At 36.7% G+C, this 576716-nt stretch overlaps 1 protein-coding gene, 2 long non-coding RNA genes and 1 pseudogene across 4 annotated transcripts; 1 reads left to right on the forward strand and 3 right to left on the reverse strand.

Annotated features, from left to right (window-relative positions):
* Positions 1 to 9352: 9352 nt before the first annotated feature.
* Positions 9353 to 40817, reverse strand: LOC128314078 (uncharacterized). Its single transcript, XR_008295463.1, has 5 exons — positions 40302 to 40817; positions 30910 to 31078; positions 24829 to 24880; positions 16939 to 16998; positions 9353 to 12773 (listed from the first exon to the last, which is right to left on the reverse strand). It is a non-coding gene; the product is annotated as an uncharacterized LOC128314078 (long non-coding RNA).
* Positions 40818 to 50394: 9577 nt separating this feature from the next.
* On the reverse strand, positions 50395 to 105947 carry CWC22 (CWC22 spliceosome associated protein homolog). Its single transcript, XM_015086842.3, has 20 exons — positions 105803 to 105947; positions 90699 to 90837; positions 86569 to 86636; positions 84497 to 84607; positions 81576 to 81821; positions 78045 to 78173; positions 76351 to 76519; positions 75918 to 75971; positions 73992 to 74127; positions 73692 to 73898; positions 73537 to 73599; positions 69301 to 69405; positions 67836 to 67917; positions 64076 to 64136; positions 60214 to 60291; positions 59391 to 59543; positions 57589 to 57716; positions 55972 to 56073; positions 55656 to 55876; positions 50395 to 51237 (listed from the first exon to the last, which is right to left on the reverse strand). Exons 2-20 carry the CDS (start codon positions 90723 to 90725, stop codon positions 50651 to 50653), a joined length of 2727 nt encoding a protein of 908 aa, XP_014942328.2. The 5' UTR covers positions 90726 to 90837; positions 105803 to 105947; the 3' UTR covers positions 50395 to 50650.
* A 115-nt stretch (positions 105948 to 106062) lies between these two features.
* On the forward strand, positions 106063 to 304366 carry LOC113595301 (uncharacterized). Of its 2 annotated transcripts, XR_008295464.1 has the most exons (5): positions 106063 to 106546; positions 233068 to 233195; positions 236789 to 237476; positions 301725 to 301893; positions 303245 to 304366. It is a non-coding gene; the product is annotated as an uncharacterized LOC113595301 (long non-coding RNA). The 2 variants fall into 2 exon arrangements; XR_003415787.2 differs by lacking the exon at positions 106063 to 106546 and having other exon boundaries at positions 231349 to 233195.
* On the reverse strand, positions 150436 to 151072 carry LOC106988882 (stathmin-like; annotated as a pseudogene).
* Positions 304367 to 576716: the final 272350 nt, after the last annotated feature.

A 576716-nucleotide genomic window follows, 5' to 3' on the forward strand; every position in this document is an offset into this window, starting at 1 on the left:
GTAAAAGGTGTGAGCTTTTTAAACACAAGTGACAACAGTATAGAAGAAAAGTGATAGACAGCTTCATATTTTCTACAGAAAATGCCGTTTGCAAAGATATAAATAAATAATAATGAAGAGAGTAGGTAAGAGTAAATGTGCTAATCATGGATATACTTTTATAATAAAATTTCCATGAAATTTTGGTTTAATGAAATCAGTTTTGGAAACCTGGTTATAATAAGGCTGAATTAGAAGATGGTTGAGGCCACAGAACACATCGGTTTGAGTGAGTCTACTCTATTGGGTCTCAGTGGTTTCGAGTGTCATTGAAAGACTGCTCTGTGGATGAGAAAAAATGGAGTATCCAAACCCCTATTTAAAAGGCTGAAGCCACTCTAGAAGGCTGGAGCTGTCACACAACCAACCTGTAGTCACTCCCACTATTTTTCTTAAGACTCTTATTTAGAACTTTGCTCCAAGGTGGTCTACACCCACCAAATCACCTGACTTCTATAACAACCCCTGCCTCCATTCTGCATCCTGGGCACTTCAGTCTAAGCCTGATCCAAGGTGGCTTACATACCCTGCCTAATTTTGTTTCCAGAGATTTCTTCAGAAATCATACCTTCTTCTTTATCTTGCTAGTGACTCTCTAGGGGATTTGTTAAAGCAAAACAAAGCGGGATGTGCTCCACGTGTTCACAAAGAGATTATTTATTCTGTGATTAAACACATATATTGGTATCAAGGGCTGGTCTTAGTGTGTTTGTATTTTCTTTCACTGTCTCATTTTTCTCCACATTTACTGAACATGTCTCTATGCTCCGCACTTCATCTCTGAGTTAAATTTCATTCCCCTGCAGAACTTAACCTGGTGAGAACAGTCAACTTATAGATTATGGAATGGGGATGACAAACACTTTGATAGATGCCAACATAGAAGCTATTGGGCCACTTAAATCAGTTTGCCTGTTTAGCTTGGCTTCTTGATCATAAAATCACTGGATTGAAAGGTCACATAGTATTTTTTCTCATGAGCAAGCTTTATCCTAAAATCTCTTGAGGTTATTCATTCAAAGAATATTTACTGAGTATCTATAATTAACCAGGCGCTGTTCTATGTGCTGTAATTTTAGTACTGAATGGGACAGAGAACCATTCCTGCCCTCATGGAGCTTACAATCTGTGGGAGCCAAAACTCCACTAGATAACACATGAATAAACAAAATATAAGAATAGGGAAGATAGAGGTGTGTACTAAAGTGAAAAAATAAAGCAGGGAAGAAGGGTATGACATATAGAGGGAGGTCAATATATTAAGGGTGACTAGGGAAGAACCACCTGAGACAGTGACTTCTGCATAGTGATCCAAAGGATGTAATAGAGTGAATTGTGATGCTATCTGGGGAAAAGCATTCTAGAGCAAGGGAATAGCAGATGTAAAAGGCCCTGTGGCAGAAAAGTGCCTACTGTGTCTGAAAACAGTAAGAAGGCCATTGTGGTGTGAGATCAGGGAATGGGTTGGTGAGAAATCACTCTCCTTTTTTTTCTTTAATTTTCATTTCTTTCTTTATTTTTGAGAGAGAAAGAGAGCAAGCTTGTGAGAGTGGGGAAGGAACGGAGGGAGGAAAAGAATCTTAAGCAGTTCCACGCCCAGTGCGGAGCCCAAAGCACTACTAGATCTCACCCAAATCAAGGGATAGAAGCCTAACCAACAGAGTCACCCAGGGACCCTATCACACTCACCTAAAAGGAGATGAACTAGCTTCCCAACCCTGTTTCAGGAGTTCATGAGAAGACATGGTGTTGGAGAAGAAGGTAGTGATGTTGTAAGGGCAGCAGTACAGGAGGGTAAAGTTCTGTTTCCCCGGTCTGGAGTCATCATTGTAGCCTTCAATCCTCACTCCTTGCCCTTGGAATAAGATTTGACATAAACACTTCTTCAAGGGAAGATGAATGTCAGCAGTATCTTAATAGACAAGAAGGAACTTAATTACCTCAGGCATATTGAATTAAAGGTAAAAAAGTGATTGTGCATCCTCACTACCTAATATTCCCCTCCTTTTTTCCCCTTGATCTCCTTTCTCAATCTGACATTATCGTCACAGAAAGTCACCATTGAACTTCAATGACACAACTTTCTACAAGACCTAAACCAATTGTAGCTAAGAATTTAATCTCCAGAGATCTTACAACCTCAAATTGGCTCACCCTCTAGGAAAATATCTTATGGAGAAACACCAGTGAAACTATCTGGTCTCAAAAAATTGAAAACCGGGGTGCTTGGGTGGCTCAATCGGTTAAGCGTCCAGCTCTTGATTTCAGCTCAGATGATGATCTCATGTGTCATGGGTGTGAGCCCCGCATTGGGCTCCATGCTGACAGCATGGAGCCTGCCTGGGATTCTCTTTCTCCCTCTGTCCCTGCTCCTCCCCCACTTGTGTGTGTGCATGCACTCTCTGTGTCTCTCAAATATAAATAAACTTAAAAAAAACCACTAAAAACCAAATACACACTCACACATACATACTAAAAAACAAGTCAAAATTGTAGACAAGACAAAAAAAAGGGCACTTTTGTAACTGCCTTTGAGACAGTGATTCTTAACCTTTCATCAATTACGGATCTAGAGAGTCTGATGAAAGATATGGAATCCATCTCAGGAAAATGCATAAGCATTCAGTTTCAAGGGATTTCTAAACCCCATGAAGCCCATCCATGGACGGCTCCATTGAGCTGGTATTCCAAATATCTGCTTAGAAAAAAAAGTCCTTTCTTCTTCAAAAAAGCTAAAAATTATTTGTATTTGGATTCATTAGATATAAATATGCTCCTGAAACTTCAGAGTTACAGCTCTACTATCTCCATTTACTATAAATGCCCTACAGTTTACAATTCAGTAATCAAAATCTAACCCTGCTCCCAACACTGGAATGGACACAAGGCTGAAGCTGGGGAAAGGAGCTAGCAACAGAATTCAGTATCAGGCAGAGGGTTCATCCAGTTCAGACCGGCTGCCTTTGGAGATGCCATCATCAAACAGCAGCAAAAAGTACCCTCTGGGCCCTGGCTCTGTGTCCCTTCGGCGGCATCTCTGAGAGCCTGCTAGGAGCCCTGGTCCCAGGAGAAGTACTGAGTTATGCAAACAGATTTAGCTGTCTTAGAAAGAACCTTTTTTCCCTCTTCATATTAGTGGGTGTTCCTCTGTCCTACTACTTTTTCACTGCACTCATCTGGAATAGCTTCTAGAAAATCTTTGTTAAGCAAGACCAAGCTCTGTTCCATCACGTAAAGGAGGAAATTAAGGAGAGAGGAAGAGAAAGACTCTGCCTGCTGATATTTTCCTCATGTGTGTACCTGCCAACCTACCAACAGCCCTATGAATCTGAGTATAAACACTGAGGTTAAAAAAAAGAAAGACAACCCCTATAAAATGATACGTCTTACTGCTGGGAGATGGTCCAGAAGAAGGAAGTATTTAAACATGAATATATGCATTGCTTTTTGGGGTTTTTTTCCTTATCAAAAAGGAATGCTGATACTCTAATTTTAATAAAGTGCAAAATGCTTCTCCCACTCTTTTCCTGTTCCCACACACCTTCTCTAGCCTCATGGGTTTGTGAACTGGTTGTTCTTATCAAGGGAGTTAGCTAGGAAGGAAAGGGTAATTTGTTTATGATGGTTGAAATCAACACTTCTTTCACAAACCAATACCCATAATCCTTACCCATTGATATGTGACATATTTGCAATTCGTGGTATTGAAGGAGGGGGTCACTTAGTATTTTTATAAATGTGTTGCCCACCACACTCCCCTCCCCTCCCATGCCTTCTAAGAGGGAACTGTATCACCATCAGGGAGGTTGGACATCCCCCTGAGAATCAGAAAGTAGGCAATTAGACAAAAAGAACTCTTCCTCACTTCAGATAGGGACCCTGGGTTCAGCCTGCTTGAGAAGTGCTGTCAATGGCAGAAGTGGGGGAGGGGAGGTCCTTTAGGGAAGGTGCCAGTGATCCAGTTCCTTCCATGGTGTCCAGCTTATTGAGATTCTTCTTGTCCTTAATGAGGGCAATTTTTCTATTAGAGCTTCTTAGCATGATACAGGAAAACACAGCAGCCACAAAGACCAGAAAGGGAACTTACCAAGTTCCTTACTAGGCACACCTAGAAAGTCTGGAGTTGCTGCAGACCCCTGCAGCACAGATACTGTCCCTGGGGACTGGGAAAAGGTGTGTAGACATTATGGATTATACAGTCAACCCCTCCCCATGGATGATCATACTAGAGCAGTAGTTCTCAAGTAGGGGCAACATCTGGAGACATTTTTGACTGTCGTGATTGAGAGAATGGGTGCTACTGGCATCTACTGGGTAGAGAGGCCAAAAATCCTGCCGAGTATCCTACAATGAACAGGACAGCCCCATTCCCCTTCCCCTCAAAGAACAATCTGGTCCCACAAGTCAATAGTGTCAAGGATGAGGTATCCTGTGGTGAAGGGAAGGAGGGCATGGAGATTTGAGGGATGGGAGAAGCAGAATGTGTGGGAGACAAGTACAGCAGAGAGCTCTCTATATGGCAGAGGTCTGACCTCAACCAAATTCAGAGACTTTGGAGACCTCAAAATAAGGTGGAGCATTTTTTTTTACTGAATATGTTACTTCAGAATCAGACAACCTATCACACTGCTGGTAAAAATTGGAGTATTCTATGGCTGCTTGAAGTTAATGACTTTACTCTCTAAGTGACTCTTTCATTTTCTGTGTGTATGCATGCATATGAAGAGAAGAGCAACACAATGCAAACACATGGACCATCTGGAAGGAGGCAGTGGGTAAGTTGTAAACCAAGAAAACCTGGGTTGACAACACTGATAAGAAAGACTACACATTCTTCTTTGCATACAACACATTATCGACAACTGTGGGCTTAAGATAAATGAGCTGTATTTTGCCCTTGAAGACTGCAGCACTGGACCTGAAAAATTTCCTCTGAAGTATTTCTCACGAGTGACTTTTCAACGGATCAGTCCAAGTCCATGTAAAGAGCTCCCTCCTTTGTCGACAGACATCTAGGTTGTTTCCATAGCCAAGCTACTGTGAATAGTACTGCAATGAACACAGGAGTGGCAACTATGTCTTTATTTGCATACATGCCAGAAATGGAGTTACTGGATTATATGATAGCTCCATTTTCAATTTTTTGAGGAACCTCCATTTACATTCTTACCCACAGTGTAATAAAGGCTCCCTTTTCTCTACATCCTCACCAGCAATGGGATATATGTGTGCATGTGTATGTATATATATACCTACATACATATATACATATATGCACACTATAGAATATATAATATATACAATAGAATATTATTCACCATTAAAAAAAGAAGGAAATCATGCCATTTGTGACAACGTGGATGAACCTGAGGATATCATAGTAAGTGAAATAAGCCAGACACGGACAAATACTGCATGAACTCACTTATAGGTTGAATCTAAAAAAGTTGAACTCATAGAAACCGAGCTGAAGGGTAGTTACTAGGGGGCTGGGGAAAATGGGGAGATGTTGGTCAAAGAGTACAAACTTGGTTATAAGATGAAGTTCTGGTCACCTGATGGGTAGCACAGTGACTATAGTTAATAATAGTGTATTGTGTACTTGAAATTCCGGAAGAAGAGTACATGGTAAGCAGTGTCGCTGCCCAAAATAGTAACTTTGTGAGGTGAGGGGTATGTTAATTAGTTTGATAGTAATAATCCCTGCACAATGTATATGTATCTCAAAACACCCCAATGTACACCTGAAATATATACAGTTTCTATTTGTGATCATACTTCAAGAAAAGTGGAAAAAGAAAATGTAATGTTATTGAGAAAGAGCTCCCTCCTTTCCTCACAAGAACATCACCCTAGGAGAATTTACTGAGGACAGAAGGCCAGGGGCGCGTGAGCACGCGCATGTGAAGGAGTGAGAGACAGGGAGAGAGCGAGAGAGAGCGCATGCACGTGTGAGAGAGTATGTGTACATTTTCCTGCTTTTGTCTTAATGTACTTTGTAAATAGAGCATGCTCTGCCAGTAATGAACACGCCGCCTCCCCTTTGGACCTCGGCCTCCTCGTAAAGAGAGGGAGTTGGATCCAATGATCTCCAAGGTCCTTTTCCAGCTCTAACATTTCTGCATTCTGTGTAGACAGTTATTTTCATGCCTGCAGAAGACCGCCAAATGGCTGCCGCCTTTGCTTGCTGTCTCCAGCGGCCTTGCGCCAACCTTGCTAGTGCGGCAGGCTGCTCTGTGGGCGACAGGCACAGAGGAGCACCCCTAGACGTCCATGTTTCACCTACAGCTCCCGCTTTGAAGAAGTGCTTTATATTCCTCCTCAAGACTGTGTGAGAAGGGCTTTAATGGGCTGATTTTTATGTGAGGATCCAATGATAGAAAAACAGATTTCAGTCAGGACTTTACTCAGAGGATCATTCCACAGAAGCTGAGCTGTTTCTAAAATAGTCCCCAAAGTAGCTTAAAAAATAATGGAGATTCTAAAACCAGATCATTTCCTGATGAAAACTTTAGGTCTGTTCAATTTTTAATCCTTTCTGAAATCAGCATGGTTTTTCTTTTTCCCATAAAGGCATTTAGAATGAAGTCCTTGAATTTGCCCCTTGGACACATTTACAAGTTGTGTCTAATTTCCTAATTCATTTAATCAAGGCTTCCCTAACTTTCAATCGTAGTTAACTGTCTTAGGGGGAATCAGGGTGCTTATTCCTATTTGTCTGACAAATACACAGCATCAAATATTCATCATTTAAATTCAATTAAAATATAGAATCACAAAAACATCACTGCAATGATTTAAATTGCTCCTGTTTTAATTAAGGGATTAGGACAACTGGGGATTAGGAATATAATATAATGCACAACCGAGAGGCCATATTTCCAGAGGTTTTCAATAATTTACAACTGTTATGACTTCCTTTAAAGAAAGCGTATTTGCCAACAATGAGTAAAGCACTGGAGAAAAAGAGGAGGACATGGGTAAGAAGATACGAAAACTCAAATTTGCTGAGAAATTTAAAAATCTATCTGCCCGATGAAATGTGTAACAGTCCTGAATTCTTTCAGGTTCAAAGCAGCAAATCAGAATAAAACTTCACATATAAGTATAATATGGTACTTAGTATAGTTGTTTGGAACCTTGTCTCCATTTTGGAAAAAAATTTCCTACATAACATATTCCTATTTCCCTAGGCTCTTCTTCATTTCTTTATGACTCTGAGACTTGTGGGTCCCCCTTAATATGAATGTTTGGAATTGATCTAAAATGTGGCCTGGGGATGATAAAACCTAAACACATAGTCAAAAACTTAAAATTAATTGACACTTTATTATTCATCTGGCCTCCAAAATGACTTCATATAAATTATATTGCCCTATGTAAATCGTTAGAACTTGTGCTGCCACATTTTCCATATAAACCAACAGCAGCTATAAACAGTGTTAAGTGAAGCGAAAAGTGGTTTCTCTACGAAGCCTGGAAATGTGAAGTCTCCTAGACTTTCATAATCAACATCTCTTGTCACATTTTTAATTAAAGTGGTATCAGGGCTTAATGTATTCCCCAAGCCTGTTGCGTACCTGAAGGACACGTGCAGTGCTCACGTCCTGAGGCAGGTACGCACTGATTCTCACCTGGACCGACCTCAAACTGCCGAAGGAGCAATTGTATGCTTCTGGGATCTGGGCATCCATGTACTGGTTTTAATGAAACCAGGACCTTCAGAAAAACTTTTGAACAACAACAACAAAAACTTGGGAGATGATCTGGTCTAACATTCTGACTTACAGCAGAAGAATAAATGAGATAGTGATCTTGGTGAGCACTATCCTATAAAAACACAATGAAAGTCACCTGTGCAGTTTTAAATGTTCTAGAAAAAAAAACTGGTGACATTAATTCTAATAATATATTTCATTCAGCCTAAATTAGAATTATTTTAATAAGTAATCAATATAAATTGTTGAATTGAATTGAATCTATTGTTTTATATGATTTTTTTTTCATGCCAAGTCTTTGAAATCCAATATGTATTTTATACATGCAGCACATCTTAACTCATGCTAGTCACATTTCAGATGCTCAGTAGTCATATCTGGCTAGGAGCTATCCTGGATTAACAGTGCAGCTCTGAGCTATCAAAGTGAACCAGAATGGCTTTCTGACACTGAAGAAATTAAAAGTGTGGGAAAGGGTAGCCTCTTCCTCCAGATGGCATTGTTTGACCTCAGAGATTCAGACAAAACGTTCGAAGTTAGGTTTTGCATCTGGTCATAAGGGCAATGTTTCTAGAAGAAGAAATTATAAATAAGTGTAGAAGAAGGTATAAATAAACTGTGATCTATTCATACAGTGGACTCCTATGCAATAAAAAATAAACGATATACAACTACTTGCAACAATAAGGATGACTCTTACCAACATAATAGCAATTGAAAGAAGTCAGATAAAGTACATATAGACCTTCCTTGACTTATGAATTGAAAATACCATAAATCAAAGTTGCATTTAATATACCCAATCTACTCATTCAGAACACTTCCATTACAGTAGGAAAAAGTTCTCTAACACAAAGCCTCCTTTAGGATAAAGTGCTGACTATCTCATGTAATCTACCAAATACTGTGCTGAAAGCGAAAACCAGAATAGTTGTGTGTCTGTCATCTACTCTTACGATCACATGGCTGATTGGGAGCTGTGGCTGTCACTGCCCAGCATCATGGGAGAGTATCGCACTACATATTGCCAGCCAGGGAAAAGATGGAAATTCACAATTGGGAGTATGGGTTCTACTGAATATGTATCCCTTATATACCATCGTAAAAATGAAAAACCTGAGGTTGAATCATCCTAAGTCAGGGACTGTCTATATTTTCTATATCCAAGTACATGCAATACAAAAAACAAAAAACAAAAAACAGACAAAACCAAGCAAATAGTAAAAAGTCAAGACAGTGAATACCCTTGGAGGGGTCAGGGACTAGAAGGGAGCACAGGGAGAACTACTTACTGGCTGCTGGTCATGTTCTGTTTCTTGATTTGGATGTGTTTTGTTTATGAAAATTCATTGAGCTACACACCACTAAGACGTCTTTTTTTTTTCATCATATATGTTGTACTTCAGTATAAAGTGTTTTTCTTTTGAAGGTAAGATTCAAAGTACTAAATGTCTATATATTTCTGTTCTGGGACATAAACATATATCATGTATCAGATAACATTATAAAAAAAAGATGTGCCAATAGTTCTGACCTAATTTTTTTAATGTAGATTACAAAATAAATTATAAAATTAAACAAAGTCAAAGCTCATAGGTATTGATTGCTGATGATCACCTTCAAAGGTTGCCAGGAGCACTGGCACAGGACAGAAATGGCACTGGCTTCAGGACAGCCCAACAGCTCTCTGTGTTGGGCTGGACACAGAAGGGACAAGGGCAACCCACCACACCCTAGCCTTTCCTCTGAAGGATGCTTAATCTTCTTGTTTTGGATTTCCCCAATTAGTCTTTTATCCCTGGATTTAACAACTGAACTCAAGAACAGAGATCCTCAAGAGTAAAGCTTGTCTCTTAGGCCTTGAAAGTACATGACTAAGGATGACAGGTTGGAGCATCTTGGTAGATTTGGAACATAATGCCTCTGATTCCTAGATTGCTAACATCTCATGATCACTACCAGCTATTGGAACTATACCCCAAAGAAAATATTGTGTTTGGAAAACTTGTCCTAAATGCATCATTAAAATACTTGTTTGTATTCTTAAGGCTTGTTCTTGGAAATTTTCTACCCTTAAGAAAAACTGCTGGCAATTCTCAATAGAAAAAAGAAAGAAAATAGAAAATCCATCCTGTAACTCAGGATGCCGTGATTCACAAGCAACTCAAACCCACTTCAAGAGAGTCTAGTTAGGACGTAGTCCCGGGCTGAGAAGGCCTAACATGAGAGGGACCCCTTCTTGTCATCTCCACAGGTGCTCTTGCGTGTACTCCAGCCTGGCCAGACTCTTCAGCGATGCCACTTATGTGCCAGCGGTATTGGGCATTAGAACAAAAATCGTAACTTAGAGAATCTAAAAGGCCTGTCACAGACTGTCTTCTGCACATAAAATTCTGACAGACAGTTATACCATTAGGGTGTGCTGCCCTTTGTCCTTAGCTCCCACATGCACATGACTGACACGTGTAGATGTTTTGGAAGAATGTGTTAATAGTTAGTTGTTCATATGTCTCTCGTAATAAAGGCTGAAACAATAGTTTAATTATTTTTCTATTGTTACAAACATTTTTGTTTAAAGCCCTGAAACCTATAATTCTATTTTTGTGGACTTAAATTCATAGCGTTCAAAGAGTGTGGATTAGACATAGTAAAACTATTCCCCATCTTAAAGCACTCCTGAAACACAGTTCTGCTGGCATCGCCACTAACATCTAAAGATGAGATTGCCTATATTCACAGGAAAAGCTTAAAAATTGTGACCACTGTCACCCAAGCCCAGAGTGGAATGGCAGTCCAGTCACAAAAATTAACTTCCCAACAATCCAAGCTCTGTGCTTCTTTTGCTTGAATGCCGTCAAAGGGTTGGGTTGAGCATAACGGTATTTCTTAAAATCCCCATTCAACCCCAGTTTCTTTATTTGCCACAGCTTCTCCTGCACCTCTTTGCCAGCACTCTAACCCTTGCCCCCACCACCTTTATCCTTCTGTCAAGACTCTGCCAAGCAGGATGCTACTTGGAGGAGGCCGGAGGCCAAGATAGGGAATAGGCAAAGCCTGACTCCTCTTTAGAGGAGTAGGAGAAAGGAAGGCGGGAACAAGCATGTGTTGATCATGTTTGTTCCACCATGTGGTGTTAGGATCAGATGGGTATGTCTTAGGTTGGTTCCCTGGGGAAAGGGATTGAGATGGAGATTTGCCTGCAAAAGGTTTACTGAGGGGACTGTTCAGGAACAATACTTGTTGGAGCAGGAGAGGAGCAGGATAAAAGGGCAGAGTGAGAGGGAAACTGAGGCAGATATAATAGAGGCCACCCACACACCTACAGGGGACCTATCTACTTGGGATGGCCCCTCAGGGTTTCTTAGAGACAAGGGAGACAGGACTTTGTATCCCCTGATCAACAGCCCCAGGATGTGGGCTGTCCCAGGAAGGGGCATGATCTTGGGAAAGGCAGCTCTCTTCAGCAGCTCCTGGGCTGTGAGCAGACAGCAGCCCCAGTACCAGGCAGCTGAGAGAAAGAACACCTCAGCCTTGAAAGGGGCATCTGGGTGGTTCACAACAGCATCCACTGCAAACATTGTATTGAAAGTTGTGTTTTTTATACCAGAGAGCAGCAATTATCTGTCCCCATGTTGCTGCCTGTGATCATCACTCTTCACTTTATGATCTTTGGGAGATCTTTGTTCCTCACTGTTGTTTCAGAGGGCCTCATATGAAGTGAGTCTGCTAAGTCTGTTGTTTCAGGCCAGGTAATGGCTATCTTGTACACGGAAATCGTTCTGCTGAATGTCTTTGAGGAGTTCTTTATGCTGGAGGCTTCTCCTACGAATGTTTCCCTTTAGCTTTCCACATAGCGGATCAGATCTCTTCTTGCCATTTACCCTCTGCACATATTCAGGCCAACAAAAGTTCATTTTCAGGAGTAAAACAGTAGTGTAGTTATGCAAGTTTGATGCTGGTGATGGTAAGTAGCTGGCACAAATGAAATCGCTCTAGAATTTAACAGCTCAGTACTACATGCCAAAGTCTCCCAGGCCTTTAGGAAATTTGGTTTTCAGCACATCTCGAATCTGGCTTGGATTTCCTTAGTTGTGTTGATGCCAATCCAGTTTCCAAGCCATAGATTTGTACGATGCTATTTTCTTCTTCTCAGTCTATTTAGCATGTAGTTTGACTGGGATAGCAAAAGTATGTTTTTATTTCAGTCAAAATACTTAGTTTACTTGTCCATGGTACATACCATGATATATACCCTTAATTTCCTTCAGCCTGATATTTATTTAACTTGATAGTCAAGGCTTGTCTTAATATGTAACTTCCAGCACATAGGTATGAGCATAAAGCTGTCTTAAATTGGTTCCCAGCTAATGACTGAAAGAACCAGTAATTAATTCTAACTTAGATCTTCCCACCCAATGTAACTGGAACATTATGTAACTGGAACAGTCCATGCCATCTTATCATGTTTTAAAGGGCCTGTTGGAACTTTCTGGTGAATCAACCTAAATAGTAGCTGCTAGAATTACCTGAATGTCATTGGGTAACCTCTGTATTCAGCCACAACAATAGGCATTGCATGGTATGGGTCAATGGGTGTTGGGGCAAATTCTTTCCTTATTGTAGGGCCACATCCTCGTGGGAAGTATGTCAAAGTGTGAAACACCAGCCATGTTGATTGCAGTGGGATTGCAGTGAGTTAGACTGAGCAGCCAGAACTGAGAGAAGCAACACAGATAGATCCTGGCACAAAAATAAGTAGGATCAGGAGTTCAAAGCCAACTACCAAACTAACCATGAATTTGAGGCTCAGAGAAGTGAGAGGTCAGGGAACAGGGAGCCCCTAGAAGTCAAGACAAGGTGAGGGGCCAGTGGAAGCAACTGGATTTTATTCAGTTGTAACATGGGTTTGTCATAAACTCCCTTTAGCATCGCAAAGTCATTGGATCATTCAGCTTTGGCTTTCCACAAGTATTCATATTCCAAACCCCTCCAGTAGTTTATCTTTCATATAAGAACCTATGAAAAGAGTCAAGTCATTGTATACCATTCAAGGGTACAAAACCAACTTTTTCTTTTTGCCATCACAGAGAGCTTTTAAAAATTGACTAATTAACCTTCACAGTATCTGTCAGTTAAGTAATAGATTGAAAGGAAGTACAGCCCCCTACTGAAATAAAGTCCCATTTGGAACAGCTTTTTTGAGCTGTAACTAGACAGCAGTTTAAGACAGAGTGCTGAGGACAACATATGGGACAAATATCCAAATGGATGGAAGTATGAAAATAGGACAGGAAGCTAAAATAGATGTGCACTCAATTTCTTTAGTATAAATAGCATTGTCTGTAATCTCAGGTATATGATTCAGCAATTGCTAATGGAAATCATTTCCAGTATTACAAATAGACAAGCAGCAGGTCCATGAATTCCTTTATAAAAGTGGGAAAGTTCTCAGAAAGACTTCGAAACACTTGAAGACTCAAGTTGGGTTACATTTTTTCCCATTTGTTTATATACTTAGAGTCCGAATCTCCTAAACCAAATAGAATGACTGTTTACCCATCTACACAGTAAGTTTTGATCCCTGAAGGAAGCCAATCTCAGTAAGGGTGGGTGCAAAAAACTCATAGAGCTATTGGCTTCATTACAAATTCATGGCCACAACACTTACCAGGGTTCTTACAGCCACTCTGCCCTTTACTTACTCCTCCTGGATGAACCCCTATTTCATGTATAATTGAGCATATTTCTCCTCCCTCTTTAGCTTTCAGCTCCTTTATGCAATCCTCATTCTCAACACAGTGCTTCACTGTCCAGCTTGAATTGGTCTACTTTCCTTCCCATTCATCACTAACTTTAATTTTTATCCCTATTTCTCTCAATCCCATCTACCTCAAAAAAGGCAGCATCCTCACTTCCAAGACCAGTTTTTCCACTTGATTCTATCTCCCCTCATCTTCTTTGGAGACTTATTCTATCCATCCAACCTTCCTAACATTGCTTCTTTCTTTTTTAATCACCTGTTCCAGGCACCCGTTGCTGCATAACAAGCCTTCAAAAACTTCAGCAGCTTACAACAGCAATCATTTATTCACTCACAAGTCTGCAATTTGGGCAGAGCAGGTCTCTTCAGTGGTCCAAGTAACATCTTCCAGCCCACCCTGGTTTCTTCGTTCGTGTCTGGTGCCACAGCTGGGATGCCTAAAGCTTCTGGGAACTAGCTGGCTGGACATCTGTCTCTCACTCCATGGGGCATTTCCATGTGGATAGCTTGGGTTTCCCCCACAGCAGGATGGTGTCAGGTTCAGAGCTCTTGTATGGTGTCTGGCTTCTCCAGAGTACAAAAGCAGACACTGTTGGCTCTTCTTAATGCCTTAACTTGGAAGCCTTTCCAAGAACATCACATTCTGTTGTTCACTTGGCCATCCCAGATTCAAGGAGACACAAGGACATGAATATTGGGAGACACAGTTCCCTGGGGGTCATCAATGTAACAGACTACCACCTCACATCTTTGTTGTCTCTTTGGAATCAGTTTTCCTTGTCCTAATAAAACCTTCTTCCAACCTTATTATTCTTCAAAGAATTACAGTCCTCTCTCATTTACACTTCACCACCACTTCTCAAAAATAATCCTCTACTCTTGTTTTCTCCAAGGTAACATTTTCCATTTACTCCTCAACCCACTGCAATCTAGCTTCTGATCTCATCACATTATAAAGAATGAATAGCAACCTTCTCTTTGTTAAATCTATGTATTTCTTTTTGTCCTCATTTTTCTATATTTCTCTAAATCATTTGTTTTTAGTGACCCCCTTCTTGTAATCCTCTCATTATTTGGTTTTGGAAGTCCTGGGTAGCCTTTCTCCTAACTTATGCCTTCTTCCTATTTTTCTCTTTCTCTTCCTCTCCATAAACATAGGGGCTCCTGCATCACTCCCACTCCCATGCTACCCAGTCTGTCACTAGATTATCACAACTCTGCCCCAGTAAAACCTAGAAACCACCCCCTCTTTCCATTCCTGTTGCTCCTACACTAATTCCCCATTAGGTAAGTGCCAAGTTTTCTATTTGATCTCCAACACTCCAGCTCCTACCCCTTTCAATCCTGCAAACTCACTTTCACTAAGCAGAATCATCTATGCTCAAAAACTTTCCCCAGCTGCCTATTGCCAATTAGAAAAGCAGTCTTCTGGTCTTAGTTTATCGGAACCTGTAATTCTGGTCCTGAACTGTATTTCCAAATACCACAGCAAATGCCCACAGCCTAAGTTTTAGCCCCACAGGATATTTCACAGTTCTCTAAAGATGACTTGTGTTTTCCTGCCTCTGTACTCTTCTTTCAGAAAAGTACCTTCCACCATCTTGACCTATTGAAAACTTCCTTCTCCTTGAAGGCCAGCCTTAAAAGATGCACTTTCCACAAAGACTTTTCAAAACCAATCAGTCTGCTTGCTTTATACCCAAGGAATTTTGTTTAGACATTGCTTTTAGAGCATGTCATATCTTAAGTGAAAATGTGTTATTATTTTAGTGTTCTTTACTAGATCATAAACTCCATGAGACTACACACTCAGTAACCCTAGCATCTAGCTCAGTTGATTGGAACTCACTATTGTTGACTTGAATTGAATTAGCATTATGAGGTGTTTATTGACTTTCAAACTTTAGCTGGAGAGTCAAGTAAAATAAGAGAGGTTTCCGTCAATACGTGTGATTCAATTGCCAGCTTAGAACAAAGGCTTTCTGTGGACAGGTTGCTAAAATTCTACCCCACTCAAGTCACTCAGTGGTATAAATATTAAATTAAATGCCAGAAGAATATTTTTAAAAATCTAGAAGGGCCAACCAACACAACTCTGTGTTTCCCCAAATTACCTAGATAACTGCCTTACTTCACCATCTTGTTTTAAATTACCACTCTAGGATTTATTACTAACGGATGCTCATTAAATTTTAATAATTCTCTGGGATATATGTGGCAGTGACACTGTACTTCCTCTCACAAGTGGCATGTAGATATGTAAACATTTCAGTTAAATGTGTAATATAATATGCAGATAAATCTGTACAATGGAATAAGCAAATGTTGGTAAGTATTTCATGTTGTAAGAAGAAAATATTTGCTCACTCCTGGGAACAAACCCCAACAAAATTACATTATGTGCCTGGTAAACAGCAATTAAGGCTCTACCTCATGTTCACAAATAGATTTATTTGTAAGATGTATAAATCAATAAATTAATTCTATTTTCCTATCTCCCTATAACACTTAAGATTCACTTTTTTCCATCTATCTTTGCCTAACAATTTCCAACTTTTATATATTAGGCTGCTTAACCCACCCATAGATTCTCTATCAAGTAGTTAATGGTCTGGAAACAAACACTAAAGAAGTTCCTGTTGTAAAAGAATCCTAGGGTGAATACTTCTGCAAGCTGAGTGATTAGATTCTAATTTGTACTTTGAAAATTCAACTTTGCATAAACAGTTCATGTATGTATTTGCAATTTATGATTACGTTGGGCTCCAAAGATAGTTTGAAAACTGATTACTGAGAAATTGGAAGAAGATTTTTCCATCCAAATAATTTTAGTCAAGTTCCCCAAAATGATACTTTTTAACTAATGCTGGTGACCTGTAGCACATTAGTACCATTAATAAGTAGATCAATTTTGGGGCGCTTGTGTGGCTCAGTTGATTAAGTGTCAGACTTCGGCTCAGGTCATGATCTCATGATCTGTGGTTTCAAGCCCCTCATAGCGCTCTATGCTGACAGCTCAGAGCCTGGAGCCTGCTTCAGATTCTGTGTCTCCCTCTCTCTCTCTGTCCCTCCCCCTCTCATACTCTCTCTTTCTCAAAAATAAATAAACATTAAAAAATTAAAAAAAAATCAGTAGATCAATTTTAGGATCCTGCGACCAGGGAGTCTTGATGTCACAGGAAGAAAGAAGATAATGGAGAACAGTTTCCTTTCTCAGTCTTTGCTGGGTGATTCTAGGCAATATTTCAAAACTATAACATTTATCAATGCTTATCATTATTCTTCTACTCCTTACATTTCTCTTTTTCTTCCCTATCTAGTTCTATCCTCAGAGTCTTGATCTAAAGTTATCTTTTTGTAGTCTCTTTCTTGAATGGTATTAAAGGTGTATTTCAGGATTCAAGATGTCTTATACCCAACCTGTCTCTTCCAGATTGTGCTTCATCCAACTGGGTCCAAGAATCCAAGGGACAAGGGACTCTGGTGGGGAGAAGAGAAGGTGCCGATCTCATGTAGCACATCTATATTAGGCCTGAAGGCAAGAGAAGTGAGTTCATTTTGTTTCCATATCTGGACATTCCTTGAAAGCATTAATAATGTAGAAACAAACATGAGAAGGAAATGAGGGGAAGAAATGATGTTACAGCCTCTGCAAAGAGAAGAATGGGATGGATCAGCAGCGATGAGTATGAAGGAAGGGGGTGGGGATACTTCTTTAGCCAAGTCAGACAAGATGGGATAGTCATCGGTATGTCAGAGACATTCGTTAGTTGGGAACTTTGTGACATACATTGAGACCCTCCTACTGTCATGATTCAAGCTGGTGAAAAGCAAATAAACCAAAAGATCAATATATTTCACTTTTTCAAATATATCAGGAGTAAATGAATACCCAGCTTGGAAATTAAAAGAAAAATCATTTAAAATGAACAATTTTTAAATCTGGAAAGTATTTTTATTTTGAGTTTGAAAGAATTCTTAACAATCCATGAAAAATCTCAAAAGTTTAGTGTATTGCTAGTCATCTATTTTGAGATTTTTTGATTGGGGAAGTTATTTATAGAAAAACAAAAGTGTTCAACATATCACTGATTGAGGAACTAACTAGATGAGTTTTATACCCATAAGTGTAGAATTTGTAAGTGGGAAATGCAGCAACTTAACACAGAATCATATAGACAGTTATATTTTTTGGTTACTCATATGCCTCCTGTATTTCTAGAACATTTTGCTTTGCTCGGTGAGTGTACCACTTCAATGAATTAACTGTCCCCATTCCAATCTAAGGCCAACTTTTCCACCTATCCCATCCTCCCTTACCTACTTGAGGATTGTGCTCCTGTAGTTATCTCCTCTCATCTGGATTATCTCTATTAATGTACAAATAAGCTTTAATATCTCACACTTAAAATAAAAATTATTTTCTTTGAAGAGATAGCTGATTCCTACATAAGATAGAAATTGTACTAGATGAGCCTAGGATACCAGATAGTAATGAATCTATAAACAACTATCAGGGTTTGTCAAAAATATTCTGAGGCCAAATCTAAGAGGCTCCTATGGCGCACAAATGGGGGCAATTTGAGTATCAATAAGGATACTAACTATAATGTATTGAAACACATTGAGTATATTTAAACCCATGAGTTCATATTATTTTTAAAAGCATTCATTTTTTGAAGATACTGTAGAATTTACTTATTATTTTTGAAAACTGTTAAAGGGAAAGAATCAAACATTTATTCTGTCTTTCCTAAAAACCATAACAGTAACTAAAAATTGATGAGGAAGTATTCCAGCTGATAAATAAAGAAGCAAGGATAGAATTAGAATGTCACCACTTTGCAATCCCTAATGAATTAATGTAACTAGAGAAGGAGCATCAATGGCTACTAACAACTTGAAAAGAGAGACAACCAGACATCATGTTCTCCTTGATGGATAAACATACCATCATGTCTGAATTAATCTCGCCAAAAAATTTAAACCTGATTCTAATCAAGCTTTTAGATCCAACTATCAGTTTGGGGGAAATACAAAAGAAGAAAACTATGTTAAACAAAATCACAGAAGTTCAATCAGGAATAGTCAGACTGCGGGAAACTCTACAAGACAAACTGGTTTCTTTGAAAATAAATTGCAAGGGGGACAAAAGATGGAGAGAGAATATTTAGACTAGAAGGGATGTAAAAGACGCAGCAAAACCAAACAAAACAAAAAACAAGACAAACACACACACACACACACACACACACACACACACACACATGCAAAAAGACATAGCAATGTCAAACCAAAAGAAATTGCAATGTGTAGATCCTTTTTGGAAACTAATTCAAACTTACAACATTTATGAGATAATTAGAACTTTGAATACTATGGATATTAAGGGATTATTGTCAGTTGTTTTTAGGTGTCATATGGGTCTTGTGATTATATTTCTTCACAAGGAGTCCTTGTCTTAGAGATATACTCTCAAATATTACACATAAAACAGTATCCAGGATTTGCTTCAAATAATACAGAACTTGGAGGGCCTGGGTGGCTCACTTGGTTGGTGAGTTCAAACTCCTCATTGGGCTCTGTGCTGACAGCTCAGAGCCTGCAGCCTGCTTCAGATTCTGTGTCTCCCTCTCTCTATGCCCTTCTCCCACTTGTTCGATTTCTCTCTCTTAAAAATAAATAAACATTAAAAAAATAATACAGAACTAGGTAAGCATATAGCAGTACAGATGAACAAGATTGCTTAATTCTTGAAGCTATTGATGTATGCAAAGTCTATTTTACTATGGGATCTACTTTTTTATACATTTAAAATTTTCCATCACAAAAATATTTTTAAAAATCATCCCTTGATCCTGCATCTTTTTTTATGTACAGACTCAGTCCTCTGCTTCCCATTGGAGCGCAATTCCACATGTGACTAGTTTCTACTTCACCTCCCATTGTCACTGTCTTCAGGTAGGCTTTGGCTTTCCCTACTCTACTGAGACTCTGTCATCCAGATGCCCTACGATCTCTACTTGCCAAACCCCGCTTTCAATCTCTGCTTTCATCCCACTCAACCTTTTAGCAACACTTGACCATTCTTGGTTTCTGGTGCTCTCCCTGTGTCACAAGCTTCTTCTATTTTTACTGGTTTCTCTGTCTTCAATCCTCCTCAAACTGTTGGATGGCCACTAGGCTCCCTGTTGACACATCCTGGTAGGGTGACCCATCCAGTTCCAGAGCTCTAAATCCAATCTAAATGCTGATGACACTCCACTTGGTCCCAACTTACATGTCTGACTCCATGACAATGTCTAGCAGGTGGAGATCTTAAAATTAATGAGCGTACAATGAAACTCCTGATTTTGTCTCTTCCCCTTCAAGAACTCCCCCACCCACTCCATCTTCCCATCATATTTAATGAATCTCCATTCCTTTGGTCACTCAGGCAAAAAGCCTCAATTTTACCTTTGATCTTGTTTTCCCTCTCTGCACTTTCAATCTGTCAGGAAGTCTTATAAGCTCTAACTTAAATATACCCTAAACCTGATGTCTTAGTCATCTTGGGCTGCAATAGCAAAATGACAGAAATTTATTTTTTGATAGTTCTGGAGGCTGGGAAATCCCAGATCAAGGTGCTGGTCAATTTCACTTCTGGTGAGGGCTCTCTTCCTGGCTTACAGAAGACCACCTTCTCACTGTGTTCTCACATAGCTGGGAGAGAAAGCTCTTATAAGGACACTATTCTTAGTGTATTAGGGCCCTATGACTTAATTTCCTCCTTATGGGCTTGATCTCCAAATACAGTTACTGAAAGTAACTGAAAGTTAGGGGCTTAATATATGAGTTTGGAGGACCACACTGACCACAACATCTGAGCACAACCATTTCAGGACTTTTTTTTTTTTTTCAGTTTTTTTCTGCCAAGAATATCATTCTCTCCAATCTTCTCAAGGCTACCACCTTTTCAATGTTCAGATCTCAGGGCAAACGTCCCTTCCTGGAAAGTCCTCTCTGATCATTCTTTCAAAAATAGTCATATAAATCCAGTTAACCACAGTCACTCCTGTCATTATCCCTGCTTTATTTTCTTCGTAACTCATATGATGAGTTTATTCACTCATCAGATACCCCCACCAACTTTCCCAGGAGCAGCAGCCTTACCCATTCTCACCAGCACGCACAGGTCAAGAGTAGGAGGTGCTCAGAAGGAATGAAAGGAACCTATCTCTTCCATAGCTCTTAGCAGCCAGACTCTTCCAGCTCTGGTCATCACTACGCCCCAGGAGAACAGTTCTAAGAACACTAGATACTGAATTTAAAAACTGCTTCCTGACTGAATGAGTGAATGCATCTTTGAATTGTAATTTATTATCAGCCCCTCCATCTCAGCCCTAATTTTCTCCACATTCTTCGTAATCTGTACAGCTCCTCCTAGAACATTCAGTTTTCTTCCCTTTCTTAATGACTGCATAACTTCCATACCCTGAATCTCCTCAGTGATTTTAAATATGATTTAAAGAATAAGTGACTAAAACAATATTAAAAGTATAAGAAAATATATGATTTACTAATAATCACTCTATCTAATTAGCTGTGTGCTCTGAGTTATTTCTATTTCCCTAACATTGAAATTGAAAGGTGGGAAATAGAGTATTTCTAATAAAACAAAGTTTGAAAGGAGTTGTACTAGGCCAATCTTTCACTACTTTTCTTATTTATACCTATATACACACACTTACACATATATAAGCACTCACTTTTTTCCTAATGAAAAACAGAATTGTTCTCTCTCTTTCTCTCTCTCTCTCTTCTATATGTCCATAACGCATGTAACAAAATACCCTGGTCATTTTTCTAGGCCGTGTATATCAACCTTGTTCTGTATAAAGGTTGTGTTACATTCTATTGTGTGAATCCGTTTCTTTATTCCTGCTTCAAGAGATGGCACTGATTTCATTTCATATGATTTGTTTTCACGAAGTCCTTTGTATGTGTGTGTTTACAGACTTGTGCAATTCTTTCTGTAGGCTAGATTCCTAATACTGAGATGGCTGTCTTAAGTGAAATGAACGTTTTCGTTCCTGAACTCATGCACCTATTCACTTCTCAGCAACAATATGTAGCATTGCTCCCATCAGCTCAAAATGATCAAAATGTTATCAAACTTTTACATTTGTGTCAAACTGATAGATGTTATCTTTCAGTTTTAGTTTGCATGTATTTAATTATTAATCAGATAGAACATATTTACATATATCAGTTGGCTACTTTCACACTACAACTTTTATATATGATGTTGTATACACTAATTTCTGTATATATTAATATTTGAGAAGGCTTGTCATAGAACACGTGTAGAACTATTAAACATGGATAAAATGACATGTTGGGGGAGATTAAGCTTCTGTGTTGTATATAAGGCATGTGCCCACTTCACATATATATGCATTTCAATAAACAGCTATGGGACGCTTACTGTGAACCAAGAACTCCTCTAAGTCTTTGGAGGCAAAGATTAATATGATTCTGTCCCTAAACTTGCAGTATTTCCACATAATTAATTAAGCATACTAACAGGAGAAATTAAAATATAAAAATAACCAGCTCAGTATTTCCATATAAAAAGTTGTAAATTTACAAAAACATTAGGATACAGACCAACAAATTACATCACCAATGGATATGCTAAGGCAAAATTTTTCTTGAGCAAAAAACATAGGACTAAGTTTACACCATAATAGGTAAATTGACTGCAGGTTAGCATTAAACACTTATTATGTTTATATAATAAAAATGTGTTGAAGTTTCAGTAGGTGAAAACAAATTTAATGTCCTTGGCAGTCAGGAGAATATGCATGAAGAGTTGGTGAATTGCCTCTCTCACTTCTTAAAACCTCTGCCTATAGATTCTCTGATGGTTTTACAAATGGCTAAATCCACTGGGACACTGCATTTGGTTTTTTCAGATGTATTCACTCCTAAAGGAGTCATAGTTTGTAATAAAATCATTCCAAATATTTTTTAAAAATGAGAGTGAGGACCACGTGCAATTCTCTGTAAAGCTGAGAAAAAAAAATGCTCTCACTTTAGATAATTTATCAAACATTCTAAAACTGAAAATAATTTAGTTCAGGATTTTACACCCAACATCCCAGATGCCTGCACAGTTGGAAAAGTGGGGCTGGTCTGATTCTGGCACACAGTGGAGTTATTTATGAGACAAAATGCAATTTCCTTTCCCCTAAACTGCCCACAGATTATACAGGGTCTGGAGAGACTGCCCATTAGGGATGGGCCTTTGTCATCCAAACAGGACAGTAAAATTAGCTGAGGAGGGAGATAGCCTGGTCGGAGCCTTCCCATCTCTCCACAGGGCAGGCAGTCCTAGCCTTTTCCATAAGAAGGTTTATTTTGTTGTTGTTTCCTTTCCAAGAAGACTTGAAATCATTGGGAGGCCGAGTGGATACCAAAGACTACATGGGATGAGTTTGAACAAGGAGACAGGGAGAGAGGACACTGTGGAAGTGGAAGCATGGTCAGCTCAGGGCTCAACCAGAGAGTCATTAAATGCTATTAGTGGGTTTTCTTCCAATGATTGGAGCTTTTTGTGCAGATACTTCCATCTTGGAGCAGCCTCAACATCCAGTACTATAGCAGATCCGTTTAAGATGGGAGAAAAAGCAGGGTACGTGCTTTAGTCTGGGTATTTCTGTGGCATCTTGAGTTAGGGTCTTGGCACCACCTCACTGGCTCCAAGGGAGTCTCAAACTGTCTTAGGGACGAGACTCTGCTCCAGAGCCCCTTAGAACAGGGCGAGAAAGTCAGACAGCCTCCCTGTGATGAGGCAAAGATTTATGCAGCCTGGTTGGTATTCTGATTCCAGTGCAAGTGCTTTTGAAGGCTTGCTTCTAAGAAATCAAGCTTTGGTAAATGCTGAACTCTTGACTCATAATGGAACTGATTACAGGTTGGAAGACCAATGGAAAACTCCCTGCAGTGGGTTGTATGTGTTTCCTGCCAAGAACGTCCAAGTCCTAACCTTAGGTACTTGTAAATGTGATTTTATTTGAAAAAAAAAAAAAAAAGTTCTTTGAAGATATAATAAATTTAAGGATCTCGAGATGACGTCATCTTAGATTCAGGGTAGGCCCTAAATTGAATGACTAGTGTCCTTATAAGAAACAGACAATGACAAAACACAAAGACACAGGGGGAAAGGCCATGTGAAGATGGAGGCAGAGATTGGAATGGTGCATCTACAAGCCAAGGAACACCAAGGGTTGCTTGGCATCTGCCATCAGAAGCAAAGAGAGAGGCATGGAAGGGATTCTCAGAGCCTCCAGTTAGGGACCAACCCTGCAAATGCCTTGATTTCCGATATCTCAACTCTGGAAATGTGAAAGACTAAATTTCTATTGTTTGAAGCCATCCAGTGTATGGTGATTTGTTTTATCAGTCCTAGGAAAATAACACACATCACAATACAGATCCAAGGTGTAAGCGTGCTCTGTGTTAGGAGACTGCATTGGAACCCTATGGAAAGAGCCCTTTAGAGCAAATTTGGGGAATGGCAGAGAGAACACAGGTTGGAGTCAGATAGAACTTGTTAGTTACTGCTGTGTGGACTTGGCGAGTCCTTCTAGGCTTTTGCCTCTTTGTGTGAGACCAGGAAGGCAGCCTAGGAATACAGGATAGTCAGATAGCATAAGCCAGGAATATATTAGAGTTTACCAACACTGGCTGCGTGTTAATATCACCTGGAAGGTTTTCAAAATATTGTTGACAAGGCCTCACCTACAAATAATTAAATCAGAGTCTCTGGGACTAAGCCATGGGCACTGATAATCTTTTAAACTCCCTAGGCACCACCTCCTACCCACTGGCATAGCTATTATCAAAAACCAGAAAGTAACAAGTGTTGGCAAGGATGTGGAAAAATTGGAACCCTTGTGAATTGCTGGTGCAAAATAGTATGCCACTTCTTAAAGCAACAAAACAACATAGAATTACCATATGATCCAGTGACCCCACTTCTAAGTATATACCCAAAAGAACTGAAAGCAAGAACTCAAACAGATATCTGTACTCATGCTCATAGAATCATTATTCACAATAGCCAAAAAGTGGAAATAACCTTAATGTCCATCATTGGATGACTGGATAAACAAAATATGGTATATACACAGAATAAAATATTATTCAGCTTCAAAGAGGAAGGACATTGTGACACATGCCACAGCACAGATGAACCTTGAAGACACAATGCTAAGTAAAATAATACCAGACATAAAAGGACAAATATTGCATGATTCTACTTACGTGAGGCACCTGCAATAATCAAATTTGTAGAAACAGTGGTGGTTTCCAAGGACTAAGGAAGAGAGGGAAGGAAAAAAGGGTTAGCTTCTAATGGGTATAAAATTTTAGTTTTAGAACATGAAAAAGTTCTGGAGATAGGTAGTGGTGATGGTTAAATACAACCATGTATTTAATGCCATTGAATTGTACACTTGGAAGTGGTTAAATGTTAAATTTTATGTTATGTATATTTTGACACAAATAAAAAAACAAAAAATGGATGTTAACTACACCTGTTGTGGTAATTATTTTACAACATATATAAATCAACCCATCATGCTGTATACCTTAAACTTACACAGTGATGTATATCAATAATTTCTTAATAAAACTAGGAGAAACACGCACGCACACACACACACGCACACACACACACAAACCCTTTTTGGGCAATGCTGATAGGCAACATAATTGAGAAATAGGGATTAAACAGTGCCCAAGGTCTGAAGCAAAGGCAGGTCAGGCAAATTATGGAAGAGACCATAATTTGGCAATGACCAGAGAGGATACTCTGGGAGACCCAGGACAGGGACTCGTGCCTGGGGATGGGATGCTCAGAGTCAGTGGCAGGAACATTGTCACTGCAAGGGTGGGTCACCAAAGTCAAAGAAGGACGTCGTGCTAAATCAGAGTTCCTTCTCAGCACTCTGTATAGGGCAAAACTGGTCCCAACCAGGGGGCAAAACTGAGCTTGCAGGAGGGTGAAGGGGAAGGCACCAGACAGGTGACTCAGGAAATGGAGAGCCCAAAACCTGTCACAGTCTCAAGTCTGCTTTGTTTTGTTACCATCTCAACTCCATAGATGTTCTTCACATACAGAGAAACCCTGTGACATCTCAACTCTTAACCTCGTGGGTAGACTCTCACTCTGAACATCAGGCTGAGAGAGGTCTGGGAGCCTGTAAGCCTTGCATAAGTCTGACAGCTCAGTCTATCGATCTATTTCCAGCACAGAGTGGGTTGCAGGGAAGAGTTGAGCAAGGGTGCGTGGGTGCCAGGTGGGGGCGTACATGAATAGATGCTGATTCTGTTCACTTCAGTTTCAGAGGAAGCTGGTTCTGACCTTGTCCCCGGGTTTGGGCATGCACTCTGCTTGCAATATGTGCACTCCCGGCACTGTGTTTGGACTTTCCTTTTAAAAAGTGATAACAATACTGCCAAAAGCAAATGTCAGCCCTTTTGTATGAAAAGATTTCATCAATTTTGTTAACAATGAAAGAAAATTTAGAATCTTCATTTTAGCTATTGTGCATATTTACTCTAACCTGGACCCATTTCTTCCCAGCATAACAGCTGCAGTCATGTTCACTCTGGCCTTGCCTCTGCTCAGTTATGCTGTATCTGAGAGAGGATATAGCTCCTTAGCATACCTCATGACGGAAACATGAGTGGGAAGCGGGGTGTCACCTGTCACATGCCATCCCTGTCAGCTTCCCAATAGCATTTCATGCATAGAAGGAAAGTATTTCACCTCTCCTGTTTTAATGGAGTTATCAAGAACAACTCTTAACCACTTTCTTCAAATAAATGAAAAGGAAGGTGGGGCAGAGGGAAGGATGATACATAGCCTTCTTTGTTTCTGGGAACTTTACAGTTCCGTTTGTACATAGATGGGGTTTAATTTAGTTAGTTCTGTCCTCAGGGGTAGAACAAGAACAGACCAAGGCTGGTCCAGGTTTGAGGGCTGGGCAAGTGCTGACTCAGGTCCTGTGAGGGCTACCTTCTCCTTATTTCAGTGTGGAACCAGCCACCAGGATGTGCCAGATGAAGGGAACACAATGGTATAAGTAGATTTGGCTCCCAGGCCCCTTTGTTCTTCAGGAAGCATTCCCCAAATTTGGGGAATCTGTCCCCAGGTTTGGGCATGCACTCTCCTTGCAATATGTGCACTCCCAGCATTGTGTTTGGACTTTCTTCTTTTAAAAAGTGATAACAATACTGCCAAAAGCAAATGTCAGCCTTTGGTATGAAAAGATTTCATCAATTTTGTTAGCAATGAAAGACAATTTAGAGTCTTGCGGCCATGCAGAGAGAGGAATCCACCAGGTCAGAAGATCCCATATGTATGCTCACAGCCTTATACTTATACTTATAAAAGGGGATGGGTTGGGTGTGGGCTGCTGGGGTCTAGCAGCCTACATCACTCGGGCCTAATGTCCAGGTTCCAGATTTAGGATTTCTTGATGCATTGCAGCTATATTAAGGCCTGTGCTCCCCTTTGCTTCTTGTTGAGCCACGGGGTTTCCTTAGGACTTCAGTACTACTGGCTTGGCCATTGTCTATTGTGGTTGCAAAGAACAAACAATTCAACAAATAACTGACTCCAAATTCTTTGCCATTTCCACCAAAGGAATTTTTAGGTGAAGAGTAGCAATCTGTTACAGTAAACATCTCTGTGCAATGACCCCTGTGACAACATTTAGAGGCAAGGCTTGTTTGGTGGTTAATTCAGAGAGATTCACATGTGATTCAGAGATCTGTCTTGATAAACTCCTTGCTTCTTATGAGGACTATTTCACTCAGCAAGTCTGCCTATACCCCATAACACAGACTTTTTGAGTGACTGAAATAATCATGTCTGCCAGATGAAGCCTTGGCTTATGCTAGACAACACCTACAATTCTTTCTATCCACCTTGTCTTCTTTTCTAGATTCCATGCAGACCTTGGCCCATTTATGTAGCTTCTCACATTCTCCTGAATCAAGACTTCACCCTGTGGTTTTGATATTTTTTACCTCTTGGGTCATATTCATTCATATATTTATTAATTCATTTCTTCAAGAAACATGTATAAAGTATCTATTATTTACCAAGGAATGTTCTGGGCACTGAGAAAACAACAGAGATAAACGACACCATTTTTACTTCAAGGTGTTCACATTCTGGTTGGGAGAGTAGACAGAGAAACCTCTGACAGAGGTCTCCAGATATTTTCAAAACCAATTATGTCATATATCATTTTTAAATCACCTTCACTTTGAATGATGTTGTATCCAAGCTCTGAGATGACCTCCAATGTCCTCACCTCCTGATCTTTATCCTCTTATAAAGCCCCTTCCCATATTAAATCAGTGTAGGCTTGTGTGACCAGAATATAGCAGAAATGGCTTCTGAGGACTTAAAAGGTGTCATAGCTTCTACCTCAGTCTCTTGGATTGCTCATCAGCCAGCCACACACTGTGAGGACACTAACACGGCCCATGAAGAGCTTCCTTGAAGAGGAATTGAGATCCCTGGCCATAGCTAGCATCAACTTATCACTCGTATTAGATGGCCACTTTGGAAACCAATGCTCTAGCCCTAGTCAGATCTTTAGATGAGTGCAGTCCTGGCCAGCATGTGACTATGACCTCCTAATAGATCTCAAGCCAGAACCAGCCAGCCAAGCCAATCCCAAATTCTCACCCACAGACACCATGAGAGAGAACAAATTATTATTGTAATTTTAAGTAAGTAAGTTTAGGGACAATTTGTTACACAGCATTAGATGACTAATACAGATAGGCTATGCTTTGTCTTCTGCATTTCCTGTGTGGAATCTTTCTGTATATGTTCTCCCATTACAGCTTCCTCATATTTTAAGGCACAACATAAATATCACCTATTCTAACAATGCTTTTCTTTGTTATAACAATCTCATATTTGTACCAGTTAACTTGTCACATTGCACATATTATAATTACTTGTCTATTTGTCACACCTATTTCTAGATCATGAGTAATTTAAGGGCAGCTTATAACATCATAGCACTAACCTTAGGTATTACACATCATATGTATACAACAAATATTTGCTAAATGAATGCTGTGCATTATCAGTTATAGATTAGTACATACACAAAATGTGCTATGTTAGCTTTTACATGTTTATCTGTTATTTCAAGGGCTCTTCTGTCTTTATTTTTCCCATGTCAAAATTAGAATGGGGCATGAACCTCATCTATTATATCCTTTATGCCTGCCTACAGCATCTAATATAGTGCTGGATACTCAATGTGGGCTCAATAAAGGTTGACCGACTAAGCATTTAATACCTTAAAACAGAAATTCAATAAATGTAGTCCCAGTGACCTGAAAGAGTAATGTTTCTCCTTGTGTGTCTAATGGATTACCAAAGAGTGTCTTAGAGCCAGGATTTTAGAAAAAATTGTCAATGCCAAACTCAAGGACACAGCTTCACTGGATAGGGCCTGCCTCAGAGAAAGAGAATTCCTGAAGGATGATAATGAGCTGAAGAAATTCATTTGTACCTAGTCCATAGGAATCTAGACTCCTTACATGAAAAGGACTCCCTCTGACCCCTCTACCTGTCCCCAAATTGAAGATTTCCTTTTAGGGGAGTGACTATCCCATCTTAAGTCAGAGAACAGTCAGAGCCTAAAAGTCAATATTAGTGACGAGGCTACCTGAGAAAAAACTGCCACAGTGAACGGTACATTCCGCTGCTAATTCCTGTCAGAGCACCACCTACAATGTCTGGCTGCTCTCTGCTCAGTAGCCAGTGTGGACTCTGCCTGCGTAGAAAGTCGTGCATCCTGCTTGTGATGCTGGCCTCTGTACACGGTCCTGGAGAGTCACCTGTACCCTCAAGGATACAAAGCTCTTAGCTCCAGCCCTGTGTGTGACTGGCTTCTCTTCATTTTCCTTTATCCATGCTGGGTCTCAATCTCAACCCCTTGGTTTATGTCTCCTGGGTGAATTTCCTTTCATCTACTCAACTACCACTTAGGAACTTGTGATTAATTAATTCCTTCTCAGTTTTCAAACTATGAGATTAATTTGGGGAGTAATTGCTGACATTACCCAAACTTTTAAAACAGGAATCAACTGATTTTTTAAAAGAAAGCAGCCCGGGTTCTGATGATGAAATTCCTCTTAAAAATACTTCTTTATGATATTTGGTATACTTAGTGTTATGGAAATGATGATAATACTTTGTCAAAGGACAGAAATACACAAAAGTGGAAGGAATAGAATGAATATGAAGCTTTATAATATATTAACATTTACCATTCAGATTTTCAATAATTTAATAGAGTACCAAAGCAAGTTTTATTATTCAACATATTTGCCTCTGGATTATCCATCACAGATATAAATGCTTCTAATTCAATCATGTTTATCTTGAAGGTATACTAATAACTTCACTGTTGATTGCTTTTGTGTTTTGTTTTCAGCTGTATGTTTGTTATTATGAGAGCAATAAATATAACTTTATGAAAGAGACAAAATTATACAAAATGAAATTATATCTAAAGGGAATGGAATAAAGTAAAAATTATTAATAGAAACAGAGCTTTAGGAAATAAATTGATTTTAAAATTAACACTATGGTATGGAAGGTTTTAAAAAATTTGTATACCCTACAAAGAATTAAAATGATTCATGGATGTGTTTTGACTCTGAAACTTACTTAAATTTAATAATTTAGCCTGAAAAATCCTTGGTATTTTATTAAAAAGTTCAATAAGGAATAGCAAATAAACCCTGATAATCACAACCTTCAAGTGGTATTAAGCCAGTAGGTTTATGTCTAATATGTGTCATACTACTATCAAAAAAATAAAAGATAGCAAGTATGGGTAAGGATGGGGAGAAAAGAGAGTTTTGTTCACTGTTGGTGGGAATGTAAATGGGGACAGCTATTAAGGAAAACAGTATGATGATTCCTCAAAAAGCTAAAAATAGAACTGCCATATGATCCAACAATCCCTCTGAGTATATACCCAAAGAACTGAAATGAATGCCTTAAAGTGATATCTGCACTCCCATGTTCATTGCAGCGTAGTCAAGATATGGAAACATTAAGCGTCCATTGATGGATGAATGGATAAAGAAACTATGATATATATACATACACACTTCACATATACATACACACATATCCATATATACATGACATGTCATATATTTCGTATATAGATATGACTCATTTCATATCTATATGATGGAATATCATTCAGCCTTAAAAAAAGGAAGAGATCTTGCCATTTGAAGTGAACTGGAAGACATCATACTAATTGAAATAAGCCAGACACTCACTAATATGTAGAATCTACAGGGTGCCTGTGTGACTCAGGTGGTTAAGCCTCTGACTCTTGATTTCCATTCAGGTCATGATCTCATGGTTAGACTGAATGCCCTGTTGGTCTGTGCTGGATGGATCCTGCTTGAGATTCCTGCTCATGCTCTCCTTCTGCCTCTTCCCCACCTGAAAAAAATATTTTAAAAAATTTAGAATCTAAAAACGTTGAATACTTAGAAGCAGAGAGTAAGATAATAGTTACCAGGGGCAGGGAGGTGGGGGAAATGGGGAAATGCTGGTCCAAGGGTACAAAGTTGCAGTTACATAGGATAAGTAAATCTAGAGATCTAATGTACAACATGATGACTATAATTAAAAATATTGTATTAAATAATGGAAATTTTCTAAGTAGATTTCAGGTGCTCTCATCTCACACACACACAAAAGGTAGTTATATGAGGAGATATGTTAATTAGCTTAACTGTAGTAATCATTTCACTATGTTATATACATTAAATTCTCATGTTATATACCTTAAATATATACTTTTATTAAAAATAAATACATACAAAAATATGTGCCATGTACTCTTCCAACTTTCTCATATATAAGTACTCAATAAATACTAGATGAATTGAGTGTGACCATGTAAAATAGATGTTGATGGTTAATCCGGTATGTATCACATTTGGGGCACCTGGGTGGCTCAGTTGGTTAAGCATCCGACTTCAGCTCAGATCACGATCTCACCATTACGGAGTTTGATCCTTACATCAGGCTCTGGGCTGAGAGCTCAGAGCCTGGAGCCTGCTTCGGATTCTGTGTCTCCTTCTCTCTCTGCCCCTACCCCACTCGTGCTCTGTCTCTCTCTCTCTCTCTCTCAAAATAGTAAACATTAAAAAAAAAGATATGTAGCTCATTTAGTATAATCCTAATAGTGTACTAAGTAATTCACATGTATTATCCTTATTTAATCCTCATTTATTTCTTGTGAAGTAGGCTTCATCATGCCCACTTTACAATGAAGAAATGGAAGAAATATCAAATAATTTGGCCAAGGTCACAAGGATAACTAGTGGCAGTCTGGGATTCAAATTTAAATCATCTAAAAAAATCTATATTCTTATCATCTACTACACTGTTATATTACAACTTGGCTAGAGCAAGTGATAGTAACAAAATTGTTTTTGCTTCTGGGTAAAGGGTGAATAAGAATTCATCAAATAGAAAATATGTATCACAGTTACATACTATATATCTGAGTACCTGGAACTGACTATCAAGGATATGACTGACTAGTAATTTAATATTTTGGGGTAGGGGAGAAGGAGGAGAGTAGAAGAGAGTCTTCTAGATACTCACCCGAAGAAGAGAAAATTGAATTCAGTCAAAAATATTATCTATAATCCTTTTAGAAAAAGTCTCATATTTAAAAAGCCTCTGATTTCATTGGAAATTGCCAACCATTTCTATTAGAGAAGTGAAGTTACTTTCATTTTATTTCTACAACTGGACTTTTTGATTTGAATTAGCTTTAACATCAGAGATATTCCATAGTCCATTGTTATTGCATTATTAAAAATAACAATCTCAAATGTTCTGTTTTTGATCACAAATCTCTAGGGAAACATCACCTATTCTTCTTACCTCAAGCTTGTATTAAAGATTTTATTCTTTCCCCGGGGTCAACCTGGAATCATTCCGTCACCTTCTCTTGCTTTGTCCTTTCTTGATAGATGATTCACCCCAAAAGAGATTCAATCAAAACAAGTCACAGGGCAGCAGGACAGATGAGAAGTGTTCACTGAGCAAGGACTGACCTCCATTGTAATTTCTCATAAACTGATGACTCACTTCTGTTGCAAATACTGGCTTTACTGAGTGTTTCTGCTCTGCTGTCTCTATAGCTTTGCCAAAGATGGCCACAATGGACTGGCTGGGAAGCAATACTTTTGATTGTTTACAAATTGGCCATATCAATAGTTAATAGAGTCATCAATATCTAGGAGCAAAATTGATTTCAGTGAATACAGAACTGGAGAAAGGACTTAGCAGATTTTCCTTTGGCCTTTTAAAAAATTGCATTTAACTATATATCCCTTCATGGTACCATTTTTTAAATGGTTAACATGTTTGGCTGACAAAGGAAAAATAGAGATCTATAAAGGATTATTAATGATGAAGAATTTAAGAAACAGTAGGAAAAAGTGAGTTGCTGCAGAATGAGATACAGCTGAGCAAGGCAGAAACAAGAGAAAAATGGTCTAACACCATGGAGGAAGATTGTTTCAATTCCAAACTGAAAGAAAAAAATTCATTGCCCCAGGGAACTGACCAGAAACACACCTTTTATGTTCATTTCAGCAGTATTTGTAATGGTTATGACTTAAAAACAATATAAACAATCAGTCATTATGGTTCACTCATGTGAGATAACATCATGCAGACATAAAAATAGGCTGTAGAGGAATATTTGATGACATGAGAAAAATTCATTCAATATTACAAATAAATTAAAAAGCAGATTACAAAATGGTAGATGCAACATGATGAAAATCAGGTAAAACACTGAGATACTCACATGCACATACCTAATATAAAGATGGAAAAAAACCCACCAAAATGTTATTGGTAATTAGCTTCGGGTTATGAGCTTATGGATGACCTTTAATATTCTTCTCTATACTTTTGAATATTTCTCAAATTTTCTATAATCAGCATGTAATATCTTTATAATTACAAAATAAAAACAGTCTGCTGCATTTTTAAAAAGGACGAAGAAAACAAAGAGAGCTTCTATTTTTGACCAAAAGGCTGACTAGGGAACCTCAAGAGCCCTTTCACTAAAAAGAAATTCTGGGCTAAAATATAAATAAAACAAACATATAAAACTCTCTCTTTTAAAAAATATTGCCAAGCTGGTAGAGATAGAGCCTTGAACAAAATCAAAGAGGAAATCCAAGGAGGTAAGGAATAACTCAACTGTCTTTCACTCGGAGGGATATGGCAAACTCGTGAATCAAGCTTTCATTTTCTGAGCCATGTGGAGTGTGAGCAGAGGAGTGTGGAGTTGTCTACCACCGGTCTGGAGCACTGACCTTGCATATTTCATCCCAACTTCGTGTTCAATGTCTCAAACTAATAGTTTGAAATTGGCCATGTGAGTATTTACAACACAGAAACTGGCAAGTGGTACATATCAGGACATTTTTTTCCCCAAGAGAGCCAGTCTTTAAGCATTTACCAACACACTTCTGAACACAAAAGTTTAGGAAGCAAATCCTAGCATCTATGAAAGATAGAGGGTCTAATTGTAGACCATATGAAACTGGGACCCTAAAGAACTCCATAGTTAGTAGAAGAGAGAAGTAAAAAAAGCCATAGAAAGAATCATCAAAGAAACAAACTTGATGTTAGCTGGGGAGGGGGGGCAAAATATCTTTCCTGAAAATTTCAATGTCATGAAAGTTTTAGGACCTGAAACTCACACTACTTATGTGGCCCACAATATTTTAAGCCAAAATTCAAACATGGTCCCAGTTGGTAGAATCCCCAGGCTTCTAGCTGATTCAAATGCAAATCCTTTCTGTGGAAACATGCTTATAACTCAGCCTCAAAAATTAGCACAAGTGAAAAATATTAGCTCACATTAAAAAATGAAAATAACACCCAAGAAAATAAGATGGTAAGAAACAAGACAGTAAAATCAGACCTCCAAAAGTTTAATATATTTAAGCTGCACACAAATTAGAAACAAGTTTAATATAAACAAATAAAAGAGAGAACTGCAAATATGAGACCAGAGAGTTATTAAAATAGAAAAAAATAGACTCGAAGGAAACAAATAACACTTCCAGAAATAAAAAAAAAATCAAGTAATGGAAATTAAAAACAGTGGACAATTTAAACAGAATGTTAGACACAGCCGAAGGCATCATTCATTAGGAGAATCAGAAGGCAGATCTAAAGAAAGTATCCAGGATGCAGCAAAAAGTGTCAAAGAAGCGGCAAATATGTAGAAGGGGTTAGGAGATGTGACAGAATGATTAGGGGGACACCTGTGGGGTAAATCCATAAACAAAAGCGTGGGGGGGGGGTGATTAGTATTACACTTAGGACAATAGTTATCTGTGGGATCAAGTGAAGCATTGGATCGTTTGCATATAGGGCTTTAAACACTGGTAATATATTCTATGTTGTAAGATTGGCCATGGGGACAGTGGTGTGGGTACTGGGGAGGCAGTGGCCTGGCCTGCCAGTGTGTGGGCAGCAGTAGCAGAGGCAAACAACAATCAAATAAACAAACAAAAAACCCCCCCAAACAACGAAAAAGATGGGCAGTGGGTATACAGGTGTTCCTCTTTATTTTTATTATTAAAATGTATAATAAATACTCTTTTTTATGTTGTCAGTATTTAACATTTACCAAGTAGCCTGAGAGGAAATACTCCATAGTGTTAATTGTATCTGCATTTGAATCATGAGACTATGGGTATTTTTATTTTTCCATATTTTCTGGGACTTGCAAATTTTTCTATGAAACTGTATTAAATTTACAATAAAGATATATGATAAACACACTTTTTAAAAAAGAAACATGTGGTTTCCCAACATGATAAATGTCTTTGCATAAAATAGCAAACTCAGGTGATCCAATTACCTAGGACTTTGTCTTTTATTTACAGATAAATAAAATTTTAAATGCTGCATACAGAAGAGGGGAAAGCTCCTTTGGGTTGTTTTTTCTCTGGTGAGTAAAAACATAATATCAAGTTTTCCAGTGAATCAGGAACTCTTTGGAGTAAATTTCTCTTTGGAACTTATGCAGATCCTTAAACTGAATTACTTCAGTTTCTTAATTATATTTAGTGACAAATTAATTAGAGATCTGAGATCGGTAAAATTATAATAAGACTACTGAGATTTAAACTTGTTTCAAACAGAGTCGATGGCAAAGATAACACTGATTTAATTTTTGACATAATGTGTTTACAGAAAGAAAGAGTTAGAATGAGGTGCATTAGTAAGAGACACACTGACTCTGGTAGGTTTTTAGACAAAGAATTTGCTTAAGCTTCAAAGCATTTTTAATAACTAGCTGAATAATCAAATCCTAAAGAGAAAAGAAAAAAAAGACTGTTTTGAAGTGCTGAATTCAACTTACTATAAAATTACAGTTTGGAAAATCATATAAGGGAAATAATGAGATAAAAAATTTCTTAAAATGTCATTGGAAGTTGCTTCAGTTTTTCTAACGTAAAAAAAATAAGCTATATTGTTATATGCTCAAGGGTGAATACTGTTCCCCGTTAGAAAAGTATAGCTTAGCTTGCAATTTTTATTTTAAGTGACCTAAATTAAGTTGTCTTAAACATTCTTTTGGTTTCCAGCCACATTTATTGAGGTATAATCATAGACAGTGAAATGTACATATATTATACATAGAGTTCAATCGAATTTAACAAGTACATATATCTGTGTGTAACCCCAGCACCTATAAAGACCACTGCCATCACCTCAGAACTTGCCCTGGTACCCTGTCAACTCATAATCCCATGCAACCAGTGTCCTGATTTTTATTATCAGTGATTGCATTTGAGTTTTCAAGAACCATGGAGTAATTTACTCTTCTGTGTCTGGCTTCTTTCCTGCAGCATGTTTTAGAAATTGTTTCATGTTTTTCTTACTGTATCCCCTGATTTGTTTATTCATTTTCCTGTTGATGGCCACCTGGGCTGATTCCAATCTTGAGCAATTACAAATAAAACTGCTATGAATGTTTTTGTACAAGGCATTAGTGAACACTATGTTTTAATTTGTTTTAAATACTTAGGTGTGGAATTGCTGAATTATAGAGTAAATAAATATGTTTTTTAAAACAAACTGCCAAAGTGTTCTCCAAAGTGGTTGTACCATTTTACACTCCCACCGTGAACGTATGAGAGATTTGATTGATTCACTCCGTGACAACATTGTTATTGCTAGTTGTTTTCATTTCAGTCATTTTAGTGGGTGTATAGTGTGGTGTAATTATCTCTTCTTGAATATTATTGTCTGGTCTTGATATCAGGGAAATCTGGCCTCATAAAACAGACTGGGCACTATTTCCTCTTCGTGTATTTTCTGAAACTGTGGGAAGTTTTATATTCGTGTTTCACATGAAGGGTTTTAGATCTTTGGCAGATATAAACCTATCAAAGCTGTCTGTATATCCTCCTGTTAGTTTTTGTAATTTCTAATTGCTGTCTACCTTGAATTTGTTCTGTTTCATCCAAATTGTTTAACTTACTGGCATAAAATTGTTTATAATATCCTTTTTTGCCCTATAACATCTGCAGAATTTATAATGATGTCCCCTGCCTTCTAAAATTCCTAATATTGGCTATTTGTGTTTTATCTTTTATTTATTTATTTATTTATTTATTTATTGAGAGAGAGAGAGAGAGAGAGAGAGAGAGAACGTACACACAAGAGCACGAGCAGGGAGGGGTAGAGGGAGAGAGAATCTTAAGCAGGCTCCACGCCCAGCAATGAGGAGCCTGGCAGTGAGATCATGACCTAAGCCAAAATCAAGGGTCGGAGGCTTAAGCCACTGAGCCACCCAGGCTCCCTTTATCTCTTTTATTGATCAGTCCTGTTTTATACTTATCAATTTTATTAATCTTTTTTAAAAACCAATTTTTGTTATATTGTTCATTTTTCTGTTTTTGTCAATTTTCTATTTCACTGATTTCAACTCCTATCTTATTAGACCGTTTCTTTTACTTATGTTGAGTTTAACTTACTCTAATTTTTCCAGCATCTTAAATTGGAAGCATAGGGTCATTTCATTTGCATCTTTCTAATATATTGAAGCTTATAAAAATAAAAACAAAAATATAGATAACAAATAAATAATAAAAGCTCATAATATAACCTTCAACAATGAGTATATACATTCTAATATAGAAATTTATATTTGAAGTATAAGCCTACTTCTAAGCACAGCTTTTAGCTGCATGCCAAAAATTTTGAAATGTTGGTTTTCAATTGTTATTCCATTCTAAATATTTTTAATTTCTCTTGTGATTTCTTCTTTGGTCCATGAGTTACTTATAACTATGTGTTTAGGGGCACCTGGGTGGCTTAGTCAGTTAAGCGTCCAACTTCTGCTCAGGTCATGATCTCACGGCTTCTGGGTTAGAGCCCTGCATTGAACTCTATGCTGACAGCTCATAGCCTGGAGCCTGCTTCAAATTCTGTGCCTCTTTCTCTCTATGCCACACCTCCCCCCGCCCCCCACCCCCATGCTCTATCTCTCTCTCCCTCTCAAAAATAAACAAACTTTAAAAAAAATAAAATAAAGACATATGTTGTTTATTTTCCAAATATTTGGAGATTTTTAAAGATATCTTCATGTTATTCATTTCTAACTTAGTACTGTTGTGGTCAGAAAACATATTCCAAAGATTCCAACCTTATTGAGACTTGTTTTATGGTCCAATGTAAGCACTATCTTGATAAATTTGCTATGTGCAATTGAGAAGAACTTGTATGCTCTTATTTTGGGCTATAGTGTTCTACAAATGACAATTAGATCAAGTTAGTTGATAGAATTTCTCCAGTCTTCTATATCCTTACTAGTTTTTTTTTTTGTTTTTTTTTTTTGTCTGCTCGCTCTATCACTTACTGAGGTGCTAAAATCTCTCACTAGCTTTGTCTCACTAGCTTTGTCTCACTAGCTTTGTCTATTTCATACTAATTACTTCAAGCATTTAGGAGCTTTGTTATTAGGTGTATACATATTGTCTTCTGTTGTATTATTATGAGATGTCTCTCTCTTATCTAGGAATACTCTTTGAAGCATTTGATATATCTGTGTTTAATTCTATCATGTTTGTGTTTTTTTTTTATTCTTTTTTCTATTTGTCCTGTTTGTTCTTTTTATCTGTTTCTCCCTTATCACCTTTTGGGTGAATCAAATATTTCTTTTTTAATATTATATTTTAGCTTCTCTGTGGACTTTTTAGCTGAGTCTTTGTGGTTTCTTACTGGTTGCTCTGGGGGTTACAGTATGCATCGTTAACTTTCATAGTATGTATCCCCCAAATATCTATTATTTTATCAATAATGTAAGCACTTTACAACAGTGGACTTGCCTCTCTTCCCTCGCATTGTGCTATTCTTATATGCCTAACTTTACACATGCTGTAAATCACACAATATATTGTTTTTTTAATTTAAGGAATCAGTAGTTTCTAAAATAAAATTTGAATATATATATTCAAATATATAATTTTATATCTGGTAACTTTTCTATCTGGCATATTTTTCCTTCAGTCTTAAGAAATTGTCTTAGCATGCCTTTTATTGCAGATCTGATGAAGAAGAATCTTTTCCTCACTTGTCTTCATGTACGATGTCTTCACTACACCTTCATTTTGAAGACAGTTTTTGCTAGATATAGCATATTAGATGGCAGTTTTTTCTTTCAGCCCCTGAAATTGTTCTATACTCTTGCAGCCTCCATTTTTCTTTAATGAGGAGTTAGTTGACTTTCTTATTGCTGCTCACCTGTATGCCATGTTTTTTATTCTCTAGATGCTTTCAAGTCTTTTAGCAGTTTGCTTATGATGTGCCTTCCTGTAGTTTACTTTGCATTTATCCTCCTTAGGGTTTGCTGAATTTCTCAGATATGCGGATTAATGATTTTCATCAGTTTAGGATTTTTTGGCCCCATTTTCTCTCTGCCCTTTTTGTACAACTCCAATTACATGTATTATTGACCATTTTATACTGTCCCACTTATCTCAGATATGTGTTCCACTTTACTTTTTTCTTTCTCAGTTTTCTCTTTGTGTTTAAGTTTAGATAATTTCTATTGACTTACCCTTAAGTTCATTAGTTTGTTCCTATGGTATGTCCTCTGGGCATATAAACCCATTAATAACTTTTCATCTTGGTCATCATAATTCTCATTTCTAGGACTACTGTGTGGCTCTTATTTATAGTTTGCATATAATATATGCCCCATTTTTTCTGATATTCCCCATTTTTTCACATGTATTGTTCATTTTTTCCCATGAGTTCTTTTAACACTTCCTAATGTGGCCACATAGTTGTGTTAATCATTCACCAGAGTCTCCCTCATCCTGCATCTCTGATTGGCAATATACTTCAGAAGGGCAGAGGTCAAGAGATAGGGGTATGGCCTATAATGGTACAGCCAACAGAATTAATTGGTTACATAGCATTCTCCTAAAACTTAAATTATTCTCCTAAACTCACAATCCCAAGTCTCTTAGCGTTAAGAACATTATAAAAATTACTGGCAGCCCTACTACATTGCAAAGGTGCATGCCAATGCGAATTTATGTTGCATTTGAGGCAGAAGCTGAAATCATTGGATCGGTAGGGATCAAAATATTACCTTTAGATGTGTCCAAAGAGGAGAGAAATCTTTCTTCCAAAGTAGATTCCACAACCTTCCACAGTAAACTTGTTCAATTTCTCTGACAGGAATATATTTCTTCAAAAAAAAAAAATCATGAAGTGCTGAAGAACAGTTTTGACTATTGTTTTCCAAATAGACAGTTAACTAATCAGCATGGTTTGTGGGAGTAAAACTGTAACTAACATATCTGAAGGTTATTCCTGAAGATTTCAAAGAAGCCGGTTTAGGAAAACAAAACAAAACAAACTCAACAGTGATAAAAATAATGTAACAAACATTGAAAATATTTTAATAATTATGTTTATGTTGTGAAACTATTCAGGGGGAAAGGAAGAATGAGAAGAAATCTCCAACATTATTAAGAACATCTGTTAAGTGCATATTAGTTTTATGTGGTAGGTATTATATTAATTGCTGTACAAAAAGTTCAGGGGTCATTACTGTACATATCAGTTAGCTTTTGTTGTGTAGCAAACTACTCTAAATCCAATGACTTAAGGAGGAAACATTTATTAATTCTTAAAGCTCTGAGGGTTGCCTCCTGGTCTGTGCCAGCCAGGTCAGGGCCCACTCCCATTTGGTGTTTGGCAGCCAGTTTGGTCTGGAGGGGTGCGGGTGCTTTTTTTTTATATGTGGCAATTGGCTCGGTGTCAGCTAATGGCATGGCCACAGCCACTCATGATCCAGCAAGCTTAGCATGGGCTCATGCACTTGGTAAAGGAAAGATTTCTAGCATCAGAGAGGACAAGCCCCAATGCATAAGACTATTCAAGCTTCCCTGTGCATCATGTGTGCTAATGATCTGTTGGCCAAAGCAAGTCATATACCCACATGCAAACCTCTCACAGAGGTGTAAAAATAGATTCCTATTGTGAGCAGGCCAAAATTTGAACTAGGATTCAGATTAAAAACTCAGCTTCAGTGTTGGGTATCTCATTTGGTTTCAACAGTGCAGTAATAAGAATATACCTCTTAATGATAAGTGGCACCAGGAAAGGGATTAGAGAAATGGCCATGGTGCAGTCTCCCACATCACACACCTTTGGTTACCGTTTACATGAGGCAATAATTCCAACTGCATTTGAATTGGAAAGAAGGTCAAAAGCATAGTTTACTATAGGAGATTTTACACATCTGTATCTTTTCTCTTTTAACTTGCTTTTGCTACTGAAAAGAAAGTATGCAAATCCTAAGCATTTATCAGTCAATGCACTGGCACAAAATAAAGACATTGTGTAACTAACACCTATGTTTGGGATTAGAACAATACCAGCATCCCCATAGTCCCATTTATCCTTTCTCTCAACATACTCCACTCTCCTCCCCCAGAGTAACCACTATCCTCACTAGATTGTTTTGCCTGCTTTCCTACTTCATACTGTCCAGAACATACAACATGTGCTCCTTTGAATTTGACTTATTTTTTTCAACATATGTGCCTTTTTTTTTTTTTTAAAGTAGGCTCTATGCTCAGCACAGAGCTTAACATGGGGCTTGAACTCATGACCCTGAGATCAAGACCTGAGCTGAGATCAAGAGTAGGTATTTAACCACCTGAGGCTCCCAGACATCCCAAAGTATATGCTCTCTTGTTTTATCTATGATATTGGACATACCTATGGTTTTATTTTCATTCCTGTACAGTATCCCATTGCATGAATAAACTACTAATTTATTATTCATTCTACAGTTGTTGGGCATTTGAGTTGTTTCCAATTTTTTGCATTAAGAATAATGCTATTCTGAACATTCTTTTACACATCTTTTGGTGCACATATGTACATATTTCTGTTGGGAAGGAAAAAAGATTTAAAAAGTTCACTGTTCTTACTGTTTGTGTAAGTAGGTACCCAACATGCAGTGTTTTTTTCTCCAGCTTAACTGAAGTATAATTGACAAATAAAATTGTAAGATATTTAAAGTACACAAAATGATGATTTGATGTATATATACATTGTGAGTTTTCTCCCATCTATCACCTCACTTCTCACTTTTTTGTGTGAGAACATTTATGTTCTGCTTTTTACAAATTTCAATGATAGAATACAGTGTTATCAACTATAGTCACCATGTTATATATTAGATCTTCCCCTTATTCATCTTATAATGGAAAGGTTGTACCCTTTTACCAACCTCCCCTCATTTAACGGGTAGTGTTCTACTATGCACTATTGAACGCCTAGTAGTGGAATTGCCGGCTGATAGGAAGCATGTATGTTCAAGTTTAGCGGATGCTGTCAAACAATTTTCTAAAGTAATTTTTACTCATTTACACTCCCTTTGCCTCTGTGCATTTTCCCTTTAATTTGATGTTATGCATAAATTTTACCTTCATTTTGTTGTCCTAGGTTTTAAGCTAATATGTTCCTGTCTCCTACTTTCTCTTGCTCTACTCTAAAATAGTTATGTTTGGACTCCAATTGGGCTAACAGTAGTTGATTCTTTATTTAAAACTTCACAAAATCGCAGGAATCCTAAAGTTTATCAAATTATTCTGCCTAGCAAATAAACCAAAATATTCTGTTTCCCTGTTTGTTAATCATTGAGCATCTGCAAGAGATTTTTAGATTTGAACCTGGGGCTACAAAGGAATGTATAATTGAACTTCTGACCTCTGAGAAGTATGTACAGTAGAGGACTTTTTTATCGGCAACTCCCGGCTCCTCCCCGGCGCCTCTCACCTCTCTTACCACTTCTCCAATACTTGCCGCTAGCCAAGGTGAGCAATGCGGGATCTTTCACGAGCCACAAATACAATTTATCCTCTTCTCTTTTCTCTCTTCGGAAAACTACCCATAAGAATTTCCTTTTCTCCCTTTTTAGACAAAAAATACTGTTAAGGACACAAACAAAATTATTCTCAAAACTTGAGGAATGGTGGCAATATTTACTTTCGCATTTTGTATTTGAAGGAAGAGTCTGCAGGTATTTGTATATAATGGGATTTTCAGACTGCCTTTATATTGTGTAAGAGGATTGCAAGTGTTTGCAGTGTCCTTACTGTTCAGTATTTCATACTGTAAATGATCAGGAGAATACATTAGTTGTTAAGGTAAAGTATCTTTGTGGCTTAAAGGAGGTATTATAGCTCTCAAAATAGCTGCAGTTAGTCCTTTTCATTGGTAATATGAAACCAATTTTTGTTTGTGAATTGAATTGTTACATCTGTACAATACATTTCAGAGCCCACAAAGAGTGCTATGGGAAAAGTGAGGTTTTGTTATCGACAAAAATAGATCATCAGTAATAAAATTAACCTCATTTAAAATTAACCTTATTTAAAATCACTAGTAATAAAATTAACCTAATTTAAATCGCTCACTTAGATGTTTCTATAAAGTACTAAGAGCCACCCAAAGGCACTTTGTTGTATTTTTTCCACAGGACATCTTTATTGGGTATATATTTATTTCCTTCTATCTTTCTTCGAGTAAAAGTAGGTAAGCACAAATATGGTGAGGTGGGAATAGCTGCCTTTACCGTCCAAATGATTCCATCCTGTTCATCAACAGGAATCACCCTGAATTAATACAGATGTTTCTAGTGCAAGTGGTATAAATCCAGATCAAGTAGCTTAAATAGAAAAAGGACTCATTGGCTCATAAAACTGAGAGTTTAGCTTCAGCCACATTTCAATTAATTAGGGACTCAAACAGAATTGTCTCCGCCTCCATCTGGGGGCTGCTTGCTTTTGAGATGCACTGCTCCTTTCTACTGCAGATTGGCTGTTTCCCCAGGACCATGGATGCTCCAGCTTCAATAAACAGCCTTCTTGCTCTGTGTGCCTTTAGACATGGCCCTGTGTTTCACGCCCCAAACTACAGAACTACCGGGGAAGGATTCTGGGTAGATCAGCTCAGGTCACATGCTCATTCCTGAAACCATTACATTGCTCAGGGGATTGGGTCCTCTGTATGGCCAGGCAAAGGAGTGCTTTTATTGGCAGGTTCTCAGAATTATCTGATCAGAGAGAAGGAATAATTCTCAGACAAAAATTGCAAATGCTGAGTACAGCCTTCAAAGGGACTTCACATGTATTCGTCATAAAAACTGTTGGGGAAGGGACAATCTCTGGTTAAACAAAACAAGGTGTTATATAAAGTATGGGACTCATAAGGACTCTTAATTCATACCAGATACTTGTTTCAGGATCTTTTCCCGGAGGGACTCTAACTCGTAGGAGATTAAATCCCATTTTCCCAATCTTTTAGGTCTTATGATGCATGAAATTACTAATTAAATGACTAGTTAATTCACTTTAGCAACCATTTGATGGTCACTGAAGTGTTTGATCAAAAATTGAGGTGTTTGGTTATTGGATAATCTAATTCTCTATTATAGGATTAAAAATAATACAATGGTCACAGCTGGTTATTTTCCATTCCTAAAATGTATTGGTTATAAAAAACAGTTACAGTGAGAAACCAGAACCTATAGGAGACAATCTTATTAACAGGCTAAGAATCATGCATCCATTTGCAAAAAAAACCTCCCTCTTAAAATGTCAACAAGAATGTCTTCCCTAAAATGATATGGTATTTTGCTCAAACAAAACAATTGGAACATTGCTGTCCATTACTCTATTAAATGAGTATTAAATACTCATTTAAAACAAATCTTACCCTTACAAAAAGTAGAGGACAGAATAGTAAGACACAGCTTCATATGACTGGGCACAGTGATGTTCCCAGAATAAGCACTATTATTGTGATCCACTGAAGGGTAGTTCCTAAGTGCTAGGTCTATGGCTGTGGTGGTCAGCTAGGGACGACATTACCTTGGCAGTGTCTGGAAACATTTTTGATTGTTATTGACTGGGAGATTGGTGTTACTGGCATCTAGCAGCTAAGGCCAGGGATACTGGTAAACATTGTACAATGTGCAGGACAGCCCCCACAATAATTAAGTGACCCCAAATGTCAATACTACTGAGGTTAAGAAGCTCTGGTCTATACAAGGTGCAGAAAGAAAGGCAATATTTAACACAAAACTCATGGCTGATTAATGTATTATCTACCTAAGGGGGTAAGATAAAAAATAAAAGTGATCTCGCAGTACAATATACAGGTGCTAATCACACGCTCTTTACTGCATGTGCCTTGAATTGCATCAAACAATATAGAAGGAAAAGCCATTGTTGGGTTCTACATCAGAGCAACTTTCACATCAATAGCAAGGTGGATGTGTGTTGAATCTTGGGTAGGTGAATAGAAGAAGGATAAATTTCAGGTGGAGGGTAGGAAGGAGGCAAAAATTCAGAAATGAGAGAAACAGCAGTGTCTTTTCAGGACAGTAAATAAGCAGCCCAGCTATTGCAGGGTTTGTGTGGTAGGGTAGCCTTAAGAAAAAAATCTTTCACCAGTCATGTGAGATAAAGCGATGGGTGGAGTCCTGGCCTTGCCACACTTTAGCTGGGTAGACACCAGTGTGCAAGCTGTAAAACTGGGATATCTTCTTACCTTACAGTTGTTGATGTGAAACTTAGGGATTCTAAACTGCCTGCCCCAAAGTAGTGCTCAAAGGATGGCAGCTTCTAGAACACACATTAAGAAAGACAAGTTGAACTTGAACTTTAAGGAAACCAGACAGAGTAACAGGCTGGGAATTTACATTTATCCTCTAGGCTAGAGGAGTCATTGAACTTCAAAGTACAAAGAAGTGACAGGATGGAAATAATACTTTAGATTATTGAATTCAGAATTCAGACCACATAGGTGGTCACTGTACTATTCTTTTGACCTTTCTGAATAGCTAACATTTTTCAAAGTGTGAGTTTTTACTTTTTAAACTTTATTTTGTTTTCCCCTGCAAGGACTTAGGCTCAATTGAAAACAGGTCCTGTTTGCTCTTTGCTATCTCCTCGGAACAGTACTTGGAGCACAGTAGGATGATGAATAAACTAAGTCAGGCCACAACATACAAAGGGCCAGAACTATGGTGGTGGTGGCATTCTGGGTGGGAAGACAGTGACATATGCCAAAGATTTCCAAAAGCAATACTGATAGAATTTGGTGATCTGGGGAGAGGGGACCAGCTTTGAAAATTCAAAAATGGGAGATCTGTGGAATTGACTGCAGCTAAGTGAGAAAAGATGTGGCTCTGAGGAAAAATGAATTGTATTTTGGATCCATGAAATATGAGGAGTAGGCCAATGAAGTGCAGAACTAAAACTCAGCTAAAGTTTTAGAGCAAGACGGGACTGCTGAGGTTAGCAAAGTAAATGAGTTTTCTCACGAAAGATGACAGAAAACTTCTCCCACTATTATGAGCAGAAAGTAAAAGAGTGATGAGGTTGGTGTAACAAATAGTGTCATTTCAAGATTAAATAATAGCTTTTGAGGGTCTAGAGTTACAAACTAGCTACTCAAAAGCTAATTCACCCAAAGGGATCATAATGTGTGGAGTTTTAATAAAATAACTTTGGGCTGTTTTAAACTTAAAAATAAATCATTTTCAACATTTAAAAATCAGAAGCTGGGGCGCCTGGGTGGCGCAGTCGGTTAACCGTCCGACATCAGCCAGGTCACGATCTCGCGGTCCGTGAGTTTGGCCCCGCGTCAGGCTCTGGGCTGATGGCTCAGAGCCTGGAGCCTGTTTCCGATTCTGTGTCTCCCTCTCTCTCTGCCCCTCCCCCGTTCATGCTCTGTCTCTCTGTCCCAAAAATAAATAAAAAACGTTGAAAAAAAAATTAAAAAAAAAAATCAGAAGCTATGTAAAAATCTTAATTCTTTAATTCTCTTGAGAATCTGGCAGATTTGTCAGTCTTTGGACTTCTTAAAAATTTTTTTTTTAATGTTTATTTTTGAGAGAGAGACAGAGACAGAGACAGAAACAGTGCAAGTGGGAGAGGGGCAGAGAGATAAGGAGACACAGAATCCAAAGCTGGCTCCAGGCTGAGCTATCAGCACAGAGCCCGACAGGGGGCTTGAACTCACCAACTGTGAGATCATGACCTGAGTCGAAGTCCAAAGCTTAACCAACTGAGCCACCCAGGCGCCCTGGACTTCTTTTTAAAAGATTTTTTTTTCTTTTTACATTTATTTATTTTTGAAAGACAGAGAGAGACAGAGCACTAGTCAGGAAGGGATAGAGAGAGAGGGAGACACAGAATTCAAAGCAGGCTCCAGGCTCTGAGCTGTTAGCACAGAGCCCGACATGGGGCTCGAACTCACAAACCATGAGATCACGACCTGAGCCGAAGTCAGACGCTTAACTGACTGAGCCACCCAGGTGTCCCTGGACTTCTTTTTTAAAAGCACAACTGGAACAGAGTAACCGTTGCTGCCTTTAAGGGGCTCCACTCCCCAGTCTGACTGGTCTTGTTTGTGTTGAGTTGGCAATTCCTGGTCTAGTGGTACTATGTCAGCATTAGTGACAAAAATAACAATAAAGATAGTAACACCGAGCACTTAGGTCTATGCCCTGTTCATGTCACAGAGATCTTCATTACTTAAGGGAGGCACTATTATACTGTTGTACAAATGAGAAAATGGAGACACAGAGGTCAAAGGACCTGCACAAAAGTCAACAGCCAGCAGGTGGCATAGGTCAGATAAAAGCCTAGTGAGACTGAAACGTGCAGTTAGCCAGTTTTCAAGTGAAATGGTAATAAGTTACTCAATATGAACCTGAATCTTTTCCTACAAGCAAGTGAAAAACTGGAAGGGCAATGAGAAATTTTCACAAAGTCAATACATCTGAAGTTTTGATGAAATGAAAAGATTCCTAGAAGACCACTAGTAAAGCAGGTGAGCAGGATGGGCAGTGGTCAAAGTGTGATGCTTGAAGAAGAGATTGAGAGATGGTATGGATTCTGAAGTAACATAAAGGGGATGACTATGGGCGTAGGTCGTTAGGGACATACTAGCGACAGAGAAACCCTGGATGCAACAAGTTGAGAAACAGAAAAACAGTGAGTAATGCATGCAAAATATATAGGTCATAGCCAATCCTTAAAAAAAAAAAAAAGCTAATCCTAAGAAGTAAAAAGTCAGAAATGGCAAACATAGTCAACATGTTTCTTGTCCACATATTAAAAGAACAAGAGTGAATGGCAGAGTTTGCATGTAAGCATACCGTATTTGATGCTGTAGAAATGCACTGTGAAGACAACAGTACCGTTCTGTCCCCTTGACTCCCATTCACTGTGCCCTGATGGGATTCAGTTACACTCAAATACATCTGCTTAAAGATAGTTAGGTATTCTGTTCACTGCTTTTGTTAAAAGTAAATAAAATAGGGGTGCCTGGGTGGCTCAGTTAAGTGACCAACTTTGGCTCAGGTTATGATCTTGTGGTTCATGGGTTCAAGCCCTGCATTGGGCCCTGCCCTGAGATCCTGTCTCCCTCTCTCTCTGTCCCTCCCTTGCTGGCGCACTCTCCCCCTCAAAAATAAATATTAAAAAAAAAAAAAGTAAATAAAATAGTGAAGAGGAAAAAAAAAATCCAACTAGTTGAATAGGAAATGTTAACATAAATTTCCAGACAATATTTGTTATAAAGAAACATCTATACCCAAGCAGTTCTTTTTGCTTACGTTCCTCCCCATAGCAATCTACACATACCTTCTTCCTTTAACAATCTGGGCAAAGTCACCCTATCAGAGATCTATGACTTCCCTATGGAAAATTACCAACCACCCGCTAGTATCATGACCTCTTCTCCCTACCAACTATAGTCCGAACCCCAGTGAGAACTGAGACTTTGTTTTCCTCATGGCTTTATTTCTAGTTCCTAGAACAGGGCTGGGCACATAAGAGAAGCCCAATAAATATTATGTTTAAAAAATTATCTACTTTAATAACTCTTTAAGGTCCTTACTACTCAATTAAAAGAATGGTTTCCTATTTTTACATTTAGAAATTTTAAACTTAAAGTGAAGAAAAAAAGCTAAAATTTTTAGTCCATTTTTTTTTTCCTTTTTACCATCCCCCAAGCTTAGGGTTCAGTTACAAAAATAAACCCTCATTTATTTCCTTTAGGGCTCACAGCGCTATGTGTTCCTTAAATCCAATTTGCTGAGCTTCATAGTTCTGTAAAATGCATGGTGTCCATCACAGTACCTTCTAATGACAACTCAGCATCTTCTAACCACCACAGGAGGAGAAAGTGCTAAAAAGAATTTTTCCAGGCTGCCATAGTCAATTAATACTTTTTTTGTTTTGTTTTGTTTTGTTTTTGCGGGGCAGGAGGATAGGAGGAGGAGAGGATAATATTTATTTATTTACATGGACTTTATTGTTACTTATATTCCAGTTTTTGAACAAAATAGAAAACATTTTGAATCAGAAAATGCCTGAAAGTCAAACATTAAAGATGGTGGTCCCATTACTCTTGAAACCAGACATCAGCTAAAATGGATTTTATGTACTTTAAAAGTGAACAAGCACAAGTTGTCTATTTGGTAAGTAGGGTTAAATGCAGGTAAATCTAAAATTTCAGAGGCAGTATTTTATTCCAAAAGCAATAAATAATATGGCCACATATTAATTGGTGAGAGTTACAATGATGGAAACCTTTAAAATTCTTATAAAAAAGTGGAATTATTTCAGTTAAGCTGTTCACATTTCTCATGACTATGTTTTCCAACAACCCGTTAATCTAAATTAAAAGTTAAATACACGTTAACTCACCAACAACAATATAATGTCAAGGCTCAGAAAATGCACTAATCACAAAGAATTTCAATTAAATGTTAATCTAGCAGTCCAGAGAGAAGAAATGTTATTAAACAGAGAAGTCCTAATTATAAATAATATAACTGTGTATCTGTTTAAAAGACTAACATACCCATAGCTTCATGAAAACACCTGTTAAAAAAAAGTACACATACCTATCTTGTTCAAGATGTAATATGAGACTTGAAATAATTCGTTTTTAAAAAAGGGTGACTCCTAAAAGAGGTTCATAGCATCTGATAACAAAGCAAAAATGTTACATGGAAATGGTTCACCTATTTTGGTCTCTAGTTATATCTATTAAAAAAAGCCACTACTAATTCATATAATAGTTCTGTAAACAATTGGAAACATCAGGAAAAAAAAATTTTGTCAATGAAAAAAAATCACTGATTCAATGAGCATTTGATCATTTTATTAACAAAATATAAGCAAGATTACATCCCTCTCTGGTGAAACTTTTCAAATAATTTTATGTGGAGGGCCTTGAGATGTATCAATTATAAAACATGTTTAAAATGAAAAAATTTTAAATGTACAAATACAAACCGGTACTTTATACAAGAATTCTCTATAAAGTTCGTTAATGTAAAAAATAATTTGTTTCAACTGAATATAAGGCAAGTTCAGTTTCTGTAATTTTGTAGCATTACTTTTTTTGCTTTGTTGGAGACTTTTCTCTTCGCCGGTCCGGATGTTTCCTGGATTCTCTGGAGGGTTCAGAGCGTCTGCTCGATTTTTCCCATCGCTTCTCAGCACCATTCTGACATCTATCCTCATCACTTCTAGAACCTGAATGTTTTCTGTTCTTTTCTCTTGACTTTGACCTATCTTTTCTTGTAAAATGTTCACTGTCCTTATTTCGGTGCCTGTGCTCATTTTCGGAAAAAGAATTTCTTCTCTCTCCTCTCTTCTTTTTGGGATCACCATGCTTATTTTCCAAATCTGTGTGCATTTCTTGGTCTCTGTCATTCATGATTCTACTGTAACTATTTCGTTCAGCAGGGACACCTCTGTCTGCACTGTATTTTGTTACGGGATTTCTCCAGTTTGGCTCTCTTGAATTTTTATCTTTATGTTTTTCTGACCTCCTTTCTCTTTCAGTCCTTATTTCCTGATGCCTTTGCTCCAGTCTTCTTTCTTCTTGTTTCCTATCATGTGTGTGTTGTTTCCTGATCAATTTATCTACTTCTTTACTTCTGGTGTTCCCTTGTCCCTTTTTTCTTTTATCTTTAGCTGCACATGTAAAATGAAATAGTTAGCTTTAATTTTAATCTTTAATTTCATAATTTAACAATGACATTTATTGGTCCATTGCAGGCTTATTAATTCAGATAAACTGGATGCAAAAGTAAATTGATTGAACGGAAAGTCTAATGACAATATTTCACGAGATGCATAATTTTAAGAATATACGACATATCACCATTAGTTACCAAAGTACTGTTTTGATCCTTAGACTCAAAGCAGTAAACGGAAACTTTAAATGAACTACAGCAAATGTAAATTTTTTTTATAAGGTGACTAGCATGGTATATTTCCATTACAAATTTTATTCAAAAACAGAAATTTCAGCCCATGTGCATTATGTCATATAAAGTAAAGTACTGTGTCAGATCTGGTTACGTTAATAATCAAAATACATGCCAGCAATAGCCCCCTTAAAGGGGAAAGGGATGACTAGTTTGCTTAACAGCATGAATATATATTTTTCAAATAAAAACCTCTTCCTACAAAAAACAACAGTTCTGCTATCAGAGAAGCACTACCTGCACCAGAAAGAGAAGTGATGTTATGACATAATCACAGGCTTTATGAGAGCCATGAAGGCTTGATTTCTGAGAAAACTCTTCTGAAAAGGCCTAGAACAATTTAATCTGATAGAATCACAAATATAAATGTTAAATAATCACAGTGAAATTTTAAGGTATAAAACACATTTAATCACTTTATCTGTGTGATTTCTTTTGGGTACATAAATCAAAGGTGCTGAGATGACCAAAATTTCTGTCAAATTCATATACATACAGAAAGAAGAAAATATGGAAGAGAAGTGTCCACCTTCGTCCTATCTCCACCCAAATCTCACTGTACCAACCTGTATTTCTTCTGCCAAATGCCTACCCTTGGCACAGTCCATTGGTTTGCCACTAAGGATTTATTTCTCTGGCTCCTATCAAGCAGCTCAGCTGAGCAGAAACCATCTGGCTGTGTGCTCCATCAACGTCTCTCTGAACCTACTCTATGCTACTCTCAGGGCTTTGCTGACATGAGAACCCGAGCCCCACCACAACGTGCAATCTCCTGTCTTTGGCATTTGCTTTACAATTTTCTAATTTGGGGATAGTTCATACCGCTTTTGTGCTGTTTAATATTTTACTAATAAAACTGAAAACTCTCTACTGAAATTGTATGATGAGGCAAATTAATTTTGAATCAGCAAGATCCCTTATTGCAGCAATTCATGCTGTGTTCTCATCTGTTCTCAAAACAGATAACCATGAAATAACAAATTCTTTAGAATTAAAAGAGGTGAATATTAAATGAACAATGTTAATATATTTTAATTCAAGAATAAGACTTCCTGTGGACAAATGGAATCTTACTCTGGTAATTTAAAACACCAAGAGTCCCACAATTCTGGCTGCCACACATTACGTGACACACTTTCAAGTGCCACAAGCCAGAGAACCAGAGTGTAAAGATCAACCTTCCAACCTACTAAGACTACGGGGAAAAGTGCTGCTTCTCTGAAATACGCATTAAGAAGTTAAGAAGAAATGACATGCATTTTGGACAATCAGACTACGTCTTATTCAGACTAAGATGCTACAATGGAAGAAAGCAGAGTTGACCCTGGGGAAAACAACAGAGACCTCCTCAGAAAATGGCACATTTGAAAATCCTTTACTACAGCATTTCCACTTCCAGGGAGAATGGAGAAAGCTGTGGAAGACCAGGGCTCCTGATGAAAACAACTAGAAGTGCCAGATAAAAATGTAAAATCTTCTGTTTAGAGGCAATAAAGATCTTAAACAACTTGAGATGTTCTAAAGACGGGTGGTGCTCAAAAAAAAGGATGGGGGCATGTTGAAAGAACACAGGGGTTAACCTGAAGGAGCTCTTAACTGCCAAAGCTGAAATGATCTGAACAAAATAAATGATAGTACTGGATTTTAACTCATAGAATAAGATAAATATCCATGAGTCCAGACTGATGAAATATACAGTTAATAGATAAATGGGGATTGAGGGACAACTCTTACTTACAGAAGAAATTCAATTATTAAGCGTAGAAGAAAAAAGACAAACATAAACATCACATTCGGCAAACACCACGGCAATTAAGTATTGCAGACAAGGTCCAAAGATAGATGCTAAAATTGAACAAATTATCTCTCTACAACACATTAATTTACAGAGAAAAGGAGTTTCCAGAGAGAAATCCAGCAGATATCAACTTAACCAAGTGATCAGTTAATGTCATGCCAGTATTATGAACTCCCAGATAACATGCACTAAGAACATATCATTTCTATGACATTCTGTCCAAAAATGCATAACCTCAATCTAATCATGTAAAAACATCAGACAGATCTCCATATTGAAGGGCATTCTAAAAAATAAGTAACCAGAGGACTTCAAAAGTATCAAAGCCTTTAAAAACAAGGAAAGCCTGTGAAGAACTATCAACAGGTTATAGAGGACTTAGGAGAAATACAGTTAAATGCATGTAGGATCCTGGAACAAGAAAAAGGACATTAATGGAAAAACTGGTGAAATTCAAATAAGATCTGTTGTTTGTTTAATGTGTTGTTTCAGTGTTAATTACCTGGCTTTGATCATTGAACTATGATTATGTAAAATGCTAACACCAGGCGAAGTTGGGTGAAGGCTACATGGGAATTTTCTGTACTATTTTTTCAACTTTCTTTACGTAGAATAAGGACCAAGATTCAAGAGAAGGCAGAACCATAGAGAGGTAAGCTGACATAATATAGCCACTTGCTCCCTGCAGGTTGTCTGCTGATTCAGCGCTGCTGCTGAGGGACAGAGAGACCGGCAGAGCTCTGGCAGCTGCACAGGGCTGGACATACAAGAATGGAACGGAACTATTTGCAATATATATGTGCAACCAAAGATACATGTCCAGAAAACCTAAAGAACTCCTACAAATCTATACAAAAAGATAACAATAAAGCAAACAAAAAGAGTGGGTAGCAAAGGACTTGAATAGCCATTTAACAAAAGGAAACTACCCAAATGGCCAATAATAATATAAAATAGTGCTCAATTTCATTAGCGATCAAGAAAATGCAAATTAAAACCACAATGCAATACCATGACACATCTACCAGAACGGTTAAAATGAAAAAGATAGCCAAGTGAAGTGTTGCAAGGTTAGGGTCAACTAGAGCTCTCATACACGGCTGATGGGGGCATAAACTGAAATAACCACTTGCAAAACTGGCCGTATCTACTGGAGCTAAACGTACACACAACCTACAACCCAGGAATTCGCAGTGAATCTCTAAGTACACACCCAACTGAAATGCATATGTGTATATATGTATATGTATATGTATATGTATGTGTATACACATGTATACGTATGTACATGTATATATACACATACCAAATGTAAATAAGAGTATTCACGGGAATATTTCTAAATCTAAATTGTTACTGAGTAAAAGAGATGTTAAACTAACTGTAGCATACTCATATAGTGGAAAACTATACAGCAAAAAGAATGAACTATAATTAAATGCAATGTTACAGATGAAGCTCACAAAAGTGATTGTGAAAGATAAGCCAGACAAAGGAGTTCACAAAACATAGTGATAAAGTTAAAAATAGGCACAACTAATTTATGGAATCACAAATGAGAGTAGTGGCTAACATGAGGCAGTGGACAGGGGAGTGGCAGTAGCTATTAACTCTTGTTATGGGTAGCTAGCACATGGATATGTTCTTCTCATGAAAATTTCTAGAGCTGTACACTTGCGAAGTATGTATGCATTCGATGCATGGCACGTGTCAGTAACTAACACAAACTCTCACTAATTAAAGTAAAAAACTATAATTTATTTAATACCTTTTTTTTTTTCAACGTTTATTTATTTTTGGGACAGAGAGAGACAGAGCATGAACGGGGGAGGGGCAGAGAGAGAGGGAGACACAGAATCGGAAACAGGCTCCAGGCTCTGAGCCATCAGCCCAGAGCCCGACGCGGGGCTCGAACTCATGGACTGCGAGATCGTGACCTGGCTGAAGTCGGACGCTTAACCGACTGCGCCACCCAGGCGCCCCTATAATTTATTTAAAATATAAACACCAGGAAAGCTGTAAGCTGGACTGCAGGCATTATGAATGTATGGTATTTCAGTCATCATTCAAATAAGTATTTACCAATGAAATATCTTCATTTCTATGAAAAAGATTCCAACAGCCAATCTTAGCATTATAAATGATGTAATTCACTACAGACTCCAGCAGTGACAGATGATCATTTATATTATTAATCGTGGCTTTTAAACAACTGAACTCTAAAATAATTAAGCAATCAACTTATTTTCTTCCCTCACTGTAAACATCACCAGCAATATACTTGTTAGAAAAGAGCCCAATCAATTTTAAATGAGTTTCAGTACCTGAGGCAGAGCTCTGACTACTGCTGGATGAAGAATCGCTTTCCTCACTGGAAGACTCCGAACTGCTATCACTGCTGTCCGATTCAGAGGCAGAGGAGTCAGACTCTGAAGATGAGGATGCGGAAGAGGAAGAGGAAGGAGAGGATTTATTTGGCTCAACGTCTGGTTTCTGTGCCACAATGACCTTTGGTGTATTTTTGAGATGCTCGCGCAATTCATCCCTAATTAAAGATACAACCTCTGTTAGTTTTTGCTCCAAAGGCAACTGTGGGATAGCTTTATAAGATGAAAAAAAAATCCTGAAAATTATCCTTACGTTAAACCTCCAAGTCCTATAGAAGTAAAGAAGTTGATGGCAAACCGAGTGTTTCTTGGATTATCTCGGGGTAATAACCCTTCAAAAAATGGCTGTAGGGTTCTAAAAGAAGAAAAAAATGAACAAAAGAGAACACATTGCTTGAAGATTAAAAGGCAAAGTTCATATACAGTCATTTTGCAGATTTTCTATGTATTACGAAATTAATAAATGAAATACAATCAAGGAGGTGATTTATATCATTTATTAGGTTAGACTACATGCTATCTAAATAAAATGAATAGGGTCAAGTCATAATTTACTATACTTGATTTCTATAAATATACAACAGAGGATTTAAAAACATTTTTATACACCACACACATATTGTGCAACATATACAAACACACGCGCACACACACACAGTATGTGAATGTATATAACGCAAAGTAAAAACAAATCTCTGTTGTATACATATATCCACATGGATGCATGCACAGCACTATGCATGGCATTGGGGGTTGGGGAAAAATCGTCAACAAAAGGAAGAAGTGATGGATGAAGACTGCATGTAATTACTATTTCTATGGAGGGGAACAAACAGAAAACATTAACAGTACAAGGTGGTTTGGACATGTCCTTTGGAGTGCTACACCGAATGACTAACCAGCAGGACAAACCGTTTCATAGAAAAAACTGACAAATAAGAATGAGGAAGAGTCTGATGGATAGACCAAGAGTGTATATTTCTAGCTCTGGAGGTAAGAAAGTACGAACGAGTGGAGCAATGTTGGTGCAGGCTGTGGAGAGGGGGGGGAGATAAACCTGGTGAAGTAGATGGAGACCAATAAGTAAGTCTCTGAAGCCAAGGGGAGTAGACAGAATAGCACAGAGGGGGCATGTTGAGCCCAGAATAGAAACTGGCGAAGAGGAGAGGGAGGCTGAAGAGCAGAGACCATGAAGAGTAAGGCAGAATGACAAGAAAGTGAGGAGCCACAGTGAGGAAGTGGTCAACTGTCTAAGGGAGGCTGGGAAGTGAGGGCTGTGAGGGCTGAGAAAAAGTACTTGATTTGGCAGATAGTCACTAAGAAATCTGAAAGGATGATTTCAGTAGTGTGAATGCAGTAGAAGCCGATGCAAGTGGCAGGAGGCAATGTGAATATACAGGAAATAAGAAAACTGGGATAGGGATTACACGACAGTCCTGGAATAAGGCCCTAATTCAGTGTAATAATGTGAACAATTACATGACTGAATCATCTGTATATATTCACAATTGTCCACTGATAACACAAAAATTAATATTCTAAGGTTCAAAATTAGCATTAAAAATGAAAATAAAACTGTAAGCACTCATTATTGGAAAACTCCAGTGGGCATGCAAAATAATCCTGTGTGTTGTAACTAAATTCAAAGAGGCATTAATTCTGTGCTGTCTCTACTGGGACTAAAATCCATCACTAAAATTACATGTTGTCCTGTGCCACAGAACATGAGATTCAGAGTAGTAACTAATGGATGAAGAAAGTCCTAGGGGCTTACCTCTTATTTTTACGACTAAGGGTGGACTTATGTCGCTAAAATGGAGGAAAATTCCTGAGTACAGTAAGAATAAAAAGTGCATAATGATAAACTTACTCATCCTTTAATCTTGCATTAAGTTTAGGAAGACCCATATATTCACACAATTCTTGGAAAAATATTTTAACAAAAATTCTACTGGATGATGTAGTGGTTTCCTCACTCAGCTTTATACATTCAAGAACCTGAAAATTAAAATTAAAAAAGACAAGTTTATTTTGTTCAAAAGATAAAATGACCAACACTGATAACTTGAAGTGTCTCTAAAGAATTATCTGTGAATATCTTTCTTTGTCCTAGTAAGTATTACTTCTTGGCAAAGTTTAAGACTACCTCTCTATGCTAATTTTCATAATGCTAAGATGCTACAGAAATAGAGTTCTTTCTTTCTTGAGTAATGTGCTTTTTATAGCAGAGATATATTCTGCCATGAGTATATAATGCTGAAGCAAAGATTACTAGCTCCTAAAACTCACTCATCAAAACATGGATGTATAAGGGTTTGGGGCAAACTGCTACTTAGAGCATTAGGCTATAGTTTTGTATAGGACATATACGACAAGAGTAAAGACAGAAAGAGTGATGGCTTGTTCTGAATATTAAGATAGAGGCTTAAAAACGGAAGTTCATGGAGAGAGGTTTTAGGACAAATAAAAATAAAAGTAAGCTCCAGTTTTTATGAGTTCTGTGTTCCAGAAACCCATTTGGTTCGATTGTTTAAACACTTGATGTCATTTTCATTCCCAGAGGGAAAAGAAAGAAGTAAAAAAATTATTATGATCAGGCTCCTAGGTCTGCTCACAAAATGCCTATTAGTACAGCTAGACATGTTTAGTACCTACAGTATTACAACAGTCCATCCAATGTTTATGAGCTCACTTTGTTGCTTCATTCTATCATCAGGTTGTGGTATTCCACAGTGTGATCCTTTTCTTTCTTTCCTCTTGGATGTAATTTCCTTCTTTCAATTTCACTTTTCTCATAACCTATCACTTTTTATTTTATACTAGCACTATGGGCATACCTTACCTTATATATTTCTTATGAAAGCAGAGACCATAAATAATTCACTCTGGATGCCCACTATCTCTCTCAAGTGACTAGGCTCTTATCTAGTAACTAAATGAATGGTTGTTGGATGAACAGAGGTTGTACAATAAATGCCAGCTTCATGAATGCATTTCAAGTTCCAATCCAGTGTACATTTCTGTATCAAGAATATCTTATCTTGTTCTAAATAACTATGGCTACATGATACATGACCACCAAAGTAAGATGTATGTGGTATATGAGTGTGCATGCATGTGTGCACACACAGAGAAGACAAAAAGCTATTGTTTTCCCTGAAAACACCACTAGCTATCACTTTTAAAAAGCACTGTGATGTTTGGACTGTTAATATCACCCTGGGTTGTATTTCTTAACACTCATGTTATTTACTTAGCTTCTCGATCTCATGTTATCTGAATATAGCCTCAAAGACTGCCATTACAGTAAAAGTTTGGTATATATTTCATTTTAAATCTTTTTTTTTTTTTAATATTTACTCTTGAGAGAGAGACAGAGCATGAGCCGGGGGAGGGGCAGAAAGAGAGAGGGAGACACAGAATCCGAAGCAGGCTCCAGGCTCCGAGCTGTCAGCACAGAGCCCGACGCAGGGCTTGAACTCACTAACCGTGAGATCATGATCTGAGCTGAAGTCGGATGCCTATCCGACTAAGCCACCCAGGCACCCCAACTATACATTTCATTTTAAAGTACATTTCCTACATAGGAAAAGTACGGCTATACTATACTTAATACCTACTTGAGAATAACAGGATTAGGAAGGAAGTATAAATATCGATCCATCTACTTACACTCCATGGAAGTGAATCAGTGTATAAAAGGTGAGCAAACATCTTAGCAACATTTCTCAATTTGTTTGTTTCCAAGCGATGGATGGTATCATATTGTTCTTTGAATATACTTTCAAAGGATTCCATGTATTCTTTTTTTAGCATGCAAAATCGCTAACAAATAAAAAAAATTGAATGTCAGTACTACTAAAAGTTGACTGTCAATACCATTATGAGTATATCAGATCCTCCTGAATTTATTGAATCAAAAATTAGTAAATCTTTTATACATCACATTACTCAATCTTTTTGTGCTGTATGACAGAATGCTCAAAAAAAAAAAAAGGATAATATATATCATCCCTATTTACTTGGGATTTATATGCTAAAACAAAATTATACAAGTATCTTATCATAGACACATACATTTGCATAGTATACAAATATATTTCTCTGTGGGTAGAGTTTAGATTTAAAAACTTATTTTAACTCATGATCTATTTGTGCTGCCTGAACATGCACTTGACTTCAAAAACAGCTTTGAGATTTTGAAAAGGCAACATTTAATTGTCCTCTTTGGGAAATTGTTACAAAGCATATAGAATCTCAAAAAGTTCTAGAAGAGACCTATGCAATGTTAAGGCACCACAAAATGAAGTAGGAAAGGAGGAAACTACACAGGGTAGGAAACCTGAGGAAGGGAAGAGCAACGAGATTTTATCAGAGATATGCTATTGTATTAGACCAGACCACAAAGAAGACACAGTAATTCACAATATTCATGTTAAGGATTCCCTTAGTGATGCTATTAAATTCCAACAAGAAAAATGAGGCTGGAACTCACCCCAGCTAATAAGCCAAAAAATTTTTCATAGGTCCTTTGTTGGGCACAACAATCAAGTATCATGTTGCAGAGTTCTTTCTGTTTGGAAAAAAAATTCATTAATGATTCAAAATACAATGAATCCATGCTATAATTTATCAATATGATAGAGACAGCCTGAATTTTTAAATAAGATTTTAAACACACAAAATTTCCTAAGCTTTGTGAGCTTAAGTTATTAAGACAAAATAAAAAATTCAATCTATGTCAGGCCTATAGTTTTTCAAAGCCTTCAGTCTGGCTGACAGTTTCCAAGGTCATCTATGCTAATTAGATTATAAAATTCTCAATTCAAATTAAGTATGAACCACTTCAATAAAATCTACTATATGAAAAAGATACACCAAGAAAAGATTGAATAGACTATATTCTAAAAAGATTCTACACAAAATTTTTTAAAATATAGATCATCAATATACCACCTGACAGTTTAGTTACATACCTTTAAACTCAATTCTTAAGAATATATTTAATTAGTATGGAAAAGGTAGAAGATGAGTCTTTATTTAGGCATAAATAAGTACAGCTACAACATTAACTTAAATGACATTCTGGTTAATAAAGAAAAAATGTATTTAATTTTTTTATGTTTATTTTTTTGAGAGAGAGGGAGAGACAGAATGTGAGCAGAGGAGGGGCAACGAGAGAGGGAGACACAGAATCTGAAGCAGGCTCCAGGCTCTGAGCTGTCAGCACAGAGCCCGACGCGGGGCTCGAACTCGCAAGCTGTGAGATCATGACCTGAGCCGAAGTTGGACGCTTAACTGGCTGAGTCACCCAGGCGCCCCAACAAGAAATGTATTTAAAAGAATAAAGAAAAAAACACCTCTGTGGTTGGATTTGCTAGCCTCAAAATAAATGTTATACATATAGATCTATTGATAAATCTATACAAATAGATCAAATCATTCCATAACTGCTGGAATAATATATTGCCAATCAGCTATTTTTGTGCTTTGAAAATTCCTGTATAAAAATTCTGTTGAACTATGGGTGCCTGGGTGGCTCAGACAGTTAAGCGTCCAACTTTGGCTCAGGTCATGATCTCTTGGTTCGTGGGTTTGGGATTTGCGTTGGGCTCTGTGCTGACAGTTCAGAGCCTGAAGCCTGCTTCAGATTGTGTGTCTCCCTCTCTCTCTGTCCCTCCCTCACTAGCATTCTTTCTCTCTCTAGCTCTCAAAAAATGAATAAACATTAAAAAAAATTATTTGGGGGAAAAAAAATTCTCTTGAACTAATAAATGCAAGAGTAAATCCAGGACCGGAAATACCATCATCACAAATGATTTACAATTTTAAAATACTCAAATGAAATATCCAAATATTCAAACTGTATCAATTTCACTGATGATGAAACGCAGACAACATGGACACATCATTGGAGACAAAATGAAAATAGGCATATATTCATTCTCTGACCACTGCTGTAGTAGTGATTATCTTTTTCTACAAGACATTTATCAAAAAGTTAAAAATTATTTTTTCCAAATATAGTAACTGTAATATATCTGCTTTCTATAAATGGAAAGCCAGCCTACAAAATATAACATATACCCATTCAGTTCATTTTTACTTCTATTTAATTTTACCTTTATATTTTCAACTAGCATGGTAGCCCCTAGCTATATGTAGCTAATTAGTTACATTACTTAACATTACATAAAATTTCCATTCTTCGGTCACACTAGTCACATTTTCAAGTACTCAAAATCCGTATGTGACTAGTGGCTACTGTACTAGACAGTGTAGAATATAAATATTTTCATCATTGCAGAAAGTTCTATTGGACCACGCTGCTCTAGAAGTTGATAGTCTGCTTATAAAACACTCTACTCAAAGGCCTTAATTCACAATATGAGGATATTTTTAGATGTCGTTACATTGCTAAATTATTATTTTTTATGATTACTCAGAAGTTACCTCAATTAAATAAAATGCTTCTCAATGTGTAAGTTCTGAAAAGATGTACTTTGTCAAAATTTTAATATAGTAGTAAAAAGTTAAAATAAGGCTTCTCTGAGTTCTGCCATATTATGTTAATTTGATATTAAAATGCATTTTCAACTCTTTCTACCAACATTGTATTTTACAGTAACATAACAGTTAATCAGGTTTTAAACAATATAACATAGTAATATACTGATAGCATTGCTAATAAAGCCAGTGCTACTTGCAAAACAAATTACTTTATTCCCTAGACTAAATGTAATTATAAGAGTTATTCCCTGTGGCTTAGAATAATTAAATATTTTAACATTTTAATTAAATATTATAGCAATTTCAGGAGAGTCTTTTGAGTGCATGAAAATAGATGTACTAAGACATTCTTCCAAATGCTATCAAAATATTTTGAGGTTAGTTCTAGAACAACTATCCTCTGAACTAGTATTAATAAAACGTATAAAGACTTAATTATACTCCTCAAATAATGTGACAAGATCATATAGTAATTTCAGTTTCAATTATAATTTTAAAGGTTTTTTTTTTTTTTATAATTTTAAAGGTTAATTCCCTAATTTATTTCCTTTCAATGGTGACACATCAGGTACACCCAGGGTACAAATAGGTATACTGTTATTAATATACCAAAAAATAAACTTTAAGAGGGAAAAAAGAACTTTTTAAATTTGAAAAAAAAAATTTCATCTCAAAATTACGTACCATGGCATTTCAAGAAGAAATCTATAATTTAGAAGAAAGGTTGGTAAACTTTTTCTATCATAGGCCAAATAGTAAATATTTTAGGCTTTAGAGGCCATACGGTCTCTGTTGCAACTAGTGAATTCTGCTGCTATAGGGTGAAAACAACTATACACGATCCACCAACCAATGGGCATGGCTGTATTCCACTAAAATTTTATTTACAAAAATGGGCAGTGGGCCTGGGTTACAGTCTGCCAATCTCCATAACAGATCATATTTAAAGCCTTAAGACAAAGCACTCACACCTAATGGTAACAGCTCAGATAGACAAGATCTTTTAGAACTAGAAACGAAACTGCCTACAGTTGATATATTCACTCTGGCATCTCTGCTGGGTCTACCACATGTAAAGCAAGATGTGAAGAACAAAACCCTAAAAGCCTTGGCTCAGGTTCCAAGGATTTAAAATGCAGATGGGCAGGGAGCAACATACACAAGAATGCAACTAGCAAAAAAAACCAAGATAATCTACTCAATCCAGTCTTTACTATTTTTGGCATTAGGGTTCCATGATACTTTGAACAGTGAAGTATAGGGAGTTATAAGACTATGAGTCTCATGGACTAAGAGGGGGCTAATATGTACTTTATGGACCACTGAATCCCTGACACCTTGTAGAGTGTCTGACATGTAGTATATGGTAAACATAGACTGCTGAGTTAATGAATGAAAAAAAATTACACAGATTCTTCCATATACAATTAAAGTAATGTAATAACATGTATGGTGACCTTTATAATTTCTACCACAAAAGAATGCTTGAGCACATTAAGTAGATGGGCTAAGCAATTCACTAAGGAACAAATTTCTTATTGTATTTAGGCCACCTATTTGATTTATAGGCAACCACTCAGAAACTCATGTAATGTGTAATGGTTCTGACAGACTTCTTCCTTTTCCCCCCACATCCCATTTAAGCAGCCCATTTAATTCATTGCAATGAGTAGCACTTATGAAACACCCTAGGACTAAGTTTCAAGTTACTTTAAAATTTTAGAATAACTACATTAAAAACAGAATATCCAATACTGAGTTATTTCAATTCATAAAACCTATGAACTGCTTTAAACATTTTTATAAACTATATTATTTCCTAATAGAAGAAAAAAACATCAACTTACTGTTTGGCTTTCAGGAAACTCCATTTTCAGCAATTTGTGAGCACATTCTTCAAAATCTAAGCTGTAGAGATAAAACAGACACAATAGGTTAAAAACTTGCAGCATAGTTGAACTATGTTTTATAAAAAAGGATCTTACTTTAATAATTGTTTTAAATAAGCTTTTTACAGTAACTTCACAGTACTCTATTGTGTATAAACAAAAGACATAGCTCTTAATTCTACAAAGAATGAAGTATTGAGACATACTACAACATGGATGAACTCTGAATTATGCTAAGTGGAAAAAGTCAGATATAAAAGACCACATACAGTAGGATTCCATTTATATAAAATGCCCAGAACAGGCAAACATATAGATAGAAAGTGGACAAATTTTATTACACTGCTAAGTACTTGCACTTATCTCTGACCCAAGTCAGGAAGAGATAAAGATGCTCCAGAGCCCATCATGACATCTAGGGCTTAATCACCACATTTACAAGTTATCTTGATTCATACTCAAACACAGTGCTTTTGTGTTACATTTTCAAAAACTAAGTATAAAAACGGTAAATAACCAAAATCACTTACAAGGAAAAAAACTGCTTTTATGCCATATAAGTTGCAGTAAAAATAATTCTAATATGCTTAAGAGAATTATCAAATTCAATGTGAATTCAATTTAGGAATAATGCTAATATATTTGTACTTTTTGCAGAATGTTCAACCTTTATTCTTTTGATAACAGGATAAAATAATCAGAATGATTATGAATTTAGTTTTATAATTCCTTTGTATTCCTTAGTTTCTGATACTTATTGAGCTTCATAAGCACAACAGAATAATAACTGTGGATGGTACAATGTAATGGAATTAAGAAAAAAACTATAAAGAAAAAAGAAATATATCAAAAAGAGCTTTTGCAATGGGAAATATTAAATATCTAGCATTAAGATTAAAATATTAAACTACAGTTGATAAACTTCAAGAATATAGCAGTATTACCAAAAAGTATTTTGAAAGACACTGTTTTCTTTTCTAGTTTTAATTTTCCTCAAGAAACAGAATTAGTATGCAGGAATAAACCTATGAAATTTCTGAAAAATAAGTAGTCAAGGAAAATATTTTACAACTGTCCTTTTATCTAGTAAGTACCAGGGAGAAAATTAACTGTATGATAGTCTATTTTCCTTCTTGCTTTATTTTAAAAGTATTTGGTGACTCCCCATATCAAGATTGTTTTGAAGTTACACTAAACGTGAATATTAAATGAACTAAGTTTGATATTTCAGTTATCTTAGGTTGCTAAATCAAATGAATTTCAGGTTTAACACAAATAAGTATTGAGGGAAGGGTACAGAAAAAGATTTCACATGATACTAGTTTTCAAGCTGTGTTTACAAATGGTTTTGTTGATGTTTCCAACCTAAGAAACTCTGATGGGCAACGACAGTCCCACCTCCTTCTGATGCTACAGCTTCAAAAATGCAAAATCAGAGTGGAACATCATTTGAAAGCAAGAATAAACAGGAATGTCTACATTTCAATAACAAAACCAATGGTGTTGTTTTATGTTTTGTGTCAATGAGAGAGGGTCATTTAGGAGCCAGGATAGTAACAAGATGATAAAAAGAGTGCTGGTGAGATCAGTCAACAAGTCTAAAAGGAAAGATATAAAAACAATAAAATCACCACACAGTTCAGCTGTCCGACCTTAGTTTTGTTTACAAGATTTCCGAAAGCAAACTGTATGATGCCCTCACTGCCATCTGACTTGATGAGTTATATTCCATTCTTAATTTATATTTCGTATAGATTGGTTTACTATCAATGTAAGACTAAAAAAAACTGGAAAAAGTAGACACAAAGTCTATAATCCAATTTCCTCTCAAGACAACCATTGTTGAGATGTTATATACTACTTCTAGAATCTGCCTACCTATTGAAACAGTGAAGAAAATACTACTGGTACAGTACTATACAGTATACAGTTTTTTCCCCACTGAACATTAAGTCAGACCACTTGCCCAAATCAGTAACAATTCCCCACTAGCCTGATTTTCAATGGTGGCATAAACTGGACATTTTGTTATTTGTATTGGACAAGGTGGTCTCTTTTTTTTTCCATATTGAACAATTCTCTCTGTAATTCTCTGTCAGTATGTATTTCTTTAAGAAATATAATGAAAAAGGATTGTCTAACGGCATGGACACTAAGCCCTTGATTCACGTTACCAAAAGGCTTTCCGCAGACAGTGTACCCCTTTAAATTCCCACCGATGTTTATATGTATTTCACTAAAATCATTAGTACTGAGTACTGTTGCCTTGGGAAAAAAAACCAAAGTAAATCGCTTTGCTGTTTTAATGACCAACAATAGCATTTATTGTTCTAGAGTGATATTTATTTGATAACTTTATGTTTCAGGATCCCATTACATGAATCCCTCAACCATGTCCTTTAAACACCTTTCTGCTGAAGTCTGTGTGGTTCTTTCCTAAAATTTGTATGAGCTTTTAATTAAGTACAGCAAATTTTGTTATAAATACATTATTTTTACTTGGCATTTGGGGGCTCAAAACTCTTAACAAATACTAACATATAATACAGTATTGCTGTTACTAGAGTTCTTACCACTCTGTAATTGTGACTGTGACCTAATGCTTCCTTGTTCAAATATTTCATGTGATTCAAGGATTATCAAGGTTTGGTAAGCTAAAAAAACAGTTTTATTTAAATAATTATTCAAAGAGCTCCACTGTAACTCTTTCAAAATTAATGTTAACAGCAATATTAAAGCAGTGAATCTACTGTTTACAAGTGATTACTGTTGAATTTGTAAAAAAGGATAAATGAAAGGTCAAACTCTAAGAATTTTTATCTGTAACAAAAACTCATTTTCTATTTTAAGTTTGTATGAAAAAATATTTAATAGTTTTTCTTTCATTTGAGAGGCAAAGAAATAGGTAAGGATAAACCAAAAATATTTCTAGCCAATGTTTTGCTTTTTAACATTTTTCTTTCTGAAAATGAATCTAAGCCAAAAAGTTTTCAGACAGAATAAAAACAGGATGACTCCTACGTATGAATCATTTTTGCTATTACATCATATGAAATGGAAATATACAAAACCTAGTAAGAAAACAAAACTGAGAAAACATTCATCCTCCAGTGTAAAATGTAAACACTGTGCCCATTAAATCAATAGGTTGATTCGCATAAAAAACAACAGATGTACTAAGCATTTCATATTTCATTTATTTCTCTTCAAAACCAAACTCAGCCTTCAAAGGGAATAGGATATTCGTATGACATCATAATAGTTCTTACTTAACATTACTTCAAAGGGTCCTCAAAACCTCCTAATTCCTATTTCCATTTATATTCATTTCCATCTGCACGGCAAATCAGTATCCAAAAGTTATCATAACAGAATAAGAAACCAAATTAAAAAAATACTAAATTTCTACTACACAACTATATACTGTGCCAGCTCTATAATATAGAGTTGTTTTCAGGTTTTTATTAGTTATATTTAACTATGAGGAATGACAGTTAAAAGAACTCTGTTTAATTATGTAACATGAATAGACCTTCCAAATAAGAAAAGATAATTTTCTTTTGAATCAAAGAACCAACAGTAGGGATCTATGAAGTTGGGCAGGTAGTTTGAGAATCCCTGAAATGGTATCTAGTTTTCTGTTATCAGATATGAAAAATTTCATCTTCTTTTCCATCTCCTGTGAAAAGCAAGGATCAACAGAGCTACAGTATCTTACCTTGACTGAATAGCAAGATAAATTGTACGACGAAATGAGACTAGATTGATTTCTGTTTTGTCATGAATAGTCACTTTTTGTCCTGAAAGAAATTAAACATAACCAATTACAAAACTACAAAAATAAATGTGAAGAAATGTACATGTATCTCTACATAATAATTTTTCATAAATATTTAGAATCTAGTTTAATAATACTACTACTCTTTTCTGCGGAGTTCAAAGTAACCATTTCTAGTCTCTTGTCATATCTTAGAGTATTTTAATAACTTATGTCAGTTCAAAGAAGTCCAGAATCAAGCCAGAAATATTATTTTTGTTTCTGTGCCACTTGCTCATTTAGACACTATAAAAGGCAGTGCTCATGGTATCGTTTGCTAAGATATTATTTCTAGAGTTATAAACATGACAATTTGGAAGAACTGTAATTTACAGGTGGAAATTCAGTTTCAGAGAACACTGGATTATCATGACAGACTGGATGGGTCCATTTTAAATATGTGTATTTATCAAAATTTTCTCTTATCTAATTCATGGAAACTTCTCTTAGAAATATTTAATAGTTTTTATTTGAACAGTATTTTCACATGAAACAAAAATTCTGAAGTAAATGTAGTACACAGGTAGTTAGGAAACATTTTAAATAAGAAAGACACTGGAAAAATTGAATTTACTTTTATAAAATATGTTGTAGAAAACTAATTACACTTCAAGACAGAACTAAAATGCATTGTGTCTTAGAAGGAAAAGACATACTTTTAATATTTTCAAGTACGTAATGTAAGTAAATAATGACCAGTGTATGTACGTTCTGATGTTTTAACTGAGACTTAACCAAACTAAAGTTCTGAGCTTACTTTTCTGTGAAATAAAGCAATCAAAGCTAAAGAAGATCATGCCTGCTCTGTGCAAACACAGCTTCTGGCCTCCCTACTCTATTTTGCCAAAATGAATAGAAAATATCTCATCACTTTCATGTGTCACATTCATGCCAGGGTTGCAGAAATCACATGCACTCAACATGAATGCATCTTTTTCACAGTTTATAGTCACATGCATAAAATGTCAAATTAAAATTATGCTGATATTAAAAAAAATGATTTCCTTGTTTAATACTTTTAGAGCAGAGTTTTCAACCTTAAATACTGACATTACTGGCTAGATAATAATCTGTCCTGGGGGGCAGTCTTGTGACTTGTAGTATGTTTAACAGCATCCCTAGCCTCCAGCTACCAGATGCCAGTAGCAATTCCCAGGCCTCCACAGATTTTATTTTAGAGGATTACATTAGAATTAATTTACTAATTAATTTTAGAGGATAATGTTAGTTTAATAAATTAAATAATATAATACATAAATAATAAATAAATTTAATGAACAATCCTAATTTATTTTAGAGGATTACATTAAAATTAATTTAATTTCAGAATATTTTACAGTATTATTTGAATGAGCTACACTTTTACCTTCTTCATCTTCTTCTCCCTCTTCCTCCTCTTCTTCCTCTTCCTCTTCACTACTTCCAGCATCTTGGTCTGTGTTTGAGTCACTATCTCCTTCATCAAGAATTTCTACCAGAACAAAGTATAGGAAAATATCAGTGAGCAAGTGATACACATGAATCTCATTCTGAGAAGATAATTCTCAGTTGGCCGAAATCCATAGTGTTGTTCCAGTTTACCACCCAACAAAGATGATCACCCAGGCCTATGTTATTGCCTAAGTGGTCAGAGAGCCGTATGTATCATTCTTCTGCCAGCTAGAAAATGGTCATAAAATAAGGAAGGGATGAAAAGAACAAAGAAATAGTAGATGAAGGTTTTCCAAAACAGCAAGACCACTGGAAAAATAAATTATGAATGGAAACAGGTACACTGGAGTCAAAATAATAGTTCAGCATCAAAAGAGATCGTCTACTATAAAAAGCTAAGGCTAGATCTAGAAAAAAAGAATTTAGGGTAAGAATGTTTTGTGAAAGATGAAGAACGCAGAAAAAATAATTGCATAATTTAGTGTTTACTTTAAATAAACAGTGATGAGATTTTTATTATGTATACTTAAATAGAACATTACAATTAATCTAAAGACTTTCCATATGTAAACAGATACAGAAGTTTAAAAGCCTTAAAAAAAAAATTAGTAAGATAAGCGCTTCACTGGAAAATTGCATCTTAAAATACAACTCACCTTCAGAAGGAGATGAAAACAGTGATGTAAATCAGACAATACGTGGGTCCAGTCACCATATTAATAGTTAACAAATAACAAAAACTAAAATTGTATTTTGCCCAATGGTGTCCTCTATTAATCAGATAAAAGATTTTACAAACCTGGCTAATACTTCACTTTTGCATTTCTAGTACAATCAGAGATTTTAATATAAAGTTTTGGGGTGAACTTATTTTTAGGAAAATTCTACTTTCTTATATTTAACTGAGCACTATAAATCAGGAGCTACATATAACATTTAATGTTAGCAGAAAACTTCCTATCTTAAAAAATAAATCATTTTATTAAAATGAAGAGGTGTCATTCAATCCTTAGCTGACACACAAATCCCAAGAATACTTCTAACAAATGTGACTTCAAGTAATAATCTAATGTGTCTAGTTTCCTATTACATAATGTGGCTTAGACAGACTTTTAAGAGAGGAAACTATTTAGCATTCAATAGTAGGAAGACAGGCACTCCTGCTGTTTTCCCAAATGCTGTAAGACCTAAAACACAAGTGCACCTGGGTCACTCTAAGGTGCTAATTACTAAAGCTGTGCCCACTTCCTGCTGTGGCCATTTTTTTTATGCCAGTTCTAGAACATTTTATGAAAGAATGAAGGTCAAATGAATTGTCTAGTCGTTTACATCATCCTCTCCTCATCTCTCCACTTTAGAATCTACTTACTGAAATCACTTAGGCAATGATAATTGGATTTCATTAACTGAATGAAGCAGTGGTTTCAAAGTATGCTCTGTGAGTCCCTCAGGGGTCAGTGAGGCCTGTCAGGTGGTCTGCGAGGTCAAAATTGTTTTCATAACGATACAAAGACATTATCTGCCTTTTCACTGTGCTGACATCTACAGTGGTCCAAAAGCAATGGGGGTTGAAACCACTGCAACCTGAGCACAAATCAAGGCACCAAACTGCACCAGTCACTGTGCTCTTTACTGCCATGCTCTTGCAGGAGGTTTTAAAAAGCCAGTCTGACTTAAGAATGCCCTTGAAGAGGAAGGGCATTTCATTTCATTAAATCTCAGTCCTTATGTGTAGGCATGAACAACAAAACATGAAGTTCATGTACGGCCCTTCTGTTAAAGACAGATGCACAATGGTGATGGTTATCTTAGAGAAAAGCACCTATGTGACTGCTTGGACCTGCCACGGGAATTCGCTACATTTTTCATTTTTACTTGACAGAATGGCTGACGTTAGTTGTTAGGCATTTTGTCAGACATTTTCTCAAATATAAACAAAGTGAGACTGTCACTTCAAGGAAAATAATTAAAAATATTTACCCCCATGATAAAATCAGAATTCTCAAGAGAAAATTAGAGTTTTAGAAAACTCGTATCCATTCTCGTGAGCTTGACAGTTTCCCAATACTCAGAGTTCTCTGGTAAGACAGGTGGCAATATTAATAAATGTGATTTCTTGATACTGTGCTAATTTAATTTTGATAATGTTAACATGTTAACACTTGGAAGATATGCATAACTGCGTGAATTGCTATTTCCCAAATGATCAGTGGAGCATGTTACGAAATCATGCATGGGTAAAAGATCCATTCAAAGTGATATGCCAGGGGATTTTAATGTAATAGAGTATGAAAATTCATGAATACTGTTTCAGGTTTCACATTTCAATTAATCTTTAAGAAACTATCAGCTTTTGGGGGCACCTGGGTAACTTAGTCAATTAAGTGTCCGATTCTTGATTTCGGGTCAGGTCATGATCTTATGGTTCATGTGACTGAGCCCCACTTTGGGTTCTGTGTCCACAGCATGGAGCCTGCTTGGAATTCTCTCCTTCTATTTCTCCTTCTCTCTCTGCTCCTCCCCATCTTGCACTCTCTCTCTCTCAAAATAAATAAACATTAAAAAAAAAACAAAAAACACCCAAAACTATTAGCTTTTAAATACAGGCATACTCTTAAGGAAGAATATACACATTATCTGAAAAGGCTATTAAAATACTTCTCTCTTTTCCAACCACATATTATCTGTGAGGCGAAATTTTTTTCCTATACATCCAAACAACCTATTGCAATAGACTGAACACAAACAATATGAAAATCCATTTCCTATTAAGTCAGATATTAAATTGTACAAAATATATGAAACATGCCATTTTTCTTAAATTTCTTTTGTCTCATAAAGTAGTCATTAAGAGTAGAAAGGGATCTTGAGTTCAAAGAGTTTAAGAAAGTGCTACAATTAAAGAAAGTACCACTTTCCTGGCACTGCCCAACTGCTGATATCGTAAAGAAACAGATGGAGAGTTCCCAAGTTAAAAAAAACAAACAATAACAAAAAAAACAACAGGTATGGTAAAAATTCCATAAATCCATTTAGCATCTTTGAGGGATACTGTAGAAAAGGAAGTTCATAAGAAAAGAAGGCAAAATGGGTCCAAGGAATTCTCCATGTTTAGAAACTAAATTATAATAGCAAAAGGAATCTGGCCGTTGCAGTGAAATGCCCCTAGGAACCTGGTACCTAAGAAGAGAAATCTATTTATTGAACCAGATTTGTAGAATAGCGTATAGAAATGTGAAGCTGCTTACACTTTACTTGCTATTTCATTCTACTTCCAAATGACTAAAATAGGAAATGCAGGCAGTGACAGAGCTCTAGGCTGCCTGCTTGCTTCCTGAGAGATTTCAGAACAGTAAGTACTTCTCACACAAAATCACAGCTTGAGGGAAATGGAACTCATAAAATTGTAATTATAATATAATTATATAGGTAATTCTGAATATTAGCTTTAGAAGAAAAATGATACAAATGTGAAAAAAAAAACATTGCCTAAATACTGGCTCTATACTTTATTTATCCTTAAACAAGTAACATTTACATCAAACAAGTTTTGTAACTTGTTCTAGGTCACTTAGCTTGTAAAGGCAGACAAAATACAAACCAAAGTCTGTCCAAAGTTAGTGTTTACAATACATCGGCAACATACAAATGATAATAATAATCAATTTATCAATTTATTGACCATTGATACCCTGTCTGGAATTATTGATTTTATCAGGATATCAATCTGCTCTCAAGAAATAATAAAGTACAGCACTTTATAATAAAAGAATAGCATTCAGTTGATCATTAAATCAGGGGTAAACTTAAGTACTAATTCTTAAGTGGCAGTGAAGTTAAAATGAAAGCCACCAGTAATTCTTAAGTGGTAGTAAATAAAATAAAGGCCATTAGTAATATATGGATATTTCTTAAGAGGAATAAGACTTAAGGGCTGTATAATTTAAACACAGGGAAAGAGGAGAGGGACAAAGAGGTAAATAATTTAGAATGAAGTAATACCACCAACAAGCACTAGGCAGAATACTAATGCATGGGGAAAAAAGTGAAGAAAATGGCTTCATAAGAGCAGAGATTTCATCAGGTCAGTGATCTAAACCTTTCTATTAGTATTATAGAGCTACATGAATTGCTTCTACTAATCCAAAATAGACTATAAAATTCTACCTACCTTTCTTAATAGCTTTGTACTTCTCTTCATTCTCCATGAAATTAGGATCCATCTTGAAAACATCTTAAAAAAAGAAATTAAAAAATAGTGTTTATTTTCTATACTTACATTTGTTGGTGTCCCACGTCCCAAATCTCCCCCAACCCCTGACTCACTAAGAACATCTTCCGGATTATAGTCATCCTCCAGAGGAAGCATATGAGTGAACTGATCATCTTCTTCTACTAAATCAAGTCCTTCTAGGATAACAGGGTGGTCCTTAAATCCATCCTTCCGTACAGCAAACATCACTTCAATCATATACTGAACTCTTTTATCAATTTCAGACTCATGGAGAATATTTCGGAGGCGCTCAAATATAGCTAAAGTTAAAATCAAAGAAAAAAACAGGAAAATAAGCAAAAAATATAATACTCAAGCCAAAGCTCGATATCAAACTGAGAGCATATACTTGCCATTGATTCCTCTTGGTGACACCTGTGTTAATTTAAGGCCACATTCCTTGAGAAAACCAATAGCTACTTCAACACTATCGTCAGTTGGTCTTTCCAGGAGCAAAGTGAGCATCTCTAGGCATAAAACTTCATGTGCCTTAAACAGAATGAAGACATATGGAATAGAGAATATACTTTTAAATACATTAACCTACTATTAACAGTAATTTAAAAAATTAGCAAATCTTGTTTTTGCAGCAATATTATACATTTGATGAGCAAAGTTTTATAATGCATATAGAAATACTCCAAATATGGGATAAAATTTTTTTTACTTTCATTAGGCATCTTTTAAAAATTTCCAGATGATTGTTCCAAAAATCTGAATTATACTAAATACAACTATTTGATTTATCTCCAGAAGAAATAATTCTTCTTACATGTATCAAACGATATGTTTATAGGAAATGCCATAATTAACTTCCAAATATAAGCTAAAAATTATGTACTAATTTTTTACAATCACTATGTGAAGAATAGTAATACTATTATTTTTTCTAATACCCTTCTTCACAACCACAAGTCTTTACAGCCATTTCCCAGGTCATTCTATCAGCCACTCTGTTATTTAGCAAATAGTTCATAAATTATATGAATAATTTTATCCAAAAATATCTTAACTGTTTCTGGTACTCAAGGACACTTTTGAAATACTTCCCTCTATTTTTTTTTTTTTTAACTAAATCAAGTTATTTACACTGGTCACGTTTGAAACTTAGTACTTGTAAATAATGCCAGGAAGGGTGGGAATAAAATTCTCCTGAGAATCTTTGCTGTGAAAAGAAAATGTATCAGGAGGCACTTTTAAGACACTGTCTATATGCCTTTCTAAGGTTGGATCCTTCTTTGAGATGGGGAGGGAAACAGTCTAACTCTTAGGAAAATATTCTTTCCACTGAGCACAATATCAAAAACACATCTTAACAGTCTTATATCAGTGATTAGAAAATATTGCCCTGTACCATAATTGAGAAGATCTAAAATATTTAACATTTTAACTGTTTTGTAGCAATGCCTAAAATATCTTCAAAATGAGTGTAGTTAATATACATTCAAAACTAAAACTTACTATCTGTTCTGTTATAGGCACGTGAAATTAAGTCTCCATGGTCTTAAGAAGCAGGTTAGCGTTGTAGTAATTTAACTCATTAGGTTAAAATCTAATAGATTTCTAAGAGTGAACACTGGAAAGCATTTCATGTAGGAAAGAATTAAAATATTAATGGTAGATAAATAAGATTAAGTGTGACTTCAAAATTCTTCATCTTATATGTAGAAAGAAACCTTTGAGTGCTAATAAGAGCAATTTTATTATTTTCAAGTTTAAACAGAAATTAAATTAAAAAAACCCCTCTCAAATAGATCAATGGATGAATACAAAATAATCATAAAACCTGAACAATAAAAAGACAAAACTATTTACATTTAAAACAGATTAAAATTACTTAGAATTACTTAAAATTTATATTTTATAAACTGATTCTAAGAATATATGACTTTATATACTATGTAGTTGCAGAGAAAAGAATTTCTTATAGAATAGAATATCAGCACGAGGTTCTCAAAACAACAGGTACAGGAGAAAAGAGTAGAAGAAATATCAACTTTATTGTCTTATAAATATGATTAAATTATATTCTTTGAAGGAATAATTTATAGTTGAATAACCACATATAGTATTATCAATGTGATAAAATACTTTTCTGTGTTCCTCTTTTTATTTAAGAATGTTAAACACGTTTATTATAGTTTTAAAACTAAAATATCATCCAAGATACTTTTCTAAAAGACTACAAGGCGAAACAAAAATAGAGATGTGTCAATGAAGTGGCATCAAGCATGTGGTCTAATGCCACTGAACGGCATCAAGTATTAAAAATTACTTACCACGTTTTGGTTAATAAGATGTGCCACAAATTTTGAAGCAGTCAAACAAAGTTGCTGAAAAGTGAACAGAGACAAAGTAAATCTATAAACTAAAACCAATTTTCAGTTAACTACTGAATCTCCAGCTCACTTACACACTCTACTTAAAATATGTAGCACACAAACGTAATTTTTATAGTACAGAAAGTTACAAGATAAAAACTATTACATGTGAAATAGTGCCGTTTCTGGCTAAATAATTACAATTCTGCAGTTATAGCCATTGTGTCTGTGGCTCATCATTAGTCGCCAGGGATATTTAATAAAACAAAAAAATGTTCTCATGAAAGGAATACAAGGAATTCCTATGTAGCAATTAATATTGCTTACCACTGTTGATAATAGATTAGTCTGTCCCTATGTGGCAGGCAATTTACAAGCCCATAATATATACCTTATCATTTCTTCGATAGCCTTTTCGAAAATTAAGAATTAACCTCTTGAGGATTAATTCTCCGATTTGTGGAAATTTTGAGTTGATAATTGCCACTAATGCTGCATAAACATGGGTGAAGATCGGAGAAGCACTCTGTGCTTGCAAAACAGATCTGGACAGCAGGCCTCTGTTTAAAAAAGAAAAAAAAGAGTCAATAATCACCAAATTAGTTAAAAGAAAAAAAACATTTAAAATCCAGCAATATGACTCATCTGTAAATAAACACAATAGCTAAAACTGGACTAAATCTTCCTCACCTTATCTAGTCTTACTGATAAACAAAAACTTTTGAAAAACAAAACTTCGGATCTGTGCTTTTTTTAAAACAGCTTTGTCTACAATTATTTTCTTCAAAATATTTTTTTCTCTAAATTCCTCTTTTCCTTGCTTATGTCTCTTCGATCTAATCATGAATTTGAGTTTTTAAAGCATTTTATACTAATATGTTTTACATCTTCAAAAAAGTGAAGGAAAAAAAGATCTGCATCAAAAACTAAAATTAGAAGTTGAATTTCCACTGTGAGCCCATCATTTATATAAAATTAATTCTCTGATTAAAGACAAATTTGGATGGTTTCCATCTTTAAGCCTATGTTAGTAAAATGAAGATTTGGAATACTGCTATGAGACAGACACAGTTAAAGCATTGCAAGAATAATAATGCTAAAACAATGACAGGAAAATATAAGGTTCCACTTCTAACTCATTCCGAAGTGAGCATGGTTGTATACGCATTTGATAAGGGGAGAAATGCAAAGTGAGCTAACTGAAGAGTTATTTCTAGCAATGTAATGACAAATAATTACCGGATTGCCAAAATGCAGGAAAACAATATCTTAACAGTTATTAGGTTTAACTTTGACAACTGAATCACCACAGTAGAAAATGAGAAAAGAACACCCAGCTTATAAACTGTGAGATCTTAAGCAACCCATAAAGCTTCTGCTGCTTTCTGACTAAAACGGGAGAGCTCTACCTACCTTTTAAGGACAGTGGGTGCCTGTTGGTCAACTTTTATATCCCCACAACATGCTACACCTTACTTTATATGACCTCCCCACAATGTTTTTGAGATGATAAATCAAGGTCATGTGAAATGACATCGGAAAGCATCCCTCAGACTTTAAAATAAAAAATAGCATATGAAATATTTCTATTTCCTGACCCTTTTAAAATCATGACCATTTAAAACCACAGAGAAAATGACTGTCACTCCCTTCTGCTTTTCTAAAATTTACCACTGATTTTTCTCATTTCTTTCCCACTCGCACTTTGCTTTCATTAGAAATGAACGTTATATAATAACATTTTAATAATAAATAAATATTATAATATAAATATAATAAAAATAAAATAAAATATTAATCATTCCTCATGAGTTTAAATTAGAAGTATTCAGTAAACAAATATCTGCCCCAAAATCAGTATGTGACATCAAACCTTCTCAAAAAGCAAAAACTCCATGCAATTTCTAACAGTGAAGCACAAGTTATTTGTTAGTAGTTTACATTTTTACAAGAACTGCATTTTAAATAATTATTCTCAACTACTATTCAAGCAGCACAATGAATTAGTGATTATTGTCCATGTGGATATTATGTTCCTTTGAAAAATTGCTATGAAATACTATAAATAAAATAGATGATGCTTACCTTCCTCTAACTATATTTTCTTGAAGAAGTTCTTGAATAATAATACCTATATTAGAAATGTTGACTTTGTTGATAAGACCATTGATTGACTTCTTTAGGGCCTCCCAACTCATCCTCTGGTATGCTAAGCTAAAAAGAATTGATTTTAATAAAGTGAAAACTTACACAATGATTACAATAACAAGAGGTTATAATAAGAACTTAAAAAATACTTAGTGTTCCTTTGTTTTTAACATTATATTCACAAATGACCTCAAAGTGCAGTAAAATATATGACTATATGACTACAAATACATAGATTATATCCTAAACCATATTTGATGTTCTGTACATATGATGCTCATCTATAGATCACTTCTCTTTAATAATATAACAAAATTGTGTAAGGATAATGTTTTATTCTTATATCCATGTACATTACAAATCATAATATCCATTTATTAGATTCAATGCATATTTATTTTACATTATAACATTCACTTACTTTGAATTATCTTTAAAAAATATTTAAAAATGACAGTTTTAAAAAATTTAAATTATAATATGAAGTATCCAAATATAAGCCATAAAAAGATTTTTATTATGACCTTTCTCATAAAAGCATGAAAAAAACCAAATATTTTAAACTATAAAGAAATGGTAAAATTTACAGGAAAAGGAAAGGTCACATGAAATCATAGGGCTGAAAGACTGTTGTATTTTAAAGAACATCTCTACATTTAGGCAGTAATCCCACAGCTATATTGGCTGTTTTTTAACTTAGATCTCAGGCAAATAATTTAGCCTAATTGGGTTTATTTTCTTTTAAAGTTCTAAAATTTTATGGTTTTTACATTTATTTCTCTGTGAAATATGATTTCACCTGCAGAAAGTCATATCTTTTTTTTCTTCCTTATACTTCTCTGGCAGTCTGGTGAAGCTGATGGACTTCTTGGAATAATATATATAAATATATAGGACTACAAAGGATAGCAATCATATTTAAATAGTTTTCAAAGCATGAAAAGAAAAAAAGTTTGATACAGTATTCTATGTGTGTGTCTTTTTTTAAAATATTTATTTTTGGGAGAGGGAGAGAGACAGACGGCGAGTAGGGGAGGGGCAGAGAGAAAGAATCTGAAGCAGGCACTGGGCTCTGAGGTGTCAGCACAGGGCCCGATGCCGGGCTCAAATTCATGAACCGCAAGACCATGACCTGAGCTGAAGTCGGAAGCTTAACAGAATGAGACATTCAGGAGCCCCTCTATGTGCTTAACACATTAAATAATACAAGGTGGTGGTGGGCCTAATCACTTCTTTAATTTCCAAATTAGCATGGCCATAAACAATATTTTGAGATATTAATATAATAATAATAATAATCTGTTAATACTAATACTACTACTACTACTACTACTAATAATAATAATAATAATCTGTTAATAATCTGTTAATACTATGATCTACTGCCTACATTCCTAATATAAAGAAATGCCAAATTTTAGTGAGAGATTAGGAATAATAAAGATGCAATTTTTTTCTTTCCATTTACATTCACAGATTGCCTAAATTCTACCCATGGGTAGAAGGTCTGTAGGTTACAAGTCCCTGTTCTGGAGTGGCTTACCAAGGCAGAGGTGGTGAGAGCAGTCTGCCCTGGTGCGGAAGAGTTATTTCATCACTGACGTTGTCCTCAGAAGATACTGAGGACAAAAAGCGGACTCACCTGCAGTTAATTATATTGTTTTTAAATTCCGTATAGATCATGTATCCCCTAAATGCCTGCATCTGAGGTGGGCAGAACACTCCCAATGGCCCCCAACCTCATCCCTTTAGTATGCTATTATTTGAGAAAGATCAATGGCTTAAAAACTAGCCTAATTAATAAGATTGTTGATACACAATCAATCTCTCTATATAAAGCTTGGAAAAAAACTAATCAAGTACAATTGTACTTCCTAATTAAGAAGCCTAATTAAGAATAGAATTCACCTGACTTATTATCTACTAAAAGCAAAGTCTGTAGGCTTCTTTTAGAGACTTCTACTTCTCCCTGTTCCTTGTCCCCTACCTATGAACAGACTTAAAATGTATATAAAATTATCTTCCAGGAATCTGTGTAAAATTACAAACACTGTGGACTCTTCTCCACCCACTTTATTTACAAGGAAGTAAGACTTGGCTTAATAACAATGTTTCTGGTCTTTTACAATTAGGATTGCTTTGGACAGAATTGGGGACCATGACTCTTTCTCACTAATGTTGCTACTACTGCCTCGGAGAGCAGAGAGCAAAATGCTTACATGCTCATGAAGCTCCTACTGACCACAGAAGCCCTTTCCAAATCCCTTCCCAACATAACACTGCAGGCATTGCCAGCAAGTACTGGAATATGACACATACAGAGAAACTTACTAATTAGTTTTAAATTTAATGTCATCTAATGTCCCTTTCTAGCTCATAAATTTTACAAATTTTATCTCAAATATTTATACTTGATATAAATGGCATTTCTACTTCCAGCCAATTCATGAAGTAACTTTAGATTTCATTTATAAAAAGGTTCTCAAGTACTTTCAAGTTGCCATTAAAATACCTATGAAAGATGTGGGAACACTACTGGCTCACCTGGAAATCTGTTTTTCTTAAAGTGTAGCTACTCTCTATCCCATCTTTTTATTACCTAACTGGCAACTGAGTGATCATTTCAATCTTGGATTGTATTACCTCATTCTGCTAGAGAATAACATCTTGAAAACTTAGCTGTATTTTCATTCATAGTTCTTCTCGTCTCAATTATTTTGAAAAGGGAAGTGAAGATATGTATTTTCAGGGTGTATGTTCATATATGAATTTCGACTGTTTGCCTTAGCAAAAAATTATAGTCTAACATGGCATGGTCTAAGAAAAGTATGGGTAGAGAAAACTGTCAACTTCATGTCATAGATTAGTATAGGAGTTGGCAAACTACATCCATGACCCAAATGCATCCTATAGTCCATTTTTATAAATAAAGCTTAACTAGAACAAAGCCATATTCATTTGTTTACATATTACCTATGGCTGTATTCACAGCATTCAAGAGCAGAGTCGAGCAGCGGCAACAGAGAGAACAACGCATAAAACCTAAAATATTTACTACCTGGCCTTTCACAGAAAAAGTTTGCCACTCTTGGTTTGGTATAACTGGAAAGATCCATTTTAGCTCTAAAATATCAATAATGCTCTTGACTATCTATGAACAATGGATACTACTAATAGGCATGCATACAACTATAAAAGGAATAGTTTGAAAATAGTAAAAATAAAAGATCTTTCCTTAAACTCTTTGATTTACTCATGCAAAAAAATAAAATGTTGAGCTAATGTCAGGGCAAATAGTAAGCAGAGCTCCAAGGGAGCTTACGGAATAAAGAAGAGAAGTCTAATTTGAGGTCCCTACCATTTTGGACTGGTAATGTAAACTCTCAATAGCCAAGGTTAATTAGACCACAGTTGATTTTTTTTCAGAAAGGGTATCATCGCTTTGTACACTTAGTGATATTAACATGCCTGTTTTTATCTGTAATCTGCTCTTGCATCATCCTGAGCTTCGCAGGAGGAATATATGCTCCACCAGTACGAGTAAGAAGAGGATCCAGTTCATCTTTCTTCTTCTTTGCAGTAGGTTCATCCTGAGCAGGGGAATTCTGGGTTACTGACGGTTCTGGGCTTCTTCTCCCAGGAGATGGGGATTTCCGAGACCTTTTACGATCAGCATCTCTTTCTCTTTCTCTGCGTTTTTCTCGGTCCCTACTTCTGTAATATTTAAAAAAAAAATTTTTTTTTTGGAGAAAGACCATATAAATTACATTCTTAAATGAGCTACATACCAAATGAGCAAGACCATTTGCAGGTCACAAATTCAGATAAGGAAAAGTGGTTTGGAATGGTGAAGAAATGCTTCACAGAGAAGATAGAACTTAAAAGAGGTCTTCAAAGCTTGACAGAATTTACACTGGGGCAAGTTGAGGAAAGTGGAGGAGGAAGGAGGGCATTCTGCAACTAGTGGAAGACAGAGTAACTACTAGAAAAGTGAGCAGGGATGTTCAAGCTAATTAGCAGAATAGTCAGGAAACAATAAGGAATCATGTATAATGGCAGTTGGAAAGATGAATTTGAGTCAGACTATGAAATCTTTAAAGACAAGGAACAGACTTCAAGTTTTTTATACTGGAGTTGATGGGGAATCATTAGTAGCTTTTGAGTGTGATAATGATGTGAAAATAGTGTTTTAAGAAGACAATTTAGCCTCTGACTTACATGATAAACTGTATAAAGAAGAAACCAGAATTTATCTCCAAATGGCAATTTAGAAGTAAAATTATCTTAAAAAACTGTAACATTTGAAATTATTCCTCCATAGAAGTGGCATTTAAAACCTCAGAATATCAGAAACATCTGGTTATTCGAGACAGTGTAAAAAAAATCAAAAATCAACTACTTTCTACCTATAAGTGCCCATTCTTAAGCTATCATTTTTGTAGCTGAGTATCCATTCTGAAGCTAACATTTTAAAACAGTCAAGGTATTATTCCCTGAAATGACCAAGAACTAATGGGAAACAGTGAGTGAGTATCCATTCTTAGGCTAACATTTTTAAAACAATCAAGGTATTATTCTCTGAAATTATCAAGAACTAATGGGAAATAGTAAATACCTGCTTTTTGCTATTTTTTCTGAGAAGAATTTGTCCACTTAGTTATTTTTTACCTATACTACCTGGGAAACTCAGATCATTCTGCTCACACTTTGGGCACCATGAGTTAAATGAATATAGTAAATAAAAACAAGTTTCATTTATCACTATTACCAGGAAACTGCTGGCTAGATTTTAGCTAGATCTAGGAAGGGTGTATTTGAGATGGTCTGTCTTAACAAACAGTAATACAACTTACACACAAAGAGAAAGCAGTCACCTAGCCAGGTAGATGCAGAGAAGCTGCTTTGAAACTTAAGTATACCACTATCCATGGAGACACAGTGAACAGAAGGGAAGAAAAGTGGTTCCAAATAGACACGTTAATTAGTCACAAAGCCAGGTGCACTGAAATCTAGGCAGTGATTTGCAACTGAGTTGCTTCTTATTGTGAGTGTGATATGTTCCAAGAGAGCAGCTACAGCAGGAATTTACTGGCATCGGTTATGATTCTTCTGAGAAACACTAGGTAAGACTGCTAGCTGGCTGATAAACTTGCATCTTTATAATTTTAATATTTGGACCTTCGGAGTGCAGAGGTAATAGAGTCAGTCTTCTTTGAGACTAAATAGCATCTCTTCCAATGCTTTCATACTGTTAGCTTTTATTTCTACATAATACACAGTCTGCTTACTTCATAGTATTGCTGTACGGATCAAATGAGACTTATGTACATACAATGGACCAAAAACAGTTACAATGAAGCAATTGTCAGAGATTTTGGAAAAAAACATGGGCATTGGAGTCAAAATTGAATTCAAATCCCAGTTTCATTGTCAACCAGATAGGCAACTGCAACCTCAGGTAAATTACTTAATCCCTTCAAACCCACTTTTTAAAATTTGTAAATTGTGAAAAATAGTATCTAGTTTTAAGTGTTTTAACCGTATTTGACAAAGTATGCAGAATGCCCAGCTCACCAATTATGATGGCAGTCGTTGTTCTTAATGGGTGTCATTAAGGTGATAGCAGATGAGCCTGGCTTTTGGAGGTTAATTTAATCTGACATTTTGGTTTTAGATATAGTATATTAGAAAGTAAGTAGTGAGAAGGAAAGTTTGGCTGCAGATATCACATAACGTGATTAGCTCCAAACTGCAGAGGAATTTAATCAAAATTTTAATGGGGGTATAGTCTTGGTAGTCATGGAGTGGGTAATATGAGGGAGATATCAAAAGATACAGACCTCAGTGAACAATAAAATATGGTAGACAAGTTTTTGAACATGGATGACCAATAATAAGGTGGGTAGTCAAATTCTCCAAAGGCGCAGGAAAGAATATATTTAGATTAAAAACTAGACGGGCAGCTTCACTCTCACTGTCCTAGTGCCATCATGCAGCAAAGTAAACTGAGATCACTCTATCCATATGGTATCAATGACTTTCATTCAGTAAGGGACCTCAAAAACTCATCCTCATGCACTACAGTATCCTATCATGAATAAGAGCTTAGGCTCAGGGTCAGACAGACCTGGACTTGCCACAGACTTGCTTCTAAAACAAAAACAAATGACTTAATTCTCTATGCCTCAGTTTCTTCATCTATAAAATACACAATAGTATCTACTTCATATATTTACTGCAATAAGGAGTTAATCCACATAAAGTCTTTATTAGAAACCTGGCACCTAAGAACATCCGTTTAAAATTAGCTATTATTGTTTTCATTATGAAGCGTAAAAAAAAATTTAAACGAGTGTGATTTTTCTATAGTTAAAATTTCCAGTACTAACCGCGACTCCATGCTACCATCATGAGATCGTCCTCTTCTTGAACGCTCATAGTCCGATCTGCTGTAATCAATGCAATCTCTATCCCGAGGGGATCTGTCTTGTTCTGCATATCTAACACATAAAATAAGAAAACCAAAGTTATAAGATGAAAACAACTATGTTATAAATACTTAGCAAAGTCATATACTGGTAATGCTAAAGTAACTCTACGACTGAACAATGTCTTATCAAACTATTTTTAACAAACAGCTTATTTGGTTGACATTCATTTAGTCTTGACTATAGAAGCTTTCAGCTTGTGTACAAAATAACTACTAGAGTTCACGTAACCAAACCTGTCATCCTGATTCACACTGTCTCAAGTAAAGGATTATATATCTGGATATCATATGTAGTTAGCATGAAAAAGGCCACCCTGCAATGACTCATTTGCCTAGTTGACTCGTTTGCCTAGTTGACTCATTTTATCAAAGCAATAATCACAAATGAGACCAACGTCATGGGTTGGCCTCCATAAAGAACAGTTTAACTCACTCCAACAGACATCCAAAAAACATCAGCTGTTATTCTTGAATCTGCTTTACCGAATAGCAGTGCAAACAGATCGAAATTATTAGCAAACAAGGATGACAGTATAAGATCTGCCTTAAACCTAAAACAATAAAATCAGAGAACCTTAAGAGAAGTTAAACATGTACACACATAATAAACATACATAGTAACATACACAGTAATTATAGTGATTCATATTTCATGTATAGTTAACCCTTGAACAACTGCGGGTTTGAATTGTGAGGGTTCACCTATACATGATTTTTTTCCAATAAATACAACCTAGTACTATAAATATATGTTTCTCTTCCTTATGATTTTATTAACAACATTTTTTCGCCAGCTTACTTTATTGTAAAAATACAGTATGTAACACAGATAACACATGCAAAATATTAGTTGACTGTTTATGTTGCTGGTAAGGCTTCTGGTCAACAGTAAAGTATTAGTAGTCACTTTTTGGGGAGTTAAAAGTTATAAGCAGATTTTTGACTGCAGAGGGCACCACTGCCTCTAACTCCCAGGCTGTTTAGGGGTCAACTGTATACCTCTACAAGTAATTTATATACATACAGATATAGGTGTGCATCAGTACATGCAGAGAGTTGTTTTTTTTTTCTTTTAGACAGAGTAGATGATTGATGAAAAGTACTAAGTAGTTGCAAACCATCACAATTAACTTGATGTCAATGAAACAAAAGTTTTTAGAGACAGCAGAGTGGCATAAGAAGAAAGAAAGTACATATGGGGTAAGGCAGAGATCAGACAACTGAAAGAAGATTTAGAAAATGCTTTTCCCTTCATAAATTATTTTTAATGGCCATAGTTCACTAAGTGAAATAATCAAAGTACTACTATGAATGCCTGATGAACATTAATAGTAATATTTGTCGGGGTGCCTAGGTGGTTCAGTTAAGCATGTGACTCCTGATTTCGGCTCAGGTCATGCTCTCACGTTTTGTGGATTCGAGCCCCCCATGGGGCTCTTCACTGACAGGTCGGAACCTGCATGGGATTTCTCTGTCTCTCCCTCTGTCTCTGTGTCTCTCCCACTTGTGTGCTCTCTCTCAAAATAAATAGTTAACTTAAAACAATAGTAATATTTCTAGATCTTTGATCTTAACACAATTATAAGATATGATACACATAAAAGCATTCTGAAATCTATTAAGAGCCATGTATAGGACAGTGGTAACAAAAGCAACACTTCAAAATAATTTCAACTCCGTTTTCCACTTTATAAACTTTCATTTAGTATCCATTTCAATTTATAAAACTTTAATTTTTTGATATGCTGAAATTATTCTTTCTCACCTCCAAAATTAGATAAAATCTAGAATTATTTACTAGAAACTACCAGAAGAGTCATTCAAAAATGATTTGTCCTCAAGCTTATTCAAATAATACTGAAAACCATCAAAAATAAATTGTTCACCCTAAAATTAGGAACCTAACAGCTAAATAATTTCTTAAACTTATTATAAAAAATTTAAATTGCAGAAGCACATAAAATTATTTACCTGTCTTCTGGAGAGGAGGTCCTCTGATATGAATTATAGTTTTCCCTTCTGTCATGACCAGAAGAATGCTTTCAAAGGGAAAAAAAAGAGGGAGGGGGGGACATTTAAAAAATTATGATAAAAACACACAGAAAATGAAATATGTCTTTCAGAAAAACAGAAGTGCCGTACAAATTATTTCAAAACATTTTTTTAAATCATAAGAATAATACATGTTATCTAAATAGTACATAAGATAAAAGAAAATTTTCAGGGCCTCCAAGGTAAATATCTGTGGCAGATCTCTGGTTTCACTATGAACCAACCACTTTTTTGAAACAAGAAAAATTCAAGATAGAAGAAAATAATTCTCAAATTTGTGATGCTAAGTTACTTAGTTGATATTTTATTCCTATATAATAAATTATAAATGTATAGAGTATCATTTTTATAAAGACCTTCTCTTGGTGAAAAACAAGACCAAAGTTTTTTCTTGGTGAAAAACATGACTAAGGGCCAGAGGTCTTCTGGCACAAAGAGCTCACTTCTGTGGTTATATCGAAGTCTTATAATACTGCACTTACCTCCTTGGATCTACTTTGGCTTATAAAACCACTTTAATCCAGGTTATTAAATCTGAATAAACAGCTAGAAGAAACCAACTCTAGTATATTTATGAAAATTTTTTTATTTTCAGAAAACATTTGAAAGTCTGATATGTATAGCAGTATGTTAGACTTTAAAGATTTGAAAAACACGATTTGTGAGAGATAGCTCCTATGCCAAATCCTTTGGAAAAAAAAAAAAGACATACAAATAAGTAACTGCACTGTAACATGAAACTGAAGAGACATGTCACAGGAGTCAGAGATATGAACTATCCAGTGAGAACACATCCTAATTTAAAAATCCAAATGTAGTTAAAAAGCCAAAATATTTATCTCTGTAAATAGGTAAGTTTTTTACATTACTGGTGAAAATTCATGTTGACCAGTTTTTTGTTTTTTTTTTTTAGAATTAAAATAATTTTAACTACCTAATTATAAGAAAAGAAAAATTGTATGTTTTTTTAAAGTACCTTCACCTAGAAATCTAAGAAAATGTAAATCAAATAATGAGCAACTTGTTCTGCATATTTATATGCTTGCCTCCTTAACAGGAAAAAGAAACATTTCAAAATAGAAAGTTATGGGGTGCCTGGGTGGCTCAGTCAGTTGTGCATCTGACTTTGGCTCAGGTCATGATCTCGCGGTTTGTGAGTTTGACCCCCATGTCGGGCGCTGTGCTGATAGCTGGGAGCCTGGAGCCTGATTCAGATTCTGTGTCTCCCTCTCTCTGCCCCTCCCCTGCTTGTGCTCTGTCTCTGTCTGTCTCTCAAAAATGAATAAATGTAAAAAAAAAAATTAAAAAAAAAAATAGAAAGTTATACTGCACAGAAATACAAACTTCAACTTCTTGTTTTATGAACGTCTAATTAACAGCAGTTTGAATCTAACATTCTCATAAATATATTGCCAAACAATCTCATTAACTATTGAATTTTTCTCCCCCCACAGCTACTGAATTTTTCTAATAGTATATACAAACTATTGTATGTAGGTGAATTAGCATGTGATCAAAATTTATAATTTACAGTAGCCATAGTTTGGCTACTATTTTATACTGAATACAACTATCTTAAAATCCTGTTTCTATGTTTCTAATGCATATAAGAAAGTTTTAAAAATTATTTCCCTTAGCAACACAATGAAGTAGGACATTTGTTCAGTATGTAGGACATAGATTTCTACAAAACCTGACACCAAGATCCTAAACCTAAAATGGAGCACAAGATTCATTAGATTCATGGCAACACCAAACATAGTATTCACTGATCATTTATTACAGGACACAGCTCTTCCTGTGTAGACACTCTGGAGGATACACAAGATAGGAAAAACCCTCAGTGAACTTAGGATCTTATGGGAGAGAGACGATTGTAAAGATTTCTGTAATTAAACATATCAGATTGTATGTTCCTGAGAGAACAACAGAGATAAAAAGGAGAAGAAAAAGAGGAGGATGAAGAGGAGGAAGAAGACGAGGACAGGAGGAGAGAGAGAACTCAACAAAACTGCATGGTCTACTTTTTCTTTTATAAGGCACAGCAATTATTTTGATTACATTAGGGAAAAGGCCTCAGTTCTTTGCTAATGATTTTTAACACATCTCCGCAACATCTGTTGTAGGCATGGGGGGAAACCAAAAATATTGAAGTCGTGAATCAGAATTTCGTAAATATGATCAAGTTAACGTGACTGGCACACATAGAAGTACTAACAGGACATCTTGAGTAGGGAACAGTACTGAATACTGAGGGATGACAGTGGGTAGAGGAGGATTTGCTTGTAGCTAAAAGGATGGAAAAAGGGAGGCAGACTAGATTGAGTACTAGCAGAGAGAGCTGAGCCATCAAGCCTGAAGGGCATGTGACTGAAGATAGCCACTCTCAGCCTAGGGGGATGCCACAGAGGACTCAGCAGGACCACAGGAGGCAAAGGTGGAGAAGCACAGTATAAGAGGAGCAGGAAGAGGATCCTGAGAAAGACTAAACATGTCTCCCTCTGAAAAAAGTATCCGACTAAATCTGAGTGCTCTTGTCAGTCAAGAGCCAGTTACACACCAGGTCTCCTTTTTCTTTATGTCCCCGGCTCTTAGTATAGTCTGCAACCTACTAGGCCCACAATTAATCAACTGCTTAAGTGCCACTGGACCAACGAGTACAAGTCCCAAGGAAGCAGATTCCAGAACAATATATGAAGATATCTACTGACAGATGGGTCTGCTTGAGACAGTGAGTTCCCACCAAAAGAGATGCAAGGACGGGCTGGGTGTCTACCTAGCCTTCTGCTCGACAGTACAACAGTCAACAGGATTTAGAAAAGATTGCAGCAGAGCCTGCCTCAGTGCCTGGTGTCCACTGTTAAGCTCGGTCTACTGGTTCTCTTTAAAGAAGAAAGTTTAGGGGTGCAGGGGTGGTGGGGGAGAGAGGAAGGGAGCAGTGCCTAGATCTATAATTAAAAATATACCCTCCCCTTTACTGACTCTAAGCCCCAAGAAATGACGCGCCTGCTTGTAGATCTGTGAAACTGAAAAAAAATGGAATGGTTTGTTCTCCTGCTAAGTCCAGTAACAGGCAGAGGAGCAGCTCTGAAAGTAGACGGAGTTACTGGTTCTGTTACTGCTCTGACTGTATCTACCACTCTACCTTTCTTACAGCCTGCTTCAGCCACACTAGACTCCGTCTTCATACTTGTTGTTTACTCTGCCTGGCACATGCTTCTCCTGGTCATCTGCATGGCTGACTTCCTCATATTCTTCAAGATTTGCTCAGATAGCTACTTTTTCAGTGGGTCCCTATTAAAAATTGCACCTTCCAATGCTACCAATCAACCTTATCCTATTTCTTTGTCTACAGCCCGAATCTAACACTTAGCACTGTACCATACCATAGAAATGACTTATGTATTAATTTTATAATTTATTTTGTCTTCCCCTACTAGAATGCAAACTCCACAAAACCAAGGATTTCTGTTTTGTTTACCATTTTACCTAAAGTACTTAGAACAGTCACTGGGACATAATTAAGAATTTAGTGACTATCTGTTAAATAAATAAATGTATAATGTCTAAGTAAAGGATGACACAGAATAAAGAACTCATTTATGCATATGAAATATTCAATAAAAGGCTCACTTGTAGATAGACATGCAGGAACTATGATCAACTGAGGAAGCAGACACCTGTCCTCCATTTCATGCTCATTCAGGAAAGTATGCTCTTTAAGAATGGTGGATTCTCTTGCCCTGTTATTTACTTTTCTTCTGCATGTGCTCACTCACATGCACTTTCTTGATTTGTGCAGGCATTGATATACACACACATGTACATGGACACATACATGCACACAACGTCCCGCATGTTCTCTTCTCACTTGTCCTCTTGCACACTATTGCTTCTATCTGACCAAGGATCTACATTTGAAATTGTCTAAGTTAGATATGCGTCCAATGTCTGTTTCTAATGTCCTATTTATGTAAATGCATTTTTGATTAAAGGACAGATAATGGACTACAAGCTTATGTTCTTCATTATAAATTTCAAACACTTACTTTTATCTGTGCCACACTACTTTTCATTTTTTGTTGACAGTGGTCTGATAAATCAAAGACTCCTTAAGTTGGTCCAAATAACCAGTACCAAACAGTATGAATTCCTTGACAGTTTACTTTTTCTGTCTGCAAACGTTACCTGTGAAATAGACCAAAGAAAGTTTTGTTAACATCGATAAAATGTATGTGAAATAACAACATATTATTTCCACACAATGAACACTTGACCATCTTATTTTTCTTAATCACTAGGAACAGATATATAATCAATAATTATATAAAAATTTAAAAAGTCCTTAAATGGTTCCACATAACAATGTATAAAGAACACATATGTAGAACAGACTCTGAATAAGAGAGCAAATAATAACATTATTAAACACCAGAAGGTATTTTAGTCTAATGACGGAAAGGAACAAAAATTAATTTAATAACTGATGTCAGATAACTTTATTCAAATCGTTTTCATTGAGGGAAACCTATACCTACATCATAAAACAGTGCTGTGGTATTACACTAAACAAGTAAACAAAGGAAATGATATAAGATAAAGTCTATATAAACTGAGTACAAAATATCCCATGTTTCTATATAGACTAAGAATGAAATATCCAATTATCATTATCTTGTAATAATGATCACTCAGAAATAAATATGCTCTGCATAAAAATATAAGTAATTAAGTTTTAATGTAATCTATCAAAGGTACATGACTTCAGATATATTCAGGCATGAGAACTAAATATTTGGCTCAGAATAAACCTAGTCACCAATGTTAAATGCTAAAATAAAAGTTTTCCAATATCTATCTGTTAATTACATTTTAGGAATTTTTGAAAAATGCTGAATTGCTAGTTATGTTAACACAGAACTGTCATTTAAGTATTTTATTTCAATTATGTATCTAAATGGTTTATGGTTTGGTGTAAGGTAATGAAATCAACAAAAATCAAATGAAAGAGTAGAAAATAAGAGATTTAAAAGAGGTAGAAAATACAGAGAAAGAACTGTGCCAGTACCAAAATAATTGAATACAACTAGGAAAATTTTTAAGCTTGAATGCCAGAAAGGTTTATAGATTATCTAGTCCAATTCCTTCTTTTTATAGATAAAAATAATGAAGGTCAGATAAGTTATTTCAATGTCCTAAGCAATACTACCAGTTAATGGCAGACCTATAACTGGAAACTTAGCCTAAGGACACCCAATTAAATTTTCTTTCCACTAGACCACATACACAAAAATAATACTAACACTATAAAGTGACACAGAGCTGCTATCATTTAATGCAGATAGGGATATACACAGATCACTAAATCAAGAAAAGTTTCTATTACAGTGGTTAGCATGGTATCAAGGTTATTAAGAGCAATATATATGAGATTCTTTACAAACTTAACGTATAAAGTACAATTGCAGCCTAAAGCACACCAGCAATTAAGTATTTGTAGCTGCAGTTAGATTAGCATGCTGCTAGGGGACTCTCAGAAGGGAGAGAGCCCGAGAAGAGGAGCCGCATGTGCCCAAATCTCTGACCACCTCTGAACCAACACATGAACAAAACAGTACTCAGGATCAAAGAACCGAACTGTGATATGAATAGCTGCCTAAGAGACAGAATTTGCAATTTAAGTCTAATCAAGTTAATTGTCTAAAAAGTCACCACTCCTCAGAGGAAAGTAACAGAATGTACAGTCTTAACATAACAGTTATAATGACCAGAATACAATTAAAAAAGTTATCAGAAAACTGTGGTCCAATCTTTAAAAAAAAAGATAATCAAAGACCAACATTAAGATGGCCCAGATGTTGGCATTGGCATACAAGGTTTTTAAAGCATATTCCAAAGCACAAAGGAAAACACACTTGCAAGCAATACACAGGAAATTTCAGCAAAAATGAAACAAACAAAAGCAAACAAAAACAACAATGAAAAGAATAGAACCAAAATGAAATTCTAGAACTGAAAAATATATGAAGTGAAAAACTCACTGGTTAGCCAAACCTAAGGCAAAATGGAGATAATAGAAAGTCAATGAAATTACATAATCTAAAAGATAAAAAGTATCCAATCTAGAAACAGACAAAAAAATTAATGAACAGGGACATGTAGGACAATTATCAAAAGGCCTAATCTACATGTAATCAAAGTTCATGAAGGAAAAAAACGGTATAGGAAAAAAATATTTTAAGAAATAGCCAAATTTCCCCCCAAATTTGGCAAAAGGCATAAATTTACAGATTCATGAAGCACAGATAATCCTAGATAGGATAAATATAAAGAAAACCATGCCTATACACACAGTCATACAGGGAAATAACTGTTCAAATTATTTCTGACTTCTCATCAGAAACTAAGGAGACTAGAAGACAATCTTTAAAGTGCTGAAAGACTAAAAAAAACCTGCTACCCTAAGATTCCAACAAAAATAATATTAAGAATGAAGATAAAGACATTTACTAATTAAAACAAACAAAAGAAAACTAAGAGAAATAGAATGCAGCACCAGCAGACCCATTCTCCAAGAAATGCTGCAGTTCTCAGGCTTTAGGGAAATGACACCAATGGAGACTTCAGAAAGTAATGAAGAACACTGGAAATGGTGACTTTTTCAGGAAGTATAAAAGACTACTTTTTCCTTCACTTAAAATACATAGGTCTGTTTAAAGTAAAAATAACATCTTGAGGGTCACCTGGGTGGCTCAGTCAGTTAAGCATCTGACTGTTGGTTTTGGCTCAGGTCATGATTTCACGGTTCATGAGTTTGAGCCCCACGTCAGGCTCCATGCTGCTGGTGCAGGGCCTGCTTGGGATTCTCTCCCTCTCTCTATGACCCTCCCTCTCTCAAAATAAATAAATGCACTCATTAAAAAAAAATCTTGAGGGGTTATAGTGTATGTAGATGAAATAGACACATTAGGTAGCATATATAGGAGGAGGTAAGATAGACCTACATGATCCAAGATTTCTAAGTTTTTTGTGAAGTGGTAGTAATTAATATCAAATCTAAGAAACTTATGGAAAGTTAAGGATACATATTGTTTCCCCTAGAACAATGACTGCAAAAGTAATGTTAAAAAATATAGCTAAAAAGCCTGTACATAACTTAAAATAGAATTTAAAAATATTTAAATTTAAAATTTAAAATTAAATTAAAAGGGCAAGATAGAGCAAAGGAACAAAAAACAGAAGGAGGAAAAAAAACAAGATGGCAGACCTAAATCTAACTCTGTTAATTATATTAAATATTAATGAACAAACAACTCAAACAGAAGTTACTTCTCTCTCACCTCAGGTGGATCCGACCCTGAAGGCATGATCTTGTCTCCACTGGGTTTTAGATCCCATGTGCCTTCTCACACAAGATGACTGTGCCGTATTACACAAATTTCATGACTTTTTTTGACATGACTCATTCCTGTATTTATGGCTATAAACGTATAGAGCCATGAAACTCAAAATTTCACTCAATTAACTTTTGCTTAAAGGTGATGGTTTTTACCCCCACTAGCCCAATCATTATATCATTTCTAACAAATACTTATCACCTTTATCACCCAGCATCATTTATCTATACACTCATTCAAGAACAAATAATATTTACTACTTCTGTTATTTTGCCAGGCACCTTTCTAGGCACTGGCTAGACAGCAATGAACAGCCATATCAAAATCCCCTGCCCACATTGAGCTTATATTCTAGTTCTAAAAAGTAAATCTATAATGATAAGCACAGCACTAAGCTGCTCAAGCAAAGTGGCTGGTTAAGTTTTTTTTTTTTTTGCAAATGCCAGTTTCATTCAAATCATTACTTAATGTAAAACTGGTTCCCTAGTTCATTATGTTAAAAGTAATTAAATTATGAACACTTGTGTATAGAATTACTAGTACATATATTGGGGCCTACCTGACTTACTACATCAGATGTGTAGGGGAAAAGGGATGCCTAGGCATGCTGGTTTCATGAAAGTATCCCCGATGTATTTCCAATATCCAACTCATCACCAGGTTGCCTCAGCTTTCCAATTTTGGATGAGAAATCTTGGTTCTCAATTTGCCATAAATTGAGAGTAAAATTGTACTTTACTTTAGGTAAAATACAGAGACTTCATAGCCTACCTCCTTTATAGTGTTTAGTCAAAAATCATTTGGAAAGGAACACATACATTCCAAATGTATTAATCCTTACTAACTCATTGGTAAGAAGCATATATATGCGTGCAAAAGAATATCAATAGCAGTGATTTTTAAATGAGAAATTTTGGGCACAATTCATAGGGAGAAAATTCTCAGTGGTAATGCACTGATTGCTGCAGCACAGGTTCTGTGGGAGTTTAAGATATATGCCATGATAATTAAAGTAACATTACCTACTGCAACATGGCCACAAACAAACATAAGCACTAAAATGGAGTCATCCAGATGATAAAATATGTTTATAAAATGCTTTTATTATTCTTAAAATTAATATAAAACATGAAAAATTGATAGGAAGAGAAAAAACCTACATCAACAGAGAAGTTCAGCCTTCCTAGGTAAACTGGACACAAATTTCATATACATTCATATATAAAGACTAAAATAACTTCTGTAAAAATATTTGCCTGTAAGTTTAAATATGCTTATTAATTAGTGAGATCTGGAATATATTTTATGGAAAAATTAAAAGCCTAGAAAACTATGAATGTTCTTAATTTGTTCTTATTTCCAGGATAACCAGTGACTAAGTCCCTATAAAATTGAGACTATAGTATACTTCGGTGGAGGATTCCATTCTCTTTGGGTTCTATTATTATTATATAAATTAATCAGAGTTACTTATTGTACACAGGAGTTCTTGCTTCCCTACATTCATCTAAACACTCCTTCTATAAACATTAGGAAGTGAATTGTCCAGAAGGAACATCAAAAGAATCTGTGAAAGACTCCACCTAGTTCTGTTTACTATTTATAGGAAATAACCTGATGGATGCTGCTGCCATCATCACCACCACACATCACCTGCGACTGATTTCAAGGACTTTTTTGGTCCAGAAGCAGAAAACACTGAAAACTACTTCTGACCAAGGCTACAGAATAAGGCCCTCCTTCCCCTGATGATAGAAACCACTGATGATAATGCACTTCTTTGTGTATTTTTGTTTTTTATCCTCTTGGTTATTTATTTTTTCTCTCCTTGCTGGTTGATGCTTCTAAATCTGTACAATGGAACTTTCTACATTAATGGAAAGGTTCATATTCTGCACTGTCAGTAGCCACTTCATTAACACAATGGCCACTGGCCACATGTGGCTATTGAGCACTTCAAATGTGCCCAATGGATTTGAGAAAATTAATATTATAATTTTATAATTTTATTAATTTTATAATTAAGTTTACTTTTAATTTGAATAGCCATATGTGGCTGGCTAGTGGTTACCATATTGGGCAACATAATTCTAAATGATTAGTAGACACTTAGGTCTTTTAATCATGGTACTTCAAAATCCTTGTCCTTGACAATCTCCAGATATGGTATTAATTCTTTAGATACTGACAAAGTAATATAACTCATATCCAATTTGTGAGAAAAGTCACTTGGTTATTTTCTACGAAAGGTTCAGATTACAGGAAATAAGGGATAATATAATAATCCTGGTCCTAGAGTCTGTCTATGTTTCAATCACCAAGGTGTGATCTCTAAAGTCTTAAATGCAGTGCATCCACCATGATGCCAAACAATCGTTTAACATAAACGTCAAGAAAACATGGCACTAGACATACTAGGACAATCACAAACTTGATACATGATCATGACCCACTGAAAGACAGTGTAGCTACAGATTGATCGTATCTCCAGAAGATAATGGCCTGTTCTGCAGCTGAGGCTGAGTAAGCAGAGGTACTAATAAAGTTAAAAAATAACCCTGATGGCAGCTATGAAGGGAGAATTGACAACTGAAACAGAAACTACTACTTATAAAATGGATTCTGCTAACTTGAAAAACATAAATATTATGCCAGTTTAAGTCACAATATACTTATCATGGATTAGCTAAGATCATACTCTTATTTCTAGTTACTTTAGACCCATCTGTTCCAAAGTAAGACCACAAAATGATGTCTGCAAGGACCCATAAGTTTTAAAGATATGACCATTTACTGTCCCAGCAACTCGCTAGTTTACAAATTCAAATTCTGCCCAATCACTGCCAAGATGATCTGATAACTAACCTCTAGTCTCACAAAGATAGTAAGTACCCGTTCTTAAACCACCTTTTTGAGATGCTCCATGGTCCTCCACAGTATACTGTCTCCTTTGCTGCATACTAATACTAAACTTTGACAGCTAATGAGGTATGTCATTGGTGATTATTCACTAGTGAGCTTTCACATACAAGCCTAATGATCCAGTTTCTCAAATGATTCAATGCCATGGGGGACAAAAAAAGAAAAAAGAAAAAAAGGAGGATAGCTATTATAGAACAAAAGAGACAACAGATTTAGTGTGTGGCCCTTGTTTAGATCCTGAGTTGAACACTTTCCCTTCTCTAAAATGGGATGTATTTATATAATAGAACCCACTTTACCAACTTGAATTCAGTACTAACTCAACTGACTAATAAACTCTACCCAACTTTCCTTCTAAAATGGAGGTAGGCTGAAGTTCTTATTTCTGAATAAGGGATGAAATAATGGAAGAGAACATTTTCTAATCCAGTTCAATTGTCAACTTGCTAAAATTATTAGCATGTTTACATCATGGTTTTTGGATGGGGAGGGGGAGAATGAAAATACGGTGGGACACAGACTCTCAGAATTACTTAAATCCTTATTACATGTTTTCCATCCAAGAGAACTTATCTTAGTATGTACCTGAAATAAGACTCATTTCAAAATCACTTAGGTAACACTAAATACTGTGCCCAAGTTGATAATGGAGATACTTTAAGCTCTAATGCTAGTACTATATGAACTTTAATATTTTCCTCCACTTATAAACATGTATTCCATTGATACAAAAGTCATTTTAGAATAATATAATGATGAATGTCCTGAAGCTGATGTGCAGTGGTGAATGTAGAGTAACCATCACCGATCAAAACCAGCCAATGGGAGAACTGCCAATGTACACAGTAACTCTTCAACAAACTAATCTATCCTTGACACTAATAGAGTCTATATAGCACATTACAATGATATTCCTGAGATATCCCAGAGATTAACAATTAACTACATATACTTTAGAAGTCTGAAATGTGTAATTTAGATTAAGACAACAATAGCAATAAATAATGATACATTACTGCAGACGCAAAAATACAACACTAGGCATTTCATTTATATATTCTTATTCAATCCTCACAATTACCTTGCTTTGTTAATTTTTTAGCCATATTTTCAATGGGAGAACTGAGGTTCAAAGAGTTGAAACAATGTGTACAAGTAAATTATAGCTAGTAAATGGCAGAGCTAAAATCTAGATGGTTTATCTGATGCCAAAACCATCTGATATTGCATCCCAATGAAAATGACAACATTAATATATGGATACAATATTGGTAAACTATAAAATGTAAACAGATATAGTCTCTACTATACAGAAAATCTTCCTATGCTAAACTGACCCATTTTTCCGAAGTTTCAGATAGCAAAGGTTTTGATATTAATATAAAGCCCTACCCACTTCTTTTTAAAGATGCAAAATAATACTTTAAAGGTTCCCTTTGTTTAATTAGCATAGCCGGAATTCACTCTGACCAGGTACAGTATAAGCAAATAAGTCACTTGACTCCACTGTGCAAGATTCACCATTTTCCTTGGCTATCCTTGGTTCTGAAACCTGGTTTCTCTTCTCAACTTACCTACACATACATATACACAGCAATTTTCTGTGTATTTTATTTCAAATTACCTTACTTATCTAAATGTAATGAGTTTTCTTTCTCATCAGTGTGTGTCATCTTTTCCTTTCTACCCTTCAACCATCATCACCAAATAATTTTCTAGCAATCAAGCACACTCTGTTAGATTTCCATGTCCCAAACTGTAACTGTGAAATTGACAATTTTACAAAGTAGACTGCTACTACAATTCTAACAAAAAATGCATAAAGTCCTATCATCGTCCAGATTTATACAGAATACGCCCATAAGGAAATTCTGGGAGTTCAACATGTGCATGCTTGATACTTAGACTAATTGGAAATTCCTGCAATGAGAGCAATTTATCTAGAGTTTATAGCTCTCGCTGCTCTTCTTAGTATCACTGTGTGTTTATGATGAATTATTAAATTTCTCTCTCCTTGTCACAAGTAAGCAACTCAGCAAAACCACACCTGCTCTCCTGAACAACGAGGGCATTTTATGATAAGAAGATGGTAGTTTAAAAATTATTTTCCCATCAGTGTCAGCAAGCATCAGAAGGCAAAATATTTAATAACGTTTGTAGGATGCACTTTAGATTGTTAACTGGAAACTATGAAATTGTAAATTCTGTAATTATCTTAAAAGTTCAGATGATGAAAACGTCAACTAATGGCTGTAATGCACAGCTTTCTCAATGATATTCTGTTGAGCACTCCTACCGTTGTCCCCGTTGTCCCCAAGGCATCCTCAACCAACATGACTTGCTGTAACTGTCATAAATTAAAAGGAAGTCAACAAAGTCCATTCCCTTTCCTTCAGGTTGTTCTACTGCATTCTACACAGTAACAGCACACTTGACAAATGTCAAACATGATAACAGAGTTAAAAAAAAACTATCTTAGTTGCTCAATAAGGGAAAATGGTAATATTACACAGTATTCAAAAGAAAAACCAGTTTAAATATGTTCTAAATACAAAACTGAAATGGGAAGGAGATAGTAGTAGGATCCTCAAGAAAATCCCCAAAGAGGACCCAAGCCCCTGGCCCTTCCACAAGGCAATTTTCCTTCCCAGGGAAAAGATACGAAAAACAGATTGGCCACATTTCTTAATATATGATAAGATGTCTATGGCCTTTACATATCTGTATTGAAGGAAAATCCTTTTAAGAGAATTGCTTTCCTACTATTGTTTCTTGTTATTTTTAAAAATGCGTAAATATTGGTGAGAAATATGCTGCATTATATACTACACAAGGACAAATGATGTTGTAATCTGATTTCAGCATAGGTTCACAATTTCAAGAAAATAAAAGCATCTGAACACTACTATCACTATAAGGAAAAGTCACCAGGTACAGGTGATGATCCCTTGTCTGCAATTATGGAATCTGAAAAGCTCTGAAAATACAATATTTCTTTTCCTTCCTTTCCTTTTTTTTTTTTTTTTTTTTTTATAGAAGAATAGTTGACACACAATGTTATATTAGTTTCAGGTATACAACATAGGAATTTGACAACTCTATATGTTATGCTATGCTCAGCACAACTTACAAAGATTTTTTTTTCAGTTTATTTATTTTGAGAGAGAGTGAGCACAAACAGGGGAGAGACAGAGAGAGAGGGAGAGAGAATCCCAAGCAGGCTCCACCCTATCAGCGCAGCACCTGACACAGGGCTCGAACTTACGAACCGTGAGATCATGACCTGAGGTAAAATCAAGAGTCGGACGCTCAAACAACGAAGCCACCAAGGTGCCCCACAAAGATTTTTCTTAAGCTTGTGGGAAACTCATCTGGCAGCAAAACTTGACCTGCACCAACCTGAGACTTAAATTTGTTGAACTGTAGAAATATTAATGTGTTTGATTGGAAGATATTGCCTGGGATTCCAAAAGGGCTATTACTTCATAAATATATGTGCACTGTGTTTCTTTAAAATCTTAAAAATTCTGAATGTCGAAACAGTTCTGGCTCTAAGATTACAAATAAAGAACTGTAGACCTGTACTCTCTTATTGTTTGTTTCCTAGTCAATACATATACCAGGTGTGCTCTTTGACTTATAACCATTTGAATGACTGAAGATTCCCATGTTCAATTATAGGGCTGGGAGGTGTGCAAATAGTACCTGGATACTATTTGACTTTTTATGAGGAATAAACAAAATATAAAGGCCTTTGATTAGTCTCTGACTCTGTGCAGGGGAGACAGCCCCAATTTGGGGACATCCTAAGACGACGGTAAAAAGACACAGATTAGTAAAAAAAAAAAAAAAAAAAAAGACAAAATCTAAAAGCTGTTAACATTTTAATAAAAATTACTCATTATAAACTGAGAGGAGGTATTATCCCTCATTCATTTCCTATATCATGAAGCCAGTCCATACTGGTCTGTATTTAACCAAAGAAATTAAAGGTGATATAATCTTTTCAATATGCTACTTAACTTTTTTTAAGTTTATTTATTTATTTTGAGAGAGAGAGCACACGCAAGCTGGGGAGGGGCAAATTGAGAAAGAGAGAGAAAGAGGGAGAGAAGGAGGGAGAGAATCCTAAGCAGGCTCTGGACTGCTGGTATGGAGCCCAACATAGGGCTGGAACCCATGAACCATGAGATCATGACCTGACCTAAAATCAAGAGTCAGATAATTAAATGAATGAACCACCCAGGTGCCCTCCTTCTAAGCTTTTAAAATGGAAATTTCTGTCTCAATGCTTCATGCGTCAACAATCTGTTTCCATATAAAAATCTTTAAGAGAAGAGTTCTTCAGTAGTACTTCCTGTAATTACTGAATAAAAACAAATCCTAAGGGAGGAGTCTGCTGCTACTACTTGTATCACTCAGTCACTTGTATCTACAGCCTAAGCCCACCTCGTCTTCTCTTAGTTTCTCCACACACCCTTTGGTTCACAATTCAACTGCACAGCAACAGGACTGAACTTTCCTCACTAACTCCAGCATCTTCATTCACTGAACAAACATTATGGGTTTTCTTGGTCTAGTGATTAAGCTAAGTTTTATATCCATTTTCACAATAACAAATAGATAAAACCTTAAATTTCAAATCTATACCATAACCCTCACCACTTTACTTGATAGTAAAAGAAGAGTCTTGTACTAAAGAAATAGCTTTAGTGCTTCTTTATCACCCACTGAATGCTTTCTTTTTCATTTAATGTTAAAGTTTGAATTTTTGCAGAAGAGTCTCTTTTGTAAGGTCATAAAAATTAAGACACTTGGTATAGGACTAACACAGGTAAATGGAACTAAAACAAAAATGATGAGGATAAGCCAAAACTGACACTTCTATTAAGAAGTTGTAAAGTAGTATAGAAAAAATAAGAAAGTATAAGGTTAAGAGAAAGAACAGTATGGTTGTGGTCTTTTTCTGTTTTTTTACTCTACCCCCTATTTTTTGGAAACAAATTAAGAATAGGGGGTCAAAGGCAGTGTCTGTTAATAGTGAGGCGATACATACATTAAGCTGCGCACAAGGAACTGGGATCTGAGAAATGAAAGTTGCTAACGTCAGGAGAGAAGAAAAGTCTTGAGTGCTGTAGCAATGTTATAGACACAGTATTCCTGGAAGAGAGGAAGTGCAACTAAGTGGGTCTGGGGCATACAGAAAAAAGTGGGTCCAGAAGCTGAATGCTGAAGTACAAGTAGGAAAGGGGGAAAAATCACTTCTCGCATGAAAGGGGAAAGAGGTCATTCAGGCAATGAGATCAGCATGTGTAAAGACTGAGATATAAAAAAAGAGTTTAGGGGATTCTCAGTTGTTTGAGTACAGGGTGTGAATGTAAGATTGAGCAGAAATGAGATGGAACATGAGACTCATGAAGCTAAAGCATGAAACACCTTGAATGAGAACAAGATTTCTGAGATTCTTGGTCACTGCTATACATTGAGAACCCAGGACAGTACTTACCACTTCACAGGTTCCAACTGTAAAATTAAACATAAAAGGGGGCGTGTGGACTTCTAATGATTATTACCATTCCTTGTTTTTTTTAATGTGTTTATTTTGAGAGAGTGTGTGTACATGCGTGCGAGTGGGGTAGGGACAGAGAATCCCAAGCAGGCTCTGTGCTGTCAGCGCAGAGTCTGAAGAAGGGCTCGATCCCATTAACTGTTAAATCATGACCTGAGCCAAAATCAAGTCACACGCTTAACTGACTGAGCCACCTAGGTGCCCTGATTATTCCTATTTCTTCCCACAAAGAACTCTCTATAACGATACTTAGACAACTTTTACCAAGCAATACCTACCACAGCAGACTTGTCTTAACTATCAACGCTGACTTCTAGGAAGCCCCGAGCTGTTTGTCATCAACTGCATCAAGACAGCACTATCAGGGGTCATCCCTTGTCTTCACCCCGTGTTAACCTGGAGGGCTGAATAAATTTCCAATTTATGGAAGATGAAAAAAATACCAGTTCCTTTAAAGGCACTGCAAGAGGAAACCTGATCCTGAAGGTGCAGTTACTTCAACTTACAAAACCATGTTTAATCACTGAGTCTATTTCATGTCTTTGAATACTCATACCGCTTTATTCCCCCTCCCCCAAAATGTGTTCCTCAGCTTGCTTAAATAAGTATATGGGCTGAATACATTCTGTCAACACTCAGCACAGCTTTGAAAGTGGTCTTTCAAAGGTAACTAAAGAGCTATTTAGTAAACCACGTTTTAAGATTTTTAAAGAAAGTTTATTTATTTTGAGAAAGAAAGAGCACATGCACGCAGGAGGGGCAGAAAGACAGAGGGAGAGAGAGAATTCCAAGCAGGCTTTGTGCTGTCAGCACAGAGCCCGACACGGGGCTCCATCCGACAAACCCTATCATGACCTGAGCCAAGATGAGGAGCCAGATGCTTAAACGACTAAGCCACCTCGGCACTCCAACCATGTTCTAAGTGTTAAAGAAAACTTGGAAGTGGTGGTCTCCACGGAGAAATTTATGAAGTAATCCCTAGACACAAAGCACTTTATTTCATTACGGAGGCACCTGTCACCAAGTCTAGAATTAAACCATCTTGATAAAATAATTGAGGGAAGAACTCACAGGACCTTTCAGGTGGAAGTGCTGAACTCTGTCTATCCTGATCCATTTCAATTAGGCCTAAAGTCAAGTTAAACATGACTCTCCACTTAGTCTCTTCCTCTGATTAGCTTCTATAATCACAGCAGTCTTAATGTCTCCAGGCCAAGGTAATTTATACCATTTTTGTTGTTGCTGTTGTTGTTATCTATTCTCCGGGAAAACACTTACTAGCTTGGCTACAAATAGCAAAGGCTTGCTTTAGTCCACTGCTTCCTCTCCTGATGTATTATTTTGGAAGAAAATGCTTCGAAAATTTGCACTTTATTGTAGGCACTGAAATGAAATGTATACACTGAGATAAAATATTTAGGTGACAGGTTCAGTCCAGAAGTATGATGAAACTAATGTGCCAGAGGCCTTTTTGTTTCATCACCCTCCCATGCTAAAATTTTCAAACATTACAGAAGAGAAATGCAACAAGGAAGCCCACAGAGTCATCAGTATGGTCAGCTATATTACCAATAACCACCTCTTTCTTAGGCCAGCTAGAACTTACGTTACAGAGATACCAGGTAATACAAAATTCAGTCTAGATACAAGTGGGTAGTAAACAGAAAATAATGTTTGCTAAGGCACCGGTGCTGTAAAAGTGTGTTCTCTTAGATGGTCTCAGGTACAACTTACTGTCGATCACCTGGCAATGTACAATCATCAGGGAGAACACAAACCAGAACCCCAGTCAAATGGGGTGGGAAATGCTCCACGAAAGTGGAATGGGCACGGAAACATGGAAGAGCAATATTCAAAAGCAAAGAACAAGAACTGAGGCATAGAGGATTCATCAGCTATATTACAACAGTAACAATAATAGTTAACACTGTAGGCCGGGCACTGTACACAGGCCTTATATATAAGCATTGTTATTTATTTTTATCCTCAAAACAACCCACTAAGTTAGATATTATTATCATCCACATTTTTCAGATGAGGAAGCTGAGACTAGAGATGTTAAGTAACCTGCCTAAGTGACAGAGTTTCTAAGGCCTGAATCAAGACTGGAATCTTTGGCTTAGGAGTCCATCAGCCAGCACCCACCCTAGCAGGTCTCCTCCTCCTACAGATGCTGCTTGTCACAATGCTTCTAAGAACAAAGTCACACTTTTAATGCCAATTCTAAATCCGCTTTTCTAGAGAAGGATAATTGAGGCTAACTCCCAGATTCACAGGCAATCCTAAAACAAGTTTAAACATGATGAGGAGGCAGGCTAACTAGTTTTCTGAAAGCCAAGTTTGTTTTTCTATCTGCTATTGCTAGTCTGTGGACACATCAAAACGTAAAAGGAACTGTTAGTATGCTTTCAATCACGTATATCTTGCATCTAGAACATCCTTTCTTCATTTTTTTTTTCCTTATTTATCTCAAAGAGGTGTTGTGAGGGTTAAGTGAAAATAGGTAAAGCGATTATTGCAGTTAAGACTCAATAAAATTAACTATTACGGTAGCGATATACACAAGTGTATTGTAGGATCCGGAGCTCCACAGAGAGGTGGACATACTGGAGATCCAAGTTGGAGAGTTAGTACCTTATTGGAGGTAGATCAACTTAGGGAGGGATAAAGGACGACAGAGAAGAGCCCCCAGGACTAAACACTAGAAAGCATCTAGTATTTACAGGGCAAATGAATGAAAAAGAAACGATTAATGAAAATGTAAAAAAGCCGTCACAGGGATATACGCTGGATGGAGGCTAACAGTGGAACTTCCACTATTTTCTAACTAACCACAGTTCCTTAATCCCACTCCCACGGCCTGGGGCCCGGCCGGTAAAAAAAGGGGCCTCGGGAAACCTAAAGGACTTGAGAAGTTCTAAGTGATCCGCGCCGACAAGACAGAGGCCCAGGCGCTGGGGCTAGACTTCAGCAACAAAAACACCACCGCCAGACAGCTGCAGCAACCTCACCAGGAAGCGAGGTCCGTCCGCGCAGGCGGGAACGGAGTTCACGGCCCCTTCCCTACCCGCTCAGACTCCTCCGCACTACCGGCACTCACACCTCAGTCTCGGGGGCCGGCGCGCACACCACCGAGCTGCCGGCGGAGGTACCAGCAAATCCTTGCTCACCCCCTAGTCCCCTTTCTATTCCCATCCGGTCCGGCAACCCGCCACCCCCAATCTGGTTCGCTGCCTGAGGCGAGTCTACGGAGTTCGGTAATTACCTGGAGCTCCACCGCGCCGCCATTACACCGGACGCACGTCACTTCCCCTTCTGCGGCCCCGGCAGTGCGAGGAAGGCGGAACGTGAAATACATACAAACCTGACGCTAAATTCACTTTAAAACGTTATCCTATTAATTTACTTTAAATACCATAACTTAATACCACGTTGAGAGCAGTTGGTCTGGCCACAATTTCCTCTTTCCAAGACGGCGACAAAAGAGAAGTTAATGCAAACTACAAAGTCCAGCATCCGCCGCCAGTCAGGACGGAAATGACGCGTAAATTGTAATTTTTAGAAGGTCGCAATGTACGACGGGAATTGTAGTTCTTCTGAGTAGGCTCCCGAGAGCACATCCAGGCGGCTCATCTGAAAGCTGATAGTGATGAGGATTTCTCAAAATTTACTTTAAAGCTCTTTCTCTGCAGTTGGCAAGAAGTAGACCTCAGTAGTCATTTTTTCTGTGGAAATCTTTAAGAGGAGAAGACAGACTTTTGGCAGTAGTTAGATCAAGAGCCTATATAAGGAAAAATGTTAGGAAACGTTAAGTGCCTACTAAGTCCCAAGATTTCAAGCTGCGAGAACGGGAGGATTTTGGACCACAAAGTGAAGTAATGAGGAAAAGCTAATTTTGTAGAGAAGATGATGCTTCTAATTGAGTTTAAGGTACCAGCTGGCAAGACATCGTGAGGATAAGGAGATTGGCTGGCCAACTTGGAAATAGCGAACTGTGCAGAGATCAGAGGTAATTCATGAAATTGTTTTCTTATGCTTTACTTTTCAAGAGTAACAAAACCTAAAAAAATTCAACTGCTTGTTACTGTTTTGGAAACTATCTTTTCCTAAAGCAACTATATCTTTATTCTCCCCACCCTTGTGTACACCAGGCCTGGTTTATCCAAACATTTCTCTATTAGGATTTTAGAGTACTCATGTGAGTAACCCTTTCTTTGAGGCAGAAGAGTACAGTGATTACAGATAAAGATACTGGAGAAGTCCTATTTATGTTTAACTCTTAAATCTATTGATATACTCATGGGTAATTTTTCTGGGGCAGTTTACTTAACACTGTGTGCCCATTTTCTGATGTTGGGGGGGTGGAGGAGTGCCCATCCCATAGAATACTCTGAAGAACTGAATTCGTTGATACACTTGATGTATATGAGATAATTCTTACTACATAACAGTATTATTCATCCTTTTTTTTTTTTTTTCCTATCTAACCTGTTTGACCATAAAGGCACATTTTGGTGTCTTTAAATATTTAAGTGAATAGTTTTCAGTTGTACCAATACAGGGCATAGGAGATGAATCTGGTAAACATTTGTATCCATACTGAAAAGAAGCACAATACCACCTCTACAATTATCAGTAGCAATAGGAAAGTTAGAGTTGAAGCTAGGGTAGTTAGATGGAGCTGGAAAAGACTAGGTTTGTCGTTTTGGAATCCAGGAAGCAAACTGTGACATAGGGTTAAGAATGTAAAACAGGGGCGCTTTGGTGGCTCAGTCAGTTGAGCCTCTGACTCCTGATTTTGGGTCAGGTCATGATTTCACAGTTTGTGGGTTCACGGTGTGGAGCTTGCTTGGAATTCTCTCCCTCTCTTTCTGCCCTTCCCCTATGTGCATTCGTGCGCGCGCTCTCTCTCTCTCTCTCTCTCTCTCTCTCAAAAATAAATAAATAAATAACCTTTTTAAAAAAGAATGTAAAACAGTAAAAGTAAAAGGGAGGAAACTGGCTTGGGTATGGTAACTCCAGAGCAAAGATGAAGAGTCTCACGCTGGGATGAAGAGTCCCACACTGGGATAAAAATGGCTAGGCCCTTGTAACACAGTTTTGCTCAGTCATTGGCTGGAGCCACCCCAAGAAAAATGTGGCCACCATTCAAAACCTGATATACAGTTGGAAGTATTAACATTTGAATGGTGTTACCTAACTACTCCTAGCAGCTCCGCAAAGAGCCTTTTCTTGAAAGGGTATCTGAACAGAATTTCTCTGTCACAGTCAACCCCTTGCACCATTTAGATACACTCTGTATACACATTCAGAGAACAATTCCTCTAGGGTTCCAGTGGCTTCTTTTCCTGAAAAGAAACTTAGTAGAGAGAAGTTAGTGGGACAAACTATAGTCCCCATCTTTGCAGTTGGTTTTGAACCACACCTGAACCATTGCCTTTGTCCTCCACTATTCATTCTAAATTCCCCACACTCTCAGCTACCAATTCTGCTGGTCTTAGTAGTTACACTAGTTGTGTGAAAACCCTAGTTCCTGAGAAATTTGAACCCTTAGTAATAATCACCTTCTCATGCAGGTGCTGCTGCAGTTGGCTATTAGCAGTCACTCTTCGGCAAGGTAGCACTAAGAGTTGCCCAAATAGATCACCTGAGTGTCACGCATTGTCTTGCTTGTTCCTGTTATGTAACATCAAGCCTACATTCTCCTGATGATAAGACTTAGCTTTTCCTCCCAAGGTGTTAACTCTTCTTTTTGCCTCCTTTTCCCTGAACTCAAGAGGTCCAAAGTGCCTATGCAGCAGATGAAGCTCAGTTCAATGGGACTCTTGCTGTGTCCTCTAGCAAGAATATAACACCTTTGGGGACTAGGACCTCTGATTCCAAAAAGGTCAGAGTTGCAGGTATGGGGACCACTATGTCTCCCTATGGGTCAGTGGGAATGATTGTAAATGGGGCTAATCCTGTTTTAGTCCCTTGTTTTGTGGACCCATATATTGTTCCTACTGGAGATTCTAAGCCATTCCAAAGTCTACTGTACGCTGGGGAACAGCACCTCTTCCTTGCAGAGTATTCTCTTAGCAGGTGCTTGAACTTTACCCTTCACAGATCATTCCAGTGCTCTATTAGGCCACCACCTTCTGGGAAATGCAACATGTGATACAACCAGTGGAACTCATGGTCGCAGGCACTTCCTACACTACTTTTACTGTGAAATGATTTCTCTGGTTGGATGCTGTGTTGTATTGTGTTCCATGTCTGTGAATTAGGCATTGTATAAGTTCCTATATGGTGGTGCTGGATAAAGATTTGTGGGTATGAAGTGCAAATATATACCCAATACATATGCTGGCAGGTTGAACTGGCAAATGAGGCAGTATCATAGGTAGGTGAACTATGGTAAATGGGCCTCATGCTGATGGACCCCATGCAAAGACTACATTTTTGCCACCATAACCATTTCACTCAAGTGTTCATTGTGCCAGCACTATAGTGACTGCTAACAAAGACAAGCTAACATCAACTAGCTGAGTAATTTTGTTTATTTGATTATTTAATACTTCTTCTGTAATTTATGCTTTCTTGTGGACATTGATGTATGATAAAAAGATCCTCACACTTTTTACTCACAATGCTATGCATATCCACATGCCTCTAACTCTTTAAGTCCTCCTTGTCTGCAGTTCTTTTTTTTTTTAACATTTATTCATTTTTGAGAGACAGACTGTGAGTGGGGGAGGGGCAGAGAGAGAGGGAGACACAGAATCTGAAGCAGGATCCAGGCTCTGAGCTGTCAGCACAGAGCCCGAGGTGGGGCTCGAACTCACGGACCGTGAGATCATGACCTGAGCTGAAGTCAGACGTTTAACTGACTGATACACTAAGGGGCCCTTCCTTGTCTGCAATTCTTAAAATCTTTTTCTTTTCAGACTTCTGACCAGTCAGCCAGGCTATGTGGCATTTCCTATTAGTCTATTTATGCCCTGACATCAGGCCACTTCTCCTTACCATACAAAGTGGAAGACCAGGTGCACCACCTGAAGCTCTGCCCATTAGGAAGCTCTCCTGTCTTCAAACTATTTGGGAGTGAGCCTGTACTGCTGTCCAATTTCAGGTTTCATCCACATACTTAGCCAATTCATCTGTAAACTAAACTCAGCCATTTTTTTCTTTCTTCGGCTGGTGATCAAGACACCACCCCTACCCCAATATGGCCATCAGTACAAGCTGAGAGAGGGTGTTGATGCAACTGAAGGGTGATATCAAGGTCTAGACTTATCTGTTCACGTGGATTTTTTGTGCCTCTGCTATTCTTTGTGCGCCATCCCAAATATAATACTTTCATCTTATGATGAATTATGACTGGGTCCTCCAGAATTTATGACATTGATGGGTTCAACAAGACACATTGCATTTTGTGTCACTTAGTGTCCCATGGTCAAGCATTCCCTCTTTTTTTTTTTTTTCCAGTAGCATGCCAAGACTTAACTTTTAAAAACTGTGCAACCTTGCTCCAGAACCCCGGGGGCTTGAATTGTGTAAGATTTCTATAAACTCCATATGCATCTTTTCCCAAAACTGACAACTCTTAACACCATAGAAAGTGCCAGATCCTATGGCACAAGTACCAAGGCTTTTTGCATCACTACTCAGACCTACTGCAGAGCTCTTTTGCCAGGTTGTAAAGCTGGCAGCTTTTAATGTCACCGAGCATGTGGGCCAGAAAAATATTTCTAGGTGTGAATTATGTTGCTTACAGAACCCAAAGCAGCCTCCTAGGCGCTGTGCTTTCTCCTTTCTTGTAGAGGATGCAAGAGGTAGCAGTTTGTCTTTTACTTTGAAGGGAATGTTCTAGCACTCCCCAGAACACTGGACATTTAAACCCTTTAATGAAGGACAGATCCCTAATTATTCACAGGGTTGATCCCCTACTTTCTAGAACACAAACCTCTAGCACACTAGCCAACATGATCAACATGTTTAATCAGCATAGTATCATTGATATAATGGATCAATATGAGACTCTACAGGATTTCCAGATGATCTGCATCTCTTTGGACTGTATTATGAGAAAGAAAGGAGAGTTTACATAGCCATGGGGTTAAAGTGTCAATGCATATTGTTGCTTGTTTATTTCCTTTGGATATTAATATTTCTAATTGTGTTCATTGATGGGGTAAAAAAGAATCCATTCTCCAAATCAGTGGCCTGTGCTTGAGGCCATATTATCCTGCTTTAACAATGGCACTTTGCTTGGCATGAGAGCTGCACTTGGGGCTGCTAGTTGGTTGAGCTTCCAGTAGTCTACAATCATTCTGCTAATTTATCTGGTTTCTACATTGGCCAAACTGTCGAAGTAAATGGAGGTGTGATGGGAACTACTATTCCTGCATGCTTTATGTCCTAACGGTATTGTTAATCACCACCCTTTGGCATTGTGATATTGTTTTAGATTTACTTTCTTGCCCAGGAGAGGCAGTTTCAAAGATGTCTACTTGGCCTTCCCCACTATGATAACTCTTACTCCACAGGCCAAGGAGAATATGTAGAAATGACTCCCAACTGTGAAGTATATCAATTCCAGTTATACACTTGGGATTGGGTAAATGACCACTGAGTTGATCTGTGAACCCAGTGGACCCACTATGAGCCAGACTTTGGCCATAACTCCATTTATTACCTGGCTTTCATAAGATTCCATTTCAATAGTATTGCCATGGTGTTGCTTCAGTTCTTCAGGTATTAATGTTGACTCTAACCAGGTATCTAATAGTCCTCAAAATATGTGGGTACTCCCCTTACCCCAGGACATGGTAATTCAGATAAGTGCAAATGGGTCTCCTTGGGGAAGGTCCAGGGGAATCACCATGATATATACTTGACATGGTGTCAAGTCAGGGTGATCAAGACATGGTCAAGTCAGGGTGATTCTTTTTGAGACCCAGAAAAATCTTCAGTCAATGGTTTGAAAACTGATACAGAACCAGGAACTGGGCAAGAGATTGTGACTTTTTATTGGGGTGACCAGTCTCTTGCTTATTTATTCTTTCATTTAATTATGTATATGAGGCATTACTCTCATTGACAACCCATATATTTTGCCCATAGTGACACCCTATTCTGTTAACCATCTGTACAATTCACTCTTGGCCACTATTCCAACAACTGGTACTATGATTCTTGTGACTCTCTAGCTTCTGAGGGTTAAGTATTGCCTTAGCCTCTATTGCTTCAGGGACCCATAATCCTCACTGCTACAAATGAACCAAGTTCCATGGCAGCCTTCTCTTTTTTTTTTTTAATTTTTAAATTTTAATTCCAGTATAGTTAACATACAATATTACAGTAGTTTCAAATGTACAATGTAGTGATTCAACAATACTATACATTACTCAGTGCTTATCATGTTAAGTGTATTCTTAATCCCTTTCACCTATTTCACCAATCTCCCCATCCACCTCCCCTCTGGCAACCATCAGTTTGTTCTCTGTAGTTAGGAGTCTGTTATTTAGTCTCTCTTTTTTTCACTGTTCATTTGTTTTTGTTTCTTAAATTACACATATGAGTGAAATCAAATGGTGTTTGTCTTTCTCTGACTGACTTAATTTCACTTAGCATTCTACTCTATGGTTCCATCCATGTTGTTGCAAATGGCAAGATTTCATTCTTTTTTATGGCTGAATAATATTCCATTATTCATTCCATATGATGGCTGAATAATATTCCATTTTACATTTTGGATACTAACCCTTTATCAGATAGGTCATTTGCAAATATCTTTCCCATTCAGTAAGTTTTCTTTTTAGATTTGTTGATTGTTTCCTTTTGCTGTGCAGAAGCTTTTTATTTTGATGTAATCCCAATAGTCTATTTTTGCTTTGTTTCTGTTGCCTCAGGAGACATAGATAGAAAAATGTTGCTATGGCTAATGTCAGAGACATTACTGCCTGTGCTCCCTTCTAGGAATTTTATGGTTTCAGGTTTCACATTTAGATCCTTAATCCATTTTGAGTTAATTTTTGTGTATGGTGTAAGAAAGTGGTCAAGTTTCATTCTTTTGCATGTTACTGTCCTGTTTTCCCAACACCATTTGTTGAAGAGGCTTTTTCCCATTGCATGTTCTTGCCTCCTTTGTCAAAGATTAATTGACCTTATAATTGTGGGTTTATTTATTGGATCTCTATTCTGTTCTATTGCTCTGTGTGTCTATTTTTGTAACAGTACCATACTTTTGTGATTACTACAGCTTTGTAGAACAGTTTGAAATGTAGGATTGTGATACCTTTGGTTTTGCTGTGCTTTTTCAAGTTTGCTTTGGCTATTCAGGGTCTTTCGTGATGCCAAACAAATTTAAGATTATTTATTCTAGTTCTGTAAAGATGTTGTTGCTCTTTTGACAGGTATTGCATTGAATCTGTAGATTTCTTTGAGTAGTATGAACATTTTAACACTATTTGTTCTTCTAGTCCATGAGCATAGAATACCGTTCCAATTATTATTTTTTTTTTTCAGTTTCTTTCATCAATGTCTTATAGTTTTCAGACTATAGGTCCTTTACCCCATTGGTTTAGTTTATTATTTATTTCTTTCTTTATTTATTTCAAGAAATCAAGTTTCTGTTCTTGGCATTTTATTGACAAGGCTGTTGATCCTTTTTCTGGGCCGCTGTGGTTTTTTATTTTTATTTTTTTTCGTTGTTTGCTTGTTTTTGTTTTTTAATTTACATCCAGATTAGTTAGCATTTAGTGCGACAGTGATTTCAGGAGTAGAATCCAGTGGCTCATCCCAACAAGTGTCCTCTTTAATGCCCCTTGCCCATTTAGCCCATTTCCCACCCAAAACTCCTCCAGCAACTCTAATTTGTTCTCTGTATTTCAGAGTCTCTTATCTTTTGTCCCCCTCCTTGTTTTTATATTATTTTTGCTTCCCTTCCCTTATGTTAATTTGTTTTGTATCTTAAATTCCACATAAAGTCATATGATATTTATCTTACTCTAATTTTGCTTAGCATAATACACCTAGTTCCATCCATGCTGTTGCAAATGGCAAGATTTCATTCTTTTTGATTACCAAGCAATATTCTGTTGTACGTACATACACACACACACACACACACACGTATATATACACGCCATATCTTCTTTATCCCTTCATCACTTGATGGACATTTCGGCTCTTTCCATACTTTGGCTCTTGTCTATATTGCTGCTATAAACATCAGGGTGCATGTGCCCTTCAAAACAGCACACCTGTATCCGTTGGATTAACACCTAGTAGTGCAATTGCTGGGTCATAGGGTAGTTTTATTTTTAATTTTTTGAGGAACTCCATACTCTTTTCCAGGGTGGCTGCATCAGTTTGCATTCCCACTAACAGTACAAAGGGTTCCTCTTTCTCTGCATCCTCACCAACATCTGTTGTTGCTTGAGTTGTTAATTTTAGCCATTCTGACTGGTGTGAGGTGGTATCTCCTTGTGGTTTTGATTTGTATTTCCCTGATGATAAGTGTTGTTGGGCATTTTTTTCATGTGTCTGTTAGCTATCTGGATGTCTTCTTGGAAAAGTGTCTATGCATATCTTTTGTCCATTTCTTCACTAGATTCTTTGTTTTTTGGGTGTTGAGTTTGGTAAGTTCTTTATAGATTTTAGATACTAACTCCTTATCTGATACATCATTTGAAAATATCTTCTCCCATTCTGTCAGTTACCTTTTAGTTTTGCTGATTGTTTTCTTTGCTGTGAAGAAGGTTTTTATCCTGATGAGGTCCCAATAGTTCTTTTTGCTTTTGTTTCCCTTGTCTCTGCAGACATGTTTAGTAAGAAGTTGCTGCAGCCAAGGTCAAAGAGGTTTTTGCTTGCTTTCTCCTCTAGGATCTTGATGCTTCCTGTCTTACGTTTAGGTCTTTCATCCATTTTGAGTTTATTTTTTGTGTGGTGTAAGAAAGTGGTCCAGGGTTTTCTTGAGGGTTTTTATCAAGAAAGGCTTCTGTGTTGTCAAATGCTTTCTATGCATCTATTAAGAGAATCATGGGGTTCTTATTCATTTTTTTGCATGTAGCTGTCCAGTTTTCCCAACCCCATTGACTGAAGAGACTGTCTTTATTCCATTGGGTATTCTTTTCTGCATTGTCAAAGACGAGCTGGCCATACGTTTGTGAGCCCATTTCTGAGTTCTCTATTCTGTTCCATTGATCTAAGTGTCTGTTTTTGTGCCAGTACCATACTGTCTTGGGGATTATAGCTTTGTAATACAGCTTAAAGTCTGGAATTGTGATACCTCCAGCCTTGTTTTTCCTTATTAGGATTGCTTTGGCTATTTGGGATCTTTTCTGGTTCCATACAAATTGTAGATTGTTTGTTCTAGCTCTGTGGAGAATGCTGATGTGATTTTGATAGGGATTGCATTGAGTGTGTACATTCCTTTGGGTAGTAATGACATTTTAACAATATTTGTTCTTCAAATCCATGATCATGGAATGTTTTTCCATTTTTTTTTTTTTTGTATTTTCTTCAGTTTCTTTTGTAAGCTTTCTATAGTTTTCAGCTCTTTGGTTAGGTTTATTCCTAGGTATTTTATGGGTCTCGGTGCAATTGAAAATGGGTTTCTCTTTTTGGTGCTTCATTATTGGTGTATAGAAATGCAACTAATTTCTGTGCATTGATTTTATATACTGCGACTTTGCTGAATTCTTGGATCAGTTCTACCAGGTTTTTTTGTAGAATCTTTTGGGTTATCCATATAGGATATCATGTTGTGAGAGTGAGAGTTTGAGTTCCTTCTTGCTGATTTGGATGCCTTTTAGTTCTTTGGGTCACCTGATTGCTGAGGCTAGGACATCCAATACTATGTTGAATAACAGTGGTGAGAATGGACATCCTTGTCGTGTTCCCGACCTTAGTGGGAAAGCTCTGTTTTTCCCTGTAGAGGATGATATTAGTGGTGGGTCTTGAGTATATGGCTTTTATGATCTTGAGGTACGATTGTTCCATCCCTACTTTCTTGAGGGTTTTTATCAAGAAAGGCTGCTGTGTTGTCAAATGCTTTCTCTGCATCTATTAAGAGAATCATGGGGTTCTTATTCTTTTTAAATTTTTTTTTAACTTTATTTTGAGAGAGAGAGCGTGCGCGCGCGCGTGTGAGTGGGGGAGGGGGAGAGAGGGAGAGAGAGAGAGAGAGAGAGAGAGAGAGAGAATCTCAAGTAGCTTCCCGGCTGCCAGCACAGAGCCCTACCCATGTGGGGCTTGAACTTATGAAACCGTGAGGTCATGACCTGAGCTGAAAGCAAGAGTCGGATGCTTAACCGACTGAGCCACCCACATGCTCCTTATTCTTTCTTTTTTAATGTGATGTATCACATTGACTGATTTGTGGATATTGAATCAGCCTTGCATCCCAGGTATAAATCCCACTTGATCACAGTGAATAATTCTTTTAATGTATTGTCGGATCCAGTTGGCTAGTATCTTGTTGAGAATTTTTTAATCCATGTTCATCAGGGAAACTGGTTTGTGGTGCTCCTTTTTAGTGGGGTCTTTGTTTTTAGAATCAAGGTAGTGCTGGCCTCATAGAATGAGTTTGGAAGTTTTCCTTCCATTTCTATTTTTTGGAACACCTTCTACAGGATAAGTGTTAACTCTTCTTTAAATTAAATGTTTAGTAGAATTCCCCTGGAAAGCCATCTGGCCCTGGACTCCTATTTTTTGGGGAGATTTTTGATTACTAATTAAATTTCCTTACTGGTTATGGGTCTGTTTAAATTTTCTATTTTTTCCTGTTTCAGTTTTGGTAGTTTATATGTTTCTAGGGTTTTGCCCATTTCTTCCAGATTGCCCAATTTATTGGCATATAATTGCTCATAATATTCTCTTATTATTGTTTGTATTTCTGCAGTGTTGGTTGTGATCTGTCCTCTTTCATTCATGATTTTATTTATTTGGGTCCTTTACTTTTCTTTCTGATCAATCTGGCTAGGGGTTTACCAATTTTGTTAATGCTTTCAAAGAACCAGCTCCTGGTTTCATTGATCTGTTCTGTTTTTTTGATTTTGATATCATTGACTTCTGCTCTGATCTTTATAATTTCCCGTCTTCTGCTGGTTTGGGGCTTTATTTACTGTTCTTTTTCCAGCTCTTTAAGGTGTAAGGTTAGGCTGAGTATCTGAGACCTTTCTTTGGGGTCAAAGGGACAGCCTTTGGGCTGTCATGTTATCATTTTCATTGGCTTCCATGTCCTTTTTAATTTACTCTTTAATTTCTCCTTAACCCATTCATTATTTAGTAGGATGTTCTTTAATCTTTAAGTATTCGTGGTCTTTCCAAATTTGTTCTTGTGTTGATTTTGAGTTTCTTAGTGTTGTGGTCTGAAAATATGCATGGTATGATTTCAGTCTTTTTGTACTTGTTGTGGTCTGATTTGTGTCCCAGTATGTGAACTATTCTGGAGAATGTTCCATGTGCACTCTAGAATGTGTATTTCTGCTGCTTTAGGATGAAATGTTCTGAATATATCTGTGAAGTCCATCGGTCCAGTGTATCATTCAAAGCCATTGTTTCCTTGTTGATTTTCTGCTTAGATGATCTATCCATTGTTGTAAATGGGGCGTTGAAGTCCCCTACTATTATGGTATTATTATCAATGAGTTTCTTTATGTTTGTGATTACTTGATTTGTATATTTGGGAGATCACGTTGGGGGCATAAATGTTTACAATCATTAGCTCTGCTTGGTGGCTTGACCCCTTAATTAAGATATAATGTCCTTCATCTCTTGTTACAGTCTTATTTTAAATTCTAGTTTGTCTGATATAAGTATGGCTACTCCAGCTTTCTTTTGGTGACCATTAGCATGATAGATGGTCCTCCATCTCCCTATTTGCAATCTGAAAGTGTCTTTAGGTCTAAAATTGGTCTCTTGTAGACAACATATAGATAGATCTTATTTTCTTATCCATTCTGATACCCTATGCCTTTTGACTGGAGTGTTTAGTGCATTGACATTTAGAGTGAGTACCGAAAGATATGAATTTTTTGCCATTGTGTTGCCTGTAGAGTTGGAGTTTCTGGTGGTGTTCTCTGGTTCTTTCTAGTCTTTGTTGCTTTTGGTCTTTTTTTGTTTTGTTTCGTCTCTTCTCCCCTCTGAGTGTCTCCTGTATAATTTCTTGCAGGGCTGGTTTAGTGGTCACAACTTCTTTAGAGTTTGTTTGTTTGTTTGTTTGGGCAACTCTTTATCTCTCCTTCTATTTTGAATGACAGCCTTGCTGGATAAAGAATTCTTGTCTACATATTTTTCTGATTCAGTACAATGAATACATGCTGCCACTCCTTTCTGGCCTCCAAGTTTCTGTGGATAGGTCTGCTATGAGTCTGATCAATCTTCCCTTATAGGCTAAGGACTTTTTTTTTTTTTCCCCCTTGCTGCTTTCGTAATTCTTTCCTTGTCTATGTATTTTGTGAATCTGACTATGATATGTTTTTTTGACAGTTTGTGTTTGTTGAATATGATGGGAGTTCTCTGTTCTTCTTGGATTTTGATGTCTGTGTTTTTCCCCAGACTAGGAAAAGTCTCCCCTATAATTTGCTCACCTAAACCTTCTACCCCTTTTTCTGTCTCTTCATCTTCTGGTACTCCTATGATTTGGATGTTGCTGCTTTTCAATGAGTCACTGGGTTCTCTAATTCTATATTGTGTTCTTGTGCTTTAGTTTCCCTTTTTTCTTTCTGCATCATTATTCTCCATCATTTTGGAGGAAAAAAATTAATAAAATAAAATTAAAAAATTAAATTAAAAGATTAAATACAACACAAAAAATCAAGTAAAGGAAGCTAGATTCTAGGTGAGTTGTCATCTGGTTGTTGAAAGAAGCTTGGTAGAATAGAGAAAAAAGGGAATGAAAAGAAAAGAGGAAAAAAATTAAAATGTTTAAAAATTAAAAATATATACAATAAAATGGAATATAATGCAATGAAGAAAGTGAAATAGAATTTAAAACTTTACAAAAAACTAAAAAAACATAGTGAAAAGAATTTTAAAAAATATTTTTATTTTTTTAAAAAAGGAAAATAAAACTAAATTTTTCTCTCTGTGTCCAAGGAAAAGCAAAGAAAGGAGAAAAAGAACAAAAATAATTTAAGCAAAAGCAAAACAAATAAAGAAGTAAAAAAATGAATAAATGACCCAGCAAACAGAGTAAAACCCAAATGAAGTTGCATCCAGTTTCCCCTAGAACTCATACTATGCAGCACTCTATAGTTTGTATACTTAGCGGGTTGAGAGACTTGTGGTGGTCCTCTAGGGCATGTGTTTGGAGGGCACAGTTGGGCAGGGCTTGGTGTAAAGCCCCCATTTTCCACTAGGTGGCGCTGCTTAGTTACTGGAGTCGATCCATGTGGCGCATGCACAGGGTAGGTGAAAATGGAGTCACCCACCTTCCCAGTCTCTGGCACAGGAACTCTGCACTCTCACCTAGTAGCAATTAAGCATCTCTTTTTTGTCTCTGGCTTCTATCCACTTTTTGCTTCTACACTGTCTGTGTCCAAGTCGTCAGCCTGCCAGGCGGCACCTCTCTCCCAATTTTATCCCAGATGGGGCTGTGTTTCCAAATCTCTCAACCCTGTGGCTTTGATCTGCTCTGACCCTCTGGGGGAGGGTCTTACTGAGCAATGGCCAGTTGCCAGCTTGTCCAGAGAACATTGATGTGATTGCACCGTGGAGGTTCAGAGATTGTGGCCCTGTGCCAGACTGCCTGAGAAAAAGTTCATGTGATTATGCAGTGGCTAATGTTCAGAAATTATGGCAAATCACAACACGCAGTCATTGACAGGTTTCACCTCAATCTGGTGTCTTTGTTCTGATACCAGCAAACATGGCTGTTCTCCAGATCCTTTTGGACCTTTGCCTGTGGGGAGGCTCTGTCACCTCTAACAAATGCCCTCCAAGCAGGGGAACTGCTTCTTCCTGTGTGGCCCTCAGTCCCCTCAGACCTCGCTGCCCTGCTTCTGGGGATTTGCCCTTCTTCTCTACCAGAGCACCACCAGGTAATGAGTGCTGGAATTTCCAACTCTGTGTTCCCCTGTTTATAGAGTCCTAATGGTACTGAAACCTGTTCTTTTCTCCCCATCTCTGGTTCTGGGGAACAGAATTCTTGTTTGGTCCCTTGTGTTTCCATTCTTTCTCTTTCCCTCTGGCTACTTTTGTGGCGAGTGCTTCTGTGCTCTTCCAGTGTGCCGCACTTCTTCCCCCTTTCTCTACCCGCCTCTGCAAAAACAGCTCCCTACCCTTGCAGCTTCTCTCTGTCCCATTTCACCTCTCTGCAGCACATACCTTCCGGGTTCTGTGGCTCAAGGTATGCAGATTGTTGTGTTAATCCTCAGGTCAATTTCCTAGGTGTGCAAAATGATTTGGTGCTGATCTACCGTCATTTCAGGGACGAAAGAAGCCAAGAACTTCCATGCTGCTCCACCATCTCGGCCCCACCCAGTTCAGTTTATTTTTTAGGCATGTTATTATTTTTAGTGCAATTGTGAATGGGATGGTTTTTCTAAATTTCTATTTTTGCTACATCAGTATTAGTGTATAGAAATGCAATAGATATCTGTATATGGATTTTGTATCCTGTGACCTTACTGAATTTATTTATCAGTTGCAGTAGTTTTTGGTGGAGTCTGTAGGGTTTTCCATATATAATCATCTGCAAACAGTGAAATTCTTACTTCTTTCTTACCAATTTGGAAACCTTTTATTTCCTTTGTTGTGTGATTGCTATGTCTAGGACTTCCAGTACTATGTTGAATAAAATTGATGAGAGTGGACATCCTTGTCTTGTTCCTGATATTAGGGGAAAAGCTCTCAGTTTTTTACCATTGAGGATGATGTTAGGTGTGGGTTTTTCATATATGGTATGACACCCTTTTCTATAGTCAGCTCTTACCTGTAAAGAAGACCAGCACTGGACATCCTCGTGATGCTAGTGCCCCTCTTACTAGCACATTCCTATTAACCTTGTGGAATATGTTCTCCAAGCCGTCATGGAAAATACTTTTCTGGTAGGTTTTCTGGCCTCATATATTCGCTGTAGCATATCTACTTTCCTGGGCTTTTTGTTTCCTTTCTCCAGGGTTAGCTATGGAAGTTCAGGTATTTCATTTTACTCAGCATGAGTCATTACTTTCTCCAGGTGTCTGGGAGTCACCCTACCTGAGATTTGCTCTACACTGTTGGATCCTTTCCAGTGTGTTCAATCCTCTATTCCAAGAGAGTACCCCCAAATCAATAAACTTTTCATATCTAGTATTGTTGAGCAATTATACTACCATATTGTGCCAAAGACTAATTGTACCCCATACACCACCTGGGATGGGCTCTTCTTTGCCAGTCAAGCAGTTAGGGATACAGTCTCAAAATCCCAACTTACCACTTGCTTTTTTTTGGGTCATTCCTGGTACCACTGTGTCAGTTGGGACTTCTGAGAAGTGGACATTGAGGTGGAGACGGGCATATAAAAGGTTTATGGGGGTGTAACACCTGAGAAAGGAAAAAGCAGGAAGTAGGATTGAGTAGGAAGAGTCAACAGACCATGATTCAGGTCTAACAAAGTCTCGGAAAGCTCTACAGAGAGGTCCAGAGTGAAGAATAACTATTAAAAGGGTCTTGCATTGAGTCAAAGTCTAGGCCCTGTGACACATGTTGCTTCGTCATTAGCTGGGACCACTCCAGGAGGACCATGACCTGAGCTCCAAAGCAGAGGCCAACTGGAAGGAGTTAATAGTTAGAGGCCATAAGTCCTTTCTTGAAGAGGGATGTGAACATCTGCATGCTGCATTTCTATATGTTGCACAACAAGTAGTAGCACTGGAGAGATTCTATAAATAACTAGGTTAGTTTGGTATGTTCTGTGTTACTATTGGCCCTGTGGAAAAGACTGCACTAGGTACTCTGAACTATGGATATTTCAAAGAAGAGGGTACAATTTTCCAAGGTAACATTGCTTGAGAAACTGTCAGTCTGTACCAGTAGACCAAGTCAGAATTTGCAAGACACTTTTCTGTCCAAAAGCAGACACAGTATTAATTACGGTGGCCTTAATAAACTAATGAGGAAAATTTCATGTAATTTATTCAGAATATTTTTGGTGTTATTTTAATTTTGTAGTTCTCATAGACAGAAGAGAGTACCTTCTTCTTCTTCATCTTCTTTTTGAAGCTATTTCAAATTTTCAATTCAATTGACTCTGCCTTTGGGATCTGATTCTCACTGACTTCTAAGAATTGAGAAACAACTATTTTTCCTGAGTCTCCTTATTTTCACAGCAATGTAATTTTTTACCTAGGATTGATAAGAATATTTCCTTAATACGTTGGACAAAACATTTATGCAACATTTATGTAAAGTGTCACATTTGAGAATAATTCTCCTTTAATCATGTATCAACAGGGGTTGACTATATATAGAGAGACCAGCTCATGAATGACATTAGCTGTTGACTTTAGCTGCGGAGGCCAGCCAGCTGAGTAATAACCATTGCCTTGGAGACCAGAGGACCTGGGAATACTGCACAGATTTAAGGGTCCTTGCTAATTCCGTTTTGTATAAAGCCTAGGGGCATCTTGGAGAGGAGGTGGGGGAAAGATGGATCTAGAGCACTAAAAGTTTAACCTAAATACCTGAGCATTACTTAGATTTCTTTCTTTCTTTCTTTCTTTCTTTCTTTCTTTCTTTCTTTCTTTCTTTCTTTCTTTTCTTTTCTTTTCTTTTTTTTTTTTTTTAAGAGGGAGGGCAGTACTGACCCACAAGGGGGTGGTTTGGAAATGTGTAAGGATGGTTAAGGTTGTCAGCATGCCAGGAAAGACTGCTACTGGCATTTGTAGAGGAGGTGATGAGAGGGAGGGAGTGCTAAATGTCTGCCAAGCTCTAAGAAGAACTGTCCCACCCAGTGTGCCACTTGAGTTATCATGAGAAATATGAAAGGGGTTGTTTAAATCACAAGGTTCCTTTGAGTTTAGAAGAATGGCTTAACAGTTTGGGCATTTTTGTTTGTTTGTTTTTTTGTTTTTTTCTGTCCACACAAACTAGTGGGTAAGGCTCTTGAGAAATATAGAATTAGTTTAAATCAAATAAAGAATTACCATTGCTTCCCATATCCAATTTGTAATGTGACAGGTCCTGTTACAGCTATGCTTAAAAGCATACTTAATCCAAATACAGAGTAATTATAGCCATACTGTTAACGTTAGGAATATAGATTCCTGGAAGGAATGAAAGATATTCTTTAATTGATTTTCTTTAAGATGTGTTTTTGTTGAGGGTGCCTAAATCACAGATGATGGAGTTAGTCACACCGAAAAGCTAAAGCTTTGACCCACCATTGTGTGACTTAATTCATATCATATTTTGAATGTTTTAACAAGCTTCCAGTGCTTATGTAACCCACATGTAATAAGTTAAAAGTGCTCTTGGAACTCTTTCTGACAGTTTCTTTGAAAACACTTTAATTGGGGTGGCCAACAGCTTTTAACTGCCATAGGGGATGTTTTGATATGGGAGACCGGTGGCAGCAAAACCAAAAACCCACTAAAGAGGTTTCTCTTGCACCACCCCCAAGCCCACTCTCCACCTGTGTTTTTCTTTCTGTTGATGTTTCCAGAAAACTGTTCTTTTCAGACAAACATTAAATTTTTCCAGGAGGCAAATAGTGCATTTTTCTGTAAGTAAAAATAGCAGCAAGAGAAAACAGTTTACAGGAGAAAGTGGAGATGAAGAGGAGAATAGGGTCTACGAGTAAAGAAGAGCAAAAAAGGATCAGAAACAGTGAAAAAAGAGAAGGTTGGGAAATGGAAAGAAATAAATGAAATGGTAACAAGAATGGACATTTCTGAGTCATAATCCAACAGGCATTACCAGTGACTTTGTAGTGCAAACAAGAGGCCAAGAATCCTTTCTTTAGTACAAGAGAAGGAGTTGATTTTGGTATGTGCTATGTGCTGGAATCTCAGCACGACGCAGGCCTTTCGCAAACAGGAGGGAACATGCTGGGCCTGGCTGCAAATGGTGGCCTGTGTGAGAGAAGCTGACAGAACCAGTCCTAGGGAGAAGAGTGTGCTGGCTCAACATGATATCCAGAGCCAGATCACCGGAGTTGAAATTTACCAGCTGTATTAGTTACTTATTGTCACAGAATAAATTAACTCTAAGGCTTAGTGCATAAAACAACATTTATTATGTCACATTTTCTGCAAGACTGGATTCAGGTATAGCTTAGCCAGGTCCTCTCACAAGACTGCAGTCAAGGTATTGGCCAGGGCTTCAGGCATCTTAAGGCCCGACTGGGAGAGGATCCCTTCCAGGCTCACCCATGGTTGTTGGCCAGCTTCCCACTGGCCTTTGGCTGGAATCATCAGTTCCCTACCACTGATGTGGATTTCTCCCTAGGGCAGCTCACAATAGGGTGGCTGGCTTCCATCAGAGCAAACAAGTGAGAAAGGGTGACACAGGGCACACTGTAGTCTAAAAGTGACATCTCATTTGGATCTTCTTCCTTTCATGAGAATCAAGTGACTAGGATCATTCCATGCTCAGGGGGAGGAGATGACACAAGGGGTCATCTCAGAGGCTGCTTTATCCCACCAGATAGGAGCTCAAACTGTCAAGTCTCAGTTTCCCTCACTCTAAAGTGAGGACAAATAAGGCCATTGGTAGCATTAAAGAACACAATAAACAACATTAGAGTTATTTAAGGATGAACTAAGATGATATATGTAAGATGCGGAACATAGTGCCTTATGTAGAATAATAATTTTGAAATATTGACTGCTTTTCCTCCTAGGGATTTCCTTTTCCTTTCTCCTATGCAAGCAGTTGGTTTTCTTGGCTCATTCCTGAAGACTAAGATATGGCAAAATGGGACCAGGCTTGCTGGTTTTCCTGGTTTGGTTTCCAAAAGTCCAGATCCTTATAGAAACAGAAAGTTTGGGATGGAGAACAAATATATAGGAAAAATTGTAGGGATAGAGCAGGTTTTAGGAAAGAAGAGTGGAGTGAAGGCTGAGCTTTCTCCTGCTTAAATCATGTATAGCATATTTAAAAGGTCTTTTTTCCCCTAATTCTTTTGAATAAGTTTGGTAAAAGTTATGGACATTTAAATAAGCAATTCAGTGAAGGAAAATGGCTAGACTATAATTATGAAGAGGGAAGGTCTCTACAATCTCATTGAATCATGCAGCACGTGTTTGATAATCCTCGGATTAAGTAGAATGAAAGTACCCTAAAAAAGCAATAATGGGGATTTCACTACCTGAAGTTGAGGTTTATATTGAGTTAAAATTTAATATCACTTGGTAGTATTTTTAAAGTCCTATATCTGTAGTTAGCAAATTAGTTAAGACTATATTAGAATACTTCAGATATTCTATTGACACTCAAAGCTGTGCTAGGAAAAATGCTATTTGGGCAGCTTAAAAGTCAGTGTTTAATGTATCAGGACATTTAGGTATAAAAGGAAAAAAGGCTATTTCTCACATTTGTGTGTTTAATCAGTAGGAATTATTATTAAGCACAGATCACAGAGGCACAATGAAGAATGTGAAGTTTAGGAAATTGTTCTCTACTTTCAAATTTTCTGTCTCATTGAGAGTTTTTTTGTGAAGGATGATTTTTTTTTTTCCATCTAGTTGAGAACTTCTATGAAAGGCCTTATTTGCCATACAATTCTCTTATCAGATGTCCTTCCTGATTTCTCGAACTCCAGAGGGAGTAGGCTTGTTTTGCAAACCTGTCTCAAGAGACAGACTTTTACAAGTGGTTAAGGTGACTGGCTCCAAGACAATCACGACTGCCAGCATCTGTACCTTGACCCTGCCTTTGTACCTGATTTGCTAGCTGTTTGATCTTGATCAAGTTAATTAGCATCTTTGTACCTCAGTTTTCCTATCTATAAAGCAGGAATAATGATAATATTACTTAAAGGGTTATTGTGAGAATGAAATGAGATAATCTGTGAATATACTTAGAACCTAGTAGTTCAAATGTGTCTGGCTCAAAAAACATGAGTGTGTTATTATTAGCTAGAAAAGTGTTGCTCATTTTTCTCCGCAAAATCACTGTGAGGCTTTTCTGCTCATCCCCATTATATTTATTAATACAATTTATTGTCAATTTGGCTTACATACAAACACCCAGTGCTCATCCCGACAAGTGCCCTCCTCAATGCCCATCACCCATTTTCCCCCCTCTTTTACCGCCCACCAACCCTCAGTTTGTTCTCTGTATTTAAGAGTCTCTTATGTTTCACCTCCCTCCCTGTTTGTAACTATTTTTCTCCCTCCCTTCCCCCACGGCCTTCTGTTAAGTTTCTCAAGATCCACATATGTGTGAAAACGTATGATACCTGTCTTTTCTCTGATTAACTTATTTCACTCAACATGATACCCTCCAGTTCCATCCATGTTGCTGCCAATGGCATGATTTCATTCTTTCTCATTGCCAGGTAGTATTCCATTGTATATATAAACCACATCTTCTTTATCTATTCGTCAGTTGATGGACATTTAGGCTCTTTCCATAATTTGGCTATTGTTGAGAGTGCTGCTATAAACATTGGGGTACAAGTGTCCCTATGCATCAGCACTCCTGTATCCCTTGGGTAAATTCCTAGCAGTGCTATTGCTGGGTCATAGGGTAGGTCTATTTTTAATTTTTTGAGGAACCTCCACACTGTTTTCCAGAGCGGCTGCACCAATTTGCATTCCCACCAACAGTGCAAGAGGGTTCCCGTTTCTCCACATCCTCTCCAGCATCTATAGTTTCTTGATTTGTTCATTTTAGCCACTCTGACCAGTGTGAGGTGGTATCTGAGTGTGGCTTTGGTTTGTATTTCCCTGATGAGGAGTGATGTTGAGCATCATTTTATGTGTCTGTTGGCCGTCTGGATGTCTTCTTTAGAGAAGTGTCTATTCATGTCTTCTGCCCATTTCTTCACTGGATTATTTGTTTTTCGGGTTCATCATCATCTCGTAAGTACTTTATCTAGTTTTCTTCCCATACTAGTTATGCCCCAATGACAAACAGGACTTCTAACCCTTAATTGCTCAAATCACAGCTTTGACATTTTAAAGAACTTCACTGAAGTCATTCAAGAGATGATAGTGCAATTCAGGAAAAGAAGCCTAAGATGAAGGTGTGTGCCACTTCTCTCAGAGTTCATTATTCATGCCTTCCAAAGAGCCTCCTAGGCAGGCTACCTCCTTCCTCTCTCCTGCTTTGCTGCCATCGTCCAGGGCTTGACTCATTTCCCCCTGATGGATGTCTCTTCACTCCTGCTTTCTCTCTCAGGGCCCAGGTCCGCCATTTGCTCTGTGTCCAGCTTTTTCAAGGAAAAGCGAAAACCAGGTGACATCATCATAATCTCTGCAGAGATAACACATGGCCTTAAGTAAAATAGAGCAGATTCCCTTCTCATTGTCTCATGTATTCCATCCCCACTTTCTCCTTTGCGTTGCTTAACTTAAAGGCCCATAAACGTCTATAATGTATTTTACCAAGGAGCGGTCTTTCCCCAAATGCAAATTTTCTGCTACGCCTAAACAACAGGCACAGATTTGAGTCTGATTTCATCTAAACAAGACTCCAACCAAACCAAACCAAAAACAAAACAAAAAATAAAAAAAAAAACCCACAAAAAACATGTCTTTGTAATTTGTCACAGTTCCTAAATTAATGTTTTTAGTACAGATGAAAGTGGGGAAGATATAAAATCAAAATGGTTAAGCTGTTAGTGTGGGCAATTGCAGCACATTTCTGTGAAAGATCCTGTAATAAACTATATGGTGTTGTCCAACAGAAATGTAATGTAAGCCACATATGTAATTTAAAATTTTCTAGTAAATTACATGGAAAAAAAGGTACAATTAATTTTGATGTTGTATTTTATTTGTAAAATATGTCCAAAATATTGTAATTTTAGCATATAACCAATAAAAATATTAAGGATGTAGTTTACCTTTTTTTCATGCTGCATCTTAGAAGTCCAGTGTATATTTTACATTTAAAGTGGCTATTTGGACTAGGTACATTTTGAGGGCTTAAGAGGTACATTTGTTAGTAGCCACCATATTGGACAGCTTAGAGAACTTACTTCATAATTGCCCCTAATGGGACAGTGTGATCCTTCATTGACTAAGAGCTGCTCCTGAGGGAGTTAATTTCTTCTGGCAGGCTGGCATTCCAGCTGAGCTTGCTTCTGTAGCCAGAAAGGCCTCAGGCAGAGAGATGCCAGTGCTTGTGCTAAAAAGCCATTAGAAGAACAGTCCACCACGGTGTAGGTGACCTCTGCAGAGGACAAGGGATATTGGTCACAGTATCAACAGTGTTTGCTCTAACCGTTTGAAGCAGTAGCTACCACCATTCTTTTCCAGAGCTAGTTAAAAATGGCTAAACCCCATATCAGGAAAATTACTGAACAAATGTTCTTTCTTCTCCTTGACAAAAGAGGGTCTCTGCTCATAGATATGAAATGATAATGTACTGAGTTTGTTTTCCCTTTGTATTTCCCCATTTCAAGCCTGCAAGTGGATAGAGACCACCTTCCTCAGGGAAGGTTAGTGATAGGTCTAGAAATAGAAACCACTTGCCCTAAGATTTTGCTGGCTTTTGTTTTCTGGAGGTGGGCACATCTGCAGGGAAGACTGCTGTTGTGGCAGGGAAGAGAGGCTCACATAGTGAGAGAGGGAGAAGGCCGGAGGCACAGAGGTGGGTAAGTCTGCAGGTATGAGGAAATTAGGCCCCATTCAATGATAGTGCCCTGTTTTGGGAGGATGGCAGGATTGCAAGAAGGACCGGATGGAGCACCGAAGGTGGCAAGACCTCAGGTTTGCCAAGATTTCATCGCCTTTAAGTCTGGCACAGAAGTCAAGTACCCATAGGCATCTCTGCAGTGATGGACCAAAGATTGGATGGGGCCTTTCTGGAGATTGCAGGGCTCTGGACCCTAGTAAATTTGCATTCTTTTTTTTTTTTCTTCTGGATTTGATATTTAAAGTTGTCAACATTATCTCTAAAAAGGTTTCATGAGGTTTACTGGAAGTACAGGCAAGATTTTTTTTAAAATCCCAGATTTCATGAAACCAGTACAAACTTTTCACTTTTCACACTCTAAGACTGCTCCTATGTATCTGTTTTTCTGGCTTCCTGTAAAAAGAAGAGCATTTTTATTTCAGATAGTTGATATTCTTCACACATGCACACATGTATATTGAATTATACACTCCAAAAATAAAAATAAGACCTTGAGGCAGTAGCTAAAAAATTACACATGCATTTTAAGCAAGTTGAGTGAATATTTAAATAGAAGCTTCCTTATTATTGCTGTTGTTTATGAATTCTAAAATTTTATTTTCATTTAATTTTAAATAAACATACTTTCAGGCTTACAGAATATTTATAAAAATAGTGCAACAAATTTGTATATACCTTTAAGCAAGATTTCTCACATTTATCATTTTGCCATATCTGCTTTATCATTCTCTTTCTTTTTCTCCACATACACAAGCACATGTATACACACCTCCTCTCCTTTCTCTGTCTTTCCACCTCCCTCGCGCGCGTGCGTGTGTGTGTATGGGTGTGTGAATCTTTTGAGAGGAAGCTATAAAAATGATGTATTTACCCTTAAATACTTTGGCTTTTATTTTCTAAACACAAAGACATTCTCTTATGTAACCATAACATGGTTAGAATCTGGAAATTAACATTCACAAAATACTACCATCTAATTTATAGATCTTAGGCAAATTTTGCAAATTTACCAGTCCTTCATGGCAAAAGGAAGTCCTAGATCACATGTTGCTTTCAGTTGTCTTGCCTCTTTTGTCTGTTTGGGTCTGGAACAGTTTTTTTGCATTTTGTAACATTGACATTTTTGAAGAGCTTGGGCCAGTTATTTTGAAGAATACCCTTCAATTTGGGTTTGTCTGATGTTTTCTCACGATTAGATTTAGTCTATGTGTTCATTTTGATAGGAAAGCCCCAAAAGCAATGATGTATTTTTTTTCTCAGTGTATGATGTCAGGGGGCACATGATGTCAATTTCACTGAGAAAGTCTTATTATGAAATAAGTGTTAACTAAACTGTGTTTTTCCAGTGACATAGTGATTTACATTGTTACAACATTTGTTACATTGTCCTTAATTGGTAACAAACAATTCATACACTGATATTTTGAACTCTTAGAGTTCATTTGTTGATTATAGTCCCAGTGTCCATTTCTCAACTTGTCCCTTTCACAGAAGACTTTAACTTTCTCTTTGGGGTTGCTTTTCCACCTGGGGAAACCAGCTGTATCCCTTCACTCAACCAGAGGACATGTGATCAAGGTCAGTGAAAGTATTGCATTGCCCTGGAGTCAGTATTGTTTCAAGGATGGGATTTTACCAAGGCAGTCTAATTACAGTGAGCCTTGAGATTTTTGATAGGAGTGCTGGAGTAAAGATGCTATTTCCTTCTGGACAATGTGATAGGAATGTGAAGTCTGAAATTGTTGCAGCCATTGTTATGTTGGGGGCTAACCTGGGATCAATGCTGGCCTGTGAAAAACAGATAACTACTAACTTTACAAATGTCAAGATTAAGCATGACCTGAAGCCTACTTATGAACTGTTTGGCAGCAATTCTAAACCAAGGTTTATACTATCCCCTATTTTTGATTGTGAGGGATGCTATTGTCAGAACTCATTACTACAGATATTTAGTTTCTGAAGTCAGGAATGGTAAACATTTTGTGATGTAAAGAATAGTTCTGAATAAGCCTAAATGTCCATCAACTGATGAATGGATAAAGAAATTGTGGTTTATATACACAATGGAATACTACGTGGCAATGAGAAAAAATGAAATATGGCCTTTTGTAGCAACGTGGATGGAACTGGAGAGTGTGATGCTAAGTGAAATAAGCCATCCAGAGAAAGACAGATACCATATGGTTTCACTCTTATGTGGATCCTGAGAAACTTAACAGGAACCCATGGGGGAGGGGAAGGAAAAAAAAAAAAGAGGTTAGAGTGGGAGAGAGCCAAAGCATAAGAGACTGTTAAAAACTGAGAACAAACTGAGGGTTGATGGGGGGTGGGAGGGAGGAGAGGGTGGGTGATGGGCATTGAGGAGGGCACCTTTTGGGATGAGCACTGGGTGTTGTATGGAAACCAATTTGACAATAAATTTCATATATTAAAAAAAATTAAAAAAAAAAGAATAGTTCTGAATAATAAAGAATTGTCCTAGCTAAAATGCTAATAGTAGTTCCCAACTGAGAAACACAATGTTTTACATTTGGATTGGAATTTGTACTTATTTTCACCTGAAGGTATTCTAGTTTGCCGGAATACTGTTCAGATCAGGGAGTATGTATGGGTACCTATAGACAGTGTGTTTGTCACTAGCATCTGTTTTGATGGTCAGGGCTCATGTCGTCCTAGTTTTTAAATGTTTTGCATATTATCCCTGCTACTAGACCCAGAATTCTCTGCTCTAGGTATGCTATGTCTAGGATGAGCCTTAGTTCTCGGCTTCAGTATTTTATATTTATTTTTTGAGAGAGAGAGAGAGAGAGAGAGAGAGAGAGAGAGAGAGAGAGAGAAAGAGGGAGATGGAGAGAGGAGCAGAGGGAGAGAGAGAGAATCCCAAGCAGGCTCCACACTCAGTGCGGAGCCCAGTGCAGGGCTCAATCCCACAACCCTGGGATCATGACCTGAGCCAAAATCAAGAGTTGGGTGCTCAACTGACTGAGCTATCCAGGCACCCTTGAGCTTCAGTATTTTTAGTGAACCCTTTCCCAAATCCTAATTGTATCTGCAAAGTCCAAATGAGGAACTGCTATCTTGGTTTTCTGATTTTATACTCCAACCTGTCTTATTGGCTTAACCTCCATCCTCTTAGCGTGGACTCCTAGACACTTGGTAATTTCCTTTTCCCAGAAATTAGAGCCACGTCACCAACATCATGATTGGAGGACTCTTTTGATCAGGCATCCTAAGAGTACTATATTTTGCCTGTCTCTCAAAAATACTCATAGAAGATATTGTTGTAGCTACACTAAACCACCTCTGGTTTGCCATTGCCATTGCCACGCCATTCTTAATTGACTCTGAGCTTGTTCAACTCTTCTGGGTATTGAGATTTGGTGTGTGGACAGCCTCCCACCAGGAGGCCAAGTCTTGAAGCACATTTAGTACATCCAGTCCTTCTCCAGTCTTATGCTGCGTCTTTAGTTTCTGTTCCACCATGCGTCATGCCTGAACCTCACAGGTTAAAACAGTCTCCTCAGGAAATTACTATGACTCTCCACCCTTCTGAACCATCTAATTCTTCTTCAGAGATAAAAGCAGAGAGATTGTTGGGTATTAACTGGTAGTGGTAACGTATTAAACTATAGAATGAAGATTTAAGGCAATTATCTAGGTAGAGAAATTTACATTAAAGAACAGAGGAAAAAGGTGAGGTTTACTTTATTTATAGTTACTAAGATTAGCTTTTTATATTGATATTGTCATTGAGGATTCCTAAATATTTGGTGAAGAGGGATTGCTTTTAGTCTGAAGCATTTTTCATCTTTATTGAGGTATACTTGATAAATAAAATTATAAGATATTTAAAGTATACAACCTGATGTTTTGATATATGAACACATTGTCAGAGGATTTCCCCTCATTGAGTTTATTAACATATCTATCATCTCACATATTTACTTTTTATTCTTATAGCAAATTTCAATTATACAATACAGGGTTATTTAATTTTTTAATGTAATCTCTACACCTAATGTGGTTTGAACTCACAACCTTGAGATCAAGAGTCACATGCTCTACTGACTGACCCAGCCAGGTGCCCCACAATACAGTGTTATTAGCTGCAGTCACCATGTTTTACATTAGATACTGGTACCTCATTTTACTTTATAATAGAAGGTTTATACCCTTGGCCATCCTCTCCTTATCTCCAATCCTCAGTTCTTGGCAACCACTTTTCCACTCTGTATCTATGAGTGAGACTCTTTTTTTTTTTTTTAATTCCACATATAAACGATACATGTAGTGTTTATCTTTGGCTTGTATTACTTAACTAATGCCCTCCCGGTTCATCTGTATTGTTCCAAATGTCAGGATGTCCTTCTTTTTTTAAGGATGAATCATATGTCATTGTATACATATGCCACATTTTCTTTATCCATTCATGAGTCAGTGGATACTTAGGTTGTTTCTGTACCTTGCCTATTGTAAATAATGCTCCAGTGAAGCATTGTAAAGAGTGTAAAGATATCTCTTTGAGATAATGATTTTGTTCCTTTGGTATATACCTAGAAGTGCAAGATCATATGGTAATTCTGTTTTTAATTCTTTGAAGAATCTCCATCTGTTTTCTATAGTGGCTGTAGCAGTGTGCATTCCCAACAATAGTGTATCAAGCATTCCCTTTTCACCACATCTTTGTGAGCATTTGTTATGTCTTCTCTTTTTGATAATAGCTACCCTAATAGATATGAGGTATTAGCTTATTATGGTTTAGTTTGCATTTCTCTGATATTTAGTGATATTCACCCTTTCATGGACCTGCAGGCCATTGCTTTTTGTTTGTTTGTTTGTTTTTTGTCTTTTGTTTTGATATTGAGTTGTAGGAGTTCCTTGTATATTTTGGATATTAACTGCTTGTTGGCTATATGATTTGCAAATATTTTCTCCTATCCTATTCTTTAGATTGCCTTTTTATTTATTGATAATTTCTTTGCTATGCAGTAGCTTTTTAGTGTGATATAGTCCCACTTGCTTGTTTTTGCTTTCTGTACCTTTGCTTTTGGTGTGAAATCCAAGAAACCTTCACCACATCGAAAGTCAAGGGGCTTACATGCCTATATTTTTTTCTAGGAGTTTTATGATTTCAAGTATTATGTTCAAGTGTTTAACCATTTCAATTTGATTTTTGTGTATGGCATAAGTTAGGGATCCAGTTTCTTTCATTTACATGTGGCTATCCAGTTTTCCCAACACTTTCAATTGAAGAGACTGTCCTTTCCCAGTTGTATATTCTTGGTTCCTTTGTCAGAAATTAATTGACCATCTATGTAATTGTTTATTTCTGGACTCTCTATTCTGTTCCATTGATCTGTCTGGTTTTATGCCAGTACCATACTGTTTTGATTACCATGGCTTTGTAATATGGCTTGAAATCAAGTGTGATGTTTCCAACAGTATACTTTGTTCTTCTTCCTCAAGGTACACTGGCTCTTCAGGGTCTTTTGTGGTTTTGTACAAATTGTAATATTGTTTTTTCCCATTTCTGTAGACCGTTTCATTGGAATTTTGATATGGATTTCATTGAAAGTGTAGATTGCTTTGAGTAGTACTGACATTTTAACTATCAATTCTTAGAATCAATGAATGTGGAATATCTTTCCATTTATTTATGACTTCAATTTCTTTCATCAGTGTCCTATGATTTTTGAGGTACAAATCTTTTGCTTCCATGGTTAAATTTATTCCTAAGTATTTTATTCTTTTTGATGCTATTGTAAATGTATTAATTTCTCTTTCTGATAGTTGATATATAGAAATGGAAGTTATTTTGCATATTGATTTTGTGGCCTACAACTTTACTAAATTTGTTTATTAATTCTAATAGACTTTTGGTGGATTCTTTAGGATTTTTTTAATATATGATATCATGTTTTCTGCAAATAGAAATGATTTTACTTTTTTCTTTCCAGTTTGGGTATTTTTTTATTTCTTTTTCTTGCCTAATTTGCTCTGACTCATTACTTTTAGTACTATATTGAATAAAATTGGCATTCTTGTCTTATTTCTGATCCAGGATAAAAAGTTTTTGGTATTTCATTATCGAATATGATGTTAGCTGTGGGCTTGTTAAATAGGCCTTTATTAAGTGATGTATGTTTCCTTTGTACCCAGTTTATTGAGCATTTTTATCATGTAAGGATGAGTTTTGTCAGATGCTTTTTCTGCATTTATTGAGACAATCATATCTTTCATTTTGTTAATGTGATGTCACATTGATTTGTGGGTGTTGAACCATCCTTGCATCCCTGGTATATATCCCACTTGGTTATGGTGTATGATCCTTTATATTATTGAACTTTGGTAATATTTTGTTGAAGATTTTTGCATCGTTGCTCCCTCAGGGATATTAACTGGGAATTTTTTTTTCTTGTGTTCTTTTCTGATTTTGGTATTGCAGTGATAATGGCCTTGTAACATGAATTTGGAAATGTTCCATACTTTTCTATTTTTTGGAAGAGTTTGAGAAGGATGGGTATTAGTTACTCTTTAAATATTTGGTAGAATTCACTAGTGAGACCATCTGGTGCTGGACTTTTCTTTGTTGGAAGGTTTTGGCTTACAAATTCAGTCTCCTGATAATTGGTCTTTTCAAATTTTCTATTTCTTCATTATTCAGTCTTGGTAGGTGGTATGTTTCTATGAATTTATCCATTTCTTCTACATTGTCAAATTACTTGGTGCATAATTGTTTATAGTAGTGTCTTCTGATACTTTATATTTCTTTGGTATCAGTTATAATGTCATCTCTTTTATTTCCAATTTTATATAGTTGAGACAGCTCTGTTTTTTTACTTGGTAAGTCTTGTAAAAGTTTGTCTATTTTGGTTATCTTTTCAAAAAACGTGTCTTAGTATTACTGACCTTTTCTATTGTCTTTTTAGTCTCTATTTCATTTATTTTGACTTTAATCTTTATTTCCTTTCGTCTGTAAGCTTTGGCTTAGTCTGTTCTTTTTCAAGTACCATGAGATGTTGAGTTAGGTTGTTTGAGAACTTTCTTTTTTCTTCACGTAGGCATTTATTACTATAAGATTTCCTCTTAGAACTGCTTTTGCTGCATTTCATAAGTTTTGGTATGTTCTCTTTCGATTTTCATTTGTCTTAAGATTATGTTTGATTTATTTTTTGGTTTCTTGACTTATTTGTTGTTAGGAACATGTTGTTCAATCATGTATTTGTGCATTTTCCAGTTTTCTTACTGATTTCTAGTTTCATACCATGTGTCTAGAAAAAAATGTTTGATCTGATTTCAATTTATTAAGACTTGTTCTGTGGCTTACCGTATAGTCCATTCTGGAGGTGGTTCCATGTGTGCTTGAGAAAAATGTGTATTCTACTGTTGTTGGTTGGAATATTCTGTATATGTCTGATAGTTTCATCTGATCCAATCAATGCACCTTTAGCTCCAATGTTTGCTTTTTGATTTTCTGTCTGGGTGAACTACCCATTGTTGAAAGTGGATTATTGAAGACCCCTGCTATTACTGTATTACTGCCTATTTATTTATATCTGTTAATATAAGCTTTATGTATTAAGTTGCTTCTATATTGGTTGCTTAAATATTTACAAATGTTATAACCTCTTTTTTTAATTTAATTTGCTTCCAAATTAGTTAGCATATAGTGCAATAATGATTTCAGAAGTAGAATCCAGTGATTCATCCCTTACATATAACACCCAGGGCTCATCCCAACAAGTGTCCTCCTCAATGCCCCTTGCCCATTTAGCCCATCCCCCCACCCAATCCCCCTCTAGCAACCCTCAGTTTGTTCTCTGTATTTAAAAGTCTCTTATGTTTTGTCCCCCTCTTTGTTTTTTTTAATTACTTTTGCTTCCTTTTGCTTATGTTCATCTGTTTTGTATCTTTGAGTCCACATGTGAATGAAGTCATATGATATTTGTCTTTCTCTGATGACTTATTTCACTTAGCACAATACACTTTAGTTTCATCCATGCTGTTGCAAATGTCAAGATTTCATTCTTTTTGATTGCCGAGTAATAATCTATTGTATATATATACCACATCTTCTTTATCCATTTATCTGTTGAGGACATTTGGGCTCTTTCCATACATTGGCTATTGTCAGTGGTGCTGCTACAGACATTGAGGTGCATGTGCCCTTTCAAAACAGTACTCCTGTATCCTTTGGATAAATACCTAATAGTGCAATTGCTGGGTCGTAGGGTAGTTTTAGTTTTAATTTTTTGAGGAACCTTCATACTCTTTTCCAGAGTGGCTGCACCAGTTTGCATTCCCACCAGCAGAGCAAAAGGGTTCCTCTTTTTCCACGTTCTTGCCAATATCTGTTGTTGCCTGAGGTGTTAATTTTAGCCATTCTGACTGGTGTGCGGTGGTATCTCCTTGTGGTTTTGACTTTTATTTCCCTGATGATGAGTGACGTTGAGCATCTTTTCATGTGTCTGTTAGTCATCTGGATGTCTTCTTTGGAAAAGTGTCTATGCATGTCTTTTGCCCATTTCTTCACTGGATTATTTGTTTTGGGTATTGAGTTTGATAAGTTCTTTATAGATTTTAGATACTAACCCTTTATCTGATATGTCATTTGCAAATATCTTCTCCCATTCTGTCAGTTACCATTTAGTTTTGCTGATTGTTTCCTTTGCTGTGAAGAAGGTTTTTATCCTAATGAGGTCCCAATAGTTCTTTTTGCTTTTGTTTCCCTTGTCTCTGAAGACGTGTTTAGTAAGAAGTTGCTGCAGCCAAGGTCAAAGAGGTTTTTGCCTGCTTTCTCCTCTAGGATCTTGATGCTTCCTGTCTTAACGTTTAGGTCTTTCATCCATTTTGAGTTAATTTTTTGTGTGTGGTGTAAGAAAGTGGTTCAGGTTCATTTTTTTGCATGTAGCTGTCCAGTTTTCCCAACCCCATTGACTGAAGAGACTGTCTTTATTCCATTGGGTATTCTTTTCTGCATTGTTAAAGATGAGCTGGCCATACATTAGTGAGCCCATTTCTGAGTTCTCTATTCTGTTCCATTGATCTAAGTGTCTGTTTTTGTGCCAGTACCATACTGTCTTGGGGAATTATAGCTTTGTAATACAGCTTAAAGTCTGGAATTGTGACGTCTCCAGCCTTGGTTTTCTTTATCAGGATTGCTTTGGCTATTCAGGGTCTTTTCTGGCTCTGTACAAATTTTAGGATTGTTTGTTCTAGCTCTGTGGAGAATGCTGATGTTATTTTGATAGGGATTTCAGGGAATATGTAGGTTGCTTTGGGTAGTATTGACATTTTAACAATATTTATTTTTCCAATCCATGAGTATGGAATGATTTTCCATTTTTTGTGTGTGTTTTCTTCAATTTCTTTCACAAGCTTTCTGTTGTTTCCAGTGTGTAGATTATTCACCTCTTTGGTTAGGTTTATTCCTAGGTGTTTTATGGTTTTGGTGCAATTGAAAATGGGATCAATTCCTTGATTTCTCTTTCTGCTGCTTCATTATTGGTGTACAGAAGTACAGCTGATTTCTGTGCGTTGATTTTATATACTGTGACTTTGCTGAATTAATGGATCAGTTCTAGCAGTTTTTTGGTGGAATCTTTAGGATTATCCATATACAGTGTCATGTTGTCTGTGAAGAATGAAAGTTTGACTTCCTCCTTGCCAATTTGGATGCTTTTTATTTCTTTTTAAAAAAATTTTTAAAATGTTTTAAAATTTATTTTTGAGTCAGAGACAGCATGAGCAGGGGAGGGGCAGAAAGAGGGAGACACAGAATTCGAAGCAGGCTCCAGGCTCTGAGCTGTCAGCACAGAGCCTGACATGGGGCTCGAACTCATGGACTGTGAGATCATGACCTGAGCTGAAGTCGGATGCTTAACCGACTGAGCCACCCAGGCGCCCCAAGGATCCTTTTATTTCTTTGGGTTATCTGATTGCTGAGGCTAGGACTTCCAACACTTTGTTGAATAACAGTGGTGATAGTGGACATCCTTGCCCTGTTCCTGACCTTAGCAGGAAAGCTCTCAGTTTTTCCCCATTGAGGATGATATTAGCGTCTTTATATGATGATATACCGTCATCATAAGACAGATGATATACCGTCTTTAGTATATGGCTTTAATAATCTTGAGGTATGATCCTTCCATCCCTAATTTCTTGGGTGTTTTTATCAAGAAAGAATGCTGTGTTTTGTCAAATGCTTTCTCTGCATCTATTGAGAGGATCATGTGTATCTTATTCTTTTTTTCTTAAGTTTATTTATTTATTTTGAGAGAGGCAGAGGCAGCATGAATGGGGGAGGGGCAGAAAGAGAGAGGGAGGGAGAGAATCTCAAGCAGGCTCATTGCTGCCAACACAGAGCCCCATGTGGGGCCTGAACTCATGAAACCGTGAGATCATGACCTGAGCTGAAAGCAGAGTCAGACGCTTAACCAGCTGAGCCACCCAGGTGCCCCTTATTCTTTTTTTTATTAATGTGATATATCACAGTGATTGATTTGCTGATATTGAATCAGCCCTGCATCCCAGGTATAAATCCCACTTGATTGCACTGAATAATTCTTTTAATGTATTGTTGGATGTGGTTGGCTAGTATCTTGTTGAGAATTTTTGCATGCATGTTCATCAGGGAAATTGGACTGTAGTGCTCCTTTTTACTGGTGTCTTTGTTTTTGGAATCAAGGTAATGCTGGCCTCATAGAATGAGTTTGGAAGTTTTCCTTACATTTCTATTTTTTGGAACACCTTCAACAGAGTACGTGTTTACTCTTCTTTAAATGTTTTGTAGAATTCCCTTAGGAAGCCATCCAGCCCTGGACTCTGGTTTTTTTGAAAGATTTTTTGATTACTAATTCAATTTTTTTGGATAGCATTGATTTCTGCTCTAAGCTTTATAATTTCGTGTCTTCTTCTGGTATTAGGATTCATTTGCTGTTCTTTTTCTCCAGCTCTTTAAGGTGTAAGATTAGGTTGTGTATCAGAGACCTTTCTTCCTTCTTTAGGAAGGCCTGAATTGCTATATACTTCCCTCTTATGAGTGCCTTTGCTGCATCACAGAGGTTTTGGGCTGTCGTGTTATCATTTTCATTGGCTTCCATGTCCTTTTTATTTTCCTCTTTAATTTCTTGGTTAAACCATTCATTCTTTAGTAGGATGTTCTTAATCTCCAGGTATTCTTGGTCTTTTCATATTTGCTCTTGTGTTGATTTGGAGTTTCATAACGTTGTGTCTGAAAATATACACGGCATGATGTTGATCTTTTTGTACTTGTTGAGGGCTAATTTGTGTCCCGGTATGTGATCTATTCTGGAGAATGTTTCATGTGCACTCAAGAAGAATGTGTATTCTGCTGCTTTAGGATGAAATGTTCTGAATATATCTGTGAAGTTCATCTGGTCCAGTGTGTCATTCAAAACCATTGTTTCCTTGTTGATTTTCTGCTTAGATGATCTGTCCATTGGTGTAAGTGGTGGTGTTGAAGTCCCCTACTATTATGGTATTATTATCAATGAGTTTCTTTATGTTCATGATTAATTGATTTGTATATTTGGGTGTTTCATGTGGGGGAATAAATGTTTACAATAGTTAGCTCTTCTTGGTGGCTTGACCTTTATTTAAGATAGAATGTCCTTCTTCATCTCTTGTTGCAGTCTTTATTTTAAAAAATTGGGGTCACTTGAGTTACTCAGTTGGTTAAGTATCTGACTTTGGCTCAGGTCATGATCACGGTTCGTGAGTTTGGACCCCATATCGTTTTCTGTGTTGATAGCTCAGAGCCTGGAGCCTGCTTCACATTCTGTGTCTCCCTCTGTCTCTACCCCTTCCTCTCTCATCCTCTGTCTCTCTCTCTCTCTCACTCTCAAAAATAAATATAAAAAATTAAAAATAAATAAAATGTAGTGTCTGATACAAGTATGGCTGCTCTAGCTGCCTTTTGGTGATCATTAGCATGATAGATGGTTCTCCATCCTCCTACTTTTAATCTGAAGGTATCTTTAGGTCTAAAATGGGTCTCTTGTAAACACATATAGATGGATCTTGTTTTCTTATCCATTTTGATACCCTGTGTCTTTTGATTGGAGCGTTTAGTCTGTTGACATTTAGAGTGAGTGCTGAAAGTTATAAATTTGCCATTGTGCTGCCTGTAGAGTTGGAATTTCTGGTGCTGTTCTCTGGTCCCTTCCAGACTTTGTTGTTTTTGGTTTTCATTTTGTTTTGTTTCATCTTTTCTCCCCTTTGAGAGTCCCTCTTATAATTACTTGCTGGATTGGTTTAGTGGTCATTGAACTCCTTTGTTTTTGTTTGTCTGGGAAACTCTTTATCTCTCCTATTTTTAATGACAGCCTTGCTGGATAAAGAATTTTTGGCTGCATATTTTTCCAGTTCAGCACATTGAATATATCCTGCCACTCCTTTTTCACCTGCCAAGTTTCTGTGGATAGATCTGCTATGAACTTGATCTGTCTTCCCTTATAGGTTTAGTACTTTTTTTCCTTTACTGCTTTTATAATTCTTTCCTTGTCTGTGTATTTTGTGAATTTTACTATGATATGTTTTGTTGATGGTCGGTTTTTGTTGAATATGATGGGAGTTCTCTGTACTTCTTGGATTTTGGTGTCTGTGTCTTTCCCCAGAGTAGGAAAGTTTTCTGCTATAATTTGCTCATCTAAACCTTCTACTCCTTTTTCTCTCTTTTCATCTTCCAGGACTCCTATCATTCAAATATCATTCCTTTTTAATAAGTTGCTGAGTTCTCTAATTCTTATATCATACTCTTTAATTCTCTCTCTCTCTCTTTTTTTGGATTCATTATTCTCCATAATTTTGTCTTCTGTATTGCTGGTTCACTTCTCTGCTTCATCCGTCCTTTCTGCTGTGGCATCCATTTGAGATTGCATCTCAATTAGAGCATTTTAAGTTTTGTCCTGACAAGCTTTTACTTCTTTTATCTCCACAGAATGGGATTCTATGCTTTTTTTCCCCACCCCTGCTAGTATTCTTATTACTGTGATTATAAATTCTAGTTCAGAGATCTTGCTTATATCTGTGTTGATTAGGCCCCTGGCTATCATTTCTTCCTGTTCTTTCTTTTGGGGTAAATTCTTTCATTTTATCATTTTGGAGGAAGAAAACAATAATAAAATTTAAAAAATTAAATAAAGGAAGCTAGAGTCTAGGTGTGTTTTGGTCTGGTTGTTGAAAGAAGCATGGTAGCATAGAGAAAAAAGGTAAAGAAAAAAGAGAAAAAGAAAGTAGGAAAAAGTTTAAAAATTTTAAAAAAGCATAATAAAATAGAATAAAATGAAATGAAGAAAGTGAAATAGAATAAAAAATATACAAAAAATGAAAAAATATAGCAGAAAGATAAAAAAATTTAAAAAGGACATAAAAATAATTTTTTCTCTTTTAGTATCCATGAAAATGGAAAGAAAGTAAAGAAATAACAATTTAAGCAAAAGCAAAAAAAAAAAAAAAGAAAAGAAAAGTGATTAGGTGGACCAGCAAACAGAATGAAACCCAAATGAAAGTACATCCAGTTTCCCCTAGAAGTCAAACTGTGAAGTACTTTATAGCCTGTACACTAAGCAGGTGGAGAGACTTGTGGTGGTCCTCTAGGGTATGAACTTGCTGTGTGCAGTTGGACGGGGCTCGGTGTACAGGCTCTGTTCTCTACTAGCTGTTGCTGATTGGCTTACTGGGGTGGATTGGTGAGGCGTGTGTACACATGTATGTGAAAGCGTGGGTTAGGTGAAAATGGCATCACCTAGCTTCCTAGTCTCTGGCACAGGAACTCTGCACTCTCACCTACTGGCAGTTAAGCACTCCTCTTTTGTCTCTGGCTTTTGTCCACTCCCTGCTTGTACACTGTCTGCGTCCAAGCTGTCAGCCTGCCAGGTGACTCCTCCCTCCCAAATTTTATCTCATTCGGGGCTGTGTTTCCAAACTTTTCACTTCTGAAAGCCCTGTGGCTTGGAGCTGTGCCAACCCTCTGGGGGAGGGTCTTCCTGAGCAATGGCAGGGTGCTGGCTTGTCCCAGAGATGTTCCTGTAATCTCTCTGTGGCAGAGGTTCAGAGATTGTGGCTATGTGCTGGCACCTCAGAAAAAGTGTGTGCGATTGCTCAGAGGCAGTGGTTCATGGGTTATGGAAAATCACAATACACAACTGGCACCAGGTGTCACCACACCCTGGTGTCTTTGTTCCAATACCAGCAAACATGGCTGCTCCCTGGGGTCCCCTGGGACCTTTGTTTGTTGGGTGGCCAAATGGACTCTACCAAATGCCCTCCTAGCAGGGGAACTGCTTCTTCGCATGTGACCTACAGACCCCTCAGACCTCGCTGCCTGCTCCCGTGGATTCACCCTTCCTCCCCACCAGAGCACTGCCAGGTATTAAGTTCCAGAATTTTAGACTCTGTTTTCTCCTGTTTATAGAGCCCTAATGGTATTGAAACCCTCTCCTTTCTCCTTATCAATGGTTTTGGGGAATAGATTTCTTGTGTAGTCCCTTGTGTTTCTACTCTTTGTCTCCAGCTCCTTTGGGCAGAGTGCTTTTCCTGCACTCTCCGGTGTGCTGCACTCTCCCCCCCGCCCCTTATCTGTCCTCTCTCCACAAAAACAGCTCCCTACCCTCTGTAGCTTTTCTCTCATCCATTTCACCTCTCTGCACTGAGTACCTCCTGAGTTCTATGGCTCAAGTTATGCAGATTGTTGTGTTAATCCTCAGGTCAATTTTCTAGGTGTGCAAGATGGTTTGGTGCTGTTCTAGCTGCATTTCAGGGATGAGAGAAGTTCAGAACTTCCATGGTGTTCTGCCACCTTGGCCAGAAATGTTATATCCTCTTGATGAATTGACTTCTTTTATCATTATATGATGACTTTGTTTATTTCTTGTTATAGTCTTTGGCTTAAGTCTGTTTTGTTTGCCATAAGTACAGCTCCCTCTTCTTTATTTTGGTGTCCATTTGCATGGAATATTTTTTTGTGTTCTTTAAGTTTCAGTCTGTGTGTGTCCTTAAAGTTGATGTGTCTCTTTGTAGGCAACATAGGTGGGTCTTATTTTTATACATTCAGCAACTGTATATATTTTGATTAGAGAATTTTAGTTTGTTTATATTTAAAGTAATTACTGATAGGTATGGACTTACTCTTGCAATGTTGTTGTTTTCTGGTTCTTTTGTAAATCCTTTGTTCTTTTTTGTCTCTCTTGCTTTCTTTTTTCTGTCATGGTATGCTTTGATTTCTTTCTATTTATTATTTGTGTATGCACTATAGCTTTTGCTTTGTGGTTATCATAAGGCTTACGTAAATTATAACAGTCTGTTTTTAGCTTGGAGCAATTTAACTTTGAATGCATAAAAAAGCTCTACATTTTTTGCTTCCCCCAACATTAAAAATTTTTTTAATATTTATTTATTTTTGAGAGAGAGAGACAGAGAGAGAGAGAGAGACAGAGCACAAGCAGAGTAGGGGGCAGAGAGAGAGGGAGACACATAATATGAAGCAGGCTCCAGGTTCTGAGCTGTCAGCCCAGAGCCGGATGGGGGGCTTAAACTTGTGAATCAGGAGATCATGACCTGAGCTGAAGTTGGACACTCACCTGACTGAGCCATCCAGGTGCTTCTTGTGTTTTTGATATCATAATTTACATCTTTTAAATATGGTTTTTAAAAATGTTTATTCATTTTTGAGAGAGAGAGAGAGAGAGAGAGAGCAAGGGAGGGGTAGAGAGAGAGGGAGAAAGAATCCCAAGCAGGCTTCATGCTGATAGCACAGAGCCCAACATGGGGCTTAATCTCATGAACCATGAAATTATGACCTGAGCCGAAATCAAGAGTCAGATGCTTAACCGTCTGAGCTACCCAAGGCATCCTGACGACTTATATCTCTTTATTTACGTTGCGTATCCATTAATAAATTATTGTAGTTATATTTATTTTTAGTACTTTTATCCTTTAACTTTTATACTAGTGGTAATAGTGGTTTACCTACCACCATTGCAATATCATTCTTCATTCAACTATATATTTACCTATATGACTGAATTTAACCTTTCATATGTTTTTATGTAACTAATTAGCACCCTTTTGTTTTAGCTTGAGAACAAAACAACTCTCCCAACTTCTGTCTGCCTTCTTCTGTCTTGATAAACTCTCCCAACTTCTGTCTGCCTGGGAAACTCTTTATCTCTCTTTTAATTCTGCAGGACTACTTTGCCAGGTAAGGTATTCTTGGTTGGCAGTCTTCTTCCCCCCATTACTTTGGCTATATCATCCAACTCTCTTTTGGCCTGCAAAGTTTCTACTGAAAAATCTGCTGATACTTTTATGAGGGTTCTCTCTTCATAGCAATTTGCTTTTCTCGATGCTTTTAAGATTCTAACAGTTTAGTTGTAATGCATCTTGGAGTGAGTCTCTTTGGATTTGTCTTTTTTTTTTTACTCTCTGAGATTCTTTGATCTGGATGTCTGTTTCTTTCCTTAGGTTAGGGAAGTTTTAAAGCTATTATTTCTTTGAATATGCTCTCTTTTTCTCTCTCTTCTTCTGTGATCCCTGTACTATGAATTCTGGCCCATTTGATGGTGTTCCATGAATTTCTTAAGCTATTTTCATTCTTTTTCATTTATTTTTCTGTTAACTTCTCTAATTGGCTGAATTCCACTACCCTGTCTTTTGAATTTTGTTGATCCTTTTTTTTTCCTTCTTCATCTAGTCTGCTTTTGAGTCCATCTATTGAAAATTTCAGGTCAGTTATTGTTTTCTTCAGCTCTATGATTTCTGATTGATATTTTCTTATATTTCCTATCTATTTGTCAAAATTTTCACTGAATTGTTCTTCTGACCTCAGGAAACATCTTTATGACCAGTATTTTGAACTCTTTATTAGATTAATTACTTATTTTCATTTTATTTAAGGTCCCTTTCTAGAGTTTTATCTTATTCTACTGTTTGCTAAGTATTTCTCTGTTTCTTCATTTTCCTAACTTTGTTGGTTTCTGTATATTGTATAAAATAGCCACTTCTTTCCCTCTTGACATAATATCTCATGTAGGAGATCAAACTTGTTAATCAACCTGGCTAAGCTCTTGGCTTTCTCCTGGACTTCTGTGATTGACCAAGATGCCTGTTTTGTTTTAGTGGCTCCTGGTAGTTAAGTCTTGTCAGTGTTCCAAAAGGGAGGATTACAGTTGGCACCTAGATGTAGATTGATTAGAAGCTGGAACGTCAGGCAGAAGCTGGGAAAGTATGTACTTATGTCATAGTCAGGCCCTAGATATGTATTAAAGTTAGAAGCTTGAGTTGTGGGGCAACTAGGTGGCTCAGTAGGTTAAGCGTCAGACTTTGGCTCAGGTCATAATCTCACAGTTCTTGGGTTCGAGCCCTGCATCAGGCTCTGTGCTGACAGCTCAGAGTCTGGAGCCTGCTTCAGATTCTGTGTCTCCCTCTCTCTCTGTTCGTCCCCCACTTGCACTCTGTCTCTGTCTCTGTCTCTCTCAACAATAAATAAACATTAAAAACAAAAACCAATCCCCCCCTTCCCCTGCCCCCCCCCCCCCCCCAGCTCATTCATTAGTTTTTAAGAAGCTAGATCCTTTTCAAGGAAAGACTTGGAGAGGAGCATTTTCACCTGCTTCTTCTGTATTGAGCCCTGGAGGGATAGCTGAGTAAGAACTCTTCTTTGTTTCCTATAATCCTGTGGGACTGGCTGCTATGAGAGCCAGGTGATTTGCAAATCTGTCCCTTGAGTGGCAGCTGTAAAAGTTGGAGTGCAGACATGTGTACAAGCTTCTTCCAGGGAAATACTGGTGACTTGGAGCAGGCTGGAGGGAGAAAACAGGGGAGGTATCTGTGGTCTTACCAGTGTCTGGAGATGATGGCTGCCAGCCACTAGATGCATGCTAAATTAGAAACCTGGCCCTCAGGCAGCAGCTTTTAAAGTATGCAAATAAATCCCTCTCATAGAGAGACTGGAAGAAGGGTATTTTTGCCTGCTCTCTCTGTGTTGAGCTCTGGGGTGATAGCCCATTAAGAATTGCTTCTTTGAGGGTGCCTTGAAGCTCATTCAGTTAAGCATTCAACTCTTGATCTTGGCCCAGGTCATGATCTCATGGGTTCCTGAGTTCTAGCCCCATGTCAGGATCTGTGCTGACAGTGTGGAGCCTGCTTGAGATTCTCTGTCTCCCGCTCTCTCTGCCCCTCCCCTGCATGCATGTGCTCTTTCTCTCTCTCTCAAAAATAACATTAAAAAAAATTGCTTCTTTGTTTGCTGTATCCCTGTGGGGCTCATGAATGGAAACTCCATTGGCTGTCAGAACCAGGCAATCCAGAGGCCCATCCCTTGGTCAGTGGCTGGAAAAAAATGGGGTATAGATGTATGTACAAGCTTCTTTCAGGGAAATACTAGTGACTTGGAGTGAGTGGAGGGAGTAGATGGGGGAAATGTTTGCCAACGTTCCTAGTCTCTGAGGGAGAATCAGAGCCCCTGGATGCCTGCTAAATTAGAAGCCTGACCTTTAGGAAGCAGCTTTTGATATGTGTAGATAAACTCTTTTCAGGGAATGAATGGGAGATGGGTATTTTTCGTCTGTTCTCACTGTGCTGAGCCTTGGTGGGGATAGCCAGTTAAGAACTGTTTTTCTGTTTGATACAGTCTTGTGAATCTCATGGATGAAAGTCCTATTGGCTTTCAGAACAAGGTGTTTGGGAGCCTGTCTCACAGGTGGGAGTCTTAAAAGTTGGAGTGTTAGAGGTAGGATCCCAACCCCCTTTGCTCCAGAGGGAGAAGTTGGCTGTTGGGTGTTCCATTCTTATTGCATAGTGCTGTACTAGGTGTGGGTTTTATGGCAAAAGTGTGTCTCAGACTTTCCTACCCATTTCAATATATTTCCTTTTTTTAATGTTTATTTATTATTATGAGAGAGAGAGAGAGTGAGCATGAGTGTGGGAGGGACACACACACACACACACACACACACACACACACACAGAATCTGAAGCAGGCTCCAGGCTCTGAGCTGTCAGCATAGAACCTGATGCAGGGCTCAAATCCACAGGCCACGAGATCATGACCTGAGCCGAAGCCGGACACACTTAACTGATTGAGCCATCCAGGCTCCTTTCAGTGTTATTTTCTCATTTGCCCAGTGTGTAGGAGTAACTCGACTAGTTTCTGTATTTTTTCACAGGAAATTGCTCCATGTATAGCTGCATATTTGGTATATCTTGGGGAGGAGGGAAGCTCAGGAGCCTCCTCTGTCACCCATCTCATTGACTCTCCATTTTGATTCTGGTCTCCTAAAGTATTGAAGGTACCATGGTTGGAAGCAGGGAAGAGGCTGACAATGAAATGGGTGTACATCAGAGGAACACAGACTCTGACATCCATTCTGCCTCATGACTATATGCACCTACCATAGAAAAGAATCTTAGCAAAGAGGGGGGAAGCTAATGGCAAATTATTTATAAAAACCTATCAGATGAAACAATATACTATCCACAAGAGTAACATAAGAAAACAATATTTACAGTAGTATCAAATGTAATAAAATACTTAGGAATAAATTTAACCAAGGAGGTAGAAGACTTATTCAGTAAAAACCACAAAACATTGCTAAAAGAAATTTAAGAGAAGACAAATAAATGGAAATACACCTCAAGTTTTTGTAGAGTGGAAGACTTAATGTTGTTAACATGTCCATACTACCAAAAGTAATCTACAGGTTCAATGCAGTCTCTATCAAAATTCCAACAGAATTTTTTAAAGTCTTTTTTTTTAAAGTTTATTCATTTATTTTGAAATAGAGAGAGAGTGAGCATGAGCAGGGGAGGATCAGAGAGAGAGAGAATCCCAAGCAGGCTCTGCGCTGTCAGTGCAGAGCTGGATGCAGGGCTTGAACTCACAAACTGTGAGATCATTACCTGAGCCGAAATCCAGAGTCAGATGCTTAACCAACTGAGCCATCCAGGTGCCCCTCCAACAGCACTTTTTGAAGAAATAGCAAAATTCATCCTAAAATTTTTATGGATTCTTAAGGGACTTTGAATATTCAAAACAATTTTGTAATAAAAAAACAAATTTGGAGGACTCACACTTCTTGACTTCAAAACATACCACAAAGTCACAGTAATCAAAACAGTGTGGCATTAGTATAAAGACAGACAAATAGATTAGTGGAATAAAGTAGAGAGCCCCAAAATAAACCATCACATATATAGCCAAATGTTCTTTGACAAGCGTGCCAAGACTATTCAATATGAAAAGATAATCTCTTCCACAAATATTTTTGGTAAAAGTGGGCATATATATGCAAAGGAATTAAATTGGACCCTTATCTTTTACTGTATTCAAAAATTAAACTGGATTAATGACATAAAGACAAGACCTAAAACTATAAAACTCCTAGGAGAAAACAAAGAGCAAAAACTTCATCATGTTGAACTTGGCAATGATTTCTTGGAATACGACATCAAAAGCACAGAAAACACAAGCAAAAAAAGGAAAAATAGGACTACATTAAACTGAAAAACTTTTATGCATCAAGTGGCTCAGTCAGAATGAAATAGCAAGCTGCAGAATGGGAGAAGATATTTGTAAGCTATATCTGATAAGTGATTAATACCCAGAATAAATAAAGAACTGCTACAACTCAACAACAAAAAATCAAATAATCTGATTAAAAATTAAAAGTTAAAAATTAAAAAAAGGCTTTGAATAGACATTTATCCAAAGAAGATATACAAATGGCCCACAAGCATACAAAAAGATGCTCAACATTAGTAATTATCTGAAAAATGCAAATCAGAACCACAATGAGATATTACCTCACAACCATTAGCATGTCTACTATTAAAAATAAAAACACAGATAGGGTGCCTGGGTGGCTCAGTTAAGCGTCCAACTCTTGATTTTGGCTCAGGTCAGAATATCACAGTTTGTGGGATCAGGTCCTGCATTGGACTCTGTGCTGTGTGGAGCCTACTTGGGATTCTCTTTCTCCTCCCACCCTCAATATAAATAAATAAACATTTAAAAACAAGACAGAGAATAATAAGTGTTGGTGAGTATGTGGAGATATTGGAACCTTGTACACTGTTGGTGGGATTGTAAAATGATGCAATTGCTATGGAAGACAGTATGGTAGTTCCTCAAAAGTTTAAAAATAGAAGTACCATATGGTCCAATAATCCTTCTTTGGGGGATATATCCAAAAGAATTGAAAACAGGGACTCAGAGATATTTGCACATCCATGTTCATGGTAGCACTATTCACAATACCTAAGAGTGGAAGCAACCCAAATGTTTATCAGTAGGTGAGTGGATCAACAAGAGGTGATATATACATACAATGGAATATTATTCACCCTTAAAAAGGAGGGGGATCCTTTTTACATTTTTTCACATGCTACAGCATGATTGGACCTTAAAGACATTATGTCAAGTGAAATGAGCCAGTCACAAAAAGACAGATACCATATGGTTCCTTTTATATGAGGTATCTAAAATAATAAAATTTATAGAAAGCACAATGGTGGTTATCAGGGGTTGGGGTGGGGGAAATAGAAGTTGTTTAATGATTATAGAGTTTCAGATTTGCAAGATGAAAAGATTCCAAATATCTTTTTCACAATAATATGAATATACTTAACACTGTTGAACTGTAAATTTTAAAATGGTTAAGATGGTAATTTTTTTTTCAATAGCACTATGCAGTTTTATTAGCCAGTTAAGTACAGGAGCATCTGGTAAGATCAGGACAGAATTGGGATTTAAATGTGAACAGATGTAACATCTAACAGTTTGGAAGAAGCCACTATATACTCTCTTCACAAACATGTTTTTTTTTACAGAGCCAGTACTGTACTAGCCATTAACCCAGCCAAGTGCACTGAAATAGAAAAGATACAACAAGAAAAATAGCTACATGAGAAACACTTTAGGAGAAGAGTCTTTCCCCTTTTGCCTCTAAAACAACAACATATACAGTCTAGATCTACCTATATAGTCCTACATTAGCTTCTAGAATATTTGTCAGGACCGCAAAAATGAAATGACACTGGCCAGTACAGTCTTTGGATATTTGGGAAAGGGAAGGGGAGAAAGTCAGTTCTCAGAACAAATTAGTCAGCTTCAGTTTCATCAGCAGGATCTTTGGAGTCTTTGTTCTTGCACACTTCACATTCTTCATGTGCTTTCCCTTCTCTCGCAAATGCTCCAGTTTGGCAGCCATTTGTGCCTCTTGATCTGTTTATTGGCATCCATTTTGTGGGTCAGCTTTTCTTCTGCCATTTTACCAAAGTTGTTCTCTGCTGTTGCTTTCTGAAGCACTTTTTCATGTTCTCGTTCCTTGGTAAGCTGCTTCAAGACTTCGACTTCTTGGGACTTGTGTTTTTCTTCTGCAGCTTCTAATTTCTTCTGAATTTCCTCCAGGGAAAGATCCTTATTTGAAGGGGAAAGGGGGAATTCTGGGACAGATTCATTTGACTGAGGGCTGAGAATCAGCTTAAAAGCCTGGCCTGAGGCATACTTCTCCAGTTCTTTCACGGGGATATCAGAAGAAGCCATGGTGAATGGACTACAAGACTGGCAGTGCGTTCTACTCAATCCGCTGGTAAGGAAAACCCTGCTTGGTCTGAGCCACCTGGCCACACTCTCCAAGATGGTAAATTTTATGTTATGTAAGTTTTAATCACAATTTAAAATATTTTAAAAATATTATGTGGTTTTTCAACTCTTTGTTTAGATTTTGTTATATTAATTGAAGATACACCACCATTTGTTTCATAAATCATTTTGACCATAAAGACACTTTCAAAACGATCTCTTTCCTTCCTCCACTAGTAGGAAATATATAGTCTTATTTTGCCAAAGAGAAAATATAAACACAAACAAGTAAATCCCGTTCTCATCCATATGGTTCATTTCCAGACCGCTTTAGAAATTGACTTAACTAAATCAATCCCCAACTCTTCCTGACTCCAGTTCTTTTAAGCTTAACTTTGAAAGGATCCAGGGAAGGTGTATGAAAAGGTCAGAATCTATCTTCTGAGCCATAGTTCATTAGAAAATTTCTATCACTATGTGTGTGCCCTTCCATTATAGGTACAGGACAGTTTCACAAGAATTGATTTCTGAAGGAAAGTGAAAAATATAAAGAAATGCAAGTTGAAAGAAATAAAATCACATCAGATATTTAGAAACATTAAGAAGGGTTCTCTCAAGTATTCTATTTAACATGTTTTCTTGACCTTACTCAAGTTGCTTTTTCTTTATTCTACAGTTGAGGATAACTTTGTCTTTCCTTCGTTCCTTCCCTTCCTTTACTTCTTTTATGCTTTATTTATCTTTCATTAATTCAGTAGGCATTTGGTGCCTGTAATCATCTTATGAGTTTCTATTAGGTCTTTTGTTCTTCATGACATCCCTATGATGTAAGATAGTCTGTAGATGCAGTGCTACACCAGAGAGGGAGGGATGACCAATTATTTTACTGTCGGGAAACTTGAGTGCCTGTTGCCTATTAATTATCACATGTGCTCCAGTGATTGCCCTGTTCTGGAGTCTATACTCCTCAATTTTCACAGGAAGCTCTTTGGGAACTATTTTATTAGATATTATAAAAGGTTAAGGAGTATGAAGCAGTAGGGAGAAGATGTATTTGTCGTCTACCGAGTGTTTGATCTACCTGTGTGTATTTAGAACAAACAGAATCAATCTTTTTAGCTGTTAGGAATCAAGCATTCCTGTTAGGAATCAACATTTCTTGAATGGCCAGTGGTGCCATTATGGATATCACTATTTTATAGAATATTAAGATAGGAAAAATTTTTGAATACCTATTTTTGCTAGGCATAGTCCTTTTTTTTTCCTTATAATGTTATGATGTATGAATAATTTATTACTCTCTTTTATAAAAATAAGAGAACTGAATTTGGGCAACTGGCTCAAGATCATCCAACCAGTAAATGAAAGACAAGAGATCCAAACCTAGGATAATCTATCTCCAAAGTGTCTCTAAGCTTTCTATCTTGATGATTGGCCACATTTAAAATACTTAATAGCTATAATTTTATTTCAAGAGGAATAATTTTATGTACTGTATGAATTTCACTTCAGGTATTTATAGATTAGCACTTTTAACCCTTCTTTCTTGACACAAAGACATTTTCTCTTAATAAAGACATTTACATGAAAATGGGCTAATCCATATTATAGTGCTTTATCTGTTCAGTCCATGTTATAGGTTTATCAGTTCACATTTTCCATATTTCTTACTTGAAAGCATAAGCCTTGGTGTGCTGAAAGATGACAAAAAAGAATTAATGATCAAAACCTGAGGAGAAAGCTGGGGCCAAGAGTCCCTGGAAACGAAAATGTGTTGAGTCAAGAGGAATGACATTGCAATAGTAAGGCTTTTTTACTGACAAACACAATGTCTGGGCATGTGCCTGTGGGGAAAGACATGTAAAAGTAGGGACATTTTAAGAGTTTGTTAGTGTGCAACACTTAGCTCTTGAAAATTGTGTTTTATATCTTACGAAGAACTCGTAAGTGTACCCACATCTCATTAAGTATAATTTCTGCACAGTGAACAAGATGTAAATGCTTTTTATAGTTTTGTTGTTTAAATTATTTGTGTTTGGTTCTGATTTCTAAAGAATAATAATGCTTACTAGAGAATTATTTTGAAATGAGACAATCTAATCTACAAATTGTACTGGGTAACTTAAATTGTTATTAATATTAAATTTAATGATCAATGAAATAAACATCACATTTATTTTATAGACTTTTAATTATTTTATGTTGGGAGTCAATAACTTTTGTTTTCAAACTAGAATACTGTTTTTTTTTAATGTTTATTTTTGAGAGGGACAGAGAGAGAGAGAGCAAGCATGCGTGAGAGTGGGGTAGGGGCAGAGAGAGAGGGAAACAGAGGATCTGTCTGCTGCACTGACAGCAGAGAGCCTGATGCAGGGCTCGAACTCACAAACTGGAGCATCATGACCTGAGCCAAAGTTCGACCCTTAACAGATGGAGCCACCCAGGCGCCCTCAGAACAATGCTTTTTAAAAAGGATCTTAACTAAGAGATCATTCACATACCGTACAATTGTGCCATTACAATGTGCAGTTCAAAGGGTTTTAGTACATTCACAAATGACTCCTACCATTACAACAGTAGATTTTAGAACATTTTCATGACCTCAAAAAGAAACCCTATTCACTTTAGTATTACCATCCCTACTTGTTTCTCTTTACTCCCTGCCCATCCATAGGCACCCACTAATCTGCTTTTTATCTCTATTGATTTGTTAATTCTGGATATGTTATATAAATGGAATAATTAACATTTAGTCTTCTGTTACTGGCTTCTTTTACTTAGCATGATGTGTTCAAGGTTTATTCATGCTGGAGCATGTATCAATAATCTATTAATTATTATGGTTGAATAATATTTCCATTGTATGGATATACCATATTTTATTTATCCATTCATCAGTTGGACATGTGAGTTATTTCCACCTCTTGCCTATTGTAAACAGTGTTGCTTAATTATTTGTGTACAACTATTTATTTGAATGCCTACTTTCAGTTCTTTTGGGTATATATAAGAAGTGGAATTAGTAGATCATATGGTAACTTATTTAAACTCTATGTTTAAATGTTTGAGAAATTGCTATTCAAAAGTGGCTGCACCATTTTACATTCTTACCAGCAGTCTAGGAAAGTTCGGATTTTTTTCACGTTCTTGTCAACATTTGTTATTATCTGGCTTTTGATTCTAATGTCCTAGTAGGTACAAAGTGATATGCCGTGGATTTAATTTACATTTCTGTGATGACTAATGGTGTTGAATATCTTTTTATGTGGTTGGTGCCCACTTCGATATCTTCCTTGGAAAAACGTTCATTTAAATATTTTGCCTCTTTTTAAAAAAATGGCTTATGTGTCTCTCTAGTACTGAGTTGTAAAAGTTCTTTGTATACTTTGGATACAAGTCTGTTATCAGATACGTGATTTATTTTGTCTCCATTTTGTGGGTTGGCTTTTCACTTTCTCAGTGGTATCCTTGGAAGCACAAACATTTCTGATTTTGCTGAAATTCAGGTATCTATTTTTCTTTTGTCGCTTGTGCTTGTGATGTCATATCTGAGAATCTTTTTCAAATCCAAGGGAACATATCCTTTGCTTTTTTTTTTGAGTTTTATAGTTTTACAATTATGCCTTTGATCTATTTTGAGTTAATTTTTGTATATCCTGGGGCAAAGGTCCAGCTTCAATCTTTTACACATAGCTCTTCAGTAATTCCACCTCCATCTGTTGAAATACTCCCTATTAAATGGTTTTGGCACCCTTGTCAAAAACTAAGTTGGCCATAGACATATGATTTTATTTCTTGACTCAGTTCTATTCCATTCATTTATATGTTTATACTTTTGTGAGTACCACACAGTTTTGATTACCAATGACTTGTAGTAAGTTTAAAATCAGGAAATATAAGTACTCCTACTTTGTTACTCTTTTCAAGATTGTTTTGTCTATCCTGGATCCTATGTAATTACATATAAATTTTACAATCAGCCTGTGAATTTCTACAAATAAGTCAGATTGAATTTCTCATAGGCATTCTGTTGAATCTGTAGATCAGTTTGAGGAGTATTGCCATATTAAGTCTTCCAACCCACGCTCATGGATGTTTTTTCCATTTGCTTAGATTTTCTTTAATTTCCTTCAACAGTGTTTTGTAAATTTCAAAGTATGAGTTTTGCACTTATTTTTTTTTTAAAAATTAATGTTTATTTTTGAGAGAGACAGAGCATGAGTGGGGGAAGGGCATAGAGAGAGGGAGATACAGGATCTGAAGCAGGCTCCAGACTCTGAGCTATCAGCAGAGAGCCCTACAAGGGGCTCGAACTCACTAATGGTGAGATCATGACCTGAGCTGAAGTTAGATGCTTAAATGACTGAGCCACCCAGGTGCCCTATGAGTTTTGCACTTCTTTTGTTGAGTTTGTTCCTAAGTATTTTATTCATTTTGATGCTATTGTAAAAATTATGTTTTTCTTATTTTTGTATTGAGATTATTCATTGCTGGTTCATAGAAATACTATTGATTTTTGTATATTGTCCTAATATTCTGAAAACTTGCTGAATTAATTTTTTTTTTAGTTTTAATAATTTTTTAGTGTATTCCCTAGGATTTCTTTTATACAGTATCATGCCACCTGTGTTTGGACATAGTTTTTATTTATTTATTGTTTTTAAATTTATTTTTAATGTTTATTTTTGAGATAGAGAAACAGAGTGTGAGTTGGGAAGGGGAAGAGAGAGAGGGAGACACAGAATCTGAAGTAAGCTCCAGGCTCTGAGCTGTCAGCACAGAGCCCGATGCCGGGCTCAAACTCACGAACTACAAGATCATGACCTGAGCTGAAGTCCAATGCTTAATGGACTGAGCCCCCTGGGCGCCCTTCTTTGGATATAGTTTTACTTCTTCTTTTCCAATCTGGATGTATTCTGTTTCTTGCCTATATTGTCCTAATTTGAACCTCCAGTAGAATGTTGAACAAAAGTGCTGAAAAAAGCATTTTTGTCTTGTTCCTGATCTTAGGGGTAGGGCATCTAGTCTTTCACCATTATGTATGGTGTTAGCTATGTTTTTTGACAGTGGCCTTTACCAGGTTGAGGAAGTTTCCTCATATGCCTTCACTGTCATGTGGCTTTATCATGAAAAGTTACTGGATTTTGTCAAATGCTTTTCTGGTGTTTATCGAGATAATTGTGTGATTTTAATTTTTCATTCTATTGATATGATGCATTAAATTAATTGATTTTCAGATGTTAAACTAACCTGGCATTCCTGGAGTAAATCCCACTTGGTCATGGAGTATCACTTTTTAAAAAATATGTTACTGGATTCAATTTGCTAGTATTTTGTTCAGGATATTTGCATCTGTATTCTTAAGAAATATTGGTCCATAGTTTTTTTTGTTTTTTGTTTTTTTCCTTGTGATGTCTTTGTTTGGTTTTGGCATCAGGGTAATACAAGGTAATGAGTTGGGAAGTGTTTCATCCTCTTATATTATTTGGAAGAGTTTGTGTAGAGCTGTTATTAATTCTTTGGTATAATTCACTAGTGAAGCCATCTGGGCTTGGATTTCCTTTTTGGGTAGGTTTTGGTTAATAATTCATTCCCTTCACTTGTTGTAGATATTTTGAGATTGTTTTTTCTTGAATCAATTCAATAGTTTGTGTCTTCCAAAGAGTTTATTTCATCAAAATTATCTAATTAATTAGTGTACAGTTAGTTGTTCATAGTATTCCTTTATAATACTTTTTTTCCCCCTCTAAGTTTGGTAGTAATATCCTCTCTTTTATTTCTGATTCTAGTATTTTAAGTTTCTCTATTTTTTCTTGGTTAATCTATCCATAGGTTTGTCAAACTTGTTGACCTTTATAAAGAACCAGGTTTTTTTAAATTGATTTTTCACTATTGTCTTTGCATTCTCTATTTCATTAATTCCTGTTATACTTTTTATTAATAAAATAATTCTTATTATTTTCTTCCTTTAGATTTAATTTGCTCTTCTTTTTCTAGTGTTTTAAGGTGGAAGCTTAGCTTTACTATTTGAGATCTTTCTTTCTACATATAAGCGTTTGCAGATACACGTACTGCTTTAGATACATCTATCATTTGTATGTTGTGTCTTTATTTTCATTCATCTCAAAATATTTTCTGGTTCCTTATTTGACTTCTTCATTGAACCATTGATTATTCAGGAGTGTGTTGTTTAATTTTCACACATTTGAGGATTTTTCTAATCTTTTTCTATTCTACTTTCATCCCATTTTGATTGGAAAATCTACTTTGTATTATTTCTGTCCTTTTAAGTTTTTGAGGTGTGTTTTATGGGCTAGCATGTGATCTATCTTAAAGAATCTTCCTTATGCACTTGAGAAGAATGTATATTCTGTCATTGTTGGGTGAAATATTACATAGGTATCTGTTAAGTCCGGTTGATTTATAGTGTTGTTCTAGTCTTCTATTTCCTTGTTAATCTTCTGCATAGCTGTTCTATCCATTATTAAAAGTTGAGTATTGAAGTCTCCACCTATTATTGAATTGTCTCTTTTTCCTTTCATATCCATCTAATAGCTCTTTTATAATCTCACTTTTTAAAGGCACTCAAATACCACAGGCCAAGATCATTGTGCCTCTGGTGCTGAATGGGAAAATGGTGCAAAGTGAAAGGTCTCCACTGACAAGGTCGGAAGGTTTCAACAGATATGAACTTATTTTGTCAAGATTATTTACTCTGAAACTTCTGGATTTCTAGTGATCTAATTTCCAATGATTGAGGATGGAGGCTAAATTCTCACTGCAAGAAGAGGAGAAAGAGATTTTTTAGCTTACCAAATTCTAAAAACAAAGAGAAATTCAACTTATGAAGTGGGGATAAAGAGGGACTGATTTCTTCCTTTGGTATTATGTGTGGAAGCAACAAAACAAGAAAGGAATAAGAAATAATGATAGAAAAATGTAGTTTACTCTTGGGGGAGGAGACTGACTTATTCTCTCAGAAACCGTATTTGCTACCATTAAACCCACTTACCTTCTAGTCACTATTGTGGAACTTAGATTCTCAAGAGGTATGAGGATGAAAACATCCCTAGTCAAAAGACACTATTTCTAAACAGAGCTTTTATCCTGAGTATTTTTCCACTTTTCTTCCCACGAGTTAAATATTGATACCTCTTTTATGACCATCCCTTAAAATTACCATAAGACCCAGGTCTGGACATCCAGATGAGGTCCTTTCTTTCCCTGGGGTAGTAACCTTGTTTCCTTGGCTAGGTATAGTCAGAGGTGTCCCAAAACAAAAGGCTGGATCCCCAGATGTTTGCCAAAGAGAAGAAAAAATGCAGGATGTAATGTCATATTTCTATGATCCTTTAATTTCATCCATAAAATGTTCCATTTGTTTATACTGGGGAAGAGAGAGTTCAAGGCATCATTTCATAATGGCCTTGTACCTGGATACATAACACACCCTTAACCTTTGCTGGAGGCATCTGAAGTGAGAGTGTTGCCGATGATTGCTTTTTCACTAATGCTGACAAAGGGTCTTGTGGAAATATATTGCAGATCTTATGAATTTCTTTTTAATATATTGGTGTTTAATAATATAACTATAACCAATGAATAATAATGCTTAACAGACTTTCACTTCTTAGTCATAAACAATTTTTAAGCTAAAATAAAAGAGTCTAATAAGAGTAGAATATATGACAAGTTAAGTTTTAATTAGAAGTATACTGTGAAGTAAAGACCTAACTAATGAAGCCCTACTTAGGGTGGGCCAGTCAGAGAAGGACACTACATGGGAGTATCTGGCTTACCAGAAGGCATTAAGAGGGATTTCAGTGCTGAGGATTCTTCACAGAGTAACAGAATATAGAGTAGATGATGTTTGGAGGGGGCCAAAGAAAACTTTTCTATTTCAAAAATTTGCCTACAGCTAACTCTGCCCTGTTGACATTAAACTGGGCTTCACCAATTTCTGGATCTTAAAAACATATAAAAGTAAAAATGTTATGTATTACCTAATTAATTTTTAAATAACACCATTTGTTATTTTGGGACACTGTCTCAGATTGCATCAACCCATGACAGCAAGTAATGGTGGACATTTATCACTTTTAATGATTCAAATGAGTACTCCATGTACTTCCTATACTGTTCCCCAGAGTTACTGAAAATAAATCTTTGGGAATGCAGCAATTCTATAGAATGCTTATTTTGAGTTGTTTGTAGGGCTTCCTGGTTTACAACATACACCTTTAGAAACTTAGCAATCTTGATAGACAGTTTTAATGCCCCAAATGAAGCAATAATTCTAAGAGGAAGTATTCTTTTGGGGACTCTGACTACACTCAAAGTTACCAGAGAGGCGCTATTGATCTGGGGGGTGAAAAAAATAACAAAAGCTGTGTTCCCAAAGCTCCAAACTCTTGTTAGAACAGATTGTCCCAGGGGCACCTGGGTGGCTCAGTCGGTTAAGTGTCCGACTTCAGCTCAGGTCATGGTCTCACGGTTCATGAGTTTGAGTCCTGCATTGGGTTCTGCTTCAAATCCTGTATTCCTCTCTCTCTGCCCCTCTACTGCTCTCTCTTTCTCTCAAACACAAATAAAACATAAAAAAAAATTAACCTTCTTGTTAAAAAATAACAGGTTGTCCATATCTAGAGTCCCCATGGAATGAAAGACCAGGCCTCTGGGCATTGTCTCCAGAGTCCTAATCTATGTTAAGACTGAAAGAGTTAAAGATTATCACAGGGAGGTACCTGGGTGGCTCAGTATGTTAAGCATCTAACTTCAGCTCAGGTTATGATCTCAAGGTTTGTGGGTTTGGGCCTGCATTAGGCTCTGCACTGACAGTAAGTGGAGGCCCTGCTTGAGATTCTCTCTCTCTCTCTCTCTCTCTCTCTCTCTCTCTCTCTCTCTCCCTCTCTCTCTCTCTGCCCCTCACCACTTACAATTTTCTCTCTCTCTGTCTCTCAAAATAAATAAGTGAACTTAAAAAAAATTCTTAAAAGATTATCACAGGAAGTATATATGGATATGTAATATTGTGTGTGTGTGTGTGTGTGTGTGTGTGTGTGTGTGTGTGTGTGTGTTGGAAGGAAGAGGCAGGGAGGAAAGAAAGATGGGAGCCAATTCCAGATCTTGCATGACCTTAAAGCTTGAAATTTCATTTAGCAAGTTAAAACCAAATCCTCAATCTCAAAATCTCAAATGCCCTTTGAGTCACTTAGGACTTTGCTTAGAGCATTAAGAATTAGACAAAGGAAATTCTCAACCACTGCACCTGCTCATACTTCATTCTTGTTTCATCATATCCAAGATCTGAAGGATTGTTTTTATGCTAGGTTAAGGTCTAGGATAGGTTTAGACCTGAGCTTCCTTCCATCTTCCCTTCCCAGACTTCTTTCACCCCATTTTCCCTTCTTGGGTCTCTCTTGATGTTATTCTTCCAGGGGTAGTAAAGACAGAACTGATCGCTCTGGTTTGATTTATAATCCTTTTGTTTTTCCCTGTCCTTGAGAATCAAATCAAGAGAATGAACTTTGATGCCTTTTAAAAATCATTACGTCTCTCCTCTCTCAACTCTCTCTTCCCTCCTAATCTTTCCCCACAATGATGGTAATGTTAATACTGGAGAATCCCATTTCAGCACTGATCTAGAGAAGGTCTTGTTCTTCTTGAACTTGGATGAAATCAAGGGAGGCCTCTGCAAGATCATATCTCTATTGCCATAGAGACTGAGAGGAGACAGTTGTTTCAAATATTAACAAAAATCAGTTTGGGGATGGTATATTTTTCCCATTATGATTTTAGGAAATCATAACATTCTTATGCTTTACAGATTAGAAAATTGAGTCTCAGCCAGGTTAAGAAACCTGCCTGAGGTGTCAGAATGGCACAACTCAGCCTTCTTGACTAGACTAGTTTTCTTTCTACCATGCCATGGCTACTACTTAATAGTTTATTATTTTATGTTTTATTTATTTTTATAAAAGGTTGTGGCCAAGGGAATTTCCCCACCATAATGTATGAAGTTAGTCTGATTCAGATTAGAAGAATGAAGTCTTGAAAACATTTCCCAATAGAAAAAGGAGAGGCAGAAAGAAAAAAAAATAGATTATGTATTATATATCAAGGACTATTTACAATAAAGAGTCTATAGATACCACATGGTTGTTTTATTAAATATAGAGTCAATTTAAAGATTTACAGGGGCTCACTGAAAGAAAATGTTGTGTCATTGGATTAGAAAAGAGCATTCACATGAATACAGGATTGTGTGTGTGTGCGTGTGTGTGTGTTCAGTTTCTTTTGATCTTATTTTGGTTTGTCAAATACAGTAAATGAACAACTTCTGATAAATGACTTGCATGGAATAGGGTGTAACAAATGATGATGATGATGAAAAATGTCCTTAGTAAGATGTACTTAGGAACACTGCATATATATATATATTTGCCTCTCTTCCTCTCTCCCATAGCCCACTTCCCTCCTTTACCCTGAATTGCTATCAAGAGGGGCAGAACCAATATATATTTCTACTAATTGTATATATGTGTACCACTTTCTTTACTGTCTTGGCAACACTGGGTACTATCAATTCCTTTATAAAATTTTGCTACTCTAAAATGGTAAAATTAAATCTTATTTTAATCTACAGCTTCCTGATTATTAATAAGGTTGAGTCTATTTTCTAATAATAGTAATAATAACCAACATTTATTGAGTGCATATACCATGACAATTATTTGATAATCCCTTACGTGTATTGTCTCCTTTATTCCTGATAGTATCCCTGTGAGTTAGAATATCTGATATTTACATTGCAGATGAAAAGGCATAGAGGGATCAGTGACTTGTCCAAAGCCAAACAGCTAGTAAGTGGTCACCTAGATTTGACTTTAAATGACCTGAGTCTAGAGCCTAATGCTCGTAAGAATTTTAAGTTATCTTTTTAAAAAAGTTTATTTATTTTGAGAAAGAGAGAGAGAAAATACCAAGCAGGCTCTGTACTGTCAGTGAAGATATGGAGTTTGAGTACACAAACCTTGAGATCATGCCCTGAGCTGAAATCAAGAGTTGGACACTTAACTGATTGAGCCACCTAGGTGCCCTATATATTAACTTTTTTTCCATATGTTTATTGTCCATGTGGATTTCCTTTTATGTGAATGATCTATTTTTTGTATCCTTTGTCCTTTGTTTTACTTACATAGCCACTTGATGATGAAACTTTATTACCTAAAGGGTAGTGATTTTTTTTTTTAATTTTGTTTCCAATGTTTGGATCTGTAGCAGATCAAAAGACCAACTCATAGTAGATCAAGAGGAAATGACTTTAATAATTTTTAGAAATTCTCAGACTTATAAAATTATGTTGCAAACCATTAGAGATTATGTTTTGTTTTGATAATGGAGAAATTTCTGGGTCTTCATTTTCAGCCCCAAAATAGTAATTAAAAATGTTTATTATATTTTAAAGTGAATATTTAGTGGTTAGACCTACTTAAGACATTCTTAAATTAAGCACTTAAAAAACCCAACTCTTTATTTTTTTCCAAGGAGATGTACTTGCCAAGAATATTTTAATCTATGAGTATATTACACAATTTTAATTGGCAGAAAACATTTGTACCAAGTTAAAAATTGCTTGAGAGAGGCTTCCAACAAAATTGTCAATCTGAGATGTTGACTTCCTTTTTCCCTGTTGAAACAGTGAAGGTCACAAGTTCCAGTTAGTATGTTTTGGCTAGTTTTACAAAAATGAATACTACAGGCCAACTTCTGCTCTTTCTCTTCATTTTTTCTGGATTCCTTTGTTCATTGGTTAATAGAGTTTTTGCCTTTCAGTTGAGTTCTTTATTAAATTGTTTTCTAAAGGAATACAGAAAAGTTATCCACTTGACTTCAGCAATGTAAACCAGCCAAAATAAACACGCACACACATACACACTCACTCACTCACTGAGACACAAACAGCCCTGTGTTTGAAACCAAATGAATATTTCAAAAGTTGTCCTCAGTTGTTTGAGTCTAAAATTGTATGACAACTGAAACTATGCTATTAAAACAGGAAGTAGAATGAAACCACTGCTCAAATATTGGATAACCTTGGACATTTCTTTGGAAATGCTTAGTTCACATCATTGCTATTTTGTTTGTGGAGTGCCTGCCCTGAATACAGGTGAGGGACTATGAAGGATTTACTTGGATGGTATGGTCAACAGTGGATGTTGGTCTAGACTAATAATGGATCTCCTTCCCATTCGTTAGAATGGCTACACAGACAGAATCCCCTGGGTTTAGGCCACCCCCTCCCTTCTATCTAATCCAGCTTAGGATCTTCTCACCTCATGTCTTTCTTTTTTTTCTCAAAGCCATCTCATCCATTGCTCATTCTCTCACTATCTTTCAACGTAGATTCTATGGAAGCAAGAGAGAGAAGGTTGAAGAGAAGCAGGAGGAGAGTAAGCCTATAAGCCACTGAGGCAGCTACTATTTCCATTCTTACCCTTGTTCTCTCTCAGCCCTAGGACTGGTCTCAGAATTTTAGAATATTTCCCTTCATTTCTCAAAAACTATCCCTTTCCCCTTTCAGTTTCCTACCAAGAGACTATGCCCCATATGTTCTTAGGAACTGCTTTAGGATTCTTCTGAACACGAGGCATATTTTACTACATAACCCTGCTCTGATCACCTGTGTCCTCTTTATTTTGTACTAGCATTGAAGCAGAAAAAGATGAAGAAAACAAGCTAGGTATGTAGCAGTCTTTTAAGCCACATTTTTATTTATTCATTTATTATTTGTTAGCTTTATTGCACTATCACTGACATAAAATTTAACGGTATTTAAAGTGTACATCATGGTGATGATATACATATGCATTATGTAAGTCACATTTTATCTTTAAATCCCATTTTATCTTTAACTATTAAAAATAAAACTGTGAGAAAACCCACAAAAATAGTTTTATGCTTGCTTTAAGACCAAGAGAAAAGGGTAAATTCTGTGAGATTACCATGTTTCCCACTTGGCCAGAGAAAAGCCCTAGGCAGAAGCAAAAGATATAATACTAAAAGTAGAATTAGCTTGGCTAATTGTCAAGACTTTTAGGAGATAAGGAAGGGGGTGACAGGGTTCTGTCCAAGATGGTGGCCTTGTTTATTTTCGCTCTCAGGAGCCCTTGACTCCAGTTCCTAAGAACCCCATCAAGCCATATTCTGTTGGAGCCCCTCCCCAGGCCATGAGAACTGCATCAGAAACTTGAATTTGGGAGTGTGAGGAGGTGTTAGGGAACAAACAGATAGAACCACAGCTGAGTTTACTGTGTTGATGTGTTTTGTTTGGCCAATATGGTCTGCCTGCTGTCCATCCTTCCTCCCTTCCTCCTTCCCTCCCTTCTTTCCTTCTTTCTTCCTTCCTTCTCTCCTTCCTTTAATTTGAAAGCTGTGATGTCTTCAGTTTACCACTGTCCCCACACTGCCTGTTAGTAAATATACAAGAGTTTCAGTTTTTTATCTGGGCTGCCCAATCTTGAAGACATTTATGATCCTGATTATAATCCCATAGGTGAAAATGGAGTATGGGGAGATGTGTTTTTACTTCTTCCCAGGGCTTTGGTAGGGTGAGGCCTTTTATGGCTAGATCTTAGGGGAAAGAAGAACAGGCTTCTCTGAAGCTCTGTAAGTGTTTTTATGTTTTGTTTTTAATATTGTTTTAATTTCACTTCTAAAGTAAGCCTTATACATTGTATTCTCCAACATTGTTTACCTTCTTTAATACACAAGCCTTCAGTTTGCTCTGTACTGACAGTGTCCATGCTGAAATGCTGAATACAGTTCCCTACAGAAATGTGTATATATCTATATCTATATCTATATCTATATCTATATCTATATATATGTATACGTGTATATATATACACATATGTGTACATATGTGTATATATATACGTATATGTACATATATATATCTGTACATATGCATACATATGTATATATACACATATATTGTTCTTTTGAAAAATCAATAGCAACAAAAATAGAGCCAGTTCTGACACACACCCACACCCACGTATCCCTGATCTTTGTGATTTTTTGTTCAGAAAAAATAGTTCAGGTTTTCAGGTGAGAATTCATTTGTTGAAAGCTGTAGTTTTAAATTTAATTATTCATGTATTAGTCAATAAAAAGGCAGCATTTATTTAGTAGGATTTCAAATATATACCTTTTTTCTTAATGCATTCACTGTAATTTTTGATATAATGAAAAAGAAAAGTATTACTGTAAATAATTTCAGACCTTGACCTCATTCTTACTATAATTGGCAATGTAATCTATTTTCTCTTTGCTGTTAGCTTTTATCAGGAGTTTCTGTGCATAGTGCAACTATTTGGCCGTAAAGAATTAAAAACTGAAAGAAAAACAAAAAGAGTATAGGAAGGTCCATCCAAGAAGAGGAATCTTTCTTTTTCTTGGTAATTTTCCTACAGAATCAACCAACCACTGAGCTTTCTTAACTTCATTTCCAGGGAGGGGTGAGAAAGTGCTAGACACAGACTAAAGAAAACTATCTGATAAAAATAAATTAACAAATTTAGTAGTTGGGGTGAAAATGAAATTTAATAAAAACAATAGAGTGCCTTTTGCTGTAGCTGTGAATGATATTCTATAAAAATGAGTAAGAACAGAAAAGTGGTTAAGATGGTAAATATCATGTTATGTGTATTTTATTGCAATAAAAACTGGAAGGAAAAAGAAACCAGAAATGAGAAAAGTTATGGATTGTGGTTTGGCAGGAGAACTTCAGTTTCTGAAGATCACAATGTCAACATGAGAATGGCCATTCAAATAAAGCTAACTGGCACGTGTTTAAAATCTTCCATGTCCACTACAGTTAAGTTTAGATATTTTTCCCATTTAAACTATGATCATAGTTTAATCCATAGAGTAGGAACAGCAAAGCAAAGGGAAAGAAAGCTTGTAGCAGAGGATATTCTTGGAAATTGATGCCTTTCACTAGTATCCTGTGCAGTTTGAAAGCAAATAATTTTAATTGGATGAAAATCAGTTAAGCATCCATTAAGGAGCTGTTTGAGAACATTGTATCATTAAGTAATAGTTGCTGATTTTTCTTAGCTGCAAGTAGAAAATGTGAAGAAAACATTGGAGTAAAGGGACATTTTGGAATAACAGTTTACCTATAAAACCTGCTCCATAGTTGTTACAATTCAAATCGCTCATTTGTTGTACTTTTTAGGATTTCATTGGTGCTCATCAGTAGGGAGAAGAAACTAAGACTAGAAGAAACCTAGACAGGAAAAACAGGTCTCTCTGCTGGTTGATGGATCTTAAACTACTTTTGGTCTATGGATTCTTTGAAAGTTTGATGAAAATTCATTTGCATATACCCCAAACTATCAATATACAGAATTAACGTTGAGGGTTCATGGATTGTCTGAAACTTTCTCATGAGTCATCCGGAGTTCTGTGGATCAAGAGAGAAGAATCTTTGCTCTAAGATTTGCCTTCAAGTTGGGTAGTTAGCAGTCCGATGCCCTGACTAGACTTTGTCTCATCAGTGGTCTAATTTGGAAGATGGTAGATAGCAGTAGAAGGATTTAGGCAGTGCTCACATGGGAAGCTGGGGAGGCCTCAGAATGAATTCTCCAGATCATCACATTATTCCAAACCAGACTCCAGACTACAGCTGAGAATGGAAGGGGCAGGGTTTCCCCTCTCCATAGCAGTTTCAGTTAAGTTAACCAGGTTCACAATCCTCGCTAACAAGGACAACCCTAATAGCACTACAGTACTAAGCAGGAACTTGAGGCAAATCTTCCAGCGTGAGTGAACCCAGTAGGGATTTGAATGCTATGTGCTGACTGGAGGGCCCACTGGAGCTAAGGGCTTATGCTTGCCAAATGGCAAACCTTTTGCAGTGAACTAAATTTGTAAGCACCAAGGAGACTTTTTTTTGCACTTCATGCCATGTTTGTAATTACCTTAGGAATTTTAGAGCTGAAACCTATGACTGAATATCATGGACTGTAGTTGAGTATGGCTAAAAATGTGAGGTAGAGTTCATGGTGTCTGTACATTTTATTTCTGAACATGAACACGGACTGAAGTATATAGAAGGTATTGCAGTAACGATACATCTATTGTTATTGTTATTGTAAATGACATTTACCCTTTACATAGAAGACCACACATAAAGCTGCCTTGTATAGAAATGATATCTTAAGCGCTGCTGTTCTCCATATGCAAAGGGCAGATTAGAGCTTGTTATATTATGCGGTTTCCTAGCCAACTCTCTGAATCAACCCGGTTGTCAGGCATGACCAGATTTTTTCTCTTCTAAGTTAGTGATTGAGACTGTGCTTTAAGAAGAACATATTTATTATTTGGTAATTTTTCCTTCCTCTTAATGGCTTGCATCATCAGACTCATCCCCCTGAGCATGGCCTGATTCAGTATGTCATCTGGCATATCCACACCTGCCGCATTTCAGCCCTGCTCTGTCAGGCAGAAAAGTCCAAGCAACATGCTGTTTAAATGGAGCCATGCTGACAGTTTCCGTTCATTCAAATAACATCTGTGAGATTGCATGGATTAACATTCAGATGACAGAAATCTTGTTTTTATTCAAGTAAAGAGATAAGGACTGGTTCATTTTATCCATGGGCAGGCACTAGAGAAGACTCATGTCTCCTCACTGGCATGGATCAGTGATTGTTATTTTACTAATGGTTTTATATCTAGCCTGCCAATAAATTTAGGCCAAGGTCCTACTACCCTTATAAAGAAAACTTCACTGGATATGCAAATAGTGCTATGTTTCTTAGTATTGGGAAATTGTATTCAACTAATTAAAAACCTCATTAAGTGTCCCTTCTCTCACTGCACTAAACGAATCTACTTTAGAAACTTCTGGGTTTGCCCTAACTCCTCCACGTGCCTGCTTCATTATTCAGGAGGATGGGATGTAAAACATGTATGTTAGAATGACAGCGCTGTGTCAGGGATTGCTTTTGGTCGGTTGGATAAGTATTACAAGCTTTGTGACGTGAAGGAGACTGAGGAACACGGTGGGAGGAAATGGTGGAGGTCAATATGCAGAACACAGGTGTGTATAGATTCTTCTATTGTGGGAACTGATAACTTATTTCCACATTGGAGTATGGACACCTTGCAAGGAGCTGCTCATCAGCAGGTGTAGACCTAAGGACCATTTGCAGAGCACTAATCATAAAGAAGGTGTCTTAATGTAAGCTGCCTATTTGTGTAGCTTGGGACAGGTGGTCTTCGTGAGTGAAGAATTGCTTTTTTATTGTTGTAAGTGCTGAATCATAAATATAAACCTTGACACAACCCTAGAGTCTAGTGTTTTTGAACTCTTTTTTTTCCAGGGCCATTCCTAGAAAAACCTGGGAGGTAGAGTAGATTAGTGTCTGATGCCCGCCTGCTCTTTGTTTCCACTCCCTAATGTCCTCTCCCCTTCAGAAACCCATGGTGTCTCAGGTCTCCTTTCTTTCTTATCTCCATTAAAACCTGTATCTAGTAAAAAAAAAAGTCAGAATTATATCCACATCCACATTCAGCTTAAAAAATAACTGATTGCTGACTTTTGATTTACCTGAAACAAACAGTAAAACTGGACAAAACAGTGGTTTTCAAGACATCCAGTGAAGGACAGTAATCTCTGAGAAATAGGGGAAAATGAAGGGAGGCCTATGATGGCCTCAACTTAACTACACTGAGAGAGGGGCGGGCTATGTTGTGCTGGTACAGGGGGATCCAGGTGTAGCCTGGTGGACTGAGTTGAGAAAAGTGAGGATGTTTTGGTTGTCTTTATGACTGGGGATGTTGTAGACATCTAGTGGACAGCAGTTGATGGAACAGTCCTGAATAACAAAAAAATTTCTAGCCAAATTGTGTAAGTGCCACTGAAGAAACACTGATACGTGGCCTCTGCCAAGAATGCTGAGGAGGGTTAGGGAATATCCAAGACTTTCTAGTGTAATGATACTGGGATGCTGAGGATAGGATAATTTCTGAAAACATGAGAAGCATACAGTTAACTATTTAGTTTAAGAATTATTTACAGAAGAAAATATTACGACATGGTATGTATTTCAGCCACTCTGAGGGCTTTAGGGAGAATTTTCTTTGTTTAGGATATTGTAAAAACCTGTGGTCCTGAAGCATCCCTTCACTTGTAATACATTCTGATCACTTTTGAATTTTAATTTTATCCTGGCATTGCCTCTTGTGAACAGGTGTCTTTAAATAAAGAAACATATGGTTTTAATGTGGCTTCATGAACTGAGAGTCATATTCCCGCAGATGAAATGACACTTCAGGCAAAGTGCAGGCTGCCCACCTCAGAGCTTTCTAATCATTATTTATAAGTAAACATCTTGCCCTCTTGGTGATAAATGAAAATAAGCAACTCCTTCTATATAATGACTATATTAATTATGAAAGCAAAATCATAATTATGCCAGAAAAACAAATCTTTACTTTCAAAGAATAACATTATTTTTGTCTTACAGTTGATTAACATAGATAGAAATGAATACTTGGGTGTTAACAGACGATTGACATATTCAACAGAATTATTTTTACACATAGCTTGCCTTTATGGAGGAGAGTTGAAGATAATTGTTGGCTAATACGCATTTCACTTCCTTTGCTCCATCAGTGCTCTTTGAGTGTTATTCCATGGAGAAGAATAGAGCTAGATGCTAAGAAAGTGAACAAGACGGCCACTACCTTTGCTGTCTTCCTTGTTTAAATTACTGTCTGTTCATACAGTGAAGTGGTTGGGGCTGGAGATGGGTGTTTCTAAGTGGGTTTGGTGCAGAAAGGATACAGAGAAAGAATCAATCTGGAGTGGAGTGGGAGTTGGGGTCTGGGGAACATTTCTGGCACCAGTGAATGACTCCGAGCAAATCACATTACCCACTGGGCATCAGCTCCTTCATCTGCAAAATGAATGAATTGCTCTTTGATCTCAAAGGGTTTTTCCAGCTTTAATTTATGAATGAGGAAATCTGCTCTTTGCCTCCAGGGATGGGCTTTCCTCCCACAGCAAAGTTTATATGCTAAGGAGAGACCTTACTTTATCCTTCCCTGATGATTCTCTTCCTGGTACACCCTGTTACACAGAGCAAGATGACAGACTGGCTGAAATCACGGATTTTCATTCTTTTCTCCTGATCTTTTTGCCTTAGGTGAGAATCATAGTTATCTTAGATCCTTAGGAAACTTTTCAAAAGGTTGAGGGCTCTTAAGTTCTGATGATTATTATTTAGCACAATGCCTGGACAGGCCAAGTGTTCTTACATATTTAATTTATTTTAATGAACTCTGACAGGCCGACCTGGCCTAACTCAATACATTTGCAGTTTTATTGAGTGTCTTTCCTATTATTCTAGTTTAGCTAAAGCATTGATGTCTTACAATTTTTTAAATTTTTTTTAACATTTATTTATTTTTGAGAGACAGAGAGAGATAGAGCACAAGCAGGGGAGGAGCAGAGAGAGAGGGAGACAGAAAATCCAAAGTAGGCTCCAGGCTCCAAGCTGTCAGCACAGAGCCCGACGCAGGGCTCGAACTCACGGACTGCGAGATCATGACCTGAGCTGAAGTCTGCTGCGTAACCAACTGAGCCAACCCAGTCACCCCTGTGTCTTACAATTATTAACATAAAAGCTTAGAAAATTACTTTCATATTTTCATCTGAAAACATAAAGAATAATAGCATTATTTATTTGTCATGGCAGTATTTTAAACAATGGCTAAGACACAGTAAACATTCAGTAAATGATAACTGTTATTCTTTTTCTGATTGCTAAAGTTTAAAAATGTTTCAAAGTTTGGTAGGGCAAATATCCCCTCATTATTTTAGTTTTTAAAAAAAAATCACTGAATATTCTTACATATGACCTTTAGAATGCTTTCATTAAGACCCAAAGGGGGTCAGGGGGGTAGAATGGTGCTGTCATATTTACAGCATAAGTTTCCCCATTTCAGTTACCTGATGTACAAGCTAACAAGCCTCTCCCCCTCCAGTGGGGATATGTGTGACATTCCTCAGGCACTTCTGGCTGCCCAGGAACAAGGGAAAGGAAGAAACAAATGGTCAACTGGTAGACATCACAGTCATGCAGGACATGAGCCTCCATGAGTTTGCAACTGTCTTAATGATCTACAAGAAAAAAGGCAATCTCTAGAAACCTATAGACTCAATTTTCTGAGAGCCCTAACATCACCCTCCCCTCCAGAGGATAGAAAGTCTTATATAATCAGTTACTCCTCACAATCTCAGTGCAGCTCTTTCTGCCCATGGCTCCTGTCCCCTTGCTTTAAAAAACCACCTTTTGGCATCCAAGACCTCTCCAGAATTCTTTCTTAGCCATTGGCTCTGAGCCCCAGTACTCCAAACCACATCATTACCCATTGCTGTGAAATAAGCCACCACACAACTTGGTGGTTTAAAACAAGAACAGTTATTTCTCACTATCGAGTGGGCTGACTAGGCTGAGTTGGCCAGTTCTTTTCTGCTCCATGCAGTATAGGCTGACGTTGCCTATGTCCTCATATTCAACTGGGAGTTGGTCTAGAAGGTCCGAGAAGGACTCTCACATGTTTGCAGTCTCAGTTCTTACTGTTGTTTAGATGTCTCAGGTCTTGTCCACATGGCCTTTTTCTCTTGCTAGATACCTTGGACTTCCCTTCTAGCATGGTAGCATGCTTCTAAAACTGCAAAGATGGTAGCCCCAGGTGTTTTACAGCCTGGAGTCAAGGCTGTGAACATCACTTTCCACTGCATTCTGCTAGTCAAGTCATCACAAATTTAGCCCAGTGTTAGAGAGTGGAGAAATAAATTACACCTCGTGATAGAAGGGGTAACAGTCAGGGAGGAGAGAATTTGATGGTGTCTGGTAATGGGCCGGAACCAGTATTGGTTAGCAAGTTAACAGTCAGGAAAAAGTGCTGGACGTGGAGCAAAAGCGGGGGGGGGGGGGGGGGGTGGTGGTGAGGGGTGGGGGGGGGGCAAGCTGGAGCTCATTGAAACCTCTGTATCTGTCATTTCATAGAACTGTTACCAGTTTCAAAGACCGATGGCTCCTGCTTAACTTCTGCCTCTCAAATACTATTCAAATATTCCTTTTGGTCACTTGTAACTTAGAACCATACAGAGAGGAGGCATCTGGGAACTTTAGCTTAACCGAGTTGAAAATACAATGATCCAGTAGACTATTTAAGAACGTGAATTATCTCTCCATTATTTCAAGTCCTCGTTTATACCATTAGTGGTGTGTTTGCTAGTTCTGTTCATATAACTCTCCATATTTTTTACATGTGTTAATGAGGTTTCGTTGTCTTTAAGGCTTGGGTCATTCTTTTGCATTTCTTTTTCAGTGGCTGTGCAGTTTTCCAGCACCATTATTGAAGAGACTGCTCTTTCCTTGGTACATATTCTTGGCTCCTTTATTGTTGTTGTGAATTAATTGATCATATATGTGGGGGTTTATTTCAGCATTCTCTATTGTGTTCCATTGATCTTTGTGCCTCTTTTTATTCCAGCATCATACTGTTCTGATTACTATGCCTTTGTAATATAGCTTGAAGTCAGGGAGCATGATGCCTCCTGTTTTGTACTTCTTTCTCAAGAATGCTTTGGCTATTGAGGGTGTTTTATAGTTCCATAAATTTTAAGATTGTTTGTTCTATTTTTGTGAAACATGCCATTAGAATTTGATGGAGATTGCAATGAATCTGTAGATTTCTTTGGGTAGTATGGACACTTTAATAACACTGATTTTTAAAATCCATGAACATTAAACATCTTTCCATTTATTTGTGTCTTCTTCAGTTTATTTCATCAATGTCTTATAGTTTTCAGTGCATGGGTCTTTACCTCCTCGCTTAAATTTATTCCTAGGTATTTTATTCTTTTTGATGCAGTTGTAAATGGGATTATTTTCTTAATTTGTCTTTTTGAGATTTTGTTATTACTGTGTAAAAATACAACAGATTTTTGTATGTTGATTTTGTATCCTGATAGCTTGATTTTTTTAACTTCTAATTATTTGGTAATATGGTACATGGCCTCTTTTTGTCCTGTTGTCCCAGAACCTGCAAAAATTAGAGGGGGGGGCCTGACCAAACTTTATTAAATAAAGTTATGACAGTTAAATCCCTGTCTTCTTAATTTAATGAAAGGCTTTTATTATTTCATGGCTTCATATCATGCTGGTTATTCTGCTACTTGCATTTGTTATTTGATTAATTTCGTAGTCAGCAGGAGTATTTCCTTGCATAAATGTTAGGAAGAGTTCATAATTGTTATATTTTCTGAATAAAGGAGTTTCTGGGAAGGTCTTTTTGTTGCCCCACATATAATCTCTCACCTGTCTATTGAATTGTTATGTCACTATCTTTTCTTCTAAAATGCTTCACTTGTTTTTATATAGGAAAAGGATATATTGATACCAATATGATTGTTTTCCTGTTTCATTCAGTTCATTCAGCAATTCCTTATTGTGAGTCTACTATGTCTAGTGTAGATAACTTGATTTCTTCTTCCCGGATGTTTATAATTTTGATTTTTGAAATTCATTTATTCTTACTTTTTATGTTTATCTCTTCCTCCTTTCCTTCTGAGTTTAGGAGAATGTCTCTAGGTGGTCTCATTCATGTTTATGGTATTTCTGAAGTATGCAATCTACTGTTGCCATAACTATAATGTTTGTAATTCAGCTCTTGCTTTTAATTTAAAAGCATTTTTTTCCTGGTAGCAGAGTGTTCTTTCTTTATAGAAACAATGTCCTCTTAAATATCTTTGAGATTATAAATTGATATTTTCATTATTTATTAAAAATTCTGTTTCATGGAAGAATATTTGCTTTATTACTCATTTATTCAACAAATATTTACTGAACACATTATGTGGGAAGACATTGTTCTAGGCACTGGGGATATATAAATGAGCTAAAGGGATTTTATATGGGTGTATAATATATCAGTGGGCTAAAGGGATTTTTAAATTCCTGCCTTGGGGAGTTTACATGCTAATGGGGGAGGAAACATTAGCAAGGAACATATTTTTTGAAGGTCACGCGATCATTCACATGGTCGGTGGCTTGTTGGAAAGACTCACAGGACTCAGAGGCAGTTGTACTCAGAGCTACGTATACAAGTCAGGATACACAGAGGGAAAGGTCACATCAGGCAGAGTCTGGAGGTTTCCAGACACAGCCTTCCAAAGTTCTCTCTCCCATGGGCTGGCATGTCACAGAGAACTTGTTTGTTCTTCTAACAATGACTTGTAGTAACACATGTGCAATGGCATTGTTTTCTGCCCAGGAAAGCTCACTTGAGACTCAAGAGTCCAGAGTTTTTATTATGGGACTGTCACATAGGTGCATTCTCCCTATGCAGTCACCCACATGTTACCAAACTTCCGGACTCTCAGAAAGAAAGCAGTTGTTCACCATGAATCACACGTTTTCACAAAGTGCATAGGCAAGGAGAGCTTGGTGCCCCTGACATACAAATGGGTCTTATTAGTAAATAAAATAGGGAACATTCCAAAATCCAACTTAACCAGGCCAGCTGAGGGCCAGCCCCCCAAGCAAGCCTTTTTAAAGAACAATAACAGTAGCTCTTCTATGTGAGCCATTTTCTGCACAATATTAAATTTAATATAACATGATAAAGGGCATGAAAAAATAGAGCAGGATAAGGAGGATTGGGGTGCCAGATGGAGAAGCAATGGGAAAATAGATTCTAATTTTAAGTAGTTTGTTAGAGAGGGCTTCAATGAGAAGGTGATATATGTGGGCAAAAGCATGAAGGCAGTGAGTCACTGGGCCACATAGATAGTTGAAGAAAGAACTGGCTTACAGAGGAACTCTCAGAGTGCAAAGGAACCGTGGTAGGTGGGTGTCCATTATGTTCAAACAGCAGCGAGGACAACAGTGTTGCTGAAACAGAAGAGTATGGAGGAGAGATTAGGAGAGGTGATCAAAAAGGCAATACTTGAATTTTCATTTACTAAAGTTTTTCATATGCTTTTTTTTTTTTTTGCTTATCCTTATATGGAGATTTCTTTTAGTGAGAATTGTAACTGGTTCTGCCAAAATTTTCGTGGCTTTCTCATCAAAAGTTTAGTTCCAAAGTAAAGAGGAAATTTTACATTTTTAACATTTTTACACTAATGTATTAAATGTTTTCTTGCCTAGAGAGTAGAGTGGAATGGGGACTGTTTATAGACAGAGTCAGTTAGGCACAGTGCCTTGCCTAACTTCTATGGCAAATGAAATTTCTTTCTTTAGCTTGAACAGTGGGGATAGCTGCTCCTTGTGCTGGCTTCCAGTATTCTCGCTGGAATTTTTTCTAGCATTGACCTTTCCCCCTCCCCCCTAAATCTTCCCCAGGACAAGTCCTCACACCAAACGTCTGAATTAGGAATGTTTAAGTCAGGTTGAAGTTATAGTTGTGTGAGTAGAAGGCAGTAGACCTGGTCTGGGACTGCATTTCAGATCTCTGCTTATTATGTGTATCAGTCTGAGGTCAGCCAGAGCAGACACCTTTTTCTCTAATTGGCAGCAGAATCTGTTGGAATCTCTTATGGCAATTCCCTTTTGAATTTGCATATTTGCATTTAAGAGCGGGTTTGCAGACACTGGTAAGTGCGTGGCAGTTAGAAACACTGTCTAGACAAGAGATGTGCCTGTGAGCCTCCTTCAGTAGATGGATTGTAATGTTGTTTTGGGAAGCACCCTAAGGTAAGTGTCCTCGCTCACCTGGAGAGGGTATTGTGGTTGATAACTGATGTCCTACTGTGGCACAGAAGGCAAGAATAAGCGCGTGCTTTCTATGTATTCAGCGTTTCCGTTCTAGATCTAATGAAAGAATGACTGCAGTTGCAGTTGCCAGCGCTGTTAAAAGCAAATAAAGGAGCTCTTTGGAAACTGGAAAGGAACTAATTCAGGTTTTCCTCAAGTGATGCCATAGACCCACTGCTACATACAGTCCTCAAGTCGTATATAGTATCAGCAGCAGCATAAGCTTTCTTGCAGTTGGAGTAAGATGTATGGAGTACATACATACATTTCCTATATTTCCTCCATTTCCTATAACCGGATCCTGCCATCGTTTAGTTGGGGAAGAGGTCCAAGAGCTGCTGGGGTCATTAAAAATAGTACCATGCTCAGAGAGAAGTTAGTTTATATTGGTCTCTAAGAGATTTAGAGGAAGATAACATTAAAGTCCAGAAGCATGGTGGGGATCTATTCTAGTTAATTATAGTTAGAAGGCACTTGGGAGAAATTTGGGTTAGATAGAAAATCTTTCTGGGACCAGATGTTTATGGAGACCTTAGTAAGTGCTTAACCCTTACCTAATTCTCTACATGTGTCCTACAGTATAAGCCCCTTTCGGGCAGGGACTCTGTGTTACCTCTAGTCCCAGTACCTAGGTCCACTCTGTGGACCCTCAGTACACATTTGTTGAACAGCAGCAAGCTCTTGCTGACCAATCCTATGACTTCTAAAGTCCAAGTTAATCACTTGGTTCAGGCATCTTTCCATTTAAGAGCTTAGATTATGTTATGGAAAAATTGTTGCTCCCAGGTCAGTGTTTTTAGGCACATTGGTAAATAGTATAATTTTTTTCGAGGCCCTCATTTGAAATCTCTGGAAAATGATGTGTTCCTTCCAGGGAAGTTATGAGGGTTAAGCCAGAAAATTCACAGTTTCCAAAGGCCCTTTGCTGGAACATAATAAATGTTAGTTTCCTTTTCTCCTTTCAAACGTGACACCTTAAGATAAAATATAGCATAATCTTTAAGATGAGACTAAGGTAATAAAATTCAAAATGGCTTTTGAAGTTTATTAAAGTTGAGTACTCTAACCTAGATATAGTTTTGCTTTTTGCCTGTTTGTTTGTTTAAATGTAGCTTAAATCAAGCTAAGAATCAATTCAAACAACTTTTTCAATTAATTTTGGCACAAATAGAGCTAGTTTGCTCATTATGTTATTACTGTCTGGAATCCTGTTTGCTAGTTTAGTTTATGACTCTGGGAAAAGCTTTTTGGTCTGATCTAATGTGCCTTTTGAGAACAATTAGACTTGAGTGGATTTCAGAGAAGTGTTCTGTGAAAATTTTGATTATGTTTTTAGTTCTCTGCTACTCTTAAAAAATAAAGACGTTGATACATATGTAAACCTTTAAGGTGATTACAATCATCTTCACTATCCCTAATATTTGTAGGGTTATCAGAAGATTCTCAGAGTAATTAAATAAAGGTCTTTCAGTTTTTATGTTATACATACCATATCCACTTTTTTTACTTCCAGATGGGAAAATACAGCGTAAGCTGAATGGCAGAATCAATCAGCCTTGTATAACCTCTGGAGAAATATTTTTAGTCCTTAGAACTATCATATAAGACTAGCTTTGACTGAGTTTCTGGTTTGTATATGTACGAAACAACAAGAAGTGCATTATTAAGAAGACTGAAAGGGAGGATTACTCAATGTTAATGGAGCTTATTTCCCCAAATTTATAGGGTCTCCATAGCAGTTATATTATCGGAGAAAAGGCCAAAGTTAATTCACCAGTCAGAAATTATAAAGTCTGCCAGAATGCTATTACTATTTCATAAATAAGTAGAGTGACAAATACTAAAGATTTAAAAATTTTATTAAAAAAGTACTCCCTGTATTTTTTTAGCCCCCAGCATCTATTTCAAATCTGAAATAATAGCAGTTTTGATACTTGAGCTCTAATTTTTTTTTTTATATATTTGAGAATAGTGTTGTTGTTGTTGTTCTCCTCCTCCTCCCCCTCCCCCTCCCCCTCCCCCTTCACCTCCTCCTTCTCCCCCTATATCTCCTCCTCCTCCTTCTTCTTTTTTTTTTTCTAAATAAGCCTCTGGCAACATCAGCCTGAACAGGAATATAACAGAGATAAATTGACTTCATGTTTAAAAATCTCAAAGAACTTAAGATACAGTTTAAATTGCATCAAAAGAAGGAAGTATTTCCTTCAATTTGTAAAAATGGCCAGTTTGAAATTATGCTTTCAAGAAATAATTTTAATGTGATAAATTTGAAACAGAATTGATATTCTAGGGGAACATCTAGAGACTTCTTGAAATGATTGTAAGATTATCTAATAGGATCTCAGTGTTTTGCACTAAATTTTTGGAAATTTTAATGAAAAGATCAGTAATTGCAGTAAAAACATCTTTCAAGATATAAAAATCGTTATCACATGTAAACAGGCATTACATGTGATTTCCGTTATGTTATGCTACCAAGTCTCTCAAAGTTATCGCAGTATTTAAATCCCAGTGGAAGGACTGGAGTCAGGTCAAGTCAGACTTGTAAAGTATGGTACGTGAAATTCATGTTTACTGCCCAGAATTCCGTATTTGGTAGCTTTTTTACATTAATTTTTTTTAATGTTTATTTATTTTTGAGAGAGATAGAGAGACAGAGCACGAGTTGGGGAGGGGCAGAGAGAGAGAGGGAGACACATAATCTGAAGGAGCCTCCAGGCTCTGAGCTGTCAGCACAGAGCCCCATGCTGGGCTCAAACCCACACACCCATGAGATCTTGACCTGAGCTGAAGTCGGACGCTTAACTGACTGAGCCACCCAGGCGCCATAGCTTTTTTACATTCTTGATGTGAATACCCAGCAATCCCCATTTAATTATAGACATACAGTGCATGTATTTTGCCCTCTATGTAAAAACCTGCTTCCAGGTAAAGAACAGATAATAGATAGCTCTAATTTTCTTTAAACAAGTAAACTGGTGATTTTTTGTATGCCTTTGAGGAATTAAAACAAACAAACCAGTTTTCTTTGCTACTATCAGTGATCACAGAAGGCAGGTATCTAAAAGTACCAGAATCTACACACTTTGTATCAACTCAGTCCCTGCTTTCGTAATATTGCCGTGGATTACTGAGCCAAAGAAAGGTCTTGTACTTTACTAGTCTGGTGCCTTTATTTATGGAGGTGATGGTGGTGGGTGGTGGGTGAGCCGGGAGGGTGGACTGAGGCCCAGAAGTGATGCAGTTTTGCCAGCCTCACACATGTAGTGTCAGTGGAAGATTGAAAGCCAGACCACCTGGATGCTCGCACAGAACTCAGCCTTGTGAAAAGCAGTATATCATGTGCTGATTAAGTGCACTAGCTCTGCAGTTAGAGCTTCTGGGTTTCCCTTTGACTCCAACTCAACCGTTGCTATTTATTTAACCTGTGCCTCAGCACCTATCCGTATCATAGTCTTAGTGGGAAGATTAAATGAACTGAATGAAACCTAAGATAGCCTAGCATGGTGAGCACTAGATAAATGGTAATAACATCATGCTGCCTTGAGGAGGCTGGTCTGCTCTGCCTTTTGACCTATATTTAGAATCATCTCAGCGATTAGTAGTTTCAGCCTGTGCCATAGTGTTATGTTTTACTTTTTCAGCCCATTAGGGAGGTTATTCCTGTTGACCCATGCCTTGACCCATGCATAAAATGCCATTAGACCCTCCATAAAAAGGAGCATTGGGCTATATTTCCCTGGTACTTGTATACATTAAACTGAAGTTCATATAATTCAGTTCTTTAAGTATGAGGTAGAGAGTCCTTTGTAAGGATTTTTGCTGCCCGTTTCCAGGGAAACAGCCATTTGATTTACTTGATATTTCCCTAATGGACTTTATTAGGATGGTGAAGTCACACTAGATTTTGTTTCTTTTGCACATACTAATTGTTACTGCCGCTGCTGAGACAGCACCATGCTCCCCAGCCTGTTTGACTATGAAGACAGCTTGTGTAGCTGGGACAAGAACTACATATTTGTTCTTTCTGGTCTGGTTGGCAGACGTTTTCATCTCTACGTCTGTGGTAACCCATGAACTTCTTGCTTTAGGAATTATTCAAGTGTTTCCAGAAATGTAGTGCTGTGATTTTTCTCCCAGTGGCTGTGAGTTATAGTTCACATGGATGCTACATTGTTTTAATCTTGGCGTATTGTTAAAAGATGCTCCCATCGTGCCACCTCAGTGAATAACATTACTCATCTGACAGAGAAATTTTTTAAAGAAATACTGCCCCCTTGTGTTGTAATATGGTATGCTATTGAAGGAGGGTAATTTCAGAAAGAAAAGCTTGTAAATTCTTTTAATTCTCCATAAGTATAATAGATCTCACTTCGAAAATTAAAATAATGTGTATTCTGTATAATACTTGAACATGTTAATAAGTAGTAACAGAAAAACAGGATGCCTGTTTCTTGTATCTATATTATAAGGGGCAATAAAACATTGCATTTTAGAAAGATTATAATCCATCATTAGTGAAGTTTCTTTGTATCTTTGTTGTGCTCTTCACACCCTCTTCCCTGAAAGGAATACTACTACTATATTAATTGATTTTTAATACTGCTTTACAGATGATAAGAACTTCTCTTCTTATGATCTCCTTTAGTACTCAAGTCAACTGTGTGGGAAGAGGTATTACTGTTATTTTCCCCCACTTTAAAGAAGAAAAAAATGAACATAAGGAAAGTTGAATAACTTACCCAAATGTATACATTTAGAAAGTGTGATTGGTAATAACATAAGGAAAGTTAAGTAATGCACCTGACTCATACAGTTAAGGTCTTCTGACCTTAAATGCTGAGTGAGCCCCTCCTACTTATGAAGTACCAACTGCTTAGATATTCCATAGTCAGGATAGCCATCATATGCTTACATTGTAGAATTAGAATTTTCAAACAGTCATCAAACTGAGGCTCTGTTGTGGTTTCATGGTTTCATATTCTATACTTACCTCTATTTTATGAAATGGCTTTCGATTACTATTCATGTCATTAATTTGTGGGCTATGAAAGAGTGCCAAAAAAAGGGGAAGAGAATCAAATGAGCTTGCTTGTATTCTGTAATTAGAAGTATATTTTATAGTTTAAAGAAATCACTGGAGCTGAAGAAGTTACTCAGAGGAAAATGTACCTATAAAATATGTTCAAATAACATACAAATCAAGTATTGCCTAGCTAAAAGTTGTTTTTCTTATTTTTATTTTTATTTGAACAATGAATAAATAAATTCCCATAGTTAAACTTTTCAACAATATGGGAGAAGGAATTAAGAGGTTAAGGATATTTTCTCCTTGCCTAAATCCCAGTTTCTTCTCTGGAAGTAAACACTGTTAGCAGTGTAGTATACATTTTTCCATTTTTCCATTTTCTATCCATTTACATACGTTTTATGCATAAGGACAAATAATAAATTATTTTTTTGAGGTCATATGTAGGATTCATTTGCAACTATTCTGTTTACTGCTTTTTTACTTAAAAATATGTGGAAGATCTTTCCATACAAATGCGTCTAGATCCTATTTACATTTTTTAAATTGCTGCACTGGATGGTGTTACTAGAATTTAATTCTTCCATCATTGGCAGTCATTTAGAATATTTCTTATTTTTCACCATTATGAATGATACTAGAATTACTTTTTTCTGCATGTTTCTTAGAGAACATTCATAACTGTTTATCTGGGATAGATGCTTAAAGTTGGAATCAGTGTGTCAAAAGGTTACCATATATTTGGTTTGAGAGATATGGCTAAACTGACCTCCAAAAATCCATTATATATTTATATTTTGACAAAGCATCCAGCAGAGAGTGTTGCTTCAGGAAGAGTGTCTATTCCTAACCTTCTCCTCAAAGCTAAATCATATTAATATTTTAATTTTTGCTGATGGGTTGGGTAAAAAGTTTTATTTCACTATAGTTTTAATTAATATTTTCCTGATTACAGGTAAGGTTGGGAAACTTAACATCTATTTGTCATTTATATTTTTCTTCCAAGAACTGCTTGTTCATGTGTTTATCCCTTTTTCTATTGAGCTTTTTTGGCTTTTAATCACTGATTTGTAGAAAGTCTTTTTATACTTAGATTTTACTTTTTCTGTTTTATATATTGTAGAGTTTCTTTTCTTTGTCTACTTTAAAAATAAGGTTATGTGGTCCTTGTTTAGACAGAATTTATACATTTTTTATATTGAGGTATGTTAGTCTTTCTTCTTTTAAAGGCTGCGTTTTTGTCTTCCTAAACAAAATGCTGTGTTTGTTTTCCTTTGGCTTTTGTGTTTGCCCTTTCATGACAATAAAATTATTGTACAATGTTTTTATACTTTATGGTTTCATTTACTTCCTTTCCCCTCGAATGAATAGCTAATGGTCCAAATAGTATTTATTAAGTAGCTTAATCTTTTCCACACTGATTTGAATATGGTTCTCGTATCTCAAGATCTAAATTGTTGTGGTTTTAAAATATATTATTTGTATCTGGTGGGGCACCTCTATGTTCTTTATTTTTTTTCAAAAGTTTATTGCACTACTCAAGTACCTTTTTTCTTTTTGTATGAATTTTGCATTCAGATGATTTGGTTTTATAAAATATCCTGTCAAATTTTATTCATACTGTGTCAATTACATTAATTTGGTGAGATATTACATATTTAAGACATTATGAATCTTCCTATATAAGAATTTTGCACATCTCTCTCTGTTTATGTTTTTTATAAGATTTTTTAAAGTTTATTTATTTATTTTGAGAGAGATCAAGCACGAGTAGGGTAGGGGCAGAGAGAGAGGGAGAGAGAATCCCAAGCCAGATCTGTATTGTCAGCGTGGAGCCTGACACGGGGCTTAATTTAAATTTCAGATGGAATAAATAGGTAAATGTGAAAGTAATGTGATGTGTCTTTTTATATTTCTTATTAGAATCTTTTTTAGGTTTCTTATTTTTGTTCTATTGTCAATGGGGTATACTTTTCTATATTATTTTATAGTTGATCATTGCTGGTATATTAGTGATCTATTAATAGTGTTTGTCTCTTGGGGCGCCTGGGTGGCTCAGTTAGTTAAGCATCTGACTTCCAGTCAGGTCATGATCTCATGGCTCCTGAGTTTGAGCCCCACATGGGACTCTGGGCTGACAGCCCAGAGTCTGGAACCTGCTTCGGATTCTGTGTCTCCCTCTCTCTCTGCCCACCCCCCCTCTTTTTTTGAAAAAGAAATAAACATTAAAATAATTACCAGTGTTTGTCTTTTGATCTTGTATTGGTCCCCTATAGAACTCTCATTAATGCTAATTATTTCTCAGCTGATCTGAAAATCAATGATTTCATCCATAAATAATGATGTTGGTCTTTTCTTTACAATATCTTTTCTTTCCCTAATTGCACTGGGGACTTCCAGTATGGTTTGTAAAGCAAGATTGTTAGATGACATTTATGCTATGTTCTCGACTTTAACAGGAATGCTTCTATTGGTTATCATTAAATTTCAGGTGTCCTATAAATATACCTCACCTTGTGAAGGACTTTTAATTTATATTTTGCTAAGCATTTTTACCAGAAATTTTATTAAGCCTTTCTTTTCTTGACATAATCGCATGATTCATGGTTACATGTTTTGATCCTATAATATGATAGTATAACAAATTACCTTAATTGATTTGTTAAGTTGAACCACCCTAGCATTTCTAGGTAAGACTCGAATGGTCAAGGTAAGTTTTTTTTTTAATCTACACTTTTTGATATAATTTGCTAATAATTTACTTATTGCATTTACACCTATGTCCTTAAATTTGTTTCCTTTATTGAGCTATCTGGTTCAGTCTTGGCATCATGGTAATGGTTCCTTTGTAGAGTAACTTAAAGAATGCTTTAAAAGCTATTTATTTTATGCTCTGGAAAAGAAAACTTTTGTATATAGTAATTATTTATTACAGATTTGGTAAAGCTATGTGAATGTTCTTCTTGAGAGGTAGGCATTTGACCACTTCTATAGTTTATTCTTTGACTATCAGCCTGTTCGAAATTTCTTCATTATTTTAGCAATGTGGATTCATCCAAAAAATTATTCAAGCCTAGATGATCAAATTTATGGAAAGGAAGTGATGAGACAAAGCACTTAATTACCACTTCAGGTATATTTTCTATATCTATAGTTATATTTCCTTTTGCATTTATGACATTAGTTTGGTCACATCTACAAAGGTTTTTAAATTTTATTTTATTCACCTTTTCAAAAAGGTGGCTTCTGGTTATATTGATGAAATTATTATTTCTATTTCTATTTCTATTTTTATCTTTATTCATTTATTTTGTCTTTTGTTGGAACTTGTTCTTATTAATGGCTATTAGCTATTGGAGTTTTAATCTCATTTCATTCATTTTTCATTCTCTTGATTTCCAACAAGTACAACTGAGGCTAAGTACTTTCCTCATATTATTGCTTTGGCTTCCATCCCACAGATTTTGATATGCAGTGTTCCAATTTTTCATTTATTTCTAAATAATTTATGATTTCTGTTTCTTTCTTTCCTTCCTTTTTTCTCCCTTCTCTCTCTCTGTCTCTCTCCCTATCTCCTTCCTTCCTTTCATTCATTCTCTCCCTCCTTCCCTCCCTTCCTTTTTTCCTTCTTTCTTTCATTTGCTCTCTCCCTCCTTTCTGTCTCCCCCCTCCTTCCTCCCTTTCTCTTTTTCTTCTTTCTTTACTTCCAACCATCCATCCTTTCTTCCATCTCTTTCTGTCCACCCTCTTTCCCTCTAACCCTCCCTTTCTTGCTTTCTTCATACTTCTTTCCTTCCCTTCTCTCCTCAGAGTGAAGGATGCTTATTACGGAGTGCCATCAGGACCAACACTTGTGGAGGGGAGGGAAAGGAAGCAGGAAGGACAGGAGAGAGCAGTTGAGCTGTGATGCAGGTCCAATGACAGTCCCAGTTGACCTCACCAGGAGTAAATGGTCTGCCAGAGTTATCTGAACTTTGTCCAAAATGACAGCCTTTGTATCCCTGCCTTGATCAATCATCAGATGTGGACTGCTTTTTGACTTTGAGTAAGGTGCTTCTCTTCATCTGGGCACTCCCTGGAGGGGCCAGCTCTCTAACTGTCAGAGCCACTAGACCTTCTGTGAAAGGGACACCGTGTGGTGCTTTATCATGTCCATCCTGGTTTCTTGTGTGCTTGGCACCTTCTCTGCTTACCATTCCTTCTCTTACCTTCTTCTGGGGACTTTTTTTTTTCTTGAGACATATCCTTCAGAATTTCCTTAGTATGTTTAGTATCTCCCTTATTCTTAAATTGGGTACAAAAGTCTAGCTAAGAGTTTTGTGTTTTTTCCTCTTAACACTTCACAGGTATGATTTCATTATCCTCTGCATTGCTACCCTTTAGAAACCTCCTGTCAGTTTAATTGTCATTCCTTTTCATATCCTCTCATTTCTTTCTGGCTGCTTTTAAGATTTTGTCTTTATCTTCTGCTGTTTCACTCCAATAGATCAAGTGGATTTCTTTTCATCGATCCTGTTTACGTTGCCCTTCCTGCATCTGTGTCTCCTCCATTAAAAAAATTTCCAGACATAGGGTACATCTTTTCATTCTGTTACCTCTGCCTTATATTTCCTCTCTCTGTCTCTGTTATCTCTTTGTCTCTTTTTCTGTCTTTAAATTTTGATATAAATTCAAATCTCTAGAAAGTTGCCAATATAGTAAAATTCACTCCCATATGGCCTTTACCAGGCTTCACTAATAGTTTATATTTTGACCCATTTACTTTATCACTAGTACTTTCTTTGTGTGTGTGAGTATGTGTGTGTGTGTGTGTGTGTGTGTGTGTGTTTGCGTGTATTTCATTACTATAGCTACATAATAGGTTTTCTCTAAAACCTAGTGTATTAAAAACAAATGGATTCTGTGGATTAGGAATTTGGATGGGGTGCGGTGAGCGTGGTTTGTGTCTGCTCATGATATTTGGAAGACTCACAGGTCAGATGCTGGAATCATCTGCAGGCTGTTCACTCACATGCCTGCCCACTGATATTGGCTACTGGCTGGTGGAGACTCCATTTCTGTCCGTATGGGCCTCCCCGTGTGGTCTCTCTCTATCTAATGAATGGAGTCCTTTCATCTTGGACTTGTTAATGTTACCTTCTTTTATGTTTGTCTATTCTCTTTTGTCTTTCTTTTCTTCTTATTTCTCTGTCTGCCTTTTGTGGATTGTGTTTTAATTACACCTTTTAGGAAAATTTCCTCTGGGTTTGAAAGATACATGCTCCATTTATCTTATGGAGGTTACCCTAAATTTTTTGAACACACGCAAGATCAGTGCATAAGCTTATGGTGTTCTCACAAGGTGAAAACCAATTTAAAGAAAAATGTAAGCACTTTTTCTTTTTTGTTTTCTGTCCTACCTCCTATTACTAATGTTAAGATCATCTGGTATTATAGATCAGGTTGTCAGTAATTCTATTTGTGTTATTCTGCAAGAATTATTTTGGCTACATTAAGTACATATGTTCTAAGTAATTTAGAAAAATAGATAAAATGGACAGGCAGCCTGAATTCCAAAGCAGAGTTCTCAGAACTCGTTTCTGAGCTTGAGGTGCCTTTGAGAATGAATGTTGCTCATGGTAGAGGGCCTGATGGAGAAAGCTAGAACTTTGACTCCCTCCGCCCATTGTCTATACTTAGGGCCTCATTGCTTCAGCCTCCTGTTTTCCTCTTAAATATCTTGGGGGAGAATGTTCTGTTTGGTAGAGCATGCAGTCTCCCAATCACATTTGTAATTGCCAATAGCCCTCATATCTCTATATCCACTGCTAGGTTTGCTTTATTTCATAGAGAGAACTTTTAGAGAGAAATGTTGTTCTTTATAAACATTTGATCTAAAGTAGAAAACTATACCACAAATAGAAACTAAAACTCATTTTAGTAACAACGTGATAAGAGCTCAATTCATTTATGCCTGTGTCTTCAGTGTTATCTAAGAAAACTTCTTAAAATATATCCGTCTCAGTTTTCTTATAGGTAAAATAGGAAAAAAAAAAAAAAAGAGAAACTCTACCTTCAAGGTTGTTATGAAGATTAGCAATAATGTTAAGTACAAAGCAAGACACAGAGTAGACGTTTACGAATGTGGTAGTTTTCACTATATACCTTATTCTAGTACCATTCCCCACCCCCTCCCCCCTGCCGTGAAGCTCTTAGGTTATCTCCTGTCCATTCTGATAACTTTTTGGAGCCCATCTGTTGAGGGAATGCTGGCCTATGTTGTTTGTGTATATATATAATTCTTAATCTGTTGCCTAGAGATAAGCTGCTCTTCTCTAGTGTGAGAATTTAAAGATTATGGAATCATGAGAGGGGCTATGAATTCAAGAGAATGGCAGCAAAATATCAGAGGTTTATCTTCTTTTCTTATATTTTCCCATGTTTAGTCATTTTAAATGCCATCTTCATGATCTTTGCTTTCTACACATGTCATATTATTATGTAATATTTCTTTAAATTGACCTTAATTCAACTCACTTATTTTATATTGCCTTGTATTAACCAATAATATCCCTGAAAATATAGGTATGGCCAGTTATGTGTGCTATTTATTTTATTGGTTATTATATATATAAACTATAATTGTTAATATAAAATTATTCTTTAGTGTGTCACCTAAAATGATATTATTACATCATATTTTATCAGTGCTAGGCTTTGGGAAACTCTGTCCTAATGAGTGTATTCTCACCCTCTCCCAATTTTGTTATAAGCTTGAGTATCCAACTAAGCAACTAGCTAACTTCTTCTTCCCTTCTTTCTCATTTCCTGTGTATCCTACCACCCATTTATCCTTTCATTTACAACTTAGTGCCCTGGGCTATACTTGGTACCTTGTAGGTACTCAATGGGTATAATTGTTGAATAATGAACTTGAGGCTTTTCAAAAATGACTTGAGGTATCTAGTTTTATTTATTTGTCTTTTCCATTTTTATTTACATTTTATCCAGTGTTTAAAAATAAGGCAAACAAGTAAAGATCACGATTGTGCCATGTATATGGTATACTTAGTTTATCTGAAAATAATAATAAAATTCCCAGATAGGGCAAAATACAACCATATTATTATTATTATTATTATTATTATTATTATTATTATTATTATTTTTAGCTGAGAATATTGAGACTCAATGGCCTGAAGTAATTTACCAGATCTCAGAGTGAATTAGTCCTAGGACTTGATTTTGAACCCAGAATACTTGGCTATTAGGTCAATCCCAGAACACTTGAGGTATTTTCCAACCACCAGCTTGGAGATCAGGGAGGCAGGGTTTTATTACCTGTTGTCTATTGCATATAGTCCCTCTTCCTTTCTCTCTCCAACACAATTGCCCCGTCACATATTCACGCACATACCAGTATTCTGTTTTCTCTGTTGCTCTTGGGAATTGAGCTAAAAGCTATGTTTGTAATTACACTATAATTTGGAAGAGGTGGAAAGTATACTATGCCTTATTTTTGTAATTTAGGGTAGAATTACATTTGAATAATTTGCAGTTCAGTAGCAAGGTCATATAGTTTGTACTTGTATAATTTGTGTTACAGAAATGTACTTTGTAAACACAGCATACTTCGTCTATATAGAATATAGTGGTCAAGTTTGGGTTTTATATAATCAAATAAGGGTTGCATTAAGACCTCCAGAAAAAAAAATATGTCATTGACTTTGTATTCTAAAGCTCTTTTATATGAGATGATTTATATCTGGCAAAAGATGTGAGGTTCTGATTGAAAAGCAATCAGATGAGAGCTGTATGTACTTAGTAATACTGTGTAATCTGATAAGCTGTTCCTAGCTTACTCCCACTAAGCACGGTAGACAGGAATACAGTTTTCCTAGGAAGAGATGGGCTGTAATTTATTCTAATGCCAAGGACAAATTTATGCTGCAGTTTCCAGTATAGAGAACCTAACAAAAAGGAACCATCTTTTTAAAAATATGCAAAAAAATTCTTCATTCCTTTTATTGATTAACCTGATGTGTGTGTGTGTGTGTGTGTGTGTGTGTGTGTGTGTGTGTGTGTGTTTTAAATTTTTTCACAAAGATCTCCAACCATTGGAATAGTACTCTGTGTAAATTATGACTAAAGGCGTTTCTCCAGAAAATTTATGGCAGGTGAACAAAATAAATTATTTCTGAAAGTAAGAATTAGAGCTACCCTTCTGCAAAACAGAAACTTTTCTTTTATATCCAGTTCCTCATTTTATTGCCTTTGTTGCAGGCATAGGCATGGATTTTCCCCCTCTGTGTCTCCATCTCTCTTACACACACATGCACTTATGTGTGCATACACCCTTCTCCTAACCTCCCCCCTCGGCCCCCTTCTTTATGGTTTATTGAGCCTGGGTCCTTGTTTTAGGACCCTCTGGCCTGGGACCTGCCATTTGTGACCCATACAGGTCAGTGGTAACCTTTGACTACCCGGATTTTATGTTTCTAGGCTCTCTTTCTCTGTAGCTGTTTTTCTTCAGTCAACATATCCTGTAATAATAGGTCTGTTTTGTAATTCACCTCTTAGAGTAGGAGCTCTTGCTTTCTTCAGTGGCAGTTAGTTGATCTTTTAAAATCATTATGCCATGCTAAGGGTAAAAAGTGAGAAGATTATATATTATTTTTTGTAGCATGTGAATTTTCATACATGAGTTTATAATCTAACTTCCAGAAACAGAACATGTTAGGCAGAAAGAGAAACTGGAGGAAGAGGTTGCTTTGGATGTTTGTGCGGTCTGATGATAACCGTCAAGGACTTGTTATGTAGTGCCTCTGGTAAATGTGGCTGTGTTGCATTGATTACATTAAAATTTCCCTAAGATACTGGGTCAGATATTATGTCATTTAGAGGGGAAGTCTCCTCTTCATTCCTTTCCGTTTCCTTCCCTTTTTCCAACCCACAGTTTTATGAACTATATCACAGCTTAAGTTTTCATTGTTTCACTCTGGCTGTGGATCAGGCTTTTGAAATTCTGACCAATTTTCCAACCTTGTTTTCTCCAATTTTCATCTTCATCCTTAGCTCTTCTCTGATATTTATTCAATTTCAATTTAAATCTATCATTTTAAAGGTATAAAATGTTCACAGTAATCTATTACAGTCTGTAATGGAATTAATATAGATTGCAAGTGTGGATAATTCCAGTAAAGAAATACCTTTAATTATCCCCCCCCCCCCATAAATTTAGATAATTTCCTTAATGCTCCACTTCAATTTTGGTTGTAAGGGAAACATCATGTACAAAGTCTGAGAATTTAAGAGGCTATATGAGCGCTGATGTGCCTGATTTATTTGTGAATATACCAATTTCAGGTTCAAGAAAACAATATTTTCAATTAACAAAAACAGTTGCTATAACTTAAATGAATTCTTGTAAGATGTTCATCATAATATTGTCTAAAAGAATATTTAATATATTATAGTTAGTAATAAATATAAAATAATATTATTTAAAATACCAAAACTTTGGAAGCATCTCACATACTTAATATGAATGGGAGTTTAAGAAAATGATACACTTAATCTATAGAATATACATTTACCTTTAAATTGTTTGTGAAGAGTTTTTATTCCATGCAAACTTGTATATATTAAGGGAAAAAAATGCAAATAATGATTTAAAGTATGTGGAAAAAAATGAGACACATACCAAAATGTTAATGGTTGCCTTTTGTTGATATTTCTCTTAGTCTTTTTTTTTTTCAATGTATGAAGTTTATTGTCAAATTGGTTTCCATACAACACCCAGTGCTCATCCTAAAAAGTGCCCTCCTCAATACCCATCACCCACCCTCCCCTCCCTCCCACCCCCCATCAACCCTCAGTTTGTTCTCAGTTTTTAAGAGTCTCTTATGCTTTGGCTCTCTTCCACTCTAACCTCTTTTTTTTTTCCTTCCCCTCCCCCATGTGTTTCTGTTAAGTTTCTCAGGATCCACATAAGAGTGAAACCATATGGTATCTGTCTTTCTCTGTATGGCTTATTTCACTTAGCATAGCACTCTCCAGTTCCATCCACGTTGCTACAAAACGCCATATTTCATTCTTTCTCATTGCCATGTAGTATTCCATTATGTATATAAACCACAATTTTAGAAAGAGAGAGTGAGCAGGGGAGAGGGGCACGTGGAAAGAGAGAATTCCAACAAAGCTCCACACTTGTGCAGAGCCCAATGTAGGGTTCTATCCCATGACCCTGGGATCATGACCTGAGCCAAAATCAAGAATCAGGTGCTGAACCGACTGAGCCACCTAGGTGCCCCTGCAGAGGTTTCCTATTTTAATATAGTCCCAATAATTTAATTTTGCTTTTGTTTCCTTTGCCTGAGAAGACATTTATAGAAAAATGTTTCTATGGGCAGTGTCAAAGAAGTTGCTGCATATGTTTTTTTCTAGGAGTTTTATGAATTCAGATATCACAGTTAGGTCTTTAATCCATTTTGAGTGTACTTTTGTGGATGGTGTAAGAAAGTGGTTCAGTTTCATTTTTGTTTTTTGCATATAGCTGACCAGTTTTTCCAGCACCATTTGCTGAAGAGACTGTCTTTGTCTCATTGTAATTCTTGCCTCTATTGTTGTAGATAAATTGACCATATATACATGGGTTTTTCCTGGGCTCTCTATTCTGTTCCATTAATCTATGTGTCTGTTTTTGTGCCAGTATCATACTGTTTTGATAACTACAACATTGTAGTATATCTGGAAATCTTGGATTGTGATAGCTTTAGTTTTGTTGTTCTTCCTTAAAATTGCTTTGGCTATTGAGAGTCTTTTATGGTTTAACAGATTGTAGTGCTCTGTTCTAGGTCTGTGAAAAATGTTGGTATTTTGATAAGAATTGCATTAAACCTGTAGATTGCTTTGGGTAGTATAGACATTTTAACAATACTGAATGTTCCAATCCATGAGCATGGAAGATCTTTCCATTTGTTTTTGTGATCTTCAGTTTCTTTCAGCAGTGTCTTATAATTTTCAGAGTACAGGTCTTTCACCTCCATGCTTAAGTTTATTCATTGGTATTTCATTATTTTGGTGCAATTATAAGTGGGATTTTTTTTTCTTAATTTCATTTCTGCTGTTTCATTATTAGTGTAAAGAAATGCAACAGATTTCTGTATATTAATTTTGTATCCTGCAACATAACTGAATTCATTTATGAGTTCTAGTAGTTTTTTAGTGGAGTCTGTAGACTATCATGTCATCTGCAAAGAGTGAAAGTTTTATTTTTCCCTTACTAATTTGGGTGCCTTTTATTTCTTTATGTCATCTGATTGCTGTGGCTTGGACATCCTGTGCTATGTTGAATAGAAGTGGAGAGAGTGGACATCCATGTCTTGTTTTTGATCTTAGAGGAAAAGCTCTTAGTTTTTTTCACTATTGAGGATGATATTAGCTGTGGGCTTTTCATATATGACCTTTATCATGTTGAGGTATGTTGGCTCTAGCCTTCTTTGTTGAAGGTTTTCATCATGAATGGATTTGTACTTTGTCAAATGCTTTTTCTGTATCTATTGAGATGATCATATTTTTAAAAGTTCTTTTTCTTTTTATTGTTATGCATCATGTTGATTGATTTGTGAATATTGAACCACTCTTGTATCCCTGGCATAAATCCTCTTTGACTGTGGTGAATGATATTTTAAATGTATTGTTGTGTTTGATTTGCCAATATTTTGTTGAGGGTTTTTGCATTTGTGTTCATTACAGGTATTGGCTTGTAGTTTTCTTTTTTGTAGTGTCTTTATCTGGCTTTGGTATCAGGGTAGTGTTGGCCTCCTAGAATGATTGGGAAGCTTTCCGTCCTCTTCTATTTTTTTGGAATAGTTTGAGAAGAATAGGTATTAACTCTTTAAATGTGTGCTAGAATTCACCTGTGAAGCCATCTGATCCAGTATTTTTATTGGGAGTTTTTTGATTACTGATTTCATTGCTAGTATTTGGTCTGTTCAGATTTTCTATTTTTTCCTGATTCAGTTTTGGAAAGTTATGTTTCTAGGAATTTATCCATTTCTTCTAGGTTGTCCAATTTGTTGGCATATACTTTTTCATAATGTTCTCTTATAATCCTTTGTATGTATTTCTGTAGTGTTGATTCTTGTATCCCCTCCTTCATTCTGCGTTTATTTGAGTCCTCTCTCTCTCTTTTTTTTTTTTTTTCGTTTTCTTGATGAGTTGGGCTAAAAGGCTTATCAATTTTGTTGATCTTTTCAAAGAACCAGCTCCTGTTTCGTTGATCTGTTTTATTGTTTTGTTTTTAGTTTCTATTTTACTTAATTTGCTCCAATCTTTTTTATTTCTTTTCTTCTACTGGCTTTGTTTGTTTTTCTTTTTATAGCTTATTTAAGTGTAAGGTTAGGTTGTTTATTTGAGATTTTTCTTGTTTCTTGAGTGGCCTGTATGACTGTAATCTTCCTTCTTAGAACAGCTCTTGCTGCATCCCAAAGATTTTGGACTGTTGCATTTTCATTTTCACTTGTCTCCATGTAGTTTTGGATTTCCTCTTTGTTTTTTTGCTTGTCCCATTCATTGCTTAGTAACATGTTATTTAACCTCCATATATATGTGTTCTTTCCAGATTTTTTCTTGTAATTTATTTCAAACTTCATAGCATTGTGTTTGGAAAAGATGCATGATATGATTTCAGTGTTTTTTAATTTATTGAGATTTGTTTTGTGGCCTAACATGATCTATTACAGATAATGTTTCATGTGTACTTGAAAAGAATGTGTGTTCCACTGTTTTTCAATGGGAAGTTCTGAATATATTTGTTAGATACATCTGATCTAATGTGTCATTCAGAACCACTACTTATTTGTTGATTTTCTGTCTGGGTGATCCATCCATTGATGTAAGTGGGGTGCTAAACTCCCTTACTATTATTGTGTTACTGTCAGTTTCTTCCTTTATGTCTGTTAATAGTTGCTTTATGTATTTAGGTGCTCCATGTTGGGTGCACTGATATTTACAGTTGTTATAGGCTCTTGTTGGATTTTTTTCTTTATCATGTAGTGTCCCTCTTTGTCTCTTGTTACAGTCTGTGTTTTTTTTTTAAATTTATTTATTTATTTTGAGAGAGAGAATAGGGGAGGGGCAGAAAGAGAGGGAGAGAGAGAATCTCAAGCAGGCTCCATGCTATCAGTGCAGAGCCCAATGTGGGGATCAGTCTCACGAACTGAGAGATCATGACCTGAGCCAAAATCAAGAATTGCGGTCTTAACTTACTGAGCTACCCAGGTACCCCTACAGTCTTTGTTTAAAGTCTATTTTTTCCAATACAAGTATTTGCTACTCCAGCTTTCTTTTCACTTCCATTTGCGTGATAAATGCTTTTCTGTTTCCTCATTTTCAATCTGCATGTGTCTTTAGGCTGAAATGAGTCTCTCGTAGACAACCTACAAGAGATAGCATATAGATGGGTCTTGCTGTTTTATCCAGTCAGTCACACTGTGTCTTTAGTTTGGAGCATTTAGTCCAGTTACATTTAAATTAATTGTTGATAGGTATGTACTTATTACCATTTTATTACTTGTTTTATAGTTGTTTTCATAGTTCTCTGTTCTTCTTGTTTTGCTCTCTTCCTTGTAGCTTGATAAGTTTTATTAGTGTTATTCTTGGATTTTTTTCTTTCTTTATTTTTTTTCTGTGTGTATCTATTACAGGTTTTTGGTTTGTGGTTACCATTAAATTAATATAAAACATCTTGACTGATTTCTGTGGATAAAATTAATTTTGCTACTTATGTGCTTTAACCTTCATAGTGGTTTTATAAGTGATTAATCCACTACTTTTATTATATGTTTGCATTTACCTGTGAAATTTTTTTTTTCATAATTTTCTTAATTCTAATTATGGTCTTTCCTTTCCACTCAAAGAATTTTCTTCAACATTTCCTGTGAGGCTGATTTAGTGATAATGAACTCCTTTAGTTAGTTAGTTGGTTTGTCTTGTTTTGTCTGAGAAACTCTTTATCTGTCTCATTCTGAATGATAGTCTTGTGGGGTAGAGTATTCTTGGTCGTGGTTTTTTTTTCCTTTCAGAACTTTAAATGCATCATACCACTAACTTTTGGCCTGCAAAGTTTCTGCTGAAAAATAAGCTTAGAGCCTTATGGGGTTTCCCTAGTATGTAACTGTTTTCTATTGATGCCTTTAAAATTCTCTCGTTATCATTACTCTTTGTCATTTTAACTATTATGTGTCTTGGTGTTCACCTCTTTCTGTTTATTTTGTTCAGGGCTCTCTTTGCCTCCTAGATCTGCATATCTGTTTCCTTTGCTAGATTAGGGACATTTCTGCTATTATTTATTCAAATAAATTTCTTCCCCCTTCTCTCTCTTTTCCTTATCCATATAATGGAATCCCTATAATGTGAATGTTATTACACTTGATGAAGTTGCTGAATTCCTTTAACCTATATTAAGCTTTTATTATTCTTTTCTCTCTTTGCTGTTTAGCTTGTTAGTTTCCCATTATCCTGTCTGTCAGATCACTAATCTACATCTGTCCTTCTGCCTCCTCTAATCTGCTATTGATTCCCTCCAGTGTATCTTTAAATTTTTAGTTACTGAGTTCTTCATCTCTGACTGGTTCTTTTTTATATTTTCTATATCTATTTTTGTTAAAGGACTTCCTTCTCAATTCCAGTGAGGAGATAACTTTATGATCATTGCTTTGAGTTCTTTATGAGGCATATTGGTTACCTCTGTTTTATTTAGCTCTTTTGCTGTGGTTTCATCCTATTATTTCATTTGGGACATATTCTGCTGTCTCCTCATTTTGTCTAACTCTCTTTTTTTCTATGTATTAGGAAAGTCATCTATGAGTGTAGTGGCCCTGTGAAGAAGTCCTGTGGTGCCCTGTCGTGCAATTTCCTCTTTACCTCAGAACCAGGCATTTCAGGGATGTCTCTACTGTAGGTTGTACGTGTCCTACCTTTGTGCCTGAGCCATGTTTGCCTTCAATCCAGTAGGCTGCAATGGCCCACTTTGCCTGTTGTGGGCATAATGAGCAGAGTTTGTTCCCTGTGCTGTTAAGGGGCCTTTCTGGGGCTTGTAATTGGATGATGTCAGCAGTCAGACCAGATGCCTGCCCTGAGCCTATTGGCCAATGGTGCAGTCACATTGAAATGCAGGGATTCTTTCCCTGTGCTGCCATGTGAGAAATTTTCATTGGTGGATGGGGCCAGCAGTCAGACCAGCTCCCTGCTCCCAGCCTGTCTGCCAGCGCTGAATGACACTGGTTGGTAAGACAGTCTCTCTGTGCTGCCAGCTATGATGTTTGTCTACTGAGGTTACTGAGACTGTGGGTACACTGATTTATATAGTTATCTTCCCCTTTCCCCAAAGCAGGAGTCACTTTGGAGTGGCACTGATCCCTCCTGGGATTGCTAGCAAGGTTTGTCATGGCAGGAGCCACTTTGAAGTGATGCCTACAGAGTGGGTCATGTTGGAGGGGTGGAACCATAGGAGAGCATGGGGGCAGAACAGGCTGTGATAGATAACAAGATAAGTAGACAGTTTTCCCACTGATTACTTCAAGTGTCTTGGTATATGGGCTTCAGGAGGGGTGGGAAATGGTTTCCCACCACCAGCACTTGTGCTGTTGGAGAAATCTCTCTCAGATCCCTGCCCCTTCATCACACATTCTGAGATTAGTAAATAAATGTTCTATATCTCAACCACATTTCAAACTGCTGCTTCTATGCTGTATCTGGCCCATTGTTTTTGTTTTGCTTGCTCTTTAAAGGTGGGGACCCAGTTTCTTATTGCTTACTGGCTCTCCAGAGCTAAGCTCACTGATGTTTAAAGTACCCAGAGTCAGTCCCCACTGATTGTAAAAACTCACAAAGTTCAGTCCCACTGGTTTTCGAAATAAAAATGTTATGTTATCTTAGTATGGGTCTCCCATGTTTGGGGTGCCTGGTGTGGGGTCTAATCCTGTGCCTGTGGTGTCCATGCCATTTGAGGATAGTCTCAACTGGTGTTTGGGTCCCAACTGCATCCTTGCCCCTCTTTACAATTAATGTATAAAGTCTGTTCTGCAGGTCTTTGGGTAGTTTTCAGAGGTACACTAATATGGCTGTTATTTTGGTGGGTCTGTAGGATGAGGTGAGCTCAGGATCCTCCTGCTTTACCATCTTCCCAGAAGTTCTGGAATATTGATTAATTTAAGCTGCTTATTTTTAAGAAACTGCAGACACAAGAGAAGCTCTGAATGCTAACAAAAATTACCCTTTTGTAAGAGACATTTGCATGTATAAGAGAAATCTCCACTTGTTAGAGTGTCTTTCTGGCTGCACTAGAAAGTGGGGGTTGACTCTATATCTCTAGAAACTGTTACCAGTGGAGAAGGCATGTATTTAAATCTGTGTAATAATCTTATCTTTGTTTACTATGCTTTTCCTAGTAACCTCCCACAACTTCTCCCTACCTCCAATATTTGTCTTTATTTGAAGATGGTATTTAAGGTGATGGCTTAGGCCATTTTGGAGAGTTATTTAGTTTTCCTGAGTCTCTTCTATGTATACGGGAGGTATACATATTATTTTTGAAAAAAAATTTTTAATGTTTATTTATTTTTGAGAGAGAGGGAAAGACAGACTGAGTAGGGGATGGGGCACAGAGAGAGGGAGAGACAGAATCTGAAGGAGGCTCCAGGCTCCGAGCTGTCAGCTCAGAGCCCAACGTGGGGCTTGAACTCATGGACCATGAGATCATGACCTGAGCTGACGTTAGACACTTAACCGACTGAGCCACTTAGGCGCCCCAGGAGGTATACATATTATTAAACTTTTGTTTGATTTTATCCTGTTAATCTCTCATATCAATTTAATTCTTAGACAAGGCAGAATAATCTTAAAAAGTAAAGAAAATTTTTTCTCCTTAACAGAGGTTCTGAAGGTTAGGAAGAAGCTGTAGTTTAGGATAAATTGTGAAGCTGCTCTTGAGACCTCCCTGGCTCCAACTCCCTTATGACTGCCTTTTGAAAGCCGTTATACATCTTATGGAATATGCTAGGTGACATAGAGGGAATTAGATTTCTAGAGGCCCCCAGAAAATGCTGGGCATTAAGGAAAGAGGGCTGGATAGGGATCAGACAATGTAATATTGGGGATGGGGATGTTGATCAACAGAAGTGGAGAAGGAAGAGTGGTAGAGGGGACACTCAAGACCAAGCTTGGGTCAGGACTGTATTAAAGGTCACTATATTAGTTTGCTGTGGCTGCCATAACAAAAACAAACAAAACCAAACACAACACAACACAACACAACACAACACAACACAACACAGACTGGTTGGTTTAAACGACCAAAGTTAATTTCCTCATGATTCTGAAGGCTGGAAGTCTAAGATTGAGATGTACACAGGCTTGGCTTTTCCTGAGACCTCTCTTCTTGGCTTGCAGATGTTCATCTTCTCCCTGTGCCTTCACATGGGCTTTTGTTTTTGTGCGTGCAATGTCTGTGTCCTAATTTCCACTTTTTATAAGGACAGCAGTCATATTGGATTAAGGCCCACCGATATGGCCTTATTTTAATTTAATTAGCTCTTTAACGACCCTGTGTCCAAATACGGTTACATTCTGAGATGCTGAGGGTTAGGACCTCAATATACAATTAAAAAAAATTTTTTTTATGTTTTTTATTTTTGACAGAGAGACAGAGCATGAACAGGGGAGGGGCAGAGAGAGAGGGAGACACAGAATCCGAAGCAGGCTTCAGGCTCTGAGCTGTCAGCACAGAGCTCGATGCGGGGCTTGAACCCACAAACTATGAGATCATGACCTGAGCCGAAGTTGGACGCTCAACCGACTGAGCCACGCAGGTGCCCCTAAATATACAAATTTGAGAAGGACACAGTTCAACACGTAACAGTGATTTTAGTATGACATTAGCATCCATATTAAGTTGCCACAAGTTAGATTGGAAATAATACATAGAACACAGCAAGAACAGGAAGAGTTGAGCAGTGGAGCCTCACAGTCTGTGAGGATGGCATGCCAGCTCTCCCAGAAAGACAAAAGAGGGAGAACTGTGGTCCTGCCACTTGACATACAGGGCAAATGGTCTAACAACTTGAAGGAAATCTGTGGAAGTGTCCCTTTTCAGGATTTGCAATGCATGTGTTCTAAGGTTATTTGGGTTATGTATAAAATGTCTATTAAAAATTATATAGATGAGACACATAATGTCACAGTAAAATGCAAAGAATGCTGATGAAATTTCAAAAATAAAAAAAATTAACATTATTCCTATTTGCATTTGTTCTGAGGTGGAAATAGCTTTAGAAAATGTTCTATTCAATTTTCATAAGAGTTTTCATGTATATCATTTTCCTCTAAAAAGTCTGTGTAAAAGACAGAACAAACATTTTCATTGTTAAACAGATAAACAGACTTAATCTGAAAAAAGTTGAGATGACTTTCCCTTGGAAACAAATGAGCTAAGACTTAAAAGGCAATGTTTTGAACCACCAAAATATAGTATATAGTGTCTTAGTCAGCTTAGGCTGCCATACAAAATACCATAGACTAGGCAGCTTAAACAGCAAAAAATTATTTTATCATAGTTCTGGAGGCTAGAAATCCAAAATTAGAGTGCTGGTATGGCCAGGGTCTCATGAGGACTCTCTTTCTGGCTTGAAGATGATCACCTCGAACCTTATCCTCAAATGGAAGGTAGAGAGCAAGTGAGAGTGAGCAAGCAAGCGTAAGCAAGAGCTAGAGAGAAAGAGATCACGAGCACACTGTCTCTCTGGTATCTTCTTATGGGGCACTAATCGCACCAAATGGAGGGTCCCACCTTCATGGCCTTATCTAAACTTAAGGCCTTACTTGCCAAAGGTACCGTCTCCGAATACCATTACACTAGGGGTTAGGGCTTCAATATATGAATTTGGGGGTGGGGATACAATCCAGTCCAAAGCACAAAGGTAGAATAAGCAAAATATGAGGGAACACAGTCATAAACAAACATAGAATGCTATCTAGGCACTAAGCTATTTTAGAACAATTTTATTTGCTTTGTATTTATAAAATGTAAGTCATCAATTTTGGTGGCACTACATCCAAGTTTTTAATGCAATTTTCTATAATAATGTGGTAGGGGTATATACTATAAGATGCTTTCTTCCCTTCTTTCCTATTCAGATCAGCAAGAAAGGTATATTGTTGAGAGCTAGTTTTGGCCTTTTCTGTTTGTGTGTTTTATTATTTATCATGGATTTTCCCAGTACTTTGAAGGACCTGGTGGGTGGTGCCTTACAAATAAGATGAGTGCTGCCTTACGGTTCCATGCAGGGATGACTGGCAGGGACAGTTAATTCAACGGGACATCCAATTGTGTTGAAACTGGAAAAAAGCCTTTGTCACCAGAGCTTGAGGGCATGGACCAGATGAATGCCTTGGAGCTTTTTTAAGGCCTTATTCTTAGAAACAAGCTTCAGAGGGGAGTGCTAAAGCAGCTAAAGGTATTTGCTCAAATATGAATGAAGAGTACAGTGTTTTGAAGGTAATCTTATTGAATTGGATTTGTTATCACATAAAGTAGCAGAGACACTCCTATAAATAAAGGAAGCCATGGAGTCTTTTAATTTTTATTATGAATGTTTTCTTCTCAAGGTACATGCTTAAAAGTATTTGCAGCAGAAAGATCAGTAGTTTTATTTACTTATTTATTTAATAAGTATGTATATAATACTTAACTTTGCTAGGCCCCATTTCAAGCAATGGCAACTCTGTGAGCCAGGAAATGTAATGAAATGTCTTGCCCAAGGTCACACTTAGCATTTAGTGTCTCCCAAATCAAATGAAAAAAACATTTATATGGAATTAGAGTAATTGTGCTTAAGAGATAGAACAGATAACTTTTTCAGTAATACTATATTTTACCCATCTGAAAAACTGTCAGAATGTCCTTGAGAAGAGGATTTTGCTCCATGTTCAAATATTGTAGAGTCTCCTAATATGCACATTTAACTAATGTAAGTTAAACCATATGTACTTGACCAAAGGGAAAAAAAAAAAAAAAAAAAAAAAAGAAGTGGGCAGGAGGGAAGGAGGAAAGGATAAATGTTGAATAGAAGTAGTGATAAGAACATCTTTTTGTTATTTCTAATCTTAGAGTAAAAGCTTTCAATAATTCACCAATAGAAATTATGTTTGCTTTAGTGTTTTCTTTTATCAAATATTTTAATGCATTTATTGAACTGCTTTTATGATTCTTTTTTATTGTTATTGTGGAAAATTACACGGATTGATTTTCAGAAGTTGAACTAAGCACGTATTTCTTTTTGTTTTTAGAATAATACTTAATAATTTTTAATTATTGAGTACCCTCAAAAGAACTCTATGAGATAGGTATTGTGATGATTTTTACAGATGGAAACCAAGAGATGGGAAGGGTCTAGTAAGTGAGGTAGTCAAGATTGGGACCTGGGAAGTTAGTCTCTAGATCTGCTTTACTGGATTGCAAGATTTAAATAATGTGGTGTAGAGCCATGCTTTTCATACTCATGTGCAGGGAATTTTCTGGGTATCTTGTTTAAAAACAGTTCCTGATTTAGTTGGCCTGAGATGGTGCCTGAGTGTCTGCATTTCTACCAAATACTGTTGATCTGCTTTGTGTGGTGAGGGATCAAGGGCCTGGAGATAGAAAAGTGGAGTCCAGTCAGTCTTAGGGATAAGACTCCGATTAGCTCAGTTCAGTTAATCTCTTTGTTATTTATTTTCCTGATGTGTGATATGAGCAGGTTGCATGATTCTGAGTTCCCAGCCAAGCCTTCAAACCTAACACACACCCCTCTCCATGATTTCAGACACAGGGGGCCCCTTTCGGCGGTCACTAGTGCAGTTCTCCTGGTTCTGACCAGCTGGGAGGCTCAAGACAAGGGGGGCTGGTTCTAACCACATATTTCTGGAATACTCCCTAGAGTCATGATGTGTGTTATCCTTCTTATAATTGCTGGGTTAGGTTTGCTGATGTTTTGCTTAGGGATTTTGCATCCATGCTCAATAGAAGTTATCTTATGATTTTCCTAACTTTGGATGCCCAATTTGATTTTTCTTTATAGTGACCTCATAAAATGAATTGAGAAGTGTTTTCTCTCTTTCTAACTGTTAGAAGAGTTTGTGCAAGGTTGAGATTGATGATTCTTCCTGGTCTCTGGTGATGTTATATAAGCCTAGAGATTTCTTTGTGTGAAGGTTTTAAATTACAAGCTTAATATATTGAAAAATACAAGAAAATTCAGACTTTTCCTTTCTTTTTGTTGAGCTAAGCTTTTGTAGAAATTTGTCTACATCTAAATTCTCAAATTTATTGATGTAAGGTTTTTCATAAAATCCTCTCATTATCCTTTTCAATGTCTGTATGATCTGTGGTGTGGTGTCCTCCTTTTCATTTCTATTATTGGTTCCTTGGACTTCCTCTCTCTCTCTCTCTATATATATATATATATATAGAAGAAGTGTATATATATATATATATATGTATATATATGTGCAGAAGTCTATTCCTTAATTAAAAAAATTTTTTTAATGTTTTATTTATTTTTCAGAGAGAGACAGAGACAGAGACAGTGTGCAAGCAGGGGAGGGGCAGAGACAGAGGGGGACACAGAATCCTAAGCAGGCTCCAGACCCTGAACTGCCAGCACAGAGCCCAATGCGGGGCATAAACTCACGAACTGTGAGATCATGACCTGAGCCAAAGTCGGATGCTTAACCAGGTTCTCCTTCCTTAATTTTTAAGAATATGGAGATTTTCTAGTTTTGTTATTGTTGAATTCTGCTTAATTTCTTTGTGGCCATAGAAGATTCTCTGAAAGATCCAAATTCTTTACATTTGTTGAGATTTGCTTTATGGATCAACAGCATCAACATATGTTTTATTTTGATAAATGTTACATTAATGTTGTACTGTTCTTGAAAATAATATATATCCTGACATTCTTGGGGCAGGGTTGTATATATTTATGTATATCATATATATATATATATATATACACACACACATATATAAATTCGTGTGTGTGTGTATAAACATGTATATAGTCTGTCAAATTTTGCTGAGTTTTTTTGTCTATTTCTTTAATCAGTTATTGAGAGAGATATATTAAAGTCTCCTACTCTTGCACATTTTTAAAGTATATTTGTAGCTACATTATTGTGTGCATATGAATTAAGAATTGCTATATGTCCCTGGTGAATTGATTATTTAATCATTTTAAAATAGTGGTCTTTATCGTTAGAAATACTTCTTGTCTTCAAGAACATTTTGTCATGTTACAGTAGTTGCACTGACTTTCTCTTGGTTCTAGTTTGTATGTTTTCCATCTTTTCTTTTCTACCTGTGTATTTATATTTAAAGTCTGACTCTTGGGGCGCCTGGGTGGCTCAGTCGGTTAAGTGTCCGACTTCAGCTCAGGTCACAATCTCATGGTCCGTGAGTTCGAGCCCCGTGTCGGGCTCTGGGCTGATGGCTCAGAGCCTGGAGCCTGCTTCCGATTCTGTGTCTCCCTCTCTCTCTGCCCCTCCCCCATACATGCTCTGTCTCTCTCTGTCTCAAAAATAAATAAACGTTTAAGTCTGACTCTTGTAATCAGCATTAGAGTTTTTTAATGCAATCTGATAATATTAATCTCTTAATTGGACTAATTCAATTACAGATTACTGATTTATTTGAGTTTATATCTACAATCTTATTTGTTTCCTAATTTCCCACTTGTTATCTTTCTTTTTTGTACTCTTACCTTCTTTTAGATTAATCAAATTTTAAAAAAATATTCCTTTTTCTACAATCATCCTTTTAGTCATATACTTTTTTTTCTGCTCTCTTAGTAGTTATCTTAGTGTGTAAAATATGCATTCATTAGACACCTTTCCATAGAAGACATCCAGGTGTCAAACAGACACATGAAAAGATGGCTCAACATCGTTCATCATCAGGCAAATACAAATCAAAACCACAACGAGATATCACCTCACACTTGTCAGAATGGCTAAAGTTAACAATTCAGGAAATAACAGATGTTGGTGAGGATGTGGGGAAAAGGGAGCCCTCTTGCACTGTTGGTGGGAATGCAAACTGGTGCAGCTACTCTGGAAAACAGTGTGGAGGTTCCTCAAACAATTAAAAGTAGACCTACCCTATGACCCAGCAGTAGCACTGCTCTAGGAATTTACCCAAGGGATACTGGAGTACTGATGCATAGGGGCACTTGTACCCCAATGTTTATAGCAGCACTCTCAACATTAGCCAAATTATGGAAAGAGCCTAAATGTCCATCAACGGATGAATGGATAAAGAAATTGTGGTTTATATACACAATGGAGTACTATGTGGCAATGAGAAAGAATGAAATATGGCCCTTTGTAGCAACGTGGATGGAACTGGAGAGTGTGATGCTAAGTGAAATAAGCCATACAGAGAAAGACAGATACCATATGTTTTCACTCTTATGTGGATCCTGAGAAACTTAACAGGAACCCATGGGGGAGGGGAAGGAAAAAAAAAAAGAGAGGTTAGAGTGGGAGAGAGCCAAAGCATAAGAGACTCTTAAAAAACGAGAACAAACTGAGGCTGATGGGGGGTGGGAGGGGAGGGTGGGTGATGGATATTGAGGAGGGCACCTATTGGGATGAGCACTGGGTGTTGTATGGAAACCAATTTGACAATAAATTTCATTTAAGAAAAAGAAAGATGTGATATGTGGTATATATATATATATATAAAATTTATAAATACAGTGTGGATGGAATTAGAAGGTATTAGGCTAAATGAAATAAGTCAGGCAGAGAAAGACAGGTATATGATTTCACTCATATGTGGAATTTGAGAAACGTAACAGATGAACATAGGGGAAGGGAAGGAAAAATAAGATAAAAACAGAGAGTGAGGCAAACCATAATAGATTCTTAAATACAGACAACAAACTGAGGGTTGATGGGGGTGGGGAGTGGGGGAGTGGGTTAAATGGGTGATGGGCATTAAGGAGGGCACTTTTTGGGATGAGCACTGGGTGTTACATATAAGTGATGAATCACTAGGTTCTACACCTGAAGCCAAGACTACACTGTATGATAACTAACTTGAGAATTAAAAAAAAAAAATAGCTCTTTTCCAAAAAAAACAAAAACAAAACAGAAACATTCAATGCCTGAGTAAAGTTAAATACACCTTTGTATTTTTCCACTTCCCAGACACATGTACTCTACTCAGAATATTTAAACCACATTTACTACCCCCCCGACTCTTGCCATTTACGTTATTTTTTAAAGTCATTTAAATTCTACATATACCTAAACCTTCACAAGTCATTATTATTGTTTAGTATGATCAGCATTCATTTAGATTTTTCTTTATACTTACTATTTCTGGCATTCTGCCCTTCTTTCTAACTGCAGTAATATTGTCAAAAGCTCTGCTGGGCTCTCTACCTCTTATTAGGGCTTTTTCCTTGCTAGGAATTCCAGTCTCTAATCTTGTAACTGCTAATCTGCAATTGACAAATACTTCAAGGAAAAATGAACTCATAGAACATTGGCTTACTCATCTGTGGTTTTTTTCTGATTTTGCTCCTTCAGTTATTGTCTCTATGGCTCTCTGATCATTACTAGTAGTAGTAGTAGCAGTAGTAGTAGTATTTTGTCCCATGTTTCTTGCTGTTCTCAGCAACTCTTCTGCAAGTTTTATTTTTGCCACAGCTAGAAAGGAGAAGTAGTCTCACACAATTTTTTTTAAGTTCAATTTGATAGAGTTAAATGGTAAATGAAGTGCATAAATAATTCTAATTTAGAACATAATATAGAAATGATTTGCTAGTCAGGTATTTATTTTAAAGATATTAGGCTGGGTGCCTAATCTTGCCAGGTAATATTCCATACTAGGTAAATATTGTTGAATGTGACAAACAAGGTATCTTAAGTTCATATTCTTTTGGAAGGGGTTCAACTGGAAGGAGACACAGAAAATGAATATTAACAGTATTAATGGGATAATTAAGAGAAATATAAGTACTGTAAAAAATAAAATTAGGCAATGTGATATATAGAGACTGAGGGGGGCGGGGAATCAGGCTTTTGTAGAGTGAATACTCTGTGTGGTTAGGAACATCTCTGAAGAGGTGAGCTGAGAACTGAATGAAAAATAACTGGCCCTGTACAAACTTACAGGACAGAGGATTCCTAGAGGAAACAGCAAGAGAAACAGTCCTAAGGTAGAGATGATCTTGGCGTGTTCAAGGAACATACACAAATCTAGAGTGGCTTTCATGTAGAGAACAGGGAGATAGCGTGTGACATGTAATCATAAATAGCCACAAGTCTCAGATCATGTGCGAACTTATAGATCACGGTTAAGGGAGAGAATTTTATTGTAATTCAATGGAAATCCAAGAGAGTTTAATACAAGGAAACAATATGGATTATGTTTTGAGGATCATACTGGCTCTGGTGTTGAGAATAGTTTATAAGGCACTGGAGAGGAGGTAGGGAGTTGAGGTAAGGGCTTTTGTAGACTTCTAGTTAAATATGGTGCCTTGGACACTTAGGTTTACCTTTGTTCTCTCCTGTAACTCCATGAAAATGACAGAGAAGGGACAAACAGGAATGAACTCAGACAGAAAAAAAAAATCCATGAGATGAGAGACAACAATAGCTACATTATATGTATTGAGCAGGAGAATAGAGATTTATTCTCTGAAGTTTGGGGTGTCATCCTAAAGAACAATGAGATTAAATGAAAATGTTTGTATTGAATGGAAAGCTTTCAGCTCTCTCCCTTCCTCCACTCGTGGAGATTGCTCCCAGACAGGATTCTACTTCCCAGACAGGAGACTGGAGCATTTGGAGGAAATTTGGCAGCTTAAGATTTTGTGTTTATTAGACTTTAGTAAGAGGCAGTGTTTAGTATCTCTTTATGCTTTTTATCCAATCTGAAGAATTTACTGTGTAATCTAAGAACATTTAAACTACCTAGAGGCTTTGATGATTGTGGCAACTATATCATAACTTTAATCCTTGCTTAAGACTGAGTTTTAATGAGCTTCCCTAATTTAGGACTTTATCAATTTTATATTTTATTGCTTGTGTTTGAAAATCAGTTACATCTTAACACATCCTCAAATTTCTGGACTCATTTTTTTTTTCATTCTTTTCATTCCTACTTGAAGTCTGGGCAATTCTTTGCTCATATCTATTTCTTATAATATATTGTCAAATACTCACTACCCACAGAAATTCACAGAATTCACAGAATTCAGTTCTGTTTTTCCTACCTGTACCTTTGTAACTATGAGATCAATCATAACACAATCTGACTCTTCGTTCATAGTTGTACCAACTATTTTGTAATTACATAGCATGAATCACCATCTTTCCTGGCCTCTGATATCAGTTTTTTCAGCACCTGCTGTCTATCCACTAATCCTATGTTACATATTTGATATTCATTATTATGGTAGCACCCCACTTGTGGTACCAATGGTTGAATCAATCAGGATAGCACACTAGACACTTGATAACAAACAACCCCCAAATCTGGGTGCCTAAATACAACTAATTTTTTTTTTTTGCTTTTTCATTTAATATCTGCTGCAGTTCTACACTTCTTTTATGCGCTGCTGTTTTCTATGTATTCCCAGCTCAGTATTCCAAGCTGCTTTGATCTTCATATCAATACCTGCTTCCACCGTCACTATCATAAGGAAGAGAGGCTAAGGATTTCAGTACTACAATTAAATATTTTCATCTAGAAATGACAAGAGTCACTTAATCTCAAATTATTTGGCCAAAGCAAGACTTATAGCCATGCTAACTTCAAGGGACAGGAAAGTACAATCCTACCTGTGTCTGCAACAAGAGGAGAATCAGATGTTATTTGACATTAGTAATAAGTACCATAGAAAATATTGTATTTTCTCAACAAGAAAAGGATGCTAGAAGCAAAAGTACCTTTGGAGAATAAAAGGAGCCCTTGGGAAAAAAATTGGAACGGTAATTTTTTAAGAAACTCATTGTAAGTATTAGAAGTATTGAGAAATTTCTGGAAGATAGAACAAAAAGAAATAGAGACAGGACATTTCTTGAAATTCTGTTTTCAGCCAAACTGCCAATCAAGGGTGAAGGTAGAATAAAGATATTTCTAGAGGCAAGGCCTCAAGTCATTTGCCTCTGATGCATCCTTTCTTAGAAGTTTACTGGGGAATTTTCACCAGAACAAAGATTTAAACCAGAAAGATGACATGGGGTCCTGAAAATAAGGGTTACAACATTGATAAGAGGTCAAAGGAATTCAAAGGATGGAAGGTGATTGGGATGCCCAAGACATCTAAGTGCAGAAGGTAGAAAGTTGGACATATGAGCGAGATTTTCACAGGAGAGGTCTGGGCAGGAGATACACATTTAGGAGGTTTCTGGTGTTAAAGCTATGAGACTGGATCACAGAGGGAGTAGAGAGAGAGTTCAAGGATTGAGTCCTCCGGTCCTGGTAAGGTGAGGCAGAAGAAGAGGAGCCAGTGAAGAAGTCTGAGAAGAAGCAGCCAGCAAAGTAAGGAGCACTTGGTGTGCTGGAAATCAAAAGAAAATTTTTCAAGGAAGTCAGAATGCTAAATGCTGCCAATAGATCAAATAAAATGAAGCCTGAGAACTGACCACTGGGTTTGGTAATATGGAGGCCATTTGTTACCTTGATAAGGACAGTTTTGGTGGAGTGGATAAATGAGGGTGGCATAAAAGTGTTTGGCTCAGTGCTAAATCTGTGTTTTTAATATACGTTACATTTATATCACAAATACATAAGTATAAAATATATTTTATAATATATAATATGCATTTTAAATATATAATTTATTCATGGTTTTGCAGTTATTATATAATATATATTCATTATATAAAATTTGAAAACAGAACATATAGAGAAGAAAATATAAATACCTACAACCAAGGGGGAAAATAGCAAAAGTAAACTTAAAAAGAAGCAATGCTATTAGTCCAGAGATAAGAGATGCTAGTGATTTGGAATAAGGAGGTGACAGTGGAGATGAGAAGAAATTGAGATAGATGCTGGTATAGATGGAGCAGGCAGGCCTTGTTTGCGGGCTGGCTGTTGCGCTGCAGGGAGGGCAAGGGGGTTACTGAGACTGACTCTAAGATAGGCTTTGTGCATCTTCACTAAATACCTCTCAGAAATCCCTCAAGATTGTTCAAGTGCATATATTTTTTTGAAGTTTATTTTATTTTGAGACAGAGAGCACAAGTGGCACAGGGGCAGAGAGAGAAAGGGGGTTCTGATCTCATGAACTGTGAGATTATGACCTAGGCCAAAACCAAGAGTTGGATGCTTAACTGACTGAGACAACCAGGCACCCCATGTGCATATTTTTAAATGAAAAATTTAATTTTTCTTAATTAATAGTTTTAAGGGTTTACCACCAAAATGGCTGTCTTAATCATCAACCTTAAGACTTTGTGTCTTTTGCTGCATGTGAAAATTGGTTATTCTTATCCATTCATCCTCTTGGTGATTTCCATGTCTTGATGGCTGTGCTTTCCATGCTATAATTATTATTTCTTTTTTTTCCAGCATATTTCATCATTTAGAAAATTATTTTTAAATAACTTAAATGTATTTTGAAATTAAAAAAAAATGGGGTGGGGCACCTGGGTGGCTCAGTTAAGCGTCCCACTTCGGCTCAGGTCATGATCTCACTGTTCGTGAGTTCGAGTCCCGCGTTGGGCTCTGTGCTAACAGCTCAGAGCCTGGAGCCTGCTTCAGATTCTGTGTCTCACTCTCTCTCTGCCCCTCCCATGCTCATGCTCGGTCTCTCTCTATCTCCAAAATAAACATACATTAAAAAAAATTTCTAAAAATGGGAAAAAACTTATTTACTGTTATATGAAAACTAAACTATCCCATCGATCTTTTGCTTTAAAGTTTAAGGTAAAAATACAACAATAAAATATATATTTTGAGAAAGTAATTATTAAAATTGCATCTTTTATTACAACTCCAAGGTCATGGTACTAGGGAACATGCGGCAGAGCCTTATTAGCTTGATTCTATTTTAAATAATCTTAAATTGGCTTTAATGATACCCTAGATTTTTTTTTTAGTGTCATAATGAGTCAAGTCTTATAAAATGAAAATAAAACCTTTTTTGATAATCATTTGTATATTGTTCAGTGAGAGACAATACAAGAAACGAGACCCACATTCTCATCTAAGCTCTGATGTTAAGCAGGTCTATTTGGAGAGAAAATAAGTCGACATCTTTGAGCCTTGGTTTCTTTGATGTTGTGTTTTTCAGATAGGGGCTCTTCAGTAATATGAGTGCTGTCATTCTACCTCATATGCAGGCCATGTAATTCCTGAGTCAACTGTGTTGAAGGGTCTCCAGCATTAATAAATTAGAGAATGGTCAAAGCTTAGTTTCTTCTGCTTATTCATTTTGGGATTGATTGTTTTAAGAATGGGGTGACTGAAATTTCTTCTCTCTTCTCTCTTTAGTGAAAACCTAAATCCTTTCGATGAACAAGCTTGTCCCCACTTCCTTACCCTTTCCATCACATCACATTCTGTTCCTTCTCTTTGGTATGTAGATCACAATAGTGAGTAAGAAAGATCCTAAGGCCAATTGATTTTCGGTGCTGCCATGCTGTGGTTATGTCTCCTCCAAGTAGCAAATCAATGTATTTTGGTTGAATGTATCTCACAAGGAAGATACTGAGAGTGATGAGACAGAAGAAATAGCGCAGTTCTCAAAGAATTTATAATCTCTGTATAAGTAGGGATAGGTCAAGCATGCATAAAAAAACAGCCAACAATGTGAAAACTGATGGGGACAATAACCACTATAAAAATTCACATCCAGGAGCAATCGCGGTGAGCTAGTACTGTCAGAAAAAAGCTGCCCAGGCTGTGACTGGGTATATTTTGATACATTTATTTAAGTAGGAGGAAATGTCAGGAATTGAGAGTGGGGAAGAGATGGCCTGAATGAAGACCCAAGAGTGGTAGTGGGAACAATAGTAATAAAACCACAATAATTATTATAATTAAAATTATTGTAATTAGAAATATTATTGTTAGCTAACCAGGACCCATTTCCTATCCCTGTCTCCATTACCATAACTATGGGCCCTACAATACAGGACATTAGGAAATGTTTACAGTTCTCAACATCCTTCAAACCATCAGAGTCAGACATTATCCTAAAATGGATCCCTTTCAGAGAGAAAAGCTTTCAAAAGATTGTGCAACATCCCACATTTACATTACTTCCCAAGTACTCAGTGATCTTTGGTCTTCCCAATACATTACAGCATCTCTCCTATCCCTATGTTAAGAGCACTTGGAGTAGGGCTAGGGGGAATATTGTCAGTAGAACTTGCAACCTTCAACCTTGTTCTGGAAGGTCTCTGATCTCACCTTGTGAGCCCTTGCATTTTTGATCTTTATCAGTGAGAATTCTGGCAACATAGCACGCAGAGCTTTGAAATTTTGGCTCTGGCATTAGACTGAGTTCAAATGCTGACTACACTATTTACCAAGTCTGTTACTAAGTTACTAAGAGCTCTAAGCTTCATTTTCTTCACGTGAAAATGAAAAAGGATAATAATAGTAATGCTTTCTTCATTGTTTTCTGGAGATTGAATAAGATAGTCCATATAAAGCACTTACCACAGTGCTAAGCACATAGAAATACTTTATCACAGCTGACTATTTTGGACTATTTTTTACTTGATACTAAGCAAAATATTGGGACCTTTATATGAGACTCCCAAATCCTCAATGTGTATTTTTTATTTTAGTCTTTTTTAGTTTAACTAGGAGTGCTGTAAATTAGTCTTAGGGTTTGGTAATATTTTTATTACATAAAGGAAAAAAGCACTAGGTAGTTATTCAAAGTTGTCCTGTTTTAAGTGGTAGAAAATACTGGAAGAAAGTGCCCCTTGGTTCTCAAGCTTCTTTATAATTAATACTATTAAAAAACAGCAATAATAGGCAACATTTATTGCACACTTAGTATGTGCCAGACATTGGCCTGCTACCTTACAGGCAATATCTCACGAGGTAAGTATTGTATTATCTTTATTACTGTATTATTCCCATTTTTTTAAAAATAAAGAAACTGACTCAAAAAGGCTGGGTAACTTAGCCATTGCCCCATTGCCAGTAAGTACACAGTAGGAGACAAGCCCAGCAGCATGAGAAAAACCAAAGCTCTCTTAACCACTTTGTTGTAGGACACAGTAGTCATGAGGATGTTGGTTAGACTTTCTTGCTTGAGTAGCAGACTTAGATGGGAAAGCAGTGGAAGATAAGACTGGTCAGGATTTTGGGGGCTGAATTACACATGGTTTTAAAAGCAAAGGAACTCTAGAAATTCTACCTTGATCACTCTTGAAAAAAAAATTAGTTACCTGTGTTAGGGACATTTATTATGTGGAATACGTGTCTCACTGCCTGCTGATTTATTTAAATCAGAGAAATGGTCAGTAAAGCACTCGGAATAGTGCCAAGGTCCATAGTGAACACTCCACGGATAGTAGCTATTCCTTATTATACTGTGGAAGTGTTCTTTTCTGACTTCTGCTTAATAGACTCACCAGATTAACCAATGAGATCTATTTCCCTTGTAAAACATTATGACTGATACTCATGAAATACCATGGTTATGCCAATGCAGATCAGCTCTCACCAGGTGTCCTGATGTGTTTTATGTTTCCCTAAGGTAAAATGTGCTTGTTCTCAAACCTGTTTGCCAGTTATTTGTTATTTCCATCATATAATCTGAGTGAATTATTAGGTGAGTCAGTGAAACATGAATGAATGGATGTGGGAAGAAAGATATTTCTATATTAGCCTCGTTGAATGTTTTGGGTTTAGTTGGTAAAAGCAAGTTATTAAAAAATTATGTCACATTTGTTGTGGGCAAGAAAATGTGAAAGATAAAAAAATTCTTCTAAAAATCTAGAAATATTCTGTAGTCAGATTTCTCCCTAAAGAATGTAAAATTCTTGCCTCACTTTAAAAGCATATTGTAATATGGGACTATTTTATGGAACTTGGGTAAATACAAAATTAACCTGATTCTCCTGTACAAAGAAAAAGACAGGGTAATTTGGCATGCGGTTCGCATAATAAATATAAGAATGTATAGGTAGCATTTTTGTTGTTCTCATTTACTTAAAAATTGCTATGTCATATCTCTTAAATATCCTGTGTTTGGTTTACATTTCTGAAAATAGGAAATAAGAGATGATATATTATGCTTTTATTTATGATGGTGACCTTTTTATAAAGTATCTCAGTCAACTCCTGAAGGGCGATGAGTACCCTGTGGTTGATACAGAGTCTTCTATTCAGTGCAGGGTTTCAATTTTAAAACTTTTCTGGTTTAGAAACTATAAATTATTTATGCAGTATCAAGCTTTTTAAACCCTGTTTATGACAGGTTGGGATTTTGCCAATCTCGGTTGAAACAGTCTAAATAATTTATCTTGTGTTCCTTCAATGTACAATACATTCTGAAGCCCAAGAAATGTTAAATAAGTTTTATTTTCTTCTCTGCTATGCTGAGGTCAGGGAGGTTAAGCTCTTAGACATTCTTTGAACAGTTTTTGGTCCCTTGTCTTCTCTCAGTGTGCTAGTTTTTTTTTTTTTTAACACTCATATGTGCCTTTCTTTTATATGACATTTCCACTTCATTGAACTTCTTTGTAAAAGAATCCTTTATCTCCCATTAATTATCTCTACTGAATTTCTATACATTGTGATTTCAGTTATAAATAAGAGAATATCTTTGTAAGTAAAGAATTCAATTATTTTTAGATCACAGTATGTCCAAGGAATATGAACAATGAATTAGTCTGATTTGATGCTATGGAAATGTGTGAAATAGGGAAACATCAAGAGTTCAAGGTTTAGTTAAATACCTAAAATTTGGGCATTTGTTTGAATTTTATTTTCAACATATAAACTATGAGATAATGCAAATACAGGTTTTTTTTCTTTCTTCATCCAAGAGTGTTTTCAAGATTTATTCATGATTCACAATAGATTCTTTTATAATTTCAGAAGCTATGTAATGATTATACCACAATCTGTTTATTCTGTGGCTGGTGGATATTTATGTTGTTTCCAGGTTTTTGCCACTATAACAATGTGCATTGTTATGCAATATTAGTTCTCTCTCTCAGGTAAACTCATAGAAATGGGACTGCTGGGCCAGATAGTATATGTATCCTCAAATTTTTATCTAAAACGTGCTTTTATTGGGATATATAATTGACATATAAAATTATTTTAGTTTCAGATATACAATATCTGTATTTCAATATTTGTATGTATTGTGAAATGATCATTGCAGTTAGCTAACCTCTCTCACCATAGTTACATGTTTTTCTTGTGATGAGAACTTTGAAGATGTACTCTCTTAGTGACTTTCAAATATGCAGTCCAGTATGAACTGTGGACACCATGTTGTGCATCACATCCCTATGACTTACTTATTTTATAACTAGAAGTTTGTACCTTTTGATGACCTTCATCCATTTTACCCACCACCACCCCCTGCCTCAAAGCAACCACCAAGCTGTTCTCTATGAGCTTGTGTGGGTTTTTTTCTCTTTTTAAGATTTTATATATGTGAGATAATTTGATATTTATCTTTCTCTGTCTGACTTACTTATTTCACTTACCATAATGCCCTTAAGACCCATCCATGTTGTCATAAATGGCAAAATGTCATTCTTTTTTATGGCTGAATAATATCACACACACACACACACACACACACACACACACACACACACACACACACTTTCTTTATCCATTCATCTGTTGGTGAACACTGAGGTTGTTTCCATGTCTTAGCTATTGTAAATAATCCTTCAGTGAATATGTGTTTATCTTTTCAAGTTATTGTTTTTGTTTTCTTCAGGTAAATATCCAGAAGTGAAATTGCTGGATCATATGGTACTTGAATTTTTAGCTTTTTGAGGAGCATCCATACAGTTTTTTTTATAGTGATTGTGCCAATTTATCTTTCTACCAACAGTGCACAGGGTTCCCTTTCCTCTATATCGTCACCAACACTTGTTATTTCTTGTCTTTTTCATAATAGCCATTGTGGCAGGTCTGAGGTGATCTCTCATTGTGGTTTTTGATTTGCATTTCCCTGATCATTAGAAATTTTCAAATACAGATAGTTTTATTCCATGAATCTTAATTACCTGGGACTGCCAGGTTCTAGTAAGTGCTGATTTTGAAAATAGGCATGACAAAAAGGAAAGGCACATGATCAATATTTGATTAAGATAAACAAGTTCTGGCAATTTTAATTGCCCCATTTCATTAAGAAATAGCAGAACTAAAAGAACAGACATTACATACATAAATGCGAAATTTTTATACTCAGTAAAATGCATATGTGATGTTACTAGTGCTATTTATTCTTTTCTGTCACCTACTCAGCTGTTTTAGATAATATTCCTGTTTTTAAACTTGGGGTACACATCATTTACTATCAGTAAATGAAATTGGGTGAAGGGCCAGGGATGATATATGAGTCAGTTGTGGCCATTCAAATTCCCACTTTTCCCTGTACTCAGTGATTAGTTTGGGGATGCCTAGGCATTAGTGATTAGTTCGGGGATGCCTAGACAATGCCATCAGAGCCAATGAGATGTCTTGACACTTTCTAGAGTCTTTTGGGATAGAGGGAGATGCAACCTGCCACCCAAATGGAATCTGAGGTTGTATATGTTTTTGGAGCTGCTCAAGCTCTCTTTTTTGTATAAGGGAGGAGCCCATCTGCAAATGGAGCAGGAAATACATTTGGAAATATGCCAGGCTCCAGTGACACAGTTTGAGCTTCTGCATCAATATGAACCTATTCCTAGAAATTTCAATTTCATTATCATTAAATTCTTTTTTGCTTAAGCCATTTTGAATTATGTTTTCTCTTACTTGCAAAAAAAAAGTTCTAATTGATGAAAGTTATACACAAAGAACAATAAACCAATTTATATATTGCAATATGCATGCTAGAATCAATGTAATGACAAAAATGCTTTTTTAATGCATTATTGATAGATATGAAACTTTACGTCCAATGGCAAACCCAGAGCAAGTCCAGTTACATACACCTGTTCACCAAGTTGAAACAATAGTTTGAACAGTGTCTGCATTATGTTAAATTTAACACTGATATTTAAAACATTTTTAGGGGCTCCTGAGTGGCACAGTCAGTTAAACATATGACTCTTGGGGGCGCCTGGGTGGCTCAGTTGGTTGGGTGACCAACTTTGGCTCAGGTCATGATATCGCAGTTTGTGAGTTCAAGCCCCATGTTGGGCTCTGTGCTGACAGCTCAGAGCCTGGAGCCTGCTTTGGATTCTATGTCTCCTCCTCTCTCTACCCCTCTCCTGCTCGTGTTCTGTCTCTCTCTGTCTCTCAATAGTAAACGTTAAAAAAAATAAAAAAAACATATGACTCTTGATTTTGGCTTAGGTCATAATCTCAGGTGGTGAGATTGAGCCCTGTGTGGAGTTCTGCGCCGGTCATGGAGCCTGCTTCGTATTCTCTCTCTCTCTCTCTCTCTCTCTCTCTCTCTCTCTCTCCCTCTCTCTCTCTCTCTCTCTTTCTCTGCTCCTCCCCTACTCCTTCCCTTTTTGTTTCTCTCAAAAAAAATATTATTTTCAAAAAATAAACCAGTTTTGTGTGACTTGGGTTTTAATGTTTCGCTTAAAATTGTATTGATTTGTTCCCAATTACATTTTTATGAGAGATTGGAGCCATTTGGAAAATTGATGAATACTATGCACTCAGTCCTGAGAAAAACACTTATAAACACATAATACAGTGTCAGGTAGTGCATGGATTTTCAAGCCCATATGTAGACTTCTGATTAAGGGCCCTAGCCATGGGGTGAGAAAATAAGCCACTGAAATTTTTTATTTTTGGGATTTTTTGAACTATTTTTATCATCTTCTATATGATCAAATTTTAGACATGTTTTAGGGATGCTTGAGAACAGTGCATATTTTCTTTATATAGGATATTGTATCCTAAATCATTCAATCTTATTAATAGAATTCAAGTTCAATAATTTTTAAATATCTATGATTTTTTGTGTTTATAATAATATTTATATTTTGATGATATTCAGCAATAATGATTCACAACAGATATGTATTTCTTATTGATTTACGTTTTCTAAAACATAAGGAGATTACTGAAGCTTTGGGTCTTTAATTACACAACAATAATGCAACCACCTATTTATTTTTGCTTTTATTTGCCTAATAATTGTTTTGCCATTTTATTTTGGACAATTCTCTATCATGTCATTTTAGGTGTTTCTTGTTAGCCACATCTAGTTGAAATTTATTTTGAACTTAATGAGAACATTTGCCTTTTACCTGAAGGATTAATTCATTTTTTTTTGGTATGAAGAATATGCTGATACTGTCATCTCATTTTTATGATCCTTTTGGCTTTATCTTCTCTTTTTATAAGGACTATGATTTTTTTTGGTTTATCTTCTGTAGTAGGTATACTATTTTTAAAAACTTTATGAATTATTTTGGTGTAAAAAAACCACCTTAAAATTAAGTGGCTTAAAACAACATTTATTTAACTCAGATTCAGTGGGTCAGAAATTTAGAGTGAATTTTGATGGCTCCATTGGACTCCTTCAGCCATTCATAATATGATTCTTCTGGGAATTTTCTGGCAGTCAGCTGTGATGATAGAGAGGCAATGGGGCCACAGTGTTATCACTCAGACTTGTATTCAAGGTGATGTGGCAGCACTCAGAAAAGAAAGAACATCTAGAGGGTGGGGCCAAGGGTCATAAAGAACAATTTATTGGGAAGTTACTTCCAGGGTCAGAACTGAGACTTAATCAAGGAACATTTCCTATCTCTGAGTAGGGGATCCTAGAAACAGTTGCTTGGCTGGATTTCAGAATTTCAATGGACTATGACTGTTATGTGTCTTTGATCTTTCTCTCTCTCTCTCTTTTTTTAATGGGAGTGTCTGTTGTGGTTATCCTGTTATGTTTCACTATTGTAGGTTGGTTGTACAGGTGACAGATAACTTGTCATTTTAGGTCAGAGGTCTGTAGGTCAAAAAGATCTGCATTTAGTCCAGATGTAGATTTTAAGATTCTGAACTTTGAGCATAATGCAGTGATTAAATTTGACTTTGGGATGTATCAGGGGAAAGGGGTGTATTTTTCCTGTTAGAAGGATGTGAATAATTCTGGCCAGACATCAAGCTGTGGTAGATTGTTTGCAGAATTGGCCACAATTATTTCCCTTCCATCTCCGTGGCCCTTTGCAATGTAATTTTGCAGAATTTCCCATCAGCAATTAGAGTCAATTTTTCTACCCTTCAGGTCTGGGCTGACCTTATAATTTGCTTTGACCAACAAAATGCAGTCATAGTGTAATCATGTTCTGCGCTTGGACCTCAGGAGGCCTTGCATGCTTCCCATTGCTTTCTTAGAAACTTCCTCCTTGTTGCCATGTGAGAAAGCCTGGGCTATCATGCTGGAGCATGTGTGACACCATGGAGCAAACATGAGCTGTCCTAGTAGAGACCATCCTAAACTAGTTACTTCCCAGGCCACCTAGTAGAGAGCATCCTAAACTGGTTACTTCCCAGGCCACCTAGTAGAGAGCATCCTAAACTAGTTACGTCCCAGGCCACCTAGTAGAGAGCATCCTAAACTGGTTAGTTCCCAGGCCACCTAGTAGAGAGCATCCTAAACTGGTTAGTTCCCAGGCCATCCTAAACTAGTTACTTCCCAGGCCACCTGATGCTAATGGAGAATAGAACAACTGGCTGACTGAACACAATCTAAATTTCTTACCCACAGAATTGTGAACTAGATAGATGGTGGTTGTTTTAGCTCAGTAAGCATTAGAGTGGTTTATTACACAGTAAAATTTAATGGATAAATTATTCTACTGGTTCTCTTTCACTCTTACAAAGACCTTCTGGCATATGATGTCTTCATCAAATTCAATAAAAATGAAATTACTTTTGAAACTCTATGAGAAATTAAGAATTTGCACACATTTACTTTTAGTATTAGGTGAATATTAATATATTATTATTTAGATCTCATCCCACATATTTAACTGATATAAATGTTTTCCCACAGACATTGTATATCCCATTTTTCTTATTATCAAATAAATATTTTTATTGATTACTCAATTAGGTAAAGTTTATTTCTATCTTTTTTTTTAAAGCAAAGCATTAATGGGTTGTTTATTTTCATAGCCCTTTTATGCCTCAGGGTGCCTTTCAGGGGCTTTTGCACAGAAACAACCGTACAACACAGTTTTCTTCAAAGCTCTACAGACATGGCTTAGACACTAGTGGCCAGTGTCTTAGAGGAGAATTATTTTTATTTATTTTTTTGAAGTTTTGTTCCATGTATTCTTCCTGAGTATTTATAGGCTTTCCCCCCCTTCATTCCTGAAATGATTTTTCCAGGTAATTTCTAAGCATAGGTCTCTCTATGTATCAATGTTGTATAAGGGATACCGAGCTTTTTTAAACTACAGGCTCAGATCTTTTTTATTGTTCAGGAAAATGTTCTTCCCCTCATTGATTATTGCTTTGACTCCATTTGTTCTCATCTGTCCTTGAAAATATCTATTTTTTTAAGTTGGATTTTTTTGTCTGTTATCATGGCATTAATAATTTTCCTATTTTTGCACATTTTTTCTCATTCTCAGACAGCTTCTTTGATTTTTCTTCTAAATCACTAATTCCATTTTTAGTATATTAATTTCATAGTCAGGGGGTCAGGAATCCAGGCATGACTTAGCTATGTCTTTCATCGCAGAGTTTCTCATAAGGTTGAAATCACGGTGTCAGCCAGAGCTGTTTTCTCATATGAACTCTTGACCAAAGGAGAAATTGCTTCCAAGATTACTTGCATGGTGGTTGGTAGGATTCAGTTCCTCAAAGGTTGGATGCCTCCCTCAGTTCCCTGTCATGTGGGCAACCACAACATGATAGGTGTCTTCCCGCAGAGCGAACAAGGAGGAGATAGCTTGAGTACCCTAGATGGAGCCTAAGTCTCTTCATAACCTAATCTAGGAAGCGAAGTGACGTTTTATCACTTTTATTGTATTCTGTTTAAAATGAGTCACTAAGTCCACTCTACACTCAAGGGGATAGGGTTTCACAGAGGATTACAATAACAAGAGGCAGGGATCATTGGGAACCATCCTGGAGGCTGCCTGTCCCAGGAATTTTGTTTAGCCACACAGTATTACCCCATCCCCATCTTTTCTGTATCTCATATTTAGTCAGATATAATCTTATTTCTAGGGTTTCTGTTAGTTACTGTTAGGATTTGTAATAATATTCTCAAACTTTGTTTTGTATTCTATTACCTTGAAACAATGTCTCTTTCCCCTGTGCTATTTAATGTGAAGACAGCTGGATTCCCATACTTATATCGGGCCTCTTCCTCTGTGTCCACATGTCAAGCTGTCAGTACTAAATGACAATATAAACATTGTTAAGGTTCACAGGATTTATGCTCTGTTATAGAATTAAAGTGATATCTTCTGCGACTTGTCAATGGATTGCTTCTTTGAAATAAAAATCAATAAACAGATTATCATACAATGAGCATTTAATATTATTCACTGCAGAAACTACTCGGGGAAATTTTATTATTTCTTAGATAATTTTTATTCCTCTGTCTTCTCCTCTCCCCTCACCTTTTGTCTCCTTTCTTCCCCTCCCTTCCTCTCCTCTCCCCTCCTATACCCTCCCCTCCTATCCTTTCTCCTCTCCTCTTCTCTTTTCTTTCTTCTCTCTTCTCTTATTTCTCTCTCTTTTTGACTCCTATTATTTGGATGTTGGATCTCCTGGGACTGCTTTATATCTCCTATCATTTCTCTCATTATTTACCGATTGGATTTTGTTTTGTTTTGTTTTTGCTCTTTATTGTGGCAAATGTTCTCAACCTTATCTCTCAACCTTTGTCATGTATTTTGGCAATTTGCATTTTCATTTCTGAGATCTCTTTCATCCTTCATGTACCTATCGTATTTGAAAATATTACATATAAGTATATAAAATAAATAGTTGAAAAAATATAAGCCTACTAAATTCTTATGATTTATTCAGTTCAGTCAGATAGTGAAAAAGACCCAGGGGGAAAAATGTGTACATTTTATGTCATTTCCTTTTATATACTTGAATAATTCCACCAATATTTAAAATGCAAAGCTCACTTTTATGTCCTCAAGGAGCAACTTAGAGGTTCAGAGCTTTTGGCTGTTTGCTTTTCTTTTCACATTCGCCCTGGCTGGAACGATCACCTCCATTCTAATAACTACTGAATGAATCTGTAACTTTGCCTTTATCTTCTACTCTGGCTCTAGTTCTGTGTTTTAGCATAACTTACCTACAGGAGATTTTCTACCGCCTCTCTTGTTACTTAAAGTTGACATTCCCCCAAGCAAGGCTCACTGTGTTGGTGCCGCCATTTTTCCTGTCATATTAGCTCAAAACCTTATGAAGTCAGTATGATTCGAAGAGTGAAAATTCACATGTGTAAAATGTAACATTTTTAATTTTCCTATAATGAAAATGTAATCATATTTTTACCTCATGCATTTTTCCTTCTCGTGGTAACAAAGCCACCCAATCACTCCTAGAAAACTTACTTTAATGATTTCTTGTTAAACTCAGTCAAATTCAGTGATCTCCTAGTCATGCGTATTTAATATTTATGTTATATACACACATATATGTTTTTTTTTCATATTTGATATTTCCTACTCTTTTTCGCTTTCCTGCAGAGGAATTTCCCATTGTTGGTGGGAGGGGTCTCTGTCTCAGTCTTGATCTGCCCCACGCTGCCATTGGCTGAGATGTATAATCCTCTTGACATCATCTTTGGTCATCAACATCAGTTTTCCTTTTGCTGAGATGTCTTTGGGGTACCACTACAGTGTGGGAACTGAGGGTCTAATGTCACTTTCTGCTGCCATAATTTTTTACCACCATATCTAACACCCCTTTGGGCTACCAGTTATCAAAAAACTTCAGTTTCTTGAGGACCCCTTTTCAGGTCTGTCGAGATATAGAACCATCATCAAGATCTGCATGCCTGAGATGTTACAAGCCTTGATGCCATTGTGTGGGGTAAAAAGGAGGATACACTTCCACTCTATCCTTGGGTCCCTAAGAATAAAGGAGGCTTGTACATCTTTCTGACTCTTTTTGACCCACAGGACTTAGGAATGTGGAAGAGGTAGAGAAATGGGGGTGGACAGTGTCCCAGTTTCTTACTCTGAGTCTCTAAGTTCTCTGCTTCTCACTTAATTTTTTATCTTCCTTTCCAGGGAAAGTTTGCATGGAGGGCAGAAAAAAACTTTCTTAATGATTTTCCTTGAGAATCTTCGATTGTTATATGTGCAATGCAACTTTATTATTATTATTATTCATTTAAAGCAAAGGATTTGGCATCTTTTTTCTCTTATACTTCTTTGACACTTTAAATAGAGCAAAGTCTGCCTCATGTCCCCCAGCCCATCTGAAAGTGGTTCAGGGGGTTAATGTACATGTGGAAAAAGCATACCAGTTAATAATTCCCATTGCCTATTAAATTTGGACTTATATTTAATTCCTTCCTCTTTTTAGCTTCTATATCCAGGATCCAAGACCTGTCTTTTCTTTAAAATACACTTCCTTATTTGTTCCTTCCTTTCAATTCTGACAGCTATTGCCCTAGTGAAGACCCTATCAAATACCAGGATTACTGAAATGGCCTCTCAGCAGACCTCAGTGACTCAAGTCTCTTGCAATTTGAATCTATCTTTTGTATTGTTGCTAGAATAGTTTTCTTTAAACACCACTTTTATCATTTCACTCCTCTATTAAAAAATCTACAGTGCTTACCCGCTGGGTCAAGTTCAAAATATTTTACTTGACTTCTGGGCCAATTGTAACAGGGATTAGCTTTATCTATAAAATCTTGTCTTTCCTAGTTTCAGCAAGAACTTTTCAAGTTGGTTTCCTTATTCTCCTTTATTAGTCATCCTAATTTTTATCTTTTGACTAATGCTACATCTCTTTCCAGTCGTGTCAGCTCCCTTTTGTTTCGTTTCCCCAATTTTAACCATCTTTTAAGGCCCAGTCCAAGCCCCACCATTTTCTTTATGTCTCTTCCCCACTGGAAACAATTCACACTGCTCTCTCTTGCCGTGGTTCCCAAACTTTCCTGAAAATTAGAATCACCTGGAGGTGGGAGTGCCTTTAAAAAATTCCCATGCCCAGGTTACACCCCATACCAAATAAATCAGAGTGCCTAGGGGTGGGGGCCAGCCATCAGTGTATTTTAGATCCCCAGGTGATTCCAATGTGCAGTGCAGTTTGGGGAACCACTGCTTTTGGTTTGCTGTAATGTATGTCAGCTGTAACTTGACTTTGTACTTGGCTGTATTTGGTCTAATATTGGTCTCCATTTGTTGTTTTTATTATTATTATCTGTTACTCATGTAGAATAAAATACACCGATGGAAAGCAAACACGTTTTATACTGATGAGAGATTTTGTTGGTATTCCACCAAGATCTTCTTTTATATCTTTCACTAATCGGTTCACCCCTCCTGCAGCCTCGGCATGGTTTTAATTCCAATGGCCAGCACCTGTAAGCCTTCTTTGCCAGGCCAACCTCAGCCTCCTTATCTCATGAGTAATGTGCTTGGGAATATGAAAGCCCAACTCCTTTGCTTTATTTGGATAAATGTCAAGAGTTTCCTGCAGGATTAAGTTGAGGGTACCCTCCATGGGACTTAGTCTGAAACACATCCTTGCCTGGCTTCTCACTGTTCTGCTTTCCCTTCTCACTTACTGATTTCTCTGGGGAGCACCTTCTTAATAAATCACTTGCTCATGAATCTTCATCTCAGAGTCTGCCTCTTGGGAACCTAACCTAAGATAGTTATCTTTCGTTCAAAGCAGAGCGCTGAGCACATATAAAATTCAATGAAGATTTATTAGAACAGGGATTCTTGATATATGAAATAGAAACACAATTTAATAAAACCTTAGTTGAAGGTACTGAAATATAATATATTCAGGGGTTCTCTATAGAGTTATATATACTTTCTTAAATGTAATTTTAAAAATCTTAGACATATTGAAATCTCACTTGAGATAGGAAATATGGGCTAGGTAAAATTTTATTAACAATATTTATAAAGATACCTGAGGAAGAGTTTGGGACCAAGCTGTGTAGTATCAAGGCAACTGCATGTTATTATTTTATCAAGGAACAGGAGACCGTGCATTTAATTGCATATGACAGATGTTGAGAGGAACTTTGTCTTCTCAACTTGTGCCTGAGAATTTGCATTTCTAACAAGATCCCAAGTTGGCTTTGTGACATTGGAGTCAGAGGAGAAGGGTCAGGCCAGACACCTGTGCACCACCAGTTTCACTAGCTTAGGCTAGGTAAAGTTTTATGATTTTTTCAAATCATGGAGATGATCAGACATTGATGGAATCTACCCGAGATATTCAGAGGCAAGAAAGCAGTAGTCAACCAATCACATTTGGAGCAGTGATTAGAAGAATAAAATTGCATCTTGTTCGTGTTCAACTGAATGTTCAGTGGATAGTTAATTACAATTAAACTATCAGCTCACTCAGAACACAGTTCTAGGCCAGTGAAGCAGACTTTTAACATCTTGAATTTTTAAATTTTTTTCCTTTCTTATCTCTTCTCAGGGTTAGTGGTAGTGATTTAGCATCTCTCTCTTCTTCCTTATCTCTTCCTGGGGTCCATAGTAGGGAATAGCGAATTCAATTTATCCAACTGTTTAATAAGGTATGTGGTTATATAAATCATTACTTGAATTATATATACATATATGTATATAATTGTATGAATTTTACAAGGTATGTAGAACTTGAACTTTTTTTTTCTTATTTTCACAATTATTTATCACTTGTTATGAGGAAGTTTTAGGAATTAGCTTATAAAGACAACAGATGAGCCTAATGTTCTGATATGATTTCCCCATTTTCACTACCTGTTCTTACCCGTGTGTTCTGGAAAAGCTATTTGTACACATTTCTCTGTGTATGCATATTTCTCAGCTAATGGCTTTGCTCTGTTTTCATAGAACACATTATGCATGATTGCAAAAATGTCTTTCACATAGGCACAATTTACTGTTTTTGTTTACTTGCCCTTCTGGGTTGTATCACAGTTAGCAACTGATGAGGCCCTCTTCCTGTCAAAAAGTAAACCGCTACCATTTTAGGCTGTTTGATGTAAAACAACTTCCACTAGATGGCGCGATTGGAACGCAAACCAATATGTCTTTGCTATGTCTCTGTAAAACCCTCAGTTTGAAATCTATTGTAGCTTGGCATTTTGGCTTGCGAATCATGTCTGCTCCCTGCTAAACTAAATGGATTGGGATGATTTGATATTTCGGTAAGAGACCATGCATTCCCAGAGGCCCTTAGAGGACACTAGGCAAAACAATGAAGAAGGCTTTTTTTGTCCAGTCTTCATCTAGACCACTCCTTTGCTGGTATTTTTGGTTCCCTTATGCTACTCGCCTGATATCTACAAACAGTCCCGAAGTTACATCGTCTTTAGACCCTGGCTGCTGCCCCAGTCTAATGAATACTTCACCCAGTCTTGTCTCAGCTGACTGAAGGGTGTGATGGATTTATTAGGTTAAGAACTGTTAACAATTAACTAATTGTTTTACGGTTTGTCTAGTGGTTCTCAAAAGTGCAGTCACTGGACTAGTAGCATCACCTGGGAATTTGTGAGGAATGCAAATTCTCAGGCCCAAAGCCAGATCTGCTTAATTGGAAACTCGGAGGTGGCAAGCAGCAATCTGGATTTTCACAAGCCCTCCAGGTGATTCTACTGCACGTTGAACTTGGGAACTGGCATATGAGACCCTTTCTGGTAATACAACTCTTACCCCATTTGGGCTAACTTGTTTCCTGAAAGTCCTTAAAGCCAAACTTTGAAGGCAGAAAGGCAGAGGAAAATGTTTGAGGTGAGAATGTGTTCCACTTGATCTATGGAGAGTACTGGTTCTCCCCTCCCTTCAGGGTCTGCCTGTCACCACAACTGCCCCCCCCCCCCCCAGCCCCCATCACCACAGAGGGGAATATTTAAGCTTGTGTCTAGTATGTAAATGAAGTGGAGGGTATGGTTGTCATTCATACTTTTTGGAGAAAGAAGTGTGAGATGTCCAGGAAGGCCACCAGATGGCAGCCTTGTTCCTGCGGTCTCTACATTTCTGAAAGGCTGTTTCTGTCTCTTTACTGTAGTCAAAGAAAGGCAGTCCAATGGCAGTGGTCGTTTATTGGCGAGGCTGTTTGTGTCTTCCTCTACTGCAACATGAGGAGAGAGAGAGAGAGAGAGAAAGAGAAAGAGAGAGAGAGAGAGAGTGAGTTTAGTGGGTCAGAGAGCCATCATATAAGACTGCTTCCACAATTGTTCCCATTTCACTGAATAAACATGGGGATGCTAGGGGGATTCAAGGAGCCTCTGAGTCTGGGGCTCAATCAATCAAGCATAGTGGGCTCAAATCAAGCATAATGGGCTCAAACAGATAGCTCTGTTTTCAGACCTTTAATGAATGCTGAGTACCTGACTTACAAATCACCTGAGGATCTTTCAAATCTGATGCCCTGGCTGCACCTTGGGCCAATACCATCAAAACCTCAGGGATAACGCCAGGCATCAGTACAGTTTTAAACCTTACCAGGTGATTCTACATATGTATCTAGGACTGGGAACCACTGTATTAAAGAGGTTGAGATTAAATTTGTGGCAAAGTTAGTTCAACGGAGAAATCTTGGTGATTACCTCATACTCCAGTATAAATTTCAACAGTGGAGTTTGTTGTGTTGGTCAGTTTTGATATTCAAAAAAGAGATTCTCTTATACAGAAAAAGCATCACTCCCCTTCTCCAACCTCTCTTTTCCTCCTTCCTCTTTCTCTCTCTTCCTCCCTTTCTTCCTCTGTCCCTCCCTCTCCCTTTCTCTCTTTTTTTTCTTCCTCTTTCCTTCCCTTCTTTCTTCTTTCCTTCCACTTCTTTCCTTCCATTTCTTTCTTTTTCTTTCTTTCTTTCTTTCTTTCTTTCTTTCTTTCTTTCTTTCTTTCTTTCTTTTCTTTCTCTTTCTTTCTTGATGTAAAGACTGAAAATCCAAAATTGTGGCCACAAATTGGGGCTACTTAAAAGGAAAATATTGACCAAAAACATATAATCAATGTTATGAGTTAAATATTATAAACCACAAAAACACCTTTCTTTTCTGCCATTGGCCACGTTTGTAGGTGCCCTCAGGCTACAATTTCTATTTTAAAGGATATGATAGTAAAAAAAAAAAATACATCAGGCTTGAAAAAAGGCCACTTGTTTTTCATCTCATTACTTCGTCCTGAATAGACAGAATGAAAACATTCTGAAAAATTCTGTAGAACTACTTGCTGGAGTTGGAAATTATTCTGTAATACCAAACTCCTTTTGTATGAATCATGTGAGTTTCATGAAACCATATATGTGAATACTTTCTTCCCTACTTAATCTGGAAAATTCTACATATTTCCATGCAAAATTCTTAATAATAGGTCATGAAATCTGGAAGTATATGTAGTTGTGGCATGTGAAATATGAGATATGGTTCAACTTAATACAAATGAGGCTTAGCTTCATTCTTTATAACTAAAAGCCATCTCCAGAAATCCCAGTGTTATTGGTACATTATTAATCTTCTAGACTATCCTCTTTTGAAATGTACGTGTTAGTAGAAGAAATAATTTCTTAGGTCCTTACTTGGCAAAAGTTTATCAAGTCATTCTCTATGAGTGGAGATTAGGTGAAAAAATTGGGAGACTTGGGAAAAGGGAGCCAATGAATACAGAACAGAATGGAACAAAAGAAAAGTAAATTAAATAATGAGGACTAGAGGGAGTTTTATTTTCCATTTTGACTTAATGATAGGTTAGGGTCAAAACTTCAGAAATTTGGAAGTAGCTCATTTGTGGAATTGATGCTCTGACTTTTTTCAAGTGACTTTTTCCAAATTATACTTCATTGGTTTGCGGGTGCTTTCAGAGAACAAAAGGACCATAGACTTTATAGTAAGGTGTCTTGCATTCCAGACAGGTTTTCTAGATTCTACAGACTTCTCACATTACTATAGACATGTCCAAGGCAGTTTGACCTATTCATAACTTAAGCAGTCTCCTGCTTTGGAACCAACATTAGTTAGGAAGCGGTGAACTTTTGAAGTCATGGTTTATATTCAATTTATGTTTAAAATTAACACACATGAACTCCCTGACTCATGTGTAAGCCCTTCTGTCTGTGAGGGATCAGCTAAAGCTTGAGAGATCTACTTGGTATTGAACCTAATTTGTCCTTTAATTGGTAAACCTCTATTCCTATGGCATTATAAAAATTTTTGGCATCAATACCTGTCTGTCTAAAGACATACACATATTCAATTAGTGGGATCATTTGTTTCAATAGCTGCTTTTATTTTCTGTTGTTGATATGTTATAATAGTTAAACACTTACATTCATCTCATCCTATTAAAGGGACTCCATCAGGGAGCAGGGAGGTAACATGTTCGGTGACAGCAGGCTTAGTCACCCTGCTGTGAGAACGAGATGAATAATGTTTTGTAATCTTACATCTATTGACTTTCTCCTTTTAAAATGTATACACCATTGCTGAAAGACGCCATGGCAGACTATATTTTGTTAACAGTTTATCTTTTTCATATCTTCATTATTAAATCAAATGGTACATTTACTTACATGGTTCTACATAAAATGAAGTTGCTGCATGACATTTCTTATTGTTTATAATTCCCATTTTGAAAGATCTAGTCACGCATTCTTGAAATTGTACAAATGCTTTCAGTCTTCATACTAGTAGTTTTCATTTTTCTTTCTTGGCTCTTTGGCTGCCAAATCCTCTCCCGTTTTAAACATTATCTTGCTTATGTTGTGCGATTTACCTGCTATTTGTCAAAACAGTTTTTAGAATGACATTTTCTAGTTTCCCATTAGAGTGCAGCATGAAGAAAAATTGGATATAAAAGATCATATTGGTGAATATTTTCATTAGACAAAACCATTTTGTGAAAATTCAAAATTCTAATAAAAACAATTTGAGAAAATCAATTATTTCATGAATTTAAGAAGAGCCAATATTATCCTAAGATAATACTTTTTTGGAAGCATGGTATTTCCTTCAAAAAGACTATAGCCAAGATGTAATTTCTTTTATATCCAAACCAATTTCTTGTAGATCTTGTTCTTGTGGATCATTAATTGTATGGGTCATGCAAGTCAGAATTTTTCCATTCTAGGATTATTCCACAATTATTCTTGAATCTGGTGTAGTGTTTGATAATCTGTAGTGTCATAAGAACATTCTTACTAAGTAGCAGCTTACTCAAGTAATTAATTTACTCTCACTGTTGCTCTGGTAGAAAAAGAATATTTGGCCACCTTGGTTATAACTCCCTTAAACACTAATAAATGACTCGTTGATTCAGATAGACATTTCCCCCACTTTAAAATCTCTGAAATTGGGATATTTCTTGTAGTCAGAGATATTGTGCAATTATAATTGGCAGTGTTTTATTCTTTCTTAGTGACATAGAATAATTGTGCATCATAGAATCAATGGCACCATAGATTTAAATGACATATAACCAAATTAAATTTGGAATTAACAGTAATTTAACAGCTTCATATTTCCAAGGAGATTTAAAAACAGTTTTTGTTGTTATGATTAATTGTGCAGTCAAGATTCTTATACCATTTTTATACACCAAAAGCCCAAAATATCCTGAGTGTGAGGAAGCAGAGAACAATATATAGTGGAAATTCATCATAGTTTAGAACCAATCTAGGCATAGTGCTGAGGATATTGACCACTTCCAGGTCTCACCTGATTTGTTTTGAACATGGTTTTCAAGTTAATTGCTCATAGTTGAATTTTTATTTTCTTATATACGCATTAGGTTGTAATTTGGTGTTCTGTCCTGGAGACCCTTTTATAAAAATCATAACACATTAAAATTGATTACGAAAATAAATAGCGAACTCTTTCATATATAGGTAGGCTTTTACAGGTATGTACTCGGCATTAAAAACTATTTGGTAAGCAATTTGGGGCTAGTTAACAAGGCTAAAATGGTGACAGAAACATGATAATCCCATGGTCTGTGTATGTGTGTGTTTATATGTATATTTGTGCATGCATATGTATTTATATATTTATGACATTAGAAGTTGGGGGTGGGGTTCTGCAAAGGTAGACTGCCTGAAGCCTTGGCAGATAAAATCTAGACAGAAGTCTTCCTTTGCTGATAAATTTCTGTGTAGCATGCATAGGCATTCATCATTGTTCCAAAAACCTTAAAACTGCTTTTGAGATAAGGATCATCTCTTCTTAGAGTTTTTTTCTTTTTCTTTCTTTTTTTTTTTTTTTTTTTTTCTTGCAGGTAGAGTGTTTATTAGGTGCCTGTGAAAATCTTTTATGATAAATTCTGGAGAAGGAGCATTTCTAGCATGACTTCTGTGCTCCCTTCCTCATCAATTCCAGTGAGAAATTTAACTATATTTTTTCTTTTTTTTAATGTTTACTTATTTGTTTTTGAGAGAGAGAGAGAGAGAGAGAGAGAGAGAGAGCGCAAGCACACACAAGCAGGGGAGGGGCAGAGAGAGGCAGATACAGTCAAAGCAGGCTCCAGGCTCTGCACTGTTAGCACAGAGCCTGATGCAGGCCTGAACCCATGACCGGTGAGATCATGACCTGAGCTGAAGTGGGATGCTTAACCGACTGCACCGCCCAGGCACCCCAGCTCTAATTTTTTTTTCTAATGTCTATTAGCTACTATGTGCAGCTTTTATGTGCAGTCCATGGTAGTGCAATTGATTGATTCATTTGTTTAATAATACTGAATGTGTCCTATGTGTCAGGAGCTCTTTTTGGCCCTGAAAATAAAGCAGAGAACAAAAGAGATAAGAATCCCTGTCTTTATAGAATTTACCTTGTAGTAAAGTGAGGTCAGTCGTAAATTTCCTAAGTATGTGTATAATATGTTAGAGCATTGTAAGTGCTATGCAGAAAATTTAACAGAATAAGGGGGTGGGAGATATTTGTTGAGAAAGGTTCCAGTTGTAAATGGGGTGAGTGGGATAGAGTTTATTGAGAGAGTCACCTTTGGGCAAAGATGTGAACACAGAAAGGGGGTAAAATGGGGGTTCCAGGACAAGAGTAACAGCGAGTGTGGTACAAAAGCTGAGGCAGGAGAGCACTGCTAGTGCTCTGAGATGAGAGGGAGGAGTGAGGGAAGTGAGGGAGGCCAAATTTCCCCTGGACATTGGCTTTTACCCTGAGGGAAATGCAGGAGTCACTGTAGGGTTTTAGCTGAAGAAAGGCATGATCCGTTGTCCTTTCAAAAGTATCACTCTGGCTGATCATATGAGATTTTACTGTCACTTTAGCAGTCTTACTTATGATGATAAAAGTTGCATAAATGGGGAACCTGAGTGGCTGAGTCAGTTGAGGGTATGATTCTTGATTTCAGCTCAGGTCATGATCTCACAGTTCGTGGGATCAAGCCCCACATTGAACTCTGCATTGGCAGTGTGAGGCCTGCTTGGGATTCTGTGTCTCTTCTCTGTCTGCCTCTTCCCCACTTGCATATTCTCTCTGTCTCAAAATAAATAAATAAAAACTTAAAAAAAGAAGTTGCATAAGTGGAGAGGTCATAAGTTAGGTCAGCATTATTGAGTGAAAACACATACAAAGCATTGCATGGTGAAATGTTCTAGTCTCTGGGACACAAAATATTCCTACCCACCAACAGCCATCCTGATTCAGGAACTATATTAAGGCCTTTAAGAAGAATGGTGTAAATTCCATTTTTATTGCAGCCTCACACATTGTGCCTGTGTGCACTCACTGACATGCACGGTCTGCCTCTTTGCAGATTGACCCTGGATATAGGAAGCCGAGGTCCCATATGCCCAGTGGCATAATGTGTCAAGGCTGAGTCTCCATAGTCCATATATTGTTGGTAAATGACTCAACAAAATGATTCAACCCCTATATTGCATCCTCTTCTCAGTGCTGGGAATATAAGAATAAGTAATGAATGCCTTCTTCCTCACTGAGCTCATGACCTGGGGAAGATGTCAGCGTTGTATGTTGGGATTTTTGCTGTTTTTTACTAGACAATAAAAAGAAATGTAATTAGGGGTGCCTGGGTGGCTCAGTCGGTCAAGCGTCTGACTTCAGCTCAGGTCATGATCTCACACTCCGTGAGTTCGAGCCCCACATCAGGCTCTGTGCTGACAGCTCGGAGCCTGGAGCCTGCTTCAGATTCTGTGTCTCCCTCTCTCTCTGCCCCTCCCCTGCTCATGCTCTGTCTCTCTCTGTCTCTCAAAAATGAATAAATGTTTAAAAAAATGAAAAAAAAGAAATATAATTAATTCTGTTCCATTCAGTTTTCTTCTGTCAGACTATTTTCTCTTGGCTTTTTTTTTATTTTTAAAAATCTTTTAAAAATATTTTTTAATAAGGTACTTCATTTAAGAGAGTATACAAATAGAATTTTCCTGCAGAATCTCAGGAAATATCTTCTGCTGTCTTCTCATAAATGTGCTTAGTCTATCTAAATGGTTAAGTATTTAAATATGTAAGTGGTAAGGTTGAATTCTTAACATTTATGTGGCCCCTTCTGTCCAATGGGGAGACTGCAGACTAAACTTGATATTCTTCATTATGCTTCCGTGAAATCAAATCTATGTTTTGTCTTCAAATAATTTAAAAAATTTTAAGTTTATTTATTTATTTTCAGAGAGGGGCAGAAAGAGAGGGAGAGAGGGAATCCCAAGCAGACTCTGTGCTGTCAGTGCAGAGCCTGACACAGGGCTCGATCCCAAGAAACCTGAGCCGAAACCAAGAGTCGGAAGCTTAACTGACTGAGCCACCCAGGCACTCCTCTCACATAACTTACTTAGTTTTTATAGAGAACACTGAGAAGTCAGTTTGTTTCCTAAATATAAATGTGAGAAAAAATTAAGATTATTTGGTAAAATATGGGGAAACTGTTGTCAAGTAATTAATCTTGCTATGAGTTGATTTCTTAGCCATGTTACTCTGTTTGGTTCTGCCTAGGGTAACACAATATTTTTGCCACCTGGTAACCATTTAGTGGCTTGCTGTCTGTCAAATTGGAATCATTAATCTAAGATCCACAAAATACACTGACCTCATCAAGAACCATCAGCCACATTAATCACATGGTGAGCAGTAATTAATACCCTTGCTACACATCTCCGCAGATGCCAGGTGGTAACTGTGCCCAGAGACAGAGACATTTGGTGGGTGGTCTGAAGGTGGCATTCTTTTAGGATGAATTGAGACACAATGGTAGGAAACTTGCTGCTCTACTGATGAATGAGAGAATCATATTCCTTATTTGTCAGCCTCAAGCATGCCCACTGGTTGTACAGATTCCCTTGATGGCCCTGTATGAAGCTGATTATCTTTACTCTGTGCTATTGCAGTATCTTTGACATATTCCCTTAATGCACTTATCATAGAGGTTTTTTAGTAGGTATTTCCCTCTTTCCTATTAATGTGTGAGCACCCAGAAGGTTGAATATATGTTGTATTTATATTTCTAATTCTGGACTAGCACAGTTCCTGGTACTTGTTACTATACTATTATGTATCTGCTAAAGGAATGATTGAATATGCACGCAAATATGCATATATACAAACAAACTCTGATAAAAGCATGTACTTCTCAGGTATAGACCGACTGGTGTCATACTCATATCCTAGCAGTATGTTGAACACAGAGAAGATGCTCAGTAAGCAAAAAATGCTCGTTGAATGTATGCACTTCTTGACAAAGACTTCAGTAGGACGCCTCTCCCCTGGTAATAATGTTGAGACTGTGCATATTGGTAAATGGGGTCAGCTTCCAAGTGAATTTTTAGAAGACTTCTTTATTCAAAGTAAAAGTATCTTATAGAAGGTTAGAAAGTATAAATAACAGCAACAGCAACACCAAGCCTGGAGGGATATTTACTGTAAGTGAAAATATTTATGTAATTTTACCTAAAGAGAAGAACCAGAAAAAGTCCCAGATGTGTTTTCAGAATTCTCTGAGGACTTCTTGGGGGAAAAAAAGGAAATATGAAGGATCCAAAATTTAACCTCCCTTTCTAAAACAGTTAAAAACCACCCACACACACCCAGAAACAGACAAAGGCACAGACACACGTATGCATACACACACACCTAACTCTAGAAAGTTTATTATGCTACTGTCTCATTTTTACTGGAGCTAATAAGGATATCAAAGTAAAATAAAACATATCTTCTTACTTCCAGCTAAAACAATGATAAATAAATATAATTTTTTATGTTGAAGGATTTATGTGGCTTATATTACATAGGCAGTTTTTGCCAGTGGAACTAGGCCAATTATACATTACTTATTAATGAATATATGAATTTCTTTAAAAAATTTTTTTAAATATTTATTTATTTTTAGGAGAGAGACAGAGTGCAAGCAGGGGAGGGGCAGAGAGAGAGAGAGAGATACAGAATCTGAAGAAGGCTCCAGGTCCGAGCTGTCAGCACAGAGCCCGATGCAGGGCTCGAACCCACAAAGCTCAGGATCTTGACCTGGGTTGAATTGGACGCTTAACTGACTGAGCCACACAGGCACTCCAAGAATATATGAATTTCTTAAAAAAATCTAACAGAGTTTCTTTCCTCTTTTGTCTTCAGAGTGTACCATGTAAAAGGAAACTTTGAAATTCCCTTGTGATTTTTTACTGAGGTTTATTTTTAATAGAAAAAGTATTTGGCACATATCGGCATATCTGGGGCCAGGTGAGTAGTGACCAATGAAGAAAATACCTCTAATTTACCCTACCAATTTAAAGCACTCCCAAGATTCTAAACAAAAATGATGGGTAACCGTGGTGAAAAGCTGAATGAGGCAGACTTAGGCATTCAGGACTTGTCTTTCTAATTTAGTGGCTTGTGCCTTTCTGACCTGCTGCTTTACTCACTTGATATTCTTATCAATTATTCATTTGTTTGGTTTCAGCCTGGCCCTCAATCTGATCATTCCATTGTGTAGTCAGCTGGGCTGGTGTCTCTGCAGAGCTCATGGCCCCCTCTTCCTTTTCTGATGCATGCAGGCCTGCTGCTTCAAACACTACCGAAAGGCAAACCCTACCCTTCCCATACTTCTCACTTCATTGGTTTCAATTTTGGGTGGAAGAACTCATCTGAAATAATTAAATTTAATAATTTCATTTCAGAATTAAAATGTATGTGTTCAAGAGAGGATGTTTCTTATAGTAAATCATTTCATCAATTTAAAAATAGTTCTTCAAGGGGCACCTGGGTGGCTCAGTTGGTTTAGTGTCTGACTTTGGCTCATGTCATGATCTCGTGGTTCATAGGTTTGAGCCCCAAGTTGGGCTCTGTGCTGATAGCTCAGAGTCTGGGGCCTGCTTCAGATTCTGTGTTTCCCTCTCTCTCTCTCTGCCCCTCCCCTACTCTCTCTCTCTCTCTCTCTCTCAAAATTATATACATATTAAATTTTTTTAAAAAAATAATTCTTTATTGCTATCCATTTTACCACCTTTCACTTGCTGAGCTGTTTGTAGGCACTGAGGGTTGCTGCCTCTGGCTTACTGTAACACAAAGTACCCAGGATATGGACCGATTTTACTTCTTCACCATCGTTAAAGAGTTTTTTTGAAAGGGCGAAAGTAACAACACTTTAATTCATATAATCAAAATATGGAAAGCAGTTATTTCTGTGACTGTGTCAGGTGCCTAAACATTTTCATGTGAGAAACCTCTATTGTCTGTAATTGCCTTAAGAAAACATGCTGAAGACACTTAGCATGCCCTTTTACTAAACAGAAGTAACTTAATAGTTCCTACTTTGAGAGGATGCTTTATCACAGCATGCATATCTAAGATACTTACTGTGGGTTCATCATAAAGAAAATTAAAAATGGTCAGACCCACAGTTTATTTTCCAGGTATTCTGATAGATATAGTCTGGGCAAATACAGTTTCTTCAGTCGTGTTTTAACCTCGTGCCATTCATTTTACTGGATTGAAACCTATCAATTTGAAATGTATTGGCACAATTGCATGAAATGAGGTTTGGAAGATATTTGAGGAATGAAAGTTGAAATTCAGTGGGGAAAATTGAGAGGATTATATTGAGTAAAGCCTAGTAAATGGTAGCATTTGAACTAAGCTAATAGACAATGGAACAAGAAAGCTATAAGTTTGACAAATTACTGTATAAAAGGTGGTAAAAAAGCTGAGTTATCAGAATTGGGCACTATGTGGGTTTGCTGAGGAAAAATGAGTACATGTTGTAGACTGAAAAACATGTGCTTATGCTGTAACAGTGTGAAAAACACTGCATGGATACAGGACTTCTTGAAAAGGTATTCATTCTTAGAATAAAACTTCTGAAGGCCAGGATTGTGTCTCATAGGTCTTGTTTAATAATCAGAGTAAATCACATAAAGTAGACTGGTGAAAGAATTAAAGAAGAACAAATACTGAAGATTTTTCTGCAAGTACTGCAGCATTTTAAGTCAGCTGCAGCTTTTGCGAAATAAGCATGAGCATTTCACTCTTGTCCCATCGTAGTTATGGAAGGGAGGGATTTTGAAAGGAATATAGGGAAAGGTGACAGAACGAGGGTGTGTGTGTATGTGTGTATGCGTGCATGTGTGCATCTTGAGGAGGGTGAAATGGGGAAGGGGCATGGAGTAGAAGGTACTCCCAGAGTTACTTCCCCTCACTGCTATTCTTTGTGTCTGGACTCTTCGGACAGGCTAAATAATGTCTAACTTGCCAAAAGAGAGAGAACAGAAGAAACCGGAGGTCAAGAAAATCCCCAAAAGGAAAATACAGATTCAAAAGTGTGATTGTCCAGCAAACTATACATCTAGGCTGGACAGTATAGCTACTAGTGGTCAGAGAGTTCAAGAAAATGTTGCCAGTCGTGGCGTGGAGCCAAGCAGCATCTTGAGACAAGAGAGCTATTTCTTGGAGCATTGAAACCACAGTCCGTACAAGTATCTGCAGACGGCATCAGCAGAGGAATCTAGGAGACAGACATATCCTAGAGTGAGTAAGGAGTGGTGAAACTGTCCTGTTGGCCCAGATAACTACTCTGCACCAAGTGCAAAGTGTAATGTATAAATGACAAGTTTGGTTTTCGTGAGTGATCACGAAGGTTCTCCCATACAGCAGTGCACAGCAACGTGTGAACATGACAGTGAAGAGGAATGGAGATAGATGAACATAAGAGGACAGAGGTAATAACAGTTGAGTCTGGAGGCCTTGTACATTAGAAGCTGGATTTATATGACTGCAGAGGAATTTTGTAGCTCGTTACATTTAGAGCTTCTACCTTTATCAGAAGACCTCCTTGATAAAAGTAAGAAAGATAAAAACAGAACTAGCACTGGCCCTAAGACTTTGAAGAGAGACCGTTGATGAAAAGAGACTCCCACCTGGTAAGTGTTATCATTAAGTATGTATGTGTTTATATCAGTCATTTTAGAAAAGCACCGCCTTTATTGTCTCTTATAGCATTTTTCTTCCAAAGTTTATTTTTTAATTATAATTTAAATGTTATCGTCCATGTCTCTCAAAAAAATAAAACGTTAAAAAAATTTTTAGGGGCACCTGGGTGGCTCAGTGGGTTAAGCGTCCGACTTTGGCTCAGGTCATGATCTCATGGCTTATGAAGTCAAGCCCCGCGTCGGGCTCTGTGCTGACAGCCCAGACCTGGAGCCTCTTCAGATTCTGTGTCTTTCTCTCTCTCTCTCTGCCCCTCCCTTGCTCACACTCTGTCTCTCTCTGTCTCTCAAAAATAAATAAAAACATTAAAAAAATTAAAAAAAAATTTTAAATGTTATGGTCCAAATATGAAAACTATGTTCAAAAACTCCATTAATTTATAAGGGAAAAAATCTGAATCTGAATGAAAACAAACTGATCACATCATCAGTTATCTACTTCATTTATTTATTCATCCACCCATCTGTCCCATCTATTTATCCAGCCAGAAAATACTTATTGAAAATATATGGTGTCCTTAGAATACAGGTGTTAACAAAATATTCTGCCTGCCCTGAGTTTACAAGTCTACAGATAAGAAAACCAACATTTATTGAATGCAGAATGATCAGTGTGTCAAGAAGAGCCTGCATAAGGTGCTATTGGAAATGATGAAGGTCTCCTGAGTTTGCATACTGATACCCAAAATAGATGAAATCATTTTTTCATACCTGACATTCTGGGCATAAAAGTGCAGGTGTGCACTGGTGGTCACATACCATCAAGGCTCTAGGTTCCTTCTATCTTGTTGCTTTGCTATCACCAGTGTGTTGCTGTATCCATCCACATGGTCCACTGTGGTTCCCACATCCTCACTCCAGCCGGCAGGAAAGGGGAAGTGAGAAGTTGAAGGCACTGAAGATTCTCTTCAGATCACAGCTTACAAGATGCACTTATCATTTGGGCTCAGATATCATTGGTCAGAAATTAGTTTTATGGCCGTATCTAACTGAAAGGTATGTGCAAATGGAAATACATTCTTTCTTGTGGTGGCTATGCCTTCAGCTAAAATGGAGAGGGTTCATTTTGTTATGAGAATACAAGCAAATAATGGATTAAGGAGAAGAAGGTAACTAGCAGTCTCTGCCAGAGGATCAATTTCGGTATGTGAGTTACCAGAAGACTCTTCCAGCATGAGTTGGAGTTTGCTAGGCCAACAGCATGGAGAGTGGTGTTCTGGGACAAGTATGTTAAGTCAGTGTGGATCTAGACCTCAGCAAATCATCTTCCAGTGTGCCATTCATTTGCATACTTCCTACCCTTCAGAGGTCTGAATAAGGACCAACCTTGGTTGGGATAAAATGATCTCAAGGAGAGACTTTTTTTTTTTTGGTAATGTTATATTACTTTTATGCTAAAGGAGCAAAATTATTGAAAAACACTAGCTTATTGTTTTTTACCCCCTCATTCTTTAAGGGGAATTCTTTGTTATCATTGCTAGGTTCCTGGTCTTCTGATGTACTGAGTAGGCTACTGGATAGAAATGCAGCATAGAAAGAATGCTGCTCACATAAGAAAATACTTCTTCTGGAGTTCAATAATGGAACAGAAAGCTGGGGGTGCCTTTGGATACACAGGGATAGAAAAGTTAGGGGATTGATTGCTTCAATTCATGGGAGTTAAGAGAAAAATCTATCCAAAAAAAAGATTATAGAAAAAAATTTATTTGTATTATGTGTTGTATTCTTGGGTTTTTTTTTTCCTGCCTCTTCAAAAATATATTATTCTTTGGTACTTTGGGTCATCTGATTTTTTTTTTTATTTTTTTTATTTTTATGCAGCACTGTACTGAGATAAGATTTGAGGCTGGACTAAGAAGACGCCATTTTATTTGAAGGACTTAGGATATTCCTCTGCCCAATTATTTTTTGAACTTTAAAGATCAATAAATTGAATAGATAGCCACCCATATAATGACATCTTGGGTTCTAGAGAATAAAATTCACCAAACTCTCTCCCCTTCCCAGTTTCTTAGAATTTATCTTTTGAAAGATTAAGCAATGACTGACAGTTCTCCAAAAATGTACCTGTTCTTCCTCTGTGGAGTGACTTATTCAGTCTCTAACATTTTAGTGTACATTGATTTACATTTCAGTTGTCTGATAACTGCAGAAACTAGGGCCTGGGGACACAGGTGAGAAAACTCCCAGCTGAGGGAAGGTATTTGAAGTGGGAATAAAGTAAAAGTGTAGAAGTGGGCAGAGGAGGGAATCAAAGACAGATTTCATCTATTTGCTTTTTTGCCTAAGGCTGAGTTAGCCACCGAAATTTAAAAATGCAAATAAAAAAGTTACATTTCTCAAGGAAAGCCTCCTTTATAAAAGTAAAAGGCAGTATTTCAGGCTGGAAAGACTGTTTTTTTTTTTTTTTTCCCCATGTAGTATTACTTGTTAAGGCAAAGTTTTCTCTGGAATAAATGAAAGACATTTACTATATTTTCTCTAGATACACTTCTAAGCCTTTCAACAAATATGAGAAAAGCTAGAAAGGAATCTTCCTTTCATGAAAACCTATTTTTGTAGGATGGCTTTAAAAATTCATCATATTTGTCAAAATATGACAATTATTTATCAAACTTGATAGACTTCAGGGCTGTTTCCTGGTCTTATTTCATTTACTTTCTGTAAGCAATCCCTCTCCTTCTTTTGACAAATGAAGGCAAACAGCATTTACAGACTGACATATTTTTCCCAGCGCCATCATCATTGGACTTAATGATTGCCAGTGATGATGTTTTTTTCTTCATTTTTAGCCCTAATTCCACAATATAAATGGAACACAAAAGCAGGTTTATGTGGCAAGCCCCATTTGAGGGATAAGTATAGTTCAAAGCCCTAGGGAGATGTCTTGTTTATAAAGCTCTTCCTTCCATTAACACTACCTGACCTTCAGGGTGGTCTCACAGAGCCCTCATGTGCCACAGATAACAGGCCTCAGGATGACTAAGACTGTATGTGTCACAAATCCTCGATAGCAGAAAACCCAAATTATCTTGTCACCATTTCACACAAATGAAATAGAAGCCCAAGATAAGGACAATGGCTGTTTTCCACAAGATGGCAGTGGTCTTTGTGCAAAGAATTGAAGCATAGCAATTCACTGGGTCTGATACCAACTGTGACAAAATTTTGCCCTTGTGAATTTAATGCCTGTGAAAACCATGTCATGGTTGTTTTCTCTGCCATGGGCTGAGTTCTGAAGAACAATTAGCTCTATTTTCATTGGAGAGAAAAAATGCTGCATATATAATATAATGTCTTATATAATGTCTTTCTCTAAGGAGCCAAAAGTATTTTGCAGCTGTTATTTAATTAACCTCACACTATGCCTCTGAGGCAGGAAAAAGGAATTACTGTATATCCTATTTATCACAGTGAATTTAAATAATTCACTGATATCTTTCATAGGGGGAAATGGTGGAACAGGGAATAAAACATTTGTTGAGTTCTGGTGCATAGCCCTAATCATTAAACCAAGATGATTTCTGTAGAGGTTGATGTTTATAAATTTAGAGAAGAGATTCTATTTAGTCCATGTTAAAAAACAAATTCTTCACAAATGCAGATTCCAAAACAGTGATTTTCCCATTTTAATTTGAGCTCTTAAGTACTTGAGCTTGTGAATTTATTGCTTAAGAATAGTGGGGAGCTTTCAAAACACAAAATCTGAGGTCTGTCCCAGATAGTCTGCTTTCATACATCTAGGAAGGGGCTTAGGAATTTGCATATATTAAATATAACCCAGGTGATTCTGAGACCGGTGGTCCTGCCCACACTTTGAGATACTGCTCTACAAGCCTCGGGTAATATACTGGTGTGAAAGAGAAATGGACCCAATTTTCTGAAATTAAAAGGATGTAATTTCTTTAGAGAAAGATATTCTGTATTACTTAAGAACTTGAAACATAGCGCTTTCCCTCAATTTGGAAGGGTAAATCCGTAAGTGCAATTATTATGCTTTATTCATAAGTTTTATTTAAAAATCAGTTAACAAAATTTTAAGCATAATTATTTTTAAATTGTACTGTCAGATGAATAACTGTAATGTTTTTTAAAAAACTTTAACACATGATTTATCTTTCTCTTGAATTCAGTGGTCACTTTTTGTTTTTAAGTTTATTTATTTTGAGAGGGGTGTAGAGAGAATCCAAAGGGATTTGAGGGAGAGAGAGAATCCAAAGCAGGCTCTATGTCAGTGCAGAGCCCAAAGTGGGGCTCGAACTCATGAACCATGAGATCATGACCTGAGCCGAAAATCAAGAGTCAGATGCTTAACTGACTGAGCCACCAAGGCGGCCCTCAGTGGTCACTTTTGCATAGACTTTAGGTAGCTGGATTCTGGTTTATCTAGAATCTTATACTCCTAGGACTAGAGGGGACCCTAAAGATATTCAGGTGACAGGTGTATATAAAAGTTAACCCACTTCTGGTAGCATGAATCTGTTCTCCTTCTGAGAAATCAACCAAGTCTAAAACTTGGTCTTACCTGCTTCTTCAATTGGACACATACAAGCTCTCATAATTGATAAAATGGTAAACTTGACTGAATCATTGAGTTAACAGATGCCACATTCTGAGTAGGTATGAGTCTATGGTACGGGATGTTTAAGGGAGATGGTAAGAGACTGCATGAAGGTGGCTGTGTGACTGTCGTAACCCCTCCCTGGCATTTAGGGTACAGGAGGGTCAAGGGTTGGATTCTGAAGTGAAGGAGAACTTTCACAGAGGGCTATTTGGTGTGCTGTGACTCTTGAATCTTTCCACAGAGAAATGGTGTGTTTCTGCCTTTTGTCAAGTCAAGAGAAAGTGTGATTTAAGGAGAAGGCAGAGACTTAATTTGGACTTCTGGTGATTTGGTGAACATAATGATGGATGTATAATTACTACCTGGAAAATCTTATGGCAAGAGAAGGGCTGTCAGACTTCTTTGACAGCCAGATTGCTCTCAGAATAGCTGCATTCTTATGTCATCATATTCTTGCCAGTCCTTGGCGGTGTCTAGCTGCCTAATGTTTACCAGTTTATTAAATGTAGGCTGATATCTTATTTTTTGTTTTAATTTGCATTTCTCTGATAGCCAGTGAACCTGAGCATCTCACTAAATGCTTGTTACATTTTGATATTTAAAAAAATACATTGTTTATTCATAGTCTCTGCCCATTTTTCCACTGGGCTGTTATTTTTTTCCTATTGATTTACATAAGTTCTGGGTAGAATCTACTGTATGTCTATGTATATAGCATATCCTCATGTAGTTCTTTGATGCTTTCAGAAGTTTCAAATATATTCTCCCATTCTGTCAATTGTTTATTAACTTTGTGTTATACTTCACTGAATAGAAATCCTTAATTTGGTTGCAGTGAAACTCATCCCCTTCCCTTTGTTTAGTCTTTATAATTTTTTTAAGCAGTCCTAGCTAGCTTAGGATACAAAAAATGTTTACCCGTGTTTTTCCCATTGGTTGCAAATTAATTACTTGTTATATATGTTTATATTTATGCAGAGATATAAAAATTATTTCTATTCTGCTCAAGTTTAGAAAATAATCAAGATGACGTATAATAAAATAATTGTATAAAAAGCCTACTCCTATAAAAATGGATACATTCAAAGTGTCAACAACAGGAGAGACAATTTAAAACTATATAGTTAGTATTTCTCAAGGTGAGGACTGTGGGCCCTTGCATCATAGTCATCTTAGATATTCATTGGAAAGGCAGATTTGAGGCCCTTATCCCAGACCTGCATAATCAGAATCTCTTGATGTGGGCCCAGAAATGTTTATTCTTAATATAACTTTTGTGATATTTTGAATGTATACTTAGGACTGTTTAATACCACTAGTGTAAAAGCGCTAAGTTTGAGCTTTAAATTATGATTTGAGTTTTTGGCTGCACTGATCATGAGGAAAACATTATAGGATATAAATTCTAATTGTGTGATGAAAATAAATGCATAAATTCTTTATGAGAAATAAGCTTTTTTCCGGTTCAAAATCCTGAAAGTATATATCCCTATCCATGCTGACTCTTCAGGAATCGTTTTAAAGAGGATGCTGAGTGATACAAAGACAATCTTTTTAAAAAGTTTTTTTTAAAGTTTATTTACTTTGAGAGAGAGAGAGAAAATGTGCACATACAAGTTGGGGAGAGGCAGAGAGAGGGAGAGAGAGAATCCCAAGCAGGCTCCATGCTGTCAGCACAGAGGCTGATATGGGTCTATGAACAGTGAGACCATGACCTGAGCCAAAATCAAGAGTCAGATGCTTAATCTACTGAGCCACCCAGACACCCTAAAAATTAAAAAAAAAGTAGTAATGGTTTTTATGTGGTCTTTGGTTTATTTAATCTTCAACAGAAACTAAGAGTAAAACATTAAAGTAAGTGCATGAATGCATTTTCCCAGCTGAGTCTGAATTTGTTTTTTATACTTTATCAAGATTAATAATGACTAGTTCAAACAATTCTGCATTGTAAGGAATATTCTTGAGGAGGGGGAGGGCAAGATAAAGACAGAATCATCACAGGGCTTCCTGGTTCAAAAAAATTTTTTTATCAAAATGTGGTATTAATAGGAACATTGGGAAAGTATCAAAATGTTTAGGTAACAGTGGCCTAGGTTATTACATAATGAGAGGAGTATGGGAAAAACTACTTGTAGTCCACTCCTGGAGACTGAATTGTTCAAAAATTCCTGAAGTGTTCTTTCTTTCTACTCCAAAGCTTTGAATTGCTGATCAATAGATGAAAAAGCCCCAGGAGCCCATGGTATTGGTTTTGTTGTTAGATATCCTACTTAAGGACTCACTTCTATGATAATGTGTCACAGTTACTATAATTTGATTGAAAAACACTTAGCACTAGTTCAGTATACCTAGAGTCATAGCATTGGTTAGAAAAAAAAAAAAACTTACAAGTTATCTGGCTCAATTCCTCGTTTTATATGAGAAAACTGAGAAGACAAAGAAGCTTAGATCTTTCCTTTATTGGCAAAGCTGAGTCTAGAATTCAGCACTACTTAACCAAAATACAAGAGAAAATTGAGAACAGAGCTTTCTTCTGGAGAATATTGGATTCAGGACAACACTGAGGTAGATTTTCTTCATGTCTGCCAACTTCCAGAGAAGGGCAGAGGGGATTAGGTGAGCACTTCAGAATACATGAAGTGTTTAATTGTGAGATAATTTTAGATTCACATACAGTTGTAAAAAATAATATGGAGAGATAGCATGTGCTCTTTACCTAGTTTCCCCCAATGATACCATCTTGTGTGACTACAGTACAATATCATGTCCAGGATATTGACACTGATGCAGTCAAAATACAGAACATTTCCATAAGGATCTTTCATGTCGCTGGTAGATGCGTATGTTAATAATTTTTTTTACCTAATATCTATTTATTAGACTATGTGCAAGATCAGATAAAATTTCTATTTCTTCCATGTTAAGTCCAGGAACATTCTCTATTACCATTCAGATGAAATGAGCTTCACGAAGAATCTTCTTTTCTTCTTTTCTAAGAGAGAACAAACTCAGTCCTTCCTGTCCTTTACCTGTAAGGGTTGGGGGGTGGGGGCTAGATGGCAGAGAGTCCTATTTGGGAAAAGCAGTTAATGACTCCACGATGATTGTAACCTTCTCGTAATTTCTTTGAAAATGTTTCCAAATCAAGACCAAAAGAAAAAAAAGAATAAAAAATAAAAGTGAAATATTGAGTTACCTTAAATTAACAAAAGTACTATAAGACTAAAGCCATTCATAAACAGTATCCATATTAAATTCTGAAACTTTGGTTTATATTTGGATGTTAAATAAACATTTAAGAAAAATGTATTTAAGGTGAATAATCTTAAGAATGTGATAAGAAAATATGGGGATTTGGGTTTGATCAACGGGATTTCAGTTAAAATTCTTGTGGAGGCTTGACATCAATAATTACTGTATAGGGAGTAAGCAGCAGGCATGAAGTTTCAGTTAAGCAAGATGAATAAGCTCTAGAAATCTGCTATACAGCATTGTATCTATAGTCAACAATAATATATCGCACATTTAAAGTTTGTTAGGAAGATAGATCTCATATTAAGTGTTCTTACTATAATAAAAAATTGTTCTTTACATCTGTAGCAAGCAACCTCAGTACAGAAAGTAAATGAGCGTTTAAAAAATAAAGTGGAAATATCAAGGCAAATCTTGCTGATAAAATATAAGGAAAAAATCTTTATTAGAAAAATCTGGAAAATAATATTTCTGGGTGACAAAAAATGAATTGGATCGAGATTTATTAGGAGGACATTTTTTCTTTCTTTCTTTCTTTCTTTCTTTCTTTCTTTCTTGGAAGGTATTTTATTTTTTTTAATGTTTATTTATTTTTGAGAGAGATAGACAGAGCACAGGTAAGGGAGGGGCAGAGAGAGGGAAGAGCAGAGAGAATTTGAAGCAGGCTCCAGGCTCTGAGCTGTCAGCACAGAGCCCGACATGGGCCTCGAACCCACGAGCCATGAGATCATGATCTGAGCCTGAGATCAGACACTTAACCAACTGAGCCACCCAGGTGCCCCAACAAGGAAGATATTTTCAATGAAAATATAGAGAAGTTAAAATTTCTGTGTCCATAATTGACAGCTACCAGGTATCAGATAATTTTTTCTAGAATTTCTTTTGAGTCAAAACAATAGGAATATCAATAGGGCCAATTTTATGTCTTGCATAATTAGTAGTAGTAATATCTCAGGAAAACTCTTTTGAACTAATTAACTTAAGGATAATAGCAATAGACCAAAATCATGTAATTTCTAAGTTAGATTTAGAGTGAAGAGCCTAATTCTTATTTTTACATAAGAGAGCAAACAAATTAATAAACAAAATGCTCTTAATGGATTCCAGAGGAGAGGACTAGGACTTACCTGGTTCAAGATAAGGCTGTCTTTCTGCCTTTCATTATTTTATTGCTTGCTCCACTGTCTGACATCAAGGTCACTGGCAGCTTAATCCTAATTTCTGAAGCACAGTCAAAACTATTTATTTTCCTTCAAAATAGGATTGAAGTTCTGTGAAATGATTTGAAGTGATAACAAAACGTTATCCATCATAAAACTAGCCAAGAACTAATAAAATATTCCCATCTATCTTTAGCAATCTTAGGATGGTGAAAGTTTAACATTAGCCAAATTGCTATAAACATGCATGAAATACCCAGGGAAGTCATTAGAGTCAGAATCCAATAGGAGTCAATGAGTTTTTAACTGACAATTTTAGGGGGAAAAATATATTTTTTCCTTGTTCATATGATTTAGTCTTTTCTGATTTTGTCACCACCAGAAACAATAATTTTTCATTTTCTGATTGACTATACTGGATATTTAAAAATCTCACCCTGCAAACATGGGGTGCAAACACACAGAGAAAGCCTTCAGTATTTCATGTGTTCACTGTTCTTGTTTAGTCATTGGTTAGGAAAGAAGGTTGAACTGTCAAAACTTCATTAATTGCTAAAAATTCAGCTCCAGTCATTGAATTATTAATGAGAAAATAAAAGTGACATATAAGTTGTTCAAGGTGGAACAACTCCCATGGGGCCAGGATGGGAGACTATTTAGGTGGGTTTAGCAAATCCTGCACGTGCCAGAAAATAGCACATCAACCAGGACATTCATTTGCTGGTGTAGTAAAGAATAGCAGGCATGTGTAGGGCTCGAAAGTTGGTGAAGCAGATGATAACACACACACATGACGGCCTGGACCTTGAGAAGGTGAGCTTACCAAGAGAACACTAGACTTTTCAGAATGAAACGCTTGACCTGTGTTTAATTAGATAATCAAAAGAAATCGTAAGAAATTATAGTCCATTAAAGAGGCTTGAAAGCACACCCTTATACTCAGGGTAACCCCATGTTTTATAACTCCCTTTATCAATAAGCCAGAACCTAAATTTTTTTATGAAAACCAAGAGCTTCACATCCATTCTTTTTTGCCAGAGGTAATAATCTTCTGCAGTAAGACAATACAATCTGTTTGACAGATGTGAATCACCTTGTTCTGCCTTTATGAGAGCCCAGGGGCTGGTCTTTGAGAGGTAGACTGCTTATCCAGTGTGAGGTTACCAACACTGGATCATTCTATTTTAACTTCTTTCTCTAGGGGAATAATAGTAATAATTGAATACTTTTGTTTTGCATTGTAGGAAAGATAACATTATGTTTAAACTTACGTTCCTTTCATTAATTTTTCATAATTGTACTTTCTGAATTTGTACTCACATAAACACTCCACTGTAATCCTAGGTTATGTTTCTCTTATAGTTTATAAATAGAAACCTTTAAAATTCTGCATCCATAGTTTAGGGACATGAATTAATTACCTGCAACTCTTCACTACCTCTTGTGACTATTTTAGCTTATTACCATGGTAGCCATATGCTCTAACTGTTACCCTGAAAACAATACAAATTAAGAAGATATATTTTACCTTCTTTTCCACTATATCACTGTCTGTTTGATCAATGTGGGAGTATAAGACCAGGATTACATATTCTATATTATTTAATGTTAAATGCATGGATTTTAGAAAGTAGTTAAAATTTCCACCTTTTTCCATCTTACACCTTTGGTTACCAGGAAACTATGTGAGGGCAGTTTGAGGGACAAAGGAAATTTTGAGGTGAGAGATCACTGTCTTTAGTTATCAACAATTTATCTCTAAGGACAATGTAATTTTGCATGAGTGATGCATGAAGATAATCAGTTGTACAGTGTAAATTGTTCTTATTGCTTTCTTTTGTTATTCCAATTGGCTCATGAAAGATAATCTTAAATTGGATCTGATATGCATCTATAACATATATAGAGAGAAGAGTTCAGGCAGTATATCTATTTCATTGAGTAGAGCGACAGTTATAATTCTGCTCTTTTTACAACCTGAATCATATATAAAATTTGCCTGGCATTGTGAAGGACTCAGAATATGATGGTTCAACCCTAGGCATGTTAGAAAATGATAGCTTTATTCTCCGTTGAGAGCACAAATTTGAGCATATCTCAAATTCTTCAAATTTTTGGCCCAGTTCTTTCTGGGCTAGGCAAGTAAGCCTGGGACTCACGTACTGTACCTGCTTCTGCTTTGGGTAGGGAAAACATTGCAGTTTCAATGCACAAGAATATTTTTCTTGAGGTATTAGATTTATATATGCTTTCAAGCCAGGAAAATGGGTCATTCTGTATTTGAGCTGCAACACCTATAAATTCTAAACTGTAAAATCTAGTTATTGCAAAGGTGTAGCTCATAAGTACTGTTAACGTTCTATGGTTAACTGATCACCCTGGGCAAATTTAATTCATGTAGACTAACACTAATTTATAATTGAAAAGCAAGAACAGTGACTGAAAACTTTAAGTAACTCAGAACAAAATGAATGGTGCATGGAAAAATTAAGTGGCCTATCTGAAAATAATATGCAGCCAGCCATACATTTGTATGCAAGCAAATCAGGAACTTAAACATTTGGCTAATGTGTGGCAGCTCGAAGGTTCTAGATGTAACTGGAGGTGGGGAGGACTTTTTTCTCCCAGCCACCTCTTTACGGGATTTCATGTTCAATTCTCGATCCCTGCTTATTATATTCTTCTCGAAGCTACTATTTGAGTTCTGCCCAACTTTGCCAGTGAGTGACCGTGTGCCTCCCATATTGCCCAAGGCATCAGGTGCATAAAGTACACTTTAGTTGAACATTTGAAATCATGGTGGCATATGCTCAGCATAGCAGACAACAGAAAATAACCTAAAACGATTCTTCTTAAAATTCCTTGCCATCTCTACCTTGGGATTCCTTATGATTATCTCTTTCCTTGACTTTTGTATGTTAATAGGATCTCCCTTACTCCCTTGAACATTCCTCCCAATCATACTCGAAATTTTGCAAACATCTTGAAATAAGATTCAGAATTATAATATTCCATTAACATATCCTAGTTCAAATTCTTAAGCAGTCCTTTTTATCCCACTAAGCAAAGAAAAATCTAAGCATTTTTCTCTCTCTATTATACATATGTAAAATGAAAGTTATGGAATTACTTGGCATTCATAAGGACATCAGAAAAAAGAACTTTCATTCTTGGTGCATTCCTGGCATCTCATCAAAAGAATTTTTTGTGTACTTCTGACTTTTTGTTAATGATTATTCTTGTATCTGTTAGTCATATATTATTCAAGAGTAGTCATACTACCTGTGCAACTTCAAACTTTTTTTGTTTGTATAGCAATATCACTTTGGTATCATTGAACTGGCATAGTAAAGAGTATTCTAAATTATTTGAATGTAGAATTCCAGTGAGCCGCATTCTTGTAATGATTTTTAGATTTTCAGATTCTAGAAATTATAGATTTTCAGTAGCTTTAATGAAGGAGCAAAAATAGGATACTTTTTGTCTTGATGGTGATGAAGACTTGTTTGTTTTTCTTGCAGATTCAGATTTCTTGCTGCTGTCTGATACATTTTTTCTGGGAAAGGCAACCTTTATATCAAAATTTAATTTTTTTAATATATAATTTCTTTGAAATTCTATAGGACTAATAGGATTTATAGGACTCTTATAGCTAAGAGTGTTAAAACAGTGACTAAAGGCATTAATTTAAACCACTTTCATTTCATTAAAGTTACCAAGAGACTTGCTTTTAAAGAATTTCATGGATTCATGGAGCTGGGTCATCTGGTCTGTTCACTCACAATATAGAAAATTAACCTATTTGTACCTTCTTTGTATATGTTAATTATTTTCAAATAATCTCTTCCCATATAGCCCCAAACCTTTTCTCATATACTTAAAATCTTGTCTCTTCAAAACATTGCTTTTCCCTTGAAGGTAAAGTCTCTTTATCCCATGGTTTTATTCCCTTCTGACCTTCCCTTTGATTTTACTCTTTCCTGCTTGGCTTTCTTCCCTGAAAAAGTATATCCGTATGTGTTCAAGGAGCTCAGTTAATTCTGGTATTTATTTAACCCCATATTAAGATACTTTGAGGTCATTCCTATACATGGGTTACGCCTAACTTTTTTTTGGGGGGGGGGTGGCAGTGGGGGAAACTCCAAGATTCTGAAGTTTGGCTTGTTGTTTGTTTATATAGGTATTTTAACCTATAAAGGGGTTAACAAACCCCTTTGTATCATAAAAATGTAAGATTAGTATGCTATAATCTACAAAATCTCAGCTATTATGTATAACAGGTCCCAGTGTTGCCCCCTTGGCTATACTCTGTTGTGTATATGTTCTTTCTATCAGACAGCTTTTAATAAAGCTTTATGGGTGATCTGAAAACTGACTAAACCTAAAATTACACTGAGCAGCCACTATGAATCTCTTCCTTGTTTAATGCTGGGCTATATATCAATAACTATAGTAGCAGCTAATGCTGGTGATGTTGAAGATGTCTGTCAATCAAATACATAATGATTAATTGTACCTTTTTCCCTCTAGTTTAGATTCAGTTAAAAAAATACACAATTCTTATACAGAAGCATAATACTAGGTTTTTGTTGTTGTTGTTGTTGTTGTTGTTGTTGTTGTTCTTTGTTTTCTGATAAAACTGGACTGTGGACCTGCCACCATAGATTTCCTGAGACTTGTCTTCATAGCTAGTATTTAGCATGGACATTTAAGAAGACTTAGAGTAGACATCTGGCTACATGTGTGGGGAATCAACGTGCTTGATATCCAAAGAAAGAGGCAGGCTTCTAGTGCGACTTCTACTAAGCAAGCCATGACCTTTGATCTTGCTGTGCTTCCTGCATAGTGGCAGGGGCAAGAATAGATTTCCCTTCTTGGGGACAGGCTATTGCAAAAAGGCCATCCTGGGAGGAAGGTCACTGTTGCCTGGTGTTTTTTCAAACCTTACCAATCAGTTAAGTCACTCTTGCTGTCTGAGAGGGAGGGAGAGAGAGAGAGAGAAACTCCTTCTCAGTATTTCTGAATGGAAAAGGCAGTTACTTTTCATAGGCAAAAGCAGGAATATCTAGGCTGGGAGAGATGGTCCCCACTTTAGTAACTGCCATTTAATGAACACTTATTATGTACCAGGCACTGTGCTAAGTACTTTGCATTTGTAGTATATTTAAAGCCTCATAGTAAACCAGTAAGATTACCTACCTTTTTTTTTAATGTCTAGCATTTCTTTCCCCCCATCTTCTGCTAATAACCCTCTCTTCATTAGGAGAACCAATATTATCTAATTCATAGAATTCTAGTAGAGCTTCCAAATAAATACCCACTAGAGTCAAACATGCTTAAGCTGCACCACTGATAGTTCTTTACCCCAAGGCATAGTGATTTGTCCAGAAGCTGAACATGTGCCCCAAGTAGTTGGAATTCAAATCATGTCATCTGCAACTTAGGGTAGATTTGCTTCCTCCTTTCTAATATTTACATCTTATTTTAGAAATTAAGTTAAATAATTTATAAAGTTCAAAATAGATGTTGATTTTTCAGGGTACTCTGAGAGATCATAGATTTTTTTTCTTTGAAATTTTCAAATAATAAATTATATTATGAGATTTACTAATATTTCTAATCTGAGTTTAACTCAGAGCCAGACACAGTAGGGGCTATTAGCTAAAAACAGATAAATTCATGAAGGGTCAGTAGGCAATTTTGTGGATGATTTACATATTATATTGGATATTAACAATGGTTGTAAAAGCAGTCTATAAACTTATTGATGAGAACAGAAACTCTCTTGAAAATCTTAGTCACAGGTTTTGCAATTGCAAAGATGTTACACTTTTACCTGAAGATTGTTCCTTTATATTTTATTTGAGTGCTTGATTTGATTTCATTTTAATCCTTAATTTCACTGTTGCCATAATTTAGCATGTTTAATTCCTGGAAAGCTTTAATTCCTCTTTCTGCTAACTCACCCATGTTCCATTCTTTAACATAATTCCCTTCTCATGAGTCTTTACATGCAAACCATTATAATTACTTAAACATAGTAGGCCTGGAGGTTTATTTGTCTTTCTTTCTTTTCTCTTCTTCCTTTTTTTCCCTTCCCTCCTCCCTGACTTTATTGAAACATACTTGACAAATAACATTGTGTAAATTTAAGGTGTAAAATATCCTTCTGCATTTTTTTCTTTTCTTTTTAGAGAGAGATAGCAGGGGAGAGGGCAGAGGAAGAGAGAGAATGGAGAGAGTGAAAGATAATATTTTTCTTTTTAAGTTTATTTGAAGGAGAAGACGAGTTGGGGAGGGGCAGAGAGAGAGGGAGAGAGAGAATTCTAAGCAGTCTCCACACTGTCCACACAGAGCTGGATGCAGGTCTTGAACTCACAAACCGGGAGATCATGACCCGATCCAAAATCAAGAGTCGGCTACTTAACTGACTGAGCCACCTGGGCACCCTGAGAGAAAAAGAGAATCTTAAGCAGGCTCCACACTTAGTGTGGAGCCTGACACTGGGCTCGATCCCACAACCGTGAGATCATGACCTGAGCAGAAATCAAGAGTTGGGAGCTCAACTGACTGAGCCACCCAGGTGCCCCAATCCCCTGCATTCTTAAGGTCACTTTCCCACTGTAGTCTTCTGTAAGTTTACAGAGATGCTATTTCAGCCAATTTACTAGAGACTTCTTTTTTTCTTTTTACAAAATAACTACAAAAAATATAAAATTGACGTTGGAAAATAAAGTTATCATAACACAATTTACTTGGTGTATTTTGAAAATCTTAGAGTGTAGATGAACAAGATAATCTTTTCATATCCTGGCATTCCTGTGATCCTTGGAAAATGCCATCATTTTTATTTTATGGAGGTGGGAAAAGGGGATGAGAACTAGATGCCAATTAATTTACCTTAAGCTACGTGGACTTTATCTTCACTTGACTGAGAGAGACCAAATATCTGGCTCCTTTGCTCCCTGGATCATCTTTCTCCTTGATTTATGTCTACTTGAAATATAATATTACACACAGTGCCTTCACAGGTTATTCTTAGGTAAATGCCCATTAGACAATCATGATTTGATCTCTGCACATTATTCCTGTAGAACCTTACAACATTTTATTAATCACAGTATACTCGCATGTGATCCTAAATGCCAAAATATAATGCCTTATGGATTGATCATATAGTGCGCAAAATAATTATGCAGAATTCCTGGGATTAATTTAGTTTCTATTTTAACAGAGCAATCACTGTACCTGAATACCTTGGATATAAGATTAGAAGCTATAGTATTTAGTTGGTGGGCCCCATATTATTTAAGAGGTTCTACTAAAATTGTGAGAAAACAAATAGAACAGCAGTCTCTATACTTACAAATTACATTGCTGGACTGTCAAAACATTTTCCGAAAGCAAAAAAAAAAAAAAAAATCTTTTGAGAAATCTGTCTTCAGATTTTTGTCAGTTAATATTTTTATACCAAAGAGATAAGTGCTTTCTGCAGTCATGTGATCTTTGCTCATATTAGATAACTTTGTGCTTTCTTTTAAATGAGAAAAGTCTTGGCTTTATTGAGTTCTCTATATACTGAATGATACAATGTCTTGGAAAGCACCTCATTGATTTTTGTTGAGAGAAGTTGCTATTTTAAATTTTGGAATATAAGATTGTTGTTGAAGTAGAAGTGTTGCAATAGTCACTGTGAGGAAAGTTGAGGACAATTAAATAAAATTTTAACTGAAATTCATGATGAATTGGTATTTGTACAAGATACCAGTAATTCAGAGATGAATATAACGATTTCTGTCCTGATTTTTTTCTCAGCCATATTAAAGCAGGTGTTTGCAATAAGACAGCATTGATTTTTGTCCCAAAACAAAGAGCTTTTTTCCCCCCAAATCAAAGCAACTCCAAGGTCAAAACAAAACAAAACCTTAAAATGTTTTTCATAAAGGCAGCGAGTTTTCTTTTTTAGTTATCTCACCCCAACGTAATTAGATTGTATGTAAAGTTGTCAAAGCATTTTCCAGGTGTAAAATATTTCGGGTAACTATAAAGCAATAAAACAGAAAATGAAAAATGAGACAAAATGGATTTATACATAGAATAGTTTATCATCAGTTATGCTAGGTGATATCTTGAAAATAGTATTTGAAGTAATATTATATGATTTAGCTGCAAGTATGTGTGGCAATAAATTCAAGTCTAGAGTTATCCTTCAGTCATATAAAATATTGAACACAGCATATCATTTTAAAATGATGTGTAGTGCACCATGTAGAGAGCAAAATGACAATCTGCGATAATACTTTCTGACCCCAGCTCTCCAACAAAGCCACAGTTTAACTGGTTTATTGACAGGGTAGATTATTATAGATTAGAGTGGTTCACAAAAGATGGCAGCTTCTATTCTTTTGTAATAGTCCAACTGAGCTGTTTTTGAAAAGCTTTCATCTGAGGGACTCAAAACATTACTAACATGTACTTTTATGTCTAAACATTTATCTAGTAGCTACTTATGTGCAACGCATTTGGAATCATAATTAGTATTCATCAATTATTCCTATGGGATATCTAGAATATTCAAGTCATTTAAAAATGAGTTGCTGAGGCTAAGGATTAACCCCTTGAAAGAAACACTGGTAGACCGCTTGTTCTCCAAAGCTCAACTCTGTCCTTGTATAGTTGACTCATATTTATGACTTGAGTAGGGGGGAACATATCAATTAGTCTTTTGAGAACCATTTGATTTGGGGCAAATTCCTTTACCTCCATTCGTTTCTGTCCTTATATGGTTGTAAATAAGAATATCATTAATTTTCATCATTCCACTTGCTTTACAGAAAACTTGATTTGACTCATGTGCTATTTTGTTTTTCCAGAAAAGATTTATGTATATCAAGTATAATTAAACACTTCTTTGTTACTGCAAACACTTTGAAGAAAGGGTTTCATTTCATGCTTAGGGGACATTGTATTTTCTTAGAAACTTAAACCCTTTGAATTCTCTTCATATGTTTCTGTGGAATATTTAGCAACTGAAATCTCCTTCATTTAAAGTGTCATGAACAACAGATGGTGCCCCTAAAAAGACTAGTTTCATATTCGAGTCACTTTGCAATAAAGCAATATCCTTGAATTGTATTCAAAGTAAACTTAGTGCTTGTGGGTACAGATTAGAAAGCTAAATGAACCAGAAGATAGGAATGACAGATAATAATAATTCTTGCAATTGAATAATTTCACTGTTGTCTTAATTATCAAATCCTGGTTAGAATTACAGGGGTGGGACTTTGGTATCTCTGAGTTCATCCCCATCCACACACTTTGAGACTTGAATAAAAGTTTCCTGCTGGACTTTTTAAGGGAAGTATGTCTTTAGATTCCTTCTGTGAATTTTCCTTTACTCTGAACTTCATTTGCACCCTTAGTCCTCCTGGGTCTCCAGGCTACCAGCCCACACTGCAGATTTTGGACTTGCCAACTCCATAGTTGTGTGAGCTGATGCCTTATAATAAATCTCTTTCTATATATGTACATTTCCTATTGATTCTGTTTCTTTGGAGAATAACTAATACAAAGGGTTTCCAGTTTGGTATAAAATATGATAGATTAAGAAATGAAGAGGGGCGCCTGGGTGGCTGTTGGTTAAGCGTCCAACTTCGGCTCAGGTCATGATCTCACAGGTGGAATATTTTCCACCTTCCATTCTTCATAAGGGTGGCATCCCACACCAGCTTCAGTGGTGAGGCTTGAATATATTCTTATCTTCCGTAAAAAGTCATTTAGGTCAGGGGCACCATGTGGCTCAGTCGGTTAAGCAGCTGACTTTGGCTCAGGTCATGATCTCACTGCTCTTGAGTTAGAGCCCCAAATCGGCTCTGTGCTGTCAGTTCAGAGCCTGGAGCTTCGGATTCTGTGTCTCCCCCTCTCTCTGCCCCTCCCCCACTCATGCTCTGTCTCTCTCTGTTTCTCAAAAAATGAATAAATGTTAAAAAAGAATTAAAAAAAAAAAGAAATGAAGAAAGAGTGGTGAGGAGATTGGAGCTTCACTCTGGATCTGCAGCTATCCTCCTGTGTGATTCTGGGTGAGTCTCAATGGACTTTTTTGATACAGGGAAGCTTTAAGTCCATTGAGACTCACCCAGAGGAAGTTCAACAAGATCAACTCTTATATCCTTTCCAGCTTTAACATAGATGGCTACAATCCCTGGATGCTGTTGGCCTGGGGGAGACCTATAGCTTTTCTGGTACCTCTTCCATCACTACCATGGTATTAAGAATTATGGGAAAGATTTACAAAATGGGGTATTTGCTGAATATAAAGAAATAAGTGTCTTCATTAATAAGTAGATATAAAGTGGCAAGGCCCATTTATCTTATCCCATATTCAATCAAAATCAAAATAAGTAATCCATTCACAAAACAATCAAATTCTTATTACAAGTGATTCTTATGTATGTTAGGCATTTTGTTTTAATACATTGATGGAGAATTTAATAATTCTAAAAGAAAAAAAAAGGACAAGAAAATAAGTAGACAAAGCTTCAGGAATGAGGTCTCCCAGGAGTGTGAGTTGAGACTCCCTGAGGCATCAAATTGGAAACTTAATGGGAGATGTGTGTATAATTGCCACTGTATCAGTGCCTTAAGCGTTTCCAGTTTCCTATTACATGTTTTACTGAACATTTTATTAAGTGATTTATTTGCTTTCTCTCCCACTTTTCTTTTGAATCTTGATTTTAAGAATCCTTGTATTTTCTCTCTGTTAACTTCTATTTTGTTCTCATTATTCCCAGATATTCTTTTCGGATGAAATGGAAATTAAGTTTTAATTAGCTATGTATACTTTTTATCTGCATATCAGTCGTTAACATTATCATATTCATTATCTTCACAGATTTTTGTTCATTTGCTTTGTGCTACTTTTGTAGACACCATATAGTTTATGGACAAGGCGCAATTTATGAGGATTTAAAGATGAATATAGAGAGCAATTAAATGAAGGATTATATTAAAAAGAAGCAGATGTCCCAGTATAAAATAGAATAATATCATTCCTTTATCATAGTTGTGTAAGAATTCATCACAAACAAATTTCAAACACCAAAAATGCAGATTTAGAAGCCATTGCTACATGTTAAGAATTATCATTAAACTGACCTCATACTATTGGCTGTAAACTCTATTCCTTGGTCTAAAGACATGCAATTTGGTGGTCCAAATTGGGGTGGTAAATTTTGTTCCAGTCCTGTTATATCATTTTGAGCATTTGCGTCTAATACCAGGTATGCGTCTAATACCATCTCTGTTGAGAGTGACTGTCCTGTCCTGTTAAGACCCATTGGTAGCGGGGCGCCTGGGTGGCTCAGTTGGTTGAGCATCTGACTTCAGCTCAGGTCATGATCTCACGGTCTGTGAGTTCGAGCCCCGTGTCGGGCTCTGTGCTGACAGCTTGGAGCCTGGAGCCTGTTTCAGATTCTGTGTCTCTCTCTCTCTCTGCCCCTCCCCTGCTCATGCTCTGTCTCTCTCTCTGTCAAAAATAAATAAACATTAAAAAAAAAAAAAGACCCATTGGTAGCCTTCCAGAGTTACTGGTAGGGGCCTGATGTGGTCTACTTGCCAACTATGTTTGGTACCTTTCTCCTTCCTGGGGAAATTGTACTGTCATCTGTGAATGTGGTAATTGTTCAATAGTGAGCCATGGGTCTTGCATTAACCCCAAAATGCTCTTCCATTTTGCATCATACTAAACTAAAACAACGGCTGTGAAGTTAGTCACTCTCATAATCCAGTTACTGACAGTTCTTCAGGAAGCTGATGACATCAGTTCACTAAATGAGACAACTCCTTTACCTTTTTTTTTCTTAATTTTTTTTTTAACATTTATTTATTTTTGAGACAGAGAGAAACAGAGCATGAGCAGGGGAGGGTCAGAGAGAGGGAGACACAGAATCCGAAATAGGCTCCAGGCTCTGAGCTGTCAGCCCAGATCCTGATGCGGGGCTCGAACTCACCGACCGTGAGATCATGACCTGAGCCGAAGTTGGACGCCCAACCGACTGAGCCACCCAGGCGCCCCGACAACTCCTTTACCTTATACTCCCTAGTTTTAGTAGCTCTTTGTCCTCTCACAACCTTGACTACTTTTTAGGTGACGCGAGGTTATAGAAGTGCGATTTGTTTTTCCAGCATAATTTTTTCCCATTGGTAGCAGCTCTAAGGCTAAAGGCTCTGTTTTCCATAGGCCAAAATTTGAGCTTAGTGCAGCACCAGAATCTATGCCCAGCACTTTGCTTTACTTTGATTTTAACTGGTACAGATAAAAATAAACAAAGGACTGTATATTTAGCTAGTTTGTCATGATTTTGCTTTTATGCATCCAGTGAGCCAACTCCTTGGGAGTTAGATTATTTCTTAATTAATTATTATTATTATTATTGTTAATTTTTTTTTTTTTTTTTTGGAGAGAGTACACACAAGCAGGGGAAAGGCGGAGGGAGAGAATCCTAAGCAGGCTCTCTTCCCAGCATGGAGCCTGACTCAGGGCTCCATCTCAAGACTCTGAGGCCATGACCTGAGCCCAAATCAAGAGTCAGATGCTCAACTGACTGAGGCATCCAGGCGTCCTGGAAGTTGGATTATTACTAAGTTCCACCAGCAACTTTTACTTCCAGTAACAAATGGCGAAGTAGCTGCCATCTCATACCACAGGGGACTTGGTAGCTATCTAGGCATTAAAGGCTCATCATTCCTTGCCCCTCTATCCTTTTCCCAATTAATGCTTTCACCATGCTTTAATGAGTCAGGGTCATTCTAGAATATCCCGCTTGTGATGCCAACTATATTATGTGAATTGATACGGAAAAATGTAACAAAATTCAACCTTCATTCATCATAAACTCCCAGCAAACCAAAAAGGGAATTTTATTTCAATTGGAAGACAGCTAAAAAAAAAAAAAAGAAAAAAACCTGCTCCCTTCTCTCCTAATTCTGCATTCAACTTCATACTTAATAGTGAAACACTGAATGCTGAATAAAATCAATAAAATGAGAATGTTTACTCTGATATTTCCATTCAACATTTCTGATATCATATTTTCCATTTCTAGCATTCCTTTGGTTCTTTTCGTTTCTTTTTACAGCTTTCAACTCATTGTTGAAATTCCCTATGTCTTCCTGAATGTTGTCCACATTTTCACGTGAATCTCTTAGCGTGTTTATCAGATATTTTGAAGTCCCTACCTTATAATTTCAACCTTTGAGCTATCCTCGGATCTTCTTACATTGATACTTTCCTATTTTCTACTTGGCCACAGGCACATTTTCATGCTTCTTTGTGTGTCTCATAATGTCTGATTGCATAGAGGGCATTTTGCATAAAAGGACACTAGACACTGAAGTTAATAGTATTTACCACCTAAAATAGGTCATGCCACTTCTTTGCCACACTGCTAGAGTGACACCTAAGTTAATGTGGTCTTCTGTTGTTGTTGAGTTGGTATGTTATTAATTTATTTATTCAGCTTTTGTTTGATTCTCTTCAGCATTGGCCCAACAGCTTAGGATGGGATCAGAAATTTTCCCTTTAATGGTGTTTGGAGTCTAAGCCCTGGCAAGATTCCAGAACTTTCTTTTTGCTTTATAGGTGAGCCATCAGTTTTTTTAAGTATGGGTGATCTTTCTTTCTATTTTGACTGCCAGCTTTTTGAGTTGCTGGTGAATTGTCTTTGTGAAGAACTAGGTGAAGAACTATAGGAGAGGGTGGCATGTGGGTGCAGATACAATTTGTGGCTGGGGCTCCTTTGAATTCTAGTGTGTAATTCCATATGGTGGTTAAAAGTTTGTTAAAAGTTCTATTCATTCCTTCTTAAACCATCTGTGGTACATTTGTCCTCATTCTTGTCACGATGCCTGGGATATAAGCAGCTGTGGTCTTTTTTTTTCCCCTCTTATGAAGGGCTTTTTCATTTCGTGAATTTATTCATTTAAGTTTCTTTGTAACCTCAGATTTTTAATTGGCTTAAAAACTATGGTTTTGTGGTTTACTTGGTTTGTTTTGGTTGTTAGGGTGAGAAGATAGACTTTTGACTTTTTACATCCTGACCAGACTTACCTTATTTATGGTCCATTTCACTTTTCTGTCTGGAGTTGAATGCTTTGGTTATTAAGTTATAATATTTCTTATCTAATAATGAAACCATTTAAACCCATGGATTGGCATCTTGGTTAAATTTCTCTTATACCTCCTTAATTTTTTTATATATAATATTTTCATTGCCACTAATTTCTAAATACTATTAATTGCAGTTTTGATTTCACTTCTTCCCAGGAGTACTTAGAAAGTGGTGTGTGTGTGTGTGTGTGTGTGTGTGTGTGTGTGTGTGTGTGTATGAGTGTGTATGTGTGTATTTAATTCTAGTTTTGTTACATTGTGATCAGACAGTACAGTCAAACTAATTGCTGCTTTGGGGGAGTCTTGGAGTTCTCTTTATGACCTTACACTGATGGCATTATCTTTGGGTCAGGGTACTGGGGTTGTCTGGCATATAGGTTATAATTAATACTTACTTAAAAAACTCTTGCTTCTGCTAAATGTTGACTATGTAGTTTTGAAAAGCTATTTGTGGATAGAAATTTTGAACCATGCTATTATCTTACTTAGATCTATTTTTTTTCAAATTGATCAAAGGCTGAGAGTGATATGTTGTCCTCTATAGGTTGTATTACTCTCAGTTTCTCCTTGTATTTGCTAAAAAATGTTGCTCTTGCACTATTTTGTTATTCTTAATACGTAACGGTTCATGCTAGTTGTACTTTTTTCTTATTATTTTCACATTGTTCTTTCACTTGGTGATTATGTTTGCATCTTCATTTCTTTAATATTAATGTTCAATTTTTGTATTATTTTTGTGTTTGATCCCAATATTTTTACATGCTTAACTTTTTAAACTTTTTTTGAATGTCACGGTGTCTTAAGGGCGATTCTTACCAACAATGTGTGGTTATGGCTTTTTAAAGTTCATTACTGGAGACTCTGTCTTTAATCCATTTTCATTTATTGTCGTAATTGAGAGTTTTGCCTACTACTTTCATACACACTATCTATTTTCAATTCTGTTGTCCTCCCTGTCTGCTCACTCCTCCTCCTCTTTCTTCTTTTTCATCTATCTTTTGCCACGTGGATGACTTTTTTGTTGTTATTTTCATTTCTCTTCAAATTACTTTCAAATTTTACAGTGTTTTAAATTTTACTAGTTTTTAACCTTTAACCTTGAAAATGGTTGGCCCTGAATTTTTGTGATGGTTTAGGTAAAAAGTGAAGCAGTATTTCTTGACTGCTCCGTGGATAATGCAAAGTATGTATGTGACATGGCCACAGATTCTAACAGGTGATCTCCATTGTTCTTTTTTTTTTTTTAACGTTTATTTATTTTTGAGACAGAGAGAGACAGAGCATGAACGGGGGAGGGTCAGAGAGAGGGAGACACAGAATCTGAAACAGGCTCCAGGCTCTGAGCTGTCAGCACAGAGCCCGACGCGGGGCTCGAACTCACGGACTGCGAGATCATGACCTGAGCTGAAGTCGGCCACTTAACCGACTGAGCCACCCAGGCGCCCCTCCATTGTTCTTGTTATGAGTGCCAGTTTTCCCCAATTCCTACCATAGATTGGCCTGTAGTCTTAATTTTCAGCATTATTAAGAGTGTTCATCTTTTTCTGAATTTTCATAGCTATTTTCTTTGGAAGCTGAACAAAACTGATTCATGCATCATCAGGCAGGTGCCATCTTTTGGAATTTGCTTCCATTAAAATTTCTAATGGAAGTTGTCAAAACATAGAAAATCTATTGGTTTTTCTTATTTATATTTTATTTAGCTAATTTCCTGAACTCTTATTAATTAACATGAGTTTTCATTTGATTCTCTGTAATTATCTGATTATACAATTATATCATCTGGAAATAATGAAAATTTTGTATTCAACTTTCCAGATTTACTGTTTCTAAATTATCTTTTCTGTTTTATTTCACTGTTAAGTATGATTTGGCTATTGGTTCAGAATATACAATTGCTTTGGCAATCACTGCATTGTTTATAAGTGTTCAAAACTAACTGTGTAATAATCAGTTATTGAATATTTAGATCTTCCCGAGCATCCACATGTGTAGTTTTTATGTTCTTTCCTTTTTCTCCGATTGAACATTGCCATTTCGAGCCATCTGGATCTACTTTCTTTCAGGGTATCACTAACCTGGCTCTGAGATCGTGCTTTTAAATTCTTTAATACCTTAAATTAGAGTTAATCTGAACCTAGCATTTTAAACTCATTTAGAGAAGCTGGAAGCTCTCTTTTACTCTAGCCTCACCTATGACATATTTCTGCACTCTCCCTAAAATGGTTGTTCTACTCTTCTATAAGTTGAAACATATGAAATATTCTTTAAATGAAAAACAGCATTTATGGAGAACCCCCCTTGACCTACATATATGGGTAACTCCAATCAAAGCAGTCCTAACACACAGGCTTTTAAAAATAGGTTCCTGTGTATTGTGGGAACAGTTGACAAGTAAGTAAATAGTTAGGACCAATACTAGTCCCAGGTCAAGAAATTCTTTTGGGCTGGCCATTCTCCCTTGATTGGAGTCGGTTGGCATTTAATGTGATAGTGATGACTCCATTTAGACAATGGTTTGACTGCTACAGAAACCAAATCTCAGAAGAAAGCCAAAGGGTCTCACTGGGTTTGGATTCCACCACCCTATAACAGTCACATCTGTGATTAGGGTTTATTTCTCTTTTAGTTTCTCCCTGCCACCCCCCCCACCCCCGTTTTATTCACTGGCTTATTTCCACCAAGATTTCTCTACTAGAAGCTGGGGTTTAATTTGTCATTCCTAAACCTAATCCCTTAGGGGACATAGTTAATTTTGTCTAGCCTTCCCCTTCCTAACTAATAGGAACTAATAGTCTCCAATAGAATTCTGTCTCTCCAATCTGTCTCTCCTTGTTGGTTAGAAGGAAAAGCAGCATAACATAGTAGAGTCAACTCTCATGGGAAGTCAGATTTCTGTTCTCTAATACTGACTCCATTCCTCATTTTTTGGGAAACCTTTGGCAAAAGTGGGCAGGAGATAAGGGTGTGATGAAGTATGTTATAAAGGAATATCTGAGAAAATCAAGGACAGACTAGTAGATCATTCAAGTGAGGATAAAAGGATAGAGTCAAATGGCCACATGGAGGGAAACAAAGTCTTAATCTTGCCACAGATCACACATGCAAAGTGAGTTTTAGGGAATTCAGGTATTCAGATTTCTGCTGAATCATTTGAGTTAAATAGTATCCAAAGCTAAATTCTTTACTGCTCTTGTTGATTATTTAATTTTTCAGAAATTAGAGTTAGAAACTTGGAAGCTGCTGTCCTGAACCTAGTTTTGGGCCATAAAGAAGAATTGATCAATGAGCCAGAAGTTCTAGACCTTGAGGTAGAAGGACTGCTGTCCCTCCAGTTCTCATGCAGTCTTGGAAGGGAAACAGTGGGCAGGCAGGTGTCTTGGTTTTGGGAAGGCAGATTCCAAAGAAGAGATAAAATGATCATATTCTTATAGACTGAAAATGCAGAAAGAAAAAAATCTCTGAAGTTTGAGAGCTATCCAAAACAAAAATTCAAATATGAAAGAAAGAGATGCACGGGAGTAAAAAGAGATAGAAAGGAAGAAAGCGATGCTGCGGTTCACAGAGCCTTTTGATGAGATTTAAACATTTGCAAAAGGCAAAGGAGATGCATAACTAAAGACTAATGAAAAAAATCAATAAGGTCCCATAAGAAAATCATCAGGAAGGCCAATGATGGAGTAAGTTGAAATGTGCATTTAGAGGAAAGAGGGTTAGGGGACAGGCCACAAGGGCTCCGTTTTCTGTGTAGACAGCCCAAAGCCATGGATGAGCCCAGAGCCTCTACAACCCCTTGGTTGGGTGCAAGCCTCTCAGGGCATCACTGTAGTCCTGCCTTCTGCTTTTCTTTTCCAAACCTGCTTAAACTGCCCCCCTTTTTCTTTGGCTTAGCTGGATTCCGTCATTATAGTATAAACCCATAGACCAAGACTTTGATAAAGCTGCTGAATAGTTTATCTCCCTTTTTGCCCCGAAAGATTAAAAAAAATTTTTTTTAACGTTTTTATTTATTTTTGAGACAGAGAGAGACAGAGCATGAGCAGGGGAGGTGCAGAAAGAGAGGGAGACATAGAATCTGAAGCAGGCTCCAGGCTCTGAGCTGTCAGCACAGAGCCCCACACGGGGCTCGAACCCACAGACTGTGAGATCACGACCTGAGCTGAAGTCGGACACTTAACCGACTGAGCCACCCAGGCGCCCCCCAGAAAGATTTTTGTAAAGAACGTTTTGTTATACATTCTTCAATCACGCAAAAAGTAGAATTAACATGTAACTACAACTTACATGTTGGTATTGTTTCATCTTTATATACAGCAAAGGATAAATTAGTTTAAAGTAAGTTAGAACTCTAGAAAAATTTACCTAAATGTTGTAGTATCCATTTTTAAATTTAAAAAAAGTACGTATTCCTATATAACTGCAATATCAGAATCTCATTGAACAAATTTAGCCACAAATCCCTCACATAATTTAATTCTCTGTTGATATTCACATTCTCTAGATTTCTTCCAGAATATTTAACTGTATTTTTAAAATCAAGGTATAATCAAGAATTATGCATTACATGCAAATCTCTTAAATTTTATACCTTAAATTTCTTTTAATCTAGGATACTTCTATCCTTCTTCCCTCCACCCTGCCTTAATACTGACTTTTCCAAAAGAGGCCAGTTTTCTTAGAGAAAACCTCATATTCTGATTTTTTCAGACTTTCCTTCCTGATATTCATTATTCTCTATTCCCTGTATTTCTTCATAACTGAAAGTTAAATGTTAAAATTTTTAATAGAGTTCGCCTAGACATTTTTGGCTGCTGACATCAGGAGTCACTTGATGTCTAGTTATCCTGCCGGGCATTGTTTTTCTAGAAATCTCTTGGCTCCATGCTCTGAAGCTTGAGAGCACTTGTGGCTATCTCTGTCCATGTCCCAGGTCCAGGAGCTCTGGCCCACGTGTGATCCCATGAGACACACATTCTGTCGCTAGCTTGTCACTCTTCTTTGGGTAATCCCATCCACTCTTACGGATTTAACAACTACCCCTGAAAAGACCGTTGAATGATTGATTTTCTGTGGGAGATAAAATCAGAATGTCATTCAGGGTAGATTAAATTCAGTATAGCTTAGAGATGAAGCACTCTGTATTTATTGTATCTGAGCTGCTGTTCTTGTGTCATTTAACTTGTGATTGGATATGTCCATTAGATGGGGGGTGCAGACTAAAGTCATTAGTGCTTTTTGTTATTGCTGGCATCTGTTTCTACAGCTAGACTAAAGAAAAATATATACAGTCCGACTCTAATGTTCCAGCTTCATGAGTCCCTGGTTGAAATTTTAGTTTGTGGCTGAGCTACCTGTCAGCACATTGATCCTCTGCTAGTGATAGCTCAAAGAACAATAGAAACTATGTTGCAAGGGCACCTGTCTCTTTAATAATTTACAGCATGATACTAAATAAATTAGAGAATGAAATGGAAAAAAACCATCCCCAGCTTTATTCTCTCTGAACTTTCCCATCTGTAGCATGCACATTTATGAAAAATCTGCTTATTATAGCCTCTGATTTGTAACTATGGAAAATCGAATTATGGATATGAAGATGTATGTTTGTATTTGCCAGCTTTGCATTGGCATAGATGTGCAGGGCGGATATGTCAGTATCATAGGTGTAAAATCAGGAAAGAAAACTTTATACGCCCAATAATTTACTAAAAAGTTTGCAGACTTATTTCTATCAGCATTATTAATTGGCTCTATGTGACCCTATGTGTTTTATGCTAAGAAGAATAACTTCATCTATCATTCTACTTCTCCAATTCTCATTTTGTCTGAATCAGGGTTGATTTTTTTGTTTGCTTGTTTGTTTGTTTCTGTTAAGAGCCGGATGGTAAATATTTTAGGTGGTGTAGGCCACATGGTCTCTGTCACAACTTCTTGACTTTGCTATTGTTATAGCACTAAAGCAGCCAGAGACAATATGTAAAGGAGCTTGGCTGTGCTCCAATAAAACTTTCTTTATAGACATCAAAACCTTGATTTCTTTAATTTTCATGGGTCATTAAATATTATCTTTCTTTTGATTTTTGAAAGGGATTTTAAAATGTAAACAAACATTCTTAGCTCACAGGCCATACAGAAAAAAAAAAAAGATATAAAAATGGGGCAGGCTGGATTTGGTCTGTACAATTTAGCCTGTGTAGTTTAGCAACCCCTAGTCCAAATCTTTTGTTTTCAATCCTTAACTATTTCTCTCTCTACCTTTTTCTCTCTCCCTTCTTCTTCCTTTCACACACGTATACATATTGAATGATAATTTAGTTTTTCACAGTTTTAAAGAATAATTGTGTGATATTGTGATTTATAATAAGAAATATGTATGATTGGTCTTTTTCTGGCTCATGGCACAGAGTTCCTAAAACCCCTGGAATTTCCAAAATGTTGAGACAATCACATTGTCTTTTGTTCTGCTAGTGAAGTGGCTTTTGGAAAGCCCCCAGGTAGCCTAAGGATGTGGGTGGGGATGGGGTTGCCAGGGGAACTGATTTTAGGATTAGAATGTTAGAATTTTCAGTCTCACCACTGACCTTCTGGCACAGGAGAGGGTCTGGAGTTTGAGTCAATCACCAACAGCCAATGATTTAACCAATTATGTCTATGTAATGAAGCCTCCATAAAAATCCAAAAGGTCAGGAGTCAGAGACCTTCTGTGTTGGTGAACACGTGGAGATTTGGGGGGAGTGGCTCACAAAGAGAAAGCCTGGGACCTCTGCCTTTTCCACATGCCTTGCCCTATGCATCTCTTTCATATGGTTTTTCCTGAGTTACATCCTTTTATAATAAACTGGTAATCTAGTAAGTGAAATGTTTCCTTGAGTTCTGTGAACTGCTCTAGCAAATTAATCAAACCTGAGAATATGGTCATTGCAACCTCTGCTCTGTAGCCACTATATCAGAAGCCCAGGTGGCACCTGAAGTGGGGGATTGGAGTGCACACAGTCTTGTAGGACTAGGACTGAGCCCTTAACCTGTGGGATCTGACATTATCTCCAGGTAATTCGTGTCAGAACTGAGTTGAATTGTAGGACACCCAGCTGGTGTTGCAGGATTGTTTGGTTGTGTGTAGGAAAAAATCCCCCACACTGAAATTGGGTGCAGAATCACAAATGGCAACTCATCAAGACGTTCATTTCCCCTCAAAAATAGAAATACAACATAAAAAATACACAATACATACAAATGTAATATAAAACACAAATACATCCCTCTTATTAGAAAAATAAATGATGAATAAATATAGTAATTGTCACAATATCTTTATTAATGCAAGTTATACCATTATTTTAGATTTAAATATTGATTGTAAAGCATGCATGCTTATAAATTAGACTGCCTTAATCAATTAATAAAATCAACAAGTACTATTAGTTAATTTCCTCTTTCATCAAATGTTATCCACAACAATTAATTATGAAATCTCATATGTATTTGCATTCAGTGATCCAGGCTATTTTAAGTTTCATTAGATTTAAGCAGCTATTTAATAGAGGCAGATTTCAAACCGGTTCAATGAAGCCTAATAACAATCCAACTAATTTCTGTGGTGGGTTAAACCTATCCACAAATCCTTTGATACTTTTCTCACTGGGATGTGGGGTTTATGTCCTCTCCTCTTGACCTATTTAGTCAGTCATTCATAATCAAGAGAATACAACAAAACTTATGCCATGTAATTTCCAAGATTACCATGTAGGTTTTGTTTGGTTTTCTTGGGATAGTCATTCAGGGGAGAAGGCTTGCCATGTAACAAGTCTAGTTACTATGAGACTGCTATGCTGAGGGCCCATGAGTGGATGCTGTGGTTGGCAGTCCATTCCTAGCCAAAAGCCAGCATCAATGGTCAGTCTTGAGTTGATTAACCCAGTTGAGTCTTCAGATTACTACAGTCCTAGCCAAAACCTGACTACAGCTGCGTAAGAGACTGTAAGTGCAAACTGCCTAGCTGAGCTCCTATAAAATGTGAGCAAAATAAAATTTAGGGATAACTTTTTATGCTGCAATAGTAACCAGAACAATATTCTTTATTTTAAGCTTACTTATTTTGAGAGAGAGAGAGAAAGAGAGAGAGAGAGAGAGAGAGAGAGAGAGAGATGGAGAGAGAGCATGCATGTGAGTGGGAGAGGGGCAGAGAGAGAGGGAAAAGGAGAGAATCCTAAGCAGGCTCAGCACTGTCAATGAATGTACTAAGTAATGAGTAAGTACTCTTGCTAAATTGTTAATGATGGGCCCATTTCTCTACAATTAGTGTCTTATAGAACTTCTTACGAAAGTTCTATACACTATCCAGTAAGTCTAAAAACAAGCCCAAATTTTTGAGGAGGGCTTGTAATAAACTTAAAGGGGATGAGACTTTTTAGCAGCCAGACTTGTATTCAAATTCTTGTTCTTACTACATACCAGGCATATGATCTTGGGTAAGTTGCCTAATTTCTTTTTGAGACTCCTCTTCCACACTTGTAAAATGAGGAAAATAATATCAAAGTTGTAGCCTTGTTGTAGAGATTAGATATGAAACCTGGTAATCCGTCTACAAACATTGGTTCCCTTTCCCCATTAAGGAGTTGCAGAAATGTGTTTCCAGGGATTAGAATGAAAAGTTAGAAAACAATGGAAGTGCAGGCCTTTATTAACAATAGATACAAGCCTGGAAATTCTCCTTGCTGTTAGAGAAAACTTGATTATAAAGTAGGTTGCCAAGAGCAATATTGTCCTTTTGACCTGAAAGATTTTGCTGTTGAGTAGCTGCTTTGGGACAATTTCTCGGGGAGAGTAGTATACTCTGGCCAGTCATATCTAAGAACTGATTCAAGGTTAATCACAAGGGTAATTGAATTTTCATCCTGGTTCGACTGTTGGTTATGCCTTTGCCTCCAGTCTTCCCATCTGCGAATCCATCCCACACTGGGCACCAGATTAACCTTCCCAGGACACCACTTGCAGGCACTCACTCCCAAATGTAAAACCTTTAGATGTCTTCCATCACATTCAATATCAAATCTAAATTATTTAACAAGTAATTACATGTGTTTGAATAGTCTGGCCCCATTTCACCTTTTCAGCTTTGTTTCCAACTGCTCTCATACACAAAATGTCCCTTCTAGTTTTCTCACCTCCTTATTCCTCCACTTTTTAGCTCCTTCTGTAACAGTCTCCTCATCCCCCTTTTTATCCAAACTCAACCTGATCTTAACCCCCCCCAATATACTTTAATACAGTCTCCTCTGTAAATATTTTACTAGCACACCAGCCCAAGCTGTGACCATGTGTACACGAATAACTATGTGTAGAATAGAATATGATTCACGCCACAAATATAGTTCAAATCGCTACTGGAAGAAGAGGAAGAAACCATTTTCAGCGGGAGCTTGAGAAAGATTTCCTTCGGGTAGTTAACACTTGAAAGAGTCCTTGAAAAATGGCTTAGAATTTCTAAAGAGGTAAGGAGAGACTACTCTTTGTAGGGGAAATAGTATAGAAAATAAATGAAAGTTTGGAAAATGTCAGATATTCTCAAGAAATAATGAAAGATTCAGCTTGGACAAAAACATAAAATATTCATAGAAATATTTTTAAAGGGGCTTGGTAGATTGGAATCTGATTTACAGACATTATAAATGCCAAATTATGATATTTACACCAGAACTCCATTTCCAACACATTAAACTGACAGAGGAGTGTCAGATAAAAGGAGAGGTGGGGTCAGGAAGACTGATGAGACTATCACAGTAAAGGCGTGCATTCCAACTAAGGAATGGAATAGGATCCTGGGGACTCCAAGGGGGAGGACAATTCATGGGGCAGTAAGAAGAGCAGATATTTGGTAATTAGATGTTTGCCCTGCAATACAGATAGGTCATTCAGATAAAGTTTTTCTCTGGTAACAACTCTTACTCTGAGAAAGACCCCCAATTTAGATTCTTCTAGGTAGCTAAGGCAGAGTCAAAGTTTCTGTTGAGCCCAAGGGTCTCAGTTGTCTTCAGCTCAGAATAGTGCACATGATAAAATGACACATTCGGGGGAGACTTGCTCTGAACCCCTTCAGTAGCGACATAATGTGTATGTGATAATTCAAATATACCTAAATATTCTTAATCCAAATAATTTTTGCTTAAGTAAAAATAGTATTCTCCTTTTTAAATTTTTTTTGAGAGACAGAGTGCACACGCGCACACACACACACACACACACACACACACACACACACAAACACACGTGGGGGAGGGGCAGAGAGAAGGAGACACAGAATCCGAAGCAGGCTCCAGGCTCTGAGCTGTCAGCACAGAGCCTGATGCGGGGCTCGAACCCACAAACCGTGAGATCATGACCTGAGCCAAAGTCGGATGCTTAACCGACTGAGCCACCCAGGTGCCCCCAAAATAGTATTCTCCTTTAAAAAATATCTAAAATTATTAAATCATCTAAAATTTTCCAGGAGAAAGCTCATGTAACATTTATTAAATGCTTACCATGCCCCAGATCTGTTAAATGTATCATAATATTATTCTCCTAACAACCATATAAGACAGGTGTTTTATAATTAATTTTAACTTTATAGAATCTGAGCTTCAAATGTTAGAATTTATCCATTCTGTTTTCCTGCCTAGAGTTAAAGCTTAATGGCAAAATGATAAAAGGATCTTTTTAGGATCAGAAGAAAAGGAGAACCCCCATGAGCACTATTATTTAGTGTTTTATGGAAGTGCTAAGTAATGCCATTGAATAAGAAAACTAACAAAATACTAAAAAGAAAGAGGCAGACATTATTGTTTGTAGATGATGTGATTGTAATGTGAACCATCAAAGAGAATTACCATAAAAATTAGTATAAATTAGACTATTCTTAAAATGGTCACATTCAAAATTAATATAACTTAGTCAATAAATTTTAGTCAACTAACATTAATAAGAAAGAACATGTTGAGAAAGAAAAGATTTTATTCATAATGCCAATTAAAAAACAACCAGAATATTCCGGGTAAATATAAGAAGACATAAACAAGTACTACATTAAGAAAATAGTTAAATATTCAGAGGGACATTTTTAAAAAAGTCTAGTCAGTTTTGTCAGGCTATCAGTCTCCCAATAATAATCTACATAAATTTAGTGCAAACTCCATCACAATCCAAATCTTGTTTTTGTTTATTTATTTATTTTTGTTTTTATTTTGTTTTTTAAATGGTGACGGAAAAGGGAGAGGAAATTGACTGATTCTAAGGTCCTCACAATTATAAGAATAGAATATATTAGAAATAAGAATAGATCGATCAGAAATATAGAAAATTGACCTAAATATTGATCATATTTGTTTTTATTTAAGTCATTAGAGAAAAACCAGTTTATACATCAAAGAGTATTGGGACCTGGATAGCCATTAAGAAAAAAGTGAGCTAATCAACTACCTCACTTGCACTGAGAAATAAGTAGAATCTTATGAAACTGGTGATATTTGACATTTTTGACCTGATGTATAGTTCATCCTCATATATGAATCAGCATTTAAATGTAAAAAATACAACCATAAAATAAGTTTGTTTGTTTATGGTTTAAAAGTATAACGGTGTTTTCAAATGAGACACACACTCGAAAGCCTTCCTGGAAAACTTTGACTAATTTGATTATATAACGGCATAGTAATATAAAAATATAAAAGAATAGTGTAACGTGCTTTCATTAAATTAAAAACAAATTAGAGCCTGGAAATATACTTGCAGCACATATGATAAACTGATAATCTCTTTGGTTTCCAAGGGACTTGTACAAGTGAATAAAAATCCAAAATTCAATAGAAAAATAAGCATAGAATATGAAGAAGTACTTTCAGGCAAAAAAAATTTGCAAAAGTCCAAAAATAATATACAGATGCCCCACTTCACTTACAAAGAAATGCCAATCAAAACAATAATAACCTATCACTTTCTCCTATAATTTTTTTCTTACTAGCCTACTTATTACAGAATTTGTTTATAGTGTTTATTTACTTATTTTGAGAGAGAGAGAGAGAGAAAGAGAGAGAGAGAGAGAGAGAGGGAGGGAGAGAGAGGGCACATGCAAGCAGGGGAGGGGTAGAGAAAGAGGGAAAGAGAGAACCCCACGAAGGCTCCACACTATTACAGCAGAGCCCCCCCGTGGGGCTTCATCTCACAGCTGATGAGATCATGACCTGAGCCGAAATCAAGAGTCAGACACTTAACTGACTGAGCCACCCAGGCACCCCTTATTAGGGTTTATATTTAAAACACCATACTAGGGTGGTGTAGAGACATACAAATGAAAATTTTGAGGGTAGGTGAAGATAAGAGAAAGGATGAATTAAGAGCAAATGAAACAATGAAGTATATTTTCAAGTGCCATAAACTGGATGACTTAAAACATTGGAAATGTATTGTCTCACAGTTCTAAGTTTAGCAGTCTCTGGTTTGTGCAGTCTGAGGGCTGTGAGGGAGAGTCTGTTCCATGCCTCTCCCCTGGCTTCTGGTGGTCTTCAGGCAATCTTTGGCATTCCTTGGCTCGTAGATGCATCACTTCAATCTCTTCCTTCATCTTCATATGGTACTCTCCCTGTGGGCCTGGCTCTGTATCAGATTTCTCCCTTTTCTAAGGACATGGCCGTACTGGATTAGCTCACACACAAATGACTTAATCTGAATTTGATCATCTGCAAAGACCCTATTTCCAAATAATGCACATTCACAGGTAGTGGAGGTCAGAACTTCAGTATCTTTCAGGAAAGTTTGGTGAGGTAGAAGAATGCAGGCGTTCTCATACAGATGTTAGGAAAGTAAATTGGTCTTATCTTTCAGAAAGCAATTTAGTAACATCTATACAAACCTCAAATGAACATACTGTTTGTACAGGCAGTAAAACTCCTAGAAAGTTCTGTATGCTCACAGACATTCTCCAAGTTACGTGTGCAGTGTGTTTACTGTAGCATTATTGGTAAGAGAAAAACAAAACAAAATTGGACACAGCCTAAATGTCTACCAACTAAGGACACTGTTACCTAATTATGACTCATGCACACTGGAACACCACCTAGCTCTTTTCAAGAAATTGAATAGGTCTGTGTATACTCATTAGGATATATTGACTAAAAAATGCAAAGCGCAGGATAATTGCTTTGTATGATTCTTTGGTCTTAACATTTTAAAGGATTAGTATAATGAATTTGCCAATTATTTTCCTGAAGGATGTACAAGAAACTGTTAGCAGTGTTCACCTTTGTGGAAAGGGCTTGGAACTAGGGATGAGGAGGAGACTTTTAATTTTGTACCTTTCAGTAGTACTTGAAATTTCTTACCATTTGCATGTATTATTCATCTTGTTTTTTTTTTTTCTGTTTTCAGTATCATCAGAATTTATATGTGCTGTGGATGATGAACTGTTTTTTTTATATTTTCTGTATTAAAAAGAAACCAGTGAATATTAAAAATATAAAAGGACTCTTCTCATCATATTGCATGAGAGAAGAGATTTATTTTTTTGTTGAGTAGAACTTTCCTATAGAGTTGTATTCCCAAAGAATGTTTAACACTTGCGGAAGGACTGTATCCTGTAGTTTTATGAATGCATACTCTGTGACTATGATGTTCCTTCATTTTTAGGTATGGAAGAGCTAAGTAGAGATAGGGTTCTGGATAGCTTCAAAACTCTAACTGGGAAAACTACCATTAGAAAGAGCTACACATACTGCTTTTATGAAAGCCGAAAAACAAGAGAACCATGATATTTATTTTAGGATGAAATCCAAAGACTGAAGAAATGCAATCTTTTTAAAAAGATGCTCTCTTTTTCTGGGGTTCAATAGTCTGCTATAGGATCTGCCTTTACTTGCTGTGCCTAGCAGAGTCAACCCAGTTAGACCCTTCCTGTGGGAAAAACTATTCCTACGTTCGTTCGTAGTAAATTCATTTGTTTCCTGGATGTGTCAGTAAGGTTAGTTCAGACACACGGAGTGTTTTCTCTATTATCGCAGTGGAAAAAAGTGTTTTAAAGTAGCTTATATACCAAATAACTTTACGATATGATGCTAATCATTTCTGAAGAAAAACTAAAAAATGCGGCCTACCTGAAGCATTTGGATGTATACCAAGAGCTGAGCCACTGGGAATGGGAAGGTGCCTTTATCCACCTAACTTACTGTGATCAGCTTTCTTGTAGCTTACCAAGTTGAAAGTCAGTTGCACTCTGTGAAACTACCCCAGGGTTTTTTGTTTATTGTAGGGTTCTTCACGTTAATAGAGGATTTCATCATTCAAAGCATCTCCCAACTTAAGCTTACATCATCTTGTATTTGAAGACTTTCCTTTTTCCTTTGACATAGAGGATTTTGAAGTTTGGGCTTCATTTTTCGTTTGGTGGGTTCAATAACATTTGTTCTGCCACAGCCAGATTTTTCAAATCTGCCAAAGTCGTTTTCTTGCACAGTCAGGTAATTCTGAACCAGCTGTGGAGTCCAAGGAGGCCTGTTCAGGTGAAGTTTTATAAAAGTACATCTCATGTAGTATCAAGTGCTTTTGCTGAACATGTAATTTAGATTGCTTAAAATACACCCATGGGAAAAGGACTTTCATGCTTTTCCTATTTCTAAACATCAGGAAAATACCTGGTTAAATGCAAGCTCGTTAAAGTATAATGGTGTCATTTTCTGTAAACAGCAGTTCCTCTCCCTGGTTAATCTTGTCCTCCTGCTCCTGAGCTATATTTTTATTAACGGCGCCTTTAACTCATCTGTCTTCAAAACTTCCATCGACCCTGCTTCCCTTCTCTTTGCCTCTAATAAGTTTTCACCTCCAGCAAGTTTTATAAATGTTATCTCGATAATGCTTCTTTAAATTGTTTCCATCCTCTGAAATTTGATGGTACCTCATTAATTCTTTTTTATAGTGATCACAGTCACCATTACAGGGCAGATCTTTGGCCCAGGCACCAAGTTATGTGATTTACACACATTACTTTGGTCAGTTACCATAGTAGTTATGTAAAGTATACAATATTATGCCCATTCTATAGCAAAAAATGACACTAAGCAAAATTGTTTAAGTAGCTTGTTTAGAGTCATGTTGGCAGAGCTGAAAATCACATCCACTGTTGGTTGATTTTAGAACCCATGCCTTTTTTCGTACATCTTGCTTCATCCCTTTATATTTATCACCTTTTACTTTATAGTGTGCATGAGTGTGCGTGTGTGTGTGTGTGTGTCTTGTTTCCTTTGTTTGCAGGCTATAGATTCTTTTAGGATAGGTCCATGTATAATTATTTATGCATCTTCCTTTCTATCCCCTTGTCACTTCTCTCTTAGGGCCATATATTTATAAAGCACCTCAAAACATGTGATGATAGTTTATAGTCAAATTAAAGACTTTGCTGGGTAACTTCTGAGACAAAATAAAGGCCTCTTTTATTTAAAGGAATTCCTTTTATAAGAATTAAGGAATGTGGATAGATTTGTGAGCCATTTTATTCTCTAAACACATAAAAGGAATCTGTGAACACACGGTACTCATCTCTTCAAACACAGGAAATTCAAATACAAGTGCCTTGGCATTAAACATGTGAATTTGTATGCAAGATGTCATAGTTATATAATTTTTTTCTGTCAGATATGATTGGATATGCTTACTGGCTTTTCAGATTCTCTCATGTATAAGTAGATGTACTTTAGGGACAAACGCACTCTCTAATATATGGAAAACTTTATTAGCTTACCTTGAACAGGAAAATTTCCTTCCCAGCTCTGGGCCATATATAAGAGAATGAATGTTGTATTAGCCAAATAGATATGTGGGACAACTTGCCATAAGATTGCCCGTCATCGTAATAGTTTTTTTCCTCCGTGATCGTGAGCTTAAATTCCCAGGACTTATGTGGTGTCAGAAAAATGACGGGAATTACAAATCCAGTGCTAGAATTACATAAAATATATCATAATCACAACTTGAAGGATTGCCTTGAAAAAAAGACACTAGGTCTTTGCCCATCCTTTTTGTATTTGGAAAATCAGTCCGACAGTAGCTATCAAAATTGAAAAGAGCAAGAGCTTCATAGGCATAAGTCCTGGGTTTGACTCTTGGCTCTTCACCTATTGGCCATGATCTAGGGAAAACTGCAACTACTTTAGACCTCAGTCATTTTATCAGAAGAATTGTGAGGATTAAATGAGAGAAGGTATGTAAACATTTTGTGAACTATAAGGAACTGCAGAAATGCAGGTTATTACTGTTGCTCATGTAAAGATACGTCACAAGTCTAAAGGCATGATGGGGACACAGAAAATAGTTTAAATAAGCAAGCAGAAGTTAAGGAACCACACTTTACGGGGAAAATGAGTATGAGAGTGTTAGCACAGCAGTGGGTGATGCCCTTTCTCCTGCTGACAAATGAATTACAAATTACCTGGAAACTGCGAAGGAGATCAGTACAAACCAAGCACTGTTTTGGTTAAGAGTTGATAAGGTTTTGAAAGCAGTCGTAAGGTAACTATTTACTACCATTTCCACTTGCACTGCTGCTAAGTCCACTAGTGTTTATTTAGCCAGACTGTGTCCTAAATCCTACATAGATTATCTACTTTAATGCTCACATCAATCCTTTACGATGAATCCTGGTATTCTACTAATTTTCTTTCAAAGGTGAGACGCAGAGCAGTTAACCCTCTCAAAGTCACATGGAGAAGCTTCTAGTGATATCAGTGATGGTCAGTGTTTAAACAATTGGTATAATGTGGTAATTATCAGATGGCATCTAATGCTGGAATGAAGTAATTTGCATTTTGAAAATAAAACTTGTTGGGAGTTGTCTTATTTATTTCCTTCACTGGGAAGGAAAATGGCATTACATTTAAGAAAATGTTTCTCTCTCCCCACCTCCCAATATATGTATACAAATACATATATACACATAATATTATATGTAATATGTGGTATAATATCACGTATGTGTTATATGTCGTATATAAAATGTTATTTCCTTTCCCCAGTTTTCTTAGGGATCCCAGTCCTCGTCCATAGCTACAGTCTAGTGTGAATCCTGCAGGTTTATATGATTATATAGGATATATATTTATATAATTTAAAGACTTAGAAACACACATAAGCATGTATAAATAAATATACAACTGTTTTATCATTGATTTTCAAAACTGGGATCTAATTATACACATTTTTGCATTTACTTTTCTCAATAACACCTTGTAGAATTCCCTCTGATTCAACTGACTGGGCTCAAATTCAGTCCAAGGGCTGTATGTGCCATAATCTGCCCAACTGTTTTTCTTCTGGAAGACATTCCCTTGTTTTGCTAATGTAATGCTGTGTTAAATATCCTGTACCTGAATCCTTATATGTTGTTATTTCTTTGAAAAAGATTCCTAGATGTGTGATTACTGTTTTGAATGGTCAGGATAGGACTTTTTAGCCAAGATTGGAAACAAAGCCTTCAAAAAAGGAAAGAGAATTACTTGACTAGATAAATGTATGGTTAAAGAAATCGGTAAGAAAGTCAACTGGTAATTCATAGATTTGGAAGAACTACTTGCAATGCAGAGGACAGAGAGCGATCTTAAAAATTAACAAGCCAATGGAAAAATGTGAGAAAGATAGGAAGAGGCTAATCATGAGAGAACAGGTCTAAATGGCTAAACAAAGCAAGATAAAACAAATAGGGGCTCCAGGGTGGCTTAGTCAGTTGAGTGTCGGACTTCAGCTCAGGTCGTGATCTCATGGTTCATGAGTTCGAGCCTGGAGCCTGCTTTAGATTCTGTGTCTCTCTCCCTCTCTGCCCTCTCCTGCTTGTGCTGTCTCTTTCTCTCTCTCTCAAAAAGAAACAAACATTAAAAAAAAAGATGAAATGAATAAAATAGTACTTGGACTTAGTAATATGTACATTACAGTAACAATGAAATATAATTGTATACCCTTCAAACTGATGAAAAAATGCAAAAATGCAAACCCCAATTAACATTTGCTGCAAAGGTAGATTCAAGGAAGAGGAGTCTTTAGGGATGGGGTACCATTACTCATTAATGAAACTGTAGAAGTAGCTATAGATTTTGAAAAGAAACCTGGTAACATCTATTTAAATCTTCATTTTAACTTTAAATCAATTTGTAATTGCTGCAATTGATCTGGATTTCAAGGCCCTGCTTTCATCTGGGTTGATTCTTTCTATCTAATGTTTCCTGATATTCCAAAATTATTAGTGCTATTCAGACTATTTTCATCTCTCAGCTGGTACTCGTACTATGTTCCTATTAGATATTCTTCCATCTATTAAATTCTATCTTTTAGTGCCCATTTTATACCTTTTATTCACAAGAAACTTCCTCCTTTTCCAGACTATGCTAATCTCCTTTTGTGGAAATCCTAGTGGACTTTTCTTTCTTTTTGCTCTATTACATTGCTCAGTATTATTTTTGCCTAGTTTTTAAAATTTAGTGCTCCCAGTTCAACTGAAAGCTTCTAGTGGTCAAGATTGATTAGCTAACCCCCAGATGCTTGAGTTGTCAATATTCTTTCCCTAGGTATCACTCCATTGGGGCCCCAACCAGACCTGACCTAAGCTCATGAAAGCCCTTACCATAACCATATGATTGTACATCTAGCAATTCGGTCCCAAAATGAAAACCAAGTGAAGCAGCTCAGTTCAACCTGATTCAGGATAGTGGGCTTTCCTAGTCTAATACTTTTAAGTAGAACTCAAGCTCTAAATTATCATAATATTTAATCAAGCCCTAATGAAACATTTTATTATATTTTCTTTCATCACTGGAGATTTATCATTGTATATGAATTTAAAAATAGATGAAGTATGTTTTGTTTCTAAATTAGTTTTCATTGTTCAAAGTTTATACTGTGTAAAGGATATTGAGAGGCAAAATCAGGAATGAAGGATGTAATAAAAATTAACTATGTTAATAGTTATATAGCCATATTTTTTCTTCTTGTTGTTTGTATCCAATAGCTAAGAGTTCCATGACAGGACAATGTCTACTTTGTTTTCTGACCTATTTTCTGCTGAGTTACGGGCATTGGGTGTTATGGAGTGATATTTTTAAATGACTGATTTATGACTGACTTTTCTTAGGAGTTGAATATATACTTTTTTTTTCAAGTTTACTTACTTATTTTGAGAGAGACTGAGAGAGTGAGTGAGGGGTAGAGAGAGAGTGGGAGAGAGAATCCCAAGCAGGCTCCACACTGTCAGCAGAGCCTGATGTGGGGCTCAAACTCATGAACCATGAGATCATGACCTGAGCCAAAATCAAGAGTCAGATACTCAACTGAGCCACCCAGGTGCCCTAAGAATATTTACTCATAATCCATATTTCTTGAAGTATGGTCCATAGACCAGGCTACTTTGATGCTAATTAAAAATGCAGAATCATGGGATCCATCTCTAAGGAAATGGGTCTTTTTCCAGGTGCGTTGGGTTATTCTGAGATACACAAAAATTTGAGAGTGACTTGTATAATTCATGCTTCATGTGTATATTATACCTCTCTCTTTGATTTGTTACTTGGTATCATTAATATGACTTTATTATTATTATTATTTTTGAGAGAGGGAGAGAGAGAGAGAGAGAGAGAGACAGACAGACAGAGGTAGAGAGAGAATCCCAAGCAGACTTTGCACTGTCAGCACTGGGCCTGAGGTGGGGCTTGAACTCACAAATTGGGAGATCATGACCTGAGCCAAAGTCAGACACTTAACCGATTGTGCCACCTAGGTGTCCCTCATTCATATGACTATCAATTATTAGTGGCTGTTATGAACAGATGAAGTTTGCATCATTCAATCTGAAACTATCTTGAGTTCATTTCTAATGGACCTCGTGCCTGTTCTGCTACTTGTAGATCTTATTGGGTAAGCCAGAGTGTTGAGCATAAACTATGATTGGGAAATTGTCCCAAAGATTTTACAAGCAACAAAATTTACTTAGTTCAGAAAAATCACAAAAAGGAGACACCTGGGTGGCTCAATTGGTCGAACGTCCAACTCTTGATTTCGGCTCAGATCATGATCCCACGGTTGTGGAATTGGGTCCCACATCAGGCTCTGCACTGATAGCATCCGGCCTGCTTGGGATTCTGTCTTCATCTCTCCCTGACCCTCCACAACTTGTGCTCTCTCTCAAAATAAATACTTTAAAAAATATTCTTTCTCTCTGTCTCCCTTTGCCCCATCCCCTGCTTGCACTCTTGCTCTCGAAAATCAAATCAAATCAAATCAAATCAAATCAAATCATATCAAATCAATCAATCAAAAAGGAAGGAAGAGAGGGAGGGAGGAGAGAAAGAAATCTTAGATGCATTCTTTTTTAAGTTTCTAAGAGTAAAGTACAAGAATTATATTCCAAAATTAGAATTTTAAGCATTAATACACATTTACTGAATACATGGTTTGAATTCATTGGATTCATCACTAAATCTAATTCATCAGTGTGTCCTACCATTTATGGCTTGTACTTGTTTGCAACATAGTTTGGGTGATAGTCGGCTTAGAGGGTGGGAAATAGTGCACATAACCCCCAGATCTCTTTAGCCTCTCTGTTACCATGTGGTCCTAGAACTACAGCTCTATTTTTTTCCATCTAGACTTTAGGATTGGAACACAGTGTTCTATTGTGGGAGAAAATGACCGAGGAACATTGTTGCAAATCCTATCAATCTCCTTTAGATTTGGTCCGTCTTCTTCCTGTCTTCAATCTGTAAGTCACACTTTTGATTTGGTAGACAGCTATACAGTAAACACATAACTGGAATGCCTTTTTCATTCAATCAGGGAATATCAGTTTGGGGAACTTCAAATACCTATAATTTTTTTTTCTAATTTGGAACTAGACATCACCAAGAGGATTATAGAAATCTTCTTACATTTTTTTAAAATTGGTACCTGTGCTCCCCACAAGAATAGCCTAAAGATAAATATGACAATGTCTTCAGTAGATTTAAGGCAGGAGAAAGACAAGTTATAAATATTAATATTAATATTGTTCCTTTTGACACAGCTAGCCTACCAACCCAAATTGCTGTTATCAGCACAATGTGAATGACTGCCGGCCTTACTTTCTCCCTGTGGCTCTGTTCCTAAAGTCACAGTGAGCATATGTGGAAATAGCCAGATTTAATACAAACACAAATGTTTGCTCTAGCTGTGCCCAAGACCTGTTATAACAATCTTTGAAAAGTGAATTATTTTTGCCAAGTAAAGACTTAAACCGTAAACTGATAATTAATAATTCAGGCGTGTTAGGTTTTTTTTTTTTTTTAATCTTAGCTCTAAGACACTTCACATTTGATAACCAACTGAGAGATTCCTTAAGTAAACAAATTAAGTTATGAATTTTGATGTTCAGAATATGCCAGTGGCCTCTGAAGGCCTGTGTGTGAGCTAAGACTTAGATTATTATTCTCTTTCTATGTTGGCAGTCATGCCTGGAATTACAGAAAACAGCATAAACTCAGCTCTGAGAAATGGAACTAGAGGAACAGAAAGCACTTTTTATTTGTATTGATTTTCGAGGATGTGCATGACTCTTGCCATCTTCATTTCAGTTGTCACCAGATGCATTTATTCTGTGTGCATCTTCTGTGGTCTCAGCCACACACATAAGGTTAAAAACAAGTTTGTTTTCCTGTCTACTTTGAGTTTAAATTCTGAACCGTGATGGGCTTGTGGATTTGGGTTTGATAGGCAGAATTTGCAAATAGTGAGGAAACATCATGTGGGGTGACTAATGAAAGAAAACTGGGAAGAGCCTGCTAGAATCAGAAAAAAATGCTAACTTCCATTTAGTCCACCAAAGTTTAGAGGTGGTTTGTGTAAGAGAGAAATTTTAGCAACATTCAGGGTATTTGTAGAGTTGTGAAAATAATATGTAATATGTTGGATTCAAATAATACCAGTGTATAAAATCATATATTTGTATAATATGATTATATAAGATAAATATACATATATATATATAATATTTACCAAATTTAAGGGTTATGCTCTGCGAGTTAGAAACATGATTAAAATGCATACTTTTTTGTGTCTTTTTTTAAAAAATGTTTTTTTAATGCTTATTTTTGAGAGAGAGACAGAGATAGAGACAGAGTGTGAGTGGGGGAGGGGCAGAGAAAGAGGGAGACACAGAATCCTGAGTAGGCTCCAGGCCCTAAGCTGTCAGCACAGAGCCCAATGTGGGGCTTGAACCCACGAGCCGTGAGAGCATGACCTGAGCTGAAGTCGGACGCTCAACCGGCTGAGCCATCCAGGCACCCCTGTAAAACATTTATTTTTAAAAAACAGAAAGAACAGTAGAATGGAAAGTGTCCTGAGAAATAGAGGATTTATAAAAAGGTTCAGGAATATCATTTGTAGTTATATTCAGAAGTTATGTTACATTTAAAACTATGTTTTTGTGTTAAATATAATAACAGAATATAATTTTTATGTGTAGCCTTGTATAAAATTTTGAAAATGCAAAAATTTTACAAAGTTGCAAATTTAGAATAAAATAATCTGTAATCCTATCATGGTTAACATGTTGATGTACTTTCTTTGCCATTCTTTTGTGTGTTTGTGTGATATGATCAAATACATACACATATGGTGTTCAAAACTAATAATGTGCATGGTATGTTCTATAAGTCTTTAGAATAGGGATGTTTGTGGACTTACATGACTAACCTCCTGCTTTCCTGCTCACCAGGAAGCAGTAGCATTCCAGAAGTGTGAGCTACATACTTATTCCACAATTTCCTGTCACAGTTGTGCTCCAGCCAGGCTAAAGGATGTTCACTTCCCAGAAGGGAATATGTTCTCTTAACTTTGAGCCTATGCGCATTCTATTCCCTCTGCCTGGAACATTCTTCTTTCCCACCCCCACACTTACATTTAACTAATTTATACTCATTCTTTTCTATGGGAGCTATCCCTGACCTCTTGCCCTAGATTAAAGAACCCTATTGTGTATCCCATGGGATTTCATATTACTCACTTGGAAAGTGTACCTCACTAGATTATAGTGGCATGTCTGTATTTACCAGGCGAGAGGAGGCTCTGTGAGAGAGGAGACTGAATTTTTGTTTTGTTTTGTTTTGTTTTTTCCTTCCATGGGACACCCATCACCAAGCTGGCACATAGCAGGTGCTCAACAAATATGTATTGAATTAATAAATAAATTAAACCTTCATGTACCCCTCATATGTAATGGGAGCTGATTTTCCCACTTAGTAATAACTTACAGAGAATTTTTCTGTTTGAGGTTTATGTCTCTCAAATCTCTGATCTGGAGATGAGAAAATTTTCTGAAATTATTGTCTTTTTTTTTTTTTTTAGAAATCTTTTATTGTTAGATATCCTTATGTCAATACAGCAGTTTTATTTGGTTTAATCTTACTTGAGGTTATGGAAAGCACTATGAATAGAAACTTTGATGAGAGGTCATTTTGTTTTATGTGATTAAATTAAAGATTAAAAAAAAGAAATGGCTAGAAACCTCAGTAAGTATTTTACATGTTTAGCTTTCTGAGACTTTGTGAAGGAGATAATTTACCTTTATGTTCCCAACATCTAGCATATATATAGTGATCTCAATGGATGTTTTCACACAAAAGAATTAGGATGACTTTTTTGATACATGTGTAAAAAAATATTTTGTGACTAATATTTATTAAATGCTTGTTAAATGTGAAGTCACCTCTTGGTTACTCCTGTCAATGCAAGGAACCATTGGTGTGGATAATTGAAAACGGGAGTTACTTTGTTTGAGTGAGATGGATGGTGAGACATACTACTTGGTGACTTCTCTCGGGTTTCACGATTCCTCTTGACCTTCTGGATAGATGGTTGGATTTGACTAGATTGCCTGGGTCATACATGTAAACACATTGTAAGTTTGTTTTCAGTTTTTATTTTCTGCTTGATTTCAAATGATATCCCAGGGGGAAATGTAAACAGATGAAGACAGGGCTAGTGAGAACTGAAAGCACAGTGAGGAAAGGACTCTAAAGTTGAAGTGTGAAGTTTGATTTCAGTGTTAAAATTAGTGAATGTGTAGGATAGCATCACGAGCAAATTAATCCATGCAATTTTAAACATGTGGGGTTTTGTGTGAGTTAGACAGACTGATATTTTGGAAAAACTAATTAATGTCTAGTATGATGAAGAAATCTGAGAGTAGTCCGTTCTAATTTAAAGAGAGAGGCCTTTGAAATTTAGTTAGGTGTGCCAGATAGTCTTCAAAGGTGGCCGCCAGTTTCTTCCTTTCCCCTCATTCATATGGTTCTCACAATAAAGAGGTAGAGTCAGTCCCTTCCGCTTGAATTTGACCTGGCTTTATGACTTGTTTTGCCCAATAGAATGCAGTTCAAGTGATGTTGTGCCAATTCCAAGCCTAGTCCTGAAGGGGACTAGCCGCTTTTACTTTATTATTATTGAAGCCAGCTGCTATGTAAGAATCTGACTATCCTATACAGGGCAACCCAAGAAAAAAAAAAGAAAAATCTCAAATAAATGATCTAACTTTACACCTAAAGGAACTAGGGAAAAGAAGAAGAAAACAAAGCCCAAAGTTAGTAGAAGGAGGGGAATAATAAAGATCAGAGTGGAAATAAATGAAATAGAGACAGAATATAATAGAAAAGATCAAAGAAACCAACAGCTGGATCTTTGAAAAAAAATAAAATTGGGTCTGGCACCTGTGGTGAGGGTGGCTGCCTGGTCTGTGGGTCCTGGATGGGGGTTAGGGGAGAGTATGGGGCTCTTCCAGTCATCTGCCTTCTTCCATGTAAGTGTGGCCCCTTCACCAGCTGGCAGGAGCGAGGTGCACCTTGACCTGAGCCTGCCAGGCTTGGTGCAGAGCACACCCTGGAGACCTCTGAAGAGTCAGCTCCTCCCCTGGTCCCTGGGGTGCAGTCCCTATCCTATACTCAGTTGCCTGCCCAGAGGTTGGAGTATACTTGCATGGGTGTACCTGGGTGTGAGAAGGAGGAAGGGCATGATCTAAGCCTGACTGACCTGCACTCTAGTCTGGTGACCCCTGGGTGGTGTGAACCTTCCCCATTTTTATTCTTTCCCCCCATCCTGGTGTGGCGTAATAGTTGCAGGGTGAACTGTCGCTGGGAGGTGCTGGAGGTGGAGGTGGGAGGGGGCAGCAGATGGAGGAGGCTGTGCTGAAAAAGAAAGAAAAGATAAAATTGATAAACCTTTAGCCAGACTTATCATGAAAACATGAGAAAGGAATCATAAAATGAGAAAAGGAAGAGGAATAGTAACAACTGACACTATAGAGACACAAAGGATTATAAGAAACTACTAAGAAAAACTATATGCCAGAAATTGGAAAACCTAGGAGAAATAGATAAATTCCTAGAAACACAAGCCTCCCAAAAATGATCAGGAAGAAATAGAAAATTGAACAGACCAATTATTAGCAACAAAATTGAATTAGTAATTAAAAAGCCTCCCAATAAACAATAGTCTAGGACCAGATGACTTCGCAGCTGAATTCTATAAAACACTGAAAGAAGAGTTAATACCTATCCTTCTTAAATTAGTAAAAAAAAAAAAAAAAAGAAGAAGAGGAAGGAAATTTCCCAGATTCATTATGTGAGGCCAGCATTATCCTGATGCCAGAACCAGCAAAAGAGAGAGAGAGACAGAGAGAAGAAGGGAGGGAGGAAGGGAGGAAGGGAGGAAGGAAGGAGGAAGGAGGAACGTAGGTAATGACAGGTCGATATCCCTGATGAACATAGGTGCAAAAATTCTCAACCAAATGTTAGCAAACTGAATTCAACATGCATTAAAAGAATCATTCACCACAATCAAGTGAGATTTATTTCAGGGACGCAAAGACGGTTTAAGATCTGCAAATGAAATTAATACACCAAATTAGTAAAATGAAGGATAAAAAAACCGTATGTTCATCTCAGTAGATGCAGGAAAAGCATTTGACAAAATTCAACACCCATTCATGATAAAAACTCAACAAAGTCAGTTCAGAGGTAACGTTGTTCAACATAATAAAGGCCATATGTGAAGAACCCACAGCTAACATCATAGTCAATGGTGAATAGTTAAAAGCTTTTCCTCTAAGATCAAGAACAAGATAAGAGTGTCCACTCTTGCCACTTTTATTCAACATAGTATTAAAAATCCTAGCCACAGCCATCAGAGAAGAAAAAGAAACAAAATGCATCTGAATTAGTAAGGAAGAAGTAAAACTGTCACTATTTGTAGATGACATGATACTCTATATAGAAACCCCTGAAGACTACCCAAAACTGTTAGAGCTAATAAATGAATTCAGGAAAGTTGTAGAATGCTAAATCAATATACAGAAATCTTACATCTTTATATACTAATAACAGAGTAGCAGAAAGAGGAATTAAGAAAATAATCCCATTTACAATTGCATCAAAAAGAATATCTGGGAATATGAAGCATGTGAAGGACTTGTACTCTGAAAAGTGTAAGACTCTGATGAAAGAAAATACAATGAATATTACTCAGCCACAAAAAAAGAATGAGATATTGCCATTCATGACTACATGGATAGAACTACAGGATATTAAGCTAAGTGAAATAAGTCAATCAGAGAAAGACAAATACTATATGATTTCACTTATATGTGGAATCAAAAAAAAAAAAAACAGGACAAAGCAAATGAACAACAAACAAAAAAAGATCCATAAATACAGAAACAGATCCATAAATACAGAGAACTGTGGTTGCCAGAAGAGGGGGCTAGGAGGATGAGCAAAATAGGTGAAGGGGATTAAGAGGTACAAAATTCCAGTTGTCAAATAAGTAAGTCACAGGAATGAAAATTACAGCACAGGGAATATAGTCAGTAATATTGTAATCAGTTTGTAGGGTGGCAGATGGTAATTACACTTATGTGGTAATCACTATGTTGTACACTTGAAACTAATGTAATATTGTGTATCAAATTAAAAGAAAAAAGAATCTATCCTGAGGTCACCATGCTGTGAGGAAGTTCAAGTTAGCTATGCGGAGTGGCTATGTAAAAGAGCACCGGAGGGCCAAACATATGAGCAAAACTTTCTGGGACCTTCCTGTCAAGCTCAGTCTCCAGCTGAATGCAGTTGAGTGAATGACCCCAGCCTCCGCCATATGAAGGAGAAGAATTTCCCAGCTGAGTTCAGTCAACTGAGAGACTTATAAAAAATAATTTGTTCCTCTAAATTGTTCAGTTGAAGTGGATTGTTTATAGTAATGGATAATGAAACAGTGGGTGACACATTGTTTCCAATATTCTATTTTGTACAGTTGAAATTTGCTAAATGAATACAACTTAAACGTTCTTACAAAAAATACATAAATAAAAATAAATATGTGCGGTGATGGATGTGTTAATTAGCTAGAGGGGAGAAATTTTTTCACAGTGTATATGTATATGAAGTCATCATGATATACACTTTAAATATCTTACAATTTGATTTGTCAATTATCCCTCAGTAAAGCTGACACAAAAGAAAATATAAATAATTCTATTAACACGGTGTATGATATGAATACATGTAAGTGTTTATATGTAGGTGTGTGTGTGTGTCCGCATACACACACATCAGTTTAAAGTTTATGGTTTGGTTTTTAGCAAAAGTTAAGACTAATTATAAAGATGATCAATATCTACAAATTTTCTAGGTTGTGTATTTCTTTTGACTTGTGTGATGACTAAAGTCTGCTTCTGATTTAAGTTTATTACTTTTCTCAGTCATTTGAATTAAATGGGTAGATGAATTTTCAGCAAATTCCACGAGGAAATAAAAAACAATTCCAACTGATGCCAATTTCAGACTAAAATTGTAAATCTCCGTTTGCTATTAGAAGTGGGAAATTTCATAACAATACCTGATTGAGACAACGCAATTGTTCTTCACATTCTGAAATTAAAACAAGCTGCAGACTTAATTGAATGTCAGTGGAGGAGAAGGGAAAGAATAAAGTTTAAGATCCGCAGCTAAAGCTTCCAGACTTCTAACCCTTTCATCGAGTGATGACTAACTCCAGAGATCAGTAAAACATTATCATTACTCCGTGAAGCTCATGTACCCCAAATCAAATTCAGAAATGAAAATCAAGTAACAGCACTTTGTCCGTTAATTCTGTTAGCTTCAAGCCCTGATGTAGCAGGGACCCGTGAGGATTTCTAAAGGAACCCCAAGGTTATTGCTTGCTGGCATCTGAGTTTCCAGCGAAGATTCAGTTAGAAAACAGATGTTTCCCCAGAGCTTTTCTTCGTGAAGAACAGATGAGTAGATAGAGGCTTTCAATCTGAAAGCGAACGCAGGGTGATCAGAATCCCAATCGCTTGGTAGAAGATGATGAAACAGAGCAGTGGAAGAATGAATTAAGATGACATGCTGTGTTTTATCAATAAAAGCAATGGCAAGAGATATATTTCTTACAATTATTTAACCAGGAGAAAGCTCCCGAGAATGATACATTTTGCTTATAAAGCAGTGTGAAGTGGGATAGATCACACTGTCAATTTAATGGCTCAGTTTGCTGCATTTGTATTAGCAGCAAGAGATTATTCTTTGTATTCATTCAAAATGAATGAAAACATAGGAAACCGATTCTGACTGTAAATCCGTTTCTGCTGGAAACCTTTTGTCATCCTGTGGTCTCCTTATTCTTTAGGCTGGAGCAGGTCAGAAAATTGAACAAATGACTCTTTGTGTTGGGGACACTTTGATATTATGCCCTGTACATCAGCTTAAACATGTAGGGTGGTTTTTTTCTGGAAATTAAAAACACAATTTTCATTTTGAATGAAGGATGTGACATCTATTAGGTAATAACATTATAACTCAGCTGAGGGCAATGTGCATGACAGTTCAGTATGATATATTCTGTAAAGGAAAGTTTTTTTAATTATTTATTCCCTTATAAGTGATATCATGTATTCAATGCATTTACTGTACATGAGTACCAAGGTAAAAATGCAATCAAAGTTCATTCATCAATAATCAATGTACAAACACATTGCTGTGAGAGTCAAATCTCCAAAAGTAAGCTTGTCTCACAGAAAATGAAATGGGATTTTCTTCTTCCCCTAAATATGGACTCCATAATACACAGAGAGAAAACAGTATTCAAGGATAGACAGAAACCATATTTTTTCTCTTGTGATGGTTAATTTTTATTTGTTTAAATTTTTTTGAACATTTATTTATTATTGAGAGACAGAGAGGCAGAGCATGAGCAGGGGAGGGGCAGAGAGAGGAGGAGACACAGAATCTGAAGCAGGCTCCAGGCTCCAAGCTGTCAGCACAGAGCCCGACGCGGGGCTCGAACTCACAAACTGGGAGATCATGACCTGAGCCGAAGTCAGATGCTCAACCGACTGAGCCACCTGGGTGCCCCAGTTAATTTTTATTTATATTCCTCCTGATTGCTATCAAAACTGTGTAAACTATGTTGCTATGTAGCATGTCATGACTGAGTACTCTGGGACACTGATTGTGGTTAAGAACCTGGCTGCCTAGTTTCAAATCCCAGCTCTGCAACTTACTGACATGTGACTTGGGCAAATGAGTTGACTCTCTGTTCCTAACTCTCCCATAATAATAGGGATAATAATAGATTTACTGCACAGATTTTTCAGTGAGGATTAAATAAGCTCATACATGGAAAACACTTCGGAGTTTTAATAAACTACTACTTGTAAAACACCTAAAGATAAGTACATTGCATTTCTTTAATGAGTATTAGTTATTATTTTGGTACTACATTTTCTGGGTATTGAGTAGGATGAGGATGTGGAAATGCAGAAATAAACCTCCTTAGGGGAGTGATTTCTTCAGAATATAAGCTATTTTTTCCTCTTTAAAATGTTTTTTTTTAATACCTTCATAAAGAGATTTCACGATCTAACTTTGAAACTATTCCTTTCTTCTCAGGAAATTCTTCAGGGTAACCAACCCAATCTGACTTTATTTTTAGAGAGGTATATTTATTTGTTAACCCTCCTTTCTACCACTCAACATTTTTTACATAAATAATTTTATTTTCTCCTCTACTGTCTTTATAAAATTACTTTTAAAACCCATCAGTCACTGACTTAAGACATCTGATCAAATCCTTCATTTTAATTTTATATGAAGAGTAGAAGTATAAAATATTATCTCTATTAAACAAGAAATGTAATGTTAGACAATATGAAATGAGCTTCTATTAATATCATTCCACTGCTGAAACTCCGGTGAAATCCATTGCCCTGAGGTTGAGTTCAAACCTCTTGCACGGTTCATAGGCTTGGTCTATGCCCTCAATAACATCCCTTACCATCTTCTCATCCTCGTCCCCAAAAGTATACATTCAATACACTTCAGCCTTTAAAACTTTTCCTTCGTTCCTCTAATAGGTCATGTGTTTTTGTTTTCTCCTGGTCTACACCTTCCTTCATCATGACTTCATTCCTCCAAGTAAGTCTGACCTTACACAATTTTTTTCTCAAAGTGCTACATTAGACCCCTAAACTCTGGGGAAGGTACACTCCTTCTGTATACTCTCATAACAGCCCCGTATGTCAGCCATCACACTTTTTATAATTGGTTATTTACTTATGGGTACCCCTCTTAAAGCAAAACATTCTGCTGGTAGGGACCTTTATTCATCCAACGACCATTTCATCCCACTCACCTAGCAAGGTACGTGGCACATAGTAAGCATTCAAAATTGTGCTGAATGGCTGATCAAATGAATAAATGAGCTGCTATCTTTCCATTTCCACTGCCAGGTAAATTTTGAAAAATCAGAAAGTTCATCTTTATGTTTAAATAACACGTGTTACACTTTGAAAGACATAGGAAAGGAAGAAAACCTAATTTAAAGGAATTAAGGGGATTTCTGTCAGCTAGCTATAGAGCTAGAACTAAATTTCACAATCACTGAACTAAATTTCACTTCTGTGTTTTTAGTGGAGGCTGGGGAAGCATAATTTTGGGGGATTTTGTTGGAAGAAATAAAATATACCTAACAAAATAAGTAGTGAATTTTAAACTAACTATAAATATTTCAACTGAGAAATTGCCTTGAAACCGATGATATATTAAAGATTTAGTATAAATGATGGTTATGTGTGTCGTTCATAGCTAAAGAATGAGTTTATGCTCATTATTCCATTTTATCGTGCCAATTCAATAGCCTTGTGATCCCTTTTTATTGAATATTGATTACAGTTTTGAATACTTAATACAGTCAATGAGAAAATTACCGTAAAACCAATTTGGGCTCAAAAAAATACCTCTAATCCTTCCTAGAAATCTTTGCTGATCCCTTTTAAAGTGATTTATTTTAAAACCAGATTTTTTTTCTTTATCTTAACTAGAGTCTAACATGTGACTAAAGTAATAAACATCCACAGATAGCCTTGCCTAACATGTAAACAGTTCTCACCAACTATGAACCTCAAGCAACCATCTTGGGCCTGATTTATGCCCTGTGTGCTCTTTAACCTCAAGATAAATCTGACAGCCTATCTTCAGATGAAATATTCATGAAGTTTCATAACATTCATTACCATTTTATGATTCTTTTAGTTGGTATAACAACAATCCTTTCTAGCACTCTATTAAATCAGGAAGCAACTTCGTAAATCACTAGCCCAAGTGCATGAGACCATCACTTGTTAATGTCTTAGCTGTGCTGAAAAACGTGCTCAAGCATGGGGAAACTCATGCTGCCATTTACATCATCCTCCTTCAACATGCTAATTTGTTTGGGAAAATTCCTGTCTGATCTCTTCCAGCTCTGGGTTTTTTGAACTTGACAGCTAAGTGAGAAATCTCTGAAAGCCTTGGATAAAAATATGTTGCTCTGTGTAAAATGTGCAAAATAAGTGACAGCACAAAGCCTCTTCTGCAGGTTACTAGCAGATCATGTTTCTTGGACAGGCAGGAGAGGATTCTGGGGAGCAAGCTGGATGGAAGATAAACACCTCTTCCCAAACTGTACTTTATTTTACTCTTTTATTTCAGCATCACTTGTCACAATTAGCTTCTAGAGCATCAGATAACTTTGGTTTCCTATTATTGTACCAGAAATCAACAAGACTCCAAGTTGGTAGTGCTATTTATATACGTATAGATTATTATAATAAATATCTTTGAATAGTTTTAAAGAGGTCAAAAGGCATGATTTCTGATTTAAAAGGGCTATGTCTTTTCAGTTTCAAGAATCAAAACTTTCTTCTGTGTTTTATTGTTTAAAACAATCCTGATAAAGTATCTAATGTTTATCGTATGAAGATTAAGCCTTGAAATGTAAAATTAAAAGGTAGAGATTCACATTATGCTGGCCTGAGAATTTTCCATTGTTGTTTGGTATGAAGCCTCAGTCATATTCAAAAGGAAGAATAATCAACATAACTGGGCATTTGGTGGATCTTTTAATGGAATTCGTGATTCATTATGATTGGGGATGTTATATTTAAGACAAAAGAAAAATCTGAGTCCAGAAATCCGGGTGAATGGTTGTGGTGATAGTGAAGGAAGATTGAGAGATTAAGAATTTTTGGGGGTGTCAGACAATTTTTATCACAAAGAGAAGTGTGCTGACAAGGAATCAGCACCCCCTTCATTGCCTGTTATATCTTTATCATGGGATAGTTCGGTTCAGAAACTAATGGGAAAGCCATTTTAAACCTCTTAATTGCTAACTGTTTTTATATCTATCCCACTCAGAGGGTGCTACATGCAAGCCAGATGGCTGAAAATGTTATTCTGGTTTACAAGCATGGAGATTTTTGTATCACTGCCAAAGCCATTGTCAAAATGTCCTATATCAAAACAAAACAAAAAATAAAATCCTCTGTTTTCCAAACTTCTGAAAATTCCACAATAGCAGTAAAATACCAACCCCCCTGTAGGTTTTGGCAGCTAAATGGAAAAATTATCCATCCCTAAGCAGCTTGTTGTCTGAACTAACTGAGCAGTGGGGCAGCCAAAAAAGGAACCGCATCATTGAGAAGCTCATGAATTTTCAAACAAGCAGCCTTTGGAATTCAGAACCACTCATAAGAGGCCAAGCCGAATGGGCTTGGCACAGAAATCAGCTACTCAAAAGGATCGCATGGTGACTAGAGGGAGTTTGGAAAATACTAACTATATTCACCCTCAGGCAAAGACAAGACAGTTGCTTTGCGTGATTTTGGATCTGGCTAAGGTCTTTCCTGGATATTAGGTGCATTGGATCAAAGGTAGTTTTACCTCAAATAATATAGGGAAATATCACAATAAAGTAAGGGGTGAATGATCTTGGCCAATACAAGATTGTGCCAACCAGCAGCAGAAATAGTTACAATACATTCACTGTACCTTAGAGATAAAAAAGACCCGCTCTATCCTAGAATTATTTTAAAACTGAAAGATATGTAGTTGAAAGTGAATTTCTGACAAGTGAATGTTGTTAATATGTAATTTCAAGATGAAATTCTTATGAATTCTATGATCTAGTAAGCTTAGCTTTCCTACATCCTCCTTCAGAACCTAAGCTATGTTCTGATTATCTCACAGTTGATATGTTTTGCTTATTTATTTGTCTCATAAAAGAATTATCAACTTAAAATGAAGAATTTTCCAGAGAGTGAGTTAGAAGAGAGTTTTGGCTCAGAGTTTTAAGAAAGCAAAGTAGCTTTCTTGTATTATTAGCTGATGTTAAAAACACATAGTACAATGAGGACACATTAACATTATTAACATTGCTTCAGTAGTAGATAAGGCTCTTATGTCATCATCTGTTGCTCCCTGAGTGTTGCTTACACACATTCTGCTTCACCATCTACCTCTTCAAGTTTGTCAATTTTGACTTTTCCCTTAGTTAGAGGTATTGGATGTTGTTATTGCCAGTTGAGTTCTCCAGAAGCAGATAGTGTGATGGTGTTTGGGGATACAAGATGTTTATTGGAGATCTATTCTTGTGAAGGAAAATGGTGGAAGCAGGATTGGGCACAGGGAGAAGCTGAATTGTGAGGCATGCCGGCAGTACTTTGGCCAACGTGAAGGGAGCTCTGGAACAAGAATGGCTCCTGAGAATGTCCAGCATTGGGCCATAATGGGGTGTATGCTGCTTCAAGGAAGGGTGTGATTATGGGCAGATGGCCATTTGAAGCTGGGGCAGTCCCTGATGGGGCTGCTAGTTAGGTGGTCTTCTGACCATATTCACCACAGCTGGTCAGCAAGTATTTATTTCTGAGAAGGGAGATGTGGGTGACACATCTCTGTTTCTATTACATAGGTCAATATTTGGAAAATCAGCCAAGGCTCAGGGACCAAGTTGAGGACATGAGTGTGCATAATCAAAAGACCCAGAGAACAGGGAGATTAAGAGGCGAGGGCTAACAGGGTCCTAGAAAGTGTGAGTCAGGGACACGGGCCCAGGTCCCAGACCAGAGCAAATTGCCAGGAAAAGCTCAAGATCCGGGGAGGAGTTTGACTAACTGACATATGCACCAAATACCAAAAGAGAATTTTGATGCTTGAGGCAATATTCTAGTTCCTGTGTTTTACATCTGAGTCAAAAGATGGGCCTGCCTGTTTTCCAAATGAAGATAATTAAAAAATGCTTTCTAAATTTTCAATTCATTTGCTAACCCAAATTCAACTGGAAGTTTCCAGCTTACTTTTATGCTATATGGGTATTGAAGGCTTTCTGTGGATCTTTGGGAAAACAAACAAACAAACAAACAAACAAACAAAAGTGCATGAGTTTGAATTCAGAAAATAAAGTTTTTGATTATTCAGTGATGATGAATTACAATTACTTTGTTAAAAATATGTTTTTTTTTTCTGTCCAGGATAATACCTTTATTATCTTCAAAGAACAAAATAAACCAATTAACCATTAATTATTTATTCAACAAATTTTATTGAGTGTCTACTGTGCATATATGCCAGGCACTGTTTTAGGTAGCTGGGTTAAGTAGGAAAATAAAACAAGTATTTCTGCCTTTGTAAATTCCATTATAAGCCGTACACAAAATTCAAGCAAATAATATGACTGTCATTATAAATAATAATATGGACAAATGAAAGATCAGGAGGAAAGGAGTTGGAAGTACAGGAGAGAAAGGATTTTGATCATTTATAGCATGGTGGAGGCAGGTTTTGTTGAGATGTTGATATATGAGCACAATCTTGAAGGCAGTGATGTCTATGGGAAAGTGGTCCTGGCAGAGGGAACGTGCAGACACCCTAGTGCCACAGCCTGCTGAGTGTATTCAAAGGACAGCAAAGAGACTGTTGTGGCTGGAGTAGAGTGAAGGGCGGGAGAGGGTATAGATAAGGTCAGCTCAGTGAGGGAGATGAGTATGTGAGGAGATGGTGTACAACTTGGGCTTTAATCCCAATTGAAAGGCAGAGCCATTGCAATTTGGAGTGGATGAGGTTCACCATCTGAAGTCTTTTAAAGGCTCACTAGCTGCTCTTGGAGAATAAACTACAGGGGTGGGGGAAGCAAGGGCAGAAGTCAGTCACCAGTTAACAGGCTGGTCCATTAACCAGGTAAATAAGAAATTGCCTTCCTTTTCGCTATAGATTGAAAAAAAAATAAAAAGCTCAAGTCACACTGTTGTTACTGTTTTCACTAGAGTAAGATCTGACACTCAAAGTCAGCAAAGGAACTGCACTTTGAGAGACATTGTCTGTTGTTTGGTACCTTTATTTTTTTAGGACTAAAAGGTGATATGAAATAGCAGAGAGCACATCTCTCTCCTTTGTACTGCTCTGTGGCATTTCAGGATCTGAGAAGACTGTTCTAGTATTGAAGTTTACATACTGTCATGCCCACAATTCTGGTCAACCATTCCCAATGCAGCTTGCGTCCTCAGAACTGAGTTTTGAAGCTGAAATTCCCAGTAGGACGTGGATTTTTTTGTGTCCTTTTTTCTTTCTATAAAAAAATGTGTTCATGAAGCCCAAATAACAGTTACCACATTAGTGGATAAAAAAGAATGGGATGTGTCATATTTGGAGCAGCCGTCGGGGAAAAGGCATGCACAACGTGTGGAGAAATTTGATGGAGGCAAAGAAATATGTTAAAGGAGATAAAGCTTCTGGGGTGGAAAGCAGAATGACTCAACCCATTCAGGAGACAGTGGTGTGAAAACTGCATTGTCTTGAAAAGTAGGACCTTTGCCTGGGGCATGATGCCCATCAACAACAGCTGAACAGCTCCACTCTTGGCATATGGGGATTTCTGAAACTGACTTTGTGTGTGGAACCATGTGTTCATAAAAGTAGTTTTTGATGAAGCTTCTTTATTTTTTTTCTTTTAAAAATATTTATCTAAATTCAAGTTAGTTAATATACAGTGTAGTATTAGTTTCAGGAGTAGAATTCAGCAATTCATCACTGACATATAACACCCAGTGCTCATCCCAGCAAGTGCCCTCCTTAATGTCCGTCGCCAATTTAACCCATCTCCCCACCCAGCACCCGCCAGCAATCCTCAGTCTGTTTTCTGTATTTAAGAGTGTCTTATGGTTTGCCCCTCTCCGTTTTTATCTTATTTTTGCTTCCCTACCCCTATGTTCATCTGTTTTGTTTCTTAAATTCCACATATGAGTGAAATCATATGATATTTGTCTTTCTCTGCCTGACTTATTTTGCTTAGCATGATACCCTCTAGTTCCAACCATGTGGTTGCAAATGGCAAGATTTCATTCTTTTTGATCACTGAGTAATATTCTAGTGTGTGTGTGTGTGTGTGTGTGTGTGTGTGTGTGTGTGTGTAAATCTTACGGCCCACTTATCCAAACTTTTACCTTTTTGACCAGGAATATCTTCAGTTACATCACTTGACACAAGGCCTGGTAGTAAGTAAATCATTATGATCTAACCATTTTTGAGCACTTATTGTATGATCCAAACTGTAGTAAGTAATACTAAGGATAGAAAAAGGAAATGTAAGACTTGACAATTCCTCTCAGGAAAGTTTCAGTCATGTCAGGAGAGAAAAACATACCTTTGTGAAGTAAATTTGAACAATGAAACATTTAATTATATGTCTGAATATGTGGTAAAGAAAATATATTCTGCAAGAAAATTAGAGCTTTCACAAATGACTTTCAAAAAAAGTTGGCCATCCTATGCAGGGCTTAACAGAAAGTCGTTGCTTTAACTATTCCCTTAATGTCTTAATACAAATTGCAGCTAATGAGATATTTACTCTTAAAATGTTTTCATGGAAATAGCAATCTATGATAGATGTCAGTGTAAGACATTTTGGACATTGAAATGCAGGATGCCATGATAGGAACCGTTATTTATGATTCATTTGAAGTGTTGAAATTCAAACAATAGGATAAGTTTTTTTTGGATTATACCGTTTTACACCTCATAGTATTTGAATGTAATAAACAAATTAGTAAAGGCATTTTGGTTATTGGGAGTTTACATGTAAAAGGCCAGATTTCCAGCTTCTCTTGAAACATCTGAAGATCTCCTTTTGGTCTGCAATCTCACAAGGCAATAGCATCTCAGAGCTGAGTTGCAGGTGGCTTCTCCAGTTTTCCATGACTCCACTGTTCCTTACTGCTCTTTCTTTTTTCCTCCCCCCAGCATGCTTTAGCAGTTCCTGTTCAATACCTAGCCAGCTCCCTCTTGGCATGTGAATTTGTGATTCCCTGATGAGGCTTACCCTCCACCAAATACACTTATGCCTTTTGCAACATTCTTTCTACTTGAATGCATTACATTGAAATTCACTTCTGTAGGCAACCCATTACAGTGTTGGACACACTATTACAAACGTCCTTCCCTGCATTGAGCCTGTATTCTTATAATTTCATTTTCTAATTTTATCCTTTAAAGCAAAAATGTCTTTTCTTCCTCCTTCATGTGTATATGCAAAATACATACAGCTATCAAATAATGCCAAGAAACCCCATTTAATAATGTCACTTATTTTTCACCCTGACCCTGAAAATTCCTTGTGCTCTGGTTTTGTTTTTAAAGTTTTTTTTTTTTAGTTTTATGGATTTTTAAATTTTGAGTTGATTGTAGACTCAAATGGAATTGTAAGAAACAATACAGAATGACCAAGTGTACCCATTACTCAGTTTCTCCCAACAGTAGTTAATACCTGGTAAAATAATAATACAATTTCAAAACCAGTATGTTAACATTGACATTGTCAAGACACAGAATCTTTCTATAACCACAAGGATCCCTCGTGTTGTCCTTTTATAATTGCACCTACACCCACGTCTACTCCCTCTGTGTCAATATGTGTTTTCTATTTGTATAATTTTGTGATTCAAGAGTGATATATAAGGAATCATATATAATATTTTAAGATTGATTTTTTTTTTTGCTCAGCATGATTCTCTGGAGATTCATCTAAGTTGTGTGTTAATAGTTCATTCTTATAGGCATCCAGATGGCCAACAGACACATGAAAAGATGCTCAACATCATTGATTATCAGAGAAATACAAATCAAAACCATGATGAAATACCATCTCATACTGGTCAGAATAGCTAAAATTAACAACTCAGGAAACAACAGATGTTGTCAAGGATATGGAGAAAGGAAAACCCTCTTACACTGTTGGTAGGAATGCAAACTGATGCAGCCACTGTGGAAAACAGTATGGAGGTCCTTCAAAAAGTTAAAAATAGAACTACCCTATGACCCAGCAATTGCACTACTAAGTATTTACCCACGGGATACAAAAGTACTTGAAGGGGCACATGCACCCCGATGTTTATAGCAGCATTATCAATAGCCAAATTATGGAAAGAGCCCAAATCTGTTGACCAATGAATGGTTAAAGACAAAGTGATATATATGAATGTATATATGATATATGTATACACATACACCTATATATATATACATATATATACATACACCTATATATATATACATATATATATATACCCACATATATATGTAAAATATATATATATACACACACACACATGTAAAATATATAAAGGAATATTACTCAGCCATCAAAAAGAATAAAATCTTGCCATTTGCAACATGGATGGAGGTAGAGTGTATTATGCTAAGCAAAATAAGTCAGGCAGAGAAGAACAAATGCCATTTGATTTCACTCATTTGTGGAGTTTAAGAAACAAAACAGATGAAAATGGAGAAAGAGGGAGAAAAGAGGGAAGCAAATCATAAAAGACTATGAAGAACTATAAAGAACAAACTGAGGGTTGATGGAGAGGGGGTGGGAGGTGGATGGGCTAAATGGGTGGTATGTGTTAAGGAGGTCACTTGGGATGAACACTAGCTACTCCTGAATGCTACTCCTGAAACCAGTATTACTCTATATGGTAACTAACTAGAATTTAAATAAAAATTTGGAAAAAAAAATTCCTTCTTGTATTGCTGAGTGGTATTTTATGGCATGGCTGTACCAGTCTCTTTAAGCATTCATCACTGAAGGACATGTGGGTTGTTTCCATTTTTTGACCATTATGAACAAAGCATTTATAAATATTTGTGTACAGGTTTGTAAATACAACTCTTGATTTCTCTGGGATAAATGCCTAGAATTGCAATTGCTGGGTAGTCTCGTTGTAGAATATTTAGTTTTTTAAAGAAACTACCAAACTCTTTACTAGAGTGGCTCTACCATTTTACATTGCCACCAGCAATGTATCAATGATCCAGGTGGTATTTGATGTTGCCAGTATTGTTTATTTTAGTCATTTGATATGTATGTAGTGGTGCCTCATTGTGGTTTTAAATGAGGCACCTTTGGTGTTAAAGGCATTCCTTTAAAGGCAATTGGTGGTGAACATATTTTTATGTGTTTGTTGACATCTCTGTGTGTATATGTGTGTGTGTACGTGTGTGTGTATCTATATAGTGTGTGTTTGTGTGTGTGTGTGTGTGTGTGTGAAACGTCTTTTGCATGTTTTCCAATTGGATTGTTTGCTTTCTTAATGTTGAATTTTGAATTTTAAAAAACGTATTCTAGATTCTAGTCCTTTGTGAGATACGAATTTGCAAATATTTTTCTCCTACTCTATAGCTTGCTTTTCATCAGGGTCTTTTGCAGAGCAGAAGTTTTAAAATTTGATGAAGTTTAATTTATAAATTTTTCTTTGATGGATCATGCTTTTGGTGTCAAGTCTAAGAAACTCTTTGCATCGCCCTAGATCATAAAGATATTCTCCAAGGTTTTTTACAAGTTTTATAGTTTTATATTTTGCATTTAAATTCATGATATTTTTTGAGTTAGTTTCTTGTATAAGGCATGAGACTTAGGCCAAGGTTCATTTCTTGCCTGCCTCCCCCTTTCTTTCTTTCTTTCTTTCTTTCTTTCTTTCTTTCTTTCTTTCTTTCTTTTCTTTCTTTCTTTCTTTCTTTCTTTCTTTCTTTCTTTCTTTCTTTCTTTCTTTCTTTCTTTCTTTCTTTCTTTCTCTTTTTCTCTCTTTCTCTCTTTCTCCCTTTCTCTATTCCTTCCTTCCTTCCTTCCTTCCTTCCTTCCTTCCTTCCTTCCTTCCTTCTTCTTCCCTCCCTCCCTCCTTCTTCCCTTTCTTCTCTTTCTTTCCTTTCTTCTCTCTCCTTTCTTTGTACTGTTTTTCTCTGGCTGTTATATCAGCTTCCTAAAATGAGTTGGGAAGTGCTTATTCCTCTTCTATTTTCTAGAAAAGATATTGTATAAATGGTTTTAATTTTTCTTTAAACATTTGGCAGAAATCTGTGAAACTATGTGGGCCTGAGAATTTCTTTTTTGTGAGTTTTAAAATTACACATTAGATTTCCTTAATATTGCAGGACCATTTCAGTGATCTCTTTTATATATGGATGAGTTGTAAGAGTTTGTGGTTTTCAAGGTATTGGTCCATTTCATCTAAGTTGTCAAATTTGTTTGTTGAGTTGGTTGTAGTAAACCCTTATTATCATTTTGATGTCTGCAGAGCCTGAAGTGACGTCCATTGTTTCAATTCTGATATTGGTAATTTGTGTCTTGTCTCTTGTTTTTCCTTTGTCACTCTTGTCTAGGGTTTTGGCTATTTTTATATTATGCTACTCTAGATCTTATTTAAACCAGTTTTAGCTGACTTTGTCTGATGATGCTCTGGCATAAGAAGGGAGGAGAGGACACTGCTTCATTACTGCCAGGTGGAGGTCGAAGTTCAAGTTCTCCATTTTGCCTGCACCGACACCTGAGGTGAGGGTTCATTATTACTTTTGGGTGGAGATGGGAGTTCTAGTTCTCCAGGTTGTCTTCAGTGTCATGCAGTGAGGCATTGTTTTGATACCACTGGGCAATGGTGAACAGCCTAACTCTCCACTAAGGCCTCCACCTACACCACCCCAGCAGGGGCTTGGAAAAGTATGTTATTATTTCCAGGTGGAGATAGAAATTTTGGCTTCCCATACAATCTCCACCTACACTGCTGGTGGAGATGAAAGTCATAGTGCTTTATTTGGCCTTCTCTGATACGCTTGGTATGGGTTTGGGGATACTTGTTTACAGCCTCATAAAGGTGGAAGTCTAAACTCTCTATTAGCTTTTGCTGTTGTGGATGTGGGAGTGAGACCATAGTTTTTTCTATGTTGTTTGTCCAGAGTAGAGCAATTATTGTCTAAAAGTTTTCTGTGTTGCTAGACTGGCCTTTTCTTGTTTATGTGGCTAGAGACAGGAGGCTTTTGTTGGGGCTTTTTCTCTGTGCCCATTGGCATTTTCAGGTTGCCAATTTCCTTAGCTCCAAGTCAGAGATATATGAGGCAAAAAGAAAATTTATGTCACTCCTTGGCTCCTATCTGATCAGTCTTCTTTTCTCCAATTTTGAGAAATTTTATGCATTTTATATATGATGTCCAGGGAGGTTAGTTGTAGTTAGCAAGGAGGAATAGGCAAGAATATGTCTACTTTATATTCTTGGAAGCAGAAGTCTGCTCTACTTTTGATGGTTAAAATGTGATGCATTACCTAATCCTTATCCATGCCTTAGACTCAGAAATCCACAGCAGACAGACCACAGGGATGGTGACATTTACATCCAGTATCATTTTTGGAAAAATGTATAGTCGATGCTGAGACAACCATGGTTTGGCATTCAACTCATAATTACTGAGTGCCAGCTGTGTGGCAGTCACTGTTCTAGAAGAATACAACAGGGACTAGTTATCACAGATGATGTCCTCCTGCTGTTCCCAAATTATTTGGAATTAGTATTATTTTCACTATGAGTGTATAAGGTGGGCCAGCTTCCTATAGTTCCCTCTATACCTAATCTAGAAATTGCAGAGGTACTATCTCTTTTATTCATATAGTTCAGATATCTGCTCTTAAGCTGAACTTGAAATTCAAGCCGTCTGAGACCTCCAGAGAGCAGGATCATCAGATCTATAATCTTACCACAGTATTCAGAAGGGAAAAAAGAAGGATCTTTTGGAAGTCTAGCAAAATGTTCCTAAATGATTTCTTATAAATATGTCCTGTCTGTTTCTTTCCACTTTCCATCACCACCATTACTCTTTGTATTCCCAATTCTCTTCTCATTTCTCCTTTTCAGGGCCAAGCCAGCAAGCACTACCTCCATGCTTATCCCCAGGATGTGACCAAGGAAAGTGGTATCTCCTGGCAGTGGATTAACTGGGAAATGCACATTGGGAGGTGCACAGCAGACATACCTGGGGGCCTAGGAACTATATGCCCACCAACCCAATATTCTGATATAACACACCCTCAAGAAATAAAAATTTTGCCCTGGTTGGATATCACTGTGATGGGAAACAGGGAAGAATGGGTAGTATCAGATGATGGGCAAAAGGAGCTGCATTTTTTTTTTTAACTAGTGGAAGGATGATAATATAACAGGGCCCTTGAAGGAGATCATGTAGTAATAAAACACAGTCCATGTGATTTGGAGTCAGTCATATTTCTACCCCATAGAAGTACACTGTCCAGAATAGTAAATACAAATGGTTATTTAAATTTAAACTAATTAAATTTAAATTAAAAATTAAAACTTATTTCTTTAGTTGCACTTTTCATACTTCAGATGCTCTCAAGTCACCCGTGGATAGGCCACTGTACTGGATGCTGAGAGTTGGAACACTCCACTCCTGTAGAAAGTTCTGTTGAAGATTACTGCTATAGAGTATTGTTACTTCTTGCTCTCTTGTTACCTTTAGGCCTTTAACTTTTTGGATATACTATTTATTTTACTGCTTCCCTGTTTTATCCTGAAGATCTGCCCTATTCCCCCTTCCTGCCTGCCTCTGATTTTGCCACCAACCTTAGTTTTGAAGAAACTAAGGGTTGTTGTCAACACTTGCCAAAGATCTGACCTCTGACTTCTCCATTGGGTTTTGACCTTTGGCTTTATTACTTAGTACATAATGGCCTCAACCTGCTCACACCTGAGTTAGGATACTTGGCTCCTGATTTGGCCTTAGCAACTGGTTTGTCTTCTCCTCCCAACTCTCTGGGTCAGTTTACTTTAAAATTTTAGTTCATGGCTTTCTTGTACTGGATTCATATAATCTGTCCTTAATTTACCAGTCTTTGTAGTTTTGCTTGTACCTCTCAATATGTGAGATTGTAGACAGCAGTGTTTTATTATTGTACTATAACTGAGCTTCATTTTTAGCCATTATTGTGGGAAAAGTTTTCAAAATGTGTTTAATACTAAGTCAACACTATATATATATATATATATATATATATATATATATATATATATATATATATACACACACACACACATATACCTACATACATATATATATGTATGTAGGTATATATCTATATCTATATCTATATCTATATCTATATATGTTTAATATTACAAGGAGGAATTTGGAAGTGTGAGGCTTTCACTGATAACTACTTGGAAGAAAGCTGAACATAAATTCCAGATAGATGAAAAATTTGTAAATCTTTATATACTATACCTAGAGCAATGCTGCACACAATTTGAAAGCCACCAACTTCTCTGCATTATTGGCTAAATATTAATTGGTGGTGTTTCTATCCCCAGAAACATTTCTTAACTAAAATAGTGTAATTCAGCTTCACAAAATTTGAAAATAAAAGAAGTCCAAATTTCTAGTTAATCCCATTTAAAGAAAGATCCGTTGAAGATGACTCCAGTGATTAATTATGTACAAAAATGTTAGGGTTTTTTCCTTGACATTAATTTGTCATTTCAAGATGCACAGAGAAAAATTGCTAAGGGAGGAATCCTGCAATAAAGAGAATATAGAAGCAAAGGAGAACCAATTAAAGTGGGTAAATTATTAGGAAATGTAATCAATCTTCAATTATCTAAGGACTTACCAGTTCGAGTATGTATTTCTTCATTTGTTAGGGAATCATAGAAAAGGAGAGTAAAGTGGAAGTTTAATCACTGATTAAAGCCAGTCTAAAACCTAATTGCATCACTAAGTATGGTGCTTTTCACAAAGTGGGCACTTAATAAAACTTATGGAATTGTAGATAAAAGAAAGACCACTGCAAATTAAAATCAGCCAGTGAATTTAAAATGCCTCTTTTGTGGAAAGCACGTTACTAAGAATTCTATAGAAAACAGAAAATAATTTATAGATTCTAAAAAAAAGATTAAAAAGTGTTTCTGTAATGAATGAAAAACAGCAGTGTCTGACATTTTCTTATTGCTTTGTGAGATACTTTGTATAATATTATATGCACATGTTTTGATAGTTGGATATTAGATATATACCTAGAAGGCATACTTAGAAGACATTACAAAAATCTGATTTTTAATTAATAACTTATGAGTCCACCTAACAAAACTCAATTTAAAATAAATTGCATTAACCTCTGAGATTTTTCTTTTCTTCTTGAACCATAATAGAAATTCTATTGAAGGGTACCATTTAAGCACTTTTAAAAATAGTGGCCTGAATTCTGTGTTCATCATTTCTACATGTTATCCAGAGACCTATTTGAAAATGTGCATGTTGAAGCTGTTGACTTATGTTATTCAAACAGCTTTCGTTGAGTTCAAAAACCAAAATCAAAGTATTGTTAAGCATTTGTTTCCAATTTAGGTAATCTAAAAATAAAGTTGTTTTACTTGTGTTAAAAATGGGAGGAAATCTTGACCAAATAAATTGTTTTGAGAATCCCCCTTTTTTTTTTTTTTTGTATTTGGGCAGGGCCAATGCCACCATATGGGTTTCTTTTTCTCTTTTTCTCATTTGAAATTCAAATATATAGGCTAATGCTTACATTTTACTGTTTCTTTCTGTTGTTTTTCTTGTAGGTGGAGGTAGGTATGCAACTTGTTGGTTTTTTTCCTGTCAAAGTTTTTTTTTTAATTAAAAAAATTTTAAATTTTAAGTAGACTCTATGTCCAGTGTGGGGCTTGAACTCATGACCTTGGGATCAAGAGTGGCACATTCTACTGTTTGAGCCAGCTAGGTGCCCCAGTATCAAAGTTTTTCTTTATTACAACTGTCTTTCAGTTCAGTCTGTGTTTTGGGATGAGGACCCAACCCAGGGACTATTAACCCACAGCTGAGGCATCTGGGAATTGTGCTCATCTGATAGTAGGAGGTACTTAAAGTAACAGTGGAGTTGAGAGCTGGGGATGATGTTGCCATGCTGTATGTGTAGAAGTCTAGGAAACTGGTGAGGGGGAGAACAGAGACATGGGTGATCTTTGAAAGACACGGGAGGCGTGTCTTAGTTCCTGCCTTCCAATTCCATTTCTGAGATCCTTATGGTCTAGTAAGTGCTTCATTTCCCTTTCTTTGAATGCCCATGGAATTTGCATATTTACTTTTATATTAAGCCTTGTTTTCATTAAACTAGTTTTAAAAGATTTCTGTTCCTTGCAACTAAATATATCATTACTGAAACATAGGTTTTTTACATTCTTCCCTGAATATTTTTCTTGATGTATCTATTTTATTTAACCTATGGCTCTTAATTAATCCCATTGAATGTCATTGTTTTAAATTTATACCACATTAAGATTATTATAACTACAACTCTGTTTTCTTTGCTATCTAATATTTATCTTTTTGGAGTTTTTTTTTTACCATATTTTGTAATGACTTCTAAATTCTGTAATGTTCCTTTAAATAAATGTTCTTTGTAAATACGATAAAACAAGAAGAAGCTTGGAGGCATTTTCTCATTCTGAAGCTTGTTAGTGTCACATGTTATAATTTTGTTATCTCTAATCAGTAGGCTTTTTAGTGTTGCTGACACTTTGTGATATGAACCAAAATCAATGTCTATATGCCACCAATACAATAATTGGTAATAACTATTTAATATCATATAGTTAGATAATTAATGGGCTTTCCCCTCCTCTTTATCAGATTTAATGAAGTAGAGACAGCTATTTTCTTTTTTTTAATGTTTTATTACTTATATTTGAGAGAGAGAGGCAGAACATGAGTGGGAGGGGCAGAGAGAGAGGGAGGCACAGAATCTGAAGCAGCTCCAGGCTCTGAGCTGTCAGTACAGAGCCTGACATGGGACTCAAACTCACGAACCGCGAGATCATGACCTGAGCTGAAGTCGGACACTTAACCGACTGAGCCACCCAGGCGCCCCGAGACAGCTATTTTCTACATACCCATTTTACCTCCCAGATTAAAAGTGTATAGGGTTAAGTATGTGATATTTTACTTTACACAACATAAAATACTGTCATATTTCCAAAGACTAAACCTAAGTTGGGTATTCAGAAAATAAGATATAAAAACCAAGGTCAAAGTAACGTAGATCATTGATGTTAATGTATAAGCACAATTATTTTTATTTTTTTTTAATTTTTTTTTTCAACGTTTATTTATTTTTGGGACAGAGAGAGCCAGAGCATGAACGGGGGAGGGGCAGAGAGAGAGGGAGACACAGAATCGGAAACAGGCTCCAGGCTCTGAGCCATCAGCCCAGAGCCCGACGTGGGGCTCGAACTCACGGACCGCGAGATCGTGACCTGGCTGAAGTCGGACGCTCAACCGACTGCGCCACCCAGGTGCCCCTATTTTTATTCTTTAAACACAATAAGAAATGGATTACTTTGAAAGGTCAGCATTTTATATAAATGGGACATGAACAATAACTCAACTCTTTTCCCTAAGGATTACATTCAAGCTATGTGAGTTTATCCCTTACTTAGAACGAGGTCAGCAGTTCCACACCAGAAATAGTGGTACTCTGGAGAGTGGCAAACCTTTTCAATTTGGGTTGAATTTAAATTAAACTAGAATTTGCAGACACTGTCTTCTTGAAAGATTGTAAATCCAAGAAAATAACCAAAGTAATTGTTTTTTTTTTAATGTAGAGTTTCATAAAAGATTTACATTTTTAATAAAATCTATAGGAAAAATTTTTTGCTGGGGGATGCATAATGTTTACAGTTGGATTAACAGTTTTGGAAGTCTGTGGATAGAAGAGGGTAGCATCGATTGGACAACAGCCTGAAATTGCATGTCAGAGAGCTGTAGGTTTAAGTACTGAGTTTCTTTTCTTACTGTGTGATCTTGAATGAATCACTTAGTATCTCAAGTACATTTTTCTTATCTGTGAAATGGAGGCAATAATAGTGTTCCCCTTCTAGGGTTCCAAGGATTAAGTGAGATAAGTATAGCACTTAAGAAAGTGTCTAACACAGAGTAAGCTCTTAGTAGTATCAGATTATTATTATTATTAGTATCAGATTATTATTTATTATTATTATTATTTATTATTATTATTATTATTATTATTATTATTATTATTACTAGGAAGTAGTGTGATTGATCTTATGGAGATTTTAAGGACCAAAAGCTAAATTGATGTACTGTATCACATCATATTTCTTGCAACAACTATGCTTCAATTTTTTTGTAACACAGCTTCAGATATAAGCCATGTTTCATTATTTTCTTCAAAGCTTGTCAATAGACTATTCATCTGTGATATTTGAGAGTGACTACTAAAAACTAGATTATATTTTTATGTTTTTCCTAATTATACCTTTTTGTTTTGTTTTGGAAATCACCAGTTTGATGGTGACAATTAAATCAAATTTATGATGGGTTTATGTAATAATTTCCCAACTGATGTATGGAGATACTATACTACTTATAACTTTTTTTCTCTATCTACCAAATCTCTCTGTACAGGTCACTTTCTGTTTCATGCATATTACTCAAGTATTCTCTGGGCTCGCTCACGTGCTCACACTCCCTCTCTCTCCCTCTGTCTCCCTCTCTCTCTCTCTCTCTCTCTCTCTCTATATATATATATATATTATAATATAATGGTGGTGGCAAGCGGGCAGGAATATCTTTGTTGGTTTCACACTTCTGATCTTAATTTAGATTCAGCCAGGACATGCCTCTATATAAGTAAAATGTTACTTTTTAAAATTTGAATTTTTGTTAATTATTTAATTACCATGTCATAGAAAAAAATCTTTTCATTGTGGGTGGGTGTGGTTGGGATGGGGAGAGAGAGAAAGAAAAAGATAGAGAAAAGAGTTGTACACCTTTTTCTATTGGGACGTTTTGGCATCTGTGCTCCTGCTCTTGTTTCTCTCCCTGTTAGCAGGGGCCATGGGGTCCATAATTTTTAAGGTACTCCCTCTTCTAATGCTCTTTATTCTGGTCTTCGTCTTTTTCTGGTCAATGAAACTTCAGCTGTTTTTTTTTTTTTCCTTTGTTAGTTTGGGCTCCGTAACATCATTCTTGTGTTCTATGAGTGTTTTCAGATCCTCTATCTCAGGATTATCTCTTTTTTCATGTTTATGTAGTTTTGAGAGAGAGACAGAAAGAGCATGCATGGGGGAGAAGCAGAGAGAGAGAGAGGGAGACATGGAATCCGAAGCAGGCTCCAGACTCTGAGCTGCCAGTACCAGAGCCCAATGTGGGACTTGAACTCACAAACCAGAAGATCATGACCTGAGCCGAAGTGGGCTGCTTAATCAACTGAGCCACTCAGGTGCTGCTCTCAGGATTCTTCTAAAGATTTAATTGCTGTCTCAGCTTGCTGTCCCATCTCCTCCTCCATCCACCGTTTACCTTCTTGACAGGATGCTCTTTGCTGTTTCCTTACTATCTAGTTCTGTGGTTTTTATTTCATTTTATTTGTTTATTTTGTAATGTTTGTTTGTTTATTTATTTAATATAATTCATTGTCAAGTTGGCTAACATGCAGTGTATACGGGGTGCTCTTAGTGTTTGGGGGTAGATTCCCATGATTCATTGCTTACATACAACACCCAGTGCTCTAGTTCTGGTCTTTACTGTTGTTCTTTCGTTGTTAACAAAGATGCTGAACTTGTTCTTTTAAAAGGCATTTTATGGCCTCTTACTCACCTTTTCAGTATGTGAAAAGTCTTTGACCAGTTAGAGGCGTAGAAAGTAAATGAACTCTGTAGAGGTGTGTACTGTAACTTCATTCCAAACCTTTCGTCCTACACCTTGTGTATAAAAGAAAGGGCTCCTTTAAAGTGGTATTATTGGGAGGTTGATAAAGGGAGCATCTTGATATTTATAAGATATAGCTTTTATATTCCTGGTAGCTCTACAAATAATTAGCACATGGCTATTATTTTTCTTTCTTTAAAATACAAAATTAGCATTTAAAAAACGAAAAAGAAATGGTGGACATTACTGTTGCTTGCTTGTCAGGTCCCCAGTCTTTTCCAGCCTCCTTGCAGGTAAGTGCACTATGGACTCTGGCCCATGAACTATCCCTTTGTGGCTGCAGAAGTGAGAAGCTCCAGTATCAGTCAGGCTTCACTCAGGGAAGCAGACCACTGAATACTGTGGAGTAAGGATTTGTGATAGGAATAAGGCCTTGTAAAAATTGTAGGGGAAGCTAGAGAACAGAGCTGCTAACCAGCCCCTCTGATGCACTGGTGTGGCTCAACAAGGTCAGGGGATTTCTGAAGCTATTTAGATTCAGCTAGGACATGCCTTTATATATAAGCAAGATGTTCCTTTTTAAAATTTCATTTTGTATTAATGATTTAATTACATGTGCAGCTGCTAGCGTAGGACCATAAAGGAGAACTGGTAGAAAAATCTGTGGAAGGTTACTGTTTCTATGTTTGGTGATGAGTAGGGCTTCCTCTTCATTAGCTGAGTTAGCAATTTGGAGGTGGAACTGAATGCAGACTGGGGAAGAGTGAGAATAAGCTGAATCTAGGAGTACGTTTGGGTCTGCTCTCAACATGAAGAAGATTAAAGACAAGCTGAAATCTTTTGGAAGATCTTTGTGTTTCTTATTGCCTTTAAACTCGGATGACCTTCAGAAAGTAATGGTGGCTGCTTTATTTCTCATACATTGATTTCTTCTTTGGACCCCTTTTAATTGAGAACTATATAGAGGAAGAGGACTCTGGGAAACATAGCTCTAGATTAGCCAACTTGATAAAGTAGAGAACAATGGTGACCACCTCTTGTCAGTGTGGCATCTGTTCATAATGCTTTGAACCACATTTCTGTCTAATAGCTAAATCATGATTCCACTTAATGTGATGCATCTACACAAAACTGAAAACATGCTAATTTGTATCCTCCCCCAAAAGAGGACACAAAATTCTACAGTCATTTCATCTGTCTTTGGGTATTGTTCGTATCTTTACTAGTTGAGTCACACTCTGTTTTTGAAATCTTCTAACTTAAATACTGACATATTAGCTAATTGTTATTAACACATGTTACGTTTAATAGTAGGACAGCAGGAGAAAGCAAAGTGATAAAGAAAAAGACATATCTATCTATCCATCCATCCATCTATATAGATATATGGACATATACACAAAAATGTATGCACACAACTATATCAAAGAAAGGAAGAAACAGTCATAACTATTATAGTGTTCATTTTTGGGAATAGTCACATGGTTGTAGCTGGTGTTTAGACCTTGCTTCTTTTAATACCTGTTCCTTATTCCTTTTGCCTTCAGCAAGCAACTGAGCTGATCATGGTTTCTTGACAGGTGGGGTGTCCCAAACGTGAATTCCTGAAGGGTCTATGCCATTAGTAGTTCTGTTATTTTGAAGTATTTTAGTGTTCCATGAAGTTTTCATTGTAAGAATATGAGTCCTGAGAAGTGTTTTGTGTTATAAACATCTGCCTCCCTACCATGTTGTGTAGAAACAATACAATTGTATTAGTTTTTTTATTAGTGCATACCAAGTTACCGTAAACTAGCAATTTAAAACAATACCCGTTTATTTTCTCCCAGTTTTTGTGGGTTAGGAGTTTAGGTGCAAATTAGCCAGGTGCTCTGCCCATAGTCTCACCAGGCTGAGACCAAGTTGTTGCCAGGGCTGTGATCTCATCTGATACTCAAGATTCTCTTCTATGGTCATTCAGACTATTGGCTGAATTCAGTTCCTTGTAGTTCTAGGACCAAGGTCCCACTTATTTTCTGTGTATTGACTGAGGGGGAGAGAGGGTTGCTTTCAGCTCCTAGAAGGTGCTCATGGGTTCTAGACCTGAGGCTGTCTTATCTAACAACATGACAGCTATTTTTCCAGGTCCAGCAGGAGAATCTTACTCCAGTCTGCTGCAGCTGAGTCTTATATAATGTAACCTAATCAAGGGAGTGCCTATCCAATCATATTTGTAGGTTTTGCCCACATTCGAGGGGAGGGAGTTATACTAGTGTGTGCCCTAGTGAGTGGGAGTTTGGGGAGCTATCTAAGAATTCTGCCACAACCACACAATTTTATCTTGGTAGTCAGAATAAATCATTATACCCTCTACAGTTCCTTCTTTGACTGCTGATTCACCATCATGTGGAGTGGCCAGGTGGCAGTTTCACCTTAAGTTTCTTTGAATTATTGTTGCATCCCCCATTAGGAACATTCCTTCCTTTGGAATGAGTATCTCTAAACTAGCAGATCTCAAGTTTGTGGGGGCAGGAAGCAAAACTTTTGCCAAATGTTACTCAGTAACAGTAAATCATCTTCCATTCCTTGTTTCTGCAACCAATGAATCTTGGCTATGGGGAACAAAACCCCAGCATCATATGTTGGTCATTCATTCAGAGCATATGCTACATGCGGAAGGACATTACTCCAACCCTACAGTGTGTGACCACCCAATTGACACTGTATCAGAATCTTCCCATTGATTCCAGGAAACATGGTAAGATGAATGAATTCAGTGAGCAAAAACCCATTGGTGCTTTTTACTTACTGTAAAATATGTTTCTTGGATGCTGTGTAGAATACCATGTGTTTCTACATGGTGTTTCTACAATGCTGTGTAGAATACCATGCTGTTAGATAAGACATTCTAAAAGTTCACAGATGGTGGTTTTGGCTGAAGCCTTGTGGTTGAGGATGGCAAATTTGTATCCAAAATGATTGTCTTAAGTGAGAAAAGATTTCTGCCTTTTCCATGAAAGAAATGGTTCAAAATAATCAACCTACCATGAGGTGTCTGGTTCCCCTGGGGAATAGCACACCATGTACTCAGTGTTAATTTCTGCTATTTTTAGGTTGAGTACTGAGCAGTGGCTTTTGACAGAGTGGCCTTTGTAAGTGGAAGTACATATTGCTAAGTTCATGAGCAACTTTCATCTTTACCACCATGACCACTTTATTCATGAACCAGTGGAGCAAAGTCAGGAATGGCTAAGGAAAGACGCTGAAAAGCATCTATAGAATGATTACTCTTGTACACCTGATTTCTAAAGTTTCTTCTGCTAGAGTCCCTCTTCAGTGGCCATTGACATGATACAGAAGTATCTTCATACTCGGTGCTCATTTTCTGAGGTCCATCTACAGGCTTCTTACCCAGAACTTTTTAACAAATCCAGTCATGTGTCTTCCAAGTCCCTGACTAGCAAACAAACTATAGCCCTTGCCTAAGAATCAGCATAGATCCATACTTGTAGACATCTCTCATTCTAGGCAAAGGAAAAAAAAATAGGTGCATTGCTCAGAATTGTACCTGCTAGGGCTTTTCCTTCATGATTGTCCTCAGGGCCACCCCACAGTGGGACTTTAGTGGAATAGCCCTTCACTTTGAGGTAGTGTCAGTATACTGTGCAGAGCCATCTGTAAGTCCATCACCACTTTTTTTTCTCATTGGTCAACTGGTGAAAGGAACTTCCATATGTGTGGGCTGATAAAGTGAAGGCAAGGTAGCAGAAGTAGGAATCACAGGAATCTGGATTATTTGGTCATACATCTTGCTTGTGTTTTCAGGAATTGTTCAAGCCTAATCTTGCGTATACCTCTTCCAGTTAATGATGGAGTGCTCCTGCCTCCCGCACCCCCCAATTTTATAACTTGGTGGTAAATTAACAATCAATTCTTGATAGTCAGTTTAGTTTTCAGGATTATCTGGTGGCCTACTGTTAAACATCTATTCTCTATAGAGCACCTATTCTCTAAACGCCAGAAGCTATTTCTCAAAAAGAAAAATATAGCCTTTGTATTATCTTCAAAGGATGACGCAACTTAGCTCCAAAATATTAAAGTTGTGCACTTTTTTAAACCTTTATTGGCTTTACAGTGGCTTCATTCAGCATCCCTACTGCCTCAAACACTTCAAGCACTGTTGGATCTGCTATATTATATGGTCTAAGCAGAAGAATAACTTATACGGAAGCTTGGATCTTTTTCTACATCCTTTGTTTGAACCCTACTCAAAGCTGGCAGCCTTTTGGATTACTCAGTAATTGTGTCATTCACCCTGCCACAACCAGACTGACCAAGTTCCTCCATCCCCGTATGCCACAGCTTGCCCCACGCCAGTTGGGATGACCAAGCACCTTGCCCACATATGTTTCAGGTACAGCCTAGTCTGCCACAGTGGCAGGCATGCACAGATGGAAGATATCCTTTGAGTGCCTGGCTCTAGTGCCAGTGGGGATTGTACTTCTGGGCCCCATAGATCTGAAACAATCTGAGAGAGAGTTCTTGGCAGGCCACCACTCCCAGGGCACTCCACAAACTTCAGACTGAAACACACCTCCAGTCTTCATTAAAAAAAAAGTCTTTTTTTTCTTTTCCTGGAACTTCATCCTATGGAGCAGGCTTCAAGTTTCCAAGCTACAGAGGCCCCAAGGGAATATGGGCAGGGGGACACCATATTAGTGCCCTCCCTTAGGCTCCCACAGCTTACTGATACCCTTTTGAAAGGAACTTATACACACTTTCCAACCCACAATTTTGACAACCCTAACCCAGTGGATGCCTCTAGATCCCTGGTCTAGAAGTCAGCAGGGTTTACAATTATGGACCCACAGGACTATATACTTATATGCCTTAAAAGCTATTGCCTGAAGATCTGGCGTACAATTAGCCTGAAACGTAGCATTGTCAGAGAGCCCTCCCTTAGGAATACTGACAAATCTTGGCAAATCCCCAACAACTGGGGCCTGTGAAGAATAAATCAGGCTACTCAGACAATCTCAATGGTCTGAAAAACAATAAAAAGCCACGGCAAGGTTGGAGATAAGGTTCATTTTTTTTTATACAAGGCCACTCTTTCAAGACTGGTAGAGGTAGCTAATACATAGTCATCTATGTATTAGAGGTCATCTAATATGTAGAAACAAACACAGAGAGTCAAGAAAAATGAGGAGACAGAGAAGTATGTTCTAGATGAAAGAACAAGACAAAACCTCAATAAAAGACTTCAATTAATGGAGGGAGATAATCTCCCTGATAAAGAATTCAAAGTGATAGACACCAAGATGCACACTGACCTCAGTAGAAGGTTCGATGACCATAGGGAGAACTTCAGCAAAGAGGTGGAAAATATAAGAAAGTACCAAACAGAAGTCACAAACGGAATACTAGAGGGGTTCAACAGCAGACTAGACAAAGTAGAAAATGAATCAGTGACTTAGAAGGCAGGTCAGTTGAATTCACTCAAACAGAGCAACAAAAAGAATAAAAAAAAGAATTTTAAATGTGAAAATAGCTTGAGGGACCTGTGAGACATCAAACAGAATAACATCCACATTATATGGGTCCCAGGAGGAGAAGAGAAGGAAAAGGGTAGAAAACTTGTTTGAAGAAATAATGAATGAAGACTTTCCTAATCTGGGGAAGGAAATAGACATCCAGGTTCAAGAGCCCCAGAGAGTTCAAAATAAGATGAACCCAACAATATACAAACCAAGACACATTATAATTAAAATGTCAAAAGTTAAAAAAAAAGAGAAAATCTTAAAAGCAGCAAGAGAAAAATAACTTGTTAAATACAAGGGAGCCCCCATAAGACTATAAGATGATTTTTCACTAGAAACTTTGCAGGGCAGAAAGGATGTCATAATATATTCAAAGTGCTGAGAGGAAATATTTCCAACCAAGAATACTCTACCTGGCAAAGTTATCATTCAGAATTCAAGGAGAGATAAAGCATTTTCTAGACAAACAAAAAGTAAAGGAGTTTATCACCACTAAATAGCCTTATAAGAAATGTTAAAGAGACTTTTTTAAACTGAAAAAAAGGCACTAGTAGTAACAAGAAAACATATGAAAGTAAAAACCTCGCTGGTTAATGCAAATTACAATAAAGGTAGGGGATTAACCACTTACAAAGCTAATATGAAGGTTAAAAGTCAAGAGTAGTAAAGTTTACTATAATTAGTTAAGGGATACAGAAAATAGAAAGATGTAAAATATGACATAAAAACAGAACATATGTGGGGAGTAAAAATATACACTTTTTAGAATATGTTGAAACTTAAGATGCTATCAACTTAAAAGAGACTATTATATATAGAGGGTGTTATATGTGAATATCACGGTAACCACAAAACAAAAATACATAGTAGATACACAAAAGGCAATAAAAAAGGAATCTAAACATTACACTAAAGAAAATTACCAAAGCACAGGGAAAAAAAAAAAGATCGAGAGAAAAAGAAAAGAGACAGGAACTACAAAAACAGCCAGAAAACAATAAACAAAATGGAATTAAGTACATACCTATCAGTAGTTACTTTACTTGTAAATGGATTAAATTTCCCAATCAAAAAGCATAAGGTGACTGAAAGGATAAAAAAAAAAAAAACAAAAAAACAAGACCCATATACATACTGCCTATGAGATGCTTCAGATCTAAGGACACATGCAGGCTAAAAGTGAAGGGACAAAAAAAGATGCTCCATGCAAATGGAAATGAAAAGAAAGCTGGTGTACCTATTTTAGAAAATGAATCATGAAGAAATAGAAAATCTGAACTGACTGATTATTAGCAAGGAGATTATATCAGTAATCAAAAACTGCTCAGCAAACAAAAGCCCAGGACTAGATGGTTTCATTGCAGAATTCTTCCAAGCATTCAATGAATATTTAATAGCTATCCTTATTAAATTCTTCCAAAAGATTGAAGAGGAGGGAGCACTTTCAAGCTCATTTAATGAGGTTAGCATTACCCTAATACCAAAATCAGACAAGAGACAACACAAAACAAAAAATTATAGGCCAATATCCCTGATGAAATATTAATTCGAATTAACAGTCCTAAACAAAGTATTAGCAAAGTGAGTTCAACAATGCATTAAAAGGATCATACCCCATGATGAAGTGGGATTATACTGGAGATGTAAGGATGGTTTAACATTCACAAATCAGTCAACATGATATACTACATTAACGAATGATAAAAATCATATGGATGCAGAAAAAGCATTTAACAAAATCCAACATCCATTTATGATAAAAACTCTCAAAATGGGTACAGAAGGAACATACCTCAATATAATAAAGACCATATAGGAGAAACCCACAGTTAACATCATGCTCAGTAGTGAAAAGCTAAAAGATTTACCTCTAAGTTCCGGAAAAAGACATGGATACCCACTCTCACCACTTTTATTCAACATAATATTAGAAGTCCTAGCCACAGAAGTTAAACAAGTAAAAAGAAAGAAAAGACATCAAAATTGGAAAAGATAAGGTACAACTGTGTCACTATTTGCAGTTGCCATGATATATAGAAAACCCTATAGACTCCATCAAAAAATTATTAGAACTAACAAATGAATTCATTAATATTGCAGTATACAAAAATATACTACATTTATATACAATAATAACAGACTATAGAAAGAGAAATGAAGAAAACAGTCCCATTTATAATTGCATCAGAAAGAATAAAATATCGAGAAATATATTTAACCAAGGGAGTGAAAGACCTGTACACTGACAACTATATGACTCTGATGAAAGAAACTGTAGAAGATACAAATAAATGAAAGGATAGTCCATCCACATGAATTGGAAGAATTAACATTTTTTTAAAATGTCCATGCTACCCAAAGCAATCTTTAGATTCAACACAATCCTTATCAAGAATACCAATGGCATTCTTCAGAAACCTAGAACAAATAATCCTGAAATCTGTATGGAATCGCAAAAGACCCCAGATAGCCAAAACAATCTAGAGAAAGAAGAACAAAGCTGGAGGCACTACACTCCCTGATTTCAAACTATACAACAAAGCTTAAAACTTCAGTAATCAAAAGAGTATGGTGCTGGCATAAAAACAGACACAGAGTTCAGTGGAAGAGAGAGAGAGCCCAGGAAGAAACCCAAACATATATAGCAAATTAATTTACAGTAAAGGAGCCAAGAATGAACAATGGGGAAAAGACAGTCTCTTTAATAAATGTTGGGAAAACTGGACAGGGATAGTCACATGCAAAACAATCTTACACTGTACACAAAAGTTAACTCAAGTGTATTATAGACTTAAATGTAAGATCTGAAATCATAACATCCTAGAAGAAAACAGAGGTGGTAAGTTCCTTGACATTGGTTCTAGCAATGTTTTGTTTGTTTGTTGTTGTTGTTTTTAAATTTGATTCCAAAGGCACAGGAAACAAAACTAAAAATAAACGAATCTATCAAAGTAAAAAGCTTCTGCACAGTGAAGGAAACCATCAACAAAATGAAAACAAACAACCTACTGAATGGGAGAGGATATTTGCAAAGCATACATCTTATAAGGGGTTAATATCCAAAATATGTGAAGAACCCATACAACCCAATAGCAAAACAACATGGTGGTGATCACTTTGTAGTATATATAAATATCAAAGTATAATGTTTTACACCTTACACATATAATTTTATATACCAAGTTTATCTCAATTAAAAATAAACTATTTAGTCCTAATAGCATGCCCAAATGACATAAATGTTGCCTTCAAATCCAAAGAGACCCACTAGGCATAATCCCTTTCTCAGTGTTAAGAAGAGTCAAATTCAAAAGCTTAACCTTTACTTTGGAAGAGCTTCTAACTGTTAGAATCCTAGAAATTTTTCTTATTTTTTTTCTGCGTATACATATCAAGGTGTCTAGTGTAGTTCCTACTTCTTGCTCAACAAATCTAAGCATGATATCATCAGTGTGAACCATCATGATATCTTGTGGAATGGCGAGGTGATCAAGGAAGTTCCTTGTGGAATAGATTATGACATAGGACTATATAGTGGATAAAGTCCTAAAGCAGATTCATAATAATGTATTGCTATCTCTGCTAGGTGAACGCATTCACAGAATCACTAGTTGCATACAAGGAACCAGGGAACATGTTTGGTTTATTTCAGTAAAAAAATCACGTCTGGAACTGCAGCTGTAATAGAAGTCACCACCAGTTTAAGTTTGCAATAATCTCCTGTCACTCTTCAAGATTCATCTGTCCTTTGCACAGGAAGAATAGGCAAGTTGAATAGAAATATGGTAGGAATCACTGTTTCTATATCTTTCAAGTCCTTGTTATTGGCACTTGTACCTGCAATCCCTCTAGGAATGAAATGCCGCCTTTATTATTTTTGTGAGTAGAGTGGTGGTAGAGGTTTCCAGTTGGTTTTTCTTACCTTAATAGCTCTTTCCTCCATGAGCCAGGAAACTAATGTGGAGATTCTGCCTGTTTATCATGTCTATTCCAATAATGCATTCCAGAAGTGGGAAAAGAAGGATGGGTTGATTTTAGGCATACACTGAGCTTACTATGAGTTAGACTCAAGACAAAACTTAATTAATTGCCTGATTTCCTCAAGCCTGTACTGTGACTGGCTGGTGGTCCCTTGTGGTGTTTTGGTTCTTCAAAAATTGTTTCAGCTCAGGGGTGCCTGGGTGGTTCAGTCGGTTAAGTGTCTGACTCTTGATTTCAGCTTGGGTCACGATCTCATGGTTCATGAGTTCAAGCCCTGTCTTGAAGCTGACAGTGCAGAGCCTGCTTGGGTTGCTCTCTCTCTCCTTCTCTCTCTGCCCCTTCCCACTCATGTGTTTTCTTTTCCTCTCTCTCTCTGTCTCTCAAAATAAATAAATAAACTTTAAAAACTAACAACAAATGGACAAAAAGAAGTTATTTCGGCTCAGAGATAATGTGTAAAAGACCACATGTCCCTTAGGAAGGACTAAGAAAAAGATTTAGGATATATTATTTGGCAATGTGACAGGGTCCTTCCTCAAGGGATTCTTCCTTTCACTCAAATGCCTCAGGGTTTGTGAACTGGCTCAAAACTTAGAATTGTTAAGGAGCTGTGACTATTATTATGCTTCAAGTCAGACATCTGTTCTCCATTCCTAGGTAATTTCTGCTTATATAAATTAAGACATCAGTAGTTTTTCCATTTTAGGTATGCCATGATAAATTGTCAAATGCCAAAGATCCCTGTTGAAACCATTTTAATTACTGCTATGGCTCTGCGGCCTGTTGCAGTAGTCTTGCTCATCTTCTCTCTGGAAATTAAGAGAGTTCCATTTGATTCTTGCCATATCAACAAATTCTGTCCCATCAAACAAGATATTCCTTCTACCACAACTCAACACTGTAATAAGCCATTGCCGTACATATTTACTCGGGTTTGTTGATTAAACAAAAATGACAAACATATTAGAAGTCTTTGAGTGGGTATAGTAGTTATCTTGAACCTGACCATTTGGAGCCTGGCAGGAATTAGGTCTGGTTTGTAGGCCTAGATGGAAGGAGAGTCGGTGTTGATTGGGTAAATCCCTACATGATAACTACCTCAGGGAAGTCCATCTCCATACTTGGACAGGGTGAGCAGGGCTGCTTTTACTGGCAAAAGAAGATCAGTACAATCTAGGGAGTCACGGTCCTATACTTCATTGGAATGTGCCCATCATATTTTTTAGCGTCTCACTCTTTCTCAATTAATGTCTTTACCATGAGGTTGGGAATCCAACTGAAGTTGTAATGCAGCCACACAGTGGATTAGACTTTGGGTTTTGCCTTCAGAAATCTTGATATACAATTAAAGAAATGAGGATGCCTTTTGGGAGCAGACGGAGAAACTATTTTTGGTGTGTTGTTGTTGTTGTTGTTGTTGTTGTTGTTTTTACCAATCTTTGAGATGTAAATTTAACATCCTGAGTCCATCATTTTTACTCCAAGTTTTCTAGTGCACTTAGAACAGACAACTCATTATACTTTTATTTGTATTAAAATGTTCTAAAAGAGCAAATCACTCAAATCTTTCCCTTCTATAGGCCTTTGAGTACAGGTGATAATTTAAGTGATATTTCTGCCACTGCATGTTGCAGAATAACAGTTTTCTTTGTCACTGTCAATAGGGTCATTAATGCTTTCATTACTATTTACTAAGAAAACTAACTCTTTGTTCCCATTCTTTTTTTTTTAATTTTTTTATAAAAATTTTTTAATGTTTTATTTATTTTTGAGACAGGGAGAGATAGAGCATGAACAGGGGAAGGTCAGAGAGAGGGAGACACAGAATCTGAAACAGGCTCCAGGCTCTGAGCTGTCAGCACAGAGCCTGACGTGGGGCTCGAACTCACGGACCGCAAGATCACGACCTGAGCCGAAGTCCATGCTCAACCGACTGAGCCACCCAGGCGCCCCTCTTTGTTCCCATTCTTAAACTTCTGTTCCCCTGGAACCACACTTGGTCCCAAAATTTTTAGCAATAAATGTCAGTCAGGAAAGTAGAACCACTATAAGTATTACGGAACAAGGGACTTATTATTGGATAAGAATTTACACAATTGTAGTGGACGGAGAAATAGAAGTATAAAAGGGTGATTTGGAGATCAGTAAAAAAGTCACAAAGCAGTACTTCTGAAGCACTGGCATGGGTGGATAAATTAGTGCTTGTCAGGGATTACATAAGCCGGATATGTCCACCTGCCAGTGTGGGACTGTGAAAGAAGAGAGCTGGAGAAGTATATGGTAGGTTGTTGCCTTTGCAACTGTTAGTGGGCTGGGTATTACTGTTGATTAGAAAGGCTGGTAGTCAGGACATGGAGTGAGGGTGAGTAAGAAGCTTAGATCTTCTGTGCCTCCCCATTGATTTGTTAGTGTGGGGAGAGCAAAGACAAGGCAGAATCTGCTGATAGCTTTGCATCTGTCTCTCACTATCTCCAGTCATGAAGATTTTTAGAGCGTACCGTTACCATTTCATTTTTTTTAACGTTTATTTATTTTTGAGACAGAGAGAGACAGAGCATGAACAGGGGAGGGGCAGAGATAGAAGGAGACACAGAATCGGAGGCAGGCTCCACGCTCCGAGCCATTGGCCCAGAGCCCAACATGGGGCTCGAACTCACGGACTGAGAGATCGTGACCTGAGCTGAAGTCGGACACTTAACCGACTGAGCCACCCAGGCACCCCTCATTTTTTTTTTTTTGAGAGAAAGAGAGGGTGGAGAGGGGCAGACAGAGAGGGAGAGAGAGAATCTTAAGCAGGGTCCATGCCTAGTCCAACACAGAGCTCGATCTCACAACCATGAGACCGTGACCTGAACTGAAATCCAGAGTCGGATGCTTAACTGCCTGAGCCATCCAGGTGCCCCACTACCATTTCATTTTTACCTTTCTAATCTTGGGCTATTCTTGCATTGACCACCTTTAACTGGGAAACTTAAAGCGGAAAGGGATTCTGGGAAATAGTGTCAGATTGGACAAGTTGATGCAAGATACAACTGCCACACTCCTTGTGCAGCCTGCTTGCTTCTTTTTATTTTTCCAGTAGTGAGCATACAGACCACATATTGAAACAGTGGAGTCATAAGATCAAAGTTTCTTGGAATGTTGAGTGGCTTCAGAGAAGACACTTGTCCTGGAGAGTCACCCAAAGTACAAAAGACTTCCTGAGAGAAAGATAAATAAACTTTCATTTTGTTAATCTACTTAGGTCTGGGAGTTGTTAAAGCAGCCTAGACTATTCTGATTAACACACCCTTCCGTCTCCCTTAAAGGGAGAAAAATTATGCAAGATGGTTCTTGTTTGGAGGTTTCTTCAGTTTCTTAGTGCTGTTACTTCTTGTTCTATTGATTGTTTCTGTCTTCTTCTTTGTTCTAAATTTCTTTTTTAAGAAATTTTTAAAAAGCTTCTTCATTTTTGACAGAGAGAGACAGAGTGCTAGTGGGAGAGGGGCATAGAGAGACAAGGAGAGAGAGACACAGAATCTGAAGCAGGCTCCAGGCTCTGAGCTGTCAGCACAGAGCTCGATGCAGGGCTCATACTCACAAACTGTGAGATCGTGACCTGAGCCAAAGTCAGACACTTAACCGACTGAGCCACCCAGGTGTCCCTTCTTGTTCTAAATTTCTACTCTCTGAATTCTTTACCATGTCATACATCCTTATTTTTTTATAAAGGACTCTCACACATGCTTTTTATTTCAGTCATTATCTCCTTCTTGAATTCTACTCTCATATCTCTAAGTAATGTATAAATGCTTTTTGTCATTCTGATATCCCACTATACCATCCAATTCAGTATCTTTAAAAAGCCACACTCATTCATTTTTAATAAATTTGTTTGCTCCTCATTTTTATTTTCCTGTTTGTTAATAGTTATTCTATTTATCTAGTTAACTAGGCCAGAAACCTTTCTTGACCTCTCATAACCAATCAGTCATATTCTATAAACTTTCCCTCATTTCTTTAGCCCTTCAAATTCCTTAAGTGATCAGTAAGTGAGAGCTAGGTTAGTGAAAATCCTGTGGCCTTTAAACACATTTGTAGATTTTTATTGACTTACACATCTAATTTAAACTTATATTTAAAGGTAAATTTCACTACTTTTGTGTTATAATACTGTGTGTGTTTGACATTTTGCCCTCAAGCATAGTATGCTAAATTTCTTCTCCAATAACTATATGTAAAAACAAACACGACAGACTTTAAGAACATTTGTTAGAAAGAAATGCTAACAAATGAGTGCATGTCTATTAAAAGATTAAAGTCAGTTTAAACAAATTTAGAAATCATTATAACAAAAAGATCTTGATCTCTGTTGGACACACTTGGACAACTTATTAAGTGTAGCAATCAAGTCAAATGGAAAATTTTGTATTACTTGTTTATATATGGAAAATATGGGGAAAATCGTAACTCGACTTTGAAGCAGTAGTCCTTTAAGAATTTTTAAGACACAGTAACATTTAATAGCCAGAGAAAATTGTAAAATCGCAGTTGTAATAAAGTTGCAATATATTTTAAGGTAATGGAAGATTCATTCACAATTCAATAAAGACCTAATAATGATAATACTAACAGTATTTCATTGAGTTCTACTCCTTTATGAATCCAGTCCTGGTTCAGAGAAATTCATTCTTAATGATACATAAAGGGTCCTCCAGGTAATTGTTTAGCATTTATGAATTTGACTTGTGAGATGCCTTGTTGCAACAGCTTCTCCTCTGGTTCTTTCAAGGCTTGCCAGCTGCTCAGTCCCACTGATGCCTACTTCATTCACCTTGGTGCAAAATTTGATTCCTGACATTTGGTGTTACGTTATGTGTGTTTCTTGTCTTTCTCAGAGTGAATCTACAGGGATCAGATTTTCAAAGGCACCATTGGCCAGAGTTTAACACCTAACTTATCAATAGGTTTCTTGGATTCATTCCCTCCCAATCATTTTCCAAGCAGCCTCCATATGCCTGTATAGCCTGGTGCTAGGAAAACTAAATCCAATTCATAGAGCATATCTACATTCAAAGAGCATATACTGTGTGGAAAAGATATATTCTAAATCAAGCACTACAGTGTAATATGTTAAATATTATTTTAGAAGTAGGGGGTACAGAACAGGGACAGCACATGACACATAGTAGGTACTTCATAAATATTTAATACATTGTTAACTAGATACTTAAATATCAAGTAAATTAATGGATGGATAGGTGCATGCATTTTATGGATATAATTTATAATTTATGGATTGATAGAAGGAGCACAGCAAGCTTCCTAAAGCAAAGGATGTTTAAAATGAGTCTCAAAGAATGGAAAGATGTCAGGAACAAAAGAGGGAAATGCACTCAAGAAAGTCAGAATAGGTTTGAAATACAGAGAAAATGTAATGTTGTGTTCAGATAAATTATTTCAAACAGATGGAGCAAAGAATTAATTGGGTTGTGGTTGGAAGCTTGAGACCAATATTTCTAATACTGAACTTACAAATTTTACCTTAAAATTGTCTTCTTTGTGATTCTGTCTTGAAAAATGACACCATCAACTGCACAAAAAGTCTATATTATCACTTCCCCTACAATCTCCTACCTCTAATTAATTATTTTCCCTTGCTGAAGACTTACTAACTTATTATCTCTGAGTCCTTCTTTCCTCTCACTTTTTTTAATACATCCTCAGTCAGGATCTCATACCCTATTCCTTCATTCCTTTATTCACAGATATTTACTGGACACCTATTATATTCATCTACATTGTTATTGCAGTGGTATTTCAGATCTGTAAATTTTATCATGTCCCTATTCATTTATTTACAACAGGCCATCAGGGACCAGATTATGAAGAGCTTCATAGACTAAGCTAAAGAGTAGATTTTGCTCCAAAAGCTAAAGGAATCCATTGAAAAATGTTAAGTCAAAGAGTGACATGTCTCTATTTGCATTTTAGCACAGTTATTCTGAAAGCACCAAAGACAGTATCCTGGATAACCTGCTGAAGGAATGTGTGGAGAGAGTGGAGGTGGTCAAAGATGCTGTGAAGAATTGGACAGAGAGGTAGGAAAAACATTTGAGGAAAATGGAGTTACAGTAGCCAAAAGAAGATGGAGTTTTATAAAGGAGGAAGTGCACAAAAAGACTATCACATTAACGTCCCCAAGAAAGGGTAGACTCTCACCCATATCTGTCATTCCCTCTTCCTTTGGGAGCAGTGAGGAGATTAGAGAGGGTGGGAGGTCCCATGTTAGGGTCTGAAGCTGAAATGTAATCAGTATCAGGAAATGATTCTCTTATACACCACAGCTTACCATTTTCTTGACACTTTGGCTTGACTGTTAAACTTATGGAAAACTTGGTGTGCAGGAGGGAGCTGTAGTTTGGAAGGCCAGTCTTGTTCCCATCTCTGTGATATCACACACTGTCACCATCTACCACTCCTGTTATGCTCTTTGAACCATGGTGGGCAATTCAGATATTGCCCCAGAATGATCTATAATAGTGAAAAGAAGACTACATTCAATAATTTGTCTACTAAGATGCATTATATGTATTCTCTATTCTATTCACTATCTCAAATTATATTCATTTATATAATTCACTGAGTTACATATTCAGTCAAATTACAATAGAAAATGTTCCAGATAACACAATGCCAGCAGCACTAGAAACATGACCCAAATTTTCACAATCAGAACACCCTCTAATTATTAAATTGCTGAGGAGAAATTAATGCCCAGAATAAATTTGCTTCTAAATTAAATTTCCAAAGAATTAAAATCTAAAATTTAGCTCTCCATCATGCTTTATTTTTCTGTTTTTCAGTTAAGTAGGGGTTTTAAGTCAGTGAGAATTCCTTCAGCATTTTAAGTCAGTAAGAATTCCATCAGTATCTTCTAGTGGGTCCTTTAAAGGAGTCGGAGAATCAATAGGACACACTGGATCACAGCAGTGCTACGTGCTTACCCACATGATTGAGAAAGCACAAAAATCCATAGGCTCCATAACATCAATTTTACCAAAATAACATAATCAGGGCTTAAAATATACCACTATCTAGACTCACTACTGATGTCAGCTAAGGATCATGTATTTACTGGCATTTGGAGGATAGATAGATTTAAAAAATGATAGAAATGTTTTTGGTTTTAGTTTCTCCATGAAATTGTTACGTTGGCTATTATTAGATCCCATTTATGCAAAACTTGTGTTTTCATTGCTGCAAGAGCAGAAGTCCAATGAAAAACAATGACCAATGCCATGTGCTTCTTTACAATAAACTTCTAGTATTTTTTTTTTAATTCCTTTGTCATCAGTCCATCTTTAGGACTCTAGTGGTACCACCTCTACCACTTATATTCCTCTTTTAGGAGGACTTGACTCCTCTCTCCCCATAATGGATCATTTAGCAACAGCTAAGAAATAGGATAGGGGTGGGAACAAACAATCTGTTAGATTTCTTCTACTGATTCTCAGGACTCCAAAAATCTCAACTTCTATGGCTCAGGAGACACTAACTCCAGCCCTGTACTTCATATTCCAGGCTGAGATGCTTCCCAAAAGTGTATGCACAAAAAGTCTGAATATTGTGATAGGGCCCTTTCTTGGCTCTAACAAATATCTTACTCTATGTGGGACCAAGTCCCAGAAGAAGTGAAATTGTCTTCCTAATTTAAATTCCCGAAAGGAGTCTCTCCTGACCTTGGGAAAGGACACATTATTTGCACCTACAACCAGATTTCTGCCTGTTATGTTTGAAGCCTCTGAAATGTTCATCATGAGTGCTATTATGACTTCCTTTCCTGCTTAAAACCAACTGTGGTTCTAAGCTCAAGCCCACCAGTTAAAGTGTTGCTTAGAGATCCAACCGGCCCCTTGTTCACTTAGGCTAAAGCCTACCTACCTACATAGCTGAAACCTGTTAAACACTCTTGTAGAGACTCATGTAGACTCTTGCCACAATATAAGCTTCCTGATTTCAAAGTTCAAAAAATTCAATAACCACCACTTGTTAAAGGTAGCCATTTCAGACACATTAGAATGTTCAGTCTGGCCATGTCATAGTTGGATCTAAAATGGTTAAGTCGTGAATCTATTCTCACAGTTTTCCAGACAATACATCTTATGTTGGGGGTTTAGAGTCATAATTAACCACACTTCTCCACTAGTTTAGTGGATTCTGAATTGAAAAATGATACATAAGAGCCAGATAAAGATATCAGCATTATTTGTTGACAAACAACTGTTGATATCCAGCAATTATTTATTGGCTTGGAAAATTTGCCTTCGGCCAGACTGGGTTGCCTTCTTATATACTCCTTGAATGATACTACCCTTTCTACTAGAAGAAACAATGGCTGGAAAACTATAGGTTCCACCTTCCCACACTGCTGTAACTGAGTTTTATGTATGGCAGATGCAGGATCAAAGAACACACAATAAAGCTTTCAAGGAGGCAACCTAAGAAACAAACAAACAAGCAAGCAAACAAACAAACATACATACCTAAGGGGCATTTTCCATGAGAGCAGTTATTTTCACTTCATTAGCTCTGCTTATCATCAGTGGTGCTTACTGGTATTAGGGAGGTTTGGATATGATGGGTAAAGACATGAGCATTAGTTTTCTTCCTAATATTTTAAGAGGATGGATATTCCTGCCTTACGAACTGAGACAGGAGCATGAAATGACAGAGAGGATAATCCCCCATGCAGAAGAGATCACAGTATCACATATTGCACAAAAAGATCAAAGTCAAGGTCAAGTAAGATGAGGACAGAAAAGTGTTCATAGACACTACCGTGGTACAATTCATTGGTAATCTTAGAAATAGGCATTTTGCAGTGCAGTGATTCTCAAACTTTAATGTGTTTCAGGGTCATCTGGAAGGCTTGTTAAAACACAGATTGGTTAGCCCCAACTTCTCAAGAGTTTTTAATTCAGCAGGTCTAGGATGAGGTCAGATGAGTTTGTATCTCCAACCAGTTTCCAGGTGATATTGATGCTGCTGGTCAGGGGACCGCATTTGGAAAATCACTGCTGTCCACTGTTGGGGATGAAAGTAGAAGTAGGGTACATGAACTATTCTTTCAGTGAACTTGGCTATGAAGAAAAGCAGGGAGACAAATAAATGTTGGGAGATTAGATGGAACTGAGGATGGATTTCCTTTAAGTTCTACAGATATCTTATCTCTATGTTCTTTATTGTAATGGGATTTGTTCCATCATACATTTGCTACCAGACACTGTTATGAACTATCTTTTTGTAGTGGCTGCATGTGCTAGATATCTTCTGTTTGATCTGCCATGTCCATTCTATTTTTAACTGTGTCCTGGGAGCTCCCTTGTCATCTGACTTCCTGCTGGGTTTAGCCAATGGGGCTCCTCTATCAGAGATCTGAGGGAAGGAGGTGAGTGAGGCTAGTGTATTTGTTCCCCTGGCTTCTTCCTTGCCAGGGTGTCTTGTGCTGGCTCTGTCTCTTGACAAAAGGCTGTTATTTCTCTCTAAGGGAGAGAAATCTCTATAAGATTGCCTTCTTTCCGATTCTGTTAACTGCCGTCTCCTCTTTTTCTTGTTCCGTTTTACCCTGCCCATATCTTTATTAAGTAAATAGTTCTTTATCAAACCTTCCTTAAATTATCCTATTTTGAGCACATTATCTGGGATGCTGAAAGGTATAGGTGTGTAGTGTGTGTGTGTGGGGGGGCACATGCTTTCATGCATGTGCATATGTGGCTTCCTCTCCATATCTCACAGACTTTTGCGTCACAACCCTTCCTCCACTTTCAGTCCATGTAATTCAGGTAGGCATGAGTCTACCCTTCTCCAGATCTAGAAGTTGGCAAGTGGCCTGCATATGTTGGTATGTTCCCTGGCCACAGTTCAGCTCAGGGAAGGGCACTTGCTCTAATTTGGTTCAGTAAAATTTAGCCCTGAGACTAGATATATTTGAAAGAGGTGCTGTCTTTCCTCTGTGATTGCTAAGGTAGTATTATGTAAGCGTGGGTTTTCCTGTGTTCTTTATCATCACTGGGAGAGAACCTGAATAGGAATGAAGACTTACAAAGGAAAGTGGAGAGGTAAAAGGAAGAGAAACAGAGTCCTAATGGTATCTATCAAAAACATAGTTTTAACTGAAAGTGGCTACTTCTGAGTTTGAATATTTATTTGCTCAGATCATTTTGAGTTGAGTTCTGCAATTTGTAACAGAAATTGTTCCGACTGACATATTCCTTACTCCTCCCTTGTTGCATGTGTATTCTAAGTTCCACCTTATGGCCATCTATGTAATGCTTCTTTGAACTTTCTCTAATTCTCTAGATTTTTCTAAGTCTGTCTTTCTCTGCTTCAAAAGGTTATGTATATATTCTCTTTTGGAGATTCTTATAAAAATATATTAAAAATATGTTTTACCCTGAGGGAAAAAAATGATATCAAAAAGACATTGGTGATGGAGTTAAAATACTATATTTGCAACCTTACTGATATATTTGAGGCTTTACGATAGAAAAGATTCAATTGGTGTCATTTTAAATCTATAGACCTTGAACCATAAAAGTACATGAAATCATTATGGGATTACTTCAAAACTATCCTTTTTAAAATACTTTTTACTACAGCTCTGTTGGTTAACCTACCATATCTTGAACTAAAAAGATAATAAGCTAAAAATGTGATAAACTCTGGCAGTAAGGTATTAAAGGCATAAGAATATAAGAGAGCAAGACAGGAAGGTAAGAATATTATCATGGGGGTAAGAGATAAAAATTAAGTGTTAAAATGGCATTGGACCTTGGTGCCTTCTGGGTTGTGAAGCTTACTGCCACTGCTTAGCAACATGCACCAGGTGCCAGAAAAATTGGAATATGTCTTAAGCTCCAGAATTTGTTAACACCTTTAAATGTACTCTCTAACTCACTAAAAATGCATTTAAAAAATATGTAAAGTGCCACCATTTGAAATGAAGGAAAAATTCATTCATTTAAAGTAGCTTTTTAAAAAAAGCCTTAGCTCATGTTTCTAAAACCTGACAAGTACAAAGAAGAAAACTTGTTAATGCCTAGATTTTAAAAAAAGGAACAATGGATGAGAAAACAATAAACCAGTTCTGTCAATTTGAAAACTATTTTAGCATTTCAAGATGTGTGTTTTTTTTTTTAACATGCTGGATATTTAAGTTTCCAAGAAAATGGAAAGTGATTAATAGCTTCTTGTCAAAGTGTGTCCTTCTTAATTAGTAACTTCATTGGCAGATATTTATTTGCAATTGTTGCACAAGCTTTCACCCTTTTGTGTACTCTCCACCCATGGCACTACTGGGAGTATCGTGGGTTCCCCTCGGAACTGACAATGACTTCCCCGCCCTTCTCTTCACCTCAGTCCCAGCAGCTGATTTCAGCAGCTGTTTGTGACTCCTGGTGGAGGTTAATTCATTTATGCTTTGGGACAGCTGCTTGGGGTGGCAAGTGTTTCCTTGGGCAGCTGGAGAGAAGATAGGCTTTACCTACAGCTGCTCCAGAGATCAAGATTTTTCAGCAGCTGTAGGGGAGTGTAGAGATCCAACAGCCCCTTGTTTATAATTCTGCCACTCTGAAGACTCAGAGCTGCAACTTGATTCTTACTCAGAGCATTGTCTCCAGTTCTACCAAGGATGGACAGAAGTTGTCAGGAAACTCAGGCAGTGAATTCATACAGGAAAATGTGTTAGGTTGCTTACTGTCTCCTTAAAAATAATGATTTTGCCTGCTAAGATGTCTGTGTTATTCAAAGCGATGGGGGAGAATCATGCACTAGAATCTCCTGCTTAGCCCAGTGGCTCTCAGCCTTGGCTGTTCATGGAATCACCAGGAGCTTAAAACCACGTGGTGCCCAGATCCCACTCTCAGAGATTGTGATTTCAATGCCCCAATGGCTGCTTAGGCATCAGGACATTACATTCTCAGGTGATTGTCATGACCAGCCTAAGTTGAGAAAGTGCATTAGCCTAGCCTGTTCTCCGAAATTGTTTTCAGAACTACCCTGTTGTCTTCTCAGTCAAATCCATCGCATCTTCCTTTGTCTCACCTGAACTCTTGCTTTACACCTGTGTGGTTTATGCCCAAACACTTTTTAAACATTGCTACCTTATGCCTTCTCATCCCCATTGTACTTCACTTTCTTACCATCATATCAAGACATAGCTTCGTTTATGTCTACTGTGTGCCAGAGATTTAGAAGTTAATAATTCTTAAAATCAACAAAATAAAAGGGTATGCTAATTTTCCCCCTTTTCTCTTGAAATTCTTTTTCTTTTCTTTCTTCCCCCTGCCCCCCGCCTGTCATGTCTTGCCCTCATTTAGAGGGAAGCTCTTAAGGAAATGAGGAACTCAGACAAACATTGGCATAGATATTACATTCATTTTAAGATGATGTTCTACTGTGGTATGTAATAGTTCTCAAAAAAATTGAAAAGCTTAAGTAATTAAAAATGCCCTTTGGTACAAGTAGAGCTGAAAAGATAGGTCTCAGAGGATGCTTTGTGCCTACCAGTAATTTGGAAAAATTAAGCAATAAAGGAAAATGTCTGTGATCTTATGAAGAAAACAGAAAGTTTAATAAACAAACAAACAAAAAAGCTAGCAATTAGGACTTAGTAAAAAGTAATTAGCAGGCAATGTTCTCTACTTCTCTGTGCTCTCCTTGAGCTCTGAAAACAAAGCTATATGAAACAAGAATGACTTTAATGTCAGTCTGACCTCTCATGTTTCCTTCATCAGTCATTAACAGTGACTAGTATTTCCTGAGAATGGGTCCTGAAGACTTAATAGATAAAGCTCTCTCTATTGACAAAGTGAAACAGCAAGTTTATTATAGGATCCTGGGAGAGAAATGTCTCTTCCACCCCCAACTAACAAAGAGGAAAAAAAATATGAAGTGACAATAGGCATTTTCAGTATTGGAATTATTTAGATCACATTTCTATGCATTTTTGTTTCAAATAGAATAATTTAACCCACCAATTCATTGTGTTTTTTGTGGCTAGTCACAAAATCATAAAAATAAGCATTTATTATATGCTAGGCAAGCTTCATGAGAATGTGTCACTGAATTCTAGCAAAATCCTCCTGAGGTAGGATAACTAAACACAGCCTACAGATAAAGTAACTGAGGCCCTGGGAAATTAAAGAACTTGTATGCTGTCACTCTGAGGAAAGAGGCCATATAGATATTCAAATCTAGAGCTGCCTGAGCCCAAGTTAAAGGTTTTTTGATTCAAGAACTAAATCTTGGATTCCAAGTTTGAGATGTTACACTTTGGTGATACAAACTGTCGGTATAGTTTTGTGCTTAAGAAATTGATCTTTGGAGACAGGTACAGATAAGGATGTGAATCCTGGGTTCACTAAATAATAGCCTCTCAGTGTTTTCATCTAAAGAATGGGATTCTTCCTACTTGTTCTATGGTAAAATTGAATCTTTCGTAAGGATTCAGCGAGGTATTACAAATGAAACACTCAAGTTGGCAAAGAATATATATTAAAAACGGTAATAATGTTGTTATTATTATTGATAGTTTTTAGTATTTAGCACCTAAAATAAGCTAACTGTATTTTTGAAACTTAAATTGTTTGATAGTCTTACTTTGGGGCTTTAGCTATTCATTCATTATTCAACATATATTAATTGAGTATCTATGACGTGCCAGACACTGTTTTTGCCCTTGAGAATACATTAGTGAACATAGGAGATGAAAGTATCTGTTCTTGTGGATCTTACATCTGTGGACTAATTACCTTGCCTTTCTGTTAGCAAAAAGACGCAAGGAACTATTAGAGTGTTAGCTATTTAAAACAAAGTCCAGCTTATCTTTTCTATTCTATTTGATATTAAGTATTTCAAAGAGATTTCATAATTTTATCCGTAGATAAGTATAAATTTCAGGCATGAAAAGATTAAGTGCTGCTAACAGCTATCCCAAATTAACCCATTTAAATTTCTTTGACTTAGAAGAGGTACTAAAATCAATTAGTACCATATAATGGGGACTGCATAACTATTTTATTCATTCTCTGGCTCTTTCACCTGAAACCATCATGTTTTAAAATATGGAGTCAATTGATTAAGCATGGTACATGCACCTTAATATTAGCAGCACACTGGAATGTGCTCTCGTGGTTCAGCCAGGAGCAAGACAAAATGAGAGTCTTGAAAGCCAAGCGCAGTAGCTGATAGACCCCAGATGGAGGTGGCATGTCATGCGTTTGGAGTTTATTGTCCTATTATCAGAGCAGCAAAGGGCAGAAGGAAGAAGTGGATGGGTAGAGATTAGAATAAGAGACTGAGAATTTGAGGGTTAACACCTTCAAGTTTTACTTGTTTTTCCTGTGGTTTCTTTATGCCCTTCTGTCTTTTTCTTTCTCCTGGTGCTGCATGACTTGGAGGATAGGAAAAATTTGAATCACTCTGAAAAATATTAAGTGTTCCTTTTTGTTTTTTTTACATTTATTTATTTTTGAGAAACAGAGTGAGATAAAGTGTGAGCGGGGGCGGGGCAGAGAGAGAAGGAGACACAGAATTCAAAGCAGGCTCCAGGCTCTGAGCAAGCGGTCAGCACAGAGCCTGATGCGGGGCTCGAACCCACAAACTGTGAGATCATGACCTGAGCCGAAGTTGGAGGCTCAACTGACTGAACCCCCTAGGCACCCCATATTAGAGGTTCTTGAAAGGAATTTTGGGAAGAAATCTAGGGAGGCAAAATAAGATAACATTGTTCTGTGTAGGTTCAAGTTATTTGATTAAAAAAACGGTTTTTTTTAATGTTTTTTATTTATTTTTGAGAGAGAGAGAGAGAGACAGAGTGCGAGCAGGGGAAAGGCAGAGAGAGAGGGAGACACAGAAGCAGTCTCCAGGCTCCGAGCTGACAGCACAGAGCTTGACCTGGGGCTCAAACTCACAAACTGTGAGATCATGACCTGAGCTGAAGTCGATGCTTAACCGACTAAGCCACCTAAGCTCCCCAGGGATTATTTGAATTTTTAAAAGAGCTTTGAAAAAACATTTGAAAATGTAAATGCTAAAACAACTTAAACTACTCCTTGCCTGCCTTGTCTCCCAAGACCCTACTCCTTGGGGGTCTTCTGTCCAACAGGTACAATGGAGGTATCGATTTCCCTTTCCTTAGACTGCGCCTGTGTGTATAATCATTTTGAGTGATTGTTAACATGTTGCTAAATGATCAGGCTAAAGGAAAAAAAAATCTGTTACTAACTAAAGGAAACAATGTTGTAGGCATACTTTGAAAGGAATAGGATAAGGAAGGAAAAGAGAACAACTCTTTATGTTACTTAATTAAAAGTAACTTAATTTTTGTTTGAAAAGGCATGTGCAGTATGGTTTCTATTTGCAATGACAGTGAGGATGGAGTTAATGAATGGCTACTTCGATTGTGCTATATATTTGCACCTGCAAATCAGCTCTCCACTCTTCCCCTCATCCTGCCACAAGAGACATTGCTAGATGAACTACTTGCCTTCTGGCTTCCAGGCAAGATTGGCCAATGGGGAACCTCAACAAGAGATGAGGAGAGTCCAGATGGTCTCCTGGGCTTCTTCATTGTGAGTTTGCCTCTGGCTGGCTTTATAGAAGGCTTTAAAACATAACCTCCTCCTTCTGGGTCTGGGTAACCACTCTGCCCCTTCAGGCCAACAATATAGAGCACACTGCCATTGGTTTTCTTAAAGTACTGCTCTCAGTTCTTTAAACAGGCCCTCTAATTTCAGAATTATTCATTCTCTACACCTTTTCCTGCCCTTTCTTGTCTTCCTCTTTTTCTACTCTTCAAGGAGATTTCCAGTTTTACTCTAGCATCCACCTTCCTCTCTGCTCAGGAAAGATGCAACTCTTAATGCATAAATCTCAAGGCATAAATCGTCATTGGTCTCATCTTTCCAGTGATCACATTACGCACATACATGTGACCAAGATGTGGCCAATGAGGCCCGAGGGGAAGATTTCCATCAGAGAGTTTTGGGGAGACTTTTTCTTCCCAATAAAAAGGCTTTATAAGAGAAAAGTCATCTTTGTGTAGGATAGATGCCAATGTGTCTGTATGTGACATTGGGAGCTGCTACCACCACCTTAAACCACAAGGAAGACATCTCTGACATACTGGGCATGGCCAAGCAGAAAGGTAGAGCACACCCAGGCCCTTGCTCAGGCCACTGTGCCTGTGACTTTCAGTCCTGAAACCACCTGCCTTGTTTCGCACAATTGTGTACCTATTATTAATTAAATAACTTATAGTTACTTCTTTTTTTAAATGTTTATTTATTTATTTTTTAGAGAGAGCACAAGCAGGGGAGGGGCAGAGAGAGAATCACAAGCAGGCTGCACACTGTCAGTGCAGAGCCCAAAGTGGGCCTCAACTCTCAAACTGTGAGATCATGACCTGAGGCGAAATCAAGTCAGACACTTAACCAACTGAGCCACCCGGGCGCCCTGATTTATAGTTACTTCTTATGTCATTTGCAGCTCAAAAGATCCCAACTAAGAGATTTATTTTTCTGAATAAAATTCATCTAGAAAAAAAAAGTATGACTTCACAAATACCACTTCAAATTACTCTTAAAAACTGGGTGGTCCCTTAACCTAGGAGAAGTGGGCAGGAAATCAGGAATTATGGTTTGTTCCTTGATTGTGTGTATACTCCTATAGTGTAGAAATAGTTAAGAAGGAAAATATCTAACCCTAGTTCCTTGAATAAATTATTGTAGATTAATGAATAAACTTTTAACATGAAAGATTTCAATGGCTGGATGATGACGCTAGAAATTATCCTACAGTCTAGTTGCCAAAGAAAATCAGAGCTCATCTTGTCTTAAGTACTTAATTACACATGTCATTGGAAAGAAAAAAAATACAATCATGATATTTTGCAAGTAGAGGGGGGAGATTGTGACTTCTTTTTTTGCGGATAGACTTAGCTACTCCCTGTTAGGAAAACTGATAATTCTCCTCTTCTGAGCTATGAGTGTTCCATTTTTTCTTGTTTGGAAACCCTGTTCTGTTCTCTCAGCTTATCAAACCTGTCAACCTTCGTGACCATCCTTGGAATATACAAGTTCCAATAAACTCTTTCTCGTCACTTTCCTTCTCTTGTAAGCCAGAACACTAATTCACTTAATTCACTTCTTTCTACAGTTAACAGCACTTGGGGACCTGGAGGAAATCCCTAACCTTCTTGTATTAAGATAAAATTCAGCATTTTAAAACTGCCTCCTAAGTCCCTGCAGGACCCAGTCCCAGTCTCATTCTGTCTCAGGGTGAGTGATTTGGCCATTCAGGCTTTCTTTCAGTTCTATGAAACCTTGTCAGCATTCACTTCCCTCTTCTTTCCACAGATGCTTTTCTTGGCATGCTCCCCTTTAGCTTGATAAATCCTACTCAGTCGTCAGAACTTGAGAATTAAGTTAGTTTCTCCATTCTTTAATCTTTTAGTGTCTTGGGCTTTCTCAGGGAATACCCACCACAGTTGTGATTTTGTGTTTGCTTAGTTCCTCAATTTCAGCTTCACCTTTTTAAAAAAAAATATTTAATGTTTATTCATTTTTGAGAGACAGAGAGAGACAGAGCATGAGCAGGGGAGGGGCACAGAGAGAGGGGAGACACAGAATCCGAAACAGGCTCCAGGCTCTGTGCTGTGAGCGCAGAGCCCGACATGGGGCTCGAACTCATGAACTGTGAGATCATGACCTGAGCTGAAGTCAGATGCTGAACCGACTGCAATGTCGTGCCAGGTGCCCCTTTCAGCTTCACCTTCTTAAGAATTTCTTTCCTTTAGTAAATTTGGAACAACAACAACAACAAAAAAGGACTATTTGGCTTCTGGCCATTTAGAGTCTACTAACTTGGCATTGACATCACCACATCAAGATCTCCTCCCTTGTACTCTCAGAAATGAATGTCTTGAATATTACTTGCTTTACCTCCCTTTATGTGATGCTGGGACCATGGTCTCCTTCAGTACTTGCTGCTAGTTCAGCAGGAGGTGATGTGAGAAAGGGCACCATTCTCTTCACTGAACTTGAACCTAATTACTCACAATCCTACTAACACAAGGCTGTCCATGTGTAGCTCACTCTACTGAAGAGTCAGGGATTACCAGAGAAAGCTATAGTGTGGGAGAGAAACATTTTAAAACTATTTGTGAAATGTCACTATTCCAGAAGTTCAAGGGAAAGAATTTCTTATAGGTTCTCCTGATGGGCAACCTTAACTCCTGCCTCTTTCTCAGTCTTGAGGTCTGCCTTCTGTACCTCGGAGAGTAAGATCTTCTCTTCAGACTATCCTCGGACAAATTTTTATTTATTTGTTCGACTGTTTACTCAGAAGTGCTGATCTTGCTTTGTAATTCTTGCCTCTCTGTCTACAAGGGTTAGTGAAGGCATGCAAGTAACCATACTGGAATGTTTCCTAAAATCTGAGTTTTGTCTGAAATAAAAGCATGGGGGCATTCTATAAGACCACCTAGAGAGGTGTTTTCATGTCAGGGTAGCCAACTTTAGCAGACTTTTCACTCCTATGAAGTGAAGGCATGTTTCCTTTTTCTTTTTTAAATCTCTTGGAAGAAACTCTTGGGACACTTTACACAAACACTCACACACACACACATACACACAGTCTCCAGGGAAAGCAATAATTCTTACAGACTTAGCTTAGATCCATATTAAGGAATAAAAACTTTTCCCTAAATCTAACTTAATCTGTACAGCTTACCCTCTCCTCAGTGGAGATGACAGTTTGTGCAGATAAATGACACTTTTCCTTCGTTTACTCTCCTGCTTTTAGATTTGCTTAGAAGTTTATCATCACATAAGAAGTACAGAAAAAGCAGAGCCCATGATTGTGCCTTTGCAAACAACAAGCCACCATCTACTCTTAGGAAAAACAAACCAGCAAAATAGCCAACTATGGGATGCTTTGAAATGACAGTTTTCCCTGTACCTTTCCAATTTGAATTTCTGGGAAGGGTGCTCTTTTCCACTGGTTTCTGTAATAGGATCTGGAAAAATCCAAGTATTTATCTTCTCCCATGTGTGAAAACCCAAGTAGGGGTTTGAGAGGGAGATTGTTATTCCATTAGCACATGGGATAAAACTGCCTGGTGTCTGTCTCCTGTACTCAAGTTTAAGCTCCTAAATGCACCTACGGTATGTGTCTTATTCACAGGTTAGCCCTTGGGGGGAGCACAGCACCACGTATAAAGCAGGCCCTCAGTAAGTATGTGTGGGATGAACCAGTGGAGGAATAGAGAAAAGAAGTTTGGACCTAGGAGTGACATAGGGGACATTCCGAATGGAGATAGAAAGACAAGAGAGGTTAAGTAACTTGATTGAGGTCACAAAGGAAACGACTAAAGCATTGGAAGCGGAGTATAGGTTTCATACTATATACTCTATATTGACACTTATGTCACCACACAGACCAAGACATTATCTAATTCACTGCCCCAGCAATGGTTCATTGGGCTACTTTGCCCCCTACAAGCGACTTAAGACGCCTGCTCTGAGATCTATTCAAGAGATAGTAAAGGGAGATCTCCCACCAGTCCCACCACACCTGAAAAGCAGGCAGAGTATCAAGAGAATGACTCAGGCACAGGAAGTAACACTGGCAGCCACTGGCTACTGTGCTGGAGGACAGGAGCAGGGGTTCTCAAGAGGCAAGGCTAGGATCCAGGTATGACCCATGTTGAGAATGTGAAGAGAGTCCAGGGAAGAGGGGGCTGTAAGTACAAAGATTCTGAGAAGGGAACATGCTTGATAAGGCCAAGGACCAGCAAAGAGCCAGCGCAAATACAGTGGAGTGGGCAAGTGTTGTGAGCTGAGTGGGGCCCAGCTACAAAAGTAGTGGGGCCCAGAGCTTTAGGCCGTGACAAAGTGTCTGGGTTTGACTCCAAGGCCAGTAAGAGGCCTTTGAAGGGCCATAGACAAGGAAGAACCATGATCTGCTTTTTACGTTTTAAAGTCATTCTGGGCAAAGTGTGAGGAAGGCAAGGTTGCTGGAGGAAAGAGCAGAAGCAAGATCCCCGCAGAGCGATTGCTGTAGCCCACCTGAGACCTGGAGTGGGCTTGGACGAGGGAGACAGCCACCCCCACCCATGTCACCTGTGTGGGTCTGCTGAGAAGTACTTTCTGCTCTGTGTTCCCACGTGCCTTTTAACATTCAGCTTTTTACATCGTTGTGTGTCTGTATGTCTTACATCCCCAATAAGATTATAGGTTACCTCTTGACCTTTGCACCCAGTGTAGAATCCAGGACAGAGCCTTGATCCGACCAGGCACTTAGTCAACTTTTATTTGAATGTCAAGTATCTCTCAACAGTTCATGGGAACTGACTACACTTTTCAGTTTTTGCTTCAGAGATCCTTATTTATTTGTTGCCTACAGAACTTAATATTTTCTCCTTATGGCTATTTGTATACTTAATTTCTCCTACTAGGTCATGAGCTACTTGAAGACAGACTACTGTATTTTATTTATCATTTCATACCTCAGTGCACATACCCACATAGTGGGTATTCAGTAAGTATTATTGAATAGGTTAGATCTAGGGAAATAGTTTTTCAATTTGTGTTGATTACACTGAAAATCGTATGCTGCTCTCTCAATGACCAGAACATAATCTCCTCTGTGGAGCCAGAACGTCTGTTTGGCTTTCTGATCAACCTCTCAGCTGTTCCCAGGGTTATTTCTGAAGGAAGGATATAGGAAACTGAACATCGGAAACGTGAGGACAGTCTGCTACTAGAACTTGCTTTCTCATTGTCATTATTATCTTTACGTGTCCACAGCTTGCTTTCTTTTAGCTCTGATTCCTCCGGACTTATTGCTTGTTCCTTGTGTCAGTGATAATAAACTGAAAGTAAAACAAGAATATTTCATTTGTGGTCTTATTCACTGAAATAAGATTCCAGAGATATATAGGAATCTACAGGACAGCAGGGGACAGGAAGGTGCTGCATGGAAAACATTGGACTGGAACAAACGATTCAAAGTCTTCCCTGAAGTGATAGTCAACCCAAAATGTATGAGTCCAAGAACAGGACTTCTCTTTCTCCTTGGCTTTGGTCCCCCATCTTCCTTTGCCTCATTAGCTTGACCGAGTCTGGTGGAGATGAAGAAGGCACTGAACAGGTGATTGAAGGAGTAAAAATTATAACTAACACTTGCTGAGTGCCTACTGAAGGCCAGGGGTTTTTGAAGCACATTTTACATATAAACTCATGTACTCCTCTCAACAACCTTAAGAAAGAGATTGCTATTATCATCATTTTACGGATGAGGAGACTGAGGCACAGAGGTAAGTTACTGATATAATTTGCCCAAGGTCAAGGGAAATTGAAGGAGAATTTCAAGAGATGTGGTCCAGAGCTATTTATACTCATGGGAAGATGGAAAAAGAAATAGATTCCAGAAGAATACCTAGACATTTATTTCCTCTTCCAGTCACTGAACATTGAAGCCACACTAGAGGTTTAGTGGGATGAGAAAATGCTTCAAGTAGCAATATTTCCATTCTACTCCATAAATTATACAGGTCCTTTTTGAGGCAGCCCGTTTAAACATGTTGACTTACCCTTCCTGTAAAATGTTTATAGATATGATTTGCTACAGGGAACTATTTTAAACACTGCAGGCACTGTTATGGACTATTACAGCAGCTAACTATAAATTGGTTACTAGAGGCACGCAAATTAGAGCCTTTGAGGGTCAGAATACAATCATCACCATAAAGTAGAAGGAAGATAAGCCATAAGAAAGTAAGAAGAAAAATCCAAATATTTAAATAGCAAATTTGACAGGATACAGGACACTTACATGGCAGCCTAGGAAAACCTGTCATGGGATAGAGCAAGAATTTATTATAGCTGAACTAGGCCAAATGCAAACATACTGTTGTCTTAAAAAAATTAAAAGTACTAACTCAAATAACAATGAAGGAAAACAAATATGCACACAGGGAAGGCATACAACTCAGTCATGTTGGTATTCCTGCTCCGCAAAAGCTGTTAAGGCACAGATTTAACAAGCTAAGGTGAATTGGGGCTCTAAATTCACACACACTCTAGATTTATAGACAATAGCTGCCCAAATGTTAAGCATCGTTTAAAGATGTGAAACAACAAGAACAAAAAATCCTAAAGGGAAAATATCTGTTCACTTCCTTAGCAGAATTAAAAAGGAAATAACTCATTGATTAAAAAGATAACACCATAGAAATTAATGCAATTAATTAATGCCCACTGTTTGAAAAAAAATACTATTTAAGATTGGTCTAGAGGTTGAGGATATGAGTGGAATGAAAACAAACATTGTTGAGCTTGAGTGTTTACTATATAAATACTATGCCCTCCCTCCCCTTTTAACGTTTATTTATTTTGAGAGACAGAGAGAGAGAGAGAGACAGAATGCAAGCACGGGACAGGCAGAGAGAGGGGGAGACACAGAATCCCAAGAAGGCTCCAGGCTCTGAGCTGTCAGCACAGAGCCCAACGCAGGGCTTGAACCCATGAACCGTGAGATCACGACCTGAGCCGAAGTCGGATGCTTAACCAACTGAGCCACCCAGGTGCCCCATTATGGGCCCCTTTTTAAATTCTAGAAAACTAGGACTCAGAGATGTTAAAGGAGAAGCTTTCCTGAAATCCTGAAGTTGGTACATGATAGAACCAGACTGATACTTAGGCCAGTATAGTTCTTTCTACTACACAACTTTTTTCCTTTAATAAATATTTGAATGGATTAAAGGTCAATCTGATGGAAGTCCTGGTTAACGATGGAGGTCAGACCCTTATAGAAATGCAAGGTTACAACTCAGCAACATGGTAAAAACAGGGCAGTTTTTTTCTATTATCACTGATAACAGATATTAGCTGACAAATTCCAATGGATTGAGATAATATAAAATTGACAGCAAGTACCATTTTTAATCACTTCTGTTTACTTTGGGGAACAAATTATATATTTATTTTGTTACTGAAAATTCTCCAAAACCTCAGCATTCAGGTCACGCTGGCTTCTGAGATTACTCAGTGGGAAGGATGGCAGACTGATTCTCCTTCCATGCATCTGTACCTGCTTATCGTGTGTGTGTGTGTGTGTGTGTGTGTGTGTGTGTGTGTGTGTGTGTGTTGAGGTAGGTAGAGAGGAGCAAGGAAGGAGAAGTTCTGAATATTGGAATTACTGTTGTGGTAGTGAATGATCTTCCTCATCTGAGGATTGTTGCTCTCTCATCTAACTGTGGCTCTGCAGTTGGTTGCCAAATACTGATTTTCTCCTACAGGAACTTTATTATTTTCTGGATGCTCCATAGGGAACTTCCTCCAGTGCAGTTCTGTGGGTTAGTCTTACTGAGACATCCCTCCCCCCACCTCCACAATGGGATTTTTCCTCCCCACCCTCAAGTCTACAGAGAGTAATCCACTCTTCATTGCCCTGCTGTTAGGGTCCTCTCATGTCAGTGGGTTGCCTCTGGAAGAAAGAACTTAAGAGAGCTTAAGATTTGGCAACCTTGCAAGGTACACTTGTACACTTAAATAGATTTGCTGGCTTTGAGTGTTGGATGTGTCTTCCCACTAGAAGAGAGAGGAAAATAACTCAATGACTTCAGTTATTGTCATCATCACATCTTGATATTACCATGCTGGTAATAAAAAGTCAGTATTGTGTTGGTATTAAGCTTAGATGAATCTATTGATGAAAAATTACACATTATGACCATCACTCAATTTGTCAAGATGTTCCCTAAAAGGAGAATGTTTATATAATCACTTGTATCCATTATCTCTTGAATTTTTCCACTTATTAATCTTGGTTTGGAAATATTTTCTCCTTTTTCCTTCCCTTTGGAACTTAAAGGGGACTTCTGAGAGAGGAAGCAAAAGCCTGTACATTTCCTAATATGAAGTGGTGGTTGTGAAAGTCTCAGTTCTTGTTGCTGTAATTCTGGGGCTTTGGTTTTAAGTAGAAACAACCTTTTTTTTTTTTTCATACAGTGTTTGAACTCTTAACTCCAAAATATTGAATATTGGAGAAGACAAGAAATAGAGGTCAGGTAGATGCATTAATTCTCATCACCTATGCTTCATCATTTTTGCCCACCTTATAATGTCTGATAATTATAGACTATAGTATCACCTTAACTGACACTTAAAGTATGTTGCTCTTCACTAAACCAGCAACTTGGATTTGATTTTGAATGCTAATCAGGAAAAAAAATAACTTTGAACTTGCTAATGCTCAATATTTACCAAAAGCTTAACTACAGATAATCCCCAACATGGTAGCTCACTTTACGACTTCCTGACTAATGTTGGTGTGAAAGTGAGACACATTCAGTAGAAACCATAGTTTGAATTTTGAGTTTCTATTTTTTTCCTAGGCTGTCAATATGCAGTACAATACTCTCTTGTGATTCTGGGTGGTGGCAGCCACGGCTCCCAGTCAGCCACGCAAGCATGGAGGTAAATTACCAACACATTTACAACCATTCTCTACCCACACAACAATTCTGTTTGTCACTTTCCATGCAGTATTCAACAAATGGCCAAGGCATTCGACATTTTATTATAAAATAGACTTTGTGTTAGGTGATTCTGCTTAGCTATAGGCTAATGTAAAGAGTTCTAAGCATGTTTAAGGTACGCTAGGCTAAGCTATGCTGTTCAGGAGATTAGGTGTCTTAAATGCAGTTTTGACTTATGTTATTTTGTACTTAATGATGGGTTTATAGTGACATAACCACCTCACAGGTTGACTGTACTTTAAAATAATATTTTAGGGAGATTAGCTGATGGATATAGTTTCCTCTGTTTTTCTAGGTATTCTCAAGTCTATGTCTACATGAAATTAAACTGCAGGAAGATGGGTTCACACAGCACCGTGTTGTTTTGGCAACCTGTGTGGTTGCTTGTTTCTAAACAGAATTTGATTATATTGAGTGACAAATAATGATGTAGAAAACATCCTTCTGTAAATTGGCATTAGAGTTCCTGGAAGTTATAATTGAAGATTTTGTTTTCTTTACAAGGGCCTATGGAAAAACCTACTCTGTGGTCTGTCAAAATTAGTCATCTCAGTGATTCCAATTGCACGCAGTAAAACTGCCTCCCATTTGCACAGTGGTATTGTCCTCAGCTGGGGTTTTGGGACCCCCCCCCCCCCCCGCCCAGGGTGCCTCCTGCTCCTGCTCACCTGTACTGCTGTTTGTCCACCATAAGTTGTCATGGTCAAGTTTCCCAGAAGCTGAACCCCAAGCAAGAATTCAAAAGCAAGTGATTTATTGAATTGTTTGCAAGGAGAAACTGGTAAGGAAGTGGGAAAAGCAGGACAGGGAAGGGAAAGAAGCCAAAGCAAAGGGACAATTTTAGACAAATTAGGAAAGATTATTTCAGCTTGAGCCTACAAGAAAACTCTGAAATATAAATTAAATCCCAGAGTTTTTCCTGACAAGGCAAAGGAGCTGAGTTTCATGTTGCTGTACCTTACCCATAGTTAGGGTAAGGCTTCCCGGTGGGAGCATAAGTGTCCAAGTATTTCCAGATCTGCCAGATGACTCTACTAGCTCTAGGGCAATCCTCTGAAGAGAGTTGCAGTTGCCAGCCGTTATAAGCAAAAATGCAAAGAAACTAGGGACAGGGCAGCAAAAGTGGTAAGTGGGATCCCAGGGGCCCTAGGCAGAGCACTGACTGCTGCAAGGTCTACAATTAGAAGGGTTGCCCATCTTAACTCTAAAAACATCAGGACAGATCCCATAACCTGTGCCATCTGTCTCTCCCAGGTCATTCCTGGAACTCCCTATCAGCATATTCTCCATACCTCCCCTAATATGATTCAAACTTGTCTCCTTCCTCAGCTACTCTGGGACCTTCCACTGTGCCTCTAGAATTTAGCAGACATCTCTTTATCCCCAACCTCATCCTTAAATGTCCCCTTTACTGCATTCCTCTAATTTATAATTATTTTTCATAATGAAACCTGTGATTCCTGAGGGTTCCAGTTTACTGGAAGTCTTTTCAATGTTGGCTATATTTTTCTTCAGGCTCAGAGGTGCTCCCCACTGTCATTTTGGACCATTTCTTTCTTTTCCCCAATTCTGAAAAACCACTGATTCTTTAAATGACACACCATCAGACTTGACCATCTTCGGTTCCTCCTTGTTGTAATTGTCTTCTGATCTTTTCATTTAGTGTTCTCAAACTTGGCTTCACTAAAGGGGGGGGGGGGGGGGTCTCAAAAATGCTGATGCCTAGGCCCCACCTTTAGAGATTCTGACATGGCCAGCCTGAGTATTAGGACTGAAGGAAGCTCCCAGGTGATTAAAGATGCAGGACAGTTTCAGAGCCATTGCCCTAACCATTCATTGAAAACTTTTAGCACCTGGCTCTCTATCAGTAAATTGTCATCTTTCTCATTGATTTCTAGATCCATGTTTATCAGTTATTCTCAACTCTGTCAGGCCCAATATATCACCCCTAACAAATATTGGTATGTTTTATAACATGTATTCCTATGTTCCCTTTACTATTTTGAAGTGAATTTCATAGATAATATCATCTAGCAACAAATACAATTGTTAAAAAGTCCATGTAATTACTTAACTGTAATATGAGAAAAATAGTGTCTAATATAATCATATGTACTTTAATATGTGACTGCTCAACATTTGTACTAGAAGACATAAGCAAATAGTAATCTTGCAATAAATACAGAATTACAGAATGAAGTGGCTATGTTATAATGGAGAATTAAATACCATGCTGCCATACATAATTTTTCTGAAATGATAAATTACTCTGGTAAATTTCCAAATGAATTCATACAACCTTCCTTTGATTAGTGTTTGCATTTATTGAAAATGTAAACTGTATATTAAACCTGTGCCAAAAATACTTTATGTTAAAATAGAGTCTAAGCTTAGGCCAAACTGTGTTTGGGGGGGTTCTTTTTGCCCCCACTTATGTGAATCTCCAACGAGGCATTTCAGAATTTGCCAGGACATGGGGTGGTTCTTTGACAATTGAGACCATCCAGAATATAGGAGTGCTTCTAGCACTTCCAGTTCCTGCCCAGTAAATGCCAGTAGCACCCTCCTCATGAGAACAAAAATCACTTCCACAAGTTTCTAAAACATCTCTTAGGAGAAGATTTTACCAAACTGAAAATCACTGACATTGACAATTCATAACTCCCCTGGCCTTTTAGTTCCGGAACCTCCTTGCTTCCACCTCACAGGCCTCTCCTTTGCTGGATAGTCCTGCTCTCCCCAAGCTGTGAATTAGTTGGCCCTATCAGGTTTGATCATGAAGACTTTAACTTAGGGGCTGTTTGGAGAAGCGCAGGCAGGTTAGTGGGAACATTAAAGGACTGTGAAGCACCTGGGGATTAGCATCAGCAGAAAGCTGTACCACCCTTAGGGCTGAGTATGCAAGGAGACAGAGTGCTGGAATTAGAGCTTGGAGGAAGACCTTGGATCTGCGAAAAAGGGCTGCTGCACAGAAGTGGTAACTGCCATTTTTGCAGGGAGGTAGGGAGACACTGAAAGAAATATTCATGCCTTTGTTTCTTCCCACCTTCTAATCTATTGGTGCCTCCCATTTGCTGGGCTCTAGGAAGACAGAAGGAAGGGAGCTTAGGGGTGATAGTGGTCTGCTGATGTCAGTCTCCTGGGGGCATAAAGCTAGGAAGAAAGAGTGGAGAATGGATGGACTGAGGGTTTAGTGGGGTCAGCTCATCCAAGTTTGCCTGGGACTCTGGTTTTTAGCGCTCAGAATCCTACAACCCAGGAAAGCCCTCAGTCCTGAGCAAACTGCAATGATTGATCTTCTTAGAGAGGATGGTGTGCAAAGAGAAAGTAACTCACCAACCCCTGAATGTTGAAATACTTTAAGGACTCAGCACTTAAACATGGTCTCTTCTCGATCGGTACTCTGAACCTTATCTTGTCCTATCTAAAATTTAAATTAATATGTAAATACTATATAGACATTTATGACACTTACATTAATGATTTCAGTCCTGACTTCTTCCTTCCTCAAATGTGTGTTTTTTAGGCATCTTCACTTAGATATAAATAAAATAGGCATATGAAATTAATGTTTTGATTTTACTTCCTAAACAAACCCACACCTTTCTAAGACATCTCCCTCTCAATAAATACACCCACCACTCATTTGCTCAAGATATAAACTTAGGGGTCTTCCTAGATGCTGCTCTTTTCTTCCCACCCCATGTCCAATCCATGTTCAAGCCCCCTTCACCATACATTCTAACTCCCAACTGCTCATCACCTCTGCTGGTGTCACTTTTGTCTAAGCCATTATGTTCTCTTATTGGAAGAAGTTTCTGGCTCATCGCCTTGCTTTGACTCTTGTCTGCACACAGTCCATTCTCCATACAAAAGCTAGAAGGGATCCTTTTAGTATATAATGAGATCATATCATTCCTTGCTTAACATCTTCAGGGCTTCCTGTCAAACTGAGAATAAAATCAACTTTGGTCATGTCTCTGCTCAAATGTCTCTGCTCAAAGATGCCTTTCCTGGCTACCTAATCTGAAATAACTACACCTCCTCTTTTAGTCACTCTCTATTCTGTGTCAGCTTTCCCCTATCATTTATTGCTACCTGATGTCATAGTATATATTTATTTGTGTATTATCTGTCTCCCTCACAAGTGTGTAAACTCCAAGAGAAATTTTGTCCATCTTGTTCTCCAATGTACTGGTAGCGCATTGGATTGTACTTTTGCCTTCCACATAGTACTCAATAAATATTTGTTGAGTAATTGAGAAAATGTTATTTTAAAAATTATAATTATAATTTGTGAAACAGATTGCATTTCATTCTTTCTGTAGGATGCTATAAAATATGCACAGATGAATTTTTGGCTTCTCTTTATGAAGATAAATAACTTTGAAGTATGGTTTTATATATTAACATCACTCTTGGGTTTATCATCTTTTTCCTACCTTCATTTTACATTTCAGATGATTTTTCTCTTACTTTAAAAAAAAAATCTAAATTTGTCATGTGGTATGCCTTTTGGTAAACTGCCTTAATTCATTTCTGGAATAATGTATGTCATAAATTAATTAATGCCTATTAAAAGTGCTTTGAATATTTGTGAGTTAATATATGTAACCTTGATAATGGAATACGTTGGCACACTATTGGAACCAACAGTACTGTTTCCATTCAGTTCACTCTTAATCCAATTATGTTAATATTCCTGTAAAGTCTTATATTGGTTATATTTGCCATCCTCCCAATATGTACTTAAAACTCTTTTGGCTCCTTTTACTCTCAGAACAAATCCAGACCCATTGTAGCATTGAGGATGTGTATTACACTCCAGGTTCCTCTATGTTAATTTTCACATCAGATGTGATTGATATGCAGGGTTTTGTCTAAGCATGGCTCAAGTCAGTATCAACTGAACACTAGTGGACAACAGTTTGTTTTCTTAATTCTGAAGGCGGTATTATGGTCCGGTAGCAGGGGGCAGGGACCCTTGAAAGTGGACTTACCAGTGTATCAAAAACCTAAGATGGAGGGGCAAAGTTAAATTGTGAAATTGAGAGACCACATGGAGGAGTTAGAGACATCCCTACCTAGTGTTAGGTTTCAGGATGGCTAAGATGAACACCAGCAAGACCCTTCTTTGAGAACCCAAGAGGTTATCCATCTTAAAAATGTAGGTGAGTCCCTGATAGTAAGAAAATTAACTTATATTTGTATGAAACCTTAAAATGTTTCTATTACTTACACATATGTGAACTTATTTGATCTGTTAGCATAGTTATGAGGAAGGTAGGGTAGACATTATTAATTTTTATTTTATAATCTGAAAGCAAATATTCCAGGTTTTCTTAATTAGTGAGGTGTGTGTAGATCCTGCACTTCTGGTGCTTGCTCCTTTCCTCTTCCACAAAATCTCTGTGTTTGCCCCCCAAAATCCTGTTTCAGCCCAGCAGACCTGATCATGTCCTAACATTTTAGCTTCCACATCATTTATGCTGGAATGCTAAGTCTAGCTTCTCCATTATGTGAAGGCTTCACTGATTACTAAATTCAAAGCTATCTTCCTGTTACCTGAAATACTATAGCTTTTGTTATCTGTGTGACTTATTAGCTATTAATGTGGTCCCTAAAATATAACCAAGGACACTTCAGCTTCTGAAATTTTCTTCTAGCCAATTAAAAAAATCGATTTTCATTTACTCTTTCCTTTTTAACTTTCTGTGCTTAAAAGTCTGTCTCCTTAGTTACCGAGCTTCTTCAAGAATGAATTCTTATATATCTTTAAATTCCCTTAGGGACTCTGCGGTGGAATGCATATAGGAGGTGTTCAATAAATACCTGGTAAACAAATAAACATGTAAATGTTGAAAGTCGATTATGAAATAGCTTTTATATTTCTTACTCCCACTTAAATGGTGCTTGTCTAAACAATGCAAATGGTTTTGCTAGTTGATGTTCTCTGCATGACAGAAACACTTTAGTTACAGGCTTAGCATATTGCTATCTACTTGAGATTGTGTACACAAATCGGAGAACCAATTTTGTTCATATTTTTAAATAACAATACTGAAATTAAATTTCAGTATTGGTATGGAAGACTTTATTTGACCCCGACATGCTATTATTCTCGATCCACATGGAAATTCTCAGATCGTTAATAATGTACTAATGTTTGATCTTTAAATTTAATGTACACAGAAGTCAGTTGGTTGGTGTTTTTATGAGTTTCTAAGCCCCAAATGCATTGCCAGAATGCTTTCCATAAGTTCTGCAAATTTTCAGCAGAGAATGTTTTCTCCCCTTGTCATGTACGTTCAAAGCTCCAAACTTCCTCTTTTTTTTTTTTTTAATCTAGTGGCCAGCATTTTGTGAATTTTTTGGTTTTAATGCAGACACCGGGGCTCTCTGCAGAAGTCCAGTCACACTACACAGCCTTTCTTCTTACATCACCTCCACTTTCTCCTTTATTTTCATTTCTACTTTTCCTTTCCTTTCTTTTCCTTTCCTTTCCTTTCCTTTCCTTTCCTTTCCTTTCCTTTCCTTTCCTTTCTTTTCTCTCTCTCTCTCTCTTTTTTATTTGTTTGAATTTCCTTTTTAAAAGCAAGTAGTCTATCTTATCTCAGGCAGAACAGTTTCACTGATACTCAGGTCCCATTATTTTTCACCTTCTATTCTAAACAAGGTTATTGCTGCATTTTCTTAACACAAAGAGTTATTCTCTTTCTAAGAATTCTTATGCCAGCTAAAACATTTATTCTTCTCGTTATACATGGATTTCCAGTCTACCCATATTCATTATGTCTAAAAAGCAAAGCTTGACAATACATGGGATTTAAGGGAACCCAGAAGCTGAAAAGCATTGCAAAAGGCAAACCCCATAAAATATGGCATGAAGGCCAGAGAATAGTCAGAGTATTTGCTAATTTAATACCTATTTATCTGTACATTATTGGAGTCCTCTAAATTTCCACAGAATATTGCATTTGCTACATAACTATCTTCTGCTGAATATCTTAAAACTTATGGAAGGATGTTAAGTTTATTTGTAGAGTTCTTCAAGCCCATTCTCTTCATATAATGACAAAGACATTGAGGAACAGTGAAGTGACTTTTTCACAACCACAGGGTTTACTTGAGATGGAACTTAGACTGGATTTGCGGACTCTTGTCTACCTGTCGGAGGTTGATAACTGAGCTGTTGGGCTTAATCACTCACAAGACTGTGAACTGAACAAGGAAACATATATTAAGTCCTCACTAATACAAATTCTGCTCAAATAGCTCCTGTGATAGCTAGGGATTTTTTATTGTGTTGCTAACAAATGCCAAGGGGTTCTCCTTCAGGAATTTCTGCTGAAGGAACTGTATTTCTGGGTTTGCCATTTGATGGTCTCTAAATGACAAAAAAAGCCCAAAAGTGATGGGCCAGGGAATTAACCGTGTGCTAGGAAAAAGATCATAGTTATTATAAGGTGGCCTGTGTGGAAAGAGAAAGAGATTGTGTGAGAAAATATTAGCATAAAGATCTCACCAAAACAACCTGTGATCTCACTTTCCCTTTTCTGTTGCATAAACACTGTTAATATTGCTATAAAATTATAACCACATTGCAGTAAAACAGTGGCCCTGTTTCGTGGCTATGACAATTGTTTTCTAGAAGGCTTTATTGAAACTGCCTGAGTCTGTGTTTCCCAAACTTGCTGCTCCCAAAATTACTTTTTTTTTAATGGATGATTCTTAAGATTTGTCAATTCTTGGAATCACTGTTCTAAAGCTCTGTCTCTCACCTTATTTATTTATTTATTTATTTATTTATTTATTTATTTATTTATTTATTTATTTATATATTTAGCATAACATTCATCCTGGGGAGGGGAAAGCACTTGTTAAAAATGTAGATCCAAGTGTCATTCCTGGGGACTCTAGCTCAAAAAATCTGGGGTGGATTTGTGAATATTCCTTTATAGGCTCCCCCATTGATTCTGTAAGAGGTGGTTTGAAATCCACACTTTCAGAAATGCTAGTCCGTAGGCTATACCAAAGTAAATGCTTAATATGTTTGCTTTGGGTTTAAACATATGTTTATAAATGAAACTTTCCCCCAGGGACTCACAATAAATCATTTCCTAGAATCTGTCTTATTCCCTCTCAACTACTTTGAAAGCATTAACCTTAAGTAGTAAATTTATTTTCTTCCTGCATCACAATGTGTATGTGATATTGTTTATTTTATGTTGTTTAAATTACAATAGTAATGCACACTTATTGTAACAATTAAATACAAAGATGTATAGAGGAAAAGTTTGTTATCAGGAACTTGTGGCATGCTCTATTGTATGAACACCCATGTCACCCATTCTTAAACTCTGGAGTCAGGATTAACAACCTGGTGTTATCATTCTGTGCTTTCTCTTTTCTCATTCAATATATGCAAAAATAAATCACCATACAAGAACTTGCTTTTTTCACGTAAAATTATCTGGTTTGGCATTCTCATATGTCAGCAGACATGGAGTTAGTTTTGTTTTTACAAATCTCTTTATTAATTCATGCATCCTTAGAACCACACATATTTATATGTGTAGTTGTACATAAAAAAGATAATCCCTTTTGTGTCAGTTTTTTTATTTAATAGTTTTTTTTTTTCTTTTTGAGTAGTCTCTTCTTTCCTTTTTTCTCTTTCATCTGCCTTACTTTCCCACCCCTCTTTCAACCCTATTGAATGCTTAACAACCTTGTCTTTATTGTTTTATCTTTTCCTTTATGTTCATATAACCATATATAAGGATTTTATCTCTCCATCCATCCATCCATCCATCCTCCCACCCATCCATCCAATCATCATATTAAATGCTTTTCTGCATTTTTTTCCTTACACAATAGTACCTTGTGGAAATGTTACCACATCAACTGGAATAAAACCAACTCATTTCATTCTAATTATTATGTAATATTTCATGATGAAATGGTGAATATCATTCTGCCATTCCTCTTTATAAATGAATATTAATTTTATTTCCTTTTTTGCCACTTGAACAGAAGTACAAGTGATGAGGAAGTGGGGGCAAGCTGAGGGCAAAATACAGGCCAGCACACCCTCCTGACCCCCACCCACCCAGGTGGAATATGTGTGACATTCCTCAGATACTCCTGGCTACCCAAGAACAAAGGACACGGGTTTAAATGCTTGCCATGGAAACTACAGCAAATGAAAAATTAAAGTCCCTTATTGCCTACAGCCCATTGACAAATCCTTGAAATGGCAGAGTGACCTCCCTTTAGGAGCTCAGCTGCCTGGATGATGACACTTTGCTAGGGGCAGAAGAGAATCTTAGCTTAATATTATCCTGATCCCTCGAGGATCCTGTAAGTCTACTTCCTTCATCTCAACTGTCCTAAGATACATGCCGGCAGTCATATTCCAAGCTTATGGTCCCCCAGTATACATCTGAAGGGTCTCATGACTGCGGTTTTATTAAACGGTAATAAGTGGCTTTTCCCTAGCAACAGCTAGCCCCTCAAGGTCCTGGAAACCTTGCTTCCAAAATACCTTAGAGACTTACTCTATCCCTGACCCCCTCCCAACCTGAGGGTATATAATCAGTTACCCATCACGACCCCAGTTTTAAAGGGCTCTTTGTATGTTATATTATCTCATTGAATATAATATACATTAAAACTTTTTTGGCATTTTTTTATATAAATCATTTAAATTATTTATTACAAATATGTCTCCTTTCTTGTTTTTAGTTTCAGGGTTTTCTGTTTTGGTTAAGAAGATTCCCTACTCCTGTTTTTTTTTTTTTTTAATGATTATAATGTTTTCAATATTTAGATCTTCTACCTCCCCTATAATTTATTGTTGTTTATGATGTCTGGTAAGGGTTCAACATAATTTTCTCCTAGCTAAATAAATGGTTGCTATTCAGTGGTTAATAAATAAACCCTTTATTTTTTAACGTCATTATCATATAGTAAATGAGCTTATATACTGGAATCCATTTCAATATCTTCTATTGTCCTTTAGTCTGTCTGTTCCTAGACTGACATTATGTTAATTTGGTTTTAGTAGTTTTATAGTATATTTTGACATAATATGACGTCTCTTAACTTATCTTTCATTCCTATTTCCTTGACTATTCTTGAACATTACTTCTTCTGTATAAAGTTCAAGATCATTTTATCCAATTCTAGAACCATCATTTTGGGATTTTAATTGGAAGTGCATTAATTTACATGATAATTTTGAGTTAATATATTCTGATTTTAAGTGATTATCTAAGAACATTGTGTTTTAAAGCCTTCGTTAATTACTTTAAGTTCTGTTTGTTAAGGTATAATTCATATTCAGTAAAATTAATGTTTGTGGTGTACTGTTTGATGAACTCTGCCAAAGTATAGTCACATGTCTACCCCTGTAATCAAGATATAGGATATTTCCATCATCTCCAAAAGTTTCCTCATGCCCCTTTTTAGTTAATGTCTTCTCAATCCCCCAATTTCTGGCAACTATTGATCAAATCTTTTTCAATTAGTTTTGCCTTTTCCAGAATATCATATATTGGAAAGTCTATAGAATATAGCCTTTTGCGTCAACTTTCTTTCATTTAGCATAAAGCATTTGAAATATATATGCTGTTGCATGTACTAGGCGGTTGCTTATAATTTAATCGAGAAGTGAATATTCCCTTGAATAGTCACAGTTTGTTTTTACCATTTACCAGGTAGGTAATAGCCATTTTGTAGTGATGTTGAATAAAGCTTCCTTAAATATTTGCATATAGAGAGGCGCCTGGGTGACTTGGTTGGGCTCAGTCCGATTTTGGCTCAGGTCATCATCTCACGGTTTGTGGGTTTGAGCCTCACGTTGGGCTGTGCTGATAGCTCAGAGCCTGGAGCCTGCTTCAGATTCTGTGTCTCCCTCTCCCTGCCCTCCCCCACTCATGCTCTGTCTCTCTCTTTCCCTTAAAAATGAATAAATGTTAAAAAAGTTTGCATATAGCTTTTAGTATGGAACTATGTTTTCATTTCTCTGGTGTGAACAACCAGCTGTGGAATTGCTGGGTTGTATGGCAAGTTATGTTTGGCTCTATAAGACACCAGCAAGCTTTCCAGCATGGTTGTTCTGTTTTGCCTCCCGACCAGTGGTATATCAGTTCCGGTTGCTCTGCATCCTGGTCAGGACATATTGTGGTTTTGTTTCATTTTGTTTGTTTGTTTTGGTGCTTTTAATCATTCTTAAAGGTGTGTAGTGTCAATGAGATTTCATAAGTTTCTTCATGTGTCCTTTGTGGGGCCCTGGGAGGTTAAGAATTTTCCTACCTATTTCATTACTGTTGTTAGTTTTATTCTTTTCTCCTTTATGCTTTTTGATGTAGTTGCATACTCTAATGTAAAGCTGCTGAGATTTGTATATCTATCTCTTATCCATCCAAATTACAAATCTCTTCTATAAAATTTTATAAGTTTTAAATTAGAATCTCTTTGGTGTCTCCAGCATATAAGTGCATTATCAGCAAATGACAATTTTATCTCTTCTAAAATATTTATATAAGTTATTTCATTTTTAAAATTGAATTTGCCAGAACCTCCAAAATAACATTGAAAAATAATGACAGCAGTGAACATCTCTGCTGAGTTCCCAACTATAAATAAAATTATTTTAGTGTTTTATCTCTTAATGTGAAATTTGCTATTGAACTTTGATGAGTAGATTTATTTATATTTAAATAGACTTTCTATTTCTACTTAGAGTTTTTTTAGAAGTGTCTGCTGAATATTGTCAAATGCCTTCTCGGCATCTATTATTATAATATGATTTTTCTGTTTTACATTTTTTGCTATAGTGAATTATGGGGATGTATTTTCTTATGTTGAATGAACCTTTCAAGTGCTACTTCTTTTGATAATTTGTTGGTTATTACTTGCTAATATTACCTTTGGAATTTTCTGCATCCATATTTAGAAGCTCTACTTTTTACAAATTCCATTTAACTTTTATCTTCCTTTTCATTATTAGTATTGATTTGACGAAATTATTCCCTTTTCAACCTTGTAAATTTAGGAATTTTACTATGATTTCCAGTTTCATTAATAGTTACCTTCTTTTTTTTATTCCTTGTAATCAAACACATGTATATCTACCCATATATTAAAATAAGTTACCAATTATTTATCCCCCAAACATTATTTTAGCCTGCTTCTAATTTTCCTTTCTCCATAAGATACAAACTTTACTATACTTTTCATTTCTCACTTTTCTTAATGTCCATTTCCACTTCCCAGATAAAATCTTTGAAAACTTTTGCTTCTGGCCTTGCACCACCAAGCCCCAAATTCTAGTTTAGAAATGTTAGTGCCAGGTGGATATTAGGATTTCCACTAGAGTGTATCTCTTCTATTTTAAGAAACTATATTTATCACATATATTACACATTCCCATAGACTCTAACATTGCTTATTTGAATTTAGCAGTACACATTTTAAGAATTACTGGCCGTCACAATTTTCTCTCCTCATCTTCTCCTATTATATTAATTAAGGGACTTTTAATGGCAAGTAACATAAACGAATTTAAGCTGGCTGAAAAATATTGGGACAATATTATTAGAATTATTTTGTCTTAACATTCAGAGAAGTTGAGTTCATTTTTGCTTGGTTGATTCAGTGGCTTAGCAGTGTCTTTCATGTACTCAGTTTCTTTCCATTGTTTTGCCTGACAGTGCTCTTTGTTGGTTACCCCCTGAAGCCAAATAAGATCCTTTGCTTTCTGGATTACTTTAGCTTTATAGATATAAAGAACACATTCTATTGTCTACATCTTCCTTCATTGTTTAGGAGGAAGGAATCTAAGTATACTCTTGAGGCCAGTATGAGCTTTCTCTGTTGGTCCCTGGATTTCTCCCAGGACTTATCCATCAGCTTAGGCTCTCCAACCTTGGAAGTTCTTCAGTGTCTGTCAGTGGGAACATTACCTGTTTGAGGCCACTAGCATTTGCTTGACCTAGGAGCTGTATCAATTTGGGGTTAGGGTTGTAAAAAAAAGGAGGGTAGAAAGTGATTAAGCTATTATCTCCCCAGGACATTCTATTACTTTCTGTTCATTGCATATTAAAGTTTGGAGGACACACAGTGACCCTTGTATTACAAACCAAATAATATTTTGCATTGTTTTTATTTAGTATTAGAAAAATACTTTTAAAGATTCTAATTTTGTTTTTGACATTTATGGTTCTTTTTCTATGTGATGCATGTTATTTCCTTGGCAAACTCCCTTGGCAAAGTAAAATAGAGTGAAATAAAAATCTCCCACCATCCAGAGGAAACCAAATTTTTTGTTTGCTGAATTTTCTTCCTATAATTTTTTTTCTCTGCAGTATATCTAGAAAATATTTCTTTTTCCTTAAATATTCTTTAGATGCATTCATGTATATTTTTTCTTTATGTATACTTCAGTTTGTTTCTGTTTTTTGTTCTGTTCTTAGGAATACCTTAATATCTGGTGTTGCTACTTTTCTTTCATTATGTGTCTAATTTACCAATTTTTAAGTTTTGTTTTTTTTTTTTTTGCTCAATGTTTTACTAAATCATTGAGTAGTCACAAAAAAGTTCTAGTTGATCCATTTTTGTGCTTTGAATACCTGCAATATTTTTATCTCCTTTACACATAAATAAGATGCCAGCTATTTATATAGTTCTGAGATTAAAGACCATTTTAATAAAATTTCTAAATATTATCTGATTGCTTGCTATAAATCAATTCCAGACAAGAAGTTGGAAAAGGCCTGATTTCTTACTTTTTGAAATTAACTCCAAGTACCTTTATATCTCTGTGATCTTTGTAAGATTTGTTTCTTTATCCTTGACAATCAGGAGCTTCACCAAGATATTTTCAGGAATGTGTTTCTCTTTCTACTTGTTTTTCATAGAATTCTAAATCCATTTCAGTCTGCAGATATATACTTAACCTTTCTATTTTTAAGGTTCTGAAAATACTTCTACTCCCTTGTTTCAGTCTTTCCTAAGGAAGCTTATAATTACTAATTTTTCTCCCCATTCTCTGTTTTCTGTATTTGTTATTTTTCTCATCTTTATTCTTGCCTCTCCTTGGTATTTAGCTCCTTCTTTCCCACACTAGTCATTCCCACAATTGTGTGTATGTTAGAGTCACTTGGAGAACTTTTTAAAACACATATTTTCAAGAGCTGTTATATCAATTGAGTCAGACTGAAGGTTAGGATTCCATGTCTATATATTTAAATTTTTATTTATTTTATTTATTTTTTTATTAGAGACAGCACGTGAGCAGGGGAGAAGGGCAGAAGGAGAGAATCTTAAGCAGGCCCCAGGAGCCCCCCATGTCTATATATTTAAAATGCAGTCCAGGGGTACCTGGTGGCTCAGTTGGTTAAGGGTCCAACTCTTGATCTCAGCTTAGGTCTTGATCTCAGGATCCTGAGGTCAGATCCTGCATTGGGCTCCACATCCAGCATGGAGGCTACTTTAAAAAAAAAAAAAAAAGGAGCCCATATGATTCTGATAGGGTTAGCTTGTTGATCAGCATTGGACAGCCAATATTCTACATTTTATTTTCATTACTTTAGTGTTGATTCTACAGTCTACTGATTCCAGTATATATTTTAATTTTGCTGTTTTGTTTTCATTTCTCTGAATTATCTTCTTATATCTGCCAACTCTATTTTTGTCTTAGCTAATGTTCTCTCTTGTCACGTTAATTTATCTCTTGTTTCATAGAATCTATGGAACCAGATTGAGTCACATTTTCTTCTACGTTCATAGACATGCTTTTATTCCAGTCTTAAGTGGATTGATTTCCTTGCTTCATGTTATAAATCTTTCCATAGGCTTCTTGAATTGGAAAAGATTTAGCCAAGCCCAATATGACTTTGGACAAGATATTCATTTGATTCTCTTTACTGTATATCTCTGTGCTGTCAGATTCTCTTTCTTAGAGTACATACTGAAACAAAAGTTGATCTACACAGTTGCTAGTGAAATTTCTATTCTATAAAATCTTTTATTTACTATTCCTTTGACATACAGAAAGTGTTCTTATTCTTTGATTACCTATTCTTTTTAATACGAATAGGTGACTTTACTCCTGAGTAATATGCTGGAAGAACAGTTCAATCCCACACTTTTCCTCTCTCTGCCCTTAGCTATTACCAACAAGATTCCAGGTTGTATTTTATTACAGCCTGTGCCCTTTACTCTTAGTCAGGTTGCATTGCCAGGAGATCTGGCTTCATTGATGGATATAGGAAGAAAATTACTGATAGATGTCAAAGGCATGTAAGGAGAAACCAATTCTGGCTCTTTCAGAAAAAATATCTTATATATAAGGAGGTCAGTGGTTCTGGCCCCATTTCTCTGTCATTAGGGCTCCTGGAAGAGAGTGGAAACTTTCTCTTATGTAGTTTCTCTCTAGCCATGTTGCTGGTTCAAAGGTCTAAACCAGCATCATTAGAAATATGGCAGTCACAAAATGTAATTTAACATTTTCTGGTAACCACATTTAAAAAACACTAAATGAAAGCAAGTGAAATATTATATTCAGCCCAATATTTTTTAAATATTATCATTTAAACATATAACCAACCCCTGAGATATTTGCCTTACTTTGATTTAAAAAAAAATCCGTTAAGAATTGCTTATTTGCCTTTGCTGTAAGACAATGTTTAATATCCACATACATTGTTGGTTTTAAACTTATTTCAGTTACATTTCTTCGAAACCTTTGAAATATGTTATTTCTTTCCCTCAAAATCCAAATATTCCTGTATCTATGTGTATACAATTGACTAGGAAGTTGAACTTTTCCTTCTTCTAGGACACCAGTTTTCTAAACCCTAAACCTGATGAGTATGTTCCACTGTTCCCATGTTCACCCAAGTGAGGTCCAGGATTAGGGGAAAAAATAAAGAATTATTATGTCTGATATCAGATAATAGTAGTAGATCTCTTTAGATTTTCATCTGGTAGAGTACTCAAGGCCCCTAGGCTTTTAAACACATATCCTTGTTCTTCAAGCAGAGAATTTAGCAGACCTGCAAAGAGAATCAGTAGCCATTATCAAAGGTAAAGTTATACCAAGTTTAGAACATACTTCAGACTACACATTTCTAGTATTAGAAGCCATTGTCATACTTGCTCCATTTGAATGTGAGGTGCTTTTACATTCTTTCATAGACCAACTCATCTAAGTTCTTCCACTGATCTCTTCTTCACTTCAGTTCTGAATATTCTTAAGAGGAGAAACAAGAATATTTCTGACGAATATTTTTAGCATACCTTGTTGGGGAATATCGGATGAACATCAGTAAGCGCCGAGAATTATCCCTGATGCTTGTACCATAATTGACAGTTTGCAAGAAGCTGTATGGTGCAGGCAGTAGCAATGTGTATCATAATTTGTCGTGATTATGTTGGATTCTGCTGGGACAGAGAAGATGATGTTGGGTTGCTTGTGGTCTACTTAACTGATCACTGTTTCATTGTAGCATAATGAAATGTTAAGAACACTCTACAGAGTCAGCCTTTGAGCATAATCAAGAACCTCTTTGGGGACAGCTATGAGGTAACTTCTCTGATGTTCAAAGGGGTCACTCAGGCTAAAGTGAAACTCAAAACAATGGGTCCATATTATTATTTTTTTGTTATCAATTGAGTGTTTTCCCCCCAAAACAAAGGGAGAAAAATCTCAGTTCCTCAGTAATCCACAGGCTCCTGCAGCCTCATCTTCCTTGCATTTGTTTGCATTACAAAGGCCAGTGGACAACTTGAAGACAGTCTTCCTTGGAGGTCCATTTTCCAGTTAAACTTTGTCTTTTATAACTAGCTTAAGCAGAATTTCCCATCATGCGTGTTCAGCATTTATGAAAACATTTCATCAAAATGATGTGTACATTGAAACAATGGATGTGGAATTAATTTGGGGGAAGTTTGGGTGATTTTATGTTTATGAAAATCAGTGTCCCTTTTTGTGCTATACTTTAGTACCCAAATTAATAATTCAAATTATAGCATGGGAAACTTCTCAAAAACAAGTGACTTCCAAAAAGAAATGCCCTTTTGTAAACAATCTTCTACAAAGATGGCCACCTTCTCCAGTGAAGAACACATCATTAATGTATATTCTGGGCTACAGAAGAAAGGGGACAAAAGTATAGTCTTTTTGAAGAGCTGTTCAGAGACTTCTTACCAGGTAGCTCTGTACTCAGGCACCTCTTTTATGGGCCTCTGCATGAGTAGAAAAGAATGCTTGCTCTATTCAATGTTTATAACAGTAAATCTCATGTAGCAGCAGATATGTAAGGCTATGGAAAGCGCATGTCTTTGGAGAATAACAGAATTGTGTTGGAGTGATTTTATCACTTACCAAAAATATAACTTTTAATGCAATATTTAAATTCTTTTTTTTAATGTTTATTCATTTTTGAGAGACAGAGAAAGACAAAGCATGAGTCGGGGAGGGGCAGAGAGAGAGGGAGACACAGAATCTGAAGCAGGCTCCAGGCTCTGAGCTGTCAGCACAGAGCCTGATGACGCAGGGCTCGAATTCACAGAAGGCGAGATCATGACCTGAGCTGAAGTCAGATGCTTAACTGACTGTGCCACCCAGGTGCCCCACAATATTTAAATTCTTTAGTCTCCGTGTTAACTTTTCTATAAAGGTGGTTATTAATAGGTAACTTAGGCTGCTGACGAGAAGATTAAAATAACAAATATGAGTACTTCAGTCATCTTGCCAGGTATATAGTAGATACTTAGTAGATGCTGGTTTTTTTGACCTATGTGTGGTCAAAATAATTTTGTTACTTGGCAAACTTTTGCTGTTTACCTATTTTAAAGTTATTGTCAATTAATTGAGAATGGAAATATGGGAAAAAATAAGACAGGGTTATAGTTTGCTAGCATAATATGCTATGAAAGTGTTTGACAGAAAAATGCAGTATTAATATTATCATTCACCTATTACTATTTTGCTATTTGGATACCTGCTTTGAATAGGATACATGCATATTAAATGTAGCCCTACCTTGGCTACTTAGAGGCAAAGCAGAAGAAAAAAATATTGCTTTAATCTTACCACAAAATAATTCTTTTAAACTTCATGTGTAAGGAAAAATAATATATAACTTACTTCTGACTTAAATGTAACTTTTGTTGATAAAAATCTATTATTGTATCCTTTGCTAATTCTAGTTAATAAAAATTTAGTGTACAATTGGATTGTTGTGAAAATCTGTGCAATTTTTTGTTTATTCCTTTTTTTCTTGAAGGCATTCATGAAGAACTCATATGTTCAAGTATGGTGTACCAAAGTGAAGATAAAATGAAGTATATTTTATAGTAGAATAGATGTTTCATGAATAAATTGATGTGTGCTAGTAAATTCAATGTGGAACATTCTTTTCTTGATATAGTAGCAGTTGAAGTGTAAGCATGTTAAATTTAGGGTCCTCCTAAACCACTATTTCTTGGCACTCTTTCTGAATGATGAATACATTATTTCAAAAATTTATCTGAGAAATTTTATAGACTGGGAAGAGAAGGTTATTTTAGTTTTTTTTTTTTTTAATATTATGCTCAGATCTCTTCTTTATTGTTATTTCCAATCCATTTGAAGAACTTCTTGGTATAACAGTTTCTACTGTAGAATGTATTGTTTAGAAAGTATTTAAAGAATGAATGAAAAAATAAGGAGATTTTATTTCAGAATTGTGTGTTCTCATTGGTACCATCTATAATTGAGAGGCTCTTTGAAATGTTCTGTAGCAGGGGAGCCTGGGTGGCTCAGTTGGTTAAGCATCTGACTCTGGCTCAAGTCGTGATCTTGTGGTTTGTGAGTTTGAGCCCGTGTCGGGTTCTGTGCTGATGGCTCCGAGCCTGGAGCCTGCTTCAGATTCTGTGTCTCCCTCTCTCTCTGCCCCTCCCCTGCTTATGCTCTGTCTCTGTGTCTCTCAAAAAATAAAATATTTTTAAAAAATTTTTAATAAAAGAAATTTAATAATCTCTTCATGTCTATAGAGAAGACAAGATGTTGGTGACAAAGAAGTCAATAATGGGAAGCAAGAGCTCAATTAGGAGGTTAGCTTGTGGGAATATTTGATAATGGGATAAATAGCCAGTGCTGAACTAGTATTTCTTTACAAAGGGAAAACATTTTATTTGGAAGGACAAATACTAAAATTGTAAATATAGACAAAGACATCTTCATAATTAATAGATATGTATGTACCCAGAGGGGCCTTTCTCATATTGATTAATGCTGAATAGAGTCTGTTTCTGAGACTGTATATGTGAGTGTATGTGTGTGAATGTGTACACATTTCAAGGATCCAAAGAGAGATTATATGGAATTCAGGAAAAAAGCTGGAAAATGAATTTTGGATGCAGACTCTATGGCATGTTTTAGGACAAATGCAGATGACTGTGAGATTGTAAAAATTTGAAAGGGTGCTATATTTTTGGTTCATTTGGGTTTCTGGGTGATCTATTGGGCACAGATCTATTTCCTCGCTAAACTCCCGAGGAAAATATGCCTCCAGTAAGAGGTCGGTTGATAATAGCCCGCCAGATGCATTTCTCACATTACGGTCATCTAATGTCATACATGGTGGATAAGCTAGATCGACCGACTCAACGTTTATTCTACCTTCCTTAATGTGCTTTCTGTATGGCAGAGACTGGAAAGCTTCAAAGTACATTTCTCAGACTTCCTTTGGAGAAGAAGCTCCAGACGTAATTTAAATTCAATCAATCAAATGCGCTCATGAGAGGTTTGAATGCAGAGCAGAGTGAAGTGGGGGAAAGGGAGGGCCTGGAGGGGTCATGCATTTTCTTGGCGTGGATGGGACACAGGAGCCAGCACTTCCAACAGCAGCATCCTGATGCTTAGAACAAAAAGGAGGCACTGTCTTTGTGATTCCCAGTGTCTTGACTAGAGCTGAAGTAGCAGTTTCCCTTGAGCTGATTATGCAGTGATGATATGGAGCCCAGAGTACTTTCTTTAGACCATCTAGCAATTTTGTAAGCATTCTTGGTATTAAATCCTTTGGGTTGACTACAGCCACAGTGTCTTTTGTTGCCTGTAGTTAAACACTCAGAGATGCACAGATATTTGATAATTCTTTTCTCTTCCTGTGACTTGTTCCCTCTTCACACTACTCCTTGAATGTCTATTTTAATCAGTACCCGTCTTAAACAACATCTATGTAGGGCCAAAATGAACAAAAGTAATGTTATATCTATTCATCTCAGAGACAACGTTAATTGAAAATTAATCCAAGAAGTTCAGAGATGAAGTTGGCAGGAGTACAATTTCACTTAGTTTTCCTAGGGACTGATTTTCAGAGTTAATACCATATATTTATATGAATAGTAATTCTTCTCCAAGAAATAGAGCCATCTGTAGACTGGCAATAGTTACTTCAAATTTAGTGTTTTGGTTAGTAAACTTATTTACTTTATTATAGGTGAACTTTTTAAAATTTTATAGGATCAAATGCCTTATGAAGACTTGACAGTCATTTCTAATCTTATAAAACTCAACACGTGTTTTAAGAAACAAGGGGATGATGGGCCCCTGGGTGGCTCAGTCAGTTGGGCATCCAACTTTGGCTCAGGTCATGATCTCACGGTTTGTGGGTTCGAGCCCTGCATCGGGCTCTGCTGACAGCTCAGAGCCTTGAGCCTGCTTCAGATTCTGTGTCTCCTTCTCTGCCCCTCCCCCGCTTGTGCTCTGTCTCTCAAAAATAAATAAATGTAAAAAAAAAATTTTTTTAAGAAACAAGGGGATGATATTTTAGCCAAAGGAAAATGGATGCATTTGAGTCTCTTTTTGCTGACAGAATGTGTTTTTCTGATTTTAGATGTGTCCTTTTGAGTTGCTCTATACAGACCTGGCAGTGCATAGATGGGTTTGTCTTTTTTCTCTTTTAAGTTTTAATATACTTTATTTTTTAAGAACAATTTTAGATTTACAGAAAGTTTGTAAATATGGTAGAGATTTCCCATGTACCCCTTATTCAATTCCCCCTATTGTTAACATTTTACGTAACTATAGAACATTAGTTAAATTATTGAAACCCTATCAATGTATTATTATTAACCGAAGTCCATTTTTTATTTGGTTTTTCTTAGTTTTTACCTAACGGCCATTTTCTGTGCCAGGATCCATCCAAGACATCACATTTACATTTAGTTGCTCTGTTTCTTTATGCTCCTATTTGGAGATGACAGTTCTCAGATTTTCCTTGTTTTTCATGACCTTGACAATTTTGAGGAGTACTTGACAAATATTTTTGTAGAATGTCTCTCATTTGGGAATTGCCTGATGTTCTGGTCATGACTGACTGGAAAGACCCCAAAGTTGAAGTGCCATTTCCATCACATCACATCAAAGGGACATACTGTCAACATGACTTAATACTATTGATATTGACCTTGGTCGCCTGGCTGAGGTAGTGTTTGTCAGGATTCTCTACTATAAAGTTACTCTTTTCCTCCTTTTTCATACGAAATGGAAGGAATCACTGTGCACAGCCTATATTAAGGAGTGAAGAACTATGCACCACCTACTTGAAAGTAGAGTATGTATATAAATTATTTGGAATTCTTCATGGGAGATTTGTCTCTTCTCCCCTACTTATTTGTTTATTTATACCAGTTATAGAGACATAGGTATTTATTTTATACTCAGGGTTATAATGCATGCTACTCTATTTATTTTGTTGTTCAAACCATTCCATCCTTGACCATCAAGAGCTCTTTCCATTGACTCCTGTATTTCTTTGGTATACCACCATTATTGTGGATTTTTTAAAGCACTTCTTTATTTTGGGGGAACTACAAGGTACTCTTTCCTCTATCTGTATATTTTCTTCTCATTCATTTTACTGAAGTTCATTTTACTGAAGAAAGGTGTTAGAAATCAAGAACGGGGCCCTAGGTAACCTTGCTGCTACTGAAGTGTATTTGCTTCTAGGCCCCTTCAACTGATAGAGCAAAAAGTTTATTTATGTATGTATACTAACCTATTTATATACACATATAAATAAATTTTTATATGGAGCCATCTGTATCTATATTGATCTAAGCACAAGTTCATATGAAGGTCTCCAACTCAAAATCCATGGATCATTCCAGCCTCCTTTTGCTCATCTACACCCTCCTGTTCTAACTGAGAAACATGGCTCCCACCATCAGCTATCCTTGGGAATCCATCTGTTGTAATGTACATAGTGGTGTCAGAATTTCCCGTAGGAAGCAACTTTCTCAACCGGAATATAGTTCTTATGGACAGTTCCTTTTGACTTTAGTATTACAGACTCTATTCATACGTAGTTACTTAGGTCAGCACCTTTCTCCTTACCCTCTTCTGTGAGATAATTTCATACATTTATCATACAATTAGATTGATTTGTCACATTCTGCATTCTATTCTAGGAGCTGCCTAATGTCTAAATGAATTCTTAAAACATTTAATACATTGAGACTCTGTCTGTGTGCCATGAAATCTATGGGTTTTCACAAATATATAGTGTCATGTATCCCAATTATAGTATCATGCAGAATAATTTCACTACCCTGAAAAAATCCCCTATGCTTCACCTATTTAACCCTGACCTCTTGGCAACTACTTATCTCTTTATCAGTGATATAGTTTTGCCTTCAGAATGTGATAGAATTGGAATCCTAGAGATTGTGGCATTTTCAGATGTAGCAATATGCATTTAAGATTCCTCCCTGTGTTTTTATGACTTGACAGTTCATTTCTTTTTATCTCGGAGTAATACTCTATTGTATGCATGTATCAGCCTGTTAATTCATTCATCTATTTAAAGACATCTTAGTTGCTTCCAGTTTTGGGCTATTTTGAATAAAGATGCTATAAACATGTAGGTTTTTGGAACATCGGTTTTCTTATCAACTGGGTAAATATCTAGAAGCCTGTTTATTGGATCATATGGTAAGACTGTGTTTAGCTATGTAATAGAGTATGACACTGTCTTCCAAAGTGGCTATAGAATTTTGCATTCCCACCAGCAATGAATAAGAGAATTAATGAGAAAATGAATGAGAGAATGAATGTTGCTTCACATCCTCACCAGTATTTGGAGTTATCAGGGCTTGGATTTTGGCCATTCTAATAGGTGTGTATGTCATTGTCACTGTACTTTGCAATTCACTAATGACAAATAATGAGTATCTTTATATATGCACTTTTTTGCCACTTGGATATCTTTCGTGAGATATCTGTTCAGATATTTTGCTCAATTTTTATTTTTATTATTTTTATTTTTTATTTTATTTTATTTTTTTGCTCAGTTTTTAATTGGGATATTTCTTTTCTTACTGCTGAGTTTCAAGAGTACTTTGTATATTTTGGATATGTCTTTGATCAGATATACATTTTGAAAATATTTTTTTTCTCAGTCTGTGGCTTGTCTTTTGATTCTTTTAACTGTATTTTGTGGAGCAGAAGTTTTTAATTTTAATAAAGTTTAATTTATCAATTTTATGTTTCATAGTTACTTTTTGGGGTATTGTTTTTAAAAACTCATCACAAAACCCAAGCATAGAAATTATTCTGTGTTATCCTCTGGAAATTTTATAGTATTGTATTTTATATTTAGACGATCCATTTTGAGTTAATTGTTGTGAAAGGTCTGTGTCTGGATTCATTTTCTTGCATCTGGATATCCAGTTGTTCCAGCACTGCTTATTGAAGAGACTTCTTTCTCCATTAAATTGCCTTTGTTCCTTTGTCAAAGTTCAATTGACTATATACATTTAGGTCTATTTCTGGGCTCCACCTTCTATTGCATTGATCTATATGCCTATTCTTTCACCACTGTTGTCGGTTCTGTATTGGTTATTCTGGAGTGGGTTTTTTTTTTTTTTTTGCCTTGTTATATAAATTTTAGAACCAATTTCTTAATATCCATAAAATAGCTTGCTAATTTTGATTAGTTGCATTAAACCTCTAGATCAAGTTGGAAAGAACTGGCATCTTAACTATACTCTTTCCAATAGATAAACATAGAATACCTCTCCATTTATTTATATCTTCTTTGCTTTCTTTCATCATGAGAGTTTTAATTTTCTTCACATAGATCCTGTAGCTATTTTGTTAGATTTATATCTATTTAATTATTTTATCAGTTATAAATGATCATGCATTTTTAATTTCATGTTCCAATTGTTCATTGCTTGTATATAGGAGAGGAATTGACTTTTATATATTAACCGTGCATCCTAAAACCTTACTATAATCACTTGTTTGTTTCAGGATGTTTTGGTTTCATTTTGCTTTTGTCAGTTCTATGGGATTTTCTATAAAGACATCCATGTTATCTGCAAACAGAGATAGTTTTATTTCTTCCTTTCCAATCTGTATGCCTTTTAATTTCTTTTCCTTATTACGATAGCTAGGATTTCCAGTATAATGTTCCACAGGAATGCTGAGAGGGGACATCTTTGCTTTGTTCTTGATCTTAGGTGAAAAAAACCCAATTTTTCACCATTAAGTATGATTTTGGCTGTAGTTTTTGTAGATTTTATGAAGCTGAGCAAGTCCCTGTCCATTTCTAGCTTGCGGAGAGTTTTTACCAAAAATGGGTGTTGAATTTTGTCCATACTTTTCTTCCATTAGTTGATATGATCATATGATTTTTTTTCTTTAGCCTGTTGATGTGGTAGGTTATATTAATTGATTTCCAAATATTGAACTGATCTTGCATAACTGAATAAATTCCACTTGGTCATGATGTATAATTCTTTCTGTACATTGTTAAATTCAGTGTGCTAGTATTCTATTTATAAATTTTGCATCTGTATTCATGAGAGATATTGGTTTGTAGTTTTCTTTTCTTATATTGTATTTGTCTGGCTTTGGATAATGCTGGCTTATGATGATGCTAGCCTTATAGAATAAGTAATAAAGTGTTTTCTCTAAAACAATTTTCTTGGAGAGTTTGTGTAGAATGTATATGATTCTTCCTTAAATGTTTAGTAGAGTTTACTAGGAAAACCATTAACTTAAGCATTATAAAACCTAGTACTTTATATTTTGGAAAGCACTATTTTAATATTTTGATTCAATAGCATATATATATGTATATGTATATATATATATATATATATATATATATATATATATATATAAAGAGAGAGAGAGAGGAAGAGAGAGAGTCTATATTTTTCTTTCTGTGAGCTTTGGTAGTGTTTGTCTTTCATGGAAATGGTCCCTTTAATCTAAATTATCAAGTTTGTGGGTTTACAGTTGTTCAGAGTGTTCCTTTATTATCCTTTCAATGTCCATGGTATCAGTAATGATAATTCCTACTTCATTTTTTTAAAGTAATTTTTTAAAATATTTCTCTTTAAGTTTATTTATTTATTATTGAGAGAGACAGAGACAGAGAAAGCAGGGGAGGGAGGGAGGGAGGGAGGAGAGAGAGAGAGAGAGAGAGAGAGAGAGGATCCCAAGCAGTCTCCACACTGTCAGCATAGAGCCCGATGGGGACTTGAACCCACGAAACCGTGAGATCATGACCTGAGCCGAAATCAAGAGTTGGACGCTTAACCAGCTGAGCCACCCAGGTGCCACCCTACTTCATTTTTGATATTAGAATGTTTTCTAATATCTTCTCCTTTATTCATGGTTAGCCTGACTACGTGTTTATCACTCATTGATCTTTTCAAAGAATGGGATGGGGTTTTTTTTCTTTGATTTTTTCTTCTGTTTTCCTGCTTAAATTTCATTAATTTCTTTTCTATTTGAAAAAAAAATTAATGTTTATTTTTGAGAGAGAGAGACAAAGTGCAAGCGGCAGGGGGTGGAGGGTGAGGGAGGCAGAGGGAGAAGGAGACACAGAATCTGAAGCAGGCTCCAGGCTACGAGCCGTCAGCACTGAGCCCGACACGGGTCTCGAACCCATGAATCATGAGATCATGACCTGAACCAAAGTCAGATGCTTAACCGACCGAGCCACCCGGGCACCCCTCTGTTCTATTTTTTATTATTAATTTCTTCTGCTTGTTAGACTTAAATGACTGTTCTTTCTCTAGCTTCCCAAGGTAGGAGGTTAGATTATTGATCTTCTTTTCTAAAATAAGCATTTAATGCTATATACTTCCCTCTGTGTCCTGCTTTCTCACTGCATCCCAAATTTTGATGAGGTGCATTTTCATTTTCACTGAGTTAAGAATATTTTAGAAATTCTCTTGATACTTCTTTGACCATTTGCTACATAGAAGTTATTTGGATTTTTAATTTAAAAGAAAATAAATTTTCCACAGGTTAGTTTCTCTAACTTTATTACTAGAATCACTTAGTACCTACCTGTTAATTATCTAAGCAGTAGATGGATAGACATAATTTTAATCTGAAATACCTAACTGTGTAACTGTATACTTCATATTTAAGTCCCTAAGACCACCAGAAAGTGGACATAAAATGTATTAATATAAAGAAAATGACCAAGCATGTGTGTTTTTATCAGACCTAAGGTTAACCATGGTTAAGGTTAATATTCTATAAAAATTTATGTTAATAACAAGTTTTGAAAGAATGAAATATTTTAAATTACATTTTATAATAGGTGACCACTTTCCATTCTTTTTCTTTTGAGTGAGAATAAAAACTTAGTGTTTAATCAAGCAATTGAATAATGTATGTGACCAAGTAAAATGACACCCACAATCAATTGATTTTGGATCAAATGTGTGAAAGAACTTAGAAATCACTGAAAAAATACATTAATGCCACCGACATTTTCTGAAGATAAGAAAAAAGTGTCTGGTCTCAGTATATCACAAGAAAAGTGAATTATGCTAGTTTCAATTCTCACTGAATATATCTCAGATCTAAAGTTGTAGGTAAAAGTAATGACAGTTTGGGCGAGTCTGGGAAGATTCCACCCAGTTGAGAGTACTGCTTGTATGTTCTTGTCACATGTAAATGCTGCATGATACTACCTGTCCCCCCCCCCCCCTCCCCGGACACTGCAACACTCCAGTGTTAATATAGTATTAGGCTTCCAGGCCACAGGTATCTAAAAGTTAGAGTTAACCTCCTTAATATGGTTCAGTGGTGAAGGCCTAGCTTGTGAGTGCTTTTGCTGCTGGTCCATTGGAAGAGAACTCCCAGTTTGTCATTTACTGTCTCTCAGAGAGAGTGTAACAGATGATAGGCCTTGATGCTGCAGGATCCCATACTCACTGTCATGTCTAGGCAAAGAGCAATTATACTCCACAGAAGAAAACATATGAACTTGGAACAGGGAAAGTAAACCAACGGTAAGAGCAAATGCCTCTCTATAGGACACAGAATTAATGAGAGAAACAGATCAGTACATTTTAAGGGTATTATGGACGTTTAAGGAACTCTGATTAGAGACCATAAAGGGCTTTCAGAAAAATCCACAGCATGATTTTAGAAGATTAAATAATAACAGAAGAATTAAAAATTAAAATAACAACTAAGTTTATTTTCTGGAGGATTGGAAGAAGTATAGTACAACTTAACACAGTACAAAAGTGTAAAGAAATAAAATCGTGATTATATTGATAAAAGACATGAACACTCTAGGAAATATAAGCCAATGGTAGATTTGTATGTAAGCCAATGGTAAGATTTCCATAAGGAAAAATGGGACAGTAGGAAACATACGTTGGCCAAGATTCTTCCTGCAAACAACAGAATGTGCTCTGGCTAGTTGAAGGAGTAAATGAATTTATTAAAATGTATTTGGTGGAATCTGCAGTATGACTGGAGAGCTAGCTTGTGGTACTATGGGGCTAGACACAATGCCCTAGAAAAACTTAGGGGCTTCTCTAGAAGAAGCATGACTGCCCTAACCATTGGGCACCTCTGCCACTCAGGACTAAGGACCAGATTTTGAATCTAGACAGCAAAGAATAATGCTGAAGCACAAAGGGGCTTCTACAGCACAAATGGCACTGGTACCACTACTTAAGGTTGGGGGAAAAAGAGTCTCCATCCTACTCGGCCCCAAGAATGTGACATCCCTACCACCACACCTGCCAGAAGGCCATTCCCCCTTCTTCTCAGGTGGAAGTCACATTGTGGAAAATTACCCATCTTTAGGGATGGTATTTTAAGCTTTTAAACAGCTACAGATGACCAATATCGACTGGAAGATATAATACTCCCTAAAAATGATAAAACTTCTTGGAGATTAAAAGAAACTTGAGTTTTTAGGTTAAAAATGCTTGCCACATCCCACAAGGGATTGATTTAAAATACAACACAACTATATCAGAGGTATAATTCTTTTGCTTGGTTGTAGTGATATGCCCTCTAGATTGTGAGTGAATGTAGGGTAATATTATTCTTTCTTGAGACCCATAATAGTACCCCTATTTCCCCCTCCCTCCTTCTTATTCCTGCTGTCAGTATCTCTATCTCTCTCTCTGACTTGTAGGTTCTGAATTGTCAATTCTCACCTTCTCTGGGTCATGTTCCAGACTTTGACTCATTTTCTAGACAAAATCCTATTCTGTCTTCGTGGTTAATATGTAGTCATTCACTTTAGAAATTCATTAAAATCACTTCTGTTCTCATGGCCCCATTTCTCAACCTTTTTGCTATTGTCAGTTTATACAATATTTATTCCTTTACTTTCATTGCAGTGAGTCCTCAGGAGGCACAAGGCATATAAATCTGTTTTAAGTCTCTCCTCCTAACCTGTAAATCTACTATAAGTGTTATGTAAAAATTATTTTGTCATCCTGGTATAATCATAGTATTAAAAATCCATGTGAAATCATTTGCTATTCTTTTCCTTGCATTAAATTAAAAATGATAATCTGTCCTTTTTTTAGATGATAATGAAGAACATCCAGTAGAATGTTTAACACCTGTCACTTTCTTTTATGTAATCTCATTCAGCATTTTATTCATTTCTTTGGTTCATTCGGTTGTCTGAAAGGGAAAACAGCTGGCTACCCACAGGAACAAGGATGGAAGTATAAAATGTTTGTTTTGTAATTTTAGTGGTTATGTACCTTAAAGGGGGTGCATGGGCCGAGGGTGTTTGGATACGTAATGCAGAGAGTATGGAACAGGATGGACCTCCAGAGCTCTCCTCTTTCAGCTAATAAGTTCACTGACCACAAAACAGAATCACTTATGTGTGTGTTTCAGTCACCCCCTTATTCGCCCGGGGCGGGGGCGGGTGGTGAGGGATCCTTACTCTAAATTTATGGGGAAGGCTGAACACATGACGCCCAACCAACACTGGACAGCTGAGACCCACAGTAGGTTATTAGTCACAAGTACTCACAGCCTACAGGAGAACACTGTTGCTCACTATGCAGGTCCACATGAAGGTTGCCTTTGGGAACAGAGTGAACAACCAGGGGCTGTGGTAGGCAGGTTTCATGGTAACTAGAGGGTGGGTGCTCTCTGGTTCCCGCAAGAGGGTGTGATCTGCTTGTTTGAATAATTCTGCAGGCTGGCAGGGAACTCACACTGCTACTCAGGGGATAAGCAAAAGCCACACCTGGTTTGTTTGATAAGGAGGGTTGTTTGGCTAGAGCAACATACTCTTGGGAGCAGGATGGAGAGGAGAGCCTGCACAGAGGCCATTTGAGGACTTCCCAGTTTTACCAGATGTCAAGGCAGCACATATTATCAGCCCTTACTTTTAGGCCTTAAGCCATCGTGTGCTCCATATGTGAGTAAATATTTTTTAGGTTAACAACACTGAGTATGATACTGTTTTGTTTCCTGCTACTTGGTTAAATTTATCAGTTTTGTTTTCAGAGTAGGCATATTCTACACATTTTTGAGAAGGTTTCAGTCCTTAGTTCTGTGATCCTGTGAAGAGGTGGAGTTTCCTAAAATCTCTAGCAAAAATTTTCCAGACCGGCTCACCTCAGTGTTGGCCATGTGTAAACTGTACTTATGACATTAAATAGATTAAGTGGGGCTAGTGACCCACCCTGGCTACTCTCTCAGTAGAAATCAGAGCAATTGAACTCAAGCTCTTTGAGAAATAAAATTCCCAGCTCTTTCTTAGGAAGTAGTTGTTGAAAGAAATCTCACACGCTTACTTACTGATGCCTTAGTTATGCACTAACAAATTTTGGAGACAGTCTATTATAAATCTTATAAGTAACTTGGAATTCTGACCTTTGAGAGGAAGAAAGATTTGGTAGGTAAATGCAAAATAATTTAAACAGAATAATATTTGGATTAAGTCTCAATCAAGTATTTTAATGATTAATGGAAACACTTCTGAATGAGAGTCTGTTTAAGCGATGGAAAAGTAAATTCAACTGTCAGCTTTGGAACTATCATTCAAGGAAGAAAAATCAACAAGATTGGAAAACTGGCATAGGGGAAAGAAAATTGGACTGTGAGTCAAAAGGCCCCAGAATTTGTTTTGAGATCCAACTTTGAATAGGTATTAAACTTCTCTTTGTCTCACCTTCTTTCCACGCCTGTGAAATGAGAAATAAACCAAACAACTTCACAGGTATGATCCAACTCCAACGTTTTGTAATCTGAGAAGTCTCTGGACTCTAACATTTTATGATTGTGTCAGAGACAACATTTTCACGGTGCTCAGGACATCTGCATTCTATTAGAATTCATATCAGTTTCCTTTGCCACTTACATTATCTGTTTATGTGGAACTTTTCTTCCAATGACTATCCCTCTTAGAAATTAAATGAAAGTCTAACAGGAGTGCCAAAGCATAAACACACTAATAAACGTTTTAATGTAGTCACACTGTTAATTTTCAGAGAACACCATAAAGAAGTCATAAAATATATTCCTCAGTTAGGAATACTGTCGGCCGCTGGCTAGGACATTACTCCCTGGTATGTTAGAGACTTCTTACCAGCAGCTAGAAAAGAAGGAAGAATTTTTGTAATGGTACTTAATAGAAAAGGTATGCAAAGTGTCTTTGAAAATTGAAAAGAACCATAAGAATAAAGGCTATTTGTTAGTTAGCAATCGAGCTAAGTGACTCCAAAAATAATTTTAAGTTGTACTAACCACTGTTTTTCCCGTTGGTCTCACAAAATCACCAAGGATATGTTTGCCCCTTAATCAGGAATCATAATAGCAATAATAATAATAGTGCTGGTAGATAATGTGTACTTCCTATTCAAAATGCTTCATGTGTATTAAGTCACTTACTCTTCACAACTCTATGGTATTGACAGAGTCAACCATATGCAGGAAGTCCTGAACAAGAGTGTTGAAGTAACTTACTCAGAGTCACGCACCTAAAGGTTACGGGGTGAGGCTGTGATTCGAACCTGGCAGTCAAATGTCACAGATGGCAGCACTAGCCGTTACAGGCAAGAGCATGGAAGATAACTGTAGAAGTTACAGCAGCAGGGCAAGCCGGTGCTACCAAAATACCAAATAAATTGAGCGTTGCTACAAGAGACAAGTCTAATATAAATAGAATAGGTAGGTCATAGTATTCCATTTGGGGCTTGCGAAGAGAGCAGTAATTTTCTTCTTTCCTTTCTTTGTGAGTTCCCTAAATGTTTATATCACAGTGCAGGCAGGTGGGGCCTTTGAGAGGAAGAAGAAAGATTTCTGGGAGATTTGATGTCGACTGTTTTGTGGGGGAGATAAGGCACACGCTATTTGTTGTCCTATCAGCAACCATCTGCTCCTTCCTTGCTGGCAGACCCTACCTCCTGTGAGAAGCTGAAAAGGCCAAAAAGGCTGAAAGGGAACAGTTTTAAACTACAAGGCTCAATACTGTAATAGACATGGGGCTCTATTGGGGTTATCTATCTTTTAATTCAGTAAGCTTTAACAGTTTTTATCTTTCAAGGAATTTGTCCATTTCATCTCAATTTTATAGTTTATTGGCATGAAGTTGTTTGTAATATTCCCTTATTATCCTTTTGATGCCTCCAGGGTGTATAGTCTTCCCTCTTTCATTCCCGATATTGGTAATCTGTTTCCTCTCTCTTTCTTATTTGTCATTCTGGCTAGAGGTTGGTCAAATTTACTGATCTTTTCAAAGGATGAATTTTGCAGTTCATTAATTTTCTCCATTCTGTTTTGTATTTCACTTATTTCCACCTATTTTGAATTTAATTTGTCATTCTTTTTCTAATTTGGTAAGATAAAAACTTTGATATTATATATGAGACCTTTCTTGTTTTCTAATATAATCAATTAATGTTTTACATATCTAAGCACTGCTTTAGCTGTAGCCCACAATTTTTGATGTGCAATTCTCTAAATATCATTCAGTTAAAACCATTTTCTAATATTCTTCATTATTTCTTTGATTCGTGGATTCACAGAGGTGATTTGGTGTGTTTTTGGTTGCATTCCTTATTTAATTTCTTGTGGTTGGAGAACATACCTGATAAAGCTTTAATCTCTTGAAATTTATTGAGACTTGCTTTATAGCCCTGCTGGGATTTATCTTTGTACCCATAAGACGTGCATTTGAAGAGAATGTGTATTCTGCAATTGTTAAAGTATAGTGTTCTATAAATGTTAATTAGATCAACATGATCGTGTTAGTGTCATTCAGAGATTCTCTACCTTACTGATTTTATTTCTCTAGATGTTGTATCAATTACTAAAATTGATGTGTTAAGGATTCCAGTCATGACTGTGTATTTGTGTGTTTCTCCCTTTATTTCTGTACGTTTTTGTTTTATATATTTTTAAGTTCTGTTTGAGGTGCACTTATATGTGTAATTGTTATAGCTTCCTGATGTATTGACTCCTTTATTATTATGAAAGATTCTCCTTGGCTGTAGTAATGTCTAGTTTTCAAGTTTTGATTTTTTATATTAATATTGTCATTCTCAATATGACAATACTGTTTGACATGGCATATCTATTTCCAGTATTTTTAGTGTTTGTTTGTTTGTTTATTTATTTATTTATTTGTAAGTTTATTCATTTATTTTGAGAAAGAGCACGAGTAGGGGAGACGCAGAGACACACACACAGAGAGAAAGAGAGAGAGAGAGAAAGAAAGAGAGAGAAAATCCTAAGCAGGCTCCATGCCATCAGCACAGAGCCTGACGTGAGACTTGAACCCATGAAACCATGAGATCATGACCTGAGCCAAAACCAAGAGTCGTACACTCAACTGACTGAGCCACCCAGGCACCATGATTGCCAGGATTTTTTTTAGAGTTTATTTATTTATTTATTGAGAGAGAGAGAGAGAGAGAGAGAGAGAGACAGCATGAGTGGGGGAGGGGGAGAGAGAGAGAGAATCCCAAGCAGGCTCGGCACTGTCAGTGCAGAGCCTGATGTAGGGTTCAAATTTGTGAACCATGAGATCATGACTACAGCCGAAATCAAGAGTTGGATGCTCAACCGACTGAGCCACCCGGGTGCCCCTCCAGTATTTTATGTTTATTATTTGCGACTTTGTATTTTTATCTCTTGAGGTAACATGTAGGCGATTCTGACAAACTCTGACTTCTGATTGGGATTTTTATGCCATTTATATATAAAGTAATTTTTGATATTGCTTATTTAGGCCTGTCATTTTGCTTTGGTTTTTGTTTCAGCTCTTTTGTTCTCCATTTGTTTCTTCTTTCTGCTTTCTTTGTTTTTATCAGATATTTCTATTTTAATTCCTCAATTGGATTTTTAGCTCAATTTCTTTGCTTTCTCTTTTAGTAGTTGCTTTGAGGATTAAAACATGCCTCTTAAATTTATCCCATTCTGTTTAAAGTTAATAACCCAGTACTTCAGGTATTAGAGGAACTTTGAAACAGTGTGCTCTCCCCTGTGTATTTGTGTATTTGTGCATACAATGTTCATGTATGCACATTATCAATTCATTAATATAATGTTTTATATTTGACTCTCAACATATATCTTTTAAAGAAGTTAAGAAAAGAAAAAATATATAGTGCTTATTTTTAATTTTTATCACATATTTATAAAAATTTTTAATTTTTATCACATATTTATAATTTATGGTGCTCTCCAATCCTTCTTGTGGTTCCATGTTTTTCCTTTAGATTAAATAATTTGCTTTACATTTTTTGTAGTTCATATTGACTGGCAAAAATTTCTCTCATTTTTTGGTTAACTCCCCCCAAAAATCTTTTCAATTTCTTTTTAGAATAATAACTTTGATAGTCTATTCTAGTTGACTTTTTTCTCCTTTAGCACTTTGAATAAATATTTCTCATGTCTTCTGGATTTCACAGTTTCTGAGAAGTCAGTTTTTTGCTTTATGTTGAAGCTCTGTTTTTATGTGCATAAAAGTTAGGATTGTTATGTCCTCTTGAAGAATTAATCCTTTTATTGTTATGAAATGATCTTTATTCTGGTACTATTCTTTGCTCTGAAATCTACTTTGTTTTATATTAAAAAATCATTCCAACTTTCCTTTGATTACTGTTAGCATACCTCTTTCTATCTTTTTACTTTTAACCAATCTATGTCCTTATATTTATAAAGTTGGCTTCCTTTAGGCAGCATATAGTTGGGTTTTGCTTTATTTTTAAACCAATCTAAGAATTTCAGCCTTTTATCTTCTGTCTTTACATTATTTAAATTTAATGTGATTATTGTTCCTTCAAATACTTCCAGGCAGTTCTTACCCCAGCCTCAGGCAGTTTTCTCAAATGCGTCATGGATCCTTGGTCAGCTAAAGATCCAAGACCATGCTCTACCGATCTCTGGAATTCCCATTCTGTGGCTTGCTCTCCTCTTTAGTACTATGTTCTGCAAACTCTAGCTATCTTGGTCTTCTTAGACTTTCAGCTTCAGAGAAGCTCTACCTGGATTATCTTTCCCTGTGCTGCAGCCTAATATCTCTCTCCAAGAAGTAATATGGACAGTTGTAGGGCTCGCTTCTTTTAGTTTCAAACTTTTGGAAATTACTATTGTATACTAAATGATGTCCATGTTTTGTCTGGATTTTTCATTGTTTCATGTGGGAAGACAGATCCAGATTTTGTTTCCCTTCTCAGTCAGAAATGCAAGTCCTAGTTTATATACATGTAAGAGGTAAAAACACGATGATAGACAGTCCAGTGTCAGGGTTCAGTCATTTAAAAAAAATGTTAAGTAATCTGCCATATTTTTAGAGTGAATTTTTTGTGATAGATATACTATGAAGTGCATAAATCTTAATGTACAGTTTGATAAATTTTACATATGTATAAACATAGGAAAACACCTGGATCAAGATATAGATTATTTCTATAACCCTAGAAGTTTCCTTCACACCCTTTCCCAGGTAGGACCCACCATCTTGCCCTGCAGAATTAGCACTATTTTAATTTCAGTCACCATAGAACACTTTTTCTGTGTTCAACTTCCTTTGAATGGAATTATATGGTATGTACCTTTTTGTGCATGGCATCGTTCACCCATAATAGTTTTGAGATATATCTATGTTGTGTGTATCAGTAATTCATTCACTTTTTATTGTTGTGTACTATTCTAGTATATAAGTATGTAATGATTTGTTTGTCCTTTTTCCTGTTGATGGGTGTTTGGATTATTTCCAGTTTGGGATTTTCTGACTAATTTTGTTCTAAATATTCTTATATTTGATAATATAAGATAATAGTAGTGTTATTCTTGATAATAGTATTCTTGATAATAGTAGTGTTTTTCTGAAGAAATCAAGAAAAGGAATAGGAAAACTTTTTATTGAAACTGGTAAATGGTAATAAGTTATGCCATTTAGAAACATTTAATCTTAAATACCTATCTATAAGGTATTTCTGCATTTCTCCATCACAATCATTATTTCCATTGTCCACAAAGGCGACCCAGATTATTACATATTTTGAATTGACTAATCTCCAAAGAAAGGTTTTTTTGTGCATGCCATCATGGTAACTCTAATATAATCTGAGCTAATTAATTTGCTGATCACTTATTAGGTACTGTTAATGTTAAAGATGTTTTATTTTCACAACAATCTTAACAAGTAGAAACTATTATTCTCCTGTAACTTGTGAAATAACTGAGACTGACATGTTAAGCAAGTTGTCCTAGATCACACAGGTAATAAGTAGTGTTGCTTGTAATTGGAATCCAAGGTTTGGTCTGGCTTCAGTGACTGAGATCTCTTTATTAAAGAGTCACTGATAGGAGCTGCTGATAGCAGAGGAACAGCTAATTTATATGTATTAGTTGAACTTTCTTGATTACTAGTAGATTTTATTATGATGATTTTTGATTATCGACTTAGGACTTGTAAGTATAAAACATGTCATATTTCAAAATTAATGTTTCAGCAGTGGGGTTATGTCAATAAAAAAAAGTTACATACTGACAAAGCAGTTCTTTTCAGTGGTCCAGAGATTGTTATATATTGATGCCAGTCTTTTTTTTTTAATATATGAAATTTATTGTCAAATTGGTTTCCATACAACACCCAGTGCTCATCCCAAAAGGTGCCCTCCTCAATACCCATCACCCACCCTCCCCTCCCTCCCACCCCCCATCAACCCTCAGTTTGTTCTCAGTTTTTAACAGTCTCTTATGCTTTGTTGATGCCAGTCTTTAATAGCTTTTATGCATCTTCAGTCAGGCCATGTTGGTCTAAGTCAGCCTTGATTATGACATCTTCAGGCATCATCAACACCCACAATGAATCCCTCTTAAGCAAATGATTTTTTATGAGGAAAAGGTAATAAACCAATTTTATGTCTCAGAGACTCTTCAGTTTTATAAAATGACTAATTTTGGTTCCTATGAAATTATTAAACATTTCTCCATGAAAACCATTTAATATTGTGGTCTTGTTCTTTCAATTTAATCATTAGTTTATTATAACAATAATGTAATAATTATGAAGGACAGATAGCAAGGTGAGCACACACTAGTTTCTTATGACACTAGCAGCATGATGATTATGGAAATAGCAAATGAAGCTCTTAAGATGCAGGAAGTCCATTACTAGGATATAGTAGGATATAGTTCATAAAGGCATTTATTTCAACTGCATCTGTTAGTCAAAATTCCTCTATCAGCATTTAAGCATATGTTTTCCAAGGTTATGGTTAGGCCATTTAAGTGCTTTCTAGGGGAGGGCTTAAATTACAAGTGCCTAAGCTGACCTTGAAGAATAGACCACACAGATAAATTCAATATAAAGCTCAATTGGCTTGAGCTTTATGCCAAAAAAAGCATTTGGTGGATTGGTAAGAGAATAATTTAAGATTATCAGTGATTTAGGCAATGATCAAGCACGAAAATTGAACATAGCCGAGTAAGAATCATAAGGCAGATTTTATAAGTGAATGTAAATTTAGAATGAAAAAAATAATATTTCACTTGATTTTAAGGATCTTTTCTTCCAAAGAGAGATAAAGAAGGGAAATAAGAGGAGGTAAAGAAGGTGGACATGACACGAAGAATCCTAGACCTGCAGAGAGGTTGGTGTGAACTAGTGGACAGGGAGTTGAATGGCAGAATTAAGGCAGCTGGAGTATTATCGTTTCTGCCTCCGACCACTGTGTGGCCATAGATGTTGCATAATTTGTCTGACATCTAGCTTCCATATCTGCAAAAGGAGAAGATTATAGTAAATGAGGCCTAAAGACCTTCCAGTTTGACCCAGTGGCTGATTTTCCTAATTACTGGGAGTACGGATCAGAACTGTTGTCCTTAGAGATAATGGAATATCTGGTTCTTTAGTCCGTGGGGGGGGTGGGGGGGTGGGGAGGCTTTTCCTACATATGAGACTAGAAAAACTATGAGGATCTTTTCAAACATATCTCTGGATCAGATTGTTTGGCCTACTCCATCTACATGGTGGCAATTGGACAGTAGGGTCGTATAGTACCTGGTACATTTGTAAGTTACAGTTGCAAAATTTCTTGAAGCCATTTTGCCATTGATTGGCCTTGTGGAAACAGCCTTAATCTTAGTAAATAGTATCTGAGTAAGCTATTGCTGGCATTATGTTAAAAGTCCATATTTAATTAAGAATATTCATAAGAAGAATGTTTTGAAAATAATAGTTTTCACTATGTTAAAAACCAAAGGAGGGGCGCCTGAGTGTTTCTGTTGGTTAAGGGCCAACTTCAACTCAGGTCATAATCTCACGGTTCGTGAGTTTGAGCCCTGCATTGGGCTCTGTACTGATAGCTCAGAGCCTGGAGCCTGCTTCGGATTCTGTGTCTCCCTCTGTCTCTGCCCCTCCGCTGCTCGTGCTGTGTCTCTCTCTGTCTCTCAAAAATAAATAAACATTAAAAAAAAAATTTAAAAAAAGGATAAAAATCATAAGATCAACTCGATAGATGCCCAAAAACAGCATCTGACAAATATTCAACATCCAAAAACTTTCAATAAACATATAGAGGGAACACACCTCAACATTAAAAGCCATTTATGACAAGCCCACAGTGCACCTCATATTGATGGCGAAAACTTTTCATCTAGGATTAGGAATAAGACAAAAATGTCCTCTCTCGCCACTTATATTTTGCATAGTACTGGAAGTCCTAGCCAGAGTAATTAAGCAAGAAAAAACAAAAAACAAAAAATAGCATTCAAACCGGAAAGGAAGAAGTAAAACTATCACTATTTGCAAATGCCATAATATTACATATAGAAAACCCTAAAGACCTCAAAGAACTGTTAGATAAGCAAATTCAGTAAAGTTGTAGGATACAGAATCAATACATAAAGACCTGTTACATTTCTATACACTAATAAGAAACTAGAAAGAAATTAAGAAAATTCCATTTTCAATCATAACAAAAAGAATAAAATACCTAGGGATAAATTTAACCAAAGAGGTAAAAGGCAGTATATTGAAAACTATAAGACATTAATGAAAGAAATTGAAGACACAAGTAAGTGGAAAGATATTTTGTGCTCATGGGTTGAGAGATTCAATATTTTCAAAATATCCATACTACCCAAAGCAATCTATAGATTCAACACAAATCCTGTCAAAATACCAATGACATTTTTCTATTTTTACCTGGAACAAATAATCCTAAAATCTGTATGGATCCACAAAAGACCCCAGATAGCCAAAGCAATCTTGAGAAGAACAAAGCTGGAGACATCACACTCCCTGATTTCAAACTGTACTACAAAGTGTTAGTAATCAAAACAGTATGGTGCTGGCATAAAAACAGACACAGAGATCTGTGGAACAGAAAAGAGAGCCCAGAAATAAACCCACATATATATGGTAAGTTAAAATAAAGGAGCCAAGAATTTATAGTGGAAAGGGATAATGCCTTTAATAAATGGTGTCAAGAAAATTGGACAGGCACATGCAAAAGAATGAAACTGGACTCTTACCTTACACATATACAAAAACTAACTCAAAATGCATTAAAGACATGAACATAATACCTGAAACCACAAAAACCTTAAGAGAGAATATAGGCAGTTATCTCCTTGACATAAGTCTTGGTGATGATTTTTTTTGAATCTGACACCAAAAGCAAAAGCAAAAATAATATTGTGGGACTACATCAAACTAAAAAGATACTGCACAGCAAAGGAAACCATCAACAAAATGAAAAGGCAGCCTACTGAGTGGGGGGAAATATTTGCAAGTCATATATGTGATAAGGGGCTAATATCCAAAATATATTTTTAAAAAAACCTCATACAACTCAATAACAAAACAAAGAATCCAGTTAAAAAAATGGACAAAACGTTTGAATAGACATTTTTCGAAAGGAGACATACAGATGGCCAAAAGACACATGAAAAGACACAGAGGATACAGAAGACATAAAAGACCTGGAAGGAGGTGAGAGCTTGAGGTATGAGAGAAGGTGAAATGGCTACAGTGTAGTACGCAATATCACTAATCATCAGAGAAATGCAAGTTAAAACCATGATGACATATCACCATACACCTGTCAGAATGTCAGTTATCAAAAAGACAAGAAATAACAAGTGTTGGTGAGGATGTAGAGCAAAGAGAACCCTTGTGCAATGTTGGTGGGGATGTAAATTGATGCAGCCACTATGGAAAGCATTGTGGAGGTTTCTCAAGAAATTAAAAACAGAACCACCACGTGATCCACCAATTCCTCTTCTGAGTATTTATACAAAGAAAACAAAAATGCTAACTCAAAAAGACATATGCAACCCCATGTTCATAATAGCATGATTACAACAGCTCAGATATAGAAACAACCAAAATGCCCATCGGCAGATGAATGGATAAAGAAATTGTGGTATATATATAGTGGAAAATCAAGCCATAAAAAAATGAAATATGGCCATTTGCAACAACATGGATGGATCTTGAGGGCATTATGTTAAGTGCAATAAGTCAGAGAGAGATAAATACTGTATGATATCTTTTATGTGTGGAATCTAAAAGCAAACAAGCAAACAACAACAAAATAAACAAGCTCACACGTACAGAAAATGGATGGGTGGTTTCCAGAAGCAGCGTGAGGAGTGGGAAAAATAGGTGAAGAAGATTTAAAGGATAAAAAATAAAAACAAACAAACAAACAAACTTGAAGTATGACTAATCCAAAGACTATGAAGTCCTGGGAAAATTAATTTATGGAGCTAAAACTCATGATAGGTTAGGGTATACTGGAATTAGTAGTAAGTACTGATGCAGTATAATGACAGTGTTTTCAGAGCACTGTTGACATACATTCCTATGATCCGACTCAGATTATCCTTCCATCAGGAAATACATATAGCATATTTTATTCTGGCTTGACAAATGTTATCAACAGATTTGTGTACTCTTTGAGCAGTTCCCCCAAGATCATTTTTATCAGAGCATTTTTTGCATGATTAGTGATCTCACTTGACAATTGTTTTCCATTATATGGCATTGTGTTGTCAGTTACTTGGACAGGCTCCAATTTTTCGTCTTGTGTTTAATACCATTTGTGGCTATGAGACCTGAGTCTACCAAAACTTCTTGAGCAGTATTATTGTTGTCATGTATGCACCATCCTTATCAGTAATTAGGAAAACAAAGTTAAAAAAATAATTTTCTTTTGTTAGTGAATCTGAGGTATACTGAAACTAAAATACACTAGTATGGAAAGAGGTTTTTTGGTTTTGTTTTTGTTTTTTTTTTTTGTTTTCTTTTAATCAAAATGGCAAGATGTAACTTTATTAACTGAAAGAGTATTTATTGAGAATCAACTATGGGCCAAGCATTGTGCTAGGAACAGAGACTGTAGAAAGTGAACCATCTCGTCTGAAAGGATTCAGCTCAATATGATAGCGTGGTTCATATAATTTGTAAAATACAAAAAATAATAATATAGTCTCAAATACAAAGAATAGCTAGTCACCAAATAGGAGCACTGGCACTTTCAGATAAGAGTAATCAGGGAGAGATTCTTTGAGGAGGTGACTGTGAACTGAGACCTAAGAGAAAAGAGGAAGTGAGCTAAGGCCAGGGGTAAAGACTTTCAAGCCGAGGATACAGCAGACATAAAGGCCTGGAGGAAGGTGAGAGCTTGAGGTATGAGAGAAGGTCAAATGGCTACAGCATAGTGAGCAAACGGAGAGCGTAGCTCTCTGAAACTAAAATGGAGATTATAATACGTGCCTCACAGAGTTGTTAAGAGAATGGGAGCATACCTACTGTGTATCAATGCCTATGCTGTAAAATACAAATTCTCTTGGTCCGTGCATGAAAAAGACCTGACATATTCAGTATATGATTTTTAAAAATATGCTATTTTACTCTTGAGTAGATGAAGTTTATAGTTACACTTTGCGAAACATTTTCATGTGTCTTATGCAATGTATTTCTTAAATTTTTTGAAGCAGTGTATAACATTTCTGGTCAGAATTTTATGTATCTGGTCATTTGCCTGTGAATGTACCATTATCTCTTTATGGCTGATCCTGAATTATAAGGTAATTATTGCTGAGACTGGTTGTAAAAACCAAGTCAGCTGCTCAGAATCTGAAAGTACCCTGTCAAAGGAAGTTGATATTTAGGAGTATTCTTACTTGAAAATTTAAAATGATACGTGCAACAGTATTTGAAGGATTGCAGTGTATCTTAAGCCTATAGTGAAACAGTTATAGCCTAGGCAGTGCATTCTAAGTATATAGTGAAATAGAGCTCTATCCTGAGAGTTCACATCATTGTAGAGCATGCTATTTTAACACATTTGGAGTTGCATTATATAAACCTAGAATTGTAATAGCTTAGAGGCAGAAGGTACTTTAGAGATTATCTAGTCTATTAATTTTACATTTCACAAACTATACTCCAAAGAAGATTTCACTAGATATTAACAAGCATTGCCCACACACATACACACACACACACACAGTTGAAAAGCAGGGTTTTAAAAGTTTTGCAGCTTTCTTTTCCTGTAGGACTTCTCAGAGCTTTCACATACTAATACATATTATGAATTCCCAAATCAAGAATATGATTTATAGTATTTCTGAACTTATTTAACCAATTACCTTATCCTCATTCCCAACCCATGGAACATTTTTTAATATCTCATTTTACTAGCATTTCATGGAACACAATTTGTCAAAAGGTGTTTTCTTTTAACTTTCTATACAATGAAGGAATCTTCCTGTAAGCATCATTTACCTGTGACTGTTTAACTTTGGTTTGATATTTCTAGTAATGGAGATCTTCCAACCCCACATGTCCAGATCTTCCCTTGTAACTAGTACCCACTTCATTAGTTCAGTTTTTTACAGGTATAATGATAAATGACATTTTTGAGTACTTATTATTGCTAGAAGCTTTCAGAAATACTTTGCTAGTTCACTGAATGCTTATAACAAACCTCTGAGGTGAGGTACTACTTTTGTCCTTATTTACAACTAAGGAATCAGGCACATGGAAGTTAAATATCTTGCCTAATGACATAGCTGGTATATAATCGGGCTAGGATTCAAACAGAGGCACTCTGGCTCCAGAGCCCAGGTTCTCAACCACTGTTGTGGAAAAAATCTAGTTTAGTCTAGAGCCTTCTGAGTTTTAGCAATGCAATTCAATGCAATTCAAATATATAAAATCCATACTGCTTGTATGACTTTTCTTTCAGTTTTATATACTATGTCTAACACTTCTCCACACGAAATCACACATTATCATTTCTTCTTGAGGTGTTCTCTTTTTTTATTTAAAGATTTTTTTAATGTTTGTTTATTTTTGAGAGAGAGAGAGAGAACGAGTGGGAAAGGCACAGAGAAAAAGAGAGAGAGAGAGATTTCGAAGCAGGCTTCAGGCTTTGAGCTGTCAGCACAGAGCCCGATGCAGGGCTCAAACTCACCAATGTGAGATCATGACCTGGGCTGAAGTTGGACACTTAACTGACTGAGCCACCCAGGTGCCCCAAGGTTTTCTCTCTTCCAAGTTAATCACCCCCAATTCTTTTTTTTTTAATTTCTCCTTTACTTAGTCTCTCTCTCTTTTTTTTTTAATTTTTATTTTTTTGAGAGAGAGACAGAGCATGAGCAGGGGAGGGGCAGAGAGAGGGGGAAACACAGAATCCAAAGCAGACTCTAGGCTCTGAGTCGTCAGTGCAAAGCCCAATGTGGCACTCGAACTCAACAAACATAAATCTGATGCTTAACTGACTGAGCCACTCAGGTGCCCCAATCATCCCCAATTCTTTTAACCCTTCTTCAAAATGACACATTTTCCCAGTCTGCCTCCTAGTCCAGTATTCCAGTTTGACAGATTTTCTTTAAAATTCCTTTTTGATATTTCGAATTAAAAAAAATGATACAACATAAGCTTTGGGATCTGAGCCAGAGACGGATGCTGACCCACTGCCTCATTAACTTGCATTGACAGAGCTTGGGTTTCCTCTCTTTAAAACTGGGACTGTAATATGTATTTTACATATTGGCTGTGAGAATTAAATGGGATAATGTGTATTTAGGGCATATTTATTGGGTCTGGCACAGAGTAGGCAGTACAATAAATGTTGATTCTTCTTTTCCTTTGGTGATGCCAATCTGGGCCATACATGGGGGCTCCTGGCCAGGTTTCATTTTCACTCTGCATCTACCCACATCCTTTCCAGTTCATCCTGAAAAATGAATGCATTTCCTCATCTTTTGCTCAGAGATTCATTCACTTTATAATAGCCTTTCTTTTATACCCAAAGAATGGAGGACCCAAATTCTGGCTATGTGTAAGCTGAATAATGACTCCCTAAAGACATATACATCCTAATCTTCAGAACCTGTAAAAATATTACTTTCTGTGACTAAGGGACTTTGCATGTAATTAAATTTAGGACCTCAAGTTGGAGAGATTATCCAATATATCTGGGTGGGTCCGGTGTAATTTAGAGGGTCCTAAAAAGAGAAAGACAGAAAAGTTAGAGTCCAAGAGAAGATGTATGGATGGAAGCAGAACTCAAAAATTAGGGTGATATGCATTGAAGATGAGGGAATGGGTTATGAGCCAATCAATGTAGGCAGCTTCTAGAAGCTGGAAAAGGAGAGGAAACTAGTTTTCCCTCAAGCTTTCAGAAGGCATGCAGCCCTGTGGACACATTTTAGACTTCTGACCTTCAGAGGTGTAAATCAGAGTGTGTTAATCCACTCAGCTTGTGGTCATTTTTTACAGCAGCAGTAACAAACTTACGCACTGTATGACCATATGGCAATTAACTTTTCTAAGGCTCAGTTTCCTATCGGGATTGTTGTGAAGTTTAAATATAATGCACAGAAAAACTCTCTACAAAGCTCCTAGTACGTAATAAACACTTAATAAGTGATAGGAACAGTAATATAGGGAATAGTGGGAGTGTTAACACTTTTACTATTAGACCCCACGTGTAAGTCCACTGTCACCGAAATTTAAGACCAGCAGTCTTTATGTAGCATTATTATGGCTTCTGGCTTTACTGTTTAAAATATTAATCATATGTTATCTCTTCCTTAAAACACTCTCATAGCTTTTCCCATCTCAATTAAAATAATATTTGAAGACATAGCATGGTTTCTAAGTTTCTACAGAATCTGGCCTCTGTCTGTGTCTGTAGCCACATGTCAATAATCTCTGCTCCAAAATCCGGAGCTCAGGGACTGTCATTTAATATTTCTTCTTCTTAGAGTGTAGGACCACCTCCTTCTGATCATTCCAGCCAGCCCAAATATTCCATCGTCAGAAATGTCTTCTCTGATTGAACCAGCTTGTGTTGCTCAGCAGCTAGGGACTCTTTCTCATGTTCCTATTTCTTTGACTTCATCACACTTGTTTTTATCTCAAATTGCAATATATCTGCCTGTGTTTACCTGTTTACCCTCACTTCCCCTGCTTTATTCATGATGTAAGCTCCATGAATACAGGAAATGGTCTTATCTTTTTCACTACTGTGGGTCCTTATACTTTGCCAGACACCCGGGGTATCCAAAAATATAGAAAACATGATGAATAGCTTCTAGTTCTTGTGATAGTTCTACTCTACTAAATACCGGATTTCTGCATGGTAATCATTTCTCTGTACATGGCTTGAGAAAAACTCTCCTGCTCGTTGGTGGTTGAGATCTCTCAACATCAACTGAAAATCCTTTTTTTAAAAAAAAAATTTAATGTTTATTTATTTTTGAGAGAGAGACAGAGCATGAGTGGGGGGGTGGGGAGGGACAGAGAGAGAGAGAGAGCGACACAGAATCCAAAGCAGGTTCCAGGCTCTGATCTGTCAGCACAGAGCCCAATGTGGGGCTCAAACTCACAAACCATGAGATCATGACCCGGTCCGAAGTCAGGACTGAGCCATCCAGGAGCCCCCAGTCAACTTAAAATCCTAATGTGGCTCTGTATAATCTCCAAACCCTGCTTTTTACTCTAGTCTATCTTTAATTTATTAAGCCCTGGATCTTAAGGGCTAAAATTCCAGCACCATGCTCTTTGCAATATCTCTTACTCCAAGCTTCTTGTTGACTACATACAACTAAAATGTCTGTTCATTTCAGGTAATCTAAACCAGTTGTACTGTTTAAAAATGGGGGGTGGGGGGTGGGCAGTAGTTGCCCTGCAGATTACAATAGTCATCTTATCACTGTCTATATGCAGGATTATTATACCATTTCACATGTAGTGTAGGACTCTCATGACAATATGCTTCCAAATTCTCTCTTTATTTTTTTTTTTGCTATTGTTAGATGTTTTACTTTAACTTATTTTACAAATTTTTAAAAAACATTTATTCATTTTTGAGAGACAGAGAGAGACAGAGTGCGAGCTGGGGAGGGGCGGAGAGAGAGGGAGACACAGAATCCAAAGCAGGCTCCGGGCTCTGAGCTGTCAGCACAGAGCCTGACGTGGGGCTCGAACTCACAAACTCACATGGTTGAGACCATGACCTGAGCTGAAGTCGGACGCTTAACTGTCTGAGCCACCCAGGCACTCCTAACTTATTTTATAACCCCCACAATAGGATATTATTATTATTACTTTTGAGAGTTAATTATCTTTGTTGCAATTAAAAATAAGAAACACATTTTTAAATTTACCTTGTCATTCCTTTCCCAGGGATCTTTATTTCTTTGTGTAGACCCAACTTCTGATCTAATATTATACTCTCTGCCTGAAAGAACATTCTTTAACATTTCTTTTAGTGCAAGCCTCTTGACAATGACATATCCCTAAGATTTTGTTTTTCTTTAATGTTCATTTTTGCTTTCATTTTTTGGAAAGATATTTTCACTAGGTTTAGGATCTGGGTTGACAGGGTTTTTCTTTCAACAATTTAAAGATGCCACTCTGTTGTCTTTTGCTTTGCATGGTTGCTGACAAGTAGTCTGCTTTAATTCTTACCTTTGTTTTTTTGTCTATAATATGTTCTTTTTTTTTCTCTTGTCTGCCTTCAAGATTTTATCTTTTTCTATGGTTCACTGCAGTTTGACTATCATATGTGATGTATCTTGTGTTTTGTTCTATTTTTGTTTTGTTTTGTTTTTAATTTAGTCCTTCTTGCAGTTCTCCAAGTTTCTTGGATTTGTGGTTAGATGTATTTCGTAATTTAAAAAAAAAAATTGGCCTTTGTCTCTTCAAATATTTCTTCTGTTCTGTTCTTGCTCATCTCCTCTATGACTGCAGTTACACATATATTAGACCACTTGATATCATCCAACAGTGGGATGGCCTATTCTATGTTTTTTCACTCTTTCCATCCTTTTTGCTTCAGTGAGAATAATTTATATTGATCCTTGTTCAAGTTCAATGATTCTTTTTTTTGTTTTGTTTTGTTTTGGTTTTTTTCAACGTTTATTTATTTTTGGGACAGAGAGAGACAGAGCATGAACGGGGGAGGGGCAGAGAGAGAGGGAGACACAGAATCGGAAACAGGCTCCAGGCTCCAGGCTCTGAGCCATCAGCCCAGAGCCTGATGCGGGGCTCGAACTCACGGACCGCGAGATCGTGACCTGGCTGAAGTCGGACGCTTAACCGACTGTGCCACCCAGGCGCCCCAAGTTCAATGATTCTTAAGTCATGTGAAGTCTACTGATAAACCTATCAGAGTGATGCAACATTTTCTGATCCTAGTTTTCTGGTTGATTCTTGATGATAGTTTTCATCTCTTTTCTAAAAATTCTCTTCTGCTTATGTATGATGTTTGCCTTCTCCACTTGACCTTTTAACATATTAATCAGTTATTCTGCAGTCCTAATGAGATGGTTTGAACATCTGGGCCATCTCTGAGAGTGGTTCTAAGTTTTGACTGTATTATCTCTTGAAAATAGTTTGCTTTTTCTTCCTTATTGGTATTTCTCATAATTTTTATTTGAATGTAAAACATCAAGGATAAAACAGTTGAAATTGATGTAAATATTATTTATACCCAGAGATGGGCTCATTTCTTCTTGTATCAGGTCAATTTTGTGGGGGATTGGGATTGGCTTAATCCTGTTAAGGGTTGTGCTGAATCTAGTGTTTTAGTCTGCTCAGACTGCTGTAACAGAAATGCTATGAAAATGGTGGGGGAGGAGAAAGTGGCTTATAAACATCAGAAATTTATTTATTTATATATATTTTTAAGGGATACTTTTTTAAAAATGTTTATTTATTTTTGAGAAAGAGATAAAGAGAGAGAGAGAGAGACAGAGCATGAACGAGAAGGGGCAGAGAGAGAGGGAGACATAGAATCTGAGCAGGTTCCAGGCTCTGAGTTGTCAGCACAGAGCTGGACCCCAGGCTTGAACTCACATGAGCTGTGAGAATCTTGAGATCATGATCTGAACTGAAGTGGGAGGCTTAACCTACTGTGCCACCCAGGCACTCCCCCACTCTTTTTTTAATATTATTTAAGGGATACTCTTTTTTAAATTTTATTATTATTTAAAAAAATTTATTAACGTTTATTCAGTTTTGAGAGTCAGAGACACAGCGTGAGCGGGGGAGGAGCAGAGAGAGAGGGAGACACAAGATCTGAAGAAGGCTCCAGGCTCTGAGCTGTCAGCACAGAGCCCAACCTGGGGCTCCAACTCACTGACTGCAAAATCATGACCTGAGCTGAAGTCGGATGCTTAACCGACTGAGCCACCCAGGTGCCCCGGGATACACTTTTTTTTTAATGTTTATTTATTTTTGAGAGAGAGACAGAGTGTGAGTGGGGGAGGGGCAGAAAGAGAGACAAACACTGAATCTGAAGCAGGCTCCAGGCTCTGAGCTGTCAGCACAGAACCTGAAGTGGGGCTGAAACCCAGGAACCAGGAGCTCCTGTCCTGAGCCAAAGTTGGACGCTTAACTGACTGAGCCACCCAGGTGCCCCAACAACAGAAATTTATTTATCACAGTTTCAGAGGCTGGAATAATTCAAGATCAAAGTGCTTAGCAGCTTTGGTGTTGGTGACAGCCCACCTCCTGGGTCACCGGCAGTGTTTCTTTATTGTGTCCTTATGTAGCAGAAGGGTCAAAGGATCTCTCTGCAGTCTCTTTTATAGGTGCATTGATCCTATTCAGGTTGTCTCAGCTCTCATGACCTAATCAACTTCCCAAAGGCTCTACTTCCAAATACTGTCACCTTGAAGATTAGGATTTCAACATATGAATTTTGGGAGGAAGCAAACATTCCGTCCATAGCCCTAGGGTTTTTTGTTTGTTTGTTTTCAGTATCTCATAAGATTCCAGTTCCTCTAGTGGTGGGTTGCCATTCTTTGTGCTTAGAGTGAGGGCTGTGCTGCCAAGGGGAATCTTGAGGGTTTGTATCCACTTAGCTGGTAGCCATTTCTGCACCCTTGCATGGGTTTTTTTCCCCCATGATGTGGCCCTCACCCAGGATACACTGCCATTGTTTGTCACTCACTGGAGGAATGGTAATAGATTTCTGTTGTCCTGATCTTAGATGGCCCTGTTCACCTGGACTTTGGGTTTGGGTTTTCTTGGTATTCCTTCCTCTACTACCCATGGTAGTCAATTGCTGCCTTATTTCTGTGGTTCATCTTTGCAACACTTTTTCTCCCCTTCCTAAATGCTAACAAATAACCTCTGCTTGATACTGGAACAGTATCCTTGGGACTAGATGCTTTTCTGCCCCTCCCACAAACATAGAAAGATATTTTTTCTACATTAGCCTCATCTCCAGTAGATCTTTTTCTGTTCCTTAAAGACAGTGGGTTTTCTTTCACCCTCTTTATGGTTTCAAGGCTTTGTTTAAAGTTAGAGAGGGGACCTAGGCATCTGCTTATCACCTTCAGGTCTGTTGTGCCCAAGGTTCTCTCTGAATTTCTCTGCTCCATTTTTTCTCATGAGCACACAGTGGAGGTTCATGAAAAAACAAAAACAGATAAAAATGAAACAAAACAAAACTTGCTAGTGAGTAAAACAAGAAACCAACAATGTCCAGAGTCCTCAATTCTGTCAGACAAACACATTAGCTCATACTCTCCAACTGTTTGTGAAAATTGTAGCTGATTTCCTCTAATCTCACTTAGGTGTGATGACTACTCTTGACTCCATGGTTTCTCACAAGTGAAGCAGTCAACATGTTCTGTGTTTGTCTTTGAAGAAGCTCATCCCTCTTTGGAGTTCTGCCAGCTTTGCTGCCCTGCCTATTAATTCTTTGGTCGGTCAACTAAAGTTATGATTTTGTATTTTTTTAAAATTTTTTAAATGTTTATTTTTGAGAGAGACAGAGTCAGAATGTGAGTGGGGGAGGGGCAGAGAGAAAGGGAGACAGAATGTGGAGCAGGCTTCAGGCTCTGAGCAAGCTGTCAGCACAGAGCCTGACACAGGGCTCGAACTCGCAAACTGTGAGATCATGACCTGACCTGAAGTGGGACGCTTAACCAACTGAGCCACTCAGGTGCCCCTGATTTTGTAGTTTCTAACTCATCACTGTTAAGGATTGAATAATACTTTTTTTCCATCTTTCTGCATACTAAGGAGAAGAGGAGAACCTATTGAATTTTAAGGCTGGTTCTACCATCATGGAAATCAATTTCCCTTATACATGACTCTGATTCTTTTCCTCAGAGACGTTCTCTATATCTTACATGTACCATGTCAGTTGCTTTCACAGCTGAATATACTTCTGTTCTAAAGCGATAGGGCTCATTGATCAGCTCACAAGATTGTAGTTTCCATTTGTAGATTGCCGTCACCTTGCAGCTGGCAGGATAAAGACAATTTGGTATCTAGACTGTTACAGCATGCTTTTTCTTGAGACTCCCTTTGCCGATTCATTATTGGGCACTGTGTTGTCAGTTCAGAGCCTGACGTGGGGCTCAAACTCATGAACCTTGAGATCATGACCTGAGCCAAAACAAGAGTTGACGCTTAACCGACTGAGCCACCCAGGCACCCATGAGTATATGATTTTTAAAAGCATTTTTTTAAAGTAATAATTTTGTCATTTAGACCAGGAACTGGTGCCTAGTAGTGAGAGCCAAATTTAGGAAAAATGTAAGCCAGGAGGTTGAATGTGTATTTTGGGTCAGAGTCACTGTAAGTTTAGAGGTAACAGGTAAAAATGAATCTAACATGTCTCAGAAGGGATATATTTTAAAGTAATAATTTAAAAGCATTAACCAGAAAAACAGGCTTTCTTCGACTAGGAAGGAATTAAAATAAGGCAAAGACCGCAGATGAATACTGCTTTTATTACAAAAGTACACAGAGATAAACTCATCCCTTGAGGGGTGTTCCCCAACTGTATGAAGGGATTGTATGGAACAAAGGAGTCTTAATAATAATGAGCAATAATCGGCTCTTACAGCTGACCTTTCTCATAAAATCCCCCAAGGACTTAATGCACTTTGAATATTATACCAATCTGAAATAGTAAAGAGGATTGTTAGGCATAGAAAGTATTTCAGATATCGGGCCCCATAAACTGTGACAGAATTTTTAAAGTCTATCGAGGGATTACAAAGCAAAGTATTGCCTTCAAGTATTGGGTAGGTAACATAAATGAGCACAGCTGGCCTGCTATAAGACAGTAGGAAGTGGTGAGCTTTGAGCGCCCTGGGTAAAGATTTTCAAATATAAATTGTTGTAAAAACTGGTTCAGCCAAATTAAATAAGTCTGTAGACTACAGGTCCCCCTTCCTCACCATGCCTTCACCAATGACATTTTACCAGTAAGGTAACCCAGATGGTCAATTTCATAACTTGAATCTATATATTTTATTATGTCATGTAACAAACTCTTATATGATATATTTACTTGCCAGCTAGAAATTGAGTCTGAATGCTAAGATTTCCCTAGACATCTTTTGTAGCCAAGAGGACAGTGATACCCAAAATTCTCTCCTGGATTTAATAAATTATCAATGTCCTACCTAGGTAGTACTCCTCAAATAAGAATAACATTCATCATCTAAAGGAGGTTTATCTGGCTCACTGGATCTATTATCAAGGCAACAAGTTTCTTTCTGCAAGGCTAAGTCAGATAGTTAAGAAGAAAGATGAGTGAAGCAAAGGTAAGTCTTTTCTCTCTTGTTCTTTGGAAAACATTGGCCCAAGAGGACATGTTTTATCTTGCAAATGTTGTTGTTTAACATACTATAGGATTATGGGGAATATGACTTGCGTACTGATTTGGCGGATAGCAAGGCTCAATTCTATCAATAGGAAGAAAGGAGCAAAAATCAAGCAAAATAACATGTACTGAAGAAAATATCTAGAAACCAGGTCCATTCTATGACCAAAAAGAATGGAATATTTTGTATGATTTTTTGGGACATGAAACACAGCTCCTGGGTTTGGGTTACTGTGTGAGTCTGAAAGCTGTATTTAGTGGAATCTCATTTTGATTTATGCACTGAAGGAAGGCAACATACTTGCCTCATCTGCTGAGTCCAGTATCTTGGAAGACAAAACTCAGACATTGCTTTTATTATCCAAAGAGTAAACACAAGATTGTTTTCTGGGACTTCAGCTGCATGAATTCCAATAGTTTAAAAGAAATTAAGAGTTGTATAGTTCAGGGGCGCCTGGGTGGCTCAGTCTGTTAAGCGTCCAACTTTGGCCCAGGTCGTGATCTCACGGTTAGTGACTTAGGGCCCCGCATCGGGCTCTGTGCTGACAGCTCAGAGCCTGGAGCCTACTTCGGATTCTGTGTCTCCCTCTCTCTGTCCCTTCCTAGCTTGCACTCTGTCTCTGTCTCAAAAATAAATAAACATTACAAAAAATTTAAACATGTTCAAATATAAAATAGGTAAGACCCACATGCTAATAGCTCTTATACAAATATAAAATCCAAGTAAATGTACTGACTCAATATAAACAAAAAAAGATGAACATAATAAAATTTAAACAAAAATATAAGTATCATATTGCTTTGCTGATATGACATTTCTGGTTGAAATATGAACAGAGTCCCGATTCCATCTTCGTCCACCATCCAACACTACTGTGTACCCTGTGTTGACTCAATTTCCCACAGATTTTCCCACCCCAAACTAAAATTTATGCTAGAGCACTTCACAGAGCCCTCAGCATCTGTTCACACTATGCAGTCTGAGAACGGCTGGCACATAGGCTTTGGTGCTTGCTCAATGCTTTACACTAATTGTGACACATTTTAAAAGACCCCATGTAAATAAATGAAGTAAAAAGTAAAACAAATATAGATATAGATGGCACTTAGGAAAAAGAAAAATATACAATAATACAATACAATAATAAAAAGTGCTCAAGGAAACATTTTTTTAACATAGAATTTTCTCATGAGAGTCAAACTATTGAAATGATTGCTGGACCTCCCTTCTACACTAGTCTTTTTTTTTTTTTTTCTTGTAATCATTTTGCTAGTTCTTAGAGAAGGGTCTACGGAAAGCTACTCCAAAGTGCTTTTTCAGTCACTCAGAATTTATCCCCAGTGGAAAGTTGCTGGCAACCATATTGGTGAAAGACTAATTCGTAGTGAGAGAGGAAAGCTGAGGTTAGTGGGTGAGTTCCAAGCCTATAATGGTTGCTCACTCTGAGGAAGATTATCCAGGGAAATCATTTCTATATTTTGGGAGCTGAGAAGAACAACACCTTGAGATATTGTCTTAATTTATCTCCTTGTATTGTGCCAGCTTCCGTTGATGTTACAGCTTGTTGGGGATTAAAGACTTTCCATTACTATCTTGCAAGGCTTTCCTGAGAATTGGGATGAAGGATTATACACTTAGCATTTTACTCTTTCATCCGTTCAGTGGATTCTTTAGAGGGCAACCCCACCCGAAGTCAATCTTTGTGTTGTGTGTTGTGACTGTCAATCAGGAGGTTGGGGCCTATTCTGCTGATACCCACTTCTGTGGCTTTTGGTAGATATACTACCCAAGACAAAGTCTGGAGAACCCCCAGGTTGAATAGTGTTACATCCTTTCTTAAATAATGTTAAAATGCCTTCAAGAATATAGAATATACTGGATTGTTTCCTATGGTGTTGAAGGTATTTTCTTTTTGATAGTTTAATGGGTATTTGACAAATAAGGAGAATGGTGAGCACTGACCCTTAAAATCTGTACATGTTTTGCCATCTGTCTAGAGTCAAAATTATGTAATCCACATATTTTAGGATGAACTCGACCACAGACATCTCTCTTCTATAGTATCCAATATCATCAAACATATTTTTATATGTTTCAGCTTATTATTTTTCTCATTACCATTAAATGACCACCTACTTCATCAAAATGCACTGTCACAGTACATTAGGAATAAAATATATATGTTTCTTCAAATATAAAGCTATTGGAAGCGAGAAAATGTTCTCTCTATGCAGAATTTGGCACAGCAGTTTTCACAGAGATATTCCTCTCCTTACATTGACTTCTAAAAGGCTTCTTAACATTCTCCTCTGACTAAATCTTTTTTAAAAGAAGACCTGGCTATCTTTGAGTGAACCCTACAGAGTAGCCTGTATTTCAAAATTTATTGTCCCAGAATTAAAGAGAAATCTATAACCTTTAAAATTCAAGGGGTTTTCTTGGATAGCAGGATTTTTAAATTTAATCTCTGTATGGGCTGGAACAATGCAGATACTTGAACTAAATTAAATATTGTCGCTGGAATGTCTGAAAATACTGCTGTGCTACTGCCCTTTTCATCAACTGTGGTTAGCCTCATTGCTCTAAGTCACTCTGTTAGTAAAGAGAAATGGAGTCACTAGATCTGGTAAGTTAAAGAGAATGGGTACTTGTCACATTGTATAGGAACATGTTGCTGGGGATAACCCCACTGCTGACATAAATTGAATAAAAACACTTAAAATGCAAAAGAGGGACAATGATATAATAAGTTTTTGTTTATTTATCATACTTCAGACTTACTCTCAAGTGAGACTTTCTTTAAAAATTGCACTAATGAGCAAGAGCCATATGGCTTGAGATGGAGATATTGCAAGAGTGGCATAAATCCAGCTGTCCATTTCCAGCACATAAGCATATTTTATTTGCTGTTTAATTGTTTCTAGTAAAAGAATTTGCTTATGTGCTAAGTATACACAAAGTATTTTATTTTCTTTTTATATGGTTAATAATGGATACTCCATCATCATTATTATTTCACATTTACACAGCACCTTTCCTTTGAGTAATTCATATAATTTATAACCAAATCACAAGGCCATTTATGTAAATATTTTGCATGTCTATATGAAAATCTTGTAGCTTGCCATGTGTTTACATTCATGGAGTCACAAATAATTTATAGGGGGTCAGTTGTAATGAAATGGATTTTATTGCTTTAATTTTCTGTTTATTCAATCTGTGGAACTGGGGAGTACAGGTAGGGGAGGAGCTAAATAATGGGAGGAAATGTAACATGTCCACCTCGATTTTCTGCCAATTGTGTGAAATATATCTGTTGGGGTGGGTCAAAGGAAGAGAAACTTTTTTTAAAATATGCTCTGAGTGGATATAATGAATTAATGTATTATCTTTTTTACTTTTAAAGTCCCCAAACATGTCAAATAATTTTTTAACTACCTTTAAATCAAGGTATTAATAACATTTAATCTTATTCTATACATGTGCAAAAATCCCTTATAGAGGGCCACTGTGTATCAGATACTTTAGTAGATACTGGAGTTTGTCCTTACATCAGAACAAGTGTTAGTTCAGAACTCACAAACTCAGTCCATACATGGAGTCGGATCCATGTATATGTATAGTTTGGTTTGCAGAGGAGTATTTTACAGACTTCTCTGAATTAGATGCAATGCTCATAAGTTGGGATATCACACACAATAATCTGGATTTGAGGCCTTCAGAAAATCAGATTTGGCAATACTGGATTTAGTTTTCTTCCTAGCAATGGTTTGCTGGGGCCTAGTAGCCTGGCCCCTTTTGGATGGACACATCTGCTTTAGTTTCCCACCCCTTCCACAGCTCCCTAACTAGAAGTAGTTAATAAAGCATCAGGTTTGAGACAAGGAAGAGGAAGGAGCAGGAAATTAAGCTAGGGAGGTAAACAGGGACCAAGACTTGATAAATCTTGTAGAATATGTGAAGGAGTTTGAACTTTATTTTGTTGACAATGGGAAGCCTTTTGACAGACTGTAAATATGGAAGTGTTGTATTATTTATGTTTTAAGAAAACAAAAACCACTCTGATAATAATATGAAGGATGGATGGAGAGAGACTAGTTAAAGAGCCTGCTACCACAATCTATGGGGCAATGATGGTAGTTTAAATAGAAAGCCAAATGGACAGGATTTTATATTAAACCAAAAATGTTGACTGGGAGACAGGTCAGAGTCTAAGGTGAATGTCATTTTTTGTGTATGTGTGTGTGACTAAGTGGATGTGTCTATAGCTGAGATTGTGGGTATGCATACTATGAATTTAATCATGAGATATTAGTATTTTTCCTTTTTTATCCTTTCTTTATAAAAATGTGAAATTGCCTAGGTGGACACTATGGATTCAATTAAACAGTTATTGAATACAGTAAGTACATTCGGGGTCAGTGTGGTGAGAAATCCAAATAAAGCCCTGAGATATTTCTTCTTTCTAAGGTCCAAGATTGGAGATACAGTATATGAGATATACAGTAGGTGAGAAGAATATGGGGGACTCAAGTTGGTCTATGGAGCCTTTGGCCCAAAGGCTAAGATGGCAGGTTGGATTGCAGAAGGGAGATAGTTTTTATGGAATTTTCTGTGTAAGGACATAATAAAAGACATAATACAAAACTTGGGGCAGTGAGTTTTGTGGCAGTGGCATGTTATATTTAGTTTTTAAATGTCCTTTTCCACTTTGCTTTCATTCTTACATTTTATTATCAATCCACATATGCTTGAGAGACTAAAGCAAGTGATCCATTTGCAGGTATTGAAACCAAAGTGAATTAAAAAGAGAAGTAGCTTCATGGAGAGGTAATTACAGAATGGCCAGAAGTGATGGGGCACCTGGGGGTTCCCCAGAGCAATGATCTGGAGCGAGAAATCTGATGGGAATGACTTTGCAGACAGAACAAACTTCCTATTGAACAGGGTTCAGTTTGAATTATGGCTGATTTTGGATATTGGAGGAAATGATACCTTAGAAAACTAGATCCTTGGGATCGGAAGTTTCAGAATCATCTTTCAAATTTCCTCTCCACTTTCTTATTTTTTTTTTAAGTTTACTTATTTATTTTGAGAGAGACAGAGGGAGAGATAGTGGGGAGGGGCAAAGATAGAGGGAAAGAGAGAATCCCAAGCAGGTTCTGCACAGGCAGTGCGGAGCCCGATGTGGGCCTTGAATTCACAAACCGTGATACTGTGATCTGAGCCGAAACCAAGAGTCAGTCGGATGCTTAACTGACTGAGCCACCCAGGCACCCCTCCATTTTCATTAAAACTATAATTTGTCACATCCAGAAGACTTAAATACCTAGCGTATTTTTTGCAGGAATTTTTATTCATGTTTAACACACTCGTTTAAGTTATACTTAATTGTATCTTCTCACATCTTTGAATCACTCCTAAACTCTTAACTTTACTCACCTCTTACACACTTCAGTGTCAATACAAATACCAATACCGGAGTTCAAATCTTGAATCAAAGTCTGCTGTTTACATTATGCATTTTACTTCTTCTCAATTGATTTGTTTTCCTTAACTCCCCAAGTCCACTTCTATCTTGTTCAAGCCATGTGATCTCTAGCCATATCCAGCTGTCTCACTCACAGAAACCCTCAATTTCCTGAACACTGACCCTTATTTTCCTCCTAACACCACCTATTAATTTCCATCTTGCTACTCTGCTTCTGCCTTTCCTGATGTCTATAATTCTTTTTCTTGATTGAGTCCCACATTCACTGAAAGCTGAATTTCCACATCTCTTTGACCTACTGAATGTTACATATCTCCAAAATCTTGGACCTTAGGGAGGAGAAATAGCTCAGTGCTTTATTTGCATGTCTCACCATAGTGACACTTACTAAAAGCCCAAATATACTTAATATATCCAATAGCTGTTTGTTTAATTGAATCCATAATGCCCACCTAGGTAATATCACATTCTTCATAAATAAAAAAGGATAGCATAGAAAAATGCTAATATATAATCTCAGCTGTAAGCACTAAAACTAATAGATCGGTATCCTTTTTGTTAATTCTATACTCTCATAGGCTTGACTAAAGGATTTTAAATTACACCAGTGGATTTCACAATGGAATCACTATTTGGAGTAACAGAACAGAAACCATGAAATTAACTTTGCCTTAATAGACTTCCTTATTCCACATGATCTTTCAACAATAGTTTTAATTCATATTGTTCAAATAACAATTAAACACAGTAACTGTGAATTTCATTAGGATTCCTGTGTATTTCTCTTACTAGATACACATAATTTGTGTGTACTTTTGTCTAGTGCCCATTTACCTGGTATATCATCTTTAGCAAGAGTTTAATCTTAGGCTTTTTTTCCCCTACAAATTGTGTTCATTTTTTAAATGTTTATTATTTTTGAAAGAGAGAGCATGCACAAGTGGGGGAGGGGCAGAGAGATTGGGGGACAAATCCCAAAGCAGGCTCTGTGCTGACAGCAGAAAGCCTGATATGGGGCTCAAACTCAGGAACATTGAGATCATGACCTGAGCCGAAGTCTGATGCTCAGCCAACAGAGCCACCCAGGTGCCCCACAAATAATGTTCGTTTAAAGTAATTCTGCCCAGTATCCTTCTACTTCTCTTTCCACCAGTCTTGGGTTATTCCTGTTGCTTCAAGGTCTTTCCATTTTCAAGTCTCAACTTAATTCTTTCTTTCTGTATCCAGCCCATGGTGCTATGCATTGATTTCCAACTCAGTGATCTTATGTCCCTATAGTATGAATCATACAATTCAAAGTTAGCTGCATAGTGTTCTACATAGTTCTTTACTTGCTGTGTGAACACTTCTGTTTTATTTTTACTTTCTTAAACATTGTAAGTACTTCTAAAACTTACACTTAGTTTGTATCCCTCACTTTCTCAATCTAAATGAAAACAATGGGTGCAATACAGTTCTTACTGCCTGATTAGTCAAATTCAATTCACCATTGGTCAAAGTTGAAAATGAATAGGACAGTAGTAATGATTCTAGGAAACAGAAAAGGTGTCATCATCCTGTTATTATTACAATGCATCATATAAATTATAGCCATTTATTCTGAAAGAAAAATAGTTGATGATAATGGCACTACCCCCCCAAAATTGCCCATTTTCACTTGTAAAAATTTCTGTTATATCATGTTTTTGTTAGATAGTCACTAATATTTAATTTATCCTTTATTCATTAATGGCAAGGTTTCTTTTAACCCCTGTATTAATGCAAGTTACAGTATTCATTTCTGTAGGTGGTCTAATCGTCTACTTGAATTACTGGCAAACTCCACTAATCTTGTCTTGTTTTATTTACAAACCTTTTTTAAATCAATCTTCCAGATACTCAACAGCCAGAAAGATAGTTACAAATCTCAGTTTAAGAGGATTTATGCTATTCAATGTCTGGGTGTAAATTGTCAAAGAAAAACTTGAGTACAGGGTTTGGTGGAGATAGTTCAATATTACTGTGTTTAAAAATAGATTACTTGAAGTACAATGAATATGACAACAGGAATCTGATTTGAAAATCATAACATTAGCCAATTCTATAATGACACAGTAATTGGAGGACTATAGAGACAAGTTCAGGGCAGATCAATAATACTGTGCAAACAGTAAATTTCAATACCAATAACATAAGCATAATTTTTGGGAAACATTATCAAACCAAAGGTATGCCATCTTCCCACTAGAACACTAAAAATATGATTATAAGCACTGAAGAATTAAAACTCTGGTAATAAATGAATATTATAAGGTGTTGCATCCAACAGATCAGGAAAGAAGCAGAATTTTGAGCCTCTTTTTATTAAATGTATCTGAGATACAAATATGGACACTTAAGATAAAATTTGACTCTAGTATATACTGTCAAATTATAACTCTGCCACTTGTAAAAACATTAAAGCGTAAAGCAGGTCAATGGCTTTTAGAAAGGAATCATAAATACTGACCTGAAAATTGTCAACACAAGGCAACATGCATCTCAAATATTCTCGACCCCAGTAGAATATCCTCTGCTATTGATATTTGGAACATCTGTAAAATAAGAAGGTCCAAACTAGAATTGTTTAATGGCTGCCAAGATTATTATAACGTAAAATATCTGTCATAAGTTTAGGAGTGCCTGGATGGCTCAGTCGGTTAAGGATCTGACTTCGGCTCAGGTCATGATTGCACAGTTCGTGAGTTTGAGCCCTTCTCAGGTTCTGTACTGACAACTCAGAGCCTGTAGCCTGCTTCGGATTCTATGTCTCTCTCTCTCTCTCTCTCTCAAAAATAAATAAACATGAAAAAATGTTTAAAAATATCGGTCATAAGTTTCAACAGCAGTCTTGCTTTGTAATAGTAGCAGGAAGGAAGGCAGAGGGGCCACTGTGTGCAATGTGTGTGTGTAGCTCTCACTTGGAAGAAAAACATACCCTTCTCAGAGCAGTGGGCTGTAAGTGGTCTTTCAGTAATAACAGAAGCTTGGATGGGGTGGTTTCTTAAGTCCTTCTTTTCAAGTTCTAATGCTTCATGCAGCTTCTTCTGTGAGTCATCCTATCAGCCTCGTGCCTGGGCATGGATCTAATCTCTGAAGTCAATTTTCTACTAAATATTCTTTTTGGATAACATAGTTGTAGAAATAGTCTAGGGTTTATATTTGCATGAAATATGGTAAAGGCTACATTATACATCAAGTGTTCTAATGTGTGTCTTCTTTAGGATATTATTTTACTTAACACATAAGCGAACTGATCACTGGGGACTTTGTTTCCTCTGAGTAGTTGTTGCTTGGAAAAGAGACATATGGTTGCATGCATTTAAATTCTTCATTAAAAATGTTTACAGGAGGGAAAATGTAATATACTCTAAAATGGCAAACATTATAGAGGGTTGCAGAATTCAACTCCAAAGAGTTTTATATCATTACTTTACTACTTAGAAATAAACATTATGCCTAAATAAGTTGTTTATACAAACTACAAGTAACTCACTTCCCTGAGTAAATATTTAGGCTGAAAGTATTCCTCAAACATTCAGTTATTCTAATTTACATGGGGTACAGGGAGAGAGTGTATTTAATCATATAATTATACAGAATTTTAAAGAACACACGTTTTGTTGGTGTTTTATTCTTTTAGCTGAAAAAAAAAACAGACTATTTTACTTGTTTAGTTTTGTGGTTAAATATGACTATCTTGATATTCAGCAATTAATTATTCTGGTTTTGGTTTATAATTTAATTTTGATTAATGTCACATCTACTTAGTAGTCACAGTTGCAATGCAGATAGTGTTCATTCTGAAGTGGGGACAGGTGACTGCAATATTCCTCTACTGTCTTCTGCCTGGTCTACCCCTGATCATACAGAAGTCAAAATAGTAACAAAGAATGACTAAAATACATCAATAAATGAACTAATTCATTAGCTTTTAGGGATACTAAAACCCCACTTAAAAAAAGAATAGTTTAAAATAAGCCAATTCATCTAGAGGATAGCAAAAAATGGTGGCTGATATATTGAGTCATGAATAAAGGGGGTGGTCTTGTTCTCTCTCTCTCTCTCTCTCTCTCTCTCTCTCTCTCTCTTTTGAAAAAAAATAGATACAAACTTACTGGCACTCTGCTAGATAAGCATTTGGAGGAAATACAGGGGATAATAGGAGAATATGAAAAGGGAGCTCTAATCTGGTTGAGAGTCTAATGATGTTCACATTAGCAATGGGGATTGATAACTGTAAGTCTCATCCTTCTTGGAATTTATGGCCCAGTGACAGTACCAAATCGAAAAACATTTCTTGGTAATCAGGGACAGAAATTTAATCAAGAATATGCCATTAATTGAATTCCAATTTTTCCACTTACATTACCTATGCATATTCTTTTAAAATAGTGGTAAACCCATATGTTACCCTAGATATGGTTCCTTTTAGACTTCTTAGACTTAATAAATATCTGTCCATTTATTTCAGTCCCCAGTCTAGCTCACTGGTCATGCCAGCACTTCTTGTACAATAGCTTTAGAATATAGATCATTACCAACTTGACTGCTGATTTCTAAATATATGGATGGTTTAACATGACTTTCAAAGCCATGTGTGATCTTTGGGGGGAAAAAAAAGAATGTTTCTAATCTCAGCTCCGATTATTTTCATTAGTGTTTTCTACAATCCTGCCAAATTAAATCAGTCAACACTTTTCATTATTTTATAAGTTTATACAAAGCAATGTATTTTGAAAGGTAGGAAAAATGAGCAAGGGATTTAAATAGGAAGTTAACAGGAGAACTCCCCTACTTTACCTCAACACACACATATATACACAACCATACAGTCTTCCCTAAACAACACAGCACTGTGAATTGCCATTCAACATATGAAAAGGCGTTACTGTTACAATTAAAGAGACACAAATCATAACACTAAGATTCCATTTTCACTTCTCAGATGAGAATAGAAATATAGAAAATAGAACATAATAAAAATGTTCTATTTCCGAGTGTTGACCAGAGCATGGGAAAAGAAGAGACTCTCATATTATATACTGTTAATAGGAATGTAGTGGTGTGTTTACTTGGGCAGCCACTCTGGAGGATAGTTTGGGGCTTTTTTTCTTGTTGCTGTTATTTTAATATTTAAAATTATTATACAATAAATGTGACTTTTTTATGTGTAGAGTTCTATGAATCTTAACATGTATATAAATTCATGAAAATATCACAATATTCAGGAAAAAATCAGTTCTATCATTCCCTAAAACTTTTTCATGCTATCATTTTATAGTTACTCCTTCACCCACCTACAACTCTGGACAACTGCTGATAGGCTTTACATTACTATAGATTAGTCCTTTACCAATGCTATATAAAGAGAATTATATAGTATGTAACCTTTGAGACAGGCTTCTATATGTCTTTGAGATTCAACCAAGTGTGCATAACAGTGCAACTTATCAGTAGTATCTTTTTGAAGAATAAAATATTTTAATTTTGATTAAGTCCAATTTATCAATTTCCTTTTTATGTTTTATGATTTCAGTATTCTAAGAAACTTTTGTGTACTTTAAGAAAGCAACAATTATTTCATCTGTTTTTTAGTTTTTTTATTTTAAAAAACTTTTTTAATGTTTATTTTTTAGAGAGAGACAGAGAGACAGAGAGACAGAGTGCAAGCAGGGGAGGGACAGAGAGAAAAGGAGACACAGGATCTGGAGCAGGCTCCAGGCTCTGAGCTGTCAGCACAGAGCCTGACGTGGGACTCAAACTCACAAACCACAAGATCATGACCTGAGCTGAATTTGGATGCTTAACCAACTGAGCCACCCAGGCACCCCTGTTTTTTAGTTTTAGATTTTACATTTAGGTCTTGAATCAATTTTGAGTTAGGTTTTGTTTGCTGTGTGAGGTAAATATTCTTTTTTCTGCCCATTTGGGTATCCAGTTTATTCAGTATCATATTTTCAAAAAGACTTTCCATTCTCATTGTATTGCCCTTGTTCCTTTGTCAAAAAGCCAATTGACCATCTATGTGTATGGCAATTTCTTGATGCTCTAATCTGTTCCATCTCTTGACTTTCTATTCTATTCCAGTAATCCGTGGAACAGATCTATGGAACAGATTTTTCAAAATTCCTAACTGTCTTGATTATGGCAGCTTTATAATAACTCTTGAAATTAGATAGGGTAAATATTCCAACTTTGTTGTCTTCTAAAATTGCTTTGTTTACTCCAGAAGCTTTAAAATTTTTTAGCGATTGCATTTTTCCATTTTAAAATTTCCATTGTGTTTCTTTAAAATTTCAATTTTATTGATGTATAATTGACATTAAAATTGTAAGATAAAGTGTATATACATTGTGGTTTTTTGATATACATATACCTTGTAAAAGCATTCCCCCACATTGAGTTGATTATCACATTTATTACCTCACACATTTATTGCTTTTCCTTTCTTTTCTCTTTTTTTGGTGAAATTCTACACTTAGCTAATTCAATTTCATGAGATAATGTTGTCAACTATAGTCACTGTGTTTTACATTACACACACACACACACACACACACACACACACACACACACACACCACATTTCTTTATTCATTCATCCATTGATGGACACTTAGATTGTTTCCAGAGCTTGGCTATTACGAATAACGGTGTGGTGAATACAGGAGTTGCAGATATGTCTTTGAAATCTTCTTGGTTGGCACTTTTTATCTTCTTGCCACTTCCTTCTGTCCTTCAAAGTTTCTACTGAAAAACATGTTGATAATCTCATGGGGGTACCTTGGTATGTAACAAGTTGTTTTTTCTCTTTCTGCTTTTAAGATTTTCTCCTTGTCTTTAACTTTTGACAATGTAATTATAATGCGTCTTTGTGTGGGTCTCTTTGGATATATCTCATCAGGAGTTTTCTAAATTTCCTGAATCTGAATGTCTTTTTCCTTCCCTAACTTGGGGAAGGTTTCGGGTATTATTTCTTTGAATAAGCTTTCGGCTTGTTTCTTCTTCTTCTGGGTTCCTTATAACACAAATATTGGTGTACTTGTTGGGTATCCTATGAGTCCCTAAAACTGTATTCACCCATTCTCATTCTTTTTATTTTTCTTTTTGCTCCTCTGATTTGATGGGTTCCACTGCTCTGTCTTTGAGTTTTCTGATCTTTTCTTCCACGTCACCTAGTCTGCTATTGAACTCCTTTTGAATTTTTCAGGTCAGTTTTTGTATTGTTCAGATCTGTGACTTCTGTTTGGTACTTTCTTATATTTTCTCTCTGTTCAAAAATTTGCTTTGTTCATGCATTTTTCTCCTGATATTGATGAACATATTTGTGATCATTATTTTGAACTGTTTATTAGGTATATCACATATTTCCATTTCATTAAAGTCTATTTCTAGAGTTCTATCTTGTTCTTTTGTATTGAACATGGTTTATCTTTTCCTTCATTTTTCTTGACCCTCTTTATTGGTTTCTGGCATCCTATAAAATGGCCACCTCTCCCAGTCTTGATGGAGTGGTCTTATGTGGGAGATGAACTTTATCATTCAGCCCAATCTGAGCTCTTGGTTGTCTCTCAAATATCTTGATTATTCAAGCTGTCTTCTTTGTTTTAGTGGCTCTCAGGAGTTGAGTGTGTGCCAAGATCTGTCAGTGTCCCAAAGAGAAGGATATAAATCAGCAATTACATATGAGCTGTCAGGCCGCAACTTTTAAAGTATAGAGATATACTTCCTTCAGGGGAAGATGGGTGTTTCTGTCTGCCCCCTCTGCACTGAGCTCTGGGGGTAGAGCCAGTTAATAACTGTTTTTTTGTTTGTGACCATTCTGTAGGACCAGTGAACAGAAGCTCTGCTGGCCCCCAGAACCTGGTGATCAAAATATGCAAAATGTGCATTTCCTGGGAAGCAGCTACAATAGTCCTTTAGAAAATATTATTTTCATATTAGCAGGCAATCAGCCTGGCTAGATTCACTTAATAAGATCTGTTTATTTCTTCTGTGGGCAGTTGTTTAAATTTTGGTTAAGTTCTCTAATTCCTTGGATCCCTCTTATGAATGCATCATTGAGGGGTTAGGCTGAGCCTTACATAGATTTATATGCAGAATTAGTCTCCTTCTGGAGTTTTCTGTCCTTCAGACTCCCTGACCCCAAACTATATGTCCAGCATGGGCTCTTTTCTTGATTGTTCTGGCCAAAAAAGATGATTTTATATCACTGTTTTTAAATTTTTTAAATGTGTATTTATTTTTGAGAGAGAGATACAATGACAGAGAATGAAGTGGGGGGGGTGGTCAGAGAGAGAGGGAGACACAGAATCTGAAGCAGGCTCCAGGCTCTGAGCTGTTAGCACAGAGCCTGACAGGGGGCTCAATCTCACAGACTACGAGATCATGACCTGAATGAAGTCAGACACTCAACTGACTGAGCCACCCAGGGGCCCCTCTATCATGGATTTTAATGCCAATGGTAACATGTTGCTCTGCACTGAGACCTTTCCTCAGGGCAAAGTTGGAAGAGAATAAATAACATTTGTTGTTTCTTTGTTTCTCTGTTTTTCACTCCCCTGTATAATCTTCCTGCTCATGTTTGTTGAATTTTCAGCCAGATAGTTGTTTGTTTTTGTGCTTTGTCCAGAATTTTTAGTTTTAGTCAGAAGTGGGGATGGCCCTTGGCTGCTATGCCACCCTGCTAAAACCAACTTCCTTTGTCTTATTTTGATTATTATTAATTTTTTAAACAAGTGATAGACACTATTTATGCAATAGGGCCCTTTTAATTACGGATACATCATCCAAAATCAAGGTGTGCAGGTTGTGGGCAGCCTGGGTGGCTCAGTTGGTTGAACATTCGGCTTTGGCTCAGGTCATGATCTTGCAGTTTGAGAGTTCTAGCCCCCCATCAGGCTCACTGCTGTCAGCACAGAGCCTACTTTGGATCTTCTGTCCTCCTTTTTCTCTGTCCGTCCTCTGCTCATGCTTTAAAAAAAAAGAAAGAAAAAAGAAAAGAAAAGAAAAGAGAAAAGAAAAAAGAAGATATGCAGGTTGTAAATCTATTTTTTTTCTTTTTTTTCTTTATTCTTTAAAAAATTTTTTTAATGTTTATTTTTGAACGCGAGAGAAAGCGACAGTTTGAGTAGGAGAGGAGCAGAGAGAGGGAGACACAGAATCCAAAGCAGGGTCCAGGTTTTGAGCTGTCATCACAGAGCCCCATGCGGGGCTGAACTCATGAACTGTGAGATTATGACCTGAGCTGAAGTCAGATGCCCAACCAACTGAGCCACCCAGGCACCCCACAAATCTATTTATTTTTCTAATGTGACCTTTTTATCCTGGGGCACCTTGGTGGCTCCATCAGTCAAGCGTCCAACTCTTGGTTTTGACTTAGGTTATGATCTCACAGTTCATGGGATCAAGCCTCACATTGGGCTGTGTGCTGACAGCAAGGAGCCTACTTGGGATTCTCTCTCCCCTCACTCTCTGCCCCTCCCTGCTTTCACTTTCTCTCTCTCTCGAAATAAATAAATAAACTTTAAAAGATAAATAAGTTGACTTTTTTTTCTTTCCTTTCACTTTTAACCTGGATTCAAAATTGTTAAGTAAGTCAGAGCTATTTCAAGGTACCCAAATACATATTTTTTTTGTGCAATTTCTTAATTTTTTAATGACAAGCTTATCAGAGGAGCTGCTCCATGATGATGCTTTTGCTAATTTTTTATTAATTCGGATTTGATCTCTGATGACTTAATGAATCCCGAATAAAAAAGAGTCTATTACTGTTTTGAACAAGGGTTGGTGTTTTGTCTTCTATTTGCTCTGCCCTTTCCCTTTAGTAAGCAGCCAATTCACCAGTGGGGCCCACCTGTTCTTTCATACTTGATGGTGTTTATTGCCACTCGCTGTTGGCTGCTTTCTTTCATTAAATCCTTAGTAATGGAGTCACAGCTTACCTCACAACTAAAACCTACCTAAAATGCTTCATCGGTCTGTCAGATACTTATTATACTCTGCCCTGCAACTTCCTGGCCTACCTTTTTGCGATGGCTATTTCTGTAGCAACAGGCTGCATGCAAATTGAACCTGACACTCCCCATTTTCACTCAAGGCCTCCAGGTTAGGGGCAACAGCTTCCTGTGCCTTTCTAGAGGGGAGCTGCCTCCTGGTTGCCTGGAGACCAAAACCACCCCAGCTGTGGTGGCTCCCTCACAACTGATGTGTGTGTTATCAAAATCGCCCCCTTCCCTCACTGACTGAAGATCATTAATTAGGATCAGAAAATAGCACAGCCCAGGAGGAAATAATATACTCACCCAAAGGACTGTACCAGCTGGAACTGGGGTAGCACACATGGGAGAGGATCTTGAGGGAGTTGGACCTAAGAAGGGAGAACATAAGGCCAGGTAGGGAGGGATGTGTGGCAATCCCCTCCTGTGACCCAGGGTCCTGGTAAGAACACTTGCAGTTGGCCCTAATGTGCCGCTGGTGTGGCTCCTTGAAGATTGGACACAATGACTGGAGTTAATCAAGTAGAGTTGCTGGGAGTGGAACTCCCCTGGCAGAGTATTACGAAAGGGATGAGGAGGCTTGGCGAAGGAAACTGTTGGGTTGAGTTCACTTTGTGAGAACAGAGTACCCACTCGCTAACTAGATTCCTCAGCAGGGCCAGGAGGAAACTTCCTTCGTTAAAATGCCAAGAAATGAAGACCCTGGTGGTGAGTACTTACTTGTGTTGTTGAAAAGCATAATAAGGGTTGTAATTCCCTAATGTCCAGCCAGCACTGACAGTAGGAGATGTTGCCATTTACCTAGGCTCTGTAGTATTCGTGGGATGGCTAGGTTTCTAAAATAGTAGAGGATCAAATGGCAGAATTTACCTGACAGCAACATACTAATATAAGCAGCAAAGTCAGAGTAGCAGCCTTGACTTGTAGGAACCTGTGTCAATAACTAATAGAGTATTGTGTTCCTATGGATGAAATAGAGGGACAGCTAACTAGGGTTTTGCGTGACCTATATAAACAAAAAATAGTAATAATAATTAAGAGCTGGCAAACAGAAGGCAAGGTCAGCCATTGCAGTGGATAATTCTTAACCCTTAACAGCTTTCAGATGTAATCAGATTCTCATAGTCACAGACCATTAACTGAAGCAAAAGCAGGTGCCCTGTGACTGGCCATTAAGCCCTAATTGACCACAGTATTAAGCAGTTGAACACATCTTTGGGTTGGTGTTCCCCTTTTCCCCTTGAGGACCAAGGTCCTTGACTCTGGTTCCCTGGAAACAGTTCCAGCATGAACTATTTACATGAAGATTCTTGTCTTAGGCTCTAACTTTTGGGGAAAAAAACAAGTGAACAAAATGAGTAACATTGGATCTTTGAACTTAAATTTCCACTGACAATGAAGCCTTTGTAAAGTTAAATCACTGTCCAGGTATATATAAGTCTTTATCATAAATATTTTTATTTCTTATTTCAATATTTTCTAATTAATGCCTCTAAAAACTGGTCTTCAGATATGCTTCCTCAATAAGAGTTACATGTTTAAATATATTTTGGAAATACCACATGTATCTCTCCTAACTTATTAGACACATTGTCATATAAGAGGTTATAAGAAATCCTCTAGTAAAGAATCCTATTTAATTTCATTTCTAATTTCTCAAACTTATTTGGCAAAGCAGTTTTGTATTCACCTATTAAGATCTCGAAATTACAGTGCTCCCCAGAATAACATTTTGAGAGATTCTCTTTGTTTAGGGAAAGTCACAGGTATGGAGTGCTTAGATTTCTGAGGCTTTTGAGAAAATCTTTTATTAGTGGTTTAGAGATCACTTCAATCAATTTATCCAAGTGTCCAGTGGATCATATTTAATAGCTAGATAAGTATTGTTTTCCATTGCAGAATCTATTTAAGTACAAATGAGAAAAATTCCTTGTACATGGAACTTACACTTTGGATGCTTTCCTACTAAATTTCCGGGAGAAAGGCTATCAATGAAATTATGTAATATTTTTAATTGGGTAGGGATTTGCTATATAATTATAATAAATGTACTTAACACAATACGTGGATGTTAGCACCTGCTCACTGATGGCTATTTTTAATAAATCATTAATATTTTGATTAAGAGAACCTTTATAATTTCTCTGAGGATTGAGAGTACAGAGTTTTCAACTCTGGCTATATATATATATATATATATATATATATATACACACACACACACATATATATATATATACACATATATATATGGATTATTAAAGATATAACAATCTCAGAGACTTTGTTGTAGGGTTTTGTCATTTGCATTTTTTTTCAACGTTTATTTATTTTTGGGACAGAGAGAGACAGAGCATGAACGGGGGAGGGGCAGAGAGAGAGGGAGACACAGAATCGGAAACAGGCTCCAGGCTCTGAGCCATCAGCCCAGAGCCTGACGCGGGGCTCGAACTCCTGGACCACGAGATCGTGACCTGGCTGAAGTCAGACGCTCAACCGACTGCGCCACCCAGGCGCCCCGCCATTTGCATTTTTAAAAAGCTTTGCCGGTGAGGCATAGAATTAATGGCAAACCTGGGATTAACCTGTTAAAAAGCCAGTGATGTTTTAAATGTAAACTTCCAGAGTCAGGGGTTCATTCCAAGTGGTGCTTCTTGTATAATAAAAACTTAAGTTGTGGGGTCAGAATGAGTGAATACAGGGCTTTTGACAATAATCTGTAGATAAATTAAGGAAATTTAGTTGAGATGAACTAAATTCAGTTGGGAAAAAGCACTAATATTTTGCTCAGTACTTAATTTTTTCTTGGAATTTCTTTTACATGGTTAATCATACTGCTTACTAGTAACACGCAAACATTATCTCTGCACTTAGAATATAATCGCATTATTTTTCGTTTGGTATTTCTTTTTGGTTTAATATATTCCTGGAAGGCACAACTCTCCAAGGATGAGGAGTAAGTATATTGTGGTTTCTGTTAAGCAGGTGGGGAATGTGCACGCAGGGAAACAAACTGACAAATATCTCTGGATTTCTTTCTCCTTTTGCTGAGTTTAATCTTTAATAATGTACTGTGCAAGATTAATAAGCAATTAAAAATATACTGGGAAAAATTCATCTATTCACAATATCAACAATTACCACAATATTTAACAATTACCACAATAATAAGACTATGTAAAGATGACTATAGTATTTTGTTGAGGAGGCAAAGAAGAAAACATTTCTTGATGAAAAGCCTCAATATTTCAAACACTTAAATCATCTCCAGATTAATCTATACCCTAGATTTGTGCATAGATTACATTATGTCCTATTCAAGACCTCAGTTTTTTTTTTTTAATTTTTTTTTCCAACGTTTATTTATTTTTGGGACACAGAGAGACAGAGCATGAACGGGAGAGGGGCAGAGAGAGAGGGAGACACAGAATCGGAAACAGGCTCCAGGCTCTGAGCCATCAGCCCAGAGCCCGACGCAGGGCTCGAACTCACGGACTGCGAGATCGTGACCTGGCTGAAGTCAGACGCTTAACCGACTGCGCCACCCAGGCGCCCCTCAGTTTCTTTTTTTAAGAAAATCTCACACCATGATGATAAATTTCATCTGAAAGAAGCATAGGGCCCATTCCCCATTGGTTAAGGGCCCCCATTCATGATCCCAAGTGCTGTCATGGATGTTTCTCAGGAAGACTTTTACAAGCTGAACATGCTGCTGATAGTCTCAGCTATGGTGAGCAGCTGCTGTTAGAGAATACCTTCTATTTTTCTTTCTAAGCCACCTGCAAGTATATCCCCTGGGAGAATCTAAGCAAGAAGTTATGGGGAAAGGAATTCTGATAACTGTCATTCCAGACTCTTCCTCTGCCATGCACAAGAGAATGTGGGTAGGAGTAGAGACAATGTCAAGTTGAGAATAGATGATCTAGCACACTCTTAACAGCTCTCAAAATCCTATTGTGGGAGTGTGACAAGCTGTGTTTTCTCAAGATGTCCACAATAGTATCTCTTAATTCACATACTTTTCCTAAAATGTGACTTAAATACTATCCCTATGAAGAAGTAGGGTTGCTATTTCCTCCTTGAATCTAGGGGAGCTTGTGACTATGGTAGAGTTTCGTACATAGCTCTGAAGCTGGGTCACAAACAGTGATTCAGCTTCCACCTAACTCCCTCAGGACACTCACTCTTAGACTCCAACCACTATGTTGTGGGGGGAGCTTAAGCCTCCCTATATGACATTGTCAACAATTAAGAATTATATATACAGTCAAGTGGTTACCTTTCCCTTTGAAGTCAAATACTTTGTGGCTACCTGGTACCCTTCCATCCTCAGCAAATATGGTTTCTTTGGGATCCTAGAATAATGTGGAGAAGATAGAGACCCATATGGCCTGCCAAATTGTAGAAAATTAGTAACCTTGGGCTATCACTGTGTCATGGTGACAAGCAACATATTTAAGCTCTCTCAAAGCCAGTCATTTTTACAAGGTTGTAGAAGTCTTACTGACTTCCCATTTTGTAAAATCTTAACACAATCTCTTTTTGAATCAGCAACTTCTGGCAGTTACTATCAAGAAAACCTTCTTCCCTTGTGGGCATATAGAAAGGATGAACTGAGAGAATAAGCCTGAAAATGAGAACTTTGTCTTTAGTTTCCCAGTTCAGATGTTTATCCTAGGAAGTCTAAAAGAATAATTTTATCTTCGTGTAAGCTCTTGGCATCTTGTAACATTTAACACTCGCTCTTTAGCCCTGGAAAATTTCCTAGGTTAATTCTTGGTAATTCCAACATCTTGCGATCAGAGGTTCCTTAAAGTTCCACATATCCTGAAAAACCTTTAGATGACGGGGGTTCCTAGAATTCATTATCAACAGATGGCTCTATCTACAAGTAAGGAAATAAGATGTAGGTAGAGGCCTGTAAAAACAATGTGTAGGAAAAGAAAAGAGTAGGAGAAAGTGTACCTAAAACTAAAACAGTGTACCTAAAACTAAAACTTCCCTTGAATGAAAGGATGAATGAATAAAATAAAATATCACTTATACTCTACATTGTACACCTAGAGTAGAGATGTAGAACTTTCATTTTAAAATCTATTAGATAATTTATAGATATTTTTTTGCTTATGCTTTAAGCCAGTGTTCCTCAAAGCTTGATGAGGCTAAAGCTTAAGATTTTGAGACATTGATTTTCACTTGTCTATGCAATTAATATTTGTAAATGAGTGGCATGTATAATGTAGCTAAGGAAACAAAAAAATACTCTAAATAACTAGTGCTCTTCTCTCTGACTTGGCCCCTTTATGCCTCATTCTGTCCAGCATCAAACATGCATATTCCTTACACACTTAGGTTTTACTAAAGTTCGATGACTCGTCCTTCAATCCACAATACAACGCTCCTCCCCTGAGCCTTTCAGCCCTTCAGCCCCTCTGTCCCTCTGTGACATGTTAGATTTACCTTGATATAGCAAATTGGTTTTACAGTTCCACTCCAGAGTTCAGTGTTGTTCCCAGTCAGCTCTCACCACACATACCGCCGAAAGGCCAAAGTGGTGGATTAAAAGGTGCATATTGGATTGAAGGCTAACGTGGTCCTTTGAAAGGTACATGCCAGAGATATGATCTGTCTATGCTGAGTTTACCTCCTAAATTCTTTAAAAAGAACTAGTCGGGCTAACTGAGAAATTTTATCATAAGAATCCAGATCTATAATCAGTTACCATATTCTATTTATGCAATATTTGACATTTTTATTTTGGAAATTGTCAAATCTTCAGAGAAGATTTGCTGTTTCCTTTTTTTCTTGCTTGCTTTGCTAGAACTTCTCCCTGATTATTCCAGTGTACTTTTCCTAAGGATAAAGACATTCTTGTACCTAGTTCCAGTATGTTATTACACCCAAGAAAACTAATGCTTCCGTAATGTCATTTAATATTCAGTGAAATCCAAACTTTCTCAATTGTCCCCAAAATATTTTTTTTTCCTTTCTGAAACACTTTTCTTCAGATAAATAATACAATTGGTGGGCAGCAGTGTGCGAACACCTTCATCTTAGTGATACCTTTTTATGTTGTCCAAATGGGATTCTTCTCCCTATCTCTTGTTTGAACAGAGCTATAATTAGGCGACTAGAAGGCACCTGTGATGTGGGCTCATCCTCTTTTGTGCAGGGACATCTGTGTGTGCTGGCAATCTCTGTGTAGGAAGGCTTGAAGAGATGATGCACAGTGCCTGGCCTCTGACTACAGAAAGGGGGAAAAGATCTGATTTTTGTTCCTACTGCTCAGGGCAAATTTGGGCATTTATTTCAGATTTACCTTGATATAATGAATTGGCTTTGCAGTGCTTCTCCAGAGTTTGAATCTGATCACACTGCCAACAATAATCATTTTATATCTTGAGGTATTTTGGATATTTGCTGCATTTATATATATATGAGCAATACACATTTACAGCAATATACTATATATATATATAGTATATATTGAGTATATATAGTATATATGAGTATATATATAGTATATATTGAGTATATATAGTATATATTTTGAGTATATGTAGTATATATAACATATATATATATATTGAGTGAGTAATACACAGCTTAACTCCTCATTGCTGACTGCAGTGTCTTTAAAGTTTACATATTTTTGTTTGAAGGGTTTTTATACTTCAGTTTTTACCTTTGAAAGTGGCAGTATTCCCCCATTTCTTTTTTTCTAGATGCTTAGAAATTTTGGTGCATTTCCTATTTGGTATAATATTTTTCTGAAACTAAGAGTATGTTATTGATGTCTACTTTTGTGATGTGTGAGTTTTACTTTTCAAAACCTTTTAACAGATTTTTAAATTAAACAGAAGGAGAGTAATGGCTAATTTTAGAATAGATCATTTGGAGAAAGGTCAACAGGTTAATTTGCAGTGGAAATTAATGGTGTGACTACTGGGCTGTGAAAAATAAAAGGAAAAAGTTTGACTGGGTTAAATATTCAAATATGACCTTATAGAATAGCCCTTAAATTTGGCACTGAAAAGACAGACCAGTGACCCAAATTGGACTCTTTTTTTTTTTTTTTCTATTCTCTTAGGACTAATAGAGTAAACTGATGTGGTTAAACTGATTTTCACTATCCTTTCCAACTTCAGGGCAAGTATGTGGTTTCTAAGTAGGCCCAGCTTTGTTTGGTTCCTAGAGCAACTGAGCCTCAGATAGAACTTTCCTTTCTGAATATTGTAATAGTATTAAATGGGAAGCTCTAGGAGCAAACAATAATAGCAAATGCAAGCTTCCAATGTAATGATGTACATTATATTTTAATATTTGGATGAAGCTAATGATGTTTAAGCTTGCCAAAGTGGTAAGGCATTTCAGCATATGAATGGATTGTTTATTCCCTACTGTTATGTTAGGTACACAAGAGGTCATCTTTTTCAGCATTCATTAACATTAATATTAAAACTCTGAGTTCGTCTAAAAAAAATCCCTAATTGAATGGAAAAGGTGCTTCACATTTCAAAAGATCGTGTCAGGAACTGTAACTGGTCATGTTATTCATGAGTTTAGGATTTTATGAGCCAAATAATGAAATTCCAAGCTCTTATTATGAGAGAATACTATTCTACAACCATTTAGAGATGATGTCATGGTTTTCCTATAGCATCAGCTCCTGAGACACTTTACACTATTGATAGAAATATGAAATGTTTCTTTGCATAACATAGACTAAGGGTATTATAACTTTTTTCCCCATTTTATTCAAGAAAGTAGTGGTGGAATATCTTTTTTACCCCTGAATAATATGCTCTGCAATGAAAGTTTCATCATCTCCACACCTTGTTTGTGGCATAATTGGGCACTAAAAGTATGTATAATATTAATGTGTAATATACAGTTTTAATTGTGTGGTGATAGTGGCTATAACCTAGATAGAAATGCCCCATGCCAATATCCGGCTGGCCGGCACTTGGCTCAGCATCTGTTTTCTGGAGCAAGCAGTTTTGACCTCTGTCTTCTTTCTCTTAGGCACTAGATCAATGAACTCTCTGCCTTTATCGAATCTTCTTCTACACACTGACAGAAGAGTTTATAGAAGAAAAGTCCCTCTGTGCCATGAGAGACTTTTCATGACAATAATGGTTCACTAGCAGAGGTGAAATGTGCAGGCTATAGAGGGGAGCTTTCGCTATTCTGCTGCTTAGATAGAAAACTTGGCCTTCTTGAGTTGTTAGTCTTGTATCTGAGGTTTGAATTCCATTATCCTGGCATTTGCCTGTGGCTTACTCTTATTTCTTGACCTTGCATGGCGGTCTGCAGTCTCTCTCTGGGAATGTTGCCGAAAGCCCCCTGAATAAGGCTTCTCAGGTTGTGCTTTCTTTTATTTACATTCTCAGACTAGTGTTCCCTCCGTGCAAGCAATAATCTTACTTTGTGTTAAAGATGGGAACCTTTGCTTTCTCTAATAATAGGTTTTAAATCAGGAGTACGAGAACTTTAACTCAGTCAGCATGGAGGGCAGAAAATGCAGTTCAGTGAATAAACAAAGACCTAGAAGGCTTTTGTCAGCCTAAAATACTCCCTGTGATTGTGTTTGATAAAATAATAATAATTACAGTGATGGCTGATGTTTGCTACTGAAAACCTGTAATTTCTAACAACCGTGGCATGATCATGACAGCTACCAGCACATCTAAAATAAAATGCCTGTTTCCCTGGACTGAGATTGCTCATATATGTAAAAACCCTACTTTACCTGCTTTTGAAAATTAGTGGCTTACCTGAAATACTAAAGAGATTTATATATTTTCAAAAGTTTCGCCTTATGAGCTCTTAAGAAATTTTGAAGCCCATTAATTCTTTTAAATAAATTAATAGGCCTTGTCATAATACTGCTTTATTAGATGCAATTGGTTATACCATGGCTCAAATTACACAGATAGTGTAAACCTAATATTAACTAAACTGTTCTTCAATAGACAGAAATTTGCTCTTTCCCCAGCATTAGTACCATCAAGGGACTACGGTAGGAGAGAGATTGCATATGTGATTTTCATAGTAACCAGCTAGTGTATTACCAAATTCACATTTCCACTGTCATTAAAGTTTGTCAAAGGGAAGAGAAGATTCTCTGCAGTTCTCTTTATTTCAATATTTTGACAGATGCTACATTATTTCACACCATTTGCCAAATAAATACCAACTATGTGCAAGGAGGACATTGTGCTCGGTCTTAGGGAGAGTAAACAATCAGGTATCCACCACAAAGAACATCTAATTTATTACAAGTTCATTTGAAATTTAAGACTGGAATAAACATAACTCTAAGGTATGCAGAGGTGACAGTTTGCAGCTTGAGACAGGAAAAGATTGAAAGCGAAGTCAGGACTAAAGTGGTTGCAAGTGATGACAAAAATCAACTCTGGTTGGTTTAAAACAAGAAATGTGTTTTATTTTCCTGCAGCTATGTAGATAGTTGGGGTCAAGGTGGGGAGGGAGATAAGGCTTGCATGGGAAGAGAACAATGTATCTCAGAATTCAAAAAAGGTGTTCATTGCAGACAAACCCAAGAGTGGCCATTACAGATTTGATATTTAGCTGAGGCTTGATGATTTCAAGAGGTAGAAAGGAGAGAGGGAGGGAATTCTTGGTGGAGGGATTTGCAGGAGCAAGAATGTGGACATCAGAGGCATCAGGTGAAGGCTGACATTATTCATTTGGGCTCTGGATAACAGATGTATTCTATATACTCCCAATTCAGGGCAGAGTCAGAATTCAGACATAAAGCTTGTCTCGCAGGTAAATTTGTATCAGAATGTGATTACATTCCTTTAATATTTTTTTTCTCCAGGAAATGTTAGCATTATTATATATGTAAATGTAAAATTATGTGTCAATCAGCAAAATGAACTAAATCCTCACTAAGTTGGTGTGAAATCATAAATACGTTTGAAAACAATACTGCATGCTGATTTTTCATAAACAATTTGATATCCCTTCACAGCTTGGATGAAGCTGCTTGGCTCTACAGGGACGTAGAGAAAAAACACAATGTTGTGGCCTCTGGTCCTGAAATAAAAATAGTGGTTTGATTAAATGCCAGTTGGTTGTAAATGATAACCCACATAAACAGTGGGAAGTCATTATGCTTAAGCAGTGAATTCTAATTTAATTTTATGGGTTTTGGAAGAAAATCCCCTAGGCTAGTCAGCAGAAGCTCAGGAATGGTGACTGAGTGGAGTATTGGAGGGATTGTAGTTCTGGTAGGCCAGCTCTGAGGGTCCTCCCCCTGCAGCAGGTAACTGTCCACCTAGATTCCTCCCCTCCATTCTTCTGCTGGAGTCATTTTATTGTTTGATCATCAGTGTATAGATCCAGATTGACATAAAAGCTGTACCACCAAATTTTTGTGTTTGATATCCATGTGTTTTAGTTATCTATTTCTGTATAAAAAATTTCTCAAACTTAGGACCTTTACATACAACAACTCTTTATGTGAAGAATTCCATCAGGGCCTGGCTAGGTGATTATTCTTCATCTTAAGCTGTCATCTGGGGTCCTTTGGTGATATCCAGCTGGTTTCTTGGCTAGTCTGAAGGAAACAAGACAGCTTAACTTACAAGCCTGGTGTTCTGATGGTGACAGGCTGACCTCAACTGGCCCCTCTTTTTCTCAATGTAGTTGTAGGTCCTCATTAGGTGGTCTCTCCAGCAGGATTGTCAGACCTCTTGTTTGGAGCCTCAGGTCCTCAAGAGATCAAAGTGGAAGGTGCCAGGTTTCTTAATGGTTAGGTCTGGGGCTGAATTAGCATCACTTCTATATCATGTGTCAAAATAGCCCAGATTGAAGAAGGTAAATAGGCTTGTCCTCTTGATAAGAATGATGTCCAAGAATTTGTGGCCCTCTTTAATCTACCATATGATGCACAACACAGGATAACCTAGGGAATGAGTCTTAGAAAAGAACCAAAATTGTTCATATGTATAGTTATATGACCTTTAGAGGTCAATGGAAAATTGTCTATAGGCAAACAATTTCTTTACCTTATGCAGTCCGACTGAACAGGTGCTGTCTAGAGCATAAAATCATTGGGTCAAAGACCACTGTAAGAAGTAGGGTCTTCATGGATTTCTCCCTGTGAAAATTTGGTGCACAGATCTGATATTTAGCTAGTGCTTTGGCCTTCATCCCTTTTGTGACTACATGGATTGTGCTTGTCTTCTAAGGCAGTTCCTCCTCAACTTTTTGCTTGATATGCAGTTCCTGGACTTTTCTCAGACACTAAACTGTATAGCTTATTTGTTGGATGTTGTTGATGTGTATCCCAGGCAACAGATGCAATCTACCCTGTTGTCTAGGCAGCACACACATTTTAAGCACCATGTTACTTCTAATCCTGTTAAGATCATCTGTTTTGGCACTGACTGACAGTAAGTACAATAACATGTAAAGATACCTGTTGGCATTGATTTGGCTTTACAGTCAAAGAAGACAAAGAGATTACCTTTCAGCATTTGATACTGGGGTTGTCAATCTAATATGATCTACACGATGACTCATACAGAGATGTGTGTTCTATTAGGCAGGCATCTGGAACTATCTGGCTGGGAGGAAATTATTAGAAATCAGAACAAATAAGTCAAAATTAGCATAGTTAATTTTGGTGCTAATACAGGTGCAATATCGGTTGACTGCTAGAATGTCACATAGAAACATAATCATATGACTAATGGAAGAAAAAGTTACATTGACATGGTATGAGGACAGGGAACATCAGAGTGCTTAAATATCCATTGCTGGGACTGAATTTACTAAATTACTTAATAAAACCTACCAAGATTCTCTTCAAAGTATTTTGAAATTTTAGGGATCAGAGGAAGAAAGACAAAATAAGAAATGAAATGCAGTATGCAAATTACGAATTTCTCTCTGCTTTTATGCTTCAATTCCATACATATTTATTAACTTTTATACCTGTTGCACATGTTTTCCTGTATTCATGTATTCAACAGTATTTATTGAGACCTTTCTACATACCAGACATTCTCCCAGGAGATAGATACTTGCTGGCAAGCAAAAACAGGCATATTTCCAGTTTGTAAGGAGTTTCTAGACTATTTAGGAAGATAAGTAAATAAGTAAATGATATTATAATTGAGGTACTACCATGTATTAGGTACCTAAATGCTTATACATATTTTTTAAAACTGCATTTCACAGCATTTGCATGATAAAGTTTGTTTCTTGCTCAGTTTACAACTCACCATGGTTGTTCCTTATTAGGTAGCAATCTGGATAACTCTCCATGGGCAGCAACTCAAGGTTACAAGTACCTTCCATCTTGTGGCTCCGTTCTCTTCCAGACCTTCAAGTTTTCTGTTTATATGTTATATGGGGGTAAAGAATGGACAGTTGTGTGTAGGAGGGTTTTATGGATCTGGCTTGGAAATAGTGCACCTCCCTTCTATCTACATTCTATTGAGACGTGAGTCACATGATCATATATAACCTTAAGGGGAGTACAGAAAGTATACTTTAGAGGAAGAGGGAAATTATTTACCAGTCCATCAAAACTTGCGAGTAAAAGGAACACGTACTTTCATATACAATGAAGGAAAAAAGTATTATATATAACATCATGGAGTTTACACTTTTGTTGGTGAAATATACAAATGAGATATTAAGACTGCAATGCAATTTAAGACCAAAACATAGAGCATTAGAGAAGGAGTCTTTTGCCATTATTAAATATAACTCCTTTTTGTATATAAAAACTGGAAGTCCAAAATTTTCCAGTCTGTGAACATGGGCTATCTTTGCATTTATTTGTATCATCTTTAATTTCTTCTATAAAAGTCTTAACAATTTTATGGCAGACTTTTCACTTCCTTGGATAAATCTATTCCTAAGTATTTTTTGATGCTATTGTGATTAAGATGGTTTTCTTTATTTTTCAGATATTTTGTTGTTAGTATATAGAAATACAATTGATTACTGTTGTATGTAAATCCTCCAACTTTACTGCATTCATAGATTAATTCCAGCAGCTTTTTGGTTGACTTTGGGATTTTTCCATAAATGAGGTCCTATCCTCTGCAGAGGTAGTTTTACTTTTTTTCCAATTTGGATGCCTTTTATGTCTTTATCTTGCTTGATTGCTCTAGCTAGGACTTCTAGTACTATGTTGAGTAATTGTACTGCTAGTGGGTGCTCTTGTTGAAGTACTTGCTAGGGTGATATGGCTAGTTAGCATTATAGCTGAGTCACTTATTTGTTAGAGAAGTTTGTAATGCTCAGCTCTCTCTCGCGCACTCTCTCTCTGTCTCTCTCTCTCTCTCTCTCTCTCTCTCTCTCACACACACACACACACACACACACACACACACCCTTACCCACATAGTTGACTCCTATTTACTATCAGATAAGCCAGAATAACCAGTTAAAATGCTTACTCCCAGTGCTGAACTTTGTTTGGAAGAATCTGATCACAGGGGCCCAAATCCACAGCCAAATCACTGCCCACAACTGGAAATAACTATTTATTACAGAAACCCATACATGAAGCCAGATTTTGATTAATTGGCCTAGTGGGTTAGAGCCAAAATTCTTCCAGAGGTTCCTAAAACTAATCCACACACAAATAGGTTTCAGAGCTGTCTTTCTTGAGGGCTTAGCCAATTGTTATCTGGCCCTGGAAGCTGACTGATATTTGAGCTCTTTGTACCCTCAGGTCCTAATGGTGGTGGATGAAGCCTGGGCTGCTTCAAAGTCACTCTCTCTTAGGAGAGTTAACAGCCTTCTTTATATATCATCAATATGTTGACTTTTTAAAAATTTTTTTAAAGTTTATTTATTTTTGAGAGAGACCGAACACGAGCAGAGGAGGGGCAGAGACAGAGAGAGACACGGAGACCCAGAATCTGAAGTAGGCTCCAGGCTCCGAGCTGTCAGCACAGAGCCCAACGTGGGACCCGAACTCACGAACCGCGAGATCATGACCTGAGCCAAAGTCGGATGCTTAACCAACTGAGCCCCCCAGATGCCCCAATATGTTGATTTTAAAGATGCTTTTATAGGGGTGCCTGGGTGGCTCAGTCAGTTAAGTGTCTGACTCTTGATTTTGGCTCAGGTCATTATCTCACAGTTCAGGAGATTGAGCCCCATGTAGGATGTCATGCTGATAGTGTGGAGCCTGCTTGGGATTCTCCCTCTCCCTCTCCCTCTCCCTCTCCCTCTCCCTCTCCCTCTCCCTCTCCCTCTGCCCCCTGCCCTGCTCACTCATGTGAGTGTGCACACGTGTGCTCTCTCTCTCTCTCTCTCTCTCTCAAAATAAATTTAAAGCTTTTATATTTGAAAAATCAAATTTTGGCCAAATTCTTTTGTAGTCAGTTTCTGAAGTGAGAGGAAGAAATAATTGGAGATAGGCTGGTAGGGGCTACCAGTCGCTAAATGAATTGGTGCCTGTGTCTCGTGCATTCTTTTAGTATGTTTTCTGCAAGTGATATGAATAATATGTAATGTGTGTATCAAGGAGATGGAGAATTGAGGGTGGATATAGTTTTTATATGGGTAACACTTGGGGAAGCAATGGAGATTTAGATAGTATCTTTCTAGGTATACTTTGCAGATGTCCTGCTTCCTAAAATCCTAGAGTGTCCAATAAAATGCAGATTTAGGAGTCATTTCTAGGTGGAAGACTGAAACTCTCAGTCTTTTGACCTGGAAACCTACATGTTAAACAGAATTCCCTTTAGCTTAAAGGATGGCTACAGGAGAGGGATGGAGAAGAACTTGAGCAATGATATTGAAATATGTCATCAAATTGTTCTTCTGTGTTTCCTAAAGTAATATGTCAATTTACAAACTGAAAATTTTCCTAGTAATTCTAGATTTTGGTCTAATGAAAGACTATCTCTGTACATGATGAGATCAAATATATAACTCATTCTTGCTTCTTTCAGACAACTAGCCAAAAAGAATTGTCTGCAGTGATTGCTGTTAGCTAGAATCAGCTGTCATGGATTGTGTTTGGTATGTCAGGGGTCTTGTGAGAATCAGCTGTCAGGCATGAAATAGAATTGTACAGTTGCTATAGGTCAAAGGAGAGAGGTTTTTTGCTCATGGAATTTTGACATTGTGTCAACTGTTGTATAATAGTTATATTAAACAAAGGTGAGGTTCCCTGGAAGTCTCATTAAAAATCCCAAAGCACTGAAGTATCTCTAGATTATGAAAGATTCATATTGTGAGTAATTTTCCTTATGGTGATTAGGAGGTAAACAGTTTTCATGCTAAATCCTGATCTGATTTTTATTAAAGGAATTTAGAGGGACTCATACTTGAAACGGAATTTGACTTTCTTGAAACTCTTCTAGATTCTGGGTAGATGCTAATAGGTTGGTGACCTTGATTTTTTTCATTGATTATAGAGTATAGAAAGAGATCAATAAGTACTTAAAAAATTTTTTTAATGTTTATTATTTTTAAGAGAGAGAGAAAGAGAGAGTAAGCAGGGAAGGGGCAGAGAGAGGAAGACAGAATCGGAAGCAGGCTCCAGGCTTCGAGTGCTCCGTACAGAGCCCGACGCGGGGCTCGAACCCACAGACTGCGAGATCATGACCTGAGCTGTAGTCGGCTGCCCAACCGACTGAGCCACTCAGGCACCCCAATAAGTACTTTTTGAATCAATGCTCAGTAAAGCATGGCATGCCATCGGTAGTTGGCAGTTGGATGCTGAGACTCTTGCTTAGCTTCTGTCTACTCAGGGGTCACAGATTGACCATCCACAGGGTATATTTGGTTTGTGGATATATTTAATTTGGAAAGAGAACTCATGAAACTTAAAAAAATTTTTTTAATGTTTATTTATTTTTAAGAGAAAGGACAGAGCATGAGTGGGAGACGGGTAGAAAGAGAGGGAGACACAGAACTGGAATCAGGCTCCAGGCTCTGAATTTTCAGCACAGAACCTGATGCGAGGCTCAAACCCACAAGCAGTGAGATCATGACCTGAGCCAAAGTCAGGTGCTTAACCGACTGAGCCACCCAGGCGCCCCTCATGAAACTTTTTTAATTAAATGAAGAGATTGAAAATAGGATGATTTCAGGGGCTCCTTGGTAACTCAGTCAGTTAAGTGCCCAACTCTTGATTTCAGCTCAGGTCATGGTCTCATGGTTTGTGAGTTCAAGCCCCCATTGGGCTCCATGCTGACAGTGTGGAGCCTGCTTTGGATTTTCTCTCTCCCTCCCTCTCTCTGCCAGTCTCCCAATGGTGTGCTCTCTCTCTCTCTCTCTCTTTAAAAAAAAATTAAAAATCAATTAAAAAATTGAATTATTTTACATAAAAACTCAGCTTTCTGGATTCTCATGAAAAATCAGAGCAGTAGCCACATTCCCTTATGGCACCATTCAGTAGTGGCGACCTCCTCTGGATGATGTAGTCTGTCCAGCAAGAACCCACATCACTCATTTATATTACCTGCTCAAAGGCTTGAGGCTCTTATTAAAATGATCTGTTTCCCTTCCTTCTAAACTTCTAGTGCCCTCACTTAGAATCCTCTCAAGATGACAGCTTAATCTCCGAAGGAAAACAAACTATTTAACTATATCTTCTGAAGATACATGTGCATAAGAAATATACAAAGGAGGCTAATTACAGGCATATATAATTCACCTAGATTTGTCAAGCTTGGAAGTTGTATTACAGTTTTCTGACTGGAATAAAGACCAGAGTTAATAAAATGAAATATAGTAGGGGGGAAAGGTGAAGGCCTAAACTTAATTATGAATATACACATAAAAATAGTTAAATACAAAATCAATTAGGAAATGCCAAATTGGATTTCTATCATCTTCCAATATTTTTATGAAAACAGTTTTCATAAGTGAAAAATTCAATATGCATCGTAGAGGGATATAACCACTTTTTAAAAGATGCACACAGAGGTGCATTGATGGGAATTAAATGATGGAAATTGTGGTCTTTTCTACCCTGTTAAACTAGGTACATAAGAATGTTTTCTTAAGTTTTAAGAAGGCAGTGATCTCAGAGCTCCAAGAAATGTGGGAACAGGTGCCTGTGATGGAGAAAGATGTAGGTGTTAAGTGCTAGAAGACTGATGAAGCCATGTGTTTATACCAGAGAAGATGGAAACAGGCAGAGGGAAGAGGCAACCTCTTTACACAGTTAAATGGCTGTTACATGGCAGAGAGTATACACTTGCATTCTGTCATTCAAGGAGCAAAAAATGACAAAGATTTGTATATTTTCTAAAATATGAGAGAAGGTAAACTGCAGATCATTCAGACTAGTGACACTGACCACTCCATACGGACAACTAGAGAAATCTTTGTGAACACATGGATTTTGACCACTTACTAAGAGATGGAGCTCACAAAGGACCAAGATAAACAGTCTTGACAAGGTAACAGTTTCTTTTAAGATTTTAAAAGTTTATAAAAGTTTAAAATAATAGGAAAGAATAATTAAAACTACTTTGAGTTCCCTATTTTAGAAAGATCATTACTGCCAACTTTTGGGGATATAAGCTTTCAAATTCCTTATGGGAAATCATACATAGAAATTTTCTTCATCAAAACAAGACTCTACTATAGTAGCTTTCCTGTAATGCTTCTGTTCCCACTTCAGAATACATTATAAATGTCCTGTCTTTTCTTATTAGTAAATGTATGTTTAAATTATTTTGAGCATGCTATAATACTCCATTATGTTTCTACATCATAATTAAAAACTGAATATTCATTTGTCATTGGATATCTATGCTGTTGCCTATTATACACAATATATGAAATGATGAAATAATATTTTGTCTAATTCCTTCTATAGGTGGGATTTTTAAAAGTGGGATGCATTCTTCTTAGAAACTGTGATATATATTACAAAGTTCCCTCCAAAAATGTTTTTTACCACTTAGAATCCCACAAGCTGGAAATCTATGTTAAATTCAGTGTTGTCATTATTTACAATTTTTTCCTATTTAAGTTTTTCTTTGGTTAAACATGTTTTTTCTTTTATAAAATTTTTTTATTATCGCATTTAACTTCAACATTTTGGGGGTAATGACATATTCATACATTTAGCTCATTTGAAAAATGTTCATCTTTTTCTTGATTTTCAAAAGCTTTTTTTAAAATTTAAGTTATTAACCCATTGTCTTTTGTATAGTTAAATACTTTTTCTTTATCATTTACATTTCAGACCTATTGATATATACGTGTGTGTGTGTGTGTGTGTGTGTGTGTGTGTGTGTGTGTGTGTGTAAAATCAATAACTGTGAAGAGTCTGAGATTTTACCCTATTTGTAAGCCAATAAGTTAGCCTGCCACAATTTCACGGATGCTGGCAGAAGACCTGAGACCTCTCGATGAGAGAAAATAGATAGTTTATTATTCATAGCCATAGCAGTACCAAAATGTCAGCAGCCTCAGTTCCCACGGGGCAACATGACCAGAGCCAGGTGATGTTTGTACATGGAGTGGGTTGCATTACAGGATAGTACCCCCAAGCTTAGAGCATGGCAATATTTTTAATAACCAGGAAGAAAATCTGCCCAATATTTGCTCTGTAGGGAGCCATTGTCTTTATTATGCTGGACAGCAAACGAATATGTCCTATCTTTGTTTCCCAAACTGTTGCTAAATAAATGTCCTTGAAAAGATGATTCATAAAAGCTTGTCAGTGCCTCTGCTACCAGACATGCAGGAATGAGAGACCTATGGAGAATTGCCTCCTGACCATATATGCCATTGTATAGTAAAATTGTAAAGAAGTTGTAAAATTGTATAGTAAAATTTACCATTCTTAAATAGTTTCTTTTTTGTTAGACTGAAGAAGTTATTCCCACTTTGGAGAGTGTTAAACTGCTCAATTGGAGAATTCCCACATGAGTACTTCTCCAGTGTTTCTTCTGAAGTATTTCAATAGGAAAGATCTGCCTTATTAATGAATTTCTAAGTCCCATATTTTGTCTCATATATTCAGGCAGATGATTTTTTTTCTATCCAATAAAATACTTGTTTTAATGTGTAAATAATAGTTTTCCCAAACCATTGTGTACAGTTCTTCCAGAAAGATATACCTCATTCATCTTTTAACTTTGACAGTTCTGAAACACTAGATTCCTTTTTTTTAACATATCATTTATTTTTTTGTTTATTGAGAGTCCAGCACAGAGCCTGATGTGGGGTTCCATGTCACAACCCTGAGATATGACCAGGAGGGTGAATAATAGAGTCTCAAAGCCAGGAAGGGTAACCAGGAGTGTTTTGCCTAGTGAAGTAGAGATCTAAGGGGAATGCTGGTGGTGATTTTCAGATGCCTGGTAACCCTAACATGGAAGAGCTCAATTGGTGACATTCATAGGAAGGCAACGGTCAAAGTCAGCTCCACATGAAAGATGCCTAAAGTAGACCTGCCTGTCCACACAGAGGACTTTTATTTTTTTTTATTTGAATGTTGTATTGAAATATTGTATAGGAATTTGATAAATAATGCCATAAAGAAAACTTTGTCATTGGTGAGAAATTCAAAGTCTCTTGATTTCCTTCTAAATATCTTTAAATTTATGACTTCAAGCTATGATACAGATTGGTTATGAAGGATGACTGGAAGAAGGAAGAAAAAGTATGGAAGCAGAATAAAAAGTTATTCCAGAGAGAAGAATATAATAACTATGTCTCAACATAACAATTTTCTAAGAACTAGAATTGTAAAAGAACAGAATAGACTGCTTTCTGAAGAAGTAAGCTTCTACCTTTGGAGGCAGTCATAAAATAGTGATGCATAGAATAAAGTAGTGATGCATCCTTGGCAAATGTGGTACTTAGAAAATTGTATTCTACTGAATCACTTCTAAGGAATGTTGTTAGGAGGACTCTTGAATTATTGGAAGAGGTACCAGATGAATTCTATTTTTTTTAATATATGAAATTTATTGTCAAATTGGTTTCCATACAACACCCAGTGCTCATCCCAAAAGGTGCCCTCCTCAATACCCATCATCCACCCTCTCCTCCCTCCCACCCCCATCAACCCTCAGTTTGTTCTCAGTTTTTAACAGTCTCTTATGCTTTGGCTCTCTCCCACTCTAACCTCTTTTTTTTTTGTTTTGTTTTGTTTTTCTTTTTTCCTCCCCCTCCCCCATGGGTTCCTGTTAAGTTTCTCAGGATCCACATAAGAGTGAAACCATATGGTATCTGTCTTTCTCTGTATGAATTCTAAATCTTCCAATTTCAACATTTTGTTATTTAGATTGTTTCTGTTGGTCTTGTATCGAAATATATTTTTCCTTACTTGGTCCATATTGAATTTTCTGAAAGCCCACTTGAGAAGTATATCTATTTACTAAAACCAAATCAATATTCTATGAACCAAACATAATTGTGGTCTCAGAAGTTCTTTATTGCTTTTACCAAGCTGTTCGGTTTATTTTGATTTTATTATTCATACATTTTAGTGATGTTTGATTATTCTTAGAGGAGAAAGATTTTGCTTGTTTCTCCTTGAATCTTATAAATGTAGAAGATAAATAACAAAACATTGGAACTTGAGATACTCTTCAGTATTTTAGAATGTTTCAACATAGATTTTTTTTCTCTTTAAAAGGGGTGAATTAGAACTTTTCTAAAGTTCTAATTTTCTAAAGTTCTAAACTTATCAGTTATTAGGTATTTATTAGGCCAAAATATGTTTTTGATAACATTTTTTTTCTCCTTACAAAATTGACATGTTTAACTTATAAAATAAGACAAAAACCATACACATGAAGGGGAAAATAAAGATCACTTACTTGTATTAGTTTCCTGGGGCTACCATAACAAGTGATCTCAAATTGGTGAGTTAAAACAGTAAATTTTTTTTCTCACAGTTCTTAAGACCAGAAATACAAAGTCAAGGTGTCAGTAGGGCTTTGCTTCTATGAAGGTTCTAGGGAGAATTCTTCCTTGTTTCTTCCTAGCCTTTGGTAGCTCCTGGCAATCTTTGCTATTCCTTGGTTTGTAGCTGCATCGTGTCAGTTTCCGTCTCTTCATATGGACTTCCTCTTTCTGTGTCTTTGGGTATCATCACTTAAAAGGACACTAGCTGTTGGGTTTATGGCCCACCCTAATCCAGTATGACCTCTTGTTAACTACCTGTGCCAAGTATGGTCACATTCTGTGGTTCCAGGTGGATGTGAATTTTGAGGAGACATTATTCAGTCCACTATACGTAAAATCTTATTTATGTTGATATTTTGATGCACATTTTTTCATTTTTGTGTTCATATATATTATGAAATCGGGATCTTGGTACACATATTACTTTGGACCTGCTTACTTCATTTGATAGTGTGAATATTGTCTTGTGGAGTTAACTAATCCCCTATCTTTTACATTTCTAGCATACCAAATAAACTCAACCAACACTATATTGTCCCCTCATTTTTGCCATTCTAAATAAAGTTATAAAGAACTTCCTTGTATGCAAATATTTGGATATATCAGTGATTGTTTCCACAACATGAAACCCTGTGGTAGATAGGGAATTGCATGGCCTAAGGGTATATTTTTTTCCAAAGACTTTTAATAATATTTGGCTTACACCATTTGACTCTCTGAATGGCAGAAAACCTTTTTGGAGAGAATGAACTTAGTTCTAGGAAAAATGTTATTAAATGTTCAACATGTTATCTACTCAGTATATATTTAATATTAATGTTAAGGGTAGGTTATATTCCAGATTAGATCTTGAAATTCCAATTTTGTGTTTTGGGAAAATAATACATATGACAGATTGGGAAGGACTGCTTCCTTTCTGTTTTCTCTAACTGTGCTCATTTTCGTATGTGTGTGATTTTCATTAGCTGTAATGGTAGATTCTAAGGAGACTGAGGAGAGCAGAGCTTGTGGCAAGTGGAGAACACAAGGTGCCTAAGGTTTGTAAGGCTTTCTTTTCATGCTGATTTGAAACCTAGACTTGACCTGATGTATGTATTAATACCTTGAAAGACTAATCAAAGTCATTACTTATATCAAAATAAAAGTATGGAAGAGAAATTCTGGGGCAATTTAAACTTTTTTTTTTTTTTTTTTTAATAAAAGCACTTAAATCTATTTTGATGGGGTCATACACTTAGAAGGGTGGGTGATATAATCAGCAACACTGATAGGTTAAAATCACCATACATCCTAAAACCGGTCTGAAAACAATGCTCTAGCATGCCTCACCTAAGGGATCATACTTCACTCACTTCTACTGAGTTTTTGCTGTTTGTGAAAAATTAGCCTGGGGTTTCCAGATTTTGTGATTTTTTTTTTCAAGAAAGGCCAGATACTCCTCTTTTTTGTGAAATATTCCAAAATTTAATTACAGATAAATTAAAATTGTAGTAAAAAGCCATACAAGGCAAAAATTAGCTTTGTAGAGAAAATTTGTCTTTATGGCAGCAGCCCATGACTTTTGGTGTCAATTTTGACTTATTTCTTAAGAGCGTCTACTTTTCTGCTAAATTGACTGTTCTATTTTTTTGTAGCCAGAGTTTTGGGTGGCTACCTCTTACTCTTACCTCACCCAAGGACACTTAGCATGGATGTAAAAAAACAAAAAACAGAAATGTAACAACAAGAATTTTGTACACTTTCTAGATATGTTAGCACATAGCTGTTCAACCTTAAAATTGTAATGTCAACTTAAATCCCCTTTTTTGGCAGTCAATCAATTCTTTTTATCTTTCAAGCGTCTCAAAAGGTCAAATGGAGAATTTTACTCTCTGTACATAAAAACACTAATCTTATTGGAACAGGATACCAATGCTGGTTAGTAATTTAAGACATAAAGGAAATCAGGGTATGATTTGCCAAGAACAATTTGGGTAGCCTGTATCTAAAGTACTTGATTTAAATATTTTACTATGTATTAAGAAGCCATAATCTTAGTATTTTAATTTTCTTGTATTAAAGTTTAGATAATAGTACATTAAATGTGTCTAGCTTTGTAATTCTCCTTCAGATAAAATTTGTCCAAATAAAAATTTTCCCAAAGTGATCTAAATTATAAGGTCTATGGTTGCCATTCAAATAAGGAAGAGTATTAATATTCATTACAGTATATTAAAGAAACAATTGGGATAAAGTTGATAGCATTTCTGTAAAGTTATATTAAAATGGCGTTTCAATAATTCTGCTATCCAGTGCCATTTCTATGATATGGGTGATAAGATCCTAAAAATTATTTACTCTTTGCTCATATGAAGTTGACAGTTTAATTGGTTGTCTTCAGTATGTACTATTATTGTCAGTCACAGTATTTACAGCCTAGTTTTCTTGAACCAGTTTAATTGTCAAGTGAAACAAACTGATGTATTTCTGACTAAAATTGATTCTTTTGTAATGGTCAATCACAGCTTGATTTTCCATAGAGAGTCTCTTTATTTCTTGGTTCAGTCAAAAGATACAAAGAGCTATTGACTAGAAAATGACTTGAGCTCCAAACTTGTAATGGAACAAGGGAGATCTTAAAGGAAAATATTGACGGAAAAAGGTTTTAAAAAATTCACACTTCTGTTGCTCTCTCATACCAGTGGTTTCCCAAAGAGGGTCTGTGTGCAATAGATAAGAAATTTGTGGAAGAGAAAAATGAGCATGACCTATATAAGTTGATGACTTTACTGCTCTCCAGAAGTGATAATACTTTCTTCCAGATTGGGTTATTTTGGGGGAAAGACTAACCATGCAGATATTCTAATTTGGACTTTATTTAGTTCTCATAGCTATCTAACTAGTGGCACGTCTTAAATGATGTAAAGAAATGGCTTTGGCTGACAAATTTTACATACTTAAATTTTTAATATAATGACACTGGCCTGATAGAAATCAATACAATGTGTTAATGTCTTCAAGTTAGGAAGGTATAGGAATCTTTCCAGGAATGATCCATATGAATCATACCATGTTGGATAAATACTGGAAATAGTCAAATGAGTTTTGTGACAGTCCAGAGATCTATATATCTACATAGAACTAACTTGCTAATTTACAACACAGAGCAAGTTGATTTTTTCATCAATTATGGAGAAGTCAAATATATGCATTTTCAAATACCCAGAAACTGTGGGCCTGGATGTGCATGTGTGTGTATATATAAGAGAATATGTCTATATTTTGTAGGTTAGATTTGAAACTAAAGATGACTCAGACTGTTTTTCAAAACCGCTTTATTGAAATGTAAATCATATACCATAAAATTCATGCTTTTGAGGTGTATAACTTAGTGACAGTCACAGAATTGTGTAACCATCACCACTGTCTGATTTCAGAACATTTCATCACCCATTAATAGTCCTTACCCATTCCTCCTTCCCCATACATACCCTGTCAACCACTAATTTACTTTCTATTTGTGTGGATTTGCCTATTCTGGAAATTTCACATAAAAGGAATTATACATTATGTAGCTATTTTTGCCTGGCTTCTTTCATTTAGCCTAATGTCTTAAAAGTTCATCCATGTTATATAGCATGTATCAATACTTAATTTATTTTATGACTTAATGCCACATTTATGGATATACCATTTTATTTATCCATTCACCAGTTGATAAACATTTCAGTTGTTTCTACCTTTTGGCCATTGTGAATAACGTTGCTGTGAGCATTCATGAACAGGTTTTTGTGTGGAGACTTTCAATTCTCTTGGATATATACCTGGGAGTAGAAGTTCTAGGTCACAGCTATTTTTTGTTCAACATCTTAAATAACTGCCAAACTGTTTTCCAAACATTTATAGCAGTATATAAAGGTTCCAATTTCTCCACATCCTAACTAATACTGGTTATTCACTATCTTTGGTATGTTAGCCATCCTAGTGTGTGTGTGAAGGTTTTTTTTTTTTTCATTTCCCTAGTGACTAATGATGTTAAATTTTTTTTCTTTCATGTGCTCATAGGAGAAATGCCTATTTAAATCCTTTGCCTATCTTTTAATTGGGTTATTTGCCTCTTTAAAACTTGTGCTGTAGGAGTTCTTTGTATTTTGTGGATAAACGTTCATTATCTGACATGATTTGAAAAAACAATTCACTTACATGAAGATGTGCTTTTGAAGCACAGAAGTTTTTAATTTTTTTTAGAGAACATGATTAATTATCCTCAATACTCTCTGAGAACCAAGGGAAAAGCAATAAAAGATTTTTTAAGGGTCCACATGTGAAAATGCTGAATGGGACAAGAAGGAAGTTAATGGGCTAGAACAGTGCCTGGCACATAGTAAATACTATGACATTTGTTACATTGAAATTATTTGAAGTTGAGGATCCTTACATTTTTGAGACCTGATAAAACCCAACTTAAACTTGGAGAAGATTTAAACAATTCCTTTAACTGGCTTCTATTGTCACCTTCCTTTTTCTGAGAAACACACCATATTTTAAAAATCATTTTTAATCCATTTGTGTAGCTTTATGTGATATACTTAGTCCTACTGATACACTGTCAAATATAGATTATAGTAAATTACAAATGTTCTTACTGATTATCTTTATTTGAAGTAGTGATATATTGGAAGGATTGAAATACTGTCATGTATATGGAAAAAAACTCAAGTTTTTAGTGGACACAGGTCAGCTTTAAAACAATCTACTTAGTTTTCAACATATTTCAGAAAATATCTATTTAAGATGGGTAAACTTTTTTATATCTCTTTTTGCAATCTCAAATCTTAGAATTAAGCAGTTTAAACCAGATAAAATAGAGGTGACGTTAAAACTCCTGGAGGATCTTGTGGACTTGAAACTGACTTCATTTTGCTCCTTTTAAATGGGAACAGCATTGTCATGGAGAATCCTTAACTTAGTGCTGAAAGATTGACCTTGTTTTGTTCTTGAGATCATGCCTGATATTTTCAAGAACCTCTCCTATGTGGAGATGCAGATAGAAACCCCATTAATGCTCAGCAAGGACTGTGGAGTGCTTTCACAGTGACTGAGCCACATTCTTCCAGTAGGTAAACTACTTGGGACATCTTTGCATTAAATATATGCTTTTCCAAGCCACTAGGGTTAACATTTAGTGTAAGAAATGGAGTTTTTGAAGTAAAATTGTAATGGCTTGAAATAATAGCAAAAATCAGGCACTATTTAATAAAATCTATTCAATAAGAATTTATTTAATCTCTATTTTATACCAGGTCTTTTTATATAATGTACTAAAAAGATCTTTTAATCTTTGCATATCCCTCAACAAGGTATTAAGTCCATTTTGCTGATGAAAAATCTGGGTCTCTGAGAGGTTAACTGTTTTACTCTTCTCCCATTTATGAGCATTGAACCCAAATGGGGGTTCCAAAGGCTTTTTTTTCTTTCATGTCATGATAAGGTGAGGATTTAATGTGTTTGCAAAAATACCTAAAATATCCTGGGAAGAAAAATAAAGGATCTAGTCCAGGGTGCTCAATCTTTACTGTTGGCAACATTGGTTGTGCAGTCTAAAGGTGTCTATGATGAGTCCAGTAATTTAACTACTTTACATAGTAGAATTGATTAGTTCCATTGTTTCTGTTGTCCTTTGTCAGCAGTTCATTTCCAACTATTTCTCATGTTCACAGTTCCCATATACTTCACAAAAGTTCAAAGAGCAAAAGAGTTGAATGACTAATAAGTAAATACTGATGTTATAGCACTCTTTCATGTTGTAGTGGCTCAATGTTGGTTTTTTCCCCTCAATAGCTACATTTCTTTTTCCTTGTGGTGAAAACTTTTAAGATCTACTCTCAGCAACTTTAAAATACACATCACAGTATTGATAGTCATGATTCTGACATTATATCTTAAGAACATATAACTGAAAGTTTGGACCTTTTGACCATTCTCATGAATTTTCCCCACTCCCCACCTCTGGAGACCACCAATCTGTTCTCCATATGTAAGTTTGAGTTGTGGGGCACCTGGGTGGCTCAGTCACTTAAGCCTCTGATTTCGGCTCAGGTCATGATCTCACAGTTTGTGAGTCCAAGCCCCGTATCAGGCTCTGTGCTGATGGTTTGGGCCTGGAGCCTGTTTCTGCCTCTCTCTCTCTGCCCCTCTCCCACTCAATGTCTGTCTTTCTCTGCCTCTCAAAAATGAATAAATGTTAAAAAAAATTTTTTTTTAAAGTTTGAGTTTTTGATACCATGTGTGAGATCATACAGTACTTGTCATTTTCTGACTTATTTCACTTAGCATATTACCCTCAATGTTCATGGCAGAATTCACCAGTGAAACCATGTATTCCTGGACTTTTGTTTCTTGGGAGTCTTTTGATTACCAATCCTTATTACTAGTAAGTAATTGGTCTGTTCAGATTTTCTACTTCTTTCTCATTCAGTTTTGGAGGATTGTATCTATAAATTTATCCATTTCTTCTAGTTGTCCAATTTTTTGACATGCAGTTTTTTGTAGAAATCTCTTAAAATCCTTGGTATTTCTGTGATGTCAGTTGTTACTTCTCTTTCATATCTAATCTGGGCCCCCCTTTTTTTTCCAGATGAGTCCAGCTAAAAGTTTATCAGTTTTGTTTATCTTTTCAAAGACTCCGCTCTTGGTTTAATTATTTTTTTGTCTCTTTCATTTATTTTTGCTCTGATCTTCTTTTAAATTTTAATTTTTTTTAGAGAAACAGAGAGATGATTATGAGTGGGGGAGGGGCAGAGAGCGAGGGAGGCACAGAATCTGAAGCAGGCTCCAGGCTCTGAGCTGTCAGCACAGAGCCCAACACGGGGCTTGAACTCGTGAACTGTGAGATCATGACCTGAGCCAAAGTTGGAGGCTTAACTGACTGAGCTGCTCAGGAGCCTCTTTCCTCTGATCTTTATATCCATTATACTAACTTTGGGCTTCATTTTTCTATTTCTAATTTCTTTAAAGTGTAAGATTTGATTGAGATTTTTCTTGTCTCTTGAGTAGGCCTGTATTGCTATAAACTTCCCTCTTACAACTGTTTTGTTGCATCCCAAAGATTTTGGACCATTGTGTTTTCATTTTGATTAGTCTTTATGTATGTATGTATGTATGTATGTGTACACACACACACACACACACATTACTTTCTTTTTATTTGTTCACCTGCTGGTTGGTTAGTATCATGTTGTTTAGTGTGTCTGTGTTTATGGGGTTTTTTTTTCCAGTTTTTTTTTTCTTGTAATTTCTAGTTCCATACCATTGTGATCAGAAAAGATGCTTGCTATGATTGCAGTGTTCTTAGATTTGAGAGTTATTTTATAGCCTAACGTGATCTATTCTGGAAAATGTTCCATGTGCACTCGAAAAGAACATGTATTCTGTTTTGGGATGGAATGTATATATCTCTTAAGTTCATCTGGTCTAATGTGTTTATTCAATGCCACTGTTCCTTATTGATTTTTTTTTTTTTGGTCAGGATGATCTATTCATGAATGTAAGTGAATGTTAAGTCTTCTATTATTGCATTACTGTTAATCTCTCCTTTTATGTATGTTAATATTTGCTTTATGAATTCAGATACTTCTATACTGGGTGCATAAATATTTACAGTTGTTAAATTCTCCTGTTAGATCATTTTATCATTGTCATCATTTAATGCATTTCTTGATCTTTTGTTAGAGTGTTTGTTTTAAAGTCTATTTTGTCTGATACAAGTATTACTACCCCAGCTTTTTTTTTTACCAATATCTTTTTCCATCTCTCCACTTTCAGTCTGTATGTGTTTTTAGGTCTGAAGTGAGTCTTTTATAGGCAGCAAATAGATGGATCTTGTTTGTTTTATCCATTCAGTCACCCTGTGTCTTTTGATTGTAACATTTAGACCATTTGCCTTAAAAAAAATTATTTGTAGGTGTGTACATACTACAATGTTAATATTTTTGGTTGTTTTTGTACTTCTCTGTTCCTTCTCTTGTTATCTTTCCTTGTGATTGACTTTCTTTAGTGTTCTGCTTGGATTCCTTTCTCTCTATTTTTTATATAACTATTACAGGTTTTTGATTTGGGGATACCATGAAGTTCACATATAATGTTAGTAAGTATATAACAGTTTATGTTAATTTGATGGTCTTTTAAGTTCAAACACATTCTGTAAGAACTTCATTTTTATTCCCCTGCCCTCAACATTTTATGTTTATATTGTCATATTTTACATCTTTTTGTGTCTTTAATGAGTTTTTTAGATAGGATTTTACTACCTTGGTCTGCAAACTGTCATACTAGCTTTGTAAGTGATTAATCTACCACCCTTACTGTATGTTTGCTTTTACTAGTGTTTTACTAGTGATTTTTTAAATTTCATAATTTTTTTCTAATTATGGTCTTTTCTTTTTCACTTAAAGAAGTCCTCTTACCATTTCTTATAAGGCTGGTTTAATAGTCTAACTTTTATTTGTCTGGGAAACTCTTTATCTCTTTATCAGTTGTGAGGGATAGCCTTGATTTTTTTTTTTTATTTCTTGCATTTTTTTTCTTGGTTCTTTCTTAGAATTTTTGTCTTTGCTTACATGGTCCATTTGTTCTTGTATGTCAACTACTTTATTACCAACTTTAGCATATGAATCATGTTTTTAAAATCTTAGTCCGATCATCCCAACATCCCTGGTTCTGAGGATTTTTATCTTTTAAATGTTTTTTTGTTTTCTTTTGTTTTACATTTTGGTCTGCCTTGTAATTTTTTCTTGATAGCTGGACATGAAGTAATGGGTAAAATAAACTGTTATTAATAGGTCTTTACTAATGTGGTGATGAGGTGGGGCAGTAGGGGAAGCATTCTATAGTCTTCAACTAGACCAGTTTTTTAATGAGCCTGTTCCTCTAAACTGTGTTTTTACAAGTGTTTCTGCATTTCTTTTTCTGCTTAGTTGGAACAAGATGGCTATAGACAGCTTTGGGTATTTTCCTTCCCCAGCCCAGTTAGGCTCTTATAATACTCTAGCAGATTAGGCTCTGATGAACTAATTTCTCCTGAGGGCAGGCCTTGTTAAGAAGAACAGAGTGCTCTGGTATATTTCACAATCTTTACTTTTCCCTTCCCACTGCTGTAAGTGGGAGGGGATTTTTCTCTGGTGTTTGTGAGAATCTGTTGGAGCCCCTGGAGCAACATGGCACAATATTGTGGATGCCCCCTTATGACTGATTGCTGCTGGAGTTTTTAACTTTGAAATTTGTCCACACTGAGCCTCTAGTAATTTGTCAGTAACATTTCAAGTTTTCCTTTCCCAGCACTGGTTCCTGTGGTGGCTTCTACTTGTCAGTCTCTGTTCTGGTAAGTCAGTTCTCCCTATATTCACCTGTCCATCTCTCTACTCTTGGAGGCAGTGGTGTCCCCTGAGTCCTGCCCTCTGTTAGGTCCTAAGAGAGTTATTGATTTTTCATTCTATTCAGCTTTTTACTTTTGGGAAGGATGGACTAGTGACTTGCAGCCCCTTACTTACAGAACTAGACATCGAAAGCCTCTCTACAGTAAGGTTTGAAATCAAGAAGTGTAAGTCCTTGAACTTCATTATTTCAATCAGGATTATTTTGGCTACCCTTGGCCTTGACTTTCCTTATGAATTCTAGGATCAGCTTGCCAATTTTTACAAATAAGCCTGATGAGAGTTTTGACAGGGATTGTGTAGAGTCTATAGATACATTTGGTGAATATTATCATCTTAATTAGTATAATTTAATCCATGAAAATGAGATATCTTTCCACTCACTTAGGTCTTTGATACTTACCAATATTTTTATGCTGTTACTGAGATGATCATTTATTTTTGTCCTTGATTTCACTGATTGATTTTGCTAATGCCCAACCTTGCCTTCCTGGAATAAATCCCATTTGGTCATCATGGGTAATTATTTTTCATGTTTCTGGATTAGGTTTGCTAGTATTCTATAGAGAATTATTGTAGTGGTATTCATAAAACATACTGGCCTATAGTTTTCTTGTGGTGTGTTTTTTTAATCAGTTTACTGGCCTCATAAAGTGAGTTGGGAAGTTTTTCTTTATCTTCTTTTCTTGGGAAGAATTAGGGACAAATTGTTAACTTTTCTCTAAATATTTGGAATACCAGTAAAGCCACTTCGGACTGGGCTCTTCTTTGTGGGAAGCTTTTGTTGTTGTTGTTATTGTTATCGTTAAACTTTTTACTTGTTAAAGCTCTATTGGGATTTTCTTTCCTCTTGAGTCAGTTTCAGTACCTTTGCCTTAGTAGCAAATTTTTCATTTCATATAGTTTATCTGATGTGTTGGCATACAATTTGTCATACACAAATACAATTGTATTTCCTTATAGACCTTTTTATCTTTAAAGTCAATAGAAATAAACCTTATTTCATTCCTGATTTTAATAATTTGAATCTTAAGCCTTCTCTGTACCCTGTAAGTCTTCTCGTTGGTGAGTCTAACTAAATATTTGTCAATTTTGTTCATCTTTTCAAAAAGAAACAACTTTTGTTTTTGTTGGTTTTCTGTTTTTCTGTTCTCTATTTTGCTTATTTCTACTGGGATTTTTACTCCTTTTTTCTTGCTTTGGATTTAGTTTAATGTGCTTTCTCTAGTTTTTTTAGGATGCAAGTTTAGGTTATTGATTTGAGATTTTCTTCTTCCTCTTTTCCTCCCTAGCTTCAACTCAGTCATTTTTATTGCAACTAAAAGACAATATGTCACAGAAATCTCCTGGTAGATATGGGAGAAAGTGCTATTTACACTAAATGATGAAATAGTTTGTCTTGGTTAATATGATTACATAGGAAAAATATAAAATCAGCACTATCCAAGTCATAAAATCAGCACTATCCAAGTCATAAAATTGGCTGGTTGCATCTGCTTCCACACTGCTCCTTTAGGTAACACCAATACAACTGAAAATTAACTGTTTTTCCTTTACTATTTATGGTATTGACAGTTTCATACCAAAACTACAGAAAAGAATGACTTTTGAAAAATAATTATTTTAGTAAATAAATTTAACATGTGAGTCTGTCTGTTGGCCAGCAAAGTTCAAATGATCCTAAGCATTTGTATTAAAACTTTTAGTCTTTTCGTTGCTTTATCACTTTTTTCCTGTTTAAAAAAATAAAAAATGTTACTGAATCAGTATCAAAAATTGTGCAAGGACAAAATATTTGGATATACTTTCCTTCACATTTATCATGTGTGTATGGACAGCAAGTGCAAATGATAGAAGAATAAAACATATTGCATTAGCTAGGACTTTAAATGGCCTCAATGTACATACTCAAATTTTTAATGTTTAAATAACTAAAAGCATACTAATTGTAATCTAAAAAGGAAGAGTTGTAGAGATTATAGCAATAAATTCTATAGTAATAAGGCTATACTAATAAAAGGATGGAGTGCAATTTCTCAGGTATGACATATTTAGCAGAGCAACATATTTGAGAATCAAATACAGGATATCAGTTAATGGAATAAAGGACAAATCTAAAGATTTGCAAGTGACATAGAATAGAAAAACAGTGTGTATTTCAACTGGTCTTGATTTAAATTCTAACAAAACTAACAAGGGTACTTGTGAGCATATTATAGTAAATGAGGTGATTTTTCACAAAGGAATGATAACAAATGTACAACAATGAAATGCAACCTCATAGATGTGTCAGTTTTGCAATCAAAAGATGATTTTGAAAATTTGTATTTTCCTTTAATTTTTTAACAGTAAAGCTGGCATTGGCTTACTAAACTTTTGATGAACTGCAAGGTAACACACTTTCATGATAAAAGAAAAGAGCTGATGAGTCCGTGTTTAACTCAGTAGCCAGTACAAGAGTTAACAGAGTTAACAATAGATGCTAGTGCTCTCTCAAATGAAGAGGTGGTTAATAAATGGAAATGAAGGCAGGTTTATACAGAACACTGAATGTGATGTATAAATACTCATGAAACTACAGGAACAGGAATACCACACAATGTATATAACTCAGTTTACATCTTCTTTTTTAATATGGGCATTTGCAGCTGTAAATCTCCTAAGTATTACTTGAGTTATTTACCGTATGGATGCCAGGTTTTTTCATTTTCATTCATATCTAAATATTTTCTAATTTCTCTTGTGATTTCATTTTTGACTCATTTATTTAGGTATGTTATTTGATTTCCAAATATATGTGAGGTCAAATTTCCTTTGGTTGTTGATTTCTAATTTCATCCATGTGGTCAGAGAACATGTTCTGGGTGACTTCAAACATTTCGAATGTATTGAGGCCTATTTTAATGGTCTAATAAATGGTCTGTCCTAGAAAATAGTCCATGTGTGCTTGAGAAAAAAATCTGTATTCTGTTGTTCAATAGAGTGTTTCATAGATGTCAGTTTTAGTTGGCTTACAGTGTTGTTGGACTCATCTATTCCTTGTTCCTTCTATTAAGAACCTGTAATAGAAGACTTATTGAAAGTGGGGTACTGAAGTGTCTGTGACTGTTGAATTGTCCATTTCCTCAATTCTATTTTTGTTTTTTTGAGGCTCTATGGTTAGGTGCATATTTGGTTAAATTACACCTCCCTAGTATATCGACCCTTTTATCATTATGAAATAATACTTTCTGTCTAGAATTTTTATCTTAGAGTGTATTTTGTCTGATATTAATATAGCCATGTTAACGCCCTTCATCATTATTGGCATGACATGTCTTTTTTCATCCTTATAATTTCAACCTATTTGTATCTTTTAAAGGGTCTCTTTTTAACAGAGTATAGTTGAATAGTGTTTTTTATCCACTTTGCTAATTTGCTCCTTGATTTCTATATGCCTTTTTCCCCCTCTGTGCCTCCATTTTTTAATGTCAAAAAGATATTTTCCAATATATCATTTTAATTTCCTTATTTTTTAAAAAAATTTTATTTTCTTAGTGGTTGCCCTGGGGACTACAATTAACATGTTAACTATAATCTAGTTAAAATTAATACCTATTTAATTTCAATTGTCTACAGAAACTTGGCTTCAATATGTCTACATTCCCTTCACCCTTTGTGCTGTTGTCTTATTTATACATTACAGTTTTTGCACATTACATCTTTGTACATCACAAACATCAGTGCAGTCTTATAATTGGTATATTCAGTTGCCATTAAATAAGGTAAGAGTAGAGGAAAAAATACACCTACTCTCTTTTGTGTTTATACTTACATAGTTACCTTTTACTATGCTTCTATTTCTTCTTGTAACTTCAGATTTCTCTCTAATGTCCTTTTAATTCAGCCTGAAGGACTCCCTATATTATTTCTTGTGAGACAGGTCTAGTAGCAATGAATTCTTAGGTTTTAGTCACCTATTTTTATTAACCTCATTTTTGGAGGGTAGTTTTGCTTGATATAGAATTCTTGGTTTCAACACTTTGCAAATGCCATGCCACTGGCCTTCTGGACTCCCTAGTTTAAAATGAGAAATTATTCATCTTGCTATGAGTCCTGTGTACATTATTAGTCCTGTCTTTCATGTTGTATTCGAGATTTTCTTTGCCCTTAGCTTTCAAAAGTTTAACTATGATGCATCTAGGTGTGGACCTTTTTTACTTTATCCTACTTGATGTTTATTGAATTTCTTGGATAGGTAATCTCATGTTTTTCATCAAGTTTGGGAAGTTTTATATTAGTATTCAAGTATTCTTTTTTAAAAAAAATGTATGTTTATTTTGAGAGAGAGACAGAGAGGGGGGTGGGGGGAGAACGCACACAAGTGCCAGGGAAGGGCAGAGAGAATGAGAGAATGCCAAGCAGGCTCCATACTCAGTGCAGAGCCTGACACAGGGCTTGATCTCACAACAGTGAGGTCATGACTTGAGCTGAAATCAAGAGTCGGACACTTAACCAACTGAGCCACCCATGTGCCCCAGTATTTATGCTCCTTTCTTCTTTGTTACTCTCATTTTGCATATGTTGTCCCATAAGTCTTTAAGTCTTTGTTCATTTTTCTTTTTGTTTTCTTTTTATACCTCACACCAAGGGGTCTCAATTGACCTATGTTTGACTTGGCTGATTCTTTCTTCTGCCAGCTCATATTTGCTGTTGATCTTCTCTAGTAGTTTTTATTTTAGTCATTACGTTTCAATCCTAGTTTTTCTGTTTTTTAAATGTATATCTCTTTATTGTTGTTTTCTATTTGGTGAAAATTCTTTCTCGTACTTCTCTTCATCCTTGAAGATAGTTTCCTTTAGTTCTTTGAATATATTTATAATAGTTGATTTAAATGTTTGTCTATTAAGTCCAACATCTAGGCTTCCTCAGGAACAATTTCTATTAACTTCTTCTGTGTATGGGATATACTTTACTGCTTCACTGCATATCTAATGATTTTGTGTTATTGTTGAACACTGGACATCTTTAATACATGCATTTACTCCAAAAATCTTATCCCTCCTTCACTAGTTTTGCTATTTGTTTGTCCTGAACTAATTTTACACAGTTGTCACTGATTGTTTTAGATAAATATCCCCAAGAAAGGGTTCTTCTCACTGAACAAGTTCTGAGTCTGGTCAAATAAATATAAGTCATGTGTGCAGTTGTTTTCAGAGATCTGGCAGAGAAGTCAACTGACAATTATCTGGGAATGGGGCTGTTTGGGGAGCTCCAAATCTACTCTTTCCCAACAAGTGACTACTGGGCTGATGGTTTTCACAGTAGATTGGAAGGTTGTCAGTTTTCATGGATAACACAGAGGTAATTAGATGAAAACAAGGCGAATTAAAAATACCATGAAGCAAACACAAACACAAAAAGTCTCACAAAGCTTACTGCTTTTAGGAAGATGCAGCCAGTTTTCTTAAATAAATGCTTCTGGATTATATCAACTATTGGTTTATTTTCAGAGTTTTAAAAGAGTTGCTTTTGAGTTTCTTTTCTAATCTAATTGAAAAGCAGACTTTTGGAGATTCTTACTTCACTATTCTAGAAATTATTCCCTTCACAGACTTTTACTTTAATGTTTATTTATTATTTTTGAAAGAGAAAGAGAGCACAAGCAGGGAGGGGTGGAGAGAGAGGGAGACAGAGGATCTAAAGTGGGCTCTGTGCTGACAGCACATGCGGGGCTCAAACCCACAAACCATGAGATCATGACCTGAGCTGAGGGTGGATGCTTCACCAACTGAGCCACCCAGATGCCCCAGCCCTTCAGACTTTTTAAGTAAAAAAGAGTATTTTAAGTTTTTTTGAATTTGTGTCACAATATAGTAAATGCTGAATTTAAAATATTGCTTGTAATATTGATATAAAAACTTAGAGACCTATATACCTAATAAACATAAATACACAGGAATTTCTCATATGTGGAGAAATTGTGAATTTTGTGGTAACATTCATGGAATACTCAGATATCTAAGTACAAGAAAATAATAGCATTCTGATTTCACTTTCTTCATCAAATAAATTCTACATGTACTTCATACATATTAAAATGAAAAAATAAAACCATAAAACTACTAGAAAAAAAACTTGGGTTTTTGTTTTGTATTGTTTCTGGCATTAGAATACCTATTTAGGAATGACCGAAAAAAACCCCAGAAAACAGAACCCGTGAAAGATTGGTACATTCAGCTATACACACACAAATCTGTGAAATAAAAATTACCATAAATTTTAAAGATCGCATGCTAAAAACAATGGTTGTTTTCTAGAATAAGAACTGGATGACTGGGGGATAATACATGAGGATTACATGCTTTCCACTATGGATACTTTTGTGCCTTTCAATGTTACATAGAATTTACTCTCAACTATTTTTTAAATTAAAACAATTAAAAATTCACAAAATTTGCAATATTTTTTAATCATCTTGCTGCTTTGACTTTTTCTTTATTACTGGTTATTTCTATGATAGCAACATTTAAAATTTTTGTTGGGGCACCTGGGTGGCTCTGTTGGTTAAGCATAAGATTTTGGCTCAGGTCATGATCTCACAGCTCATGAGTTTGAGCCCCATGTTGGGCTCTGTGCTGACAGCTCAGAGCCTGGAGCCTGCTTCAGATTCTGTCTCCATCTCTCTTTGCCCCTCCCTCTGTCTCTCTCTCTCTCTCTCTCTCTCTCAAATATAAACATTAAATTTTTTTGTTTTTAATTTTTGTACATATTATTACAAGTTTAAGTTTCCTCTTATAAATCTGTTCAATCACAAGTCATTTACAGGATCATGTATGACACATATATCTTTATATCATGAATATATTTCATATCTTGTGTCTAAGTAGAAGACATAAAGAAAGTCCTGATATGCAATATATCTGTTTGTTTGTATCTTTTTCCCCCTCTCTTTCTCAGTAAACTTTCACCAGAAACAGATAAGCACTGTTGATACGTTGTATAGCAGGAAGTTCTAACAAGCTTCCCTCTAACACAGAAGTGAACAGTATGGTCTCTTGACCCAGATTAGTTTTTGTGTAGTCAATGGAGCTACTCAAAGATTCTGATTCTTCTTCCATGCCCACAGAGAGATGCATTTCTCCATTACATTGGAAGTTAAATGTGTTCTTGTGACTTTGACCAATGAAATGTGAGAAAGTGTGTGTTACTTCTGGTCAAAAGCTTCAAGCATCCTATTCCCTTTTTTCTGCCTCAGTGATTGTGGACACATGGCAAGATGGCACCTTCATTAACTGGGTTTTTGAATGATCAGTAAGATTACACTCTGCCTGCTGACATGTAGTATGAGTCAGAAATAGACTTAATATTTTAACTCACTGAGACTCGGAGGTGGTTTTTTCCCAGCATAACCTTGCTTATCCTGACTGATACAAATTCAAATCTCAGCTCTTCTAATGCGTAGCTTTGTGACTTAAATTGCAAATTGGCTTCAAGTGGAAGACACAAGGTAGAATTATTTTATTTCATTGCCCTCTTTTATTAGAAAAACGAAGGTGAGGCTTAAGGCCATGCAACTACTTCGTGGATGAGCAAAGACTAAAAGCCAGGCTTCTTTCCTCCCAATCCAGTGCTTTAATACCCTATTGAAAGACATTTAGTCACCTTTCTAATGCCAAATAAGTGTCAGAATCTTTATTCTTAACAAGATTTGAGGAAGCTACTCTTCAGTTCTCATTTTTAGTGCTTCTGGAAGTTTGACAATTAATCTAAGGCTACACAAGAACAGTGGGAACAGTCTATTTATCTCTGCATGTTATGACTCACTAACATTATTCACATTTTTTTTAGGTTGCACCGTTATTAAAATGATTCTCAAATATATGTTTCCACTTGCTATTGACAAAGTGAAGTTTCAATGTTGTCACTGTGTAAAACTTCAAATCCTAGATGTCAGGCAATGCATCAAAACCTAATTCAGAAAAGACAGATATTGCTTCTTGTATCAAAATGTTGTTTAAAGCCATTAGATATACTGCAATTGTCTTTGAAGAGTATAAATTACTCCCATCTCTAAAGTGATATGTAGGGGTCATTCTGTTTCATTCCCAAAGCACACAACCTCTTGTAAATTTTTGCTTATTATTTAAAATATTGAAAATTAACTTTCAAATGTGATATATTGGTAATGATTTTAATTGTTGATTTGTACTTAATTGATGTGCTGTGGCATTATATTTACTGTGTTATATGTTGTCTGCTCTCACCTTAGGATAAGATTTGCTTAAATATAGGAGATATTATAAATGAATGCTTATTTTCAGTTAACTGTAAACAACAGGTTTATTGCTTCCAAAAGTATAATGTTTGTATATATGTGAAGTGAGATGAGTTTATACAAGTTGAGATTACATGTTCTAGGTGATATCAGGCTGAATATGGAGACCAGTTCATTTAGTAGTTGAGTAAATATTTGAGCGACTTCTACCCCAAGCAGAGTCTTGACACTAGGAATAGAGCTGAGAACAAAATAACCACTCGGTGGGTATGAAGTTTATATAGTAGTGGGATATACAGGAAATAGAAAAGTAAATTGTCTTAGCTAATAATGCTAGGAGGAAAATTATAGCAGAATGGGGGAACAGAGAAGAGTGTTATTTTTTAGAGAAGATTGTCTCTTAGGGAATGACATTGAGCAGGGATATGAATGGAGTGAGCCATGTCATTATCTGGGGGAAGATTGTTTTAGGGAGTAGTGAGTATGATGATCCTAAGGAGGAAGAGTGTTTGAGACTTGTAAAGAGGCCCACAAAGTATCATGAGCAAAAAAAGAATAATGACAGGAAATGGGAGTATGAAGATAACCAAAATCAGAGAAGTTATGGTCTAATAGGATGCAGCAAAGATTTAGGATTTTCTTTTGAGTGTCGGAAAACTACTTCCAGGTGTCCAGGAGCTGAGTGATAGGGCATAATTTCCATTTTAGTAGATTTGCTTTGGCTACTGCGGGGAGAACTGACTACTGATTTACCAGAGCAGAAGTTTTCTTGGAGAACCAGGAAATGAACTCAAGAAAAAGATGGAGATGGGTTGGGTTGGGCTGGAACAGGATATTACTGGGATGTAGTTCTCACAGGATTAATTTGATGGATTGGAAGAAAAATTATTGAGAAATACGGGAGGGATCAATGGTGGTACCCAGGGTTTTTTTACCTGAGAAACTGGATGCTTTATGATAATAACAGCTATGATAGGGACATATAGAAGAACATGGTTGGCAAGTTAGACAAGAGAATCAAGGCTTAGTTTTGGATTTGCTAAGATAGAAATATCCATTGGAAATCCTAGAACAAGTATGAAGATTCAGAGGTGAGGTTCACTCTGGAGATACAAATTTGGGAGTCATCAGCCTAAAGAAGGCCATTGGAATGGATGAGATCACCTAAGAGTAAATGACACTACAGCATTTAAGGTTGGGAAATTAAAGTAGGTCCAATAAAGAAGACTGAGAAGTAGTCGCCACATGGGTAAGAAAAAAATCAGGAGACCATGGAATACCAAATTTCAAGTTAAAAGAAAAAAAAAGATTTTAAAGGAAGTAGTAGTGATGGATTATATCAAATGATGCTGAGAGTTTAAGAAGGTGAAGGGAGATTGGAAAGAGACTGGGATAGAGAGGAGATGGGGACTGCCTGGGATAGATATTATAGCATGCTTTTATAACACTGATAGAGAAGAGAGAAGAAATGATGATGTGATGAGGGAGAAAAGTGAGGGAATAATTGCATGAGAAAAGTTCTGGAGTAGGCAGAGATGGGACTCCGTGTGTGAGAGAAGGTGGCCTATATAGGACACAGATAGCGAATCCATTGAGTCAATATGGAGGCAGAGCATACATGGCTACAGATGCTGGTGGGTAGGAAGATTCAATGGCAGAAGTATAAAGAAGGGCTCTTGTGATTTTATTCTTTTCTTTTTCTTTCTTTGTGTGTGTGTGTGTGTGTGTGTGTGTGTGTGTGTGTGTGTGTGTGTGTGTTTAGTAGAATTAGAAGGAAGGTCCTTAGCTCTGAGTAAATACTTCGTATTTTTTACTTTCTCACCAGACTTTTTATTAAAGTTAGGGATCATGTCCTCTCTATCTTCATAACATATATCTGACCAAATGTCTAGCACACATTAAATACTTCATGAATAATTATAAAACTCTAATAATAATGTCTAAAAGTTACTTTTGTCTTCACCTTCAATATGTAATTTGAACACCTTTACATTAAAGTTTGTTTCATTAGAGTAGAATTAAAGGCAAAGTTTATGGAAGGCTGATAGTGAATATCTGACCTCACAGCCAGGCTCTCCTCTGCTGACATTTGTTTCACTTTATTTTAAAAATTTTTTTTACTGTTTATTTTTGAGAGACAGAGACAGAGCGCAAGTAGGGAGGGGCAGAGAGAGAGAGAGAGAGGGAGTCACAGAATCTGAAGCAGGCTCCAGGCTCTGAGCTGTCAGCACAGAGCCCAATGCAGGGCTGGAACTCATGAGTGAGCGGTGAGATCATGACCTAAGCTGAAGTCAGACGCTTAACTGACTGAGCCACCCAGGCGTAGAAGAGAATGGATTATTTCAGAACAGTTAGAGACTATGGAGAAGCAAAAGACAAAAAGTCCAGCATTTACTTCTTTTTTATTAAGACAGTGTCTAAGTGACTGAGAACAATGTCAATGATAGTCCTAACTCATAAAAATAATATTAATAATTTTTCAGGTGAAAAGTGACATGGAATCTGAAAATTTCAGCTATTTTGAAAGGAATCCCAAGAAAGAGTGAGTAACAAGTAATCATTGCATATGTTTTTCTATGTTGCCTTTTTTGAGATTTCTCTAACAAAGATTTCTTAATCTCAACACTTGACATTTTGGTCTGGATAATCCTTGGTGTAAGGATGGATGTTCTGGGCATTGTAGGATGTATCCTGGCATCTGTTCACTAAATGGCAATAGCACCTCTCTCTCCAGTGTGACAAGCAATGTCTCTAGATGTTGCCAAGTGTTTCCTGTACTCAGGATGAAGGTGTGGGCAGTTTGAGAGAATTACCCTGGTTTGAGAACGACTACTGCAACACAAAAAGACAAGTTTCCTCAGGCTTCTGGCTGGTTTATTCTAGACCTAGGTTATTTATCTAGGGAGGGGCACAGGGAACCTCATAGTTTTTATCTAATTAGGGTTATGCTATGAAGCTATTATCATAGGAATGGCAATTGAGACTGTTAATTCCCAGTTCACATTCATAGAGTACCTTCATCCTGGATACATTACAAAATATTTAAAGCTGAATACCCATCAATAGGAGAGCAGCCAAAACTGTCATATGGAAAGGGAATGCAATTACCTGAAGTGTATTTCCAGAAGTCAGAACTATGACCAGTAGTGCTAATTAGAGAGATATATTTTGCTTGGTGATAAGGAAGATGGTTGTAATGATAGGCAGTGTCTAAAAATGAAACAAGCAGCCATTTCAATAGAGTCAATCTATTCAAACATTCTTAGGGAAACATTTCAGGAATATTGAAGAGGGAATTAAAGCACTGGTTGGATCTGAGATCTCTTTCAGACCTGGGAGTTTAGAATGAGCAGAAGGGCCATGGAAACACCCAAAATGAAGTTGCATCAGACAGAAGGAAAGAAGAAAAGGCAGGGGAGCAGTAAAGGGAAGCAGCAAAATGGAATTGTTGTTCTGATGTGTAAGGCATTCATCTGCAGGAAGGATAGCTGAGGGAAGGGAGGGTTCAAATGCAGGAACATCCATGCTTGGAGAGTCTCTGTACTCTAGATTTAGGACTTGAGGCCATTCTTTGAGTTGTCTTCATGGTACTTCAGGACCCTGACTTAAACAAGCCCCACTCCTTTATGGCAGCTTCTACCACTTTCAGGAGTTCGTACAATGGTCGTAAGCATCCTTTGGGGTGCTTGTTAGCCACACATACTATGGGGACCACACACAGAGACTATGGTTCCTTCAAGTTTTTGTGAGCCAGTGATTCTGCATTTTGAACAGGTACCTTGAGAATTCGAATGCAGCTGGGCCTAAAATCACTCTTTGGACAACATTGTTTTAGAAGGTGCAGTTCCATTTGCTTTCTGACTTCTACCCAAGACCTGTTAATTTTGTAGTTTTCCCAAGGAAGAGAGATTTGAAGGAGAGTATCAGTGAAACTACTTTTGTTTTTTTAGAGAGGGCATGCACATGTGCACATGAGCGGGGGTAGGGTGGGGTGGGGTGGGAAGAGAGAGAAAAAAATTCTTTAGCAGGCTCCAGGCTCAGTGTAGGAGCCCAACACAGGGCTCAGTTCCACAGCTCTGGGATGGTGACCTTAGCTGAATTCGAGAGTCAGACGCTCAACCAACTGAGCCATTCAGGCACCCTGCAGTTAAACTATAGTAAGTATTGAATCTCTTAATCTAACCTTCACTAGTATGATTTTCCCAAAGTTGACCTAGAACCAAAAGAAGTGAAGCGATATTTTTTTTTCCCTGGAAATGTGATGTGTTTCTTTGAGGGGAGGGGAAAAATTATTTATTTTCTGGTAATAAATAAAAAATTTGTACTCTCTCCCTCCTGAGTGACTGTAAATTCCTAAGCTCAGTAAGGCTGATAGCACTAAAGAAAATGTTTAGAAATAAGTCAGTGCAATTACCTGCGCTCCCACTGAAGCACTAGTGACACAGCATCTCCTTAGCTCGGTTCCGCAATGATAGTCTTATATGTAAGAAATTCCTGATAAACCCACTTTAGTTGACTGAAGTGTCAACTAAACCAGTGATGAGAAGTTTATGTCATGGTTAAACAACTTAGACTAACACTAGCATGTCTTCCCTTTTATATAAACTCCTAGAGTAGGCAGGTTCTTATGTTGAATATCTTTGGCTATATAAGTTTATAATATCTAGGTGTTAAGAGAAAATGAGGGTCCAATGAAGAAAGCATCTCTAGGTATGGTTCCTGATTTGCTTTCACTCCCAGTGATCCTGAACTGTGATCATTAACTTTTTATTCCCATTTCTTGCCTCTGATTCTCTTTAAGTCTCAATTAGAATTTCAACTTTGTCATCCTGTTTTCCTGGTTAAACTTTTTTGTTGTATCTAATTGACCTTACAACCCTGATCCTTGATCAAGCTTGAAGAACTGTAACGTACCACTGATCTAGACTTGACATTCTTCTGTGATACAAATGGAAAAGGTGAATGCAGTCAGTGTTTGTCACTTGTTTTCACATATCATTGATTCAGAGGCAGACTCACCATGAGGCTAATTTAGTAACTTAAGTTTTAGGGTCCTTATTTGCTTGAACCTTTCCTAGGACTGAAGATGGCCTTAGCACGGTGGGAATATAGCCATATGATTTTATAATATTGCAAAGAAAGGTATTTTGACACCCCCACCTTGGACTGCTCTCTCCTTCCACAAAAATGCTCCTAAATCCATCCCCTCTTGTATTACAGTGTTTTTGTAACTGAGAATTTTGGAAATGTAGGTGAAAAGAAGTAGAGTCAAGAATACATTTAGTTTGAGTAGACATGTATTTGTGTTGTGTATAGTTTAGATGTGTACATGAGATAGTTAGGCACATCCATGACTCAATGTGGGACTTGCTTCTAGAAGTTATTCATGGAGCCATCTCACTTGCTGTCATGTCAGGAATGTGCAGGTCATATCACAATATGAGCAGGTCCCCACAGCATCTGTCATAGGACATATGCAGGCAGCTTAGGATAAATAAAGTCACAGATGTACAGAGCCAGAAGCACTCTGTGGCAAATTTTTCCAAACAGCAGATGTGTAAAATTGCAAGCAGAAGATTCAGTTCTCATTGACATCAAATCTAAACAGAAGTTCTCTTCTGTCAGGAATATTTTCAATAATGAATACATACAATTACAAATGTACTATGCATATGATATTTTAAAGAGATCACAAAATTTATTGGAATCCCAGGATGAGAGCACAAATCTAAAACAGCAAACAAAGAGTACATCTAAATATGAAGGACAATGTTTTATACATTTCCATTATAAATAATGAAAAACATCTCAATCACCTATGCTAGAGGAAAGACTAAATTGTCATGCTTTCTCTATGGAAAATAGTATAAAATGATTATTATATAAAAAAGGTAATAAGAGTATATATACAGCAAAAAAGTTTTTGGAAAAAAGTCTTTAGATCATGTGTTAAGCATGTATTGCATTTTTCTGAAACTTTGTATGTTTGTGTTGTCAGCCTTTTAAAATTTGTAATTTATTGTGATTTCTTTCCTCAATCTAAGTGTATGTGTACTTTGTACCAAATAATGTACTTGTGATTTTATATTCTTTTTCTAAAAGAGATCTCCAAACTATAAGCATTTAGTCCAACAAAACCTGGATGTGTTCTTTGGTTGTATTTTCTCATAGTTTTCTGACTTAGTTTCTTAGGAAGTAAACACTGCTTGCTCACCCCTGGGTGGTACTTGTGCTGCCGGGTCATAGAGAAAAATCTGGGTGCCTCAGGAATTTTCTGAAAAGTCATTTCTAATGGCCCATGCTAAAGTTCCACCAACACCAGGATATGAGTATCGCAGGAAATTATGGCATTTTCAGTAATAATTATTTAAGAACTTTCATTTACATAGGGCTTTACAGTTTATGGATATTTTTATTTGTTTCACCAGATACTCAAAACAACATTGCAGAATATCACAAAATCAGTAAGGTATGAAGCACTTCTAGAATCTTAGTTCCAAGCCTAAAGTGGTGATTTCACCATCATATGTAGCAAGGGGCACAGTGAAATTTTGAACATATCTGCTAGCTTTAGTGACAAAGTGTTAAATCCTTGCCAAATGGTGCCAAGTAGATCTACTTTTCAGGTCAGATGTGATCCACTTTTCTGGCACAGATATCAATTACTGTGAACCTCTGACTGACATTCTGTCTGTAATCATGACTATCAGGAATCTGGTGACATTTTATAGTTAAAATCAAGATTGTACGATTCTGCCTTACAAAACTGAGGGGATGAAAGTACATGGAAATAAATACTTCATGGGGAGGAGATGATGTCGTATAATATTTTATGGCATTAGAATGCCTTTCCTATTGAATCTGTTAGTTGCTTATGGGTATGGCTGTGACGATGAGAACAAGATGGAAGTGAAGAGAGAGAGGAACAGGCCATTCATGGTTGATAGGAAACTCCTTGGTATACCATGTCCCCTACCCATGTCCTGACCTTAAGTATACTCCTGCTTTCCAAACCACGTAGTAATTCTTCTGCTGTGTGTTGACTGTCCTCAGTCATAGAGATTTTGCATAGCATCACCATCTGACAGTAGCCACCTCACCTTTCTCCACAGATCTGTGTTTTCCACCCCCTTCCCTGGGGAGCTATGTCTTGGTGCACTTTTTTTTGTACACCTGGAGACAGTTGGTAGTATTGATGTTTGCATGTTTTTATCACATGTAGTTTCTTGTCTTAAATTCAGGGAAGACCCATCCCCTTAAGAAGAATTGAGCTTGCTTTTTCTTTTGAAACACCACAAAATGTCTAAGATATTAATTAGCAGGGGAGCATTAATCCACTACTCCACTAACAAAGCTGAGTAAAATGGCTGATGCTCCTGATAGGTGAAGGCGCAGGAGAAGGGGAGAGAGAGAGAGAGAGAGAGCGAGCGTGCGCATTAGGGCAGCATTCTACCTAAAATGTTAAAGAAAAAAACAACATGAAAAATTCAGCCTGATAGATGTGCTTAGATTGTCCTGCAAGATCCCAAACTTGTGAGATTCCTGGAAAGCTGTCACCCTCTTTCTCCCCACACCTCCCATTTTCATCACAAGATCTAACCTCTGCAAGGAGATCTGCAAATGACCTTTTTGCCTCCATCCCTATTGTATGTTCTGTAACCTGGCCTCCCAGTACTTTCCCTTGTTTTTTTTTTTTTTCTGCTCTACCTACTCCTTTCAGGTTAACTTTCCAAAATTACCTCACTGTTCATCTATTCCCCTAAAGAAAACACCTCCCCATTGATGATCACATCAGTGTTCACAACTGATGGGAGTGCAAAGACCTCAGTGATAAAATACAATCACCTTTCTTGCTTAATCTCTTTAATATTACTCTATCATCCAACTAAAACTAGACTACTTCCCATTCCTTGAAATTTTCTTCCTCTCCTCCCATACCTAAGGCTTTGCCCCTTCATCTGTCTAGAACACTCTGTGTCTACATTGTAGACAACCTCATCATTCAGGCATCTTAAATGCTACTACTTCTCCGAAATCTTTCTTCTTTAAACTCAAATAATTGTCTGTTGGTCTCTATGCCACAAGGCACTTTCTATCTAGCTTTGAAGATACCTGTGTACTGGTTTTATTTCTAAAAGAAAACTGGAAGGGTAGGGAACATTATAATAATCTTTGTGTTAATGGTTTATAGAGTACCATGTGAATTTTAGGTATTCAGGATTATTGATTTATTTTTTTAAAGCTAACTGAAACGTGAACCAAGTGACTGGGGCAAATCAAAGAGGGAAGAAGGCAGTTCTACCAATTACTGTTACTTTAAAAAGAAATAGGGCACATATAAATAATCAGAAAGATGAAACAGGGTTAAGTAAGGCTGTCTGAAAATACTTAATTCCCAATTCATTTCATGCACATTCCTAAATATCATCCCTCATATTCTAGTACTTCTTCTAGAGCTATTTATCTAGTACATATTCTAGAGCTCTTTTCTTGCCACCTTTACCTTTCAAATCCACTTAGCATAGATTTCACCCTTACAAACACTTGCTATAGCATTTACTCTATCCCCCCTCGCCCCCACCCTGCCCTCCCCAGCACAGGAGGTGGATCTGATGTGATAATTTTTGTACCCGGTGGCTAAACTCAACAAAACGTCATTTGTCCTGAACTGCAACTCCGCATAATCCAAGGCCAGGAAGGGCAGAAGTTAAGGAATGTTTGCCTTGAGGGACCAATGGTACATATTTAGCTGAGCTTCTAAGGTAGCACTATGGCCTAGAAAAGCAAAAAAATTTCAAATTTATGATTAGCTTCAACCTTGTCTTTCACATCCTTTACCATATAGAGAAGATTTATCGTGAAGCTAAAGAAGCTTAGCTGACATTGTAGGGACTCACATTGGTATGGGCCATATAAATTTTTGCAGGCCAAAGCCATGTTGTGTTTATAATTTTGTATTCTTACATTTCAGTCACACTCCCCTCTACAGTTACAGAAGCTTCAAGCCCCATAAAACATGGATCTGCCTAACCTCTGTCTTCCTGTAGATAGGGTCCTGATATTGCTAATCTTCTGAATTTATAGCAAGTACATTGACAGAAAGGAGTTATGTACTTTAAGTCTTTATTTTGATTGAGCAAAAATCCCTGTGGGCTTCCCTTTCTAGGTTTTTTTCTCCCCCTCATTTGTTAGGGCAAAAACACAACAGAAACAAAGGACATGGATTTTCATAAAACATCAGTTAGATAATAACCGTTTTCATTTGGACTAGAAGCAAAGCAATAATTGTAACCAAAATTAGGGAAATGATTTCCATGTGATTATATTGACTTTAACATGACAATAGTGCAAATAAGACCAATGGCCATAGGAAGAAGGACACACCAAGACAAGGTGTAAACTCATGTGCAAGCATCATCTGGACCCATCGACACCTTTGTGGAGTTGGAGGCAAGGAGAACGGGAACAAACACGCTGATGTTCATGATGCCTCATGTGGTATAAGAAAGAATGCCCTTTGGCTCCGGCCCAGGCATCTTGTGTCTTCTGCCAGTATCCACAAAACTACAGTAAACTAACTGTTAGCATGCAAATAGGGTGAAACTGGAGATTTTCACAGCCCTTGACACTATTATACCATAAGCTTATACAACCTAATAAAAACACAATCAAATAGAAAAACCAACACCTAATGTAGTAAATATTTAGTAGCGAATAAAATGTAACTGTACTTTAATATATTTGCATCTTAACTAGTTGGGAAATGTAAAATAGTTTTTTCACCATCAGGTTTTCAAAAGCTAAAAAAAGCAACGAGTTGGGTCTAAGGAAGACCTGGAAAAGTGTACACTCTCCTACATTGCTGGGAGGTGTGAAAAATAGCTAAACAGTTCAGAAAAAGTTGTATTAGTTTATTTGGCTAGCCATTCTACTTTTGGAATCGAGAAGAATAAAGTCCCGTGTGTATGTGTATACATACCCATAATACATATATAGACACACGGTATACATATATGTGTGTCTGTCAGTATATATGTATGTGTGTACATATATGGAGGCTGTTTATAATAGCATTGTTTGTCATAGCAAAATATGGAAACAACCTGGATTCCCTCTAATAGAGGAATGTGTAGATACAGATGGCTTATCTGTTCCATGAAGTGGGATGCAGTTATGAGAAATAAAATATTGGATAAGTATATGCTAACTTGAAAGGATGCCAATGAGATATTAAGAAAAAAAACCTACTATAGACATAATACTAAAAGTGATTCTGTTATTACTGTAAAAAAATAAACAATTTTATAATTAGACACTTAACGTCGTGACTTGCCACAATAAGCAAGTAAAGTTTGAACGTGTTATTTAACTCAGAAGTGACTTCAAACTGACTTTCTTTCCATGCTATGCGAGAAACTAGTAGTTTGCACTGAGTTAACTTCTCCGTCTTAAAAGCAGCTTGGTCCAGGCTAGAGTTTGTTTAGCTTTGGAATCAGACCAGAGTTCCCACCTTGATTGGACAGCTGACTAACTGAGAGGACTTGAACAAGTCATTTGGTCTCTCTTAGACTCGGTTTCTTTAACTGTAAAAACAGATAACCATACTACGTATCTCACATATTTGTGAAAAAAAATTTTTAGGACGTACATGACCTAGCACAGTTCTGTCATGTCAATGACGGTGTTGGTAATGAAACTGAACGCTTAGTGTTTGGTAGGTGTCTGGGCTCAGTGTATGGTAGCTATTTCTCTTTTCTTTTCTTGTCTTTTTTTAGTGGTAGGTTGCTCACCTCGCTGCCTGTAAAGGAATGCTGTATCTCAGCTTTTCATGTTATTTCTCTATGCCAGCCCAGTCAAGCAGCAAGTGAACCAGGGCCTTGGGGTGCCTGTAAAGTAATGTTCACATTTTAGTGTTGCTTAGTGAGGAAAAACCTCTAGCAATGCAGCTAGGGGAATATTAGCATGTTTACAATTTACCAACTAAAATAGCGGTTATATTTTACAAATGAAAAATAATCACCCCACACCTTCCTTGAGTAAAAACTACAGTTTCAAGTCAAGCTGAATGCAATAAACCCCTAAAAAAATTTAAAAGGCAGTCAGCCAAGCCTTTATTGCAAGAACATCAGAGAAATGAAGCAGCTGAACTACTTATCACTTACTCTCGAGTGTTCCAGCAAAGAAGCTATTTCTAGGTCCTATGTCTCTTTTAAATGTTTACCTCCTAGGGATCTGGCCATTTTGTTCAGGATTGCATAGGCTGCCAGCGGAACATGGCTTTGAATTAATCAGGCATCTGATTACAATCCCTGAAACTATTCGAGTATTAATGGCTTCCCTGTCAGAATCTAATGAACATTTCCTTTAGATGGATAGTCTCTGTTGCATTGTTCATTTACTTAAAATTTTTGATCACCAGTTTAGGCAAGATGTGGGTATTTGTTTCTAAGGCAATTGGGAATGACAGCTCCAGAGGACAATGGAACAATTAATGCAACTTGAAATTCAAACCTGGAAAGTTGGCAAGCTGAAATAGGAGTGTAACGATGCCCGCTTGAAGCCCTGTGTCACAGGGTGCTGAACTTGCTGTGACACCATTTGAAATCCCACAGAGCAGGGACTATGCCACAGGCACTATTTCTGTACTTGCAGTCCCTAGAGCAGTGCTGGGCTTCTAGCCCCAGGGGTGGAAAGGGAAAAGGAAATCACCCCAAAATGCAGTAGAGGAAGACACTAGTTAAAACATTCTTTTCGTGCTGGAAACAAGCTGTAGATTGATTTAAGTGCCAGAGCTTTCATCAAACCCTTTCTAAAATCAACATATACATGATGCTTTATTTCATCTAAGATTAGAATGTTAGTGCCTGGATAGAATTAGCACAAGTGTCCTTTCTGTCTTATTCACATTCCTTCTCAATCCCTCAAGCGACAATTTCAAGAGACACTGAAAGAAAAGGCACATGTGCACAGAGTGCTAGAGTATTTCTTACAAGGGGCTAAGAAGGTCAGCAGGGATTTCAAGGTCAGATGTGCCTTCTCCCATTTTCTTGGGATTCTGAGGTAAAAGACGGTTCATAAAATGCATCACTTTTCAATGAAGTGTTTGGCTTTGGGAGTACAACACCTAAGCATTCTAAGTTAAAATACTGTACAATATACAAAGGCCAGCTTTCACTCATTTTTAAAGATTTTTGAATACAATAAATCTCAAAGGTTTTAATTTCAAGATGAAGTTTAATTAAAATAGTTTATTTTTCAATACATGAGGCTGTATGAGATACCCAGAGAACCTAGAAATTTCAAGTGCTGTGGTCTAAATGGAAATACAGGCAGAGGAAGAACCTATTGACAGAGAAATCAGTAAATGAAATAGTATCACATGTCAATTAAGGCCACAGACTTGAGAGAAATATGACACTTAAGATACAGCTGTTCTCAAATCCCTGTTTCTCTGTATCTTGATATTTTTTCGCTTATAAAATCTGGGTAACAGTGAGATCTTTTCCTTTGGTGACCTTAATTACTGTTTAATTAATGTAAAGCTCTTAGAAATCTATCTTTACATTTAATAAATGAATCTTAGTTCTTGGAAGGCAGAGATCAATGTTTCAAATGAAGACAAGTACCAAAATGGCAATTGTTTGTTTAAATGTGATGAGCCTGTCTTGCCTCCAACCTCCTTGAAACAGAACACTCTTCTAGCTCCACCCAGCAAGTCAGGAAGTCCCTGGTGGGGTCACTACTAGTGCAGATTCAAGGACTTTAAGAACAGGTACGGGATGCAGAAATCACAACCATCTCTGGGGGTGGGGGGTGGGGTGGGGGGGCGGCAGGGATGTTCTAGTTCAACAGGCATTCACGGGAAGTGCTTGACCGCTCTCGAGAGTCCCTGTGCCAGTCACAGCCATAGCCTCATTTGGGAGAGGAAAGGGGTGGGGGTTCTCATCCTGTGTTTGGTGCCAGTCACTTGCCCCCTCTCCTTCGCAGGTGTGTTTCCAATATTACAAAGCAAAGCATGCTTTTTTCTTCAATTGAAGATGGCTGCAGTGAATGTCTGCCAGAGTGAATGTTGAACTGAGCTTACCCTATGAAATGACAGAGAGTGAGAGCCAGTGTTCCCAGTTCAGAAGCGTGGTTAGTTGCCCCAAAAGGAAGTCCAGTTTTGCTGGCACTTTGCCGTGTGAGGAAAACTCAAAGGGAACAGAGTCAAACAGTGACAGGGCTAAGGGGCAGTGTGGTGCTTTTGTAAGGCACAGAAGACCCTGCTGTGTGGTAGTTGTGATTAGTTGTCATTGCTGACACCTTTTGATGTTGTTTGAAGATTTTTAGTGCCCTCCAGTATTTCTCCCCCATTTCCACCCCAATTCTAATTCCTGAGAGTGCCAGGAACAGATTTGGTAGTCACTAGAGTGAGTGTCAAAAATTTCAGGTAAAGTTTCTAGGTCAGGAGGGATCTTTAGCATATGAATGCAGGCTTTCTGCACATGGATTGCAATATAGGTTGTTTTAGTACTAAAATAATAAAGATGAGGTAAGAGCTTTTTTCAATATTGTCTTCTCTGAACCATTTACAAAAGAAGAAAGAAAAATGATTGCAGCACCTGGGTGGCTTAGTCAGTTAAGCATACGATTTTGACTCTGGTCATGATCTCATGGTTCCGGAGTTCAAGCCCCATGTCAGGCTCTGTGCTGACAACTAGGAGCCTGGATCCTGCTTCAGATTTTGTGTCTCCCTCTCTCTCTGCTCCCTGCCTCCCCACTCATGCTCTGTCTCACTCTCTTTTTCAAAAATAAACACTAAAAAATTTTTAAAAAGAAAGAAAAATGACTATAGGGTATTATATTACCATGAAAAGTCAAGGATGTGGGAATAAAGGAGGGGTGGGCAGGTAAGCAGTTTCCTAAAATCCTCCTACTAAATAATCACCCTAAGTAATTATTGGTTAGTAGATTGAAGATTTTTAAAGATGTGCCTGTGCTGAACTTGTAAATTGTTATTAATTCTGGTAGACTCGACTGTGCCATCAGTAGAAACTAATATTACCACTTATCAGTTACTTTTTATTTTATTTTTATTTTTTTAGTATCTACACCCAACCCGGGTCTCAAACTCACGACCCTGAGATCAAGAGTCCCATGTTCTTCCAACTGAGACCACTTACCAATTATTTTTTAAATGGTATTTATGGCAGACATCCATGTATTGACAAACCAGAGCCTTTGCATTTACCATGATTTTGCAAAATAGAATTTGGTATGCTGAACAAAATTGTGGTTAATTTTTCTTCGGTGGAAACCTTAGTACTGAAATTTCTGTTTATCTTCCAGAATCTAAATTTCTCTTTATGTCTGAAAAATTCTAAATAATGTGTATTATTTTTTTCTTTAAAAAAATTTTTTAATGTTTATTTTTGAGAGAGAGAAAGAGTGTGAGTGGGCAAGGGGTAGAGAAAGAGGGAGACGCATAATCCAAAGCAGGGCCCAGGCTCCGAGCTGTCAGCACAGAGCCTGACGAAAGGCTCAAGCTCATGAACCATGAGATCATTACCTAAGCTGAAGTCGGATGCTTACCCAACTGAGCCACCCCGGTGCCCCTAAATAATGTGTTTTATTAATGTAAAACTGCAACTCTATTGGTAAATTGAATATACCATATATCTATACGTATATGTTATATATGTCAGAAATATTAAAAAATGGAAAACGATGGTATGTATTATAGCAAATGTATTAGAATTTATTGTTGCTTTCAGAGTAGAAAATAATGAGCTAGTGGGGGATAGGGAAAGCAATGGAAGCTACAAGTAGACATCAGAAAACCTAGTCTGAAACTTAAGCAGGTCACTAAACTTCATTAAGTTTCAGATTTTACCTATGTAAGTGAGAATGCCAATATCTGGTTCAGTCATCCCACTGAATGTGAGGATTTAGTGACAGAAAATATGACAGCACTCTATATGGCACTGTTCATCCAAGTAGGATTTTTGGAATTAATATCAGATAGTAGAATTAATAGCAGTATCAGATATTAGGATTAATATCAATTCTCACCTTGATATTAATATTTAGGTTTCCCTGTCTTAAAGTTTCCTTCTTTTATTGTACAAGGGATATATGAAAATATTATGATAGCAATTCAAGCATTACCATAATATACAGAGAACACAATGGGAGACTCTGACTTTTCAGTGGTATCACTAGAAACAGTTTGAGTTTCCTTTCAGAAATTTTCTAATCATATTTGTATGCATGTATGAGAAATATTATTTTATTTCCTATACTTTGAACCAAAAAGTTTATTTCTGACTCACAAATCCAGCTTACTGAAACTAAAGTGTGATTTCTCCCCCTCTCTTTCCTCTCGTGAGAAGGTGACGTGATTAGCACTGCGGTTGTTTCAGGTAGAGCATCGGCTGTAAAAGGTTAAAGGAATCCAGGAAAGATGGAATGGGCTTTTATTTCCGCAACAAGGACAACACCCATATACAAATGAATGTATTTCAGCTGTCGTAGTCATGAAACCCCATTGTGTTAACAAATGGGAAATAACACCTCATGGCAGCCAATCTAAAATAATCTCTGCATGATGAGTGCTACCGGCAGATCTGCCAAGACGCACCGATTCTCAGTGTGATCACATAGATTTCCTCGGTCACAAACAGAGAAAAGCACATGATTGCACTGCACATGGTGGCTGTGCTGCCAGCCCAGCAAGCACAGCTCAGGCTACACGATAGCAGACTATCACACCTGCCACTTGACAGGTGTGCACTAAAATTTATGAAAAGCTTTTCTAGCCAAGCCATCGGGCTGCTGAAAAGAATGGTGGATGCCTTGAGCCTTGACATTTATTACAGCTTTGCCAGCATATCTGTCTTGTAGAGTGTGATTTGAAAAACGATATGTCTAACCATGATCTTAATAAGCTCATTTGTTCCGGGATCTCATTGTACTCGTGCTTGCTGATAGAAGAGGAGAGGGCCAACAAAATAAATAATGGAGGCTTCCTCACGAATGGCTTTCCTTATTTCAATATGGAGACAGTCTGATGTTTAACATTGCCAAGTGCCTCTACCTAAGTGAGGAGTTACAAGGCTGCCTTGAGGGGTTTCAAACTAAGGTTCCAGTTGCTTAATAACCATAATTTCGGTCAATTTGATCTAAGACACGGAAATTAAGGCGCATGATAAATATTCTGGTAGAAATGCGAATTTACTAATATTGGCCAGGAAACCTCTATCTTTAAATATGTTTTAAAATAGAACATTGCAGTTTTCTCTTAACCATCCATTTATAAAGATTCGAAATACTTTGTGTATTTCCTTATTTATTAACAAAATACCCTTGGATGATAAAGGTGAGGTGGGTATCATCCTCAGTTGACAAAGGACGAGGAAGAGTAAGATAAACAAAATGCTTAAAAACAGTTTTCCCAGCCCTGTGTCCTGGTTAGCACACACATTTCTCCGTTTTCAGTGTATTTTTCTCCGGATGAGTATAAGCCTTAGCCCATACCACCTATATTTGAAGACCTTCAGTTTGATAAATGTGTTTGCCCATTAAGATACAATACTCAGGGTGCCTGGGTGGCCCGGTCGGTTGAGCATCCAACTTCGGCTCGGGTCATGATCTCACGGTTCATGGGTTCAAGCCCCACGTAGGGCTCTGTGTGACAGCTCAGAGCCTGGAGCCTGCTTCAGGTTCTGTGTCTCCTTCTCTCTCTGACCCTCCCCCCACTCAAGCTCTGTCTCTCAAAAATAAATAAACGTTAAAAAATTTTGAAAAGTAATTAAAAAGAAAAGATACAATAGTCATTTAAGGGGGTTAATAAAATAGTACTTCAAAAAGCCTTATTATAGTAACGTGACAAACAATATTTCTTATCTTATGGAAGACCTATTTTGCTTTTTTTTCCCCTCTGTTCACTGCTATCAAAAAAATGAAACCTTTGATGAAACTCTTACCTTCCTTTTCCTTTCCCACCTGCCTCTGTGCCTCTCAACTTTAGTCCTCTTGGGGATCAGCCCTCCTGGTAAAAATAAGTAAACCAAGAAATTTTTAGAAGACCCAACTAAAAGTATGTATAAACAAAATTACAGAAAAAACAATGACATGTAATGGAAAGAAGTCTTTAGACTTAAGACAATAAGGGGAAAGAAAACTCAAGCTCAATGCAAATTAATTCTAACATTTCAGTGAGATAGACAATTTCTAGGAAATATCACTACAATGAACTTTGGAAGAAGTAACAAATGTCAACAGAGCTGTTGGTGTGTTCATTGCCATGGAGAAAACAGAAAATGCCATCAGAATTGTCAGTTACCTTAGAGGAAAAAAAAAATCCAAAACAGATGAGTTTTATTGGGGAATCCTTTCATATTGTCCAAGGGACTGAAGATCACCATGGTAAATTCTGCTAGTATATAGAAAAGGATGGAATGCTACATGATTCATTTTATGTTAACCTGATGATAAAATTTTATAAAGAGTTACACAGAAAGAAAAACACCTACCAGTTGTCTGGAATATACATGAATAAGTGTGCAAAAGTCCAAAATATAAGTTGAACCCAACATAATATTATTTTTAAATGCATTTTTTTCTTACAGGAATATATGACTTACTACGAAAAAAGTTAATATGTAATTTGATCAAAAGAAGAAAACCTCAGAATATTAAAAGCATTTGATAGGGATGCCTGTGCAGCTCAGTCAGTTAAGCACCAGACTTCAGCTCAGGTCATGATCTCCTCATTTGTGAGTTCGAGGCCTGCATTGGGCTCTGTGCTGACAGCTCGGAGCCTGCATCAGATTCTGTGTCTCTCCCTCTCTCTGTCCCTCCCCCACTTATGCTTGCTCTCTCTCTCTCAAAAATAGACATTAAAAGAAATTTTAAAAAAGCATTTGATAAATTTCAACGTCCATTTTTAAGTCCCGCTCAAATGCTGTGTCTTTCAAAAAGCCCTCCTTGATTCTTTGGCTAAAAATAGTCACTACTTTGAATTCTATCACTGCATTTATTTCTTGCTTATGGCCCTTTTCATGTTATATCTTGTATTATAAACAATTGGGTATATATATATATATATATATATATATATATATATATATATATATATATATCCATCTGCTTTACTTAGCTGTAATTGCCAAATGGTAGAGATTCTGATTTTTAATTTCTCATAGAACCCAGGTGAGAGTAGCTTTTTATTTTTCCTCACTTGATGCTCAGCAAAAATTGATTTCTAAAAATCATGAAACATAAAATTGTTCATCAGCAACTTTACATTCTTGAAATTCGTCAATATCTGTCATCCTCACCTCCCATTATTCCAAGTATACACCAAATTTATTTGTACACTTTTCTCTTACAAAGTTATCTCATTTTGTATTTGTTTTCTTCTAAATTTGTTGCTATTAATTGGCTGAATCTAATAGGGTAAGAACATAGCCATGCCTGATTCATCTTTTCCTCCAGTTGCTGTCCCAACTGGGCTATGCAGACTTTTCCTTTATTGTCCCCTAAGGCTATCTCAGGCAGATCCTATAACTCTTTGATCATTTTCAATTATTAAAAAGTTATTTTTAGTTGAGCTCCATTTAAAACCTCTACCTCATATCCAATTTGATTTTCTTTCCCTTCATCCCAGGAATACCTGGATTTCTTTCTCTCTTTTTTTTAATTAATGCTTATTTTATTTGGAAAGACCATGAATTTAGAAAACCATTCTTGTATCCCATGCTTACTGTGCTACGTAATTTGCTATCAGTGATCATCCAAGTGTATTCACAGTATGCTCTTAAGATGCCTTTATTTACAGTACGTGCTAACCAAAATATTTTATGCATAAACCTAACAGTGTAAGTAAGAAATATTAAATTAAAATAATCTCTGTACTTTTCAAAATCCTTTCTAAACATTTTATGGATTTCAATAGTAATTTTAATGTTCTAACTTCGTTGAAAATTGACTTTATAGGGGTACCTGGGTGGCTCCGTAGGTTAAGCATCTGTGACTTTTGGTTTTAGCTTGGGTCATGATCTCATGGTTTGTGAGTTTGAGCCCCGCATCAACTCTGCACTGACTGTGCAGAGCCTGCATGGGATTCTCTCTCTCTCCCTCCCTCTTTCTCTCTGCCCCTTCCCTGCTCTCATTCACTCTCTCTCTCAAAATGAATAAATAAACTTAAAAATAAAAAAGAAAATTGATTTTATAAAATTACATTTGAAAATTCCGGGACTCCTATTATCAGCATAATTACATAGGAACAAAGCAAAAGTCTGGTATTTACATTCAAATAAAAAATGCATTTACAGATAGGTTGAGACAAACTGCATTTAAAAGCTAAACTCATTTGGTTACACATCAGAGTCACTGAGGCACTTAAACATACCTGTACCTGGGCCTTTCCCCAGAGAGTTGGGTTTATTTGGTCAGGACAAGAGCATCAGTATTTTTTAAAACCTCCTCCAGATGATTTTAATATGCAGGCTGGTTTGAAAGCCACTGATCTAGTGTTTTGTTTTAAATTGTTGTAGTATAAAAGATGATGAAATTTTAGGCTTTATTTCTAGAAGAACAGTGACCAGACCAAAGGAACAAATCAGAAGCACTGAGTTAGTCAGGTGGCTTTATGTACTATTCCAGGTGACACACTTTGAAGTGTAATGTTGACAAAGGAGTGAGAAAGGGAGTCCCAGAGATCTGGATAATGAGATGGTTCTAAAAACCTGAGATGTTTATCCTGAAGAGCTGATTTAGGAAAATTACAGTCCATTTGCATTGTTAACACACAGAAAAGGCATTTGACCTAGTCTGTGTTCCTCCAAAAGGCAGAACTAGAGCCAAGAGAAAGAAGTTAGGAGGGCATCTGATATCAGCTCAATATAAGGAAAAACATTCTGGTAGCAAAAGCTTTTCAACCACAGATGGATAATTTGCAAAATGCTCATGCAGAGGCCAAGTGATCTGTCATGACCAAGGGAAGGAGGTTGGACTCTATGATCTTTTCCTCCTGTACACATAACCTGAGAGAACATATTGAAACTTCATGGCATTTCTCAAAGTGGGTCTTGGTGTTTGGGAGCTAAAGCAGAAGGAACACCTGGCCAAGGGAACACAGACTATTGGCTGGAACCAAGGCCATCTATAGTCATGAGCTGTTTATTCATGTGATTATGCTAGGTCTAACTTGACTGCCCTAGTACTGGTCGTCTCTGGATATATTATACCTTGAGGAGAAATTGTTTATCTTTGTTTCTTTGTTGTTAGAAATTTTACTTATAGATTTCACTTGATTTCTATTGAACAATTGATTCAATGTTTTTATTTAACATGGTTTTGTTAATTCACTGAAAATTTTCATGTAGTAACCCAAGCATAAGTTAGAAATATTGTGTGGTAATAGAAATGAGTACTTATCTATGTTAAAAAAAATATTCAAGGACATTTGTTAAAACACAGGAGGCAACTTTTATTCATGATGGTTGGAATAGAACTAGGGTCCACTACAATGGAATGTTGCAGTGAAAGAGAGTGATTGGACTCAACATAGCAAGGGAAAGTGGGAATTTATAGATAAGAAACAGGGTGGGAGGTTAGTGGATGAAAACTTCCTACAAGGGAACATCAGAGACCAGGAGGAGGAATTTTGGTTTAACCAACCTAATAGGATTCTTGATGACAGTAGGCCGAAGGGATAGGACATCAGTTGGGGGAATGTAGAGGATGAGTACTACAATCAGGTATCAAGTGTGATCAGAAATTGAGGATGTATGTATTAGGAGAGGTTCCTGCTAAAATGCATTTTACAAGGAAGTTTACAGGTAGAAAATAAGTATCCATCAATGAGTGAATGAATAAAGAAATTATGGCCTATATGTATATAGTAGAATACTATTGAGCCATAAAAAATAAAATCTTGCAATTTTTGACAACATGGGTGAAACTTGGAAGCATTATACTAAGTGAAATAAGTCAGACAAAGATAAATACTGTATGTTCTGCCTTATATGTGGAATCTATCTATCTATCTATCTGCATACATACATACATCTAAGCTCATAGATACAGAGAACAGATTGGTGGTTGCCATAGCCACAGGGTAAAAGGGTGGAGAAATGGATGAACTGGTTATTTTTTTGTTTGTTTAGATACATTGGATTTTTTTTAATTACATTAACATAAGAATACCAAAAATGAAGTAGGTTGACTCCTCACCTAGGGGATGCCTTAGCAAAATTATTATAACATGTCATATACCTTCAAGATCAAGGGCCACCACTTTAAATGTAAGTCATATCAGATATTAAGGGTGATTTGCCACTTTTCTGTAATAACGACAAAACCTTTACTCACCCCTTTATCTAAACTGCCCTTTATGACTCCTGGAGGACCTCTGTCCTGGAGCCTTCACAACTGGGAATAATGATAGAAACAGTATGTAATAATAGCTTTTTTTTTTTTTTTTACATCTATGATGCAACAAGCAACAAAACAAAACACACAGAAAAAAAACAAAATACAAAAAAACAAAACCTTGAAGATGACAAAGATTCTTTGCTTGGCCAAACTTTAGTCAGACTCCCAAACTTTCTAGTGCCATCTATAAATTTCCTGGACTTTATCTTGAAGTTGTGGGGAAGCACAGTCTACTTTTTCATTCGTCTTCTCACTCTTACTTCTGGATTAACATCTTTTGGGGGGCTGGAGCCTGGAAGGAGGGAATAAGAAAGATGGAAAGGCACAGGTGTTTCTTTTTTAGTTGGTGTTGTGGTGTTTTCTTGGTGATTGCTGTTCCTCTGGGGAACCCTGACTGACCATTAATGTTCTCTTGCTGGAAGACACACAAATGCTATCACTTTCATGGAAGGCACAGTTGAGTTCTTCAGATGTGTTATGGGGGCATCCTTATTGCTGATAAGATTTTTCCACTGCCCCTTTTTAATATATACCCTAGTAGGGTCCCCATAGCTGCTTGTTACTGAAGTTATTCTTCCAGCAGGCAGTCACTTTGGATGGGGATCCTAGGATGTGCACAAGTCTGGCTAACTTTTGTTGTATCTACTTGAGCCACAAACTTGCCATGCCAAGTGATGGAAGTGCAGGCTGCTCCATGGTTGAGCTCTTCTCTGTCCCATACTTTCTTTTTAGCTCAAATAAGATCAGCAAGTTTACTGTTGCCAGAAGTATTCTGTTAGGGAATGAAATCCCAGATTTCTTGCTCTACTGGCATTCCCAACCTCTGTAATTAGATTGCTTTATAGAGGGATTCCCTCCCTTTTGACTCTCTGTAGACCTTTCCCCTGAATATAGCCATTGTCTCAGGACTTGGGTTATTCCCTACCTCTCAAATCTCTCTCCTTCCTATGTAGTTTTCAGCATATATAGATGGGTTAGGAAGCTCTTGGATGACAGATGAAGTAGCATCGCCACTTTGACTGTCTTCTAACAAAATTTGAAGTGACTTTCATCCTTCCTAATTTTGCTCTCTCCAGAATATCTGGTACTTGACAAATTGTTGTCCTAAACCCTGGATCCTAATAACTAATTTTGGTGAAATAGGAAAGAAACTGTCATCATTCTGTTAGTTCCTAAAATAGTTCCATGTTATCTCTCCAAAATTTCAAATCGAAATGATTAAACTCTAATTTAGTGCTCAAATGTTATCATTTTGTCCTTAGAATGTGAAGGAATATTGAAGAGATAAATGGGGCTCCAAGAAGAGAAAGTTTCTAAAAATTTCCTCCAGTAAATCACTGCAACTGTCAAAGGGTGGTGGTGGGGGTATTAAACAAAGTTAGTTGAAGCAAGTTGCTAAAGCAAATGAAAAATACTAATGTATCAAAAACTTTAAATATTGCTGGGTAGATTATAGGTGGAACCAGCTGAATTCTAGCTCTTCTTTCAGATAAAGCATGTGCTCTTATGAGGTGTAAGAAATGGCAATCTCTGCAATCTTAGTACATGGAAAGGCACTCCCCATGGGAGGGACAAGGGCTCTCCAGTGTAGGTCCTTGTCCTTCCAAGGACCCATACCAGGACTCTCTCAGGTGTTGTGGCAGGAAAAGATCAAACTCATGTCTAACCCAAATAGAAAGACTGTCAATGATAGGCTTTTATCTTAGTTTTTGTTTTGTTTTGTTTTTTGCTTTTTGGTTTTGTTGTTGTTGTTTGTTTTCTTGGGTTTTTTTTGTTTTGTTTTGTTTTTTGACCAATAGTGTCACATAAATGCAACAAAGCACTTTCCTGAACCTAAGAGATACCTCTTCAGAGAGATGGGACCCTCTCTACCTTAGACATAAAAGTGCCAAAATAGAGGCCTGATTCCATCACACAAAAAAGACTGGAAGTGTTTATATACAAAGTTTTAAAAAGTAGATTCAGGTCAAGGTATTTTAAAATTGTATTTCAGGATTTTAGAGAAGACAAAAACTTTGATTCTCCAAGATGTTTGCATCAAATTAAGACATTTATAAGGAGTTCATAGCATATAACAAGTCTAGAAATCGTGTGTTTGCTTTAGATATCAAGATTTTCAACATATATTTTTAAACATGAAATAAAGAATAAGTTTGTATCATATTTTAAAAGGAAAAATTCTAAAAAACTTCCCTCTCCAGTCAACAATATCAGTGAACTATTGAAACAGTTACTGCATCAAAAAGTGGGATTGAACCAAGAATGAGGAACCTGGAACCAGGAATCAGAGGGTTGTACACAGGAGAGAAGCAGATGGAATCATCATGAGGACAGTGAAGGGAAGTACAGGGTAAGAGATGTATACTAGCAATAAACCAGTACAGATTTCAGCTGAGATTTATATAGAAGTCTAAGATAATGTTGTTGAGAGAATGGCTGAGGTAGAGATGGATTGGAAAACCAAGCAAACAAAACAAAACAAAAAAGCAACCACTGTTAATTGGGAGAAGGTATAACGGTATAAAATAATGAAGCAATTTTATACTACAAGGCTCAGCTTTTAACATTTCACCATAATTACATTAAAAACGGAATGCTGATCTAAGAATCTAAATCAATTGTATTCTGGATGGATGGGTAAAATGTGGATGAGGTAGAGAATTGGTAAAAAAGCTAAATTCTTATCATCCATAGTAAACATTTTTAAAAAGGAAGTATAAACCTATTGTTTTGAAAAATGGTTTAAAAATGAAATATTCAAAGATGCTGCTTGCCTGTATGGAGCAAGACCATGGGTGTAGAGGGAATTCTAGGGTCAGTTACTTTCTGTAATAAAACTTAGAGAACGATTATTGATACATAATTCTATAAGAAAGAATAACTTTCTATAAGAAAGAATAACTGCCAGTTGCTCTCATGTCTGCTGTCCCCTTCTTTCATGGTAATGGACGTTTTGGCTCATCTCCTAGTAGCCCAGAATAAAGACTATATTTGTCTGCCTCCCATGCAAGTGGGTTGTGACCTCTCTGGCCAATGAAATTAAAGCAGCGATGTGTTGTAGCAGCTTCCCAAGTCTTCCTTAAGAAACCGTGTATATGTGCTCTTCACTTCTTCATCTTCATCCCTTCCTCAATCTTTCTTCCTTTCCCCATCCTGCAGCTAGAAGCATGGTTGCTCCTATCCAGGACCATCAAGTTAAGGCTATCCACAATTGAGTAATAAAAACAAGAAGCCTGCTGTCTGACATAGTGGAAAACCAGTTATTTGGGGTTCCTCTACTCATAGTTGAAGTTAATCTTAACTAAGCCTGTTTTGCAATATTAGTATTATACTATACTCTTATAGTACAGTGTTAGTATTATAACCCAAGATTAGAATATCATTAAAATAAGAATCAATACGAGCCATAATCAAAACAACATAATTCTGGAGCCACTATCATCAGAAAGTTTGTTGGAATAAAAAAAAATGAATAGAAATAGGCAAGTATATGTGAAAATGTGATTAATGATTCATTTCCCAGTGGATTATAGAATAAATACGTGTGATATATAAATATGTTTATTAAATATATAACAAATACACTGAAAAACTAAAAACTTTTCTGGGACTGGAATAGTGAAAAATCAGCTTGGATAAGAAAAGGAAAAACCGGCCCTGCCACTCATTAGGATATGAGTACGATACTGATAAATCTGCTCCAAAGTTGATAGGAACCACTGTTTCTTTTAAGGCGATAGAGCAACTATAAATACCAAAACGATGCCCTCTTTGAGTAACTAGGTTTTTTTGTTGTTGGTGGTTTGTTTGTTTTTGTTGTTGTTGTTGTTGTTGTTTACTAATGATGCCCCCAGACCATTTTGATACACCCATCTCTTACTGGGGATACACAATTGCTAAGCCATCTTTGTCTGGTTGACAGCACCCAAACCTCAGTTAACTCAGCTTTTTCAATCCCAGCTCAGAAACACTAACCAATACAGAAGTGATCCCTGAGCCCCTTATTTTGCCTTGAGCATATTTCTGTGGGGATACAAAGCTCACAAAAGACATTTTTCTCCTTCCTGTTGTGGAGGGTAGCATTTCATGGTTTCTCTGGGTGCTGTCTCTCACTCTGGGTCAATAACTCTGATTTGGTCAGACCACAGGCTTGTTTCTGTAGTAATGTTTGGCTGATTAGACTTTAACATAATTATCCTTTCTTATAATATTATATATTTTCTGAAGTTCTAACTTTATATATACAAACATCTTTCCATGAATAAATTCCAGATAGACTGAAAGTGAAATACTTAGTGAAATGAAGTCACAAATGTACTAGAAGAAAATATACTCAATTACAGTGTAATACTTTGGATTCTTTTTTAATCCCTAATGTCAGAACCCACTGAGGAAAATTGTTGATAAATGTGATTAAATAAGCATTTTAAACTTATCTGTAGTTAAAAAAAAAAAGAGTAAGGAAAATGGAAGGGCATATGACATTAGAAAACATGTGCAACATACATGCTATAAAAGAATGAACATGTCTTATATATTAAGACATTACCAGTAAATTTTTGACACCTGTGTATCTACTAGAACAATGGACAAAGGATTAAGCATGAAAAAGTTTAAATTTTTTTTAATGTTTTATTTTATTTTTGAGAAAGACAGAGACAGCACAGAGACAGAGCAGGGGGAGCGGAAGAGAGAGAGGGAGACACAGAATCTGAAGCAGGCTCCAGGCTCTGAGCTGTCAGCACAGAGCTGGATGCAGGGCTCAAACTCATGAACGCTTGAGATCATGACGTGAGCCGCAGTGGGATGCTTAACTGACTGAGCCACCCAGGTGCCCCAAACATGAAAAAGTTTTAAATAAAATATAGATAATTCTTCACTAGTAATCACAGAAATCTAGATAAGAGCAATACAATAGGTTTAATTGTGTCTCCTAGAAAAATATGTTGAAGTGCTAACTTCTAGTACCTGTGAATGTGACCCTATTTAGAAATAGGGTTTTTGCAGATGCAAAAGTTAAGGGGAGGTTATTAGAGTGGGCCCTAATCAATGGGACTGGTGTCCTCGTAACAAGAGAGAGGTTTGAACACAGACACAGGGGAATACTATGTAACAACAGGGGCAGAGATGGGAGTGACTTTAAGCCAAGGAACAATAAAGACTGCTGCCTGCCAGTAGAAGCCAGGAAAGGGTAAGGAAAGATTCTCTCTTACACATTTCAGAGGGTGCATAATCCTGCTGGCATGTAGACTTCTAGCCTCTAGAACTGTGAGATGCTAAATTTTTTTTTAAGCCCTCTGTTTGTGGTACTTTGCTATGGCAGCCCTAGGAAGCTAATACAGTTAGAAAGTACCATTTTTCAACTCTCAGATAGGTGAAGATTAAAATTACTTTGATACATTGCTAAGGATGAAGTGTAAATTAGTATATGTATAATATTATATAATATATATTTATAATATAATTTATAATATAATATTTATATAATATATATTATATTATATATGATATATAATCATATAATATATGATATATAATATATATCATATACAATATATATCATATATAATATATATCATATATTATATATAATGTAATATATTAATATATAATATATATATTATAATTTTGCATAAATAAAGTTTATATGGTGAACTTCCAGTTCTATTCCTAGGAGTTAGTCCTAAAAATGAGTGGGGGGAAAAGTAGGGGAAAATGAGTGGAAAAGTGAGGGGGAAAAGTGGTTAATAACAGTGGGCTATAATAGCACCCTTAAAATCAAGAAATTATATATTTATTGAAATGGAAATTGGATACTTTGTCAGTGGGGAAAAAAAATCACAGAGGATCCCATCTATGAAACACTTCCAAAGATATAATCCAAAGTGTTAATAGTAGTTATCATCTGGAAGGTAGAATACAGTTATTTTTCTTTCTTTTTCTTTTGGCTGTATATATTTCCTCATTTTGTAAAATAACAAATATGCACTGTTTGATTACATGCCAATGATTGATCATTATTTTAATGAATAGAAACAATAGTTTAAATCATATGCTTTTCCTTTAGGAGTCAGTTTGATTTCCTTAATTTTTTTTCCCAATTAGGTAACTTTATGTTAACTATGTTTTCTATAGGGATATTAAGATTAAAGTTAGTAAATTGACTGATACATTGAAGAGTAAGTTTTCACAAAGTATAATTGCAAAAGCAATTTTATTTAGTCTCTCACAGTCTCTCTAAATCTGTTCATTGGGTATTGTTCCTATCTGGATGACTGGACAAAAATTTTTCTGATTACTCTTAGGTAACAGAAATCACATACACACCCCAAAATCTCAAGTAATTAAAAATGTCTGGTCCCAGATAATATTCAAACTTTTGAGACTGACAGCATGCAGAACTCAAATAAGGGAAAACTGATCTTTCCTCCTTCTTCCCTCAATGTTAGACAGTGTTGATAGTTTCCCTTCCGGTTTCTAAATGGAAGAAATGTGGAGGTGGAAGGAGAGACAGAAAGAAATAGGAGGGTGGGCGAGTTATGTGATTTGTTTTTTCCTTGGACACTTGGTGCTCTGTGAGCCTGGCGGATTTCAAAACTGACCCTTTCCAGAGAACACAATTCAGAGTTTCCTCAGAAACTTCCGTCAGGAGAGTTGCCTGCAACTTTCCATGACGCATGTGCTGTTCTCCCCTCAGGCTGCAGCTTCCCCCCTAGCCCTTGAGTTTTTAGTTGTCCACACCTCAGAGACTTTGCTATTGGGGTCACAATAGCCACATCCTCTAACGGGTTCTAGGTCACAATGATGTCTTGATACTCACTTAGGGATAGAGCAGCTGTTATCTTGTTCAGCTGCAAGAAGCAGGAAGCCTCATTTTACTATGATATCACATGTGGTTTATATGTTCAAGCATATATTAGTTCGAGGGGAGGTGATCTAGTTCACCCCTAATGGCATAGTGCCAGGCTGGGAATCATTGTTGCTACCAATCATATGAGAACATTCCAAATTCTTTGCACTTTAAACACATTAGCCATTGTTTCTCCCCGGGCTACCACCGAAGTAGTCTCAATCAAGTTACCATTTATTTTACCCTTCCTCCAAATATCATTCTTATTTCCTTCAAATTGTGGACTCGGGGATTTATAAGCACATGTTTACCTTAAGTCTTTTAAAATTCTTCCCCCCCCCCACCCCAACCCCGCTTTCCTAAAATCATCTTACATTTGCTTACAAAAATACTACATAAGAAACAATCTCTTGCACTTCCTGGGAAGAAGATGTTAAAGCAGCTGGCCAGGATGATGGGATCCATTCTTCCCCTTCACAAGAGGGAGGTCCCCTCAGGAAAGAAAAGAAGGCAGATGATCCAGTCTAATCTTATAGATTGGCCCTCTGGGTAAATACGCTAATGCTAATTGCTGGGAGGAAGAGACCTTACCGCTGAAATGCCCTTAACAGGAGTCCCTGACTAAAGATTACCTATAATAAATGAAACCCACGATAAATGACATGGCTCCTTGGAGAATGTCACATGGCTATGAAACTCTATTGGGTATAAAATTGAAACATTTTATAATTTAAACCTATCTCACTATGTAAGGAATCTAAGAGTCTCCCTTTCCTATCCATTTTCCTGGACTACAGGTGCATGTCCGATGTGGGAAGAAAGGACCTAGGGAGCCACTGTTAATGTCCTAGACCTCATTCTGCTTTATCCATGTCACTTAATGCCTTGTATTCTTGTAATCATTTAATAATTTTGACATTGCGTAAAAGTCTGACTCATGTGAATCGGATTGAATGCTTTCATCCTGTGTGTTGCTTACTTCCTTCATCTTCTTTTTAAGAGAGTTATCTTGGACCCCCTGTGTTAATAACAATAAACTCTGTCCAGGAATTTTGTTCCTATTTCCAAATGTGTCATGCTGATAGATTCTTGATCTTGATTTCAACTTATTTAGACTGGATTATATTTCTATTTTTGGAAAGGCATCTATAGATGCCATTTTGCAATTAACTGATTACAAAAATTTCCAACATAAATTTTGTGTGTTATACCCATGAATATTATTTGGACAATGAATGAACTATTCTTAATAAACTCTGTAATTTATCTCTCTTTTTTGCAGGTTTGTGTCATCCTTTTAAATATTCAGAATCTTTTTGATTTTTTTTTATTCTCCCTTCCTGATTTTTAAATTTTATTTTATTTTCCTGGTATTAAGTCCTATACACAAAGCCCTTTTCTTTTTATGCTTCCATGTGCCTAAATCTAGTTCAGATCTTGTTCTCTGCTCTTATTTGGAGACCCTACTCCCTTTCCTGATTGTGTCCACTGACTATACCATTTGATTCTTCTGTCTTTAGTCTTCTATTTTTCCTGCTATTTTAAGATGCTAATAATTTGGCTTTCTTTACCCAGGTTCTCCTTCAGGAACAAATCACTGAGCCAGTTTAATACAATTGATACAAATATCCCTAACAACCACCACAATGCTAAGTGTTTGAAGAATTGGCATTCATTTTTTATTACATCTAATTATAAACAAAGGCCCATTAGATATGAAATGGATTCAAGAAACATTCACAGAGCTGTTCTGGAAACTGGAGAGTACAAAGATTGTACTCTAATGGCTATGATAAGGACTGTAGCATGGTACAAGGCCAAAGGAAGAAATAAAAGAAGTAGAGGATGCTATGTGATTAGAACTGAGAGAAATTAATTCCTTTTTAGTTGGAGAAAAATGGGAAGGGTTTAATATAAAAAGTTTTACTTTGGGGAACCTGGATGGTTCAGTTGGTTGAGTGTCTGACTCTTGCTTTTTGCTCAGGCAATGATCTTAGGGTCATAGGATCAAGCCCTGTGTCAGGCTCTGGGCTGAGTGTGGAGCCTGCTTAAGATTCTCTGTCTCTGTCTCTCTCTCTCTGCTCCTCTCCCCACTCAAGTTTTCTTGCTCATTCTCTGTCAAATCAAAAACAAAATTAAAGTTTTACTTCTACACTGAGTCTTGATGCATGGGGTTTGAATCATGTATTAGGGTTCTACAAAGAAACAGAACCAATAGGAGGGAGAGAGAGATATAAATGAGATTTATTACAAATAAGTGGCTCATAAGATTATTGAGGCTGAGAAATCTCACAATCTGCCATTTTCAAGCAGGAGACTCAGGAAAATCAGGGATGGAAATTCCAGTTCAAGTCTGAAGGCCTGAAAAGCATGGATAGTGTAAGTCCCATTCCAAGATAAGGGGAACAGTGATTTCTCAGTTCAATAGGCAGAGAGGGACAGAAAGAGACAGAATTCAACTTCCTCCACTTTTTTATTCTATTGGTGCACTCAATGGATTGGATGGTTAGTACCCACCTACACTGGGGAGAGCACTCTATTCAGTTCAACAGTTTAAGTGTTAATCTCTTCCAAGAGCAACCTCACAGAAATAATGCTTGACGAAATATGTGGGCATCTTCTGGCCCAGTCAAGTTAACACATAAAATTAACCATCATAACTAGAGTTCAAGGGTAGGACAGAGTAAGGGGGAGGGGAACTTAAAGGCATGCCAGAATAGGAGATCAGCAGAAGCAGCTTGGAGAAAATGGCTGGAAAAATTTAAGGGTTTTTAGGTCAGTTTGCTAGGAATTGTCCTAGGTTGTCACATGTATTGGTTTTTTATGAATCAGGAAAAAAAAATGATGTCTCTCTAAACATGATGAAGATCACAGTGTAACTGCTCTGAGTATTTGAGTAGTTATTGAATCAAGAACTCCACCTTTTGTTGGAGGGGAGAGACATTTCTGTTAGTAGAAGAGTTTCCAAATGCCCTTGTAAACACAGGGCTCTACTCTGTCCAGTTTCTCCTGCCCTCTCTAGGCAGGCCACAGTTAACTTTTACTTATCTAGAATTGACTAAGGTAAAGAATTTATTCAATAGGGTTTTCCTCCAAGTATCTTCTTTAACATGATAATAGGTCAAAGTTTATAAATCCTTGAACATTTTATTATTCAATACTAAACTGGGACATCATAAAAAGCTTAACCAATAAACATTATCTACAGGGCAGTGTTAAGTGCTAAACTTCAGTAATATGTCTCTTTGCTAAAAGAAAATAAGCAAACAGACAATAAATATGTCTATAATGTCTATAAGTCTGAATATGTCTGTATGTCTATAATTAGCACCATTATTCTTATAGAACATCGTTATAAAAGTTAAAGATATTTTAGAATCACACTTTTCAACAACAACAAAAGTCACGCTCCTTTATCTGGACTTTGGGGAAATCTTAAGTACTACAGAATTTGACCATTTCTCACCAGCCCTGCTGCCATCACCCTGGACAAGTCCCCATCACCTTTCACCTTCATCTAGCTCTGAACTTGTATCCCTACATCTATTTTTACCCCATTCTACTTGTCTGAACAGCTGGAGTGATTCTGTTAAAACCTCATTAAGATCCTGGTATGTTGCCTGCACCCAAAGCTCTCCAAAGGCTTCACTTCTCCCTCTGAGTAAAGCCAAAGACCTCCTTGTGACTCTCAAGGTGTAAATGATCTATCACCTGTCACACCCCATCTCTAGTATTTTGTCCTCCTTCATTCCTCAATGGCAGCACTAACCACCTTGCCATTTTTTATTCATGCAAGGTCAAATCCTGCCTCAGGGACTTTTTGCAATTGCTGTCTCCACTAGTGGGTGCTCTCTCCCCAGAGGAAGCCTGGCTCATCTCCTCACTTCAGGTCTTCACTCAAGAGGCTTTCCCAGTGAGATCTTTCCTCGACACAAGATCTAAACTTTAAACTCTTATCTCTATCCCTTACTGACATTTTATATCACTTTTATCTGCTTGTATTTTTAGAACTTTTTACTATTTAACATATTCTACTTTTTATTTATTATTTTCCTTTCTGTCTCCCTGGGTAGAATGAAGGCATGATGAAGGGATGGGATAAAGGCAGGGATGATTACTGCTACATCTCTCCAAGGCCTAGAATAGTTCCTGCCACATTATAGATGCCAATAAATATGCCCTGGATGAATGAATAAATTAATATTTAGCATATATTTTGTATGCTAAATTATGAATATAGTATTTTGATTTTTTTATTCATTATACAACTTGGGAAATTATCATTGAAAAATTTTTTAAGTTTTATAATTAGAAGGTTTGCAGTGTTCCTCCGTGTAAAAAAAATGTTTCAGAGATGAAAACTTTCTTGAAATTCAATTAAACTTTTAAAAATATTCTGAGGAAGTGAAAATACAGCAGAATTTCTCCATCTTGCCTCCTGACAGGAGTGTTGATGTTGTAGCAATTAGGAACTTCATTAGTGACCATATGGCTGAATGATCTCACTATGGACCTTTGAATTAATTTGCATTTGTGTTAGAACTGTAATTCTAAATCGTATATATTATGTTTGATTATTTGTATACTCTCAAAAGATTTGGAAAACTCATATTTCAGTGGAGAATATTTATCTTGAGGTAGCACCAAAATAGTTTATGTGTTCCAAATTTAATTTCTTAAAAATTATTAGTTAATAAATAAAAAACAAAAACAAATATTTGCTTCATTTGATGTACCACCCACCACCTTCCATATACCTCTCTGAGAGAATCTCTCACTTGATACCATTATTTGTTTACTAGGTAGTTCTGGTGAAATTTTAAGGAAACTTCCATTTGAGATAGTTGTGTCTCTATTTAGGTGAAATTACTAAATGTTGTGTAGACCTCTTAATTCAAGAAAAGTAACCTGAGAACTTCTCCCCAATTCCTCTGCCATCTCTACAACCAAAACCCTCTTAAATATAAGGTCAGGAGGTGGCTGCTAACTTGGGAAAAGTATAACAAGACCATTTATGGCTTAGGAGAGATTGACTTCCCGTCTTTTGGCTTATAGACTTAGTCAGTGGGGAGGAAGTAGTGAATTAGAAAAGGAGACTTGAAGTCTCCTGGGAAGAAGACACTCAGCAATGATGGGAAAAGAAATAAAGCACCTCCCCCACCAACTCCCTCAAGAAAGATGGAGTTTGGATACAAGATGTTTCGTAGGGATCAGTTTTTATGAGAGGAAGGCAGCAGGTGGGGTGGTTGGATTGACCATAGGAAGAAGTTGAACTGTGATGCAGGCTTGATAATGCCCAGGCCAACCTTACAGGGAACCTTTAGGCACGTGGTACTATCTGTGGCTCATGTCAGAGTGAAATGGCTAGGTCTTTCAATCTGTGCCTTATTCAGTCCCTGGATGCCTTATTCAGTACCCTTTCCAGCCACCCTGGAAAGGGTATGACATTGGGTAAGTCTCCCTCTCATGCTTTCTCTTGGATCACTCACCCTGGGGATGCCAGTATCATGATGTGAGGCAGCCCTCCAGAGAAGCTTACTTGGTGAGGGGCTGAGGAACCATGTCAGTAATCTTGGAAGTGGACCCTCCAAACCCCAACCCACATGGTGGAACTTTCAGTTGAGACTGCAGCTCCAGTGAGCAACTTGGCTACCACCTCACAAGTGGCCTTTGAGCTACCTAAGCCATATGCTGGTTCGTGAGCTGCAGAAACTTGAGATAAAATATTTGTTTTAAACAGCTAAGTTTGATGGGTAGTTTGTTAGCAGCAATAGTAACTCATACAGCTGTGGGCAAACCCTGAAGACAACAAGTTCTTCACTGAAGGAAGATCTGAGTGGCACATCTCCATATCTATCACACTTCCCCCTTTTCTCACATGTATACATTTCTCTATATATGGTTGGAGAGGTGCTTCTCCAAACCTCTTTTCCTGATAGGAAATGTAAAAGAGGGAGATTAACAGAAGCAACTCCAGCTCTACTGCTGCAGTTGATCTCAAGGCTGCAGTTACTTTCCTTCACTTGTACTATTCCTTTTAGATTCCTTATACCCTCAGCCACCACCTCTGCTAGATTTGGTGGCTTATCTGGTAACATTACCCAGACTCTCATACAGAAGACATCTTGATCTCTTGGTCACCATGTTCTTCTTATGCCTGCATTGTTCTATCTGCCTATTCACACTCACAGTTGGGCAAGGGAGTACCATGCCACCCCCTGGTGGCTTAGCTGGGTCCTACATGTACTTTTCCCAGCCTCCATGGTGTAACCAGTCCTACCTCTTCTTGATGATTGAGTCCTTATTTATTTATTTATTTATTTATTTATTTATTTATTTATTTAATGAATATTTTTTATTGTTAAATTGGCTTACCTACAACACCCAGTGACCCAGTATTCATCCCAACAAGTGCTGTCCTCAATGCTTATCACCCATCTCACCCTCTCCCCCATCCTCCCATCCACCCTCAGTTTGTTCTCTGTATTTAAGAGTCTCTTGTGGTTTGCCTCCCTCCCTCTCTGTTTGTAACTATTTTTTCCCCTTACCTTCCCCCATGGTCTTCTGTTAAGTTTCTCAAGATCCACATATAAGTGAAAACATAATCATATGTTTTCATATGTCCTATGTTCATAACTGTCCTTTTCTGACTGACTTATTTCACTCAGCATAATACCTTCCAGTTCCATCCACATTGCTGCACATGGCATGATTTCATTCTTTCTCATTGCCAAGTAGTATTCCATTGTATATATACACTGCATCTTTATCCATTCATCAGTTGATGGACATTTAGGCTCTTTCCATAGTTTGGCTGTTGTTGAGAGTGCTGCTGTAAACACTGGCGTACATGTGCCCCTATGCATCAGCACTCCTGTATCCCTTGGGTAAATTGCTAGTAGTGCTATTGCTGGGTCATGGGTAGTTCTATTTTTAATTTCTTGAGGAACCTCCACACTGTTTTCCAGAGTGGCTGCACCAGTTTGCATTCCCACCAACAGTGCAAGAGAGTTCCTTTTTCTTCATATTCTCTCCAGCACCTGTAGTTTCCTGATTTGTTCATTTTAGCCACTCTGACTGATGTGAGGTGGTATCTCAGCATGGTTTTGATTTGTATTTCCCGGGTGATGAATGACGTTGAGCATCTTTTCATGTGTCCATTGGCCTTGATGATCCAGTTGAGTTATTCCTGCCAAGATGATGACCCTCTTCTTGCCCCAAATCTTCAGACAGCACTCACAGATTGTAGGACTTTGATGGTGTCCTCTAGTGAAATTGTCACCCTTCGTACATCAGGACCTTTAATCCTGCAAAGCACAGAGTTTCAGGGACAGAAAACACAAAGTTCCTTGTGGATTATTTGTTATAATATATAATAGTAAGTGAGGCAACTCCTATTTCTACCTCTTGGTTCCTGGGTCCCTGCATTCTTCCTTTCAAAGATGCAGTGCTATATAAAGTTCTTTGATTCAGTATAAATACTGCATCCTATAAGATAATAGCCCATCTTCACAGAGTTTTGGCTCTCATTTGGAGCTTTAGCTGTTCATTCAACAGGGCATCTCTAAGCTCTACTAGACCAGCAGTGTCTGGATAGTGTGGTTTGTGATATAACCAGTGAATGTCATGGTCATTGGCCCACAGTGGCACTTCCTATGTTGTAAAGTGGTGTCCTGGTCTGAGGATATGTTATGTTGGATTTCATACTGCTGTATCAGGAATTTCATAATCTCTCAGAGTGCTGGCTGAGGCCCCTCGGCAAAGAAAGCAAACCCATGTTTTGAATACGTGTTGTATCTAGTCCTATGAACATAAACTAATGGTCCTTCCAGGATGGAAGTGGATCATTTGGCTGGATGAACTCCTTAAACAGTGATACCATATCAGGGGCTTCAAACTGATATCTGTTGTTGGCAGACTGGAAATTCAATAGCTAAACTGACCTTCATAAGTAGGAGTCCATGATATTGGCACATTCATGATCTCCTTTTCTGCCACTATGACCATTTTGTTTATCTGATCCCTGAGCCAGCACTGAAGTGGCTGATGACAGAGGCTGGCTGACATTAACTGGCTGTTATTTTGTCTACTTGATTACTGAGTCTTTAGTGGGCAAGAACTTATGATACACAGATATTCATACTTAATGCCCATTCACACATGTCCATCTCATAGGTATTCCACATATCTAATCCAGCCTCCTTATACTCTACCTTCTAATCTTCTTTTCATGTCCCTGCAGAGTTGATCAGGACTTTCACTACTGCCTGTAAGCCTGAATATATTTATAACTTCAGTAATTTTAGCTAAAATGAATGACAAAGTGTATTGCACCTAATATGTCCATTAGGAGGATGTCCACCTTCTTTAGCTGGCCACAAAAGATTCCCCATACAGCTATAGCAATGAGCTGAGGGAGGAGCGTGGTATAACAGTGGTTGATTCTAATCCTGCTTGTGCTTAGTCACAGATATACCATTTTCTCCTTATGAAGGATTGCTTCTGGGTCTACAATACCTTACTACTTGGTGAGTCTTACAGGACTCAACTCATGATGGCTAGCTCTGGCCATATGTTCACTTGGTGAGTCATCGTCAGGCATTCCATCTTTACTATAGGCCAGAAGCATGCCAGAAGTTATTTTTCAAAAGATGTGTAATTCTATACTGCAGATGGCAAGACCTTGCCCTAAAATTTCAGGGGACCCACTTTATGATGGGGACCCAAGTCTCCCATTGGGACTTGCCATATGGCATCTCTTCTCACCACTGATACCTCCCACATCACAGGGTGTGCCTGATCATATGGTCCAAGTATGAGGGCTGCTTGCACTGCAGCCAAGACCTGAAGCAGAGTACTTTCCTGCTGTGCAACCCACTTAAAGCTGACAGTCTTATCATCTTGGATATAGGTGTGGAATGCACTAACTCCAGAGATGGAAGAGGCTGACCAGTGTGATGCTTCTTTATTGATGGTAAGATGCACATAAGATGTGATAATTTGGTTTTTACTTTAAGGAGATGTCTTGGCACACCCTGACTCCTAAAAATTTATAGTTGCAGTAGTCTCCTGAATCTTAATAAAGTTTTATTTTCTTCCTCCTGGCATGCATGTGACTTACCAAGACCTTTGACATGCTAGCCATCTCTTGCTTATCTCTGGCTCAACCAAAAAAGGTCATCAATACAATGGATCAATGGTATTTTGCATGACGTTTAGATGATTCTACATACACAAGAGTGCCAGATAATTAGCATAGGCCTGGTGCAAACCTGAAGACTCTCTTTGCATGTTCTTATTTGTTTTTCTTTATCTTTCACAGAAATTTTTCCCAGTAAATCTCTCCCACTTCTAATTCCAATTTAGCATCTGTTTCACAGAGGACATGAACTGGCACATGCCCCCACTCTTCCAGGGGACCGTAACATTTTAGGTCTCTAGATATTAACTCTGACTTGATGTGCAACTGCCCTTAAAATGTCTGTATATCTTTATTTCCACAAGGTATAGTTGTCTAAATAGCTATGTATCCCTTTGGGGAAGAAATACAGGAATCCTATGCTGTTATTGTAGTTGTTAGGATCCTTCCTTCTAAATATCCAACCATCTTTCAGTCATTGTGTTATGGGTGTGGGAAATAGCTCAGGTCTGAAAAATGGAAGTGGATCATAAATTTTTATTGAGATAGCAGTCCTCAGCCCTCTGGTCATTCATGCTTGGTTTCTTCTGTTACAGTTGAGAAGCACCCTTGTTGTCTATACATCTCTATGACCCTTAGAATGTTGTGTTCTGTTAATTATCTCTCTAACTTTTTGAAGCTTGGTCTCTTGACTGGAACTTTGACCTGTTTACTCTTTACAATCAGTGATTGAAACTCCTTGGCTTTTGGAGGTTAAAGGCTGCTACCTAGCTCTGTGGTTTTAGAATCCTATTATCTCTTTTGCTATCAACAAGCCAATTTATGTAACAGTCTTTCCTATTGCCAACCTTGGCTCATAGAAGAGAGATACCCCTACACTCCTAGGTAATATTGTTACCCCTTTCACCACAGCATTCCTATGGCTTAGTAAATAGTGTGTCTTCTGGGCATTCCTATGGAACATGATCATCTGGTGGGTCTTCCAACCTTACATGATATATATATTCATTCCTAGATACCTACTTCTCTGAGCCCTTTATTCCTTTTGTCACTGTCTACCATGACAATTATGGCATTTCAACTTTTCTCAGAATGAGCCATCACTTTTTCCATGCTTCTGGGAGCCATCCTGGTAGCAAATTCACACTATGCCCTGGGGTCTTTGCCAGGTGTATCTGGCAGTAGATACAGGTAGCTCAAAGTCAGTAGACTCTTTCTTATACAATGTCATATTCTAGTTCCCCTGCTCAAATACCTCAGAATCCACTTGCATGCCTATTCCCTGGCTCCTGTCAGTTCACATTGGGTAGGCCATACAGCAATTTTGTTTTTTTTTTTTCCAACAAACCTGCACATTTTTCTGAACTATTCATAATATAGCTTCCTTGTTTTTGTTTTTAATCTTCTTTAAAATAAAGGCATTCCTACTGTTAGGTTTAGGCTTGGTCTTCAACTTTCCCTGCCCTCCCCTGTGACTAATGAGAACTTCTTTGTATGTCAGTAACCAAAGAGATTCCCTACATTTCATACCTGTATTTCAACTTCCTGTTACTCACCCTTCACTGTGCAATACTTTTCTGTAGAGTATCGATGGAATTTAGAAATAGTCATCTAATCCTGTAACCTTTATAGCTGCTATTTCCTCTGTATGTCTCAAATACTCTATTGGCTGTACCCAATGCACTCATTTTCACTGGTACACCCTAATTCACCACCTAATCTAGTTGTGAAACTAGATTACCACCTTGTGCCAGGGGCTATTGGTGGTTCATCTTTACCAGCGATGGGGCGTTTATTACTACCTAGGTGTAAATGATGCAGCTTCAAAACTGTCTTACTGCCTACTTTCTCAGACCACTCCTGAGAACAACCATCAACTCTTGAGTCACTAAGATGGAATCTGAGATGCAAGATGTTTATTGGAGATTAACACCTACAAAAAGGAAAGAGAAGGAACAGTATTGGGAAGAGGAAAAAGTCAAACTGTGAAGCAACCCAGCAATGTCTCAATCCATCCTGCCAAATGTTCTGGAATGAGTATTGGCCATCAGTGTCCCATGTCAATCCAAAAGGCTAAGCTTTTATTCCTATGGCTCACTCAGTGATTGGATCTGAGTTACCCAAGAAAGATGGAATCTTGGGTTGGGAAACTGTGCAGCTGAGGCAAATGCTAAAAGCACTGAGAGCTGGAGGCTATCTGTTGACCATATTCCCTACACTGGGCAGCCTGTCTTTCTTTGAAGGGAGATTTGTTTAGCATAGCTCAGTACGTACCACAGGAAATCTGGACTGTTAACCAGAGCTCAATAGCAGATCTTGGTGGATGGTGAATTTACTTCTCATTCAGTCAAACTGGCATTAGGGTAAGGATTATATTCTGGGAACAATGGTTGGGTTTATGAGTTTAAAGTATGGTGTTATAATCTAGATTATGTAGTATATGTGAATTATATCTTCATAAGGGTGTTAAAAAATTGTTGTAAAAAAATTTTTGTAGAACAAGTTTTCAACTCATCATCTATTACTAGCCAAAAAGGCAAATCATTCCCATTCTAGCATTCTTGGGAAATTGTTACTACCTCACATAATCACCTCACTTCTGTTTCAGAGGAGAATTGTTTCTTTCATACTGAAAGAAAGAGCCTTCCAGATATATTGTACAAGCATTTAGGTAAGGTGAAGAGGAGAGAGATACTAGAGGGTCTACTATTTTGGACACAGAAGGTTTTCTAGCATTTATTTTAAGTATTAAAATAGATATAAAAATTTATATCCTGGGCTGGCAAAGAGGATCGACCAAATACATTTGCTTGAACATTACTCTTGCTTAAGGAACTTGCTTGGAAAGTTGGTCTCTTTCAGAATGGCTTCTAAGGACCTATTCTGAGCTTCTTGAGAGTAGTGAAAACATTGGTGCTTTAAGACTTTTCATTCATTCAGTCAGTCATCATTCATTCAAAAAGTATTTTTGTGTATCAACTAAATGCTGTGTTCTATAATGAATGCATGTAGAGAGTGCTATGGGGGACAAAGTGAGTAAGATCTTTTTGTTCATTTCTTAAATCACATTTAATAAAATTTGTGCTTGCAAAAATTTTGGCTTATAAAACTTAAACAGGTTTTTAATAGTATTTACTCTTACTTTCCTTTCTCTCACTTGTTCTTTCCAGTCTCCCTCTGTTTTTTTTTTTTTTAGCTCTTCTTAAACACACACACACACACACACACACACACACACACACACACACAATTTGCTTATAGAAAAATATACCAACTTAGGTACACTGTCATGAAACTACCAAGCAAAGTAACCAAAAGGAGAGGTAAGGATATTGTTCCAGTAATCACTACTGATTACTTCTCATTGAATTATTGTGATCTTTAGGAGATTCTGAATGCAAAACACTTCAGTAAGAGCCTGTCACCTAATAAGCTCTCAATATGTTTAGTGGGGAATAGTTGTGAGGGTTCCAGGAGATAAATCTTATTTTGTGTCTGAACAGATAGATCTGGAGTTATTGAGGATTAAAAAAGTATTAGAATGGGAAGAAAACTTACAGATCTACTATTGTTTGTATTCTGAGAAGCACCCAGTGTTTAGAAGAGAGGTTATAGGGGACTTGCTGCATAAGGGCACAGGATTTGAACCATTGGATGGTTTTGGTTCTACCCTAGGCACACCTACTGACCCCTCATACCTGTGTATAGAACTGCCTTTATCCAGGTTGGCATAGAAGCAGATGCCAGTGTCAGCACTGGAAGCAATTCTTATATGGGACTTTATAAAATGACTCAGACCTGGCCAGAACCAGAAATATCTAATTGGCATTCCACTGTGATCTGTGATCTAAAACTTGCATAAAAATAGCATCAAGTGCTTCAACACTAAAGGAATAATTATTAATAGCTTTTTAGATAGATGTTAGAGTACTCTTCTTGTGGAGTGCACATATGATTTATTTCTTTTTTCGTATCGAATATGACCTGTATTTAATAAAATCTGTTTCTCCTCCAGTTCTGAACCACAGATGCAATACTTGCATAATGCATTGTAATGTGGCTTGCAGTTGCCACGGGCCATAAATAATGCACCTCAGTAAAGCTTCGGGATCAGGTTGCCTGTTGCATATGGGCTGCTGCAAACCAGTCTGACACCAGCTGCCGGCTATTTCCACTCAGTGGTTTGGCGCATTGGGAATGAGATGCCAGGGTTTCTTAGGGCAAACCAACAGGTCAAGGCTAGAATCTGTGATCAGAATTTATTATTTATTATGGAAGTTTAGTAGACATGTAAATAGAAGAGAGCGTTAGTTAACAATTATGTGCATCATTTGAGAAATTAATATTATGATAATTATCAAAGATTTATAAAAGGATATTATGTTCTGCTTCAAGATTTTGGAAATAGTTTGGTGTGTTTATTGCCTAAGGTTGTGAGGGTATAGTTGGGTCCACATTTGGCCCTTCTCTGAATTCACAAAAATCTTAAGACAAATGCATTCACATAAGAGCATATTTAAATGTTTTTGCTTTTGTGATCATTATTATCAGACAGGAGTTAATAAAACATATTGGAACGTATACAATTTAAAATATGATCACATCATACTGAGAACAGATCTTCTGAAATGAACACTTACAGTATTTTGCTATTTATCTTACAATCAGCATAGTTATCAATCACCAGATTTCACAGTTCCTGAGTGTGATTTTCTCCTCTTTGTCTGATTACTTGGTTAACCTGGATGAGGACAAAATCATGTACTGAATGTGATGATGCCTTGACATTTTTGTAGAGACTCTCTTTGGGGAAGATGTCTATACTTTTGGATGTGATAAGTGACTTTGCTTAAAAACAGTAACGTCACGAAATATTTTGAGGTTAATAACTATTGAAAAGCTGAAAGCATAAAATTCACTTTCATAACTTTTAAATGATTACTTCTAAGTGTTTAAGAGATATATATAAAAAAAGTATTATTAAGATAAATATGTTTTATGTACCTTTCTGGTTTACTGGAAGTATTATCATTGTGTGTTCCAGTATCTTCTGTTCCAGTTAATGATTAGAAGATATAGTGAACTTTTTGTCACATGTGTATATCTGGCTTTTATATCTGACCATTATAAATGATGGGATAGAACCTCTACTATCTAAATATGAGCTTTATGAATGATGTGATAGAACCGTATTTGGAGGGAAAGTAATCAAGGCATTGATGCTCCAGAACCCTTAAGACACTTTGTCATGATCTCAGTTTTCTTCACTTTTCACTTTCCACTTTTAATTCGTCTTCAGCCTATTCCATTATGTTTTCATCTCTATCTTTCCTGATGTCCTGTTTTCCTTTCCCTCTGTCCTCATTCCTGTTCCTAGCTCTGTTTCCAACTCTCACTCTTCTCCCTCCCTTTCTGGGCTCAGCCACAATCCACAAGTGTTGAGGATTAAGCAGTCATGGAAACTGCTAGAGAACTAGGATTGAGGGCATCTGCTTCACGCTTCCTTTAAAATCACACCAGTAGAACTTGGGAAAAGGCAAAAGAACATTTGTTTTTGCCCAATGTGTATTTCATTTTTATCCATTTTTTTTTCACCTTGCTCAGAGACAGTGAAAAATTAATGCCACCATTAGAAAAACATGTGGGAAATACTATTTCAAAATTTCCACCTGTCCAATTTGTGAATCCAAGTTAGCTGAGTTTCTTTTGAAATGATAAAATAATCTCAAGTCTACTGTTTTTTTTTTAGAAGTGAGTCTTTTGTAATTGTCATGCTGTGTGGAAACTATTAACTGCAATCAGTCTTTGACTTTCTTGCAATTTATTAGTGTACTACTCTGTCATGAACCATCTGAGAAAATTTTGTTTTAAATGTGCCTTAGGTAAAAAGTTCATTCTCACAAGGAAGATCTAGAGGCAAATCATTATTTCTATGTTATTTAAAAATGAATACCTCAAAATGATAGTAGGAAATCAATTTTCAAAAGATTTCATGACCCAATTATTTAGAAATCTAGATATTTAAAGATAACCTGTGAGTGGTGTTAGGAATCAAAGAAAGCACAATCAATTCAAAAGCAAAACATCAATGTTGTCATAAAAATTTTAAGAAGTAACACTACAGATTTTTTTTTCTATCAAAAGGTAACGGCTTTGGTTGAGGAATATTTTGCTACAATGATTGATGGTTGTATTCATCACTGTGTGTTTCTAGACTGTGTTTATAGGATGGTATATTTATAAGGCTGTAACATGAATGAAGTAAAATGACACCCCAATTGTGGGCTAACCTTTTAGAATATGTATTACTTAATTCTTATTCTTAATGTCACAACAGTTGATCACTTACCCTACTGACATTTTATTAACATTTACAGTCATTTATTAAAAGCAGTTTTGTTTCGTTTTTTATTTTTCCATTATGAAGCAAAGATTTATTTGGACTGCTTTTTTCCCCTTATTTAGAGCTTTTACCTCAGCTTATCATATGACTGAAGAGACTATATAAAGCCAGGTTCTCACTGTGATTTTCAAGTTCTTTTAAAACTCCTCCCATATAAGCTGCCTGTTATTAAAATGTTCAAACCATACTTTGCACAGTGGTCTCTCAGAGTCCTGATTTAAGTGAAAACCATGCTTGCATAATAAGAAAAATTAATATAAAGTGTGCAAACTTTGTTCTGAATTTATCACAGTTTATAGAAATGTGAGACCTATGAACTTGACAAATAAATGCCATGTATGGAAAACTTTCTAGTGCCCTAGTGGTCCCATTGCCAAATGGTTAGTTGCCAGATCAGTATGATTTTAGGATCCAGATCATAAGAACATGAATTCTTTAATTAGCTTCATGTACTTTTTTCATATGCAAATCTTGCCTTTTAGACATGATGCTTCTAGAAGAAGTATGTTAATGGTTGTCAAGTTCATGAACAACCATGTCCCATGGCTGGTGGGATCTAGTCAATGGGAACACCTAATGAAAAGAAGAAGAGGAAGATCTGTTGAGGGGAACCTTTCAGCAGGGTGAGTTGGGCAGACAGAGCAACTTCTCTGGCTGTGAGACCTCGCACATGTTATATAACCTCTCTGGGTCTCAATTTGCTCAACTGTAAAATAGGAATTAACAATAACTGCATCTTGCAAACCTAATATTCAGGGAAATAATTCAGGGAAAGTGCATAGTACACTTATACTAAGTATACTTAGTGCCTATAGTAAATATTCAATAAATAATAGTTGTTATTATTACTAATATTGTATTATTAAAATCTTAGGTGTTGGCATCTTTAATATAGCATGATTTCCCTGGGTAATAAGGCTCCTAGTTAAAGTGTCTAGGGTCTTGGTTTCGATAGTCACACCTCCTTATTACCTCATAATAACAGGAGTTCAAGGATTTCTTTTAAATAACTATAATAAAGGTTCCAGCACCCAGTTTGTTCAATATTTAATTGGAACGTGCACAAGAATATATAGGTAGTTCCTTAGTCACCACATAAATTCTATATAATATTTCCTCGGCCAGATAGCAGTGGAGGGAAGTTTCTTCAATGGCTTGCCAAGGGTGGTTCCCAGATCAGCAGCATCAGAAGTCCCTGGGAACTTACTTGAACTTGGCCCTAACCTTAGATGTTCTTAATCAGAAACTCTGGGGTGGGGCCCAGAAAGCTGTATTTGAACAATCTTCCTGATGATTCTGATGCACATTCAAGTTTGGGAACCACTGCATTAGTGTTTCTTGGAACAGGAGGCTGGAAATACTAATGGCTGTTGTTTAAGAAGTATGAGGACAGATCCTTAACTGATGAGATAATCCCTGCTTTGTAGTCTCATATGGTGAGAACACAGTTGTCAAGTGAGTATGTGGCTATGGTATGGACCAAAGTGAAGAACTGGAGGGCTCTTTCAGTAGACAGAAAGGTGATGATACCACTGAAGGAAGCATTCAGTGTTTGAAGGGTCCTTGCTATTGTAGGCTGCCCTGGAATTACATTAGTGTAGCTAGCGTAGCAGAGCTAACACTCATAATATATAAAATGGAATGAAAATGGGTTGTCTCATAGCTTATATTCTTAATTTTCTTTAACTTCTAAGGGATTTTGGTCAAATTATTTTAAAATCAAAATAGAAATTAGAAAACTGGATGAGAAAATGAACTGATAGAGTAATAAAGAAGTCTTGAGGTTTCCTGCTCACTCAAAGCTTACTATAGGTAGAAATTTCTTGAATATGAGACTGGAGTCCAGGGACTGTTCAGTCCTTATTTCTGCCCTACCTAATTACATTACCTGGGAATTTTCTAATTGGAGGAATAATTAGAAGTCAGGATAGTGTAAAGAGAAAAGCCCATTCTTCAGAAACAGAAGAGGCCTGTGTTTGAATCTCATTTTCTAGCTATTTAACATTAGGCAAATTATTTAAATGTCCAAGAATCAGGTTTTTCTTCTGTAAACAGGATAATGATGCCTATTCTTTTGGATGGAGGCTCCCAAAGTGGAATGAGGGCAGTGCTTTCCCGGAAGGGAGTTTTTGGTGATCACAGGATTGGAAAAGACAGTAGCACGTGGGGGGCAAAAAGCAGGGCTGGGACACCCTGCAATGTGTGGGCCAGTCCCACCATGGAGGACTGGACTATTCCCTGAACTATTTTTTAGTGCTCCCAAGACATTCATGTAGGTGAAAGTCCTTTTTATAATTATCTAAGCCTAGAACCTAACTACATACAGTTTTTGCATGCTTTTAAAACCCACTGATCTTCCGGGAATGCAAATTACTATCATCTAAATTGAGGGAATATTATACTTTATTTTGTTTATTGTTATTTATCAGAAGTTGTTCACCCTTTTAGAAAAAGAGAAAAAAATCACATAGGAAGCAGCAATACTGTGTATGGTATTTGACTTCAGTGAAACAGCCTTATCATACTTCATTTGAGGAGGTTGTATTTCCATATGATATCACATATGGGTACAAATCATTGACTACTTCACCGTATCTTCTAGGGTAATTTTTCCTGGGCATTTACTGTTAGGAAGCTAGTTACTAACAGTGTTAGTAAGTGGTTTGTATCTCATGCCTAGTAAGTGCTCATACGTGGTTGCTATTATTATTAGGATGCAATGACACTGATGTGATGGATCAAATGTAACTCAGTGTGTGGTGGATATTCACAGACCTGAAAATATGTTTTTTATGTGGGGATACAGATCCGGGCCAGCCTGATGTTGGGCATGTGCTCATGTGGACCTCTATTTTAGGATGATGGTGAGAGCAGCCTGGGGGTTTCAAACTTAACCCTAAGATTCTAAGAGCAAGGGAAGACAGGAGTTTACCTGAGCTGGAAATGAAGAGAAGATTAGGAATTAGATTCAACACATGGCTACTTAATCCATATTGGACAGACAGTAGTACTGTGGGTGTTTTTGTTGCTACTATTACTCGTGTTCTCTAGCTACTGGTTCTGCCATCTGGTTGCCTGTGCAGCTCCCTCGAGTGTTGCAGGTGCTACTTTTTACAGTCTCTGTGTTACCAGAATGAATTATTAAAGGAGAGTAAGCCTTGAGCAGTATTTTATAAAGCAAGCAGAGCTATCAGGTTTTGGAATAAGTGCAGTGGTCTAAAGTCTATGCCATGGGTACATAACCATAAGACACACAGGAGTGTGTTCAGCAGGAACCCTACACTATACCTAATTCCCATTTGACCCTTGAGCTGTGACTGTTTGTCTGGAGTAGGACATCAGCATTTCTTGTGGTCTGTAAAATAAGCAGTTGAATCCTTGAACAAGAACTTAGAGATATTTCAGGGTCTAGATGAATTCTGAGATATGCTGACATTCTTCCCATATGCTAACCCCAGGTGTTATAAAATAGTTTCATAAGAACTGATGATGTACCAAGTGCAATAATAGATACATTTTTAGTCCATGTAGGACAAAAAGAAAAAAAAAACACCTCTTTTTCTATACCTAAGTTAGTTAGAACAGAGTAAAAGCTTTAAGAAGACTTGTGTGTATTTGAATGAAGAAACAATCTAGATGATGTTTCTTTAGATAATTGCGACCATTCGCCCAGGTGTGGGTACCTGTTTTATCATGTGACTGGCCAGAACAATGTGTAAACTATTAAGGGAGTATTTATATAATTTTTGATGATGATAATGAGATTAGGTAAATAGTTAAATGCAGAGTCATATAATATTCTGTGTTATCACATACTGAAATAGTAACTGGCCAGCAAATCGTATCAATATAATACCTAAATATTTTTACTTGAAACGCTTTTAAAAGTTAACAGTGTGTAAGCCAGTATGACCTGGAAGGATGGACTTAGGTATCTTTGTCTAGAATATACAGACCAAAAATGAAAGATGATCCTGTCCTGTTCCAGAAGCCACTTCACCTCTGAGGTTTGTTTGACTAGAACACTTCAAAAACCTGAAACACACTGACATTTAGGAATATACAAGCTTTCAAAGTTTGTTAATTCTGCCATAATATATCTGTGTGGTGGCAACGTTCCCTCCCCTCTGCCTTTTCAATGCTGTTTCAGTAGAAATACAAAGCCTAGGATATTTCTTCAGGAGTATTCATCTTCTTTCCTTTGACTCTTGACTTGTCATAAAAATATATTCTTCCCTTTGTAAATGTGTATTTTTCCTGAAAGCTAATTCTGTGTAAAGTACATTCTGGATGGTACAATCTCTAGCTTGTTACCAGCGCAGAAAGGAATGGACATGATTCCAACTGGGACTCCAAGTCTCCACACTTATAATTGAAATATATACTGTACATGGTTCCTTTGCCTTCAACACTAATACCCATCTGCTGAAATGGCAAGGTGCCTACTCTCTGGTTGATTGGATGGATGCCCTGGAGCACAGGTGCCTGGCAATGATAGGTTTAGAGAAATCCCCGACATAACATTGTTCATGACATTTCCTCTGCAGGACGTCTCTCCTGGGTGTATGTTATACAGAGGGCTGTCTCTTCCTGTCTGATGTCATGACTACTGCTGGATGTCTTCAGAAATTTCTGGTTATCATTAAAAGCAAAAGGCATAGAACATGGTGACATTTAGAAAGTGGAAATCATAATATTTTGGCCTATCTTGGAAGTTTTATAAAAACAAATGTTCTTTCTTGAAGATCTTTAATACCAAGTTTTAAGCCCAAACTATTGTTCCAGGTACTACTCATTGATTACTTGCATTTTATGACCTATGAAAATTGATGATATAAAGCCTAAAGCCATGCTGTAGTAGCATACGTGTGGCAGTATTTTATGTGATGTATGTATTAGGATTTAAAAGTAAATTGTCATCTTTTGGTCATTTCATTTTCTACTCTGTGGGGGGAAAAACGCCTCTTTATTTTAGTTATTGACCAGTATTATTTTTCTCCCCTCTGATTATTTTTCTTGGATTAAAATACTTCATTGGAATAGCGAGTGGATTCTATGTTTAATCCCTCAGGGATTAGGTGTACAGAGAGAAGAGAAATTCCATACATTATCCTAACTTTGGTTTCCAAAATTGTAAGCCTAAGTTTAGGATGGAAAAGTGTTCAAACATTAGACTAAATACTTAGAAGGAAGAAGGGAAAGGTCTCCTAAGCCTAAATTTTAGTCTAGAAAATAATCCCCTTAGGCTAGAGAAAGGAGAGATGGAGAAAAAATGAGATGCAAATATATTAATGGGCCATGGAGGTGGCATCATCTATGTCCTTCTCTTGGGCAGAGCCTAAAGATAGTATAAGACCTCAAAAAAAGAAATGACTCTGAGTTCCCTGTAGTTCACTGTGAGCCATAGAGACCTTTGCAGAGCTACCCACAGGTTTACTAAGCTGAGGGTTATTTTAAGGTCAGACCTTACCTTGTGCCCAAATAATTCAAGAATCCTGAAATTGATGCCCCTCTCCTATCTCTCATGGCTTGGACCTTTGATATAAACTTAAGACGGAAGAATAGAAACCCAGATTTCACTGGGTATGTATCTTCTTTCTTGGGAGACTTGAAATTAATTCAAGTTGTTATAGAATATAAAATTATATTTTTATTTAAAAAATTTTTTAACGTTTATTTATTTTTGAGACAGAGAGAGACAGAGCATGAACGGGTTTGGGGGGGGGGGCAGAGAGAGAGGGAGACACAGAATCGGAAGCAGGCTCCTGGCTCTGAGCCATCAGCCCAGAGCCCGACGCGGGGCTAGAACTCATGGACCGCGAGATCGTGACCCAAGCTGAAGTCGGACGCCCAACCGACTGAGCCACTCAGGCACCCCTAAAATTATATTTTTAATTCATTGAGGCATGTATAACTGAGATTCATATTGAGTGTATTTACTTATATATTGTGATTTATTCTAGGAAAGATTTAAGGACTATTGCAAAACTTTAAAATTTTTCTTCTCTAATTTTGATCAACTTCGTTGACTTTGGTTAAAGGCAGTATTAATGTAGTATGCCCCATTCAGATGGGTACACATTACCTGGATTTCCCATTATGTTCACTAGAAATATTCCAGTTCAACTATATAACTACAGCAGTACTTGGAGGAGATTTCAGCTTGGTATTTTGCAAAAAAAATGACAAAAGGATTTTTTGATAGTGATCAAATTGATACACTAGAATAAGAACTCCATTCAGTCTAATGTGGATATTAATACACAGAATTTGCAAAAGCCACGTATTGTGTTAGCTTTCAATGTCTACCACTCCCTTTTTGCTTAGGAATAATTAAAAACTCAAAGATTCTGGTCAGGAGAGAATCTCCTTTAATGAGTGCCATTCTTCTCTAGTACCATGGTATCTATAATTTTGTTTCAAGCTTCATATGACTGAGACTCTCTTTTTTTTTTCCTGTCTGTGCTTAAAGAATCACACAATGGATAACTTTAAGCACCAAATCATTCTTGGTAGATTTCTGTGGAAGACTTAGTTTGTCCCCCAGATGCTTTTCGTGCATTCTTAGCGTGAATGGCTACCTGGAGTTGCTGTTCATTTGTGAGTCTTTGTGTTCTCGTTGACCAGTGTTCCCACTGCCTGATCAGCATTCTGAATGCACCATTGGTGTTCTGCAGTGAGAGAGTGGCAAGGTCATTTTAAATGTCTTTTGTGGGCAAGAGTCACTTTATATGTAAGATCCAAGATAAAAACAGATTTCCCCCATTAGTCAGCACCAAGAAGATAGTGGGTTGACACAATTTTGCCTTCCCCTGCCATCTGTCTCTTTATTTACTTTCTGTTTTTGACTTCATACCCAAAGAAGGTGGGCACATTGGTACCCATGAACTTGAGGAAAACATTCATAAAACCTGACCCTTGGCTGTGGATCTCTGCTCCTTTTGCTTGTAATTGTGTTGTATGAGTCAGCCTCTGCCTACTGCCTTAGTATCAATATTTTTTAAAAGCTGGGTTTATTCCAATGAGGAAAGCAATTATTAATGTGATCAACACTGTTGAAATCTTTCTTATTTTCAAATAATTCATAAGAGTTCTAAATGATACTTTGGGGCCTCTTATTATACTCTACATCAAACATGAGAGAGATAGAAGGAAACATGTGGGAATAATTCATAAGGCATTCATATACCACATAATATAGTTGTATAAATCCATGTAACAGGAGACTTTCTGGGAATAATTTTCATTGATTAACCTTTAGGTCAATTTGTTATCTTAAAATAACTTTAAATGACCTTGTTTCATATCTCTGACCCTCTGATTCTTCCAGTTTATTAATGATCAAAATAGTTAATTGTTTGATAGGTGCCAGATAATTTCTTCTAGTTATCTTGTTCTCTAATGATTTCTTAAACAACTGAACAGCACTTTAATGCAGTTTCTTTACATCTATCACCCTTCTTGGATTTTTAAGGAGAGAAAGGAAATGGGAACAGAGCATTAATATTGTCTTTTTTAATGCAATAAATGAGATATGTCCAAAATCTGCACAGTTTATAACATTATATACATTATATCAAGTATTGTATGTAGTGAATTATTTATTTTGGTATAGAGAAAAATATAAATCATATGGAAAATATTTTTTGTGAAACTCTGCTAATTTTAAATTTAGAGGCACAATGTAAGACTTAGTGTTTTTACCTAATATTGTCAAATTTTAAAAGAAACAATACTAGGAAAAAGCTGTATGTTTGGACCGTTTGACTCAAAATGAAGAAGAAAATTAATCTGGATAATTAAGGCTAAATCATTTTACTTGAAATATCTTATTGTGGCAAATAATGTTGCAGCTTTTTTTCTTTTTCATTTTATTCTGCTAATGTAGATCCAGCCTTTATACAAATCCTAGGAATGACAACAAGAAAACAGAGCCCAAATATAGCAAAATAGAGTTAGATTTGTAGCATAAATCCAGCATCCTCTATTTAGGAAAGACTGACATAACACTAAAAGCCTGATAGAGATTCCATATTTATTTACTTCAGAATGCTGAATCAAGCTCAATGAAAAGTGATTTGTAAATTGCTTATTCAGTGAACTTGAATAAATAAATCACAAATCAATGTCTTACAAGAACTTGGTAACCAGCCTGTTTCATTTGAAGCCATGCTACAGCCTATCGATCTCCTCCTCTAGATAATGTCAAGTAGGAAAAACTGGTGTAGAAGCAGGTCATTCTACCTATTTGCCAAAAATATCAGTTCAATTCCAAAGGAGGGAAAAATGCAACTGGAGTTTTAAAAATACCCCTTCTTTTAAGCTACTACTACTACCCTCAGAACTCCAGAAGAGGGACTTCTGACACCGACCCTGTGCTTTAGAGGGCCTGGGTCTAATTTTATACCATATTACTCTTCATAGAGCCACAGGGAAGCAGATATATCTACTCACAGGTCATGTTCTGTCCTTTGGGACCATGCTTCAAGTACTTGTGACCCAAGCCCACCTCCAGGACCTGCACAGCCTTTTTTTCAGGTCCATCCTTCTAAGCATGGACCTCATTGCACCTGAGTCAGAGATATGACCAAGTTGGGGTAACATACAAGGGGTGTGGATAGAGCTTGGACATGAAGGCTGGGATGTCCTCACACCCTGAGTGTGAGGTACCTCAGGGAACCAAACTAGAAGGAGAAACAAATTACTGGCCAAAGATACAGACTTCGAGCAAGGATTCTACATGATGTCACATTCCAGTGCATAATTCTGAAAACTCCAAAAATTTCAAATTTGAACCTGGCCTTCCTGATTGTTAAAAGATAAAGTTTTTAAAGGTAAGAAAATACATTTTATTTAACATTATGTCAGTTTGATTTATAACTTTTAAATATTTAGACATTTGACATATGAGCCACCATTTGTATTCTTGCCCTAGGCTTACCTGCTACCCACTTTTATCTCTCTACTCTCCCTCACAACTAAACATTTCAAAGTTTTCTCAACTTGCTACATCCCATTTGCTCATCCCCATTTTTCCCTTCACCTGATTTGGCCTCAGCAGTTACACCTTTAACAAATCTACTCTTGCTTATGTCATTCTTTACTCTTTGTTAGAAAAATCCAGTAAACATGATCTTCAGGCCTAATCTTGTTCTCTTAGCAGTATTCAGTATTATTGGCTGGTTAAGTCCAAGATTGAGGCACCTGCAGGTGTGTGGGCTGGTGAGGGCTTGCTTCCTAATTCCTAGATGGCAATCTTTTTGCTGTGTCTTTACATGGTGGAAGGGACAAGGGTGCTTTCTAGGGTTTCTTTCATAGGAGAAAAAATCATGTTTATGAGGGCTATTCTTTCATCCCCTATTACCTCCCAAAGACCCCATTTCCAAATACCATCACACTGGGGATTAGGTTTCAACATATTAATTTTGAGGGTATACCGACATTAAGTCTCTGGCAGCTCCACTCCGGATCTAATCCTAACATACATTCCCAGCTTTATCCAGTATATGTCAATCTTTTACTTCTTCTCTAGACCGGGTTTCTCATTTTTTTAAATCCATGGGGAACCTTGAAATAATTTTCAGATTCCAGAAAACCATGTGTATCAGTTGGAATATCTACAGCTCTCAGTATACTAGTCTGAACAGTAACTTGTAGACAAAATAATCCAATAACAATTATCAATGCTTTTTAAAAAATCTTATTGAGGAATAATTGAAAACTAAAATTGTAGTATATTTAAAATATATAGCATTATTATTTGATATGTGTATACATTGTGAAAGGATTTCCCCCATTGATTTAATTAAGACATCCAACCATCCATATATTTACCCTTTACAAAATTTTTTTTGATAAGAAAATTTAAGTTCTACTCTCAGCAAATTTCAAATATACAATACAGTATTATCAACTATGGTTACCATGTTATACATTAGATCTTCAGCCCTTATTTCAAAGAGATGCATACTGACACACATAATAGTTAAATTATCAAAAGTTAAAGACAAGGAGAGAATCTTAAAAGCAGCAAGAGAAAAGCAACTTGCTACACACAAGGGAACCCCCTTAAAACTGTGAACAGATTTTTCAGCAGAAAATTTGTAGGCCAGAAGGGAATGCACAATAAATTAAAAGTGCTGAAAGAAAGAAAATTGCCAGCTAAGAACCCTTAACCTGACAAAGTTAGCCTTCAGAACCGAAAGAAAGATAAAGAGTTTTCTAGACGAAGACAAACAAACAAACAAAAATGTTGAAGGAGTTTATCACTACTAGACTGGCTTTATAAGAGATGTTATGGGAGTTCTTCAAACTGAAATTAAAGGATGCTAACTAGTCCGAAAAGCATGTGAAAGTATAAAACTCACTGGTAAAGGTAAAGATACAGTTAAATTCAAAATACCCTAGTATTTTGAAGGTGGTAAGTAAACCACATATAACTCTAGTATAAAAGTTAAAAGACAAAAATATTAAAACTATAACTCCAATAATTTTTAAGGGACATGCAAGGTACAAAAAATGTAGATTGTGACATCAAAAACATAATATTTGGGGTGAGGATGTAAAAATATAGAGTTTCTATGTGCATATGAAGCTGTTATCAGTTTAAAGTAGACTGTTAGAAATATAAGATGTTTTATGTAAGCAGAATAACTATTAAGAAAAAGCCTACAGTTGATACACAAAAGATAAAGAAAAAGGAATCTAAGTATATCAATACAGGAAATCATCATATCACAATGGGAAAGAGCAATAAAAGAAGAAACAAACATAGTAATTCCAAAACAACTAGAAAACTATGAAGAAAATGGGAATAGTAAGTCCATACCTATCAATAATTACTTTAAACATAAATGAACTAAATTCTTCAATGAAAATGTATACAGTGGCTGAATGGATTTAAAAAAAATATTCCCAGTATATGCTGCCTATGAGAGAGTCATTACAGCTTAAAAGATCCACACAGAATGACAGTAAAAGAATGGAAAAAGATAGTCAATACAAGAGTAAACCACAAGAAAACTGGAGTAACATAGAATACTACAGATATAGACATAAAATAGAAAACGTATATCAGACAAAATAAGCATTAATCCAAAGATTATAACAAAGGACAAAGATGGTCATTATATATAATGATAAAAGGATGAATCCCGTAAGAATATATAACATTTGTAAATGTTTATGCACTCAACTTTGGAGTACCTTAATACATAAAGCAAATATGAACATACAAATGAAGTGAGAAATAGTAATACAATAACACTGTTGGACTTCAACACTCTACTTTCAACATTGGATAGATCATCCAGGCAGAAAATCAGTAAGGAAACTTTGGACTTCAATTATATGTTAGACCAGATTGACCTAACAGACATATACAGACCATTCTAACAACAGCAGAATACACATTCTTCTGAAGTACAGATGGAACATTCTCCAGGTAGATCATATATTATTCTATAAAAAAGTTTTAATTTAAGAAGATTAAAATCATATGAAACATCTTTTCCAACCATACTTCATACTGAAGTTAGAAATCAGTTACAAAATGTGGAAAAATCTGAAGTTAGAAATCAGTTACAAAATGATCATATATTATTCTATAAAAAAGTTTTAATTTAAGAAGATTAAAATCATATGAAACATCTTTTCCAACCATACTTCATACTGAAGTTAGAAATCAGTTACAAAATGTGGAAAAACCTAAAAATATGTGGCGATTAAACAACATGCTTCTAAACGATCATAGGTCAAAGAAGTCAAAAGAAAGATAAAAAAATCTCTTGAGACAAATTAAAGTGGAAATACAGTATACCAAATATAATTGCATGCAGCAAAAGCAGTTCTGAGAAGGAAGTTTACAACAATAAATACCTACATTAAGCAAAAAGAAAGATCTTGAACAGCTTAACTTGACATGTCAAGGAACTAGAAGAGAAGAACAAATGAAACTCAAAGTTAGTAGAAAGAAGGAAATAACAAAGATCAAAGTGGAAATAAATGAAGTAGAGACTAAACCCACAGTAGAAAAGATCAATGAAAATAAGAGCTGTATTTTTTAAAGACAGACAAACATTTAGCTGGACTTACCAAGAATAAAAGAGGTCTCATAAGTAAAAATTTTTTAAAATTTTTTTAACGTTTATTATTGACAGAGAGAGAGAGAGAGAGTGAGCGAGCGAGCGCATGAGTGGGGGAGGGGCAGAGAAAGAGGGAGACACAGAGTCTGAAACAGGCTGCAGGCTCTGAGCTGTCAGCACAGAGCCCGACGCGGGGCTCAAACTCACAGACAGCGAGATCATGACCTGAGGTGAAGTTGGACGCTCAACTGACTGAGCCACCCAGATGCCCCTCATAAGTAAAATTATTAATGAAAGAGACATTACCACTAATACCACAAAAATACTAAGTATCATAAGAGACAACTATGAACAATTATATGCTAACAAATTGGATAGTCTAGAAGAAATAGATAAATTTCTAAAAACATACAACCTATGAAGACTGCATCATGAAGAAATAGAAAATCAGAACAGACTAATTACTAGTAAGGAGATTGAATCCATAAAGACCTCCCAACAAAGAAAAATCCAAGATCATGTGGCTTTGCTGGTGAATTTTACCAAACATTTAAAGAAGAATTAACACCATTTCTTTTCAACCTCTTCCAAAACATAAAGAAATGTGAAGACTTCCAAATTCATTTTACAAGGCAAGCATTACCCAGACACCAAAGCCATGCAAAGACTACAAGAAAGAAAATTATAGGCCAGTCTCTCTGATGAACATAGATGTAAAAATCCTTAATAAAATATTAGCAAATCAAATAGCAATACATTCAAAGGATCATACATCAGGATCAAGTGGGATTTATTCCAGGGATGCAAGAATGGTTCAACATTCACAAATTAATCAATGTAATATACCACATTAACAAAATGAAGGATAAAAATCATATAATCATTTAAATAGATGTGTAAAAAATATTTGACAAAAATCAACATTCATTCATGGTGAAAACTTCAACAAAGTGGGTTTAAAGGGAACATACTTCAATGTCATACTTAAACATCATATATGACAAACCCACAGCTAACATCATACTCAGGGTGAACAGCTAAAACTTTTCCTCTAAGAGTAAAAACTAGGCAAAGATGCCCATTCAAGCACTTTTACTTAACATCTTACTAGAAGTCCTAGTCAGAGCAATTAGACAAGAAAAAGAAATAAAAGGTATCATAATTGGAAAGGAAGAAGAAAAATTTTCTGTTTGCAGATGATATGATATTTTAAAAAGAACCCTAAAGATTCTACAAAAAAACCTGTTATAACTTGTAAGCAACTTCAGTAAAGTTGCAGGATAGAAAATTAATATACAAAAATCAGTTGTGTTTCTATGTGCCAGCAATGAAACATCAGAAAGAAAATTAGGAAAGCAATTCCATTTACAGTAAGTAGCATCAAAAAGAATAAAATACCTAAAAATAAACTTAACCATGGAGGTAAAAGATCTTGTCAAAGCTCTTTTGAGTGGAAAATATTTTTCAGTGGATCTTTTCTATTTTGGATAATGTATTAGTCTACTCTCATGTTGTTCCACCTCTCCACAAGGATGTCAACTCTAATTCAAGTCAACAAATTAGTAAAGGGAATTTCAACTTTGGCTTTATTTAAAAATTTTATGTTTGATTTTTAAAAAGATATTCAGATAGACCAAAAAAATCTTATCATAAATTTATATCAGATAGACCAAAAAATCTTATTATAAATTTATCCTCTATGAAATGCTAATAAGATCTGTTATGTATTATGGATAGTATATACAAGAATCATTGTGTATTTCCTTATTTAAATCTAAAAATGACTTTTTGTCCAAATTTTCCTTAGAAAAGTTAAGTTTATTGTTTTAAAAATTATTCTTTATATAGATTCAAAAACAATTAGGGGCGCCTGGGTGGCTTGGTCTGTTAAGCGTCCGACTTCAGCTCAGGTCATGATCTCATGGTCTGTGAGTTCGAGCCCCTCGTCTGGCTCTGTGCTGACAGCTCAGAGCCTGGAGCCTGTTTCAGATTCTGTGTCTCCATCTCTCTCTGCCCCTCCCCTGTTCATGCTCTGTCTCTCTGTCTCTCAAAAATAAATAAACGTTAAAAAAAAACAATTATAAACAAACTTAATAAATGTATTTTAAATAATTTCCCTGAGCCAAGATGGAATTTAACTTTTCTAATGATATGTTCTATAGATTTCATTTAGATAAAGGTCATAAATTGATTTTAATTAATATTATTTCAACAATGACAATTTATTGACAATGTTACATAGCAAAGCTACTAGACAAATCAGTATGAATAAAAAATATAGCTTAGCACAGTTTTATACAAGACTTTGAAGAAGATTTTTTGTTGGCTGAATCACATATCAGCTTCAAATATAGGCCTAGATAGTTACAAAATCTATAAGTACATTTATTGTTTTCTTGATCTATTTTAGAAGCCTGTATATATATATAAACTAAAAACAAAGAATGAAATTCACCTCATTCATGTAAATCATGTGCCTGTTTTTCACTTCAGAAATACAAATAAATGAGGTTCTTAGACTGAGCAATATTGTCAGAGAAAGGGCCCCTCACCTAGCCAGGTAGTTGTATTGAATGTGAGGGGAAAACTGAGCTTTTGTTCTGCAGTTCCTCCAAGTGGATTTCAATAAGACTAGAGACTTGCTGATAATCTCATTCTGAAATCCAAGTAGCATGGGAAATATTTCAAGATTTCCTGTTGAAACATGAGTTTTTCCCCCAATGATTCTGTTGCTTTTACAGCCAAACATCTTGTCATTTGAAGTCAAAACATTTTCTTGCAGAACCTTGTCCAACTGGTTCATGTAATGACAAATTTTTGCTAAGCAGGTTAGTCTGCAGCTATTCTTTATCACTCAAGCACTTAGTAAAATCTGGCCTTGTGGGTCCTTCTAAGTATTCCTGTGATTTACCTTTCAGCTTGCACACCCTGTAGAGATCTCCTCCTATGCTAAGTACTTGGATGTCTGTAGGTAGCAGATTTATATTTTCTACATTTCTAAACATTCTTGTGTAAACTGAATCTTTGTTTAATGAAGTTAACCATTTTTACAATGTTACCTATAATCTTTTTATTTCATGTTGAAGAGTTTCTGACACTAGTACCTCTCAGTGAAGTGGTAATTTGGGAGACAATATTAGAATTACCTTTATTTATTTTCTTTCTTTCTTTCTTTCTTTCTTTCTTTCTTTCTTTCTTTCTTTCTTTCTTTCTAGTCAGAACCCTTCATGTAGCTCATCATTGATGGGGCATCATCAACACAGATGCTAATAGTTTCCCAAGACAGGCCTTTTGTTTCTAGACATGATGGCACAACATTAACTAAATCTTGGCCTTTGCTCATTTGGGCAGGCTAAACGCAACAGAAAATTTTCTTAAATTTCACCACCATTTAGAAATCATACAAATTCTACAACATGACATTTACTAATGAAATCTGTTGATTGATCACCCTGTAATGGGAAGCTGTTGTTCTTTAGTTTATTACCCCAAAGCTCTTCAGCATCATGTGACATATCATCAATATAACAACTTATCATACCATGTAATATGGGACCTTTTCAATTTCTCATACTGCAACTTGTCAGCATTTTCATCATTATATATTTATATGCTGGTATTAATAGATTCTCACCAAGTGCATGGTGTTTTTTCATTTTTCTGGGCAATGAGTTCTGTTACTAAATAATTGCTTCCTGAGTCTTTTCACTAAATGTGACTTTTTTAAACAAAGTTTTACTCTAAAATAAATATTTTGGTTTTGTCTAAAATAACTAACCCCTTTACTTGTCAAATGGCTATGATTTGTACTTGTGTCTTTTTAATTTTCCTGCAGCCATTGATGTGATTTGCACAGTGGAATACAATTTAGATAACCAACCCATGAAAAGTTCATTGATAAGTAGTTTTTACTGTAGAAATGAATTTATTTTGTATCTCTTCTCATACTAATACAGGGAAATGACTTAGAAGCATTCGTATACCTAGGCCTAGAATCTTACTTATCCACTTCACACTCTGTCTTCAAAAATTGCCATGATGGAATATCAGACATTTTAGAAAACATAAATACTGATGAAGTGTAAGACAATGAGACTACAATATAGTTCACCATTAACCTTTGCAATCCATGTTTGCAGCATTTACAGCAACAACAAAGCATCATGAAATAAACTGAGTTATGACACCTAAAATACCTTCTTTAGAATAAAAGTTACTTTGCAATTTTCTGTTACACCAGTAGAGTTCAGTCAGTCCTCTGAGGCAATGGTTAACACAGAAGAGGAAAGTGCGGGAGACAATTTTGGAGGAAGAGGCTGATGTCATCAGAGATCTACCAGCCTCCCTTTGGTGTACCACAGTGTTCACCATTTGTCAGTGACCTCCCCTAACTCATGAAACAGCTGAGAATGTACTCTACCAAGTGACACAGTACGACTGCATACTGTCAGATGGAGCTGCATGACTGCTGATGACATTTCTACCGGGGCCACTCAGTAAATAGCCACCACTGCAAGTGCTAACAGTGTGTGATGTGTGAAGTTTAAAAAAATATCTTCGCCACTTTTCCCCAATCTATTGAGACCCCTGGTGACATCTTGTAGCATCCTAAAATTCAGTGGAAGCTCAGATGAAAAATCTTCTTTAGTTACCCTGATTTATTTTATTTCCTAGAGTGCACAATGTTCTTTCCATTTCATGCTCGTCACATTATCATTTCCTTTGTATGAAATGCCTCTGCCCCATTGACTCCTAGACACTCAAGACTCCAAATTAGTTCAGATTCCTCCATTAAAACCTTTCACTGTTCCCTATCCTGCCATTCATAGCACTTACCACAGTTGTACTTGAATAATTAATAATGTCAGAGGTGATTTACCATCATTCTCTTCTACTTAGATATAAACAGTATGATGGGAGGGCCCATGTCTTTTGAGTTAACTGCTAAATCTTCACTCCCTAGTATGGTCAAGGTCTCCAGAAATAATGCTTACCTTAGCTTTTGTGGCTTAGAATTTACTGAGCAAATATATGAAGAAAATTAATGAACAAGCTGAAGCCACGGGACTCTAATAAGTGGTGGGCATGAAAACTAGGGCAGCACAATAGATTGTACAGCTGGTCCAAGATTTTCCGTGAACACTCAACATGCATTACACAGTAGGAAAGCTAAGAAGACAAGGAAGATGACCCAAAGGAATCTCATCAGCACCACATCAAATTTTTGTTTTAAAAACTGAGTCCTTTAGGGCATAAATTACAATAAAATTTTGGAAGTATAGTTGGAGCTTCAACTTCATGTGACATAAAGTATTCTTGATTATCTGGCACGAAATTCCTAATGCTTCTTATTTGGATCAGCCCTTGTTGAGTGAATTTTTTTCTCAAAATTGTAGGAATACAATGACTTACTGAGCAAGGAGGCAATTGTCTTTGTAACAACACTGGTTCTAAAAGGAGGGCCTTGGCCCCATTTTGGCCATGAGCTGTACCTTCTGCCTCCAAAAGTCATATACTCCTTTCCTGGGGAATATGAATTGAGGTAATAAGTAGAAGCAAATCAATGGGCTCTGAGTTCCAGTACTGTGTGTATATTTTATTTTTAATGATTGCAGTGGGAGTTTTTAAAATTGCTTCCATGCAAAGGCCTTCTCTGGCACAAGGTAAAACTCCAAGCTAAGCAGTTATTAATCTCTTCCCAGAGATACTGCTCAATAGTAATATAAAACACTGCTCTTGTACTTTCTACACCCTGCACCAAGTTAAAAAAAGGATTTTGGAGTTAGAGGGTGAATTTGAGACTTCTGGATTCGTGATGAGTAAGAAGTATTTCCTTTCACTAGACCATAAAAAGGAACATGAGTTGGGGGCTTAGATCAGGCTTTTGAATCCAGGTTAGTCCAAATTCTGTTTCCGGATTTTTGTTCGACCTTGGTAAAAGCATACTGTTTGTCCTTTCTATTTTATACCATTAGAGAACTAGTACCAGTGGAAGAAAACACGTACAAAGACATTCCTAACAAGGCATGTAAACTTTAATTTTAAGGCATGCCTCGGTGGCTCAGTCAGTTAGGTGTCCCACTTCAGCTCAGGTCATCATCTCACAGTTTGTGAGTTCAAGCCCCACATCAGACTCTGTGCTGACAGCCTGGAGCCTACTTCAGATTATGTGTCTCCCTCTCTCCTTCCCCTCCCCTGCTCATGCTCAGTCTGTCTCTCTCTCTCTCAAAAATAAATAAACATTTAAAAAAATTAAAAGAAACACTTTTGTTCTAATACATATAATATTTTCCATTTGTTGTGATTTTTCAAGTAGAAGAAAAGTAGTCTAAGAAACATTTTTCTGTACATCTGTTCTTTGAATTTATCATTCAAACTCAGCAAAAATTTCAGCATCATAAAACAATAAACTAAGGAAACATTATGCCTCCAATGAAAACTTGAACAATTCTATCTGTTGCAGGAAAACATAAACTCACCTTTTAGTCCTCCAAAATTTAAAGCCTCAAAAGACCTTTATAAAAATGTAACACTCATATTTCAACAAGCTATTAACCAAAAGTTGGTTTTAGTAGAGAATGTGTGGTGGCAATAGTGTACTGAAAGAATGGTTCAGTCAGTGCAAACTTGCTTTATTTCTAAATGCCTAGGTCAGGCACTACATGAAAAAATCAGCTAATCAGTGTGTGATTTTGACAGAGACAATTACCCCACACTCTGGTGTTTAACTTGGGTATATTGTTGGTTGCTTTGCATAGGCAGAGAATTTGGTTCGCCTCCAAATGATTGCTTTTATTTCTTCAAGTGTTACTCATGGAAATCAGGATTCCACAGTTTAGTTATGAATTCTCAGAAAATAAACAATAAGGAACTTTCCACTTTAGAACAGATAATTTATAGTCTGAAACCAGAATCAGCCAGGACAGAAATAGCCTTAATATTAACGTATTACAGATTTCATTATTTCCTATCAAGTGCATTTCCCTAGGATCATCAGATTAATGAAATATATTTCAAGAATAGGCATTACCACACTAGTGAAAGAGTAAATTAATCGAATGTGTGGACACATTCAGCAGAGATTATATTCTGAAAGTAGAAGGCATTTTCCTTCAAACTTTCTCTAACTCACTTCTCCCAGGAAACATATGAAAGGAAACTGTGTTTCAACATTTTATGAAAGGAAATAACTTTAGGTTACATCTGATTTTTCCATTCCTTTATTGCTTTTTAAATTTTCAAGTTGCAAGACAGGTAAAAATTTCAAGATTCTAGAAATGTCTATTTTTTTCTACTGCCTGGAGAGAGGGAGCAAGTATTGGAAAGATTATGAATACTTGTGTAAATATCTTGATGAACAGAAGGGTCTTGCAGGGCAACCAGAAAACAACTTGATGTTTTTTTTTTTCCTCCCACCACTCAAGCCTTTTATGTGACGTTAACACTTAACTTGCCCTTTGAATTCTTGGGCAAACCCATGACTTTCCTGGTCACTTGCAGATAATGAAAACTCCCCAGCCACTTCAAGGCACAGATCACAGTCTCATTTCCATAATTAATATGTCCAGTCTGGTATAATAATTAACACTCCAAATTTATTTTTAAGTTAATTGCTCCCTCCTTGTATCTACCCAGGCTTGCATCCTATAGTGGCAAATGAGGGAAAAGGCTTAGCGAGATTCTCTCAATCCCAATATAGAAATTCTGTACCTTTGTTCATCTTTCTGACAGTTTTTGATCCTCCTATGGTTGGAATCTGGATGGGGGCAGAGGAGGTAAATTTAAGAGAGGAAGAAAGTTTTACTTGCAGAAATCGTTCAAGATTTGGTAACAACCCTCTGGCCTTGGCAATTTTTTCTGGCGTGTTACTTTAGTGAGCTCCCTGGAGACGCCTTCCCTTTGGGGACCTCTCATCGCAGTGACTTTGACAGAGGTAACATATATTTCTCAAACTGCTTCTTTGTAATGTCTTCTAGAGTCCTTCTGCCTCCAGCAGGGTACCACCAGCTTCTTTCTGCTCAACTTCTTTTATCCCTCAAGGCAGAGTCTTAAAAAGACTCATGTTATCTCTGTTACAGGAGGTCCACTGTTGGTCCAGAGGAAAGACTCATCCCTTCTGTCCTGAGAAGCACGGAGACCATCCCTCCTGGCTCTGTTCTCAGGTGCTTGGCCAGCCACAGCTTGTTAATCTTGATTCCTTAGGTGTGAGGTGACAACCTACACACTGTGACTCCTCAGGCTCTGGGAGCACATATCAGACCCTCTGAGTGGTGCCTGAGAAACCCCATTTCCTAGGAATGTGGTAGGGAACAGGCAACTCTGACTTCTCCCCCTTGGGAGGGAATCTCTGCAAATATCAGCTCCTTGCAAAAGTTCCACTTTCCTCCAACCTTCTTCTCAAACCCCCTTTTATGTGCTAAATAGGGGTAAGAGATCAATAATCACAAAACTTGTTTTTGGTCATCTCCTCTGAAATCTTGCATGTTTATCTTGTACCTCAATTAGGATGTTATGTTTATTATTTTGGGGCTTCGGCTCATTTCAACATCCTGTTAAGTCTGGCTCTCATTAGAGATGATAGTTTAGGTTTTTGTATAAATAATCAACAATTTCCAGGGTTTATGTTTATCTTTTTCCTTTATTGTTCATGGAATCCAAGAAAGAGTAGCTCAGCTCACCCCAAAAGGACCATTTTGAAGATGTGGCAGTTATCTTTGGTGTTACCAGACTTTGTTTCTTGGGACTTTGTTCTACTCTTTCAGATATTTCTATTCTTAGTTCTCTTCCAAAACTTTTTACTTATTTAGTAAATATTAGTCACTTTAAAAATAAACCCATTGTAGTTAACTTAAAAACAAACACTTGGGTTCTAGACTCCATTCTTTTCAGATTTCACTGGGACTTTAGTCATCATTTAGTTATTCTTTCTGCTTTATTTCAATAACACTATCATTCAGGGAGTCTCTCTACTGAGCCTGCAGACTGCAGGCTCCCTCTCTTCCTTTCCTCTCTCTTTTCCTTCTTCTTCCTCCCACCCTTGCTCCCTCCCTTCCTTTATAACTATATGTATTGAGTATCTGCTATGTGCTGGGCATGATACTCAGGGCTTAGGTCTCTCCCATTCTATAAAAACAACACACACACACACACACACACACACACACACACACACACACACACACCTTTCCTTGATCTCAAGCTCTCCTTTAGCTATTACCTTCCCTCCCTCCTTTCCTTTTTATTTGCACACATTGTATGCCATGTATTTCATAGCCCTGAGGTCTCTTCTTGTATTTCTTTTGGGTTATCTTTCCTTTAAGGCAGACTCCTATTTTGGCTTCAGAATAGTTGTTCCTTTTCAATAAGAGGCCCTTCCATGTTCTGGGGTTGCTCTCATATAGGTGGTATGACCACGATCTCTGTCAGCTTCTTGAAGGCTTTAATTCACCTGATGTGTATAATGACTAGAGGATCCACTTTTAAATCCTGAAGTTCAGCATCATTTTCTGCATTTTTAGGCACATGGAGCAAAGATGCAAAGTTGCAGCACTGTTTTGGGGCCACTGACACTATTTCAAGCTCTACTTTTTAGCTCAGGGATACCAGCCAGCCACATCATTATGTGGAATTAATGCGACATATTTAAAAACAAAACAAAACATTCCCTGAGCCCATAACCCTCTCCAATTTTTGGCATATTTCTCCACTCTTTCATAACCAAACTTCTCATAAGTCTTGTTCATGCTCTACTTTCTCACCTCTCATTTACCCTTTAAATGCTTTATGATTTGGCCTGTGTACTCACCCCTCTATTTAAACTGCTTTCTTTCTGAAGTCTTTATTGGCAAATCTACCAAGTCCTTTTAATTCTATTTTATATCTTGGCAGCATTTGGCACTTCGGATATTGGTTGCTTCCTACTTATAGAAAAACAATCCTTTCTTTTGTCTTTCACCCCCTCCTCATTTATTTTTGTGTTCTTTCTCCATCTCTTTTGGAGGCCTAAGCCTCTGACTCTGATCATCCCTCAAAATCTAGGTTTTCTTAGAGGTTTTTCCACTGTTGTATCACTTATCTTCTCATCCTAAACTCTCTAATGCACAATTTCATCCCCAAAATTTAGCCATCATCTAAAGGTCTCCCAAATCTATCTTCTTAGATGGCTCCTCTGAACTCCAGTCTCTCCTACTCAGCTGCCTATTGGATATGTCTACTTGGATTTCTCAAGGAAACTTTAAATTTGTATCCAACACTGAAACTCTTCCGTCTCTTATGCTTTTATTCTTTTTTGTCCTTTATCAGTGAAAGATACCATCCTCTTCACCTCATTGTTCAGGCCAGAAATCTAACTCCTTTTTCTTACACCCATTTGCAATCAAAGCCCAAGCCTTATTAGTTCTGCCTTATCTACTGTTGCTCAGATCTATGCAATTTGTTATTCCTGTTCTTATCCCAGCCATGGCCATTCTGGACCTTTTCTTGGCTTACTGCAGCAGCTTCTCAGTTCAACTCCACGACTCCCATAATGCCTCTCCTTCTGGACATACTCATGTTGTAGCCAGAGTATGTCCTGGCCTTCCAGAACCTGCTAGCTTTTGCAGCCCCTTCTGTGGAAATGCCCCCTCCAACTACATGATGATCAGCCTCTGTGGCCCTATGTTTCTTACTTGTTACAAAAAATTTCAAACAGAATGGATATCTGGGCCAATCTGATACTTTGGGGGGGGGGATGGGATTTGGGGTTAACACTAAGAACTTCTAATTTATCTTTATTAAATGTTTTAACTGGAAGAATTTACACATGTGATAGTTATGAGGCAGTATCTTCTGCCATGTGTACAAGGAAGCAATGAATCTAGCTCATGGAGAGAGAAAGAAGAAGTGTATATACAGAAAGGGGCAGAGGTAAGACCTCATTGCCCCAGAAAGAGAGAGAAGCATGCTTGGCTTTGGAATTCCTAGCATCAGCCCTGCATAAGGCTCAGCCAGTCTTTCAGGTTCATGATTTATCCCTGAGTCTATAATTTCATATAATGCATCTGAGATTCCCCAGCTGGTATGCTGAAGATGTGTGCTTCAATATTGACCCATCAAGCCCTCGGGGCAGCTCAAGTCCCCAGGCTGATTGCTTCCTGCCACAAGCAGTCTCGTCTCTTTTCTCTAGGGTGTTGTATAAATATTATTATTTTCTGTCTATGCCAGGATATGAAAAAGGTTGAAAAGCACTATAATATATAGTTAATAAATTTTTCCTTTTTGCTTAAGTCAGCTCAAGTGGGATTGTGTTTTACCACTGAGAGCTTTGACTAAGACACCTTTCCAAAATGTAGATTGGAGCTTATTTTTTCTTCTATGTAAAATCTTCCCTAATATCTTGGGGGTTTAATTCACACTCCTGGTGTAACATATAAAGAAAGAAGATACTGTTTTCTATGGAAAGTATGTTAGTCTTCCTAAAAGAAAGGAGATACTGTTTTCTGTGGAAAGTATGCTAGACTTCGTAAAATTGTGGGTCTTTGTACCCACCAAGTCATGTATTACAACATTCCCCCCACTCCTCTCTCCCTTTGCTTGGTTTATACCTACTGCTTTTGACACTGTTGTTATTTTCAATTGAGGTGGCATGTGGTTTGGAAAGTCTTCTTCTAACTCACAAATTAGATGTTTTGTGCCTTTGCAGAGGTCTATGCAATAAGCTTCTATTTGGCTATATCATACTGAATGGTAACTTCCCATTTACTTTCCTAATCCCTGCTTGACAGCAGAGTCGGTGTCTACTTTATTGATTATGGTGCTCCCAACATCTACCACATGGGAGGTGAACAAGCAATGGTTTATTGTGGGAGCAACTCTACTGACAAACCTTGGATTTGTCCTCAATTTTTCTTCCATTCCCTTTCAAAATGATTCTAAATGTACTCCATCCTCTTCAAGCCCTCTTCTCACCTCTACCCCTTATATAATCCCCTTTCTTATTCAGTGGAGGACTTGAGGCTGCCATATGCATCCTTCTTCCTCTCCTTATCCTTTCATGCACACTTTCCTCTACTCTCTAAGAATAAGACCCCACTTGCTATTCACAGCCACATCCATTTCCACTTCCCTCAACCTAATTCATTTTCACCTCTTTAAGGACAGCCATCGTCTTTCTATATCTATCCTTAAAATCTTTATTGACTTCTTCCCTTAAGCCTGTAAATATATCCAGTTCTTCCATCTTAAAAAAACTGAGATTTTTTTTCCTCTGGGAGTACTAAATTTCTTGGAATTTTTTACTTGTTCTCAGTGCTTTTATATTATTTTGCTATGCAATTCCTTCCACATGGAATTAGCCACTCTATCTACTGAAATAAAATCTTAACCATCAAGGTGCATCATTGCCACCATTGCATTCATGAAGACCTTCTTGAAATCTTAACTGGATGTAAGAATTTTACTGTACCTTTCCTGAGTCATTAATTAAAATCCATTTTCTATTATAGTTTTTTGTGTGTATTTGCCTCAACACCTAAACCATAGCTCTAACTCAACACATCCAAAGCTATAACCTAAATGCATTGAAAGTGAAGACTGTATCTTACTCATTATTGTGTTTTCACAGTATCTAGCATGAAATTGAAAGGTAAGGCACATTGTATAACAACAATATTAAGAAATTAATATTATTTACTTTTTTCTAGTCATTTTTATGAATTTATTTAATTTGCATAATAATCATTGAAGTTGTTATTATCCCATTACAAAAATAAAGCAGGTTGAAAAAGCATATATTTGTCATAATGAAGATGGAAGCTTAAATCTCGACCCAGCTACCCACTGGCAGTTAGATCTGGAAAGTTATTTAACCTCCCTGAGTCTCATCTGTGGTGAAGCCTTGTGTCATGAGGTTGTTATAAATATTTAAGGAACTAATAGTGCCTGCCATGTACAATTTACTTAATAAACATTAATTCCCTCTTTCTCTCCTTTTGTACACACAGATACTCAATAAATAGCTGTTGAAGTAAGTTGAATATCTCTGTACGTGGGTATTACCACAGATAGGGCTAAAGAATATGTTGTTCCCATGTGGCTTCTAAATTGCTGATTTAGTCCTGAAATATAGTTTTTCCATGTCCTACCTCTAGAATTTTATTGAACCTTCATAGGAGATTCAGTGATATGGAAAGAATGGAGTAGATGAGGTAGCACTATGTCTCATCATTTCTTTAAATAATCAAGAAGTGCACTGATGATAGAAGCCAAAAATAGAAAACAAAAACATCAAGTTCATATTTCTAGTATGATGATGTTTCAGTTACTATGGCTATATGATAAATCATGCAAAATATATTTGAGTGAAACAACATTTATTATGTCTATGGACCATGAGGGTTAAGAGTTGGGGCAGGGCACAAAGGGGACAACTTATCACTCTTTCACAATGCCTGGGGCCTCAGTTGGAAAACTCCAAGGGTGGGGGTTGAAATCAAGTGGAGTTGTGACTAGCTATTGGCTAGAGTATTCCATTTCTTTCCACATTGAACTCTTTATATGTTCTCTCCATGTTGGATAGTATGGTCTTGCATACTGCATGGTGGCTGGGTTTTCACAGTGACTGGAGACAAAGAGGGAGGGTGAAGATAGAGATCTAGAAAGAATAAATAGAGACACCCTACCTCTTGATTGAAGTGTTTATTTCAGATTGTAAGAATATGTAATATGTGATGTATACATTGGTGCAACCATCTTGGGAAAATATACTCTGCCACAGAAGATACCTATATCTGTACCTGGCATTTCCATAGCCCATTACTAAGATTATTAAATGTACACTTCAAATTGTAACTTTCAAGGGATAAAATTATAAAAATCAAGGTGATGCCTTTGACCAATTTTTATCTTAAAGCTGACACTTTAATACATCTAATAGTTGATCCAAGTACAATTTAAAAAGGCAAGACTTCATTTTAGAAAGTGGGCAAAATGAGGGGTGCCTGAACAGCTCAGCCAGTTAGGTGTCCGACTTTGGCTCAGGTCATGATCTCACAGTTCATGAGTTTAAGCCTCATACGTTGGGCTCTGTTCTGACAGCTTAGAGTCTGGAGCCTGCTTCGTATTGTGTCTCTCCCTCTTTGTCTTCCCCTCCCCCGCTAGTACTCTGTCTCTCTCAAAAATAGATAAACATTAAAACATATTTTTAAAAAAAGTGGGCAAAATGATAGAAAGGGGAAATGATTCTGATGCCTTTTTAGTCATCAAGAATCAGGTACTTCAGCAATTATTATCTGCTTTCCCAAGGATGTCTCCATTCCCATTTCTTTCCCAAGAATATATTTTCTTTTCCTGAATATTTTCAAGTATTAAATGAAATAAAAGAGTTGAAATATTTTTGGCACTAAATTTGACATCATTCTTCTAAAGCCAAATATTACTTTTTAGCTTTAATTTAAAATGTCAAAACTCTACTTCTTAATCTTTTTGGAACATCTGTCAGAGGAGCAGAGTAAAGAAAAATACTCTTAGGGTCACAAAGTCAGATTATAATCAGATAAACAATCAGCCAAATTCAGGGGTGCCCGTGTGGCTCAGTCAGTTAAGCATCTTGACTTCAGCTCAGGTCATGATCTCATGGTTTGTGGGTTCAAGCCCCACATCGGGCTCTGTGCTGACAGCTCAGAGCCTGGAGCCTGCTTCAGATTCTTTGTCTCCCTCTCTCCCTGCTACTCCCCTGCTCACAATCTGTTTCTCTCTCTCAAAAATAAAATGAACATTAAAAAAGAAAAAAAGATCAGCCAAATTCATACGCCAGAAATGAACTTTCCTTTACTGTTTTCATCACAACCTTCCTATCACTTCTTTTCCTTATTTGATGTTTGATACTATTTAAAAGTATCTTTAGTTAGAGTTACTGCATTAAATATTAAAACCTTTTGATTAAGGTAGCTTACATTTACAAAAGAATTTAATTCATATATATAGTACTGTTTCTTCAAAGCAGATTTTGATTGGAAGAGTGTTTTGGGGGGGTCACAAATACTGGAATGAGGAAACATTCAGACTGAGCAAGAAGAGACACCTGAAGTCAAGCTTCCACTTGTTTTTTCCCTTGCCCAGGCCCATTATGTACACGGTCCTAGTTTAGACAATTAGGAAGTTGGACAGAAACATAAGTACTAAGTAATGTGCATGAGTGAAATAAACATTACAGGGTTACATAATTTCAATCAGGAGAATTGAGCTATGGGATAAGAGAAGATCGGCAGCAGGTCCGCTAACCTGACATACAGAGTTCAAATGTTTAAGCAGAACTTATAGCATGGAAAATCAAGGCACATATAAACCAGATCCTTTGATGACAGCCATTAACAGTAACGGGGCCTGGTCTGCATGGAAAGGACCAAGAATTTTAAGCATTGTTCAAGTGTAACGTCAGGTAGAGATGAGGACATAGGTAACAAGAGTCACCTTTGAGTATCAAAGGATGATGACAGCATCACTACATTTCTGAAATTTCAAGTCTTTATGATCCAAGAAAATGAGGACCTCCTGGGTGATTTATGGGATATTTTGTCATGAAATTTATTGCAGGACGTTTAGGACATTTATCTTCTTGCTTAGCTAAAGATCTTAGGCTTTCTCTATATTCTCAAAACTAAACACACACATGTTTTGCTACTTTGATAAACAAATAAATGCTGAGCTAACATTTTAGACAAAAGAGGAGATGACTGGAGAAATACAGTGGTATATAGGTGGGAAAGGATGCACAAACTAAAAAGAAAGAGAACAAGGAAATAAGTGAAAATTCTCTTTTCAGCTATAAAGCACTAAACAGATACAAATATAAAGGTAGTGGTAGTATATATAATATTGTTATTTGGATGGCAGGTTGGGTACAAGAGAGCAGTGCTGTGTGGAAGAAGGTTCTGAATTATTCACAATAAATCTTTTTTGAAGTAAGTTTTTAACTGACTTCTAAAACATCCCTGCATAAGGAATACATACATTTTTAAAAGAATGACCAGGGGTTAAAGGATTTATTTTCCATTTAGCTCCCTGTGTCAGTTTTCTGAGTCATTATTTTCCCACAGTTATTTTAATGTAGACCTTAATGGGTTCCACTCCTAATCAGCTTTTCATGGAGCAATCTAAAGCCAGGATTACAGGGCACACATATCACAGAAAAGGGTCTCTTTGTCCCACAGCAATACATAGGTAGATATTAGAAAACTATGCATTAAAAAGCATAATAATTATTAAATGTAGCAATTATGTAGCCGAACTAATTACTGTTCAGGTATTTCGTACTTTTGTCAAATGATTGAGGTTTCAAATGATTACCTGTCTTGAGTGTAGTTGTTTAGTAACTAAACTAGATTAAAAAATAATTTTTATGGGTGCCTTGGTGGGTCAGCTGGTTAAGAGTCAGACTCTTGATTTCGGTTCAGGTCATGATCTCAGGGTTCATTAGATCTAGTCCCACCTCGGGCTTTGCACTGACAGCACAGAGCGTGCTTGGAATTCTCTCTTGCCTTCTCTCCCTGGCCCTCCCCCACTTGTGCACTCTCTCTCTCTTCCTCTCTCAAAATAAATAGATAAAGACTTAAGTTTTTTTTTTTTTAAAAACAAATCTATGAAGTATAAGCTTGGCTCTTACAATGTGTATTGTAACACCATCACTGCATTTCTAACAACAGGAAAAGACACTGAAGTAAAAGAAACCCAGAGCAAGCGGGACGGAGCTCTGACTCCCAGTTCTGGGTCTTAGTAGCTATAAAAATTTGGGCAGACTGCATAACTTCTCTGAGCCTCATTTTTCTCATCTGGAAGTAAGAAAACTTGTTCTTTTTTTATATCTTGAGGTTTTAGAAATAGTTGGATTGAATCAAGTAGGCAAATGAGAATGTATTTTGTAAACAGAAGCCTAGGCTCTAACCCTATGGATACATTAGGGACATATGTAAGCTTCATCTGATCCTGTTTGACTTAAGTAACAATCTCTCATTGTTCAAATAACTTCCAAAATTTTTCCTCTCTCTGTAAGTTGCACTAAATTGATGAAGAAACATGAATCACTTTTATTCAACAAATTTGTATTAAGTGAAGTTCATGTCCCAGGGGAATAGAGCTCACATGACTACATACAACAAAAATATGAAGATTGCTATTAATAGGTAAGATATATTTGACATATACAATATGAGAAATACATGAGCTCATGTTTACTTCTGCACCTGATTGTCTTTATGTCTATTTTCTAGCTCTTAATAGGGTTCCCTGATTTCATTTAGGTCTTGGGGACAAGGACTATGTGTCATATGCTAGCCTGGTATAATTTATTTAATCATATAAAATGCACGTTCTCATTTTCAAATGAGTAAAGTGCTGAGAAAATAGCATTGGCCATGTTACATATAGTAAAAGTGTGGATGCTAAGAGCCAATGTAATTTAAGCAAATGGATGTTTATAGAGTAGCAAAACTAATGGTTTCTGACAGTTGCTCTGGCCTTTATCTTAACCTCTATTTTCCCAGTTACAAATAGAAAGTAGGATATCTAAGCTGCCCTGGAGGGATGCTAAAAATGTATTATGAGTATCATCCCTAGAAGTGGAAAACCTCAAGTTTAATCTTGATAATAAATTTTGGATCTCTTTTTTGTTGTCCATTTACAATAGCCAACATGTGAAAACCTTTGTATCTACTTCACCTAGAGATATATCAAAGGGTCAGTATTCTAAAATAGAATAGACCCCTTTAGACTTTGAACATATAAAATATGAAAGTGGAATATATCATTATTTAAGGTTTGGAAATGTAATTTATCAGTACATTACATTTGTATTGAAAAACAACAAAAACAACAATAAATGCCCTAAGAAGGAAGACTCTTGGCTTGATCCAGTGAAGTTGGGCAATGTAATGTCTCTAGTCCCTAGTTGATTCTGATAAAACAAGACTGTATGAGAACATGGGGAGTAAATCAGCTGATTTTTTACTAGCCCTAAGATCTATGATTGTTAAGATTATAATAATGATGATATTCACCAATGACTTAGAGGCTATTGGGGTAAAATTCCATATCATAAGAATGCTTAATATTCTTCCATCAGAAACCACTAAAATATCCTGAAGTTATATTTTCTGTGTCAGGTTAATGCATTTAACAAGAACCTATTAACTGTGTGCAACACGCTGAGTGTTCTCTGAGACCCTGAGGGGAAGGAGCAGGGAAATGAAGATGAGTAAGTCACAATGGCTGCTCCAGGGGGTATTTCCAATTTATAGGGCAAATAGGCACACAAACAAATAATTACAATAGAGTATACTGAGTATGATAGTGGCCATTTGCATAGAGAACTATGAGCCGAGCAGGAAATGAAAGGCTCTGGGATAAGGTTAATAGAGCAGTTATGACAAACCTTAAGGCAGTTGATGCAGCATTGTAATATGATGGGTGTGCCTCTGAATGAGGAGCCAGAACACCCAGGTTCTGTTCTTACCTACTTCACTTCCTGTCAACTCTGCCTACGCACCTGGTAACCTGGAGCAAATCTCTTACTGTTTTCATCTAGAAAATGAAGGGGTTTATGCTAGCTAGGCAGTTTCAAATTCTACTCAAGTGCTAAAACTCTGTGACTCTGGCAGAAACATCAGTTGTTTATCCGATAGTTACTCTCTCTCTTTCCTAACAAAGAACCTTAATTTTATTTGGGGTTACAACATATTCAGGTAAAAACCTGATATCCCAGCTGCCTTTATTTTTTTACATAGGGGTGACCATGTGACACATTCCAGTCAATAGAAACAATATAGAATGTTTTAATTTCCTGATATAGACACTACTCTTCCTCCTTCTCACTTCCTTTTTCCTGCCTAGAATATAGCACAGCACAACAAATGCAAATGCAACATTAGATGGAAGGGTCCTTAATGGGTCCCTTAACAGCTTCATTGGCCCTAAAATACCTACTTACAGACTTGTTATCTAAGTAATATTTGTAACCTGGCTTCTATTACAGGCAGCTAGTATCAATCCTAAGTGATACAGATACCCAAGCTTTAATGTCATAAGATGATATATTTAGAAGGTGGGCTAAATTATATTCAACATGACATAGTTCATATATTAATATCTGAATATGTGTGTATATGTGTGTTTGAACGTGTGTGTGTATGTGTGTGTGTGTGTGTGTGTGTGTGTGTCTGTGCGTGCGTGTGCATATCTGGACACTTTATAAATTGTAAGTCAATGATTCCCAGATTTATATTCCCCACTCAAGACTTCTGTACACCTCTAACCAATTGTCATTTTCATATATCTTCTTGAATGTCTTAGAGCTTCCTCTAACACAAAATAATCTAAAGCAAACACTGAAAGTACACACTTCCAAATCCAAGAGTTCATTTGATATTTGCCATCTTTCTTTTGGCATTTCCACCCAATCAGATACTTAGGCCAGAGAAGTTGAAGTTAGTTGTGACATTATCTACTCCTACACAAGATGTAGTGAAAAGTTTCTTACATCTTCTCTCATTGTACTTGGTATTTAATTTCTTTAGGCTTTGTTTTTCTCATTTGTAAAGTGGACATAATAAGGTCTGTGGTAGAGGAATGTTTTGAAGATGAAATTAGTTAATACATGTACAGTATTAGATGAATACCTGACACATGCTAAAGTGTTCAACACATATTTCTTATTAGTAATATGGGAATTACAGTTGTTCTGCATTGACACACTTTGATATTGGTGAATATTGATAGATGTATATTTTTTATTTGTTTCAATATACAGTATGAGTATTGTGAGGGTCCAGTCTCTCTGTATATACTTTGATATATACCTTGGAAGTAAACTGAAAAATTAATGGATGAACCTTCATTCATGCAATAAATATTTAATGAGCACTTTCTGTAGGCCAGGCACTCTTCTTTGCATTGAATATACAATGGTGAACATATAAATTCCATAATAGAACTTTGAAGTTCCATGTCTGCTTCCTCACCAGCAAAGTAAAATGGTTGAATTAGAAGTAGATGTTGTCTAATTTCTTATGGCTAGAAGCATATCTAAATGTATAATTATACAAAGGGGTGTGCTATCAGTGGAATGACCAAAAACCTGGAACATGGGAACCCATGAATGCTAAGCTGTGTATGGCCACAGTTTAATGTACACTAGAGAACCAATAACAGAATTTAACTGGCACCAGAAGAGTTATACTTTAAGAAGTTTAGTTGGGAAGAATTGAGAAGGTGGATTGGATTCAGGAGTTTCACAGGAAGAGATATCATTTACCTGAAAATAGGAAATGGTGATTAGCAGTGTACCTGGAAGAGGTAAGGCCTCTAGCCCTTCTGGAACTATACAATAAGGTAGTTTATGGAATAGCATGTGAAATAGAAAACTCCTCTACATCTGGGCTTGTTTGAGGGGAAAAAAAAAAGGGTTGTGTGTTATGTGTGTATGAAGAGAAAGATATGTGTTATTAAATAATTTCCATACCCGGAGCCCAAGTGGGAGGTATGTGGAACCATGAAACCTAAGCATGAGACTATCTTGTTTATACCTTCATCTAGGACCAAGCATGGATGCAGTAAACACTTTATTGAGTAGGGTAGGAATTGTACCTGTATCAGCTATCAGTGTTGGGCAGCCACAGGACAGCAAACAGGAACAAGGCCGGTCCTCTGACAGGACATGCTTTCCGGGATTCTATCCCTGAGGTGGTAGTAACCAAGACGACCCTTCAGATTAAGAAATTATCCTTGGGGATCTAAGAGCAATCAATAATGAGAGGATTTTGAAAAAATGGAAAAGAGCCTCAAAAAACTTAATTTGAATAAAATAAATGTAACTTAATTTTTTACCTCATGCTGGTAAATGGGACATAGTGACTAAATTAGAATAGAACTCTAATAATGATGATATTATAAAAGACTAGGATCAAGTAACAGAAATATCAAGGAGATGTTGACGGAATTTTTGGAGTGAGAATTCACTCTTTGTGGAGTGAGAACTGCCACATACTCTAAGAACTGATTTATTTTATGTTTCAGGGATATAGGCTGTGTCAACTTTTATCATCATGTCCAATGTGCTTTTTCAAATACTGCACCATTTATTTAGAATTCTGTCACATCTTGCTCCATATTCTGCCTGACAGAAGCCCATTCATTGTTGAAAATCCAGCTCAGGTGTCACTTCTTTCTGGAATCTTTTATAGACTTTAACAGAGAGAATTAAGTCCTCCTTCTTTTTTGAGATTTTTATAAATGATGTACTTTTATGCTGTTGCCCTTGTCACACCATTTTATTTGTTTCCTCTATTACACTATGAGCTTCTTAGTTATGTTCATGTCAGAATGTTTATTGCCCATCACAGTGCCCAGAGAAGGCATTGATAAGTATTTGTTTAATGAATGAATAAAAGTTAAACAAAATTATATTGATTACTAGTTATATACCTGTACTAAAATAGTGATCAGTAGTGATTAAAAGAGTTATAATTTCTGTCTCTAGAACTTGCAGTCTATTGCACGGGAGAGGAGTATACAAATAAAATGCCAACTATAACCTGGTACGAGAAGCATATATATAGTCTGTATTTATGTTTGTGGAAGCACATAGGATGAATATGCCTCCTGTGTCCAAATATTTGAGTATTCCATATGATATGAGTAATATGATAAGATATGAGCAATCATATTATTCAGAAAGCAATTAATTTTAAAGCTAAAGAGGGAAATGGCTAGGAATGTGGATGCTACTAAATTATGAATATTAAGCTTTGGTTTTTAGTGTTTACCCTAAACACTAGTTTAGTTACCCTAACCCTAATTACATTACTATTGAAGAATAATTTAATCCAACTTTATAAAAATATGTCTTAGGTGATGTGAACTGGACCAATGATTTTTGGAGAATGTAGGGTTAAGAGAATCAAGATGTGATGTCATCATCTGCATTCAAAGTGTAAATTATTGTTTCATTCTGACATAGTTAGATAAACTCTAAAAATGGTTTACTTTTAAAATATCTTATCCTAGGATAAAAATGGTACATTTTTAAAACTAAATACTTAAATAACAGTAAAGATCACTGGCTGTATAATGTGATAGTCAGGATGCTTTTTTTCACAGCATTTCTTCCCACAAACTCCCAAGTAATTGGAGTTCACTGCACCTTAGTTGTCCTGTTTTGTAAAAAAAAAAAAAAAAAAAAAAAAATCCATAAGCTTTGGAGTAGAGAAACTCTTCCTTATGAGTCCATCAATAAGTACATATGCATTTAAAAATCAGATGCATGTAGTTAGCTGTGTGTGCATGTATGTGTATATAATTTGTACATTTCAGCCCTTTGCTGTGAGCATACATAAAATATTAGTAGACTCTCTCAAAATAAAAATTACATCTGCAAAGGTCTCTTAGGCACAGTAGCAAATACTTTATTATTATCTTTCAACCTAGCCTAATAGATATAGTCTGCTTAATATGGTATATTTTATGATTTGCAAATAGAAATAAAGTTGTGAACTTCTTTCAGTCAATCATTTTTATTATGTAGATTATTAGAGATGAAAACAATATAGCTAGATGTTCATCTGTTTACAACATTTCAGAATAAGTTTGTAGGGTGGGGATTGCCAAATTTTATTCATGGTTACTATCTTTAAATATTATTTTTCATTTCTGTCATACACAAAGATTATTTTAAAATTAGATGATGAGTTATAAAAATGAAAAACCTTACATAATCAATATGACAGGTTAGTATCTTAATTCTAAATAATATAGAATAGTACAGTGAAATATGCCAACTGGGAAAAACTCTGAAAAATTCAGGGATTTCAGTTTCTCGAGATTATTTTGTTACTTGTTTTCATTTAGACTGCATCTTGCATAAGTATATTGACATAGATTCTGATTACTTTTTCAACTACCAAAGAAATTTTTTAATTTAGGTAAATGATTTCCTATTAAAAAGGTAAATGTAGAGTAACAGATTGTACTTAACTAGAGCCCATAAATAATTCCTCCTGTAACTCCTCTTTTATTTTATTTTGTACGTAATGGAATATTGATAAAATGTAAATAAAGTAATAATAGTACCTGATGGTATTACATTATTTGGAAAATATTAAGTACTTTTTACTGATAGACTACCAAAGTAACTGAATTGTGGCTATAAGGAAATGTGACTAGGGAGTGATGTCACCAAGATGACAACACAGGTTGTTCCTGACTTTGCTTCCCCTTGCAAGAAAAACAACTGACAACTATTCAAGAATAAGGCACCACTGATAGAATCTTAGAATTTGAGGTGAGGTTGAAGTACCCCATGACCACAGTCACGAAGACTGACCACATTAGAAGGGTAAGAGAAGTGGCTGTACATTAACCACATTGCCCACTCCCCCAGCCAGCTCCACACCACACAAAGTGGTCTCCCCTGAACCTCCAGTACCCCCAGTGAGAGAAGATAGCCCTGGGGGGGCCAACCATACACTCCTGGGATTGCAGGTTGCTTTATGGGAGCTCCTATTCTGATCCTGTACCATGGGATTACAGGGCTCAACCTCTGGGAATTTGTGACAGAAAAAGTGAGGTGGCTTGCAACAACCAGCACATGGATCCTGGCAGACTGAGTTCTACCTGCAGTGCTCAAGTAGTATTCCCAACAAGTGGTTTTGCTCGTCTGCAGAACCAAGTGAGGAGGACACTCTGACCAGGAAACTTGGCAGGGTGTAGATCTGTCTGATTCAGATTCTCAAATGAGGGCTTTTGCTGGCCATAGAGCCCAGTTTACCCTACACCAAGACAAAATGCTGAGTCATAGCATAGCCCTACTTGCTGTGGAGAGCATATTCCAGCCCCATCTGAACGGAATGTCTGGCAGCAGCTCCTAACTGCTATGTGGTCCAGTGACACTGTAGCCAGGAGGTAGGTGAGCAAAGCTGATCACTCCAAGAATAAGGAGCATGGAATGTTCTCATGCTAGGTCAGCGGAATTAAATCCTAACCAAGGCTGAGGGTAGCTCCTGACCATAGAGCCTGTTTGGGAAATTAAGAGTAGCTTGGAGTGGTCACTTCCCCTCCAGCCCAAGCAAGGGAGCTGAGAATCCCACCCACTCTGGAGGGTGTGTCCCAGTCCCATCTGACCAGAAGGGCTGCCAACAACTCCTAGAAACTGTGCAGCCCAGTGGCACTCAAGCCAAGAGAAGGGCAGGCACAGCTGATAGTTTGCAGAACAAAGCCAGTGGCCCAGTTCAAGAAGGAAACTTGGGGTGCAGGTTGGATTGAGTTAAGAAAACAAAAAGCTTTACTTGTTTTAAAACTACTTTCACTGTGCCTGAGAAGGGAATCTAATTTAGAGCCCCACTTACTACTGAATATAACCTTCTACTGGTCTGACCAAAGACCTGACCAGAGCACACAGGAAACTATATAGCCCGTTCAGTAGCCCTATGTATAGTGGCACTAGAACAGAGAACACAGCCTGTGGCTTCCCTATCTGCACAGCAAAACCAGTGACATTCTGACCAAGGAATTCACACTCGGGCCTGATTTGGACCTCCAAAGACAACCTATATAGGCCCTGAGTCCTGGCCTGCTCCCCTGCCAGGGCAAGGAAGCTTATTCACAGCCCCTTCTATTACTGAACTATAGTACCAGTCCTGACAGTCTCATAAGCCTGACTAGAGAGTCCAAGAGATGTCAGAGCCCATCCTATGGCTTCCCTTGGGTAGGGAACTAAGCTAACATTCATATATAACTGTGGTGGCACAATCTCTTATCTCCATCTTCCGCGCTCAAACAGTTGCCTTGCTCAAAAGTAGACCATAGTATAGCCCCTGCCTATTTACGGACATTATTAACAGAAACACCCAGAAACCCAAACTGAGTTGGCTGGTGGAAGATTTTCCGCCAAAGCAAGCCTATAATGTCTGGAAGAGGAGCCCCATTACTCAAATGCATAGATATAAGTATAATAAATCAAAGATCATGAAAAATCAGGTAAATATAATACCACAAAAGAAAGCTTAAAAAAGTTTTCTTAAAACTGACCCTAAAGAAATGGTGATCTGTGAACTGCCAAAGATTCAGAATAATCCTTTTAAGGAAGTTTAATGAACTACAAGAAAACATAGACAACTAAACAAAATTAGGAAACAACACATGAACAAAACAAGATGTTCACCAAGGAAATTATAAACATCAAACAAAAATCCTAGAATTGAAAAATACAACAACTGAACTGAAGAATTCAATAGGGGGCTTTCAAAGTAGACTTGGCCATGCAGATGAATCAGCAACGTGGAAAATAGAAAATAGAAAATTTGAAGTTAGAGAAGACAAAAAGAAAAAAGAATGAAAAAGAGTAAAGAAAGCCTTCAGGAATTATGGGACACAATGCAAAGAAGCAATATTCACATTATGGGAATTCCAGAAGGTGAAGAGCAAGAGAAAGGGACAGAAAGTATATTCAAAGCAATAATAACTGAATACTTCTCAAACCTGGGAACAGAACTGCACATCCAAATCCATGAGGCCTAAATGACCTCAAATAGGGCTACATTGAGATGTTATAATTAAATTGTCAAAAGTCAAAGACAAAAAACTTTAAGAGCAGCAAGAGAAGTTACACATAAGGGAACCCCCATAAGACTATTGGCAAATTTCTCAATAGCATCATTTCAGGCCAGAATAAAATGGGATGACATATTGGAAAAAAAATAACTGTCAATCAAGAATTCTGTACCCAGTAAGTTTGTCCTTCAGAAATGAAGGAGAGATAAAAATATAAAGATATACCCAAACAAACAAGAGCTGAGGAAGTTTGCTACCGCCAGACCTGCCTTACAAGGCCTTACACAAAAGAACATGATAAAGAAGTCAAAGCATATTGATACCAAAAGATATCAACACACACAAACACACACACACACCAGGGATAAGAAAAAAAAGAACAAGGAATCTGAAAAACAACCAGGAAACAATTAAGTAAGTAGCAATAGTTAGTCTTTATCTTACAGGAATTATTTTATTTTTTTTACAGGAATTATTTTAAATGTAAACAGATTAAATTCTCCAACCAAAAGACTGAATGGATAAAGTCTGAATGGATAAAAAAATAATATCCAACAATATACTGCCTACAAGAGATTCACTTTAGCCTTAAAAACACATATAGACTGAGAGAAGGGATGGAGACATTTCAAGCAAATGGTAACCAAAAGAAAGAAAGAGGAGCTATACTTATATCAGACAAAATAAACTTTAAAAATGGTAAAAAGAGACAAAGAAGGTCATTATACAATGGTAAACAGGTCAGTATGTCAACATACAACAATTGTAAATATTTATGGGCTGAATGGTCAACACCTAAATATATAAAGCAAAAACTTGCAGGGCTAAAAGGAGAAATAAAGAGTAATATACTAATAGTTGGGAACTTTAATACCCCACTCTTAACAATGGATAGGTCATCCAGACCTATAGCCCAAATGGATCTCTAGACCAAATGGATCTAACAGACATATACAGAACATTCTATCCAATAAGAGCAGAATACACATTCTTCTCAAGTTCAAATGGAACAATTTTCTAGGACAGACCATATGTTAGGCCAGAAAACAAGTCTTAGAAAATTCAATAAGACTAAATTCATGCCATGTAACTTCTCTGACCACAATGGCATGAAACTAGACACCAACAACAAAAATAAAACTGGAAAACTATGAACACATGGAAATTAACGGTCTCCTGTACAACCAGTGGCTCAAAAAAGAAATTAAAGGGTAAATAAAATTTCTTGAGGCAAACAAAAACAGAAACATTATATACTAGAACTTATGCGATGCAGCAAAACAGTTGTAACAATAAACTCCTTACATTAAGAAGCAAGAAAGATCCCAAAGAAGTAACTTAATTTTATGCCTTAAGGAACTAGAAAAGGAGAACAAACAAACTGAAGAAAGGAAATAATAAATATTATAGTAGAAATAAATAGAGAATAGTAAAAAAAAAAAAGAAGAAAAGAAAAGATTAACCAAACTAAGAGTTGGTTCTTTTAAAAGATAAAATTGATGAACCCTTAGCTAGACTAGCCAAGAAACAAAGAGAAAGGACCCGATCAACAAACTTAAAAGTGAAAAAGGAGACATTACAACTGCTAATTCAGAAACTCAAAGTATAAGTTCCTACCGTGAACAATTATATGCAACAACCTGGGCAACCTAGAAGAAAAAGAATTCCTAGTAACATACAACTTATCAAGACTAATTGGGAAGAAATAGAAAAACTGAATAGACCCATTACTAGGTAGGAGATTGAATCAATAATCAGAAATCTTCCACCAAAGAAAAGCCCAGAACCCCAGATGGCTTCACTGGTGAATTTTACCAGACATTTAAAAAATAATTAACATCAGCCCACAAATTCTTTCAAAAAATCGAAGAGGAGGAGCACTTCCTAACTCATTTTAAGAAACATTGTCCTGATGCCAAAACCAGGAAAGTACACTACAAGAAAACTACAGGCTAACATCCCTGATGAGTATAGACATAAATTTTTTAGATAAAATACCAGCAAACCAAATTCAGCAGCACATTAAAAAAATTATTCACCATGATCAAGTAGGATTTATCCCTGGAATACAAGACTAGTTCAACGTATGCAAATCAATTGTGTGATATATTGCATTAATAGAATAAAAGAAAAGACTCATGATCATTCCAATAGACACAGAAAAGCATCTGACAAAATTCAATGTCCATTCATGATAAAAATTCTAAACAAATTCTAAAAGGCATAGAAGGAATTTATTTCAACATAATAAGGTCACATATGACAAGCTCACAGCTAACATGCTTAATGGTAGAAGATTGAAAGCTTTTCCTCTAAAAGCCAGGAAAAAGACAATCTGCCCACTTTTACAATTCCTATTCAACAGAATACTGGAAATCTTAGTGCAATCAGACAAGAAAAATAAATGAAAAATATCAGAATTGGAAAGGAAAAGGAAAAGTTATTTCTTTTGCAGATGACATGATTTTATATGAAGAAAATCCTAAAGACTCAACCAAAAAACTGTTAGAACTAATCAATGGATTCAGTAAATAATCAGAATACTAAATTAATATACAAAATAAATAGCATTTCTATCACTAGTAGTGACATTTCTGAAGAAGAAATAAGTCAGTCTTATTTATAATACCATCAAACAATAAAATACCTAGAAATAAGTTTGAGGTGAAAGATCTCAATCTGAAAACTCTAAGACATTAATAAATAAAATTGAAGAAGAGACATATAAATGGAAAGATGTCCTGTGTTTATGGATTGGAAGAACTACTATTGCTAAAATGTCAACAATACCAAAAACCATCTATAGATTCAGTGCAATCTCTGTCAAGATTCCAATGGCATGTTTTACAGAAGTAGAAAAAACACTCCTATCCCCAAATCCTGAGAAAGAAGAAAGCAGGAGACATTACACTTCCTAATTTCGAGTTATTCAATAAAACTGTAGTCAACCCAACAGTATGATATCAGCATAAATACAGACAAATAGACTAATGGTACAGAATTGAAGGCTCAAAAATAAAGCAAAGTATATCTTTGATAAGGGAGTGGACAGTGTTCAATGGAGAAAGGACAGATTTTTCAATAAATGGCATCATTGGATATTCACATGTAAAAGAATTAAACTGGACCTATATTTTATGCCAGTCACAAAAAGTAAGTCAAAATGGATTAAAGAGTTAAATGTAGGACCTGAAACCATGCAACTCCTAGAAGAAAATATAGGAATAAAGATTCCTGAATGGGTCTTGGTAATGATATTTTGGATATGACACCTAAAGCACTAGCAACAAAATAAAAAAATAAACCAGCAAGACTACGCCAAACAAAAAAAGCTTCTGTACAGCAAAGGAAACCATCAACAAAGTGAAAAGATAACCTACAGAATGGGAAAAAATATTTTCAAACCATGTATTTGATAAGGGTTTAATGTCCAAAACATATAAAGAATTCCCACAACTGAACTCCCACAACTCAATAGCAAAAAGCTAAGTAACCCTATTACAAAATGGAAAAGGACTTGAACAGACATTTCTTCAAAAAAGATATACAAAAGACCAACAGGCACATAAGAAGATGCTCAACATCACTATAGCCTTAGTGAAATACAAATTAAAACTACAGTGAGATATCACCTCATACTTGTTAAAATGACCACCATCAAAAAGATAGTAGATAACAAATGCTGGTATGGATGCAAAGAAAAGAAAATGCATGTACACTGTTAGTGGGGATTATAAATTGGTACAGTCACTGTGGAAAGCAATATGAAGATCCTCAAACTAGTAAAAACAGAACTACCCTATGATCCAGCAATTCCATTTCTGGGAATATATCCAAAGGAAATGAACACACTAGAAGACATCTGTACCCCCATGTTTGTAGTGGTATTTTTTTACAATAGCCACAACATGGAAACAATCTAAGTGTCTGTCAGTGGATGAATGGATAAAGAGTGTGTGTGTGTGTGTGTGTGTGTGTGTGTGTGTGTGTGTGTGTGTGTAGATACATATAATGGAATGTTGTTCAGCCATAAAAAATGAGGAAATTCTACCATTTGTAACAATATAAACGGACTTTGAGGGAATTATGCTCAAAGACAAATACTGCATGATCTCACCTATATATGGAATCTTAAAAATAAAAAAACCCACCAAACTCATAGAAAAAGAGACCAGACTTGTGGCTACTAGTGACAGAGGGAAGGGGAAGGGAGAATTGGAGGAAGGTGGTCAAAAGGTACAGATTTCCAGTTATATGATAAATAAGTAGGGGGATATAATGTATAACATCATGACTATAGCTAATGCTGTTGTATGATACATAGAAAAAAATCTTAAATTTCATCTTAAGAGTTTGTATCACAAGGAAAAAGTATTTTCCTTTCTTTTCTCGTTATTTTATCTGTATTAGAAGATGTATGTTTGCTAAACCTATTGTGGTAATTATTTCACAATAGAAGTAAATCAGACCATCACGTTGGATACTTTAAAGTTATACAGCCATGTATGCCAGTTATGTCTCATTAAAACTGGGGACAAAAGAAAAAATGGAACAGCAGAGTTCACTTCAGATTCTATAGACATTAAAAGGATAATAAGTGACTATTGTGTACAACTGTATTCCAATAAATTTGATGACTTAGATGAAGTGGATAAATTTGTTGAAAAACACAGTTTAACAAAACTGTTACAACAAGAAATTAAAATTTTAACATTTCTTAAAGAAGTTAAATTCTTAATTTAAAATTTTCCCCAAAAGAAAACCATAGGTCTCAATAGCTTTATTATGAAATCCTATCAGTGTTAAGGAAGAAGTAGTACTAATCCTATACAAATTATTTCAGAGGAAAGAATATTTCCCAAGCTTATTTTATGAGGCCAGTATAACCACATTCCAAAACCATACAGAGACAATAGAAGAAAAGAAAATTACAGACTAATGTTCCTCATGATTAAAGACACATACAAAAATATATTAGCAAGGAGAATCTACAAGACATAAAAAGAAAATTAATCATTAGCAAGTGGGCTTCATTCCAGAAATGACTAAAATGCTCAGCCAACTAAGAATAAAACAAAACTTCTTTAATCTGATAAACTGCATTTTTTAAAAACCTGCAATTAACATACTGAATAGTGAAATATTGAATGTTTTCCCCTTGAGATAGGAGCAAGGAAAAAATACCAGCTTTTATTACTTTCATTCAAGATTAAACTGGATGTACAATAAGTCATGAAAAACTAAAAGACATAAAGAAGTAAAGTTAAATATACTTCATCCTTATCATCAGTCAATTCAGCATCTAGGTATTTGTTGAAATGAATGCAGATGTCCACAAAAAACTTTTCTTAAATATATGCATAGCATCATTATTCTTAATAGCCCCAAACTGAAAACAGCCTGTGTTCCATGAGCAAGAGAATAGATAAACAAACCATGCATGTTCATACACTTGAGTTCTACTTAGCAATAGAAAGAAATAAACTAGTGACATATGGAAAACCATAGATGAATCTCAAAATTATGCTCAGTGAATGAAGCCAGATGCAAAAGATTACATGCATTCATATGAAGTTTTAAAACAGGCCAAGTTCATTTATGGTGATAGAGAACAGAACAGTTGTTGCTTCTGGCAGCAGAGGAATGGGGAGTGGAATGGTTAAGATAGTTGGGAAGTGACACGTGGGTACTTTCTGGCATGATGGAAATGTTTCATGTTTTGATCAGGGCTGGGTTGCAGTGGTGCATACATTTGTCAAAATTGATCAAACTTTAAATCAGATCTGTTCTCTTTGCTCTGAGTTATACTTTAGTATAAAAAGTAAATGAGGATTTTCCAATAGCTAGTATTGCACCTCAACAAGCCTACTACTTTATATCTTATATTTCATCTGTAAGTTGATTTAACATGTTGGAAATGAAGGCATGTCAAAGCTGGGTCATTTGAAGCTGTCCTCTAGTATTATAAAACAATGTCAGGTATCAGGCTGCAGGTATAGGTTTATATGGAAATTAAATTTCAGTTGAGCCTCAGGCATCTGTAGATGTATAGAACATCTCACACCTATCAACTAACATACACATTTATTCACCTGCTAGTAAGAGAGTGACTGTTTTTTTAAGATCTTTGCCAAAAAAAAAATGGTGATTAAATCTATATTCATATATATTACAAAAGACAGTCAGAATTTCTCACCAAATTTTATGTTTACAGACACTGAGCTTTGAGACCATGTGGCCTTCTGATTTGAATAAAAATATAAAAGCTTATTTTTAATTATGTTACTGATTTTTTTTTGAAAGTGCAATTCACTGAAGTACACGAGGTTAAATGGTAATAAAACATACCAGCAATCTCTAAAAGCTGTGAAAGTTTATTTAATATAGTCCTCTTAATCACTGGAGGAGAAAAAAATCACACCATTTGAGAAATTCTTGTGAAATTTTGCATTCTGAGTACTGTGCCAAAACATTACTTAGAGAGGAAATTGAAATGATATTTTAGAGTATTTCCTTATCAAAATATATAGTCAAAACTGAATAGAAGATTTAAGAAATAATACTAAATTCCCTGTTTCCCAAAGATCAAATTATGGCCCTCATTCTTTATTGGCTTTCAGGAATGAAATTTATGTTTAAATTTTAATTATGCCCAATTTCTGCCTAAAATTATCATGAGGGGAAAAAATGCTCTTTTCTTAACACTTGGAGCTCTTCACTATCATTGAAGCTGTATGAACATTACTCATTGAGAATGTGCTAAAATGCGGCTGCAGCAGGGGACAGGGTGAGCAGTGATTAGAAGCAGCAGTATGATCTTGGTCCAACAACTCTCTGCTTTATGATTTGGCAGATGAACTAATTGTTCATCTCCAATCATTGACCTTCAAAACTATGTTCATCCATCTGTGAAATGGCCTTAACTTCATCATCAAGGAACTCTATAATGCAAAAATTATCTGTTAACTATCAGATCATTTTCTTTGCATTGCATGGGTGTGAATGCTGGTCATGAAGCCCTCTTGATTCATATTGAGGATTGTTGCTTATAAAATGAAATTATGTTTGGCCATATCTATAACACCCATATTTATAGTTTTCCCATTTTTAGTATAGCAAGGATAACACAAATTTCAACATCTTCAAAAATGAAAAAATTCAGTGACTATTGGTATCTTTAGCAGGTAGATGTAAAGTTTTGAAAATATTGGATTTCCATAGGGCTGACTCCAACATTATTCTTCATGATATACTGCAAATATTTATAACCAAATATAATTTTGAATACTATAAATTAGTGAACAAGTTATAATCTATATTTCCCAAGTTGATGAAGTTTTTAAGAACCAGAGCCTTGAACATGATTTCATGAAAACATATGAACTGGTCTGAGGGATGAATATCAACTGGTCTGAGGAATGAAATGTAATCATTCTTAGCAGTATTTAGTTGTTGCCAAAAAATTTTCCAGAGAAGCTCTCAAAGATAGCTTCCAGAGAGGGTGCCTCTGTGGCTCAGTCAGTTCAGGTCATGATCTCATGTCTTTGTGGGTCTGAGCCCCGCATCAGGCTCCACACTGGCAGTACAGAGCCTGGTTGGGATTCTCACTCTCCTGCTCTCTCCCCCACTCCTCCACTCATGCTGTCTCTGTCTCTCTCAAAATAAGTAAATAAACTTAAAAAAAAAAAGATTTTAAAGTTAGCTTCCAGAAAAGTATTTTAGAGAATTTGGGGGTGAAATCTCTCTATTTTGAAACACCTGGGCAGGCTTCTGTATATACTGTTATACATTTATGAAGTGATTAGTCTGCATTTAAAAAAAAAGTCAAGGCGGGGCGCCTGGGTGGCTCAGTCAGTTAAGTGGCCAACTTCGGCTCAGGTCATGATCTCGCGGTCCATGAGTTCGAGCCCCGCGTTGGGCTCTGTGCTGACAGCTCAGAGCCTGGAGCCTGTTTCAGATTCTGTGTCTCCCTCTCTCTGACCCTCCCCTGTTCATGCTCTGTCTCTCCCTGTCTCAAAAATAAATAAAACGTTAAAAAAAAATTAAAAAAAAAAAGTCAAGGCAACTGGCTTGGTATTTGTGCTCTGTCCTCCACACCACCCCAAATAATGGGATATGTTTTGTATGTGTGATATAAAATATTGTCTTAAGATATAAACACAGAGAATAAAAGCTTGGTTACTACTGTTGTATGTAACATTAGAAGTTATGACAACTGGTGTTTTTAGGATCAGCAATATTATTTTGAAAATAACAATAGCATACATACACACATATCTTTGTATATTTCTATATGTAGCAATATATTTATGATACACATAGGTGGATAGATAGATAATTACTAGAATATTTTTAAAAACCCTCTTTCTTCCTAAGCTAACAAAGTAAAGAGGACAGGTAAATGAGACTGAGAAGAGATAGGTAGCATGCTGGGAGTCACAGATCTGATCAGCAAAAGGAAATGAGTCTGGGTCCCCTGACATCCACACCCTAGTTGTTGTTTCCGTATAACCCAGATTATCATTTACACAGAGTCTGAATAATCTATAATTTCCATTTTGAGTTTTTCTATAACCTAAAACATTTTTAATAATGCCTTTATATTTTCTGTAATTTAACCTTTTTTTCTGTCATTTGGTGTCAATATTGAGTTCTGTTGACCCAAGGTTAATTAAAAAAAAAAGACCTGTATGAATTCTCCATATTGAAATATATTAACCTTTTATGCATTACCTATATTATGTATTAATTATTACATCTACGAGCATATGACTGTTAAAATTCACCATGTTAAAAATGTTATGCAGATCCTCTATGTTCTTATGTATTGACATGTTTGATTTGTATAGTTGATTGGCCCTGCAGCACCAATTCCTCCTTTTTCCTACCAATTATTTTTTCCATGACAGATTCACCTTACTCCCATTCTCCTTCAAATGGTTTGGGTGAGATTGCCTTTACCTCTGTTACCATGGGTAGACCATCAGTCCTGACCAGGTCAGGCCTATGAAAGTTAGTGAACCCTGGGGCTCACACAGCAGCTACCAGAGCAGAGCTCTGTCTCATGCTAGATGTTGAAAAAATCTGAGATTTGTAGCAGTGCCAGTTACTGTTTGACCTTGAGGGGATGGCCAGGAACTGGCTGAAGGGTCACCATTTGGAGCCTGAAGGTGAAACTTCAGTAAACATGAAAGATTATATAGAAAACCGGAGAGAAACATCCTTAAGGCCTGCTATTTGCTATTTAGATTTTTTTTTTCACTGCCATGATTTTCATTTCAAAGACTTAATTCTTTTTTCATAGCAGTCTGTGTTTTTGTTTGTTTGTTTGATTTGGGAACTTTTCCTTTCCTTTCCTCTTTCTTTCTTTCTTTCTTTCTTTCTTTCTTTCTTTCTTCTTTTTCTTCTTTTTTTAAGTATAGTAGACACACAATGGCTGTCTATTTTTATTGTGTGGATATGATAGCCCTTTGAATTTCTCTGAGAATAGTAATATTACTCATTTTAAAGTTCTTTTTTACCTTTTACATCAACATTTTCATTTGGCATTCATTCAGAATGATGATTTTGCCCCAAATGCTTGGTGATGTTGGATTTATTCATATTTATAATACTATTAGGTATATGCAGTCTTCCTAACACAAATGAAAAAGCTCTTCCTCTACCAAGGAATGATCACAGAAAGTGCTGGCTTCAGTTTGTGAGGACAGAAAGTTGCTGGTCCTTTCGTGTCTAGAGTTTGCTCTCTAGGTGGCCTCTTGTCCTCCATGAGGACTACCATTGTGACTACCTAGGGGGAGGGGGTACTGCCTTGCTTTTCTTCTCGCTTCCATCTTAATTCTGAGAGTTTCCTTCAACAAATCTCATTTTATTGAGTGACTTCTAATAATAGCTTTTTCTTGGAGACAAACATTGCAACTGGAAGTTGAGATTAGGATAAATATGCCACAGCTTTTAAATTAATTTTCATGCCTACTGCTATACAGCTCACTGCTATTCTAACACCCATTCCTGATCTTGGGGTTATTTTTTTTGTTTCTGTTGGGTTTATCTGTTTTTGCAGAGATCTTCTAACTCTTCAACTATGTTGGGTTTCATAGTTCGTCTGTTTCTAACTGTTCTCTTTTTTCTAGAAATTCTTAATTTCAGTTCTGTTGACAGTAGTGGTTCTATAATATCAGATTTATTCTTATTTGTGTGTATCTTCTTTCATTTTAATGGGCTTTGTCAAAAGAAACAAGGTAAAAGTTTATGCTTGGTCAACCATTTTAGAATGGAAAATCTTCCAGGTAGTCTACTAAGTACAATTGTCACTAATCATTTTTATCCTATTTGATATTCTTTTCCAGTAGAAAAGTATGATCTTAAGTTGCAGTAATTTAATAAAAATGGTAATTTAAAAATATATAATTACCTTATAGTCTTGCAATTCATTGCTAATAAGGCCTTTTGCTATTCAGTGACATAAAAGTAATAATTGATACACGTATGGGCTCAATCTTCAAATCAGTAAGAAAACCTGATAGTCAATTTCAGGCTAACAGTGGTTGTCAATCTTCTTTACCCAAAGATTTTCAGAATTTCAAATTGAGATTACCTGAGATTCAAAGTAATAAAAGCAGGCAGTTGTCAAGCTTGTCCTCCACATCTCTCCAAATTGCACTGATATATGGAGAGAGGATTGTGCTTATGACCAAGAGTGTGAAAATGAGGTGTGAAACTCTCCTTCTCCACTTCTCACTCATGGACCATTACCTTCTCTAGATTCACCGAGTCTTAACCGAGGGGTACATTCATTCCCTTTCATTATATGGTGTTGAACATCTCTGCCTTGAGAAATTTCAATAGAAAAAATATTTGTTTAGAAATCAGACCATCTCGAGGCTTGTCGGGCTTAATTTCCTCTACCAGTTAGGCTTTCTATCACTGAAGATAAAAAGAAAATAAATATTGTCTTACTGAAACTGGTACAAGCTTTCAGTTATATTCAGATGATTAACTTCCTGCGTGACTTAACGAATGTAAAGTGGAAGACCTAATGCTATTTTGGCCATTTTAGAACATTTCGTTTAGGAAGGAGAGAAAACCAGAATAAACTGACATATGTAGCTACTGATTTCCAGGAATATCACTGTATAATAAGGACTAAGAGATAAATGAAACCTATGTGCAGTGATGCATTCAAAATGATTTTTTTTTCTAACCAAGGCACTGCTTTTATGAAATGACCACCAGTTGTTAACACCAAGGTCATATAGCTTAGAATGACATCCTATCTCATTTGTGTTAATTTAGCCACTGGAAAGAAGGTTAATTGAAGGTAGGATTGTAATGACATAATATCCCAGTGTGGGACTTTCTTTATAAAAGTAAATTCACTAGCCCAATACTGTCCGAAAAAACCGTGACACAAGAACTTAAGGGTTTAGTGTGATGATAGTGTAATGTGAAGTTTTTCAGTAAGGAGAAATACAGTTGAAATGATTTTTCTCTACTAAGAGAAAGTAATTTTGCAAAACAATACTACACTTTATGATATTTTTAAGAGAAAAGAGTTGACATTTGGTGGTTGTGGCTAGTTAGTGTAGTGTAAATTAAGGACAAGGATACAGACTTGATTCCCAGACAGATGTCTTTTTCTTTCCCCCAGATATCTTAATTGGCTACAGGTTTATGAAAACAAACTGTTATCCTGTGCCAACTCAGTATTCTCAGAAAAATTATCCCATGATTGCAAAGTGGTCCAGAAGAACCTATCAACATAAACAGCTAAAAGCATAAGGGCTTCAGGGCGTGAAAATGTTGTAATATTTTGGTTACCATAGGTTAGCATATTAAGCCCAGTTAGCTATGTGAGGAGGGTTTCTGTATATACTCCTATTTCCACTATTATGGCTTCAGTATTTTAGAGAAAATACTAATTAAAGTGTATGTTTAAGAAATTACCGAACCAGATAGCAGTGGAACTGGCTGGCCACTTAGCAATTTGTTTTAAACATCTTCCATTGCTTTAATTTATTGAAGAGTTGACTAGGTGTCAACTAGTCCAACTCTCAAATGTATTAACTCTCGTCTTCTGAGGAAAATCCCAATTTTATGCCAGTGAAGAAAAAACATTGATGGTAAACCATAAGGAAGCAGAAAGATTCAAATTGATACCATGGCAACCATTAGTGTCTAATAGGGATTGACAGAATTAAATAGTGTTCTCTGTAAGCCAAATTCCCATTGATAACTCATCAAGGTCGCTTGACACTCCTGCTCTAGATGAAGAAGAAAACAGAGATGCAAGGAAACATGACAATAAGATCTAAAGAAAAGTGACAACTCTTTATGACAGAAGATACTGGGCTAGGGAGTACAATAATCACTTGGAAAAGATAGGGAGACCTTTCAGCTACTGACAAAGCTGGACTGTGTGATTATTGACACATAGGAAAATAAAACTTCTTTCTCCTGTAGTACTATGCATCAGGTTATTTTATTTGTGAATCCATGTTTTAAATATATAAGTTTTAAATGAAATTACAATAGCATAGAAATAATATAGCTCTTCCCCTACTAAATTCATATTGCCTTCCAATTTTTTGGTCATATGTTTATATGCCTTTGTATAATTTCAGTCACATTTACTCAAGTTTGCATTCCTTTTTCAATTACTATTTCACAAATATTTTCTTTCAGGCATTAGGCATGTATCTGCTTTAATGTCATGAAGAGTTTAAAGTTCACATTGGACAATGCATCTATACAACATAAAGATTTTCTGTGTTCATACATCCAGAGAGAGAAAAAGAAGAATTTGGCTTAGTTTTGAAAAAAAAAAAGCAACTGGATTTTTTGAAGTCCATGTTTATTTCCCAACCAACTGAGATCCTCTGGCTTACTCTTTGTGAAAAGCAATATATATAATGAGGTAAAAATGAAGTTAAAGAGAATTAATAACAGGAATTTCAACCCAGATGTTGCTGATGGAGATAGCAATAGCTACCTGTACTGAGTATTCATTACGTGCCTGGCACTGTTCTAAAAGCTTTACATATATTACCTTATTTAATCCTTCACATAACCCAAAGGAGCACATGCTCTCATTATCCCCACTTACAGCTGAAAAAACAAACACAAGGACACAAATTTAAGAAGTGGCAAAATTGAAGCCAGGCGTCTGACCCCATAGCCTTTGCCCTGAACTACTAAGATTTGCTGTCAGTGAAGTATGCTTCCCTTTCACAACCCTTATTGATTTCTGTTCTTCTTCAAAGATTTATCTTAAGTCTCATGTCTTCCACAAAATCATTCTTTTCATTCCCTATAACCAATTTTCTCTGAATTTCCATGATTTTTGTACCTATTTATATAATACATTCTAGCATTTGGGACAGTGACATTTACTTTTTTGGTGTCTCCACCCCTCCTTCTGGCTTCCCTCTTCTTTCTGACCCTTTACCCATCCCTCAATAGCATGACATAGAGAAGCTTAATTCATATATGTTGACTGTCTTTCCTTAACCCATTATTTTATAGGCAGCTGTAGCAAAAATCTGACAAAGAAAAGAAAAGAAAAAACAACTCCGTAAGTTTCTGTAAGGAACATGCATCTCTTACTACCTATTCTCAGTTAGCAAAATTTAAATATGATTTAGATGGCAGATATTGCTCTTATTTCAAACATTTAATACCTCTGTAAATCTATTTTTCGAACTAATTTTAGGCCTAATAATCATTCTGCGTGAGTACCAGTAACCCATGTCGCGTGACATCCTAGCTCTGCTGGAAAGCTGCTTTCTCTGAGAAATGGTTGGCAAGTACCAAATTTATTCTGTGCAAATTGTTTTTATAGCAGCCTGATGTTCTTCAATCTTTTCTTAAATTGAACATTGGTAAGATACAATGTAAACTGCCTTACAGCTACATTGGATTTGCCATGCTAGCTCTCCACACTTGGAATTAGATTGATATTTCATTTTATACAAAGGATATTTTAAATAGCTCAGAGTATACCTCTAGACTACACACATTACATATTTCCTCATTATTTTAATATTTCTTCAGTTTCCTTCTGTGTTGTTTTTTATTTTGGAGTTTTTGTTTTGTTTTGTTTTTGTTTTTTAAAAAACCAGACAGCAATTCGATTACTTTCTTGGGTCAGGAGAACAACTCCTATTTTCTTTTCTTTTTTTTTTTTTAACTTTTTATATATTTTTGAGAGACAGAGCACAAGTGGGGAAGAGGCAGAGAGGGAGGGAGACACAGAATCCCAAGCAGGCTCCAGGTTCTGAGCTGTCAGCACAGAGCCCAACAGGGGGCTAGAACTCACAAACCGCGAGATCATGACCTGGGCCAAAGTCGGACAATTAACCAACTGAACCACCCGGGCGCCCCTAACAACTCCCATTTTCAATGAGGATTCAATGGCAGGTTTTCAGAGTTACTTCGAAATTGTAGCTATGACAGTGATCCCTTCGAGCTAATTAGAGGCTAAATCACAGAGTCGAAGCTTGAATCTTTAAAAGATAACTCTAATTTACAGGTATATTTTATCAAAATAAAAATATGCTGGGGGAGGAGAAATATCCATGGAAACACTTTTTCTCTGAGATACTTTTTAAGACAGAAGTTTTGTCAGTAGTTTGCCAATGATTATCAATTCATCTCCTTCAGCACATAATTCAGTCTTTTCAATGCGTACTATGACAATGCTGATGAGCTCTTTATTCTTATTGCCGTAAATGTAGCAGTGACCTTAATGAAACATCTATTAAGACAAAAACGTCAGTGCCATACTTTTAAAGATGGGCTTAAGTGTAAAAGTTTCAAAGGTCAACATGATATTTTGAAGTGGATCAAACAATTATTAACTTTTAAAAGAATATAACTGAAATCGCTCTTTAATTTGATACATTTTAAATTTTTTAATAGAATAGGTGAGTGCAGCCTAAGTTTAGAAAGTATTGACACTGGTCTGATTTTACTTTTACTTGACTGGTCCAAGTCCCCTAGAAGTATAAATTTTACTTTCTTTTGTAAATTGTTAGATCCTATTGGTAGTATAAGGTTGGAGAATGGAAAGTATAGTCAACTGACATGGCCCTTTTGATACACATAACATGAACTGACTTAAGCACTTTGATAACAAAGAATCACATTGTCTTAGAAAATTTAGTTGTTTGAGTAAATCTGTTGAATTGATTGCTTTTGGACTAATTAGCTGAATTGGATTGAATGGATACTTTTGAATTCTTTATGTCATAGTAGTCTCAACTTGAAATAGGCTGTAACATCAATTTCATCATAGGTTTTAAGAACCTGCTGTGTTCAAGGTTCTCTGTTTGGCTCTGTGGAGATAAATATAAATACTCTATTCCTGTCTTCAAGGAGTTTACAACCCAGTAGGAACAATAAGAGACAACAGCCACAACAACAAATATATAAAGTAAATTTATTTTAACCTCTGACTCACTAAAAAGGTTATTCTATTTCATCACAGTTAGTTCTCTAGTCACTGACCACTGCCAGCAAAGGGGCTACCTCAGTGCTATCCATTGTTTTGTAACATTGAAATATAATTGGAAAATTCTTCATTGCACTGAACTAAAATCTGTTTCTTTCTTTTTTATTTTTTTAAGTTTCTTTATTTTGAGAGAGACAGGGAGAGCACAGATTGGGGAGGGGTAGAGAGATTGGGAGACAGAGAATCTCAAGCAGGCTCTGCACTGTCAGCACTGATGGAGCCTAATGCGAGGCTCGAACTCACGAAATTATAAGATCATGACCTGAGTCAAAACCAAGAGTCCAATGCTTAATCGATGGAGCCAACCAGGCGCCCCACTAAAATCTGTTTCTTTGCAGGATCCCCCTGTCCCATTCATTTTTGTTCTGGTCTTTTGAATCAAGAACAATCTACTACCTCTTTTGTAGGATAATCCTTCAAATATCTGAAGACCCTTATGTCCCTATTTTGGTTCTGTTTACTTCAACAAATGGCGTTATTTGTTTCTTCTAGCTAAACCTCTCTAGTTTTTTTTTAATTATGTAATAATATTTTAAGACACTTTTGCCCCTTCCCTCATGTTCCCCCATTTGTCTGGTTTGGGTTAGAAGAAAAAGCCCATGTGGTTTGGCAATAAAAATGATTAATTAGTACAATAGCATGATAATGACCAACTATGTTCGGAAGTTGGACTACACTGAGCACATAATGCCATGGTATATCACAATGTGTGAATGCTCAGTACTTTTAAAGGGTTATTGTTGTGAGTCAGATTTTTCAAAAACTTAAAAAAAATCTGCTCTGTCAGTGCTCACAATCTGGATGTATGGGCATTGCTGATGCTGGAGAAAGCAAAGCGGCGTTCTCCACACTGCAGACACATAGACATTGCCCTTTCATTTTCAGCTGCAGCCACCACGGGAGGATCTGTTTCATTTCCTCACAGTCTGCCTGACACCGTTAGTCAGAGTCACCCTATCTCGGTATACTTCCTGCCATATTGTTCTGTCTATCAGCGATGCTTCAAGTTCATTCTCAGCTCTTCCATGCCACTTGAAATTGGGCTGCAGTGTCTCTAGAAAGCTGCTCAGTTCAACCTGTTCTTCAGCTGCCATTTGGACTCCTGCTGGTTTATGTTTGTTATGTGTCTCCCATGGGGCAGAGGTATATAACCACATTGGCTGCTGTTTTATACTGACTGCTTCAGGATCTTTTTGGCAATCCCAGATTGTTTCATTTTATGCTAATTTTGGTTGGCTGCTGACATTAACGAGATTCAGGGAAACTGCTACAGCATCAAGGTATGTCAAAGACATAGCAGGCATCTTGGAAGATCAGACACAACCAGTGCACAGATCCACATTTGGGTCTGTCCCAAAGGATGTGAATTTTTTTAAATTAATCTATTTCTTTTTTTTTTTTTTTTTGTCTTGTCAATTAGCATTGCTCGACAAATCTGCGTTCAGACTGAAGAACTCAGAGATAGTTTTTGACTCTTTAATGCTCAGCATATTCTTAAGTCTGAGAAGGTTATTTTGTGCTTTCTATTTTATTCAGGTTTATCATAAATAATAGCACTAATAATGTGACAACAAATTCCTACTAAAAGCCATGGAACGTGTTATATACTAAAACAGGGCCTTTTGACCAATGCACCCTTTCCTTATGTTTCTTGAAGGACTTCTTGCTCATGTTCCAGGACCTCCTTCTCTCCTGGGGATCTTTTCAGATCAATGTGTGATGGTGAGGACACAGGTGTAGGGGCACAGGACTTTAGATTTCCATCCTAGCTTAATTGCTAACTAGTGTGGGACTTTGAACATCATATGGGATAATAACACTGACTTCAGAGAGTTATGCATGTACATTAAAAGCATCTAAAGTCTAGGCCTAAATGTATGTTGTCCTTGCTTTGTACTCCAAACCAATTCATGTTGTACTTTTTTCTTATGAGACCTTGTCCCATGCTCCATCAGAGTCATTTATGTATTTGCTTAGCATCCTGATGGCAGGTCCTCTGTCTCTTTCCTGATTGGATACCCAGCTATGAATGATACAATTCTTAGTAAATTCTCCCATCCAGAAGCTAGGGCTTTGCCGAAACTATGAGTCTTCTATGTTTGGATTACCTCCTAGAGACACAGCACTAGGCTCAGAACCTATGACAAAGTATTAGAGAAAAAACTATTATTTAGTTGTCATGTCCCCTGTTCCTGTCAGAAAGCCATGCAAATTTGGATCCAGAATAGGTTCTAGTGAATATTTACCTTGCTGTTTCCGAAAATGTGTGGCACACAGCACTAACTCTGCAAGATGATAAATAGGAATTAGTGAAAACTCTGATTCAATCAAGATTAAAAATATGTTTTGGTCATGAGACTTTTCAGCACTTCCAATATGCTAATATAGTATTTATAGGCACAGAAAATCAACATGGAAGAGAAAAATTGTTGAGTTTTAAGAATAGAATTAACCTTAGACAATTATAAGAACTTCTTTCCATTGTATAGCTAATTACTAGACCCCCCCATCATTTTGGGGGGGCATCCTTATTAAGTATCTAATTTGTTTAATTTGGTATATTTAAATATTTTATTTTATTTTTTTATAGACAATGGTTATTGCTGCATAGAGTAAGCCTGCCTGCTTACACCTTAAAAACCAGAAAAAAACAAGAGTCTGGATTCTCTTGAATTCAGATAGTGATGAAATATTCTTATAGCTGCTCTGTATAGGAGCTGTGAGCACCAGAAAGGATATTTGTTCATGAAAAAGAGTGAGAATTCAAAGGCTATTAACTAGTTAAGGGATCACCTCTCTGAAAATCCAAGAAAAGCTATGGACTCTCCCTCTTAGAAAAATTAAAATGATGTATTTATGTATAATTACAGGTGTTCACAAGAACCATAGAGTTTATAACTAAACTCCCTAGGATCTAAAGATTCCATGTTAAAACTCCAAAAAAAACATATCACCCTTTTCATTTATATGCCTCACAGGGGAGAATAGGGTTGTTTTCCAATTGAAGGAAAGAAAAATTACCAAAGAAATGAACTGACAGATAAAGAAATATTAGGTCTTCAGATTCCCTAGTAGGTATATCCCAGGAAAAGAGATATCTCGGGATGGATCTTGGCAAAAGAAACAAAAAAATAACTGAAATTGTGCTTGATGGATGCAAGGAGTGGATTTGGTCACACACTGCTTCCAATCTTGGTCCCCGAAATGGGTATCTATTCAGTGCATATCTACCTGTTCAGCATCAGTTTCCCTTTGAGGGAAACCTCAATAATAACCTCCTGCCTTTCCCTTTGAGGAGGCAGTCTTCTATAATTCTTTTTTTTTTTTTCGTTTGTTTTTGGTTCAGATATGGCTGAATCCTGTCAAGCTCCAGAGTCTGGCACGTAATCTGAAATTGGTACAGTGGTTGGTTTAGGGAAGGATCTGTGAGCTAGTTTGGGGACTTATGTTCAACTTGCAGAAAAAAGAAACCCTCTGTGGTGGCTAGGTTGATAAATTGAGGCCTGGAGCTGCTACTGGTCTTTCTGTTACCATGAGAGGAAAGCATGTCTAACAGTGAGGGTAACAGAGAGTAAAGGTGTAGGAGATGGAGACACAGCCCTGAAGGTATCCTGTTGAACTGTGTGGGATAGCTTCTATTTGCCTATTCAGAGCCACACTCCACCTTTCCCCATAGGCACTCTAGTTCAGGTGTCTGACCTGTGGAGACTATTCACATGAATTACTTCTGGCTTCCAGATGGAGGGCAGGAGGCTGAGGAGGCCCAGCAGAGGGAGATGAGGCAGTTTGGTCCCTTAGATCCCTTGACAGGACTGTCTCAGGATGACTTGTCAAAACTCCTTCCAGGGTCTAAGAACTTCTCCCTCCTCTCAGATCATCAGGCCTAGAGGTGGTAAGAGCTCTAGTCTCACAAAACCTGGGTTACTAATTCATTTTCACTCACTATTCTCACATCTACATAGTAGCCCTTGTGTAAATAAACTGTTGTCATTATTTTTGTGAGTGTGCCAGCTGTTTCCTATTGAGATACCCAATGATACACCAACCTTGCCTGGAATCAGCTCAACCCTAGACATCACACATACATGAGCACAAACATTTTATTTTTTGCTTAATCCATTTTGAGAAGTGTTTCTATCACTTGCAAGCAGAAAGAGTCTTAACTAATACAATCTCTCTTAGCCCCCTTCGGCCACCTTGTATATTCTCCTTGGAAAATAATTACTTTAGAAACATGGAAAGACACATTATGAGAGTTAAAACTCACTCAGGTTGGAATACAATTCTCAAACCAATCCATCATGTCACTCATGATCTACTAAATCTTGTCCTGTCGAATTAAAGTAACCATCCTGCCCATGTTAAAAAATATGACCTCTGCTGCCTGCAGAATTTCAACCAAATTCTTATTCACACATGTTTCTAACACATAAAATAGAAGTATGAATCAGACCAAAACATACTTCTTCCAATTAAAAGGTGTGAAAAGAGCAAAGAGAAATGGCCTTTTCTATTTACTCAGCTCAGCAGCTGAGCAGTTCATTAGCAAATCCTGATTGCACGTAGGTCATAAGCTCCAGGAAAGTGAAGACTGTTTTATAAAGCAATCTTAGAACGGCAACCTTTAAGTCAAAAGTACTATTCCCTAGTGAGGGTTATTAATTGAATCATTTGTTTACAAAAGGTGAACGTGGCTTTAAGTGACAGTACTGTTTGCATAGTGGTATCAATATTAGGAAAGCTTATGTGTAATGCATTAGTAATGTAGAAAAAGATGCCGCCTGAGTCAGGAGTATTTGTTTAGCACTTTGAAATCTAGTAATTTTAGCAGCTCCCTGAGCATGAATTGAATTAACTTATTAAGGTTAAAAATAGTCTTTAAAAATACTGCTAATGAGTACCATGAAGTACCTACCACCTTCTCCATTCTTGGCAGAGACTTAAATCCTTGGTTGGATGTTAGAAAAGGGGGAAAGAAAGAGGTTGGTGTTTAGGTCCCAGTGTTTACTTCTTTACTATTCTTCTTTAGCCGATGTTAATTTTTACCAGAAGTGATTTCTGGAATGAAGACTGAAATTAATAATCTTTGTCAGTAATTTTTTTTCTCTTATTTAAACCATAATTCCTTATGGAGAATATGCAGGAGGAATAAATATACTTAACTAAAGTTACACCTTTAAAAAAAACAATTCAGTTTTACCTTATAATATTTCACTGATGAGCTATAATTTTAATCTGGAGTAATGCAGTCCTAAAATTGAATGAGAAGTTTAAGTATTTTGATCTTTTGACTGTGATAATGTGAACTTCTTTTTTCTATGTGCAGACATGGCTAATTGCCCATAAAAAGATGCCCCCCCCCTTCTAGAGTACACAGGTGGACCTGGGGAGTTATGCCAAGCCAGGGAATGCATTTGACAGACCTTGCAGCTAAGTGTAAGCATGTGACTACCTCACAATGGACTGTGAATGGAAAAGATGTGTGCTCTTCTGCTCTGTCTTGTTAGAAGTACACATGCCTCCTTTATGCTCTATTTTCCTTTAGAGAGCTAGATACAGATGATCACAATGTCCAGAGCCTTAAAAGAGAAGAAATCTGGGTCACTCCCTGAATTGCCAAGTGGAAGAGAGGTTCCCAACAGTTACATCAACTTTGGATTGTTCACAAGTAAGAAATAGGATTTTTATTGCATCTGAACCATATGTGTTTGGCCTCTGTGTTTTAAAATCTACACTTAACCTATTTTAATATAATACACCTTTTCAACCCGGTAACCATGGGCCATCTAAATATAACCCTATTAGGTAGATAAAACTCCAACATATACAATAGAAAGTGTTTGGCTGACAGAACTAGAAGTTCAGTGGTGTGGAAAATACTCCTCTCCCTCATTCCTTTTGCATGTTCTGATACATATGGGAGCATTTGTTTGTAAGGGAAAGGAGAAGAGTTCAACTGGAAACAGGTGCTAATAGAATGTAGAGGATATTAAGAGGTCTGTTCCCTGTCTAGCTAGGCACAAGGTCTGAACTTGAACCCTCATATATGGAGGAGAGAAGACCAGAAACTAACAAACAGAGACCACAGTCTAGGCTTGACAAAATGATGGATCTAAGTAGTTCTGTTTGGGACCAAGAAAAATAAGCCAAGAATTTAAAGAGAGAGTTAATCTTCCTACCTTTATCCTGAGCTCAGCACTAAAGAAGGACAGCTTTGGGACACCTGAGTACAGAATGCTTGACCCAGACACTGGCATTCTCAAGATGGGTATTCACAGTGGGGGCAGTAGTGAGGCTGAAAACAACTCCCCTCTCCAAGACATGATAATAATCACTGACATGTATTAATCATTCATCAGAAGTCAGACATTATTCTAAATGTTTTACAGATGTCTCATTTATTCCTCATAACATGAGTCTGAGTGGTAATTACTAGGAGGCAGGAAGGTAGTATTATCTCTGTTTTACACCTCAGGAAACTGAGGTATATAGAGATGAAGTAATTTGCCGATGTCACGTGGCTAGTAAGTGGCAGTGTTAGGATTCCAATCCAGAGTCTTAACTCAGAGCCTGAGCGGTGATTGCTATGCCGTACTTTTTCCCAATCCACAGGGAATAGGTTACCTAAAAAAAACAGTGAGCCTGTTACCTAATGACCATTCCAGTTAGTCATGTGAGAACAACTGGCCTTTCTAGAAACAGGCCTTTCTTTCAAGAACACTTGGAGAGAGGATACTATATAGAAATTCATATTGGTAGAAGCTTCAAATCATTTTTTCTGTGCAAAAATGTAAATGTCACCTTTGGTAGCCATAGTCCAGTGAGTCCAAGGGACTTACGGATTTTATTAACTCATCAGTTCCTCTTTAGGTCATGGTCAATAGGATTGTGGCATAGATAGGCAGATGACATGGGTTTGAATTAGTAGATGTTTAACTCTAATGGAAGAAATTAGTACGGTTGCCACATAGTATCATAGTATATTTTTTTTATTGTAAAACCAACTCTAGGCCACTTACATTTAACAGATGGAATATTAGGGAAAAATAAGAAAATCATACATTAGGACAGTGAAAGAAAAAATAGATCTCAATGTTGTTACTCATTTAGCTGTTCCTTAAGGGTTAAGGGTGAGTTCCTTCATCAGTGTTTTATTTATGTGAACATAAATGACTAAGAAGGGCCAATCTGGCCATACATTTCCCAGCCTGGGTAGATAATTGCATGTGCTATTTCTCCTGATCCTATTTTTCTCTCTTTCCACATGAAGGATCAAAAAATGCAGTATTTCTTGCTGGAGTGTTTTTCTTGTTCCTTTTCAGCATTAGGAGGAATAACCCAGAGTACACTGAACACTGGGCTTCTGTTTTGAACTTTCTGAATGACTGTGCTGGTGACTGAGAGGGCGCTGCCCCATGTTGTTCTGCTCCTATATTTACCTACGTGATTTGCCATTCTGGGCCTTCTATCTCAGCTCCCAAATATTACCAAGGAGCTCTTGATATTATCCCACCACTGTTATGAATAATTCTCCCTTATAAGGCTTTGTGCTCTCCTGGCTTCAGCACTTGCCCCTGTTGAGTCTGTTTTCCACACAACAGCCAGGATGATCTTTTTTTTTTTCATAAAATATGAGTCAGATCCAGTCACTCCCCTGCTGAAAGCTCTCCATAGCTTCCCAGAACACTGAGAATAGCTATCCAGCAGTTTTATAAAACCTACCCCTGGCTTTTTCTCTAACTTTATTTGCTTCCACTCACCCCTCACCCTTTCAGGGCCTCTGCTCCCACCACCCTGGCCTCCTTTCCTCCAATATACCAAACTCATTCTCCATTTGGCATGCCCATAGTTATCATCTGGCATCAATATCCCAGATACCATCTTAGCTCAATCCCATACTTCGTTCTGGGCTCTATTCAAATACCTCGTTCTCAAAAAGGGCTTCCCTCACCACCTCTTCTCAAATAGCACCCTTAACACTGTACAACCTCTTACTTTCTTCATTTCTGTTCATGGCTCTATTACTACCAGGTCGGTCAAGAGGGGCCTTGTTAGCCATGGAAGAGGCTTTGACATCTGTGGATGACATGAGAGGCATCAGGGGGTTTTGAGCAGAGTTATCTGCTAACTTACCTGTTCACAACTTCATCTGAGCTATGGTTTTAAAGGACTATGTTGACTGTTTTGTTGAACTACTAGAAGGGATAGGGTGGGAGTTAGGAAGCTATTATATTATTCCAGTAAGAGATGATGGTGTCTTTGACTAGGGTGGTAGAGTACAGAAAGTGAAAAGGGGTCAGATTTTGGATAAAACTGGAAGCTACAACTGTCCTTCAGTGTGTACTTTGCTCATAGAAAATCATTAGGGAGAAGCATATTTGTGAACACCTGCAACTTGCCTGATCCATATGACCATGTGGGCCTGTGTGGGCCTCTTCAGTGCAAAGACTTATTCACTAGTGCCTCTGAGACTCTTTTATCCATCCATAATGATTCTGCTACCATTTTGAATGTTTTTCACTTGCAGAGTATTTCTGTGGAATTGAAACAAACTAAGAGCTTATTCTCTATTCACTGGGAGTTACAGGTTCCAATTAGAAAACTCACCAATAAATTCCTTTTTGATGCTTTTTAAAAAATTTGCAATTACTTTATATAAGTGAATTTCATTTGATCAGAAGGATACTTGTCCTGTAGTTTTACATCCTCAGTTCTTACCCCCACCTCTGTTTCAGAAAAAAAGTGATAACCGATAGTCATATGGACTCTGTCAGAAGGCTTAGAAAGGAGAAGGAAGCTCAAATGATAGTTTCTATTAAAAAAGAAAAAAAACTTTCTTTGACTATTAAAATTATCATGCATTTACTATGCATTAGATTTAGGGATTTTTATTTTAATGACTTTATGGAGATACTTAATCTCACAGAGCCAGAATACTAATTACTGAACTGTGTTGCAATAGGAAAAACAGCAAATTACTCAAATTTTAATTATGATATTCAGTTTTAAACAAGTGTATAATAATTGACTTTGTGTGCAATAATTGATTTGTCATTTAGGCTGTCATTTTTTATGCAAATGGACTACTTTATATGTGTGAATCAGTTATTATAAAATTAATTACTGAATATAATATCTTGCAGAACTGACTATCAAGAGTTCTTCTAACTGGCTTATCCATTCATGCAAAATCTGGGTTTTTATGTACAGTGATGAGCTTCATAACCAAAGGAAACTAAACCACATTTTACGTGCCTGCAAAATGTGCCTTTCATTGTAATTATCCTTTTCAAGTGCTTCACAAATACTCTTCCTCAAGGCTCTTTATTAATGAATTTTCACAGTAACCCTAAAAGCTAGTTAAGCATTTTAAATCTTCCACATTTTGGAGATGTGGAAATTAATTCTGTGGCTAAATATTAAATATTTGGGTGATATTCTCTCTGTGGTATCATGAACTATATTTGCTGGGCTGGATTCTCTAGTAAGAGAGAAAAATCTTTTTTGGATGCTTTGTCTCTGGCAGGTAGAGAAATCAGAGACAATTGAGAAATATGAATGAGGATTTTTTTTTTGAGGTGTAGACTTGAAGAGGAATCCAGAACACCCATGAAATTTGTGCACATCTATGTAGCATATAGCTTCTCATGGGCATCCTAGCACAGCCATGACAGCACTATAGGAACTTCTGGGAACTTCTAGATATTTTCCAGGAAACTCCTCAGATCTTTCAGTTAACTTAGACTGGATATTTGGTCTGAGCCAGTTGTCGTCATTTTCTCCTAATTTCCATTTTTGGCCCTAAGCTTGCCAGTAGGAAAAAGTTGGCAATCACTTCTTTAAAACAATTTTTTTGAAAACAAAGATGGCTCATAATTGAGGCTCTAGAGATGAAGTAACCATATAACACATTTTTTTTTGCCTTCAGATCTATTTATCTTCTCTAACAGTACCAAAAATTTAATATTGTTTTTGTATGGTTTAGCTTTTCATAGTTTGCAGGGATGCTCCACAAGGCAGAGATCTTGGCTGTTTACCAGTGCATCCCTGGTATTTAGAACAGTAATACAGTAGGCACGCAATAAATATTGGTGAACAAGTAAGTGGTTATAATACATCATCTTAAAATTTTTATTAAGAACTAAAAACACTGTTAGTATTACAAGTAATGAGAAAGTTTGCACTGAGTAGATTTTCTTTTAATATTGATGCTAAAAATGGAGACTACACCCTGGGAAACATAGTTATAACTGACTTTATTCTTGAGAATACTTTTGAGATCATTCATAAAATCATCTTTATTTTTTTAATGTTTTTTATTTATTTTTTGAGACAGAGAGAGACAGAGCATGAGCAGGATAGGGGCAGAGAGAGAGGGAGACACAGAATCCACAGCAGGCTCGAGGCTCTGAGCTGTCAGCACAGAGCCCAACGCGGGGCTCGAGTCATAGACTGTGAGATCATGACCTGAGCTGAAGTCGGACACTTAACCGACTGAGCCACTCAGGCACCCCTCATAAAATCATCTTTAAAAGTTATTCAGTTGTGGTTAGCATATTAATAAGGATTTCCTCTCAAAATAAGTTACAGTGAAAATAGTATTAAAAGTTGTTGTGGGACACCTGGGGTGGCTCATTCGGTTAAGTGTCCAACTCTTGATTTTGGCTTAGGTCATGATCTCAGTTTGTGAATTCTAGCCCCACATCAGGCTGTGTGCTGAGCATGGAGCCTGGTTGGGATTCTCTCTCCCTCTCTCTCTGCCCCTCCCTGGCTCATGCACACTTATGTGCTCGCTCTCTCGCTCTCTCTCTCTCTCTCTCCCTCAAATTAAATAAACATCTCTTTTTAAGTGGGATAAAAATGTTTTGGCTTCAAATCTTAGTTCTACCACTTAATGGCTTTCCCCAATTTCCTTGAGCCTCAGCTTTCCTTAGCTACCAACCCTCTTACAGGTAAAGTTTCTCTACACCTGCCAACTGACCTTGGCTTAGACAATTGAAAGTTGAATCAAAAGAATTCATTTACATATGGGGAAACTGGGGAAGGACAGGGAAAGAAATACCTGTTTTGCAAGAGAGAAAGGGAGCAAGAAACAGAGAAGGAGGGAGAAGGCCCGAAAAAGAGAGACAGAAGAAAAGCAACTGAATTGTTTCTTTAAAAATACTTTGCTCTTCTTAAGTTTTAAGTGGAATTAAAAAAAAAAAATTTAAAGGGATAAGAATTCTTCAAGTTCTTTGTTTTGGCCAGAAAGGACCAACAGGAGGTGCCTAAACAGTTACCATTTACCTATGGAAGGATTACTAGAATCTGTTCTAGAATCAGTTTGGAGAAAAAAAAAATCTTCCTGAAAAGTTCATTTAGTTCCCTAAAGCCATAATATCCAGTTACAGAATTATAACAGTGAATTCATGAAACATCCCCCAAGTGGCAAACGACTGTTTTTATATCTTGTAGTAAACAGAAGAGAGCAATGAAATGTGATGTCCCCAGATACCCTGCTGGCTTTACACTTGTATAAAGTCCTCATTTGCCTTCTTTGGCAGTTGTATTTCTTGCCTGAAAGACATCACTCCTGTCAGCTTGGCTCAGTTTTTTCCATCCTTTCTTGAAGTGTTAGTGGTGCAGACCAGCGAAAAACAGGGCAGACAAGAAAGTTCTCAAGTGTGAAATTGAACCCTTAGCCAAACACTGAAAATACTCTCTTTGTGGCTCAGCAAAAGTTCCATTAACTTTTATTTCTGGGTGCCACAGTAGTTCTTCTTGATTATATCTAGTCCCAGCTGTGGAAGTAATAGAAATGTCTTGTGAATCAATTAGTACATGGCAAACTGTTGTACTATAAAAAATTTACAAGCACCTGAGTTGAGAATGTTTATCTCATCTGTACCTTAAATTATGGAAATTCAACCATTCTTATTGCAGATTAGCTTGATTTCTAAGAACTTTTAAAAGTTAGGCATCAGAATTAATGAACTAAGATTTTGTTACTATCTATTTTTCTGCCACAAAACAAAATTTCCCATGGAATGGCATAAGAATTCCTGTTGGAAGGAACTCTTTAATTTACAGAGATTTTTGGTGAATGTGTGTCATTTTAAAATCCATTTCTCCCAACATTATTTCTCTTTGCAATTACTCATTTTCAATGTTCAAAAATATGATTATTATCTTGAATGTGCTGTTTCTAAGATGGAAAAAAGTATCCTTGGTAGGCAAATCATCCAAGAAGGTGCAGAGATTTGGGTGCAGTTTATTGGTTTATTTCTTTAAAATATTTAGAGATTTTTTTAAACAAAACTATTTTCTTTTTGATAAATGTTGTATCTAATACAGTTACTACCCCTCTTTAAAATATATCATTCAACACCAGCAACTCTCAAACCCAGTAGAAAGAATATTCCAGCTTTCCCCCTCAAGTCAGGAACACAACAGGGATGTCCACTCTCACCACTGTTGTTCAACATTATTCTGGAAGTCCTAGCCTCAGCAATCACAAAACAAAAGAAGTAAAAAGGCACCCAAATTAGCAAGGAAGAAGTCAAACTTTTACTCTTTGCAGATGACATGATACTCTACATGGAAAACCCAAAAGAGTCCACAAAAAAACTGCTAGAATTGGTACTGAATTCAGCAAAGTTGCAGGATATAAAATCATCATATAGAAATTGGTTGCATTTCTATACACAATAATGAAGCAGCAGAAAGAGAAATCAAGGAATCGATCCCATTTACAATTGCGCTGAAAACCATAAGAAACCTACCTAGAAATAAACCTAACCAAAGAGGTAAAAGATGTATACGCTGAAAACTATAGAAAGCTTATGAAAGAAATTGAATAAGACACAAAGAATTTGAAAAACATTCCATGCTCATGGATTGGGAGAACAGATATTGTTAAAATATCAAAGCAACCTACACATTCAGTGCAATTCCTATCAAAATAACACCAGCATTCTTCACAGAGCTAGAACAATCTTTTTTAAAAAATGTTTTATTATTTTTGAGACACACACACACACACACACACACACACACACACACACAGAATCCAAAGCAGGCTCCAGGCTCTGAGCTGTCAGCACAGAGCCCGACACAGGGCTTAAACCCACAAACAGTGAGATCAGACCTGAGCCACAGTCAGATGCTCAACTGACTGAGCCACCCAGGTGCCCCTAGAACAAATAATCTTAAAATTTGTATGGAACTAAAGAAGACCCTGAATAGCCAAAGTACTATTGAAAAAGAAAATCAAAGCTGGAGGCACCAAAATTCTGGACTTTAAGCTGTATTACAAAGCTATAATCATCAAGACAGTATGGTACTGGCACAAAAACAGACACATAGATCAATGGAACAAAATAGAGAACCCAGAAATGGGCCCACAAATGTATGGCCAACTAATATTTCACAAACCAGGAAAGAATATCCAATGGAAAAAAAAAAGACAGTTTCTTCAGCAAATGGTGCTGGGAAAACTGGACAGCAAAGTGTAGAAGAATGAACCTGAACCAATTTCTTACACCATATACAAAAATAAATTCAAAATGGATGGAAGACCTAAATGTGAGACAGGAAAACATCAAAATCCTAGAGGAGAACACAGGCAACAATCTCTGTGACCTCAGCCACAGTAACTTCTTACTAGACATGTCTCCAGAGGCAAGGAAAAGAAAAGCAAAAATGAACTATTGGGACCTCATCAAGATAAAAAGCTTCTGCACAGTAAAGGAAATAATCAACAAAACTAAAAGGCAACCGATGGAATAGGAGAAGATATTTGCAAATGACATATTGGGTCAAAGGTTAGTATCCAAAATATATAAAGAACTTACCAAACCCAACACCCAAAAAACAAATCATCCAGTGAAGAAATGGGCAAAAGACCTGAATAGACACTTTTCCAAAGAAGACACCCAGATGGACAACAGACACATTAAAAGATGCTCAGCCTCACCCTTCATCATGGAAATACAAATCAAATGAGATACCACCCTACACCTGTCAGAATGGCTAAAATGAACAATTCAAGAAATAACAGATGTTGGCAAGAATGCAGAGAAAAGGGAACGCTTTTGCATTGTTGGTGGGGATGCAAACTGGTGCAGCCACTCTGACAAACAGTCCATAGGTTCCTCAAAAAATTAAAAAATAGAACTACCCTATGCCCCAGAAATTTCACTTCCAGTTATTTATGCAAAGGATACAAAACTGCTGATTTGAAGGGACACATGCACTCCAATGTCTATAGCAGCACTATCAGCAATAGCCAAACTATGGAAAGAGCCCAAATGTTCATTGACTAATGAATGGATAAAGATGTGTTTTATATATACAATTGAGTACTATTTGGTGATCAAAATTAATGAAATCTTGCCATATGCAGCAACATGGATGGGACTAGAATGTATTGTGCTGAGTGAAATAAGTCCGGCAGAGAAAGACAAATGCCATATGATCTCACTCATATGTGGAATTTAAGAAATAAAACAGATGAACATAGGGGAAGGAAAGGAAAAATAAGATTAAAATCGAGAGGGAGGCAAACCACAAGAGACTGTTAATACAGAGAACAAACTGAGGGTTGCTAAGGGGTTTTGTGTGAGGGGATGGGCTAAATGGGTGATGGGCATTAAGGAGGGCACTTGTGGGGATGAGCACAGGGTGTTACATATAAGTGATGAATCACTGAATTTTACTCCTGAAACCAATACTACACTGTATGTTAACTAACTTGAATTTAAATAAATATTTTTTTTAAAAAGAAAGAGTATTTCATATGTATAAAAAAGAAATCTGTTTAAGGGCAATTTACAACCGGACAAAGAGAGCTTAACTCTTTTTCAAGCAGTCATAATATAGCCAGTGAACTGTAATATGAAAGTTAATGTCATCAAGAAAGATGAAACCTCAGTTTGTGGAAATGAAGTATATAAACCAGTTATGGGTAACGTTGTTCATTGGACCTCTCTGGGATATGGTCCATTCTCCCATATGCCACATGACCCTATAATTATAGGAATCCAGCTCTTATATCTACACAAAACTGTTTGTGCAGGGTAATATATAACACCTGGCACACTGGTGGCCTTCATTAACTATTAAGTAATAATAATGCACATACTGTCTCACTCAAAGAGTAAAACCTTATTTTAAAAGGTGTTAATTTTTCATCTATGTAAGGTACTTTACCCTGAATTTATGGTGCTTTTTTAAAAAATGTTTACTTTTTTCTGAGGGAGAGAAAAAGCAAGCAAGGGAGAGGCAGAAGAGAAAGAGGGACAGAAGATCTGAAGCAGGCTCTGTGCTGACAGCAGAGAGCCTGATGTAGGGCTTGAACTCACGGACTGTGAGATCATGACCTGACCAAAGTGGTGGGCTTAACTGACGGAGCCACCCAGCCATCCCTCTAGTGCTGTTTTTCAATTATTTGCTTTATGGTCTGGTTTTATAAGTGAGCTAAATTGCCCAGGTTTTCAGGGTCACATCGGAGCCGTGGTGGAAAAGCAACCTTGCCTCTTCAGCAGGCAGCATAGCCAGGGGAATTACACACACGCAAGCTGGACGGCAGCCTGCTATGCTGCTACAGGACATGATGACTTTGCTGCTGCCGCTATTTCTCCTGAGGCTGACGCCTGCTGTCGCAAGGGATGTAGACTGACCTGATCTTCTTCCTTTCCTCCCTCCATGGGATCTAGCGTGAAGAAATCATCACTAAAAAGATGATTACTATTGATAGAGATTATCATGCTGTATTCAGATGGCTCTACATCGGCCTGCAGTCTTCATAGGCCACTCAGGCACACATTTTATCACAGATGTTTCAAACTTTTTTTTCTCTTTTATGGTGTAGACACACTCATACAGGTGATACACCCCTGTATACAATTCTTGGTGTCTTAGCTTTAACCTCACTTTTCCTCTGCCTCTTGAGAAAGTAAAAATAAACTCAGTGCCACCACTACTCCTTCTGATGCCGGGGACTTGTTTCCCAGAACCCCCTTTCCTGTCTGGTTTCAGGCTAGTCTGCCAAAGAGCAGCACCTGTGGAAGATCTGGAAGGCAGTGGAAAGAGAAAGTTGTTATTCCCGGGAGACCACCATTACAGCAGTGTCAGACACTTCCCCACCAGCGTCTGCTTTGCAGCCCCAGTGGCCAGACACGGCAATTCTTAGGTTGACCACCAGCCCAACTTTCCCAGCCACTCCAGGACTTGAAACTGAAATCAGTAGTGATTGTTTCTTTGGCCCAGTGCTATAGCTGTCCAACACCTGCCACATTTGTGAAACCCCAATTTCTGTATTGAATTCTTTATTTCTAGAATAATTGCAGGGAATTTGTCTTCCTGACCAAACTGAGACTGACCAAACCCAGGGAGAGTGATATAGCTTGTAGCTGCTCTGATTTAGGAACAAAAATTATTCACAAGCTTCAGCACTTAATAGTTATAATACTTAATGTACATTTCATGAAAGACTATGGAGAACATACGAATTGTGACACCATGGTTAGGAAACTCTTACTCCATTATTGTTATTACCATCATTACTCCTCTGTCCTGTATTAGCTATTTAGGTTCCATCTAGTAAAGCAATAGTATGAATGGATGGATGCCTCATTGTTTACGTAATAATTCCTCAAAAATATATGTATACAAACACACACACACACACACACACACACACACACACACACGTACATGCTTTACCTTTATTACACAAACCCTTCCTTGGGGGACATACCACACACTCCTTAATTCTCTGCTTATTTTTGTAACCTGAAAGCTACCACAGTGACCCACTGTCTCTCTTGGCTAGCCAGTTACAAACAATCCCCTTCCCCTCCTGTCACCACTTTGTATTAATTCTTCTTGTTTTTTTGAAGGTCAGGATCCTTCTGAGTGAAAAGTGATTGTTGACATTCTATCAAGCAGTGGAACAAATATGGACTTTGAGTAGAAAAATCTGTATTTGAATCCACTTTTTCCTGGATCCTAATGTGGCGTGTGCTCTTTAAGCTCTTGGGCTCTCAAAAGTCTCATGTATAAAATAGGGGAGAATTCTACATGTGAAAGTATATGATAAAGATCAAGTCACATAAAAGCCCAGCAGTGTTCTACCGCATCAAAGGTGTTCAACAAATGTTAGTTTACTAAGCAAGACTCGATTCCTCTAAACTTTAGTTTCCTCAGCTATATAAGTAAGCATTAATTATATTAATCCATGAGGGTTTTGTGAAATGAAATGAGATTATGCTTAGCACAGGACATGGCAGAGTGAGAAGCCTGTCAGTGGCAGCTGCTTCTGTTGTTAATCCCTCACTAGAGATATGATTTATGAGATTCTCAAACACAACTGTCTTTCTTTTTCCAGTCAATCTCAGGGTAGATCTGTCTTTCTAAAAATTACATTGGATGTCCAGAAAAATCTCCTTTGGCCCCGGAGCCTCCCTTGCCACTGTGCAGAGGCTTTAACACACACTTTGCTGACTTGCTGTTCCAACTCTGCTCAGGCATCTCTTTTTATTCACTGAAATCTGTGGTAGTAAGTTTTATGTGTCAAGTTGGCTAGTTTTTTAATCAAATGCTAGTTGTGTGAAGGTATTTCTTCAGGGATGATTAACATCTACAACCAGGTGACCTTAAGTAAAGGAGATTATCCTCCATAATCTGGGTGAGCCTCATCCAATCTGTTGGAAAGCCTTGAGGGTAAAACTGATGTTTTCCTGAGGAAGAAGAAATTCCCTCTGTAAACTGCAAGGTCAGCTCCTGCTCAGAGGTTTCCAGGCCACTAGCCTTTGGATTTCATACGTAGCTAGCCAGCACCCCCTATCATGTAAGAGTTTTTTGCACTAAGTCTCTTAGTGAACCCTGCTTCTACCTTCTCTTGTGGACCTCTGTTTGATTTAATATCCTAATACCGTATTACTATATCTGCTTCTATCTCACTAATTGCAATTTAGAGGAATACATAGTTTGCCCATTATGACTTTTAAGATTAGCCTTAAATGATACCCATATTAAAACTCTAGTGAAGGGGCGCCTGGGTGGCTCAGTCGGTTAAGCGTCCGATTTCGGCTCAGGTCATGATCTCACGGTTCGTGGGTTTGAGCCTCGCGTTGGGCTCTGTGCTGACAGCTCAGAGCCTGGAGCCTGCTTCATATTCTGTGTCTCCTTCTCTCTCTGCCCCTCCCCTGCTCACACTCTGCCTCTCTCTCTCTCTCTCTCTCTCTCAAAAATAAACATTAAAAATTAAAAAAACAAAACTCTAAAGAAATAATAAAGATTGAATAAATAACTGGGATCCATTTTTTGCCAATAAATACACTTTTTTTCACTGAACTTCGCATGGATTTGCCAAATGCGTTCTCTGCATTCATTGAGAAGATCATGTGGTTCTTTTCCTTACTTTTATTGATGTGATGAATTACATTGATTGTTTTGCAGGTATTGAACCAGCCCTGCATCCCAGGTATAAATCCCACTTCATTTTCCTACCCACTGTATTCCTACTACCTCTACTCTAGGCTAAGAAAAAAAAAATTAGCTTAAATTGTGGAATTAGTAATTAGATGCTTAAGACAGTATGTATTTTATTTAGGATAAACAAACGTAAGCAATAAAATCAAGTATTATTAACAAAGATTATAGGTGGTCAAGTGAGAAAGAAAAAGATGAGGAAAGCTACTGACTTGTACATATTTGCATAGAACATTTCATGAAACTTATAGTCATTACTACAAAAAGAGTAGGTAACTTGTAAAACTGTATATTCTTAAAAACTTACATAGGGATAGGAGCCAATAATATAATATTTTCCTTCTGCCTGCCTTTAAAATCCTCACTTCGTACCTATACTGCTATAGCACTAATAGGATTTGTTATTATTTAATGGATAAAATGTTTCTATAACTAGTATTACTGAGTGTGTACTAATAAGTAGTGGCAAGTACTAATACTCTAATCTTAGAATCTTAAGTAACTCAGTGCTATGAATATAGAGATCAGGGATCCGTGGCTTTTTGTAGTTTCTTCTGCTGGTCTTCACATGCCTTCCTCCCGCATCTTCCTTTCCTTCTTATGTCTCTGTTCTCTTTATATGCCATCCATGGTCACCTCTCCCTCTTTCCTGTCTTTCTCCTCTAATTCAAATTTCCTTCTTTCCTCCTCCCCCTCTTCTTTTGCATTAGTCTTTCCCTCCTCTTCAGGACAGTTTCACAAGCCACTCCTTCTTCTCTTCTCTAAAGCATGTTAGCAACCCAAGACGGATAAATCCAATCCTTTCACAAGCCAGCGTTTCCTCCAAGGCTCAGAGCCACACTGTGTCAGTTCGTGTGTCTGCATCTGTTGGTTTGGCATGGTACTCTGTGTGCCAAACATTGTTTTCTTTTAGTTCTACCTAGCACTGGAACACATGTCCTGTTTCTGGAGAACTCCCTGCTCCTTTGTCATTGCGGTCGTGAACATATGAAGTCAGCCTACCAACAAGCCATAGCTTCAGGAGATTTAGACTTCTGGAGAGGTTCAGACACAGAGAGTCTTGTTCTTCCACCCTGGTGGGGAGCAGGCAGAGGGTACTGAGGCAGGACAGTAGGACAGTTAGAGGCTTAAGCAGATCAGGCCTATAGTTTGACTCTGGCTGTGTTCTCTTTACAGAGCTTAGTTCTTTTGATTTTCTATGAGTTCTGTGAGCTATGTAAGATCTTTCCTGTATATTCCTTTCCTGCTCAATGTAGCCAGTGTTGTTTCTCTTGTTTTTAATCAAGAACCTGGAGTGGCTAACAGACTTTAAATGTTTTCTGTCACTTTAAGTGGGGTATTGTGGTGTCTTTGCTAAATGATATAGGGGACTAGGGGTTAATAGGCAGGGACCATATCTGCTATTTGAAAAGGTCTCCTTACTGCTGGATATCCTGATACAGAGACCTATACTACTTGACTGCTTAATAAATGGTAGCAACTTGATAATTGTTTGAGTTTTAGGACCTTTGCCAGTAGTTTCTAGGAGAGGATGATGGGCAAACATTCCTAAGACCTTCTGCCATTGGTTCCCTGAAATATTATTTGCAAGTTACTGATTGTGTCTGTAAAGTGAGAATGCGTTAGGCTTCAGCCTTGCTAAGAAACATGTCAAATTACAAATGAGTGAGTATATATGAACTTGCAACTCCTTGAAAGAAATTATATAGGAATGACAGGTTTTGTTATTAGTCATTCATCAAAAAATTGTAAGAATTATTCTCCCCATTTATAAAATTAGTAAATACCTGGGTCAAAAAACTTAGAACATACACAAAAGCATAAATGAAGAATAATAATTTGTAATCTTGGACTCAGTACATAGTTAATATTTTCTATAGTCACTAAAGATTTTCTGAAGGCAGAAATATTTCTTTCTTTTTTTATGGTTTTAAGAATAGAATTTAGTGATTCACCACTTACATATAACACCCAGTATTATCCCAACAAGTGTCCTCCTTAACGCCCATCATCCATTTAGCCCATCCCCCTACCCAATACCCCTTCAGCAACCCTCAGCTTGTTCTCTGTATTTAAGAGTCTCTTACGGTTTGTCTCTCTGTTCTTAACTTATTTTTCCTTCCCTTCCTCTATGTTCATCTGTTATGTTTCTTAAACTCCACATGAGTGAAATCTTATGATATTTGTCTTTCTCTGACTTATTTCACTTAGCATAATACCGTCTAGTTCCATCCACGTTGTTGCAAATAGCAAGATTTCATTCTTTTTGACTGCCAAGTAATATTCCAATGTATGTAAGTAGATAGATGATAGATAGATAGATAGATAGATAGATAGATAGATAGATAGATAGATATAGGTATATATATACCTCATCTTTTTTATCCATCCATATGGGCTCTTCCCATAGTTTGGCTATTGTTGATAGTGCAGCTATAAACATTGGGGTGCATGTGCCCCTTTGAATCAGCAGTTTTGTATCCTTTGGATAAATAACTAATAGTGCAATTTCTGGGTTGTAGCGTAGTTCAGTTTTTTAATTTTTGACAAATGTCCATTCTATTCCCCAGAGTGGCTGCACCAGTTTGCATTCCCACCACTGTGCAGAAGTGTCCCCCTTTCTCTGCATTCTTGCCAACATCTGTTGTTTCCTGAGTTGTTCATTTTAGCCATTCTGACAGGTTTAAGGTGGTATCTCATTGTGGTTTTGATTTGTATTTTCCTGATGATGAGTAATGTTGAGCATCTTTTCATGTATCTGTTAACCATCTGGATATCTTCTTTGGAAAAGTGTCTATTCAAGTCTTTTGCCCATTTCTTCACTGGATGATTTGTTTTATGTGTGTTGGGTTTGGTAAGTTCTTTATACATTTTGGATACTAACCCTTGATCCAATATGTCATTTGCAAATATCTTCTCTATTCCATCGGTTGCCTTTTAGTTTTGTTGATTGTTTCCTTTACTGTTTTCCTTATCTTGCTGAGGTCCCAATAGTTCATTTTTGCTTTTGTTTCTCTTGCCTCTGGAGACATGTCTAGTAAGAAGTTGTTGTGGCTGAGGTCACAGAGATTGTTGCCTGTGTTCTCCTCTAGGATTTTGATGGTTTCCTATTTACATTTAGGTATTTCATCCATTTTGAATTTATTTTTGTGTATGTTGTAAGAAAGTGGTCCATTTTCATTCTTCTGCATTTCTCTGTCCAGTTATCCCAAAAACATTTGAAGACAGTCATACTTCTTTGCTGTTCTGATTATAGAACTTTATGAAAGATAGAGAATTGCTTAAGTTCATATATTTTATTTATGCAGAATATTTATTTCTTAATGCCATAGTATTTTTAATCTAGAGATCAAGTTACATACAACTCTAGGGGATGATTAGACATTAGTCAGCCTTCTTTGGTGAGTGTTTGGTGCTTCAGGCAAAGACAAGGAGAGGAAGCCAAAGTCTGTGGATGTGAGAGAGTGAGTTTTGTCCAGGGATGTGGACAGAGTTCAACATGGCTGGAGGTCAGTGTAGGGAGGAGCCATAAGCATCACCTCACAAATTGCTCAGACATTTGAATTTTATCCTGAAATTAGTGAAGATCCTTAGAAGGAATCTCAGCAGCATAGTGAGTTCATCAGATCTGCTTTTTTAGAAATCTGACTCATCAGCAATTCGGGAGAGGATGGGGGGTAGAGCAACCCAACAAGGAAGTTACTTCATCACGATAGTCTAGCAACAATGCTAAAACTGATGAAAGCAGTGGCAATGCCATGGAGATGGAGCGAAGACTATGAGTCACTGGTTAAGGGCCAGTGGAGAAATCGCTGACTGGATGTAAGGGTGCGGAGTGAAGAAGGCCACCTTCCTAACACTGTGTGGTTGATTACCCCATGCTTAATTGCAGAAGCAAAAAGAAGCTGCTTAATATCCACTCTAAAATTCACTCTCTTACTCAAATTCCTGCATAATGAGACTGTGTAAACGATGGTGGTTTAACTCACATTCTCAACTAAACTGTTCTTGCTTGGTTCCATCCAGGAACTCTCAATTTTCCCCAGAGGAAAGTAATAAACAAGTTCATACTAATATGTTGCAGAGTGGTTTCAGACAATGTGGACCAAGGATTCCTGTATCAAAATCTCAAAGGGGTGGGGCCTGGATATCTGCATTTTAACAAGCATCCAAGATTATTTTTATGCCCAGTAAATTTTGATAATCACTATGACAGAGACTTAACATCTCAACTCTCCCAGGACTATTTTAAGAGAGGAACACACAAAACAAAATAATCCAATTCAATATGTGTTTATTCAGTATGTTTAATGCCTTCCTAAATGCTGTTTGCTCTTACAGATTACACCCATACACAGGAGAAGAGAAAGGAGGGAAGGGAGAGAAAGAGGGAAAGGAGAGAAAGAGGGAAGGGGGAAAGTGGGGAGGGAAAGATCTGCCCACTAAACAAATAAGTAAATAAGCACTGCTACAATTTAGATATTCATCAACAGATCAGTACAAGAGATATTTTTGTAGTGTGAGTGAGATAATCCCTCTCAAAAAGCCTTACATCCCCATCCTTGGGCGAATGCCTATTCCGTTTCTATATACAAACCCTATATTTTCAAGAGAAGTCAAAACATAAATTTTCTTAACTTTTTAATCTTAGAGATTTTCTCAACTGTTATTAGTGCCACAAATAGGACCCAGCCCAGACCTGCCATATGTTTTTATTGCCTTTGTATTTGCAATTGTAAATGGTTTTGTAATGTTCTAGATATTTTAAACATAATTGATTTTAACAAGGAATTAGCAATAAAGCTTATTCCAGAGTCTTTTAGCTTTAAGTGGAAGTTCATAAAAAGAGAACTAAGAAATGCTGAAAAAATGATTGAATCTTATAAACTAATGTATGATCTAAAATAAACACTCCACATCACAAAACAATTATCTTCAGTGATTTAATGGGAAAAGTTAAAAATCTGATTATTTCATTCTTAGCTAAGCAGGAAGAAGTTGAACACACCACACTGAGAGTGTTTAAAACAGAAAATGTATTCAACATCTGTTTAACCACAGTTGGAAAGAGATCTCCTTGAAAGTATTTTTTATGCATTTTAGATTGCTTCACATTATTGAGGGGCTCTATTTCCACAATATATAACTAAGTATCTAAAGGGCTGAACAGCTTTATAGGAGGATTGGGCTATAGTTGAAAATATAAGAAATTCAATAGATATAAAAACCTGGCTTAGTTTTCATTGCTATTGTAATAGAGTAATGTTAGATCATTTTAGGTTAATAGAGCAAAGTATTTTTAGAAATTACTGGACCTTAAATAGATTCTAAGGCAGTAGAAATAAGATTTGAGAACTTTAAAAAAATGGAAAAATATTCACATTTACAGCTTTGTCATAATGTGAAAGCATTAGAAGACATTTTGCCTTATTATGATTTTTAAACAGTGAGCCCTTTATTGAGTATAAGATGAGCTTGACAAAGAAAACTTATTTCAAGAGTAATAGTTGATTTTCTGTAACATTAATATGAGCATTCATGTCTAACTCCTGCCCTCCTAGTTGACTAGTGAAGTGGAAAATAGAATATAAAAGTGGGAAAGCTACATCAAGTGAAAATTAGGAGAATGAGATATTCATGTCCAAAAACTTTGAGAAATTTCTGCAATGTAAGTGCAGCTAAGAATATAGCTAAGGAAGGGAAGGACAGTTTGTGGATCTCCACCTGTGAAGTCATTCCTTGCAGGGGAAACAAATACAAGGCTTCAACATCCTCCCACCCCTACCCTAACCCACCCCACTGCCATACAGTTACCCCCAACTCATAAGGGCAGAGGCTGGAGGCACACACCCATGTGACTGCCCACATTAGTTGGAGAACCCTTGATAATACTCACTGCTCCCTTCTCATACAAACACTTTTGATGTGGGCTACCAAGTCAGGCAAAGAGTTGGCGAATGGCTACGGTTGCCTTTCATCAAGAGGAAGTAAGGACAAGCACATAAGAGAAATGAAGGTTGAAACAGAATACCTCAGCAAATTTCTGACTGCCGTATCAAGGGGAAAGACACCCTCAACTGGAAATAAAGCTTTTTGTTGCAGCTGGCTTGGCCTCAGGTGCCGTCCAGACTGGTTCCCAGAGAAGTGAAATTTGTAAGTAACAAAGTAACACTACAGTAAGTCTAAATTTTATTTTTCTCTTTTAATCTAGTCTATCAGATCAAAATAAAATTCCAAGCACTCCTATAAAACCAACCTCTGCTCCTGTCTAGACAATAATAGACCTTCTTCTATAATGGTGATAATGATGATGGTTATGATGGGGATGAGAGGGATGATTATAATGGCAACATTCACTCATTAAGCAGTTATCATGTACATTGCACTATGCTAAGTTTTTTCTTGTATTATTTTAGTTAATCCCTAGAAGATCTCTAATAAGGTAGGTGCCATTATAGGATTTTTTTTAATAAGCAATCTGAGTTTGGAGAGAACTACTAACTTACCCAAGCTTATATATCTAGAAAGAAGCAGAGTTAGGATTTGAATTTAGGATGAGAAAACAGAAACATCACTGAGTTCAAGAGGTAGTACCTATTCTGAGGAATCAGAGAAAATGAGAGAATGAAGAAGGCTAAAGTTTGGAAAATCTCTGACCCATCTTCTTTAAAGGATACTATGCTTTAAAGAATACTATGCATAAAATTAGAGTAATCCAGGATCCGAAAGGCCTGGCTGCAGTTTTAAAGAAATAAAATTTTTCTAAATTAAAACGTCCGGTTGTGGTAGAGCATAATAGACTTTTAAACATTAAATCAGTATTAATTAAAGTCAAAATCTTGGAAAAGAAGAAAAATAATGAGAGAAAAAAGAAGAGATGTGAAAAGCAGATCTGGGGGCTATAACATACAAATAGGAATCCAAGGAGTAGATAAAGAAAACAAATAATGAGAAGGAAAATGTCTTAAAAAAGATTTGTGTGTTTCAGGCAAAAGATCTAGAGAGGAGAAATACAAAAAGATCTAAACAGATACAAGAGAAAAATTATAGATAGGAAACAAAGATTTCCTACCAAAAAAAAAAAAAAGTATAGTCTAGCAGAGAGAAAGAGAGAGAGAGCGAGAGAGAGAGAGAGCTAGAGGAAAAAAATATTAATACAAATCTAGAGAGTAAAGGGCATAAAAGATTGTCACTCAAGAATTCTATTTTGTCAATGAGGCAGACCAAAAAAAATTTTTTTTGGAGTGCATGAGTGGCTCAGTTGGTTAAGCAGCTGACTCTTGATTTTGGCTCAGATCATGATCTCATGTTTTGTAGGTTCAAGCCCCACACTGGGCTGTGCATTGACAGTGTGGAGCCTGCTGGGATTCTCTCTCTCCCTCCCTCTCTGCCCCTCCTACACATACACTTTCTCTCTTTCTCAAAATAAATAAATAAAAACTTAAAAAAAAAAGTATTCTGTCAAATTGTTTATGAGCAAGGATAATTGAAAGCTATGCTCATGGATAGGAGCATGGAGCTCATGGAAGGATATATAAAATCCCACATTTATGCCCTTACTGATAAAAACATTCTTTTTCTCATATAATTAGTTGTTTAGAGTAAGATTTAATCCAAGTAGAAAACAGGAATAGTGAAGCAATGGTATTAAGAAAATTATTAGTGAACAACAAATCAGCAGAATATAAATAGCTATGATAACTATGATGCATGAATTTCTATTATAGTAACAAGTCACCACAAACTTTGCAGCTTAATACAAATTTATTATCTTAGAATTCTGTATATCAGACGTCTGGCATGCATCACACTGGGCTAATATCAAGGACTCAATAGGTCTGAATTCTTTCTGGAAGCTCTAGGGGAGAATCTTTTTTTTTTTTTTCTTTTGCCTCTTTGAGCTTCTAGAGGGTGTCAACATTTTTTTTTTTATTCATGGTCCTTCTTCACTCATCTTCAAACCATTAGTGTTGCATTTCTTTTACTGATCTTCTATAGTACCACCTCCCTCTGACTCTCTTCTGCTTCCTCTTTTTAAAGCACCCTTGTAATTAGATTGGACCCACCAGAATAGTCCTGGAAAATCTTGTCATCTTAAATTTCATAACCTAATTACATATAAAAATCCTTCTTGCCATGTGAGGTAACATATTCACAGGTTCCAAGAATTAGAACATAGGCATCTTTGGAGGGGAGGGGAGTTTTCTATATATCACATATGGCAATAAAATGATGTAAGCATTCAAACTATTCTAAAATTTAATAATTATAAAAATTAGTATTTTAACTCTTATTCTAAGATTTCTTGGTTATTTGTTTTCCTTGTATATTTCTTTTGAGTCTGTCCTTTAATGTTCCTGTTCTTGACTTTGGAAACTGACTCTTCTAAGTTCCTACCTTTGGCTTTGAAACCTGGCATTGATTTCAATATCTTCTTCTGAGTTGGGGTGAGAATAAGACAGTTCTATAGGAGGACACTATACAATATCACAGTCCTATGTAAAACCTAGAGATAGAGATGAAATGAAACTGCCTATCATACATATATTCTTCTACCTTAGATGGGTTTTGCGAAAGAAGGGAGATAGAAGTTAGCATACTTACAGAAAAGTAAAGGAAATTCAAGGAAGCCAAATTTTGGAAGATGACAAGAGTAAATATAAACTCATATATAATATTAACCAGATATAAATGACAAGATTATTCTTAAATTTTTCAATTGGCATGGTTTGGTCTGCATTTAAAGCATTAAATCATGATTTCTAGTACCATCTGTAACTTAAATTGATAGAAAAAGTATGTATGTATGTAAAACAGACATACATACATATTTACACATGTATGTATATAGATTTATATGAAGTTATCAAGGAAGAAGTAAGACTTCATCTCAGAGAAGCTGTTACTTGAAGCACTTTTTCACATGCTGTTGCTCAAAGGGTGGAACTAAGAGCAACACGAATGTAAGTTATGCTTGAAAACCTGCTTTGGCTAAAACCCTGAATTCTTTTTAACTGATGAAAGAAAAATGGAATTACAGTAGGTATTTCCAATCCAGTTAAAAAAAATAGTGTTAACTTTTGCCTGGTAAAGGAGGTCATTATTTGAAACTTAAATCTGTTGATATTTTTGTTGGACATTGATTCATTAAAAAAAAAATTCACAGGCAAGCCATTCCTGCCAGTTGTCAGAAAAGCAAACTGAAATAAATTGGCATGAGAGGTTTTGGACAGGAATGAGGACTCAGGTCCTTGCTACCTTCCAACGTGTATAGGAAAAAACTTGTGACATTATTTCCAAACGGGAAATTTTGGCCAGACTATACCCACGCTTCTGCATTTTAAAGAAGTAGATACATAAAGAAAGTTTGGCAGGGTTTCTAAACTATTATATATATATATATATATATATATATATATATATATATGTAATCAATGACATATATTACTGGAACTATGAATTTAAAACCACATTTTATAATGAACTCCAGGTAATTGTGCCTGAGGTGGTAGGAACCATGCCATAAGACAAATGAGTGAATGAATGGGAAAACTTCCATTTGAAGAAAATAAATTTAAGAAGGACACAGAGCAGATTTATTCTGCATTGTACCCTGAGCTAGATGTCTCCTAACTGACACTTCAGAACCACTCTACCTTTCTAGATCCATGGGCCTACAATTCCTGTAATTTCTACACTCTACAATTTCTAGACCAGAATAAGAAAACTTGCTCTATAAAAGGCCAGATAGTACTTACTGAGACTTTGTGGATTATATGACCTCTGCTGCAAATACTCACCTCTGCCATCGTAGCACATATATAATATATGTGTTATATATATTATGTATATAAACATTATATATATGTGTATATATATGTATGTGTGTATATGTATGTATGTATATATATGTTTATATTATATATAAAAAGCTGTGGGCCTGTTCTAGACTTCAGCCTGCAATACCCTATTGGGGTATGTAGTGTATGGATGATCAGCCGTATGATATGGAGAGAACTCAGAAAATAGGATTCATAGAATACCAGGAAAAAACAACATCATAATAGTAGAAAGATAGAGCTCCCTTTTAAATTATAAGACAGTCATCAGATCTATGAGAAGACTTAGTTTTCTAGAAAAACAAGGAATCATTCTGAGGAATCATTTTTTAAGCCTCTATGATATAAACATATTTACGAAATAAGAAAAAAAAACATGGGGAGGGGCAGGATCATTGACAAAGCTCCAGCTCCAAGGTCAAGGAGCACAAGACCTGCCTGAGAATGAGGCCTGAGCAGGACAACAGAGAAACTCATCACTAATATAATAACTTTAGGAACTACCAAGTAATAGGGGCACCTGGGTGGCTCAGTCAGTTAAGCCTCAACTCTTGACTTCGGCTCAGGTAATGACCTCAGTGTTCATGAGTTGGAGTCTCGCATCAGGCTCTGCATTGACCGTGCAGAGCCTGCTTGGGATTCTGTCTCCCTCTCTCTTTGCCTCTCACCCACTTGCTATCTCTCTCTCACAATACATAAATATAAAATTTAAAAAAATACCATATAACAGACAACAAATGTCTGTTCCTGAGAAAGAGGTAAGAGAATTGAGACTCCCACCATGAGATGAAAGCACAAAGGGAAGGCTGAAGGCTGAGGGTGGAGCAAGAACATTTGGGAAAAACCTTCTGGAAGCATAGCTCCCAAGATTAACACAAGATAACCTGAAGGAAACAATAGCAACAACAAAACTCAAACCAAAGCTCAGAGACTCAGTAGATTGACTCCACCTCCCACACTACTGATTAACGGAAGAGACATACCCATTGCCCAGCATAAATATTATTTGCCTCACTCCCTACTTGTGCCATAGACAATGACTGGCATTCAATTAAGAAATACATATACATAACACACAAATAAGAAAAAAGAACCCACTATCAAGAGACAAATCAAATTACAGAATCAGACTCAGAAGTGGCACAAACATTGGAAATGTCCCTTAGGAAATTTTAAGTAGCTATCATTAGTAAATAATAAATTATAATTTCTAGTAGAAAATGTAAACAGGTCTAGACAGATACAGAATTTAGCAAAAAGATGAAAGCTATGAGAAAGTGTT

Source organism: Acinonyx jubatus, chromosome C1 (assembly GCF_027475565.1).
Source record: "Acinonyx jubatus isolate Ajub_Pintada_27869175 chromosome C1, VMU_Ajub_asm_v1.0, whole genome shotgun sequence".
NCBI lineage: Eukaryota > Metazoa > Chordata > Mammalia > Carnivora > Felidae > Acinonyx > Acinonyx jubatus.

Excerpts from the sequence above, each read along its gene's own strand:
- CWC22 (XM_015086842.3), bottom strand. The coding sequence starts at position 90,725 with ATGAAAAGTAGTGTGGCACAGATAAAA. Across the intron at positions 73,899-73,991 it reads GTCACCAAGAGGAATCAATG|CTATATTTGAGCGCCTCCGA; the intron begins GCAAGTATATGC and ends TTTTAACTTTAG. Across the intron at positions 73,600-73,691 it reads TAATCCGGAAGATGTTCTTA|ATGTTTTCAAGATGGATCCT; the intron begins GTGAGTCAGGGG and ends TCTTTTTTTAAG.